General features: G+C 36.9%; 1 protein-coding gene and 1 long non-coding RNA gene across 9 annotated transcripts; one reads left to right on the forward strand and one right to left on the reverse strand.

Moving 5' to 3' along the window:
* Nucleotides 1–124,992: 124,992 nt before the first annotated feature.
* Nucleotides 124,993–419,508, forward strand: C2H1orf21 (chromosome 2 C1orf21 homolog). Of its 7 annotated transcripts, none has more exons than XM_056815641.1 (8): nucleotides 124,993–125,462; nucleotides 246,987–247,208; nucleotides 301,813–301,907; nucleotides 376,395–376,471; nucleotides 390,989–391,049; nucleotides 395,459–396,865; nucleotides 399,305–399,388; nucleotides 414,644–419,508. In XM_056815641.1, exons 2-6 carry the CDS (start codon nucleotides 247,115–247,117, stop codon nucleotides 396,488–396,490), a joined length of 1,359 nt encoding a protein of 452 aa, XP_056671619.1. In that variant the 5' UTR covers nucleotides 124,993–125,462; nucleotides 246,987–247,114; the 3' UTR covers nucleotides 396,491–396,865; nucleotides 399,305–399,388; nucleotides 414,644–419,508. The 7 variants fall into 7 exon arrangements, with proteins under 7 accessions (XP_056671619.1, XP_056671623.1, XP_056671622.1 ...); XM_056815645.1 differs by lacking the exon at nucleotides 124,993–125,462 and adding an exon at nucleotides 129,695–129,778; XM_056815644.1 differs by lacking the exon at nucleotides 124,993–125,462 and adding an exon at nucleotides 184,290–184,428.
* LOC103102911 (uncharacterized) lies at nucleotides 149,192–190,269 on the reverse strand. Of its 2 annotated transcripts, none has more exons than XR_008916123.1 (5): nucleotides 186,605–190,269; nucleotides 172,274–186,501; nucleotides 166,560–166,749; nucleotides 151,273–151,402; nucleotides 149,192–149,658 (listed from the first exon to the last, which is right to left on the reverse strand). It is a non-coding gene; the product is annotated as an uncharacterized LOC103102911 (long non-coding RNA). The 2 variants fall into 2 exon arrangements; XR_008916124.1 differs by having other exon boundaries at nucleotides 172,274–184,654; nucleotides 186,346–190,269.
* Nucleotides 419,509–455,009: the final 35,501 nt, after the last annotated feature.

Genomic DNA, 455,009 nt, shown 5'->3' on the forward strand with positions numbered 1-455,009 from the left:
AAAAGGACTTACATGTTCTAAGATGTTTATAGCAGCTTTCTTTGTAGTGCAAAAGAACTGGAAATTGAAGGGATGCCCATTATATGGGGTATAGCTAAATAAGTTGTGGCCTGTGATTGTGATGAAATATTACAGTGCTATAAGAAATAACAAGCAGGTTAAAAATATGAAGGGATCTCTATGACAGTGAAATGAGCAGAACCAAAAGAAAATTATATACAGCAACAGAAATTTTGTTTGAAGAATGACTTGGTATGTCCACTTCTAGAGAAAGAACTGATAAAGAGAAATAAATAAGACAAAGCTTTAAATATACATATATCTTTTTATCAAATGATACCTTCTGTTATGGAAGGAAGGGAGGGAGAAAGGGAGCTACCTGGATATTTTTATGCAACAAATGAACTAATAAATTTTTAAAGAAGATAATGTTTATTAGTAAAGAATACATGTATAACCCAGTGAAATTTCTTGTTGGTTCTGGGAAGGGTGAGAGAAACTGGAGGGAGAAATCATGAATCATGTATTCATGGAAAATACTCTAAATAAAAAGATAACATTTATTAGTAAAGAGCTTTTAAAATTTAAATTGCTATATAAATGACATTTATCATTATCACAACAGGCACTACTAGAGAAGCTGATCTTTTTGTTGTTTTTTTCCCCAGTTCTCCACAGTTGGAGAACTTCATATAACAGTAGGAAATGTTCACAATTGATATAAAGTTGGCATAAAAAAATTAAAAAAAAATCAGCTTGTTGCTCTCCTTGCAAAAGACAGCTGTGCAGAACTCTGAGTCCTCCTCACGAAAATCAGTGACATCTCAGGAATATACAAAAATTGCAGCTTGGAGAGAAAAGAAGTGAAAGGGGGGTGGGGGGGAAGCTGAATGTCCCTTGCAGTGTGAAAATATTATGTTCCTTCCTTCCCTGAAGGAGCAAAAAGTGAGGCATTGTGGTCAACGAGGAACTCTTGAGTCAATGTTCTGGGTCAGTAGTCAGTTCAGTTTCCTATCTTGTCCAAAACTCTTCCAGGGAAAACACAGCTTCTCAAACTCAGGTCTTCCTAGTGCAGTGCTGGCCAGCTAGGTTTTCAGCTAGTTGGATGGAACCATCTGTTTTTCCATCCCTCATAAAGATGTGCCAAAGTAAGACATAAATCGTCAAATCCATGGTTTCGAAGAGCTCCTCTGGGATGTGTACTCCCTCCGGGGAAGGGTGAAAGGCAGGATAACATTGGGGAGGATCAAAACCTAGCTGAAAAGAAGAGAAATATGAAAGTGAGGGAAACTAGTCTGGGAGAAATATTTTTGCCTCCCTTGGAATAGAGAGCCCATCTGGCTCCTTGGCCATGATGCTACTGACAGCTGGCCTGGGGTGAGGGGTACCAGAGAGCATGTTGCATGTGTGGAAAATCACCAGAAGCTGGGTGTTTCATTCACTGGGTCAGTGGGAATAGGTTGCATAGAAGAACTATTTTCTAACTCTCTACCATTCCAGAATTGCCAAAGCAGCCTTTCCATTTTTCATGCAACGTGCTTAGTATACCCAGGTGGTCTGGTACACAAGGCCTTTTTGTTTCTGTGTTTCACAGACCATAGCCTCTTTATCTCCCTCCTCCTTTCTAGTCCCCTCTCCTTGCTGGCCCCCTTTACTGCATTTCTGCCTCTCTAGACCACGTTTCTTTTCCCTGCTTTAAGTTCAAACAGCCACCACTTGAATTCAAGCCATTGCCTCTTTTCTGGACAAGTAGCAAGAGTCTTCTAATTGGTCTTTTTACCTCAATTCTCTCCCGTTTCCCAATACATCCTCCATCTGGCTACCGAAGAAATTCTCCTAAAGCTCAGATTTGACCATGTTGCACTTGCTGCTCATTAAACCCAAATGATTCCCTATGAATTCTACCATCAAATGTCAGCTCTTCTCTTTGGGCCACAACCTGGCCTCTTCCTACCTTTCCAGTCTTCTTACACATCACTCCTCCCAATATACCCTACAATCCAGGAAAATAGACCTACACAAGTAAGGACTTCCTTACACATGATATTCGACCTCCCATCTTCCTGCCTCTGTACTGTCTGCCCCTTTGCCTGGAATGCCCTTCCTCTGCCTCTCAGGATCCTTGACTTCTATCAAGACTAACTAAATGATGCCTTCTCTAAGAGCCCTTTCCCAAGCCCCCTAGCTGCTAGTGCCTTCTCCAAATTTCCCCCAGTCTTCTCAGTATGTCTTCTGCATGTATCTCAGTGCAGACGTTCCCTCTCTCATTAAAATGTAAGCTCTTTGAGGACAGAGACTAGTTTTGCTTATTCTTTGTATTCCTAGCACTTGTGCCTGACACATAGTAAACATTCGATGAGTGCCTGGGGGTGACTTTTTGATTGACTGATGGGAACTCAGAGTTCTTTTGGAAGAAGAGCTGAGACCAATATGTAGCTAGAGGACAGCGGATTCCACTTGAAAAGGAGAATAAAATTGAGGCTAAGGCAAAAGCAACTGTACTGTCACTAGATGGCAAAGACCAGGAGGAAGATTTAGGGCTGACTCAGAAGGAGATGCTGAGGCTGCTTTGGAGTCATTGTGGTTAAGTGTCAGAATGTGATGGCCACATGTGCTGGCAGAACGTCAGCATCCTCAAAATCTTGAGGGAATTGTGGATGAATTTTGAAAACAAAAATTAAAAAGCAGCATGCATGCCCAGCAGCTGTTTCTTTAAAAATGAAATGGCTTAGTTATCCCTTTTTAGCCTCGCTTGATGGCAAAGTCCATCCAAAGTTGCGGACATGGCGCGTCTCGAAAGGCAGCTGTTCAACCAGGCACTTTGTAGAAAGAAAATATGTTGTCCTATTTTTATCTTTATATTTCTGCCCAGTGACACCAACCCTCTCACTGAGGAGTCTGTGGCTCCTCCTAGTCTGTCCCCGAATTGTACTACTTTTAGGTCTCAGATGGTTCCAGGCAAATGCCAACCTGGCAGCTATAATGATTTAATATCCCTGGATGGATAGCCAGTATTCATCATAGAATCCCTGCCATAGTCTTAACAGCAATAGCACAGATGACATTACTGGTCAACTACATAGAGATTCCCCGCATCTAACAGGAACAACACCTTGTACAATAAGGTTAAAAGATATGAACAATTTTTGGATAAAGACATCAAAGTCATATATAACTATATGAAAAATGCTTTAGATCATTATTGATTAGAGAAATCCTTGTTTTAGTAATATGCTCATATTGTAAATGCTCAAAATGTAATATTTCACAGTATTTATCAGATTGGTTAAAATTATAAAAGGACAAATGTTGGAGGAGACACTAATACCCTGTTGGTGGAACTGTGAACCAATACAACTATTTTGGAGAGCAATCTGGAATTTTATAAAACTGTGTATACTTTTTGACCCAGCAATAGGTTTATTTCCTAAGGTGATCCAGAGGAAAAAAGAAAAAAAACCTATATGTTCTAAAATATTTTATAGTGGCTCTCTTTATGGTGACAAAGAACTGGAAATTGAGAGGATGTCCATCAGTTGGAGAATGGCTGAACAAGTTTTAGCATATGATTGTGATAGCATACAGCTGCACCACAAGAAACAAGGAACAGGTTAATTTTTTTAATAAGGAAAAACCTGCATGAAAATAAAATAAGCAGAACCAAGAGAATTTTATATGCAGCAACAAAAATATTATTTGAAGAATAACTTGTGGATGTCCACCTCCAGAGAAAGAACTTGTATAATAAAAATATAGCAACACATAGTTTTATATATACACTTTTTTTTTTTTTGTTAAATGATGCTTTCTCTAGTATGGGGAGTGCAGGAGGGTAGGAGGTATCCGGGAATTTTAATGTAACAAAAAAAGAAAGAAAAATTTAAAAATAAGCCTTTTCTAATTCCTTTTAAAATCTATGCCTAGAATGAAGTGGCCCCAAGAAACCTGATCCATAGGTTATTAAGAAACTGTGTGACCTACTTATTATACATTTTATATATTATTATATATAATTTTATTGTATATAGCTTTGGCGTCTGGCTTCAGGTAGTCACTTACAACTTGTACTGTCAATCCGAAAAGACATTTGGTCCCCCTTGTTCTAGGCAAACAGTATCTACCTCCAGTCTTCCTTGTCGTATTAGGTACAAGGAGATTTGGAATCTATATTCTTTCTCCATAACTGAGTAGATTTTTTTCAGGCTTGTCTGATTAGTTGATGATCCCACAAACTGCCAGCTATGCCAGCCTTTTCTCACTCCCTTAAAGATGCAGGTCCCTACAGATCCTAAGGGGTTATGTCTTTATCCAGTACCCAAGAAGATATATTATTCAAATATGGGTTTCTAAGCTTCAGGCACATCTGTCCTAGGTTCTTGGTTTCTCCAGTTTTATCAGACCATTTCTATATGTCTAAGGAAGTTTTACACTCTTTGGAACTTTGTCTCTTGGTCCCTAACTTTAAAAGATGAGTTTTACCCTTATCTTGCCCTAATGATGCTCAATTCCTCCACACTGCCTCTGTACCCATGATGTCTACTCTCTGGCCATGATCTTCATTTCTCTCCCATTGTTCATTTGAATTCTACCCCTAGATCTCCCAGCTTAGATGGTGAGCTTTTGCCTCATGTTTCCAGTGCCCAGGATCCTCACACCATTTCTGCCTATCTCTGTGCCATGCTAATAGTTAACCAACCCATCCCACCACCCCCTTCCAGTGCCTGGGTAGGTATTGGCTTCCCCCCATTAGAATGTAAACTTCTTGAGATCAACAAATATCCTTTTTTTTTTTTGTATTTCTAGCATTCAGTATAGTGCCTAGCAGACAAGTGTAATGCACGCTCTATTTATCTATCTATATCTCTATCTATTTAGCATCAAAAGTGTTCTAGAATCCATTTTGATTCTACACCCAATATATCAAAGGACCTAAAATAAAGGAAGTTTGTGCCTCCCCTTTTCTTTATTCTGTGACTTCTTCCAATAAAATGTGAATTCCCCTGTAATTAAATCCATCCAATGGAGCCCATTTATTAGAATCTCATTACATGTTATTAAATCAATTAATATTTACCAGTCAGTCAACATTTCTTTGAGGCTCATTAAAACTATACACTGGGGAGACAATTGATTGTGCTGTTGTTGACTGATACGATGTTTTTAAATCTGTTGCTGCTAGAGATGAAACTCTTATGAAAAAATAAAAGCGATTAGCAGCTGTCTTAAAGTCAATTGACAGTTTGCTAATTAAAATTTATTTATAGTGGCTGGATAAAAACATCAAGCTAAGCTAAAGGGAAATTTGGTTATCATAAAAAGGACTAATAAGGCTAAGTCTCACCATTTGGCCTTTTAATTTCAAACAGTATTTCTCATAGGAGTGGAGAAATTGACTGGGACTTGGTGTACAGATGATGAATTGAATGGCCTAGTAACTCAAGGGGAGCAAGAAAGAGATGACTATGATGGAGAGCAGAAGAAACTGTTTCCTTATTAATGACTTCTTAATACATGTAGTCATCACTGGAATTTGGCAATCAGCAGACTCTAAGAATGGCATAATCAGATTAAGGTGCCTCTAGTCATCTCATGTCCAGAACTGTTCTTACCATCATAGCCTGGGGATAAAGGGAGGGGAAGAAGAATGTAAAGGTTTTACCAAATACTTCCTGACTTCAGCAAGTGAGACTGGGGTAGAAATACCAACAATTTCTTTTTCTTTATGTCCTGGGTCTCCTGGGAATTAAAGCTGTGAAAAGAGAGATTGACTCATATTCCAGCAGAAAAGAGCATGTGTTATGCTCACAAATTATTAACTGAGCAAAGGGGATGTTATCAATAAATATGTGAATTAACAATCAACAAACATTTGTTAAGGATCTCCTATGGGCCAGCTGCTGCGCTAGGTTCTGAGAAGAGAGAAGCAAAAATGAAGTAGTACCTGCCTTCAGGGAGCTCATATTCTAGCAAGAAGAAACAGTATGTCTGGTTTATGCTGTATATATAATTATATACAACAGAGATACAAAATAAATACCAAGTTATGTTCCAATTATATACAACAGAGATACAAAATAAATACCAAGTTATGTTCCAACTGTAGAGCAACTAGAAAATCAGCAAAGACATCATCTAGAAGATGGTTCTAGAACTGAGTTTTGAAGGACATGAGGGTAGAAGAGTCTATGAGGAGGGAATCTGTTTGGGGCATGAGGTCATTCAGTGCCAAGATAGATAGGGTAGCAGAGGTGAGGAATGGCTAGACCTGGCCATACAGAGTGGCAGAGAAGGCAATCCCATTTTGGGAAGTGGCTTAATTCCTCACTTTCTGGGCTTCTCCACACCTTCTCATCCTGGAGATGATTCTGGCCCTGGAGCCCGCTCATCTGAATGGTGAGTTCCCCAGCCAGACCACCATTTCATCAAGCCTCCAGGTCTTGTTTACTTCACTCCCACCTCCATTCTTTATTCTCTCCTTATCAGACTGGCCCTTCTTGGTGTATCCTCTCTTGCTCCCCCAGTTTTCAACTCCCATTTATGTTTTGTCTTTCCTCCTTAGAATGTAAGTTCCTTGAGGGCAGAGCCTGGCTTTCCTGTTGGTATTGTATCCCTACCAATAAATTAATCAATAAACATTTAATATATTTCTCTCTCTTTTTGTCTCTGTATCTCTCTCCTAATCCTAGGATATTAGTGTACATCATCAAAAAATCATGGAATTGCATGATAATTTCTCATTATTCTCCATATTTCAAGGGAATGAAAAGAAACATTTTTATGATGACCAACAAAAAACTGTGATATAGTTCAATGGCATAGAATATTGCTAATAGTTGATATTTATATAGCACTTTCAGGTTTACAAAGTGCTTTACACATATTGTTTCATTTGATTCCCACCAAGAGCATTGGTAAAGTACATAGTTAGAAAACTTAAAAAAAAAACTTTAAAAAAAGCTATATATATATATATATATATATATATATATCCTATATAGAAAAGCTTTTTTTTTTCCTTTCATAATTTCTTGGGTTAGAATTCTAGCAATTGAATCACAAAAACAAAAAGGATGATGAGATTTGTAACAAATTGCCCAGAGCCATATGGCTCTCCAAAATGTATTCAACAGTCTGCAATTTTACTAATAAGGCATCTATTTCCCCACATATTATAAATATTATTATGCATATTTTACAGAGGAGGAAATTGAGGCTCAGGGTAATTACATGGCTTGTCCTTTGTCACATGACTAGGAAAATGATAGAGCTAAAATTCCATCTCAAGTCTTTTGATTCCAGGTCTATTGCTCTTTTCCACCACACTAACATCATCATCAGCCTATGCATTTGAAAGGTTCTTGACAAATGATCATCCAGCCTCCTCTTAAAGACCTATACTGTCAGGGAACTTAATTTTTAAAAATCCGTTACATTCTACTTTAGGAAGTTAAGATAATACAAATTTTTTTAATTGTTAGAATTTTTTTTCTTATAATTAATTTTCCTCTTTGCTGGTTTCATCCATTGCTTCTCTAATCTCTTCTCAATATAGATTTCACAGGATTTGGAATTGGGATGGTTAACTTCAGGTTAGTCTTTAGTCAACTTCAGGTCCTGTTCTTGACTTACTATGAACTTAAAAGCACTCCTGCACCAGGTACCTTTCTTCAGTTCTTCCTCCTTCCCTTTTATGTGTTATCTTCTTCCATTAGAATGTAAACTTCTTGAGGTACAACACAGTCTTTTTGCTTATATTTGTATCCTCAGCACTTAGCACAGTGCCTGACATATTGTAAATTAATAAATACTTATTTCCTTCCTCCCTTCCCTGTAGTCTTGCACTACTACATCTATTTTCTAGCATTTTTAAAACATCACTGATGATGTTTCTGAAATCAAATAACCAAGTCATTTTAGTAGCCTAGGGTGTGATTTGTCATGGTCAAGTAGCTTGACTACCTCTAAGGGAACCTAAGGAAATACTTATACAATTATCTTGGATTTCAATTCTATGATAATTTTTGTTCTTTTCCTTTTCCTTGAAAGAGAAACCACAAGAAAAATAAGAGCGAGTTAGTTCCACATTCTTGAGTCCACAACTGTTTATTAAGTGTCTATTAAGCAGTGAGGTCTAGTAGTCCCAATAAGCTAATCTGTGACAATGGAGAGAATTTTCACACTGCAAATTTCCTCTTCCAAGAAAGACACAAATCTGGACCCCCTAACCCCCTCAAAAAAAACCAAACTGTACCCCGAATTCACTATTTGATAAAAACTGCTGGGAAAATTGGAAGACAGTATGGGAGAGATTAGGTTTGGATCAACACCTCACACCCTACACCAAGATAAACTCAGAATGAGTGAATGACTTGAATATAAAGAAGGAAACTATAAGTAAATTAGGTGAACACAGAATAGTATACATGTCAGATCTTTGGGAAAGGAAAAATTTTAAAACCAAGCAAAAGCTTGACAAAGTATAAAATAAATAATTTTGATTACATAAAATTAGAAAGTTTTTGTACAAACAAAACCAGTGTAACCAAAATTAGAAGGAAAGCAACAAATTGGGAAACGATCTTCTAACAAGAACCTCTGAGAAAGGCCTAATAACTCAAATTTATAAAGAGCTAAATCAATTGTACAAAAAATCAAGTCCTTCTCCAATTGATAAACGGGCAAAGGATATGAATAGGCAATTTTCAGTTAAAGAAATAAAAACTATTAATAAGCACATGAAAAAGTGTTCTAAATCTTATAATCAGAGAGATGCAAATCAAAACAACTCTGAGGTATTACCTCACACCTAGCAGACTGGCTAACATGACATCAGTGGAAAGTAATGAATGATGGAGGGGGTTGGCAAAGTTGGGACATTAATTCATGTCTGGTGGAGTTGTGAATTGATCCAACCATTCTGGAGGGCAATTTGGAACTATGCCCAATGGGCACTAAAAGAAGGTCTGCCCTTTGATCCAGTCATAGCACTACTGAATTTATACCCCAAAGACATAATAAGGAAAAAGACGTACAAGAATATTCATAGCTATGCTCTTTGTGGTGGCCAAAAATTGGAAAATGAGGGGATGCCCTTCAATTGGGGAATGGCTGAACAAATTGTGGTATCTGTTGGTGATGGGATACTATTGTGCCAAAAGGAATAATCAAGTGGAGGAATTCCATTGAGACTGGAACAACCTCCAGGAAGTGATGCAGAGAGAAAGGAGCAGAACCAGGAAAACATTGTACACAGAGACAGATACATTGTGGTACAATCGAATGTAATGGATTTCTCTATTAGTGGCGGTGTAATGTCCCTGAACAACTTGGAGGGATCTACAAGAAAGAACACTATCCACATTCAGAGGAAAAACTGTGGGAGTAGAAGCACAGAAGAAAAACAACTGCTTGATTATATAGGTCGAGGGGATATTATTGGAGATATAAACTCTAAATGAACATCCTATTGCAAACATCCACAACATGGAAATAGGTTTTGATTAAGGACACACATAATACTCAGTGGAACTGCACATTGGCTATGGGAATGGTGGGGGGAGGGGAGGGAGGGAAAGAATATGATTCTTGTAACCAAGATATAATGTTCTAAATTGACTAAAAGAATAAAAATTTTGAAAATTTTAAAAAAGCAAACAGTAAAAACAAACAAACAAAAAACAAACTGTACAGGTGCTGTGCCAGTTGGGAAAGATATAAATATGAAATAAGACACATTCTTTATGCTTAAAGGGTTTATAATCTATTGCAAGAGTAAACTTTTACACAAATAACTTTGTTAAAAGGTCAAGTGTAAAAAGTACAAAGGAAATATCCAAATAAAGTGCTATAAGAAATGGCTATAACTCATTCTATATGATGGACTGAGGCAGACTTCTTAAAGGAAGTGACACCTAAATTGGTCCTTATTAGAAGGGAATGATCCTAGGAATGGGATAGGAGTCGATTCTAGGCATAGGATGAGCAAAGGAGAGAGGAAATGGAAGAGAATAGGGCATGAAAAATGGTCTATTCTAGCTCAATGTAAGTGCTGTCCCATAAGTAGGCCATTTATATGGCTTAGCATGAAATCCTGGAGTCTGTGATCTGTCTCTGGAACTAGGTCACCAGTACCCTGGGGGTACATATTCTGAAGTCATCTATATTCCCTCAAATATTTTCACAATCCCCACAATTGTCATCATTCATCATCATTCCATTTATCTTTATAGTGAACCAATTCCTTGAGCTTCTTAGCTCTAATGTAGCTTTTTAAAGAATTCTTCTTGTTGCCTTTAGCATTTTTGGCAAACTTCATATCATTCCAGAGTATAAGGCTTTGGGGATTATTGTTATAAAACTTGGCAACATTCTCATAGCTCTTTTGTATCTTTCCTCAATGACATAATCTCATCTCTATCTATTGAACATGCCTGTTTTAAAACTACTCAGTGGAGAGTTCCCTATGTGGTCCCATCAGTCTTTTTAGATATCACCTCCTTTTTTTTTCTTCATCAATGACATTCCTAATTTTCTATTTACAATATCATTTAAAATTGCTTCTTATTCCTCTCTAGTCAAAATCCCTAATAGGCTCTCAGATCACAGAATCCTATTTTTTCTTGATACAATACATTTATCTAAACTCTAGAGTATATTTATGATTCTAGTCAGAGTTCCCCTTCTTATCTGCCATAAGTATTAAGATGGCATGGTCTATTTTCTTCTGTTATTTCTACTTCACTAATAAGTTCTTCTTTGATACTTAATGGCACATCCAGAATACCAACTGCTGAAGCCAATCATCTTGGGTTAGCAAGGAATGACAGGTTCACAGTTCAATTATTAATCCCATTTTAATGCCTACAATCTGAGTATCAAGCCACCCTGTTAGTTTAAGATAAATAATGTATAATTAGTCTTCTTTCCCTAAACATATGGGATGCCAATAGATTGAAATATTTGTTTTAAAAGCTATTCCCTTTGTAAATACAATTAGGTGTAACCCATCAACTTTCTTAAAGATTTCAATGAACCATTTTCAATTACAATAATAGTTCAGTGGACAGACCCATGAATTTGGAGTCAAGAAGACCTAAGTTCAAATCTGACCTTGGATGCTTATACTAGCTGTGTCATCCTGGCTAAGTCAATTACCCTTTATCTGCCTCAGTTTCCTTATCTATAAAATGGATATAATAATAGCACCTACTTCCCAAGGTTCTTGTGAGGATTAAATCAGTTAATATTTGTAAAGCACTTAGCAAACTGTCTGGCATAAAATCGAGACTTAAAATTTTTTTAAAATGTGTTTCACTTTGGGGCAGCTAGGTGACTCAGGTGATTAAAGCTAGGCCCAAAGACAGGAGGACTTGGATTCAAATATGGCCTTTGTAGCTGTGTGACTGAGGAGTGATTTGAACCTAGACCATCTTGACTCAGGAGTTCAAAATATTATATAGTATTGTCATACTATCTATATTATCATTGTCAGCTGTAGGAGGGCCATGTACAACTTTACACAGTGTCCCAGGCATCTGTCTAATAAAGGTAATACTGAAGTCCTTCTGGTTACCTCCTAATTTCAGAATCAGTGTACAGTACCTTCTTATTCAACAACTGATTCCATTATGTGTGTCTATAGTTGAATTTCTCAGTTGCAGGTTTCAATCTACCAGCTCTACCCACAGGCATAACTAAAGTAGATTTCACCTATTGGTATGATTATAATTTTATCTTGTTAGTTTGATGATGAAAAATTCTGAGAGTTTGAGTTCAGAGTAAGAAAATCAATGTATTGATCAGGCTAGCAATAATCAATAAATTAATTGGTTATTGATCACTCTTAATAATTAAAGACAAAGGTATTCAGCATCTTGAGTCATGAAATACAATTTTGGATCTCTCGATCTCTGATTGGTGAATGCCTAATGAAGAGGACTAATTTTTTTACAATCCCTCCTCATTCCTTGATGATGATGTAAAATCACATGCATGATCTTAGGATTCTAATGTATAGATGAAGAAATTAGGTTTTATCAGGTTAAAAGTGACATTGTGCATTGATTCCAATGCTCACCCAAAGACACTGTGATGAGCCTATAGCCATAATTGGCTTAAGCTAGTTTTTGTTTACAAAACAAGATGAGGCTCCCAATCTCTTTTTTAATCACCCCAATTTAGAAGACTCTCTGGGGTAGGAATATAAGAGAATGTAAAGAAAAAAGAATGAATAAAAAGGTTTGAAATACAGATTAAGACTCAATTTGAAATAAAGATTACTGAGAAATAAAAATGATATAATATTAGAAATAAATCTTCTCAGTATATTTTAAAATCTTACTCTAAATTGTTTTGACAACAGATAAGCCTAGGGAAATAATGGTATTTTTAAAAAAAATTAGCCTTTGTTTCTATGGGAAGTTAAGGTTGTTAAAAGAGCTTTGCGTGGCAAAGTTGGGACATTAATTCATTGCTGGTGGAGTTGTGAATTGATCCAACCATTCTGGAGGGCAATTTGGAAATATGCCCAAAGGGTGATAAAAGACTGCCTGCCCTTTGATCCAGGCATAGCACTGCTGGATTTGTACCCCAAAGAGATAATAAGGAAAAAAAGCCATGTACAAGAATATTCATAGCTGTGCTCTTTGTGGTGGCAAAAAATTGGAAAATGAGGGGATGCCCTTCAATTGGGGAATGACTGAAGAAATTGTGGTATATGTTGGTGATGGGATACTATTGTGCTAAAAGGAATAATAAAGTGGAGGAATTCCATGGAGACTAGAACAACCTCCAGCAATTGATGCAGAGTGAGAGGATCAGAACCAGGAAAACATTGTACACAGAGACTGATACACTGTGGTACAATCAAATGTAATGGACTTCTCCATTAGTGGCAATGCAATGTCCCTGAACAATCCGCTGGGAACAAGGACAAAATCAAAACACTATCCTCAAGCAGAGGACAAATGGGGGGAGTAAAAACCCTGAGGAAAGGCAATAGCTTGACTACAGAGGTAGAGGGGGTATGATCAAGGAGAGACTCTAAATGAACACCTTAATGAAAATACCAACAACATGGAAAAGAGTTCAGACTGAGGACACATGTGATACCCAGAGGAATCACACATCGCCATTGGGGGGGGGGGAGAGAAAAAGAAAATTATCTTTGTTTCTAATGAATGATGTTTGAAAATGACCAAATAAAATAATGTTTAAAAAATTAAATCAATTTTTTTTAAAAAGAGCTTTGCAATTTCCAGAGAGCCACCCACCCCACTCTCTTCAATTCTGGGCCCAAGTCATTATCCATCTGTACTGTCTGTCCCAACTAAACATACTGATGAGCAAGCTCTTAAAATTTTCCATCCAAATGCACATCATAGTCTGGTCAGTAAACATCCTTCATCCACTTGGTCTTTCCTTTGTCTATAGTCAGGTCAAACTTTTTTGAGTGATTATATATGTCTTCCAAGAAGCTACAATATTCTAGTCTTTGTTATAGCCAGCAGAATGTCATCTATAAACAGGGGTATTTTGAGGACCCCATTAACCTCAAAGAATCCTTCTTCAACTTAGACACTCCCTAGGATCCCCTCCATCACAGTGACACTTCGGTGAGCATGGATCTCTTTGTTTTATGCTCTTATTTTAATTCTAGGAGAGAAGTTAATTTTTATTCTTATTTTACAGAAGAGGAATATGTGAAATATTCATGGTCACAAAGCACATTAGTGATAAAGGTAACATTTAAGCTCACCATTTCTAAGTTTCTACTTGAATTTTTAGCCTGCTGAGACAGGGTGCCTTTTATTTATATTGATCCCTTTTTTCTTAATATCAAAATATTTCATGTCAGGCAAAGGCTATAGCAGATTTAGTTTAACCATTACTCACATCAGTCCCCATCTCTCTCCTCCCAAGGCTACCATCCTAATTCTCTCCTGAAGTACTATAATAGCTCATTTTTGGTTTCCTGTCTTTCTTTCTTTCATTTTCCCCCTCTCCAACCAATACTATGTATAGGTGATGAAATGATCTTCCATCTAATTTTGATGGAATACTATTGTATTAGAAGAAAAAAAAGAGCAGAATGGTTTCAGCAAAATCTGGGAAGACATAAGGGAAAATGTTGCAAAGTGAAGTGAGCAGAACCAGGAAAATATTGTACACAGTGATAATGAATGATTATTTTATTATGTTATTTTATATAATATGTTATATCATAATGATGATGAACTGTGAAAGATTTAGCTACTGACCAAATTAATGTTCCAATTCCAAAGGACCCATGTTGAAAAATGCTATCCACCACCAGAGAGAGAACTGATGAACTTTGAGTGCAGACTAAGCTTTTTTTTTTCACTTTACTTTTCTTCTCTTTTGGTTTGGATTTGTTTTTGCAACATGACTAATATGGAAATGTGTTTTTAATAACTTTGAATGTATAATTGACATCCCATTTGCTTACCTTTTCAGTAAGTTGGGAAGGAGCACGAGGTCAGGAGAGAATTTGGAACTTAAAAAAATTTTAATGAATTAAAAATAAATGAATTTATAAAAACAGAGCTAAACATTTCACTAACCTTCATAAAAATATTCAATTACTCCTTATTGCTTCTCAAATAAAATATAAAATTCTTAACTTGTCATTCAAAGTCAATCATAGCCTGGATCCAGCATACTATTTCTAAACTAATTTCATATTACACCTCTTCATATATTCTCCATTCTAGCCAAACTGATCTGCTTGCTATTCCTCAGACTCTTTATTTCATCTTTTGCCTCCATGCTTTTGCCAAAGTTTGTGCTATGTGTCTGGAATGCAGACTGCCTCTTGGAATCTTTAGCTTTTTTTCCAGGATCAATTGCAGTGCTATCTCCTATGGGATCCTTTTCTTAGTCCTGTATCTCTCTCTTCTCAAATTGCATTATCTTTATAATTTTAAATATAGACTCCCTAGTAGACTATAAACTCCTTGAGGAGTACTATTTTTCATTTTGTCTTTGCAATTCTAGTACCTAGAACAGCTCCTTGCACATACTAGGAAGTCATTGCATCAATCGACTTTTTGCTAATTTAAGAATTACATTTTTAAAAATTAAATTTCTATATCTAGACAATAAATAGAATATTTTTTACATACAGAAGACAATTGGAGATATGTTGATGTCCTTGTGGCTGATTTCTTCTGGGCTTATTTCACCTGGCCTCATAGAACCCAAGCAGAAGAGATGGTGAAGATGGAGAATGTGGAGTACAATGCCATTCTGGTCAATCTATGATTTTATGAGAGATCAATAAGAAAAGTTCCTTTAAAATCTGTGACAAGTTTGACTTGGTGGACCAAGTGAGAAAGACCACTCATACCCAGGCTCCATCAACAGAAGCTCAATGCTCCCTAAGGAAGTTGTTGGTGTTAACAGAATATGAACACTGGTTATGGTGTGTTTAGACTCATCAATCCTCACTAGAGTGTCAACAATAATTTGAACTGATTCCCATCTATTCAAAATAAGAACAGGATGCTACAAGCAACAAGCTGACACTCAGTGTCTGCAGGTGTTTTCCATTACTATGGTTTGGAACCAGGCAAGGCATATATAAGGAATGAGCCCTCATTGGCCAATAAACTACATTCCCCCACTCCCTTACAGAGATAAGAAGAGAGGAGGGAGAAAGCCCCAAACTGGTTCTGATCAACAACAAACAGAACTTCAGGTTTTTGGCAGCCTAGAAATGTCCTTATTCTGCTTTTCATGGTTTCTCTACATCCTACTCTTCATCTATAAAGACACACTCCTCTCTTTCCCTCCTCCTCTCTTGTTTCAGGTAAGGTTTGCAAATCTTCCTGTAGCTCCTTCCAGACTATATATAGTGATGATGTGCTTTTGTGACTCTGACCCAGGTGACAGCTATTCTTTGGAAACGCTTAGTTAATCTAAGGAATTTCCAAGATCCTGCTGATATCTTTTCTCTTCTGCTTTTTTGCCAAGTCTTCAGAGATTAGGATATTGATTGGCTTGAAGTTCAGAAAGAAATGTGGCCAAGAAGACACCCCTTCAAATACAAAAGAAGGGCTTTCCCCAAAGAGGATACAGTGGATAGCAGCTTCCACTTTGCAATGTTTCCTCCTATGTCCCATTCCTTTGGCATGAGCATTTAAATTACTGAGCCAGTAATGAATTAGTCTAAGTTCAGAAATGAGTTTAGTAGGAAAATGCTCAGATCTTGGCAATTCAATATTTCGGTAACTTGGAATTCTCTCCCTCTCTCCTCTCTTTCTCCCTCTTCTTTCCCTCACTCCATTTCCCTCTTTCTTCTACCTCCCTTCCCATTCCTCTCTCTCTTCTGTCTTTCCCTCTTCTCTTTCCAGTCCCATAATAGTTCATTAGCTTTCTTGAAGTAGTTAGCTGAAAATTTCTCATTAGAAATGATTGAGTTAACCTGAATTAATCTGACCAAATTTATTTTAAAGATCAACTGGGACCTGAGAACTTTCCCCCCAATATTCATATTATTTCAGGGCTTTTGGTTCTGAGACAGAAAGCAGAAGTAACAATTGCAATAGTTCAGTCTGTAGAGCTTAACCACAATCAGGAATAATGGCATATTTTACTTATAACAAACACAATGCATTGTCATGACTTCCTATTTTCTACTTGAAAAACAGACTCAACACCAAGTCTGCTGTAAGCAAAAAGACTGGATAAGCCAACCAACCTTCACTTTAGAAAATGAATGTATATATATATATATATATATATATATATATATATACATCAATGCTGGTTTCATTACCTTCACCCTAAAAATGGAGCCTCATCATTGGAAAATGATGTTATGTTCTAAAAATGTTCTCTGTTCTAAAACCTCTCTGACTCCTGTGGAAAAATTACTTTTGTTGTAGAGTGAAAGATGCTCCTTCAGCAAAATCAATGAATGGTTCTAATCAATAAGAATGTGGAATGCAACGTGTATGAGCCTCAGGTCCCCAAGCAAAATTAACTACCCCCAGAAACACCTTTTGCTGTATGTTTCAGTTCTAAAAAAGAGGGAAGGGAGGAAGGAAGGGAGGGAAGGAGGGAGGGAGGAAGGGAGTGAGGGAGGAAAGAAGGGAGGCAGGAAAGGAGGCAATAAGGGAGAGAGGAAGAATGCATTTATTAAATGACTGCTATGTGCCAAGCATTGTACTAAGTGCATTTCAAATATTTTCTTATTTAATCCTCACAACTCTGGGTGGTAGACACTATTATTATTCCTATTGTACAATTTAGGAAATTGAGGCAGAAGTTAAGTGCCTTGCCTAGAGTGACAGTTCATAAGTACCCAAAGCCAAATTTGAACTCAGGTCTTCCTGACTCCAGGACCAGTCTTCTATTCACTGTGCCACCAAGTTACCAAAGGTTGCTTAGACATGGACTTTAGAGATCATATAAAATCTTAATTCACTGAAGTGTGTAGCCAGCCAAATGAAAGGTGTGATGATGGTCTCACTGTACCCTGCTCTCATCAGGCCTTATCTGGAGTATTATATTCAGTTCTAGACCCCCACATTTTACACAGAGTATTGATATATCTAAAGAAGAGGAAAACCATATTGTATGGGGATCAATTGAAGGAACCTGACATGCTTCACCTGGAGAAAAAAAAGGCTTATCAAGGACAGTTGCTTTAAATTACTTGAAAGGCTGTAATGTGGAAGAAAGATTGACCTTGTTCTGATGGTTCCATGAAGGCAGAACTAGGAATAGTGGGTAGAAAATGGGAAGAAATTAAGTAAGCTTAATGCAAGGAAAATTTCCTAACATTTATAGAAGTTCCAAAATAATAAATACAGCGCTTCATGAGTTGTGGGTACCTTCTCAATGGTGATCTTCAAGCAAAGGCCAAATGACTATTGGTCATGAATGCGCAAGAAGGATTTCCTATTCAGTTATGCAGTGGACTAGATGACCCATGTGTGACCTCCCCAATCTGACATTCTGTGTTCATGGGAGACTGTATTCAAGAGTTCAACCTAATGATCCACAAAGGAAAAGCCAAATGGATCCAAGTAGATGAAGAATGTTTCTTGTCTAGACTTGGATATGCAATTGGATAGACAGCCTATAGAGCTTGGGCAGATGCTGAAGATGGGACAATGAGCTGAGCCTCAGAATTAAATAAGAAGAAGAGAACAGACTGTATTTTCTTTGGAGAATTTCCTAGTGCATTTAATGACTCAGACTTTTCCTTTAATCAAGTATAACATCAATATTCTTCCAGTGATGCTACACGACTACAAATCATAGAATAACACAGTGACTGAACAATGAAATGGCAATGGAAAGCAATGTGATGGGTTTATGTAAGCTACAGCATATTCCCAAAAAAGAATTAGTCACCAGAAAGAGTGTAAAGCAGAGTAATCAAGAATGTTGCCAGTAATACTACGTGTGGTCAAAATCAGATGAAAATGTAATGGAATTATTTAAAAATAAATGAATAAAAATACAGTAGATCATAGATAATATTAATATATAGTTTTTTAATTCAAATTTTGAGGCTGTTGGGATTCATATGTACAGTTTAGTGGTTCCCATTTTTATTTGAGTTTGCTACCACTGATATAAAGAATATCCTCAAGAAGATATATGTTCTGAAAAGAAGAGCCAATCCTGTGATGAGAGAGAGAAATATCATTGGATAGCCCAAGTGTTCCACTGATATCCAGGTAATGTTAAGATATCTGGAGGAACCAGAGAAAGAGGCATAGGAATGCATATGGAAGCATACGATTTATCACTTGTTTATTTGGTTATATGTTTGGGGATTTTAGTTTTGTAAGATTTACAAAAATGAATAATATGGAAATATGTTTTATGTGATCATCCATGTATAACCTGGGTTGAATTACTTGTCAGCTTTGGAAGGTAGGAGGTAAGAAGAAAGGGAGACAACTTGGATCATATAACTTCAAAAAACTTATGTGGAAATTTGTCATTAAAATAAAAAAATAATAAAATTGAACTAAAAAAATATTTCTGGAAAAAGATTCCTAGAATGTTGAATCCTTATGGAGGATTTCCAAAACAAAACAGACATGCAGCAAAAGAGCAATACAATATGAGAGGGAGTCAATGGATTAATACCTGTACCATTAGAGGGAATATTCATATTTCTGAGATCAGAGTTTCTCCCAGTATATAAACAGCAAGTAGAGAATTTACTTCCTACATAGCTATAAGGACTATTCTGTCAGATTGGGAAGTTGCAATTAGACATTCCAAATAATTATATATAAAACAGAAAGGTTTTTCATATATATCTCTATAAACAAACACATATATTCAATTTATTTAATTTCAATTGAATACATAATTAAATCACCTCAGAGTCCATACATTTAAATTCTTAAAATACTTAACACACAAAATACTGTAGATGGAGCTTAGAGATCAGGGAGTCCAGTTGCCTCAATATATAAATAAGAGAGCTGAGACTTCAGGAGGTGAATTCATTTGTCCAAGGTCATGCAGGTAGTAACAGAGCTGGGATTGAGACTTTGGTCCCCTGACTCCAAACCTACAATACCATGCTTGCTATATAGAATTTCTATTCTTATGCTTGCATTTGCTATACCACACTGATTACAGGAAGAAAGAAAAACAATCTTTCCGCCACAGACATGAGGGGTGGCACACCATATACCCATGGGAAGACCTTTGGAATAGAATCCATGTATTGAGGCAAGAGGAAAGAGTTTGATCATAGCAAGACATGAGGAAGGCTACATGTTATCATGGAAAGAGTACTGAACTTGAAGTTGGATAACCTGGATTTGATTCCCAGCTCTGACTGATTAAATTGTCTGCTCCTAGACAAGTCCCATAACCTATCCAAATTTCAATCTTCTCATCAATAAAATGGAAATAATAATACTTTTGCTCCTTGTGACAATGATGACAATGATGATGATAATCATGACAATGATAATGATAGCATTTGTATAGCACTTTGAGGTCTGCAAAGAGCTTTAAAAAAGGTTTCATTTGATTCTCACAATTCCATGAGGTCGGAGCCATGATTACCCCCTTTCTGTTGTCATCATTGTTCAGTCATTTTTTGAGTCATGTCTGACTCTTCATGATCTCATTTGGAGTTTCCTTGGAAAAGAAACTGGAGAGGTTACAAAGATTTATTATAGGTATTTATAATAATAATAGTTAATATATGTATACTACATTATATTTGCAAAATGCTATACATATCTCATTTGAGACTTATGACAGCTCTGTGATGTAGGGACCATGATTATTCCCATTTTACAGATGAGAAGACAAAGATGATATTATTATTAACAATAACAACTAACATTTGTATGCCATATTATATTTGTGGATATATGGGTCTCATTTGAGATTCTTATCTACTTTAAGGTAGGTGCTATTATCATCATTCTTGGAGACTTGCCCAGGATCATGTCAGTGACTGTCTGGGGCACTCGAAACAAAAAGATTTTTTAAAAAATGAATTCCTTTCCCTCATCTTCAAGGATCTTCTCTAAGGAGAATCTTTCTACTACACATCCACAGGATCAGCAGGTGAAGGTCATTAGAGGATGTCCAGAGGTGTGCAAGGGAGTCATCTTCCTGAGTTCAGATTTGGCGTCAGACACTAGTTGTGTGACCTTGGGCAAGTCACTTTGCCCTGTTTCCTTAGCTTCCTCATAAAAAAAAAACTGAGCTGGAGAAGGAAATGGCAAACCACTCCAGTTTTCTGTCAAGAAAATGGTGTCATAAAGAATTGTTCATGACTGAAAAAAAGTGAAAAACACAACTGATGAGGAAGGACTTCCACATAAGTGACCCTTTGACAGTGAGAAGGGAGTATATTCAAGGTAGGAGAGATGGTCTTTTCTCCAAATAAAAAGAGCTGAACAGAAAGGGAGAGATCAAATACTCTATTTCGAGACAAGCTAGTAGATCAATTTACTAGGATACAGAACGCTTGCAAGGGAGCAATGAGATAACAGCTGTCATTTATTCAGCACTTTAAGACTCCAATTGCTTCACATATATTATTTCATTTGCTTCTAATATCAGTGCTATAATGAAGATCCTATTAATGTCAACTCCATTTTACAGAGGAACAAGAGTCAGAGGAATTAAGTGCCTGACCCAGAAACATAAATTTTAAGAGACTGAGGCAGGATTTGAACCTATATCTCCCAGTGCTCCAGACTAACACTCTTTCAAATATCCACTCCTTCTCAAAATGAAATGTCAGAAAGATTGTCTGAGAAATATTATATAAATGTGCCATTATATACATGCACCACCAGGCAGTTCAGTGGATAGAGTGCTGGGCCGGGAATCAGGAAATTTGAGTACAAATCTGGCCTCAGAAACTCAATAGCTGTGTAAGTCTGGGCAGTAAACCACGTAACCTCTATTTGCCTATTTCCTTAACCATAAAATGGAGATAATAACAGAACCTACCTCCCAGGGTTCCTGGAAGAATTAAATGAGATATTTGTAAAAGCCAGCACAATGCCTGGCACACAGTTATTGTTCATCCTTTTGTCTTGAAGAGGTCCAATGACATTACAGGGTGATGTTTTGAGTTCTGCATGAATTAGATTTAAGTGAGGCAGAGTTGCATAAAGTCATCAAACTTGCTCTCTCTTCCAGTCATTGGAGTCCAGTGGCAAGACAAAAGTCAGGACAATTGGCAATGACCTGGGATGCAATGGATGATGTTGGCATCTTCAATGTCTGATTAAGGAAGAAACATAAAAGGAACATGTAAATATTTTTATTTTATTAAAACGAGGAAGGGGAAGGTAAAAAGGGAAAGAAGGAAAGGGAATGATCTTAATTATTTTATACTCTAAATTATAAGCTATCTGACTACAAACTATCTTATTTCTAAGTACATTAAAGGCAAAGTCTGACTTTAGGCATTAGTAATTCTTACAACAGAATCTTTTGGTGGGCAAAGTCCAAAAATCCCAAGAGAAATATCCAAAGGTGGTCTGTTCTATCTACCCAGCAGAAGAATGAAGACTGTCTTCTTCTCCACAGCCGGAGATATTCCCAGGCTTGTAATTTAAATGATGGTTTCTCAAGCTGCTCCAGGAAAATACTCCTCCTCCTGCATCCAGGTCCAAAGAGATTGTCAGTTGCTTAACTGTTTCTCTGGGATTCTATTCCACCAACTGCAGGGAAAATTCTAATCTCATGCCCTGTCCATCACTCATGTCCTAAGTCTTATTTTCTATTTTAACACAGGGGAAGTCTTCACATGCTTGGGGTAGATATTCCCCTAATTCATCAGTGGGTTTGAGGTCTGTTGGTTACCCTCAACCTAGTTTAGCCCATGTGCCAATATGGTTTTACTGGGGTGTGGCTGTTGTGTATGCTACAATTTCTTGGTGTCACAGGTAAGAGTTGAGTAAAAGGTGGACACTAAAAGGAGATAAGCAGCCAAAGCCCTCACACAGTCCTTTCTGATGAACCTATACACTTCATATTTACACACAGTAAGAGTTAATATGTTTATTCCCTTCTTTCATAGTACAGGAGACAACATTCATCTTGAAGGAGCCATGAGGCAAGAGAAAGGATGCATATTCATAGCATAGCATCCATCCTAGGCTACTGGAAGAAGGAAGAAGTGAGAGATGGAAGTATTTTCACCCTTAAGACATGATTGTTGACCTTCTCTATGAGCTTGATGGAGCTTTGAGAGATGGAGAGAGAGAGAGAGAAGAAATGGATTTTCTTCTTGGGTATCAGGTTTGGTGTAGGAAAGGCAATAATAGAGTACTATTATATATTAGAGTACTGTGGAGAGTACTATTTTTTTCTTTTAAGAATTCCAAATAGCATATTAGACCATATCCTCTATCCTCCAAATGGTTCTAGAAGGTAAGTTGCAAACAATTATGATTATACCAGTATCATTGGAAATGGTCTTCCTCCAAGTGACAGCACTTTAATAGGAAAGCTGATCCATACTGATTGATCTTGGTAATGACTTCACCTTGAGACACGAGTTTTAATTTGTTGATTTCTAACTACTTGGATCAGCTAGTGTAATGTATGATTTTGATAATCCTGATTTCAACAGAGAAAACAAATACTTCCCAAGTGTACATGACAACAATTTGTAACTGTGTCTATGCCCACACCACTTAAACAATTTAGGAAAAAAGATTGTGCTCTCCAATTCACCAGTATCTCTAGTCTCAAGATATATGATTCTCTTTGTAGGCTTGAGAACTTAAATCCTTTACCCATCAATGGGCATGTTCTTTGGAAAAAGCACAGGACTTAAATGGAGGTAAACAAGACCTGGATTCAAATCCTGCCTCTGATCATTTGTGATCTTAGTCAAGTTACTTCTTTGAGCCTCTCTTTCCTTGTTGGGAAAATAGGATAAAAGAGTATTGAAATGAAAAATGTATGCAAAGTAAAATATATGCAAATGTAAAAACATTATTCCATCATCTTACAAGAAACTGAGGTCTTCCTCATCCTAAAAATAGTGCCATGCTGTTAATGTATATTGGCTTGCAACCCACCCAGATCTCCTGTCTTTTTCACTTTCACTTTTATCTCCCTATAATGTAGTTGTCATTTTTTAAACCCAAGAGCAGGACATTAGCCTCCACCAAATTTCATTTTTGCTTTATTTTTTTAAAGATTGGCAATTGGATGTGTCCATTGAGATGGTACATCATAGTTTCTATCCAAGACAAATGCAATGAGTCACAAACTAGATTTCATTTGGTAAATTGTATAGTATCTTAAATGATTCCAAACTGTTCCCCATTACAAAAACCCATCTATTTACCACAGAGAATAGCACAGGCCATCCTGAGTGGTTGTGAATCCTAGAACCCTTAGCCTTTAAAGAATCTAAGTTGTCATTGAACCAGAGACTAATGGAAAGATTCATAGTGAGTTTAGCAAGCTAATTATAGCATTTTTCCCATTATGATCAATAACACACAAATGACAAAGACAAGCTAGACAGTCCCTAATCTCAAGGAGCTTACATTCTAATGAGGTAACAAAGTAAGGAAGGGTAGAAGAATCATACTGAGGAAATAACTGGGAGTCCTACCAAGATAAAGCCAAGGCTCATCAACTGGATGCAGGGATAGCATACTGACATTTTGAAGGAAATTCCTTCCTATTAGATTCAATCCATTCTCCTAGCCCATTAAGATCTTCAGGGAACTTTCCAAATCCTGACTCTTATCAAAAATTTGGTTTTCCCTCCAAGCTAAGGGTCAACTTCAAACATAATAACTGTGCCAACAATGCCTTTATCCAAGCCAGTGATAAAAATAGACAGGGAACTAAAGGCCAGCTTAGATATTAAAAAGACATACCAAAGATTAAAGCTAGGTCAGGCAACAGAGTATGAATAAAAAAGTGTAGCATAGTCCTATAAAAATAGCATCAGGAGTACGAAAGCTCAGAGTGACCTGAAGTTGGCAAGGAAAGTTAAGGACAACAAAAAGTTGCTTTTTGTAATATGTGTCTGTGTGAGAGTATAAAAATATAACATGTACAATTTATGGTGTATTTATATTATATAAATACATATATCATTATTGCATTATATAATATTCTATGTCAAATATCACTGTAAATATATATAATTTATAATCTGTATTTATTTTATATATATAGGGAGGAAAGGCTAATCAAATATGGAATATGAACACTGTTTAGAGTGATGGGATATGATCGTTATAAGGTAAGTTTTTATTTTATTTCTTTTTTCATTGCTAACGAGAATGAATGATCATTGGATTGGGGAGGACAGGATAAAAATAGGTGATATCCAAGATAATAGAGAGATTGTATGAAGTCATTAGTGGTCCTTGATGAATTCCAGTAACCTAGATCATGTCCTGAAAGGATCCTCAAGTCTTAAAAGAAAAGGTGGATGTGATTACAGGGTCATTGTAATCACTATCCAAAAGATTATGTAAACTAGGTGACTTTTCAAAAAAGGGATGAGAATGTAGTCAACAAACATTTCAGTATCTACTGTGTGCCAGGCAATGTGCTAAGTGGAAATACAAAGAAAGGCAAAAATAAAATAAAACAGTCCTTATTATCAAGAAACTCATTTTCTAATGGTAATTAAAGGATACTGAACTCAAATTTGTTCCTGAAAAAATTTTAGAATATGTAATTAAAGGAATGGTTAATGAACATATAAAAAAGGAAGTCATGATCATAAAGAACCACCATGGCTTCAGCAAGACCAAATCCTTCCAGACTAACCTCATTTTTAAAAAATGAAGATATTTATCTGCTAGATCAAGGGAATGCTTTAAATATAGTTTACCCAGATTTTAGCAAAGCAAAATCTCTCTTGATATTCTTGTGGAGAAGATGGAGAGATATGGACTAGATAAAAACAATTAGGAGAACTAGTTGCATGACCAGATCCAGAATTATTAATTAATGAATTCAGTATTAGTCACAAAATGTTTTGATGTCATTTTGGTAGTTAACTCATTAAGGAATACAATAATATTAATAATGATAGTTAACACATTTTATGGACTTCAATGATATGGAAATAACTCCTTTATATTTTAGACAAAACTATGCAGTTAATAACTGTGTTCAAAGTTGAACAGCTAGGAAAAAGGGTTTCTGATTTTTGGTGTTCATTTATATTGAATAAGTTTCTGTAAATCCTTGTTAGACTTTGGAAAAAATAATTTGTTTTGTAATGAATAATAAAAAAAATAGGTGACATTTATATAACGCCTAATATGTATCAACCACAACAGTAGCAGTGACAACAGATGATTCTTGCCCTCAAGGAACTCACAGTCTAGGGCAAAATTTGTGTGTGATGATAATGTCAAAGTTTGATTTTCTTTGTTTTTTATTATCACAGATTCACAGAAGAAATAACATTAAAGATGTTCCAGAGTCCAACGCCTTTATCTTTGATAAACTATGACAAGTTCATTTATAGACCTGCAGTAGGTGGAGAGGTCATTTCCCTTGTATTTGCAGAGATAGCCCATTTTGCTTTCAGAAAGCTATAATTGTTAGGATGTTTATGTCAGAGCAGAAATATACTTCTTTACAACCTCCACCCATTGTTCTTTGTTCTACCCTGTGGTACCAAGGAGATTCATGAATAAATCTAAAAAAATATAATGAGTCGTATGCTAAACTACCCAAGAGATTCACAGCACATGTTGCCATTATTGTTGAAAGGAGTTTATGGGCAAAAAATATAGGGAACCACTGGACAATATGTGGTGGAACTCTGTGGTCCCTTTCAACTCTTAATATTATTTATTTCATTCCATGACCCTTGCCCCAACTAATCTTTCCACTTCCTAGCACTCATTTAGCATTATTTTCAGGGAACACTGGATTTTGCTTCCTAAAAATATAAAATATATCCCTGGAAAGTTTCTTTAGTAGTCATTCCTCTCACTGTCTCCAATTCTCAAGGCAAGGAGTCTTTGTTCCTCCTTATTACCTTCAGGCTATTGCTCTGGAGCCTTCACTCAGCCTGCCTTTGCTTTCTGTAGTTCATGCTATGTACTGTAATAATTCCCTTTCCTTGCTGCAGTACTCCCTTCTTAACTTTGTTGCTGTTATTTACCAACCTCCAGAATATTTTCCCTCTTTCCTCTTGATTTCAAAAGCATTTGGCATAACTCTCCTTTTGGTTACATTTCCAGGTTATCATCTTTGCAAGTTTAAGAACCATGATGACGAGTCTACTATGCTGACTTCATGGTTCCATGAATTCCAGTGGCATTTACCTATCTCCATTTTACTTCGCTGGACCTTTCCACCATTCCATCAGGGTTCCTGCATCTCTGAGCATCATAGTCCCAAGCCTTTGACCAAATTATACCATAAGAGATAAGGGATAATTCAGAAAGTACATTAGAGGGACCATTAGAGGGACTTACATCCTTGATCTTATCCCTTCCTATATTCTCTAAGAGTTTGTCCCTATAATCACTTCTTCTTTCTCCCTAATTTCTAATCTTTACTAATATAATGCTTAATCCCTTCTGTTTATACACACAATCGGAACTCCTTTATCCTTTTTTTTTATTTATATATTACCTTCCCAAACTATCATTCAATGTTATATCTTTTATACAAACTTTTGGGAAATGTTCTCTATGTTCATTATCTCTACTTTCTCATCTCCCTACCCATTCTCAGACTCTTACAATCTGACTTTCTACTTCATCACTCGACTAAACTGCCATTATTAGTAATCTTTTCATTTTCATATCTGATCATCTTTTCTCAGTTCTCATCCTCATCTCTCTGTGTAGTTCTTTAGACTCCTGAATACTTCTTTTTCTCATATTGAAAATATTTATTCAAATAAAAGTGTTCCAAATTGAAATTATTATATCGTGTTATATATTCCAACTTATTTCATCAACACGCTTACATATAGCTGACAAAATTTATCAGATAAGGAAATTTAATTTGAATTCTTATAGATAATAGTAAATGTATTCTCACATATTAGATTCCTAACTATTTTATAATTAGAGTTCTATAATTTTATATTTAATTTTCACAATTATAGGTAGAAAAGTTCATTTAATCATTACAAGTATAGAATTTATATTTTATTGAGGGGACAAAAGTTATCATCATAGTTATGGAAAGCACTTAATGAACGAATCTAAAACTATATTATGAGACAGCTAAGTGCCACAGTAGCTACAGTTGTGGGCATGAAGTGAAGAAGATTTGAATTCAAATTTCTCCTCAAATACTTAATAGCTATGTGACCCTGGGCAAGTTACTTCACTTCTGTTTGCCTCAGTTTCTTCACTTTTAAGATGGAGATTATAACAGTACCTACCTCCCAGTGTCACTATGAGGATCAAATAAGATGATAGTAATAAACTGGTTAATACAACAGTGCTTTATAAGTGCCTATTCCCTTCCCCACCCACATAAGCACTATCTATTCTGGAAGTTTCAATAGCATTACTCTCTTCTAGTTCTCCTATCTTTCTGGCTACACTTTAGTCTCTTTTGATAGAGTATTATCCATATCCCACACTCTATGTGCGAGGACATCCCAAAGCTCTGTCCTGGATATTCATCTCCTCTCTTTATATACAGTGGTACCTTGACACATGAGTTTAATTCGTTTCATGGCCAATTTGCTTGTGTGTCAAATTGAATTTCCCCATTTAAATTAATGGAAATGTAATTAATCTGTTTCAGCCCCAAAAAAACCATATGATTTTTTGCTTCATATGCTTTTCAATATAAAAATGTATTTTATAAATAACAAATAAATATATTTATAGATTATAAGAAAAAACAGAAAGAAAGAAATTTGCATATGAAATGTTATTTACCTTCAAGGTCAGGCGAAGATGCTGGCAAAAGTTTTCATTTCGTGTACTATCCCTTAACATGACTTACGCTTTACACACGTAACGCTACATTTAAATCCAAAATTGACTTTACACATTGCTTAGGACATGTAACTTTATTGCTAAACTTAATTGCTATCTTTTTTTACTTTACTTAATTATCATCATTTTCTTCATTGAATTTTTACTGTTTTGCCACACTTTCCTTGATTTCACTTAGAGGCCATTTTAATAAAAACCTTTCCATGGAAGTTTGTTTCTTCTTCCCTTTCAGACTGGTTTGATAATATGTAAAACAAGTGTCATTACACAGCTCCAATGTATGACCTGTTGCAACTTTCTCTGGGTGTGTCTTTTCAATAAACTGTTTAATTTTTTTCCCCAAATCCTCAACATTTCCTTAATCTCGCTTGTACTGATTACCTCATCCACCTCTAGCACCTACCTACTAATTTCCTGCAAATCTCCTTTTGCTGCTGCTGCTGCTGCTGCTGTAACTCCTTCAATTCCTCTGTCATCAGGACCCATGGTTACAAAGATAAGAAATTTACTAAAAAAACCAAAAGCTGATAATAAAGACAAAAATAAAGAAGAAAGCAATAGCAATTCAATACAGGCATTCGCAAGGCCAGATAAACACCGAACTAAACGAGACAGCCTCCTGTAGCTTGTGAAACCAAAAGTTTGGCAGATTTGGAGGATGGCAGAAGCTCAGGATTCAAATATCCACTTGTGACTTAAAACAAAAAATACCAATTGTGACTGCTATTATCTCAAATTGCTCATAACTTAAGGTACTTGATGTCAAAGTACCACTGTACTCTCTTGGTGATATTATCAGCTCCCTTCAGTTCAACTATGGACTCCTAGATCTTTATATATCAGTCATCCTTCCTCTCTCCCCCATACTCTACTCCAACATTCTCAACTGCCTTTGGGACATCTTCAGTTGAATATCCAGTAGCATCTCAAACTTGTGTCCAAAACAGAACTTAGGTTTCCCAAAAAATCTTTTTTTCTCCTTAACTTCTTAATTCCTACCAAAAACAAAAACAAAAACCATTGTCCTTCCAGTTACCCAGGATCACAACCCTTCCTTTTCCCCTCAGCCTCTATAGTTAATCAATTGCCATGTTTTGTTCATTTAACGTTGACATCTCTTGCATCTGTCTCTTTCATTCCATACATAGCATCACAACTCTAGTACGAACTCTCATCATTTCTCACCTAAACTATTGCAATAACCTAAAACTGGTATCCCTGCTTTTAGTTTTCTTCCCTTGTCAATTCACCCCCAATGCAATTGCCATCTGAATAATCCTAAAGTCCTTGTCACTACCTGATCAAGAAGTTCTAATATCTCCATCTTGCTTCTAAAAATAAGCATAAATTCCTCTATTTGGCTCTTGAAACCCTTCATTAGATGATTCCTGCCCATTTTCCAGGTTTCCATTTACTTATAGGTCCAGGCAAACAGGAGTCTTACTGTTCTACATAGATGACATTTCATCTTCTATTTCTGTACTTTTGCCTAGTATCTCCTCTTTGAATAATCATCTCATGGAATTCCTAGTTTCCACCAATACTTAACTTCAGAGCAACCTACAGAGAGTCTATCTTGATCCTCTCTGGTTAGTAATTTTCCTCAAGAAAATTAGCCTGTATTTTGTATTTGGTGGCTGTTCTCATTAATGTTTTGTACATATTATTTCATAAATCCTTTGAGGACAGGAAGAGATTTTCCAGGGGGGGTTTCACCAACACCTAACACACTACCTGGTACATAAAAGGAATTTAATAAAGGCTTATTGAATGAATGAATGAACATAGCCTTTACTAAATTTGTGACACAGAGTTAGGGTAGCCACATCTCTTTTAATGTTCTCTGTACCTAAGACCTTGACCAGCTTGGAGATATGAACATATACAAAGACACCTATCCCTGGACCACAGTGTAGGGCCATGTTGGCAAACCTATGGCATGTGTGCCAGAGGGGGATGCTCCCTTCACCCTTTCCACATGAACTTAAGGATATTTCTCTCATCATTCACTCCTCTGCCCAGCAGCCCAATGGGAGTGTTTCCTCCCTCCCTTCTGGGGTAAGGTAAGGGGCTGGAGGCTCACATGAGGTGTGAGGGTTGCAGTTTGGGCACTTGGTCTCTAAAAGGTTCACCATCACTGGCCTAGGGTAAATTGACTCAAAACACAGAGGAAACATAGCCATAGATGCAGAGACCCTATCAAGTTTATCTGAAGCTCACAACCATACTATTTTCCTTTCACAAATAGACTGAACTTGATGTCTTTCAAATAAAATTCAAATTTTGACACAGCAATTTTATGATACTTTGCCAAAAGAAGGTCCAACTTGTTTTCTGTTCTCTTTCTTCTCTAAGAATTATAGTAAGATATACTAGTAATATTATTAGAGCTAATTTCACAAATAACAAACAGAACTCTGCTTTTCTCTTCTTTTAAATATTAGTTTCTGAAAGCCCCCAAATGGGACCAAAATCGTATATTCCTTAGAGCCATTGGCCAGAGTAACTACCTTCAGATAGCTTCAACTCTCTTCCTTATTGTGCTAACACAATTGAGACTGCTATATTCTTCATTTTTTAATGTCAGAAATGGACCTATGATCCAGTCAACCAGCATTTATTAAGCACCTATGATATGCCAGGCACCGACCTAAGTCTTAAGAATGTTGTTGTTTAGTCATTTTTCATCTGTGTCCAACTCATTTGGGTTTTTCTTGGCAAAGATACTGGAGTGGTTTGCCATTTCCTTCTCCAACTCATTTTATAGATGAGAAACTAAGGGGGGTAAGTGGCTTGCCTGGCATGACACAGCTAGTAAATATCTGAGGCCAGATTTGAACTCTTGAAGATGAATCTTTCTGATTCTAAGTCCAGCACTCTATCGACTATACCACCTAGCTACCTAGTTTTGAGGGGCACCAAGGGAACATAACGGCTAGGAACTCAAGAAAGCCTGTTCTGCTGAAACTAATTGCACTCATTATTCCAATTTTTCATTTCCCAAGACTTAATTACTTATCAAAATCGATTTTAATCTGACTTTTCTTACCTTCTTATTCAATTCACATCCCATGATTAGTCATTTCAAAAAACATGTTCTCTACTACCCTAAGCTCTCTCCTTCTTTGTCTTCCTTTAATTCCTGTTCATCTAATCCCAAACCCTGGCTAACCACCACTAGATTTTTCCACTCCCACTTCTTAACTATGTAGTGTTACTAGATAAAATCATGAAAACTTACTGACTATTTCTAAGCACATATTTCACAACCTCACCTAGTCCTGTACCACTGATTTATAAGTCACTCCTACAAGTCTTCTCTCTTCCCAAGTCTGCAGCCCTAACCCTACCACCTATACTCAAATTAGACGATCTACACTCCTATTACATTCAAAAGAAGCATAAGGTGTAAGCTCTCTCCTCCCCTTCTAACTGCCTCAAAACTTCTCTGGGTTCTCGCCCCTCCTCTCCTCTTTTCTTTCTGTCAGAAGTAGAGGTTACTCCTCCAGTAATGTCACTGATTCCAAACCCTCCTCTCCAAGACTTTATTTCATCCTTACTCCTTCTTGTACTTTCAATCTCTTCTTCATCTCTGGCCCCTTTCCATTTGTCTACATACTATCTCAAGTCTGTACTAAACTAATATTACCCCTTAGCCTGCCATTTGATTCATTTCTATATTTAATTTTAACATCCCATTCTTTAAAATAATTCAGGGACATAATTTTATAGTGTGTTTCTCATTAATAAACTGTAGTCTCTCATTACTTAATTAGCTCAAAGCCTCATCCAAGTTCATTATATTTTCATCATTTAATGAACTAAAGAAATTTCTTTCCTCAATAGTAATTACTCTTATTTTCCTATACAAGAAATGCCATAATTTCCTATAATGAAATTCATATGAAAATGATCAAATATGCATAATTTATTAGCAAATCAAATCAATGGTAAACATAAAGGCAAAGATAATTATTAACATCCAAAGTCACTGCAAGCCCTCACTATAACATCAGCTGATTTCATGTGTAAAAACTTGGTCCTATGTCATTCAATTTCACTCCATATATCAAGGAAAATCTTTTTAAAATCCTCTTCACAAGTAAAAGATGAAAACACTTTCTCCAATATTAGATCTATTTCTTTCTTGCTGTCTTCTACAGCTTCTCCCCAGTCTCGGCATCTTCAGCTTCTCTCAAGCTATCACTTTTAGTAGTCTCTTTCCATATAGATATGAGTTTTTCTCATAGATCCTCTTACATCAAAAGTAACATTTTTAAAAAGCCCTGACTCCAGAGGGAGAAACACCCCTTAGGCAAGAAATTTTTCAACTGACACTTCAAAACTTCCAGTATACACTCTTTATTTCTAATATTCGATTTGACTTTTAAAGAGAGTCATTTAAAACAGTGGTTATACAGAAAAATGAAATGAAATGAAACACAAAAATACCTTTTTTCTTGACCCTATGACTCATTTAGATTTTTATTCTCTCTTTATTTGTTCTTTAAAGTTCTCTTTACTTCCTTTCTTATTTACATCACAGTTATTTGCCATTAAATCCCACATCCCTAAGAATACTCCTTTGTGAACAAGAGAAGCAATAAGTCTGAATAAACCAATATTTCAGTCCAATTGCACAGTATATGTGATATTCCATACCTGTAATCCCTCACCTCTCTACCAAGAAGAATGAATTGTTTTTATCCTCAGTGCTTTGGAGTTAATGCTAGTCATTTTATTTTCATCTGAGTTCAGCTGCAATTTATTGTTACTTGTTATTTTAATCATTATATCTATATTCTCATGTTTCTGCTTTTTTTCACTCTGTGTTCTATCATAAGTCTTTTTTATGTTTCTATAAATTCTCTTTGTCATTGTTTCTTCCAGTGCGATTATATTACATTACATTCATAAATCACATTCTTTTAGCCTTTTCCCACTCTTTAGAAATCTACTCCATTTCATTTATACACACACACACACACACACACACACACACACACATACACACACGTACACACATACACACATACATACCTGCTGCTATGAATATTTTGGTATATGTGGGATCATTCTTCGGTCTTTGAGCCCCTTGGGGATTATTCTCCCAGACTGCTTCACTGGATCAAATGATATAAATAGTTATATATCCATCAGGGAACACTACTAACCAAGTGGCTGATGCTATTTACTAAGAAGTTTTGAAGGATTCATGCCAGTTTCCAATGGTTTCAAAGTTCATCTCCCACCAGATGGCACTCTGGAGTAACTGCCAAACTCTCTCTGATTCTCAGAGAGCTGATAAGCTCCTCTTTTGTGGCTTAAAATACCTGTTTCTTTCATCTAAGGTTTACTATGTACTATGTATGGATTTATTCTGCCTGCTAGAAAATCTCTGCTCTCTTCCTTGCAAAAGTGCATTTCTATGGTATATTTCATTAACTTGCCATTGCCAAAGTATACACAGTTCTCTTTTTTTACCAACACGAAAAGGAAAAAAATTAAACATGTTAAACACTCAGCAGAGCATGAGACCCATGGCTTCTTCCCAGGTCAGATAGCCCCAAACTTACTCTGGTCCTCAGATGTGCCCCAAATCCAAGAGTTTAGATCAACATAATTTAGTAATTCACATTCACTCCTTTCTCTCTCACAGCTGCAGAGTAGGTAAAGTGTTAGTCACTCACCTAGTCCCATAGAGATCCTGGCTGGGGTCCTGAAATGACTACTTTTCTACTCTGCCTCAACTTCCCTCCAAATGACAAGTACTTGTGGACGCTCCCACTGCTAGCCTTATACTTCCAAGGGATTAAAATAGAGAAAAACACTCATACATACAAAATTTTATAGAAGATCTTTTTTTCTTTTAGTGGCAAAAAACTGGAAACTTAAGGGATTGTCCATCAGTTGGGGAATGACTGAGAAAGTTGTGGTATATGCGTGTAAAGAAATATTTTTGCACTAGAAGCAATGCTGAATGGGGTGATTTCAGAGAAACATGGGGAGATTTTTGAATTGATGTGAGGGAGCAGAACCAGAAGAAGAGAATTAAATAGGAACAATGACAAGAATTCCAATCAATGCACCATCCAGTCATAATTCCAAAGGGCTTCTGATGAAGCATGCTACCCATTTCCTGAGAGGGGTGATAGATGCCAAATACAGAATGACATATTCATTTTTTAGACATGACTGGTATGAGAATTTGCTTTGCATGATTATCCAGATGTGTTACAAGTTTTGTTTTGCTTTCTTTTAGTGGAGAAGAGATAAGAAATTAAATGTTATTTATTAAAGTGAAATTAAAATTACATTAAAATATAAGAATAATCTAGAAATAGGTTTAGGGTGATACTATATCTATAACCCAGTGCAATTGCTTGTCAACTCTGGGAGGAGGAAGGGAAGAGAGGAGGGAGACAATAAGAATCATGTAACCATGAGAAAAAAAGAAAAAGAAATATTGGTGCCTACTATTACTTCCCCAGACTCTGCCAACTCTTATAAGAATAATAGATCTAGAGTTGGAAGGGACCTTTTAGTCTAGTTAATCTAGTCTAACCCCTCATTTTGGAGATGAGGAAAATAATATCCAGAGAGGTAATTTGTCCAGATTATGATGCTTACTAGCTGTGTGACTCTGGGCAAGTCATTTAACTGTATTTGCCTCAGTTTCCTCATATGTTCACGATCTGGATAAGGCAATGGTAACTCTCTAGTATCTCAAATGGAGGCAAGAAGAGTCAGGCACAACTGAAAGGAGTGAACAACAAAAACATGTCAGGCACTGTTAAATATTGGTGATGCAAAGTCTGTGTTTAGTCAGGCGGGATATGTCCACAATCTCAACAAACTTGCAGTTTACTCAGAAAAACCACATGCAAACAATTATTTACAAATAGGATATAGATAGGATAAACTGGAGATAATTAACAGAGGGGAGTCATCAAGACGACCACAAAAAGCTTCTTGGAGAAGGTAGGTGAGATTTATTTTTAAATCCTTACCTTCTGTCTTAGAATTGATACAAGTAGCAGTTCCAAGGCAGAAGAGTGGTAAGGGCTAGGCAATTGGGGGTAAGTGACTTGCCCAGGGTCATACAACTAGGAAGTGTCTGAGGCCAAATTTGAACTCAAGACTTCTAATCTCCTGGTCTACTACTCTAACCATTGAACGATCAAGCTGCTCTGTTAGTTGAAATCTAAAGGAAACCAAAGATAGCTATGAAAAGAGAGAAAGTTCCAGTCATGAAGGACAACACATTAAAATGCTAGGAGTCAGGAGATGGAGTGTCGTGAGGGAGGAATAGGAAAGAGTCCAATTCAAATTATTATTTTGAAAGACCATTCTTATATGAAACATTTATGAGTGGTTTAATCAAAGGAATTCTCCTTAAAGCCAAGAGATATGGCTAAGTGTTTCAGCCCCACTACCAACTCTACAGAACATTATGCCTCTGGGTGTCTCAATTTCCTCATTTGAAAAATGGGAATAATAATATCTGTCCCGTCTACCAGGTAGAACACGTGTGAAGAACACATGATATCAGAGATGTGGAAATGCTCTGCATATTCTCAAACTCTGCACAAATGCATGCTAATATTGTTAAATATTTTTTTAATGTGGAACCTCAATAAACTGTAATTTCCTTGGAGACAGGGTTGGTTTTGTTTATTTCTGTGTATTCCTAGTACCTAAAACAATATCTTCCACATTGTAGGTATGTAGTAAATATCAGTAGAATTGAAATAAATGGAAAGAAATGACATCTCCAAAAATGCTAGTGGTACAATAACAAGCTGTTATTGTATGTTAGGGTAGTCATAAGGAGAACCTAGAACATCTCATTGTTATTACTTAGTACAATAATATGTATTATAATATAATACTTATAGGTGTTATAGGGGAAAGAACACTGGAACTGAAGTAAGAATCGACTTGAGTTCAAATACTGCCTTGATTTTTTTTCTTACATTTATATAGTACTTACTATGTGTGAGGCACTTGCCTAGTGCTTTCCCATTATCTTATTTGGTACTTAAAACAACGCTAGGAGATGGGTAATATTATTATCTTCATTTTACACATGGAAACTGAGGCAAACAGAATTTAAATGGTTTGCCCAGAGGTCACCCAGGAAGGCAGTGTCTGAGACTAGATTTGAGCTGAGGTCTCCCTGCTTCTATACCTTCCACTCAATCCACTGTACCACCACACAGCCCTTTTAAAGCTTTATTTTCAACAAATTTATTCCCCCACATAATCCAGGCTTATGGAGATCAAAGAGAAAAGAGAAAGTTCCATATTTCCAAAAAAATTAAAGCATCATTTTTTGTAATAGCCATAAAACTAGAAACACAGTGGGGACCCATTAATTAGGGAATGGTTGAATAAGTTGTGGAATATTATTGTACTTTAAAAGTGTTGAGTTTAAACAATTCAAAGAAATTTGTGCGGAATTATTGAAGCAAAGTGAAATCAGCAGTATCAAGAGAACAGTTTACACAAAAACAGAAGGGAAAGGGACATGCATTTATGAAGTGCCTACTATGTGCCAGGCAATCTGCTAAGCACATTTCAAATTTCTCATTTGAGTGATTACTGTATTATTTAAGAGGCAAACAAAAAAGCTGGAAAAATTCCAGAACACTGTTTAATGTGGCAATCAATCATCCCTTTCGAGGACTGACAATGAAGCAGCCCTCCCTCCTTACTGCAGAAGGCAGAAGACTAGAGTGTAGAACAGACATGGCCAACAAGTTCGCTTCTTTTGCTTATCTCAATTTCTTCCTAAACAGTTTGGTAGCAAAATGGATAGCGTGCCAACCTTAGACACTTACTAGCTGTGTGACCCTGGAAAAGTTACTTAACCCTGTTTGCCTCAGTTACCTCATCTACAAAATGAGCTAGAGAAGGAAATGGCAAATCACTCCAGCATCTTTTTCAAGAAAATCCCAAATAGGGTCTGAAAGAGTTGGAAGTGACTGAAAAAAACAACTGAACAACATTTCTTCCTCATAGAGGAGTTTTCTATTGTGGATAGTGGGAAGAAGGCAAGGTATCATTGGAAATCAATGGTGCCTTTTTTGAAGAGCATCAATAAAGCATTTTAAAAAATAAATCCTTTTCCCAGTTTTTATTTAGAAAAATTAGAAAAGTTTGAGGTTAACTTCAATAATGCTAAAGCAACTGTGATTGTTTTCCCTTTTCCACAATCATCTTTATCCCATAAGGCTGAACCACTCAAGTTAGGAGTCAATCTCCTTTGAGATTGAAGTCTCAACTATATCATACAGTGTACCCAAAACTATTTTAAGGAGACTTACTGCACAGTGTTGAAAAGATCCTCCTCCTTTTTTCAAAATACTGTATGGCACGTCTCATGCCTTTTCCTGTATTGCAGACTGTGGAGATATACTAAAGTTCTTTATTTTTAACCATTTTTTCTCATTTTTTATACAACAAATAGTTTTTGCTGGTATCCACCAGATCAATAAGACATTTTTCTATGTGTGGAATGATCATGAACAAAACACTTAATCTCTCAAAGCTTCGATTTCTTCACCCATAAGATGCTCATAATACTATCTGCCTCGCTCAGCTATTATTTTTTTTAAAAAGCACTTTGTTAAGGTTTATGTGAGCTGTTATTGTTGTTGTTATTGTTTACTATATTAAAGTTTCCTATGATCATAAGAAACTAGCCAGAGGAAAAGTATAAAGGAATATAGTCTATATTTAGGTGCCTGGATACCAGAGACTTTTGTTTGTTTTTTAATAAATCCTATGTAGAAATGTCTCAATTTATTAATAATAATCATAACACTACTAGATAGTAGTTTAAGGGGTGAAGTTGGTCCCATCAATAAACACTTAAGTTCCTACTATGGGCCAGGCATTGTACTAAGCACAGGGGAGACAAATACAAACAAAAACAAAGACAGTCCCTGCCTTCAAAGAAGCTTATCATCTAATGTGGGGAAGAGCTTTAAAATGGTGCAATTAAAGACTGTTATTGTATGATAGAATGGTCATAAGAAGAACTCAGAACTTCTCATTGTTATTACTTCTAATTATGTATATAGGGGAAAGAACATAGGACCTGACATGAGTTTAGACCTGAGTTCAAATCCTGCTTTTAGTAGCTTTAAAGGAGAATAGAGGGAAAAGATACCCAATGCAGGGGCATCATGGAATGTTTCAAAGAAACTCAAAAGCAGTAAAACTGGTGGGAAATGAGGAAGATGAGCTGTGATTAGCACCCTCTTTAAATGGAGGCTCTGAACCCATAGTTCTGCACTCCAGCCAAAGGTTTCAATCTCAGGTGCAGAGAGTGCTGATGAGATGTGAACACTAGGCAGATTTAATCTTGCAGCATAATGAGATTTCCTAGTGGTCAGTTTCCTGGGGAAGGAAGAAAGGATAGATAGAGAATTCCAATTAACTCCAAAAGTAGTATAGATGGTGGGAAATGAAAAAAGGCTTGGCTTGCAAAGCTCCTTACAAATAGTATCTCATTTGATCCTCACAACAACCCAGGGAGGTAGGTGCTATTATTATCCCTATTTTACAGATGAGTAAATTAAGGCAGACAGAGGTGAAAGTAATTTGCCTGGTATCATCTAGCCAGGAAGTGTCAGAGACTACATTTAAACTCAGGTCTTTCTGACTCTAGTTCTATCCACTGTAATACTTATCTTCTTTAATTTAAAAGAACACTGTTTATCCAAAAACAAATTCAAACAATAGAAAAGTTGGGAAGATAGGCTGATTATTTTCTTTATATATGGCTTCTTCTTGGGAAGTGGAGTTATGCAGAAGAAAGAACTGTTCATTTAGAGTCCAAAGATGAGTTGGAGACCCTTCTAGGAGCTGAGCCATTGTGGGCAAGTCCCTCAAACTCTCTCACCCTTGACTTCCTCATCTAGTAGACAAGAATATTAATACTTATACCACCCATCCTGACAAGGTTTAAATGAGATTACCTCTTTTAGAATGAAAAGGAAAGCCATCTCATCTAAACTTCTCATTTTTACAGTTGAAGAAACTGAGTCCTAGGTCACACAGAATCAGGTTCATATGTCCAGATCTTCCATCTTCACATCCTGGCTCTTTTCACTACTATCCACTCATACAAGTGAGAATGCTTTGTGACCATAAAACACTATGAACATGATGCACTCTCATTCACTTCACAGAGTTGAATCAATCCATAGGTAAACACGGGCAATGTAGTGGGAAAGAATGCTGTATTTGGAACCAGAAGAGCACAGTTCAAATCCTCACTGGGAGGCTCTTTACTTATCTGATTTGGGGTAATTCTATGGACTTGGTTCCTCATGAGCAAAATGAAGGGGTTGCACTAGATAGCCCCTCCAGTCCTTCCAGCTCTAAATGTATGATCTAATAGATAAAAGTGCCCTCATCCATCATCTTAGGAAGCTGTGCATATGGAGATGCAGCTGTGCAGCTGCTCCTGCAGATGCTACAGTCACAGCTACTAATGACCCAGAAGAGTTCTTGCCACCAAAGTCCTTGGCCCTATTGGATGTTTCAGGATCATAACCTGATAGAATTTCTTCAGTAGAAATGACATTCAAGTAGAGCTATTATTATCTGTTTTGCTGTTGTACTCTAAGAACCATGGGATCTTTCCATCTCACTTAAAGCTGAAGCCTTTCACATGTGTTGTCTCCTTCATTAGAATGTGGGCTCCTTGAGAGCAGGGGCACTCTTATTTTAAATATCTGTGTGTGTGTGTGTGTGTGTGTGTTCCCAACACTTGGCACATGGCAAATGTTTAATAATTTTATTGTTAATGAGTAATGAATAACTTCATTCCTTTTTAGACCTTTCTTAGTATATCTAAAATGCAAATGTATTCACAAATAAGCATATCACCTCCTTTTGCAACCTGGATGTGTATTAAAGTAACAGAAAACAGTATAATACTATAGAATTGAATTCTATGGAAATCCTGACTCTCAAGGAAACTCGTAATACAGTTCTATTCTTCGATGCCTTTTAATATATCAGTTGGCCACTGGCCATACTTCCTTCCTGACCATACAAAATAGCCTCTCATTCGGAAAGGTGGAGGGTCCTTTCAGGGGGTCATTTAGGGAGTTGTCATTTCCAGTCTCTTCATTATCAAAAACAACAGCCAGAAAAATGAATGGTGGTGGTCAGACAAGCTCAGAACATGCAAAACTCCGGAACTCTCATTAAGAGAGTGAAATTGAGGGTTTTTTTTTTATTATGGCCACAAAATGCCAAAGAGCTGGATGAAAATGGAAGCATTCACTCAGCAATCCCCATTTCCCAAATACTATAAGTTTGTATCAGAAACATAGAACTTCCAAGTAGATTGAATGGATTTTTTGGTTTTCATCGGTATGTTATGAGAAGCGAACAGGATGGTAAAAGCTGGATTCCCTTCCCCACCTTCAGTTTAATTGAGTGTTGCTAGATGCTCTTACTCCTACCATGCTCAATTCTATTCAATAGACATTTATTGATTAAACACCTCGTACTTGTGGGGCTGTAACATTTACACAGATAGGTAAATACAAGATAATTTGAGGAAGAATGGGAGAGAAAAACTAGGGAGGATCAGGAAAGACTTCCCAAAGGAGACATATTTGAGTTGAGTATTGAAAGAAGCTATGGATTCTAAGAGAAAGAGACAAGGAAGGACTCTTCTAGTCCTGTGCGCAGGCAAAGATGTAAGAAATTTCATGTTTAATTTGAAGAACATTATGTAGAGCAGTTTGAATGAGAAAATCCTTTCTTGTCCCCATCACAGAGGAAGTCAAGTACAATAGAAAGTGTTCAAATTCTAGTTTCACCACATACTTATTTTGCAATCTTGGGCAAGATATTTGACTTCGTCAAGCCTCAGTTTCATCATCTGAAAAAAATGTTTTTTGAGATGATGCCTAAAGTACCACCTAAGAAAATTCTTCCTGTTTTTAAATATTTTGTGGATCAGTACCTACTCAAAACAGTTCATGAGCTGATGAGTTTCCTTTTGCCAATCAGTTCACCATCACCACTACTACCACTACCACCATCAAAACATTAAAAAGCATGGTAAATAAAGTAAATAATAAAAGATCCTCCTAGGCACACATGTATTTTTTTCTACAAGTCGTCACATAAGCAATGTGGGGAACACATGCATTCACACATATACTTATACCCCAAACATTTGACCAAGGAACAACAATAGATGGCACATCCACAGGAAATGGATAACCAGGGAACATGTGAGAAAGGGTACATTCTCTGTGAAACAGCTCATACCTTTAACACTGTATCTCTGTAAATGTCATCACATTGCATCACAGTTTCAGCTTTCTACTGGAAGTTGTATCCTTGCTCTTTGCACAGTGTTCGGTTGGGATCCATAATTCTGTGTAAAGAGTTGTTTCTCCATTCCCTTCTGGATATCACATGTCTTTTGGGCACCTCCACTGGCTTCAGGGTCACTAAGCTTTAGTTAACATTTTTTTTATATATAGCTGGATTGGGAACTCCCATCTTTTCCATCTCATGCCTCCATTTAAACCTCTAACTTAGAACTCTAAGCCTTTCCCAGTTGCCCCCAACTGCTAGTGCTTTCCTTTCTCAGTCTTCCTTCTTGTATACTTTGCATTTATCTTATTTGCACTGAATTATGTAGATGGGCTCTTTATCATTAGAATGTAGCCCCTTAAAGGTAGTTAGTGTTTTACTTTTATTTTTTACCCAAAACTTAGCATAGTGACTAATAGAGTAGGCACTTGATAATTATTTTTCAGATGATTGATTGGTCTGCTAAGGTACAATAGTTAGAAAGCTTATTACCTGATGAAGGTAGGATAATAGCTTTTCCACCAATATGAGCTCTACATCTAGTTTAAAAGCATTTAACACAATCCAGACAGTCATACCAAATTATGATTAAATCCATTAACTGGTGCTGACATGAAGGTCATGGTACCAACAATTATCTGACTTAGGGTTAGAAAATTTCTTGTAACTTCCATTTAATCCATGATGTGGATCTCTTAGCTCTTAAGCCTATTTTGGGGACTTTCCTCCCCCACAAAAAATTATATTGAGGTTTGGACTATGAAAGTCATTTGCCTCTAAGTTTCTACCTAATTAGTATGCAAATGAAAATGAGCAGGAACAATTGGTAAGTGAAGAAAGTAAAGTCATTTCCCCCTACTCTCTTGATGTATTCCACTGTATGTGTGTGTGTGTGTGTGTGTGTGTGTGCATGCGTGTGTGTGCACCAGTTTCTGCAGCAGAAACCATAGTGACCACAAATATGGCTGTGGAGCTATATTTTGGTTGTCACAAAATTTCCTTACATTGAATTGACTTGAATCTGCAAAATGGAGATGAGACCTACTTTATAGTTACTGTAAGGCTTAAATGAGATAATTTAGCTAATGTACTTTGTAACTATAAAGTGCTATATAAAATAATTCAGCTATTAATATTTTTTGTTGCCTCAGGTAACCTTGACTTTCTGAACATGCAGGAGCTTCTAACTTCAATCTGGCCAAAAGATTAATCTATCAATCCATCTATCTGTCTGTCTGTCTATCAGTCTGTCTTTCTGTCTGTCTATCCATCTATCTTTTTCTCTCTATCTCTCCATTTCTTTCTCTGTGTCTGTCTTTCTGTCTATCCATCTCTTTCTCTCTATATTCATCTATCCATCTCTCTCTCTACACACACACACACACACACACACACACACACACACACACACACACACACAGAGTAGATGCAAAGTGTACCAAAAGTCTTAGTACATTATTAAAACAAAGTACACAAAGAATTTTGGAACATATGTGTGTATATAAATGTTACATGTGCATATACAATATTTATGGGTACATATACATCAATGCATTGGTATGTATACATACATATAGATAGATAGTATCTCAGATAACTTTTCTAAGACACGGTGCCCAGAAATCAAAGCAATACTCTTGATGTGGTCTGACCAGGGCAGACTGCACATGATTTATCACCTTCCTAATCCTGGACATTATGTCCCTCTTAATGCAATATCCAAATCCAATTTATTCTTCAAGATACAAGATCTTCCATGTAGCATGCCCTTCCACCCATGCTGATCTGCATACTTCCTGGTTGCCCAGGCATTTCCTATCTATATTATATATTTTCTTTTGAATTATTCTATATCTCTTAGTAGAATTTCATGTTTGTGTCACAGTTGGAAAAGAACTTAGGGGGCACCTTGTCTACCCTAGATCATTTTACAAATGAGGAAAATGGACTTAAGACTCTTAGATTGTTGGAATTGGATTGAATTCTACAAATATTTTCTTCTATAGCATCTATGACAAGTGATTAGATTAGGTTGCCTAAGGCCACATAGCTTATGACAGAATAAGGACTTGAGCCACAGTCTCCTGATTCCCAGTAAGTTTCTTGAGTGTCAGAATGATCCCTATTGCTTTTTAAGCCAAGATGATGTGTTGAAAAGAGCATTGTATTTGGAATGAAAGGACCTGGGTTTGAATCCTAGCTCTGTGGAAGATTATATAACTTGCTTATTTTCCCTTGGGCAAGTCACAAAACCTCAAGATTGCCTCAGTTTCTTTATCTAACAATTTGAAGGGGTTAGACTAAGTGATATCTGATATCCCGTTTATAACTCAGTTAGGATTCTATTCTTTTTTTTTAACCCTTACCTTCTATCTTAGAAACAATGCTGTATTATTAGTTCCAAGGCAGAACTGTGGTAAGAGCTAGGCAATGGGGGTTAAGTGACTTGCCCAACTCACCCCTGGGCTTGTAGTCCCTCAGTTAACCCTCAGCTTGGTTTAGCCCATCTGCCAAGATGGTTTTACTAGAATGTGGCTGCTGTATATGCTAGAGCTTCTTAGAGCACTCTGATCTATCTGTAAATCTATGGTGGCAAGTGAAAGAATGGAAAGAATGTAAGGCCAATTTAAAAGCCACTGACAAAAATACCCCTCATGCACAAATGATAATTATTTTGGAAAAACTGGCATATAATTGAAGTAAATGAGGATCATGAATTAGCAATTGGAATTTTATGCTGATTTCCAGGGCCAAAGATTTTGGTAATAAAGTTCAGGCATAATAAAGCACTTGAAAGTATGTTCAGTATTTTAATTTATAACAAGGTTGAAAATGGCGACGCAGCAAGGCACTGTGGAGTGCTTAGGGTGTGTTGGAGCACAAAAGATAACACGGCCATCCAATGCAGCTGTGGAAGTCTCCAGATGTAACGACTTTTCGTGCCTCTGGACCCAGGCTTCCAACGCCGAGAGAGTGGGACTGTCTCTGTGCATCGACTTTTCCACTTAAATCTCCTTCACGCAACAAGTGTCTTTGTACACACTCATCTACATCACAGATGAAAGCGCACAAAGACAATCGGCATCCTCAGTTACCAAGAGACTACTACTACTACTACCAGGGTCACACAGCTAGAAGGTGTCTGAGTTCAGACTTGAGCCCAGGACCTTCCATCTCTAGACTTGGCTCTCAATCCACTCAGCCACCCAGTTGCCCCTGGATTCTATTCTTCTTTATCCCCACAGCACTCAACAAAATGCTGAGTTGGCAAGTACCATTTAATTAAACCACATGGAATTGATCTGTAACTATTTTCAGAATAGACCAACATTAGTTTTTTGGCTATAGTCTAGCTTTTCCTATGTCTGCCCCCTACGTAAATAACACTCAATCATATTGACAACACATATAAATATATTCTCCTCCATTTGTGACATTTCAACTTTTCTCAATATGGTAAAAGTTGCATAACCATTTGTAGGTTGGATGATGAGTAAAAATATAAACAAGGTGGAGGAAAAGGATAGTTTTAACACAAGGAAAATTAATTATACAGGCACCATTCTTTTCTTTAAATGAACTTGCAGACACCGGACATGAGAGTCACAAAGGTTTCCAAAAACCCTATCAGAGAATAGCTTCCAATTTGACTCTGGCCCAGGGCCATTTTGCAGGGTCAATGAAAGTCCATGCTTTCCCTTTGTGCGAACTTATGTTTCATAATCCTTTTGTTTAAATTGCAATTTTGCCAAACGAGACCTCTAAATAAATTTCACTAGGATCACTCCTCATGTAGAAGTTGTTGTCCTTCTAGAAGAGTTTATGGAGGGTGATGGAAAGACTGAACTGGAATTCGGCAAAGACAAATGCTTTAAAAGAACATCGATAGTGAAACAAACCTAGAGTTTTCTCCAAGTTCTCATAGGATCTGTGGAAGATAATGAAGAAGCATCCAGAATAAATGGCTAAACCATCTCGGTCCTGAGGTGTCTAGTGTCATCCCTTTATCATTAGTGGATGATAATGGCATTTTTACAAAGAGCAGAATACGAATAGCAGATTTGGTTTCATTTGTGAATAAGATGGGAATCAGGCAGGATTTCATAGTATATTGGGTACTTTTAAAATAAAAGTTAAAACAAAAGCAAAGGACAACTTTTCTTGGCAAGGATGGACTGCCTAGCAACCATAAGCTAGGTATTCCATTTACCACTTTCCTTCATGCCCCAATCCCATTTCACTCCCTCCTTAACTCCACTTCATAGACTCCCTAACTTCCTCTTAAGCTCAGGTACCACCTCATATGAGGCTGTTTCCCATCCCCAAGTTGTTGTCTTCTCTCCCTTTCAAAATGTCTTTCTATTATTTTATATGTACTTTTCATTTAAGTATCTGTAAATATATTATATTCTCCCCAGTAGACTCGAAGTTCCTTGAGGACAAGAATGGCTTCTTTTTCTGACATTTTATCCCCAATGTCTCCCACAGTAACTTGCATATAATTGATGTTTAATTTAATTTTTGTTGATTGGAAAGGATATGCAGCTATGAAATAATCTTCCTTCTTTTTTGTTCCCACCCCCAAATATCCAAAAGGTAATTCAAAATCATATTCTTCATCTCCTGCCTTAAACTATAATATTGTATGACTGTCCCTTGTTAAAATGTACTCTATACTACAGTTGGCCACATTTCAGCAGTGAGTGATGTGTAACCTATGCTATTATCACCTTTAGATTACAGTGCCCATCTTAGAAATCACTTCCTATTCCATCTTGGGCCTCCATGTTTGTTTGTTTGTTTATTTGTTTCTTTGAGGGGGGTCTATCTACTTGTTTCTTGTCCCCTTTTAGTAATTTTTGAGTGAACTTGACATTTCCTGGCTTTCTTGAAGTCCCAACTAAAATCCCACCTTTTATATGAAGCTTCTCCTATTCCCTCTTAATCCTAGTATCTTTCCTCTAGGAATAACTAATTAGTTATCTCCAATTTATCCTGTATGTATCTTGTTTGTCCATAGTTGCTCACATGTTATCTGCCCCATTCAACTGCGAACTCTTGAGAGCAGGGACTGTTTTGTCATTCTTTGTAATCCCAGTGCTTAGCACAGTGCCAGGCACATAATGGGTGCTTACTAAGTGTTAGGTGACTATCTTTGGAACCTTTCTTTGGAGTTCTCACAGCTCTTCTTCCAAGCTCAGTGCCAAAATCTGCTGCACAGCCACCTCCCTGAGATAGTATGATGAGGGTCAGTCAATGGATTTGGCCATATTTAGTGGCCAGAGCCAAATTCCCCTCAGGCTTAGCAGAAATTATGGCCATCAATAACCCCTTTGATGACCATAGCTACTTGGTTTCTCTATTCCAGTAGGATTCTGTCCATGGCAAGTTCGGGAACATTGCTACGACTGAGAATGGAAAACTGGTAATCCATGGAAGAGCCAATATCATTTTCTGTGAGTGTGATCCTTCCAATATTAAATGAGGAGAGACTAAAGCCAAGTATGTGGTAGAGTCTACTGGTGTCTTTACTGCCTTGGGAAATTCCAGGACTTCCTTGAAGGAGACAAACTTAGCATTATCTCTATCCTTTCTGCAGATGTCCCTATGCTCAAGATGAGAATAGACCAGGAGAAATAAGGTAATTCCCATAAGATTGTCAGTAATGCTTTTACTCTACCAACTGCTTGTTCCCCCTGGTCAAGCTCATTCATAACAACTTTGTCATTGTATAAGAACTCATGACCACAATCTATATCATTACTGAAATCCAGAAAATGGTACACGGTCCCTTTGGCAAGTTGTATCATGACATCATCCCTACTTCCATCGATTCTGCAAAGACTATAGGCAAAGTATACATGAGCCGACCTTCCCATTCCTACTCCTCATTTGTCTTTTGTGAATCTGACCTGCTGCCTAGAGAAACCTGTGAAGAAAGTGGTGAAGAGAGCATCAGATTGGCCCTTGAAGGGAATCTTGGGCTACACAAAGGAACAGATTGTATCCTGACTTTAGGGTCCAGCCCCACTATTTTACCTTTTTTACTGGAACTGATATTACCATCACTGACCATTTATCAAGCTCATTTTTTGGTTTGACAAGGAATGTGGTTTTAACAATCAGGTCCATGTGGTCTATAAGACCTCCAAGGAGTAAAGTGAAAACCCATATTTTTTATTCCCAGACAAAAAAGAAGTTCCACCACTGGGCATCCTCTGTCCTATTCATAGCCCTTGCCCCTGATCTCCCCTGTAGTAGGGAGAGAATCATAGAGTCCTATTCTTATAAACCATCCATAAAGTCACCATATTCAGTATATAAAAAACAAAATGAAATTCAAAAATCTTACCTTTATCCATTTGGATCACAGAATGTGACCTGAAACTCCATTTACATTTTTAGCCCTCTTTCTAGTTTCTAGACACTCCAGCAATATTCTAAATGAAAGTCATTACCATTATTTCAGATCTCAATTATCTAATTGCTATCTGTGAAAAAATGACACTATTCTAAATAAAATAATAACATACATTTGTACAATGGCCATGGGAGGAGGGGAGTGCTATTTTCTTTAATTACAGGTTTCTTGAAAAATGCCTGTATTCACTGTACTCAATAACAGAAACAGACACCAGAAGTAAGTTAGAAGTAGGTGAGCAGTTTCTCTGGTGGTATTAATTATGGATTTTTTAAACAGCTGTTAAGGAAACCTCTTTTTGCCTTGTTTTCCTAGTACAAGGTTGAGTAGCTAAACACCATTTCAATTATTGAAGTGAAGGACACATGGCAGAACTGTGTGTCAAAAAACCAGGGGCAGCCCCTAGCAGGAGAGTGTTTGTGTTAATCTGTCATCTTATCCACTGCTGTTCTAATGGCAACCACTCCCATCTGGAGAACATTGCTTAAGATTTGAAAGGCACTTTCCTTCCTTCCTAATCTGTGAGGCAAGAAGTACATTTATATTCCCATCTTACAGGTGAGGAAGACTGAGGCTCTGAAAAATCAAGTGAATAACCAGTACCTGCTATGTTATACTAGCATGGTGCAGTGGGAAATCTGGAATCTAATTTCTGAAGACCTGGATTCACATGCTGAAAAAAATTTTTTTTTAATTGGAAATTAAATCCTAAATCTAAAGGGAAAAGAAAGCTCTGAGGGGCCTGATATATTTTAGGATAGATTCTGAAAATGACACTCAATATACCTTTCAATTCCTCTTAGCTAAGTGACTGTGAAAGTTCTTTAAGGAAAGGGAAAAGGACCTATTTGTACAAAAATATTGCAACTCTTTTTTTGTGGTAGAAAAGAATTGGAAATTGAGAAGATGTCTATCAATGGGGGAATGGCTGAACATTTTGTAGCATATGATTATAACGGAATACCACTGTGCTATAAGAAATGATGAGCAGAATAACTTCAGAAAAACCTGGAAATACTTACATGAACTGATACAAAGTGAAATGAGCAGAACCAGGAGATTGCTATACACAGAAAAGGCAACATTTAGAAAACATTCTCAACTTCTGTCTTGGAATCAAGACTATATATAAGGCAGAAGAGCAGTAAGGGGTAAGCAATAGAGGTTAAGTGACTTGCGCTAGGTCAAACAGCTAGGAAGTGTCTGAAACCAGATTTAAACCCAGGAACTCTCATCTCCAGGCCTGGATCTCAACCCACTGAGTCATTTAGCTGTTCCCAACAGCAATATATTTTGATGAACAACTGTGAATGACTTAGTTATTTTGAGCAATACAATGATCTAACACAATCCCACAGACTCATGATGAAAAATGCCTTCACCTGCAGAGAAAGAACTGATGGAATCTAAATGCAGACCAAAACACACTATATTTCTCTTCCTCCTTCCCTCCCTCCCTTCTTCCCTCCCTCCCTCCCTCCCTCCCTCTCTCTCTCTCTCTCTCTCTCTCTCTCTCTCGAGGCTCTCTCGAGGCGGCTCGCCGCCTCGCGAGCCTGAGCGACGGTTCTCTCTCTCTCTCTCTCTCTCTCTCTCTCTCGTCTCCATTCTTCCTGTCTTCCTTTCCTTCCTTCCTTCCTTCCTTCCTTCCTTCCTTCCTTCCTTCCTTCTTTCTTTCTTTCTTCTTTCTTTCTTTTTCTTTCTTTCTTTCTTTCTTTCTTTTCTTGTCTTTCTTTCTTTCTTTCTTTCTTTCTTTTCTTTCTTTCTTTCTTTCTCGTTCTTTCTTTCTTCCTTCCTTCTTTCTTTCTTTCTTTTCTTCTTCCTTCCTTCCTTCTTTCTTTCTTCCTTCCTTTCTTCCTTTCTTCCTTCCTTTCTTCCTTCCTTCCTCTTCCTTCCTTCCTTCCTTCCTCCTCCTTCCTTCCTCTTCCTTCTTCCTTCCTTCCTTTCTTCTTCTTTCTTTCTTTCTTTCTTGTTTTTCTTTCTTTCTTTCTTTCTTTCTTTCTTTCTTTCTTTCTCTTTCTTGTCTTTCTTTCTTTCTTTCTTTCTTTCTTTCCTTTCTTTCTTTCTTTCTTTTTTTTTCCTTTCTTTCTTTCTTTCTTTCTTTCCCTTCCTTCTCTTCTTCTTCTTCTTTCTTCTTTCTTTCTTCCTTCCTTCCTTCTTTCTTTCTTTCTTTCTTTCTTTCTTTCTTTCTTCCTTACCTTCCTTCCTTCCTTCTTTCTTTCTTCTTCCTTCCTTTCTTCTTCTTCCTTCCTTTCTTCCTTCCTTCCTTCCTTCCTTCCTTCTTTCTTTCTTTCTTTCTCTTTCTTTCTATTCTTTCTTTCTTTCTTTCTTTCTTTCTTTCTTTCTTTCTTTCTTTCTTTCTTTCTTTCTTTCTTTCTTTTCTTTCTTTCTTTCTTTCTTTTCTTTCTTTCTTTTCTTTTCTTTCTTTCTTTCTCTCTCTCTCTTCCTTCCTTCCTTCCTTCCCTTCTTTCTATCTTTCCTTCCTTCCTTCCTCCTTTCTTTCTTTCTCTCTCCTTCCTTCCTTCCTTCCTTCCTTCCTTCCTTCCTTCTTTCTATCTTTCTTCCTTCCTCCTTCTTCTTTCTTTCTTTTCTTTCTTTCTTCTTTCTTTCTTTCTTTCTTTCTTTCTTTCTTTCTTTCTTTCTTTCTTTCTTTCTTCTTTTCTTTCTTTCTTTCTTTCTTTCTTTCTTTCTTTCTTTCTTCCTCTCTCCTCTTGCTCTTATCCTCCCCCTCCAGAAAATGACTAATAGAGGAAAATGTTTTACATGATTGCACATATAAAATCTATATCAGATTCCTTACCATTTCAAAGAGGATTAAGAGGCAGGGAGAGAATGAAGGTGGTAGGGAGGAAGAGACTTAGAACTCAAGATTTTTTAAAGTGTTAAAAATTATTTTTACATTGGGAAAATTTTGAGGAAAAAATAAAAATATTATTTTAAAGTTCCTTTTTGTGACTCAGCAGATAAAATTCTGGTTTGTCAAGAAGACTGAAGTTCAAATTAACTTCAGACATTTAATAGCTGTGTGACCCAGGGCAAGTCACTGAATTTGTCTGCCTTGGTTTCCTTAACTAAAGTAGGGATAATAATAGCATCTCTATTCCAGAGTTGTTTTAAGTATCAGATGAGATGATATTTATAAACTGTTTAACATAGTGCCTAGCACATAGTAAGCACAACATACACATTGGTTATTATTATTATTATTAACCTTTCCAAACCTCAGTTTCCTCAATTATAAAATGATGTGTTTGGATTTGATTACCTTAATTCCCTTCCAGGTCTGAGTCTATTAGTAGTAGTCTCTCAGTAACCGAGGATGACTATTGTCTTTGTGTGTTTTTGTGCACAAAGACACTTGTGCGTGAAGATTTAAGTGGAAAAGTCGGTGCACAGAGACAGTCCCACTCTCTCGGCGTTGGAAGCCTGGGTCCAGTGGCAAGAAAAGTCATTACGCCTGGAGACTTCCTCAGTTGCATTGGATGGCCATGTTGTCTTTTGTGCTCCAACACACCCTGAGCACTCCACAGTGCTTTGCTGCATCATCCTCTCAGCCGATGAACCTTCTTGTTGGTTTCTTCTGCCTGTTCCGCTGAAGCAGTCTTCACATGCTGGGTGAGCAAAGCCCTGGTTCACCAGGGGTCAATGACCTGATGGCTATACTCACAAGGTTTGGCCAGCCTGTCGACGCCCTTGCCCGGGGTGTGGCCACTGCTGCATGCTATCAACTACTAGGAGCCACAAGTGAGAGCTGGGTGTCAGGTGAGGGTCAGAGGCTGGAGAGCTGCCCTAGAAGGGTACGACAAGCCCTCCATACCAAAGATATTACTCCTCCCTGAGCACCCCATACATCCCTGAGTCTATTATTCGCTTTATAATCTGACCTCTCCCTATCTAGGAGTTAACAAAGACTACTACACTGTTTAAAAATAGCTCACACACATAATATTTTAGATGCATTTTCTTTTCACAATCATCCTATAAAGTAGGTAATGTGAATGATATTCTTATTACCATTTTGCACTTGAGGAACAGGATGCTCAGAGACATCAAGGTCACACAACCCCTAAGAACCAAGATTCAACCTTCTTCATCAAATGTTCTTCCTATTATACCATACTGTCTTCCTTACACTTCCTCTTTGGTATTTAGTGAACCCTCACTTGATTCTTACTTTCCTTCCATATTAAATCCTTCCTAACATCACCCAAAACCAATCATTTAAAGAATAAAAATGACTTTCCTTTAGAGTGAGAGGTCTTGGGAGCATAAAGGCAGGCAAGGTAAAAGAATATAATATGATTACAGAGTCTAGCCTTACCCACCTTAATGAAATGTCTGGTTTTCCTTTAAATTCTTCTATTCACCTATCTTCAAGCAAACTAGACATCTTTTAGCCCCTGATCTTTACAGAAGCAAAATCCCTTCTGGATGGTTCTCCAGGTATTGATAAGGAAACAGTTCAGATCAAATTTGTTTTCCCAGGCAGCATTCCAATACCTCACCATGTTGTTCTTTTTTCTTGGTCTCTGTATGTTCTTTCCTCTTCTACTTACATACTTATGGGGTATGTGGAATGTGCCTGGGGAACTAATCCCTTTGGGACGAGGACCTGCTGAGCCTTTTTCAGGGTTGCTTCTTCACCTTGGGTATCTACTTGTTACCCAGCCTTCACTTGTGACTCCAAGAAGCTATAACATGCATAGTGGCTACTTCCTGGTAAAATCATCTCAACAGGAGAACTAAACCAGTTTGAGGGTAACTGACAGGTCTCAAGCCCATCAGTTTCTTAGGAGGATGTCTACCCTAATTATGCAAAGACCACCAGAGGAATGGTGAATAAGAACAATTTGAAAACAGCTGAAGCAGTCACTGGGAAGGACCTAGCTTGGTCAGACCATGAAGACACCAACATCTTCCAGTGCATTTCAGATCATCACCAGTCATCTTGGATTTTGTCTTGCCACTGGATTTCAATGACTCTGGAAGAAACAGTGAGGCTGATGACTTTGTGCAACTCTTCCTCACATATCTAATATGCTCAAAAGTCAAGACATTTCCCTGTGATGTCATTGGTTCTCTTCTAAATGAAGGATGAACAATAATTTAGGTAGTTTAAATTGAATCTCTCAATCTTAACCCAAGAGGATTTACTCTGATAATCTCAATTATTCTCTTCTTTTGCCCCTAATCTTTCTTCTCTATCTTTCCTCATGCCCCCCCAAGTAATATTTTACAGTTGCATAGTTTCGTATATATTTCCTTACCAAAACAACCTTTTATGGAAATAGTTCATCTGTATTATCATTGTATAGTAGGTGGAGGGTTTAGAGTCCTTGAGACAGTCAATATAATCATGCAAAGTAAGGAGCAGTTATTGAAATTTTAACAACATATGAAGGTATGTTATTACCCCTGTTGTCCCTTGTGAAAAGGCTTTGTTTGATTTGGAAGTTCCCTCCTTCTGTCTTTGTAAACAGCAAGGGAAATATTGGTCTTGTCCTAGGAAGCCCTTAAACAGGAGCATACTAGAAGCAGTGGTGGAAAGTAATTGTTAATATTTTATGTGAACATTTATACTTTGGAAATTAGCAAAGCAACAAAATGGGACTAGATCTGTTGCTTTGTTAGTTGTCTAGATTTTAGAATCTAATGGAGCAAATTTGTTAATAATGAAAACTAAACTTAAAAGTATATCATGGATATAACATTTTTGGAAGCTGGTTTTCAAACATCTAATAGCATCCTATTGCCCTTAAAATACAAGCTTGTGACCCCCTTAAAATAGTTTTAATTCATTAGTCTAAACAACTTTGAGGCACTGTTTGAAACTCAGTCAGCAGAAAATACAAACACAAAAGACACACATGCGTGCACATGCACACATAGGAATAAAATTCTGACCAAAGAGCATATTTAAAAAGTGAAATCTCTAGAAGCAGGAAACTGGCAGAGAGAACTGGCTTTGTGAAAGTCAAGTTGTGAAAAGTAGGACCAGGGAACCCTAAACAGTGGCTTTCCCAATAGCATGAGGCATCAACACCCTATTAATAGGAAAGCATGAATTCTCCTAATCGCATGTGCTCCTCATCTATGTTCTTCATTACCAGTGCACTCTAAGTCTATAACCACTGGTGCTTTTTTATGCATATCTGAAAGCAACTGTTCAAGGATTATAAGAGAAATGTTTTTTAGTTACTATATCTATGCATTTGGCAAATTATATCTACTGCCTAACTATAAAAGGGGAGCACATCTGTGGGGGCTCATAAGCTATAGCTTTTAGGAACACAGACCCAAATGAGATCCTAGAGTCAGGGAACAGAGTAACCCAGATGGGTACTTCATTATCATCACAGGTTTACAGATAAGGAAATTTAGGCTTATAAGAAATTAAGTGTCTTGCCCTTGGTTGAGTGCCTAATAAAAGACATGGGTATTGAACTAAGATGTTCTTACTCACACGTTCCTTCTCCTCCAGAGTCTTTTATCTTTCACATTTCCCTGACTCTCAATTGCTATTCCCTAATTTATAGGATCCTAAATTTAGAAGAGTACATTAAAGGTTATTAAATCCAGTCCCCTTATTTTAATGATGAAGAAACTGATGCACATAAAGCTTAAGTGTGTTCAGAATCACACAGAAAGTATGAAGTGACATATGAAACCTGGAATGAGGTCTTTGTGATTCCAAGTTCACCGTTCACTTCATCATGTCTCTCAAATAAATTTCTGACCCATCAAAAATTTACACTTAGGATTACAAACTTATTTAGCAAACACAAGATCCATGTTTAAGAGACACCATGAGAGAGTTCCCCTCAGAGTCAGGAAGACCTAAATTTAAATGCTGTCTCTCATAATTGTTCTATTTGACCTGAGCAAATCATCTAATGACTCAGTGTTCCCAGAACAATTCCCTAAGACTTTAGGTTACAGAGTGTATACTGATCTATATTGTTAGAGGAAATCTCCACACTGTGAATTCCACTGTGAACACCAATGAATTACAGGTCCAGTCCAAAAAATAATAGATACATAGTAATGTTAATAATTCTTATTTCTATTACTCTTTAAGGTTTGTAAAGTATTTTACTCTCAAGACCCCTGTAAAGTAGGAAGATTGTTATTATTGCCATTTTAAAAATGAGGAAACTGAGGAAATCTGAAATGTTAAATCTTTTGCCCATGATTATACAGTCTGGGGTAGGATTCAAATCCAAATCCTTTAATTCTAGGTCTAACATTCTACCCACTATACCATACTGCCAACAAAATCATTTATAGCAAAAAGGAGCATATGAATATACATGTGTAATTGGAGAGGGAAGATAAATAGCTTGATCTTATGGAGTAAGAAATCATTGCCCTTTCTCTGATATAAAGGATGATAAAACAATAATGGGTTCAATCCTTGTGTTGGAGGAAATACAACTAGTTTTAATTTGTCTTCAGACTACACAGTAATCAAAACAGTGTAGCAGAAAGAACCCTGTATTTGAATTCAGAGGACCTGGGTTTGAATCACAGTCCTACTACCCCTGTAACCTTGGTCAGCTTACTTAGGAATATGGGTCTCAGTTTCTTCAACTCTAAAAAAGAAAGAAGTTAGTCTTGATCATCTCCAAGATCTCTTCCAGTTCTAAATCTTATAACCCCTCTATGTGCCCAAAAACATAATGGCAAAGATGTCAAACTTGAGTCTAATACTCCCCACAGAACAAGTCTAAAATGTAATTGGGAAATGTCTAACAAAAGAAATAAAAATATAATACAACATAGATAATGTTAATTTGTGGTTTTCCAAGGCAATATGCCTCACCATTTCTATTTGACACTAGGTCTAGAGCACTTAACATCTCAGGTAAGATAATTGTAGGTGCTCAGCACAAAAATCCATCTCCAATGATGGAGGAACAACACTAGCCATAGGATAATGGTGTATATGATAATGGTGCTGGATATGGAGCCAGGAACTTGGACTTGTCAAATCCCAGCTTTGACACTTACTGGCTGTGTACCTTCAGAAAATCCCTTATCCTCTTTAATCCTTGTGTAGTTCTCCAAGATACATCTAAGTGTCACAGTGCATAGAGACCTAGACAGTCAGGAAGATCTGAGTTCAAATACAGCCTCAGATATTTTCCCTAAGTCATTTAACTTCTACCTACCTCAGTTTCCCTTTCTATAAAATGGGGATAATAATAGCATGTACCTCCTACTGTTGTTGAGAGAATCAAACAAAATTATATTTGTAAAGTGCTTAGCATATAGTTTAGAATATGGTAAGTGCTATATGTAATTTTTTTTTGTCCTTTAGTCATTTTTTCAGTTGACTTTTCATGACCCCATTTGGGGTTTTCTTGGCAAAGATACTGGAGTGGTTTGCCATTTCCTTCTCCAGCTCATTTTTGAGATGAGGAAACTGAGGCAAAAGGTTAAGTGACTCCCCCAGAGTCACACACCTAGTAAGTGTCTGAAGTCAGATTTGAATTCAGGAAGAGAAGGCTTCTTGAATCCAGGTGAGGTACTCCATCCACTGAACTACCTGTATGGTGAGATATCACATAGATGTAAAACAGTTAATAAATTATAAATTAATAAATAAATAATAGGAATCAATAATGAATAAATAATAGTACAAGGCAGCTTATAATCCTGTATCAGAACCAGTCATATAGTCAGTGCTATGGGAGCTCAGAGGAGGGAGCCACCATCAATGAGCAGCTTCCAATTCCAAACAGATTGATAGCTCTTTCTTCCAAAGGCATCCTGCTTTTAAATAGATGATCATAGCTCCCAATGACATAGTTCCTGGACATTTATAAAGTGTCTTCCTAACAATGACCCTGAGAGGTCTGAATATTTCCACCCCTTTTTATTCTGATGAGGAAACTGAGGTTCAAACTCATAATAATTTGTCCTGTAAATAGCTGAGCTGGAACTCCATTCCAGGTCTTCTAACTCTTACAATTCTAAGATTTTTCCCACCTCTCACCACACTATTCAGACTCTTATGACCTTGCCTACCTCTTTCTCTTTCTAGCTCCTATTAGCTGGCATAGTTAAATAGGAGGTGAGCCTGGAGTCAGGAAGACCTTAGTTCAAATCTGTTCTCAGATACTTACTAGTTGGATGACCTTGGGTCAGTCACTCAACTTCAGTCTGCCTCAAATGGGTACGATAATAATAGCTTTGACTTCATGGGTTGTTTCTAAAGGGCTTAGCAGAGTATCTGCCACATAGTAGGTGCTCAATAAATATTTGTTCCCTTTCCCTTCTCTCGACATCCACCGGTATTGTCGATTACTATATAAATGCATTCTAGGCAAAATTATTGTTTTAGTATGGAACCAAACAAAGATGGGAAAGCCCATAATGTATATGTCTGAAGGGCTAGTTTAATATTATCTTCCTTTGAAGTTATAATAACAATATATAATAATAAATAAATAAATAAATATTAAATAAATAAATAAATAAATAAATTAAATAAAGATAATAAATCATATCATAATATTATATTATTATCCTATGAAGAATTATTAATAAGTTGTATAGGCAACCCAATCATTAGGTTGACATATTAACCATTTTATTTCAGATAATGCTTTTCTCCCCCCAGAAGGCCCTGCTTAACAAAAGAGAATTTCTTTTTTTTTTTTTTAAGATAAAATGACAAAATCTAGGGTAAGCAGTTCTCTGGGGTGGCTCTGTCTGGCTGAGAAAGTCTGGGATATGCCCTGAAGTCTTTGTGGGCCTTTGCCACTGTAATTAACCAAAGAAGCACCTTAGTGACTCTTCGGGAGGCAGGTAGAAAAGGGAAAATAAATGGGTTCCTGAACTCTGGGGACCTCTTTGGTGCCTTAGGCGAGGAAAGGGAATGCAATACAACTAAGTAAAAAGGCAGGGCATCTATTTTTTATAGTCCTTTAAGTTTGGGTTCTTGGGACACTTCTAAACATTCAAGACATCAAAGAGATGGATTGCCCTTTCTCATTTCCCCCTGCCTGTCCCCATTTCACCCACTTGATAGATTCAAAGACCATTTAAATGGTTTTCAAATACCTACAACCTGAAGATTTCCTTGAAAAAATCTCATTGTTCCTCTTGGCTGTTCTGGCTCTCTTATTCCTTTCCAGGTCTCTGGGCTAAAGGGACACTAAATGTTTGTTGATAGCAATCACAATCTATCAGAATCGCCCCTTTGGTGGAGGCATATAGGGAAAATGAATGGACTATTATTGATATCTTTCCATTTTTAATTTTTGAAGAATGTTGTGAAAGCAAAAAAAAAAAAAGGTCAGGGAACCCTTAAGGTTGAGGGAATTAAGATGAGGAATAAGTCATTGGGGAAATGTTTTTAGCACAGATTCAATACTAGGTCTACCACTCTCAAAACCTTAGCAATTAAGCATGTAAGTATGATGCTGACTCTGAGCTAGAGTTAATTCCCACCACAAAAAAAGCCATATAAAGGAAGAAATGAGAATCATTAGAATTAAGTCTGAAAAGTTATTAAGCAACTTTAGTTCCTGGTATGTTAGGAAGTTCTCTTTAACCCTCTCCTCCCAACTCCTTGAGGACCCTTAAGAACTCAACAATATAATTCAATAAGTATTTATAAAGAAGAAAAATAGTGTTGAATTGTGGATACTGAGCTAGCCTCAGCAAGGATAAAAGTCACTTCAGGTCTCAGCTGTGATGCCCTGATCGTGTCATCCTCTGTAAGTCAAATCCACTGAACCATCTCTAGAACGCTAATTGTTAAGTTTTCAATGTGAGCATTTATAACTCAGAAATCAGCAAACACTATATATCAGGGCTTGATTTATTATCCTGTTCATTGTCTAGGATTAAGAAAGTGTTAAAATGTTAATAATCCAGATTAAACTTAAAGGTGAGTCTTCTGGCTTGGTTAAAGATTTATTAGTCAAACTCTTTCCTCAATGCTCCAGGCAACTCTCTATAAGTTGCAATACCATTATTGATCTATATTTTAAAGAGTATATCTGTACTAGAAGTCCCTACACCAGTGAAATCTGAGAATAGGAGAAGGAGCAGGAAGAGGAAAAGGAGGAGAAAGAGGGAAAAGAGGAGAAAAAGGAAGAGGAGGAGGAAGAGAAAAAGGAGGAGAAGGAGGAGGAGGAGGGAAGAGGAAAAGGAGGGGGAGCAGGAGGAGGAGGAAAAGAAGAAGAAGAAGAAGAAGAAGAAGAAGAAGAAGAAGAAGAAGAAGAAGAAGAAGAAGAAGAAGAAGAAGAAGAAGAAGAAGAAGAAGAAGAAGAAGAAGAAGAAGAAGAAGAAGAAGAAGAAGAAGAAGAAGAAGAAGATGGATGAAAGAAGAAGAACGAGGAGGAGGAGGAAAAGGAGGAGGAGAAGAGGAGGAGGAAATTTATTAAGCAACTACTGTGTGTATACTACCTCTTATGTACATGTTGAAGAATAAAGTTATGAGCCAACTCAATATAGCTGGTATGGAGGGCTTGTCGTGCCCTTCTAGGGCAGCTCTCTAGCCTCTGACCCTCACCTGACACCCAGCTCTCACTTGTGGATCCTAGTAGTTGATAGCATGCGGCAACAGCCACACCCCGAGCAATGGCTTCCACAGGCTGGCCAAACCTTGTGAGGGTAGCCATCGGGTCGACGTTGACCCCTGGTGAACCAGGGCTTTGCTCACCCAGCATGTGAAGACTGCTTCGTCGGAACAGGCGGAAGAAACCAACAAGAAGGTTCAACGGCTGAGAGGGTGATGCAGCAAAGCACTGTGGAGTGCTTAGGGCGTGTTGGAGCACAAAAGACAACATGGCCATCCAATGCAGCTGAGGAAGTCTCCAGGTGTAACGACTTTTTGTGCCACTGGACCCAGGCTTCCAGCGCTGAGAGAGTGGGACTGTCTCTGTGCATCGACTTTTCCACTTAAATCTTCATGCACAAGTGTCTTTGTGCACAAAAACACACAAAGACAATAGTCATCCTCGGTTACTGAGAGACTACTACTAATAGACTCAGACCTGGAAGGGTATTAAGGTAATCAAATCCAAACACATCATTTTATAATTGAGGAAACTGAGGTTTGGAAAGGTTAATAATAATAATACCTGTTTAGAAGGTAGTGCTCAGCAGAGTACACTTGGTCCTGGAGGGAGTTAAGTTTGTACCTATACACCATCCCTCCTCTTCCATCACACTCTCTTGGAAATGGAAAATGGCTGTCTTAGGACAGAAGCATGTGGGAGTTGCATGTGTTTACAGGTAGCCTGAGAGGAGAGATTTTAGAGAATGAGAGCAGTAACTGGAACATTATTGTTTTTCTACAGAAGCATGTGGCAGAGGAAAATATGTGTTTTCATTCAGCTTGTGAAGACAGTTCAGGCTTAGGGTTTGTGAACCACAAACTCCTGTGTAAAAAAAAGGTGAAGTTTTGAATTACCCAGGCAGCAGTATCCCAGAAGCTGAACCCCCCAAAAATTGTCTTGTGTTTGTTTTTGTCATCCAGTCCTTTCCTTCTTGTCTGATTCTTTTTTATCGTATTTGGGATTTTCTTGGCAAAGATACTGTATTGGTTTGCCATTTTCTTCTCTAGCTCATTTTACAGATGAGAAAACTGAGGCAAACAGAATGTGACTTGTCCAGGGTCACACCTTTTTTGACTGTAGCCCTCCATTTAAAAGTTCTGTCATTTGAATTCCTGAGTTGGACATTTCTAGGATTAGACTATCTAAAGAGAGGAAGTTCTTTTGATGCAATATGTCCCTTGGAGAAAGATTACCAACACAGTTGCTGAGCATTGTCCCATTTGAAAAAATGAAATCAATAATTTATTTGGTTTTATGCCACTCCAATAGGGAGTGGAATGCTTGTTCAGTAGCCTAAAAGTATGATTGCCTTCTGAGGGGAATCTAAATCATAGGCTAACAATACAAATCCAAAAAAGGACTGAGTCAGACCCCATGGGAAGTCTGGGGATCCAACAGAATGTCAAAGGGCTGCCCTAATGTCAACTCTAACTTTAGTTCCCTTCTAAGGGGAGGAGATGGTTTACTTGAGTGCTAAATGTGTTTAAATATGTTTCGGGGCCCTTGTGAGTGCACTATATGTTTCATATTTTCTGTGGGATGAAATAAAGTCTTTATTATCTTTATTTATTGCTACCTTGAATGCCTGTATAGTAGCTAAGACATCCTGTTCTCCACATTTGGGAAAACCTATACACAAGCCAAATGTAAACTAAATATAGAAATTATTTTGGAGTAAGTCCAGGTTGGGGCAATGTGTCAAAGAGAGAGATAATCCTTTTCAGGGTCAGCAGAATCAGCTGACCAGGATTGAATCAGGTCCATATGAACCCAGAGACCTGGAGGGCTGGGGAGAGGCTGAGCCACAGGTTATAAGTACCAGATGAAAAATGTGAAAGACAGCATTCATCTGAGGCAGAATAGTGTGGTAGGAAGAAAGGAAGAATGCTAGATTTGGAGTAAGAGACCTGGGGTTCAAACCCTGGATCTGCCCCTTGCTAGCTATCTAACCTTGGGTAAATTATTTCGCTTCTTTGGTCCTCCATTTCTTCAGTTGTAAAATGAAGATATTGTATGACCTCTGAGGTCTCCCCTAGCTCCGAATCTATGATTAAGAGTGGACCACAGCTCAAAATGACTAAACAAAGAGAAATTATAGCTAAAATAGCTAAAATACTTTGAGCTGTTTGAGGCTCAGTATATGTTCCCATGCCTTAATTGAACACCTAGATATAGACAGACTGACAGAGAGAGACAGAGAGAGAGAGACAGAGACAGAGACAGAGACAGAGACAGACAGACAGACAGACAGACAGAGAAAGGAGGGGGAGAGAGGGAGGTGGGGGGAGAGAGAGAGAGAGAGACAGAGACAGAGAGAGAGACAGAGAGAGAGAGAGAGAGAGAGAGAGAGAGAGAGAGAGAGAGAGAGAGAGAGAGAGAGAGAGAGAGGGAAGGAGGGAGGGAGGGAGAGAGAGAGAGAGAGAGGGAGGGAGAGAGATGTATTTGTAATCTATCCAATGCAACATAATCTCCTTGAAAGTAGAAATCATTTTCTTTTTTCCTCTCTATCCATAGCACCAGGCACAGTGGGCTCTTAATGGCACAGCCCAATGGTGGGCATTTAATAAATAATTGTTGAATTGAATGTATTCAGTTGGACTAACTCAATGAGCCATGTCACTTCCCTACTGTCCAAATGCATGGCACAATCTAAGCAATATCTCATCCTCAACTATTATGTTTGGTCTTTTTTCTTCCAATGGGAATAGTTGAACTGATCTCTTTCAAATTATGTGAATTTCATGAAGATTCCATGTAATTAGTACAAGGTCAACAACAAGTAAGCATGTGAGCATCCTTTTATTTGGACTTTGATCAAACTATCCCCTAGACCCTAACATCTTAATCAATTATATGTCTCTTACTCTTAAATTTCACTTATCAGGTCACTGGATAAATTCATTTCTATAGTTGCATCTGTCAAAGAATCTTATCTAATTTTAATATAGGTATAGGACATACCTTTTCAAGGATAGCCTTCAAAGCTATGTTTTGATCTACTGGTTTAAATGTTTATTTATTTAAATAATAAATACATGAGTCCCTCACCCTTGAAACCACAAGAATCTTTGACTCTCCCCACCCCACTCCTTCGGCCCATAGCCAGTTTGTTGCCAAACTTCCTCAATTTCCTTTTCCTCACCTCTCCCAAATCCATCGCTTCCTCTCCATTCATACTAGCATCAAATTAGTTCATTCCAGCATCAATTCCTTTTTTAATACTCTTACGTGTAAAAACAATTTTAACAATTTTTCAATTCTGAGTTCCACAATCTCTTCCTCCTTCCCTGAAATAGCAAACAACTTGATATAAGTTATTCACATGCAATCACATTATCAACTCAACTAGATAATTGTAACAGCCTCTTAACTAATTAACCCACTCCTAGTCTCTCCCTTTTTCCAGGAACATAGTCTTCCTAGTCTGCTTCCTAGTCTCTCCCTTTCTGCAAGGCAGAAAGTATGTGAATTGGGGTTGGGAAGACAAGTTTAAATCAGATCAAACACTTACTGGCTGTGTGACCCTGGACAAGTCACTTAATCTCTGCCTGCCTCAGTTTCTTCTTAAGTAAAACTGGAATAATAACAGTGCTTTATTCCCACAATTGTGAAAAGAAAATGAATTATTTGTAAAATACTTTGCAAACTTTAAAGCTTACATAATGTTAGCTATTATTCAATCCTTCATTAAGAAAAAAAAATTTTCTTCAATACACCATTCTGACCAGATCACTCCCTTGCTCAAAAATCTTTAGTTGTCTATACATTAAGAATACAATTCCTTAGCCTGGCATTTGAGATCTATCATAATCTGGAACCACTGAGCCTTTTTAGATTCCTCCAGGATGGCTGTAAATCCCTGCTTCTGGGGAGGATGAGCCTACTGGATTGCTTGAGCTCAGGAGTTCTGAATTGCAATAGAGTTAAATTGATCCTGATTTCATTCCAAGTCCAGCAGCAACACAATGATCCCCTGAGAAAGGAGATCAGGCTGTCCAAAGAAGAATTAACTGGTCCAGGTCAAAAATGGAGTAGACCAAGATCTCCTGTGGACTAGGAATGGGATCAGGCCCATGTGTGTCTGTAGTTCTTCCAGCCTGGGTCAGATAAGGAGACTCAGTTTCAAATAACCCAAAACATTGCTGTTGTTGTTTTTTTACTTCCCATCATCACCTCTTATAGACTCTACACTTTAGTAATTTATATGAGGAATGTAGCCAAGCTTAGCCTACTTGACATCTCCTCTTGTCTCTTTTCACTCATGAAGGTTCTTCCAGATCTTCCTGACACCAAGGTGACTACTTTTTGTACTTTACTCCACTAGGAGAAATTAGATGATGGCTCAGTAGAGAGAACCCTGGGCCTGGAATCAGGAAGACTTGAGTTCAAATCTAACTTCAGACACTTACTACTTATGTGATCCTGGCCAAGCCATTTAATCTCTGCTTATCTTAATCTACTGGATAAGGAAATGGTGAACCACACTAATATTTTTGCCAAGAAAAACCCCAATAGAGTCATAAAGAATTGGACACGACTGAAGAACTGAACAACAAAGACACTAGTGGAAAGATGATCTAGATACAGAGAATCATAACAGCAAAGAACAAAATGCTCTGTTAGCTCTGGTGGCTCTTCTATTAACTTCAGTCATGGATATTATGTATACAGGAAGTACAATGAAATGGAAATAAGACAAAGGTTGCCAGCTCCATGCACTCTAACCAGTCCCTTCCTAGTCTTATTACCAGTATGCTTCCTATGGACCAGGCACACAATGAGAGCTTAAGGAATTCCTTCCCCTCCAATTCAAGTCTGCTCCTTTGCAATTTTACTAAGGAAAATTCTGAGAAAGGTTTTCAGAACCATCCAAGGCCAAAAGAAAGAATTTGATAGGAGTTAAAAGGCATTTCTTGTCTATAATTCAACTAAGAGTCTAATTTGAGGGAATCTAAATAACAGTAAAGGAGTTTCCTTTAAAAGACAGACCTAAACACCTAAGAACTAGTTAGCAATCTGGGTCTACCTGGCTGGGACAGTGACTCACAAAAGAGCTAAAAGAACCATGGGACTCAAGGAAGATGTCAACAGAGAACATGATAGCAGAAGAAAAAAAGTAGCACAGAATTCCCAACTCAGCATTGAGAAATCAATGACATCACCCCAGTTGTAGGAACTCGTGGGGGGAGCAAACACAAACTTGGAGGTAGAGAAGAGTCCCAGTGAGGACTCTGTCGAAGAAGTATGAGTTACTCTGGCTGGCCCAGTCATGTATTTTCCCCATATATGACATTATTTCATTTCCCAATCACATATATTCCTAGCTGTTACTGGAAGTGAGAGTAGGCTTCTGTTTAGAGAACAAGGAAAGAGAAGAAGGCAAAGTCTTTGGGGGCATATGTTTTGCTTAATTTTCTTTTGATTTTAACTAAATATGCCCTCTTTTTAAACCAATAATAGAACTTTAGATAGAAGCTCAAAAGCTATCATTTTTCATTACCTCAAAACTAGGGTAGCTTTCAAGTATGAAGTAGATATTGAGAGAGGGAAAAAGAGAGACAGACAGACAGAGAGGGAGAGAGAAAGAGAGATTTATAGAGACACAAATACACATATATAAGCATATGCATTCTTAAGTTTAATAATATGTTTTTTTCAGATTACAGAAGTCTAGTCATTACTGAAGTCTTTTAACTAAGCTCACATAGCATAAATTAATAGATAAATTTAGATAGATAGATGATATATCGATCAAGTATTTATTAAGGGCTAATTATGCATCATTTTGCCAAGCACTGGATATACAAATCCAAGGGACAGCTAGTGACTCAGTGGATAGAATTCCAGGTCTGGTTTCAGGGAGACTAATCTTCTTAAGTTCAAATTTGACCTTAGACGCTTAATAGCTGTATGACCCTGGATAAGTCACTTAATCCCATTTACTCATATGTAAAATGATCCAGAGAAGGAAATGGCAAACCATTTCAGTATCTTTGTCAAGAAAACTTCAAGTGGTGTCATGAAGAGTCAGCTATGACTGAACAATTACATATGAGTACAAGCAAACAAGATAGTCCTTATTCCTTAAGGATCTCACATTTAATGAAGGAAGATAACACATAAAAAGGAGGTAAAAAGAGATGGGGTACAGATAGGGGTGTATTAAAACCAGTCAGAATCAGCTCACTAGAACCTGTTGTTAAATATTCTACTTCAGTACAAGTTTCACTACATATCCAGTATATTTCACTACAAATCAAGTTTGATTTAATTTTTTTGTTGATTATCTAGAATGAAAAAAGAATAGAGAAAATGTACAGAAATAATACAGATTAAACTTAAAAGTATGTCTTTATTCTTTTTTGACACTTGGTCTTTAAACATTTGCCAGTTATAATCCTGGATGCAATTATTTAAAGTCAAGGTAATAGGTAAAAAGGAAAAGAAAAAGGAGATGGAGGAATCCAAATAGTAATGAGGTGAAGTATGACTGGCATCCTTCCGAAAATACTTGTTGGAGGGAGGGAGTTACCAATCAAGAAAGCAGACTTTAGAATACAGGTTTCTTCAGAGTGGCAAGGTAGCAAGTGAGAAGAGCCTAGAGTTTATAGATCTATAAGCTAAATAAGGAAATAAAAGATAACATAGAGTCTGAGTTGAAAAGGAATAGAAAAATCTTCTCATCTATCTCTTCCCTTTAAAAGGTACCACCCCTAACAAAAGAATACTTGACGACCTCTGGGGAAGCAGAAGCTAGCCCCCTGTCAGTTGACCCATTCTACTCTGACTTCTTTGAGTTTTGTTGGCTTCAAAATCTCAGACTAATTGTGAATTATCAGAAGTGCTCATTTTCATTTCCTATCATACTTTCTTACTGAGGCAATTTTCTTTAAGTTTGATGAGTGGTCAGTCCATGGTAGACTTTGAGAAAGGAAGAGAAATAACTTAAACTTTAGTCCAGTCTTTTCCATGGCAATAGCAAATGTCATTTTTGAATCCTGAGAGAGAAGGAGCCAGAGTGCTTTTGGACAATCTCACAAAGTGACTGTACTTTCAATTCCCTTTCTTTGTCATCTTTCTGTTCTCCCAATGATAATGGTACTTTCCAGCTGAACTGAACAGCCTCCATTTTGATTGTAGACCATTGCATGTTACTCTTTTCAAATTGCTTTTATGAATATGGGCCTTATATGGACAAATAGAATGTAACCCCCTCCTCTTTTTCCCATGCTAGTTTTTCTTTCTTTTTTTCCCCTAGCATAGCATAGCGCTCAATATTCAATATGCAATGAATAAATACATAGCAAATACACGAGTTCATGAATACATTTATGCATCAATGAACGAAATGTCCTGCCCTGATAAGGTATCAACTGATGGGTATTCTTGCTTGCTACTCCTGGAAGAGTGTCCATGGAGATTGAGAGAATGGTTGACTTGCCATAAAGCATAGTTCTTCCATAAGTGTAATCACAAGCAAAAGGAGTTGTATAATCTTATGGGACTAATTTAATCAAGTTCATAACAATAAGAGCTGTCCCCAAATGGCACCAAGTTCCTTCTCATGGAAATCTTCAAGCAGAGGCTAGATAACTGGCCATTTGCTGGATATGTGTAATGGAAATTCTTTTTCCAGTGTGAGTTGGCCTAGATAGCCACTTAGGTCATTCCAGCTCTGAAATGCTGGGATCTTGGAATATTTCACCTAAATATGGTAAAGCTTAGAGAACTATCCCTCTTTCACTTGATTATCCCTTTCTAGTGACCAAAATCCTAGCACCTTGGAGATACCATACCTTTCCCCTTGGACAATGCTAAAAAAACTTACCAAAAATAGTCTTACTTTCTAACTCTTGTTTTAATAGCTATGTGGCATAGTGAAATAGCGCTGGTCTGCAATCATGGGATGCAAAAGTTTTCTCCAATCCATATTACTTATGCAATCTTGGACACTTAATCTTCCTGAGCCTCAGTTTCCTCATCTGCGAATGAAGCAATTGGACTAGGCAGCCTCTGGGTCTTCTAGATGTAGAACTACAAATTAAAATAACCCATATAGGTCATCAGCAACTTCTTACATCACCTTCTCTCATACCATATTATATTTTCCCAAATGACCATTTCTCATATCAGTCACCTTTTAGGAATTATCTTCTTTTGGCACAAGGAGAACTATTCTTGTCTTTGAAGTAAGTTGTTTCTAAACCACAGCATGGGAATGACCACAGACTTCTTTACATAAAGATCTTATTTGAGGAATTTTGCTCTCAGGATCACAAGATCATAGAAGGGACCTAAGAGGTCATTTCATGCACCTTGTCCCCTCTGCTACATACCCATCAAGCAGTTACCTGACCTCTTTATCCTTAACCATAGTTTTGAAGATATTCTTTAATTAGGAGCCTGTAACTTTCTATCTCCTGACTAGATAGTCTACCTAAATATTAAATAAACTTTAAAGATGAAATCTAGCTAGACTTCTGGTCCCTAATTCATGTGTTTCTGGTTAGATTAGGTTTCTTCTAGGTTTCCCACCCCCCTAAGTTCTGTAGTGTGTTCTGTATACTGTTAAACTACCTGCAAACTTCTTGTCCAGAGAAAAATCATCACTTCATTGGTAGATGCTGCAATTCCCCTGTGAATACACCCGAACTGTGAATGAGCAATGTAGAACTAGAGCCTTGGGTTTATGTTTTGTTTTGTTTCTCAAATGTATACACAGACTCAATTTTTTAAAGCTAGCTCAGAAAAACTGTTTTCCTTAAGAAAATGCTTGCTGATTTCAGAAACTGCATCCAAAGGAGACCATTCAGGCAAAGGGGAATTACTGGCCTTGGAGTCAGAACTGGGTTTGAGTTCTGATTGGACTTTAGAAGCCTATGTATCCATAAGAAAGCTATGTAACCTCTCTGAGTTTCCATTTCCTCACCTGTAAAATGGGATAATATCAGGACCATTCATTTCCCCAGGATTCTTTAATGGAGAAGCCTCAAAAACTGTATGACTCTATTTAAATATGAGCTGTCCATACCGATGACCGGAACAAGCACTGTCCCTTGGAGTCAGATTCAAAAATGTAATGAAAATGTTTGCACTTTGAAATCCGGTGCTTCAGTGGTCTATTTGCTACATGAAAGATATACGTGCCAAGATGAATTATGCCTATTTTCATAACAACATAGTTATTGTAGACACATATACAAGTGGGGATTTCAAGTCTTTCTGAACAAAAGTATACATATGAAAGCTATCCAGATGTTACCATAATTACCTTCCCTCTTAAACCATTTTAATGAGTCATATAGACCGTATAGATCCTCAAGGAAAGTGGTACCCATCGTATTAAAAGGTTGCTTAATGCTCTCAGAAAGGGAACATTTTTCCCAACTGTTGATGGCCTTAGATATGAGTCTATTGTACATTTTTTCAGATGAAATAAAATGTCTTATATTTGATATCTTGTTAGTCTGCTTATATGAAAACTAATGAGCATTTTAGGGAGAACCAAATATAGCCAAGTTCTGAGGTTCATAAGGGAGAGACTACATGAGTCCATGAGCCAAAGAGTTCTGTGAGAAAAATAAGATACTGGGTAGAGACATAAACCAAAGCAATTTTATAAGAGACCTCCATCAGTCCTCAGTCAAAATTGTGCCATTATATCATAAGCCAGGTACCCAACTGACATATGGGTTACATCAACAAATATGTTCAATAAACATTAATCCCTGTTATGTGTAAGTCACTATTATGAATTTAGGAATATAAAGATGAAAAGTAGAAACTCTCCCTTGAAAGGATTTATTATAACTTGAGAAAAAGGAAGTTATCATGAATTATATTAATAAAACTTCATGGAGAAAGTGGGTCTTGGTTTGGGATAAATAGAATTTGGAAAGATGGACAGTGTTCTTAGTGAGGGAAATGGCAGTGAACAAGACATGTTCGAATGGCAAAATGTAGACCATTAAGACTGGAGAAGAGAATTGGTTTTAAGGAATAATGGGAAATTGCACTGCTAGGAACAAGAGTAGCCTTTAAAAGGAGTATTTTGGTAAGCTACGGAGTTTGAATGGGGTTTTGGAATTAAAGTAGCTGGTCAAAAGTCCAAGTTTCTGTTATATCTATGACCTTTGGAAATTCATTTTGTTCCTCTCAGCTTTCATTTTCTCATCTACAAAATGAAGAAAGTTGGACTAAATCATCTCTAGGTTCTTTTTCACTATAAATCTGTCATCCTGTGACTTCATTATTTCTGTCAGTGGAAACTTTGTTCACCAAAATCACAGAATCTAAGAGCTGAAAATAAACTCAAGGATTCCACCTGACACTCATGGGACTAGCAAAAATGACCAGAAAAGGAAAAGACACACATTGGATGAGCTTTGGGGAGGGGGAAAGGCATATTAGTGTATGTTTGTTGGAGCTTTGAATGATCTATCCATTCTGGAAAATAATTTGGAATTAGGCTTCCAAAGTTACTGAACTGTGCATACCCTTCAATACCACAAAGAAATCAAAGAAAGACAAAAATGACCCATATATTTAAAAATGGTGTATAGTGGCTCTTTTTTTCCTTAGTTTTATTCAATTGGTCAATTTAGAACATTATTCCTTGGTTACAAGAATCATATTCTTTCCCTCCCTTCCCCTTCCCCCTCCTCATAACCAACTCACAATTCCACTGGGTTTTACATGTGCCTTTGGGCAAAAACTTTTTTCATGTTGTTGATGTTTACACTTGGATGATCATTTGGAGTCTACATCCCCAATCATATCCCCATCAACCCATGCAGTTGTTTTTCTTCTGTGTTTTTGCTCCCACAGTTTTTCCTCTGAATGTGAATAGTGTCTTTCTCATAAATCCCTCTGAGTTGTTCAGTATCATTGCATTGCCACTAATGGAGAAGTCCATTACATCTGATTGTACCACAGTGTATCAGTCTCTGTGTACAAGGTTCTCCTGGCTCTGCTCCTTTCGCTCTGCATCAGTTCCTGGAGGTCGTTCCATTTCCCATGGAATTCCTCCAGTTCATTATTCCTTTTAGTACAATAGTATTCCATAACCAACAAATACCATAATTTGTTCAGCTATTCCCCAATTGGAGGGCATCCCCTCATTTTCCAATTTTTGTATAGTGGTTCTTTTTAATAGTGGCAAATAACCAGAAATAAAAAGAATGATCTTCATTTTGGCATTGGAATTATCATATATCAATGTAATAAAATAGTATTGTATTGTTTTTTTAATTTAAAAAAGAATTGTGTTAAATAAACTTAGGGAGAAGTTAACTGATGCTGTGAAGTGAGAAGAACCAGAACTATTTCTACAATAACAACACTGTAAAGAAAAATATCTTTAAAACAGTTCAGAACTATGGCTAATTCAATGAGTAACCACAATGCCAAAAGACTCATGATGAAGTCATCCACCTCTTGATAGAGAAGTGATGGATACAAGATGCAGAATGAGACATACATTTTTGAAGATGATCAATATGGGTATTGGTTTTACTTAATTATTCATATTTGTTACCAGGGTTTTGTCTCTTTTGAAAAATTACTCCAGTGAAGGACATGGGAAGAAAACAATAAATACTTGCTAATTTAAATGTTTCAAATAAAAAAATAAATTTAAGGTCATTTAATCAGCTTAGTCTTTAAATAAGAATCTTTTCCACATTATCCTCAGAAAGTTGTCATCCAGACCTTATGGGGCAGGGAGAGGAGATCACTACCTCCAAAAGGAATGCATTCTACTTTTGGATTGCTCTGATTTTTAGGAAAACAAAAGATGTGTCACAAAACTGGAGAAAGAGAAATTTTATCCCTAATTCAAAAAGGAGAAAAAGACTGAATTTACAAACTATAGATCAATAAGGTTGTTTCTATTCCTGGTAAAATTCTGGTACACATCATTATAAGTATCATTTGTGGACACTTGGGGGACAGAGCCAAGATGGTAGCTTATTAGCAGTGAAAGCTGGAATTACTCTGAGAATCCTTCCAAATCAACCTTTAAATGCACCTCAAAATTACTAAAGTCAGGGACCTAACAACAAGATGAAATGAGGAGGCTTTCCTGAGAAAAACAGTTTGCAAGGTTGGGAGAGTCAAATTTCATGGGATAAAAGAGAACTAGAAATAAAAAACTGCACACAGGAATGATGGTTGATCACCTCAACCCTACTCCCCCAATTCCCACCTACTGCACCAGGTTCCAAGCCTGGGCATAGGACACTTTTGAAATCCTGGGACCCTGCCTAAACTAACAGCAGAACACCCTTCACCCACTCACTTCTTAAAGTCCCAATCTCTGGTACCAGCCTACAGGGAGGCCCCCTAAAGTTCATAACTCTTAGCCCTTTGAAGCCTGCACTGCAGAGGCACCTAGCCCCAGGGCAAAATAGCTCACTGTGCTCTGAGTCCTGCAAGCCATCAGCAGAAGAGACAGAATGAGTAGTTTTCAAAACGCTCAAGCCAAAGGCAAAAAAAAAAAAGGCTGGGAAAATGAGCAAACAACAAAAGAAACACCTAACCATAGAAAAATTTTATGGATACCAAAAAAAAAAAAAGGCAAGACACTGATGCAGTAGGGAACAATGGGATCAAAGCAAGCACCTGCAAAACTTCAAAGAAATATAGGAATCAGTCTCAAGCATTGAAGAGATTAGAAAAGAATTCAAAAATCAAATAAGAGGGGTGAGGGAAATGGGAAGAAAATGGGGGAAATAAATGAAAGTGATGCAAAAAAAGAATATAACAGCTTAAAAAGCAAAATTGGTCAAGGATGAAAAGTGGCACAAAATCCAATATAAAAAGAGTTTCTTAAAAAAAAAAAAAAACAGAATTAGCCTACTGGAAAGAGGTTAGAAAATCCAAAAGGTTCTGTGCAAAGTACAATTGACCAAATGGAAAAGGAGGATAAAAAAAGTCATGTAAGAAAATCAGCTTTTAAAAAATAGAATTGAACAAATAGGAGCTAGTAACTTCATGAAACATCAAGAAACAATAAAACAAAATCAAAAGAAGGGGAAAATAGAAGAAAATATGAAATATCTCATTGAAAAAAATAACTGACCTCAAAAATAGGTCCAGGAGAGACAATCTAAGAATTATTAGACTATCTGAAAGTCACAATTTAAAAAAAAAGTCTAGACATCAATTTCAAGAAATTGTCAAAGAAAACTGCTATGATATTCTTGAACAAGGGAGTAAAATAGAAATTGAAAGAATCCACAGATCATGTCCTATAATAAATTCCCAATGACAACTCTCTGGAATGTATAGTCAAGTTCAAGAGCTCCCAGTTCAAGGAGAATATATTGCAAACTATACTGCAAGCAGTCAGAAAGAAAAAATTCAAATATTATGGAGGCCCAGTTAGGATTACAGAGAATCTAGTCGCTTATATATTTAAGGATCTGACGTCTTAGAATATGATATTCCAGAAGGCAAAAAACTGACTATATTCTTTCAGGGGAAAATATGGTCATTTAATAAAATCAAAGATTTCTAAACATTTCTGAAGAAAAATATCATTTGTGAATATTTAGAAATGGAATGGTCACATCAAGAATGGACCATACCAGACTAACCTGATTTACTTTTCTGACAGGTTTACTAAAATACTAGAATCTAGAAGGCTGGATATATTCAAATTTCAGTAAAGCATTTCACAAATAACTTTGTGCATTCTCTGTGGGGTATGAATTGAAAACATTTAAGCTCTATGACTTATGGGCAATAGGTAGAATGGTATAGTAGACATAAAGTCCAGAAAGACTTGGCTTGAGACAATTCTGACTGAAACTCTGGAGAAGTCACTTTACCTCTTAATGTCCCAATGCAATTCTATAAGAATATAAATTACAAAACAGTTGCCAACCTATATTGGAAGGGGAAGTTTCCTCATCCAGAAATTTCCTATAGTAATGAATTTGCAAGTATGATCTCTACCCACAATGATATAATTAGTATATATTTAACTGATCCTGAGGGAACGATTAAACTTCTCTCATCTTTAGCTTCCTCATCTATCTTTTGAAGGGGTTGGACATTGGACTAGATTGCCATTGAAGTCCTTTCCAGTGTATCAGCGATCTGTCTTGACATTTTTTATCAAAGAACTGTAGAAACCCAGTGAAGGTTCACTTGTCAACATGTCCAATATATGCAGCTAGGAGAGGCGTAGTTAACCTTTTGGATGGCAGAGTTAGGATCCAAAAATGATCATGTCATGCTAGAACAATGGCTCAAGACTAATGAGATGACATTTGATAGAGATTAGCATCAAGCCCTATATTTTAATTGGAAAAAGTCAACCTTCAAAATTATGATATGGGAAGAATTGTGTTGAAGCAATAGTCCACATGACTCATAAAAAGTTCCTATGAAAAATATCTGGGGTTTTAAATTAGATTTCAAAATAAGTCAACAGTGTGGCATAGGAGCCAAAAATCCTAATGGTGTCATAGGAACCATTAAACAAGTCACAGTGTACAGAAGGAGGGATGTGATAGTCTTCTCATATTCTGATCTTGTCAGGACATATGGAGAGTGTTTGTGTTTAGTTATCAGTATCATATCAGGGAAGTTAGGTGGCAGAGTGGATAGAATTCCAGGTTATGTGAACCTGAGCAAGTCACTAACTCTGTTGGTCCCAATGTCCTCAATTGTAAAAATGAGCAAGAGAAGGAAATGGCAAACTACTTCAGTATCTTTGCCAAGAAAATCCCAAAAGGGGTCACAAAGAGTTGGACATGACTGAAAAATGAATGAACAAAATGGACACCATATTTTAAGCTGGAACCCATCCACTGGAATGCAACCAGAATATTAAGATGACATGCCAAATGAAAATTAGTCAAAATAACTGGAGCTGTTTAATCTGGAGAAGAGACAGTAGAAACAAGAAGTCTTAGAGTATTTGGAAGGCTGTCATTTAGAAAAAACATTTGATTTTTTTCTTGTTGGCCCCAGATAAAAAAAGAAACAGGAAAAATGGTTAGAAATTGTACAGTACAGTAAACTTTGGCTTAATGTATACAACAACTTCTTAACAATTAGACTTGTTCCAAAGTTCCCCTCACTGGAAATTTGCAAGCAGAGTCTGGATAAGGACTAGTGTGTTCAGGAAGGAATTGTGGTTCATATATAGTTTGGATTGGATGGTCTCTCTGATCCATTCCAACTCTTAGTTTCTGTAACACATTTAATTTATTGATGCAAAAAAGGGGATATGTGGAATACTAGGTTTTTTTTATGAACCAAGTTTGTGAGAGAAGTAAATAAATAGCTCCAAGAGATATCATGGCACTCTTTGTCAATATTCCAGTTAGTTTAGCCAAAGAAATAATGAGTTTATATTATAAGATGTGCCTCCCATTCATGTAATTTTTAAAAGAACCTTAAAGAAATGTAGCTAGAACAAGCACAAACAATGCTGGGAAAGGGGAAAGAAAGCCCTCCTCATCCTTGAGCACAATATTCTTATTTAAACACAGAAAATGTCAGAATGCTTCCCACACTCTCCCTACAAAATAACATGCTACCTTTGTAGGTTCTACTGAGACAACCTGTCGGGAAATAGCTGCATGAGTCATGGGAACACCACCCCAGCTGTAACCCAACTCTCATCAGCTAGAGCAGCCAGATTGCTGCTGGGAAGAGAACCCAATCTTCCTTGGTTTATAGTGTGTGACCACCACGTCATCAGAGAGTTAGGGGGAGGAGTGGGATGGAAAAGGAAATGCCTCTTCCTAAGTTATCAGCAGACCTAGCATGCTGAGAGTGTCTTGTACCACACAATGATTGGAGCATTGTTAGTGACTCATTCAGACTAGTTAACTCTTCTCCACATTCTTGTGGGTGGGAATAGAATGAGGCTATTTCTGTGGACCTACGCTCCCACTGACAGGAGAAACCCTTCTAATGAAGATGATTATTCTTAAAAGTGGAAAAAATTAAATTGTTCTTTTCTAGAAGAAGCAGTGGCAGATATTAACTGCAAAATCAATGCCTGTTTTACCTATCAGGTATATATAAGAAGGGATATGACAAAAAACCCAGAGGTGTTAGGGTCAAGATTATTGTTGGACAGGGGACTTTTTCTCTGTAGTGATGATACAGGAAGATTGAATGAATGAATCAATGAGTGAATGAATGAGTGAATGAAAAAAAGTATTTATTAATTACTTACTCTGTGTGATGCATTGTGTCAATGGATAAAGATACAAATATAAAAAAATATTCTCTTGGAAGACAACTCAATAGGGGAGTGTTGGCCAATAAAGTAAATTTTGGTCTTTTTGGTCTGGAAAGTCATATTACTCTTAACTTGATTACTATGACCAAAACAAGAGATAAAACGGAGGAGAAGATTGTCAAGAGAGTAGCTGGCAGGTGGCAGGGAGGTGATAGCTGTTAGCTGGTTAGCTGGCTGGTTGACCCGATGGAATGTGAAAGTAAAGTGTTATTTGATGTCTAAGACCAGCCCTAGAGAGAGTGGACTAAGTGAACTTAGTTTACCCTCAGTGACTAATCAAGGAGGTTGGGTTCTAGGGCAGGAGCTTCAAAGATGAATGGATAAATGTCCTCAGGTTTGGGGTGTGGATTTTTGAAATTAAGAAAGTGATGGTGACACCATGGATAAATGAGGTTAAGAATCAAAGCATTGGCAGAGTCATAACTAGCATGTGTAGTATCTCAATTGGTCAGGAGATGGGAGGTAGGAGTAGGAGGAGAAGTGAGCCTTAAATATGTTCATGGTTAAGGTTTATTGGAAACAGAAGTCATAGGAGTTGAGTAACCCTGGAAGGTCAGAGAGTTCCAAAGTGGGAAGGATTTTGGATGGAGAAGACAGTTATGAGCCTGGCACTAAACTTGCAAGAGAGAAGGGGAGAAGAATGGCCTAGAAATGGCAACAACAAGAATATAAAAAGAAAAGAGAGAAGTGTAAAAGAGGAGAGGTGGTAGCTGAGATATATTGATTAGAGAAAGGCATTTAGGGTGAAGGAGTCTATAAGTCATAAGAGAGTTCCAGAGGGATAGTAAAAATGGAAGTATAGAGAAGAATAGGGTCCAGGGAAGTCTGTAGTTGAATTTGCACTGGGGATGGGAGTTGGGCAGGTCATATGTTCTGCTTCACTACTCATCTTCCTATGATCCTCCATTGATCCTAGGCATCCTGAGTGAAGTAGAACCCCAGATGAGGGAGCTTAATGAAAGGTGGTCCAGTCTGAGCAGCCTTATAATGGGTACATGAGGAGTGGGGGATGTTTGACAATCTTGGGGTTTTACAAGCAAATAGAGTCAGACAGATGGCTTGTACTTCACCTGGAAGGAAAAAGGAAGAACCATGCCTACCAAGAAGGATGAAGTGTATTGTCTTCTTACTGGTACCCAGGATAAGCCCAATACTGCCTCATGCTAGTTCTTGCTCTGGGCACTGAACTCACCTCCAAATGAAAGTATTCAGATAAAGCTAGGGGAATTACACCAAAAGAAAAACAGATTACATTCCTTAGTCCTAAAAATAAATCAATAGATAAGGTATCTAAAGTAGAGCAAGGGGCACGATAGTTATAAGTCAATTGCCAAAGGAAAAATCTACGTGCTTCTACCACATCCAGTGTTGCTGTGACACTCTGTCCTGTGATAGGGACATTTCCTTTGTTCCAGAGTCCCAGTAGTGCAGAAATATAGAAGCTACTCTTGTTCCTAAGAGAAGAAAGGAAATTATTTGTGAGGCAAGAGACAAAGAAAGAGAAGAAAAAGAAGAAAGGGGAAAAGGATGTGATGCAGGAGCCAAAATACCTAACCATGGCCCCATCAAAGATGGGAATTTTAATTTATGATCACAACCAAAACCTGGGTAGTATTTTATGGAATCTCAGGCCCTGCTCCTTTTATTTTTTGATTGTTATTCTTTGTATCTTTCCTCCATTCACCCAGGAATCTAGGTGAGAGGGATATCTGATACTTGCCTTCTAACTGCCAACATTCCCACAGCAATTCTTATTCTGTCTAAAGTCAGAAAGCCTTCTGAAAAGATTTCTGATACCTTCTGGTTCTGTTTGAGCTGGATTAAGATCAAAGGCAGGTGGAAGCTCACTCCCAGCATATCAGATCATAGGCCCTTCTGGAAAGAAGGAAAAGCAAGTGGACAGTAAAAAGTGAAAGGTGGACACTTGGCTTCTTTTCTATTTTGACTTCCAACTTCTTAGGCATTATTCAAAAGACAGTTTTCAGTTATCAATGCTTTCCTCATTTCTGGTATCAAAAGCAAACGGGGAGCAGAAATATTGCTTTCAAATCTTGGAAATCAAAAGAAATGTGGTTTTATTTCTTCTCTTTTTATTGATCTTTTCCCTAGTTTTTTTAAACTATTAATCATTTCCTGATTTACTTCTTCCCCTAATTACTATCCTCCTTCATCTTGTTAGGCAAAAATAACCAAGAAAATATTCATATCTGACAGTATATGCAGCCTTCTAGGTCCACCTCTCTATCAAGGGACAGAAGAGACTTTTCACTGCAACTGAGTTAAGAGTGAGAAAAATGTAATTTTTAAAGATTGACATAGCACATTTCATTTTTTAAAAAACACCACCTAAACCTAATACCAACCCTGTGCATTCCTTTAAAAACCTCCCTACCTAGTCTCTGTGACTTACCAAAGTCATCCTTATCTTCTACCCCACCCCAGCCCAAATCACTTTTACTGCTGAGTTCCATTATTAGTATTATCAGATATTCAAGAGCCACACCTACCAAATTTAAACATATACTTTCCTTAAAACATAACAGAGAAGGAGAGAGAGACAGAGAGAGAGAGAAACAGAGAGACAGAGAGACAGAGAGACAGAGAGACAGAGAGACGGAGACAGAGAGAAGCAATGCTGTACAAACTCACTGAAAAATGAAACTAAAATTCTCTGCCTTATTTTTTTTAGACTTGAGAAATGATGGTTAACTAAATGGGCATCATTTTTATGGTTACCTATTGCAACAGAAGACTGAATTTATGAAATTGTATTTTTAGAGTGGGAAGGAATCTCTCTAGTGTCATTCAGTTCAGCCCCCTAATCAATGTGCAAATTCAAATGTCCAATAATCGGTCACCTCTGTTTAGTAATTATACAGTGTCTTCAAGTACTTGGCATGTAAAAGGGATTGTAAATGGAAAATTAACAACCAAGGTCCCCTTTCTCCAGTAGCTCAAGTGCCTAAATTAGATTACACAACACTCCCTTTTATAGATCTGACAAGGGAATGCTGGCTGAGACAGATTCCATTTTAAAAGCAGAATTAGATCTCAAAGCAACCTTCTGTCCAGGATCACACTACTAGATACCTTTCCGAAGTTATTCCAACCTTCTTATTGAGTGAAAACAGAATGCTTTCTTAATCTGGGAACATTTAGTTTTAGCAGGAAGCAGATTTCTCTCTACCAGCTGCCCATCTCTGAGATAGATCCAAATATTTCACCAAGAAAGCAGGAGGCCATTTGTTTTGTCACATTGGTTAATCTCAGGAATGACACAATCCCACTCTTAAGATGTGCGAAGGTAAGAAAAATCTCAGGTAGAAACAATCTTTCTTTCACTGGTGCCACAGAATATTGGTCTGTAGAATGAAATATACCGACCTCCATGAAAGATGTTGTTCAAAACCCTGTCGTAGAGAGAAAGCTACATGCCTTTGAAGTTCTCAGATAAACTAGTTAACAACAGAGTAGAGCTAGCTGCACATCATTCTAAAAAAAAATCTGATTGATGTGGCAGACAGATGCCTGGCAAAGATAAAATTCTTTTGGTTTCAAAGAAAAGTACACTTGAATACATGAAAACATCAGTTTTTAAAAGCTGGACATAGTACGCTCAAATCTGTTAGAGAAACTTGTCAAGAAGATTTAATTGGTAAAAGAAAAGCTATTATGAGTTTTCTACCATCAGACTGGCCTGTGGAAAGCATAGTTTTCATAATATCTGGATACCTTTCTGGGAAATGGAGTCTAAAGCATTCTCACATTACTCAAAACTTCTCTAACATGCCATTTAGAAAAATAGTTAAAAATAAATATCAAACACTGCATAACAGAAAATAAGCCTTATGCTATTCTAACTCTAGCATGAATGTGACTGCTTTCCTTTCTTAGGGTTATGTTGCATCAATATTAATTGCTAGGGAACAAGGAGAGTGTCTTAAAATACTCGGAACTCAACAAGCCACAATGAAATTGAGCGACAGTTAAAATCTTAGTAGGATATTGTCTGGTGGCCTAAGGGGGAAAATGCTGAACCTAGTGTCGAGAAGTTCAAATCTGCCCTCAGACATTTATTAGGGTGACACTGGGGAAGTCATTTAACCTTGTTTGCCTCAGTTTTCTCATATGTAAAATGTACAGAAAAAGGAAATATTAACTGCTCCAGTATCTTTGCCAAGAAAAACCCAAATGGGATCATGAAGAATTTCAGATAACTCAAACAACTAAACAACATGCTATAGGCAAAGTTACTTTAACTCTTTTATCCTAATTTCTTCATCTCTTAAAATGGCAATGAAAACACTAGTAATACCTATTTTATAGGAGTGTTGTTGGGGAGCTCATATGAGATATCATAGCTAAAGCATTCCTGAAATTTAAAACTCAATATAAAGGTCAGTTAGTTATGGAAGAAAGTAAAAAAAGATAGAATGAGGTCCCTGTTTGGGTGGAAAACAAAATTTAACTTATTTTTTTTTAAGTCACAGCAGAATAGTTACCAAATTTCTTTTTTTTTTTTTTGGTCTTCATTATTTAATTCCTTCAATATGTAAGGGGTGTGTATGTGTGTGTATGTGTGTGTGTCTGTGTGTGTCTGTGTGTGTGAAGTGTCAGATGTTGAGTGAGAAGTGCAATTTGGCTCAACTCAAAGAGAGAAAAGTGGCTGATCCAAACAGACTCCTACCAAGCAGATCTTAACTACTTATGCAAATTCATTTCTTGTCATTATGGCTCCCTTCTTCACTTTTGCAAGGGACTGGAGAAGTTAAAGCTTTAGACAGGAGTGTTTTAGAAAATGGCTCCCTAGGAAGGGGAGGATTGTACATGGGACACACTTTTAAGTTTAATCTGCATTATTAATATTTTGGCTATCACTTGCTTAAGTCTAAACAATCAACAAAACAAAAAAAAAATCAAGCCCTAATTTGTAGCATTTGCTAATATCTGAGGTGTAAATGCTTATATTGAAATTTTAATAACTGGCTTTCCATTGAATTGACTCCAGAACATCCTGGCTACAAGAGACTTATAGGTCATCTAATCTACCCCCTCTCTTTTTGAAGACAAAAAAACTCCCTGAGTCTTAAAGAAGTTAAATGACTTTCCCAAAGAACTACAATCAAGGATTGGCTTTGGCATGTAATCCCACCTTGAGCAAGGACTGTAAATCCTTTATTAACTGGGCTACTTGATGTTTATAAACAAAAAACAGAAACTGTTTTTATTCCTACTGAAAAAAAGGAAAACATTTCTCTTCCAGAGATGTTTGTTTGCTAAGAGAATATTTGTGAAGTGCTTAGAAGAGTGCCAGATTTATAATAGATGCTTAATGAGTGTTTGTCTCCTCCCTTTCCCCTTCTCCAGGATTGTCCACTAAAAACTGATCATGGCATATAGTATAGGTATGGGTAAACCATACTGTGGAGAAGAGGCACATCAAATTGATAATATTAAGTATCTAACATTTTCTACTTAGTTTCCACAGGATCCTAGGATATATAGAGGTGAAAGGAGCTTGCTAGTATAGTTTCAGAAAAATCTGGGGAAAGTGAAGTGAAAAGAACCACAAGAATGTTGTACATAGTAACAGCAATAATATACAACAATCAATTATGAATGGCTTCACTATTCTCAGCAATACAGTGTTCCAATGAAGCAGCCAAGTGACTCAGTGGATTGAGAACCAAGCCTACAAATGGGACATCCTGGGTTCAAATCTGACCTCAGATACTTCCTAACTGTGTAACCCTGGTCAGGTCACTTAACCCCATTGCCTAGCCCTTATCACTCTTCTGCCTTGGGATCAGCAGTCAGTATTGATTCTAAGACAGAAGGTAAGGGTTTAAAAAAATACAATATTCCAAGATAGTTCCAAAGAACCTGATGACAAATGCTATACACCTGTAGAGAAAGAACTGATGAAATCTGAATTCAGTTTGAAACACCCTTTTTTTAGACTTTTTTCAATTAAATTTTATTTTAGTATAAAATTTTTAGATTTTATTTTTCTTATTTTGGGGGGAATGTCTGCATTTTCTTTTATAACATGACTAATATAGAAATATGCTTTGTATGACTATACAAGTGTAATCTATATCAAATTGCTTACCTACTAAAGGAAGGGGAAGGGAATAGAGGGAATTAGAAAATTTGGAATTCAAACTTTTTAAAAAAAACAAATGTTAAAAAATATTACATGAAATTGGAAAAAATAAGATATAAAAATTTTCATTAAAAAAAGGGAACCTGCTAGTCCAACTCCAACATGTACTGTTGTTGAAAGCTACAGTGAGATTTCAAAATAGGTTTTATTGGAATAGTTCTATACTAATAAAGTTAGGTTATATTGAGGGCCTGCTTGTCCCTCCACTTTGACCCATACCTGATACAATGAAAGTTTGTAGTTTCATATTTCAGCACCTTGAGCAGCAGCCAAAATGTAAGCACAAGAAGACAAAAATGGTTTATGGCTGTGGAGCATGTTGACTGATGTTACTTGTCACAAAATTTAGGAAATGCCCAAATACCAATAGGATCTGTGATTTCATCAGTATAGGAAAATCTTGGGTGGGAACCACCTCCATTCAGGCAGATACACCCTATTCATGACTCAGTAGATAAGTTCAGAATCACATTAAGGTAAGTGAATTTTCCCACACTGCAAAATGAGTAAGTGTTACAGGCAAGATCTGAAATTAGATTTTCTCAATTCTTAAATCTGCTTTAATTCACTATTCCATGCTTCTTCTTTTTAGGATATAGTTCTTTGACTTTTTTCTAAAAGCCAAAGCAATTCATTTCTGGTGGAATTTCAACCTATCCAGCAATAGCAAGTAGGAGAGGAGAGGAGGAAGGAAATGAGAGAATGGATGAGAGATGCAAGTAGAATTCTGCACATCTAACCCCAGTTAGGGGTGGGGGAGAAGGAAGAGCAGCTAATGATTCATATAGTGCTTCATATTTCCTATTTATCACCAAGGTCACTTTGACATGGAAGAGAGCTACTTTGTAATAGAGAAAGGCAGAAAAGAGCTAATTACTTTTTCATATGTCTAAATCTTGGAATCTGAAAATGTCTTGTTGTCTTAGTAGAGCATTGATAAAGAGGTAAAAGGTAAACTTTTATAAATGCAAAAAACAACTCTGTGCAAAACACTTAGGGTCTATGATATTCTTAAAATTGTTGCTACATCCCAGTAGGCAAAAGAAAGGAACCCATTGGCATTACACAGAAATCTTTAGCATGTATCTATTATCATTTCATATTTAGGATTATAGAATTTTAGAAAGAGAAGAAACAAGATATCTTATCCTTCTCATTTTATAAATGGGTTACCCTAGAAACTTTCCCAATAAAAATCAGGAGTAAAACAAGGATTCCCATTGTCACTAATATTATTTAACATAATATAAGAAGAGCTAGCAATATGCAATAAGAGGGAAAAAAGAAAGTGGTAGAATTAGAATGGGCAAAATTTTCTGGTTTTTTTAGACACTGTGATAGTATAAGTAGAGAATTCTAGTGTGCCTGCCAAAACAAACCCAGGAACTACATGAACATAATAATAAAACTCTCTTTACACAAATAAAAGCATATCTAAATAATTTGAGAAATATTAATTCATGGGCAGAGTCAATATAATTAAAATTATAATCCTGCCTAAACTAGTCTACTTATTCAATGCATCCCAATGATATGACCAAAAAATTATCTCATTGAACTAGAAAAATAATAACAAAATTCATTTTGAAGAACAAAAAAAATCAAGCATGTCAAAAGAATTAATGGGGAAACTGTAAGTGGAGGAAGCCTAGCCAGTTTCTGATTTTAAAATGGATTACAAATCAGTAATTATCAAAAGTGTCTGATACTGGCTAAGAAATAGAAAGGTAGATCAGTGGAACAAAACAGACAAACAACAAATAGTAGTAAAAAAATTATAGTAACTTTGCGTTTGACAAAAGTATAGACCCAGGGATAAGAAATCACTATTTGGTAGGAATTGTTGAGACAACTAGAAAACATTATTGTAGAAAATGGAGATAAACCAATATCTTACACCATTCACTGAGATAAGATCAAAATGGATACACGATTTAAATATAAAAGAAAATATAAGCAAATTAGAAGAATAAGGAACATATTACCCACCAGATTTATGTATAGGAGTGTAATTTATGAATAAACAATAGATAGAAAACACTGTAAGATGAAAACTGGATAGCTTTGAGTATATTAAACTGAAATGTTTTGTTCACGTAAAACAAATTTTGCCAAGATTAGGAGGAAAGCAGAAAATTGGGGAGGGGATTTCATAGACAATCTTTTTTTTTCTTCAATTTGTACAAGCTTTCTATTTTTATTTTTTCCATTTGAATTAGTTTATTTAGTCAATTTAGAACATTATTCCTTGGTTATAATCACATTATTTCCCTTCCTCCTCTCCACCCACCCTTCCTGCAGCCAACGCGCAATTTCATTGGATATTACTTGTGTCCTTGATCAGAACCTCATAGACAATCTCTTGAATAGAGGTCTCATATCTAAAATATATAGAGAATTTTGTCAAATTTATAAAAAATAAAAGTCATCCCCCAATGGGCAAAAGATATGAACATTTTTTATGAAGAAAGCAAAGCCATGTAAACATGTGAAAAATACCCTAAATCACTACTGGTTAGGGAAATGCAAACAAAAATACCTCTGAAGTATCATCTCCCACCCATTAGATTGGCTAAAATGACAAATGTTATAGGGGATGTGGAAAAGTGGGGACACTAATATATTGTTGGGGGAAATGTGAACTCATCCAACCATTTTGGAGATACCTATAAAATTGGGTATACACTTAGACCCAAAAATATAGTTGCTGAATGTATTTCCCAAGGAGATCATAAAAAAAGGAAAAGAACCTATATGATTCCAAAATATTTATGATAGCTCTCTATGTGGTGGCAAAGAAGGGAGTCAAGAGGATGTCCATCAATTGGAGAATGGCTAAACAAATTGTGGTATGTGATTGTGATAGAATATTACTGTGCCATAAGAAATAATAAGCAGATTTTTTTAACTTAGAAAGAACTACATGAGATAATGAAGAAGGAATTACATAGAACCAAGAGAATATTATATATAGCTATAGATTTAATATACAAAGAATAATTCATGAATGTTATCACCTCCAGAAAATTCTTTTGTATCATCAATAAAACTTTTTGTATCACCAAGAGAAAAACTTGCACTTTGTAAATGCATTATATGAGGCAGCTAGGTGACTGAGTGGATAGAGTGCTGGGCCTGGAGTCAAGAACTAAGTTCAAATCTGCCCTCATATACTTCCTAGCTGGGTGACCCTGGACAAGTCACTTGGTCATGTCTGTCTGTTTCCTCATCCTTAAAATGAGCTATAGAAGGAAATGGCAAATCACTCCAGTGTCCTTGCTGAGAAAAGCCCATGGATAGCTATGGTCCAAGGGAGTCACAAAGAGTTGGACACGACTGAACAACAACAAATGCATAATAAAAATTTGTTGCTTGATTGAAATGATAGAGGCTGCTATTATGTGGATATTTAGATGTGGAACCAACTCCTTCTTTAGAGAGAAGATGTAAAGACTCTTTATTGAACTAGAGGAATGTGGGGTCTATCTGGAAGGAATATGGGAGCTAAAGGGCAAGTGCAGCTAAGAAATAATTTAAAGGCTAGTGAGAAGCTTTTCTTGATAAGAGCAAGTTTGGATAGATATGGAGAGCCCTTAAATGCGGGTAAGTGGGGCAGCTCAGAAGAAAAAATTGGTCACCCTTCAGAATGAAAATGAATATGATTCTTGGAGTGAGTTTGACAGAAGAAGAGGGAAAAAATGCCCACTTGAGTCACCCTACACAATCTTTCCAGAACTAGATTACAAATAATGGAAAGGCAGAGGTTGTGACTTTATATATATATATATATTTAAAAAAAAAAAGCTCCTTAAGAACAGGGATTGTTTGTATCTGCATTACTAGTACACTGCCAGGAATGTCATAGATATACAATAATGTTAACCTATTTGGCTTTTTTCTCTCTCAGCACCACGGACAGTGACTTGTATCATGTTAGTAGGTGCTAAAAAAGTATTTGTTAATAAATAAATGAATATAATTGATTCCAAATATGAGCCACTGACATTCCCGGGAGAAATCCTGATGGATTCCTCAGGATCCAGACATCAGAATTCAATCCTTTCTCAGAGTTAGTAACTGGTAATGACTCAGGATGCAGTGAATGCCCTTGGCTTCTTCAATGTCTGACCAAGATCTAAGCACTACACCTGCTACAATACCCACTTCTGTCATCTTAATTTGGAACAATTCGAAACAAACCCTTCTCATGCACCCCTTCCTCCAGGGAAAGTCTTCACATGCCTAGGGTAAGCACACCTTTAACTCATTATTGAGTTTGAGGCCTCTGAGTTACCCTCAACCTGGATTAGCCTGCCTGCCAAAAAGGTTTACCAAGGTATGGCTACTGTACATGCTACAGCTTCTTACAATCATAGGTGAGATTGGGATAGCAGGTGGATGCCAAAGAAGGAAATCAGCTCTGAAAAGGGCTAGGCAAGTCCTCACACCAGAGGTACTCACATCCTTGAATACTCCATACACCTTAAGCTAAGCTGTGTAGTATGATCTGAAAGTGTAATGAGGACTAAGAGAAGGTAGAGATCAGTGTGGACTTGAGCTGTAGTTTAACAGATGGATAGGGATGAGGATGTACATGAAGAGAAGCCATTCTAGGTAGGGAATTCTACCTAGAGAAATGCAAAAAGGCAAGAATAAACATGCTTCCCCCCAAAAAAGACAGAAAATAAATTAGTCTGACTAGAGTACAGGATGGATTTTGGAATAGTTGGAAACAGGGTTAGAATAGTTCCCTAGGGAAAAAAGCACAAGTAGGTGTTTAAGTGGATAGAGAATTGGACTTAAAGTCAGGAAGATCTGAATTCAAATATGGCCTTAAACACTTACTAGGTGTATGACTCTGGGCAAGTTATTTCATCTCTTTTTGCCTCAATTTCCTCATTTGTAAAGTGGAGATAAAAATATATCTACCTCTCAGTGATGTTGTGAGGATCAAATGAGTTAATATTTCTTTTTTTCATTTGTGTGTAACCACATTGAAAAAATGTAAACATTTTTTTAAAAATTTGAGTTCCAAATTCTCTCCCTCCTTATTGAGAAGGCAAGCAATTTGATGTTATATGTTTGCAGTCACGCAAGACACATTTCCATATTAGTCATATTGTGAAAGAAAACACAGACCAAAATAATAATACTAATAATAAAGTTTTTAAAAATATGTTTTGATCTGCATTTGAACCCCATCAGTTCATTCTCTGAAAGTGCATAGCATTTTTCATTCATAGACCTTCTGAATTGTCTTAGACCCTTGTATTGCTGAGAATAGCAGTCATTCTCAGTTGACTGATCATTGTACATTATTGCTGTTACTCTGTGTGTTCTCCTGGTTCTGCTCACTTCACTTTGCATCAGTATGTGTAAGTCTTTCTAGGTTTTTGAGATAATATTCCTAAAACACTTTGCAAAACTTAAATCACTGTATAAATTCCAGCTTTTGTTATTAAAAGTTCAACAGATGATTCTGGGCATGATACAATTGGCAATAGGGAGCTATGAATCTTGCATATGAGAGTAGTGTCTGGAAAGTCCTTTAGAAAAGAGCAAATTCCACTATTCTACCTTAATGTCCTTTCATAGTGGAAGTGACTCTTTTTCTCAAAAACTATGCCACTGAACACAAACTCTACCAAGTTTTACCAGGCTTAAATGTTTCAAGTTTAAGCTTAGCAATGAACTATGTGCCATCCACATATGTGCCATCCACAGACCACTTTTATTTATGTTAGAAAAGTGCACCAGAGATTGGCCATTAGATGACAAATCTTGGGGAAACCACAACTCTTAAAGAATGCTCTATTAAGGGATAGAGTATGCATGCCACCAAAGTCTTATGTCTTTAGCAGCATTGGATAAGTCCAAATACATAGGCTAGATTAGAATATGGAACACACTGGAGGCCAAGAAAGCAGGAGGAGACTATTGCAAAAAATTCAATGGGAGACTTCTGGACTAAGATGGCTGCAGTGTAAAAGAACTTCATGACTCTTCCTACTACTGATCACAACAAATCATCTCAAAAGTACAAAAATCAAAATCAGAGGAGAAAGGGGGATCTACCATAGGGTACAACCTTGAAGGCAGGGCAGGGTTTGCACATTTCCATGCTATAAGGAGGTAAACTTACACCTACCAAAATTAGAGCTTATCACCCCACCCACACACCACCTACAGGGTCAGAGCGAAGACTGGGGCATTCTCTAAATTCTCAGCAGCTGGCTGAGGGCACCACAATCTTACTGATAAGGACAGTGCAAAGCCTTGGCAGTGAGACTTGGGACCTGTGGAGCACAAAGTGCTGGAGCAGAGATAAAGCAGAGACAAGCTGACTACAGCAGATGCAGTAGAGACTAAAAAAAAAGCCTCAAGCAAAAATCTGTCTGTAGCTCCCTTCACCAAGAGCTGCCTGGCCTCCTCTCTCAGACTTCTCACTGAGAAGGGAAGATAAAACTAACATAGCAATGACCAACAACACCCAAGAACTACAAACCACAAATACCAAAAAAAGTAAGATAGAACAGAGAAAGCCTCTGATATTGGATAAATTCTATGGAGAAAAGGAGCAGAACACAGAGGCAACAGCAAAGAGTGACAAACAAGCAAACACATCTAAACCTTCAATAAAAAATGGAAATTGATCACAAGGAGGAACTCAATTTGAAGTTTAAGAAGCAAGTAAGAAGATGGAGGAACAATGGGAATAAAAGTGAGAGAAAGAAATGCAAGTAATTCAGAAGGAAAATAACAGTCTAAAAGACAGAATTTCCCACTTGGAAAATGAGGCACAGAAATCACATGAAATAACAGGCAAATTGGAGACAAGAATTGACCTGCTGTAAGCCAAGGAAAGCAGGTTAGACCAAACCAAAAAGGAAAATGAAGAGCTCATAGCTGAAAACCAGCCTTGAAAGACTAGAATTGGGTGAGTAGAAGCTAATGATCTCATAAGACAGCAAAAATTAATAAAGCAAAGTCAAAAGAATGACAAAATTGAAGGAATCATGAAATATCTCACTGAGCAGACAGGGGACCTGGAAAACAGGTTCAGGAGAGATGATTTGAGGATCATTGGCCTATCTGAAAACCTACAAAAAACCAGAATCCTTGACATCATGTTACAAGAAATTATCCAAGAAAATTGCCCTGATATTCTTGAACAAGAGGGCAAAATAGACATTGAACGAGTCCATGGATCACCCTCTATATTAAATCCTCAAAAGCAACCCTCAGATATAATTCTAAATTCAAGAGCTTCCAAGCCAAGGATAAAATATTTCAAGAAACCAGAAAGAGACAATTCAGATATCAAGGAGCACCAATCAGAATTACACAAGATCTGGCAACTTCCATGCTAAAGGACTACAAGTCTTGGAATATGATATTCAGAAAGGAAAAAGAATTGGGTCTACAACTAAAGATCACCTTCCCATCAAAACTATATACATCCAGGGGAACATATGTCAATTTAACAAAATAGAAAATTTCCAAGTATTTGTAAAGAAAAGACCAGAACTAAACGGAAAATTTATGTCCAAATACAAAATTCAAGAGAAACATGAAAAGGTAAACAAGAAAGAGGGGGAAATTTTTAAGGGCTTCAATAAGGTCAAATTGTTTATATTCCTATATAGAAAAATGATATTTATAATTCTCAAAAACTGTTTTCACTATCATAGTAGTTAGAAGAATTATTCATAGACAGAATTGGGGTACTAAGTGGTTTAATATGATATGTAAAAAAGAGGGGGGGATAGAAGACAACACCAAGAGAAACTTGAAGGAATAAGAAAAATAGGATAATTTATTCCAATAAAGAGGTGCATGTAAAGGGGAGGGAAATAGCACTATTATAAGGAGAGGATGAGAGTGATAATAGGTAATACTTAAACCTTATTCTCATTGGAATCAATTCTGAGAGGGAAGAGCATCTATATCCATTGGGGTAAAATTCTATCTTACCCTAAAGGGAAGTTGAGAGGGAAAAACCTAGGGTGGGGGGCAGGGAGTACCAAAAGAGAGGGAAAGGGAGGGGGAAGGGAATTTAATAGACCCTAAAGAAAAAATAAGAGGGGAATAAGAAGGGAAGTAAAATAAGGGTGGGGTTTAGAGGAACTGATTAAAAGCAAAACACTGGTGTAGAAGGAAATAGTGATAGAAGAAAGGGCAGGACTAGGATAGGAAAGCAAAATGATAGGGAATACACAGGTGGGAATCATAACTCTGATGTGAATGGGATGAACTCACCTATAAAATGGAAGCAAATAGCAGAGTGCCTTAGAAATCAAAATCCTACCATATATTGTCTACAAGAAACACACATGAAGCAGGTGGACACACACAGGTTAAAGATAAGAGGATGGAGAAAAATTTATTGGGCATCACCTGAGAAAAATAAGGCAGGAGTTGCAATCATGATATCTGACAAAGCCAAAGTAAAAATAGATCAGATTAAAAGAGGTAGGGAAGGTAATTACATCCAATTAAAAGGCAGCATAGACAATGAGGAAATATCAGTACTAAACATGTATGCAGCAAATGGCATAGCATCCCAATTTATAAAAGAAAAACTATTGGAGGTTAAGGAGGAAAAAGATAGTAAACCTATACTAGTGGGAGACCTGAACTTCCTCTATCAGATCTAAATAAATCAAACCAAAAAATAAATGAGAAAGAGGTAAGAGATGTGAATGAAATCTTAGAAAATTAGAGTTAATAGATATATGCGGGAAATAATAGGGACAAAAATGAATACACCTTCTTTTCAACAGCACATGGTACATTCACAAAGAATGACCATGCACTATGGCATAAAAGCATTGCAAACAAATGCAAAAAAGCAGAAATGATAAATGCAACCTTTTCAGATCATAATGCAATAAAAATAATAATTAATAAGGGTACATGGAGAGGCAAATCAAAAATTAATTGGAGATTAAATAATATGATTCTCCAAAATTGGTTGACTAAAGATAAAATCATAGAAATAATAATTTCATTGAAGAAAATAATGAGGAGACATCATATCAAGATCTATGTGATACAGCCAAAGCAGTACTCAGGGAAAAATTTATATCCCTGAGTGCATATATCAACAAATCAGATAGAGAAGAGGTCAATGAATTGGGCATGAAAATTTTAAAAAATAGAAAGAGAACAAATTAAAAATTCCCAGATAAAAGACTAAATTTGAAATCTAAAAATTAAAGGAGAAATTAATAAAATTGAAAGTAAAAGAACTATTGAATTAATAAATAAAACTAGAAGCTGGTACTTTGAGAAAAAAAAACAAAGAAAACAAATAAAGTCCTGGTTAATCTAATTTTAAAAAAAGGAAAGAAGAAAACTAAATTAACAATATCAAAGATAAAAATGGAGGCCTCACCTCTAATGAAGAGGAAACTAAGGTAATTATTATTTTGCCCAATTACATGGTAACAAATATGGCAATCTAAGTGATATGGATAAATATTTACAAAATATAAATTGCCTTGATTAACAGAAGGAGAAATAGAATACTTAAATAATCCCATATCAGAAATAGAAATCAGACAAACCATTAAAGAACTCCCTAAGAAAAAATCCCCAGGGCCAGATGGATTCACAAGTTAACTCTATCAAACATTTAAAGAACAACTAATCCCTATGCTATACAAATTATTTTACAAAATCAGCAAACAAGTTCTACCACATTCCTTTTATGACACAAATATGATAATAATTCCAAAGTCAGGCAGACCAAAAACAGAAAAAGAAAACTACAGATCAGTCTCCTTAATGAACAAGGATGCAAAAATCTAAAATAGAATACTAGTAAAAAGACTCAAGCAAGTGATCACAAGGGTTATTCATTATGATCAGGCAGAATTTATACCAGGAATGCAAGGATGGTTCTATTATTAGGAAAACCATCTACATAATTGACCCTATCAATAAGCAAACAAAAAAACACATGATCTTCTCAATAGGGCTTTAAAAGACTATCTTCCCTTTGATCCAGCCATACTTCTGCTGGGTTTATACCCCAAAGAGATGATAAGGGAAAAGACTTGTACAAAAATATTCATAGATGTGCTCTTTGTGGTGGCAAAAAAATGGAAAATGAGGGGATGCCGTTTGATTGGGGAATGGCTGAACAAGTTGTGGTATCTATTGGTGATGGAATACTATTTTGCTAAAAGGAATAACAAACTGGAGGAATTCCACGTGAACTGGAATGACCTCCAGGAAGTGATGCAGAGTGAAAGGAGCAGAGCCAGGCGGACATTGTACATAGAGACAGTTTACACTGTGGAACAATCAAATGTAATGGACCTCTCTACTAGCAACAATGCAATGATCCAGGACAATTCTGAGGTACTTATGAGAAAGAATGATATCCACACCCAGAGAAAGGACTATGGGAGTAGAAAAAACAACTGCTTGATCACATGGTTTGATGGGGATATGATTGGGGATGTAGACTCTAAAAGATCACTCTGTTGCAAATATTAATGATATCGAAATAGGTCTTGATCAATGACACATGTAAAGCCCAGTGGAATTGCATTTTGGCTATGGGAGGGGGATAAGAGGAGGGGAGGGAAAGAACATGAATCATGTAACCATGTGAAAATATTCTAAATTAATTAATCAAATAAATAAACTTAATTTTAAAAAATTCAATGGCCATGAAGATGGCTATTGGGGGGTAAACTTGAAGAAAAGAATAAAAATGGTCAATATTGAATGAAATGGATAGAAGAGAAGTTGAGTCAAAGATTTATTTTTAGTTTGTTTTGTGTTTTAGCTTGGGACATTGGAAGAACTGTGGTGCCACTGTCAGAAATGGGATAGCATGCAAAGAAAGAGGCATTCTTAAGGTCTTTTTTCCCCTCTTATGTCAATGCAATGCAGAGCATTCTCCATGGAAAAATATCAGTCAAAGTGGATTTGGTACTGCTGAGAATGAGTAAATCATTACTTTCGATTACCTTTATACCAGGGACTTCACATGACTTAACCTTTCTTCATCTGGGTTTCTAACCTTTCTTATAGGTGTTATTAATTTCTCTCCTTCTTTCCCCCTCTCAGTACTCCCCCTCAGATTCTTAGAACCCTTATGAGCCTCTTCTAACTAGAATTCTCTCAACCAGTACACACACACACACACACATGCCTATATGTGAGTGCTTATATATTCCCTACTAAAGTTTAAACTTAATTCTTCTACTGCCATCAAAGAAGGAGAGTAACTAGTTATCCTGCTTTACAAAAACTGTTCATATGTCTGAAGACAGTTATGAAGATATCCTTCAATGTTCTCTTCCATTGCTAAGAACATCCAGCCCTTTCATGCTTCTTTAAGCATTTCCTTAGTAGGGTCAAATGATTTATATCAACCTTCCTCTCCTTCCCCTCCTCTCCAATATATAAATCATTAAAATTGTGATATCTTATTTTTAGATAGAACCTGAAGAGAATTTGGTTTTGTCCTAAGAAGAAAATGCATGAGAGTGGAAATCCAACATGAATGTGAATAAAGGAGAATTGATCTGTGTCTACCAATTCATGCATCCCTAAAACCATAAATAAATCTCCTGCCCTAAACTGATTTCTTCCTAACAGCTTTGGTATGATGGAAAGAGTACTGGATGAGGAGCCAGGAAATCTGGAACCTACTTCCCTTTCCATCACTAGCTGGTTGTGTGATCTTTTTCATGTTTTGAAAAAATGAGTGGGTTAGAGTAGATGAGATGTAAAGTTGTTCATAGCACTAAGATTTCTTGGGGTTCCATTATACTGTGAACTCCTTCAGGGCAGGTACTATCTTTTGGTCTCTAATACTTAACCCACTGCCTGACCCCTAGTAGATGCTTAAAAATATTTATTAACAGACTGAATTTTAGGAAGTTAAGAGCAAGCCTGTGAGGTAAACAGTAGTTTATTTTTTTTTTCAAGCTCAGTAACAGGACAACTTGTCTTATTCTGTCTTTAATGAACCTAAGAAATATCTTGCCAGTATATTTCAAGCATTAACTCAAAAAGGTGTGAAGACAGTTATTCCTGACTTTTCATACAAATAATACAATTTCCTTTATCTTACTCTACAGATTTAAGTTTCTTGTTTTTCATCAACTTTCTAACTCTCTGCCAAGTTCTCTTAATTCACCAGGAATTTCCAAGCTCACAATACTGGGTATATTTTTCTTTAGTGCGTGTCAAAACCCATGCGTAATATAATGATACATAACCCTCTCATTCCTTGTTGCAATGAGAAATCTGAAATATTCCATTTAATTGGAAAATAAACCACATTCCTCTCCAGGAAATGCTTTTACTCTTCAGGTGGACTCCAAACTCATGCATCCCCTATGGGCACTTGATTTTTCCTATGGAGAGATTAATGAGATGTAGCAGCCCTCAGCACCTGTCATCACTGTGCTTAGATGCTAGAATTATTCACTGAGGAAGGCACTAGTACCATTCGGCTTCACCAGCCTCATGTCTTGGTGCATTGACTTAATTTCCTCTATTCTCACATTTCATAAAACAAGATTCTCCTTGGGGTACAATCCCAAATATTTCAGGGATACACATCCACATCCAGAGATACCCTCAAACTACCTAAGAATCTCCACCCAAACACATCTATAAAGTGCTCATATTCTGTTAGTTTTCAGTCATAACCTTCTTTAAAAATGCTATTATTACCCAGAGGAATTGCTTGTTGACTCTGGGAGGGGGAAAGGGAAAAGGGGAGGAAGACAACAATAATCATGGAATCATGGAAAAATTTTTAAAATAAAAAATTTTTAAATGCTATCATTATTTATTAACAATGAGTCTCTATAAACACAAACTCATTCTAGTATTTACTCTTTCGACATTAGCTCTCTGTACGCATTCCACACACCATACTCTCAAGGGCTAGTTAGTTAGCCATGTCTATTTAACTGATTACCTGCAATAAGGGAACATCCTGGCACCTCTTATAACCTTGGGTCAATTATAACCTTGGGGTTAACAATATTGAACATTGAGGAACCAAGTTTGCCTCAACTCAGGTCCATAACCACTCTTTTCACAGTCTGTCAGCTTCTTACCTAATGTGCAAAGTCTTAAAAGTACGGTGAATTTAAGCAAATACGTTTTCATATATCTTATTTCAAGAATATGAATAAAAATGCTAGTTTGCCCTAAAAAATTGGATCCTGGGTATAATATATAATAATGAGAGCATGGAAGATCAATATAGTATAGCAAATAGTGGACTAGCCCAGGAATGAAGAAGATTTGAGTTCAAGTCCTGCCTCTGTCATAAATTAGTTCTATTACCAGGGGGAAATAATTTATCATCTCAGTTCCCCCAATGGTTCTCTAACACTGTTAGGCACAGGTTATTTGCTGAGGTGCAATAGCTGCAACAGTAGAGAGCCATCAGTCTTTCTAAGAATAATATTTTTAAATAAATAAAATACAATTAATGAGATTATAAAGGAAAATATATGGAAATACAATTATCAAGATATTTTAAAATCCACAGGTCCTCCAAATCTATCCACAGACACCTTGAGGACTTCATGGATCACAAATTAAGAATCACTGAGCTAAAAGAACTATGTAATTTCCCAAATGTACCCAGCAGCTGGCTCTCCTCTTTTTGCACATTTCGGTCCTAGCTTACCATTCACTTTCTATGTCTTTCTAAGATACATATACTAATTGATGAGTTCTATAGTTTATCCATTCAACTACCTATCATAGTCTGAACAATGAGCATTTTTCATTCACTTTGTTTTTCCTGTATGGATACTTAAAGCCAAACTCTTTTGAGTGTTTATGAAGCTCACTTGGGAGGCCCTATAACAGTGATGATGAACCTATGGCAAGAGTGCCAAAGAGAGCATGCAGAGCACTCTCTCTGGGCACATGCATCACCCCTTCCCCACCAGAGTTTATTATTAGAAAGACAGAGAATTGGGATGGAGCTACTCCCCTTCCCCTCTCCACTGCACCTGACAACATTTTTTTTCACATCCCCTGCCCCTCTGCCCAGCAGCACAATGGGAGCACACAGAAGGTAAGGTGAGTGGCTTATAGGCAGAAGAGCTGGAAGGGAGCAGAGCACTTGGGCCACTCTCCTCCCCTTCTCTGAACTCATTGAGAATATTCCCCACTTCCCCCACTTCCCCCACTCCTCTGCCCAATAGGCCAATGGAGTGAAGTAAGCAGTGGGGCAGGGTATTCCTGGCATTTGGTAGGGGGAGGGGCATGGTTCTTGGTCTCTAGAGTAGGTGGACATGGCACTTGGTCTAGGGGATGGGGTGGGAGCAGAATCTGGCACTCCATCTCTAAAAGGTTTGCCATCACTGCTCTATATTATTTCAGGGATTAATACAACCAGTACAATGCCATATGTAAATAGGAGGCTCTAAGGGGCAGGTTAAGCAATTCTTCTAAAACTATAAATTGTAGAGAAGGTACGCTAACCTTCATTGGTAGGACTTTCTTCACCTGGGAGATCCCTATGCCAGTGAAATCACAAGTCTAGTCCAAGTCCACATTATTATTCTTAGCATTATCTATGAACAAATTTTAGACTTGTCACTTTAGAAATCTTGAGTGCATTTCTGAAATATTAAAGAATCTAATTTCTTTTTTCTCTCAAAACTATTATTTCCTACATTTTCTATTAAATAGCTTTCAAGTATCTCGTTTACTGAGACTGCTTAAATAGTCCAGAAAGACTGGATAATAACAGTATTTTTGTTTGGGGAAAAATAGCACACTTTAGCAGCCTGTAAGATGTCACAATTTATCTATTGATAGACCTAATGAATAATAATAATAATAAATATGTGAATGGTAAGGGAACATTTATTTAATTTTTTTCTTTTACCCTCTACTTTTATATTGCTTTTTATATCGCTTACTACAATCTGCTTTTTAAAATTTTATTTAATTAGTCAATTTAGAATATTTTTCCTTGGTTACAAGAATCATGTTCTTTCCCTCCCCTCCTTCATTCCCTCCCATAGCTGACACGCAATTCCACTGGGTTTTACATGTGTTCTTGATCAAAACCTATTTCCATATTGTTGATGTTTGCATTAAGGTGATCATTTATCCCCATAGACTCATGTGATCAAGCAATTGCTTTTCTTCTGTGTTTCTGTTCCCACAATTCTTTCTCTGGATGTGGATAGCATTCTTTCTCATAAGTCCCTCTGAATTGTTCTGGATCATTGCATTGCTACTACTAAAGAAGGCCATTACATTTAATTGTACCACAGTGTAACTGTCTCTGTGTATAATGTTCTTCTGTTTCTGCTCCCTTCACTTTGCATCAATTCCTGGAGATCATTCCAGTTCACATGGAATTCCTCCAATTCATTATTCCTTTGAGCACAATAGTATTTCATCACCAACAGATACCACAATTTATTCAGCCATTCCCCAATCGAAAGGCATCCTCTCATTTTCCAATTTTTTTTTTGCCACCACAAAGACCACAGTTATGAATATTCTTGAACAAGTCTTTTTTCTTATTATCTTTTTGGGGTACAAACTCAGAAATGCTATGGCTGGATCAAAGGGAAGACATTCTTTTATCACCCTTTGGGCATAGTTCCAAATTGCCCTCCAGAATGGTTGGATCAATTCACAACTCCACCAGTAATGAATTAATGTCCTGACTTTGCCACATCCCCTCCAGCATTCATTACTTTCCTCTGCTGTCATGTTAACCAATCTGGTAGGTGTGAGGTGATACCTCAGAGTTGTTTTGATTTGCATCTCTCTGATTATAAGAGATTTAGAGCACTTTTTCATGTGCTTATTAATACTTTTGATTTCTTTAACTGAAAATTACCTATTCATGTCCCTTACCCATTTATCAATTGGGGAATGGCTTAATTTTTTTTGTACAATTGATTTAGCTTTTTGTAAATTTGAGTAATTAGACCTTTGTCAGAGGTTTCTGTTATGAAGATTATTTCTCAGTTTGTTATTTCCATTCTGATTTTAGTTATATTGGTTTTGTTTGTATAAAAACTTTTTAATTTGATGTAGTCAAAATTATTTATTTTACATTTCGTGACTCTTTCTAAGTCTTGCTTGGTTTTAAAATTTTTCCCTTCCCAAAGGTCCAACATGTATACTATTCGGTGTTCACATAATTTACTTATAGTTTCCTTCTTTATGTTCAAGTCATTCACCTATTCTGAGTTTATCTTGGTGTAGGGTGTGAGGTGTTGATCCAAGCCCAATTTCTCGCACACTCTCTTCCAATTTTCCCAGCAGTTTATATCAAATAGTGGATTTTTGTCCCCAAAACTGGGATCTTTTGGCTTTCCTAGACTGTCTTGCTGAGGTGATTTACCCCAAGTCTATTCCACTGATCCTCCTTTATGTCTCTTAGCCAGTACCAAATTGTTTTGATGACCACTGCTTTATAGTTTAGTTTGAGATCTGGTACTGCAAGGCCACCTTCCTTTGTATTTTTTTTTCATTATTTCCCTGGATATTCTTGATCTTTTGTTCTTCCAAATGAACTTTGTTATGTTTTTTTTTTTCTAATTCAGCAAAAAAGTTTTTTGGAAGTTTGATGGGTATGGCACTAAATAAATAGATGAGTTTGGGTAAGATGGTCATTTTTATTATGTTAGCTTGTCCTACCCATGAGTAGTTAATGTTTTTCCAATTGATTAGATCTAGTTTTAATTGTGTGGAGAGTGTTTTGTAGTTGTGTTCATATAGTTCCTATGTTTGTCTCAGCAGATAGATTCTTAAGTATTTTATATTGTCTAGGGTGATTTTGAATGGAATTTCTATTTCTAATTCCTGCTGCTGAGATGTATTGGAGATAAATAGAAATGCTGATGACTTATGTGGGTTTATTTGGTATCCTGCAACTTTGCTAAAGTTGTTGATTATTTCCACTAGCTTTTTAGTTGATTCTCTAGGATTCTTTAAGTAGACCATCATATCATCCACAAAGTGGGATAGCTTGGTCTCTTCATTGCCAATTTTAATACCTTCAATTTCTTTTTCTTCTCTAATTGCTACTGCTAGTGTTTCTAGTACAATGTCAAATAGTAGAGGTGATAATGGGCATCCTTGTTTCACTCCTGATCTTATTGGGAATGCATCTAGTTTATCCCCATTGCAGATGATATAAGCTGATGGTTTTAGATATATACTGTTTATTATTTTTAGGAACAACCCTTCTATTCCTATGCTTTCTGGTGTTTTTAATAGAAATGGGTGTTGTATTTTATCAAAGGCTTTTTCTGTGTCTATTGAGATAATCATGTGGTTCTTGTTGGTTTGCTTATTGATGTGGTCAATTATGTGGATGGTTTTCCTGATATTGAACCATCCTTGCATTCCTGGTATAAATCCCACCTGATCATAGTGAATAACTCCTGATCACTTGCTGGAGTCTTTTTGTTAGTATCCTATTTAAGATTTTTTCATCTATGTTTATTAAGGACATTGGTCTATAGTTTTCTTTCTCCGCTTTTGACCTGCCTGGCTGTCGAATAGTTTGTATAGTATTGGGATTAGCTGTTCTTTGAATGTTCGATAGAATTCACTTGTGAATCCATCAGGCCCTGGGGATTTTTTCTTAGGGAGTTCTTTGATGGTCTATTCAATTTCTTTTTCTGATATGGGATTATTTAAGAATTCTATTTCTTCTTCTGTTAATCTAGGTAATTTATATTTTTGTCAATACTCCATATCACCTACACTGTGACAGGTTTATTGCCATATAATTGGACAAAACATTTTTTAATGATTTCTTTAATTTCCTCTTCTTTGGAGGTGAGTTCTCCATTTTTATCTATGATACTGTTAATTTGACTTTCTTCTTTCCTTTTTTTATTAGATTGACCAGTACTTTGTCTATTTTGCTGTTTTTTTTCAAAATACCAGCTTCTAGTCTTATTTATTAGTTCAATAGTTCTATCACTTTTGATTTTATTAATTTCTCCCTTAATTTTTAGGATCTCTAATTTGGTTTTCTTCTAGGGAATTTTAATTTGTTCGCTTTCATGTTTTTGGATTTGCATATCCAAATCATTGACCTCTGCCCTTTCTAATTTGTTAATATATGAACTCAGGGATATAAATTTTCCCCTGAGTACTGCTTTGGCTGCATCCTGTAGATTCTGAAAGGATGTCTCATCACTGTCATTTTCCTCAATGAAATTATTAATTGTTTCTATGATTTGTTCTCTAACTAACTGATTTTGGAGAATCATATTGTTTAATTTCCAATTAATTTTTTTATTTGGCTCTCCATGTACCCTTACTGATCATTATTTTTATTACCTCATGATCAGAAAAAGTTACATTTATTATTTCTGCTTTTTTGCATTTGTATGCCATATTTCTATGATCTAGTATATGGTAAATCATTGTGATTGTACCATGTGCTGCTGAAAAGAAGGTGTATTCCTTTTTGTCCCTATTTATTTTTCTCCATATATCTTTTTTTTTTTACTTTTTAAACATTATTTTATTTGGTTATTTACAAACATTATTCATTGGAAACAATGATCATAATCTTTTCCTCCCTCCCCGCCCCCCCCTCCCACCACTTCTCCCATAGCCAGCGCACAATTCCACTGGGTTTCACATGTGTTCTTGGATCGAACCCATTCCCATGTTGTTGGTATTTGAACTAGAGTGTTCATTTAGAGTCTCTCCTCAGTCATTTCCTCTCAGCCCCTGTAGTCAAGCAGTTGCTTTTCATCGGTGTTTTTACTCCTACAGTTTATCCTCTGCTTGTGGATAGTGTTTTTTAGATCCCTGCAGATTGTTCAGAGACATTGCATTGTCCCTGGTGGAGGAGTCCATTACCTTTGATTGTACCACAGTGTATCAGTCTCTGTGTACAATGTTTTCCTGGTTCTGCTCCTTTCGCTCTGCATCACTTCCTGGAGGTTGTTCCAGTCTCCGTGGAATTCCTCCACTTTATTATTCCTTTTAGCACAATAGTATTCCATCACCAACATATACCACAATTTGTTCAGCCATTCCCCAATTGAAGGGCATCCTCTCATTTTCCAATTTTTGGCCACGACAAAGAGCGCAGCTATGAATATTCTTGTACAAGTCTTTTTCCTTATTATCTCTTTGGGGTACAAACCCAGCAGTGCTATGGCTGGATCAAAGGGCAGACAGTCTTTTATCGCCCTTTGGCCATAGTTCCAAATTACCCTCCAGAATGGTTGGATCAATTCACAACTCCACCAGTAATGAATTAATGTCCCTACTTTGCCACATCCCCTCCAGCATTCATTACTTTCCTTTGCTGTTATGTTAGCCAGTCTGCTAGGTGTGAGGTGATACCTCAGAGTTGTTTTGATTTGCATCTCTCTGATTATAAGAGATGTAGAACACTTTTTCATGTGCTTATTAATAGTTTTGATTTCTTTGGCTGAGAACTGCCTGTTCATGTCCCTTGCCCATTTATCAATTGGAGAATGGCTTGATTTTTTGTACAATTGATTTAGCTCTTTGTAAATTTGAGTAATTAAACCTTTGTCAGAGGTTTTTATGAAGATTGCTTCCCAATTTGTTGCTTTCCTTCTGATTTTAGTTATATTGGTTTTGTTTGTACAAAAGCTTTTTAATTTGATGTAGTCAAAATTATATATTTTACATTTTGTGACTCTTTCTATGTCTTGCTTGGTTTTAAAGTCTTTCCCTTCCCAAAGGTCTGACATGTATACTATTCTGTATTTACCTAATTTACTTATAGTTTCCTTCTTTATGTTCATGTCAGTCACCCATTTTGAATTTATCTTGGTGTAGGGTGTGAGGTGTTGATCTAATCCTAATCTCTCCCATACTGTCTTCCAGTTTTCCCAGCAGTTTTTATCGAATAGTGGATTTTTGACCCAAAAGCTGGGATCTTTGGGTTTATCATATATTATCTTGCTGAGGTGATTTACCCCAAGTCTATTCCACTGATCCTCCTTTCTGTCTCTTAGCCAGTACCAAATTGTTTTGATAACTGCTGCTTTGTAATATAGCTTGAGATCTGGGACTGCAAGGCCACCTTCCTTTGTATTTTTTTTTTCATTATTTCCCTGGATATCCTTGATCCTTTGTTATTCCAAATGAACCTTGTTATGTTTTTTTCTAAATCAGTAAAGAAAATTTTTGGAAGTTCTATGGGTATGGCACTAAATAGATAGATAAGTTTGGGTAGGATATTCATTTTTACTATATTGGCTCATCCTACCCATGAGCAGTTAATGTTTTTCCATTTGCTCAAGTCTAGTTTTAGTTGTGTGGAGAGTGTTTTTAGTTGGGTTCATATAGTTTCTGTGTTTGTCTTGGTAGATAGATTCCTAGGTATTTTATTTTGTTTAAGGTGATTTTGAATGGGATTTCTCTTTCTAGTTTTTGCTGCTGTACTATGTTGGAGATGTATAGAAATGCTGATGACTTATGTGGGTTTATTTTGTATCCTGCAACTTTGCTAAAGTTGTTGATTATTTCAATTAGCCTTTTGGTTGAATCTCTAGGATTCTTTAAGTAGACCATCATGTCATCTGCAAAGAGTGATAGCTTAGTCTCCTCCTTGCCTATTTTGATGCCTTCAATTTCTTTTTCTTCTCTAATTGGAATGTTTGGATGCATATATTTGTATGTCCTCTTCTGCTATTTGCTCTGTAGTCTGGATTTTTCCTCCATAAAATTATCCAGGTTCAATGCCTTCTTCTTGTTTTTCTTGGTGTTGGGAAGTTGTTTTTCCTGGGTGTTGTTTGCCATCACTATGGTGGTTTTTTCTTCCCTTTCCAGTCAGAAGTCTGAGTGAGGAGAGCAGGCTCTTTGTGTATGGAGCTAAGGAACATGGCTTTTGCCTGAGGCCACCTCTCGAGTCCCTGCAGCTTCTACTCTTTACTGCCCTACTCTGAGCTATCTCTGTGTGATTGCTCAAGGTCTGTGCTTTTCAGCCTGCTGGGGTCTCAGGTTTAGCTGCTCTAAGGGGTAAGTCTTTGGTGGTCTTAGTGCACCTTGGTGCAGTCAGCTACCAAGGAATTAGAGGTACCCCTTGCTCTCTCTTTAGGTGCCCCTCACTCATTCGCCGATTCTAGTACACTGACTCTGACTCTGGCTCCATTGGTGGGGTGGGGGAGGGTTGATCAGCTCACATTTTGGTGGAAAGTATTTCACCCCCTTGTAGTGTAGAAATGCCCAAATCCCACACACCTTCAATGTTGCACCCTACTGTAGAGTCCCTTTGTTCATATGAATTTGTTTTTTTGGCCTTTTGAGGTAGTCTATATCGGTAGATGATAAGGAGAGGAAGAGTCCTGTGTCTAGACCTCCGCCATGTTTACCTGGAAGTTTCTGCTTATTACAATTTCACTTAAGATAAAAAATGTTAGGAAAATAATTTGAAAACTATCTCCAGATTTTTGTAACTGAAGGATAATATTTGAAATTGACCAAATAAAATTAAAAATTTTAAAAAGAAAAATATCTCCACTGATTTGAATATAATAAGCAAAATGTCAGGAGGAACTTGCATAAATTCTATAGTCATGCTAAATTACTATTAAATGTAATTAACCCTAAACTCTATATTATATATGAACACCAAAAGGTTCCCTTTTTAGTTATTATTTATTCTTCTCAATTTCGTTGATTTAGGAAATTCTCAGATGAAGGAACTCCTTTCATCAATGCAGTTAGCAATTTCTGTGCAACTTTTAGTCTCAATATACCACTTAGAATACCAAGAAGGTAAGTGATTTGCCCATAGCCCAAAAGGCCAGTAGAAATTCAGAGGAAGAATTAAAGCCTAAGTTTTTCTTGGCTTTCAGCTCTCTCTCTCTCTCTCTCTCTCTCTACATTTATGCTGCCTCTTTGAAAAAGTGAATTGATGTTAATATTTTGAGTATGTTTTAAATAAAAGTATTTGAATTGATTAGTATTCAATTTCATAAAATAGACAAATCATGTCATACTTGTGACTGACTTACAGATGGTCAGTGAGAGTAGCAAGAGGGTAATATGATGACCAGAGCACTAAAGTTGGAATCAGAGCAACTAGATTCAAATCCTGCCTCTGCCTTTCTACCTGTGTGACTTTGGGAATGTCATTTAACCTCTTGACCTTAGCTTCCTATACTGTAAAATAAAGGGGTTTAACTAAATGAGCTCTAAGATCCCTTCTAACTCTAAATTTATGATTATATGAATTGATTTATTGGGATCACATCTTAACCAACTTTCAAACTATGGCTTGCTCCTCAAACTCAAGCAATTTACTCTGGTTGGTGGCTTTCTAAAAGTGAAATAATAAGAAATCTTTTCCCAGATCAAGTCCTAAAACCGAACACTTAAGAATCTTATACGAGGTGCTGTTAACAGTGAACCAAAAAAAGCACTGACTTTGTTTTCTAGTCTTTGGTTGTTTAAGGACTAGATACACGGGCATGTATCCCTAGTCATCCAGAAGCCTGGAATTAGAACTAAAGGACAGTGTTTTTCAACAATCCGTAGAGTAGAGTGCAGAACTTAAATCTTGGCAAAGAAATGCCAGGACATTCTGACTAATGACCAGGTTGATTTCTGATGTTCCAGAAATAATGAATGAAGAAATTCTACATGTCACCAAGCAGTGTTCACAATTGGAGCGTGTATAATCTGGACTTCACATGTAATCTCAACATGGTGATATTATATAATAACAGCTAACATTTATATAATGCTTTAAAGTTTGCAAAGAACATCACATACATAATTTATACAGAGCCTCACAATAATCCTGTAAGATAAGGGCTATAGGAGTTATCCATTTTCCATGTAGCCCATATAAACCCCGAGAATCCTGATCACAACAGGCTACATTTCCCTTTCTCGTCTAAAGGTTCCCCTGATAAATCAGGGAGTGGTTCTATAACGCTCCCCAAGTGTTCTTCTCTCCGAAGGATTACTAGTTGAGAATCAATTTAGGCATCCAGCTTTAGTTAGCTTTTAGAAAGAGAATGAGAATAGTTGTGGGTTGGGTTTTTTTAAAATCCCTCCAAAATCTATGTTACATTCCCCCACAAGTGCTTGGTCTATCATCTTTGTTGTGTGTTTCTTTCTTATTATGTTCTTGTATGTAAAATCTATCATGTCACTAGATGGTGAATTGGATGAAGTGCTGGGTTGGGAGTCAGGAAGATCTGAGTTCAATTGGACTTGGACATTTGTTAGCTGTGTGACCCTGGGCAAGTCACTTAAACCTGTTTGCTTCTGTTTTTTTTTTTTTTGTCTATAAAATGAACTAGAGAAGAAACTAGCAAACCACTCTATTATCTTTGCCAAAACAACTCCAAGTGGGTTCAGATATGAATGAAAAATGACCAAGTATATCAGATCTATTTGTTTGCCAAATTGTTTGCAATTGCAATTTGGGTATCAGATACTTTGAACCTATGTGTAACCTACTTATTGGGATATAACCTAATTATCTGTAAATGGATATATGATTTGTACCAACAAACTATATACGCATACTTCTGGTATAATTTTTAAAGACTACAAATTTTTTACTGGGAGGAGAGTTAAATAGAGATAGAAATCTTTGTCATGGTCACTTAATACCATATCTTCATAATATCTTCTTAAGGATTATCAAAGCTTCAAGACAATTTGACTTGTCTGGCACTAGCATGATCAAAGGCAAATGAATTCATTTGAACTATGCTTCAAGAACCTAAGTTTCTGATCATGGAGAAGAGATAAGTACGTTCTTAAAGGCAATGCAAAAGAGTACAAGCTGCAGCAAGTCTTACCATGGTGGAAATTTTTCTGATGTGACATCAGTGGTGAACTATATGCTTACCATCTGAGGATCAATCTACTTAAATTTGGAAAGGACATAATAATTTTTTAGTCAATGAACCTCAAGATAATTGAGGATGTCAGAAACTTCAGTGATGTCAAATAGGAAGAGAGCTGAGAAAAGATGACCAGGTTTATTAGTTAAGAAAGCAAAAAACAAGCAAGCAAACAAACAAAAACCAACCCACTCCTAATCTGGGAACGTGCAGTTTCAGTCCAATCTTTGAAAGCCAGACCATAGGGACTCAAAAGTGAAGAAATAGAATCAATGTAAATAGAGAACTTTTCCTAAGAGTTTGGTTCTGAAGGAGAGAAAGAAGATTCAGAGTGACAGCACACAGTTGAACTGGTTCAGGATAGGATTAGATTGTAAAGAGAGAAAAATAAAGATAGGCCAAGTGTGAAGGACTAGAGTAATGGAGAGGAATGAAGGGACTAGAGGATGAGTGAAGTGAGGATGAAGAATCAATTTAGAAGCAATAAGTCAGAGAAAGATGTAAGAAGAGGAAGTCATGCTCAGAAAGTGGAAATTTCAAGTTAATAATAAAAATTCATATTTGTAGATCACTTCAAAGTTTGCGACACACTTTAGATGCATTATCTCATTTGAGCCTGTGATGGCTTTTCACACATGATGATTTCACATTATGATTCCCATTTTATAAATGAGGAAACTATGGCACGAAGAGCTTAAATAACTTGTCCAGGGTTACAAAGCTATTAAATGTTAGGAGTAGGATTTAACTCCTGGTTCCAGGTCTGCTCTTCCAGGCTGCCTCAATTACAGATGATGGTCATATCTGGAAGATTGCTCTGGTAATAAAATCCATAGATACGTGGATTTTATCCTTCTTAAAGCATAAGATTTCCTTTAAGAGAACCAGAAATAACCCTTAAATATATCTATAATTCTTTCAGGTAAAAGTAGCACAAGTACTTCCAGTATCCTAGAAATATCCATACAGAATGAATGAAAAGTTGCCTCTTTAGACAGGGACAACTGGCAAGGTTTCAGTATCCTAAGAAAATTGGCATTACTTTCTCTCTTCTCTCTGAGACCCCTGGGGGCAGGGATTGTTTTGAAACTGTCTTTATATCCACTTTAGGTGTACCATAGTGTTTTGAACTCAGCAGCCAATTATTAATTGTTGTTGAGGTTATTTTCTGCTCTTTTTTTTTTTCCTTCTTTGCTGTCTGCAATAATGGCATAAGTATGAAGTACTCCACTTGTACATTTAAAAACAGAGATTGATGACCAACTATTGTTTTAAGCCAAGGGCTCATTTCAAATGCTTGGCTTGGGTTAGCTTCAATTGGCATTGATCTTTTTTTAAAATGCAAAGCCTCCCTTTAGAGATAGAAGAAAATAGTCAGTCCATAAGTATTTACTGAGCACCTACTGTGTGCACAAACTATACTAAAATGCTGGGAATATAAAGAAAGGCAAAAGACAATCCAGTCTCGGCTTTCAAGGAGCTTCCATTCTAATGAGGAAGCCAACATGACAAGCAAGATATTTGCAGAAGAAATGAGAGATGATCAATGGAGACCTTATGAGCACTCAGGTGCTCATGCACTAACTAGCTCTTACCTCTTTGATCTCTGGAAACTCTTAGCTTAGCTAAATCTTGTGACTAAGAACTGAAAAGAAACTTCAGATTAGCTAGCAGATGTCATACTCTGGCAGGACTTAATGCACTTCCCTTTTCCTTGACTCTTCTAGGTAAGTATATAATGTATACTGAGGACAGCTACTGCTGCCAATTCAGGATACTAAGCTCCTTACTTGAGAGCTTGAAAATATTCCTTTGTAACTCTTATCCTCTGAAATTTAAAAAAAATAGTTTTAAAATATCTTCTGGATGGTCTAGATTTCTGGATTCTTTTTATCTAATCTCCCTCCTTTCCTTTTTGAACATCACTTGAACGTATTTCTTTTTCTCTGCTTATATATCTCCAGTAGTATTTTTTCATGAGCCATGTCATAAGGTCTACGTAGGAAGTCTGGATGAAGGACAAAGTCCATACTAATGACTTACTAGTGGTTTTAATACTCTTAGTAATGAAGTAAAACACTATTTGTGAGACATTGAGTAGAGAAAATGCTTGATCTTTTTATCTCTTTGATTAGTATGCTCATGGGAGAGGGCAGAATGGAAAGGGATAATGAATTAGGAGTGCACCTAGTAGAATACCTGGAGCAGAGAAAGGATTAGGTAGAACACAACTTCCCTGAGATCAGTGGTGGTTTCATATTTTTGTTTTTACTTGGCATATAACATAGTACCTTGTACATAGACATGATAAATGTTCCTCAGGTTGAAATGATTACTTTCTTATCCCCTTCTCTTGTTTAGTTCTACTCCCTTTGGCTTTGACAAGAGATTCTGAAATTCATGAAGGAGGAAATCATGTTACTTACCAGTAATCCACACATCTTATCATAATCACTCAATTCATCAAATAGAAATATTTATGGAGTGCTTACTAGCTTTAGCATTGTCAGGGATTTAGGAACCCCCTTATTTTAGGCAATTGATAAATTGGAGGGATAAGATTAATTTAGTGCAGGAAACAAGAAGAGAAAAGCACAAGCTATGACCTAGGATAACAGTTTCTAGGTTCTATATCATAGCCATGGAGGCAGATATCTGATGAGTATGCTCTGCCTTCCCTTTCATGAAGGAGCCAGTGACATTTCCCACTCAGACTTCTAAGGGTAACTCTAACGGATTAGGGGATTGGCTTGAACCATTATTGAATGTGCTGCTGGGGCTGTTAGCCAATTGTGACTGACTAGGGCTCCAGTTCTATTTACTCAATTAACACCAATTAATTTTTTCAAAAAGATATTTTCTTCAAAGACTTAGCAAGAATAAAAGTATAAGCATTTCCTACAAACATCATAGGGGGAGGCACCCTCCCTTAGATTGCATTGGTGTTAGGGGGAGAGTAGGCTCAGATTTAGTATCAGGGACTCTTACCAAATTCCTAGGATTCCTAGACTCCCAGATGTCCATACAATTCACTTTTATGACCTTTTGAAACTCAGAAAGTAGATCTCTCCAAAAGAAATAATTATTTTCACCTAAAACAAAAAATAAATGATGGAAAAGACTTTTATGGGACAACATGTTGGCCTTAGAGGAAAAAGAATTTACAAAATTGTCTCACCAGATACTAACAATGGAGGAATCAAACCAAGAGCAGAGATTCTCCAGAGAGGACTTTTGTCTTTTGAGGGTGTCCTCAGTTCAGGTCCCCAAACTGAAACCAATTAAAGAGGCTTCATTTAATGGTCAGCATACTGGTACAAATTACCAAATGGCTTCAAAATTTCTCCATTACATGTTACCATGACTCTCCCAGAAGTAGCCTCTTTCCTGTGAAGATTGGTAGGTAGGTAGGCAAGCAGGCTTATAGGCAGATAGATAGTTAGGTAGTTAGGTAGACAGATAGATAGATAGATAGATAGATAGATAGATAGATAGATAGATAGATAGATAGATAGATAGACAGACAGATAGATAGATAGATCAGTAAGTCAACAGATAGATTGACTGATATATGGATCAGTAAATAGGATATCTCAATAGACAGACAGACAGACAGACAGACAGACAGACAGACAGACAGACAGATAGATAGATAGATAGATAGATAGATAGATAGATAGATAGATAGATAGATAGATAGATAGATAGTTGGATGAATGGATGGATGGATGGATGGATGGATGGATGGATGGATAGACACTATGTCTGAATACCGCAAAATAATGCCTAAACTGGCCTATTAAAGTCTAATGAGTGGTTCCAGGGGTGGAACCCAATTTTTCAATGGTAAGGTAGTTAGATTTGATAGCCAAAGTAGAGATTGAAATTGGGCAAAATGGTAGAAGAAAACTTCATCTAATTCCATTAAAATAAACATGTATTGAGCATTTTAGCTTCACCTAATCTCCAGTTCACTGTGCCTCAGTTGCCTCTTATTTCCATGTCTAAGGTCCTGGCAAATATGCCATTTGCTCTCTTTCTCTGATTTCCCTGTTTGAATGCTATCCTCTCCAGCTTTCTGTGTCTCCTAATAGGGATCAAAAGGAAAATATATACTGAGACCAGAACTGAGAACACTCTCAAAAAAAAAAAATATATATATATATATAATACACATATAGGAAGCAGCTAGTTGACTCAGTAGATAGTGCTAGACCTGGAGTCAGAAAGACCGGGGTTCAAAGTTGGTCTCAAACACTAGCTGTGTGATTCTGGGCAAACCATTAACCTACATTTGCCTTAATCACAAGAAAAGGAAATGGCAAATTATTTCTATATCTTTCTGAAGAAAATCCCATGGATGGAATGGTTCATAGATCAGGAAGAGTGGGACACAAATGAATGGCTGAATAACAACAACAATAACAACAACAAATATATATATATATATATATATATACACACATATGTCTGAATCTTTGTGGATTTAGTTTTATAATACAGAAAAATATGTACTGTATATAAAACATAGATGTGGATCTACATTTCTTACTCACCCCACACACCCTCTCAAGAGAAATCCAACAGATTTAATTTCTCCTTTCACCCTCTCCCATCCCAGAACACAATAAAAAATGAGCCTTCTGGCATATTTCACATACTATTAAGAGAATTATTAGAATCATTATCAGGTTGTTAGCACAGAATTTAAAATGTTTGCACTGATTTGGCACCAAATTACTTGTGTGTCACATAATTATCTTGGTATGAAAGATCTTAACAAAATTTCCTCCCTAGTTTACTAGAAAGAGGGCAGTAGCTATAGAGTCAGGACAAATAGATTCAAATCTTTCTGAATATTTGCCAGTTGTGTGGTTGTGGACAAGCCACTATTTCTTGGAGTGGAGATACTTCATCTGTAAGAGAATAAATTGTATTGCTAATAATAAAATAATTACTAATAATAAAATAAGGAATAATAAAAATTATTTTACTGCACCTGGCTGTTGTGAAGAAAGTAGAGATATCCCTACCACATCAAGACTTTTCCCATCACAGTTCTGACAAATCACAAGTTGGTTTAAGAAATTAAATGGGAATTTGAAAGGAGTCTTGCAAAAGCTGCAGACAACACATGAAATATTTTTATTTAACATTGACCTAGATGTAGTCCATGATAAAAAGCAACCCAAATGTTACAATAAAGTATTGTAAATACCCTGTAAAAGAAAAAGAAAAAATTCAGACTTCTCTGGTACAAAGGGAGGGCCAAAAACTTTACGATGATTTTCAGATCTTAGGGGCTATGGGCCCCTACCCACTGTGATGTGGAAGGGATGCCTGTACTTTAAAAGCTCTATAGAAACATAAGTGAATATCATTTAATATATGTTTGGGTGATATTAGGCACTGAGTTGTAAGGAGATACAGAGAAATACATCATCTCTGCCTTCAGAGAAGAGAAGATATAAACATGCAACCCATATTATTATATTCACCTATGAAATGATGATTAACAATTGTAAGATATAAAATCTCTACACAGAGGAGTCCAGAGTAGGAAACTAGCTAATGGACTAGGGCAATCTAATTTTAAGGAGGGTCTAGGAAGTAAAAAAGACTCTGTTCCCCTTTCTCCTGGTATCCTTCCTCCTCTCACCTTACTTTTTTCCTTTTGTCTCTTGTAGGAAAATACACATTGACATATAGGTACCAGAGGTTGATGTCTGTGTACAAAAAAAAAAAACTGAAGATTTACCTGTCAGATGAAAACTAAATGATTTCACAGATTTTGGGGTGCGATTTCTGGGGAGATGAGCAGAAAGTGACTTGTGTGGAAAATAAGAAAATGGAATGCAGGCTAAAGAAGTCAAGTCCAAGGTGAGCATTGAGATGGATGAGGTAAGGGAGGAGAAACCTCAAGAATCTACCCTTTTCTCTTCCTATTCACTCACCATTAGTTCAGCCTGACATCACAGCCCCTTCTCTGAACTAAGTCAACATGAAGGTGAGAAGGAATTTTTTAAAATGGCGACACTTCATATAGGAGAAGAAATGGTTAGCCATCAACACATATACATGCATTTTTTCCTTTGTAGGCTCTAGTCTAAAGCTTAAGTGTATAAAATCTATCCATACTGCCAAATGACTAATTAATTCATCTTAATTTTATATTAGGAAAATGTTTTATTTCTATTATCTAATTCAATATGGACCCAACTTTCCTTAGTATACCTTAAAAACTGTTGAACCCTTAAAGTGCTAAATACAAGTAAATTATTATTATATTTCTCCCTTAATTTGTCCTGACCTCCATCCTTTCTCGATTCCAGCTTCCTTTCTCACATCTTGCCCTAAATATCTTATTCCAACATTCCCCAAATTGAACTCATTATCATCCCACCCAGCTCTCCTCTGTTCCAATTTGCCCACCATCCCCCCAATCACCCAGACTTAACTTACACATCATCTTTGACTCCCTTTTGTCTTTCACTACTAGCCCCACTATAGCCATTTAGTTGTCATATGTTGTCATTTCTACCTCTGTAACAATTTTCCTATATAATCCCATTTTTCCTTTGATACTCCCAGTACTCATCACTTTATGTCTGGGCTATTGCCCCAGCCAGCTGACTCAAGTCTTCTGACTCAAGTTTCTCCTCATTCTAGTCTCTCCTACACTCAGCTGTCATATTGATGTCCCTGTTGCAGAAGAGAAGAGGTCATATTTAAGAGATTTTGCACTGTAAAATTGACAAGCTTTGGCAACAAAACTGACCAGGCCACTTGCCTTTACCATCTTCAATCATTCAACTCCTCAGTTCTTCCCCAGGCAATCAATTTTGTACCAGTCACTCTCTTTCCCCCCCATCTGGATCCATTTAACTCTACCCTACCTTCTCTTGAATCCCTAAACTCCTTGTCTCTTCACTAATTGCACCTTGACAAACCCCAGCCTTGGATCATTGACCCCATTTGCTGTCTTCCTCATACATATGGTGTTACATAAAGTGGAGAAAATCACTAAACCATTCTGATCTGGATCTGCTACAAATTTATGTTATACAACCTTAAGAGGGTCCTCACTGCTACTGATCAATCCTTCTATGCTCCCTTTTCAACTAACTCTCCCCAGAGCCCTTTCTGGGCCATTTTCATGCTTTCTCCAACCTCCCTTGACTTTCCCATCCCCACCTTTTAAGTTGAGACCTTTGACCCATAATTTACAAAAAAAAAAAAAAAGAAACCATTTCTCATGAGCTTCTTCTTCTCCTCTTTTCCTTATTTCATCACTCAAATGTACTCTGCCACTATCTCTTCTTTTACCACTATCTTACATGAAGAGGTACACTTATTCCTTGCTAAAGCTAAACTCTCTACTTGTTCAAGTGATCCCATTCCATCCCATCTCCAACAGATTTCTCCCTCTGTCATTCCTGCTCTATCACTTACTTTCTCTTCTCTTCTTCCTTTCCTTTCCTTTCCTTTCCTTTCCTTTCCTTTCCTTTCCTTTCCTTTCCTTTCCTTTCCTTTCCTTTCCTTTCCTTTCCTTTCCTTTCCTTTCCTTTCCTTTCCTTTCCTTTCCTTTCCTTTCCTTTCCTTTCCTTTCCTTTCCTTTCCTTTCCTTTCCTTTCGTCTTAGAATCAACACTAAGCATCAGTTTGAAGGCAGAAGATGATGTAAGATGAATAAGGGTTAGGCAGATGGGGGTAAAGGGTCACATAGCTAGGAAGCTTTTAAGGCCATATTTGAACCCTAAAAATCCCATCTGGCTTTGTATCCACTGAGCTACCTCACTGCCCTTTATCACTTACTTTCAATCTCTCTCTGTCTACTGGCTCCTGTCCTCCTGCCTACAAACATGCCTGTGTCTCTCCTATCTTCAAAAAACCTTTACTTGATCTTTCCATCCCCCACACCATTCTGTATATTATTTGCCCTTTATTGTTAAAAATCCTCAAAAAAAGATACAATAGATGTTACCACTGTTCTCTCTTCTCACTCTCTTCTTAACCCCTTATTGTCTGGTTTATGACCTTTACTGACCTTGTTATTTCACTGAAACTACTCTTCAAAGTTAATAGAAATCTCCTCATTGCCAAATCCAATGGCTTTCTGTCAGTCCCTATTCTTTTTGACCTCTCTTCAGCTTTTCATACTAATGATCACCTTTTTCACCTTAATACTCTGGCACATAGTAGGCACCTAATTGATATAAATTTATTTATTTATTTATTAATAAGAATTTCTTGATAACTGACTGCTTGAGGTACTGTGCTAAATGCTGGAGATGTGAAAGAGTCAAAAGATAATCCTTGCCCTTAAGAAGGCTCAGTTAGGTGGTACAGGAGATAAAGTTCCAGGTCTAAAGCCATGATGACCCATCTTTCTGAGCTTAAATGTGGCCTCAGGCACTTATTAGCTGTGTGATCTTGAGTAAGTCACTTAACCCTGTTTGCTTCAGTTTCTTCATCTGGAGAAGTAAATGACAAACTGCTCTACTGTTTTTGCCAAGAAAATCCCAAATGGGGTCACAAAGAGTTGGATTGGACATGACTAAAAAACAACTGAAAGTGAAGAATTCTCAGGGAGCTCACAGTCTAATGGGAGTCACAGCAAGCAAATAAATATGTTCAAACAAATGATATACAGGACAAATAGATAATAATTAAGAGAGAGAAACCACTGGAATTAAAAGGGTTTGGAATAAGTGTCCTGTAGGATGTAAAATTTTAGCTGGAACTTGAAAGAAGCTAGGGAAGTCAGTAGGTAGAGATGAAGAGGGAGAGAATTCTAGGCATGGGGAACAGAGAGAAAATGATGAGAATTGAAGCCAATATCATCCAGTTGGAAGATTCATGATGGGAAGTTAGGTAGAAAAAGACTGAAAAGATAGGATGGAACCAGGTTATGAAGGGCTTTTAATGCCAGAGGATTTTGTATTCAAGCCTAGAGGCAATAGAGAGCCACTACTTTTCTATCTGGCTGAATCTGTTAAATTGGGATCATGGTGGTTGGGAGAGTAGAGAAGTACACCATGATCAGATTTGCACTTTAGGAACAATCACTTCAGTGGATTAATGAACCAACCCTCAGGCTATTGCAATAGTCCAAGGGTGAGATGATAAGGTCTGCATCAAAGTGGTGGCAGTGTCAGAGAAGAAAAGGGGCCATTTTTGAGAGATGTTACAAAGTAAAATCTACAAAATTGGATAAGGAGAGTGAGAGATCATGAGGAGTTAAGGAAAACACTTAGAATATGAGTCTGAAGGAGAGTGTTATAATTTGCAGTAATAAAGAAGATAGGATGTGGGGCAGATTTTGGGGGGAATGAAAATGAGTTTTTTTAATTTTATAGTATTTTATTTAAGACAAAGATCATTTTCTTTTCCTCCCCCCCACACCCCGTAGCCGACACATGATTCCACTGGGTATCACATGTGTTCTTGATTCGAACCCATTGTCATGTTGTTAGTATTTGCATTAGAGTGTTTGTTTAGAGTCTCTCTGTCATGTCCCCTCAACCGCTGTAGTCAGGCAGTTGCTTTTCCTCAGTGTTTCTACTCCCACAGTTTGTATTCTGCTTATGGATAGTGTTTTTTCTCCTAGATCCCTGCAGATTGTTCAGGGACATTACACCGCCACTAATGGAGAAGTCCATTACGTTCGATTATACCACAGTGTGTTTGTCTCTGTGTACAATGTTCTCCTGGTTCTACTCCTCTTGCTCTGCATCACTTCCTGGAGGTTGTTCCAGTCTCCATGGAATTCCTCCACTTTATTATTCCTTTGAGCACAATAGTATTCCATCACCAACATATACCACAATTTGCTCAGCCATTCCTCAATTAAAGGGTATCCCCTCTTTTTCCGATTTTTGGCCACCACAAAGAGCGCAGCTATGAATATTTTTGTACAAGACTTTTTGTCCATTATCTCTTTGGGGTACAGACCCAGCAGTGCTATGGCTGGATCAAAGGGTAGACATTCTTTTATTGCCCTTTGTGCATAGTTCCAAATTGCCCTCCAGAATGGTTGGATCAGTTCACAACTCCACCAGCAATGAATTAATGTCCCTACTTTGCCACATCCCCTCCAGCATTCATTACTTTGCATAGCTGTCATGTTAGCCAATCTGCTAGGTGTGAGGTGATACCTCAGAGTTGATTTGATTTGCATCTCTCTGATTATAAGAGATTTAGAACACTTCTTCATGTGCTTATTAATAGTTTTGATTTCTTTATCTGAAAACTGCCTATCCATGTCCTTTGCCCATTTATCAATTGGGGAATGGCTTGATTTTTTGTACAATTGATTTAGCTCTTTATAAATTTGAGTAATTAAACCTTTGTCAGAGGTTTTTATGAAGATTTTTTCCCAATTTGTTGTTTTCCTTCTGATTTTAGTTACATTGGTTTTGTTTGTACAAAAGCTTTTTAATTTGATGTAGTCAAAATTATTTATTTTACATTTTGTGATTCTTTCTATGTCTTGCTTGGTTTTAAAGTCTTTCCCCTCCCAAAGGTCTGACATGTATACTATTCTGTGTTTACCCAATTTACTTAAGGTTTCCTTCTTTATGTTTAAGTCATTCACTCATTTTGAATTTATCTTGGTGTAGGGTGTGAGGTGTTGATCTATTCCTAGTCTGTCCCACACTGTCTTCCAGTTTTCCCAGCAGTTTTTATCGAATAGTGGATTTTGTTCCCAAAAGCTGGGATCATTGGGTTTATCGTATACTGTCTTGCTGAGGTCACTTGCCCCCAGTCTATTCCACTGATGCTCCTTTCTGTCTCTTAGCCAGTACCAAATTGTTTTGATGACCGCTGCTTTGTAATATAGTTTGAGGTCTGGGACTGCAAGGCCCCCATCATATGTGTTTTTTTTTTTCATTATTTCCCTGGATATCCTTGATCTTTTGTTCTTCCAAATGAACTTTGTTATGGTTTTTTCTAAATCAGTAAAGAAATTTTTTGGGAGTTCCATGGGTATGGCACTAAATAGATAAATAAGTTTGGGTAGGATGGTCATTTTTATTATATTGGCTTGTCCTATCCGTGAGCAGTTAATGTTTTTCCAATTGCTCAAGTCTAGTTTTAGTTGTGTGGAAAGTGTTTTGTAGTTGTGTTCATATAGTTCCTGTGTTTGTCTCAGGAGATAGATTCGTAGGTATTTTATTTTGTCTAAGGTGATTTTGAATGGGATTTCTCTTTCTAGTTTTTGCTGCTGAGCTGTGTTGGAGATATATAGAAAAGCTGATGACTTATGTGGGTTTATTTTGTATCCTGCAACTTTGTTAAAGTTGTTGATTATTTCAATTAGCTTTTTGGTTGAATCTCTAGGATTCTTTAAGTAGACCATCATGTCATTTGCAAAGAGTGATAACTTGATCTCCTCCTTGCCTATTTTGATGCCTTCAATTTCTTTTTCTTCTCTAATGGCTACTGCTAGTGTTTCTAGTACAATGTCAAATAATAGAGGTGATAATGGGCATCCTTGTTTCACTCCTGATCTTATTGGGAATGCATTTAGTTTATCCCCATTGCAGATGATATTAGCTGATGGTTTTAGATATATACTGTTCATTATTTTTAGGAATGACCCTTCTATTCCTATGCTTTCTAGTGTTTTTAATGGGAATGGGTATTGTATTTTATCGAAGGCTTTTTCTGCATCTATTGAGATAATCATGTGGTTCTTGTTGGTTTGCTTGTTGATGTGGTCAATTATGTGGATGGTTTTCCTAATATTGAACCAGCCCTGCATCCCTGGTATAAATCCTACTTGATCATGGTGGATGACCCTTCTGATCACTTGCTGGAGTCTTTTTGCTAGTATCCTATTTAAGATTTTTGCATCTATATTCATTAGGGAGATTGGTCTATAGTTTTCTTTCTCTGTTTTTGACCTGCCTGGTTTCGGAATCAATGCCATGTTTGTGTCATAAAAAAAGTTTGGTAGAATTCCCTCTTTGCTTATTATGTCAAATAGTTTGTATTTGTATAGTATTGGGATTAACTGTTCTCTGAATGTTTGATAGAATTCACTGGTGAATCCATCAGGCCCTGGGGATTTTTTCTTAGGAAGTTCTTTGATGGCCTGTTGGATTTCATTTTCTGATATGGGATTATTTAAGAATTCTATTTCTTCTTCTGTTAGTCTAGGCAGTTTGTATTTTTGTATATATTCACCCATATCACTTAAATTGGTGTATTTATTGCCATATAATTGGGCAAAGTAATTTTTAATGATTGCCTTAATTTCCTCTTCATCAGAGGTGATGTCCCCCTTTTCATCTTTGATGCTGTTAATTTGCTTTTCTTCCTTCATTTTTTTAATTAGATTGACTAGTACTTTGTCTATTTTGTTTGTTTTTTCAAAGTACCAGCTTCTTGTCTTATTTATTAAATCAATAGTTCTATCACTTTTGATTTTATTAATTTCTCCCTTAATTTTTAGGATTTTTAGTTTGGTTTTCTGCTGGGGGATTTTAATTTGGTCACTTTCGAGTTTTTTTATTTGCATTTCCAATTGATTGATCTCTGCTCTCCCTAGTTTGTTAATATATGCACTCAGGGATATGAATTTACCTCTGATTACCGCTTTGGCTGCATCCCAAAAGGTTTGAAAGGATGTCTTGCCATTGTCATTTTCCTCGATGAAATTATTGTTTCTATGATTTCTTCTCTAACTAAACGATTTTGGATTATCATATTGTTTAGTTTCCAATTAGTTTTTGATTTGGTTTTCCATGTACCATTACTGATCATTATTTTTATTGCCTTGTGGTCTGAAAAGGCTGCATTTATTATTTCTGCTTTTCTGCATTTCTGTGCCATGTTTCTGTGACCTAATGTATGGTCAGTCTTTGTGAATGTGCCATGTGGTGCTGAGAAGAAGGTGTATTCCTTTTTATCCCTATTTATTTTTCTCCATATGTCTATTAATTCTAATTTTTCTAAGATTTCATTCACTTCTTTTACCTCTTTCTTATTTATTTTTTGATTTGATTTATCTAAATTTGATAATGGTTGGTTCAAGTCTCCCACTAATATGGTTTTACTGTCTATTTCTTCCTTCAGTTCTCCTAGTTTCTCCATTAGAAATTTGGGTGCTATATTATTTGGTGCATACATGTTGATTAGTGATATTTCCTCATTATCTAAAGTCCCTTTTAACAAAATATAATTACCTTCCCTATCCCTTTTGATCAGGTTTATTTTTGCTTTGGCTTTATCAGATATCATGATTGCCACTCCTGCCTTCTTTCTGTCAGTTGAGGCCCAAAAGGTCTTACTCCATCCTTTAATTCTGACCTTGTGGGTGTCTACCCACCTCATGTGTGTTTCTTGGAGACAACATATGGTAGGGTTTGGGATTCTAATCCATTCTGCTATTCGTCTACGTTTTATGGGTGAGTTCATCCCATTCACGTTCAAAGTTATGACTGTCACTTGTGGACTCACTTGTGGAAGGGTTTCCGAGTTCTGAACTTTTGCTGCTTCTACGCCTCCATCTTGACTGGAAGTCTCAAAATGAGTTCATTTTGGGACACATTGAATTGAAGATATATATCTACTGGACATTTAGTTGGAAATGTCAGAAAAGTAGTTGGTGATTTGAGACTGGAGATCAGCAGAGGTTAGGGTAGTTGACATAGAGAAATTTCTTAAATTCATAAGAGCTGATGAAAACACCTAATGAAGTAGTAAAGGGGAAGAGAAGAGGACCCAGGATGGAACTTTGTGTGACACTTCTGGTTGGAGGGGATGATCTGACTAATGATCTAGCAAAGTAGATTGAGAATAAATATAGGACCATGTTTCACTTCACCAGTTCCTCTTCCCAGCAGCCTAGTAGGAGTGCTTCCTCCCATCCCTGTCTAGGGTAAAGGGGTGGCTCACATTCAGCATGACCCTGCAGTCATCACTGATGTAGAAGAACCACGAGAGAGTGGTGTCCCAAAAACCTAGAGAGAAGAGAGTATGAAGGGGAAGAGGGTAATCGATACTGTCAAAGGCTGCAGGGGAGTCAAGGAGAACGAAGACTGAGCAAAGACCATTGGATTTGATATATAGTAGACACTTTGATTATTGACTGACTAACTATTCAATAACCTCTAGGATCTATTTCTTCCAGAATCAAATGTAAAATCCTCTGCTTGACTTTTCCAGCCTTCATAACCTGGTCTCTTCTTACCAATCCAGTATTCTTATACTTTATTCATCTCCATGTGCTCTGCAATCCAATGACCTTGGTTCCTTGCCATTCCTCAAATATCAGCTCTAGGTGTTTCCACTGGCTGTCTCCCATGCTTGGAACTCTCTTCCCTTTAAATCTCAGCTAAAGTCTCATCTTTTTTTTCTTAACCTCTCAATTCTAGTGCTTTCCCTCTGAGATTATCTCCAATTTATCCTGTATATGTTCTGTTTGTACAGAGCTGTTTATAAATTGTCTTCTCCATTAGGTTACAAGTAGAGACTTTTTTTGCCTTTGTTTTTATTGCCAGTGTTTAGCACAGTGCCTTAATAAATGGCTGTTAACTCCTTGACTTCATAGTCAATAACAGGATATAAAGGGCCAAGAAACCCAGAAAATCTATTACTTTTAAGATAATGAGAAAGAAGCTTTAGGGATACACTATAAAGATTCTTCAAGTAAGAGGATAGATTCAAATATGCAAAGTTGTTGGGGGTTTTTTTTGGAATAAATAAATATTGATTTTTTAATTTTGTATTTAAATTTTTTTTAATTTTATTTAGGGTCTTTTATGGGTAGGAGTAAGGAAGCATTTTTTATTTGAGTAATATTAAAAACTCTCCTGAAGTTTATAATGAATTTAATAATTTCAGTATATATTATATTAAGAAGTAGGAGGTTTCATTTTTGAAGAAGAAACAAATTATAATAGACTTCCTGTTAAAGGGCAAGTAACTTTACTTCTGTTTGTCTCAGTTCCTTCAACTATAAAATGAGTGTAATAATAGCATCTACCTCCCAGGGTTGATGAGAAGATCAAATGAGATAATATTTATAAAGTATTTAGCATATTGCCAGGAAAATAGTAGACTTCATATAAATGCTTCTCCCTCTCTCTAGGCCCAGCAACCTATTCATACAGACAACTGACTCTTCTGTTTCTGGGGGTCACCCAGGCCCCTCTTTCTGTTTCTTCATACTTCCTTCTGCTTCCTTAGGAACCTTAGGAATTCCACTGTTAACTGCTAGGACTAATGTAGGAATTTTTCTTCTTGACAGACATACCTGAGGAGGAGATGCATTCTTGGTGTACTGAGGCAGAGGGAGAAATGTTTTTACAGATGAGACATCATTACAAATGATAGATGGGTTCTACCCTAATATTAGTCTTATATTAGGACTATATAATGCTGTTTCTTTTGCTTGCCTCTCTTTTTAGAACTGATACTAAGACAAAAGATAAGGATTTTAGAAAAAGAAATAAAGCATTTACCAGAACATCACTAGCTTTAGTCTCCATACAAAAAGAATTTAGGCTCCTGCATTTGAGACTAGAAAGTCTAGGCTTAAGAAGTCGAAACAAAGAATAGAAGATAATAATAAACAAGGTAAAATTCTAACTCACATAACTGATCAAAATATATTGGGTTGTTGTTTTTTTTTCAAATCAAAGGATGAAAAAGTGGAGAACTAAAAATGGAAGAGAGTTGGGGAAGGGTAAATCTATCTTGTGTATGTACTTCAGGGTAGTGTTGAGTGGGGAAGATCTCATAAAAGCCCACAGTTCTTCTTTTCCTACTGTAACTCTATGGTTGCTTATAATAGTGTTGAGGGCTGGTGTGGTGATTGACTCCAGGCACTTTCTGAAGGGACAACCTTCTTGGACCACCTTTAATATTCTTGGAAACCAGCTGCTTTTAAGTTTGTAGTATTAAATGTTATGCCTTATTTTCAAGGCATTCATATCCAAGGATGTAGACTATTAGTTGACATTTACAGAATGCTTTAAGGTTTGCAAAGCAAGTAATGGTATCCAATGTCTCTCTCTTCCCACTTGAGACACATGCAAGTACTAAGGGTATTTATTATTTATTATTAGCTCCATTTTACAGATAAAGGAACTAAATAAAGCTCAATGATTTGCCAGGATTACACATCCAGTAGTCTAGTCAAATCAATAAGTATTTATTAAGTATCTACACTAGGGATACAAAGAAAGGGGGAGGAAACAGTTCCTGTCTCAAGGATCTTGCATTCAAAATGAGGAGAGAACATGCAAACAACTACATACAAACAGGTATCTTCAGAATATAATCCCAGCTACCTGACAGCTAGGACTGATAGATCCTGTTGGTTTAGGAGTTAAAGTGGAGCTAAAGTGGACTCAGACAATAGAGTGTCTTCACTAAATACAGGATTGGTATGGTGAGCCCTCAGCAAAAAGGGTGGAAATTGTCTAAGCAAGGGGAAACCAGCTCAGATCAGAAAATGGAGATCAGAATGGAACTCAACTATGTGCTTCTAATCTAGGAGAAATGAGATTTAGGCTTAAAAAAATGTAAAGGATAATTAGAGATAATTTCAAAGGGAAAACACTAGCTTTGGGAAAGGTTTCCTGGAGAAGGTGTGATATCAGAATTAAGTCATGATCTACTCTTCTTGACTTTGAGGTCAGTGTTCTATCTATTATTTGGCTGCTTTAGACTAACTAGTCCCTAAGGTCTAATCATACTTCACACAGCATCCTGTTCCTCTATTAATCTACTCCCTTTGGCCTCATTCACCATTCCTTCTGACCAAAGTGCATCTCTCTGGCCACCATTCCTGGTCACTACTCCTATATATATATTTAGATATAGATATATATATAGATATATGCTATTATCTCTTTCTTACCATCCTTTTCCTTAGATTATAAACACTGATGGCAGGGACTGCCTTTGTCTTCATATCCTCATGACTTTTTCATTCATTCATTCAAGTTGTCCTAGTGATATTACAAATGAGATATTCTTTATATGGGTATAAAGAACTTGCCTATTTAAAGCAATACTATCTTGAATCTAGAGGTTGAAGAAATATTGAAATAAAAAGAAAACACAGGCACCAAGAACTTTTGAAAAGAGTTGACTATTGATGAATTGGTGTAAGGTGTAAACAGTTTCACTTCCAAAAAGGATGTGTGAATAGAACTCCATAAAAAAAAAAGAAGTCTTTGCAATATATTTCAGTTCTATTAGAGGAAAAATATTATTAACAAAATATGACTAATTTTTAATGAAACAAAACCTAGTGATTTTCAGGATTGGAGCTGGATTGATATTTGTATTAAAGGAAAGCATTAGAAAGCCACATTTTAAAAAGGCAGACTTCCTCTTTACTAATGGATGATTACTAAGTCATTTCATTAAGCCAAATTATGAATTTGCTTTTCAATTAAATGTCTCATCACTGTCATAGCTGTGATGTGTGTAGTTCCATTTTCCAACTTCATCTTGGCAGAAACATCAAAAAGGTTCTGATTAGGTCTAATAGCCATCCTCAGAGTAAGGTTATTGCTTAGTCCTATTGTATCTTGTATCATTTGGCAGGTATTAGGTCCTGAAATTTTCATGGGTATCTATGGATCTAAACCAAAAATGGGGTAGAGGGAGGAAGGAGGTAAAAAGAAGGCCACAACAAATGGCATTTAAATAATAAATGGGCAGGCACATTTCTGTAGTCATATTTTAAAAGACATCCTACTGTAACTCCTACCCTCCCCACCAAAATCACAGAAAAAGAAAATAACACTTCCCAGAGACTAGGAAATTATTTGACCCTTTGAGAGAGTTCACATAGAACTGTGGGAGTTTCAAATGAGTAGAGGGATATTTATTTTCCTGGCCCGTCAACAAATCATATCCCATCATTGCCAGGCACTGCCTCAATCTTTTTCATCCTCAACACCCCACTGGGTGGGCAATGGGCAATGTACCATACAGAGTCCTTAAAAGCCAGCTCTGTCTACTCCTCCCTCTTCCTCCCTCCCTCCCTCTCTTCTAAAGCTGGCTTCTGTGGGAGATTCTCTGATGATTCATTCATCTTGCAGGCGGTTGCTGCTCCCCCACCTTCCTCCTGCCTCCCCCCCCCCCCAAGTAAGAGAGACAGTTTGCCACGACTGGGTTGGCCGGGCAGTTCCTGCCCAGCTGCACTCCCCTCCTGGGGTCCGAGATGGAAAGAGGTTTTGGGGGAAAAAACAGACAGCTGGACTCTTCGAGTGCAGCCACTCTCAGCGTGGCTCGGTCCTCTCCATCCACCTCCTATGCGTTTGTTCCATCAGAGGGGCTGTTTCCCTCTGTCTGTAACCTGCCTCCTTCTGCACCCCTCGCCCAGGTTACTGCTCAGTCCTCGATCTGTCCATCCCATTCTCCTACAGGTAACGAGCTGGCCAGCCAGCCGGTCAGATACCCACCCTCTCTTCACTGGCCCAGCCCCTTCCCCTAGGTTGCGCATCCCTCGGTTACAGTCATCAAGATCCCCAGGCAGTTTCCCAGCCTTTCATCGCAGTAGCCTCGCCCAGAGCGGGTTGCTCCTTTCCCCCCCAAGTCCAAGTGTCTCCTCCCCTGCATAGAATCGACATCCCCCCGCACGCCCTCCCCTTTCTTTTAGGGGCGTCCCTTTGCCTGTCCTCATCTTCCTTCTCCTCCTCTGCCTTCCTCTCTTCTTCACAGAATCTTATCCAGCAGCCTGGGGTAACCCTCTCCTCTCTTCCCCTCCAGCTCAGCTCCAGCCTGCCCAGTCTCCCCGTGCGCCTTCCTCTGTTTCCCTTGGCCCCTCCCTCGGAGGGTGGGGAGAGGTGGATGCAGGAGCTAGAAGGGAGGGGAGGGGAAGAGGCGGGGTAGGCGGCCGCGGGGTGGGGGAGTGCCGGACTGCCCCCGCCTCCTAGAGTGAGTGACTGGCCGAGGAGGTTTCTCTCGGTCTCCCTCGCTCCCTCCTCCCTTCCCTCCCTCCCTCCCGCCCGCCAGCTCCCGCTTGCTCCCTGCCCACTCCCCAGGAGAGGACGTTCCGCGCTGCTGCTGCTGCTGCTGTTGCTGCTGCTGTTGCCGCCGCCGCCGCGGCTTCTTTCACACTTTAGTTGGGGATCTGTGTGCGTGTGCGTGTGTGTCTCTCACAGTTTCAGGAAAGCTGCCCGCGCGCCTCCCCCTCCCCACGCACGGAGCCCGGCTGGGGCGCTTTCGGCTTTTACTCCAAGCAGCAGGGGACGAGGGGGCGACCAATACACACAGAGGGGAGGAGGAAGAGGAGGAGGTGGAGGAGGAGGAGGGAGGAAGAAAAAGAAGGAGGAGGAGGAGGAGGAGGGGAAGGGGCGGGGGGCGGGAGGTTTGCCACCTTCAGCCCCCCCCCAAGCGCCCAAGGTAAGTGGGAGCTTCATCCCGGGCCCTGGGGCGGGCGGAGTTGGCGGTGGAGCCAGCCCACGGCAGCGCTGTCCGGGCATCCCGGGCTAGGCAGGCTGGCAGGGAGGGAGGCAGGCCGGCCTGCCTGCAGGGTGTCTGCCGCCCGGAATGGATGGGAGCAGCGGTGGTAATGCTGCTGCTGCTCCTGCTGCAGCTGCAGCTGCAGGGGGGTGAGAAGCAGGAGGTGTGTGGGGGGGTTGCTGGAAAGAAGGGTTTGGGATGCTGCTGACGACTTTCGTCACGTTGAGGCCTGGGTGGTTTGTGTTTAGACACCCCTCCCTTACCACCCCCACGTCCCCGCCACCCTCAGCCTTCTTCCTCTCTGAGCATTGCATGTAGCACCGTAGTTTGCAAGCTAGAGCCAGGAGAGTGTGGAGGGGAAGAAAATCCAGATTCTTACCATAGTCCCTCTGACCCTTCTCTCTTGCTTGTATCTATTAATGCATTTCTTGCAAGGTGGTGTGATCTTTAGGATTCCTAAAGTTTTTACCTTTTATTTTTTTAAAGGGGCTTATTTCCATGCATCTGTTTTTCTCCCACCATATAGAATTCATGCCCCTTTGAGGTAGCATGAGAGATTGGGCTTGATTCGGGGAGTGGAGTGCTTGGTTATTGTACACGGAACAGATTTCATTTCCCTCTGCAGTTTTCAAAGTGTCGCTGCCTTTACTCAGCTGGATAATGTCCTTCCCTTGTTGGCAATCCTACACTCCCCCCCTTCACCCCACCCCAGCCCCATAGAGAGGATGCTTCTTTACACGCTCTGTGTGTGAGAGAGGTCGTTTGTTTTTCAGGGATCTGATCTCTCATTCATTCACATTCTTCTCTCGAATCATGCCTCAGACATGATATTTTGGGGGGGGGTAACTCTTTCTCTCCCCCAAGGACTGCATGTAGAAGATATAAATATGCACACACATTAATCTTGAGCCTTGGCACATGCAGTTTGAGAGAGAGAAGAGAAATCCTTTTTCTTTTTAGTGGAGAACTGATGGCCTGGGAGCCGGTTTCCTTTGCATTTACTGAGAATTGTTTTGAAAAGAGAATATTAATAGGCAGAGGAAAAAATAGTGCCATAAGTTCTACAGTTGAAGGCATCTTGGTAAATATTGTTTCTCAGTAAATATTGCTTCTCAGTAAGCCCAGATAGAAATATATTTATACATATATACACATACATACACACCCAGCTCACTCAGTGAATGTGAGTTCAAGTAAACCAACATGTTTATATGTTGTAGTTTCTAAGAGGGATGACAGTCAGCCTAGCTTGGTAGAAAGAGCATGGCTTTGGAGTTAGAACATTTGGGTTCCAGACTCAGTTAGGTCACTTACTATTTGTGTGACCAAGTCACTTTTAGCTCTCTGAGTCTGTTTCCTCTAATGTAAGAGTAGGATAATAATATACTATCTACCTCACAGAGTTGTTGTGAAGAAAGCTCTTTATAAACCTTAAAGTATTTTAAGGGTTTGAGGTATGGACAGTATTGAGACTGACAGTTACTTGGTAGTGGGTCATACAATAGAAACCTCACCCTGCTACAGTGGTAGGCTCCTTCTGAAGAGACTTGTTTTAGAGGAGAGTAGAATTTAATCACAGGTTCATAGATTTTTTTTTTTTTAAGGTTTGGAAGTTTGGAAGAGATCTGAGGTCGGCTAGTCTAAGCCTCTGGTTTTACAATTGAGGAACCATTACTTCTTATTTGAAGAGAAGACAGTATTTATTAAGGGCCTTTGATGATTACTATTTTGTTCAGTTTTAAAAAATCTATAATTCTACATAGCCAGTTTTATATCTAAGAAGTCCTGCATTTATTTCTGTTTGCTATAAGTCTCTACATCTATATATTTCCAGAACTTGAATCTAAAACTGAAGTCATCATTCTCTGCCTCCCTCCTAACCTCTTCCTAGTTTCTGTTGCTGGTATCTTCCCAGTCATCCATGCTGAAAACCTCAGTTATCTTTCAGTCCTTACTCACTCCTTCTACATCTAGTCATTCTGCCTTTCTTCCATCTGTCCCATCATTTCACTCACACTACCAGGGCCCTTGTTCAAGCCCTCAATAATTTTCACCTGGAATATTATCATAAGGCTAATTGGGCTTCCTGCTTTCATTCTATCTTCCACACAGCTGCCAAAATAATTTTCCCAGTAGATCTCACCATGTCATTCTACTGCTTAAATCTTTTAGAGGCTTCGCTTTCCCTGTAAAGTTCAAACTCCTTATCCAAGCATTGAAGGACCTCTGCCTTCTGCCTTCATTCTGTATTTCTAGCAATTACATTCCCATCCTTATTTGATATTATTCATTTTCACACATTCACTGAGTTCCAGCCAAAATGGACTGCTAACTCTTCCTCCATCTGTCCTTTTTCTCCCTCAAGGCATTCATGAAGGCCATTGCCTTACACACCTCTGACTTGAACTTTTCTTCCTTTAAACCCCAGGATCAGTTGCTACTTTTTTCCTGTATGATTCTCTGATCCCTTCCAAATGAAAGTAATTTTTTCCCTCCTCACATTTTCTTATAGCACTTTCCCTATCTCTCTTCTTTGCCTCTGTCCCATTCTGCCTTGTTTCATGGTTTTCTGTTTGTATATCTAATGACACTCCAATTATATTATGATTACCTTTAGGAACAGGAGTATTCATTTTCAATTTTGTATTCCCAATACCTAGCACAGAGCCTTGCAAATAGTAGATCCTTCATCATAAATGAGTTGAACATCCATATGTATATTGTGCCAGCTAGTATGATAGTACATAGTTGAATGTTTGATGGGGAATTACAATGAGCCTAAAAGGCAGTGTGGTGTGATGATTAGAGAATTGTGCTGAGTTCATAAAGTCGTGTCTTTGATATATATACTGGACAAGTGACTTAATTTCTCAGCACTTTAGGCAACTCTCCAAGACTAGAAGTGTAAAATGTTGGCTTGAAATGATAGTTTCCTCACTGGAGAGTTCTCTATCCCAATAAGATAATGGGTTCAGTGTTTACCCCTAAGACAGGTATGCAAGCAACTATAATACAAAACAATAGTTGGCCAATGCCAAAAGAAATACAAAGTGTTGTAGCAATTCAGAGAAGAGAGAAATCACTTCTAGGTAGAACAGATCGAGGAAGGCTTTGTGGAGGAGGCTGGCATTGGAATTGTTTCTTGAAGTATGGATCAGATCTTGATAGGTCATTCCAAGTGAGAGCAAAGAGTCTGAGCAAAAGAGGAAGAAACTTGGTTCTTGTATGGAACTTTCATTCATTCACATTCTTACCTTTCTCACCGATAGTTGCTAATCAGGGATCAAGCCCTGTCTTCAATCTCTTCCATTTTACATTTGTTTCTTCTCTCTATTGCCAACTGGTACAGTACAGGACAGGCCATTATCATCTACCCAGATTTAGGCAATTAACTCAATATTCACAATTATATCACTACTAGAATAATCTTCTTTATGCACATATCTTGACATGTCACTTTTATTCTAGAATATATTGAATGGCACTGTATTGTCTAATAACTAAAGTTCATACTACTTGGTCTGGTATTCAAAGTCCTCCACAGTCTACTGCTTCCCTCCCTTGCCAGACTTTCCTAATATTATCCCTCTCCACATATTCTATGCTTCAGCCAAACTGAAATATCCCATGTCCCCTGAAATATTTGTAAAATGTTTCCTAGCACATAGTAGGTACTTGATAATGTTTATTCTATTCCATTTCTCTTTCCCTGATTCCACCCTGAGGACACCTCAGGGCACCTTTGTGCCTCCATATATTTTCTCTAAACCTAGAAGGACCTTTGGGAGAAGGCCTGTTAAATTTCTACCCACCCACTCCTCCATGAAGCATAACCTGTTCTCCCTGTGTAACCACCTTTCCTGTGGATTTCATGATGCATTTAGCAATTAATATCTTGTATGATAAACACTTCTATATATCTTATCCCCCCCCACCAGACATTCCATTCCATATAGATGGACACTATGTGTTACCTCAATTTTCTATCTTCTTCATTGCCTAGGACAGTGTTCTATATAAAAGTATAGGGTGTTCTAAAAATCTTACTATAGTTTTTAAGCCTTAATAACTTAACATTCATGAAGATTTTTGGAATGCTCTCTATAATGGTTTTTGAATTAAACTGCTTGCTAAATTGAAAGCAGTTGAGTTTTGTTTTTTTTTTTTTGTAGGGGAAAAATAGTTTTTGGGAAATAATGGAAGATAAGGCTGGAAAGGCACATGGAAGCCAAAACATGGAGGATCTTGAAGACTAGGTAAAAGGCTTTAAACTTAGTTCAGTAGACAACAGAGAACCATAAAATTCTTAAGTGACCAAATGACATGACCTGAGTTGGCAGCTGTGCGTAAGATAGATTGGAAGGGAAAGAGATTACTGGATATAGGGAGACCTAAGGCTAAAGATAGGATGATTTGTGAATTTGGTCTTTATTCAATAAAAACTGAATTGATACTAACACCCTTCCCCACTTCCCCCTAATTTCATACTTCCTTTTGTGACTGACCCCTGAAGACTTAAATGAATACTCTGCTCAGTTCAGTCATCCAGTTGTGTTTTTGTTTTCATCTCTTTGCAAAGTACAGTACAATATGCCTGTCATTAGAAACACTTAATGCATTTTTTTCCACTGAGCAAACAGAAGAGCTGGAACTTGACCAAATATAGTAGGTGCAGCCCATTCTAGAATCCTACCAAAGCCAAAAGCTCCATGAACTGCTTTTGGTGTACAGAGAAAGACAGTGGGTGCAGGTCCACCTTTTTTTTTTTTTCCTGCCAGGAGGCTCAAGAACAAGAAACATGTCTTTGGTTGGTAAGGGTGAACTCTGACATCCTTTTCTTTTACATAGACCCTAGAAGGTCAGAGTTCATCTAGGCCACCCCCTTAATTTTACAGATAAGTAAACTAGGACCCAGCAAGGCTAAGTAGCTTGCCCAAGGTCACACAGTCATGAGAGGACTTTGAAACAAGGTCCTCTGACTCCAGAGAGAGGATTCTCTTCATTGTACACCATACAGGGATTCAATAATCCTAATTCTCCTTTAATACTGATTTACCATTTTACCTTGGGAAGAATAAGCCACTAGCCCTTTCTTAATTCATTTTATCTAGTAAAAAGTAAACATCTCTAAGTCCCATTTTGCAATCTGATATAGATGTAAAAAAATTTAATTGGTTACTCTGTGAGGTACTCAGCTTCCTCAAGTGTAAGTAGAATATAAACCAAGAGATTTACCATTCACAGATATTCATGATTATTTTCTTATATTATAATGTCATTATATATTATTTTAATATATTATTTTCTTATGCTATTTAGCATATTATTATTTTCTGGCTAGTTCATACTTTCAGGAGCATGTGGGCTATAGATACCATTTTGATGTCTAACATGTATATTCTCTATTTCCTTCAATAAATTATTAATAAACATGCACAAAATACTAGCTTGAGATTAATCACCATGGTGCTTCTTTGTCATGCTATATTTACTATACAACTCTTTTGTGTGTGGATTTTAGGTGGGGGGTGGAGTCTAGGCTCAAGATTTTTTTTAAGGAACTTCCAGTGTATAAATTTCTCTCATCTGTACCCATTGTTTATTCTCTGACAGACTCATAGAATGGATTTATTTAGAGCTGATAACGACTTTATTGGACATTAGTCTAAATTCCTTAATTTTGCAGATGAGGAAACTGAATCCCAGAGAAATTAATTGACTTGCTTAAGGACATGCAGTTGATAGAATGGGGACTCAAAACTTATTTCATCCTATCACTTCAAGTTCATTGGTGTTTCCTTCCTTCCTTCCTTCCTTCCTTCCTTCCTTCCTTCCTTCCTTCCTTCCTTCCTTCCTTCCTTCCTTCCTTCCTTCCTTCCTTCCTTCCTTCCTTCCTTCCTTCCTTCCTTCCTCTATTTTTCTTCCTTCCTTTCTCTATTTTTCTTTCTTTCTTTCTCTATTTTTCTTTCTTTCTCTTTCTTTCTCTATTTTTCTTTCTGTCTCTATCTCTTGGTCTGTCTGTCTGTGCCTCTGTCTGTGTGTATGTCTTTCTCTCTCTGTTGTTTCCTTTAAACTCTTAACAGTTTCCAAGGTAAAATTTCCAAAGTGGACAGAGGTTTAGAGGTTGTGACTTTCTCAGATCGTAGTGCTACTGTGTGTCAAAGATAGGGCTTAAACTCCAGGCTCCCTAACTCTTTAAGTCCTACCCCTCTTTCTGCTATGGACTTAATTTTGTTCTTACTATTATAAAAATCTACTATCCTTGGGAGTAAGTGCTTTTGGATTTAGGTTCCAATTGCAAAAGGATATTGTTATCAATTTGTTCCTGGGCACTCCTTCCATTCTATGTTGTAGAGGTCTTTTGCTATTGTTGACCTTTTCCACTCTGACCTCTTTGTAAGAGCTGGGAAACTCCCTAAGCTAGAAAAGGGGAATATGACTTATTCTTGGTATGATCCAGAATTGCAAACTCATAAATCATCAACAAGAGACTTAGTGGACCCCATCACAAGAGGGCTCAGTTCTTGGACTTGCTTGTTGGAAACTTAACATAGCTGTACAGGTGTTGGGCATTCTCTGTGGTCCACAAATTGAAATAAACAGGTCACTGTGTTCTGCACCAGCTGGCCTTCAAGAGTGGCCCCTAGCAGATCACATTACAGAAATTTAGTTAGGAAGTTGCAGAGACAGGGAGCTAACTGAAGGAGAGTATGGTCAGAAGCATTTTGTTTCCCCCTACCCTCTCAACTTCTTAGACTCAGAAATGACTTGACATTCTGTGCATTTCCCCTCCATTGTGTATTATAGGGTCCAATCATAGCATATTTTAGATAGTAAAGGTCATTGGACCCAGAATCTATTCCAAGAGACAAAAGTTAGATTTGTCTAAAGGTCAAATGATCTATACTAGTATATTCATGCTCTGTGTGATATGATTGCACCCATTTTTAAAAGACAGTTCAAGATAATTATTCAGACATACAGATGAGACACTGGGGATACACTTGCATTAAAAAAGGCTTCCCAGTAGAATTCCTTCAGATCATGATGGACTCCTTCACAGAGGCTGAGAAGTCCAGAAGAGAGGCGGGGGTAGCTTAGTTTTTGTCATTATTCATGGTTTACTTGGGGGCTTCAGGGAGACCAGAGTCTTTAGCCACATGACTGTCTATAAAGATGGTTTTTGAAATTCCTGGAATAATAGATTTAGAAGCCAAAAGGGAGCTTATAAAATATGTAGTACAACTCCTTCATTTTACAGAGGAGGAAACTGAGACTTAAAAAAACTTACTCAAGGGGGGCAACTAAATGACTCAGTGGATTAAGTGCCAGGCCTGGAGATAGGAGGTCCTTGGTTCAAATGTGGCCTCAGATATTAACTAACCAAGTGACCCTGGGCAAATCACTTAACCCCAGTTGACCAGCCCTTATTGCTCTTCTACGTTAGAACTGATATTTGTATTTCTAAGACAGAAAGAAGAATTTAAAAAAAAGGTAATTTTCCCAAGGCCACACAGGTAACATTGAAGATGGAACTTAAACCAAGGCCATCTGATTTCAGAGCCAGTGCTCATTACAATATTGTGCTGCCTTCCCAAAAGGAACTTAATTTATTTGAAAGTTTTAATGTGTCTCAAAATGTAGTCAACTGTTTTAACTCAGCAATTGCTAGCCTTTCTTGTTGTCTTGAAAGTATTCCTTGCATTGGTCACTTGAATTTGGGGTTTGTAGATCCGAGTTTTCATATGCTTTATAGATGGAAATCATGTAGCCAACCCCCTCATTGTACATACAAAGAAACTAAGGCATAGAGTGTTGAATTGGATGTTAAGACTCCCTATGAACTTGAAGTCCACTTTTCCATCTACTACACATACCATGTTGCTTCTGTTAGCACAGATGTTCTCAGCAAACGCATGGCTTTTCTTGTCTCCTACAACTTGAGTGAGAAGTGCTTATTTAAGGTTAGTTTTTAAAACATGGAAAGTGGCTATGGCACAGACTTGTCTCACAGTATTGCATAAAGCCATGAGAAGAGAAGGAAGAGAGCTGGGAGTAGGAAGGATTATCACGCTGTAACTATTTAAAAAATTGTGACAGGTGTGACTTTTAAGAGATCATAATTCAAGAGCTTATCTAAAGTGCCTTGTAAATTATGACTTAAAAAGAAAAAAAATCTTGGGCAGTCATGTAGTTAACATACACATGTGTCTTTAGCTTCCTTGTCCATGTTACCACTGCAACAAGAAACAACTTGATATGCTGGGTACATTGGGTAATTATGGGTAGAGAGTTTGGACATATACTGAGTTACCTTGTACCTTTCAAGTCAACAAATGATGGAGTGCCTACTCTATGAAAAGCACTGGAGATACAAAAGGAAAACTGTGTGAGTTCATGTCTTCAGGGAACTTACATTTCACCTGTGTGAGGGATGGAACAAGGACACAGATAGATACAAAGTAAATGTAAATTAATACAATATAAATTAGTTTCCAGATGGGGAAAATATGAACAACAGGGAGAACAAGGTAGGTAGGAGATTGTACCTAAATTGTGCTTTGAAAGATGAGTGAGCAGGAAATGTACCTTTAAGGACACATGAACTATAGAATTTTATATAACAGCAACTATTGTAGCAACCAGATGTTGACAGTACTTTAATTTTGTGCTTGGAAGATATAGTCCCTAGGTTGTGATCTGCTATTAAATAATCGTAGAGGCTACATTTATTTTTGCAAATAAGAAAAAGAGTCTGACTCTCCCTTACTGTGATGTGGATGTTGAGAAAATTAATTAGTTAGGATCCATTCTATGTCACATATGTCTTTGAAATTAGTTAAATGTTGACTTAATTTTTAATACCTGCACAGTAATTTATTAAAGGGTTTATAGAATATATCAGGTGAGTTTCTCATATATTGAAAAATCTTTGGCAGGAAAGTGAGCACATTAAATGCCTCAGTCTCTGAATAATCTGTGTTTCTAGTCAGAAGGAAAAGGGCACATCAGACATAACCAAATATTACACTTTGGGATGTGTTTTGATTTATGGCTGCTATCTTGTATAGCCAACTGTCCTTATAGAACAAATGTCCACACTTTTCTGGGGAATTTAAGTTTTGTTTTCTGGCATAAGAAATAAGTGGAGAACATTTTAGTCTTCCAAAGTATCTTTGCCAGTCCCAGAGTCCAGGTCACACAAATACGGTGTGCCTTGCCCCTCAGCATTGCTCTTTGAGCAATGAATGTGCTTGAATCAAGGCAAGATAGCTGAGAGGATGGTTTTGTCATAAGCAAAGCTCAGGAAATCCCATGTTCAACAAACAGAAAGGTTCAAGGGTCAAGTTAGGATTTGGGTGTCAACCTTTACTTTAGATTTTTTTTTTTTTTTGAAGCTGGTCTTCCTTTCAAATCAAGGAAGCAAGGAATTGTTGTCTAAGACCACCAACTCCCACTGCCACTTTCTATACCATGGCATCCCTCCATCTGGAAGGGTTTCCATTTTTACCATTTTATATTTCTTTTTCCTCCCCTTTTCCCATATACTTGAATCCTAGTCCTCTTTTCCAACTCTAACTTCTTATATTTTATATTCACAATCCCTCTCCTACTTCTTTCTTTACCAATCATTTAGACAATTCCCTCACCAAGCCTTGCCATTTATCTTTTTCAAACCTTTAACCATACTTCAGACCAACCTTTTTTGCCTAACCTCCCCCACTGACACCCTCTTCATTTTCTTTTTTTCCTTTATATCATCCTTGTATTTCTTTCTCATTATCAGTTCCCTTCTTTTGAAGCCTTGCCTTATCCTTAAGCCTGTCTTCTCTTCTCTGTTTGATATGCCTTGCTTTTCCTGTCCCTTAGCTCCTCCCTATATACTCTCAGCAACTTTTCTGCATCAGACCCCTCTGGTCTTTCTGCCCACTGCCTGCCTCTGCCTGTTCCTTACAGCTCCCATGTCCTGGGGCAACTTGCTTACCATAGTCATGAAAGCAGTGTCTTTTACTATGCTCTTTCCTTGTAAAAAGTGGAATGTTAAACAACTAAACTACTCTCACTGAGTTTTAAGAATTTATTTTTTCTAGCACATGTTATCACTTTAGATTCCCTTATATTTTCTGGGTTTTTTTCAAGGCTGTTAAGCTGTTAAAAAGCTAAGTTACCTTGGTTCTTAACCTCTCAACCTTTTCCTACTCTCTTTTCATTAACCGAAAAAAGTGAAAATTATTTTCCTTTTAAAGGTAATGAATCTTAATGGTTCATTAAAGCCTTACCAAATAAAATAATTAGAGGAGTTTACCAGAGATGCTACTTACTATGTACCATAGAAGTGACTTACTGAATACAGATACTGATCACTGGATAAACTGAATTTCAGCAGGGCTCAGTGTTCTCATGATTTACAATTTTTATCCCTCTTGGCCACCGTTGGTTGGCTGGTTAAGTGTTACCTTAACTTGAACTGACCTAGTTTTTTTTTTTATACTTTGTTGTGATATTTATTGCCTTCCAGTGCTTTCAATGAGACTGGCATAAGATCATGAGACAGCTCTATGATTTGAATGGCACATCTTGCTCTCAAGAGAGGAAATTCCTCAGCTAAAAATGACCCAACTTTTTCTCTGTTTCTCATCCAGGATTTTAGGACACATAATTTTGTTGGGGAGTAGAGACACTGGGGGTAAGGGGGTAGAACTTTGAGGAAACATCTTGTGCCCACTCCCAACATACAAACTGAGGCAATTTAGGGTCTAAAGCTGCTCTTTTGAAGAAGGTACCACCACCAGTAATTCCATAATGGAATAGCCTTGAGTGTTATAAGGCTCTTTGGAAAAAAAACATTCTATAAGACACAGTAGGCTTTTAAGTAACTACTTTCTTCCAAAGTTCCACATTTTACCCACATGCTGAGGGTGTTACAGTAGGGTTTTTGTTTGTTAGACACTATGCTAAGACAGCCTGTTTATGTTTCACCTCACATAGTGAACTAGCTACAGTTTTGCTAAGAGATTAAACTTTCCTTCCTGATAAGCAGTTTTGCAGGTAGAGATGGGGAGGAGAAGACAAGGTGATAGTCTGCCCCTTTGGGATGAGTATATTTGTAGGAGCTGTCTCAAACACAAAGGGTGCTCAGAGAAGTAATTAGTACACACTGTCGCTTGTAAAAGATTAGTTTTCAACCACCAACATGTTATATTGGGTTGGGTTGGGTTTTTTAATGCTTTAAAGGCAATTGTATATTCTATATTATTATTATTATTATTATTAATATTATTTTACTGCAAAGAAACCAGTGTCAAAATCGAAGCCAGGAATGTTCATGTGTTTGCCAGGCTACAACTGTTTAAAGACACAAGTAGTTACTCTGTCCTGATTGATGTCAGCGTAGGATCATAGATTTAGAACTGGAAATGATCTTAGAGATTATATAGCCCAATCTTTGCATTTTTCATATGGAAAAACTGAGGTCTAGAGAAGAGCAGTTAAAGTCAACAAACATTTATTAAAAAACTATTAAAGGGGGGGCAGCTGGGTAGCTCAGTGGATTGAGAGTCAGGCCTAGAGACGGGAGGTCCTAGGTTCAAATCTGGCCTCAGACACTTCCCAACTGTGTGACCCTGGGCAAGTCACTTGACCCCCATTGCCTAGCCCTTACCACCCTTCTGCCTTGGAGCCAATACACAGTATTAACTCCAAGGCAGAAGGTAAGGGTTTAAAAAAAAAAAACTATTAAAGGGGGAGCAGCTAGATGGTTCAGTAGATGGAGAGCCAGGCTTAGAGAGGGGAAGTCCTGGGTTCAAATGTAGCCTTAGATATTTCCCAGCTACCTGATCTCAGAATCAATACTATGCATTGGTTCATTCTGAGATGGACTGTAAAAAAAAAGTTGTTACTAAAAGTATGGGTTTTTCCAGTGGAATTGTTCATCAGCTGAGAGAGGAGGGAAGGAAGAGGGAAGGGAAAGAACATGAATCATGTAACGATGGAAAAATATTCTTAATTAATTAAAAAAGATAAAAGTACAGGTTTTTTTTTTAACTATTAAAAGGAATAAAAGAATGAGATCCCATTCAGTGACTATGGTTGAGGAATTTTAATAGTAGATTATGAAGAAAATCACACAATCTAGGAATTTCTTTAGGAGTTGCTTAATATTTGCTGAATATTCAAATATTTTAGTGATCGGACTAAACAAGAAAGATTCTCTACTCTTTGGATATTGCAAAATGGGATTTTGCTTCCCAAAACATGAAACTTGGGATCTCATTATTTTTACTTTAGTGAAGAGTTTTAATGAATGTGGTATGGTAGAAAGAGTGCTAGTCTTGACAGTCAAAGATCTTAGTTCAAATCATGACTCAAACATTCGTTATTAGCCCTGTAATCCTAGGCAAGTGACTTTGTCTCTCTGAGCCTGTTTCCTTGGCTTTAAAATGGGCATAATTATCATTGCACTACCTACATCATAGGATGGTTATCAGGAAAAGTACTTTGTAAAACTTTAGGTAGTTGATAATTGTGAGAAATTATTATTATGCAAAAAACCACTTTGTGCTGTGAAAAATGACAAGTGGGGGAATGGACTTGAGTGAATGTGTCTCTTCAAGATAAAGTCAGTTTTGGAGATCTGACTCATCTTTCTGAAACATTATTTTCTGCATGCCACTACTGCTTAGAAATTTTTACTCATTTCCTATTAATTACCATATCAAGTCTTAACTCCTCTACCAAGCTTTCCAAGTCCCACCTTAATGTTTCCAAATATGGTCTTACCTTACCTTTCCAGTTTTATTTACCATTCTTCGTCACAACACAGGCTATTTTAGTCAGGCTGGTTTCCTCCCTGTTCTGTGAGCACATTACCCTTTCACTAGGCAAAACCTTTCCTTTTCCCTCAGTTAGAACTGCCACAAATACATTCAGTTCATCCAGTTGCGGGGGGGAAAAAAAACAAAACTCATTTGTCTGGGAACACCTGTGAAACTGGGGAACCACCGTTGATATTCTCCAGAGGCCACACCTCATGCCTTCAGCTACCTGGCAGAAAAGCTGGGTTTGCCATCTGGAAGCTTGGGTGCTCCTGGCACCCTGAGAACCAGCATAAAACATCTCATCCTGCCATAGCGAACCTTGATCAATTCCCCCTTCCCTTCCCTTCCTGTAAGAAAACCAAAGACTTGACTGTCCCAGGAAGAGAGAGAACATTTGAGAAACTTCCATTTGGACCTGTTCTCCTCTAAAACTCTGTCCCACCTAGAGATGGTAGCCCCTTTTTTCCCATTTTGGAAATTCTGTTTTGTTTTCTGCTGGGACAATGTCTTGGGTATGGACGTTTATGCCCCTGGAAAATAGTATTCCTTTGTAGATCATTGCATATTGACATATACACATACATATATACGCACACAAGTCATTTCATCTTCCGTAGCTTGTTTGTGTATCTGTAAAATGGAGATAATAATAGCATGGACCTTACAGGATTACCATGCAGACTAAATTTTTATAAAATCTTAAAATAATATATAATTGCTAAATGTCATCATTAATGATAATAATAACTTAACAGGTATTGGTATCTATGGATGATAATTATTCTTGGTTCAATTCATGTACTTTTCTTTTAAAGATTTTTTAAAAAGGGAACTTTATTTAACAATAGCAAGGAAAGTATATTTAGTAAGAATACAGCACCAAACTAATTTAATATGGTTACCCCTCTAGGGTGTAGCATGTGTCCCGTCTGAGGAAGGATTCACTGCCCCCTTGTGTGTTGACTTTTGTAAGTGCTTGACCAGAAAGATCAGTAGTTCAAGATTTAATGCTTGGGACCAATTAGATAATTTTTTTCCTAGATTATTTTTACATGTATTTATAACCTGTCCCTCTAACTGCCCTTCCAAATTGATAAATTATAGTGACTCAATAAAGCCTCTAGGACCACATATAAAATCCTCTTTATACTTTTTGCAGCTCTTTATTATATTTTACATCTTACACTCAACTCTAGTGACATTGGCCTCCTTGGTGGTCCTAGAACACCTCACTCCCATCTCTTTATTCCAAGGATTTTTATTGGCTGTCTACCATTCTTGGAACTTTCTCCTTCTTCAACTCTGCTCCCTGGCTCCTTTCAAGCTTTATTTAAAATCTCTCTACAAGAAGCTTTTCCCAGTTTGTCTTCATTTTAGTGTCTTTCCTTTGAAATTATCTCCAATTTACCTTATATGTATATCCCATTTGTACATAACTTTTTCAGGCTTGTCTTCCCATTAGATTATACATTCCTGAAGAGCAAAAAAATATGATTGTGATAGAATATTATTGTGCTGTAGGAAATGACAGTCAGAATGCTCTCAGAAAGTCCCAGAAAAGCTCAAGTGAAGTGTGTAGAACAAGGAGAACATTGTACTTGATAATAGCAATAATGTTGATGATCAATTGTGAATGATTTAATTATTCTTATTAATACAATGATATAAGATAATTCTGAAAGACTTAAGATAAAAAATGCTTTATACTCCCAGAGATCGAATGGATGGAGTTTGAATGTAGACTGAAGCATATTTTTTTTTTAAATTTTATTTTCCTTATATTTTTGGCCTACTTAATTTCATAACATGGGAAATATCGAAATATATTTCCATGACTGTACATGTATGATTTATATCAAATTCTTAAAGAAGGGGAAAGGAGAAGAGGGAGGGAAAGAATTTGGAACTCAAAATTAAAAAAAAAAGAATGTTAAAAATTGTTTTTACAGGTAATTGAAAAATATATAAAATTTATGGGGGGAAAGAATAAAACAAGGATACCTATTATAATCTCTGTTACTTAATATAGTGATAGAAATGCTAGTTGTAGCTGTTTCTGGAAATAGAAATTGAGGGAATAAGGACTGATGAGTGAAATAAAATTATAGCTTTTTATGGATAGGATTAATTTATTTAGAAAACCTCAAAAGTAAACCAAAAATTAATCTATTTTGATGAATTTAAATTTATATTGTCTAACTTAATATATTCAGCAGGATATAAATTTAAATTACATACATCATTACTATTCATTAATGTTTTGAGAAAATACAAATAGGAAGGACTAGAAGGAGAAATTCAATTCCAAATGACCACAGAAACAATAAAATATTTGAGAATGTATCAAGATTTATTCAGGTATTACATGAATCCAACTATAAAATATTTTATAGAAACAAAGATAGATGTAAATAATTAGAGAAACATTAATTGCTTATGAGTAGATCAAGCCAGTATTGTAAAACTGATAATATATACTACCTAAATTAATTTGGGGAAAGAGAAGGGAGCTAGTATTTATTAAGTAACTGCTATGTGCTAGGTACTGTGCAATATACTTTATAAATATCTCATTTTATCCTTGCCACAACCCTGTGGAGTAGGTGCTAGTATTATCCCTATTTCACAGTGGATGAAACTGAGGTAGACAGAAGCCAGATCTAGAGTCACACAGCTATGAGTTTGGATTTGGATTCAAGTCTTCCTAATTCTAACCTCAATGTTCTAATCTAGATAAAACACATACTATAAGCTATTACCTACCATAAAGAATATTTTATAGATCTAAAAAATTAATATGTAGGAACAAAGAGCCAAAAATTTCAAGAATAAGAATTAAAGAAATATCAAGAAAGAAGGCCCATTAGTAGCAGATCTCAAGGTATACCACAAAGCAATAATCTGTAAAACGATTTGGTATTGTTTTAAAAAAATGAGAGAAAGTGAGAGAGTATGAGAGAGGCAGAGAGACAGAGAGAGAGAAAATGAGAATGAGAGAGAATGATGAGAGAGAGTATGAAAGAGAGACAGAATGATGAGAGATAGAATGAGAGATAGAGAGAAAATGAGAATGAGAGAGAATGATGAGAAAGAGAAACGAGAGAGAGAGAGAGAGAGAGAGAGAGAGAGAGAGAGAGAGAGAGAGAGAGAGAGAGAGAGAGAGACAGAGAGAGAGAGAGAGACAGAGACAGAGACAGAGACGGGGTGGGAGTATGGGGGGGGGGTGTTGATTAGGTACATAAACTACAGAAACAATCAAACAATAGCATAATGTTCCATTAACCAAAAGACCCTAATTAAAAGGTGAAGGACTCACTCTTTTACCCAAACGGAGGAAAACTGGATAGCAGCTCCTAGTTTTACAGATCAATTTAACAATCTTGTTACTTCTAATTTTATTCATCTCTTTTTTTTAATGTTCAGGACTTCTTTGTTTTTTAGTTGGGGACTTTTGATTTATTGTTCACATTTTTTGTTTTAGTTTTATGTCCAATACATTGATTTATTTGGTCTCCTGTTAATAAATGTGTATTTAGGAAGAGACACTTTCTCCTAAGAATAGTTTTCACTATCTCCCACAAGTTTTAGTTCATATACTTATATTTTAAACTAACTTTTATCTTATGAGTCTCCATCTATGTCTAGTCACAGAAATATGCAAGGAGGGAAGATAAAGGCCAATGGGCTATATTCTCCTTTCTACCTACCTAAATGATTTCTTTTCAAAGATTTAGGTCAAGCCTCACCTCCTCTGTGAAGCCATCTTTAACAATATATCAGCCCACAGGGATCTCTTACTTGATTCCTATAGCAATAGTTTGTATCTTATCATGTATCAGTTAATTACAGAATGTCTTTTATTGCTTTTTTTGTTGTTTTATGTGTGTTAGCCTTATCTCCCTAATGAAATAATAAGCCCCTTGAGGTCAATGATTTTGTATTTCCTTCAATCACTAACACAATGTTGGTCATGAAATAGGTATTCAGTAGGAACTTATGTGTAATTGGTTGATTAAAGTTGCAATACTCATGGAGAAATCTCAACTAGATCTAATTTTCCCAAGAATGATCCATTTTCCTACTCTTCTTACACCCAGTGAATTAGAAGGGTCCTGGGGGAAATGTTACATTCTTTCTGGGTCCTCATCCTCTTAGAATTCTCTGACTAGGCACTATTCTCCCTTGAAAATATGCTCCAGATGTCAGAATCCTTTTAGAGATGGACCATCCCCTTGTCTAGTAGTGTTGGTTGAGGAATTATCAAGTGTGTGGGATGACCAATTTTCCTGCTGCTTCTGCCTAGTAGTATGCCAAAACATGGACCCGTGTGGCATAACACTCCAGAACTCAAGAGATTTGCCAAATCTAGTTGATTTTATTTGATTTTATTTTGATTGATTGATATACCTGGCAGGTCTGTCATTTAGGAGAGAGTCATCCAAATGGTAGAACAAGAAATAAAAGATAGAAATTATAGAGAAGTAAATCCTCAGTTCCAGAGGGAGAAAATTTTTTTTACAACCAAGTTTGTCCCAAGTGGATTGAACTGTAGATAATAGGTTCCCCTTCACTAGCAGGAATGTTGTTGTTCAGGTACTTGTTGGTCTAGAAAACCTTTCAGGTTCTTTCTAACTCAGATTTTGCGATATTAATGTGCCAGTTCTTTGAGAGGGATGAGATAGCCTAGGTAGATGAGAAAATGTTTCCTTTACTTTAACTGCAGGACCCCAGGCAGGGATTTTCAACAGGTTACCAATTTTAGCACAGAGATGGGCACCATCTCCAGGGGAAGAAACCAAATGAGACTTTTAAAAAAGTTTCTTTTCCACTGAAACTTGGTAATCTCTTGTTTATAGCTACCACTAAAAAGGGAATGAAAAGGAAATAGTTTTGAAAAAGATTGGAAAAATCGTAGATGTGCTACATAGAATTTCTTGAAGGTTTTTTATATTGCAGAGAAGTTATAGAATTTCCTTTTATGAAAACATTTATGAAGAAGATAGATTTTCCTCTATTTGAGTTGGTTTACTTGTGGTTCTGCCTCAGAGTAGGAGCGGTACAAAAGAATTCATAGGGCTAGGAAAGCTTAAAGGGAAGGAATGATCATTCATATTATCTTTGTGTATAGTATATTCTTTGTGTATAGTGAGTTTATAGTGTATAGTATATTCTTTGTATATAGTGTTTTCAGGTTCATAGAGTATTTACCTCATACCTGATGGGTATTAGTATATTTATAGATGAGGAAACAGTTGCTCAAAGTACTTTAGGTGGCATAGGTTTTCTAGTTAATAAGTAGTAGCTTGTGTTTTGAATCCAGGTTTTCTGACTTTTCATATAATGCTATATTAGTTTTGGAAGCACTGCAAGGGGGCTGGAAAATTTACAACTTAATTTTTTGTTCCAGAAGTTGAAAAAAACTAGTAAAAATTGTTTTTAAAAAATAATTTTTTGGTAAACAAATGTACTATTAGGGTGGGGTGGTTAGGTGGAAAGTGAATCATATTGCTGCTAAGAAACCCCTAATTAATAACCTCTAAAATTATTACTTATGTTTAACAAGAATTTCTCTTTTTGTTAAACTAATAGTTTTTTACTTTAATTAATTTATCAAATTACCAAATACCAGATATTTACTAAAAATAATTTTAACTCAACTAAATTTTTTCAATAGTCCAAGTCTCTCATTTTACCAATGAAGAAAATGAGGTGCAGAGAAGTTAAGTAACTTGTCCAACCTCAGTCCCACAGAAGCTGTATTCTCTCCATTATGCTGCCATGATTCCTGTTAGATGACCAGTTAGACTCAACAAGTAGAACCATGCAGAAATGGGAAAATGGTGAAGGCTTGGATTATTTCTTGTCAGGTTCTTTTTTTAAGCCCTTACTTACATCAATTTTAACACAGAAGAGTGATAATTTTAACATAGAAGAGACTCTTGGGGATGTGACACACAGCTAGGAAGTGTCTGAGTTCAAATTTGAACTCAGGACCTCAGGTCTCCAGACCTAACACTGTATCTACTGAGCCACCTAGCTGCTCCCTACCCCTGATATATTTTTAGTAGGTATTTGTTTTGTGTATGAGTAGAACAACATGGTTGTTAAGGTTTCTTCTGGCTCTCAAATTCTGTGTAATTCTATGAAACTATGGCTATATCATTCTACTATAATTAAGTTCCCAGGCCAGCCCTCTTCTCTAGACATCACCCCCCTTCCTCCTCCCTCAAACCCCAATATTTCCACTGATTCTTTCACTATAAAACAGAGTATTCAAGGGATTGGAGGTGGGGAAGAATGCTTAAACAAACACATTAAAATCCCAATTACCCAAGAACAGTGACTCATTCAAAGTTACAACTAACTAATGGCAAAGTTAATTGGATTCTAGATCTTCTAACTGGCATTTCTTCTTTGTTCCTATCTTGTGATTTCATCTAGATCATTGTACCCCTGTGACTTGGGAACTGAATGTTGTTCTTAAAAAGTACTAGGAGATCTTTGTTTGCTAAAGCTAAGGAGGCCAATTCAAGGGACTTAATACACATGGGGAAGTTATATTGTGAAAACCATTTTTTCCTGGATTTTCTTTTCAAGAGGAAATTTAGGGGTATGTGAGGGGAAGGATTTGGAAGGAAATGAGATTGAGAAATACAAGATCAGATCCTCTATATCTCCAAAGGGTACTAGAGTTGTGTTAGGAAGACTTGGTTTTGAATTCTGCCCATTAGATTTATTAGCTATATGACCTCAGGCAACTTTTCTGAGCCTGTTTCCTTATCTGAAAAATGTAGATTACAATAACTATGGTACATGAGTCATAGGGTTGCCTTAAGGCTCAAATGAAATGTCTCTAAAGCGATTTGTAAACTTTAAAGTGTTATAAAAATGTCAATTGTTATTATGAATAACTCTTGAACTTCATAAATTACTAATTTTTTAAAAAATATGCTTCTATGACTAACAAACTTGTCCCACTGTTAAGTATCAAGTAAAATACTTTCTCTGCTTATGGTCAAGGGTGAGTGTTTTATCATCTTGTGGGAATAAAATACCTCATTAGTGTGGGGATCTACTTTAGATTCCCAGAATTTGAGAGCTAGAAGAAACTTAGGGTTTAACCAGTCTAAAATTCTTTGTTTTACAATCTGAGAATTTGGAGCCTAAAGAGATAAAATAATTTACCACAACTAGTTAGTGGTAAATCCATGACTAGGATTCTTCCCTTGTGCTTAGTATAAGATAAGCGCTTAATAAGTGCTTCTCCTTTCCCCTCCTTCCCTCTTTCCTTTACTTTCTTTCTTTCCCTCCCTGCCTCCATCCTTTTCTTATTCCCTTCTTTCCTCCCTCTCTTCCTTTTCTTCCTTCTTTCCTTCCTTTCTCTTTCCTTCTCTTTCTTTCTTTCCCTTTTTTCTTTCTCTCCCTCCCTTCCTCCCTCCCTTCCTCCCTCCCTTCCTCCCTCCCTCCCTTTCTTCCTTCCTTCCTCCCTTCCTCCCTTCCTTCTTTCCTTCCTTCCTTCCTTCCTTCCTTCCTTCCTTCCTTCCTTCCTTCCTTCCTTCCTTCCTTCCTTCCTTCCCCTTCCTTCCTTCCTTCCTTCCTTCCTTCCTTCCTTCCTTCCTTCCTTCCTTCCTTCCTTCCTTCCCCTTCCTTCCTTCCTTCCTTCCTTCCTTCCTTCCTTCCTTCCTTCCTTCCTTCCTTCCTTCCTTCCTTCCTTCCTTCCTTCCTTCCTTCCTTCCTTCCGAGTCTCTTATTAACCTAAACATTTTTCTCATGAGTTATATCCATATTCTATATATACTTAGTCCATTAAATTCATCTTTTAAATAAATATGTTTAGCCTAGTTCAGAAGCATGTAGTTCTTTAAAACACACAGACACACAAAGATCCTTAGCTGGAAATAATCATTATTTTGATAACAGATACCAATTCCTAACCTGAAAAGGATTAATGAAGGTAGAATGCCTTTTCTGTCTGGGTACAGAGGAAAAACTACCAGATTCCCAATGAATTATACAGGGAGATTATGGTGAAGAAATGAACCTTATTGAGTTTGACATAGTTATTTATTAAGTGATTTTTTTCTTTATCAAGTGGGCAAGAATGTGAAATCTAAAAATGAAAAATCTTTCTTTTGTTGATAATCAAAATAAATATGAATTTTCAGTGGCAATAAGGAAGGATCTATTTTTGGTTCCATGCAGAAATATTTTTTTTCCCATTTACTTGTGCTAACGGATATTAGATGAAAAAATAGGTAGTACCTTTGTAGTAACCTCTGAGTGGGGAGAAGTGTGGAGATAAAAAGATGAGTGGCAAAGGCAGAAAAAATTGTCCTTTGGAGTCAAGAAGGTTTTGATTTCTTAATTTCCCTTTTCTCTGAATTTTTCTTCTGAAAGTGATAATATGGCATATTGTGGTACTTTGCAAATAGTAGGTGTTTAATACATGGTTGTTGAATTGATTTTTTGTTTGTTTTTTATGCTTGTTGAATTGAATAAGGGAAGAAAAAAGTTTTTTGAAGAACCTGAACTTTATGGGACATTAAAAATGGATTCATTAAAATTTTAATTGTGTTTAAATAGAAACAAAAGCCTATGATGTTAGAGTTGGAAAGAAGCTCAGAGGTCATTTAGCCTTAATTTCCTCCTGGAATCTGAACTTTCCTCTGCCATATCCCTGGGCAGTGACTGGTATCTGCTTGAGGGCCCCCAGTGATGAAGAATTCATTGTCTTTTAACACAACTAGGTGACTTTTCATTGTTAGAAATCTGTTGCTCATAGTACAAAGGAGAAAGAGTTTATTTTTATTTATTTAAATATACTGTCTTCTTATACATTGCATTTTCAAATAAAATATTGACAACTAAAACATCAGTATTTTCATTAGCTTTATTGACTATAGTGGAGCAGAGACTTAGACATGTATCTTTTCTAAAGAATTTTTAATTTATATGAATTTATTGAAATCAGATCAGTGAGACCTGCCCTGGGGTCTGTTTGCTGAGATGTGGAATTAGATTTGGTTTGCTCAACAGAAAACTCAAGTTAAAATGCTATTTAAAAAATAAAAATAAATTAAAAAAAAAACTCAAGGTAAAATGGATTGTACTTATTTTCAGGTTAACTGTGGGGACTCGAGGATGTCTGATAAGCACTTGGAAATTAGGAGCTGCCATTGGACTATTAAATAATGGTGGTATGTGAAGATAGATAGTACTTCTGTAGACCCATATCCTTTTGGGAATAGTCTAACATTTGTTTGAAAAATTAAAAAAAAAACAAACAATTGTGTGCTAGGTCAGATTTCACTGTCTGCTCTCTTCCATTCCAATCTGATGCAGTCTCATGCATAAGAAGAAAAGCAAATTAAACTCCCTTTATTTGATTTGGACAATACAGGAATAAAACATTTTTAGGGCAGACTGGGCCTCACCAAAACTGATTATATTTTGGGATTAGCATTTTTTTCTGGAACCAATTACCAAAACTTTCTTTTAAGAAGCCAGGTGATGACCCAATAATAATAGTTCTCAGAATCTCACACACCCATTGCTTTGACTTTTGTCTGTTGGAGCCAAAGCTGCAGAGAAAGCTGTCTCATAAATGATTTGTGTTGCTTGGCTTGTATTTATGTGGTTGAACTTGGTCAATCCTGATCTTATTTGAAATTTGCTTCTTGATGTCAAGTCACTCAGTCCATGAACATTTATTAAATAGCCATAACCATGTATTAAAGATATAAAGAAAAGAAAAGAAAAAACAACTAGTCCTTGAACCCAAGTTGCTCACAGTCGAATGGGGGATGCCATATGAAAACAACTGTGCACAGATATACTATTATATACAGGGTAAATTGGAGATAATCAGCAAAGGGAAGACTAGAACTAAGGGAGAGCAGTTCAGAGTTGAGTGGTGACCAGAGACTCATCTACACAGAGGATTTCTCTTATCTAAAGGCTAAATTTCAGGCCTGAGAGAACCTTATTAAAATTAATTTTAAATTTAATTTAAATTCACCCATGTAGCTTATCTTGAACCCTCTTGATTTTGTGGGTTTTGTTTTCCTTTGGGGGAAGATTGGTTATAAAAAACTGTCTAGTGTGAGATAGTAGTTTAGTCAAGTAGAAAAGACTGATATATATATATATATATATATTTTTTTTTACTTTTAAAACAGCTTGGTAGATGACTGTGGTGGTGGTTTCTTTACTAAGGCATTGGTGACTTCTAAGTTTTTCACAGATTTTTAATAAAAAACAAAAGTTTAAAAGAGAACTTAATTCAATTTTATCCATATTTCCACAGCATGTTTTGTTAAGACTCTAGGATTCTCCCTTTCTTCCATTTTTTTAAACCCTTAACTTCCATCTTGGAATCAGTGCTAAATGTTGGTTCCTCCCAGGCAGAAGAGCAGTAAGGGCTAGGCAATTGGGGTTAAGTATTCTGCCCAGGGTCACACTGGTAGGAAGTGACTGAGGTTGCATTTGAACCCAGGATTTCTAATCTCTAGGTCTGGCTTTCAATCTACCGAGTCACCTAATTGCCTGTACTTTCATTTGTTTTTGCAGAGAAAAGAATTTTAAGAGGATATATGGTTAGGCCATTGTACATGCCATAAAGTTTGCAAGCTAAAGTAAAACTTAGTTTTAACATTAAAAAGAGAATATATATTGTGTGTATGCATGCTGTATAAAATCAAATGAGAGAAGGTGATGATGTTGAAGTGTGTGACTTAGGTGATGTTACCATTTTAGGTAAGGAAAAGAGAAGTAAAAATGACTATTGAAATGATGAATAAATTGTGAGGCTATTCCCCCCCCCCAAACCCTATCTTTTATGTTAGTACCAGTTTTTTAAATTAAGTTTATTTATTTAATTAATTTAGAATATTTTTCATGGTTGCATGATTCATGTTCTTTCCCTCCCCTCCTCCCACCTTGCTCCTATAGCCAATGAGCAATTCCACTGGGTTTTACATGTGTCATTAATCAAGACCCATTTCCATATTATTAAAATTTGCACTAGGGTGATTGTGTAGAGTCTACATCTCCAATCATATCCCCACAGCACCATGTGATCAAGCAGTTGTTCTTCTGTGTTTCTGCTCCCACAGTTCTTCCTCTGGATGTGGATAGTGTTCTATCTCTAAGTCCCTCAGAATTGTCCTGGATCATTGCATGGCTGCTAGTAGAGAAGTCCATTACATTCGACTGTGCCACTCTCTGTGTACGATGTTCTCCTGGTTCTGCTCTTTTCACTCTGCATCAATTCCTGGAAGTCTTAACAGTTCATATGGAATTCCTCCAGTTCATTATTCCTTTGAGCACAATAGTATTCCATCACCAACAGATACCACAATTTGTTTAGCCCTTCCCCAATCGAAGGACATCCCTTCATTTTCCATGTTTTTGCCACCACAAAGAAAGCAGCTAGAAATATTTTTGTTTAGTATCAATTCTAAGACAGAATTGGGGCAAGGGCTAGGCAATTGGGGTTAAATGATTTGCCCAGGCTACACAATTAGAAAGTGTCTAAGGCCAAATTTGAACCCAGGTCCTTCAGACTCTAGGCCTGACACTCTATCCACTTTGCTACATAGCTGCCCTGAGGCCATCTTCTCTCTAGATCCAGAATTTCTTGGGTTGATGATTAGCTCTCTCTCTAAGGAGAAATCACAAGGAATTTAAAGGATGCTTACAAAAATTTACATTGTAGGACTTTGTAGGGTGGCAGGTGGCTGAAGGCTTGTCTCTCTTATTTCCTAGAACCTCTTTCTAGAATATCTTTTCCCAATTCTTAAAATATCTTGCAATTTGGGAAGCAAGTTGGAGGTATAGGAACTGACCATCGTTTTGATGGTGTTAAGGCCTATGAGAAAAGCTTTGGGCTAATTTTTAAGTACTTTCTGGAGCCTAGTCAAATTTGACGAGTTCTAGATGTTTCACAAATCCTCAAATTGATGTCCTTTGGCTGGCCTCAGCTTTTTAAGTAGACCTTTTTCCTAAAGTGACCTAGCTTCACCTGGCCCTCCTGCCAGTCAAAATTCCATTTCTCCTGAAGACTTATGTCCTTGACCTAACTAGGTGTTGATAGCATGAGCAGATTCTCATAATTCACACCAAGGTGTGAATGAGGCTTTGGCCTCTAGGGAATATTTGCATTATAAAAAGGATACTCAGCTCAAATGAATCTCTAATTGGTTAATGTGTGAGAGCAGTTGATATTTTTAAGTAGGGAGGGGGTTGTGATTGTTGCCTTGAAGTGGAATCACCTCCCCTTTCCCCTCTCTTCTCTTCACTTTAAAAATAAAAAAGTTATAATTGGGTTGGCATTAGGTAGTATAAATGAAAACCTAAAGACTAAAGAATGGGCTGTTAGGTTGCCCAGTGGATAGAGCTTCAAGGCTAAAGTCTGGAAGACATGAGTTGAAATCAGGCTTCAGAAACATACCAGCTTAATGACCCTTGGCAAGTCATTTTACCCCGCTTGCCTTGGTTTCCTCATATGTAAAATATTCTGGAGAAGGAAATGGCAACCCAGTCCAGTATCTTTGCCAAGAAAATCCCAAATGGGATCACCAAATGCCAAACGATTGAAATGATTAAAAAGGTGCAGAATTCTCTACATGTTGATCACTTTACTATCACTTTCACATTTGCAATGTGCTCTATCTACATAAATAATCTCTTGAATTTGTACATCAATCCATGGAGTAGAGACTACTGAAATTATTTACCTTTTTCATATCAGGAAATCGAGAAGAGGCATGAATGAACAGCATGATATAGTAGAATAAGAATTCAGAGGGCCAAGGGGGAAATTTTTTTCACCTCTCCTAGGTCTCAGTTTCCTTATTTGCAAAATAAGATTAAATGAGGTGTCCTCTAGGGTCCATTTTAGCTTTAAATTTAGGTCTCTATGGCTTACTTACTCATGGTCACAGAAGTAGGAATTCCTGCATCTCCCTGACTCCTGGCCCAGCACTCTGCCATGCTGCTTCTCCAATCTAGACTTGGCTCCATTTGTGTGTTAATCCTTCTTTCTAGCTGGTGGTTGGTGAGCTGTTTGGGAAGGATTTGAACATCTTAGCTTAAATAAAGGAAGAGGCAGTTGTGTTGATGAAAGAGGGTTGAATTTGGAATCAGAAATATCAGAGTTTCAATCTGGACTCTTCTCTTATTTATTACCTCTGTTACTACTTCAGGCAAATCACTGTTGCTTCTCAGTTTCCTCATCTGTAAAATGAGATGGTTGGTTTCTAGGATCTTTTCCAGTTCTAAATCCTATGATCCCAGTGTAATGGTGTTACTTTCTTTTTTGAGGGTTATTATTCTAAGCATAGCCCTAGCAGACTTTACTTTCATTTATCATTTTTCCTACCTGGATATACTATTGTCCTCTTTATTATTGATATAATACTGTTTGATTACTAAGTTTTCCCATTCTTATAATATCTAGAATGTATCTAAGAGTGTGGAAAATAAATATTCACAAAATTAAGATTCTCTTGCATTTGGGCAGTGATTTATAAACATTCATATCATTGAGGATTTTAGAGCAATTAAAGCACACTAAATAAATTGGACATGGCACATGCATTGTGGGAAGATAATGGAATAGGGAGTAAAGCTCCCTTGCTTTCCTAATAACCTCCACAAACAACCAAAAATCACTCCATAGAATCAATGCTAAAAGCAGAGGGATTGTGGCATTGGAACAAAAGTTCCACTGGATATGACCAAGCTGGAAAGACTTGGTTTTGAAAAGAGTATGGTCCTGGCAATAGATTATGCCTGTTGTCTAAGGACCAATCTAGCTAAATAAGATCCTGGTAATTTATGATAACTGAGAACAAGATGGGTAGAGTTAATCAAATCAAATGCTGATAGAATCACTGAGAAATAGGCCTAATATTACATTGTTGGAGAAGCTATGAATTGTTACTTTAGAAGACAAGATGGAAATATACATTAAGAGCTGTCAAGCTGTTCATGCTTACTGACCTAGGAATCCTACTCCTAGGATTAGGCCCTAAGGACATTATCGAGAAGGCAAAAAGCTGTGTGTGTATGAAAATATTCATGGAAGTTTTTAATGATGAAATAACTGGAAATAATACAAATGCAGTGTTTGGGGGAAATGGCTGAATAGATTGTGATATTTGAATGTAATAAATTGTATTATAAATGACAAACAATTGGATATATAAAGAAAATAAAAGAAATAGATGGATAGATGAAAAGAGAATAATAATAATAATAATATGATTACATTAAAAATAGCAGCCACAAAATCAAGAGGAAAAAGTATGAAAGTAAAACAAATCCAAAGGGAACCCAAAAGCTGAGGACACTTATATTAGCACACATATATAATTTACATATTTTTAAACAAATTGTAAATAATGTGGAGTCTGTGGTTTTAAACATAATTTTAATTTATTTATTTTAAATGCTTTTGTTGTTGGCAGTGGTGATTAAGTATATAACAAAAAAGTTGAAAAAAATGGCCAATGTTTGTTTTACTTAACAAAGGCAAAGAAAGGTCTTTAGTAGAATATGATTCATTCAGTAAATATTTTGTACATTTTAAAAAACTATGTTGGACCCTGGGGGAGTTAAAATATAGTCCCTGCTGACATGGAACTTATGGTCTAGTCAAGTAGAAGACATAAACAGAAATAACTATTATATAATAGAGAATTAGAGAGACTAGATTGTAAACTCCTTGAGGACTAACTTGCCTCTTTTTGTATCATCAGCATTTAGCACATTTTATGACATAAAATAGGTCCTTAATAAATGCTTTTGATTAATTTTTTGATTACTGATTGATTGAGATTTGAGGGAAAAGGCATTTCATTAGTGAGTTATAGAAAGGGTTTGGGCAGTGAGTGGCAGGTATTTGAATTGGGTTTGAAAGACTCAGAAATGATGAAAAGCAAGAAAAATAGACAAACATGAGAAATAAAAATGAGAAATGTTCTGTCAAGAGGGAGCTACAAAGAAAATAAAAACCACATATCTTTAATAATATAGAAACACACTTTGTACATTGTCAAAATACTGCCTAGTAAGTTGACTACAGAGCTCTAGCTTGTTTAAAAATATATTGTTCTGTTCAATTAATACACTTAACTGGATTCAAGATATAGTAAAACAGATTGGATAAAGCCTGGGTTTAAGATGTTAATAATGAAGATTCCCTAGAAGAATCATAAAGGACCATTCACTGATCAGCTTTTTACATTCTGGCTTCCAATGTTATCACTCAGGTGGAACAGCTCTCTCCAAAGTTACTAATTGATCTCTTACTTTCCAAATCTAGTTGTCTTTGTTTTTAGCCCTCATTTTTCTGGACCCAGTTTTTGCATTCACTCTTGACTGCTTCTCCCCCTGTTCCCTTTCTCCCTTGGTTCTTTTTCTTCCTATCAGACCATTTCTATTTAGTCTTTTTTTGCTGGCTTTTAAACCAAATCACACCTGTTCACTGTGGTTATTCCCTAAGCTTCTCTTTTTCCTCTGTACCAGGAATTCTTAATCTTTTAGTGTGTTGTGGATCCCCTTGTCAGTCTGATAAAACCTTTGGACCCCCTTCTCAGAATACTATTTTAAATGCATATAATTGCATAGGAAATTAGATATATTAAAATAAAGTTATCAAAATATTTTTTAAATCAAGTTCACAGACTCCAGGTGGAGAATCTTTTTTCTTTATGTCCCTCTCTCGGTAACCTTGTCAATTCCCATTGGGTTTAACTATCATCTTTATGCAGATAACTCATAGGTATAGACCTATAGAGGTAGCCCTAGTTTCTCATCTGAGCTTTAGTCCAGAATGACCAATTACACAGAGAAGAGAATTTGAAATCAGTGTTCCTTTCTCTCCATGCACTATATACTGCCCAATTTTTATAAGACTTACCACCTTCTTGTTCTTCAATTTTTCTGCTGAAATCTTGGGGGAAAATGCTTGAAAGAATGAATTCAATTTGAGGGCATCTGTCAACGTGGAAATATCAGTATAAAATTATGATATATGAATGTAATGGAATATTACTATGTCAAAAGAAATGATGAAAGAGGGGATCCTGAGCAATTCTGGAAGGACTTGCATGAGCAGATGAGTAAAATAATCAGAATCTGGAGAATAATCTCTACAATGATTACAACATAATAAAGAAAAGCAGCTTTGAAAGACTTGGGCACTGAGACTGATTCAATGACCAGCCATGACTCCAAAGGACTGATGATGAAACATGCTTGTTATGTACTGACAGAGAGTCCATGCCTAAAGGAACAAGATGAGACATAGGATTTGAGACATGGACAGTATGTGGATTTGTTCTGCTTGAAGATGCTCATTGGAAACAAGAGGAAGTTTTAATTGTTGTTGTTTGTTTGTTTTGGAAAGGAAGAAAAAAAGGGAAGAGAGGAGGACTAATAATGCTGCCAAAAGAAAGAAGAAAAGGGAAAAAAGTTGCCAATGAAGCATTTAAAAGAATGCCCAGAAGAAAACATAAAAAGGAGATGTAGATAACTTTGAAAGAATCATTGTTGAATTGAATGAAATACTTTGAAAAAGGAAACAGGCTGGATAAAGTATTTTTGTTGCTAAGTTGTGACTAGCTCTTTGGGATCCTGTGGGCCATACTGTCCATGGGGGTTTTCTTGGCAAAGATACTGGTTTGCTATTTCCTTCTCCACTGATTTAAGGCAAACAGAGGCTAAATGACTTGCATAGGTTCACACAGTCAGTAAGTGTCTGAGACCAGATTTGAATGCTGGTTTTTTTGACTCTAGACTCAAAGGTCTACCTTTGGGTATAGTGTAGATTTATGCAATTTTATTTATGTTCTATGTATAGAAAAAAGTTCATTTTTGTTGTTTGTCAAGTTCATTACAATTTTTTTCCTTTTAAAATTTGTTTTAGATTTTCATCTTGAATGTAAGCTTCTTGAGGTCAGATACCATCATTGTTTTCATATCCTGGGCACCCAGAACAGTGTCTTGCATATTTTAATATTTTATAAATGCTTGTTGAAACCAGACTTGTTGCTAACTTATAAATCCTGCCAAGATTTTAAAGCAAATGTGACTAATTTGGGCAGGCTAGTTCATTGATTCTTATCCTGTTGAAGTTCTTTGCCTCCTTGTTGTATTTTCAGAGGTAAATGCTAGCTTGAACATGGTATAGGCAAGTGGTACAAAGATAGCCTAAGGGAAGGATTATGAAATAAAAGCCTGGAACTCAAAGAAGTTCTCGTCTTCTTTTCAATTTTTTAGCTTATTTGGACAATCTTGGGAAAACTGCTGACTTTCCTGAGCCTCTGCCAGACCTTCTCAGCTCCTCTTCCAAATGGACAAAGGGATAAGATTCCCTCATTAATGTCTGTAAAGTGATTAGAACTATTTAGAAAGGTTGCTGCATTGTAGTAAAATGTGGCCTCTGGACAGTCTAGCCTCATGACTCAAGGATTAGGACTGGGTCAAAGGAACCAGATGCTTTATAAAGAAAACAGTTTCTTCCTTAAATTTAAGATAATGGTGCATAGGCGATTGTAGCTACCAAGGTTTTGACTTTAATTTTGACTTTCAGTGGTCCCCTAGATCCCAAAATTTAAGAATAGTCATTGACATCACATATCAAGCCTTCATAATCTTCAAACTAGGTGGAACGAAAAACTCAAAATATAGAGAACCAGTGGAAGAAATCATCAAGGAGCGACAGAAAAAAGTAGAGATCATCCCTAGCATCCTGAAATGCTTGTTGTGAGTGGATTGAAGATGAGCCCACCTCCCAACACCATGGAAAAATAATCATTTTAACCCCCCGTGCAGCAGTCGACTAGGTATTAGACCATCCATTCAATTGATCATAAACTCTAAAGTCAGAGACTTTCTTTTGCCTCCCCAGTGCTTAGCGCCAGTGCCTAGCACATAGCAGATTTGTAATAAATGTTTATGGTTTAGACATTAAAGATTTATTGAGTATTGTACTTGTGGAGTGATGAGAAGGGGGAGGAAATGGGAATTTTTAAGGCAAGAGTGAATGAATGAGGGAATAAATAAAAAAAACATTTGTTAATCATTTACTATGTGTAAAGGATGGGGCTAAATGCTGATGATAATAACAGAAAAACAAGAAAAAACTTACTCTTAAATTTTTATTAGTCACCATGCTGTCTAGTGCACAGTAAATGATAGTTTTCTCTTTGATGATGCTCTGGTACCAGTACAGTTTATTTGTTGAATTCTAAAGGCTATTTTGGCATTTGTATTTGCAGTATTGGAATTTACTGACTTGAGTTTATGAAGAATGGTGAGCTTCTGGTTATTATTATTGTTTTTTATGTTGACCTTTTCCTTTGGGAAAAATCTTTTAAAAGTATGTTGTAATCTGCTTTTTAGGTGCTTATAATCTATTTCAGTCTTTTGAATAATACTGAATGTATACCCATAAGATGTGGTCAGCATTTGTCAGTGATTTTGATAGTGTGGCTTACCTTTAAGTAAATCTCTAATACAAAATCATTTAAAAATAATTATTTGAGCTAGGTTTTTATACATTTTTTTTGTGTCACAGACTCATCTTTGACAGATCAGTGAAGCCAGAATAATGTTTTAAAATGTGTAGAACAAAACACATAAGATCATGAAGAAACCCAGTTCTTTTGAAAAATAGTTATCCAAAATCCTCCACCTAAGAACCCATTTATTTTACCAGTGAAGGAACTGAGACCAAGGTGTAGTTACTTGCTCAGGATCCCATTGGTAGTAAATTACTGAGCCAGAATTCAAACACTGACATTATTATATCTAGCAGATTTTCTGTAGTATTATGAGCATAGGACATGGCAGGACAAGATGGGGAGGTCAGTTGACTTGAAAATGAGTTTCCTTCTACCAAGAGCATTTCCTTCATATAATAAATCAGAGATATAGGAATAGGACTCTAAAATCCACTTTATGGGTGGTTTTAAGGACATTCTTAGAAAAGCCTTTTGCCAAGGGAGTTATTCCCTCCAGTTATTCCCTGTGCAACAGTCTGCCAAACATTAGCATGCCCATTCCATTGACTGTAAGCTCTTTAAGGGCAGAGACTGACTCTTCTCTTTTTGTCTCTTCAATGCCTAGCACACAGTAGATAAGTAATAAATATTTGATTGGCTATTAAATATTTATTGAGTATTATTCTAACTCCTGAATTTATCTGCATATATTTTATATATACTTATTTGGTACCTGGGACATAGGCTCTCAGAACTTAAGATCTTAAAAGTCAAGAACAGTCTAGGATTTTATCTTTGTATTGCCAGACCTGTACCCAGCACAGCAGTAGACATTAATAAATGCTTGGGTTGAATTGAATTATTCCCTCAGATAGTAGAAGTATCACCCAAATCCTCGACACCATGGGTCTCTCTCTGCCTTTTTGGAATGAATGATTTATAATTACTACATGGATGCAGTTGTGGAGGACTCTATGTATGAATAAACATGGAGCTTAGTTGTGCCACGTAGTCATTGCTTGGCTTTCTTCATTCCCTAAAAGCAAAGTTAAGAAATTTAATCTCTATTTTCCTTCCTGTTATCTCTTTAAAAGGTTTTCTTGTGAACTTGTTGCTGGAGAAACCCTACCATGTAGACCGTGGGAAGATCCTGGTCTTCTGATTAATGACTAAATACTACAATTCTTGACTATGGGATGAAGTTTTTATTTGCCAATATTTATTTTATTGTATTTCATTTTTTATGAGAAGTTATTTAATTTCCAATAGAGAGTAAAGCAAAAGTTAAGCTGATTCTAATTTGACATGCTACATATAATAGAAACACTCATTTTTCTATTATAATATTTGAGCCATATATGATAAATTACTGATGGACAAAAAGATGGGATGTGGGCTATAGGAGTAGGAGGTCTGACATTCATTAGTGAAGTCAAAGTAAACTTCTCAGATTTATGAAAATGTAGCCTGAGTTTTATTTTTTTTCCAGGTCTGCAAATTTGGAAAACCGATGATAAACCCCTAAAGTAGAGTCAGCAAAATTATGATCTTTGAAAAATTCTAGGAAACTTCAGGCATGAGATCTATTACTAAGTTATGGCCAGTCTGGCTTGCTCCTATCTTATCTGGAACACTCTCTGAGTTCATGTTACAGTAAGAGAAAGGGAGTACATGTTACCTTTACTGTCTTTTTCTGTTCTGTATATTTTCAATTTCTCAAGGGTGGTGACCTTACCTTACCCTTGCATGACCCTATGGGCACATCTTGTGCCCTGATAATTTTCATCTCCTTTACTACAGGCCTCCATCTTTTCCCTTTACCACTTTCAAAAATATATGCCAGACATATGCCTCAAATTCCTTTAGCTGACAAACTCTTTTAAAGATACAAAGATCCCTTGGAGGAAGAGTTTAAACTGGTCACTTATTTACATCTAATGAAGAATATTAAAAATCTTTTTTAGGACCCCCCCCCATCTTCCCATTGAGATTTGTAAGAATCTGAGTTTTGATTGGGGGAGGGACTAGGCATTGGGAGGGGGAAATGGAATTGGAGATCGTAGTATAAAATTAGGGTTGATTGACTTATTCCATCAAGTACTCTCTCCCTTTCACTTAAAATAAGTGATAAAAAAAAACCAAACAACTCAGAGAAGTGAGGTAAATGTAAGGAAAGAAAGAATTCCAAGCATGGGAATAACTAGGGAAGATGCATGGAATCAGGAAATGAAGTATCTTGCAAGGAAAATCAAGGCTGCCATGGTTACTAGATGTTAGAATGTGAGGAGGGGAAGATGTATAAAACCTGGAAATTTGGAGAGACTCCAGTTGTTAAGGTCTTTAAAAGCCAAAGGGAAGATTATATTTGACCTTGAAAGTAATGAGAAGTCATTGGAATATTTTGTCTAGAGTAGTTACATGGTCAAACTTGAATTCTAGGAAGATTACTTTATGACTATGGGCTGGAGTATGGAGAGACTTAAGCATGGAGACCAGTCAGCAAGCTTTTGCAGTAGTTCAGATGTAAAGTGATGAGGCTCCACACCAAGTTGGTAGCAATGTTGGAGGAGAGAAGGTAATCGTATGAAAGAGATTGGAAAGGTAGGATCAACAAGAGTTAACAATAGGTTGGATATTGTGGATGAGATAGAGTAAAAAGTTGAAGATGATTCAAGGTGACTGAGAAGGTGGTAGTATCCTCAATATTAATAGAAAAGTATGGTAGAAGGCATCATTTTGGGAGAAAGATAATGTATTCAGTTTTGGACCTGTAGATTTTAAGAAGTTTATCTAGTTTATGTTGCCCAGTAGGCAATTGGAGACTGGAGATCAGCAGAGAGGTTAGGGTTGGATAAGTAGTCATGGTCTAGAGTCATGGTCTAGAGATAATAATTGAATCCATGGGAACTAAAGAGATCTCCAAAGGGAAAAGTATACATAGAGAGGAGAAGGAAGCCCAAGACACAGCCTTGGAAGACATCTGGAATTAGTGAGCAATACCTAGATAAAAGTCTAGCAAAGCAGTGGTGCTAGAAGAATAGAAGAAGGGGAGAGAGAGAGAGACAGAGACAGAGAGAGAGAGAGAGAGAGAGAGAGAGAGAGAGAGAGAGAGAGAGAGAGAGAGAGAGAGAGAGAGAGAGAGCGCAGTGTCACAAAACCTAGAGAGAAGAAAGTATCAAGGAGAAAAGGGTGAAGATTGAGAAAAGGCTTGGTAATTAAGAGAACATTTTCCATTTGATTGAAAAAGTTAAGTAAGACAGACTGTAGAAATTCAAGATCTTGAGTAAGAGAAAAGGAAGTAGGCACATCAGTTATGAATAGTCTTCTCAAGGAGTTTAGTTAGAAAAGGAGAGACGGGAGATGAAAGCTAGCAGGTACTGAGGAAACAAGTGAGTGTTTTTGAGGAAGGAGAATGCTTAGGCATTTTGGAGGCAGCAGGGAAGCAAGGAGAGATTGATGATTAATGAAAGAATAATAATGAAATAGAGGGCAATCTGTTGAAAAAGATGAGATATAGGGAGGTTTGCTTTGGCAAGGGGAAGAGCCCTCTGAGAAGGATGAAAGAGAAGATGAGGTTTCAGGGAAGAGGGCATCAAAGGGGTATGAGATGAGGAGGAGGTAAGAAGATAGCTCTTGATAAATGACCTCATTTTTTTCAGTGAAATATGAGGTAAATTTCTTAGCTTGAGAAGGTTGGGAAAGGGGATCCAGGGGAAGTTAAGGAAAGATGAAAAATTAAAATGGGAAGGACCTGTTTATACAAAATTATTTATAGCTGCTCTTGTGATGGTAAAGAATTGGAAACTAAAGAGATGTCCTCTCAATTGGGGAATGGCTGAACTTGTGGTATGTGATGGTGATGGAATACTATTGTGCTATCTCGAATGATGAACAGGATGATTTTAGAAAGAGCTGGAAAGACCTACCTGAACTGATGCAGAGTGAAATAAGCAGAACCAGGAGAACATTATACTCAGTAATTGCAATATTGTGGAATGATCAAATGTGATAGGTTTTGCTGCTAACAGCAATACAATGATCCAGGACAATTCTGAGGAACTTATTAAAAAGAATGCTATCCACCCTTAGGGAAAGAACTGTTGGAATAGAAATGCAGATGAAAACATGATTTATCACTTTTTATTTGGATGTATTTTGGGGGTTTTTGGTTTTATAAGATGATTCACTTACAAAATATGAATAATATGGAAATATGTTTGGCACACTAATACATGCTTGTCAGCTCTGAGAATGGGAAGAAAAGAAGGAAGGGAGAAAATATGGATCATATATAATTTCAGAAAACATGTGGAAATTTGTTATTAAAATATTAAAAAAGAAAAAGTTAGAAAAGCTGTTGTGACAAGTGTGAAATTGATTAGGGAGACAGATATAAAAGGATTGCCTTGCTGCACTGAGGGCCAGTTTAGATTCCATGCTGTAAATATGTAGTGGTCCTAGTCACCCTGTTTTCTTTAATTTCTCCAGTTTAGTTCAGCACCATGTGGATCGGAGCAAAGGCTTTGGATGTCATCCAAAGTTGAGATTTGGCAGGATGAAAACATCAAAAGGCTAAGATGTGAAGAGACTGGAGAGGGGAGGATAGTACAAGTTGAACTGGTTCATGCAGGGGTCAAGATATGGAAGGGAGGAGAGTTTAGCCAGTTCAGGGGTGGTGACCTGGGAAAGATGTGAGGGGTGGAGATATTGAAAGCAACAAGAAAGATAAAAAAGTTGCTTAGGGATTATAATGCAGAGAGAAGGATAGAATGATTAAAGATAATATTCAGATAAAGAAATTTCAGAGTTCCTAAAAATGAAGTGAAACACTTCAGGGTTATGGAAAGATCAAGGGTATAACCATCTCTCTGAATAATGAGTGGATAACATTGAAGAATTGGTTGTGAGAAATGAGGAAGTTGAGGAACTGGGAAGCAAGAGTGTTTTGTTATTATTGTTTTGGAGCATCGTTATGTCCCTTAGGATGAGACAAAGAATTGGAAAGGAAGGAGACTATGAACTGGTTGCTGCATGGATTGAGAGAGGAAGGATGGTTTCTTGGAGGTTGGTAGATAACAGCAACCATAATCTTGTCTGAGTGGTAAATATCTATTTCCCACCTTCTTTCTCACTCCCTTCCCCAACCCATCCTACACACTTTTATTGGGAAGGAAGACCTAGTGAGACTCCAAGAGTCCATAGGATTTTGGACTTGCTTGTCTTCTCATTGGTATCCTAGCATGCTTTCCATATCCTCCTGATGTCAGTGACTTCATTCAGAGTCCAAGATAGATTGGATATAGATCCAACTCTACAAGGAGCCTGGTAAAGAAACTATGCTTTTCCTAGGAAGAACTTCTCAAGAACTCTACAAATAGTAGAATAGTACTTGTAGCGACTAGAAGCTGTTACCCTTCTTCCAAATAGCCTTCCTAAATTTGAATCCACTTTCCCGTAGATTTGGTATTTACATGTGGTAGAGTGTGTCTCTTTTTCAGCCATTCCTTTCTTTAGTATACTGGAGGAGGGGGAAGAGGAGAGAACAATAATAGTAGTAGTAATAGTAGCAATGGTAGCAGTAATGGTGGTAGTAGTAATAATTAGCATTTATATAGTGCTTTAAGGTTTGCAAATTGCTTTACAAATATTATCTCATTTTATCCTCAAAGCCACCTTGTAAAATAGGAAGGAATTGAGGCAGATAGAAATTAAGTGCCTTACTCAATGTCATTGTAGGTACCTGAGACCAAAGTTGAGCTCAGATTTTCCCAACACCATATCCATCACTCTGTTGTGTACACAAGTTGGTACCCTAATCTTGGACAAAAATGAAACTGAACAATCAATTTTTTTTCTTTGTATCTTTCTTGCCTTGCATACATAAGGAGATTAATGAATGCTTATTGAAGAATTGAGAACATATATAAAGTGAGTATAAATAAATCAATACAAACTGAACTGACTGGTATTTTCCAATTGCAAAACTGTAATTATTGGCAAGGGCTATTTTCCCTCCAGGGTTACTTCACTGTTTTTTCAACTTCAAGTATCTTAACTCCTCAGTCTGTTATTTTTCATTATATGGAACATGGTGTTGGGAAACACAACTGGACTTAGAGTCAGAAAATCTGTCTTTGATTCTGGTTTTGCTATTTATTAGTCATGGAACCTTGGACAAGTCACTCAGTTACTCTGAGCTTCAGGGTCACCATCTGTACAATAGGAATAATAAAATTTGAAATACTTACCTCATAGAGTTGTCATGAGGATCAGATGAGAGAAATATGTATGCAAGAATGCTTTATAAGCCCTATTTTGCTACTGTTTGTAAATATTAGCTGTTACTCTTAGTGTTGTTCAGCTTTGTAAATTGACTTGGGTTTAACTTTCCTTTTGTTCAAATCTGAGAAAACTATTAAGGTTTATGAACCAAAAACTTGTTGTTCCCACTCATTATTGAATTGGTTCTTTTTTGTCTCCTTTGGGTCGTTTGCCATTTGAATACTCCTTTCTGAGAACTCTTTCCATTAGCTGGTTTTGTTAGGCAAAGAGTTCTTTTGGTGACACCCAGTGCTGGGCATTATGCTGAATGTATGTGTGCTGTGAATTTGTTTTTCTTTATGCAAAATTTATTTTCAAGTGGAAAAAACATCAGCTAGCTGCATTTCTTTGTTTATAATTTTAAAAATTACTAGAAATAACATGTGGTAAGCAATATGGAAATATGTATTACATGAAAGTAAAGGGATAACCTATATCACACTATCCACCACCTGGGAAGGAAAAAGATGGAGGGAGAAAAAAAATCTGAATTTTAAAATGTCAAAAACAGTTTTCAAAAAGTGTTTCATCATGTAACAGAAAAAATTTTAAAAAGAAATTAAATTAAAAAAAGAAATAATATATGAGTGGGTTGAATTTTATATGAAGAATAGTAGAAAGGTCTTAGAAGAGGCCAGAGTTGTGGAGAATTCATTAAAAATCCAGTTAGGAATATAGCAGAGTATTAAAATGATGTTTTTAAACACACGCCCACACCCGAGCTTTCACAGTATAATGAATATTATGTATGGAATATATGGGGGGAACAGGTAGCGCCATGGAAAGAACACTTAGTCAGAACCTGGATTTGAGCCCCATCTCTTACTGAGTGAATACAGGATGCCATGAATGGAATGGGAAGGGGACATGGAGCAGGACTTTGGGAAGGAGATAGCACTTTAACTGAGCTTTGAGGGCAGGTAGGAGATCCAAGAATTCTAGGTGAAAAGGAAAAGCATTTTAAACATGGAGGATGTAGCATACCAGACAATTCATGCTATGACAAAAAGATGGGAGATTGAATATTGTATACAAGGAACAGTCAATAGACCAGTACGGCTGGAGCTTCCAGTATGTGAATGGAGTAATGGTGGATGAATCAGCTTAGAATGATGGGTTGGAAACAGATTGTGAAGGTCTTTAAATGATGATTGAGGAGACATTTGTATTTTTATCCTAAAGGCAATGGCTAACCCCTGAAGATTCCTGGGTGAGGGAGTAACATGATTAGACACATCTTTGAGTTGCAAACATTCTTATTGAAAACAAAATAGAATTAATAGTGATGACTGTAGGAAATGACTCACTTAACATATATCTCAGCATTCCAGCTTTGGGTAACTTGAAATAAGAACTGAAATAAATTTTTTAATCATTCTTTTGCATATCATTCCAAGTACTTTGATATCTGTCCTTAAAATAGAACATGAAATATTTGTCATTTAAAAGTTTTTGAAATTTTTGCTCCCAATCCTATGAGTTAGTTAATCAATATTTCTGAATATTTTTCTGCTCTACCAGATGACCACACTTCAATATAAGCAATGACATCTTTCAGGGTGGGCTTATTAAGCCCACAGAATTTCTGAGTTGGAAAGGGACATTAAAGACCTTATAAAACAGTCTAACCCTGAGTAGGAATTAGATCTCTGACATAATTAACAGGCAATTATCTCATCTTTGCTTGAAGAATTCCACCAATGGAATACTTATTTTTTCTTGTTATATTGGGTATTTATATCTATCTACCTATCTTCACATAGAGTTCAAATCTTGCCTCTGACACCAACAGAAACATTTACATATAGATAGAAATAGTTGTATAACATATTGTAGTAGCATATATCATATTCTCTATTATATTAATTTCATTTGGTCCAATATTCTAGCCTAAGACTCAGCAAACTGGCCCAAGAGCCAAATGCAGCTCATGGCCTGTTTTTATAAGACTCAAATCATTCTTAGGTCATGGGTCTTACAAAAAATAGGTACCACCCCCTCTTCTACCCACTGAGAAAGCAAAAAAAAAAATACAAAACCCATTACAAATATAAAGTCATGCAAATTTCCACATTAGCTATGTGACAGGAAAAATAAAAAAAAAAGAAAAAGAAAAAATAAGATTCATTTTGCACCCTGAGCCCATCAGTTCTCTATGTGTAAGTGGATAATATCTTTTCATCATGAGTTCTTTTGGAATTGTGGTGGGTCATTGTGTGAAACAGAACAGCAAGGAGGTCAGATGCCATTAGTATGAGAGCTGGGTGATAGAAAAGAGAGATGATCAGGTTATGAAGGGTTTTGAATGCCAGATAGTTTTATACACATGATCCTGGAGATGATAGGGAGCCAATGGAATAAATAACCTTAATCAGAGGAGAAAAATTTGTCTTGCACAAAGTAGAAAGTAGCAAGTTTCCATCTAGAAAAAAAAGGAAAATCATTTCCCTTAAAATAGATGAGTGATAAAACAAACTTAAATGAAAGCTATCTGAAAATGATCCATGGGTACATAAATACAAGCCAGAAACTTAGATACAAAAATAATTTCAAGTATTTTTGAACAGTGAAATTTAGTAGGGAAATGAAAATGGAATGGGTTGAGAAAAAACTATTTAAGTATTTAATATTGTAATTTTTAAAAGTTCTTTCTGACTGACCTAAGAGCTTTAAATCTTTGCCTATGTAACTTTTTCTTTCACACCAAATTCTCTTTTTTGCTCTTTTTGTTCTAAAAGGTTATTCTTTAGTATTCTCAGGATTGTTAAAAATATTATTTGGTCCAAATCTAGAATTAATTTAAATCATAAAAGTAAGGCAGTATCCCTCCCTATTCCTCTCCTTTCACATAGAAATTTTAAAATTTATTTGTGATAAAGTGAATTTAAAACCCCCAAGCTTAAATTCTGGTAAAAAAAATATTACTATTGTGATTCAGTAATGTTTTCTGGCATTGTATTATTTTCTTGGCTCTTTCTACTTTACTTTGCATCTCTTCATGAAAGTAAGTCTATATATATTTCTTGAATGAGTTTGTGTCACCCAAGGAAGTGGTTCACTTTATTTTGTTTATACTCTGCCTTTGACTCCAAAAAAGTAGTGTTGTCCTCAACTTCATTCACTAGAATTAAGTCTAAATGACTTTTGACCATTTAAAAAATGAGGTGTTTTATCAAAGGATGAAAATGTGTCCCCCTTTGAGGATGTTAGAAAATCAAGTTCCCTTCTAATGGATATCTATATATATCTATATATATATCTAATGGATAAAAGATGAATTCCATGATGTTTTGGAATTAATATATCACCTAATGAGGTGTTTAACTTTTTTTAATTAAAAAAATAACTGTACCTTCTTTCTTTAAAAAAAAAAAACAACACCTTACCTTCTTTCTCAGAATTGTTTCCAAGGCAGAAGAGCAAGGGTCATCCAGCTAGGAGATGTCTGAGGCCAGATGGAACCCAGGACCTCTTATCTCCAGGACTGGCTCTCTCTTCATTGAGTCATGGAGCTGTCCCAAGGTGGTTACTTTGAAGAGAACCACACTCAATGAGATTTCATGGGTTATTTGTAGACTAGAAAGAAGGAAATTGGAATTAGACTGGGGTAGGTAATGGCAAACATTAAGATCATACAAGCTCTTTGGGCAAATATATGCATAGAGAGAACTTTGGTCCTTGATCTTCTGATTATTAATTCTAAGCAAAGTACATAGGTGTATAGTGGGTAAAAGGGGGAGTTCAAATCCTGCCTCTGACACTTAATAGCCTTGTGATACCGGGCAAGGTTGGTTGTCATCAGTTTCCTCATCTATAAAACAGGAATAATATTTAAATATCATTTACCTTGCAGGGTTTTTATTAGGATCAAATAAGATAAAATAGGTAAAGCTCTTTGCAAACCTTAACATGGTATGTAAATGGTAGCCATTAAGTCACAAAACATGGAATTGATTGCCTGCATGACTGTGGCCTTATATAAAACAGTTAGATAGTGAGTTCCTCCAGATGTTCCTCCAGATGTTGATGAGATTGTCCTGATTGCATCTTAGCCATAGAATATCATTAATAAATTATAATATAATATATAAACATAAATAATTAATAAACATCACCTTAATGAGAGATGTGATTGTTCCTAAGAGTTCAGCCATGTATTCTATATGCGAAATACCAACTGAATAAAAACATGCCCATTATCTAGATTAGACAAATCAAGCATGCAACCTATAGGCTGCATGTGACTCAAAACAGATTAATATGTAATTGGAAAATATTTAACAAAATAAGTAAAAATAAAATAAAATGTAGATAATGTTAATAAGTGATTTTCTAAGTTAGTGGGCACCTGTAGGGAACTTTATTGTTTTAGTGGTCCTTTTTCCCATTTCTATTTCAGATTGATTCCTTAGGCCGAGTGATGTATATTTGGATGGCTAGGGCACCCAATCAGTATATTTGTACTTATATTTAGGATAAAAACAGATAAACAGTGATTTTCTTTGATTTGTTCTAAATTTTAGTAGAAAAGCACTTCTATGTAAAGTATAACACACAAAAACTATGGTTTTTCTCACTGGAATGAAAAAATTTGGCCATATTTGGACTTATTTCCTTTCTGATAGTCCTATTTTTAGAATATTGTGAGAGTCTTAATGCCATTCCTTCCCTTTTTATAAGTCTGAGTCCCCAGATCCCCTAAAAATTCCATTTTATAAGTCTAAGAATGATTATGGGATAATCATAAATTCATAAATGGGATACTCAAATTTCATATTTAAAAAATGAATTATCTGCTTTGTGTCACTGGCTGGTTACATTTTAGGGGCCAAGAAAACAAGGCATTAAATTTTATCATGATTAGAATTTGAAAACATTTAGCAAAATTTTAAAATTTCAAATTCCTGTTTAAAGGGGCTTAACAGAAGGTGTCTTGACTCTTATAGGCAATCTAATTTTGGCTTTTTGAACTTAAAATATTAAAGTAAAAGAAAAGAAAACATTTTCATTGAGTATTTAATTCAAAATTTTGGGCTTTGCAAGAATAAAAAAATTATATTTACCCATTGCCTTATTCTCACTTAATGATTAGTAAAGGATTTTAGTATAGTCATGTACTCTAGCCATCTCCCCCAATAGAGTAGGTGTCTTTGTGGCTCACAGCTCTGTTGCCTGGGAAAAATCTGAAAGCTATTTCCAGTCAAGAAACTGCTAGGAGAATTTTAATGAGAAGATTCATAATGATCAATGCTAGGTTTCAGTCTATGTCATTCAAGCTACTGAGAGTTAAAATGGTCATTAAGCAGGGTAGCCAGATTCCTGGAATTTGAGAATCTTTCCTTAGTTCACTGTCCTTGGTATTGAAACCAGTTAATGTGATACTTGACAGTTTCAGCCAGTGGTACAACAGGCATTTTAGTTAGCCTGTCTTTTCTAGTCAAAGAGATGCAGTATAGGTTTGCCTAATGAATTAATGGTTATGTTCTAGAAAGAACACTTTTTGGAATTGATGTCAAAAGATCCGGTTTCAAGTGTTAATCCTGTAGCTTATTCACTGACTATCTGTTTTGATACTGGAAAAATCATTTAACTTCTCCATTTCCTTTTCAAAATAGGACTAATAATTGTTCTCTTGGAATTGTTATGAGGAAAGGGATTTTAAATCATAAGGTGCTCTCTCTCCATAGCATGAATTCTTAATTTAAGTCTATGAATTTAGTTATATATACTCACACATACATACACACACATACACACACACAGAGTTTTATTTTACTTTTTTTTAACCTCAAGCACAATGCCTGGCACATAGTAGGCACTTAATAAACACTTGTTGACTTAGTTTCCTTTATATTTCTATGTAATTTATTTTATCTGAGAAAAGGATCCATAGGCTTTGCCAGATTATCAAAGGGATCTGTGACATAAAACTGTTAAAGATATGAAGAACATTGTAGAGGGAACTCTTGACTGGTCATGGTTTGGACTAACTGGCCTCCAAAGCATTTCAAATTCTGAGATTCTGTGGAGTACTATAAGAAGGATTTATGCTACTGCCAACCTTATTGTTTAGCATCCTTGTTTAGCTGAGCTTTTCTACCTCCAGATGACCTGAGATAGATTTGATTACACTAGAACTGTCATGATATTTCCTTCATGGAAGCTGCGAGAAATCTCAGCCTTGCCCTGAGCATATAAAAATTGTTCAGAAATTGCTTTTACCCATCTTTGCAGTTAGAAGTGATCAAGACTTAATTAGATTTGCCAAATCCTTTTCTTCTGTAAAGCTCTGTTCTCTTCTATAGTGTTTCATTTATCTTCAACATCCCCATGAGATACATAAGATAAGGGATGGCAATGGCAATGAAGGAAAAGTACAAGTCAGAATTGTAGTGAAGGATGGGCAAACAGAGTTTTGCTCTAGGGTATTTCTAGGTGCCAGACCCAATTCCTTCCTGCTGTATCATGGAAACCACTGTCCTCCTTCCTCATGTTTCATCAATTCTTCACCATTTCAGGAAGAGGAAAGGTTCAGTGTGGAGCTACAGATTTGTGGAGATTACAGAAGGACAGGGGATAGGTCACTTAGTTTCCTATGGCTATTGGGAAAACCCTGAAGAGAGGGAGGAAAAAGGAGAAGGGGGGAAAAAAGAAGAATGGGGTCTTGATCTCTTCAAGTCCCTAGACCAGGGGATGATGTATCCTCTCTCTTCCTCTTGATTGAATTTGTCTCAGGATCTAGGATTACTAGTTAGTGCTTTTAATATGAAATTATTCTCATAATATCAGAAAGGGAGACCATTATTAAAATCCAGGTCTCTGAAAGTACCAGTTTGATGCTTAATTCAAAAAAACCATTCTTTTTGGTTATGTAGCTATTTTAGTTACTAAAGTACCAAAGAAAACTTCATAATAAGGCAATCCTAACAGTATGAAATGTGTGATGCTGAGAATCCAATATACATGAAATTATAGAGCCTAAAATGCATGTAGCCATATCCTGTGAAGGAAGTTATGCATTTATAATGAAAATGCTCTTTCAATTAAATTTATTCTGATGGTTCTAACCTAAGAGAAGGAATTTTATTGAAAGAAATGCAATATTTCATTATAAATATATTACTTCTTTTACAGGCTACTCTTACATGCATTTTTAGAATTTATGTGCGATTTCATATATACTGAATTCTCACCATCACATGCAATTGGGATTGCCTTATAATAAAGTTTTCTTTGATACTTCAATAACTGAATCTAGGATGTTGTCCAAAGTGGGTCTTTCTCATGCTAAATTCTTTCCATAAATGAAACTGATATAATGAGGGTATGAAAAATCCCCAGAAAACACTAAAGATATACCACCTGCGTGAATCTTCAATGAAATCGTATCATGATCAGTCTCACATTGTGAGTTCAAGTTTAGGCTCAGAAAGGAGAAAAGGAAGTTATTCTATTTACTTTTTAGGAACAGTCAGGTCTGAGAAATTTTCATGCTCACATTCTCACACATGAAGTATAGAGATAAATTGTACTTTTCAATATTTATTCATTCAGCAAGTCTTTACAGGAGATACCAAAGCAGAATGAAAACCAATCCTTTTCTTTAAGAGGTTTTCTTCTCACTATAGGCATATAATAATACTTAAAATGGTTAAATAAGGGGCAGCTAGAAGGCTCAGTGGAAGAGAGTCAGACCTGGAGAAAGGAGATTCTGGGTTCAAATATGGCCTTAGACAATTTCTAAATTTATGAATCTGGGCAAGTTACTAAACTTCAATTGCCTAGTCCTTACTACTCTTCTGCCTTGGAACTGATATCTTCCATTAATGAGGTAATAGTTTAAAAATGGCTAAATAACTATAGTATAATTTGAGAGATAGAGAACACTATAAACTCTCAGTATAGAAAGTCTTGCAGGAAGCTACAGTCTCTATACCTTTGTATATAGAAATGGAATTCTGTATAGTAACGTTTGAAGCTTTTTTTATTGAGTTTCTGCCTTCCATTTTTTTTAACCCATTACCTTTTGTCTTAGCATCAGTACTAATTTCCAAGGCAGAAGACTGGTAAAGGCTAAATAGGCAAATTCAACCTGCCCATGGTCACACAACTAGGAAATGTCTGAAGTCATATTTGTCTCCAAGTCTGGCTCTCTATCCGCCGAGCCACTTCACTGCCCCTGTCTGCTTTCTTAATCCGTGTAAATTCTGGATAAATCCAGCCTCACACCCTTAAATAGTTGTGACACCTGGGCAAATCACTCAACCTCAATCTGCCTCAATTTTCTCATCTACAAAATGTATATAATAAAAGCATCTACCTCTCATGTTATGGTGAAGATCAAATGAGATAATATTTGTAAAACACTTTGTAAACTTTAAAGCGTTCCCCTAAATGCTAGGTTTGTTTATGGAAAGAAAAATAGCATTTGCTAAGCATCTAATTATAGAATGTTAGGACCCTGTGGAGGGAAAGGAATTCACACATTTGCCCTTTTATAGCTTATCCAAGCTCAGCTTGTATCTGTCTTTCTCTTAATGGCACCAAGAGTTTTCTGTACTTTCCTGTCTTCATCATTTTTCTTACCATGTTTGAGAAATCCAGAAAGACTTCTTGTTTGGCCCTAAGATCTATTTCATGTTGGCACACACATTGGTACTCTTCTTCTTTATGTCTCTTAATCTTAGCTTGTTAAAGATGGGTTAACACCTACAAAAAACTGAAGCCCATTAAATCCTTTTCCCCCAATTATGCTTTTCAAGTATGTAAAGCCCCTATATTTGCTCCTTTCATAAAGGAACCCTGTATTAGATGAAGATTAACTAGTGCTCTTGTGCCAGCTTAATTATTTAGGAACTGATTATCAAATTTGTGGATTACTTTAGCCTCTTGCTTTTCTTTTTCTTCCTTCCTGATGTTGCCTAACTTATGACTTTTGACCACCCCTCCAACCCCCTCCAGGGCTGGAATAGAAAAAGGAAGAAAAGTGAAAGGTGCATCAAATCTATTTCTTCTCATTAACTTTAATGAAAGCCTTGATGGAAAAGAAGTTTAAAACCACTGAGTTAAATGAAGATTTTTACACTATCTTGGTAATTACCTGGTTCCACTGTCAATTCTGGTCATGCACTATAGTGCTTGATTTTATACATGGGCGTTTATAATTCAAAGTTGGTGGTGCTAAATAAAAAAGAAAATTCCTTTAGACTATTAAAAACATAAATAAAACAAAACTCTATTTTTGACAGATGCTGGGAAATATTTTTAACATATTCCTGATACTTCTAAACAGTGAGCTTCCTCCCACATTCTTCCACCCTGACTACAACTGTATCAATGGAGCCAGTGTGTTGCATTGTCTGTTAAACAAATATTTAGTCATTGACTGATAAACAAACTATTTGGGAGGATAGTGGTTTCTATGTCCCACATTTGACTAAAAAATAACCTTTTAAAAGATTTCCTAGATGAAAATAATAAACTACTGTACTGTCATTGATTTTCTTATTCTGAAATGGAAAGTCATGAGTTGAAAATATAGGATATTTTAACTCATTCACCATCTGTTAAGGACTTTATAGCTGATTCTGGGAGAGATGAAAATTCAGATTAAACAGTTTTTGACCTCATGGAATTTACAGTTTGCTAAGGAGATAATACATAAACATAAGTTTGTAAAGTGCCTTATCCAACCATGTTTATTCCTTTCATTCCTCTTTGGGCTCTGCTCCATCTTTCTCAATCATGCCCCAATGTGTGTTCCTTTTCTCTCCACATTCCCTCTTTCAACTTCCTTTAAGTATTGTCTTCCCTCATTAGATTATAACTCCTTTGAAGGTAGGGATTGCCTTTCTTTGCTTGTATGTGTATTCCTAGCACTTAGTATAGTACTTGTCACATAGTAAATGCTTAAAAATGCTCACCAACTTGACAAATAATGGTAATATACAGCTTGGTTTCAATTAGTGTGAATAATGAATCCTGTGAAGTGGTTGTATTACATGAATCTATACTCCTGTAATTGGATCTGGCCCATTGGAAATGTGTAATGAATTTTTTAAAAATAAGCTTTTTATGTTTATTAACATGAAAACAAATAATAAGATGTATTTCTGATTCAGATTTATTACAGAGTAACAGTAGTTAGAAAAAGAAAATTTTTTTAAATTGCTGAATATTTTACTTAAAGATGAGCCTTCATTGATGATATGGAAAAAACCCATTTGTATTATTGTTTAAAATGCTTTAGCAATATAGATTGAACTGTTTTCTCTTTTTTAATATCTTCATACATACACTGATAGGTGCAGGGAGCATTATCCACATTTCAGCAAATTTGCACATTTCCATTCTCTTCCATTGAACCAGTGTAAATGGATGACCCAGAGCATTATCTAAAATCAGTAATGCTTTCAACATGATATTGTTGTCTTAGCAATATTTTCAACAGCTAGGCTAAAGTAACCTGAAAACCAGTCTTTGAAAAACAGCATTAATCACCCATGCTTTTTTATTTGACCACCAAAGACCTCAAAGTGATCAATAGTTGTACCCTCTTAGAGCATGAGAATTTAGAGGTCAATAAACAAGTATTAGTTTTAATTTAAAATTCCCTTCTTCATTACCTCCCAATAAAAGTGTTAGATTATCCTTAGATACTTTAAATCTAGATTGAGTTTTTTCTTTCTTAAAAATAGAAGTTCTGCAAGACATTCTCCTCTAGAACTTGATCCCTATTGTTTCATTCACATTAAAATTTTGTTCATCATAGTGTCCACCTTTTCTGATTAGTTTTTCAAGACATAAAGATATTTAGCTATTTTTGTCCGCAATCTGCACTGCCTGCCTCTCTAGCAATTTTAACGTTATGCAATTGAACCCAATTTTTAAGTGAACAACCAATGCTTACAGTCAAAGTTTTTTCACTGTATACTTCATTTTCATTGTCTTCCATTACCTTAAATAAACTCAAAGCTTTTTGTCTGAATGACTGCTTCCTGTTAAGAGGAATTATTTTTATTACTGTCTTCAATCTATAACTAAAATATGTTGTTTCTTTCATTATAAAATATTCCTTGTAGTTGTTTGCAAACCAGAAAAAGCTGATATAATTCTGCCTTGTTATGTTATTTTACCTATGTTTTTATAATGTTCTGCATCCTATATTGAGGAATTCCATTATTTTATTCTATTTTAGAGTTACTATGACACCCCAGTCATGCTGTTCAACTACATCAAATTTTTATTCTGATGTAATGGCAAGGCTCTTCTTTTTTAAAAAGCTGGCAGTGTTTCCATTTGAAGCATTCTTTCTTTTGTCCATGTTGTTAAGTGCTGTCTTATTTTAAAAAAAAGTTTACATAACTGTTGGCAATGTGGTATACAGCAACACACATTCACACTGGTTGGTGAGTGCCAAACAACATAGTAGTATATTAAATTCCTTGAAAAGCTCCTATAATTTGCATTAATTGAATTTTCATTTGCATTAAATGGGACTTGGTAATTATAATCGCACTAAATTGAATTTAGCATTATTTAAACTCATTAATCATGAGCTATCTGTTCATGCATTAAAGTGAGCAAAAAGAGTTCCATGTGAGATCCAAGAGAGGAAGACATTCATTATTAATGTTGGAGGTTTGAGAAGAGTTGGTTTCCCAGGGTCTTATCCTTGGCCATCTTCTTTACTCTCTTTTAAATTCTCCCATAATTAGAGAAGCAATAGAATTTAGAGTTGGAAGAGACTTTGGAAGTCATCTAGCCTACCTCCCTCATTTTACAGGTGAAGCAAATAAGGAGATGACACAGGGAATAAATGACTGATCCAAGATTTGAGCCCAGGTGTGTGGAGTCAAGAAAACCCGAGTTCAAAAATAGCTTCAGACACTAGCTGTGTGACCCTGGGCAAGTCACTTAATTTCTGTTTACTCAATCCACTGTAGAAGAAAATGGAAAACCTTTCCTGTATTTTTGCCAAGAAAACTCCCTGGATGGTATAGCTCACAGGGTCAGGAAGAATCAGACATGACCAAACAACAAGCACTGATTCCAAATCCAATTCCTTTATCCCATATTGCTGCCTTTTAGTAGTTTCAAATTCCATTTCTGGGGAGTGACCCCCAGGCCTATCCCTCCATCCCTGAATAGTATAGAGCTCCAGATTCATCTTTATAACTGCCTTTGGGACATTTGCAAACTGAATGTCTCACTGGAACCTCAGATTCCACATGTCCAAAACAGAGCTAAATCAGCTCTACTCTCTGACTTGGTGCTTTCTCTCTGTGGCACCACCATTCATATGGTCCCTCATCTTAATGATTTGGTATCATCATTGACTCCTCCCTTTCCCTCATCTGACATATCTAGTCAGTTAAGCATTTATTAAACATTTTTACTATGTGACTGGCACTGTACCAAACACTGAGAATATAAAGAAAGGCAAAAACAATCCCTGCCTTCAAGCTGCTTCCTTTAAGTGAATGCCTGGTGCACCAGCTCCTTTGTTTTTCCTTAAGAAAAAAAGAATTTGCTCAAATAAATCTCCAGATTTAAAACTGTATTTCTTAATGAATTTAGAGAACCAGGTAAGCAGGTTGAACTTGTTTTTCTTTTCTTTTCAGGAATCTAAGGGTGTGAAGCTAGGTTTGGGTTTTTTCTGCCTTCCTTATTAAGTTTGCTACAATATGGCATAAAGGAATTTATAAATTTGTTCAGAAGTTAACGTTTGCAATTTATGGTAGTATATACACACTTCTGTTGTTTGGTTTTAAAACAACTACCGTGCCTTCATTTACAATATGTGGTCTCAGCCCTGTGTGAGTGTCAGCCTGTCCTACTTTGTGAAACTGGCTTTGGAGTAAGGGAGCCCTGACTTCAAGTCAGATCTGTGATATCTATATGATCTGAGGCAAGTTACTTACACTTCTAAGTACCTTAGGCAACCATGCAAAACTACAAGATTCAGAACAATTGTTTTTCTGCATTGATAGAAGAGGATTTCTTCCCTGGGGAGCGGGGGGCTCCCTACACTAATGAAATTGCAAGCACAAGTTTTAAAAAATAGTACTATAGTAGAATTTTTCTTTGTCCAGGGAAACATTGAAAAACATTTTTTTAATGGAAGCAACAGTGTTTCATAAAAAGTTCCCTCCTCATAAAAGGAGACTCTATTTGATACATAGTCAATTGAAGATAAAGTAATATTCTAGTTCAACCTAGTAGTTTGGGAACAAAACAGTAAGAAGTCTGCTAGAAGAAAGGATTGTAACAATTTTCCACAAAAATTTGGTTGAAAGAAATATTTTGATGATTATATATGTATATGTCTCAACATAAATCGATAACATATATTTTAATGATGTTTATCTGACTCAATATAGACCTATGATAGTTAACATTATTGTCAAACCTGGACTAAATCTTTACAGCTTTGTAGAAACTGCTAGAGTTGGCATTCTGTGAGCATTGTGGCCTCTGAGAACCCAGGATCAACTTCATGATGATGCATCAGAAGAAAAAAAGGCAAAGGGCATTTTATGAGGGGTGAAATGACATAGTAGATTGAGTACTAGAAACTAAATTGGGAAAAGCTAAGTTCATATGTTGCGTCTGGCTCAGTCTCATGTGTAACCCTTAGCAGTCACTTCACCTCCCTAAGAAATTCTCTGAAATGCTTACATTGTGGAATTGTTGCTCTGCATCAAGATAAAGTTGCTCAGGATGAAATTCAAAGTCCATACTTAAACTATATCAGTGTAACTTCTTTATTTCTATAATAAGAAATTAGAATATGTGCAAATCCATTTTAAAGGGTTCACCAACATCATTCAAATCACTTACATGAGTTTGTTAGAAAGTGTTTTCCACTTTAATATTAGATAAAAATGGGGCTTCGTTTTAATATTTGAGCTTGTTTTGACTTTATTTCACTTTCTAATGAAATAATGTTATAGGTTATATGGGGCCAAGACCTTCTATATCAAGGTCTAATTCAAAGCATTGGCTTTTTCCACAAATTATTTAGTTTTCATACATATATACTACAGTGTTTATCATATCCTATCCAGATCTGGTCCTCTTAAGAGTGATTCTTAACTGGGAGTTCATGAACTTGCATTTTTCTTTTCAGTATTGTGAAGATTAAAAATTTGGGGGAAACTGAGACAGGTAGAAATTAGTTTCTCTCTGCAAGGAATATTATTTTTATGAGGTTTATTAAAGGTCAAGGGTTAAAGAAAATACAAGCAAGAGAAGCACGTGCTAGGTGGGCCATGAGGCCCACCCAAATTTCACTCACATCATGAGATGTGTCTGTTTGCCAGCAGAGACAGGAAGAGAAGAGGGGCCGCCGTGGGAGGAGACCCTTTAAATAATGATTTTGCTCTCGACCCAGGTGAGAATTCAGTGAGATTACAAAGCATTTTGGGGAAGTGAAGCAAGGACTTCTGGGGATTGAAGTCCTGGATTCTAGTCCATTTTTACAGTATTTTGATAAGCTTTAGTTCAATATAATTTAGTCTCCTATATAGTTCTATATGTTTTATTTCACTAATTTCAAAACATTCTTCTGAAAAGGGGTTCATTAACCAGAATGGCAAAGAGGTCCATGACACCAAATGGTTATAAAAGAGGAGGAAAGAAAAATTGTAAGAATTTAAAGTTCTTAAGAACTTTATGTAAAAAGATATTGCTAAAGGCACCAAGACCCTTAAATTTGGGTATTGACAGCTCCCATCATTGTATCTAGAATAAAGACCAACTGGGATTTTTAGTCCCTTTTTCAATCTTGTTCTAGTCTGCCTTTAACAAGCTTATTGAACATCTCTCCTTAACATGTGATCTCTTTTCTAGCCAAAATGCCTATTTATCATTCCCTATACATAACATTCCATTTTCTATCCCTCTTCCTTTTAGAGGCTGGGCTTCATGCCTGGAATACACTCCTCCCCCATCTCTTCCTCTTAGGTTCTTTGTTGTTGTTCAGCTGTTTTGGTCATGTCTGACTTGTCATGACCCTATTTTGTGTTGGGGGTTTTTGGGAAAGATACTGGAGCAGTTTACCATTTCCTTCTCTAGCTCATTTTACAGATGAGGAAACTGAGGCCAAAAGAGTTGTGACTTGCCTCGGGGCACAGAGCTAGGAAGTATCTGAGGCTGGATTTGAAATTGGGAAGATGAGTCTTCCTGACTGCAGACCCGATACTCTATCCACTAGACCACTCTAGCTTTCTTCAAATCTCCACTCATGTCTCTCCTGTGGGAAACCTTTCCTGTTTTTATTTCTTTCCTCAATTGTGATGGCTCTTCTTTCAGAAATTACTTTTTATATTCTGTCTACTGTATTTAACTTTCTTTGTGTGCCTTTATGTTCTTTGGGATGTCCACGTCTCTTACTGCTCCCTTCTGACTTTTCTGCCAACCATCCTTAGTAGCCTTATTATTTTACCTCTCTGGCTCCCTCCTCTGAAAAGTGAGTTCTTTGTCTCCCTACTCTGCTCTTAACTCTTCATTTCCCCCCCATATTTTGCTTCCCCATCTCCCTTTTAATTGATATTTTATGATATCTCCCTTTATGTGATATTAGAATGTAAGTCCCTTAGGAATAGGTACTTTTTTGTTTTTTACTTTTATTTGTATTTATTTCAAGGTTAGAATAGTGCCTTGAACTAAATAAGTTCTTTTTGGATGAATAAATTAACAATATTTAAATATTTCAAAGGATGAAATCATATAGATACCTCCCTTTGCTCATTCAAGGTACCATGGTCACTCCCATACTCTATAAACTCCACTGGTTCTTTATTGTTTAAGACTAAAATTGAGTGAATACTCCAAATATTTAAATTTTATAGGATTTAATAACAACAAAGTGAGAGAGAAAGGGGTTCCTTCAGCTGAGTGAGCAGAGCAAAGAACCCACACCTGCCTCACTGGAGCCAAAGCAAAAGTCCAAAAAGCCCACAGTGTGGGTTTTAGCAAAATTTATAAACAACTCCCCCACCCCCCAGGGCACAACACTGGGATGCAAGACCAGGGGACCCAGGGAAGAGTAAAGAATGCTGGAAAATGAAGTCCCCAGGGTATAATTTTTTTTAAATCCACAATTGCCTCCAGGATCTAATATAAATGCTCCATTTGGCACTTAAAACCCTTTATAACCTAGCCCCCTCCTACCTTCCATGCTTTTTTTTTTAATACCTTACTTTCTAGCACATACTCTCTGATCCAGAGACCCTAGCTTCCTGACTGTTTCATAAAAATGATACTCTATTGATTTAATCATGCATTTTCTCAGGCTATCCCCTCAACTCTGCCTGCTGACTTCCCTGGCTTCCTTTAAGTCCCAGCTAAAATCCCATCTTTTACCAGAAGCCTTTCCCAACTTTTCTTAATTCTAGTGCCTTCCCTTTATCAGTTACTTCCTATTTATCTTGTAAAAAGCTTGCCATATCGATATTTATGTACACACACATACACACATATATAGTTGTTTGCATGTTGTCTCATTAAATTATAAGCCCCTTGAAGGCAGGAGCTATCTTTTGCCTCTTTTGTAACCCTAGCACTTAGTACTGTGCCTGAATTTTTTGATTCCCAATTGATTCATTGATCGATAATTCCTCCCACACCTCAGTAGTCTTTATGAATTACTTTGACCAAGCAAATTTATTACCTGGTGGCCAATTTTCTGGTGCTAGATGTCTCCAACTTAAGTTGCTAGGTTTTTTTTTTTTGGATGGCAGACACACAATTCATTACTTAAATGCCCTTGAAATCTTTCCAGCTTGGTAGAAACTACCAGAACTTGTATTCCTTTGCTGACATAGTCTAAAAACCCAGGATCACCTCTGTGCCATGAGGGAGTGTCTCAGGAGGACTTTATTTTGCTGAACCTTGCACTTAATTCAGTGCAGCTCAGTGGTTCAAGTGGGGTTGAGTACAAGACTTGAACTCGAGAGGATTCAAGTTTGAATCTTGTCTCAGACATTCCCTACTCCTGTGACTGGGCAAATCACTTAAATTTTCAGTTCCTTCTCCATAAAATGGGCATAATCATAATATCTGTTTCATAGGATTGTTGTGGGGATCAAATAAACTAGCATATGTAAAGTGCTTTGCAAACCTGAAATACTATTTTTGTTATTATTCCAGTTCACTTTTATACCCAAATGGTAGACAAAAACTATTCAAGCCTATGTAGTATTCTTTGGAAGGAAAAGAAAGAGGAAAGGAAGAATTCCCTAAAGGTGGTGTTGTGAGTGGCAGGCTGTAGGCATTCCTTTCCTCTCCTTTTCTCTATAACCCCAACATTATTGTTTAGTGCTGAATTTTATACTTGAAATCAGTGACTCATGTGGAGCTCCAGGCTGGTGTGAAAAGGATTTTAGGGATGTGAGAACATACGCTGGAGCAGAGACTTACCACACCAGTGTGTGGGTTCATGACTTCCTCCTAGTCTAGTATTAGCAGGTCAGCCTCAGTCATGACTATCTTGGGGGCAAATGATGGTTTTTCATTTTCCCTTCCCATAGAACAAGTGCTGAGTATTTATCCAGGGCAGGAATGGTGGGGGGAGGGGGGGGTTGACAAATATATAGAAGATGGTTCAGGAGTGTGTGGGAGGGATAAAAGAATAAAACCAAGTCATGCTGAAGACAAAAGTCTCCAAAAACGTCTCTAACTCTCCCCAAGGCTAGTCCTTTGTTGACTTCCCTTCCTGCCTTTCCTACATTTATGTTTTATATGGCCTCTGTTAGCCTCCCATTAATCCTACATATTTGCTGGGTTGGCACTTGCTAGACCAAAGAAGAGATATCAGTCATCTTCCGTTGGTATTAGAATCATGGCGAGAGCTGGCTTGCTGGCCACAGAGCTGCCTCACTTTTTTTATAGAAAGTTGAGGGAGTTCCTCTGGATCTCATTTCTCTGGGTTCCCCCTTCATAATCTCCAGAAATTACAATTCTAGCCAATTCATTCAACCTCTGCTTATTACTATTGAGGGAAGCTTAGGACTTAGGTCTGAGAAATGGACCCATGACCAAATTAAAAAATGAAAAATTTAATTTAAAAAGGGGGATCATGTTGTTTGATAAATATGACCAAATAACTTCATTCATTTTTCTATTAAATTGGGCATTTTATTATCATATAGACTTAACCTTTGTATTGGCATGTATCACTTATTTTTTTCTCTTCTCTTTATCCCCATATCTCCCTCTCTTTCTCTCTAAGATTAATTTGTTTCTCTGGTTCTCTCCTAATTTTGTTTAAATCCTTATCATCTGCCTTCAAATCAATACTGTGTATTGGGTCCAAGCCAGAAAATCTAAGCAATGGGGTGTTAAGTGACTTTTCCAGAGTCATAGCTAGGAATTGTCTGGGGCCAAATTTGAAACCAGGACCTCCCATCTCAATCATTGAGTCACCTAGCTGCCCCTATCACTATCAATTTTAATGCACATGAGACCAGCTTCCTGAATATAAGACAGGGATTCTAGCCATTATGTTACCTAGCTGGGGTAAATTGGGGTAGGGGGAAGCATGTTGCAAACAGAGGGTTGATTGCTTCATTTTTTATTATATTTTTATTTTTTATTATTATAGTATATATAATAATTATACTATTATTTATAGTATGTGGATTAGAACCACCCCCAAAAAACTCAGAAAGCAGATCTGAAGCCCAACCCAAACAACCAACAATTAAGGAAGAAATCTGTTACTGGTTAGAGGCTCCACCCAGGTCTCCCCTTTGCATTTATATTCCCTCCTATCTTTACTGTGTGTTGGTTTTTGTTTGTATCTCACATGGGAACCTTTTTCTTACAGCCACACCTTGAGTATAAGGATTGATGGTTATAGAACTGGTATACTCAGGCCAACATAACCAATTAGGAGGTCAGTGAGGTTTCTTAATATGATTGTGTGTGTTTTGTGGAGCCTGTGAAATATTATCTGTCATCTAGTGCTTTTATACTACTTTATGGACTGTTCCCAATCATATTGCTATTTTCATGAACTTTTCCCAGTGGAAGGAAGAAAAGGTGGAGTCTATCAGTGCTTCAGATTTCCACCTACTAATGCTTCTTGCCTCCTTGTTCTTGGTGAGTGCAATATGGGCTCCATTTCCAAAGATTGCTTTACTCTAGAGATCTTGAAAATGTGCAGTTGAACCTGAAAAAAGACAAGAATATCTTTTCTCTCTTATTCCCCTTTGGGATGTTGTGGTTGATAGAGAGGGTTCTTGCATTGGATAGACTAAAGGAGCTTATAAATCCAACCATCTGTAATTTTACTGCAGAGAGTTATGGAAGGGAAAGCAATCTAGCCAATACTATTCTAAATTTCCTTCCTTGAGTTACCCTGATCAAAGTGGAGGCAACTTGCAAATTTTCTGGGAAATGTCTCTTTTGGCTCTAAATATATTATTTACATAGATACATTAGAGGTTATCTAGTCCAGTTCCCTAAAATGAGACATGAGAACACATACGTAGGAACTAAACAGTATAAATGGGATTTGAACCCAGCTCCTCTGAATAGATAAATGCAGCATTCTTTCCCATGTACCATGTTGTCTATTAGGCTTTGTTTGTTTTAGGTATCAGCAATCACTAAAAAGAAAGTGGTGGATACTTCTTTTTCTCTATCCTTTTCAGTTCCCTTTTTCTAATACATTATCACCAAAAGCAGAACACACCCCCTTCAAAATCTTATGAGAAGAAATTTTGTGAACACTCATCAGTAACACACTAGTGAACTTAAAATTGAGTTACTTGAAGGATTTGAGGATTTGATTTGAACTGGGAAAAGTGAGTAATGTTAAGTATAACTGATTTTCTTAAGGAAATATTTGGCTATTCCAGAAGAAATAATCATGAAAGAATATTTAGATGAAATGTGAATTTCATTATCTTCAGAATGACAAACACCACTTTAAGGCTGATTTCCTTTTTCTGTTGCCCTGCCTATGACATAAAGGAAGAGCTCTATATAATATATGCTTCAGTTGACTAGGAATGCCAAGGAAGAGAAGGGTAGATGTTGAGTTTTCAGGATTTAAAAATAGATATTCTAAGACTTGAAAGTAGAAGCTACATCAAAGAATCTGCAGCAAGTTAAAATACTGTGGCTACCAGTGAAAGGGATAGAATGAAGGAACAACCAGCCAGATTTTAAATATTGGGAGCAGAGGGAGTAGCCAGAAGACAGTAACATTTTTATAACCATTGAAAACATTCAAAGAAAGAAATACTTTCTTTTTTCCTCATGGTGCACTAGAGGCTATCTATCCTCCGGCCATAAGTAGATCATAGTCATAATGATCTCTTGGGGAAAATAATAATCTATATTTGTTTTAAGGTAAACTACATTTTTTCAACTTAAGAGTTAAGTCCATCTGACTTGTGGACGTGGGGAAATCTGATCATTCTTAGGGCCACCCTTGATAGAGATTTACTAAGAAGCTTGATAAATGTTTGTCAGGCTACTGTACATAAAAATATCACCGTCAGCTTGGTGAACACAATGGGAAAACTCAATGTGAAAAAAAGAGTTGTTCCCCCCACTTCCCTGAAGCATTTGAAATGCAAGTCAGTTAAGTATTTGTTCCTATCACCTAGTCCACAGATTAAAGAATTATCATAAAACCTTGCCTGAAATCTGATTTGCTTTCTTTTGAAAATGAGAAAACTTACCTGATTATTTATTGCCTGAGAAAAGTCATAGAATAATAAGATCAGAGCTGGAAGGGCTCTAAGATCTATTTAAAACAGAATTAAAATTTCTTGGCATGATCAGTACTCATTGTAGCAACTTGTTTCCAAAATTCATTATCCTCCCCTCTCTGGGGTTGGGCTGCCTTCTTTGTCCAGAAACATCTTCTAGGACTAGAACAGTTCAGGATCCTCCCCTCAAAGAATTTTAGCCATTCTTACCATAAAAATACTAATTCATCCACAAAAATTATCAAGAGAAAAGATTTCCAAATAAACATGGCCATCTCTCTGTAAAGGAAAATAAGACTCATAGGCATCTATTTTTTAAAAAATCTTGATTGTATTGCATTTCATTTGTTAGTTATTGGTAAAATGACACCATTATGACACGTAAAATGACACTAGTGGAAAACATCTCATTGGGAAAACAAGCAGAAGCAAAAGGCAACATGGAGTGATGTCTCTGTAGCACTTGACCTGAAGAAATCTGTACCAACTTCTTCTGAAGAAAAAAAAATTCATCTCTTTCATGAAGGTAAGAAAAGCAGAATTTTGGGGACTTCCCTGTGGGGGACAATGGTGCAAGATGTGCCTAGAAAACCAGGGAGTCTGGTGGATGCCATTGTGCATGAAGTTATAGACAGTTCAGAAATACTGTGGTTGATTTTCAATAAAGAATGTTATAGTAACTTGATGGAAGACAATATCTTTGGGAAAAGAGGTCTTTCTTCCTTGACTTTCTTCACACAATCTGCTACAACCTTTTTTTTAAAGAGGGAGTGGTGAAAAAAAAATCAAGCAAGTCTCAGAAAGTCATCTTATTTATTAACATGGGACTCAGAGCATATGAAAGATATAGCAAGAAGCCCTTCTTTTTGCTTAAATAGGTTCCCTATCACTTTACTTTTTGGGGGGCTGTGGTTTATATTAAATGTTCTAAGTAAATGGAGATTTTACCAATTTTCTTTGGTGAAGAGCCAGAAAGGACTGTTTTCTTACTGTAGCAGAAATCCTGGTTGTAGGAAATCCTTCTGTTGGTTAGGAGAAATGACCCTTTCTAGGTTTCATACACCTGTTTTCCTCAAGTTTATCTTCCTCTTGACTTTTATATTTGTGAGATTTCTAGTTGATCCTCATGTTTTTCTCCATACGTTAGCTTTGCCAAACTTTGCTTTCTGCCTTCTCTTTCTATTCTGCCTTCTCTCAACTTCTTTCAGTGGCAACAAGATATATTTTAAACTTTTCTGTGTAGAAACATAAATCTTTTACCAAGGAGCAATATCTGTCATGAGTTGCCACAGAATTTGGTATGGGAGTCTAGTTTGCTAGTTATATACCTTAATCTACAATTGTACTGCTATTTGTTGACTACTTTGCCTTCCCTTCTTTCCCTCTCTTCCTTCCCTTCTTTCTTTGTTTCCTTCCTTCTTCCCTTCCTCCTTCTCTCTTCCTATCTCCTTCTTTCATTCCTCATTCTTTCCTTCCTGGGCCCATTCTCTAACTACTATATTATACTTCTTATGCCAAATTATAAAACAATCAAATTAATATATAAATTAGATGTCTTCATTTTGGATATCAACAGCTGATAGAATTTAGCATCATGGTTAACTTTTTAAATGAATGATTTAATATTAAGTATAACTTAATTTAAAAGATTCCTTTTACCTTTTGTTTTTATTTTTTGTTTGAGCTATTTCTTGAAATATCCTCCTCTTGATTTTAACTTCTCTTTTATTATTCTTCCCCTTTCCATTATTCTGCTTTGCGAAATACCCATTAATAACAATTTTAACCATAGGAATAATATACTTGCTTTTATATATTATTGTAGTAAATGAACCATTAATAAATAGTTCTACTTTCTGAAGAAAAACGTAGATGTTTGTGGGATCACACCAGAGACTTGGCTACAAATCGTAACATTTGACCTCATTCTCTTCACTTTGTATAAAAAGCACATAGTGTAGTAATGGTGGTGGTTGGATATGATTTTAGCTCTCCATAAACTGTTTTTCGATTGGAATTGGGATTGTGCTAGCTATTTTCATGGTGAATAGTTTTCTTCTTTTGCCAAACATTTTGCAATCCATTGAATTCCAGATTTCATGGTCCATTGACTTGAAAAGTCTGGAAATGGGATTTAACTTTCTACTCCTTCAGATGAAGATTCCACAGAATTTACAGGGAGGCCTCTTTTCTTTTGGCAGCTAATGAAAACAGATGCAATGTAATGGACTCCTAGTAATACAGTCATAGAATGTGACATGTATAATCAGTCTTAATCAACTGTTAGGCATTTTATCTTAGGTGTTTTCTGGGAAATGTTTTTGGGTGGGGGAGAGGAGTTTATAGAATCATAGAATTAAAGCTGGCAGAGACCTCAGGGATCAACTAGTTCTAACTCCTGATTTTATGGATGGGGAAATATGGTGGCCCAGGAAGACTGTACCTGATCTAAAGGTGTCACAAATAGCAAGCGTGAGAGTCGGAGTCACAGAGGATTTCTTGAAAGATCAATCAGCAAACATTTCTGATAGGCACTGTGATAGGTGCTAAGATTGCAATTAAAAAATCAAATAGTCCTTGCTCTCAAAATATCCATGTTCTATTAAAGGAAACAACATATTTGTGAAGAATTATATGCAAAACAAATGCAAGATATCTTTGACCCGTTGATTAAGTAGACACAAAGCAGGGATTATGCTTACCAAATGTGTGTGTCATCAGCATGGAATGTGTCTAATGCAGAGCGCAAATGAGAATCAGGAGTCCTTAGTGTTGGTGAGAGATCCTCTAGATGTCCTGTTTGGGGATAATTGTGCTGACTGCATTGAACCCAGGATCATTGCAGAACTTCCTAAGTAAACTCTGCAATAGCTTAACTATCCATTTGGTTTATCAAATATATGAAGAATGCTTTTCACAGAGAATATGATTGGCATTTGAATGAATGACTCATAGCACTTGTCCATCAGGAAATATATCTTGGCAGAACCTGACAAATGAAAAAATGAATTGGACTCAGAACTGGAAGAAGAACTGCTTGCCTTTGGGAAACTATATGACCCAGTGCTTTACCCTAAAACTAAATTCTAACACCATTGTTCTGGTGATTATATTATATGGCTTTCAGCCACAGAATGCTACAAACTTCAAGAAATCAGATGTTGCAGACCACCCAAGACCAGTGGAGAGATGTGTGGTGGGCATGAGCAAGATATCTAGAAAATAAGAATTTATGTAGAAGAAGTGACGTTAAGAGTGATTAGAAATGAGTGAAACTTCCATGCCTTAAAAAATATGTAGATTAAAATACGGAGAGTGAAATATAACAACAGACAGCCAAAGGTGGCACAATGGAAAGAGCACCAGGGCTTGGATTCAGGAAAGCCTGAGTTCAAATCCAGCTTCAGATAGTTACTAGCTCTGTGACCCTGGGCAAGTCTTTTAACCCTGTTTGCCTTAGTTGCCTCGTTTGTAAAATGAGCTAAACAAGGAAATGGCAAACCACTCTAGTATCTTTGCCAAAAAGGGATCACAGAGCTTTGGACATGACTGAAATGACTGAACAACAACAATAAATTATCAAGAGATTTAGAGGAAGACCCTCCACCCTCATTAGATAAACCTTCTGCAGTAGATTTTTTTTGTAGGAAGAAATGGCAGGATTACATCAGATGGGCTAATCACAGTGCCCAAATTGTCAGATGGATTAATCAGAGGGCCCAGATTGATGAGATCACAGATCCACCCAAGCATTAAAGTACTGATGTCTTAAATCTAGTAACTCATTCTTTTATGTTACTCATTGCCCTTGTTTTCTTTTGAAATTCTCCTTTGCAGAGTACCATACCCAGGAGATTGTAATCTCTGATGCCCTTCCAGCTCCAAATTACTATAAATTGATGAAATATTAATTTGGCTTAATTGATCAGATTTCTTCTCTTTGCATAAGTGCATCTATGGTGGCATGCAAATAGCAGGGGGATTGGATTGGAACCAGAGTACTGAAGTCAAACTGAGTTCTGTTTGATTTAGTTCTAAGCTATGTTTTTCTGACTTGAAGGTGTAGCAGTCTGCCTGTCTGTGATTCTAAGATTGTGATTGAGAAGTAGCCAGAGCTTGTTTTGCTCCCACAGGACAAAAGTACCTCACTTTTATTTGTTATGGGTTATCCAGCCAAGACCTTTCACTCTTTAGATCCTGTTTTTCTTCCTTCTGCATTGCTAGTACAATGTCAAATCTAAGAGCACACTGTAAAGAAGTTACCCCAGGCAGCTATGGATGCAAGTTCAGTGTGGAGAGAATAGTCTGGTACAGGGGAAAGCTTATTGTTTTCCTGCCTGAAGTCTTTTTTTTCCCCCAGGCAAGTAATAAATGTTTTTTCAAACATGGTTCAGGGTTGCATCTATAGAGGGAGTAGCCATACCTGGAGTGATAGATCCCTGAAGAATAGAAATATTTATGATATTGGATGTACTTGGTACATGGGTTCTTAATAGCTATTTATTGATTGATTAAAATGGTTTGCATAATCACTACCATTAATGCCTTTTTTCCTTCCTCCCTCTCCCATATAACATGATAATCCAAAAGGCTTGGAGTTTTTTCAACAATTTTCTTAAAAGTGAATCACTGTTTAACTTTGGAGGTCATCTTTCTCTTTTGAAATTTTCTATTCTATGGGAATCTGGTACCTTTAAAAAAATGCCTTTTTTCTCCAAAATTGAAGATTCCACACCTAAATAAAAATATTTTCTTCCGTGAAGTACTATGTAGAGAAGTCCTAGGCTGACTTGATAGAGAATCAAGACATCTCAAACCTTAATCTTTGTGTTCCACTGAGGATACAGAAATTCAGATTAATTTTTCCAGTGCCCTTTAAATGGGTGTGACTCTTCTTACAAGTTACACCCCATTCCCTACTGCCAGTTTCCATGATTTTCATTTTTTACTTCCTCATTCCTGATGGTTTGTTTGTACCCTTTCTTTGTCTAGGCTCTCTCATGATAAAGAAACCATGTGGTGTTAATAATACTTTGTTTTAGAAGTTCTTTAATAACCTAGGTTGAACGAATGACAAATAATCGAAATGAAATTTAAAGCAAATATATTATTAAACTACTAAAGTTTAAGACCACAGTATATTAGCCAACTCTACAGAATGTATCCTTATTTAAGATTTACTAACTAGTTTTGTGAACTTGGGTGAATTATCAGCATAGTAGTGAACCTTGAAAATTGAAAACCTTGCTGTCTATGAGAAGGCAGCATAATGATGGATGGGGAACTGTACTTGGTGTCAAGAAGAACTAGGTTCAACTCTTGCCGCAGACAATTAGCTACATAAATTACATGAGCATCATGTAATTTCTGTGCCTCAGTTTCCTTATTTATTATTCCTGAAACCTGACCTACAAGGCCTCTAAATCCTTTCTACCTTTAATCTATGATCCTAAGCAAATGATTGACTATTTTTAAGCTTTCAAAATTTTAAAAGTTAAAAACTGTTCAAAGACTTTATGTAGAAATAAGGCTTTAAATTTTGTGAATTACATTTTTTTAAATGTTTTTGTTTTTATGACTTGGGAAAATTTAAATTTTAGAGCTCATTACTGTTATTTCTCCTGGTAGAAGTTTTGCCAGAAAGAAAAATGGAAGTCAGTGTCTTTTTGCTTTGGCTCTTTGTGTAATGATCCTTTCAGGCCCACCCAGGAGGGGAGGGATAGGGCCCCATGGGTTCAATGGGGCAAGTTCAGATTAGAAGCAAGAGTAGCATAGCTGAGAAGTTCTTGTACAATTAAGGTCCATAGGTATTGTACCTTAAACCAGAATTTGTAACTAGAATATGGCCTATAAAGTTAGATGCCTAGAAATTTTAAATCGTTATCTAGAACAGAACCAAGGTCAGAGCCAAATCAGCAACAAGTAGCTAAGGGATGAGAAAAAGAAATAATTCCCAGTAAGTTTACAGGGGTTCCAGAATAAGCATGAGGGGCAGAGGTTTAAAAATTAGTAGTTAATTTATCCTCAGAAGTGTGTGAATATAGGAAATCTTTATTCATTCAATTTAATGAATATTTATGAAGTGCTTACATGTGCAATGTTGCATTTGTGAGATATATAGAGACAGAAACCCAAGACTTCCTTTTCCCAAAGATCTTACATTCATGTAGGTCCACAATTGATTCCAGGGGTGATGAAAGTATGAAAGAGAAATAATCATGAGGCAAATATGGAATTGTAATAAGGGATTCAAAGCTGAGAGAACCCAATTATTTTTCTTTAGACTTTAGGTAGCATGTATTTATTGTATAAAAGGATATTTTATTGTACCATATACTTTTTTTTTACCCCCTTTTTAGACTAAAAGCCTCTTGAAGACAGGAAACATACTATTTCAGATCTTTCAAAATTTTCTGCAACTAGTTTGATATTTCTCCCAACTGCCTACTTCAGAGCAAGGTCAGTTCTAAGCATCACTGTGATTTGGTGGAAAGAACATTGAGTTTGGAATCATAGAACCTGAGTTCAAATCCCAATTCTGGCACTTAATATCTGTAAGACCTTTGGTAAGTCACTTAACTTTTTTGGGACTCAGGTGTCTCATCTGTAAAGTGAAGGTATTGAATTAGACAACCCCTAAGACCCCCATAGCTCCAAATGTATTATCCAGTGATTCCATGAAGCCAAATATTTTACCTCCTTGTCATGAAGCAGATTACTAAGTCAGAACCTAAACTTAAATTTTGTAAGTCTGTTAGATGTTCTAGAGCTAAAAACATTCAATGTATGCCATTCTTTTTACTGCTTCTGGCAAATTATTTTAAAATTCACAGAGCTTTATAGCCTAGTTTACTAAATAAAGTCCAATTTTCCTTTTATTTCATTTGGATGGAACTTTTACAGATTATAAAAAATGTTGTACTGTCAAGAGAGTGGTTACTGCTTTCACGTGGTTTTTGCCATGATTCTTGCCATACTCTCTATTCAATACCCATGCTTTAGAAATTGGCCAATAACTAACTCCTGTTGCCAGTTTCCTAGAAGAAATGAAATCCAGGATTTTATGAATAATAGAAATAGTACAATACATTGTTCAGGGCTTATTATATCCCAAGTCCATCATAGTGGAACCAGAAAAAAAAAATAAATGTAGGTTTCAATATCAACCAACAGATGATGGGCTTCTCTAGAGAGATGTAACATTTCTGTAAAATATGAAGCAATGACAGGGAAATATGATTAGGAGATTTTGCTCAGAGATGAAAAACCACATTGGTAGTTCTATATTTAGAGTTTCTACCATGGTGTAGGACTTTCCAGAGTTTGTATGGTACTGGTAAGAGCCTTTGAATCACATCCTAGAAATATCACCTCCATGAAGTATCACTTCTATGAAGTGTTGCCTTTATAAAGTATCATGAATAATATCAAAATGATTATAATTTATCATATATTGTAGCACCTTAAGGAAGTTATTTTTTAAGGACTAAATCACAAACACATTTGTATTAGAACTTTGTAGCTCCCATGATGGTGGAACAAAGATATATATATATTCATTTGAGTTCTCTCAAATTCCCCTTCAAACAGCTTTAAAATAATACTTTAAAATGAATTCTGGAGTGGTAGAACAATAAAAGGACATGATGAAAGAGTGTTCCAACAAAACAACTTAAAGGGGTGTCAGGAAAAGTCTATATCATTGGGGTGAGAGTGCAACACAGTCCAGTCCAGAGTATGCCCCGACAAGTCAGCAGAAGTGTTTGGGAGTGACCAAATATACAGTAGAAGCTTCTAGAGCTCTCACGCCATAGATGGTAAGGAAGATGAACAAATGACCGAAAGGGAATTATAAGGGATCCTTTGTGGGCACAGGCCTCTTGCATTGTCCATATGTGGTTCTTGGTTGCAGTTTCAGGGCTAGGAGGAGCACTTGGAAACTATAGCATGTAGTCACAGGAGAGTGGGGACCTTGGTCACAGTTCCAGGGAAGAAACAAGTGCTTGTTGGTGCTCTTAAAACAGAGCACAGTTTAGGAGAACAATGACCACACCTCTTCTTAGATCATACCACCTTGGAAGAACAAAAATTTATAGAGCCTCCAGAACTACCTCTGATTGCAGCATCATGAAAAACCTCAAGTTTGGGATGGTGCTCCCAACCCCCAGAAGCAGAATTCAAATTTAACATGAAGTTAAAAGTTAAGAAATAAGCTGGGGAAAATGAGCAAACAAGAAAAGAACCCAACCATAGAAAGTTGTGCTGACCAGGAAGTCCAAAACACAAATTCAGAAGATGACAAAGTCAAAACAACTGCATTCAAAACCTCAAAAAAATGTGAATTGGTTTCAGACCCAAAGAAGAATTCCTGGAAAAAGCTTGAAAAGGATTTTAAAAATCAAATAAGAGAGGTAAAGAAAAAATTGGGGAAAGAAATGGGAGTGATGCAAGAAAATCATAAAGAAAACGTCAGCAGTTTCATAAAAGAGGCAGAAAAAATACTCAAGAAACTAATTTCCTAAAAAAACTAAATTGCCACATGATAAAAGAGGCATAGAACTTCAGTGAAGAGAAGAACATTTTAAAATGAATTGGCCAAATAGAAAAAGATATAAAAGTTTATTAAAGAGAATTCCTTAAAAAGTAGACTTGATAAAAAGGAAAAAGATGTAAAAAATTCACTGAAGAAAAGAATTTTTTAAAAAGTAGACTTGGTAAAATGGAAAAGATGGTGCAAAACTACTGAAGAAAATAATTTCTTAAAATTTCAAAATGGGTAAGTAATAAATATTATTATCGTTATGATGTAAGTTTGCAAATTATAGTTAATTAAATTGTTGTCACTTCACTACTAAACCATAAATTCTATGATGTCAAGGACTATGTTCTACTAAACTTCATATCTACATGTTTGATCTAGTACAGTGTTCTGTTCTTATTAAGTTCTTAATAAAAGTTTGATTTAACTTAAATAATTGAATTGTACACGTGAATGCTAATGATTATGTGATGCATTTAGAAGCAACAAAACCAAGCCCAAAAAATGAAAAATAAAAGAAAATGTGAAAAATGACTCACCTTGAAAAACAGATCCAGGAGAGATAATTTAAGAATTATTGGATTCCCTGAATATTATAATAAAAACGAGTCTAGACATCATTTCCAAGAAATCATTAAGGAAGACCCTGATATCTTGGAACCAGAGGGCAAAATAGAAATAGAAAGAAAATCCACAAATCACCTCTTAAAGGAGTTTCTAAAATGAAAAGTCTCAGAAATATTATAGTCAAATTCCAGAACTCCCAGGTCAAGGAGAAAGTATTGCAACAGAGCCATAAAGAAACAGTTCAAATACCATGGAGCCACAGTAAGGATGACATAAGATTTAGCAGCTTCTTCATTAAAGAAAGTCTTGGAATATGATATTCTGGAGAGCAAAAGATCTAGGAACACAAACAAGAATCACCTACTCAGAAAAATTGAATACAATTCTTCAGGGGTAAATATAGATATTTAATGAAATAGGGGACTTTCAAGCATTTCTAAGACTACAGCTGAATAGAAAATTTGACTTTCAAAAACAAGACTCAAGAGAAGCATAACAAAGCTAAACAGCAAAGAAATCATAAGGCAGTCAGTAAGGTAAATATTTTAAAGAAGTTTGTAGCTTGAAGGACAACAAAAATACATTTTAATTCTGACTACAGATATTACTACCTTCTTCTCAGATTCTAGTCACTTTGAGAGTTTTTCATTTTCACTGATACATTGTGTACTTTGTTTCATTTCAGCAAATATATGAAAAATGCCTGCTGGGGGTGGTGGTGGAAATCCTTGCCCTTAGGGAACCTGTATTTTTCTCCACTAATTACAACACTTATTTGCTTTCTCCTGCTATGTTATTTTTTTTTCTTTTTCAGCCAGAAAAAGTAGGAATGATTTATTATACATGTGCTGTAGTCATCCACAAAAAAAATCCAGAATATCTAGAGGCACATTAACTACATGAGTTGATTTTATGTAGGGAAAAGTCAAATGGTAGGAAGAGCCTATAATATAGAGGAGATAAAGCATTCTGGGTCAGTACAACATTTCATGTTGTCTTCCCATTTTACTTCTTTAAGAGCAAGGACTACTTTTTCTTGTCTTTTTTTTTTTTTTGGTATACCCAGCACTTAATACAGTGCTGCTACACAATAAGTGATTAATAAATGTTTGCTGACTAGTTGAATGATTGAGGTAGGAGAGGTGATGCAGTCCTCCATGTGGTGATGTCCTGTGAAAGATTCAGTCAAGTGTGACCATGAGTCAGACATACATCTCTATTTTATTGGTCTTTGTAGTGAGTAGTGAGGCTACTTACTCTTCTGCCTCATTTTTTCCCTCTTGCATTTTATCTTGGGCAATTGTCTCTTCCTCATCTTGGTGAAGTGGAAGTTGACAAGATGGCATTAAGACAAAGGAGCAGGCTCTTTCCCATATTTTCCTATAAATTCTCCATGGAGGCTCTCCTGGTACACTATCCACTTTGCTTTAGTTCTTTTGCCCACTTTGCTTTAGTTCTTTTGATATCTTGGGGGTATTGCCTATTGTAATGCCTATGACATCTATATCTCTTCCTTCCTTTTTTAGCAGTATACCTTTTTGTTCTATTTCCCTGATGATTCCTTTTGTACCACTCCATTTTAAATTTAAATTTGCTCATTTGTTTGTTACACTAAAATACCCAGTTAACTCCCTTCCTCCATTATAGAAGGCATCATTTGACTAAAAGTGTACCTGTACATAAAACTATGTCTTACTTATATCTGTTTATCAGTTCTTTTTCTGGAGGCATGCATACACAAGTCATTCTTCATATAATGTTTTTGTTGTTATATATAATGTAACAGGATATATTACCTTTCAGATTTATAGATAGGAAAAGAATTTATAAACAGAGATAGAAAGTACTGAGATGTAAAATGGATAATTTTGAATTCATTAAATTAGAAAGGCTTTGTAAATTTTAGCAAAGTAGCAAGATTATAAAATAAACTTATATAAATCATCAGCATTTCTATGTGTCACCAACAACATCCTTCAAGAAGAGATAGTGAGAGATAACCCATTTAAAATAATATTAATAAAATAAAATACCTAGGAATATATCTGCCAAAACAAAACCAAAAACTACATGAAAGTAATTATAAAATACTTTATTATACAAATAAATTCAGATTTAAATAGTTGGAGAGATATTAATTGTTCCTGGGTAGATAGAGCCAATATAATTATAATTAGAATCCAACCTGATCTACTTAGTGCCATCCCAACTAAATTACCAAAAAAACTATTTTATTGAACTGGGAAAAATATAACAATTCATTTGAAAAAACAAAAGATTAAGAATATCAAAGGAATTAATAAAAAAAATATAAAGGAAGAAAGTTTAGCAGCAGCACTTCTTTATACCACTTCTTGAACATGTTATCATTGGTAACTTATTACAACCTAATTATACCCACACTGCCATCTTTCCATTGTCCTTTAGCTTATTCATAATTAAATTTCTTTTACAGAGACCCTAGTGTTCTGTGATTCACAGCCATAGAACTTGAGAGACTTTTGTCATTAAAGTGATCCCATTTGTTGCAGCAAAGCAATTCAAGATCATTGAAAGCACCATATCATTTCTCAAATGTGATCCATCCTCATATCCTTCTCCTAATAATTTCTGAAAGGAGTTCACTGTCATAGTACTTGCTTGATGTGTATATACATAATAGAATGTGTATATAGGTCTATTTACATATGCATTATATGTATATGTGTATATAGAAATCTGATAGGCAGTCCATCTAGACAATTAATTTTTCATTCTCTGTTTTTTTTAAGGTGTTTTCCAAGGTATATGGTCAGCTTATTTCACCAAGGAAGCTTTATGGCATTTCAGGGCTCTGTGGAATTACTGTGTTCAGTGTCATGTAAAAATAGGAGCATTTTAAAGGCCCTACTATCAATAGTCAATCATTCTCTTGTTTGGAATTGGTGTAGGGCATTTTCCATAACATTGGCCAACTCTTAGGTTGGGCATGTGTAAGTATTCAGTAGTATAATGGGAAGAATACTGGCTTTGGATCATGATACTTTGATCTAAGACCTGACTTTGACACTTTCTGGTCTTTGTGATGATTAACAAGTCATCTAACCTTTTAAACCTCAGTTTCCTCAACTGTAAAATAGGAATAATAATAATAGCACCTACCTCCTAGGGTTGTTGTATCAATTAGAATATTTGTAAAGCACTCAGCTCAGTGCCTCATAGATAGTAGACACTTAATAAATGCTTGTTTCTTCACCTCCCCCTCCTGAGCCTCTTCCATTTTGATTCCCTGTCTAGGAACTTTTGTATAACTCTGAAGAAGTTTTCCCTTACAATAAATTGAAAATTTCCTCTTAGTAACTTCCACCCATTGTTCCTAGTTTTCTCCCGTGGGGAAACCAGCAAAACAAGTCTAATTGCTCTCTTTCAGATATGAGACAGCAGCTACTATATCCTCACTCGGTTTCTTCTTTTATATCAGTTTCTTAGACTAAGCTTTCCCTGTTTCTTAACTGATTTCCAATACTCTCCTTGTTGTTCTTCTCTGGTATTCTGTCTTATCAATGCCATTTTTAAAATGTGGCACTAAGAATAGAGTGAAATATTCTAGATGTAGTCTGACCAAGGCATGAGGCAATACCGCAAGAATATTATCTCCCTGATTCTAGATGCTGTTGTTAATGGCCATTAATATAGCCAGATATTGTCTTATCTCTTTTGACTGACCTAGAATGGATAGATTAGATGGAATTTTGATTGGGGAGGCTGAATAAAATGACAGTTTGTGGTTCCTCCAGGCTATAATTCCATTTTTAATCTTATCTTTCCAGTTCTTATAATAATTAGCAAGTGTTAACATGACTATATCTTATGCTATTTCTGAATTACTGCAAGAATGTATTTGTAAGAATAATGAAACAAGGATCTAAAATTATTATAATGGTGAAGTATTTGTTGAGCATAGCAGTACATGCATATGACAGGAAATATATATTCTAATATATATAAAACATTATATAATATACATATTAGAATATATTTCCAGTCTGTATATCCACTACTGGTATATGCTTACCTAAATGTTGGCTTATTTTATGGATATTGTCCCACACATGTTATGGAAGATGCCCCACACTGGAGTAGACAGACAGACAGACAGAGAGATAGATAGGCAGATATATAGTCCCATCTGTGTGTGTCTCTGTGTTAAATAAATTTTTACCTTCTGTCTTTGAATTTAAAGTCCTATCAGTTTCAAGGCAGAAGAAAGGTAAGGACTAGGCAATTGTGGTTAAGTGATTTGCCCAGGGTCACACATCTAGGTTGTGTTTCAGGTCAGATTTGAACCCAAGTCCTCCTAACTCTGGTATTCTATCTACTGAGCCACCTGGTTATCCTATCTCACAATTCTTGCTGTTTACAAACTTGCCACATATCACTGAAATGTTCAAAAGTTTTGGTACCAATTCTTTTCATTTCTTAGAGAAAATTTTTATAGAGGATAAGGTATCATCTCTATATTAAAGTACTTTTGTGGTACAATCATAAGATTAGATTTAGAGTCAAAGGGTCCAGATGAAATCTTGACTATCACTATTTGTATGACTTTTAATCCATGTAACTTCTCTGGATCTCAGTTTCCGTATCTGCAAAATAAAAGGATTGAGCTAGATAACCTATAAGGTCCACTCTAGCTCTAAGTCTGTGTTCCTGGGATAAGGATGAAAAAGGAAAATGGTTGGCCCATTGGTGAGGGAATAGCAGTGTGGTATCTAAAGGTAATAGAATATTATTGTACCATAAGAAATGACAGATGGGAGGATTTCAGAGAAATATGGAAAATCTCATGCAATGAAATTGAGTGAAGTAGAATCAGGAAAATATTTTATACAGGGACCAAAGTAATATGAAGGAAAATGACAATGAGACTTTAGAGTCTTGATCAAACCAATGCCAGCTGTAGCTTCAGAACACTGATAATGAGATATGCCTCTTGCCTCTCCTTAGGAAGGAGGTGATAATGGAATGTGGTTGCAGAATGAGTTACATATTTTCAGAAATGTGTTGATATGTTTTGCTTGATTATATTTGTTTGTTACAAGAGAAGGTTCTATTTAGTAGGCATGGGAAGGAGTCATTGGGATGTAACGATTTAAAAAATTTTAAAGATACCAGTCGAGCATTTAAAGAGAAAAAAACCAAACTGTGGACACTTTGCTCTGGTCATATACCTCTTGCACTTAACAAGAGAAATCTCATTGTCCTTGGGACGGGGAACATTAAATAGGAAAATCTAATCACTGCAGATGAAAAAGATGATTGTATGTCTAATTGTGTAATCTTATTTTGTAGTATACTGAAGATTTATTTACATTGCTTATTTCTCTCTAAATACTAAATCTTCCAAGTTAGAAACACTGAGATTACATCCATAAATATAGCATATCTGAACATAAAATTATTACTGTTTCAATTTATCTGGTACCTTCATATTCATATTCATATATATTCATATAAGCTCATAGATATATAACTGAAAGGGGCCTTAGAAGTCATTTAGTCTAAGAAGACATCTTAAAAGTCTTATGTTATTTTTATAGATGAAGAAAACTAAGACTTAGTAAGGTTTAGTGACTTGCCTTATATCACATAAGAAGGATATAGCAGAGTCAGAATCTCAAGTCAAGATCCTGTGCCTCCAAGTTTCCACTGTACCACCTGATATCTTCTTATTTACATGGTAGGCTGGGAAGGACCCAGGGCTCTCTGGAACCTTGCTAGCTTTACTCTACATGATGATGTCACAATACAAACAGTAAATTGTAAAGAGATTGGATGGCTGTAGGAATTGTCTTTTCTTTGCCTGGCCCATCGGGAGTTTGATAATATGGCACAATAAAATGATTACCAAACTTTTTATTGTGTGCCCCTTAATTAGTAAAAAAGTTTGAGCTAGTATCTCAAATACATATATTTATAAATTAATTATTTGTATAGTGCTACTATTTTAATAGTTGTATACATTATGAAATACAAAATAGATAATATAAAATAGAGATGAAATAATATTTTTACTAAAGTCAGTAGGGAGCCTTTGGGGTTGATTGAACAAGGAAGTAACTTGGTCAGATCTTCACTTTAGGAAGCAGATTGGCATCCATGTGGGGTGGAGAGAGAAAATGAAGCAGAGAGTAATTAGGAGGGTATTATAGTTCAGGGAGAAAGTAGTGAAACTCGATAGGAGAGGGAGAGGTGGCTGAGAATGTTCTGTGGAATCATGGTTGATCATTGTATTCATCAGAGTTTTTATTTTAAGCCTTTCCAAAGTGTTCATTTTTACAGTGATGTTGCTATTGTATAAATGATTCCTGTGGTTCTCTTTACATCCCTTGATATCAATTCATATAAAGCTACCCAGGTTTCTCTGAAACCATCTTTCTTTATTTCTTAACACAACAAACAGTATTCCATGTCATTTATAAACCATAGTTCATTCAACCATTCACCAATTGATGGTTTCTTCCTTGGTTTACAGTTATGTGCTGTCACAAAAAGAGCTACTATAAATATTGTTGTACATATAGGACTCTTTCCTTTTTCTTTTGTGTGTATATTCATATCTATATGTATATACAGACACATATTTTTCCCTAGTAGGAATATAGCTGAGTTGAAGGTTTAGTAAGTTTTTAACAGTTTAGTAACTTTGTTGCCTTCTAAATTTCTTTATAGAATGGCAGTACCAATTTGTAGCCCATTGCTCAATGTATCAGTGTTTTCCCACAGCCCCTCTAATGTTTGTCATTGTCAATCTGATGGGTATAAGGCAGAATCCCAGCTTTTATACTTTATTCTCTTACCTCTTCGGGAGGCTTTTTAATTCTTCTTTACTTTTTGCCATTAGAGTATATCATCTGCATGTCCGAAATTGTTGATTTTGTGGAGATCCTGTGTTCAAGACCATCTACTGAGTCAATAGAGAAGTTCCTGACTGAGGGTTTAACAACAATGATAAAATTCCAGCTTCTGGGAGTTTGGAAGTATAAAAGTAGCCTGTCTTTCTCTAAGTCAAGAAACACTTATTGGGCAGCTAGGTGGCACAGTGGAGAGCATGCCTGACCTAGAGTCAGGAAGACTCCTCTTCCTGAATTCAAATTTGGCTTCAGATATTTATTAAGTGGGTGACCTGGGAGAAGTCACTTAACTGCTTCAGTTTCCTCATCTGTAAAATGAGCTGGCGAAGGAAATGGCAAACCACTCCAGTAGATTTGCCAAGAACCCCAAATGGGGTCATGAAGAATCAAACATGACTGAAAACAAGTGAACAACAACATGTCAGGCATTGTGCTAAATTGATGGGGATCCAAAGAAAGGTAAAAGATATCCCTTACTCTAAGATATCCCTTACTCTCAAGAAGCACAGAGTCTGGGGCAGAAAACAAACAAGAAACTATGTACAACTGTGTATGAACAAGAAAGGACAAATTGGAAATAATCTTAAGATACAAAAAATGGTATCATAGCATGTCTGATAGACCTTATAATGAGTTAAAATTGCCTTGATATTCTTTAACTGCTGGTGGGTTTTAAAAAAATTGGCTTGTTTTAAGTACAGTTTTATGCTTTAAAATTATCTTTTTGTTAGAAGTTCATAGAAAGGACGCACATAGCAAGTTGTCCAGAAAACAGCTGAAGTGCTCCATGTTGATAAACTTAATGAGATGTGGAGTGGAATGAATGATTACATCCTTTGTAAATAATCTGCATTTTATAAGTAAATGTTAGCTTTAGTTTGTTATTGGAAGTGAATAAAGTTGCTTGCCAATCCTTAAATGAGCCCTTCCTTGCTTTGGAAGATGGGATCTGTGGCAGGATATTTCTGACATTGAAGTCTTTGGCCAAAATGCATACACAACTGCTGACCTTTGGAGTGTGTTCCTTTTTAAGAATGAAAAATCTATCTACATGTGTATGTACACATACATATCCAATATACAGGATATCCATTATTAGGGTACTCTTATGCTTTATAAATACTAACTTTAAAGGAAGCTTTTTTTTTTCTTCTTTAGAAAAAGGAGTGAGGGCTTCACTATCTCAAATTCATGTAAATAGATGCTGTCTTTTGGATTTTCCCCTTTTTATTTAAAATATAACATTCTTTTTCCTTATCTAAAAATGTCTGGTATTGGGAGCAATATCTTTCTTCTTTCAAGCCAGGGTATCAGAACGACCCTCAGTCTGAAGTAAAAAGCAAGTTTTCTGGTTCATCCTTTGGGTCTGCCTTCCATTTGATTCTTGAATCATCTGCCTTAAAAAGCAGATCTGTTAGTTCCTATTATTCTTGGATAGAAAAGCAGCCCTGAAATTCCAAATGAAACAAATCTTGCATTTTTTACTATTTATAAAATAAATCTATATTTGTCCCCATGTAATTAATCAATCTTACCTCACCACTAATAGGTAATTATTAAGATTTACTGAAGAGTGTGTATTTTTATTCTTGAAGAATTTTTCTTTATTGCATTTATATCCTCAGCACCCAGAATAGTGCCTGAAACACATTAAGCACTTAATAAAGCTTGTTGAGTGATTGTTGAGGAGGAAATAATAAGAATAATGATATCTAATTTGTGAAATTTTATTTCACTGGTGCAGGAATTTCCAATTTCCCAGCAAGGAACTTTTTATAATAATGTGGAAGCACCTTGTCTATTACTTAGAGCCTTTGAAGTTGCTTGAGACTCTCCTGAAAGGTTGTATCTTGCCCACTCATGTAGTAAGTATATGTCCACCATACTTAAACTTAGAACTTTTTACCTGGAAGCCAAGGTGCCTCAACCCTTGTAAAGGGCTTTAAATAGAGTACTTACTTGTTTTGTGGAGTGATTGTTCTTTGAATCTCTCAACAGCTCAGTAAGATTTGGTAGGGAAGGACCCCTTGAGCATCATATCATCTCATCACGTAGGAAGATGATAGCTTAGTTTTGCAACATTTCATGATCTATCTACACAGCTGCTTGTTTCAAAGAGACCTTGGTCTTTTTATAGATGAACACCACAAGGATTTTCTGTAAATCACTTTTATTTTTATAGTTTTCCTTAGATATCTCTTTCATAGCCAAGATGACTTTACTATTGCTTATTCTGTCTGATGGAACAGTTTTAATATTTTAAAAAATGAGAAACTTTCCTCTTCTCTACTTCACCTATGGTTGTAACTCAAAACCTACCTTTCTCCTTGTTACTGGAACACTTTCAGTCAAAGGGAGGCATGGATTCTTTACCTCAGAGAATGGCTGTGTTCTGGAGGCTCTTGGTTTGTGTTCAGTTGTAGCAGTTTTTCTTTTAGCAGCTGTAAACAAGCTTGGAGCTTCCATATGTTTCTGGAAAGACCTTACTCTATGATTATCACTTTCTGAATCATTTCTACCTGTTAGATTTTTGCTTAGATTGCTTAGATTTTTTTTACCCAGAATTCAAGACCAACCAAAAGAATTGGATAGATTTTGCTTGTGACTTTTGCTATCTGATTGGCATCTGTCCTGTTTCAGGTAAAATATAAACCTTTTTTTTTTTTCAATTTCAGTAACAGCAGCAATAAATGTTGTTTGGTTGGCTTTGATTCTTTTTTTTTTTAACAAGGTTCTCCTACTTTTCTGTAAATACTAAGATGTTTTGTTTGTAACAGTATCAGAAATTGAGGAGGTTATATTTCCTAAAGGTAAAAATAAATCTTAATTTAACAAAATTCAACAAAGGATGTTTTCTCTTTTTACTACTTTGTTTTTTTTTCTTTTTTTTTTTAATATATTTTATTTGATCATTTCCAAGCATTATTCGTTAAAGACATAGATCATTTTCTTTTCCTCCCCCCCCCCACCCCCCATAGCCGACGCCTAAGTCCACTGGGCATTAGATGTTTTCTTGATTTGAACCCATTGCTTTGTTGATAGTATTTGCATTAGAGTGTTCATTTAGAGTCTCTCCTCTGTCATGTCCCCTCAACCTCTGTATTCAGGCAGTTGCTTTTTCTCGGTGTTTCCACTCCCATAGTTTATCCTTTGCTTATGAATGGTGTTTTTTTCTCCTGGATCCCTGCAAGTTGTTCAGGGACATTACACCGCCACTAATGGAGAAGTCCATTACGTTCGATGATACCACAGTGTGTTTGTCTCTGTGTACAATGTTCTCCTGGTTCTGCTCCTCTCGCTCTGCATCACTTCCTGGAGGTTGTTCCAGTCTCCATGGAACTTCTCCACTTTATTATTCCTTTTAGCACAATAGTACTCCATCACCAACATATACCACAGTTTGTTCAGCCATTCCCCAATTGATGGGCATCCCCTCATTTTCCAGTTTTGGGCCACCACAAAGAGCGCAGCTATGAATATTTTTGTACAAGTCTTTGTGTCCATTATCTCTTTGGGGTACAGACCCAGCAGTGCTATGGCTGGGTCAAAGGGTAGATATTCTTTTAGCACCCTTTGGGCATAGTTCCAAATTGCCCTCCAGAATGGTTGGATCAGTTCACAGCTCCACCAGCAATGAATTAATGTCCCTATTTTGCCACATCCCCTCCAGCATTCATTACTTTCCTTTGCTGTTATGTTAGCCAATCTGCTAGGTGTGAGGTGATACCTCAGAGTTGTTTTGATTTGCATCTCTCTGATTATAAGAGATGTAGAACACTTCTTCATGTGCTTGTTAATAGTTTTGATTTCTTTATCTGAGAACTGCCTATCCATTTCCCTTGCCCATTTATCAATTGGAGAATGGCTTGATTTTTTGTACAATTGATTTAGTTCTTTATAAATATGAGTAATTAAACCTTTGTCAGAGGTTTCTATGAAGATTTTTTCCCAATTTGTTGTTTCCCTTCTGATTTTAGTTATATTGGTTTTGTTTGTACAAAAGCTTTTTAGTTTGATGTAGTCAAAATTATTTATTTTACATTTTGTGATTCTTTCTATATCTTGCTTGGTTTTAAAGCCTTTCCCCTCCCAAAGGTCTGACATGTATACTATTCTGTGTTTACCCAATTTACTTATGGTTTCCTTCTTTATGTTTAAGTCACTCACCCATTTTGAATTTATCTTGGTGTAGGGTGTGAGGTGTTGATCTATTCCTAGTCTCTCCCACACTGTCTCCCAATTTTCCCAGCAGTTTTTATCGAATAGTGGATTTTTGTCCCAAAAGCTGGGATCTTTGGGTTTATCGTATACTGTCTTGCTGAGGTCGCTTTCCCCCAGTCTATTCCACTGATCTTCCTTTCTGTTTCTTAGCCAGTACCAAATTGTTTTGATGACTGCTGCTTTGTAATATAGTTTTAGGTCAGGGACTGCAAGGCCCCCATCATATGTGTTTTTTTTCATTATTTCCCTGGATATCCTTGATCTTTTGTTCTTCCAAATGAACTTTGTTATGGTTTTTTCTAAATCAGTGAAGAAGTATTTTGGTAGTTCAATGGGTATGGCACTAAATAGATAAATAAGTTTGGGTAGGATGGTCATTTTTATTATATTGGCTCGTCCTATCCATGAGCAGTTAATGTTTTTCCATTTGTTCAAGTCTAGTTTTAGTTGTGTGGCGAGTGTTTTGTAGTTGTGTTCATATAGTTCCTGTGTTTGTCTTGGGAGGTAGATTCCTAGGTATTTTATTTTGTCTAAGGTGATTTTGAATGGGATTTCTCTTTCTAGTTCTTGCTGCTGAGCTGTGTTGGAGATATATAGAAAAGCTGATGATTTATGTGGGTTTATTTTGTATCCTGCAACTTTGCTAAAGTTGTTGATTATTTCAATTAGCTTTTTGGTTGAATCTCTAGGATTCTTTAAGTAGACCATCATGTCATCCGCAAAGAGTGATAACTTGGTCTCCTCCTTGCCTATTTTGATGCCTTCAATTCCTTTATCTTCTCTAATTGCTACTGCTAGTGTTTCTAGTACAATGTCAAATAGTAGAGGTGATAATGGGCATCCTTGTTTCACTCCTGATCTTATTGGGAATGCATCTAGTTTATCCCCATTGCAGATGATATTAGCTGTTGGTTTTAGATATATACTGTTTATTATTTTTAGGAATGACCCTTCTATTCCTATGCTTTCTAGTGTTTTTAATAGGAATGGGTGTTGTATTTTATCAAAGGCTTTTTCTGCATCTATTGAAATAATCATGTGATTCTTGCTAGTTTGCTTGTTGATGTGGTCAATTATGTGGATGGTTTTCCTAATGTTGAACCAGCCCTGCATCCCTGGTATGAATCCTACTTGATCATGGTGAATGATCCTTCTGATCACTTGCTGGAGTCTTTTTGCTAGTATCCTATTTAAGATTTTTGCATCTATATTCATTAGGGAGATTGGCCTATAGTTTTCTTTCTCTGTTTTTGACCTGCCTGGTTTTGGAATCAGTACCATGTTTGTGTCATAGAAGGAGTTTGGTAGAACTCCCTCTTTGCTTATTATGTCAAATAGTTTGTATAGTATTGGGATTAACTGTTCTCTGAATGTTTGATAGAATTCACAGGTGAATCCATCAGGCCCTGGGGACTTTTTCTTAGGAAGTTCTTTGATGGCTTGTTGGATTTCAATTTCTGATATGGGATTATTTAGGAATTCTATTTCCTCTTCTGTTAGTCTAGGCAGTTTGTATTTTTGTATATTTTCATCCATTTCTCCTAAATTGGTGTATTTATTGCCATATAATTGGGCAAAGTAATTTCTAATGATTGCCTTAATTTCCTCCTCATTGGAGGTGCTGTCCCCCTTTTCATCTTTAATGCTGTGAATTTGCTTTTCTTCCTTCCTTTTTTTAACTAGATTGACCAGTACCTTGTCTATTTTGTTTGTTTTTTCAAAGTACCAGCTTCTTGTCTCATTTATTAAATCAATAGTTCTATCACTTTCGATTTTATTAATTTCTCCCTTAATTTTTAGGATTTCTAATTTGGTTTTCTGCTGGGGGTTTTTAATTTGATCGCTTTCCAGTTTTTTCATTTGCATTTCCAATTGATTGATCTCTGCTCTCCCTTGTTTGTTAATATAAGCATTCAGGGATATGAATTTACCTCTGATTACCGCTTTGGCTGCATCCCAAAAGGTTTGAAAGGATGTTTCGCCATTGTCATTTTCCTTGATGAAATTATTAATTGTTTCTATGATTTCTTCTTTAACTAAACGGTTTTGGAGTATCATATTGTTTAATTTCCAATTGGTTTTAGATTTGGTTTTCCATGTACCATTACTAATCATTATTTTTATTGCCTTGTGATCTGAGAAGGCTGCATTCATTATTTCTGCTTTTCTGCATTTGTTTGCTATGTTTCTGTGACCTAATGTATGGTCAATTTTTGTGAATGTGCCATGTGGTGCTGAGAAGAAGGTGTATTCCTTTTTATCCCTATTTATTTTTCTCCATATGTCTATTAATTCTAATTTTTCTAAGATTTCATTCACTTCTTTTACCTCTTTCTTATTTATTTTTTGATTTGATTTATCTAAATTTGATAATGGTTGGTTTAAGTCTCCCACTAGTATGGTTTTATTGTCTATTTCTTCCTTCAATTCTCCTAGTTTCTCCATTAGAAATTTGGGTGCTATATTATTTGGTGCATACATATTGATTAATGATATTTCCTCATTGTCTATAGTCCCTTTTAACAAAATATAATTACCTTCCCTATCCCTTTTGATCAGGTCTATTTTTGCATTGGCTTTATCAGATATCATGATTACCACTCCTGCCTTCTTTCTATCAGTTGAGGCCCAGAAGGTCTTACTCCATCCTTTAATTCTGACCTTGTGGGTGTCAACCCGCCTCATGTGTGTTTCTTGAAGACAACATATGGTAGGGTTTTGGATTCTAATCCATTCTGCTATTCGTCTACGTTTTATGGGTGAGTTCATCCCATTCACGTTCAAAGTTATGATTGTCATTTGTGGACTCCCTGGCATTTTGATTGCCTTCCCTAATTCTAACCTTTTCTTCTTCGGCTCTACCTTTTAGTCCAGTGATTTACTTTGAAACAGTCCCCCTTGTCTCCTCCCTTGATGTTTCCCTTTTTAGTCCCTCCCTTTTTGTTCCCTCCCCCTCCCCCCTCTCTTTCCCTCCCTTTTTGTTCTCCCTCTCCCCCTCCCCCCCTTGGTTTTCCCTTCTCCTTACCCTTGTTGGGTAAGATAGAATTCAAGATCCCAATGGATCTGGATGTTTTTCCCTCTCAGAGCTGATTTCCCTGAGATTGAGGTTTAAGTAACCCCCCCCCCCTCTCTTCCTCTCCTTCTTATAGGAGTTTTCTTCCCCTCCCCTTCCCATGTGAATCTTTGTGTGAGAACCATTATTCTATTTGGTCTTTCTTTACCCCCTATTTATACATTACATTTTCCCCACATGTTAGTATACATAGGTTGATATAAATGTATTCCTTATAGAAGAGAGTTTGAGTAAAAGAAGAAGATAACATTTTCCCCTTTCCTTAATATTTACCTTTTCAGGTATTCCTTGCTCTTTGATTTTCGGTATCAAACTTTCCACAGAGCTCTGGTCTTTTCTTTGCAAAAAGTTGGAAGTCTTCTATTTTGTTGAATGCCCATACTTTCCCTTGGAAGTATATAGTCAGTTTTGCTGGGTAGCTGATTCTTGGTTGGAGACCCAGCTCTCTTGCCTTTCTGAAGATCATGTTCCATGCCTTAAGATCATTCAGAGTAGAACTTGCAAGGTCTTGAGTGACCCTGATTGGCATTCCTTTATATCTAAATTGTCTTTTTCTGGCTTCCTGTAGGATTTTTTCTTTTGTTTGATAGCTTTGGAATTTGGCAATTACATTCCTGGGAGTTGTCTTTTGGGGGTTTAGTGTAGAAGGTGTTCTGTGAGCTCTGTCAGTGGCTGTATTGCCCCCTTGTTCTTGAATCTCTGGGCAATTTTCTTTGATTATATCTTGTATCACCATGTCCAGTTTGGTGTTTATTTCTGGCTTTTCTGGGAGTCCAATTATTCTTAAATTATCCCTTCTCCCCCTATTTTCCAGATCTATCACCTTGTCGGTGAGATATTTTATGTTCTCTTCTAATTTCTTGGTATTTTGGCTTTGCTTTATTGATTCTTGCTCTTTTACACGATCGTTGTCTTCCAGCTGCCTGATTCTGGCCTTTAAAGCCTGGTTTTCTTTTACAGTTTGGTCAAACTGGTTTTGTAGATGCGTGAATTTCTTTTGCATTATTTCCAACTTTTCCTCCCAGAAGGCTTCCATCTTTTTGGTCATTTCTGATTCAAATTCTTCATAGGTTTGTGGAGAGTTTCCATTTCCTTTGGAAGGTTTTGGAGCATTTTCTTTTATATTATCTTCTGTCTGCTCTGTATTTTGTATTTTGGCTCCATAGAATGTGTCCAAAGTCGCCCCTTTCTTCTTATTTTTCTTGGTATTTTGGGGCTTCTGTGTTTCTGTGGAGTTTGCCATTTCTGAATGTGGAGGATTAGTTTTTCTTGTCTCTGTCTGGTGTTCAGAGGCAGTCCTGGGCAGATGGTTCTATGAGCTTTCCCTGGGTTAAACTGAATATGCCTCACTGGAACTGGAATGGAAGGGTCGGACCACGAGGCCACACTCTCCCCCCCGGCTCACTTTCCGGAAGTTGCCTTCAGAATCGCTGGCCGTGAGGCTGTTTCGTCAGCCTGCGGGGGGATGGGCTGCAGCTAGCCCAAGCTCTGAGGGCAAGGACTTTCACTGAGACTTGGATAGCAGGATCCAGCCAGTGAGGCTGTCTTGTCCGCCCTGAGGGTTGCTGTTGTTTCGACCAGCTCTCTGCAGCGGAAGCCCCAGGCAGTAACTTTCACCGGGACTGTAGAAGGCCCTGAGGGTTCTGCTCTCTGAGCCCGGCCGGGCTGCGGCTTCCGGGAGCCTTGGACTCTGCGCTCCTACCCCTGAGGTCCGAGTGATCTCGGGTTCTGGCTTTTAAGGGGAGCCGTACCTTTTGAACCAGGTCCAGGTCCAGGAGGAGGGTTCCCAGGGTCTGTGCTGTTGATCGTTTTGAATTTCGGCGCCTTAGGAGCTTATCGTTTGAGATCGGTCGGGAAGGGTTTTCCGGAGATCTGAGCTTTAGCTTTCTCTAAGCCGCCATCTTCTTTTTACTACTTTGTATTGAAAAATTGGTATAACTATCTTTCTGAAGACTCTTGTGGTTTAGTGAAAAGAACACTGGACTTAGAATCAGGGACTTATGTTTGAATTTTATCTTTACTGTGCAATTAATAACTAACTTCAGACAAGTCTCTTCCCCATTTTGAGTTGTGGCTTCCTTATAGAGAGAATGAGCATTTGTACCAGACTGGAGATTCTTAATTTTTTTGTGTGTAATAGGCCTCTTTGATAGTCTAGAAAAGCCTATAGACCTCTTCTTAGAATAATATTTTAAAGGCATAAATTAAAATACACAGAATTACAAAGGAACCTAATTTATATTGAAATACATTTACTAATTTTTTAAAGAACAAAGTTATAGGCCTTAGGTTTAGAACTTTTGAACAAGATGATCTACAAAGTTTTACTATAGCTCTTTTGTTCCTGATATTTTGCTGTACACTATAGCCATGTTTTTTATTTTTAATCTGAAGACATTTTGACCTTAAACTGGACCTTTACTTGATGATTTTTTTCATAATTATAACATTTTCCTTGTTTTCTCAGAAACATGTTACTTTTCGCAGGGAAAAGTACAGAATTGAAGGGACTGTGAGCCCTGGACATTTTACAGTTGTTGGTTGGCTATGTGAAAAGGCTGGATGCATCTTCTTGTCACTGCCATATCCAGCATTTTTTTTAAAGGGTCAGGTTCTAAAATGTGAACTGAGGAGAGTGGAAAAAAGAGCTATGATTTAACCAGATTGCCCAGTTACATACATGCTCCAGGGAAATGTGTTATCCAATAGGTAAGAAAGAGAAAATTAGATATTAGCATTGGAAGAGGATCCATAAGGAAAACAGTTAAAGAATACAGTTACCCAAAGTAGAAATGATTGCTCTGGAAAATAGTGAGCTTTCTGGACTTCAAGCAAAACAAAGAAGACCATTTATTGGAAATGTAGAAGAGATTCTTGTTCAGATGTGACCTTGATTAGTTGGCCTGAGGTCTCTTCCAAACCCGTAATTCTGCATTCTGTTTCACTAACACATACAGACAGTAAACTTCATGGAGCTGTGTTTTCTTTTCAGTTTTTGAAAGTGAGTGGGACATACCCTGAATGATTGTCTTCAAAGAATTGCTTCATGTGAAAGTTAACAAAAAAACAACCTAAAGTCTTGAATTCTGATGCCTTTGAGTCAATATTTGCTTGAAAGCATGAATATTTTAGGCATGTTGACATTTTTCGTTTTCATTTGGCTTATCTTTTTATTAATTGAGTAGTAAAAACATAAATACTTTTGTATTTATAGGGACAGATGCTTATGGGAATTTTTACAATGTAATTGGCCAGCTTAGCTTATTAGTAAACACTTGGACCCAGAGTGCTCTTTTAAAAGAGAACTGAACACTGTAGTATTCTTAAGTTCTTTAAGAAATATAAACTAATGATTGTAAGCCAGTAAAAGACCTGAGAGTCTCCTAGATAATAAGTTTTCTGGAGCCAGGAAAAGCTGTCTCATTTACCTTCCTCACAGTGCTTACAAAACCCTGTATTTAGGTGATTCTTATTAAGTGTTTGTTCACTGAAGGGCTTTGATTTTTATTTCCTGAAGTTCTTGGAAGAAAAACTTCAGGGAGCAGCTAGGGAGTACCATAGTTAGAGCTCTGGGTCTGGAATCAGGAAGACTCATCTTTATGAATTTAAATCATGCCATAGATACTTGTTATGTGATCCTGGGTAGGTCAATTAACCCTGTTTACCTCACTTTTCTCTTTTATAAAACAAGCTCGAAAAGGAAATGACAAACCGCTCCAGTATCTTAGAAAATCCCAAATGTGGATACCCAGTGGAACCACGCATCGGCTATGGGGGGAGAGGGGGGGAAGAAAATGATCTATGTCTCTAATGAATAATGCTTGGAAATGATCAAATAAAATATTATTTAAAAATTAAAAAAAAAGAAAATCCCAAATGTGGAGTTAGCAAGAGTTGAATATATCTGAGGCAATTTTTAATATGGCTTAAGGATAGTAAGTAGATCTGCTTGGTAGATCCTTAGATAATGGTTATTATATCATGAATTTATGACTTGGAGAGGCTCAGTTTCTGAAAGTAGTATTATGATTTACAACAGCTTGATATATATCATGATTCAGTAACATGACTATTTTCTGGCTGCCACAACTTTTATTATCTTGAATTTCTATTGTTAAAGGAAACTAAAGATATCCAAGGCCATATCATTCACTATTTGAGGTTAAAATCACAGAGAAACAAGCATTCCTTCTCACAAATTAGTCCTCTGGTCAGAGATAGAATAATATGTCTACTGGATTATTAGTCTTGCCCTGAATGACATTTTTATGTTCTTACATATTATTGTCTTTTTGTAGGAACTGGCCTTTTGCAGAGATACTTGTATATTATTAAATTAGAATCATTGGAATTCTTAGAGCTTACTTCCCATCAACAGGAAAATCAAACCTTTGGCCAAATAAGAATGAGCTATTCGATACTTCTTTGCCTTTCCATCAAAGTTGACATCAAAGCCAAGTTTTCAAAGCCTGAATGTCTCATAAGGATCCTTTAATTAGTTTCATTTTCTGAATTTCACTTTTTTAATGGTATTTTTCATAGATGAAGGAAACTTTATATTTGATCTTTAATGGACAACCTTTTTTTTTTCAATAAGTAATAACATTTCAGTTGATCCTTGGTGACCCTTGTAATTTAGGCAGAACAGATAGGGGAAAACTCTAGTTCTGAAGTCAGAAGACATGAGTTCAAATGTTACATCTGATGCTATTTTATATCCTTGGGCAAGGCAATAGAATATAATAAATATATATTACAAGGAGAGTGCCAAACCTAGAGTTAGAAATTCATGAGTTCATTTCCAGTCTTAGACACTTAATTGTGATCCTGAGCAAGTCATTTAAGCTATTTCTACTTCAGTTTCCCCATCTATAAAATTGGAAACAATTTTTGAGAATTATCTCTATATAAAATCGATGCTGTCTTTGGTGAAAGCGTGATAAAATGGAGGAAGCCTTTTGAGGCATAATTTTCTAAAGTAAATCATTTCTGTATAGTCATAGTTGATGGAGAGTTTTGCAGTATGTAAGACACTGCTGTGTTATTATATGTCGATTTCAAAAGAACATTTTACTCATTAAAGCAAAATGCAAATCTAAAAAGGCTATTCTCCAATATGTCTGCCATTAATGTTAAATCACTGAATGACAGATGCAACTATAAAGATAATTTTGGTTATTCTCAGAATCAAAATCAAGGAACACAGCAAGGGTAAGCCATTGATAGAGCACTGAGCCAGGTATTGGGAAAACAGGAATTCAAATCTGATCTCAGATACTTACGAGCCAGCTATAAAATGGGGATAAAAATAATACCTACCCCTCACAGTTGTTGTGAAGGTCAAATGAGATGTTTGTAAAGTGCATAACAGTGTCTGGCACATAATAGGTGCTATATTAAAGGCTTAACCTTCCCTTCTTTTCCTTCCCAAAGGAGTTGTATGCCTCCCAAAGGGGTTGAGTAACATCATGGAGGATGTCCTGTGCAAAGTCCAAAAAAATTCTCATAGATGGTGAGAAATAGGTTTTTTAGATGGCCTTGTTGGCAGATAAAATTGTCATCAGAAAGACAGTATGTAGAGATGACAGGGATCCTCCTACAGAGCATCTTTGACAGTGGTCATCCAATCTTAGCTTGAAGATTCCTTGGTAGAAGGGAGGAACCTTTATGTTCCATACTTCTATGTTCCAAAAATACCATATAATGAGGAATCCCATTAAATTTGGGATACCTCTAATTACTGGAAAGTTTTTCATTATATGAGGTCCTGATCTCTTTACATCTTTCATGCTTTACTCCAAATTCAGCCATCTGGGACCAAGCAGAGCAAGTCTGGCCTGCCACGTATGTGTCACTCCTTCAGATTCTTGAAGACAGTTACAGTGTCTTCCCTGTTACCAAGACTACCCTCTATGCCTTCATCCAAGCCATTGAGAAACACATTGAATGGCATAGGGCCAAAGACCCATTAAAGATTACCATCTAAATAGAAATAGTTTGCTTAATTACTACTCTAAGTCCAATAAATGAATTCGTTTTGACACCTCTTAACTGTACTAAAACCTAGCCCACATCTCTTTCTTTTTCACAAGAATAGAATACTTTTTTTTTTTTTGTAAAAAGTGTGATAGAGGGGGCTGCTAGGTAACTCAATGGATAGAGTCAGACCCAGAGACTGGAGGTCCTAGTTCAAAACTAGCCTCAGACATACTTCCTAGATGTGTGACCCTAAGAAATTCATTTAACCCTTTTTACCTAGCCTTTACCATTCTTCTGCCTTGGAAGCAATCAATGGTATTGATTCTAAGACAGAAGGAAAGGTTTTTTGTTTTAAGTGTGGTGGAAATCTTAGTAACCTGTGCCTACAGCTTCCACCCAGACTTTTAGTTTAGTGACCATATCAAAAAAAGAAAAATGAGCTCGAGTCCAACATGGTTCTGTTGATCTATTCTCATTTTTTTAAAACTAGTACTCTACTAAAGTATTTTATAGACTTTATCATGCTTTAAAAATGTCAGTATTATTATTAGCAAGGTCCAACATTGGGATTTTAAATTTGTATTGTTCTGATTATGATAACTAATTGAATGAACAGCCTATTGAGTCAGTCCATTAATATGCTGATTATTGGTGGACAAGCACTTCGGCTAGACAATGAGTTGGGTCTAGAATTGAATAGATGATTGGGAGGAATCTTTTTACTTTACATGATCTGAAGCTGTTCCTTGCAGTCTTTCTAAATCCATTTAATAAGATTCTCTTATATGTCTGTAGATTATAGGGCACTATAATCTCCTAAGCATTAAAAATAACCCTTGGGGCAATGGAAGTACCCACAAAGTAGACACAAGTAGACTATGGCACCTTATGCTTGGTGCCTTGGGCATTTATGGAGTAAGAGTAAAGGACAACAACTGTACCATTCAAATGTTGCTCTGGAATCCATGAGATGTTTAAAAAAAATCTGGGAAAAGGAATCTAGCATTTTGGATAGATTCTCTTTGGACAATTTGCAGGGACACAAGTATAAGAATCCCATTGTAGAGAACATGAATGAGATAGACTGATAGAATTGAGAATCAGTTAGATCAAGGCTTCATGAAAATGTCCCTACAACACTTATTAAGGTTCATTGCATTTAGTTTTTGTTGGGTAAATGGAGGGATGAAAATGAATGAAGCGCTGAGACTTTGGAGTACTTTAAGTAATATCTGATTTCCTTATGGAAGTTTTAGAATCTAGTTTCCTATAAAGCTTCTTAAAGATGCTAAATTCTGTCTACTTTTTTTGTGTGTGCTGGATCTATTTTATCATTAGCTTAGGGAACTCCTGGTGAAGGAGTTTTCTACTCCCAGTTCAGATTCGCAAATTGATCTGCAACTTATAAGTCTAAGAGAGTTCTCTAGAATATATATTATGTATGATATGACTTATAATAATAACCTGAGTAACTAAGGGATATGTCTTGGGTCATAGACTGGATTAGACTGGATGTGTCAGAAGCAGAGATTGAATCTGGTGCTTCTTTTCTTCAAGACCAACTTTCCATCCATTATACAATACTGCCTTTTGTGTGCATGATATACTCAAAAATTTCATCATTTCTTAATGTGAATTTTCATTCTAAGACTTGAATTTGCACCAAATGTTGACTTTTCTTTATATACAGCAGCCCATAGGGGCAGCTAACAGTTTGCAAAAGCCTATCAACTTAGATTTTCCATCTTTTTAGGAGATTTTGTCCATGTGACATTTGGACAACTTGTTTGGTGAAGCTTTCTCTTGTGTTTTCTAAAGTCATTCAATTAGATTAATATTGCTCTAATATTTTTATCTTCTCTCTCTGGTTTTACCATGAGGAAAATAGTGTTTGGAGCAGAATTTCTGAAATAAAACTTTAAGATTTTGAAAACATAATAGTATATTCATCATCTTTCACAGTCTATAATACCCCATGATCGTTCCATGTTGTCAGGAAGGATGACTTCCAAGAGGCATAGTTCAAACATTTTTCGTTAATTTGGATGGTTAAATGACTTACCTATGGTTAGGCAGCTTTTAAATATAAGAGTTGGGACTCAGACTCAAGGCTTAATATTTATAAAGCATATGCATCATTGAATCCCAGTATTGATTTTTGAGACTTTGACTTTTTATCACTGGATTTTAGGGAAATTCTTGAATATATCTCTTTTAAAAGTTTGGGAGGGGGAGGGACAGCTGGGTAGCTCAGTGGATTGAGAGCCAGGCCTAGAGATTGGAAGTCCTAGGTTTAAATGTGACCTCAGACACTTCCCAGCTGTGTGACACTGGGCAAGTCACTTAACCCCCATTGCCTAGCCCTTACTGCTCTTCTGCCTTGGAACCAATACACAGTATTTATTCCAAGATGGAAGGTAAGGGTTTAAATTTTTAAAAAAAGTTTGGCAGATAGTTTTTGAAGCTTCCCGATCCAGCGAGAAGCCTCAAGATAGGAAGATAGAGGAAGGATAGAAGCTCCTGCAAGGACAGGCATTAGTGAGAGCTGAGATCCAAGTGAGGAAGAGAGAGGAAAGAGGGAGGTATTTAATCTCTTTGATATGCAAAGAGAGGAAAGAGGGAGGTATTTAATCTCTTTGATATGCAAATATACACAATACATAGGAATGATTATCATTGGTTAATGACAAGGTATAAGTGTGGTTTCTCTTAGCCTGGTGAACACAAAGAAACCAGTTTTCCAGCCTAACCTGGGGGAAGTTGGGGTCAAGGATCAGAGGCTTTCCCAGCCATGCTCAAGACTGAGCATGCTCTCTTCTAAGCCACTCTGTACATACCAACTGTTTCCCTTGCCCATAGCTAGGGGTGGACTGCTACATCTCTCCCTTTTTGTTTGACATAACAATAAATAGTGCAAAAGTATCAAAATGTAACAAAATTATAGCATTAACAAATACAAACACTCAGGTGCATAATCATATCCTGATACAGAGGTGAAAAACCAAACCAGATTGTAGAACTTAGATATAACAATCAAGTGTGAACATCAACACAAACTGATTCAGTGATACATCTTAAAAAACCCAAACTGATCTTTCTATCTACCTGTCTGCATATCAAAATCAATGTAACAGTCTTAGCAGATATAAAAATGTTAAGAAAAGAATTTTCACTCTACTGATCCTGGTTCAATGAGGTAGAATTCTATGGCTCACATGACAGGTGCACTAATCAAACATGCCACCTTTCACAGTCTGGACTATCAGAAGTTGTCAGTCTTTTCAACAGTCAGCAAAATACTATCTCTGGAGATGAAGGATAAGTCCTTCCTTTCTCTCGTACTGATACTGCATCTTGGGGATCTATTCATGCTCACTTCCAAGATGCCTGCCACATAGGAAACTGGTTGGTAGATTCAATGCCAGGACATCCAGCGATTGAGAGCATCAGTGCGCCATGTCTCTGCATTTCCCAACCTCAACATCCATTTCATATGGAAAATGCATAAGCATGACTGAGGCTGTCTGGTCCATAATGAAAGACTCATTATGATTCTCCTTACATGCAATCAGACGTCACTCTCCAGAATAGTCATCTGAAAATTAACAAATACTGTCATGTTCTCGTAGTCTCAGACTTCCATGTGGCTGAAACAGTAACATACTTGCACCTTTGTAATTCTGGATCAGAGCATCAACAGTACTTTCCTTGTACTTAAAATTCTGGCAATAATTGTGCAACAGAAAAATCAAAGTTGAATACATGAAAATGAATCTAAAGTGTTCTCTCAAATGAAAATACTGATATCTATAAGATTCTTGTCCCTTTTTTTTGTTTGTGTGTTGGGAGAGATCCCTTCAAAGAAAAACATCCTCTCTGAACAATTCTGGAGGACCATGTATATAACATCTCAAATGATCTTAGAAAATGATCCTGGGAACCTGATCCCAAAATTAATACAAAATTCTAGACTCTTGGCTCACTGTGTATGTGGTATCTTTGAAACTGAGCCAATGTGTAATATCAGAACTTACATTCCAAATGATTTCTAATCCCTAATTTGAATTGACCAAAATTCGCCTTGTATATGAACATAACTTTGCACCATTAAAGGCCTTGCAAAACATTAATACAACAATTACAGTGCAATTTTTTAACAAATACCAATATTCCCATACACTTTACATTCTCATTTGTAGCTTAAATAACCATGATGATGATAATGAAGTAATATTTCAAGTTCTGACTGCATATCTCTTATATCATCCTTATTTAAATCTCTGCTTGTATAAATAAACCCATCAATATGATAACCAAGCATATAACATTACCAATATTTTCAAAATTCATTCTACCAAACCAATGTTTGGGTAAATAGAAGCTTAAGTTGTTTTTCACGTAGAAACAATTTCTACAGTTTCTTGTGCCTATAGAATTTGACATAGCTTTTTCATTTCTAGTTGTCAATGTATAATATTCAATGTGCTTTTTCTACAAACTTATCTGTGCCTGTTGTGTCATGTTTTCAATACATACTCCAAAAAAGTAAAACTTAAATTATACTTTGCCCTTGCTCCATGCATTTGTGTATAATAATTTACTCCACCTAGGAGAGACAATGACTGCGTGCCCACAGAAATTGTCAAACCCAAAGTCCTCAGTGTGCTCCTGAGGTCTTACTTCCATATACCAGAACGTCTTCCAGTATATGAAAGGGAAGCCAATAGATCCCGAATCCAGCGACCGTCTGAATTCTGGGACTTTTGGGATAGAGCAAGAAATTGTTCCTATCAAGATATTACCCACAAAGACAGGGCATCAGGAGTAATGGCTAACAATGGCATTAACACTTAACTACACCTATGGTAGTCAGCACGTAAAGTCCATCCAGGTATTGTCAGGAACATAAGCTTTGCCTGGATGTTAATGATCTCTTACAATAACTCAGGTTCCTGATTAAAGATTTCATAGTGCATTTTGCCTGATCTCTCATCCTTTCATGAGAGTAACATCAGTATCATCTGTCCATTAAACGTGCCTGTGAAGCATCTTCTGCTTAGCACCACATTTTTGTTGTCAGAGGTATCAGATCTATGCTATGAATGAAAGTTTTCTATCTCCTACTCTTTGGAGAGTCATACCAATGTCTATACCCTTGTTGATAGTAGCATTTCATACAATACAAGTAGTAGTTTTACAGTGCATATAAAATAAATTCCTTTCGACAGTATCATATACAAAATACAAGGTATACATTAGTAGCTAAACAACTGTAGCTATTTCATCTCAATCCCATAGTAAAGTCTTTGGAGTGTGGGACATATCTGGTGTCTTGGACAGACACGAGTGTGTCTTAGTCCTTCTGAATTAACATACTTGATGTTGTTCTGGGTACCACATATCAATGGATGTCAGCATGACAAGTGTCCATCAGTAGCCTAACGGCAAATGTCTCTAATAGTGTAATGTCATTGATCTGGAGTGATATTAGTCACCAGAGAAGTGTCCTTCCAGCGAGCCTGGATTGAGGCTGGCATGTAGATAGCTGATGTCAACAGCATCCGTCTGCTTTTCTTCCTGGTCTGTGTCAACTGGCATGAAGCGCTTTGTGGGTGACCAGATGTTTTCATTATCTGTGAACATACAAACAAGACCTCGACCCAACATTATTATCCCCTTGGGTCCCTTACAGTCTTAATATCTTGGTGATATTCAACCTAATTCAAGTATATCATACAATGTGATCTTTATCATTACATTCAATACTGATTATTGCATAGCTTTAACTTATATTCCTTCTGGGGTGTAGAAGAGATAGATGATTAGTGATACCATATCCACCCTTTTTTCTTATGAAAGTGGAACTGTCACAGCTTAACAAAATTGTCTTCTAGATAAGTCTGATTCTAATAAAGACATGTTGTTTGCAAATATAATGTACCCTTCAAGACAATAATCACAATTACATTTTGGATAGTAATAACCTTTTGTGCTGCCATTGGTCAGCATTCATTGCGGTGTCATAACATTCACAATTGTTTCCTTTGATATTCGATCAAATTTGGCTAAAATGGAACAATTCCAATAAAATGATTGTAAGTTACACATTGTACCAATACCATTTGAAATTTTCAGTCATGTGATAAAGTTAGATCTTATAACAAATACCCATATATTCCTAGAACAGAATATCTGTCAGTGACTTAATGATATCCTTCTGCATGTAAATAGTTTTTCATACAAGTGCATTTGTGTGGATAGTGTGTTAAACCTGCCTATAGGGCCGTGTTATTGCCTTTACATGTGCATGTGCTGCTTTTCTGGTGTCCTGTGCCAGACACCTCTGCCATCTGTCCTTCTTCTGGGCAGATTTTCTTGCCATCAGATGCTCTTGGCCATCTTCCATGGACTTCACATATCTGAGAAAATAGACAGAGAATCTCGACCCCAAATGAAAGCCTCATTGGGTCTTAGAAAGTTAGAAAGTGACAGAACATATATACCTTCAGTTTTTTGAACCTTGGGGCTCATAAATTCCTTTGAGCTCTATTTACCATAGCTTGCATTTAAGCCATGAGCTATCCAATTCAGCCCATGCATTACTGTTAAAAGCACTGCTGTCCCAAGCTGATTGGAATAGACAATTGTGCACAATTTTTCACAAGATCTGTAATCACTTTGCTCACTTCTTCAGTTGAGCTTGAACCCATAAACCAGGAGAGTAAGTACCTCCTATCATTTCTCACAGTTCAACCTTTATGTCAGGAGCATGTTGAAATGCATCCTTTGCTCCAAAATGTGTAGTGGATTTTTTTACAGAGGTGAAAAGAATCCACAAACTTTTGCATTGTCAAGCAATATCACTTGCTTGTACAGGATATAGATGTACCATAGATTTGGCCCCCTGCTAGCAAGCAGTCTTATAGCTAGTTATGTGTACCTTTGCAAACCAGCATGCATAGATGCTTAAACATTTGCCTTTTCAAACCCATAATCACAAAACCATCATACCATAAATCACATATGATTTGACCCACGTGTGCTGGGATCTTAAGCATTTGTCTGTCTGTACACAATTTTTGCTTTTTTAAAAAATTCATATTGTGCAATCCTTAAAATTATAGCATTGTCTTATGCTGTAAAAGTATGCACAGCATTATCAAGCAGTTGCACAGGAATTATTATTTCTGAACTATTGCAGTTAACTTCATAACTGAAAAGATCTTGATACTGTGACTAGGATTATTACCTTCATCTGCCAATTCTGCAAACCTTCACTGCAAAAATAGATCATATTGTGCAAGTAACCTTTGAATTTGCATTATTATCATAGGTCTCATTTCAATATCATGATCAGCTTCAATATCTGTAATTTGAGTAAATGGTAGTATTGCCCATTTCAAATCATTAATAAATCACTGTACTGATTGACAAATTACTTGATAACTTTAATAATTAACCACTGGTAAACAGATTGAATCCTTCTAACCATGCTTCCACTCTGCTGAGAATGTGTCTTAGTTTTCCTACTTAAAGCTATTCTAGTTATAAATCATTTGCTTTCTGGATACAGATGCATTAATATGCCTCATAAAAAGTTTCTGAACTGCATACAGGTTGCTTGAATAATCTCTGCCCAATTTTTGTCTTGGTGCCCTTATGTCCTGCTTAGGAAAGTGTTAATAATTCCTCCATAGTTAAAATTAGAAAGCATAAGAAATTCCTTTAAATCCTATTCCAATTCATGCATGTCATATCTTAGGAATAAATTTTCCTTCTAGCCAATTACCGCGTTAGTGATAAAAACTTGCCGGGATGCTGCCTTCCACGTGGCTCAAGCCATGTGGCTTGAGCCACGTGGCTGGGAGAGAAAAAAAAAGTCATGCAGCTTCATATCTAAGCCCAAACCTTAAAATTTCTGTTTACACCTTAATTACCTCGTGATTTATACCAAAATTCCATTGCAGATAAAACATTTCTAGTCCTGATATTCTGTAGCATATGACAAAAGTCAGAGAAAGAGTTTGATCTTTTTAACTTTCTCTCTCAAGAAATATAATGAGACATTCCTTTATAATTTTGCCTTGTCCAACCCAAATTAGAATCAACTATCCTTTTTTAAAGTCAGGTTTTTCCTTCACCAAAAGCCTGCCTTTACCTGGCCGGACCTCAAACAAAGGATTTCCTAGGACCCTTTTGATCTGCTAAAAGAGTGTAGAGGCTTGCTTTAAAAAAAAAATCTTCTGCCATTTGGTTACAGAATTACAACATATCTTTTCAAACTAGGCTTTTTTAAAGTAACTCAGGATTATTACCTTGATTTATTAATTTTGCTGAGACCTGTAGTTGTATTAGAAAAAGTTTTCAGAAATTATCTCTGTTGCCAATTGATTCTGATCCTTTCCTCCTTTAGCTAAAGGAACTTGATTAACATACTGCTCATTTGCATCTGTTTAGAAGCCTGGGTCTTTGAGCCTTTGTCTTAGGACCCGGTAAATTTGACTTTGCACTTTCCTAATGAAATCTTAACTCCTGCTTTTTCTTTTCCTACCTGCTCTGTTTTGCCAAGGTAATTCTGGTAGAATTACGCCTTGTGGTGAACTGCCTGTTTTAGATAGAGGAGATTTCCCAAGTTACAGAAATCGTGTCAGAGGTTGGGGGTGGGGTTACAGCCTTCAAGGCTTCAAAAGTCCTTTGCTAAAATCAGACCCAGCCGCCAGCTACCAATCACTGTGGTGAGGTTTTTCTAGGTTGAAATTCTCCCACTCTTCCCCCACCTCAGAATTAGCCTCAAGTTACCAAGCCTGTAGTATTGTATTTGTTTCAAAGAAGAGGAAATCTCTGAGATTTTAAATTGGTATCTCCTTGGCCAGCTCCTGCCTGTTCCTGCTTTGTGCTGAAGCCTGTGCCTTTGTTTCCTGCATTTGTGAAATTGCTTTCTCCCCAGAACTAGAAGTTTGGAAAGGTAGAACAGCTAAAAATCATACTCCGACCGACCATGTGTTCAATAGTTTGCCTGCCTCAGTTTCCCTCATCTTGATATTTTCCCAATCTTAGTCTCAGGTAGTTTTGCTTTTGAGACCTTACTTCCTCCCCTGTCAATCAACGACATTAAGAGTCGAACAGGTTTGAGAGGAACCAATCATTCCACCCCCAGCAGAGGAAGACTTACCATCTCTGGCCAAAAAGACCGGTAAACTTCCTCAGGCTCCGTCACCACCAAGCCTTCTTTTGTTCTTTCCCTCGCGTGAGGGGACGCGTCTTACCCAAGCTGTGTGAAATAAAGGGTTGAAAGCCACAAGGAGATGCCAGGCACGGGGGCCTTAAGCACGTTGGGAGTCAGAATGAAGCTTCCTTGAACCAGCGAGAAGCCTCAAGATAGGAAGATAGAGGAAGGATAGAAGTTCTGTATGCCACGAGGGGGATGGTGGAGCCAACTTAGAGATATGAGGTGGCAGGAATGAGTCAGAAATCCAGGCCTTATTAATTATCAAGGAGCCACAGCAATAACTCCGATCAGTGGACTATTCAGAAGGCTTATACCCGTCCAAAGATCCAAATTTAATACCACACAGGTCGGAGACATGATAGAGAGAAGAGAGTGCCTGGCCAAAAGCCAGGTCCCAGGTGGGAGAGGTAGATCAGGAAAGGAATCAAAGATGGAGCTTGGCCAGAGGCCAAGCTCCCACAAGGACAGGCATCAGTGAGAGCTGAGATCCAAGTGAGGAAGAGAGAGGAAAGAGGGAGAGGGGCGGAGCTTGCTGTGGCCCGGTATTTAATCTCTTTGATATGCAAATATACACAATACATAGGGATGATTATCATTGGTTAATGACAAGGTATAGGTGTGGTTTCTCTTAGCCAGGTGAACACAAAGAAACCAGTTTTCCAGCCTAACCTGGGGGAAGCTGGGGTCAAGGATCAGAGGCTTTCCCAGCCATGCTCAAGACTGAGCATGCTCTCTTCTAAGCCACTCTGTACATACTAACTGTTTCCCTTGCCCATAGCTAGGGGTGGACTGCTACAGTTTCGGAGAATTAAGTTGAAGGGAAAGAGGAAATCAAACAATGTTAAGATGCCACAGTTCTAGAAAATAGGTGAATTTCATGGACAGGTTTTAATAATTTGATAAAAAGGGTTAATACATAATACTTGGATGGATGCATACTTTCATTTATAGGTGTATTCCTTCCTTAGTTAAGATCCTATTGCCCATTTATTCTCCTTGTATAATTCTTGTCTTTCTCTTACCAAAAATCCTTTGTAGGTGTAAAATATATGTACAATATATACTAAAGCTTTTCTCTAGGTCTTTATAAATTATAACTGGAATAGTAAGTGATATAATTTAGAATTCATTTATATAACCTTGGGATTAAATTGTGCAGTTGTCATATTCCACTACCCCATCTTTGCTTGATCATTAGCTGTAAAGTTGATTTTTTAAAAAAATTTTAAACATGTGGCTTTTCATTGGTCATCACCATAATGTTTTTGCTAATCTTGCATATAAATTACTTAGGTTAAAGCATCTTGACACTTTTTCTAAGAATTTTGATGTCACAGAATTTTTTCCCCAGGTTCTGACCTCTACATGTCAGCTTCTACTACCATCACTGGTTGAATAGATTGGAAAATGGTTGGGATATAATTCACCTAGCTGGTGGCCTGAAATGAAATGAATTGATCACTATAATATAATGAGCTACATTTCCCCAGTATGTAATCAGTTTCCTTGAACTTTGCCAGACACTTTTGGAGGTAGCACTCTCTTTGTCTCTCTCTATCTCTCTCTCTCTCTCTGTTAGAGAAATGTTTGTTAACTTGAAAATCTGAAGGAATAACTCCTCCTGAAGCACCTCTAAATTGATACTGTAAAGCAACTTAAGCATTTTGTAGACCTGGTTTATTTTTTAATAACAGTAACAACAACAACAACAAGGCTAGCATTCCTCTGTGTTTCTCTTCTTTCACCATCTCCTCCTTCCCCCAAAATCCAACCAATGGTGGTAAGGCAATAATAAAATAAGAGAATTACAGCCAGTACAGGGTATAGGCAGATTTTATTTGTTTTGAGATTACTATGTTGTCTTCTGTGAAGGAATGGCAGAAACATTGAAAACACTGACTGATTTGTATCTGTCAATACCACTGATGAGGTTAGCACCTCAGTCAGTATGGTGAAATTCTCTCTATGAATCTAAGGATTTAGATTCCTTACATTCCTACAAACAGAGGCATATTGATGTTATTGTCTGGTGACTCTACTTGAAACAGTCATCATCAGCTTGATATGGAGGATAGCACAGCTTTCCTTCTCGTTCTCGTTCATTTCCCCAACCTGCTGGAATTACTTGAATGCAGATGGCACTGGCCACGAAAGCAAGCCAGTCATGAGTAGCTCATAAAGTGAATTAAAAATGAGTTTATGATGGCAACTCAGAACCGGTTTATTGTCACCAGAAATAACAGAAGGGTTATCTTTAAAAGACACTAGTCATTGTGATCCATGTAGGTGATATATGGAAGACAGTGGAGATGGTTTAACATCACAATAAGCTGTAAAATTTTAACACCTGCCAAATACCTAGCAAGACATGACCTGGGGGGTAGAATTACATATAAGATGTCTTCCATATTTCATTGACTGACAGACACAAAATCTCTATGCTAAAAATACAGTTCTCAAAATATCCTGGAGAACTCAACTGATAAATTGCTCTGGAACTGGACCATTGTTACAGACTAAACTACTACTGCCTATAATTGTCTGGACATAACATTAATTCACTAAAATTTAAGAATAACTTTTTAAAGCAGTTGTCTTCATTCTGAATATATCCAAACTACATGGGAGCCTTCAGAGCATAGACCTCTTGTACTTAGATGTGCCAAGGATATTTAAAAGAACCTACAAAGGATGAGGTTACATTTTAGTACTTTCCTTCAACCAGAAAAAAGGAGATGTTTTATCTATTTTATATCTATAGTAAGATAATGTCTTGTCCACAACCATATCTAATAAAACCCCCTTAAAAAGGATTAGGGAAAGACAATACTATCAATGCCTGATATTTATGTAGAACTTTAAGGTTTTCAAATGCTTTATGTAAATATCTCATTTGAGTTTCACAACAATCCTGTAAGGTAGACTTAACGGGTATTATTATTGCCATTCTACAGATGAGGAAACTGAAGCTCTTCTAAGATTTAAATTATTTTCCTATGGTTATATAGAGAGTAAGGGACAGATTTGCCAGTTCCTTTCACTAATGCCATACTACCCTGTTATACCTCTTTTTCTTAACTATCAACATGGAATTGTAGAAAGAGTACCAGATTTTTAAAAAATAAGATTTTTACTAGACATAGGTACAAATGCCAGTTCTGTTATTACTGGGTAATCTTAAATTTTTAAAAATATTTTTTTAATTCTGAATTTAGCAACCACTACTAATAATGAATATTTATGTATACAAAATAGAATAGAAAAAGATAAAAAGAATTATTATATCCACTTACTTTTTTATTTTAAGTATATATTTCTGTGCATGATCTCTTATCCTTAATAGGCTGTTAGGGATAAAATTAGGGTTGAGACTGAATATATTATATTTGTGGTCACTAGGGATTTACATTCAATCTCAATGAAATACTCAAGTCAGTATGGGATTTTATAGTAGTTTATTTACAATAGAAGGAAGAAATTAAGAAGAAGATGAAGAGGGAAAGGGTAAAAGATCTGTTCCGACCTGGCCTATGACAGGGGAAGTTCAGAGGCCTCAGCCAAGGGGCCTTCTCAGATAAATCTAGCTTGGCTTCTAACCACGAGGCTTCCTCCAAAGTGAGGGACCTCCTCAGAGGATAGTGCCTTCAGAAGGTCAAGAAAAGGGGAGTCAGCCTTATTACTCACCAAGTGGCCATTCAGGGGAACTGCCTCAACTGCCTCATGCTACAGAGCTCTTTCCATTAAACTTCACTGTCAAAGTCCACCAAAAATGCAAATATGCCAAACACCGCCAAAAACTCCCAGTATCGCCAAGAGAGACCTCATAGGAAGTGACATGAAATATATAGGCAGTTCTTTACATCACTTCCTATGTCTCACATGTACCAATAGTGGCTTAAACTTGGCTTAGGACAGCCCCGAGGGTCAGTCAGTTGTTTCTGATTTGTCACTTGCTAGCACATGCCGGTCATAGGCCATCCTCCTCACAGTTAATCCTTAAGTAGGGGTGTATACATTTCTGATGGCTAGAATTCTAAAGACTAAGCAGGGAGGAGTAAAAACTAAATTCATAAGGCCAAAAAGCAACATGTAACTTTCAAAGCTGTCTTGTTTTTTATAATTCTTTCTCTCCTTTTCTGTGCCTTTTAAAGAAATATTTCAGTGCCCCTCCTTTTCCCCCCTGCAGCCCTATTGCTTTTCTCCTCTCTTCTACCCACCTATCCTCCCATTTTTAGAAAACAAAACAAAATTCTTAAAACAAATTATCATAGTAAAAAAAAAAACAAATTCCCAAATCACCAGTTTCTGAAAATGCATGTCTCCTTCTGCATCTTAATTCCCATTACTTTATTGTCAGAAAAGGTTAAAATGCTTTCATCATTGGTCCTCTCCAGTCATTGCACTGATCAAGATTCTTAGGTCTTTTAGGGTTGTTTTCTTTATAGCATTGCTATTATTGTGTAAATTGTTGTAGTTCTCTTTCCTTCACACTATCAGTGCATTATAAAATGATCTTTGAAAAGTTACTTAACTCAGTAAACTCCAGTTGCCTCATCTGTAAAATAAAGAAAACTATATGTGTAAATACTTACCCCTCACAGTTGATATGAGGACCAACTGAGATAATGTATGGTAATGTTACTAGAATAAATACTGTGAAAATTCGCCTTAAAATTCTTATATTTGATGTTGATTTCATAGCTCTTTTTTGTAATTTTAACAATCACAGAGGCTTTCCCTTCATTTAATTATATATGTCTAGTTGTTACTTTTCCTTTTCTTTATATTTCTATAGCTAGTTTAAAATTTTACTTTCATCTTTCCACTCACTGATTTGAATGCTTGCCACTCTAGATACAAACCAAAAGTGGTGTGAGAAATATTTGGAATGAAATAAAGTAATTAAATTTATTGACTTATTAGGAACTTTATAATTTTTTTGCATTTAAAAAACCCTTTTAATTGCAAAACATCTTTTTTCTATAATCATTTGTTTTACATGATTTACATGGCAGTCATGAAGTTTGGACACATTCTATAATTCATCATGGAACCATACTTTTATTACAAAGAATATTAAGTACACTTTGGCCAAGGACACTTTTCCAAGTTGAGTCTTGATAATAGTTTTGTCTTTGTGTTCTAGATGGCCTAGCATAATGCCTTGCACATAGTATATCCTCCATGTTTGTTGAATTTGTTCAACTCAATCTGCCCCCTGACAACTACTATCACCCTCAGTCAGGTCTTATCAGCAAGGCCACAATCAATTTTTTTTTCATTTTGTCTGAAACAAGAAGTTAGCAGATGTTTTAAAAATCATGTGCACCTCTCAGCTGCTTTTGATGTCCTCAAAATTATTGTAGCTCTGTTTATTTTATTTTTAAAATTCTTTTTTGCTGATGTTACTATAAAACTCAATTTTCTGGAATGAGTAGAACAGAAAAAGAGGATGCTTAATTGAACAGCCACTCATTACACTAGGAATGATGAGGGACAGCTTCCCATTTTCTTCCTATTTGATATATTTTCTTTAGGGAAAAAAATGCTTGTCACCCTCTGGAGAACTGTTTTTTTTTTTTTACTTTTAGTGGGACAACTTCCTAACACTCTTTCATTTCATCTCTGGAACTATGCATATGTGTATATATATATATGGGGCAGCTGGGTGGCTCAGTGGATTGAGAGCCAGACCTAGAGATGGGAGGTCCTAGGTTCAAATCTGGCCTCAGACACTTCCCAGCTGTGTGACCCTGGGTAAGTCACTGAACCCCCATTGCCTAGCCCTTACCAGTCATCTGCTTTGGAACCAATACACAGTATTGACTCCAAGAGGGAAGGGAAGGTTTTTAAATATATATACATATATATATATATGCACATATACATAATATGCATAAATATATATAATTAATCAGTAAAACTGATTACCTCTGTGCCTTTCTCATAAAATATAAGCTCCCTGAGGTCAGATACTGGTTCATTTTTCACTTTGTATTTCCATCCCCTAACATATAGTCGACTCCTAATAAATGCTGATTCACTTAAGTTATGGTGTTTAATAATAGGCTGGGAGAGGAGAGGGGTGGAAAAAAAGTCCAGTTAAACAATTCTTTGAAATATGCAGTAGAAATATCTCTTAAATTTTCTTTAGCAATGAATGATTTATAAATAAATCTATTAGAATTAAATATTCATCAGTGTTAGATATAAAGGAGAGGTAGACCTGAGGAGAAGCTTATCTACGCATAGACAGTATGTTGAGGAAAGAGGACTGTCCAAGATCTGAATCTTGTCCCTGGCTCTTCTTTTAGTTTTTAGTTTTTTCTGAGGATCTTGATCAAGTCACAACTCCCTATGCCATAATCTCAGAGAATGGCACAGTTTGAGAGTTGGTGGGGATTTCATTGTCCATCCATTCCAGTCCATACTTCAAAGGGATCACTTTTATAATGTAGTTAACAATTAAAATAAATTAAGTAATTTATTATTTTTAATTAAAATTAAATAAAAAATAAATTAAAATAAAACTTAACTAGAAGAGCTCTCTTCATATGTCAGATAAAAAGCATTTATTAAGCATATATCTTGTGCTAATTCCTACACCGAATGCTAGTAATAATAAAGGACAGTCTCTGCTTTTCAAAGGAATTCTCAGTCCAAATGGGGAGACAAGCCACAAGTCACTATATAGTTGTCTTTTCCATCTCAGAAGGAAATGCTATGTTAAGCTTCATTTATTGCTGTCTCCCAGATGCAAAGTTTATACTAGGGAGTAGCCTAAGGAACTAATGTCCTTTACCATTGCTAGGAAAACTAATTCCAAAATGAGCTTATTTCTGGGAACAATTTGATATTCATTCTTTTCCTCCTGATTAGGGTTCATTCATGTGACAAGGAAATCACTTTAAAAGACTGATATATATATATATATATATATATATATATATATATATATATTAATTTAAGGTCGCCAAGGAATTCAGCTATGTAATTCCTAAATGAAAACTCAAATCAGCCGTCAGCCTTTTATAGAGTTTAATTACAAACAGGAGGAAGAAAGGAATTAGAGAGAGAGAGAGAGAGGGAGAGAGAAAGGGGAGAGAAGGGAATAGGGCTTAAATACCCCCTCTGTTTAGGCTGGGCCAAAAGGCCCAAGCCCTTAGATAGCTGGGGCAAAGAAAAGAGATCAGTCCCTATTACTCACGTGACCAAAATGGAGAAACAGTCTCAAAGGCCCCCACCTTCAGCTTCCTTCAGAGCAAGCTTCTCAGAGCACCTCTCCAACCACTCAGACAAACTCCTCAACCACCACCTTCAGAATCAAGAAAGAGCTATCAATCTGTCAATCCTTTCCGTGTTAAGGGCATCACAGACCTGTTATTGCTCAATCTCGGGTGGCTAAACGCCACTTATCCCTCTAAGAAGTTGGGACACCGACCACTCAGGGGTCGCGTAACTAGTTAGCATGCCAGAGTCTCGTTCGTTATCAGAATTAACCAGACAAATCGCTCCACCAACTAAGAACGGCCATGCACCACCACCCTGAGTCTTCAGACCCCTCTATCTTTAAGGAAACCATCCAAGTTCCCTCCCCTCAGTTCTCACATCTACCAATCACTGTCCATCAATTTCCCTGTGCCAATGGAGGCTCTAGCTTAACCCAGGACCGCCCAGAGGTCTCTGGCTTTGCACATGTCTGTTGAAGGTCATATTTTCAAATAATTAAATCTTGGATCCTTTGCTACAGCCCTTCCTAAATCCTGTTAACCTGAGTAGGGTAGAGATTGGAATAATTAAATTTTGATCTATGCTGCAGCCCTTCCTCAATCCTGTTAGGACTGAGTAGGATGGAGATTGATTCCAAGTATCTCCATTGTATCAATTCTAAAATCAATCATGACTCAAAGAAATTCCTGTTCTATGCTTAAGCATAGGTCAAAGTCCTTTCCATTGTTCAGCAAAAGGTTTCTGTCCTAAAGTAATCTTAAGAAGGGAGGAGGAGGAACCTCCCATGCCAATGGGGTTCACATTCCAATAGACTATCAGTAAGAAATTTTCCAAGTATGAAATTTCCCAATGGTGAAATTTCCAACATTTATAAGTCTAAGGAATTTTAAGGTTTACATTCATGGATTTGCATTTTGTAACCCTATATGTGGATTTTTACTTAGCACGGTGAAGGGGTTTGTGAGTGCCTTGTTGATGAAAAATAATGTCTACTTTCTTTTGGTATCAGTGAATTCTTTTGGAAAGGATTTAGCTTCTCTCCTTGTGTATGAATAATTAAAAAACCATTTTAATTTAAATATCTATTTTAAATATATTCTATAATTTTATAATTTTATTTTATATTATATATTGTTACATGTATATATATTTTTAATATATTTTAAAATAATTCTTACCTTCTGTCTTAGAATTGATCCTAAGTATCAATTCTAAAGCAGGAAAGCAATAAGGGCTAAGCAATTTGGGGTGAAGAGACTTGCTAGGAAGTGCCTGAGGTCAGATTTGAAGTCAAATCCTCCCAACACCAGACCTGGCACTCTATCCACTTTGCTACCTCATTGTCTGGAAATGCAATATTTTTTAAAGCCCTTACCTTCCGTTTTAGAATCAATACTAAGTATTAGTTCCAAGACAGAAGATCAGGAAGAGACAGGCAATGGGGATTAGGTGACTTGCCCCATAGCTAGGAAGTGTTTGAAGTCAGATTTGAACCAGGGATCTCCCATCTCTAGGTCTGGCTCTCTGTCCACTGAACCACCTTGCTGCTCCCTGAAAGTACAGTATTCTTAAGTCTTATTATTATCTTAAGATAATCTGTATTTTAATATGGGAATGGATGCATTTGGTATTCTCATTAAAAGGGGAGATACCTTCAAACTGCCTTAGATTTCTTGTGAGTTTCGAAGAGTTATGTGCTCTCCTCTGTTTTAGGTAAGACCCATGTTTTTAATTTATAACATATGATCATTTGTTTTCTGAAGCCTAGCAACAAAGGTCACATATGTTGTGAATTTTCCTCTGATAGGCAATCCTGGTTTTGACTGATAAAATTCAGATATGACTTGAAGAATGCCTCTTTACTGCTTTGTTGTTTTTTTTGGGGGGGGTGGGGATATAGTAAAATTTGGCTAAGTAGAAGATTCAGAATGGGGCAGCTGATTATTCAAATTAGCAGATACTCCCTTTGGATTACCATCATTGGGGCCTCTGAGCTCTGAGTCTACAAGACGAAATTTCTGTTCTGAAAATGTCATTTATAGTTGAATGCAGTTTATTCAAAAAATGACAAGGAAAGTGTTTTGTTACAAATTAATTAAATGCTTTTCTTTGATTCTTCCTCATTCCTCCTCACCCTCCAATAATATTGGGAGACTTTTATGGGAGGCAATATAGTGTAGTGAAGGGAATGTAGTTCTTTTGAACCTGATTGGGCTTGTTCCTAGCTAGGTAACCCTCTTAGGGCCAATATTATAATCAATCAAATAAGGATAATACTGCTTCTACCACCTGCCCTATTGGCCAATTATGAGAAGGGTGCTTTGTAAAACTTAGAGCACTGTACAAATGTGAGCTGCTGCTGTTATACTAATGTAGTCAGTGATGAGCCTCTTCCAGTGGTAATAATTCATTTAAGGAAGTAGAATAAACAGTGAAGTTGCTCAGTTTCTCCCTTTGCTTTCCCCAGAGGATCAGGTGTGGTGACTTATATTGTATTTACTTCATTTTTGGTGACACGACTCACAATTTTTTATGATTTAGTTCAATGGAGTCTGGAAGAGCTGGGTACAAATCTCACTTCTAACACTAACTAGCTGACTATGGTCAAATGACAAATTCTCAGACCCTCAATTTCTTCTTCTGTGAAATGGGGATCTTGGGACTGTTGTAAGGATCAAGTGAGGTAATGTATGTAAAGTGCTTTTAAGCTTTAAGGTGCTATATGAACTTTAGCTATCATTGTTAGTGATAACAAAATAACATATTCTGAGAAGGATGATGATGAAGCCGGGGCGTATTGTCCCATACATTTGACCCATCCACCACTATCATATTCAGAAAACTTTTCATTACATTACTGGTCAAATATAATTCTGGTAGTGTCTGCTTTCTCCTCAATTCCCCCATTTCTCTCTTCTTCCCTCTTTCACACTATTGATTCCTAATGAGTCTGTAAATATTTATCAAATCCTATTCCATGCCCAAGGCACTTGTGGACTCTACAAAGAAGTTTCCTTTCTCTCAAGTGTTTTTCAGCCTAATTGTGGCAGCAGTTCAAAAACATTTGAAAAGTTGCATAACAGTGCAAGACAGCTGGACAATAGATGTCATAGGCAGTAGTTGATTAATTCCCAAGTGAAGGACATGTGTTCCAAGTTCAGAGGAAGATAGAATTAACGTCATTTGGATTGGTCTGAGAAGATAAGATGCAAAGAAATGAAAAGGCAACCAAAATTAGATGGCTTCCCATTCATTTAGCATTTATAGGCTATGTGTTATTGGAGGCTGGATTAAAGAATTGAGTGTTTCGATGAAAATATCCAGATATTGTCTTGATTTCCAAGCCTTGGTTTCCTTAAGTCAAGTCAGTCATCATATTTTAAGTGCTTACAATGGGCCAAACACTGTGCTAGGTGTAAAAGATTACAAACTTGAGCAGAAAGATAGTCCTTGCCCTCAAGGAGCTTATGTTCTAAAGGGCAAAGGTAACATATTAAAGGAAGCTGTAAAAGATGGGGAGTGTGGGGGGAAATGAGAGCAGGGCTGGCCTGGGAGCTTTCCTTAAAAATGGAAGTTCTTTCTCTTCCCAGCTCCCTTCTCTCCTGTCTTATGAAATTAGGAAAAGTAAAATAAGCAGAACCAAGAGAGCATCTCATATAGTGACAGAAATATTGTCTTAAGAATTTGTGTTTGTCCACCTCCAGGGAAAGAACTGATAAATAGAAATAAACAAGACATAGTTTTATATACACATATCTTTTTGTCAAATGATGCCTTTTCTAATGGGGGAGGGGGAGAGGAAGTTAACTAGGTATTTTAATGTAACAAATAACTAAATTAAAAAAAATTTTAAATGGAAGTCCCAGGAGAAGCCAACCTATCAGAGGAAGGGGCTACAGAAGAAGCATTTTTAGGGTGAGGAATCCAAGGCTGAAGTGAATCCCCAGAGTAAGGAGCTGTTTGTGGCTTTACAAAGAAACTCCAGAGAATCAAGAGAAGAGTCGGGGGTGAAATGTCTGTCCAACAAGGGATCCTGAACCAGCTGATGAGAAAAGTTCCTTTCATTTCTTAATATTCAAGGAATCTAGAAATTATAGAAGCAAATATGAAAGCATTTTGGAGCAGAGAGTCTTAGATTAGGAGTCTAGTCCTAGTCCTGATTAGCCATTTTGACCATGGGCATGTCTCTTCTCCCAAAAGGGCTTTGATTTCCTCATATGTAGAATGAAGGTTTGGATTAGATGACTTAGTTTTTTTTCCAAATCTAAAATTTTATGTCTTAACTAACAAAGAATAGGACACTTTTGAGTTTTTTTTTTAATTAGGACAGTGACACAAAATCATGTATTTTAAAAAATCAATTTGTTTTGATATATTTTACTTTTATATCACCTATATCCTCATGTATCCAACCCATTTCTCTCTCTCTTTTTCTCTCTGAGAAAGCCAACCCTTATAATAAAGTGGAAAAAATAGGGGAAAACATTTAGCAAAATTAACCAACATTTTGAAAAAGTCTGATATTCATGGTCATCCATCTCTACAAATAGGCCAGGGATGCATGGATGCATCTTTTCATATGTCTTCATTGCATCCAAGTGTAGCCATTATAATCTTGCTAATTTAGTTTCTTTTTTATTATTATTCTTTACATTTATATTGTTGTAGTCATTATATACATTGTTTTTCCTAGTTCTTTGCTCTGTTAGTTCAGATATGCCTTCCTTTGCTTCTCTGTATTATATTCAATATTCCTATCAATACAGCAATATTCCATTACATTAATGTACTATCATTTGTTTAGCTATTCTCCAATCAGTGAGCTTCTACTCTATTCATAGTTCTTTGCAACTCCAAAAATTTTGCTATAAATATATGAAGGGAGACTTTTTCCTTTGGATCATTGGCCTCCTAGATGCCTAGCATTGAAAATCTGGGTCACAGTTATGGGCATTTAGTCACTTTCTTTCCATAATTCCAGATAGCTTTCCAGAATGATTACTCCAAGTCATAGTTCCATCAATAATATATTATTGTACCTGTCATCCGTACTCCCTCCAAGATTCACCATTTCCATCTTTTGTTATCTTTGCCAATTTTCTGGGTGTCAGGTGAACCCTCAGGATTATTTTGATCTGCATTCCTCTTAGTAATTTGAGGTATTCTTTCATATATTATTAATAGTTTGCAATCCCTTTGAAAACTATTTTTTTATATCCTTACCTCCTGGAGAATGAATTTGGGCTGATGTATTTCTGTCATCTTTCTTGGGTATCAGACCTATAGTACAGATATTTCATGCAACAATTTTTCCCTGGTTTACCACTTCCCTTGTTATCTTAATATTAAATCATGTAGAAATCTTTTGATTTCCTGTAATCAAAATTATCTTCTTTTTGTTTGTTTAGATTTCACCTGCTATCCATAGCTATTAGTGATATACTTTATATCTATAAAACATATATACATAATGCATATATAACATAGTTATAATTTTATGTCTTTTCCTTTAACTTTTAGGATATGTATATTTAGCTTAAATGGCATATGGTATATATGGTATATGACATTAAATACCAATATAGCCCTAATTTCCATCAGACTACTTTCTCCTCTTCCCCAGAAATTCTTATCAAAACAAGGGGTAATTATTTCTAGGTAACTTATACTTCAAGGTTTAGCAAACAGTTAGTTATTGAGTATTTGTGATTTCTTTTTTAACACAGTACCAAATGATTTTGATGATTACTATGTTATCTTGTAGATTGAAATATAGAAGCATTCTTTAATCCTATCATTTTTCATGATTTCCCTTGATATATCCTATATCTTTTGTCTTTTTACAAATGAATTGTGTCATTATTTTAATTAGTTCTTTAAAATATTCCTCCAGTAATTTGATAGAGCATTAAGTTCATAAATTAATGTTGTTAGTATTATAAGTTCTTTTACATTGGTCTTTTAAATACTTGTCAATTTGTTGACTTGAGTACATTTCAAGATGGTGCTGAAAACATGTCTGAAGTTTGCCATACATATGTAAATATTTTACAGATGTTTGAACTCTTATTTCAGAATTTCAGAATAATAGTTCAGTTTTTGGTATAGTGTAGTACAGTATTCTTAATATAGTATAGGATATCTAGTGTAGGATAATATAAAGTATGTAGCAAGTTCAGAGATAATGTTTAGCTTAACCAAGACCATAAAGCTCATAAAAAGTAATGCTGAGATATGAACTTAGATTTTAAATTTTCAAGTTCAACATTATTTCTAGGATGCCTTTCAACCTTACCTTATTTCCAGAAGTCAGAGGTAAAGCCTCAAGCCCAGGGAACTTTTTTTTCACTCTTTAGTTTTAATTGCTGATATACCTCCTTCCCAAAGACAACTTCTTTTTTGCAAACACACTAAGCATTTATTTCTTGTATCCTCTTGCCCATAGAAGCATCATTTGTTTTATCTAAGCCAGCTGTAGGAGGTTTATGATAGTAACTTTAGATGAAGAACTGGTTAGGCTTTAGTTTGAGAGAGTTATACTTTGTCCTCTTCAGCATCTTTTATGTCTCAGGTTTTCTTCCCTACCTCAACCCACTATAATTAGCTGGATTGTAGAATCTGTTTTTAGTTGGATTTTATAAAATAATTGAAGTACCAAAAATCCAGTCTTCAAGCCGATTTTATTGTTTAGTCATAACAGTTGTGTCCAACTCTTCATAACCCCATTTGGGGTTTTCTTAGCAAAGATACTGATGTGGTTTGCCATTTCCTTCTCCAACTCATTTACAGATGAGGAAACTGAGGCAAACAGGATTAAATGACTTGTTCATGGCCACACAGCTAGTAAATTATCTGAGGTTAGATTTGAACTCAAGTTATCCCAATTCCAGGCCTAGTGTACTATCTACAGTATCTAGGGTGTTTATTTTTTGTTCCATATTCTCATTTAAGGTTACCTTAAATGTTGGCATTTTGGTTCCTTAAACAAGTTTTCACTGAAAATGAAATAAAAACAATTCTTGGTGATAGAAAGCTGTTTAGTTATTTATTTCAGGAGGAAAGACTTGCATCCAAGTAAGGACTTTGATTTAAAATCAGAGGAATTTGGTTTAAATCCTTGTTTTTCCAGTTGTTATTACCTGTGTGGATGCTGTTAAGGACATTGCCGAGCCCTGATAGAAGTAATGCTGTCTCATGATGGCATCTTGCTACAAGGACTTTTTTCATTCTTTTCCTGGAAAGTGTCATGAGTAAATATATTCAGAGGTAACTCAATTTTGAGGATAAGCTTTGATTTTGAGTTCTTAATTGGTATCATTAAATAGTCAGTGTTGACATATTTTGCACCCTTTTTACTTGCCCTTACAGTAAAATCTTAGCTACCCTCTGCTCTAGGATGTCTCTGATAGTTGTAACCCTTTGGATACTGATATTTTTATTACAGAGATTTCCCTGCTATCTTAAAGAGTTTCTTAAATGTAATTTAGTTTATTTTCTTAAAAACATAAGGCCATTATGCATAACAGTTACTATGATATGTTTATGAATGCAGTTTTATCTAGGAGAATTCACAAACTGAATTTTTACAGTCTGATGTTGGCTTATTTTTTTTTTTTTGGTCTATCTTTTTCTGGAAAATATGTGATGTGGAAAGAATGCTAGATGTGGAGATAAAGGACTTGGGTTTGAATCCTTCCTCAGACAGACCACTTAGTCTCTATTGCCTTGGATGAGATACTTAATCCCTCTGAGCTCCAATTTCCTTATCTGTAAATTGAAGGTTGAACTAGAGCCCTTACGTGCAATTTCCTCCACCATTCTCTGAGTGTATAAGACATGTCCACTTCCTTGGCAGTATCGCATGGTTGTCTTTCTCTCAAATTAGTGAAGAATCAAAGGACAAAGGAATTACTGCCTAAGTGGTTTTCTTATCATTCATGAAACCCTCGTCATTATGACTTCTGCTGCCAAAGATCTTTTGTGTGTTAATACTTTGGGGAATATTATGAAAACCTTCATGGTGGCCACTAATGCATTTAAGGGCTTTTGGTTAGATTCCCTCAAAAGGTGGACATAGGAGACCAGGATGATCACTGGTCCTGAGGGGACTCTTCTGGTGCAAAGAGGAGATGAGTCCAAGTTATTCTGGAAGGAAAGAGTAAACCACAATTTAGCTGAATTGAGGACCAGAGTTTCTTGGAACCACTAAAGTCCAAGGGGATGGAGAGTTAGGTGAAAGACAGAGATTATGCTGGAGTTTCATTCTAGGGAGTTGGCAGAAAGCTCATATTCTAAGGGGGAGATGATGGTGAATGATACCTACACATTCTCTTCATGTGGCTTTGTCCCCGGATGGCATTAATACAGACTCCTGAATTGGTATTGCTTTGGTCAGTCAGTGGATAGAGTAAATTGGTGATCCTGTAGGAAGGGACATCATTGACCTATGACAATGATAACCCTTGCCTGCCTTGCTTTCACACCCCATGCATGTATTAGAAATGTCACAGATCTTGACGGGTGCATACTGTCTTAAGGGTTCTGTTGTTGTTGTTTGTAATATATGTTATTTGTTTTCCATCTACGGCCCCATCCCCATTCATAAAAATTAGAAATGGCCTAGACCTTTAAAGGAAGGAAGGAAGAGAGGAGCTCCAGTTCATATAGAGTTGTGGAGGTAGGAATTTTAAAAGGAAATTATGAGAATCTGAGGAGTATGTCAGGATTGACCACAAGGGAAGAAAGTAAAAATGGCATAATTCCTCTGTGTCCATTCAGACTAGTGGATCAGTTTTTATAAAGGTGCTTACTTGTCTTCTTACCAAAGAAATAGATAGACATTAATTTGTGTGTACAGAATGACAGTGGAAAAGAATGGGGTTTTAATGTACCAGGTTAGGGATCCTTCCTTCAAAGAGGGAGCTTGGGCTTCAAGAAAAGTACCTATTCTTTGTCTAGCTCTATTCACGGAGGAAAATGCTTTAAAATATTTTTTGAAAGAAAAGCCAGAAAAGGAAATGGATGGGATAATGATTAATTTATTTACTTCACAGCATAATAAAAAACGAAATTAATCCCCTGTGGCTGAAATTGTTAAGGTTTGTTGTGAATAATTTTTTGCACAGCATAAGGCTCCCCAATCTTTTATAGACTGTCTTGCAAAGATATAATCAGTTTATTGCTGAGTGTGAATTGTGTGATTAAACTGAAAGAATGCAACTTTTCTTTTAAATTAAAAGCTAATAATTAAGATTAAGCACATCCTTTTGAACATTCAGGTATGTCTTCTCTAAGCATCATTATGGCATTATGGTTATATGGATATCTATAGATATGTTATTTAAAGAGCCATCATCATTTATTCATTAATTTTTAAAGGAATACTTAGAAGCAGGAATTGCCCTTGGAAAAGACAGAATGCAATATTCATGCTCTTCTGGATTTATTAACATATTGTCCATTATTCCATTATCAAATGAATGTTGGGTGAAGAATGATTGTGTTCTGTAATAGGCACAACCCTTCCAGATTACCTTATTGCCATATGTGACATCTTCCTCCCCCTCCCTCTTTCCACCTCTCATGGTTTTTTAACATTCACAGTATAACGTGTAATCATGTTAACAGTAGCCCAAGGATACTGAAGCCCTAAAATCTGAAAAACACGTTAAGTCCTTTTCTTGGGAAGCTTTTGTGTTAACACTCATTATTGCTAAGTAGAGCAGATGGTCAAACAGACTGATTAGTTATTTATATTTTTACTTTATGGTACTTAGATGTTGGCACTTCCTTCAGTAAAGAAAGGAGCTGTTAGATGTCATCTTGTCTTGATTTTCCTTTTTAATCAGAAACAGAAAGAAGTGCTTTGCTCATGATCTATTAATAATGAGACTATACTCTATTCTTGATTGCTGCTTCATAACTCTTTGTATTCCATTGAGTTTAGGGAGTTTTCTTCTATTCTCATGCCCCCATGCAATATTTGCATTCTTTTTGGCTTACCATTTCTTTGTAGGGTTCATCATTGTTCATTTTTCAGAGGACTCACTGTTGATGATTACAAGGAATTTTTAGCATCATCTTTGGCATTTCTATGCAAAATAAAAAGGTCCGTGACTAATCAGGGGAAAGTAGAATTGCTCAGTATACCATATAAATAGAAATATTTCCTGTAGCCTTTTTTCAAAAAGGTCAAATGCCTTTCTAGTTTCCTTCTTTTATATATTGTTCATTTTCCCTTCCTTTCCTTATGTGACATAAAAATTGGTTTACTAATTTAAAAAAAATCTCTCTTTGCCCATTCTCAGCTTAGAAATATGGAGACCAAAAGAGGAAAGAATAATAATCACATAAATTTTTGTCAGTGATTAGAAATGACATTACAGATCTCATACAGCTAATATATAACAGCTATACCTAATAATAATGGTATTTATGTAGCATCTGCTTTGTGCCAGGAGGGTAACCAATTTTGCTACTGTTATCTCACTGGATTCTCACAACAATCCCAAGAGGTGGATGCTATTATTATCTCCATTTTATAGTTGAGGAAACTGAGGCAAACAGATTAAGTGACTTGCTCAGGATCACACAGCTAGGAAGTTTCTGAGACTAGATTTAAATTTAGGTCTTCTAGACTCCAGTCTCTACTCTCTATCCACTGCTGCACCTTAACCAAGGGTAGAGCCCAGGAGCATTGCAAAGACTCCTACATGAGACTCATAACCACTCTAAAGAGTTTGACCAAACTACCCACCCAGAAAAAGTTAATTGGATAAAGAAGAACTATTATTTAGAGTATATTTCCAAAGGCAATACACACACACATACAAAACACAACACTCTCAAACTTTAATAGCTTAAAACTGCATTAAACTTTTGAGACAGTCTATGTGTTTACAACACATACACACACACATATACATATATATATATATGTACATACAACACAGAAATGTATGTGTGTGTATATTGAGGTCAAATAGGTAGTGGATGTCCAATGCAAGTGGACTGTGATCTGAATGGTGAACTAAACTGGAAGAGGAGAGCAGAGTGGATAGCCTTGGGAAATTACACTTTGTTTTAATGACTCAAATCTTCTCTTGGAAACATAACTCCTCTTTTTAATACCAATATTCTTCCAGTGGTACTTTATGATTTCAAGTCTATAGAGCATGATACTTTCTGAAGAATTAAGGGTCAAGATTGCTTAAGTGACATTAGAAGATTTACAAGGACTTGCAAAAAATCAATGTGGAGTAAAGGATGTAATCAAAGTATGATTAAAAATGTGATGGTATGAGTGAGGGATTGAACAAAAGGAAAGGATTACTGATGGTTAGCTCCATAACTCCATTGGTCCTCTTGTAATATCAAGAGAATGCAGAGAAGGATCCCAGCACAATTGATGGTCTCCTTTTGGTGAAATGATAGGAATGGGTCATTCAGGATGGGTCAGCCTACATAAGTTGCAGTCTTCATTGCTGGAGGTAGATTATTTAATGAGATCACAGATCCTGGGGATATTTGGAGTAACAGTATTATAAATTTATATGAGAGAGAAGGTGTCATATCATCTATATGATCATTCTCCTAATTTTTGGTCTAGTTGTTACTGATCTTCAAAACATGATATTTTAGGAAGATAAATCAGTAAAAACTTTTATTGGGGGTGAGAGTGGCTTAGACTAGAGCTGGGAAAAAGAAAGTAGTGTAGACAAATACAAAGAAAGAGATGGAGTAGGTCCAAAGGAAATATTTGAAACCAAAACATTTCCTTCATCTTTAGAAAGAAATTTCTAGGTTTAGCCTTCATACTTTTAAGATATACTGAGGAAATAATACAGTAGAAAGAAAATTTTATTATGGAAGCAGCCCCTCAGTGAGATGTCCATTGGGAAAACTTTATAAGTATTTCTCTGTCAGTAAAAATATATCAGTGACTATCTACACATAGCCTGATAGATTAGAGATACTTTATTTATAGTGATTTCACCATTGTCCCCTTCAATTTATATTTGTTAAATAAATAACAAGATTGCTAGTAACTTTTCTGATTAAGGTAAGAAATTTGAGAAGCACTTAAAATAGGTTGTTGCTTTTAAAATGTCATATATGTGTCTTCTAAAAATGAAACCTACATCTATTCCTGAATTGAGGAGAATATGAATTTAAAGGAATATCAAACAACGAGAATGCTGAATTTTGTAGAAAAATCTAATGAAACCAAACCTTCCTACATAGTAACTAAAATTGTGAAATAAATCAAATCCTTTTTCCTTGTTAATGTGTCTGTGATCTGTTTCTATCAGCCTGAGAAAACATAGGAGCCTCCAAAAGGAATTCTATTAAATTTTTTATTTAAGTTCCACAAAAATGTTTTTAAGGCATTTTCCTTAGGTATGGTATATAAGTGCATTATTTTATAGGCAGTTCCCACCCATAGCCCTTTTTTACATTCTATTACAAAACTTTGAGACTAAGCATGATTTAACATATACCCTCTTTCATACACAACAACAATTATCCCACACAAAACTCAGCTTATAGTTTGGAGTACTTTACAGGGTTGGGAAAAGGTAATACACTAAATTAACTATGGCTTGAACTCTTGAATAGGAAGCAGGGGGAAAGTGTAAGTAAATTCCTGTGAGGGGAACTTAGAGGATTGCTGGCCAAACGTTTCAAGTTTTCTGTTGGTTACCAGTAAGTTTTTAGCAATAGTTGGTAAATGGCTTCCATTTCCTTTTTGATTCTCTTTCTTTTGAGAAGATGGTAAAGTAAAGGAAGAGAGGTTTGCCCTTATTCTCACTTCATTTTTTCTCATATCAATAATTCTCCATGCAATGTGTAAAGTCTGCTTCCCACTTTTATGTTCTGGTACCTGGGAAATGGAAAGAGTTTCTTTCAGAACATTCCTGTTAGCTGGCACAAAACATTTTGAGGGGCAAATAAGGAAGATTTGAAATGAGCAGCTGTCAGGAATGGTGGCTTTTCTGCAAGTTTGAACTAGGGAGCATTGATAGAGTCTTAAAAGGGATACGACTAGATGTGTATTCACAATGCATTAAGCCCTTCTACTTCTCCCACCCTCCTTGTTTAATTGTGTGTGTGTGTCTGTGTGTGTGTGCATGCATGTGCATGTGTTGGTATTTCTTCTAAAATGTAGTCAGATGCTGTGATAAGTTGACAGTGGCCTTTGGGACTATTAATTAAATGTCTGCTAAAGCATCTGAAAAAGAAAATAGAAAAAGCTTCTCCTTTCTTACAACATTTTATCAGTTTATCTTTATTATGGTAGATGAATAAGTTCTGAACATAATTGTTTCCCACTGAGGTTGTGTTGGGGGAGGTACAAGTCCTGAAACCTTTCAGTAACTAAAGAACAATATTTCCAATTCTTCTTATGCTGATTTGGGAGAGATAGCATAGCCTTATTTGTAATGCTCCTGGAGATTAAGCTATAGAGCTCTCAACATAATAATATGATTCCTATCTTGGCTTGTTTGAGTGTATGGGAGAGTCATGACATCCAGTAACCATAGATTATCTCATTTTGGAGACTTTGTGGACTCCTGTAGGCAGAGTTTCCTTTTCTTATTCTTGTCTGCAATAACTCTGAGGTTGGGAGGTACAGATTCTACCATTTCCAGTTCTTCAGATAGCTTGGCTTAGGACTAGGGGGCAGTGGCAAGAATGTTGGACTTAATGTCAAAAGATCTCACAGACCTATCACTACTTCTATAATTATGGGCTCCCATCTTTGTTTCTTTTCTCTTTTTTTTAAACATTTTTTTATTTCATTGTTCCATACTCCATGGATATCATCAAACATTCTCATTCCCAAGTCCATAGAAGATGAAAAATATAATTAAGACCCTTTAAAGATATAATAAATGCAACATGTTCATTTTAAAAACAAAACAAACAAAAACTGAACTCTCTGGACCTTCATTTTCTTTAATTAGGGAGAGAATTGGTCTGGGTGACTTCTAATGGCCCTTTTAGTCCTACTAGTAAAATCCTTTTTTAAAATGTTCATTGACATCTTTCAATCATCTGGAGCAGCCCTCTTTGTAGAAATAAGAATAGCATATAGATTTTTGCACTATGTTTTCCAACTTCATATACTATTATACTATTAGAATCCTATTCCAAATCTACTTAGTATTGTTCACATAAACAGCAAATTTTGAGTTGGAAGGGAGCCCAGTCCAATACATCATTTTACAAAGAGGAAACTAGAGCAAAGAAATGTTAAGCGACGTATCTGAGGTTGATGAAGCTAGGAAGTGGCATCCCAAGCATTTGAAACTTTGGCTTCTGATTCCAGATTGTGGACCCTTCACAGTGTTCCTTCATCTCCTTCAGTTCCTCTCTCCTTTTAACAGAGCCCTTTGAAAATTATTTTGTATGAACATCTTTAAGATCGCTTCACCTCAGGACAAATTCTTTAAGAGCATCCTTCAAAGCTTCTCTGCCTCCCTTTCAGCATCATGCAAGAGCTTCTGCTGTGGAAAAGATGTTAGATGGAACAGAGCCTGATCTGTCATGTCCATTATATGTGCCTCTGATTAGAAGACATAATCCATTAAGTACCATTAAATTACATCACCTTCTGAATTAAAAAGTATGAAACTGCATGAATGAGCCATCAAATAGAAATGCTTTAGAATTAAAAACCTTGACTTCCATCATGCCATCAGGTAGATCAGTTATCCCTGGTTTTTTTTTTTCTTTTAGACAGCCTTGGAAATAGGCAACAACTGAAGTGTTTAGATGAAGTTAAAAAAAACAATCTAGTGTAGTGAAAAGAGTGTTGGTCTTTGAGTCAGAAGAACTGGATGGAACCTTTGTTTCCCATGTGTGATAGTTATGCAGCCCTGAGCATGTCACTTCACAGAAATCCCTGAGCATGAGCCTTCTCTATAAAATTGGCATAATAATCTTTTCATTACCTACAGTATAGTTATTTTGAGGAAAGTTCTGGGTAAACCTCACCACCTCTAGGCTAGTCCTTTTAATCTGCTCTTGGGAGTAGTAATGTGCAACTATAATTACCAGATAAATGTGTGTTATTGCAATTATTACCCAATCTCTTTTTATTAAAAATTTTAGGGATATCCTCTGTGCCTGGAATACTTTCTCTGTTGCCTTTTCTGGCCTCCTTTGAGTCCCAGCTAAAATCTGATTTTCTGTAAGAAGCCTTTCCCAATCCCTCTTAATTCTAGTGCCCTCCTACTATTATTTCCTTTTTTATCATATATATATATATTCATATATACATTCACACACACACACACTTTTTAGTATCAATGGAAGAGAGAATGTATCGAATTCTAGGTCCTAGAATATATGCTCTATTATTTCTCCCTTTGGTGACAAAGTTCCTGATTATTCCATTTAATTTTTAAAACCTTTAAGTGCAAAGCACTGAAAATTAAAAAAAACATTAATATGAACATCCCTTCCTTTTAAGGTCTTTATATTTTAAGGAAGCCTGTTGCCAAAACTTTCAAATACTTAAATGAATCTTTGAACTCATTGTTGTGGGTATTTCTTCCACTTAATTCAGGTGGAAGCCTATCTATTTCTGCCCTTCCAATTAGACTTTATGAAAATTTGTCACCTTCAAATTTCATCTTAGAGTCCTTCTTCAATGTGTTCTCACATTTTGAGGATATTAATGAAATATTTAGGTCATTCATTGTTTTGTCCTTTGCTCTTGCCATATGTAGCCAACCCATCTTCTTCCATTGGTCTTTGCTTCATTTCCATCTTCTACACCAATTCTCTTTCATGGCGCCTTGATTATAATGTTCTGTGATGTGTTACAGCCTGCTTATAGTCACCATTTTTCCTTCCTTTGCTCTTTGGAACTTCTTCAACTTTAGTGTTAGAATTTATTCGCTTCTCACATAGAGGTGTCTGTGTAAATCCCAGTGGCCCAGGGAGATATCCTTACATTTTGCATAGACATAGAATGTTTCTCTTGATAGTTCATACTCATTTCTACTGATACTTCTCTTGGGAATAAATGAGTGGTAGGTGTCTAGAGATAGAATGTCTTGTCTTAATCCTTCAAAAGGCTAATAAATGAATAGCCACAAAACTTTGTGAGACCCATGCAGCTTTAGAAAATAGGAGAAAGTAAACTACATTCCCAAATTATTAATGTCAAGCATTCAGTGTTCATTGGAATATTTACTATAATTTTAGGTGCTGTGGTGGATGTAGAGGTAGTTTACAGTAGAATCTCTGCCCTTATAGAGCTTACAGTTTAGTTAAGAGAGCAGCAAACCATATAAGATAGTATTTGATCAAACACTAAATTTTATAGTGTAGAAATTATAGAAGGGCAATGAAGAGGAAAATCACTGAAAACTGAAGTTATTAAGGAAGGCTTCATAAAAAAATATGGCTCTTGAAGAGGCTTTGGAAGATGTGTCATAATTAAAAAGAAGCAAGGGGTGATGGGAAGAGTTGAGAGGGCATTTTATAGAAAGGCAACAACTTCATGATAAGAAGGAATATGGTCTATTTGTGGAGCAAGGGAATAGGGTGATTTTACTATATAGTAAAAGGCATAGGAGAAAATAAGGTTATGAAGACGAAATATGGCATCTCCTTAGAGAGCTTTGAGAACCAGGCACAAGAGAGCTGGGAAATGTCATGATAGTATTTGAAAATTAATCTTCTCTGCATTAAAGAAAATATATGGGGGGGGGGGGGACAGAGCCATGTAATAAGAGAAAACATTTCAGGAAAACTAGATTCAAACCCTAGCATTTCTACTATCTGTCAGCTGCTTACATCACTTAACTTTTCTAGGCCTCAGTTTCCTCATCTGTAATATGTTATTTTTTGACCACAATAACTCATAAAGGCCATTTATTCCATAGAACGATTATGATTTGCTTTAATGGAAGGAGTACTCACACTGATGAAAGCTGTAAAGGAAGTTAAGAAATTTGGAATCAATATTACTTTACATTTATTCAACGTTCTTCTACAAATTTCATATAGTATTTTCTTGTACATTATCCTATTGAAGCCTCCTAGGAGCCCTAAGGTGGATAGAACAGATATCTTCACTTTGTATTCAGATGAAGGAAATTAATTCTTAGAGAAATTAACTGATTTACCCAAGGTCTCATTCTGTAACTGACTTGAAGCTAGATCCTTTCCATATGAAAACATGGTTAAGCCATGTTTTTTTTTTCCTTCCTGTTCCCTGTTACCTTACAAGTTTGTTGTTTTTTTTTATTCTGTTGCTGTACATGGACTTAAGTTATTGATAGATATTGAAATTTGTGTTTTGTGTATCTTCTAATTTATCTTTTTCTTTTTGCAGATAGAAACCGCTTGGCCAACTGAGGTGGAAGGTGGATTTTTTTCTTTTTTCGAAAAATCAAAAGCATGTACCCGTGTCTGTAGAGATGATTTGTAGTTCAGCTAGGCTGGAGCTGACCGAATGAGACTATGGGCTGTGCCTCCGCCAAGCATGTTGCCACTGTTCAGAATGAAGAGGAAGCCCAGAAGGGGAAAAACTACCAGAATGGAGACGTATTTGCCGGTGAGTCTTCCTGAATTTTGCTTTTAATCTGTTGGAGCAAAGACAAAAATTCTAATATTTGAGTTTCTTCATAGTAGCCGTAGAGGTAGTGAGATGACAAGTCTTGTAGTTATTAATGATATATTAATTTTGTGGTGTGGCTTTTGGGGAAGGGCAGAATTTAGGATCAATGGAATTGTTTGTGTCAGGAGCATATTTGGGTCATTGAGCTTGGGTGAATTCTTTGACCATTGTATAATAAACCTTTTCCATGTGTGGTTGTGGACTGAGATATTTTAGTTATGCAAATATTTTAAAGATAATAGAAAGCTATCATCTATACTCTGAATCTGTGGATAAGAATGAACAAGATTGATTCTTACAGTTTACAAAGTTACCTTTACTTATAGGAACTTCTCATTAATTTCACACAATAGTCTTGTGAGGGAAGGAGGATGGAAAATGTTCTACTTGACCCCACAGGGTTCAGATCCAGGCTAAAAAGCTGAAGTTGCAGAAAAACTGAGTTGGGCTTATTGTAAGAAAAGGCTTCCCTAAAATGTTTTCCATGATTGCACATAGAAAATCTATATTGTATTGCTTACTGTCTTGGGGAAAAGAGGGAGGAATAGAGTGAGAGAATATATTTTTTTAAAAAGGAAGGGAAAGGGAGGGAAAGACCATGAATCATGTAACCATGGAAAAATATTCTAAATTAATTAATTAAAAAGAAAAAGGAAGGAAGGAAGGAAGGAAGGAAGGAAGGAAGGAAGGAAGGAAGGAAGGAAGGAAGGAAGGAAGGAAGGAAGGAAGGAAGGAAGGAAGGAAGGAAGGAAGGATAAAAAAGAAGGAAGGAAAAGAAGGGAGGAATGAAAGGAGGGAAGGAAAAGAAAGAAGGAACAAAGGAAGGAAAAAAGGAAGGAAAGTAGGTGCTCAGGTGATGCTTCCCCAAAATAAAAAATGCCCAAATAGACTGCTTCAGGAGGTAATAAGTTTTCCCATTTCCATAAGTCTTCCAGCAAAGGTTAGATGAGCAGGGTTCAGGTGGCAGGTGGTCCTCTTAGTACTGTATATAAATATAAATATATATATATAAATGAGTACAATATGTAAATGCAAATGACCACTAAGGGAGGTGGTTACCTTTTGACTCAAATCTTACAATTCAACATAGAGCAGATATTATTGTACCCATTTTACATGTGGGGAAAATGAGGCTTAGGTCACCTAGCTACTCAGGACTGGGTCTGGTGTTAGACCTAACTCCTCATTCCTAGTTTAGAAATAGATAGTAAACATGGATTATGTGCTTTCTAAAAATAATATAGTTGTATATGGTAAACAATTAATTCCTGATGCTGGGGACACTGAGGCTGGCATGCCTCTTGAGTTTGGGAATTCTGATTCATATTACAGTAAGTTACAAGCCAAACAGTGACCACTCTAGTCCAGCACAAATAGTAACATTCTTAGGAGGGCTGAACCATCATGCTGCCAAAAGAGGGATGAAATAATCCAAATCAGAAAAATGAAGCAGATAAAGACTTCTCTGCCAGTCAGCATCAGGACTGGCCCCTTTTGTAAGAGGCCACTGCCCTTCCAGGCTGGGTGAGACAGGGAGAACAAGGCTCATATAAAAAACTAAAACTGTAAGAGCTAAGTAGATGGCTCAGGGGATAGAGACTGGACAAGGGAGGTGTCCTGGGTGCAAATGTGACTTCAGACACTTCTTAGCTCTGTAACCCAGAGCAAGTCATTTCATCCCCATTGCCTGGCTCTTCTGCCTTGGAACCAACCAATACACAGTATTGATTCTAAGGCAAAAGACAAGGTTTTTTATAAAATATATAAATGTAATAAAATACACTTAACACTGAAATGACTCAACACACTTCAATCCTTTTATTACATTTTAGAGGCACTTCAGGCTCATGCAGGGTTTCCCAGTCATCATTACTCAAGATACATTCGTTATCGTGGCTCTTAGGAAGCAGCATGGGAGGGGATTGAAGATGGAATTCTGGTTGACAGTAACCCATTTTTATTGCACTGTTTAACTAATGGTGTTACCAGCTGACATTTGTGTAATATTGTTACCTTACAAAAGCTCCTCTGCATCTCTCTTTTGACTAGGTCTCTGCTTGAGATCAGATGGTTCTGTTAATGAGCTGTCTCCTTTGCCTGGAGTGGCGAACACTCAGTCATCCTAAAATAGCTTCACTATTTTTAGAGCCGCCAAGCTTTTGTTCCAGTGTGGTGGCTGGGACACTTGTTTTTGTATGGTAGGGGGTCTACCCTGCTGTGTTAGGAAAACAGAGGGAGCTCTAAAATCAGGAGGGGAGGAGCTTCCATTTATTCTTGAATCGAGGGAAGATATCTATTGCTAAGAATGAAACTGTTTCATTGGCCACACTATAAGTAGACTTTTGTGTCATCCTAAAGAGCAATGAAGTAAAACATGAATGGACTGGAACATAATTAATGGAACTTTTCATTAACTCAAATCACCCCATCAAGGACAATAATAATAATACCAGTTAAGAAACATGTGTTAGTTATCTGCTATGTGCTATGGGAACAAAGACAAATGGAAGAGTTCCCATTTGAGGAGTTTATGCCTTTGGGGGGAAAATATGCATGTAAATAAACATATATAAAATAATCTTATATAGATAAATTTAAGCTGGGTAGATCAGAAGGATAAGTTACATTCTTAGAAATTTAGTCTAACCCTCCTCTTTTTATATATGAGGAACTGAGGCCAAGAAAAGTTAAGAGACTTGATTAAAATCAAATTATTCAAGCTTGTATTTGAACCTAGATCCCCTGATTACAAATTCAGCACTTTTCCTACTAGAAGGCACTGTCCTTTGGACTGTCCTTATTAAAGTGTGAAATTCAGTTTAGAATGTTGCTTTTTTTTTTTTAAATAAGACAGAGTGAGAAGAAATTTCTCCTTAAGTTTTAGTTATCTGTGGAATTTCCCTTTCCTTTTAAATAATTATGACTTTACTGATGTGGAAGCATACATAACTTTAAACCTCATTAGGCTACATTTTGAAAATAATAATAAAACTCCATCCTTTCCTTAACTTTTACTTCAGAAATAAGCCATCTTATACTTTCATCTTTTCTTGCCATTCTTATTAAAGGTCTAACCAGTTTCTAAAGAAAGAAACCTATTAGATCTAGGAAGTAATTAGGATAATGATTAGATTAAGAGAAGAATTATGTCATTGATTAATTAAATTGATAAAAAATATTTCTTGGGTTTATCATTGACCAGGTTAAAAGAAAAATCCTTAGGGTAAGATTAAAGGGATTAAAGAGGAATTAAAATTTTGGTTTTTTAGGAAAGTGATTCTCTAGGGTACCCTAGAAGTTGTGATTATTGTTTCGTTTGGATCAAAACTGGTGCCTAGACTTTGTTCCATTTTTTTATTATATTCCTTTTCTTCTTGAACTCTACAGAATTATATGCCAAAAATGGCTTGAGTAGAGGAATTTACAAAGCCATGGGGAAACTGCACTCCTGGATTTCCATTCCTCTAAGCAAATTTGTTTAGAATTGGTACATTTGAATTAATCAATTTATCTCTAGCAGGCTCATGCCCCAACTCAGATTAGATTTTTTCCTCCTTATTATACAACCTCAAATGTAATGCTCATCTAACTTTGTCTTTAAAAATATTTCTTAAAACTAATTTTCATTTCATTTGTATATATTGTTAGTTGTATAGAATATGAGTTTTGTTTTGAGAGGGAGTCTTATATTCAGTTTTAGTGGGCAGTCAGATTACCCATGACATTAGTGTAAGGATCAGAATTTATTGCTCTTTCAGAGTAAACTTGAATGAAATAATTTATTTTTCATAACAGGGATAAAGAGGCTAAAAGTTTTGATGCTGCAATGATGTACATCAAAGGTGTCAAATATGGCGGCCTGCAACACTCAGAGTTTGACCAGATACCTGAAGAAAATGTAATTGGAAAATATTTAACAAAATAAATAAAAATACAATGGAACATAGTTAACATTAATACGTAGTCTTTTAAGTCAATAGATAGCCCACAGGGATCCCTAAGTACAGTTGAGTGGTATAGCTTTGATTTTGACACCACTGATGTACCTCAAGGAGGAATACTAATTCTCTGACATGTGAGAGAGATGGTATGGCAATAACCGTCTATGTACAACAGATACTCCATGTCATGAATTATCTTTAAATATCTGAATTAGCTTTAGTCATGACCTTCTTTTACCCATCTTCTAGTTATGCTGTTGTGCTAATCAGGGAGCAGATTAAAAAATAAATCCCAATAGCTTTCCTTCAAAATTCACATTCCTGTTCATTTAAAAAAAAACAAAACCCCATAAATGATTGTGAAAGAGGGATTAAAAAAATAGCAGAAATAAAAAGTTGAAGAGAACCTCAGCCAGTCAAGACAAATGCAACATTAAAACTTGATCATATAGTAGGTAGGAATTAAGAATCAGTGGTTAAAAATGAAAAAAAAATTAAAAAACTCACCTCTGGCATTTACTCTATGGGTGGACCTTGCACAAATCACTTAATCTTGCTAGAAGTTTGACTCTTCTCCTCCTAAAATGAAGGGGTTGATTCTGAAGTTCTTTCTAACATGAGATGTTTTGTTGTATAATGAAGAGTTTGTGGAACTATACTTTGAGCTCTAAATAAAAACTTGGATTTGGTAAAGAAAAAAAAAAGAAGTGGTTACTTCATATGGGTTATTTTGAGGATTAAAATGCAGTCTTGTGAAACCTTGAAGTATTGCATACATTCCACTTTCATCATTTGTTTGATGGTGACCTAGGAAGGAGACTGGTATTAACTTCCCTCCAGCTAAGTTTACAAGGACAGGAGGGTCACTGTCCACTTTCGAATAAGGAAAAAGTCATTGGACTAGTGGTATACTGGGATCACTTTAGAGCCATTTGACATTCCTCTGTGATTTTCCCTGTGTTTTAGAACTGATACCTCCTTAATCCATTTGCACTATACTTTTCCTAAATTGCCCCAAGAGTTTTAGTTGAGTGAAGTGGCCTTGTTAACTTTTCAAACTGCTGGATATTGTTTTCATGTGTTGCCAAAGACTTGACAGATTCCATGAAATGTGACATTATTGGGTGATGGCTCTAAAGTGTGTGGTTGTTTAGGTGAGTGAGTGTTTTCACACGCAGGCACACTTAACCATTTTAGTGCCACTCACCTCAAAAGTGTTCATTTCACTTTATTCTTTTTTAATGCCATGTTGGATGTGAGACAGGGGGAGAAACAGTGAATGCTAAGAAAATACTTAGTTATTTTATATAGTAATTTCCATTGATACAAATCAGTTTAGTCTCAGTGATGTTCTTAAGGAGCTTGATGGCTCCAAATGTGTGTGATTTATCTATACACACAATACACATACAGATATATACAAATGTATATATATATATATATATACACACATGCATATATTTATACAAAATGAATCTTCCAATAGATAGGATGAATCAGATTTCTGAAGATGATTTCTACTTGAGGAGGAATGAAAATTTAAATGACAAGGAAGAATTTTTGATTTTCAAAAATTTAGGAAAGTGTTGATCACATTTCATGGAGTTTCTTGATGTTTAATATTGCTATATGTGCATATTATACAATATATACATTTGCATGTATATAGCTTATACTAAATTCAGTCAAAATGCAATAGCAAGGTGAGAATGAGCAGAAGGGTCTAAGAATGAGCAGCAGAGCATCCAGTCAGCATAAAAGGATGCAAACCTATGAGGTGGTGTCAGGGATCCTGGGGTCTTGCTAACGGGAATCAGACCTACTTCTGAAAGCTTCATCTCCAAATTTGGAATTTTCCATTCATCAATAGTTAATGCAGACAAGAAAAGTGGTCAGCTGATCAATTGAGGTCATTAAGGAGACTTCTGAGTATGCTGCCAAAGCTGGATTTTAAAGGCATGAACCCAGGGCAGGGCTAAGAGTAGTTTAGAGCATGTTAGGTCATATTCATTCAAGCAACCTATCAGGGGCATAGAAATTAACTAGATGTTGTGAGAGATACACCTATTGAGAGTACCCCACAAAGATTGCTATTCACTTATAATGTACAAATTTAATGCTTTTTTTCTGTCTTTTTTAGTTTGTTTTTGACCCATTTTCCCCTTACCTTGTTCTCACTCTCTTCCTTCATTCCTTCCTCCATTCCCATACTCACCTTCCCTTATCTTCCCTTTCTTCTTGCTATATTCTCATTCTTTTTCTTCTGCCCTTTCTCCATTTCTTTGTGCCCATATTCTTGTTTCCTTTATCAGATGTTTTTACTCAGTATCCAACTGTCAGTATCTATGCTAGCAATAGAATAGGGAATACAAGACTGAGAATAAAGTCCCTGCCCTCGGAATGTTTACATTCAGTTTGGGATATAAGTTTTTTGTACAAATAAACATGAGAGTTTAAAGTAATGTTTGAAGGAAGAAGTGATTATGTCTGGCTGAAGGAATAAAAAAGCAAATTGAAAAAGATGACATTGGCACCTAGTCTTTGGAGTATGTTGGGTTAAGGGTAATATCCATTTCAAGGAGAAGGAACAAATCTAGAAAGGCTGAAAATTAAAAGATATGTTCTAAATTACTCATCCTTCCATTGCTTCACAGATGTTACTGTCAAATTAATTTTCATAAACCTCATCTCCAGTAATGTGACCCTTTTCCTTAAAATTCTTCATTGGCTTCCCATTGCTTACTGAATAAAATCTCAAACTCTTACCTAGAATTCAAGACCTTCAGTGACTTATTCCCCATTTACCTAGCTATTGTCCTTTTTTTGCCACTACTTGCTTTCATGTACTTAGTACTCTAGCCAAACTGTGCTTCTTTTTATTTCCCAAACATACTCCATGGCATCATTCCCTCTTCCATGTTTTTGCTTCATTCTTTCCCCTCTTCTTTTCCTACAACTCCACTTACTACCCAGTACTTACCTATTCTTCAAAACTCAGGTCAAGTAGATCTTCTTGAAAATTTCTCTAATTCCCTCCAACAGGAAATAATCTCCATCTCCTCTGCTTTTTATTCTAAGCAATTTGAAATATAGCGAGGAAAATGAAACAACAGCCAGGCAAGACGAGGAAGAGTTATGTGAACTTTGGATATTGAATTTCCCCTATTCCTGCAGCTTTAGTTTCTCCTGCATCCCTATTTCACATGAAAAAAGTGCTTTCTTCTTGCTTAACCATATATGCCTTCGGAGGGAAGGCACTAATAGTTGAGAGAACTCAGAAAAGGCTTCATGTGGAGAGTGCTATTTGAGCTAACCATAAAGGGAGAGTGGGTCTCTATGAAGCAGCAGGAAGGAGATAGTACATTCCAGGCATGGGGAATTGACCTAGTGAAAGGAAGACTCAAGGGACATTAAAATCCTTCAGCAGCTGCCACGTGTAGAAAGAATAAGTCTTGTTCTATTTGGTCTCAGAGGAGAGAATTAGGAGCATTGGGTACAAGTTGCAAAGAAATTTAATTTCAGGAAAATTTCCTAAAAGTTAGATCCCAAAATAAAATGAGTTGCAATAAGAGGTGGTTGGGTATCCCATTCTTGGAGGTCTGCAAGCAGAGACTGGATGACCATTTGTCAGGTGTATCACAGGAATTTCTGTGATGTTTGGATTGGACTAGAGCCCTTAATTTTGTGATTCTAGAGTTTAGACCACTTTTGCCAGACATCTTGACTGTCTTCCTCAATTCAATATGGTTTTTCAAGCATTTATTTAATTCCTACTATTAAGAGCCAAATGCTCTGCTAAATACCAGGGACACAAAGGCAAAATGGCAACCCCTGTCCTCAGGAGGATCCTCCATTAGTTTTTGTATTTGTATAGGAAATGGGGTCGAGAAAATAGTTGATACCTGTGTAGTGCTGTAAATAGGGTAAGTCAGTTATTATAAGTGTATCAGTTGATTGCCTACCCAGACCTGCCTCCCTGTTCCTTTTCATACTCCCCTAACTCTTATGATTACTGGAATTACACAGTGTGAACGATGTCAAATTATACAAGAATGCTCAGTTTTTGAAAGCTGCTTTATTCAGAATTCCAGTGGGGTTAGGGCATGTATGAATGTCTATTCAGGCATATCTTTACTACCAGTGAAAGAGAAAATACGCTCTATGTTTGGTATGTAAAGAATAATCCCAAGTATTATAGTAGTCATATTTCTATTGTGCTTTATAGAGACAAACCTCTTAACAAAATATGTTATTTCACCTGCATGTTACAACTATCAAGTAAGTTTTTGTCCATTTCTCTGATAGGCAAAGCAATGCCTAGAGAAGGTCAGTGACTTACCTAAGGACAGGTAACAACTAAGTGGTGGAGAGTTTCTAGTCTTTTTGTATCTTAAGTCCAGCTTTATTTCTACTTACGATACCATACTCCTTTTGGGTAGGAACTAATTCCTTGGCATAAACACCTGGTGATCTTTATGTCTTCTCTTTCTATCTCATTAAGTAATTGTCAGGATTCTGCGTTTTATATTCATCTATTTCTTTGATGCTAGATCTTCAGAAATAAGGGCCAATTAAAATGCAACGCTGAAGTGTCTTTTGGTTCAGAAAAAATAATCTCGAGTTCACTAGAGTTGGTATTCTGGTAGAATATATGGTATAATGGAAAGAATACTGGACTTGGAAGTCAGAATCTGGGTTCAAGTGCCTGCTCTGTGACTTAGGGTAACCTAAGTGGCCACATCTCAAAGTCTGTAGTCAATAAACATTTATTAAATGGCTGCTATGTGCTAAGCACTATGTCAAAAGACAGTGTTTGATTAGATGGCCAGTAAAGGTCTCTTTGTGCTCTAAATTTATGAGTCTAAATCTTCCAAATTTTATAGTCTGCAAGCTTTGCTCAGGCAACTCTTTATGTTGCTTCTTCCCCAAAACTTTTTCTCAGAGCAATGGAAAGGACAAACTTGGCAATGAAAAGAAACTACTGTTAGGTTGTGCTAGTTGACAGTTCCCAGACCTTGTGTCACTGAAATACTTATAGGGATTTAAGAGCCTAGATAAAGGCAGAGTCTGTATTTATAGTAGAAGAAAAGATATAGAAAATTCTATAAGAAATGACAGCAAAAAAAAGTAGGGGCAGGGTGGGGGGGCAGCTATGCAGTGTAGTGGACAGAGCCCCATACCTAAAGTCAGAAAGACCTGGGTTCAAATGTGGCTTTCTAGGTGTATGACCCAGGAGATATCACTTAACCCCATTTACCTAGCCCTTGCCACTTTTCTGCCTTGTAATTGATACTTAATATTGATTCCAAGACAGAAAGTAGGGTTTTTTACATTTAAAAATAGAAAAGAGAAGGAAAGTGAGATTTCAAACCTTTATTAAAGGGGCTGTCGTGTAAGGTTGCCTGTAGTAGAATCAATCTTTTGATGCAAAAGAGTAGTCTCTTCTCATATCATAAACCAAGGTGATGTGATAGAAAATTCCCAGCTGTTGTGATAGGCACCAGTTCAGACAGAACCCCAAAGGATACAATCAGCTATCTTTTGGGATCTTGAAGGCCTCAGTTTCCTTATCTATAAAGTGATTTGGAGAGAGAAATGACAAACCATTTCAGCAGCTTTGTCAAGAAAACCCCAAATGGGATCTCCAAGAGTTTGGACATGACAAACAGCTGGACAGGAACAAGTTCCTGATGCTAAAACAGCATAGTCCTTCCTCTCGCTGCTCTCCCTCAATTTTTAGTTTGTCTTTACTCTTAATTACTTTGTATATCACTGATACTTCTGTATCAGTGTGTATGTTGTTACTTCTCAGTTGAATGAAGCTTCTTGAAGGCAGGTACAACTTTGTATCTGCAGTGCCCACACATTGTGCCTCTCACAAAAGTAGATGCTTAATAAGTACCAGCTACATTGAGTAGAATTATGCACTGTAACCCTGTGAGTTTTTAAAAATTAATTAATGTGTTTGTTACGTTAAAATTGCCAAGTATCTTCTGCACTCTCTCCCCTCTCCACACGAGAGAAGGCATCATTTGACAAAAAGGTACATGTATATATAAAACTACATCTTTCTTGTTTCTGTTTATCAGTTCTTTCTCTGGAAGTGGACATACACAAGTCATTCTTCAAACTAAATTTCTGTTGTTGTGTATAATGTTCTCTTGGTTCTGCTTTTGCTACTTTAATAATCCCATATAGGTCTTTCTGTGCTTTTCCAAAATTAATCCACTTATTTCTTATGGTAAAGTAGTATCCCATCACAATCACAGGCTACAACTTGGTTATCCATTCCCAATTGAGGGGCCTCCCTTCAATTTCCTGTTCTTTGCAACCACACAGAGAGCTGCTATAAATATTTTAGACCATATAGGTTCTTTTTCCTTTCCCCTGATATACCTTTGGAAATAAACCTAATAGCTATATTGCTGGGTTGAAAGGTCTACACAGTTTAATAACTTTGGGCATAATTAATAATTCATGAGTATGGTCTTAGTCTTTAACATCCCATAAAATGTTCATCTTTTCAATGTGATTGGAGAAAATTAATTAAATTTTAAAAATTAACAACTTTTGCTTTATATCATTTTCATTTCTAAATATATTTTTGCTCCCCTTCAAAAAAAAAAAACTCCCACCCCTAATAACAAAGATTTTATTAAGTTGGGGTTAGGGTAGAAGAGTAGGGGAGAGAACTCGTTCAGCAAAACTAACCCTATCAACCAAGTCCTTCATTATATATATATCAGTTTTCCACACTCATAGTCTCTGCAAAGAAAGGAGTGGGTATTTTCTCCTTTGTTTTTCAAGGCTACGTTTAGTCATTATAATTGCATATAGTTCAGTTTTAGCGGAGTTTTGTGATGGTGGTGTGATTCTTTCCATTTATGTTGTTTTAATTATTATGTCCATTTCTCTTCTTTCACATACCCCCCCCCCATTCTGCTTTCTGCATTTTTCATCACTTCCTGTAAATCTCATGGGAGATATTTACATGGCAGTTATAAGAGTCAACAGCTAATAAGGATTGCATTTGTTTTGTTTTAAGAACATTCTAGGTGCTGTAAAATAGTGTTTTCAATAGTTTTCTCAAAAAAAAAAAACAAACTGAAGTGTCTGTGAGTTTCAATGAAGGACTGATCACTTGATGCCCAGATCTATGGGTGCCAAATTTTTCAAGTGTCTGATGGCCTCAGATTCTTTGATTGGGTTTCTCAGCAATTAAGCCTAGGAAAAAAGCCCAGCCAATTTACTGCAGGCTTGTAACTCTCCCTAAAAGCTTATCAACACAACAATTCTCTGTTAATTTTGTTGTTTAAAGTAATTCTGTTCCCAGGGATTAGTCTCTTTCCAGCTTGACCTCTACCAGCTTCTTGTTGTCTGGTGTTTGTATGTTGCTGTGTGTTAATTAAGTTAGCAGGCCAGTCTCAGCAGATGATACAGGAAAGATGAATGTAATCGGATTATACCATATTTATCTCTAATGACTTTAAATTGCTCCATTAAGGAGAAGAGCAATAAATCTACCTTTAGTTGATGTTTAATATTGAAGTTTATTTCCTAGGGCATATGTTAGTATTGCAGCATTTTCTTCTTTTTGCTTATATTATTATAAGTATTGTTAGAAGACAGAGTAATGCGTTACTTTCCTGGCTTGGAAGTATAATGCTTTTTTTTTTAAAGCTTCACTCCTAAAGATAGTATGAAAATTGTAGTTTGTAAAGATGTGAAAAATTCAACTATTGCTGAGGACTCAGTTATGGATCAGATACTTTGAAAATAGTAACTTTAGTGTTTTTTCTGTTGCCTGCTTGGTGGGTAAATTAGTGCCAGATGGAAGAAAAAATTCAGGGGAAAGGGGCAATACCTTAACATCTCTTGACATTAGGAAATAGCCTCAGGGCAGCTAGATCCAAAAAGTTGCCTGATGTTACTTGTACAGGTAGGCAGGCAAATCCTAATTATTTGGCCATGGCTGTTCTCATTTAAAATACAAACAATTAATTAGCCAAAACATGGAGCTGATGCAAGAGGCAAGGACCTGCATTAGTCCAGGAGGCCTAGAACATACCATTTTTTTCACATCAGTATATACATACACAACAACCCTGTGAGATAGTATTTTCCATCACAATCATTTCCAAATGTATCTCTTTTCTGTTCTTGTATCCCAGTGAACCATGCACCAATATAATATTTTCAAAAGTGAAAAGGGCACAGCTTGGAACCCCAGATCTTGAGTCAGGAGGTCTTGCATTCAAATTTGACCCCTGACACATCCTAGCTTTTTTATCCTGGTCAAGGCACTTAAGCCCACTTGTTTAGCCCTTACTGCCCTTCTGTCTTAGAATTGATGCTAATACAAAAGGTAAAAGTGTTGTGTTTTTGTTTTTTTTTTAAGGAAAAAGAGGGAAAGCAGCTTATTAGCAGAAACTAAACAGCACTTTAATTGAATTTGATAGTATTTATGCTATGTTTACAATGATAGTGAATAACCACTTGTTGAATATGTTATGTACAATGGGGAATCTTTTTATGTCTGAGCTGGACTAGATGGCCTCTTAGGTGTCATCTACCTTTCAAGTCTTATGATTATGTGATGTTATCCCACCCCAGTAAAATTTCCTCATCTTTTCTTATGAAACAAAATTAGCCCTTATGTTCACATACCATTCAGTTCTGTTATTTTCTTTTCCAACTCTTCATTTTAAATAAAAACTTTGATTTTAATCAGGTATTAAAATCTATTTCAGTGATCTTTTCAAAATTCTATTTCATTGGAACCAAATGAGGCAAGGCTAATTTAAACAAAATATTTTCAGAATAATTTATTCCAAATGTAACATTATTATAAACTCAGGAGGAAGGATTTGGTTGTTTGCTAGCACAATCTGACTTACTGATATAAATGGAAACAAAATTGTGGCAATAGCTTATCATATAAATACTCCCCAACAGTTTTTATTTCCTATTTATTTTCATTTTATTTATTTTATTTTATTTTTAATCCTTACCTTCTGTCTTAGAATCAATACTGTATATGGGTTCCAAGGCAGAAGAGCAGTAAGAGCTAGGCAATGGGGCTTAAGTGACTTGCCCAGGGTCACACAGCTAGGAAGTGTCTGAGGTCAGATTTGAACCTAAGACCTGTAGGCCTGGCTCTCAATCCACAGAACTATCCAGCTACCCCTTGGTAATTGTTTTACTTCATATTTTTGCCATAAAAATGTTTTTAGTTTTCCTTTCAAATTTGCCATTTTATTTATAAATGCTTTCATATTTTTTCTAGGAAACTAGAATTAGTTTTAAAAATATGATAATTTATAGAATAGATACAAATTAAAGGTGGTTATCATAATTGTGGTGCTTTTGACATTTGATATCAGTTAAGTTTGTGGATATTTATTTCCTTATAAGAATTTTGTTTTTTCCCTTTTGCTTTTTTGTTTCTTTAAACTTACTATTATTCAGAATAGATTTTTTTTAATAGTTTTTTAAAACTTTTTAATTTTATTCTTTGTTTATTGTACAATTAGATATGCAACATACAGTTCAGTGCAAAATAAATAACAATAATCCATGGCAATTTGCTGCTTTAACCAACATGTTTCATACTTTATAGAATGATCAAAACAAGAAAAAATTCTAGGGTTAATAACATAGAAAAAATTAAATATCTAATCATATTGCTAGTCCTTTTTTTGGATTGAAGCTTTGGGTTTGTGTTATATCATCTTGCATATTCTTGGCTAGTGTAAGTTGTACTGCTTAGTCTTGCATATAGTGGTTAAGACTAAACATTACTTCTACAAGATTTCCTTGCTTTTTGATGAGATTCCTAGTGGAGTGACTTGGATTGTCCTTGTTGCTTCTGTCTCTTTTTGTGAGTCTGACAGGCCAATCTCAGCTATCGTTAAAGGTGTTGGAGCAGGCACTCTTCAAGATATTGAGAGATGTTTTTTTTTTTTTTTAAATATATTTTATTTGATCATTTCCAAGCATTATTCGTTAAAGACATAGATCATTTTCTTTTCCTCCCCCCCACCCCCCATAGCCGACGCGTAAGTCCACTGGGCATTAGATGTTTTCTTGATTTGAACCCATTGCTTTGTTGATAGTATTTGCATTTAAAGTCTATCCTCTGTCATGTCCCCTCAACCTCTGTATTCAGGCAGTTGCTTTTTCTCGGTGTTTCCACTCCCATAGTTTATCCTTTGCTTATGAATGGTGTTTTTTTTTCTCCTGGATCCCTGAAAGTTGTTCAGGGACATTACACCGCCCCTAATGGAGAAGTCCATTACGTTCGATTATACCACAGTGTATTAGTCTCTGTGTACAATGTTCTCCTGGTTCTGCTCCTCTCGCTCTGCATCACTTCCTGGAGGTTGTTCCAGTCTCCATGGAACTTCTCCACTTTATTATTCCTTTGAGCACAATAGTATTCCATCACCAACATATACCACAGTTTGTTCAGCCATTCCCCAATTGATGGGCATCCCCTCGTTTTCCAGTTTTGGGCCACCACAAAGAGCGCAGCTATGAATATTTTTGTACAAGTCTTTGTGTCCATTATCTCTTTGGGGTACAGACCCAGCAGTGCTATGGCTGGGTCAAAGGGTAGATATTCTTTTGTCGCCCTTTGGGCATAGTTCCAAATTGCCCTCCAGAATGGTTGGATCAGTTCACAACTCCACCAGCAATGAATTAATGTCCCTACTTTGCCACATCCCCTCCAGCATTCATTACTTTCCTTTGCTGTTATGTTAGCCAATCTGCTAGGTGTGAGGTGATACCTCAGAGTTGTTTTGATTTGCATCTCTCTGATTATAAGAGATGTAGAACACTTCTTCATGTGCTTGTTAATAGTTTTGATTTCTTTATCTGAGAACTGCCTATCCATTTCCCTTGCCCATTTATCAATTGGAGAATGGCTTGATTTTTTGTACAATTGATTTAGCTCATTATAAATATGAGTAATTAAACCTTTGTCAGAGGTTTCTATGAAGATTTTTTCCCAATTTGTTGTTTCCCTTCTGATTTTAGTTATATTGGTTTTGTTTGTACAAAAGCTTTTTAGTTTGATGTAGTCAAAATTATTTATTTTACATTTTGTGATTCTTTCTATATCTTGCTTGGTTTTAAAGCCTTTCCCCTCCCAAAGGTCTGACATGTATACTATTCTGTGTTTACCCAATTTACTTATGGTTTCCTTCTTTATGTTTAAGTCACTCACCCATTTTGAATTTATCTTGGTGTAGGGTGTGAGGTGTTGATCTATTCCTAGTCTCTCCCACACTGTCTTCCAATTTTCCCAGCAGTTTTTATCGAATAGTGGATTTTTGTCCCAAAAGCTGGGATCTTTGGGTTTATCGTATACTGTCTTGCTGAGGTCGTTTTCCCCCAGTCTATTCCACTGATCTTCCTTTCTGTTTCTTAGCCAGTACCAAATTGTTTTGATGACTGCTGCTTTGTAATATAGTTTGAGGTCTGGGACTGCAAGGCCCCCATCATATGTGTTTTTTTTCATTATTTCCCTGGATATCCTTGATCTTTTGTTCTTCCAAATGAACTTTGTTATGGTTTTTTCTAAATCAGTGAAGAAGTATTTTGGTAGTTCAATGGGTATGGCACTAAATAGATAAATAAGTTTGGGTAGGATGGTCATTTTTATTATATTGGCTCGTCCTATCCATGAGCAGTTAATGTTTTTCCAATTGTTCAAGTCTAGTTTTAGTTGTGTGGCGAGTGTTTTGTAGTTGTGTTCATATAGTTCCTGTGTTTGTCTTGGGAGATAGATTCCTAGGTATTTTATTTTGTCTAAGGTGATTTTGAATGGGATTTCTCTTTCTAGTTCTTGCTGCTGAGCTGTGTTGGAGATATATAGCTATTAATTCTAATTTTTCTAAGATTTCATTCACTTCTTTTACCTCTTTCTTATTTATTTTTTGATTTGATTTATCTAAATTTGATAATGGTTGGTTTAGGTCTCCCACTAGTATGGTTTTATTGTCTATTTCTTCCTTCAATTCTCCTAGTTTCTCCATTAGAAATTTGGGTGCTATATTATTTGGTGCGTACATGTTGATTAATGATATTTCTTCATTGTCTAGGGTCCCTTTTAACAAAATATAATTACCTTCCCTATCCCTTTTGATCAGGTCTATTTTTGCATTGGCTTTATCAGATATCATGATTACCACTCCTGCCTTCTTTCTATCAGTTGAGGCCCAGAAGGTCTTACTCCATCCTTTAATTCTGACCTTGTGGGTGTCAACCCGCCTCATGTGTGTTTCTTGAAGACAACATATGGTAGGGTTTTGGATTCTAATCCATTCAGCTATTCGTCTACGTTTTATGGGTGAGTTCATCCCATTCACGTTCAAAGTTATGATTGTCATTTGTGGACTCCCTGGCATTTTGATTGCCTTCCCTAATTCTAACCTTTTCTTCTTCGGCTCTACCTTTTAGTCCAGTGATTTACTTTGAATCAGTCCCCCTTGTCCCCTCCCTTGATGTTTCCCTTTTTAGTCCCTCCCTTTTTGTTCCCTCCCCCTCCCCCCTCTCTTTCCCTCCCTTTTTGTTCTCCCTCTCCCCCTCCCCCCCTTGGTTTTCCCTTCTCCTTACCCTTGTTGGGTAAGATAGAATTCAAGATCCCAATGGATCTGGATGTTTTTCCCTCTCAGAGTTGATTTCCCTGAGATTGAGGTTTAAGTAAACCCCCCCCCCTCTTCCTCTCCTTCTTATAGGAGTTTTCTTCCCCTCCCCTTCCCCTTTGAATCTTTGTGTGAGAACCATTATTCTATTTGGTCTTTCTTTACCCCCTATTTATACATTACATTTTCCCTACATATTAGTATACATAGGTTGATATAAATGTAGTCCTTATAGAAGAGAGTTTGAGTAAAAGAAGATAACATTTTTCCCCTTTCCTTAATATTTACCTTTTCAGGTATTCCTTGCTCTTTGATTTTCGGTATCAAACTTTCCACAGAGCTCTGGTCTTTTCTTTGCAAAAAGTTGGAAGTCTTCTATTTTGTTGAATGCCCATACTTTCCCTTGGAAGTATATAGTCAGTTTTGCTGGGTAGCTGATTCTTGGTTGGAGACCCAGCTCTCTTGCCTTTCTGAGGATCATGTTCCATGCCTTACGATCATTCAGCGTAGAACTTGCAAGGTCTTGTGTGACCCTGATTGGCATTCCTTTATATCTAAATTGTCTTTTTCTGGCTTCCTGTAGGATTTTTTCTTTTGTTTGATAGCTTTGGAATTTGGCAATTACATTCCTGGGAGTTGTCTTTTGGGGGTTTAGTGTAGAAGGTGTTCTGTGAGCTCTGTCAGTGGCTGTATTGCCCCCTTGTTCTAGAATCTCTGGGCAATTTTCTTTGATTATATCTTGTATCACCATGTCCAGTTTGGTGTTTATTTCTGGCTTTTCTGGGAGTCCAATTATTCTTAAATTTTCTCTTCTCCCCCTGTTTTCCAGATCTATCACCTTGTCGGTGAGATATTTTATGTTCTCTTCTAATTTCTTGGTGTTTTGGCTTTGCTTTATTAGTTCTTGCTTTAAAGCCTGGTTTTCTTTTACAGTTTGGTCAAACTGGTTTTGTAGATGCGTGAATTTCTTTTGCATCATTTCCCACTTTTCCTCCCAGAGGGCTTCCATCTTTTTGGTCCTTTCTGATTCAAATTCTTCATGTGTTTGTGGAGAGTTTCTATTTCCTTTGGAAGATTTTGGAGAATTTTCTTGTATATCTTCTTCTATCTGCTCTGTATTTTGTATTTTGGCTCCATAGAATGTGTCCAGAGTCGCCCCTTTCTTCTTATTTTTCTTGGTATTTTGGGGCTTCTGTGCTTCTGTGGAGTTTGTCATCTCTGAACGTGGAGGATTGGCTTTTCTTGTCTTTGTCTGGTGATCAGAGGCTTTAGTCCTGGGCTGATGTTGGTTCTATGAGCGTTCCCTGGGTTAAACTGAATATGCCTCACTGGAACTTGAATGGAAGGGTCGGACCACGAGGCCACACTCTCCCCCTGGCTCGATTTCCGGAAGTTGCCTTCAGAATCCCTGGCCGTGAGGCTGTTTCGTAGGCCTGCGGGGGGATGGGCTGCCGCTTCCCCAAGCTCCAAGAGCACAGACTTTCACTGAGACTTGGATAGCAGGATCCAGCCCGTGAGGCTGTCTTGCCCGCCCTGAGGGTTGCTGTTGTTTTGACCAGCTCTCTGCAGCTGAGGCCCCAGGCAGTAACTTTCACCCAGACCGACCAGCTCTTTGCAGCGGAGGCCCCAGGCAGTAACTTTCACCCGGACTGGGACTTGGGTAGAAGACCCTGAGGGTTGTTGTTCCTCAGACCCTGCTCTCTGAGCCCGGCTCGGCTGCCGCTTCCGGGAGCCTTGGACTCTGTGCTCCTACCCCTGAGGTCCGAGGGATCTCGGGTTCTGGCTTTTAAGGGGAGCCGTACCTTTTGAACCGGGTCCAGGTCCAGGAGGAGGGTTCCCAGGGTCTGTGCTGTTGATCGTTTTGAATTTAGGCGCCTTAGGAGCTTCTGGTTTGAGATTGGTCGGGAAGGGTTTTCCGGAGATCTGAGCTTCAGCTTTCTCTAAGCCGCCATCTTAACCGGAAGTGAGTCCAGAATAGATTTTTAAGACATTACTATTTCTAATTTTTTAAAAACACAGAAATATAAACAGACATTGATTTACATCATGTGCATTCCGCTGTCACCAATGTTGATAGCATGTCTTAAATCATTAAGTGTATTGTTATTCTTGACCAATAAAATGCTGGGTTGATTTTTTTGTTGTTGTTTTAATAAATACTAACCAGTCTATAATACCCTCCACATAGGGAGAAAACACATATGTTGTATACAGTGACAGACAGCAAAGTAAATTGGTTTGCTATGTCTGCCATCTTAATTTTTCATTTCACAGAGCTGTGTGGACTGCTTTGAAAGGCTCTGGGTTTCAGGGAAGACAATTTGAGAAACATTCCTTACCAGATTGTTGGGACAAATAGTATCACCAGGCTTATGCAAAAGAAGATTAAATAGTAGGTCCCCGGACCCAAAATCTCTGATTTTTTGCTGAGAGCTTTTAAGTTGGAAAATTTCCCCATTAAATGCCCTGCTACCCTTCATTAATATCACTACTTTAATAATTCATTTTAATTTAACATTTATTAAGCACCTACTAGGTGGGAAGGCTGGGAACACAAAGAATCAGCTGAGTGGTACAGTAGATATTTATCTGTTAGCTTTGTGACCCTGAGCAAGTCATGTAACCAGTTTCCTCAGCTGTGGATTATTGTGAGGATCAAAAGAGATCAATGCTTAGCAGGGTGCCTAGTTTATTACAAAGAGTGAACAGATGCTTGTTTCCTTACTCTTCCCCCAACAAAAATTTAATCTAACCCTTCATTTATGCATAAAAAAACTATGGCTCAGAGAGACTTAACCTTAGGTCACAAAGTTATTAATTTTCTAAGATATAATTTGCCTCCAGATCTTTCCATAACAAATCCATTGATTTCTCTTTTTGTTGTCATGGGGGAAAAGTCTGTTTGCCCTCAAGGAGTTTGCCTCCTATTGGCAAGGTATAATAATATATGTGAATAAATAAGCACAAAATAAATACAAAGTAATTTCCATTCTTGGATAAAATCTTAGGATCTTATCAACTTGAATATTGTCTCCAGAGATACAGATTGCAACCCATCCACATTTTATCCAGAGTGTTTTCTGCTCATGACCCCCCCCCATTAATTCTGGGAGGTTCATAGCAGTTCTGGTCAGTTTGCTGAAAGTCCTCTCCTTGAGCTCTACTTTACTTGGATCCCAGTAGAGAACATGGACTGTAAGTCAATTATCTTTGACCCCCACTACATGGATGGTCCATGTACTTTTTCTATTCATTTATTTTACTAATAATATATTTTATGCTACTTCTCATGTGCAGTTCTTTATGGGTAAAAGAGTGCAGCTTCATCAAGTTGACCATATGTCTTTCCATTGCCCTTTGGGTAACCTATAACTTAAATTCTTCAAAGACTGTGATATTACATGCTTCTCCTTTATACATAGCATTGCCTGGATATTATAAAGATAGGCCTGTGTTTGGGGAAGATCTAAACAGATATAATGTAGATGATTGTCTTTTCTACTTAAATGCTGCACACTGGTAGAAAGGGAAAGAGCACTAGGCTTAAGTCAAGACATAATTTTGTATTATTTGGGGAAAATCAGTTTTCTCTCTCTAGGTTTTTATTTCTTCTTCAGAAATATAGAAAAAAGATTATACTGGAGCTCTTGCTTAGTATTCAGAATTTTAGAGAAATTTAGAGAAAAATATTTCATTTAAAACTAGAGAAATCATGGAAAAGTTGAGGAAATGGCAGTTCTGACCCTAATTTTAACCGTTCTGGAGGAAATGGTTTATGAGGTAGAAATGTTGGGAACTGAAAGAGAAAGAAACTACTCCATGGAAGTGTTTCAAATAGGTAGGAGGGGGAAACCTGCAAAATGTTATGTACACCCTTTATCTTTGAAGACTAAATGAATGAATCCTGGCCTTACCGAGGTACAAAGACATAATGTATGAAGCCACTGATAGAGATAGTATGTCTGTCATCCAAGAACCAACCTAGCTAATTTTGGAGAGGCTCTGTTGCCAGATTGGCCACAGAATTTTTTTGACCATCACACTTCTTAAAAATTATCTACCAAGTCATAGAGAAGAATGTAGTCTGCATTGGTGAAGAGAGTACTCACATTAAAAAAAAAATTGATTCCTAGTTATATGGAAGAGATTTTTGTATTTTTCTAACATGATATTAGAGGGCAGCCCTGAGATTAAGGGGTTAAAAGAGAAGCAAGCAGATTTGGGCTTAGATTAAGAATAAATTCCCCAACAATTGGAGCTGCCAAAGAGGAGAATGGATGCCTCAAGTAGTCAACACTGGAGGTCTTTAAACATAGACTGAATAAGCACTTTTTAAGGATACATTCCTGTGCAGGTTTGGGTTAGAGTAGATGAATTCTTAAGTGATTTCTGACCCTGAGATCCTATGATTCCCAATTCTTTTCTACCTTGAACATTATTTTGAGAGATTCTGGGGATACCAAAAAAAAAAAAAAATCTAAGAATCCTCTCCTCTGTATGTATACAAAGTTTTGGTCCTCAAGGAAGATTTAAGTCTTTTGGGGGGGTTTGGGGGGGGTGTTACATAAAAGAGTATAGTAGAAGTGAGAGATTAGGGAAAAAAAGAAAAAAGTGAGTCTTTACAAGATATCTTAAAATAAAGTGTCAAATTGATTCTTACCAAAATACTTTCGTGTACCCTGGGTTGATGGGCTGTGAGCAATTAGGAAAGAAAAAATCAATGTCAGATTATGTTATCAGGGAAGGGGGTGGTATAAGAAAGTATGAAGAAAGAAAAGAATTTTCTTCTTCCAGAAAGCTTTTTTTCTTTTTCAGAAAGTTATAATTATCTCAATCAGTAAATTATACTTATTATAAACTAAAAATAGCAGAACTATGATAACTTGTAAGAATTTGGGGGAAATCTATTACAAAATCTTGAGTTTTACAAGTTGATATTTAGTTATAAGGAGTGAAAAAGTCTACCATATGACAAAATTTACTTTGATAGCTTAACTTTGTTTTTATTCCTTGTTAGTTAAGAGATTAGTGGCAGTTAGGTGGCACAGTGGATTAAGTGCTGTGAGGGAGTCAAGAGGACTCATCTTCTTCAGGTGAAATCTGGCCTTAGATACTTACTAGCAGTATGACCCTGGACAAGTCACTTCACTGTGTTTGACTCAGTTTCCTCATCTGTAAAATGAACTGGAGAAGGAAATGGCATACCATATATCAATGTCTTTGCCATGAAAACCTCAAATGGGGTCATGAAGAATTGGATGTGATGAAAAAAACAACTGAACAGAGATTGATGGCAAACTTGATGTGTTTTACAAACTTCATGAAGTCTGAAGGTTGAACTTTTGGAAATTATTAATTAACTGATAATTGTAAAAAAATTAATCTTACCCCTGAGGATTACAGTAATAATATTAAACAGAAGACTTCTGTTTTCCAGGCATCTTTTCATTACTTCAAAACAGTTATTGCAAATCTTTCACACCTTAGTTTACCATCTTCTTGAGTTGCTAGGTCCAAATCAAATAAAATAAATTAAAAGAACCTTTCTGAAGGTGCCAAGAGAGTATAACAGTTTCTTACTGTTCCAGTATTTTGTAGCCTTTTCAGCCTGAGAAGGCCTGATTGGAACTTATATAGCCTTTGAGAACCCTTTAGGTTAGTAAACCATACATAAAGGATTCCCTAACTGACACATACTGACTTAGAAAACCACATGTTAACATTATCTATGTTTTACAGTATTTTTATTTTGTTAAATAGGTCTCACTTGCATTTTAATCTGATTTGAGCCCAGTTGGCCTGCAGGTGTTTGACATTTCCACTCTAGGTCAGGATTATTTCATCTATTTTTCTGTCATGAACCCTTTTAGGTAATCTGAGGAAGTGTAGGGACTTGTCTGAATTTTGTCTATATCTATATGTATATATGTGTATATATATATGTTAATATATAAAACCCTCTTTATTTTTATTATATATTTTTTCTATTTTGTATATAATATAATATGTTATATATAATTATAAAATATAGTTTATATATTTTAATTTTAATTAATTTAATAATTACAATTTTAAAAATTATATTTTAAACCCTTACCTTCCATCTTAGAATCAATATTGTGTATTGGTTCCAAGACAGTAGAGCAGTAAGGACTAGGCAATGGAGATTAAGTCCCACAGATAGGAATTGTCTGGGGCCAGATTTGAACCTAGGACCTCCCCTCTCTAGGGGAGGCTCTTAATCCACTGAGTTACCTAGATGCCCCAGATTTTTTAATTTTTTGTATTTTTGTATATTTTGAATATTTTGTATTTTTGAAACATAAAATACATACACTTGCATATATATATATATATATATAAGATACAAAGGAACCCAATCATATTATCAAAATATTTTTAAAATATCAAAATGTTATCAAAATAAATACCTCTAGCCCAGTCCCTGACACTTGTACCATGGTAGATGGAGTACACACATGACAAGATCTAGCTTTGGGTCATACCACGTGTGCCCCACGCTTTCTGTGTTGATTAGTTTACTGTTTCTCATGAGACATCTGATAGCAGTGAGGATGAGAAGTATCAAGAAGTGCCTGCATTGGTCTTACAGGCCTATTTTGAACTATATTTCAGTATTCCTACCATCTATACATTTGGGGAAGGAGTTAAAGTCCGGTGGTCAAACTGACTTAGAGATTGGATGGGAGATTATAAAACCAACTAAAGTATCCAAGTTGTTCTTCAGTCATTTCTGATTCTTCGGGACCCCATTTGGGGTTTTCTTGGCAAAGACACTTGAGTGGTTTACCATTTCCTTCTTCAGCTCATTTTACAGATGAGGAAATCGAGGTACCCAGGATTAAATGACTTACCCAGGATCACACAGCTAGAAAGTGTCTGAGGCTAGATTTTTTTAACCTATATTTTATCCACTGCACCACCTAGCTCCCCAACGTATCCAAATGTGAATGCAAATGATAGCTAAAGGGAAAATCCTCCCCAAGATGATTCCATTCTTCCAAGGATGGGCTGGTTCTGGACCAATCTCAGAGAGAATATATATGAGTCATAATTATAAAGGGTCATAGGAGTCATATGTATTAAGGTCCCTGGAGTCTGCCTCTAATCTGGATGGGTATCAAGAACATTCCTAGTCTGGAGAAACCCTTAGAATACCAATCAATCAGTATTTATTAAACACACCATGTATTCCAGGAGCTATGCTAGGCTAGGTACTGGGGATACAAACAGAAAAGAAACAATCCTTGCTCTCTAGGAACTTACATGCTGTCAGATCACTCCTTGAATTGAGATGAGAGTCATTCAAGAGAGGGGAAGAGAAAATGTATTCTAGACATGAGGGACAGACTTTTGTTTCATATGTCCAATTATCTAGTCGACATCTCTAGCTGGATGGCTTGTAAACATTTTAAACTCAACATGCCCAAACCTGAACTCATTATCTTTCCCCTCAAATCCAGAGACCACCACCCATCAAACAGAATATTTTATATTTCATCTTGGAGGTAATAGGGTTCCACTGGAGTTTGAATAAGGGGGGTATGGATTAGACCTGCACGTTAGGAAAATCACTTTGGTGGCATCATGGAAGATGGACTGGAGTAGAGGAGAGACTTGTACCAGGTGGAGTAATGATCAGGTTCTTGCAATAGTCCAGGTATGAGAAGATGAGGACCTTCACCAAGATGGTGGGAGTATCAGAGGAGAGAAGGCATTGTATTCAAGAGATGTTACAGAATCGTATTACCCTGGGAAAATATTCTAAATTAACTAATTAAATAAAATTTTCCTAATTGAGAGAGAGAGAGAGAGAGAGAGAGAGAGAGAGAGAGAGAGAGAGAGAGAGAGAGAGAGAGAGAGAGAGAGAGAGAGAGAGAGATGTTACACAGGGGCAGCTTTGGAGAGCCAGCTCTGGAGATGGGAGGTCCTAGGTTCAGATTGGGCTTCAGACATGTCCTTAGCTAGGTGACCCAGGTCAAGTTACTTAACTCCAATTGACTACCCTTCACCACTCTTCTGGCTTGTAATTGATACTTAGTACTGATTCTTAGAAGGTAAGAAAAAAAAATTTTTTTAAAGTTAGGTAAAATTGAGAGTCTAGAAACTAGGTGGGTACTTATCAATTGGGAATTGGTTAAAACAAATTATGGAATATGAATATAATGGATTATAATTGTAGGAAAGAAGTTGCAAAATGAGAAGAGGAAAGGGAAGAGAAAGGAATAAGCATTTATGTAGCTTCTACTATGTGCCAGGCATGGTGCCAAGCACTTTACAAATAGCTCATTTGATTCTCACAACATCCCTGAGAGGCAAGTGTTGTTATCTTCCCAGTTTTATAGTCAAGGAAATAGAGGCAAACAGAAGACAAGTGACTTGCCCAAGATCACCCAGCTATTTGAACTCAGGTCTTCCTTACTCCAAATGTAGCTGCACCACCTAGCTTGCCTATTGGACACTTTCAGAAAAACATGGGAAGATTTGTATGAACTGATAGAGAGGGAAGTGGCCAGGATCAGCAGAACAGTTTATATAATAAAGACTTTATAAAAGAAAAACAACTTTGAACAGCAGAAAAACTCCAGTTAGTACCTGAGACAGGTGGTAGAGTCAGGAGGTAACAACAGACTTTTCCAGACACTGACACTAGTGTCCTTCCTATACCTTGGTCTGTTTTGTATATTTATAATATGTGAACAAGCAGTAGTGAATTAAAGGCTTTGACATAATCAGCAAAAGCAGTATAAATAAGATGATGCTATTGAGGAGCTTGTTCAATAATTACTGAATTAACAAACAAATAAGTGACTCTTTAGACCCCTGAAGCTTTTGGCCATACTGATTTTGCTCTAGTCAATATACTGTTACTTTATAAGTATTTATACAAGCTAAATTAGATATAATCCTAGGGGGAAGGCACTAAACATTAAGGGGGAATTTGACTTCTCATAGGAGGTGAGATTTTAGTTGAGGCTTAAAGGAAGCCAAGAAAGCAATGAGGAAGGAGAGAACAGCAGAAAAAAAGGACAATCTCCAGGGAAGATGCCCAGTGTCAGGAGGAGAATTGTCTTGTGCAAGGAACAAGAAAGGAAAGACTTAAAGCCAGATCATCCTGGTCTCTATCTACTATATTAGACTCCCTCTTGTATTTTTCCACACACACCATACATACACCATATGCACACCTGTATGTATGTTTTGTCCCTAAAGAGAGGGGCAAAACAAGTTTGGGGAATAGTTCTTAAAGATTAAAAATCAAGCAGAAGTAGCTAAAAGTTACCTTTTTCCTCAGTAGGAATGTTCCTATTAAAAAACCTGCATTCAATCCTGCCTCATACTGACTAGCTTACCTTTCTTTCTGTCTCAGTTTCCTCATCCATAAAATGGGGATGATAGTAATAACACCTGTCTCACGGCATTGTGTTAATGATCAAATGAGATTACATGCAAAGCACTTTGCAAATCTTAAAGTGTAAATATAAGCTATGAACCTCTTCCACCATACTGGATGGTTGAACAGTGACAGAAGTAGGAGAATGACAGCCTGGTTGACACTGTGGATACTTTCTGGAGCTTGGGGCTATTACAGCAGTTTACAAATTTATAGAGAGTTAGAAGGAACCCTGAAACACTAGTAAATGTAGCTCTAAAGATATCCACCACTGATTGGGTTAGCCCCACTAATAAAGTGATTCAGCTGCTCTTGAGAATCAAAAGAACTAGAAGGGAAAACATAAGATTACAGTTTGATCCTATTGTAAGAAGCTTGGCACAGAGGAATACTAAGCCAGCAAGCAGGATCCTTGGGGTTCTGGTAATAAGGAAGGCAAAGATAGACAGAAACAAACCCAAAATAAATAGCAAAACCTCATCTGCTGGAAAGGTACCTCCTACATAAGCCTCATGTCCTTCCTATGCCCTGAGACGTTCAGGCTTCATTCTCTTTTTCTTGCCTTTATTGTATGTGTGTGTGTGTACAAAGATATACATGGATGTGTGTGTATATATATATATATGTATATATATATGTTATCTCTTCCAATGGAATGTAAACTCTTTACATGTATATCTGTGTGTGTGTTTTATCTCTCCAAAAGGAATTTAAGCTCCTTAAGGGGAAAATTGTCTTGTTTTGTCTTTTTATCTTAGAAAAGTCATCTAGCATTTATTAAATACCTACTATGCATCAGGCACTGTGCTAAGTAGTGCTTAACATTTTACAAATATCTCATTTGATCCCCACAACATCCCTGCAAAGTAAGTGCCATTATTATCTCCATTTTACAGTTTAGAAAACTGCAGAATACAGAATTTAAGTGATTTGCCCATGGTCATACAGCTAGTAAGTCTCTTTTTCCTTTTATTGTACTGATACGTTAGAATACAATTAGTATTCAGATGAAAATATCTTTAGTGTATATTTTGCTCTTTTCAGAAAATAAAGTTGTAGTGCCACCTTGGATGATCTTTTTAAAAAAGGCTGTATTTGAATTCAGGTTTTTCTGACTCTAAGCCCAGTGCTACCTGGCTGCCTCAGATACATAACTTCATCTCTAAGTCTAGAATAGGTAAAATAAGGGATGAAATCAAAGATCTACTAAGCTCTCAAGAGAGAAAAGTTGAACAACCTGGAGTCATTTGAAAATATTTACTTCATGCAAACTTTAGAAATTAGGCCTAATAAAACATTGATGACAAAAATAACCTGAAAAACACATGGTCATTTATAGACTAGAACTTCACAATGCCAATTTTCAGTTTAATAATATATGTGCGACTAGCTAATTCAATTTTAACCAAAAGAAAGTAATTTTAATATGGCATTCATTCTCCCTTCAAACTTGACACACTATAAAAATATTTCAGGACATGCACATAGTCATGGATGTAGCAACTGTTGCCACAATAATAACCAGAGAAGAAAAGGTAGAATTCTCAAGGAATACCCCTAAGGACAAGCATCAAATGCCACTGTTACAATAGAAATGCTAGAGAACTAGTGAAGGTCTCAGAAAGACATTACAAGCATACACCAATAGCTAGCTGTATGCACACTGAATGCCATATCATCCAATTAAAGACAATAAAAAAGAGATGGAGTGGAATCCAGAAAAACTTCAGAGGATATATAAATTACTCATAAAGTACCTTATCAACATCTCTTCCAACATGGGCTTAATCTCAGTTTGTTTGGCTTTTTTTAAGAGAAAGCATCCCATATTTACTGCAACCACATTAGACTACTCCAGTGGAACACCAGTGACCCCTCCAAACATGGAGCCAATGACATGGTCATATACTTGATCCTTAATATTCACATGAGTCAAGAGTATTGTATTTGTACATGGTTGTTGTCTCCTCTATTGGACTGTAAGCTTCTTGAGGGGGGAAGTATTGGTTTTTTCCCCTCTTTTATTTTATTTTATTCCTGTGGTTTAGTACAGAGCCTGGCATATAGCAGGTGCTGCTTATTAAGTTATTGTCTTGATTCTGGAGAAAATAGTTACAGGTATAAGAATCAGCTATTAAACTAGAAGGCTCTAGTTAATAAAGAATGTCTCAATCTATGTTCCCAGCTTTATTTCACACTCTTTTCTTTTACGGTAGAATATAAGCATCCTGAGGGCAAAGAATATTCCATTTTTGTCTTTCATCTCCCCAGCTCTTTGCACAGTGCCTTATTATAGATTATATGATTGTTGACTTGATTGCATAGATTTTATGTCCTATGTTTATGTTCTGAACTCTTCTTCTCTCTTGCTTCCATGAATTGTTGAATGTGGTCCCTTATGCCTGGAGTACACTATTCCAGGCAGCTAGATGGAATGGATAGAACTCTCGACCTGGAATTAGGAGTTTGAATCCTGCCTCAGATATTTACTAGCTGTGACCATAGGCAAAAGTCCCTTAGCCTTTATCAGCCTTTATGGTTTCCTTATCTGAAAAATGGGAATAAAAATAACACCTACAGGATTATTTCAAGGATCAAATGAGAGAGCATGTAAAGTACTTTGAAAACCTTCCAGCTTATGGGAATAAGTGAATGCTAGTTGTCATCAGTATCATTATCATTATGATTTGGGGTGAATGTGACTCTGTTTGCTTGGTAGCAGGAATATACCCTGGACTGATCATCATTGATGTCTTCTGTTGGCAGCAATCATTGGATTGCCATTACATCATGGTTATTCAATGAGAGAGATTACTTAAAATTGCAGTTTTCTGCCTACTGTGCAGTTGGTGTTACTAGTAATATGGGAGAGGGTGGGTTGAATTTATAAAATGGACAAATGTGTGTAGGATGAGATTTATAAAAGAAGGTAGTTCATAAATTAAATCTTTGTCAAAAGAAAACACAGAGTATATGGAAATTCTCTTTCTGATGTTTATTAAGTTCAGAAAAAAATTTTAAGGAAATAGGTCATATTTCTGAATTACAGATTTTCTTAAGAACTATTATAATCTCTTTTAGAGTATGATCTCAAAATTTTATTGGGTCAGTCCAATCACAATGCTACTACTATGAACAATTAAATTATTTGATAAAATCTGCAAAATTAAACAAACAAAAAATATAACAGACTAAGTTAGAAAAGGGGGAGATCTTTAAAGTTCACATTTCAAGAATACTTACAAGTGGGGAAGAACAACTTCTCTCTCAAACAGTCCCTCTCTCACATCTCCACATCCATGTGTATTAAATGCACATATATAATATGTATATAACCTATAGGGCATACATATGTGTATATATGCTATATACTATATACATATGCTGTATATCCTGAGTGTATATATACATTCTCACAGTAGGGACTGGATCTGTAATTACACTGTTTTAGGGAAATTCCTAGGGAAGAAAATTCAATTACCAACATAGTCCAGCTTCTGCAACTGATAGTCTTAAAAATTGCCTAGAGTATTGAAAGATTAAGCAATTTGACCAGGATCATAGAGCCAAGACAAGCCAACAAGTATTTTTTAAGTTTCTACTCTGTGCCAGGCGTTATGGTAAATGTGTTAAATATATTTCCTAAAATAGACAAAGCCAATCCCTGCTTTCAAGTAGCTCATGGTCAAACAGGAGAGACAACATACAGAATTTTATGTACAAAGAAGATAAATTAGAAGATAATTGGGGATAAGCAGGATAAGCAGGCACTAGCACCAAGGATAGTCATGAAAGGCTTCTTGTAGAAGGTGGAATTTTAGCTGGACCTTGAAGAAAACCAAGGAAACCAGGAGATGGAGATGAGGAAGAAGAGAATTTCAGGCATAGGGAAGTAGTCAGTACAATGCACCATTGAGAGATGGGAGTGTTTTGGGGTGTGTGTGTGTGTGTGTGTGTGTGTGTGTACACAGAGACAGAAACAGAGATAGGGACAGGGACAGCGTACAATTTATGAAATAGGAAACAGCCAAAATTGTGCATATCCCTAATATACTAAACTTCATTTCCATTTAGAAGTCTGCTTTTATTACAGGGTTGAAATTCCCTTCAGCCATAGACATAAGTGCTTAATGCTATAAATGTCATTGCTGATTTTGAGCTCTCAAGAAAAAAAAGAAAGATTGTCAAATTATATATGAGAAAGGATTTCATTTAAATGTATTGCAGTGAAATTTTTTATATTTATTGTGCCATCTCACATTCAATTTTATGGCAAATTGTTGATTTAGCTTCTGTTTTTCAACTTTTACTTTCTGATGCTTATAAAAGATACTTAAAATTTATACCTTTAATTGTGTTCTTGTTATAGTAGCTCACATTTATAAAATATTCCCTCTTATCTCATTTCTTCCCTGGCATCCAACTATTTGTACCCCATTCATTTAATAATAGAGCAAGACTTCTTTTATGATAATGCTTTATCTCTAAGATTACTTCCACCTTATACTGCATAGGTCTGGTTTGTGTATAGCTATTTATGTGTTACCTCCCCTATCAGAACATGGGCCCCTTGACAGTAGAAACTGTTTTTACTCTTTTTTTTTCCTTGAGCTTAGCACAGAGCCTAGCACATAATAAAGAGCATCATAAATATTTGTCACCATGACTTCCAAGTGTCAGCTTTATGCAAAATACTATTAGAAGGTAGAAATATAAAAATTAAGTGAGTTCTGTTCTTAATGACCTTATCCTTTAATGGGGAGGATCAGATATCATAGAATCATAGAATGTAGAAGTCAGAAGGAATCTCACATAGTCCTACCAGTACATGAACAAGAGTCCTCTCTAGAACTTACTGGTAAGCCAGACTTTGTTTGAACGCTTAAGGAGTGACCTACTACTTACTGAGGGAATTCATTTCACTTTGCGAAAGATGTAATTGGAAATTTTGCTTTACTACAGTATTTACCCATTTTTAACTTCCATACGTTGTTTCTAGCTCTGCCTTCTGAGGCCAAAAGGACTTAAGGACAGGTACCATGTTCCTTGCTCTCCAAGTCTTCTCTCTTCTGGGCCAAGTATATCCCTATGCCCTTTAACTGATATTTGTATGATAAGATCCCTAGACCCTTTGTCCCTCATCCCCCATTTCTGATTACCCTTTGGTAGAAATTCTCCAGTTTACCAATATCCTACCTAAATTGTAGCTCAGGATGTGGTCTGGGTCACTGGACCCTAGGACTCTTGCTTCTCTAAGCCATGTATGTCACTATGCCTAAGACTTGTGGATTTGGGTTTTGTTTTGTTTTGTTGTTTTTTTAACTATCATATCATTCAGTCAGTCAATATCTATTTGGTATGTACTAAGTGCTAACCACTGGAGTAAAAAAAGAGGCAAAAGACAGTTCCAAGCTCAAGGAACTCACAATCTAATTGTGGAAACAACATTCAACAAGTATGTACAAATATTAACAGGATAAATTAGAAATAATTAACAGTTAATTCACTAAACTTGTCTTCCACTAAAACTCTGATATCTTTTTCAGACAATCTTTCATTTGATCATGTCTCTCCCATCTTGTATTTGTGAAGCTGGCTTTTTGAATCCATATATTAGATTTTACCTTCATTCTGATTGTATTTAATATTATTAGCCCAATGTTGCTAAATTATTGAACTCTTTCCCAACTTTGTGTCAGTTGTGAATTTGGTTGGAATGTCTTCTATTTTTTTTTTTCAACTAATTCTATCTAATCACAGGGTAAAGCCTAGATTCCCCTCTTCTACCACAGACTTTCTAAGATGACCATCATTTGACTCCTTTTTAATCCAGGAACTCTTCACATAGTCCTTAGTTCTCCATGTTGTTCACCAGAATAGAATGAGAGGTTTTTCTAAAGCTCATGGAAAATATATTTAATGGGACCCAAGCCAGTGATCCCAGGTCTTGAGAGTATGAGTCTAGTGCTCCTGATGTAATTAACTTCTTGATAACATTTAATAGAAAAAGTGTAGACATTCCATGACTGCTAACCATGTGGTAGACAGCAGCCTCTTTGATTGTCTGTGACTGCAGAGCTAGAACTGGGGATGCCTTCCAAAAACCATTATTTGGTCTTAGCCTTTCTCTTGGTTAGATCCCTTCCCTTCCTGTGACTTCTTCTGAACTCATGGCATCTGGTGAGAGACAACGCCTCAGAATCTCAAAAAGGCATTTTGACCTTTACCACTCAGTCCAACTTAAATGAGGACTCATCCAATAGTAATTCCATCCTTGGATTTGAACTTAGTGAGGTTAATGCTATGTAAAAACAGTTAAATCTTAGCCCCTTCTCCCTAGAGCCGGAAGTGATATAATGTGCGCCAAAGATGTTGGAGTCATGGTGTAGGGAATTAAGGAAATTTAAAAACTCTTGACCTTCCTCTATTGTCTAAAGTAAATATCCCTTTGTAAAAAACAAGGTTTTCTTCCAAATTAGGATTGTTTTCTGTCTTTCTCTATAAACACAGTACTATGTCTTTTTAGTTATTTAGCTTCATCTATTTTAAGACAACCCTAATTCCCACAGGCTTTCTTCCCCTCATCCTCACATGTCTTTCCCCTTCTCTATCTGTTACCCCTTTCCCTAGTATTGGAGGTTTTCTTATTGATTTTCTTGCTTGCTTGCTTTTATCTAGTTACATAATTCTTTTTCTTCTCAGTTAAGGGGGTCAAGTAGAATCCTTCTTTCTCTCCTGTCAGTTTGATTTTTGTTCATTAGTTTTTAAAATTCATTTTCTGTGCTTTTTCTAAAAAAGAATGTCTTTCCCTCATTCTCTTCATTATTTAACTTCATCTTCTGTCTCTTCTAGACTTTTATTATTTGAATCATGGTCCTTATATTTATTTAGTCTCTATATCCTTTTTAGAATTAGAACTTCTAAGGGAGCAATGAGGTTTTGTTTCTCTTTTCTTCTGATCAGTTTCTATTAGTGTCTCATACATCTTTCCCTAGTCCCTTTTCTTTTTATTGGGTTTCATTCTTGAAATAACAATGCCTGCAGGTGATAAAAAGAGGTTATTGTCACATAGTAGAAATTTTCCTATATCTATGATTGTTCAGTTCATTCTTGACCTTTGCCCTTAACTTGGTAATTTTTTCCGCCATTTTGCTTCTCATCCCTGCATCCATGCCCTTCCACCCCTCTGGGTGTCAATTGTCCCCAGGAGCTCTGAGTGGCAGGGTAAGCACTCTCTCTAAGTATCAAATCCCTAAAGATCCTACCTATTAAAAGGTTCCCATCTCCTTTTTAAAATAAAATAACTTTTTCCCATAGAAATAGTCATCATTGTTGATCCCTTTCACTACTAAGACTTCTTCCCTTTTCTCCCCTTTTTTTTCAATTTTCCCCTTTACCTCTTTGCCCATTCTCCTGTAGGCTCTTTTCTTGCTGAGAGACTATCAGTATTATTTCCCTTCCTTATTAGCCTTTGTCTTGATTAAGGTACACTACAGACTGGCCTGCTCTGCTCCTGATGAAACCATGCTTGCTTTTTTGGTTATTACTATATTTTTTTCCAAATGATCGCTATTTTAAAGTAATGAGTTCTACAAACTGTGGTATCTGTTGGTGATAGAATACTATTGTGCTAAAAGGAATGATGAACTGGAGGAATTCCATGTGAAATGGAATGACCTCCAAGAATTGATGCAGAGTGAAAGGAGCAGAACCAAGAGAGCATTGTACACAGAGACTGATACACTGTGGTACAATGGAATGTAATGGACTTCTCTACTAGCAGTAATGCAATGACCCAGAACAATTTTGAAGGACTTATGAGAAAGAAGGTTATCCACATTCAGAGAAAGAACTGTGGGAGTGGAAAGACAAAAGAAAAACAACTGCTTCATTATATGGTTCGATGGGGATATGATTGGGGATATAGACTCTAAACAATCACCCTAGTGCAAATATCAATAATGTGGAAATAGGTCTTCATCAGTGACCCATGTAAAACCCAGTGGAATTGCTCATTGGCTATGGGAGGGGGTAGGAAGGGAGGGAAAGAACATGAATCATGTACCCATGGAAAAATATTCTAAATTAACTAATTAAATAAATAAAATTAATTTTAAAAAATAATGAATTCTAGAATGTTCTAGGAGCAAAAGTCAGGGATGTTGACCCATATTTTGTAAATTAAATTCAATACTTTTTAAAAGAAAGTTGATCTAACATTTGCTATTCTCTAATTTTATAACATCTGCTCTGTTCTCTAAGATATCCAAAGGTCATTGACACTGATTATTCAGGAAACATATCTTCTTTCTTTTAGTATCCTAAGAAGTAATTCATCTATGACATGTGTGGCTTAAACTTATCAAGGAAAGCTTCTTGCTCACTTTCACTGTTCCCTTAATCATCTTGGCTATCAACATCCTATTAGAGATTTTCATTCTGTCCTTTCTAAATCAAAGATCATTCTTTTCCACAGGGAAGACACTTGTAAAGTAAGAACTGAGCTGTTCCATTATCATGTTCTCATCCATTTGTCTTACTTCTTTATTCATTCACTTTCCTCCAGTATAGTTTTTTAAAACACCTTCTCTGAACAATGCCATTTTCCATCTTTTGCTAAAAAAAGCAAGGAAAATTCTGAGCTTTAGTACTACTGACACTGTTTTATAGGACCGTGCCATCATTTTGTGTTTATTCATTATTTGCCCTTCTTTGCATCTTCTGTACAAGTCCTGTTAAAATATAAGTTAGCTGATAAGCTAACAGTTGGTCATCTATTTTGACAACTCCCTCTCTTCTTCCTTATTAGGATTATGTTTCTTGGTTTATAGAATTTCATTCTGAGTGCTTTCTGTCTTTCCTGAGCTGATTTTCCACTGTAGAATTTTCAGTTAGAAACTTTTTTATTCTTTCCCTAAGCTCTTGAAATTTTATCTTCCAAAATCTAGGAAACATATCAGACTGTGTTAAGATACAACTATATAATACACTAAGGGGAGAGATTCCAAAGAACTAAACTAAAGTGGTTGCTTTGGAAATGGTAATAAGGGGAAAGATTTGAGTGAGATTGTAGAGAAAGGATTAACACAACTGCCCAGCAGACAGATTTAGAAGAAAAATGTGAGGAGACGAGTCAAAAATGATGCCTGTATTCCAAGCCTGGATAGTTCTAAACATAATAGAGAAGTGAGGAGAACCAGGTTTTGGAGGGAAAATATCTTTTCATTTTGGAGCATGTTGAATTAGTGGTACAATCTGGATATCTGAGTGGAAATATAAATCAGACAACAAAAAATATAGACCTTGAACTCTTGAAAGAGGCCCTGGATAGAGACATAGACTGAGGTTCTTCTATGTGACAATAATTCGCAAAAACTACTCAAAACCCTCTAGAAAACAAAAACAATATGGAACCCTGAACATTCAATAAAACAGTGATGCACAGTCATACCTGTTAGTTGTATTATTCTATTAGATAATTTTTGTCAAACACCTTAAATGCCACAATGAAATTTCTAAATTGAATGACATTTGGAGGGCTTAAGATTTGTCAAATCCTTTCTTGATCCATTGTTTCTGGAGGAACAGAAGAGAAGTGAGCTCAAAGGCCAGGGAACTTTGTATCAATAGATCCTGTCTTCTAATATAATACAAGACCACTATCCTGCATCTTTGTTTAGCAGCATTCTCATACAATAATACAGTTCTAGATATTTTGCAACAGTAGTAGCAAAAGATACTTCTATATTATAGCCAAAGAAGCTAAACTAGATTTCTTAGATGGAATCAAGGAGAAGGTGTGGGAAAGAAAGCTCATGAGGAGCATAATTTTAATAAGGAAAATATGTTTAATACTTTTAAATTTATGGAATATTTCTAGAAAAATCAGCTTTGTATTAATTGTGACATAAACTTACGTCTAAAATCAGACATAAGTTTTATTTCAGTCTGGCACATTTCAAGGAGAAGAAAGCCTTTAGAGGACAGCGTAGATAAAGAGAATCCTTTCAAATCTTTAGACTTCTTTCATTCCCAGTTCATCTTCCTTAAAAAGTATTTCATATTTCTTATTAGATATATCAAGTTAAATTCTATTCCATTTACTCAAAAGGTAAAAGAATCTTTGAACTATTGACCAAACTGTGGTCCTGGATTGTGTCCCTTTGCTCCCTTGACCTTCAGAATACTGTTCAGTCCTACTTATCAGATGACATTAACTACTTCATTGCAGTCATTGTCTATCTCTTGTGCTCTAAGCATGAATGTCCTCCAAGACCATGTCCTGAGCCGACGTCTCTTTTCTCTAATGTTATTAATGATCTTTGCTAACTCTTTTTCCTAGTATTCAGGGCTAATTTGCCTTGAACAATAGTCTATCATGATGAACTATCGATAATTTCATCATTATGGAATGCCAGCTATATATTTCTACATGAATGCTCCATTGTATTGGATCACAAAATTAAAACACCTTAGAAGCCTTCTAGTCCAGCCATATCATTTTACTAGTGAGGAAACTGAGGCCCCAAGAGACTAAGTGATTTTCATAAGGCTACAAAGTTAATAAGTATCTAAGACAGGATTTGAACCCTGGCCTCTGCTTCCAAAGCCAGAGTTCATTCCATTGTACTATGTGGCACCCACATTTCAAATAAACATTTTGATAATGGACCCTTCTATCTCTGGGATTTTGTGGGACAGTACATACCATCATGAAGTATTAGAGGAATAATTTGAAGAAACAGGATAGGATCTTTGAAGGAGGATAAAGAGAAATAAATTGGCAGCCAGAATCCTGAGCTGGAAATGATGATACAGGCAGTGGAGACCATAAATGCCCCTCCATGGAGATAAAGGGGAGAGCAGTGGAGTTGGAGAGAGAGTCATAAGCTGGTAAAAATAGTGGTATGTAATGGGAGCTCATGGCACCTAGTCCGTGGGATGCACTTGCCTCTTGAATGTATGGAGAATTGTGGGACAAAGTGTGAAGATGCATCTTTCTAGAAAGGTAGCACACTGCCATCATCTCTCATACATTGTAACAATGGTCAAAGGCTCTGCTAGCAGCAAGTTAGTGATGCTTCTGCTGAAAGATGATTTCCCCCAAAGCCTACGTCCATTCATGGCAAGGCATATCTAGCCTCCTGATGTTCTTTTCCATTGCTCCTTCTACCCAGCCACAATCATTTGCTTCCTCATACCAATTTCTTTGTGAAAACATAGTTTGTGCCTTTCGTCATTGCTAATCACCTTCTAATTTTCACTGTATATATTTTATGTACAATTATGTGCATGTTCTCTCTAATTAGAATGTGAGCTCCTTAAAATGGCAGAGACATTTTCCTTCATTCTTTCTATCCTTAGCACTTAATACAGTACCTGGCACATAGTGATTGCTTAATAAATGCTTATTAACTCACTGGGTACTAGGTTTTCCTTTAAGCTATCATTCAAAATATTGTTTTCCGGGCTTAATTAGGGTCATTATTTCTGAAGGTTCATTCTCCATTATACTTTAAACTCAAGTTACTGAGAAAAAGAATGATTGAGGCTCTTTTCAGGTGGAAATGAATTCACTTTGGTTTTCTGTGAAGGGAGGGAGGAGTTAAATAATATTACAAAAATGACATAGAAAGGAGAAGAGTTTGGGAAAGGGCTTCTAGTAGTAAATAAAAATTTGTTTTGTTTTGGAGTCATTAGTTCTACAGTAAAAGTCAAGTCATAAGTAGCTGTCCCTTAGAAGTAGACAAGAAATATAGTGGGGTTTTTTTGGTCATAAATTAGGTTCTGGTTATATTTTTTTCCTTCTGAAATCTCTGTGGAAGTCATTACTGGAAGGTTTTGATCTCTTTTTAAATAAAATTTGTTAATCCATTTTATAGATGTGTCCCTTGCTTAGCAGAAATTCACTACACTAAATTTTTAATTTAAAGAATATGTATAATTATAAATTCATTCTAAGGAAATGCCCACTGAACTTGGAAAATATAGGGATCTGATATTGGTATTTATACACATCTTTTCCCTATTGATTATGCTGGATAGAATGTCCAGTTCTCCCTGTTTTATATGTTTCAAGTAAATTTAAGAACCATGTCATGTCTAGCAATAATCAATACTTTGCAAGACTCAACAATTGCTGTTTAGATATACTAATAGCCTCTAATAGGGACAATAGCCTACAATTTTATAAGCCACTAGCTTGCAAACATTTGGGTCTACTCAGACATAAGCAACTAATTTGTTGGTTATTGATTATTTCTTAGCTAATGTCTCCAGCAGACATTGCTACTGGGGCAAGCTGAAATTGCAAATTTAAGGTTTGTATATTTTGGGAGGTTTTAGCTTTGGGGATTTCTGCCTCTATTTTCCTCTTCTCCCTCTTTCCCCAGAAAATACCAGTTCTATGAACTGACTATCCAACTAAATAACATAGTTGCAACAGTAAGGCATTTTTCATCCACTTGGTTTTTCCTGTGTGGATAGTGAGAACAAAAATTTTATGAGTAATTATAGACCTCATTTAGAGCTTCTGTAACATTTGGGCACATGATATATAATCAGTGCAGTGTCATTCACAAGCAGGAGCATTTGGAGGACCTTATCTGCCAAGAAGACCTCTCCCATTTGTGTTAGCCCATCTGAATATCTGTTGCTATGGCCTTTTATGTGCATGGGACAGCCTTTAAGGTTGTATTTTACTCTACAGTGTTTCTGCTATTCTTATTTATAATCAACAAATTATAAGCACAGTGGATGCTCCCAGTCTACACTTTTCAGTCATTTGTGTGATTGTAAATGTAGTTTTTGCTACAGAATATTATTTGTGAAACCCTGCCTTTTCTCTTTTTATATTTTCATCAAGGATCAGCTATGAAGAACTAAAAACTAAGGGGTGCCTATAAGTTGGTTAATGCTAAACAAATTATAGGCTATAAATGTAAAAGAATATTATTATTGCACAGTAAGAAATGAGGGAAAAAAGGAGTTTCAGAGAAACCTGGGCATATGCATATGAATTAATATAAAGTTAAGGGATTAGAAACCAGGAGAACAATTTATATGATATTATGCAGAAAAAACAACTTTGAGTAAAATCTTTGCAGTGACCAACCATATTTCTGGAGGACTGACAATGAAATATATTTCCTCACCTTCCAACAGAGAAGTGATGGACTCAAGACACAGAATATGATGTTTCTTTTTGGACATAACCAATGTAGTACTACATTTTGCTCTAATATACATATTGGTTATGAGGATTTTGGTTTTCTTCATCACTTTTGGAGTTGGTAGGAGAGAAGAAATCAAGTATAAAAAGAAGAGATTAGGGTAAGCATAAAAGAAAAAACAAAGAGGGATATTGAAGCAATTTTTTTTAAAAAAGTAAAGAAGAAACTGAAGATGTACATGTATGTGTACAACCATGTCTTCTTGGTAAGAGCCCTTTGGTAAGCTGCCCTTTAAACATGGTGTAATAGAAATGGTAATCTGTGTGACACTATTTCTTGTTGAAATGACTGGAATGTACTCTCTGATTACCATTTCTATTACAATGGGCAGAAACTTTTAAGTCATGAGACAGTAAGATTCTTGGGAGAAGGGACAGTAATTTGGACAGTAATGATCCCTACTGCTATGGATCATGGAACATTGGAAAGAGTACTGAATTAAAAATTGGGAAGCTGTGGTCTGATCCCAACTATATCATGAACTCTGTCACTTCAAGCATATCCTTTTATCCCTGTTGGTCTGATTTCCTTATCTGCAAAATGAGGGAATTGGATGACTTAAGGTCCATCCAACACTGATATTCTTTGATTCTTTTTAGAGCACCTTACCAATGGTTTTGTTGTAGTTTATCCTGATGTACTAGGAAATTCCAGTTCTGACCCTGCTTGGGTTGTAAAGAGTTAACTTTGCAATGTCAGTAGGAAGAGTATATGTGAGTTCTATAATAACCTTTTATTATAACTGGTAAAATGCCTCAATTGTTATACTTATTAATATCTGGGCATACAATGCCTTGACTGTAATGAACTGACCAGAAAAAGAAAATGATCTACTTTAGAATTTACCACAGGTTGCTAATGCTGCAATTTAGTCTATCCAGGTCACCACTTTTTTGTACCTATTATCATGATGTTTTCATCCTACAGTTCTATTGTGTGAAGTACTTATACATGTGGAGGTGACTATGTAAGATCATGTGCCCAGTTTGAATTCAAGTCAGAGTTTTCAAAAAGATTTCTTCTCCTTATTTTCTCCTTACATAGATAAAATGATGTGTTAAATTAAAATGCAAGCATCATCTAGTCAAATCCCCACCATTTTCCAATTGTAAAACAGGTCTGGATGGGTTAAATTACTTGCCCAAGGTCCTGCTGTCAGTAAGAGGCAGTCAGGATTTAAACCTAGATCTTCTGGCTTTAAAACAGCACTATTTCCACCACATCTCACTACTTAATTTTCTCTGCATCAGTTCATTCAAGTCTTCCCATGTTTTCTTTTTCCAAATGCCTCATATGTGTCATTTCTTACTAGATATTCTTCTTCTATTAGTAAATAATAGTTTTTTTTAGTTCTGAGATTTTTGGTTCCACTTTCCTTCCTCCCTCAAAAAAAATTTTTATGCAGGGGAGGAGAGGGAGGATGTTTTTAAGTAAGCACAAGTAATATCTGGAAACCTAGGACCTGAATTTATCTATTGGAATTACTTTAATATAATAACTCTGATTAAGAAAGTAAATAAATAATTTTGTGGGATTGAGGAAGCAGTAAGTACTGTCAGGGGACTGAAAGATTCAGAGAATGGTTAATGGATATATAACCTCTGTTACTGGTTCATGAAGAAGGTTGTCAAGATTAAAAGGGACCTGGGGCAAACAGCTGACTAGCTATCTGTATTATGAACTAGTATCTTCCATTATATCATTATTGGAAGACCAATTTACAAAGCAGGAAGTCTTTCCCTGATCAGTTGCCCTTAAATTTATAAAAACCATTTTTTGACTTTTCTTTAGAAGAGTGTGAATTGGGCTGTATCTTTCATGCCCTTTGGAATGGAGTTGCAGTTCATTAGGGAGGCAAGGATTAGATGAATTGAATTGAAAAGAGACCTTTGTTGTTCTTGCCCTCCACCCCATTGTCTTGGTACTCTGCCAGCTCAAGTCTTGATAGGTGATCTCTGGGGAAAGGCAGCACTCTCCCCATCCCCACCTTTGGTTTTGGCTGTTTAATTTAACTGCTCCATGACCATCCTGCTGCTACTACTGTCCCAAAGAGTTAGGGGCTACCCCAAATAGCCACTTGGATGGCATATAGTAAGGTCATCCCAGGGTTCTCTGGAGGAATATAACAGAGAATCTCTTTGTGGAAGGTGGAGCCTTCAAGCAGTTTTTCTAACTAAAGCTTCTTTTTCTTAATCCAATAGGAATAGGAGGCATAATGGAAAGGTTTACACTGAACTGAACTGTACTTTTTAACCATGAAAAGGCAACCACAGGGTGGGTAAAAGCTGCAAGCCAAGAAAGAACATTTATACCATTTGACCTCTAAGTTGGCTAAATTATGGACTCCAAAAGCCATGACCTTGCAGTTGACTCCATTCTAGTACAAGCAGTCCCAGACTTATAAATAACCATTTCAATTGTAAGAGCATAGATTTAGATTTATACGTGACCTCCAAGGTCATCTAAATCAACTTTCTCATTTTACAGATGAGGAAACTGATATCTAGAGAGATTAAATGACTTATCCAGTGTACCATCACCATCCCTTACACTGCCACTGGCCTTATTTGGGGAAAGCTTGTAGTTTTTTAGAGAACCTGTGGATGCAAGGAAGATTTAAGGGAGAACTTCACTAACAGAGTTATGTAAAGGTGTAACAGGATGCTTCCTGATTAGACATCTTCAAACAAAGGCTGGATCACGTGTCAGATAAGTTGTAGAAGGTAGTCCTGTTTAGGAATGGGGGAACTAAATGGCACCAAAGGATTTTTCCCAGTTCTGAGATTCTATAAAGCTGTCCCCCCAGAGCAGACTTGTCAGTAATGCCTAATCATGGCTCCCATGACAAGAAATATTTCCTCGTCTGCCCCCATCCCAAACTCAGCTGACTGCCCAAATGGGTTTTTTTTTCAATTTTTTTTATACCTCCTAAAATATCATCCATGTACCAATTCACTTTGTTCCCTAAAGAATCTTTTATATATAAATACCTTGGACTAAAGGGAATAAAGGATTATCATTCATATAATATTTATTCAGTTAATCAGAAAGTTTTCTATTTGATACTCGGCTGAGATAAGTCTTTGGAGTTTTGATTTTGTGGGGCAAGGAAAGATAAATAATTCGGGAGTATGGAGCATTTACTTTGGAATTTGGCCCAAGATGTGTGCCTCAATGAAAGATTATTCACTAGGGATACAACTAGGAGATGGAAAGATGTCAAAACCAAATCATATATTTCTAAAAAACCACCCCCCAAGGGCTGGGCTTGTAGCAAACAAGGAAGGAGGGAATAACACATTTTAAATGAAAGAATTTTGTTTTGGACAGGACATTTGAGATAACTGAGTATACCCCCTCATTTTGCAGATGAAGAAACTGAGGTTCAGAGGGCATAAAGTTACTTACCTAGGTTATTCACTGGGTCAGTGGAAAATCCATAACTAGAACCCAAGTTGCTTAACTTGCAGGTCTATGACTTTTCCAAGTGGTACATCACGGTCTCAGTTTCTTCTATTTCTCTTTCCTTCTTGAATCATATGACTGCCTACTCTTAGGACCCAGAACTTAATCATCTACTATATGCAATACACTTAGGTAAGTCTTAAGAAAGCAAAGATAAAGAAAGGGGCACTGTTCTTGCACAGTCCTTGCCAATTTTTCCTTTACTTATATTTGTTTACTTTTTATACTTTACTTATATTCTAATAAGGCAATAGAACAACCATTCGTTCTCTAGTTTTGAGAAATTATGGATTAAAACTTCTCTTGGCAAAGTATTTGCTACTTTAAAAAAAATATAATATCTTCCAAATTCTGAACAGCTGACTTAATTACATTTTGGAACAGCTTATTGTTATAACACAAAAGTTGCCTATGGTTTTTCCCTGTCAGATAGTTTCACACATGTATAATTTTTCCAAAAGAAAATACTGGAGATTTTAGCACCAAACAAATCTATAATGTATAAACTTTTAACTTTGTCTTTTCTAAGCTCCTAAATTTCCAAATGGATGAAAAATATGATTGGTATAGCAGGAAACTGACCAGATTAGGTGCTTCTGAATGTATATATCAGCTGAGTTTGGGGGAGGAAGTGAGTGGATAGATTTGGGAATGGAAATACTTCTCAAAATACCGTCTTTTCCCTTCATCCTTGGTAGTTAAGCCAAACTTTCAGAACTCTTGAGTTTATTCTCTGGCACTATTGATTCAGTATAAATTAGATTAAATCATTAGATTAAAATGGAAAAATTGCCCCCATGTCTCAAAACAAGATAAAAAATGTGTTTGTGTGTTCAAGACAACTGGACTTAGAGGCTCTTATTCACTGATAAAAAGATTTTGTCCTAATAATGAGCTAAGCTATCTTCATTTTATCTCTCTATGGTAGAAACTCTAGGATATTTAGAATTATATAATTATTTTTGCATCTGATCTCTTCCATTGATATTTAGTTGCCCTTAAACCTCAATTTCTTCATCTGTAATATATGGATGATTTCTACACTACAATCACAGAATTGTTTTGAGGAGTATGCTTTTAAGATTTTTTTCTTGACTTGATTAATTGATTGTTTTTTTAATCTTATGTATTTCTGAATATATCACTATCCAGCAAGCCTTTCTTTGTTTTGTAACAAAGATTATTTTTTTAATTGGGGAAATATCAGTAAAACTTGGACCTTGATTGAAGGCAAACATTCCACATTAATAATCACCTATCTCATTAGTAAAGTGAAATACATTTTAAAAATTCTTCTTATAAGAACAAGTTAAATCGTTATGATAATACAAAATTTGGTTTATATTTTGTTGTTCTTTCCATTTACATTGATGTAATCATTGGGTATACCTTTTTCCTGATTCTGTTTGTTCTGCATCATTTCATATGTCTTCCCATGGTTCTCTGAAGTCTTCATATTTGTAATTTCTCATAGCCCAGTAATATTCTACTTACATTCATGTATTATAATTTCATTCATCCATTTCTCGGCTTACTTTGCTTTCATTTCTTTTCTACCTCAAAAGTGCTGCTATCAATATTTGGGAGGTTGTATCTGGATGGGACTTTTATTTCTCTTTGACCTCTATAGGATATGCTTATGGTTTCAACAGCATGAATATTTTAGTTGTTTAAAAACAATTATAACAGAATTCCAAATTATTTTCCAAAATGGTTGGGCCATTTTACAGTTCCACCAATAGTGTATTAATTAGCCTCAGTGTTCCAACAACCTTTCCATTATTGACTGCTTCTATCTTTGATAATCTTGACATTTTGGTGAGTGAAACAACAAACCTCAGAGTTGTTTTAATTTAATTTAGATTTTCTTCTTAGTGGTTTGAAGCAATATTTCATTAAGTAATTAGCAATATATAATTCTTCTGATATCTCTTAGTCACTTATTTACTGAGGAATTAGTTAAAATATAATTTTTAAACCCTTTCTGTTCTAGTAACAACTCTAAGATAGAAGAACAGGGGCTAATAAGCAAATGGGATTAAGTGACTTGCCTAGGGTCACACAGCTAAGACGTATCTGAAGCCTGATTGGAATCTAGATCCTCCTGTATCCAGGCTTAGCATTCTATCCACTGAGCCACCTAGCTGTCCCTCTTGGGTTTAAATAGTTATGTAATTCTCTATACATTAAATATCAAAGCATTATCCTAGATACTGGACATGCATTTTTCTCAATCAGTCTTTCCCTTCATATTTTAAGTACACTGATTTCATTTGTGCAAATAACTTTTCAATTTTATTTTGATAGTGCTTTGAAAAGTGATACATAAGGGTAAGTTATAGTTTTAACATGTTTATTTGTTATCCTTACTATAAGTTTATTTTTTACCCTAACTAAACCTAAAGATGCATTTACATAAGTTTCACATCTCCCTATAAAAAGCATTCTAATATTGCCCCATCTGATTATTGAGCTAACAGACCTGTAGTCAGAAGGCTTTTAGTGAACACTGACCATCTAGAAGAGGCTAAGAATATTCTATATCTGGGTCTCTAAATGCAGGAAGTTTCCTGAAATTTTGGGTCAAGATTCTGCTCAATGTACTTTCTTTTCCTGCCCCATCTTGAGTCCCCAGGTGGATTACCCAGCCCCTGTCTCTTCTCAAAACTGTTTGCATGTCTTATTCAAGAACTAGTTCACAGAATTACAAGATTACTTAAAGGTCCCAGAGGTCGCAAATTACAGAATAGGGATTCAAACCTTGGCCCTTTAACTATAAATCCATCATTCTTTCTTCCTTCTGGATCAAAATCAAGTCCAGAGCAGCTGCCTGAGACCTGATGAATGAGTACTTGTTGACTGGTTTATAAGCCAAAGGCTGCACTCATTTCCATATTGATGTATCAAAAGTATAAAGCTCACAGGGGGACTCCTTATGAGCCCTCCCAACCATCATTGGGGGAAGCAGCCCTGTGCTAAAAGGGCCAACCATGCCCATCAACTGGATGGTTTCCAACCTAGAGGAAACAGCAAGGCACCTAGGGAAAGAGTCAGGAGCCAGCAAGTACCAAGCAAGCCAAACTGCCACCACAACTTTGACCTCCATCTCTCCCCTCAGACCCTGATAGAGACAGCCAAAGACCCCAAACCCCTGAGATTAGGGAATAATAATGCCTCCAGCCCAGTATCCTTAGCCATCAGAGAACCAGCCTGTCCATGGTTCCCATAGGTACTATAATCACAGCTATTGAAGACCCAGAAAAAAAAGTTCTTTATCACAAGTTTTTGGCACTATCAAATAGTTCAGCATCAGAAACTGGTATAATTTTATCAGTGGAAATGACATTAAAGAAGAGACAAGGCATTAACATCTGCTTTGCCATGAAAACCATGAAATGTTGCCATCAGAATTTCCCCTGAAACCTTCCTTATTGGTTTTGTCTCTCAGTGGCATATAAACTCATATATGGACAGGGACCACTTTACTTTTGTTTGTTAATTCATTAGAGAGAGGGAGGAAGCCTCAATTTCTTTAGATGAAGAAGTTGTACTGGATGACCCCTAACAACCTTCCAGATCTAGCTTTATGATTTCATGATTCTTACCCAGTAACTTCCCTGTACCCTCAACCTGTCTCTAGCTCTGCACTAAAATTGACTTATAGTAGTTGGAGCTAGAAAGAACCTTAGATATCATCTTGTCCAACCCTTTCATTTTATAAATGAGAAAGCAAAGCCCAGAAAAATAAATTACTTAACCCAAAGTCACATAGTTAAAAAGTAGCAAAACTAAGTAGACTCACAATTGGAAAAGAGCAACTTGAAGCTTACTTAAGAGCACAGAAAGGTAGAGGGCATGGACAGCACTCTTCCTTCATCAGGCAGAAACAACTAAATTAACAAGAATGATCAATCAAATTGGGAAACTACTAAATTCAGAATTTATCCCTCCCCCCATATCCACCTCCTGGATGACTTCCTTCCCAGTCTAGCCAAGCCCTGGATCTTCTCTCAGCACAGAATTCTAGGATCCGGGGGTCTTCCACCTAATTTGATGACACATTTATTTTAACCACTTCCTCCAGGTAGTAGAATTCCTAGTACAGCTCTAAATCTTCAATTTGCATTGGAGTCCTGTATCTCCTCTTTGTCCTACCCCACAGTACTAATACCGATCCTAGGGAATTCCTAGATTGGCCACTTCAGTCCATAGATTTTATAGTTCACAGCCAGTGTGGATGGAATATCCAAAAGGAGAAGCTATCTGTTTTAATGAAAGTGATACTTTTGGCCGCCTCTAAGTTAAGAGTGACAGTCATTCACCACTCCTCTCATCTAATTTTAAGGGAATTTCCTTGCATAGCTACTACCCCGGGTGCAAGCATTGCCCTTTTTCCTGGGAAAACATTTCTGTCTAGTTTGGGTTGGGCCTTGGCCAATTCACTGCTCTTTGTGTAAACTCAACTACAAATGGGAAGTCCTGGATAATGGTAGTAATTGAGTAAGAAAACAGAGGAAGCTGGAGTGGCTGTTGTTCACCCCTGGTTTCAATCAACGCTGATGGAAGATGCCAGCTTTGATAATCACTTAGCAACTTTCATGTCTATTAGTCTCCCTCTGGAGCCACCCATTTTTCACTTTTAAACACTAACCCTTGCTTCAGGGACACCTGTGGCATAAATGTTCCATTTACCTTTTTTTTGCCTGGAGCACAAAGGATTTAAGGTTGAAACTTCTGACCACAAAGTATCAGGAAAGAAACATTTTTTAAGAAGTAACTAGAGGCAGAACTCCTCCCAATCCCACTATATTGTTTACTGCTCTATCCTCAACTGACATGTACCCCTTCAGCAAAATCAACTTTACTGGGCATTGTCAAGTCAACTTGGTTTTTGGATACCACCAGTGGGACCTTTTCTCCAATCTCCAATCCCTTCTCTTTTACCTACTACCTCGACTATCTTGAACAACTGACTTAAATTCCCTGAATCTCAGTTTCTTCCTCCATAAAAGGACAGATTTTTCAGCTCTAGGTTTATGATTCCATGTTTTTCAACCAATGCTTTCTCTGTACCATGTAAACATCTCTAGCTCCCTATGTACTATCAAAAAGAATCCTGGAAATGTCTCCTGACCTAAAAGTTCTTTAAACACAACTTGTGTTGGGCTAATACTGGCTAAATAAAAGAGCTTCTCTTCTAGAATTTGTCATAATATTTATTTAATAATTGGTCCAATCTCATTTTACTGCTCTGTCATGTCTGTAGGGACAGGGAAGGGTATGATGTCTTGACCGGAGATCATTGTCACTGATATGTAACCTGTCTTTCTCTTCAACTTCCTTCAAAAGAGAGTGGAATGTTCTTGTCTAAAGGTCTAAAGGTCCTAATTGTCCAAGGGATGTTGAGTTACCTCAGTTACTCCCATGAAGCATTAAGGCAAAAATTAAGTGAATATGCTGTACTCTAGATGAGTTCTTTCATAGGTTCGTAGAATACATGGATAAATATAGTGATACAACATTTTTTATCTTTTAATTGAAATTTTTATTTAATTAATTTAGAATATTTTCCATGGTTATATGATTCATGTTCTTTCCTTCCCCCCTACCCCCCAAAGCCGACATGCAATTCCACTGGTTTTACATGTGTCGTTGATCAAGACCTATTTTCATATTATTGATAATTGCACTAGGGACATCGGGTACAACATTTTTTAAAAGTTAAGATATGATATTCAAAAAAAGATATGATATTCAAAAAAGTGGAATTGGGTGCTGGGCTTGGAATCTAGAAGACTTGGATTCAAATCACATCCTAGAGCTATTTGATTATGATATCCACAATTGATTTCATCAACCAACAAACAGGAAGCAAGGAAGAAAGAAAGGGAGGGAGGGAGAGAGGAAAGAAAGGAGGAAAAAAGGAAGGAAAGATGGAAGGAAGGAAGGAAGGAAGGAAGGAAGGAAGGAAGGAAGGAAGGAAGGAAGGAAGGTCGGTCTACTATGTGCCAGTCTTCCTGATTCCAGGCCCAGAGCTCTATCTATTGCATCATCGAACTGCCTCCTTAGCTAGTTGTGATATATGCTATCAGATTTGTATTATCCTGTGAAACAAATCTAAAAGCCTATTTATATGAACCGAAGGACCATCTTTACAAGATGCCAGACCTAAACTCTTATACATAGAATCATATGATCATAGGTAGAGCAGGAAATTACCTCAGTAGCCTTTACTTTCAGTCCCCTGATTATATAGCTGGAGAAGAATTTGTTAAAGAATTTTTGGTTAAAGAAATTGTCCAGGGGCATTCAGGGAGAATCAGAGAGAGAGAGAGATGGGCATTGAACCCAGGTCCTCTAATTCTGGAGCCACTGTTTTTTCTACTGTACTGTGTTGTCTCATACATCACTATTGGTCATGAGGGAATCTGAAAAAGTCTGCAAATCTCTCAACCGTTATTGTAAAAAACAACTCATATCTTCCTGAACTTGTAACAGGGGAGAAGACAGCACATTGGAGTAATATCTCTTTTTGAAGTTCTTTTTCCCTATTCTCCAAAATGATCTTATTGTTAGACTTCTGTTTATATGTTTTTATTAGACCTCCCCAAGAGCTGTCCCTGCATATTAGTAGACTCCTTTTAACCTGAAGATTTCTACATGTTTTTATTAATGAGTATAACATTACTGAAGAACTCCAAGGCCTCATTCAAATAGTACTTGAATCAGTTTTTCTAGAGAGAAGTCTGAGTTTTTTAAAATTCCCTCTGTGCCTTCATACCTCATCTTTAACAATAATGATAATACCTTCTTGTTATAATTAGAGAGCTAAGGAAATAAGGGGCTACCTTAAGTGCCTGAAGGCAATGGAGTTACATCTGATGATCTCTTGAGATTCCTTCCAGCTCTGAGATGCCTGATTCCAAGTTTGAGAGCCAGTACTTCAGACAAGAGGGTCATGATTTGTTTGTCTGGGTTTGGGGTGCTTTTTTGTTTGGTTTAGCTTTTTCTTTTTCTGCAAGTCTGCAAGTAGAGCCTAGAGATTTGGGCTTGGAACAGAAATACCTTGTGACTCCACAGAAAGCATTCTGAAGGGGAAATTTGAGATGCAGAAAAAGCAGGCATTGAATGGAGAAAACAGTTTCTGATGTCACTGTGATTGAGCTCTCAATCCCCTGCCTCCAATGCTTTCTCCTACCTACAGGACTCAAAATATTAGAAAAGGATTGATTTTACCCCAAATCTATTTTGACTAGAACAATCTGCCACTGTTACTGTGGATAGAAAGGGAAGCAGGTTCAGTTTAGGGAGTCACACCACTTACTATTCCTCACTTGAGTTGTAATAAACTACCAGATAGGATCAACAGGAAGAAAAGAAAATTGTGTGTGTGTGTGTGTGTGTGTGTGTGTGTGTGTGTGTATGTGTGTGTGCGCGCACGTGCGTGTGTATGGGAAAGGAATACATTTCCTTTTCTCTTTCTTCCTAATCAAATTGGAGCATTGTTCCAATGCCAAAGAATATTTTGTGTATAACAGTTGTTGCTCTAATTGCCTTCAGTGTGGCCACCAAGAAAGGATATCCCAAATTAATTACTCTGGTTTAAACAAAAGAAAAACAAGATTTCTGCAGTCACCGTTTCACTGTTAAAAACTAAAATGCTCTTGTGCATCACCACAGAAACTCTCAATGAGTGTTCTTTCTCTTGGTTGAACTGACAAGGAAATGGTATGACACATTTGTTGATGAGTTATCTGCCTCCAGATGGTCATCTTCATTCATGATGCTGGCCTGAGAGAATTTTAACAGAACATTTTGAAGTATTTGCTTTGCACAAATTATTGTTTTATCTAGGACCCTCTGTTTCACATGGTAATGGATTTTGTGCAGTATGCCGTGCAAGTAATAATGATAGGTCTGATGGCAATCGTCTGTGCTCTTTGGTTTTTTCTTTGTCTCCAATTGTATAGTAGTCCTCCAACACAACTTTCTGTGGTTGTTAATTCTATAATACCTGCCTTTTCTTTTAAATTGATGATTTTGTCTTGAGGTAAGAATTTTAAGGTTTAGGACAGTAATTTATGGTAGGCAGCTAGCTGGACAAAGCACTGGGTCTGAAGTCAGGAAGGCTAGAGTTCAAATATGACCTGATATTTACTAGCTGTGTGATCACAGGCAAGCCATTTAACTGCTGTTTGCCTCAATTTCTTCATCTATAAAATGGGAGTGATAATAGCATTACTTCCCAGGGTTATTGGAAGGATGGAAAGAGCTAACATGTAAAAGTGTATTGTAAACCTTTAAGCATCATATAAATGCTAGCTATTATTATTATTATTTATTTATTGTTTAAACCAATAGCCATAATTTTTAAAACCCTCACCAATACTATGTGTTGGTTCCAAGGCAAAAAAAGAGTGGCAAGGGCTAGGCAATGGGGGTTATAACTTGCCATGGGTCACATAGCTAGAGAGCATGTGAGGCCAAATTTGAACCCAGGACCTCCTACCTGTAGGCTTGGCTCTCAATCCACTTAGCCACCTAGTTGCCCCTGCCATCATTTGTTGAAGGAAAAAATTCAGAAAACTACTGAAAACTTGTTGTATGTCTTCAGTTACAATTATTCAGGTAATAAATAGAAATTGAAAAATAATTGGCTGAGGAATATCTATTTTGTGAGGTTGAGAGAGGAACAACAGTGTTCAAGGAAAGGAATTCAGTTTATTTTTTTCATTTAATAAGATAAATAGAACCTTTCTGAAATCTTTGCTCAGGAGTCTTCAGTCTTATTCTTCTCACTAAGAACCTGTGCCCTTTTCTCTTTGCTACTTTGAGATCCTCAATGACAGTGATAACGTTTTCTAAGTCTTTGGTGAGAGTCATGTAATTTTGCTTATATAAATTTAATATTTATGCTATAATATTTATTATTCATGGACTTCAATATTGTTTAATTAATTTGACAGTGTAAATTTTTATTTTAAGTCATACTTTGCCCCATATATACATATATCTTTGTATCTATATATGTTGTACGTATATTTATTTTTATATATATAAATATTTATATATATTGCATATATATATATATTTATGCAGGCATTTATATGCATATGTCCAGATCAGAATGGTGGTTATTTTCCATTGTTTCATGACTTATCTATGAATAAAGTTTGAGGCATAGCCCATCTTTGACCATGTTTCTTAACCATGGAACTACCTTCATTATCAAGTCCATAAGACAACATTTGCACTGAGATTTTTAAACCCTTAAATATATTGCTTTTCATCCCTCAAAACTATTCTGTATAGCAAACAAAAGTACAGAATATAAATATTCTACTTTTAAAAATAAGTTTTATTGATAACCCTTTGTTTTTTTTTAATATTGTCATAATTTCCCTCAGTATCTTTCCCCTTCCCCCCCCCCTCCCAGAGAGCCATCTCATTTTGCAAATAATATTTTTAAAGATTCCCTCTCCCCAAAGAGAGGGGAAAATTGGCATGAAGTTTCTAAATTTGTGCAGGGTACAATACTTATGGACCTCCCACCTCTCTGCAAAGGGATATCGTCTCATATCTCCTACTTTGAGCCATTCCTATTCTTTATGTTCTTGTGACATTCACGTTTGATTGTTTCATTTGTGCTTCTTTCCACTTAAAGTATTATAGTCACTGTGTACACTATTTTTTGATTCTACTGACTTGACTCTTCATCAGTTCATGTAGCTCTTTCCACATTTCTCAGTATTTGTCATATTCATAATTTATTCCAGTTTGTTTAGTCATTCCCTGATTGATAGGCTTCTGCTTTGTTTCCAATTCTTTGCTATTGCAAAAAGTGCTATTATAAATATTTGTATGCATATGGAGACTTCACTCTAATTATTAGCCTCTAGGGTATGAGCATAGTAATGGAATCTAGGTCAAAAGACAGACATTTTAGTCACTTTACATTATGTGTAAAAACAATACAAACTTTTGTAGTACCCATATTGCTTAGACAATATAATTTTATAGGACCTTCCTGACAGTCTCAAAGTGTTCACTAATTACATCTCAGACTAGTTTCCAATTAATTTCTTTCTCTTCTCCACTAAAGAAAGAAAAGCAATACAGCAGACAATGGTCTAGTGGATATTATTCTTCTATAGATAGAAAAAAAATAAGACATTTGCTTAATCCTCTTGGATACAAATGTAGGTTATTTATATCTGTTATATTCATCAAGATATTTTGTAAATGATTTAGGCAGCCATTTTTCATAAAAATATATGTGTTACCATATATAGCCTTTCAATGAAGTAGCAGGGAAAGAAGAGTCCTACTTAAAGACAACTTAGAAATCTGTCCCATAACCTTGGCCCTAGAGAAGATAGGAGAAAATTCACCTCTTTCCTTTCAGAAGTAGCAAGTTGGCGAGGTTACATATTGTTACTTGTGTTGGTTATTCTGTTGCATTGGTTGGTTTGGGTTAACTATTTGTCACTACAAGGGATGTGGGGGCAAAAATGACTGCTATAAAAAGAGGAACATCAAGAAAACATTTTTAGGTTATGTCACAAACAAACCTCAGTTATAGGTGACTCTAAATCTGACTTTTGATGGGTGACTTTTTCAATGATGAAATAAGATTTGTCTTCGAGTAAAGTCTGTAATTGGAAGGTATCTGTCCTTCAGGAGCAGTGCGGGGTTGTTGTCTCCATCGCTCTGCCCTCGTTATTTTTCCACTCACCTCAGTAACTTTTAATATGTTCTCATTAGTTAGGCACCTTAGAGAAAGGCATCAATTCTCCAGAGACTTCTTAGTTTTTGCAATCTTCTGGACTCTTTAAACCTGGAGGACCAGACAGGAAGGGAATTCAAATTGAACAGGGGGAGAAACCATGGCTAGAAGTGATCAAGTAGATTGCCTTGAAGCAGATGCTTGACTGGAGAGGAAATTGGGCTCAAAGGGTTTTCTATTGTGTAGGAGTGTGTGATATTGTATCAGTTCTCATGAGGAAGCATTGTGGTTTTGTGACTGGCATTAATAATAGAATATTGAGTTTGAAAATAAAAGACCTATTTTTTCCTGCTGGGGACTGCCACTCTCTCTGACCTTAGACAAATTGTCTTGGCTTCTGAGTGTTAGTTTTGCATCTCTCAAGTAGGGATTATATGGTACCTATCGCACATCCACATGTGTATACTCACACAGTTCACCTGGAGGTTAAGATAAACTGTGTACTTTGCAATAATCTTTTATGCACTTTGAGTTCAGCTGGGCTAAGTGCTGTGTGACAAAGACGTCGAGTTCAAACTCCTAGATGGTCAGATCTGTTTGGATTAGACCTTTGGCAATCAATATCCACTTGGCATCGCATGCATTTTCAAGGTGGGGGGATAGTGTGGTCTGAAAAATTGCTGCTCCAGGACCGTGTTCATATTTGACCCCCGCTAAATGTAAAGAGATTTCTTTTCATTCTTCCAGTTTCCCATTAGAGGCTGTGATCCTGTAAAGTTATAGACTTAATAGCCTTTATAAAAGAAAAGGGGGAGGGGGGAGAACTGCTGTTACTTCTGCCACCTCTTGCTGTATCTGGGAAAGTGCCAGACAATGAAACTTTTATAAATGTTTTCTGGGTACTGAATGTTTTCCAGTAAATAGAGGAGTACATATCCCAGAAAAAAAAAAAGATCCAGGACTCACGAACTCACACTCCTATTGAATTTAATATACTTTATGCAAAAGAGGCAAAAAAAAAAAAACGTTGCTAATATCATACTTTTCAGGGAGGCATTTTTTCTTCCCTTGTTTAACTGTCTAAAATGTGTTTTCCTTTTTTTCTTTCTCAGATGAGTATAGGATCAAACCTGTGGAAGAGGTCAAATACATGAAAAATGGGGGAGAAGATGAACAGAAAATAGCAGCCAGGAACCAAGAAAACTTGGTAAAAATAAGATTCTCCTATCCCAGGGAATTGGGGTGATACTGTTGTGGTAGAATCTGTACTGTGTTCAAATGACAACTCACCCATAGAAACAGGATTTCTTGATTTCTTGAAATTGTTTTTGCTATTTATAGTTTGCCTGGAAGCTTGCAGAATTTTTCCAGTATCCTGTTTGCCTCTGAATAAGACCTTGCTTGATCTTGTTAAGAGAGAATGCTTCTGTGTTGAATTTTGTATGTTTTTATATTCACCCCTTTTAACTTTTTATTCAGGTCAGGATGAAGGAGGATGACTTGTATATTCTCTGCATATAATGTTGTTGAAGGAAGTTACTTTTAGATACCTTGCAAAACAAAACAAAACATCTTAGGTTTCTCAGGCTGAAGGTAGGTTTGTCAGTACTTCATATTTGTGTCATGAACTATTATATGAGTGTTGATTAGTGTGAGAAATAAATATAATTACTGATTTCATTCAATAAGCATTTATTAAGTGCCTACTATGTTCAGGCACTGAAGTAGGTCCTGGAGATACATTACCTTTTACTGGGGAAAAAAGGGAATAATAAGTCAGTAGAAAATATATTCTAAGATAGTAGGTGAAGATTTAAAAAAAAGAGAAGGACAGTGTAGTGACTCAATGGATTGACAACAAAGCCTGGAAATAGGAAGCCAGGGTTCAAATGTGACCTTCAGATACTTCCTAGCCTTGTGACCCTGGGCAAGTCACTTAACCCCAATTTGCCTAGATCTTACCACTCTTCTGCCTTGGAATCAATACTAGTATCAATTCTAAGACAGAAAGTAAATGATTAAAAAAAAAGAAAATATATACAAATAGGCTGTAATATTATTTCTATAAACAGGAAAGATTATACAGCTCTCTATTTCTACTTCTATCAGACAGAACTAATGATATCTAGGAATCCCACCAACAAGCTATTTTAATTGTACATATTCAGTTTTGCTTTGGTTTCTAAATTGGAATCTTTGACATCATTTGACATTTGTACATCATGCCTTAATGAATATTCATCAAAGAAATTTTCAGTGTCACAAAATCTGCCCTTTTATTTTATTTTACTTTATTTATTTGTTGTTTTTTTTTAAACCCTTACCTTCCATCTTGGAATCAAATCCACTGAGCTACCTAGCTGCCCCCTGCCCATTTATTTTAAAGAGATTTTCCCATTTTATGTATATTGTGTTTAATTTTAACCACAACTGAGGGATGTGGAACAATATTCAAAAACTCTTGAGGTCTGAAACCCATCATTTTCTATGATACTCTGATGAACTTATCAAACTCACTCTTTACAAACCGTCCCTGAGCTGAGTACATTTTGTAATTTGAAGTGCTACCTTTCAGATACTGAGTAGTCTGAGTGATTTCGAAGGGATTGAATGTACTTTGAATGATCAAAAATGGAGTTGTCAGAATATTTGATCTGGAGTTCTTTAGCATAACAGTTAAATCTCAGTAGCTAATCCTTCCTATAATGAGAATTTGGGGAGACTAGCATTTTAATGTAGAATATATACATATATATAGCTTGATAATATTTAGAATGTTCTTGATTTGCTAGTACTTTCCCCCTATGACTACCTTCCATCTACTCTGTATCTATGCATTATGTATATATTATTTTCCTCATTGGGATATAAGCAGGAGCTGTTTTTATTTTTTCTTTGTATTCTCAGTTGTTTCAGTCATGTCTGATTCTTTGTGACCGCATTTGGGGTTTTCTTAGCAAAGATTCTAGAATGGTTTGCCATTTCCTTCTCCAGCTCATTTTACAGATGAGGAAACTGAGGCAAACAGGGTTCAGTGACTTGTCTAGGGTCATACAACTATTAATGTCAGAGTAGAACTAAGGAAGATGAGTCATCCTGACTCTAGGTTTGGTGCTCTATCCACTATGCCACCTGGCTGCCTAATAAATAATGTGATTGAGTAATTATACAAAAACTTCCTAGGATTGAAGAGTTGAGTAGCTGAAACTTCAGGAATCATTTCTTTGCTTTATCTTGATGAATTAACTGCATTTTGCCCTTTTTCAAATATGACATCTTCCTCTTGAGTTACAAATTCTTCAGCATGGGACTTTCCATTCTCATCTAGTTGCTTGTCATTAAACACGATGGCTTTGTCTTGGGTTTTCCTCTTAAGAGAAATTTCTAGTCTGCAACTTTTTGCCTCTGGTATCCACATCAAGAAGAATAGTGTTCTCTTATGACACAGCTTTTTCCCCCTCTATAGGCACAAAATATATTGCCAATGTCACCTTTTTTCAGTCAACACCTGCTCTACAGTCAGCATTTGTTTCTGCTTTGTGCAGGTGTGTGTCCCTGGCTTTCTACAGGCAATAGTAATTAATAGAATTAATTAGTTCAAGAACCATTAGTACTGCCTATTGACCTCATACACTGGCTAGGTTACCCTGTGTAAGTCACTTACCCTATCTGAGTCTTACTTTCTTCATTAATAATATAGGAATATTAGCACTTACCTCATGTGGTTCTTTTGAGGATCAAATGAGATATTGTATATACAGCTCTGTGCAAAATTTAAAGTTCTATATAAATGTGGCCTCTTGGTATTTTTATTCAGAACAACATTTTAAAAAACCCAGAAACAAAGACAACCGAATAGCTCTTTCATTTATGTTAAAACTTTTTTTCCCTTCAGTCAAAGAGTATTTGCTAATATGTTTGCCCATTGTATCCCTGGACAGAATATGAATTCCTTAGAATGGAGGGAAGGAGAGGCAGGTCAGTAGAGATAGTCTCATTTTTGTCTTCGTATTCATTTTGCCTTGCCTAATAAATGTTTGTATAATTTAATTTACTACAGTGAACTCTTGATTATTTTCAGGTAGGTTATCATCTTTTTGCTTAGCATTCAATTATTGCCATATCTTACCATTTTTACCTTCACAACATCTCTTATATATTGTCTCCTTCTCTCCATCTGTATAACTCCTACCCTACTTAAAGTCCTAATAACCTGGGCTATTGCAGTAACCTCTGTTGGTCTCTCTGCCTCAACTTTCTCCCATTCCAATCCATTAGTTCTTAAGTTGTTTTCAATCATGTTCAACTCTTTGTGACTTCATTCGGGGTTTTCTTGACAAAGATGCTGGAGTGGTTTGCCATTTCCTTCTCCAGATTCCAATCCATCCTTCACTCAGTTACCAAAGTTATATATTTTCCTAAAGCATAGGTTTAACCATATTCACTCCTTCTCTCTGTCTGTTTCTCTGTCTCTGTCTCTGTCTCTCTCTGTCGCTCTCTGTCTCTGTCTCTCTGTCTCTCTCTGTCTCTCTCTCTCTGTTTGTCTGTCTCTCTGTCTCTCTCACCTCTTTCTATCTCGGAATAAATCTCAGTGGCTTCCTATTGTCTTTCAAATCAAATATAAGTCCTCTCTTTGGCATTTAAAGACCTTCACAATGTAGCCCCTTCCCATTTTTCCTTATACTTTACATCTCTCCTCACATGCTCGGATCCCACCATGATGTTTATTTGTTGTTCTTTGCACATGAAATTCCATGGACCTAACTCTTAACCTTTGCATTTATTGCCCCCCATGCCAGGAATGCTCTCTCCTCAAATCTCCCTTTAGCTTCCTTCAAGACAACTCAAATCCCGTCATCTAAAGGAGGCATTTCCCAGCTCCAAGACTCATCTGCCTGTTACTGCTTTGCCTCTAAGATTACTTTGCCTCCACTCCTTATGTATCATGTACACACATAATTGTTTGAAAGTCATTTTCTCCATTAGAATATGAGCTGCTGGAAGCAGAGATTGTTTATTTGTATCCTCATTGCTTAGCACAGTGCTTAAGGCATAGCAAGTGTTTAATAAATGTGAGTTGACCCACATCTCTTTCTGTTGAAATGCTTTACTTCAAAGTCCAGCCTCCACGAAACTTCTCTGGAGGTAGTGAAAGGCTAAGAAAAAATACCCTGGGCCAGGAGAAGGGAAACATTTCTGAGAAAGAAAGAAGGAAAAAAGAATAAGTGAAGAGGGGAATTTGGAGGTGTGAGATGAGAAATGATGGAGTAAAAAGAGAGTAGGATTTGAAGCATAAGAACCTAAGTCCAAATGTAAGCTCTGACACTTACATCCAACCTGTGTGACCTCTAGCAACTGCTTCAACTGAGAGAGGGAGGATTGGGGAGGATAACCTGTAAGCTTCTTTCTCACTCTAAAATTTCAATCTTATGATCTTAAATTCATGCCTCAGTATCCTTTGTAAAGAAATGAGGGAGTAAAGACAGATGGTGGGTTCAGGAACTTGAGAGAATGGAGAATGTTTGAAGGATTTCTGTGAAATAATTATCCTTCTCTCTGTTGAGAATATCATTCAGAGAATGAATAATATGGAGATAAAAAAAATAAAAAGAATATCGTTCAGAGTCCAATTGAGTTTTTACAGCATCAGAAATCTGACTTTCTCCAGGAATGTTCTGTGCCCTGGAAGTAAGCCTGGAAAAAACATATGAATGTAGGTATTATAGAAATCACTACAAAGAAAATTATGGGTAGAAGAGAATTTAAAGTGTTAGTGATGATATTTTTAAATTATTTTTCAATCAATAAGCATTAATTTTCTCTCCATCTTAACACCTGTCCTCACTTGGGGCAGTGGGGGGAGGGGAGAATAAAAATAAAATCCTTATAAACAAATTGTCAGTTGAAACAAATTCCCACTGGCCATAGCATGTGTATCTGTGTATCTGCAAATGTGTATCTGCAAATACTGCATCTTGAGGCTATCACCTCTTTGTCAAAAGGAGTGATATGTCTCATTATTGTTCCTATAGAAATATAGTTGTTTGCTACATTCATAAGAGTTCTTAATCTTCCAAGTTTTGTCTCTCCAATGTTGTAGCATTGTGTATTTGTTCTCTTGGTTCTCACTTTACTCTGCATCAATTCATCCAAGCCTTCCTAGGTGTCTCTTTTCTTATGACACAATAATATTTTATTACACAAATATACCATAATTTGTTCAACATCCCCAGTTGATAGGCAGTCACTTAGTTTTTATAAATATTTTTGTAAATTGGGGTTCTTTTCCCCTTTCTTTGATCTCTTTGCAGTATAGACCAAGAAGCCATATTCCTGGGTCAAAGGTTTTGCACAATTTAGTGCTTTTTGGGGAAAAGTTCCAAATGGCTTTCCAGAATGACTAGAGCAATTCACATCTCTGCCAGTAGTAAATTATTGTGCCTATTTTCCCAAAATCCCTCCAATATTTGTCATTTTTGTGGGTTTTGCAAGTTTCATGGGCCTGAGGTAGAACCTTAGAGCTGCTTTAATTTTCTATTATTTCTAATTTGGAGCATTTTTCATATGGCTATTGACATTATAGATTTCTTCCTTTACAAGCCATTCATATCCTTTGACCATTCATCAATGGGGAAATGTTAGTAATAGCTTTGATCACATGATGGGCAATCAAGCTCAGCCAAAAATGGAAAATGAATTTTAAATGAATTTTCTCAGATATGGCTTCCTACTTAATGTTTAAAATGATATTTTTATCTCCTTTACTTATCTTGGACAATATCTTCATATATGTCATATTTCTCTTACAGAGAGAGACTGAGTTAACTATTAGAATTTTTTCTCATACTGGTAAAAATTATGAAAAGAATCTTGTTGTCCAACTATTAGAGACAGTAAAATTCAAGTCCCCAATTCATTATCATTCAACAAACATTTATTAAACACTTACTATATTAATTATCCTGTACTGTTCTCCAAGAATGTTTTTTAAAAATACAACTACACAATGCAGAACTAGTTCCTCCAAGGAGCTTACCATTTAATGGAAGGGGAATCTATGCAAGTAAAAATTAGACAAACTGGAACAAGATAAGTGGAAAGAAAGACTCCAAAGAAATTTGAGGAGGAGAGAAATTTGAGGAAAGGGGATAATGTCAGGGAAGGCTTCATGGAAGAGATGCCACCTGAGTTTTTCACTTAATGATGGAATTACTAAAGATATGGTGATGGAAGAATGTATGACAAATAAGAAAGGAGAGAGAAAAGTTCATTTTGTCTGGAATATGGAATGTGGAGTCCATGAACTAAAATAATACAAGACAAAGAAGTCAACCAGATAGATTGAAATATGCAACTTGAATGTATTTGATTAGTGTCAAAAGGCTAGATTTTATCACAGTGCTCAGAAAACTCAAGTTTTGGGGGAAATTAATAAATATTGAACCTGAGTGCCCATTATGGGTCTAAACCACACTATGAAATGTGGTGAGTGTAAAATAAGTATAAGATACTGTATTGCCCCAAAAATAATGTTTACAAGTGAAATAGAAAAACAAAACAATAAATAATTAAGTACTGATTATGTCAGTGACATGCCCAGAAGAGTACAAGTACAAGAGAAATGCAGGAAATGATAGCAAGACTTCAACCTTCTCGCTTAGACCAAGGCAGTAATATCTCAGATTTACAAAGGATGTTGGAGACCATGTGATCCAAACTGTACTAAGAATTCCTTTTGAAATAATATGCCCAACAAGTGGGCACCTAATCTTTGCCTGAAGATCCCTATTGTGGAAGAATCCACTACCTCCTCTGGAAGACCATTCCTTCTATTTTCAGATAATTATAATTTTGGAATTTTTCCTTTTTGTTTACATTTAATTTTTATTTTATTTTTTCCTCAGATATATAAGCAAAAAATTGTAATATTCTTTTTAATTTTTAGCACATAATCTTTCCCTCCCTCATTTCCCCTCCCCTCCCCTTAAGGAGGCAAGCATTTTGATATAGATTATAGATGTGAATTCATGTAAAACACTTTCACATTAGCTATGTTGCAAAAGTTCTTTAAAAATAAAAGAATAATTAAGAAAGTATGCTTCAGTCACCATTTGGACTCCATCCACTTTTGTGTCTGGAGGCAGATAGAATTTTTCATCAACTCTTGTGGAATTATCTTGAATCCTTATATTACTGAGAATATCTAAGTCATTCAGAATTGATCATTATGCAGTATCCTGTGTATAATATTCTCCATGTTTCTTCTTACTTTCCCTTGTATCAGTTCATGTAAGACAAAGTGTTTTTCTAAATCAAACCCATGTTTCCTTCTTGTTACTCCTGCCCATTATTCCTAGTTCTGTACTCTATGATCAAGCAAAGCATTAGTTTTTATTACTTATTTGTTTGATCTCTTTGAAGAGGAAAAACAGAATAGCATTCTGTCAGCTGTATGGTGGGCTACTTATTTTTTTACATAATCTTTTCTGATCCTTTCATGACTAATCATTACATAATTGACAAAATCTTGATCAGTGTAACTATATTCAGTGACATATCAGAGAACCTAAACTTTGTGAGTGAGCTTTATTTTTTATTCTTAAGTTTTTTTGCATTTTAAGTACTGGGTTTTGTTTGTTTTTGGACTATCACTGAGAAGCTGCTGTATGGCAAATGACTTTGTCTTATTAGTAAATAAAAGAACAGACTCTTCTATCAGAGCAGAGATCATTTTACAGAGAGCATTCCTATATGGAGAGTTGAGGAGCTCTATGGCCCCTTCTCTTCTGACTCAGCTGTTATTCTGATGCAGAAGCCCTGATCACCTCGTCCCTAGAATATTACAGTAACAGTCTGGTTGCTTTCCCTGCTTCAAGTCTTTCCCTCCTCCAATCCATCTTGCATTCAGCTGCCAAAAGTGAGCTTCCTGAAATGCAGGACCGACCGTGTCACCCTACCCCTTCTCTGAGATCTCCTCCGCTTTATCCTATGTATACTCTTTCTGTACAAAGTTGTTTTAATATTTTCTACTCTATTAGAATGTGAGCTCATCAAGGGCAGGAATTTTCTTTACATTTCTTTTTATTTCTAGCCCTTAGTACAGGGTCTCACAAGTAGTTTCACTCTATCAAATACTCTTTTGACTTGATGTTGGACTCTGAGCTTCAGTTTCCTAATCTGCAAAATGAGGACCTTGGTTGAGATGATCTCTGAATTTCCTTTCAGCTCTTAAGTCTGTGATCCTAAGAAAACAAGTTATCAGGTTAAAGAAAAATCACTAGCACCCACAATTGGATTCTACTTCCTTGGTTGGCATCATCCCAATAGCAGCATCTCCCCCCATCGCCATCACATTATAATGGACTAACAAAAAAAATGCCCCAGAAAAAGAAAAAAAGAAAAAGCCCTTAATTTTACTCCAATTTAACTCCATCACCTCTTTTGATATATTTGAAACTTTTGATTTTTAGTTCTTAAGTTCTTTGAAAAAAACATTTAGAAAATCCAAATCAACATTTTCAACATTTTCTCTCTAATTAGATTATCCAACTTATTGGTCCACATATTTTCTTACCTGATATTTATCAGTAATGATAGTCATGATAATAGCTGCCAATTATTCTTTTTTAACCTTTATTTCCTGTTTTAGTTACAGATCTTAAGGCAGAAGGGCAAGGGCAAGGCCAGTATGGTTGTGATTTGCCTAGGGTCACACAACTACTAAATGCCCAAGTCATATTTGAACCCAAGACCTCTCAACTCTAGGCGCTCTATCCAATAATCCACCTAGCTTCCCCTACTGTCATTTTTAAATTTAAATTTAAATTTAATTTTTATATTTATATTATTTTTATTTTTATCTCACTTCAACTACACAACAACTCAATGAGCTAAGTATGTGAGTATTATTATTCCTGTTTCTCAGATGAGGAAGCTGAGTCTCAAAAAGGGGAAACAACTTGCCTGTCTCTATAGACCACACAGCTGAGTTAATAGCCCTCAAAGAAAAGTTGATGGGCACTAGAGAACCAAGACCTGGATTCTGAGTTCCTCAAGAATGCAGATTGTTTAACATTGCTATCTATAAAAGATTTACCAATAATTCACTCTAGGTTTCTGGAGGAAATCAATTCCATTAACATCCTTGCCCTCTCCAAAGTAAGCACTTATAATGTTAATAGCATTCCTTCTATACTTTTAAAATACCTTCTGTTAATATAATCCACAGTGTTATCTTGTTTTCCTTAGTTATTGCTGACATTTACAGGACTATACTCCCTAATGATCATTAAATCATTTTTCCAGGCAGTAGGTGGCTTAAATAATTGTTCTATTTTAGTATATATTTCCTAGGTTGATTCTTAACTCCAAGACTAATTTTACTTTTGTTTACAATGATTTTCATTTGCCATCTGCTGATATCATTGTCTAAATGAAATTTCTTTTGAATCAGTTTTTCATTATTAGACAAGCTTTCGGTTTCAGTAGTATTTCCAGATTTAGAGACTTGTTTCAAATATTCCTAAGTCACTATTATCATAGGATCCTAAAATGTTATAATTAGAAACTTAGAAGTGATTAATTATGAGATCATAGGCTTGGCAAAGGTTCTTAACCTGGCATCCATAAACTAGATTTTTTTTAAAACCTCTTACCTTCTGTCTTAGAACCAATACTATGTATTGTTTATAAAGGAGAAGAGCAATAAGGGCTGGGTAATGAAGGTTAAGTGACTTCTCCAAGGTCACACAGCTAGAACATTTCTGAAACTAGATTTGAACCCAAGACCTCCAGTCTCTAGGTCTGACTCTCTAAACCACCTAGCCATCCCCAATAAACTTAGTCTATAAAATTATTTTAATACCGGCGTATCAGTATTTGTTTTCCTTGTGTTTTACTTTTTTAATTTTTTTAATTTAAGAACATTCTGAGGAGGGATCCATGATCTTTAAAAAAGTTAAATTATATTTATTTTAATCAAGTTAAATTTAATTCAATTTAATTTAAAAATGTAAAAGTTAATTAAAAATTAAATAAATAATAATAATAATAATAAATGAAAATTAAATAAAGTTAATTAAAAATTAAAAAGCTTTAGAATTAAAAGGGACTATAGAGACCATTTTGTCTGACTACTATATTTTATGAACAAGAAAGCAGTGATTTGACTATAGTCCCCCAGCTATAGGTGAATCTTTTGGTACACTAGAAGAATGGACTTTTCATTTCTAATCAAATATTTCTGTTGCCTATATTGCCAAGGCTATTTTGTTGGTGCTCTATCCATTTACTTCAGTTTCACATATTAAAGTGTTGGACTTGAGCAAAGTAGCTATCTTGCCATTAGTGACTGTGCTTGGCTGGGTTCACTCATGAGAAAGGCATGTTTTCAGGATTGTAAATTTGATGCCTTGAAAGTTATCTGTGATCAGAAAGTCACAGAGGCTGCCATTGCATAGTGAACAGAGAACTGATCTTGGACTCCAGAAAACCCAGAAGTTCCAGTCCTATTTCTAACAAATAGGGGTTGGGTGACCTTTGGAAAGTCACTTTGCATCTCTAGACCTCAGTTTCCTCATCAGGAAAATGAAAGGGTCAGACTCAAGGACTTCTGAGATCCTTTTCATCTCCAGTTTGTGTTCTTTCTAAGGCTTCTTTGGACTCACCATGGAATCACCATTTGAAGTAATAAAACCTAGCTGTTCAGTAAGGCATTGGAGTCAGCAGGATGTGCCAGGGTTATTTATATATGCCAGCAGTCAGCTGTAGAAGGTCTCAGTGTCACTGTGAGGACCAAAGGGCAAGAGATACCTTAGCAGCTTCTGAAAGCCCCCTTGGACTGTTGGTCTGAGATCATGCAAGATCATCATCCTTGCCTCACTGCTTCATTCTGAGAGATCTAAAGCCACATCATTGGTAGCAAGCTCTGAGATGGTCAGATTCTCTGGGATTTCTGGTTATCTGCATCCTTATATAAGTGGAAGGTGCTGTTCTCTACAACAAAGGATTAGGTTTAAATTGATTTTTTTTTCTTCAGAGGAACAACATTTGATTAATTTGCTTTAAAAAATTGAACTTGAGCTGTGTTCTTCCCCCTGAACAGAAACCTTTTGATTCTGTTTTTCACATGATTTCATGGAGAAACTCATACCCCAACAGATTTCCTTTTCTGTCCTCATTTGTCCTAGGACCATTAAATGGTGAGCTAAAATAATCCTGGGAGGTTTGGTTGCCTTCATTCTCTGTTTCTCATATGAAGAGTTAGATTATTTTTATTTAAAAGCCATATAAAAGAAGAGATTGTTACTATTGGAAATTCCCAATCTCCCTTAGCGGCTAAAATAGGCAACACTATTGAGATTTGGGTAAAATAAACTGGATCTGCTTAATAATGAGACTGCAACAAAACTGTTCTTAAAGAGAAAGGCATCAAGTCCTTCATTTTATTTCAGGAAACATTTACTAAACACCTACTAATACACACAGATTATTGAGCTAAACACTGGAGAAAGAACCCTTTGCCCCCCCCCCAGGACCTTACTTTAAACTGAAAGTACTTAGCACAGTGCCTCACTCCTAGTAGGTGCTTAAAAAATGATTGTTGAGTAGCTCAGTGGCTCTAAAGCCAGGCTTAGAAACTGGAGGTTCAGAGTTCAAATATAGCATCAGACACTTCCTAGACACATGACCATGGGCAAGTCAATTGACCTCCATTGACTAGCCTTTACCATTCTTCTACCTTTGAACCAATACACTTTGATTCTAAGACAGAAAGTAAGGGGTTTTTTAATAAATAAATACTTGTTGACTTGACTTAGAGGAGATAGAGCAAATACATAAAGTAAATACAAGATGAATTGAAGAAGAGGAGGGCAGGAAGTGGGGGGAGGGAGAGAGAGAGAGAGAGAGAGAGAGAGAGAGAGAGAGAGAGAGAGAGAGAGAGAGAGAGAGTTTGTAGTCTTAAAGCCCAGAGGCCATTTGTTTTTTAAAATTTAGCCTGGAGGGATTGGAAACCTGGCTTTGAGTACAACTCATTGTATCCCTGCTCTGAGGGATTTTTAGAAAGCTTAAGTGATTTCAGACTTAATGTAGAATTTCCCAGGGCTCTAAGTTATCTGGAGATTTAATTAACTTTTCTTTAAAGAAGATAAGTAAACTTCCAATTGGTCCCACACTCATAATCTCTTCCCTGGTTGTCCAACCAATAAAGTAAGGGTGATACATACCCCTTCCTTAGTCTTGAGAAATGTTGTCTGGCTTACAAATAATGTCTAGAAACATTTTCAGCTCCTTAGAAAAATAGTAGCCTTATGTTAATAAATTATGGTCATGGCATTTTTTCTTTGTTACTTATTAGGAATGAGAGAGAAGTTTGTGTGTATTAGCTTCTATAAAGCTGCTCTGATTGTAGTTTTCAAAGTCTTTGAGATGATTCTGGAGATGGTGGTATTCTTTGTTTTTAGGGTAGACCAGGATTGGAGGAACTTAGCTCTCCAAGGAGGAGGGATCTGATTAATCAGCTATCATGAACTCAGGTGTTGGTTGCATAAAAAGTAAATAACCGAGCATATGATCCAAGAAACCTATTAAATGGGCAGATATTATGGCCATTGACATTCTGTTCCAGGTTTGGTTGCTGACATAGTATAAATATGTAAGACACTTGAAATCCATGAATCTTCTTTACAGGGAATATGGAAAGAGTAAGGAGAGCATTGATGCTCAACATCTAATCATTTGTATGATTAGAGATTAGTAATATACTATATTTCAGTATTACTCAATAAAAAAAAACAAATGTATGGTCATCACTGCAGTGACCATAAACTGACTCTTAGAGGATTTGCATCAGTCACTATTTGAGGACAGAAAGGGGAATAAGCATTTATGAAGTGCCTCCTCTGGTCCAAGCACTGTGCTAAGTGCTTTCCAAGTAATATCTCACTTGATCCTCAAAACTCTGCACAGATAGGTGCTATTATTAACCTCATTTTACAGTAGAGGAAACTGAGGCAGACAGAGATTAAGTGACTTGCCCAAGATCACACAGCTACTAAGAATAAGAAGCAGAATTTGAATGCAGGTATTCCTGACTTCAAGCCCAGAATGCAGTCCACTATGCCAAGACATAATTAAAAACCTTATTTCAAATCATACCATCTCTACTATTTCTAGAGAAAGTGACCTCAAGTTCACAAGTGGCAACTTTAGACATTTTTCATATATCTGCTTTTTTTCTTGACATTCTCTTTTTCATGTTTGCACATTAGTCTCCCATTTATAGATTGGCCCTTGGTCCTGGTTATAACCACTATAAAGTCAATGTATTAAAAGTGAACCAAGCAGTGAGTTGTTGCTGAAAGGCTTTAAAGGCTGAGGGCTGTTATGATGACTTCTGTTTTCCCAGTATTGTTTTGAAATGTATTCTTTGTTAAACATGTTTTCCTTAGATGCAGAGTGTTGTATAAATATAAATTGTGGTTCACATACTTGACCACATCCTCCTCCCTCCCAGCAGAGGGTGATTTGTCTCCTTTTTGCCTTTTCTAATTAACTACTGCCACTCCAAAAAGCAAGGATAATAGACAGCCTGAATTTTGGCTTCTTCCCCATTAAATAGTGATAGCCTAGTATTCAAGCACAGATCCTGGTGAAGGAAAGCCTTCCTCAAATCATGGTGCTATTTGTATGGTGTATTATCTTGGTTCATTAGTCCTATTGATCAGACTAAAAGGGCAGGATATTGTTACCCAGTTGTTACAGTAAGAAGTGGCAGAGTGTGGAAAATGAATACTAGCAAGATTTTTGTCCATAATCTTGAAACCTGAATTGCATGAGTAGCTAACATATAATACAGTAAGGGGTGATATGCTCTTTCTGCAGGCTGTTCAGATTTCTTTCTCCTCCCCAGTGGGATGCTAAAAATAAATCCAAGGCGTATAGTTTCACTTATGTTTTAGAAAACTTAATGAGGTGGTTTGTCCAAAAAATTAATAATTTATATTCTGAAGGTAATTACACAAATAATAATGTTTCCTAGAGAAAATGTTAGATTATATTTCTTTATTTTTTCATGTAACCTCAGCTATATGCCTCATTAATGTACATCACAGATTTATAAACCTAATTCAAGTTTGATTTTCAAAATTCTTGATAATACTGAAAGACCTTTGTCCTCACAATGTTGGCAAGATAGGAATAGATAACCAGGCATAAAAGTCTATTAATCTTCCCTCTTGTAAGTACTCATTGTTTAGCTTGTCAACATCATATTAGATCTATTAAAATGCCATCAAATAACTGCCTATTTCTTGTTCATAATAGAACCAATTTAATTTTCCTGATTTGCCTACTACCTGGGTCCTGTGACACTTAATCATTGTTTCTCTGTTCTAAAAAAAGGAAAATATGCTGCTTAGACTCTTTAGCATTTTAATATTGAAATATCAACATGGACTAGAATAGAGCTTAGTCATGTCTTCTCATCTGGGCTCCTCTTGTCTATATTCTTCTGTGAACCTTCTACAGAGGGTTTACCAACATACTGGAGCCTTTCTCTGAGTTTTTGCAATTTGGAGTTAACATTGTAGCACCTGGTACTCTCTCTTTATGACCAGCCCATTTCTTTTTTCTATTAGAAATTTCTTGATGATATCTCTTATGCTACTTCTTACACATAGATTATATTTGAAATAAGCTGAAGCCTACTTGAACCCAAACTGTATCTTTCCATTATCTTTTGGGTGACCCTCAACTCTAAAAAATAAAGGATTTTACATTTCTACTACTTAACATTAAATCTATTCTGAGTGGTTAATGGGGAGGTAGACAGGTTGAATGAAGCCTTGCAGAAAGAGGAAAATGGAATGATTTAGAATGGTAGTTTTAGAAATTAAGATAGAAAGCCTATAGGAAAAGAGTAAGATTGTTGAAAAACTTTGTAAACTTAACAGAAGTTATGTTTCATAAATCTACACTGAGTGAATTCAGCACAATTTCAAGAATTTCTCTGTTTTTTTTTTCTATCAGCCCAAGACCAATTCTATTCAATTAAAGAAACATTTTCTATGTTCAGAACCCTGTGCTAAACTTGAGGGGTTTTCAGACTGAAAAAAGAAATACTGCCTCTGCAACCTTATATACACACCATGTACACATATTATATAAGGTAGGAAGTGAAAAAGACAAGAGAAGATGATGAAGCAAAGTGAACATGGAAAATTTGGGGATGAAAAGGATGGTGTCAGAGAAAACTGGGAAAACTTCTCTGAACTGATCCAAAATGAAGTGAACAAGCCAAAAACTGACACAATTATCACAATATTGTAAAAACAACCAATGTTGAAAGACTTGAGAATTCTGATTGATACAATGACCACCAACCATAATTCCAATAATAGAACATGCTTTCAGTCTCCAAGTAGAGAGAGATGGTTTAATAATGCAGATTGAGACTTTTTTTGAGTACAGTGGAAGGGTCCATTGACAATGTGGGTATTTGTTTTACTTGACCAAAGAAGTTTGTAATAGTTTTGTTTTTCTTACTTTATTGGGGGGAAGGAAAACTGAATTTTAAAAAAAGAAAATTTTGTTAATAAAAAGAGTCTAAGAACTAGGGAAATCAAAGAAAGTAGTAGCCTTCGACCTAAGCCTTTCTTAAAGGAGGATACAGATTATGAAAGGCAGAGTTGAAGCAGGGAGTACATTCTTGAGGTAAGAGAGCAGCTTCTGTGAATTACAGATTTGGAGCTAACATGTTGAGTCTAAAAAACAGCTAGTTGTCCAGTTTAGACTGTAGAATGTGTGAATGGGAATAGATAAGTAGATTGGAACTGTAAGAGGAAGACTTTTAATGCCAGACTAAGGACTTTATGAGGAGTTGCTAAAGCTTTTTTTTTTTTTTCCGAGCCTAAGAGAGTGATCTTGTCAGATCTGAATATCAAGCAAGTTTACTCCGAACTACTGTGAAAGATTTCTTGTAGTACTGAAAAAAATGGAGGAAGAGACACCAATTAAAAAGGTATTACAATAAACCTATGAAAGGCAAAGATGGTCTAAACAAGAGTAGTTAATAAGACATATAATTGGAGGGAATCTCACATCTACATGTGAGAGGTGACTTCATAGTGGACCTTGGCAACTTAATGGGTATTGGGACTGAGACAGATGACTTTCAGAATATGAACCTGGGTGACCAATGGCTCCAAAGCAGCAGGGAAATTTTGAGAAGAGCTGAGCTTATGGGAGAAATAGAAAATTATAATATGTAGAGGTTACAGATTTGAGTGTTATTAGGTCCAAGATAGTGAACTATAGCAGTGAGTGAGGGATTATGAAGTTGTAGATAATGAAAAATTAAAGCAAGCAGATCTTGATGTCACAGCATGGTATAGAAGCAAATGAATTCAGAAATCATTTAAGTGGAATGGGAGAAAAGGAGGGACTGAAGGACTAAAGTTCATTATTAGGAAATAGGATTGGAGGTTGTGGTAAGAGTGCATAAAATTTCACTTTTCAACTGAAAGCATGGCAGGCAATATTTAAAGAGTATTCAGTATATATAATAACCATCTAAGTCATTTCAGCCTTGTCTTTTATACCAGATATATAAATCTTGAGACCCTTCAAACTTCTGAATGCTGCGCAAAATAGATTAAAATGTAATTAGGAAACATTTAACAACATACATCAAAATATAATACAACATTATTATATTAACATATTAACAATGTTAATTCATAGTGTTCTAGTCAATATGCAGCTTGCAGGGATCTATTTCTATTTGAGTTTGATTTCACTGTTCTACATTGTCAGGATCTATAGTATTGTCTAATATTTTATTTTTATAATAACTATGAATCATGACAAAAAGTTTAATTTTGCTATACTCTAAGAAAGAAGAGACACAATTTTTAAAAAAATATTCCCTCAGAAACTACTGAAAAATTTGGTTGGTTGTGTGTGATGTAGAGAGAAAGAACAAAATACTTAAGAGCCCTTGACTACCTACCCAGCTATGATCTTGCCTCTCTCCCATGGAAAGGAATAGGTACATATTTACATATTTACATCCTTAAATATTTAGATCATCCTTAACCTTGTAATACTTAAAAAGTCAGCAAATTGTAATAATTAAAATTAAATTATGAGGCTGTTAGTGGCTTTATTATATCAAAGTAGTGATAGTAAAGAGAGGAAAATGTAGGAAAGAGGTAGAGAGTAGTTTAGTTAAATACCCTAATTGCCATTCTAATGGAATGAGGCTCATCACCAACAAAGGCTCCTTCAGGTCCAATCTCCAGTCAGAAGTCCATCAGAGTCTCTTCAGCAAGAGTCACCAGTATAGTAGTTTCTCCAGCAAGTGTTAACAATGCAAGAATGTATGTTCAGTCCTCTGAAAACACCTTTAAAAGTCATTTTCTCCACCCACTAGCTCTTCCATATCACATCTCAGGAACCAATCATAGTTCCTTACTTTGCCTGACACCACCCAGATAGGGCAGTGCCTATGGGATCAATTTCCTGTCTCTGAAGATGTGTCTGTACTTGTACATCAGTGGTAAAGGATCTTTAATTTCATGACTGATCAAAGGTCCCTGATTGATTACATTAAAGAAAACAGAGAGGATAATTTTCTTTTCATACCCTTCTCAGGCTACCTAGTTATTTTAGCAAGACCACTCAGCTGGTCTCTGCTCTTACATTCTCCCCACATACACCTTCTATTTGCTACTACACATAGGTGGTGTGAGCACAGGACCTGTTTCTGTTTCCAGTGTATTGTCTCTTCTATTATCTTGGGTTACAATTCCAGTTAGCCATATTTATTCTGTTCTTTCCAATCCATTCTCTTTTTCTCTTAGAACATTTTTTAAAGTATTGATCAATTGTTTTGAATATTTTCTTTATTGATAAACATCATTATCATCTTAATAACTTGTATTTAAACTAGCTATAAATAAAAATCTCATTTAATCCTCATAACCTTATGAAGTAAGTACTGTTATTCCAGGTCAACACTCTATACACTGTGCTACTTAGTTTAGAATTATTTGTTTAAATTTAAAACAAGTAAACTTGCAGATAGCCAGAGAAAAACAATCTGAGTTTTGTTTTTTAACTTTTGTGTTGATTATTAAATTTCATTAGTATTAATTGTTCTATTAGTTATAGTTATGGTAGCAATTATTCCCATCACATTGGTTTCCTGAGAAAATTTACCACCAGCTGCACCATCCTCAGTCCAATTTGTCAGTCCAATTGTTACAAAGTTAAATGGATTATGTCCTTTGTATGGAGAATTATTCTAAAATAAAATGAGATACCTTGGGCAGCTATGAGTGCCAAGCCTGGAATCTAGAAGACTCATTTCCTGAGATATTTACTAGTTATGGTACTCTGGGCAAATCTTTTAACTCTGCCTTGGTTTCTTCATCTATAAAATAAGCTGGAGAAAGAAATGGCAAATCACTTCAGTATCTTTGCCAAGAGAACACCAAATGGGGTCATAAAGACAGCAACAATATTTGGAAGATCATAGATTCTTTCTCTTTGGAAGTCTTCAAGCAAAATGTGTGTCTACTTGTCAGGCACACTGTAGAGGCAGAATAGAGGGAGAGACAGTTGTTGTTTAGGTAGGGGCTGGTCTAGATAGCCAATGACATCCCTTTCAGTTCTGAAAATATTGTTTCTAAATCACCTGCCATATTTAAAGTAACTAGAGAGGAGTCCAGTATTATACAAGATCTTAATACTATATTAATGTTATGACATATTCTGTCATAAGATCTTTGCTTTCCTTATTTTTCTTTCTTATTTTCTCATTTCCTTTATATTTGGGCATAGTATCCTTATGGCCACAATAACTCCCCAAACAATTCAAGAAAGATTATATAAGGGGTTCTGATTTTGTTAGAATTAACAATGTAAATATTGTGATAGCAGCAGCAATTTTCCTGCTGGGGGCAGAAAACATATAGAGAATAACCTAAGTAATTTTTCTATTTCATTAGACAGAGAAATTATAGTTCATTGTGCCCCTTCTTTGCTTGAAATCCATTTAGGCTTTAATTTCTAATGTAGCAAAGAACAGAAAGGTGGAACATATAACTTGCTGGAAACTCTACATGTGGTTGGAGTCAGAGGAGAGCTAAGAATTATTGCTAAAAAGTAAAATAAAATTTAAAATTAATATATTTTGGTTATTATCAATGTATTTTCATATGACTTTCTTATTAATTGTTAATAAGGCAAATTAATATACTGTATTTTCACATTTTTTCAAACTTAAATCAGTCAAAATTTTGAAATGAAAAATTTGGGAATTTGGGGGAATATCTGGAAAAAATAATAGTGCTAGATCTTCCATTTCTTAAGGAAGTTTGCCTTTGTAGATAAATGATCTTCTGGCAGAGAAAAAATGAGTGTATTTGCCTTCCAATTTGAGAGCAAGCCCTTCTGTCAATGTATCAACCTTTAATTGAGACCACAAGAGCAAGTGAAGGAACCTGGAACTTCTTGCGGAGTGGAGCCATAGAAGGAGACCTCAGAGTACTTCATTTCATAAGGAGTTCCCACATCTCATTTGTTCCCAGGAAGTTACTGGGACATTCACTCTAGAGCTACCCTTCCTATATATGATGCACACTGAGAGGAGGGAGCCACACCACCCTAAGATGTGATCTCAGAGGATGAGGGTCCAACCAACAAGAATTAAGGAAGCATTTCTTATGTGTTAGGCACTCAATTAGGTGGTGGAAGAAAAAAGTAAAGAAGAAAGCAATAAGAGAGAGAAAGAACACACACATATGGACCCATAGATCCAGGGACCTGTCGATTGGACTTTTGCTAATTTTTTCAGGAGGTGATAAAGAATCCCCCTGGCCTATTCCACTTGTCCTATGCTTGAAGAATACTATGCATTTGAGAAACAGGAAAGGGGGAGGAAGGAAGGGAGTGAGGGAGAGAGGGAGAAAGAAGGAATAGAAGGAGGGAGGAAAAAAGAAAATAAGCATTTAATTAGCACCTATTATGTGCCAAACACTGTGCTAAGTGCTTTACAAATATTGTTTCATTTGATCCTCACAGTGGGGGGTTGGGGGATATTACTGTTCCCATTTTCATTTGAGGAAACTGAGTCTACAGTGATTTGCCTAGTCATGTATTTAGTAAGTGAGGCTGGATCTGAACTCAGGTCTTCACTGTATATTTTTTGGAGTTAGACCAGAAATGAAACAATCCACATTCTTCAGACTCTCAAGGAATTGCATTCTATGAAAACCATAGTAAGGAATCATAAGTAGCATGAAAATGGTTACTTTTCCCTGAGAAGGATTAGGTGAAGAATAGAAAAAGCCCCAGAGGATAATGAATACTGTACATCAAATTGACTTTTTAAGAGAGATTTGCTGAATTCCCAAGCTTGTCATAATCACTTTTTGTATTCTTCACTTGAACAGATCATTTGGTTCATAGAATTTTGTTATTCAACCTCATGGGCTATTTTTTTTTCCTGGCACAAAGTAGGTGGAGAAAGATGCTTAAATCTGAAGTAAGAGATCTTGGGATCAAATCTTAGCTTTGCTGCATAACTGTGTCACTATGACACAGGTAAAACTGTTGGGAGAGAAGAGGTAATTGGAATAGATGATCAATAACATTGCTTCTTACTCTAAATCTATTATCTCATGAGTTCTTTGAGAAAAGGAAATTCGAGTCAATTCACCAAATTCCAATTTTCCAACTCAATTTCTATGACTTGGAATTTTAAATTAAAGCTATTTGTAGATACCTGAGACCGCCAGGGGTAGCTGAGGAAATTAACAGCTGTGGGTTATACAACATTTCAGAGCTTAATAAACCATAGCAGTCAGTGTACTCACTGTGTGGACAAATTGCCTGACTGTTGGAGCTCTTCAGAGCATAGAGGAAAATTATTGTCATGTAAATATGCCTGTTATTTAGCAACCAGCATAATTATTCTTTAACTTTCTTATGTGAGTTGAGCACAATAAAATTCAATTAAACAGAATACTTGGGGGAGCTTTTCTGGTTCCTTGAGGATTAGCGATTTTAGCACTACCACGCAGTAAGCGCACATACATCTGCCATCTTTCTGAAATGCCTCAGTCCATTTTTTTTAGTATTCTATCTTTAAGCCAAGTATATTGAACATATAATGGAATCTTTCCTTAAAAAATAATGCTGAATTTCCAGTTAAGTATGCATTTTAGTCTCAGAGGAATGTCATCTTGATCATTTAATGCACCATCATGATGAATATTAGTTATTATTAAACAGTAGATGAACTTGCCTTGTGATGTACCCTGAAAGCTGCTTTTAAGAGATAAATTCTAACTATCTGTTTAGTCAATATGCATTTATGGAGGACTATATCCAAGTACTGTGCTATCTCTTGCTTAATTTTTTTTTAAGCAATTGTATCTGCTAAGGCAGAATTTAGGAGCCATCATCAAAATAAATCAGTTTTTGGTAAGCATTGTAAAAATCATTGTAGGGGAGAGTAATACCACTTTAGTCATTTAGTATCAAGGAAAAAACTAAATTGGAGGGCGAAATTTGGAAGCATTATAGCTAGCCTAGTTCTTATTTTTCTAATGACACATCTAATTTTAAATTCCAATAACAGCCCTTGAGAAAAATGTAGAGTTGGCCAGTTAGAGTCAAGTAAAAAGTTTCTGTCATGGTTACCTTGGGCAAGTAACTTTTACTTCTTCTCTTTGAGCCTCAATTTCTTCATTTGTAAAAATAAGGGGATTGAACCTGATAATCACCAAGACCAGTCCACTCTCTCTCTCCCCATAATAATGTACTATTAGTCTTCTTTCCAGACGTCAGTTTATCTGCAGATTGAATGGAGTTTGCATACTTGATGAACTCTACAAGTTCCCATTCTAAAATTCTAAAAGTCATTAAGATCACAAACTTAGAGTCAGAAGGGACCTCAGCATTTAATATAACCCCTCATTTTATAAATGAAGGCAACCTCTGAAGAAGGCTCAAAGAGAAAAAAGTCTATGACTTTTCAAATGAATACTGGTCTGCACAGAGAGAGGGGCCACTGTTCATTTCACTGGAAACCCAATTCTAGAATGTAAAACTTTTCCAGAACCTTACTAATGAAAATAAATGGTGTGGAATGTCACACTTCCAAAGCCTGTTCATTGAGCAGCTTATCAGGTTATTATAATAAAAACAAACACAATATTTACAAAGGTTAAATTTTCTAATCTCTAAATTCCCAGAGGGAGCAATGGCTTTAAAATCTAATAAATTCACTTGGGGTTTAGAACCATCAGATTCCTATGAGAATAGGAGGGGAAGAGGTGGGAAAGCATCTTTTTACCAAATGTTCCATAATATTGTATCATCTGTTATTTTATTGAAATTTGGTCTATCCCAGAAAAATATATAAGGGGGTGGGGGGCAAAAAACACAGTGAAACATACATGTGTGCCAAGCAGTTGAAAATTCTCAGAAATCCAAAAAAGAAAGCTTTCTAGAATGTTATTACTATTGCAAATGAAAAGTAAGAACAGAGCCAACTATAAAACTCATTCCTCTTGATCCCTGGGTATTAAGGACAACATTTTTTTAAAAGATATCCTTTAACTAAATGCAAATAGTCCCCCAGCTGGAAAAGTTGGCCAAAGCCCTGTACAGCAGCCTATTTTCTGATTTTTCTGAACTTATTTTCTACTCCTTCTCCTCTTGAATTCTGCCTATGACTTCTACCCTGAGGAAAAATACTGTTCATTTGAGGGTTCCAATTACTGAAGTGCCAGTTAACTGTAACTTTTCTATGCTTTTCAAAACTTATAGATGGACTCAGAGTGTCAGTTTCCTCTTAGTCTCACTAGTTAATTCCAGTTGTAGAATGTTGAATCTAAAAATATGCCATTGTATCACAGAAGACTCTTTCCCTCAGTTCCTCCTAATGAATGGTTGGCATGGGTTCCCTTTATTTAAAACAGAAAGTAAAAATTCATAATTTCTGTCTTTCAGATGAAAATTAATTTGTGTTATTGGAATTAGGAAAGAGCAAATAAAGTGACATTACTATAAGACTTGGAAATGCATACTTAACTAGAATTTGTCATTACTTATCCAGGAAAATATGCACACTTATATAGGCAGCCTGCACATCTCAAATGATTGCTAATTAGCAGAATATTTAAAGTGCCTTGTAGTGACCCCCAGGATCAAATCTAATTAAAATTAATTCAGAGCACAGAGTATCCCACATCTTGGCGCCTTCACCAGGGCTTGGGTGTCTTGTAAGTATGCCTCATCAGACTGATCCTGCTGGAAATTATTTTCCTCTCAAATCCTTCATTACACTTTGTCTGGGTTGCCTATTTTTTTTTAAATTTAAGGTACTATAAATTTAGATTAGTTATTTGTGTTCGTGCTTTATATCTTGTACTAGTTTGATGTCTTCGTCTTTTAATTCCCAGGGACATGCATTGTGCCCTACACAGAATAAGTATTTTATAAAGTTTATTAGATTGTACTGCTTAGAATTCAGTTCTTTTGCAAGATGTAGTCCTCAAAAATGTTCAAAGAATTTGTATGCTTTTGTTTCTGAGAGACAATGCAGATAGAGTACTGAACTGAGAAACATGGGTTCATCTTGCTACAAGTATAACCATAAGCGAATCACTTAGCTGCTCTGGGCCTCAGTTTCCCCGTTTATAAAATGGGATTAATAATATTTGTAGCGAGGGCAGTGAGGTGACTCAATGGATAAAGCACCAGGAATAGAGACAGGAGATCCTAGGTTCAACTTTGGCCTCAGGGACTTCCTAGGTGTATAATCCTGGGCAAGTTACTTAACCCCAGTTATCTAGGCTGGCCTTCTGCCTCTTCATGGTTCCCTTACCCATTGGTGTGTTCCTCCCAGAACCTCCATTGTGGAAAAGAACCCCAAACAAGTCATCCTTGATTCTCTTAACTATGTGTTTGCATGGATACTTTCTTGCCTCCTCTTTTCAGCCATTTGTGTGTGTGTGTGTTTTTCCTCATTAGGATAGAAAAACAAAGAATGTCTTTTTACTTGTATTTGTGCCCCCTAATGCTTAGTACAGTTCCAGGCATATCATCATAATCACTTAATAAATGCTTATTGGCTGATGGACAGGTAATAAATGATGGAACTGGGGTTTGAAGCCAGTTTCTTGACTCCAAATCCATTATCCTTTCTACTATATAGCTAGGAAGTTTCAGAGACAGGATTAGAACTCATGTGTTATGAGACAAAGGCTTCTTGTACCATAACACACTGCCTATCCAAGTGATGCCATGAATTTGGCAGGTTACCTTATGATATTGTGTTGGATAGTATAATGTGGATAGTATAATGGATAGTATAATCCAAGTTGAAATAGTTTACCAAGTATCCAGAGAGTAAGAACCCCTCAGCACTAGCGATGGATACAGTAGAAATGTACAGTCAAGTGAACTACCTTAAACCTAGTATCTCTGTGAAAAACAATATACACTATCAATGTGGGCTTCTAACACATATCAAAAAAAGAATCTTCTCCATCTTCTTTGTTGTCCCTGATCCACCCCCTTGTTTTTTGTTCTTCTTGTTCAGTCCTCCTCAATCATACCCTATTCTTCTGGGGTTTTTCTTGGCAAGGATACTAGAGTGGTTTGCTATTTCCTTCTCTAGCTCATTTTACAGGTGAGGAAATTGAGGCAAATTGTGAAGTGACTCACCTATGATGGCCAACTAGAAGCCCATCTAACTGTAGGTGGTCCACAACTGTAGGTTCTAAAACTTGGTTTCCTTCTCTGCACTGTTACCCTATCTCTTGATAAATTGCATCAGCTCTCATGGATTTAACTATCATTTCTTTGCTGATGATTCATACATGTAAATATGCACATACAGACATATATACATATATAACATATTAATATCTATATATTATATACCCAACCTCATTATCTCCTTTGAACTTTTATTATCAAATCATCAACTATTGAATATTTCAAACAAGATAATCCTGTGATATTTTAAACTCAACATCTTCAAAATTGAACTTTTTTTCTCTCTCACTCCACATCCCATAGAGGTTAATTTACTTGTCCAAAATCACACAAACAACAAGAACTAAGCACTTGCTCTGAGCCATCATTTTGTGTTAGGTTCTAAGGATACAAACATAAATTAAAAAAGAAACTCCCATTCAATCAATGGGTATATGTGAGTATATTCAGAAGCAATACAAAGTAATGTGAGATTGTTAGAGCAAGAAGGCACTAGCCTCAGAGATTGAGGAAAGACTTCAAGAAGGTGATATATGCATTGAGGAGGCTCAGTGGATAGAGCACCAGGACTAGAGACAGAAGGTCCTGGGTTCAATGTGGTCACAGACCCTTCCTAACTTTGTGACCATGGGCAAGTCACTTAAGCCCCATTGCCACTCTTTTGCCTTATAAACAATTCACTGTATTGATTCTTAAGATGAAAGGTAGGGGATTTTGAAAAAAGAAGGAGGAGAAGAGGGAGAAGGAAATGGAGGAGGAGGAGAAGGAGGTGGTAGTCTTGAAGGAAAAAGGATTTCTTAGAAGTGGGGGGAAGATGGGAGTACATTCCAGGTATTAGGGATTGCCAGTACAGTAGGACCCCATTTTACATGAATTCAGCACATACAAATCCACAACTGACAATTAAAAAATGGTAAAAAATATATATATAAAATGAAATTTGTTCATTCAAATCTGTACCATTTTCCAAAGCAAAGTCTGGGCACAGTTGCCTAATCATGATCATTCTCATTCTCACTCTGAGAACCTTTACTGTGAGTCATTATACTATTAGCTTCTGCAAAACAAGTCTTGACCATTAGAGCAGGACTTTTCTTTGTTTCTTTAATGCTATCTAGTAATTAAAAATGGCCCCAAAGTACAAGAGTAGTGATGTTGGGAGCTTTGATAAGCCTGAGAAAAATCATAAAGTGCCTAGGTACAGTCATATAAAAAATACTTATTAAATAATGGGTTCACTATCATGCACAATTTTCAATTTGCTCAAAGAATTTCGGAACATTTTGGTCACGTAAAATAAAGTCCTTCTGTATGAGGAACAAAGAAATAGCCAATGTGACTAAAATGGAGCCTGAATTGGTGAGGTGACTGGGACTAAAATTTAGTTCAACTAAAACTTTTTAAAAGCAGTTACTCTGAACAAGACACTAGGGATAGAGAGATGAAGAATGACACAATCTTTGCCCTCAAACAGTTTATAAACTACAAAAGAAGATACTTCATGCATATAGATGAGTATAATATGGGGTTAGAATGTAATGATGGCAGAAGAGAATACCGATAGTGCTCTAGGAAAATTTGAAGAGAAGTCTGAATTTCGGTCTGTTGATAATAGTTTCCTGAAAAATTTGAGAAAGGACCTTTTTTGTTAGGAGAAAAAAATTTTTCTTTAGGGTAAAAATTTTTTAGATAACAGGATTAGACTTCTTCAATTGAATGATAATTAAATTGGGCAAGGTGAGTGGAACTAGGGTTACATTGGAATAGGAGATTCTCAGGTGAGAAAACTTCCCTTTAACTATGCAGGTGAATCCCTTCTCTACAACTCAGAAACTCACTTAGGGCATGAGGGTCTATCACAGGCAGAACTTGAACCTAAGTTTTCCTAAATCCTAAATTGACCCTTAATCATCTAGATGGGGATTATTTTCTTAACTTGATCTTTGAGAAAAATCATGCCAAGGGCTACAATGTAATTAAATGATTTAAAAAAGCAGATGATGGCATAGAATATTTATTTAGTATTTAGAACTAAGTCAAAACCATTTGACTTTAAATTAAAATTGTGACTAAATTAAGAATCATAGACAGCATGCCATATATGTGTTGCTCCAAAGAAATAAAATGTGTCGATATTTCTGATTAGCTGAATTTGCCCAATTTATTTTTTTTTTGATGTACAAAAAGTTCCTGAATTTGCTAACATATATGTCAGTGAATAGAGGGGCAGGGAGCTAATTGTTGGACAAGGTTCTTATTTTTGCTTTTAGGCAAATTCCTCCTACAGGAAGAATTCAGTCATCATAACTTTCCTGCATATGGCTGTCACAACTTGTTAGGAATATCATCAGTCTGTCCATTTATGGTTGTGAAATTGATTCAGATGGGAACTGACTGATTCTTTGAAAAGAGATATGTTTCTTACTCTTGAGGTGTTAATATTCTCAGATGAACCCAATGATGTTGGGGATATTGTTCTAGTTGGAGACCTAGAAGGAACTTTAGAGACAATGGAGTCCAGCAGCTACTCTTTTATAGATGAGGAGAGAAACTTGAGTTCTATGGAAGTTAAATGTTAATGGTGAAATGTGAAACCTGATTCCAGAGTTGGTATTTCTTTCCCCACAGCAAAATTGGGATTCAGTTATGGGGGCTAATAAGGGAAGACATACATGTTTTGTGAAATGAATTGAGTCACTTTTTCTATTTCCAACTATTTAAGCTAGGTTTTAGTAGTGTTTGTCAGGATCAACAAATGAGAATAGAAAGTCCCCAGATAAAATATAGAAATATAGGAATTTAGGGCTTGAAAGAATCTTGGGGATAAAATAGAACACTCTAGTTTTATAGAGCAACCCTTTAAGAAGTCCCTGATCCTGAACACTCACAATTCAAGACTCAGAACTATATACTAAAATGCCAAACTCCAGACCCTGCCTCTGATTTTCATTATGAATTTGAGCAAAACTCTCTACTTTGTAAAATAGATGTCAATAATACCTATTTGGCAGGTCTGACATATGAATTAATGGATTCTAGATTGGATGTAAATCAAACGTGTAAATGATATTTTAGTTTTCATTATATAATAATTGGAAATAGAATGATTAATAACCACATGTAGTCTTCCAAATGACTTCTTTATGTGATTAAGATGATAATTTTATTTAATCTATTGTCAGTTTTCAATTTATTTTCTTCAACGTAGGCATTCAAGAAATATCCCCTCTAATTTCCCCTCAAATATTATGTCCATTGTTTCTTTATAGCAAGGAGGATTTTTAAAAATAAATAAATACATTGTTTATTACATCTAGCAGTAAAAAAGTGCAGTATTTATTTAGTGAAATGTCAAAAAAGAATAATGTTTATTTCATAAAATAAAATGCATGCATTTGTCTTCATTATTGTGAAATATGGAGTTGGTGTCAGTAGGAGACCAGAAATTATTTCAGATGCCTTTTCTGCAAGTAAAAGCACTATTTTTGTTTCTATCAAGTATTATATTCCACTTCTTGTCCAAATGTACAATAGCAGGTAGAAGATTGTAATTTGAGCCATTAGTTTTTACTGGTAATCCAGGTCAAAAGAAATATTTCAATTGAATTTAGACTTGACTTTTGTCCTTTTCTGGTTTAGTAGTTTTAAAAAAAAGATATGCATTTCATTTTCTTTTAAGGCCATTCACTGTGTTTTGTTTATTGCACAATACCTTGTCCCACCAAAGATTTTGTTTCATTTAATAAAATGAAACAAAAAATATTACTTATTTATTGTTTGCAAAAGAAATATACTAAACTCTTGGGAAATGCAAAACTTAGATGACTTAAGTTATCTTATGTTCTAATAGTGTTGAAAGAAACTAACATTTTGACTCAGTTTGAATTAAAATTTAAAGTATAAAATAAATATTTTAAACTAACATTTATTAAGCTAGCCTGCTATGTGCCAGTCACCAGCTAAGTATCAAGGATATGAAAAAGAAAGCCTTTGGCCTTAAGAAGTTTACAATCTAACAGAGAAAGACAATACAGAAGATCAAGCTGAAAAAGGAGAGAGGAGAAGAATGTACCTGATGAGGGGACAGAATGAAAAGACTAAAGGAATATTATAACCTTATCCAAAATGAAGAGATGATTGGCCTGGGCACAAATCTTAAGTAGAAGTTTGGGGAGGAATTCTTCACTCCATTCTCCATTCCTCCAATCATGGGCAAAGAGTAGTCATAAGATTCACAATTCAATTAAATTCTCAATTTTTTATCTTTAATATTAATGAATTATTTAAGAAGATAATCAATTGATCATTTAAACTCTCTTCATCAGATTTTAATCTCAGTAGTAATCATGACTTTTTGTTTTGTAAATGACAACTTATTGGCAATTTAAATAATACAGAAGTGGCATGAATTATGCAGAAGGAAGGAAAGGAGGGGGGAAGGAAGGAAGGAAGGAAGGAAGGAAGGAAGGAAGGAAGGAAGGAAGGAAGGAAGGAAGGAAGGAAGGAAGGAAGGAAGGAAGGAAGGAAGGAAGGAAGGAAGGAAGGAAGGAAAGAAGGAAGGAAGGAAGGAAGGAAGGAAGGAAGGAAGGTGAATTGCATCTGGTAAAAGTCATTTTAGGATGAATATTTGGAACCTGAAGATCAACTTTTTTTGGAGTTTTGAGAAACATGGTAAATGTCCAAAGAAATTTGTGCCTAGGTATTTTATCTCATTCTACATGTTTGAACAAAGTCATACCTTACAGATAAAATATCATTTATATTCATAAAAGTAAAAATCTCTTGTGAGTGAAGGTTGGTTTTTTGGTTGGTTTTTATTAAGGTAGGAATGGATTTCTACTTGGCAAATGTAATGATGTTGATGATGATGAAATATTAGTAATATAGCACTTCTAGATTTTCAAAGCACCTTATAAATGTTATTTTATTCTTATAACAACCTTGAGAGGTTGGTGCTTTTATTTTCCCCAATTTACAGATGAGTAAGATGAAGTGTCTGAGGTTTGATTTAAACTCAAGTCTTTCTGACAAGTGGTCCAATATTCTATTCACTGTGCCACCTACCCTAGATGATAGTGAAGTTACCATCTAAAAGTTGGGGGGGGTTGTTTATTTTTGCATATGTCTTGATGCAAACAGGGAGATTCTACTTTATTGTTGTTTAGTTGTTTCATTCATGACCCTTTTGAGGTTTTCTTGGCAAAGATACTAAGGTGTTTTGCCATTTCCTTCTCCGGCTCATTTTTATAGATGAAGAAACTGAGGTCAACTGAGTTTAAGTACTTGCCCAGGGTCATAGGACTAGTAAGTGTCTGAAGCCAAATTCAAACCCAGGTCTTCCTGACTCCAAGCCATGTGCTTTATCCACATAGACCTAGTGGCTCTTTAAGGATTGTTTCATTCTATAGTATGGAAATGTTTCATTGGAACATTTTTTTTCACCATTGGAACATATTAACATTTCTTTGTCACTCTACCTTTAAAAAACACACACACACACTTTCATATTATAGCTTTGATTTAGAGCCAGAAGGTGAAGCCATCAAGTACAACTGCTTCATTTTCCAGATAAGTAAACATAAAAGGAAGCTTCTGGGTGGCTCAGTGGATAGAGTGCTAGTCCTGAAGTTAGGAAAATCTGAGTACTAATCTGTCCTCAAAGACTTTCCTACTTGTGTGATATTGACTAAGTCTCTTAATCCTATTGGCCTCAGTTTCTTCATCTGTAAAATGAGCTGGAGAAGGAAATGGCAAGTCTCTCCAGTATCTTTGCAGGAAAACACCAAATGGGGTCATGAAGAGTCAGACATGACTGAACAACAACATCAGAACCGAAACAGAGGTTAAATGACTCAACTATGTGCAGAGAGCCAATTTTTTTCAGAGGTAGGACTTGAAACTTTCTGACTCCAAATCAGCATATTGCACCAAAAAATAATATACTTAAGCTAAATCTGAGTATTTTTCAGTTCATTTAATTATCACACAAGATCTCAGTGTTTTAAGCACAGCTAAATTCACAATTGGGCAATATTTTAGTTTATCAATAAACATTTGTTGAATGAATAAATCTTTGTTTTGGAAGCTCGTAGTCAAGCCAAGTGTGTTGGTCACAGAATATGTTTTATCATTGCCAGAGTAACCAAATGAAATTACTATATTGCATTTACAGCACATTAATTTTTTAAATCAGCAAATTAATTTTTAAATAAACCAGTCTAAATTTTTAGGGGTTTTCCCCTTTATTTGGTTGTGTATCCTAAGATTTCTCATGTGTACATTTCTCATTAATTTGAAAATCTTTCATCACATACTGCAATCCATATTGAGAACAGTAACTCATGGAGTTCTCGTAAGGGTAATGAATAAGATATCTGCCCCAGAACAAAGCTTAGGGCAGTTCAAAAGAATTAGAATTGTTGGCTGCCATTTGAAACACATGGAATAAACGAATTTTCTCCCACATTGGGAGTAGTTCTGTGACAGGCAAGGAGTGCCATAGGATGCTGGGACTCAGTCTTCATCTATATAAAATGAAATATTTGAATTTCTAAAGCCCTCTTCTGCTATGATTCCAATTTATCAAACCCTGAATGTGTTATAAGCTCTTTCAAATAGGCTTCATTGTATAATTTATGGTGCTTATAACAGGCACAGAGAGATCACATTTACCTTTAATAAATCCTTCTGACTATAGTATTTTTCATATGTTCCATAATATGTTTATACTTTTGGTCTCTAGGCTGATGAGCCTATGCAGAGATAGATTTCTCTCCAAACAGTTGATTTCTACATAAGCAGCCATCTGTTTTATTAAAGGACTTCATCTATTTCTTTTTCCCTCATCCATATTGACCCTGATTTTGCTTTAATATATTGGAGGACTAGGAGGGAGACTGGAATAGTATCTTTGCACCTTGAGTTTAGGTTTAATTTATTGTAGACTATGGAACAAGTCCCTAGATCTGATGTATTTTTATATATGTATAGTTGTAAAAATGCAACATAGTTTTAAAAAATATTTCTCTCTCTGTCTCTCTCTCTCCCTCTCCCCCTCCTTCCCTCTTTATCTCTGTCTCTGTCTGTCTCTCTGTCTCTCTTTTTGTCTGTCTGTCTGTCTCTGTCTCTGTGTCTCTGTCTCTCTCTGTCTCCCTCTCTCTCTCTCTCTGTGTGTGTGTGTCTCTCTCTCAAGTCTTCTATGGAGTAAACTTAAACCTCAACTCATGAATAAAATTTTGCAAATGTTACCTCTCAGTACCATCCTCAAAAATGCTCTTGATATCTCCCATGTGGGGAGAAGGGACAGGGGCCCTTCCTCCTTTTCACTGATTGTCCCACAGGGGCTGCCAGGATGGTGGTAACTACACCTCTGCCTCATCTTATTTGATCACACTAATAGAAACTGTTGTAGAACCTGTTGACTGAAGGATGTCTGTTTCTGTATCTTCAGTGAACTGAGCAAGAATTTTTGTCTCAACAAGTTTTGCAAGTTCCAGAGAGCTTGTTACACCAGAAATCATATGAATCATTAAATTTTCAGCTCTAACTTGTATTTTCACAGCTTACTGCTCTACCTAAGACTATTATTCCATAAGAATATGCTTATGCCCCATTACCATTGCTCTAGTTTCCTTCATATTTGTCAAGACCTTTGAAAGCTTAAAGCAAATGCTTCTCCATTATCACCATTTCTGCCTCTCCTCACAACTAGGGTGTTCAGGCCCTAGTCCTGTCATTCCTGGAGTTTGTTCTTGTTTTCTTGACCTGATTTCCAGTTTCCAGCAGCATTTCTATACAGTCAGTTCTGAAGGTTGCTGTGAAGTTTATTGTTCTTCATCTCCACTACCTCTGTCCTTTGTTTCTCCACTTAAATCCTTTTCTCCATTTATCCTACCTATTTCCATGTCATCCAAAATGTCACTTATTTAGATTCTCCCCAAATGGTAAAACCAAAAGAAATAGAGAGAGGCAAATTTAGACTTGACATCAGGGAAAAAATCCTAACCATTAATGCTATCCAAGAGAGGAATAGGGTTGCAATAAGAGCTAGTGGGTTTCCCTTTCTTAAATGATTTCAAGTAGTTCTAGACAACTATTCCTCCAGTATAATGGACATCCTTTTTGCATATGGATTGGATTAGGCTGCAGTCTGGATGACCTCAATCCAAATTCAGCCTCACACATTTCTTAGCTGTTACCTTGAACAAAATACCTAATCTCTGCCTGCTTCAGTTTCCCGAACTGTAAAATGGAGATAATAATAGCACTATCACACAGGACTGTTTTAAGGATAAGATGAAAAAACGTTTAGCAAGTGCCTGGCATATCATAGGCATTTTAAATACTACTTTATCCCTTTTACAAATCTAGTAACTCTTGAAAACTTCATGTCCTCATCAAGTGGAATAGAAATTATTTGTGCACTTATAAAAGGAAAACTAGGTACAGTGTTTTAGAGAAAAGGCAAGAACAACCATCTATTTGTTATTTCAAAAAGAGAATAAAGTTTTAAATGTTAACTAAGGCACCTCAAGGAACCTGATAGGGAACAGTGTAAGAGGTGATGGTAGCCACAGAAGTGTTTTTTCCAGCTGTGCTTAGGGAATAGACCCTCTGGACTAAAAAGCTCTATAGAAGCAACCTAGATCTATAGAGGGGGCATCCTGGCATAAAGAGTACTAGACTAGTTTAAAGTTTAAGGCAACTTGACCTCCCCTAAAGAAGGAGAGCTTCCAGACATGACTCTCACATTAACCTTAAGCAAGTTGCCTAATCTTTCTTTGGTCTTCATTGGGTCTTAGACTTGGCAGAGAATCTAGAAGTCATCTGCTCTGGTTCTGCCTATTGGATCAATGCATTCTGCAAAGTCCCCAACCAATGCTTTTATAAAATGAGGAAGCTAAACCAGATAGTTTCCAAGATTGCTTCTAACTCTGAAGATTGTATGATTTGATCTAACCTCTGATACATCTGTATGACCCTGGGCAAGTCACTTAATCCCAGTTACTTAGCCCTTACTGTTCTTCTTCCTTGGAAATGATATAGTTTTGATTCTAAGACAAGGTGAAGGTATTTATTTTTTTAACATGCCATTTGATGGTTCTACATTTTTTCCCCTTTCAGGTTAGTTTGGTAGTGATTGAGATCGTTAAATTTTATGGAACAAATTAAGAATGATTAAATGCTAAATCAAGTAGATTGTTAAAATGTATGTATTCATAGTCTGCCATTTTGAAACAAAAGTCAAAGTAAAATTAGTAACTTTATCATAGGACTGTGTATCAGGTGAAACGTTGGCAGGCATCTCAGTGGTAAGAATTTGATTATCATAAAAAGCTAGCTAAGGGCATCAGAAATTAGATATTGGCAAGGTCTACAAAATAAAGGTAATATGAGGGAACCATTTGGCTATTAATAGAATTGTAGTCCTTGATTCATGGAATCTTAGGTCTGGATTCTTAAAAATCACCCATTAAACCCTTTATTTTGTAGATTAGGAAATTGAGGCTTACATATATTTAGCAGCTTGGCCAAGGTCATATTACTAGTGGCAAAGCCAAGATTTCAAACTTCAGGGCTCTTTTCATTATTTTACATTTCTTCTGTGACCATAACATAAGACCACAGCCATCTGAGAGCAAGAATCATCTTTTTGCCTTTTCTCTTTGTATCTCTAGCACTTAGCACAGTATCTTGACATATTATTGACACTCTTTGCCTTGCTAGGCATTATGAAGTAGTCAAAGATGCATCCATAGCAACACTACAAGTCGGGGACTTGAATCAGATGGCCTCTGAGGATCCTATGATCCCATGGATAACAAATGATAATTGACATCTACAGAGCACTTTAAAATTTGCAAAGCATTTATGTACATTATCTCATTTAAGGTTTAACATAATCCTGTGAGGTCAGTGCCCCAGGTAGTACACCTTACATTTCACAGGCATGCTCAGCAAATCTGCAAATGGCATAAAGTTGGAAGAGTATCAAACACACTGAATGAGAGAGTCAGCCCTTAACTACCAGGCAGAGTTTAGTATGATGACATTCATTAGAAAAAAATATAAAGTCTTACACTGGGTTCAAAAAACCAACTTCAGATGGAGGAGTCATCATTAGGAAGCAGGTTGTCTGAAAGATTTTGAGGGGTTTAGTGAGAGGCTCAAAAAGCTAATATGACCTTAAGCATCATGGAAAATCATTTTCCAGAACTAAGAGGTGATCATTGCTCTGAACTTTACCTTCATTATGCTTTTCCTGAATATTGTGTTCAGTTCTAGGTATCCCATTTTCAGGTCAGTGGTAAGCTAGAGTGCCCAGAAAATTGCTGCTAGAATGTTGGATGACTTGGAGTCTGTGACACAAGGGGAACAATTTTTAAAAAAGAATGATATTTAGGCTAGAGAAGACACAAGACAGACATGAGATAAAGGATTTGCATGTGGGGAAAAAAGATTAGACGTTGGTCTTCAATGGGTAGAACATACCAAGAGCAATGGGTAGAAATTTCAAAGTGAGAAATATAGGTTTCTTATCAGGAAAAACTTCCTAACAGAACTACTCAAAAGTGGAATGGGTTACCCTAAGAGGTGGTAGATTCCCCTAGCCAGGAGATCTTAAAGCAAAGACTGGATCTTAGCAGATATGTGAAATATCAGGAATTCCTTTCAGTTTGGGTAAGATTAGATAACTACTGCCCTCTCTTCTTTCAAAATTCTGTAATTCTGAGACTCAGAGACATAAATAAAAGCCATAGATGGAATCTGAACCCTAGTCTTCCTAACTTGAGGACCAGCACTCTGTCCACTTCCCTGAGGTCAGAAAAAGATGGGATGCTCAGAGGATGATCACTGAACAGTTCTGGGTACTCCACTGCTATCTTCAGATCCATAAGACAAAGTGAGGCAGAATCTCACTACATTGTGTTGATCCTGTTGGCAACCCTCTGGTAGGACACAGACGATGGAGAAACACAAATCCATTCGTGAGTAAGGGTGCAGAGAAAGGGAACTAGGACACATATATAAGAAACTAGAGCAGTTTAAGGAAGAACCTGATAGGTCCAGAATGTTGGTAGAGTTCAAAAGAGGGGAAAAGACCAAATCTGCCCCAAACTATTTCCTTTCCTTCCCTGTATCTCTTTTTCTCACAATTTTATGGGATAGAAGAAGGGACTGAAGTTCTTTTCCAAGTGTTCCCATTACATATTATTCCAGCACCTAGGTCCAGTGATCACCCTCTCTTATACATATTCAATTTCCCCTGAAGAAAAGGAAGAGTGGAGACTTTATGGGGGATGAAGGAGGAGTGGATCTGTAATTTATTTCATCATTTTGGAAACTCCCTCTTCCAGTGCTGATCTGTAAGTCATCTATATAAATAGGCTTTGGAGAGTTGCCTGAAGCACAGGGAAACTTAATGACTTGTCCAAGGTCATGCTAGTGAATATTTTTTACTACACTGCAAAGATCTTAGATGCTGGTGTTTGTTTGCATATTGACTCCTCTATTAGAATGTGACCCTGAAGACATTGTCTCTGCTTTTCCATTCTTAGCCCTGGCACTTAATGAGTGCTTAGTATATGCTTGTGGACCAACTGATGACTAGATATATCAGAGGTAGTACTTGAACCTAAGTGTCTCCTAGACTCCCAAGCTTAGATTTTTTTCCCACATTATACCATACTGCCTCTCATAAAGTGCTAGAATGTTAAACCTGGAATGGGCATCGAAGATCATCTTTAATGAAGCAAGAGGTTGGCACCCATGAGGTGCCTCAGCCAAGTCAAAACAGTGACCCCTGCCCTCTGTACTGGATGAGACAGAAAGACCAAGAACAAAACACAATTCATTTGCTAGTTTTGTCTTTTCTATTATTTTGTGTTTTGTCCTTATAAAAAAGTCGACAGTTCTGGTTGCTAGGAATTTTTTGGTGGAGAGTAGTTGGGGAGGAATGGAAAAAGGTCTTTGGATATTGAAGAAAAAGAGGAAGAGAAGTTGGTGCAGAGACAGGATACATGTTTTGTATCTGTCTCTTCAGAAATAGTAGATTAGAGAAGGCAGCTGTGTAGCTCAGTAGATTGAGAGCCAGGCCTAGAGACAGGAGGTCCTGGGTTCAAATCTGGACTCAGACACTTCCCAGCTGTGTGACCCTGGGAAAGTCACTTGATCCCCATTGCTTAGCCCTTACCACTCTTCTGCCTTGGAGCCAATACACAGTATTGATTCCAAAACGGAAGGTAAGAGTTTAAAAAAAGAAATAGTAGATTAGAGCATTGTTGGCAGTCATATCAACTCAACAAGAAGTTATTTTATGCCCTCAAAGTAGGAAATAATAACAATTGTGCTCTTTCTCTTAAATTTTATAGATGCAGAACTCATACAATTTATAATTGATATCCTAATAATAATAATAATCCTGTGAATTATGCTGTGCAAATATTATAATTTGACAAATGAGAAAAAGTCTAATTTTCTCCAAACATTAATTAAGTAACCACTATATTTTCAGCCCTCGGCTAAGTTTTAAGGATATAAAGAAAGACACAAAAAAATAGCACCTGGCGGCAGTGAGGGCGCTCAGTGGTTAAAGTGCCAAGCCTGGAGACAGGAGATCCTGGGTTCAAATTTGGTCCCAGATACTTCCTAGCTGTGTGATCCTGGGAAGTCACTTAACCCCTATTGCCTAGCCCTTCCTGCTCTTCTGCCTTGGGATCAATCCCCAGTACTGATTCTAAGATGGAAGGTAAGGTTCTTTTTTGTTTGTTTTTTAAATAACCTCCAAGGAGCTCACTGTCCAACAGGGGAGACCATATGCAAACAGCCAGCAGATTGTAGCTAAATACAGTGGATAGAAAGCACTGGACCTGGAATCAGGATGATCCAAGTTCAAATCCAGCCTTAAATATTGAGTGAACTTGGGCAAAGTCACTTAGCTTCTATTTGCCTTCATTTTCTCATATGTAAAATGGGACTTCGGTGATACAATGAATAGATGATTGCTAGAACTAGAGTCAGGAAGACTCATCTTCCTGAGTTGAAATCTGGCCTCAGACACTTCCTAGCTATGTGACATCTTCTGACTTAGAACTGACACTAAAACAGGGAGTAAAGATTTAAAAAAATAAATATTTAAAAAAAGGTAGTAGAATTACCAGTAGGACTTGTCTCCTATGATTTTGTGCAAATAAAATAATCCATTTGAAGTACTTTGCAGACTTAGTGCTGTACAAAATGTTCATAGTTATTATTATTAAAGAAATTTGTGAACTTAAATTTCTGATTCAGAACGATATTAAACAAAAAAAGCAAATTATGTGCTCATGAAATAAAGTCTTTTCTATAGGACAGAATTCTCTGAAATGCCAACAAACTCAATCTGATGATAGAAGCAGTGGTACTAAGGGATGGTCACCTTTCTAAGTGAAGTAACTTAATTTATCACTGAATCGCAAAGAAATAACTGTTGGGTAGGAAGCTGGACAGCTATTCAGTAGATGTGAAAGTTGCAGCAATTGACATGACAGAGGAAGTACAAAAACAAAGTAATCTTCAAATGATAAAATACATTTCAGAACAAAATAGGAATCATTTTTTTTTAACTTTTCAACTTAGGGAGTGGCACAATGTTTTTATTTTTTCAGTAGTAGGACTGCAGCTTTTCTTTTTTTTTAAGCAAGATTTTCCTGAATATCATTTGAGAAGCAGATGAAAATCCTAGATCACAATGTTTGTGTATGCAGGGTCCTGAATAAGCTGTTGAATAAAGCTCTAGGTGAAAACTAGGTAGTATTACCCTAAATCAATGCTTGGTACAGAGTAGATGCTTAATTGATTCATCTAAAGGCTCTTTTATTATATATCTGTGATTCAGGTCCTCCTGTCTTTAAAGTGATACAGCAGTCTGAAGGGGCTAGGGTTAGATGTCATGTAGGAGTGCCCATCCCTAAAAGGAAGATCAAACTGGTTACTTAAACTTTTCAGCATATTTGCTGCATAACAATCATAGACATAGTATCTTTTATTCTTTTCCCCCCTTTGTTTTGGATTCCAAAAAAAATCTCATAAGGAAATGCTTTCCTCATGGACTGATGTCTTTCTTTCTCTGTCTCACACAGACTGGCAACCACTCTTTTTTCTCCAGGGCATTTTCACAAGAATTTGGTTTGGTTTGTTAGCTTTACTTTAAAAAAGAGGGAAAAATAAACTGAAATTGTTAGCTGGCTTTTTGATAATACCATTGGAAAAGTGAAAGGCAAGAGAGCAATGCAGATTTTCCTCCAGGCTAGGTAAATTGAAGGTGAAAAGGGCTCCCTAATTGTGTCCTATATCCTGTCCTCAGGAGTCTGAACTTTTGCAGATTAAACAAAAATATCGTTCCTGTATCCCTTGACTTTCGGTGAATTTCCTTCAGTAGGAAATAAATTCTAAAGTTTACCATGCATGTACATGTGAGAAATAAAATAGATTAACTAATTTCAATATAATTATTTTATGTTATTTACCAAATGTTCCTCATACCCCTTAACATGTACCCCCGAGTTAGGAACCCTTTACTCTAATCTGTCACTCAGAGTGAAGATTTAAACCTTTTGAGGGGGAACCACCAAAGGAGAAATTTTGTTTTGCCTGACTATACATGTATGTAACAGGGGTTTTGTTTTTCTTGGCTTTCTCTAGGTGGCTTGGGGAAGAAAAGGCATATTTTTGTAAGAATCAAATAAAATTTAATTTTAAATTATTTTGCCTATTATATGAGTGAAACAAATAGCTCTATATACCCCTTTGATTTATAAAAGGGTCATCACTTATAATGAGACAAGAAGAGACACTTCAGTCTAAGGTGATCAGAGCACATCTGACCAAAAACAGTGACATTGGGTATTTCCAGAAATATGTCACTATTTAAAGGTGCATGTCTCTGCTAACATAGTAGCTGTTGTCATCTGTTTATTCTCTTTGTGTTTTTATGCATTCATATAGTGCCTTGCAGAGGGGAATAGAAGAGCTCTTAGATTTAGGAGAGACGCAGAAACAATATAGAGTTGAAGGTGATGAGAGAGAAAAAAAAGGTTTTGAATGTCTACTGGGAACTTGGACTCACTGCTGAATAAAAAAAAAAATGCAAAGGATTACTCTTCTGCAAGATAACCCAGTCTGGTAGCATCAAACAATGAGAACACCAGGAGTATTTTACACTTCTTTTTCTTAAACCAAATTTCTTGTTACGAGAGCCATTGCCATTTCAGTGTGGAAAATAGGAGTAGAACATTGTCTTAGTTTAGAAAATCCTTTTCTATTTTTTGTGCAGCTGAATCAGCGACTGATAAAAACAGAGCACGGACATCATAAGGAGGACGTTACTGCCCATATGACATTTCCTTTCCATCTTCCTGAATGTGCTAAGAAAAAAAAAAATCCTATCAGTTTTGGTATTCCTGTAAACCATCTGTAGTGTTTCCCCACCAGCTGACATTTTTGAATGTATTTATCATTCTTTTGTATTTGTTTCCACTCCCACATTTCTTTTAATTACTACTCTACTGTGAATGTCAGATTCAAATTCTAAATTTGTATCTCAGTAACCTTGACTCTATTTAGAGTAGGTGGACTTCTTTCCCTCTCTTTTTGTCACTATCCTTTTAGCTTTCTTTTTTTGTTTTGTCTCTCCCCCCTTGCCATTAGAATAGAAACTTCTTGAGAGCAGGAACTGACTTTCTTTTGCTTATATTTGCACTATGCTGGACATGCTTAATAAATACTTGTTGATATCTCAGTTGTATAATGAATTATAAATGTAGAATGTGTGTGATAAATCATGAATTAACGCACTATCTGTTGGATGAATCTGATACTCAGATCTATGTAGTTTTGCTTGCCCTCATCCTGATCCTTTAAATTTCATGTTATGAGAAATAAGAAACTACAAATCTAGATTTTTTTTCCTTTCTTTGATTATATGACATCTTAAGGTGGCTTAGTCTTAACTTTTAAAAAAATCTAATAATTTAAAATTTCTAAGCCAAGCAGTTGTGTTTATTACTTCTACTGATTAGCTTGATAACATTAAACTAATGTGATTTCAGAGCAGCTATCTGTTTACGGAGGTGATGAATTGCCATGTCACTTTTGTAGCCTTCATTTGTCAGAGAAAGACATATGTGGGGAGTCCCTTAGTCAGTAATATTTATTAAGCTCTTACTAATCTTTATAAGATATGCCACCTGTGACATCATGTGTCCCTTCCTCTCCCTTTACTGCCATATCTATTGGTAAGAACCTCACTTGACCCACAGTTTCAGACAGGTCCCAGCCATGCTTTATTTAATTGTTTTATGTTGTCTTTTTCCTTTCAATTGTGTGAGCTCCTTGAGGGCAGGGGCTGGCTTCTGCTTATCTTTTTATCCATCCCAAGTGCTTAGCACAATGCCTGGCAATTAGTGGGAGTTTAATAAATGTTTTTTAACTGATTCTTTACTTCTTTGCTATCTTCTCAACAGCTTCCTTGACATCACTCATCCCTTGACCCTCTCCCTTCCCAGTTATCCATGCCAGTGACTTCGTCTCTGTCCCTGTCTGTCTCTTGCTCTTTCTGTGTCTGTCTCTTTCTCTCTCTGTCTCTCCCCGCCCTGTCTTTGTGTGTGTCTCTCTGTCTCTGTCTCTCTCTGTCACTCTGTCTGTCTGCTTGCCTCTCTCTCTCTCTCTCTCTCTCTCTCTCTCTCTCTCTCTCTCTCTCTCTCTCTCTCTCTCTCTCTCTCTCTCTCTCTCTCAACTATCATTTTCCCAAGGGAGTCAATGACCAAAAAGGTTGTTTTTACCAATTAATCAATAAATATTTGTTCACTAGAATATTTATAGCAGCACATTTTTGTGGCAGCAAAGAATGGAAGCAAATTAGATGCCCATCAGTTAGGACCTGGCTAATCAAATTGTGGTACATGAATGTAATAGATTATTTCAATGTCATAAAAAACAATAAACATGATGAATAAAGACTTCTGAACTAATACAAAATAAAGTAATCAAAAAGAGGTACTGTTACACAGTGCCTACAACAATGAACCCAGGAAGAGCAGAAAGACAATGGAAAATGAAGACTGTGAAATTATAATAATTAACTTGGCTATCAAGAAGAGATATGAAAAGGCTCTCCCCTTCCCTGTCCCCAACTTCTTGCTGAAGTAGGGGACCATGAAAGTGGAATATATCTTCATTATGTTCATTAGTTTGGCTAATCTTTTTTCTCTTTTTTATCCTTTTTTATCCTTTGGAAGGTAGGGCAGAAAGAGAATAGATGCATTGCAAATGTGGGTGATTTAAAAACAAATATATCAATAAAATACATTTAAGCTTTTTAAAATAATAGATTTTGAATAATACATTAAATAATAGATTTTAAATAACACTCTATGTTGACATTAACCAAGATTTAAGGCTAATGTCAACATTCTTTAAGTTCTAGATAGCACAAATCGTCATAATATTATTGAACCCATTACTTCTCATCCTCCCCACCTCTTCCTCTTACAACTAGAGGCTAATGGCAGAAATTTAGAATCTGACCAAACCAGTATACTGCTTTTGTCTTCATACTTAGCTTGTAACTTGAGACACTGAGAGTAATTAAGGGAATTGTTGTTTTGGAAAAGAGAACCTTTAGTTCTCCACATTTTTTTGTTTCCTTATAGCAAAGAACATATTAATAAATGTTGCTCTGTACATCTTGAGATATTAAATACCACCATTTACTGTGGAGTATAAATTGAAGCAGCATATTTATCATCTGTAAAAAGTCCTAAACTCCATGTATATTCTCCAATAACCTTTATGCCTTTGGGGTTCATCTTAAGAAAGGGACCAAGAAGGTAGTACAGCACTTAAAAATGTGATGATTTCAAAATGCCTGTATCCAGCCCTAATCACTCTGCTTAACTTAATTCTAGTACTATCAACTGCCAGCTAGATCTATCTTCCTGGATCTTGCATAAGCGCCTCAAATTCAATGTGTCATATAGAGCTCATTTGGTCCCCCCCCCAAAAAAAACTACCCTTCCTCCAAACCTCCCTATTTCTGTTTGGGGTGCTACAATTTCGCTAGTCACCCAGATTCCTAACTTCTAAGTTTTTGTCTTTGACTCATCCCTTTCCCTCATCCTCTATAACCAAGTCACCAAATGTTGATTCTAACTGCATCTCTCTCATCCATCCCCTTCTGTCCACTCATATAGTGACCATTCTGAGTCAGGCTCACTTACTTACTCCTACAGCTTCCTAATGGACCTTTGAGCTTCCATTATTTCTCCTTTTCCTATGTAGCAACCACACAGCCACTAAAATAATCTTCCTAAGGCATCCAGGTCTAATCGTGTCACCCCTGCTCAAAAAAAGTTTTCAGTGGCTGCCAGTTGCTTCAAGGGTTGCATATAGACTCTTGAGCCTAGAATTTAGTTCCTCTGCAGTCTCACTTCCAAGCTTGTTTCATGTTCTCCCCCTTTGTTAGTTGTGTTCCAACAAAATTGAATTCCTAGCCATTCCTGAACACAATCTATTATTGTACATTTTGGCAAGTCCTGCCCCATGTACTCTTTCCTCCTCTCTGCCTCTCACAGAACTTCTCTTTTAAGACTCAGCGCAGGTGCCAGCCCTCTTCTCCTTGAACCTTTCCCCTTAATGATCTCTCGGATTATCTTTTACTTGCCTGTGCACATTGTAACCCTTAGTAGGATAAATAAAAGATCATCAATTTCTGGAGAAAAGGAACTGGTTTTTGACTTTGCATCCCCCAGGGAATGGTTTAGTTCATAAAAGTTTTAGTATAAATGATAATGAGACTGGTTTGTCTATTCATTATAAAATTATAACTGGCATTCAAATAGTACTTTTTTTAAAATGTTAAAACCCTGATCATCTGTCTCATAATTAATACTACCAAGTATCAGATCCAAGGCAGAAGAACAGTAAGGGCTAGGTAATTGGGGTTAAGTGACTTGCCCAGGATCACACAGTTTAGAAGTGTTTAAAGCCAAATTTGAACCCAGGTCTTCTTGACTCCAGTCAAGTCTTGACTCCTGACTCTATCCACTCAGCCACTTAGCTGCAGCTGTATAACAATAATTCTGTAAGGTAGGTTCTATGAATTAATATTCCTATTGTACAGATAAGGAAACTGAAACTCAGTTTCAAAGATGAAATGACTTGCCCAAGATCTCACAGCAACAGATCATCAGAGGTGAGAATTTAAACCAAAGCATTCCTGACTCCGTATCCCATACCCTTCTCTCTGTACTCCACCTCAAAAACATGGTAGAGATAGATTTATCTTCATGTTTGTGGCATATGCAAAAAATACCCAATTATAAATCAATTCAAGGCAAGCATTGATTAATAAGCAGTTACTATGTGCCATGTTATGTGCTAAGTGCTGGGGAAACAAAAAAAAAAAGTCAGAAACAGTCCTTTCTCTAAAGGAATTCACTTAGATAGGGAAAGACAACACATGAAGAACTGGGTCCAAACAAGTTAAATTGGAGATGATCCTAGAGAGAAGATTTTATGATTAGCAATTAACTTTATTGGGAGTGACAGTATATACTCAATAACTGACAATAGGAGGATGAGATTTTAGCATTTTAAGGAATGTTGTATATGCTAGACATCCTTAGGAAACCTGAGTTCCAGTTCTGACACTTACTTTTCAGCTTTGGGCATATCGTTAAAAAGGAAATCAGGCTAGTTTCCCTATCAGAAAAATAAAGAAGATTCAGCTAGATTAACTCCAAAGGTTCCTTCCAGCTCTGATCTCTGCCCACCCCTACCTCTGTTCCCCAATCTGAGATGATTAACAGCTGTGTTAACTCTAAGGTCATATTTGATTCAATTAATACTATCACCAAATACTACATTTAAAGTCCATACGATTTTCCCCCCTTAAACCTATTTTTCTATTGCTTTTACTATATTTGTCTCAACATTTACTTTTGAGTATCAGAAGTTTTCCTCTTGTGCATCTGAGAGATATATTTTAAGAAGATAATATCTAAATATAGTAGTTTGGTTTGGGGTGGGTAAGAGATTTTCATCTAGTTTTTTTCTTTAAAAAAAACAAAAACAAAACTTGGAATTGGAGCTATTTTCTCACACCAAGAAATTCCTCAGGTTTTTTTTATCCCACAACATAGAAACAACTATTTTTAAAATCTAGACCTGATATGGTCATTGTGTTGAATGAAGACTTAAATGTCAGGGATTTTCTAAATTGCCCAAAGAATAATCTAAAGAACCTTCCTTCTAAGTTACTAAAAAAGGGGGCTACCCAAGTATTTTCTGTGTAGTTCAGAAGAAAAAGAAGAAAATCCTCATTACATTTCACCCAATAATTTTAAGATTAGTAGAAATTTTAGATAGTTAAATAGTATTCGTTTAGGTGACTGACCTCAAAACACTTATACTAGCCATATTTTGATGACTCTTCTCACTTCTTTATAGGTCTTTTCTCTTACCAGAGAACCAAACTCAAAAGCAATTAAGAACAAACTTAGATATGTACATGGTGTATCGATCAATCAATCAGCAAGTATTTATTGAACACTATTGATTGCTTTTCCACAAAAATCCTACTTCATGGCATGAAGGTGACCCTGGCAATGCCAGCCAGACCTACTCTACAAAGCTGGAAAAGCTTTTTTAGTATAAGACCAGTAATGAACTGTTTTTATTTTCTAAGGACCAAAGTTATGCACCAAGTCATGGGGTTTGGGGTTGCCATGATTAATGAATTTTTGCTGCAAAGTAGTGCAGGGTATAGAGTACTAGATATAGAATTGGAGATAACTGAGATCAGGCTCTGCTTCATGAACCTGGGCAGGTCATAGACTACTTTGCCTTCATTTTCCCCATCTGTCATATGGGAACAATAATAGCACCCATCTCCCTGGGTTATTGTAAGGATTAGATGATATAGTATATTTTTAAATTTTTTAACCCTTACCTTCTGTTTTAGTATCAATTTCTAAAACTCTAAGAAAAGCAGCAGACTATATAATTAAGCTTAAGTGACTTGCCCAGGGTCATATAGCTAAGAAGTATCTGAGGTCAAATTTGAACCCAGGTCCTCTGGACTCCTCCTGCCCTGGAGTTCAATTCACTGTACTGCCAAGCTGCCCAGAGATAGTATATTTATAAAGTTCTTTGAAAACCTTTAAGTTCCATTTAAATGCTAGTGATAATTATTATGGATTATTATTGCCACCTGTGATTTCCCAGGGAGTTAGAAAAACAATTAATTCTCAAATCCTTGAAGTAATGATTGTGCAACATGGAACCTAGGTATTGCAGAAGATGCAAAGTATTATATGTCAGTTCTATCTTCAAGGAACTCATGGTCCAGTTGGAAATTCAAGGCAACAAGCATTTACATAGAACTTACTTTTTGCCAATCACTCTGCTAAAGGCTGGGGATATTAACACAAACAAAAAGGAAGCCAATACTTCCCCCAAAAAAGGAAAGGGAAAATAGCATACAAAAATGAGCTGAAAAGGGCAGTGGGATGGGAGAGGTAACCACCTGGTTGGGGCTTTGGTGTTGGAATTCCAGAAATTCAGAAGAACAGCCTGGAGGGAAATTAAGGTGATGTTTTGGTCTCCTTCCAGAAAATGGAGGGTCCAGGAGGAACTCGCCAATTGGGGAAGGGAAATAACATGGTAACAGAATATTCCAATGTGATAAGGTAATAGGCAGAAGAAGGGAGTTGTAGTGTGTACGGGTCCTGAGGGAGGTTCCTGAATGAGACCAGTTAAAGCATAATGCTGGAGTCCAGAAAGTGAGAAACTCATTTGGGAAAAGAAGGCTAATTCCAAAAATATGAGATGCTAGTGGTACTACCATAAATGAATCCTGGGAAAGGGGGATGTGTTAAAATCAGAGAGAGAAACCTTATAAATCATGCAAAGTCTTGTTGTCCTAACCAGATTGCTTTTTATTGCTTTGTTCTCTAATATATAGCTTGTAAAACTTCTAGAGTAGTTAATAGAGAATCTTGGGCCATTCAGTACAGATTAATTTTCATGTAACCTTCGGTGTTAAGATCCAAGTAAAAGTGGAAGAAGACTGGTGCAAGAAAAACCCATTTGCTACTTTCCATCTTAAAGGCACAAATGCTAGCCAGACTCATCTGCTACCCTGTCCTCAAAGAGCAGATCAGGATAAAATCCAAAATATAGTATATAGGAGTTTTTATGTCACCTATTCACATTAACTTTAAAGCATTTATTTTTCTGACATTTGATTTGAGAATTAAATTATGATATTAACAAAGAACACTAGACATGGATTCATATGACATCTAGGTTTTAATTGCTGCCCTGGTACATCCTAACTATGTGACCCTGGGCAGATCACTCTCTGAGTCTTGGTTTTTGTTTTTCTGTAAAACAGGGGTTATGATACCCCCTGTTATAGAAGCAATGTGACATAATGAATCTCAAGCTAATTTTGGAGTAGGAAAGACCTGAATGGAAGACCTGCCTCGGGTACATATTATGTGACTCCAGTGAGAGCACTTGGAAAACCATCATTGCTTCATTTATGTCGGTGTCCCCAGCACCTGGTATACTGCAAGGATTTACTAAATTCTTGTGATCTTTTTTTAAACCCTTAACTTCTGTCTTAAAATTGATGCCAATTGGACAGTTGCCAAGGCAGAGGAGTAGAAAAAGGTGAGGCATTTGGAGTTGTTGTGATTTTCTAAGTGTCACACAGTCATATTTGAACCCAGGATCTTCTGTCTCTAGACAGCATTCTTTCCACTGAGCCACCCAGCTGCCCCATTATTGATTGTTTAACTTAACCTCTCAATAACCCCTGACAATTCTCTATCAGCTAGAGATACAGGGAGTTTCCTGAATTAGTTAACTTACTTAAGAATTCTTACCATATCACTTCTAGGGAGGGGTGTGCTGGAGCCACCTCCAACAATTGTTTAATTTTCCATGAGAGCATTTATACCTTGGAAATTGGCAAATGATACAGATCAGGGCTTGATTTATTGTTTTGTTGATTTCTAGCCTTTAGGAAGTGATGCAGAAAATGTTAATAATGCAGAGTAAAAAGAAATGTGTCCTGCACCCCATTTTTATTCCCTTCAAAAAACTAGCACACTGGATTTACTAGCAGATCACTGCATATAATATTGTTATGGAGAAAGCCCTTTATAAACCTTAAAACACTATATTCATGTGAGTTCTTATTTTAATTATTTAGTGATGGCATTTACATACTTCTCACATGAATTTTCCTTCCCTCCTCTTTCCTGGCGTTCTGGAAAGTATTGCTAGGCATCTAAAGTTATTTCTACCCCAAATCATAGAATTTTATCTTTAGAAGGGACCTATAAGGTTATATTATCCCCTCATTTTATAGAAAAACCTATGACTGCCTAGTTTGGACAAATATACAAAATTGCACATGTAAACTCTGTATCAGGTTGCTTACCTTCTGGGAGGTGGGAAATGGGAAGGAGGAAGAGAATTTGGAACTCAAAATATTTTTAAATGAATGTAATTTTTACTTGCAATTGGGAGAAAATAAAATATTATTTTAAAAAGAAAGAAAAAGCTGTGATTTAGTAAGGTGTGATTTGGCCAGAATCACCCAGCTAATTAGTGACAAGAGGCAGGACTAGAACCCTAGTCTCCTGGCTTCCTATCTAGTGCTGTTTATGTGGTGCTTTTCCAAAGCCAAAACACTCATTTTTAAATTAGAGAATTTAAGACACTTCCTAGAGAATACAGAAATGAAAAATTTCTCTGGCAATGAAGTTTCTAACAACAAAAGGAATTATTGGAACATATCTTCTTTGTTAATAAAGATGTGACTGTGTAATTAAGCACTAAAGTGTCAGATGCAGAATGTCGAGGGGATGTGTGTGTGTTTTTTCTTGTATTTAACTCACTGTCTTATTCTTTGCTGTACTCCTCAATAATTCAATTCAGCTGACATTTATTAAGCACAAGTGGGCTTGTTGTCTAGTTTTCCTTGTGTTTGAATACATCTCTATCTCAATTGATACTTAGGAGTTAAAGATGATGTTAACTCAGTTTTACTTTATTCAGCATCGTGAATTGGCTATTTGACTATGGGAAAGTAATATGCCTAAAATCTTTTTTATTATGTGCAATGCAAGATATCAAAATATGCTTAGGTAACTCAGGACTGCTCACAGTGATCTCAAGGTTTATGGTAAAGGTAGATGATGTCCTGTTTTACAGTGCATTCAAGTGAATGTCCAGTAGGCAATAGGCTTCTTAAGGACATTTCAGTTTTATCCCCTAACTCTAGTGCCTAACAATCAGTCAGTAAGCATTTATTTAAATACCTATTGTGTGCTGGATAGTGTGCCAAATTCTAGAGAAACCAGAAAGGCAAAAGTCAGCCCTTGCTCTCAAGAAGCTCAATCTACTGGGACAGAACACTTGCAAGCATCTCTAGCTCATCTCCAATATATTTGTATATGAGTGTACTGTATGCATATATATATATATACAAATATATAGTAATCAAACTGATAAACATTTATTAAATAGCTACCATGTGCCAAGTGTTAAATATAAATAGAAGCAAAAAATAAAGTCCCCTCCCTTAAGGAACTGACATTTCTAATGAAGGAAGACTTATTAAGTACTTAAACGACAAATATTTATTAAGTACCTACAGTGTGCCAGGCACTGTGCTTTCAAGGGGAGAGGGAGGGTGGACAGTGGACAGAGAGCCAGGTCCGGAGACAGGAGGTTCTAGTTTCAACTCTGGCCCAGATACTTCCTAGCCGCATAAAACTGGGCAAATCACTTAACCCCAAGTGCCTACTCCTTACCACTCTTCTGCCTTGGATCCCAATACTCAGTGTTGATTCCTAGACATAAATTATGGGTTAAAAAAAAAAAGGAGAGAGAAGGGCATGATGGCAAAATTCAAAGAACAAAGGATGGCTGCTCTAGGCTTTTCCTGAAAAGGGAGGATCAGGGAGAAACTCATTGAGGAGGTGGATAAGGGGGCAATAGAGGAGGCAGCTAGTACCTGGTGGCAAGTCTTGAGACTGAAAAATGACTGATCTGGGCTCTTCTTCTTAGTAAACATAGTCATTTTTAGAATTAGGAAATATAGTTTGAATTAAATGCTATTAGACAACAGATTTAATAAGTAGATCTTGAGTTTCTCTCCTACATCACTTTTGCCTTCTTTAAAGAGAGATTTTCTCTTTAACCTCATTATTTTCAGGTTTGGAAACTGAGACCTAGAGAGTTGTAGTGTTTTTTCCAAATAATAATTGGCACTTTTTTTCATCTTCAGGGTCAACACAATTTGCCCCTGTCTTAGTAGGACTCCACCTACATAGCTCAAAGTGTGTGCCCTTTTTGAATATGAGAAGGAAGCAAACAATGTTTAATTTTAGTTTTCTTTGCAGCCCCAGTGGTATGCATTTCCACAACCAGTCATAAGGTCATATATTTGATACCATCTCTGACGTGAATCGATATGCCAGAACCATTATGCAGCTGTTTCTGAGAACTGATGACCATAGTTTTGGTGCAGAGCTTTTCCTAGCATTTGTCTCTTGGGCTTCTTTCTCATTTTTACCCTATGCTTTGTCACTGTTTTCCATTGTGGGTTTTTTGGTTTGGTTTGGTGGGGAGAGGGGGGATAAAAACCCTCTTCTTGGTAGATTACTAATCAGCTCAATATTAGACTTTTGGATGTAGGCTCTGAACCCAGGGAACTTATTGCCATCCACAAATATGTAATCAAGACAAGGCTTGAGGTGGAGAAGAATACTCCACCTGAGGGTCTTTGTTCTCTTCTGATAACTTCTGTACAACATGGAGCTTCCCAGCAGCCCCATGAGGTGGGTAGCACAAGCATCTTCATTCCCATTTTATAGATGATTGAGCAGTCTCTGAAAGAATAATAAACCTGCCTATCATTAAACAGAGTCAAGGCTTGTCCTTATGTTTTCTGATTCCATTATTTCCTTTTTTTATTATTATGAACTCAACAGTCATCAACAGTGAATCAATATATACATTGCAATTCAGTATACAGAGAATAATAAAAAGGATTTTATACAAAACTGTGAATTTCTGCCCCCTTTTATATAGATGAAATTTAACGAGGTAGTCACCAAATTACCCTGTCTATATCCCCTTGTTATTTTTCTCTGGGGTATTGTTTAACATTTTATTGATGTTCTTTACCTCTCTTTTCTCCTCTCCTCCTCCCTTGCCCCCACCCATTCTTCTCCCCTGTTCTTTCCACATATTACTATGAACGTGTGCTTGTAATGGTCCATCTTGTTTCCTCATGCTGTGCTCTCTATTCTAGAACAGCATTTCCCAAATTGTGTTCTGAGGAACCCTGGTGCTTCCATGCAGTGTGAACAGGGGTCCTCTGAGAAAATGACAATGCTAGCCTATTTTTACCTCTAAAATATTAAGCACAGAATTATGTATTGCTGTAAGATTCTGACCTTTTCTTCTCATGCCAACACTCCCATGTCACCAAGAGTAATGTAGTAGAAACTGGATTTTTATCTCAGTGCTTGATTAAGCAGACACAGCTTTAGCATTCAAGAAGGAAAAACATGGAGTGCACAGCTCAGCCTGAGCCCCATTCCCTCCAAAAATATAAATCTTATAGGTTCATGTTTGTACATATTTATATTTATATTTATACAAACATATATATATATGTATCTATATAGATCTAGGATGATGCCTAAGAACATTACAAAGGGGGCATAGAGAAGAAAAGGGTTAATATATAAATGATAGATAGATAGATAGATAGATAGATAGATAGATAGATAGATAGATAGATAGATCAAATCTATAAATCACCCCTCCCTTGTCCCTATCCAAGTATCAATCATACCACCTGAAGGAAGTCCTGTCTCTTTTCTTTTGTGATCTTAAGTAGGCTTAATTTCTGATTAGCCTCTGTTGCCAGGACAATGACTCAAGTGTGAATGAGGGGGTTATTGCTCAGTTCAGCTGATATTCTGACACATTCTTCCTTGGTGCTGACTTTAGACTCAGGTGGTCACATCCGAGCCAGCTTCCTCCTTCAAAGATCCAAATTCCTTGTGTGTTTATTTCCTTAAGGGTTCCTCCTTTTTTCCAGATGTCTGCATGACTCCATTCTTGGTTGGAAAAGACCTATGCACCCTTCCCCCCAAACAAAAGGCAAGATAGTATTGAAGAAAAAATAAAACTATATTCTGCATTGTGGGCACAAGTCTGCCAAAAACAATTTTTATTAATTGACCATTATTCTAAATTCAAGCATTGTTCTGCTTGAGAAACATCCAAATTGACATCCTCCTTATGCCCTTGGACATCTTGCTGAGACAAGATATTTTGAAGCAACATTGACAGGATTCTTGAACAAGGAAATTTCACAATATGCTAAGACATAATTATACAACTCAGTTATGGATTTTTTTAGTCCATATTTTACTTCATCAATCCAGAACAATAGTCACTTAATTGTGGAGAATCATTTTCCTGAAACCACTCAAATCCCTCTATGACCACTTCTATCAAGTGGCAACCACTCTTAGGTGTATTCATTACCCTTAATCCTGTCAAGTCTGCTCCAGTGAAGGGTCCTTTGCCCTTGTCCTTGACCATTCACTGACCTAGTTTTTTCAAGGCAGGAGTTCTTTCTGGGATGATTGGAGAAAGGGTTGCAGGACATTTTTTTTCAGAATTATAGTAAGAGAAATATTGCTGAGGTATTCTCTTTCAGATTAGACCAAAGGCTTCCTTTAAAGATACTTCCTTAGTATTTCTAAGTAAGGGAGCATCAAGCATAAGGAAGCTCTGACTACTTCCACAGCAGCCCCCAAATCTAAAGTTCTTCTTGCCTTCCAAGCCCAGCACTTCTTTAACTTGGGAATTTTTAGTATCGTATTAGGTAGATTAAGACATATTTATTGAAAGCTCCCTTTCCAGAACAACCAAGTGACTCAATAAATAGAATGCCAGACCTGGAATCTGGAGGAGATGGGTTCAAATTTAGCTGTGTAACCCTGGGAAAGTCATTACCAGTTACCAAGCCCTTTCCACATACTTAATACTTAATATCAATTCTAATAAGGTAAGGTTTTTTAAAAAGGGAAAGAAGGAAGGAAGCACCTGTTCCCCCATCCCTTTAATCTCCAATATGTATCAGATATCTGTTACCTATAACATCTTTGTGATATGGAAATAGGCTTAAATTTCTCAGTTTCACACTCCCCAAAATAGGAGTTTTTGAGTTTGTTTTTGTTTTTTTAACTCCCTTTCTCTCTTTCCAAAGAGTATTAAAAAGATACTGGATTTGGAGCTAGGAAGGAATGTAGAGTTTATAGAATCATAGATTTAGATCTGTAATGGATGTGAAACACCATCAAATCCAACCTCCCCTTTATATTTGCAAATCAGGAAAAAGACTCTTGAAGAAGTTGAGGAACTTGTCCATGGTTATACAGAGGTAGAATTTGAACCCAAGTAATATCCCTTACTCCAAGCCCAGAACTAGGCACTATGCCACATTGTCTAGTCCTACTTTACAGATGATGAAGCTGATTCCCATAGAGGTTATATCTATCATATCCAATCACATAGATAATAAATGGCTGGGCTGGATTTGAACCAATGTTCTCTGATTCATGCACTCTGTCCATATATTCCAATCACCAAAGTTTCCTATGGTTAAAGGAATCTGAGAAACACTATTCTAGATTGGGGGTGGGGGTGGCTTTAGCTCTAGCTCCAGAATGGGGGTGACTCTCTCTTTGCAATGCAGAAATGTAGAAGATAGGAGAAGCCTCTTGAATTATAGCATTTATAAAGATACATAAAGTATATATAAAGATACATATATATACATATATATATATAAGACATATCAAGGAGTTCTCTGAACTGTGCAAAGCGTTCTACAATAGAACCTCATTTTATATAAAGTCAACACCCACAAATTCAGGTATATGAAATTGGCCATTGAGAAAAATACATAAAATAAATATCTTTAATTATGCACCAACTCCATGCCTCTTTTCCCCGGGGTTCACCTAATCAAGCTCGTTCTCACTCTGAAAAGTGCTAGTGTGTGTCATTACATTGTTTTGCACAAACCATTCATTCCCACATCAATCTTCTTCCAGATTATGACTTCTAACAAGTCATTCCTGTGTCAGAGCAGCACTTCTCTTTGTTCTATTAATGCTATTTAGTTGTTAATAATGGCCACCAAGTATAAGACAAGTCATACTGGTAGTTCCAATAAGAAAAAAAGTCTTTAAAGTGCCTAGGTATGTTTGAATAAAAAATAGTTTTTAAATAATGGGGTTTGCTATTATGCAGGACTTTCAACTTGTGCAAAGGGTCATAGATCATCCTATTGATTGCATAAGACCAGGGTGGGCTATACTTGGCCTGTTTAGGATTTCATAAACACACTTCTTTCTAAGTATGTTCTAGTAGTATGTCAACTATATACTAGGACAACTCTTCATGAACCTATTGATCATCTATCATAGGAAGAATGAGTAACCGATGACGTGCTACCTAACCTAAGGGCTCCCAGCCTGGAGTTCTCACATAGCAAAGGAATGCATGATGCTTATTAAACGGCAATGAAAAAGTTGGTAAAAACAATAAACAGACAGATTCTTATTCAATTTAATTTATTCCTTATGTACCTGACCCTCTAAGGCAGGAAGATCTAGGTTCAAGTCCACTGATATATCCTAGCTATTTGACCCAGGAATAAGGCACCCAGCCACTCATTGCTTTACCTAAGCAACCTTTCTAGGACTATTTGTTGCAGAAACGAACCAAACTTCATTGATAGAATAATCTCTACAAATTTATTAAATGAGGGTCAGTTGCTTTTGAGTCATGTCTGACTTGCTATGACCCTAGTTGGGGTTTTCTTGGCAAAGATACTAACCAGGTTTGCCATTTTCTTCTCCAGATTATTTTAAAGGTGAGGAATTTGAGGCAAATGGGGTTAAGTGATTTGTCCAGGCACACAGCTAAGAAATGTCTGAGGCTGGATTTGAATTCATGATGATGAGTCTTCCTGATTCCAAGTCTAGTGCTTTATCTACTGTACCACCTTAATTGCCCCAGATTTTACTCTTCATTATATAAATATACATTAGGTTGTTCTAATGTTGTCTTAGAGACTTACTTAACTTTTTGATGCTAAGCAAGTCACTTGACTTCTCTCAGCCTTCATTTCCTCATCTGTAAAATTGGTATAATAATAGGTACCTTCTTCACAGGATTATTATGAAAATAAATGCATAACATAAAAATGCATTACACTACAAGCCTTAAAGCTCTCTATAAATACTATCTAACTAGCTTTACAGTCTGGTGAAGAAAAGGAGGGCTAGTTTCATAGTGAGAAGATTTGAGTTCATGTTCTGTTTTTGCCAGCTACTATGTGTGTATTATAAACTCTAGGTTGGGTTTCCTTTTATACTAAGTAGGGAATATGGGAAGGTTACTAATATTAAAAGGGTGCAGGACCAAAACAGATTAGAAATTCCAAACTTGCCCACAATGTATTTGCTTCTTTAAAGGGCAGGCATATCATGGTTATAAAGATGAAGATGATTAAACGCAGCCATTTTTCCTTTATTCTCAACTTCTTTTGGGGACAGTACCAAAAACAATGGTCCAGAGAGTGACCTGATTGCTTTTCATACTGAAACAACCCATTGGAATGAATCTGAATTCAGCCTCAAACATTGCTCCAGCAATGTACTCTATCAGCCTGATTTCCCACAGCTGTCTGGTTCCCCTCCTCTTCTTTATCACCACTCCTTACTTTTCTGTCAGGTACTTAGAAGCTCCTGTCACAAACATGGAGATGGATAAAATAGTTCATAATTCCTCCTGATGACCTCAGCCCGCGCTGTGCTCAGAAATGTCACAGGCACATCAGATGCTGTTAAATTGCACAATGTTAAGTTACAACACATGTAAACACCTCCTACTCAGTACTGTATTTTTGTCAGGCTAACCAAAGCTATATATCATTCTGGTGAATGAATTAAAGTGATGTGCCAGCTTGCCACTGAGACAGCCTGCTGGTTTGCGCATACAAGCAAATATTTTAAAACCTTTATGTAAATTTGTTTGCTGTTTAATGTTGACTTTTTAGTTTTAAAAGAGCAGTTAATGGATTTAGAGTCAGAAGAGAAAACCATTAAGAAGCAACATATTTAATAATCATTAGATATTGAGCATTTGTCTAATGTTAATGCATCCCAAATAGGTAGGTAGAAGCATGGGACATCCCTTACTAGAGATGTAGAGCCAGTAGAAAACAAAGGAAATCCAGATTTGTCCAACAACCTCATTTTACAGGTAAGGAAACTGAGGCACAGTGAAGTTTAGTATACTTAGGGGATAGGTGGCAAAGCTGGGATTTGAATTCAGGTCCTCTGACTCCAGATGCAGTTTTCTTTCCTCTGGTTATTGCTACCACTCCTAAAAGTAATAATAATAACAGTAATGACAACTAAAATTTGTTGAGCACTCTATAGTATGCAAAATAATGTACATATATTCTGTCGCTGGGATTTCATAATAACATTCTGAGGTGGGTACTACAATTGTTATTGTCACCATTTTATATATGGGGAAGAGTTTGAAGAAAAAGAGGAGAGGCAGAGAGAGAGAAGAGTGACAGAGACAGAAAGAGAGAGACAGAGAGAGAGAGAAAGGGAGGCAGGGAGGGAGGGAGCGAGAGGAAGAGGGAAAGGGAGGGAGTAAGAGCAAGAGGGAGGCAGAGGCTAAGTAACTTTTCTAGGATCACACTGATAATAAGTTTCATAGGTGAGATTTCAGCCCAGGCCTTTTGACTCCAAACCCAACATCCATCTACTATATCCTACTGTCCATCAGACTTGTGAAAGAATTTCATAGATAGGATGAAATGAGGTATATTGAACTCTTTCCCCTACCTTCAAAACCTGCAAAAAAAAAATGGATCTGATTTTAGCCTTATGAAGGTGAAGGTGTTTGTTTTTCTAGGGTAAATAATAATACTGTGAGGCATTGTCCCTCTACTCCAACTGAGACTATGGACATTTTATTTGCCAACACCATTCCATAAGGGCTCAGTTCCAATCTTGCATTCTGTTTCCCCCACTAACCTATTTCCCTAGCAGTCAGCCATCTGTTCAATGGTTACCCATTATTGGTCCACCTGTCAGTATTGACCCCAACATCAGTCTGACTGAACAGTGTACCTCTAAGCTATATAATGAGTTAGGTAAGGAGAGGAGAGTTTTTTGTTTTGCTTCTCATTACAAGGCTGGTGGAGTATTTTGTACTCCATGCTTTGTCTTCCACTGACCTCAGTTTAATTAAATGGGATCTCATTTAGCTTTGAGCTGTTTGGCTGATAAAGAAAATAATACAACACTAATTGAAATTCAAAAGCAAAAATTTCCACTACAACTTTTCTTCACTTTCTCATTTTGTCTCCTGTTGAATGAAAGTTTTTTTTAAAAGAAAAGTCCTTGCCAATGCCAGGTTGGAAGTCTCCTGGAACAGAGATTGACTTAATGCTGTTACTTGTAGCACCGGTTTTTTTGTTTGTTTGTTTTTATGAATGAGAAAATGTTCTTCTGTTTAGGCAGTGAAACAATGAAATAGTCATTTATAGCAGTGACACAAATATTCTGCTCCAAAAGTAGAACATTGAACATACCAGGCTACATGACCTCAGATGCCCTTCTAACTCAGGTTGTGAGATTCTTTGATTATACAAGTGTGACCTGAAGAAGAAAGAGAGGAAGATCACTTTTTAAAAGATGTTATAAGAACATCAAATATTGGAGGGACCACAAGGATGTTAACCAATTGCTTGGAAACATTGTTCTTTTTGGAGACAGAGAACCAAGCTCAATATCTGAGTCAAAAATATCTATTAAATGCTCACTAACTTATAATGAAATTTGAAGAAATTAAGATGATTGTCCATGCCCGCTAAGAGTTTATATTTTAAAACACCTGGTGTCAGTATTTAAAATAACTTAACGGCATACAAATAAGGCATTTGTGCAAAACACCAAGTTTTTTTGTCTTGGCATTTTTTCTTCTAGATGATGCTTTGGCATAACAATTATTAGTTTTTGATTTTCTGCTCTGCTAAAGTGAGATTTTTAAAAAATGGAAACCTAGTTCTATTTGTTTAGGAAACATGGATTTGGGTTAAGAAGGCATCTTTCAAGCCATCCTTTTTGCCAAACAGAAAAACTCTGCTGTCACTGAGTTGGATTTTCTGTAGTAACGTTTTGCTCCTTAAATAGAGCCCACTTTTTTATTATCTTTATCCACCTAGATCCACCCTACGTTTTGTTTTTAATAGTAGATGTAAGAATGGACAAAGTAAGGAAAGAAGGGAGAAAAATACTGGCTCATAAAACTTCACTCATTCTTGTTGCAGCTGGAAGAATGAGAACCTTAAGGAAAATTGAAAAAGAAGTATCTGAAAGTTTTGTGCCCCCACTACCACCACCAATACTCTAAACCTCTATCAATGTGTTCCCTCCTTGATTGGTATCTTTTAGCCACCTAGACTTATTAGTTTCTAGTAACATATATATAGAGAGAATTAGAACCCCCCTCCTTCACCCAACCCCTAAAACTCTGAAGGTAAAGACTGAAGCTTAGAGAGCTTGTGTGACAAAAAGACAAACTCATAGCTCTAGATTGCTAGAAGTTTTCATGGAGTTCTCTTTAAAATGGCATAACTTTCTATTGGACTTCTTTTTTTAGTTTATTGTCATACAAAGCATACTTCCATATTGGTCATTATTGTAAGAGCACACTCATACAAAACCAAAACCCCAAAATAAAACTATAAATACACTGATGTGAAAGATAGCATGCTTTGATCTGCATCCATCCAACTCTTAATTCTTTCTCTGGAAGTGGATAGCTTTCTCCATCATAAGTCTTTCGGGGGGCAGCTAAGTGACTTAGTGGATTGAGAGCCAGGCCCAGAGAGGGGAAGTCCTGGGTTTGAATTTGACTTCATTCACTTCCTAGCTGTGTGTCCCTAGCTAGTCACTTAACTCCCATTGCCTAGCCTTTACAGTTCTGCCTTGGAATACACAGTATTGATTCCAAGATGGGAAGTAAGGGCTCAAAATTAACTAAATAAATAACGTGAAATAAATAAGTCTTTCAGAATTGTCCCAGATCATTGCATTGCAGAGAAAAGACAGGTTTAAACAGATGATCATAGTACAATATTGCTGTTACTGTGTACAATGTTCTCCCCAGTTCTGCTATTTTCTCTGCATCAGTTCATGCAGATCTTTCCAGCTTTTTCTGAAATCATCCTGCTCATCATTTCTTATAGTACAATAGTATTCCATCACCATCCTATAATTTGTTCAACCATTCCCCAGTTGATGGACATCCCCACAATTTCCAATTCTTTGCCACTACAAAAAGAGCTGCTATAAATATTTTTGTACAAGTAGGTCCTTTTCTTTTATATTATCTCTTTGGGATACAGATCCTGCAGTGCTATTATATGATCAAAGGGTATGAACAGTTTTATGGCCCTTTGGACATAGTTCCAAATTGCCCTCCAGAATGCTTGGATTGGTTCACAATTCTACTCTGCTGGATTTCTCACAGAGTAATGAAACTGCCTCTCTTTATTGTGTTTATTTTGTACTTAGTTTCCAATATAGACATTGATATTAGCTGATGTTGTTCCAAGAACACTGCTAGGATGTCCAAAGGAAATGGAAAATCTTCCAACTTTTCAAAGTCCTTAAATTTCCCTCCATCCCACATGATACTCATTCTCCTCATCCCAAATGGACCTGAACATGGAATCCCCAATTTTGAATCAGCTAAAAAGGCCCTGTGTCTCTTTAACCCCAACACATTTTGTGCAGTTTATTTTATTTCATCTCATGATTATTTTTCCCTTCAAAATTAAAAACTTTCCACCTAGTTAAATGCCTTTCATTGATTATTGATTCCAGATATTCACACCTGACAGAGGTATTGAGGTAGCTCATCTGTTTAGTTGCTTTAATTAGGGTAATATGGTGATTTGGTTCAGTCAATCACCCTACCTTTATATACAACACCAAAATTGAGTTTTAAGTGGTAGAACACTGAGATTCTTTTTTCTTTATTTAAACCCTTACCTTCTGTCTTGGAGCCAATACTGTGTATTGGCTCCAAGGCAGAAGAGTGGTAAGGGCTAGACAATGGGGGTTAAGTGACTTGCCCAGGGTCACACAGCTGGGAAGTGTCTGAGGCCAGATTTGATCCTAGGACCTCCCATCTCTGGGTCTGACTCTCAATCCACTGAGCTACCCAGCTGCCCCCAGAACACTAAGATTCTTAAGTTTGTAGTTAATAATGTTACCAGTTCTAGAAAGTAAAATGTTGTGACGATACATAGATAAAAGAAAAAGATAGAGTAGCCTATAACTTGTAAGAACATATAACCTGTTCAATGCTCTTTTCAAAGTATAAAATAAAGATACTCCAGGTGATGTACTATTCCTATAAAGAAGAGAATCACAATCATTATTGTCCAAGTACTATGCTTGAATTTTGAGGAAATCTTCAAAATGTGGGCTGTAGCTACCAGCAGTATTTTCCAGCAGCCTGGGGCTAAAAGTATATCAATAATGGCACTACGCCAAACTTGACTGTTGACTGTCATGACTCTGTATAGAAATCTAGTGCCTGACTCCATATTGTAAAATAATCATACCTTGGTATATCTGACACCTCTCTTCATTAGAAAGCAGGGGGCGGGGCACTGTTAAAATATTGACTTTAACTCATTTTCTTTGACTTCTGTAAGGAAGAGTTTGCTAAAAAGTGTTAGGTTAGGCACACGTGTGTGTGTGTGTGTGTGTGTGTGTGTGTGTGTGTGTGTGTGATGTGAAATTTAGAATTGGCCAGGACAGCATAGCTTGTAAGTGCTAAAGTGAAATGGACATAAGTAAATTCTGACCTGCTGTCCCTCAGGAATAAAAAATACATTTGTGTCATTGCTTGACTGGGACTCACTTTTTTGCCATTTGGTTACTATCTGATAAGTGGCACAGCAAATAGAGCTCTGGGCCAGGAGTCAAAAGGGCCTGAGTTCATATCTAACCTCAGATACTTGCTAGCTGTAAAATAAACTAGAGAAGGAAATGGCAAACCATTCCACTATTTTTGCCAAGAAAATCCCCAATGGGGTCACAAAATTGGACACAACTAATTGACCAAAAAAAAAAAAGGAAGCTAGAATAGAACAAGCATGATCTGGGTTCAGAAAGAACCCATTATTGTTATTAGTAGGTGCACATCATAAATTATGCCACACAAAAGTAATGTCTCCTTTTCCAGGAACTCAAAGTCAGCAAAACCTATCCTAGACTTTTGGCCTTCCTGCTTGATATCAACTCCTTCCCCTTTCACCCCAATAATAGACTTTTTAAAAATATATATTTATTTATTTAAAGTATTTTTCCATGGTTACATCATTCATGTTCTCTCCCTCCCCTCTTCCCTCCCCACTCCTGGAGCTGACAAGCAATTCCACTGTGTTATACATGTATTATCACTCAATATCTATTTCTATATTATTGATTTTATAATATAATAATCTTTTAAAACCAAAACCCCAAATACTATACTTTTTAAGATCCCTCTTTTAGACCCTTTTTAGCCATGTCTAAACCATGCCCCATTCCCTTTCAAACTCTTCTATATGTGTTGTCTTCCCCCAATATTGGTGTCAAATTCAAATAAAAAGGGATTTCTGCAGACTTAGAAAACCACAAATTAACATTATATTGTTCTATAGTTTTATTGAATTTATTAAACATATCTCAGTTCTATTTTAAACTGGTTTGGGAAGCTTTGGGATGTTTTGGAAACCCTTTGGTAGCGGCACTGTTTGACACCTCTTCCCCAGTAAACTAGGTTCCTTCAGGGAAGACACTATTGTGCTTGTTTGTATTTATCCCCAACACTTAACACAGTACCTTCAACATCGTAAGGACTCACTCAATAAATGCTTTTTCATTCATTAATTCTTGGTGTCTTTGCTACTTCTTTTAATTGCTTTGGAGAGCAGAGGTTTAATATGGCATTGGGAAGAAAGAGAAAGAGGAAATTACTAAGAAGGTATAGAGAGAAAGGAGTCAAGAACAGGAGCATCACTATTTTCATATTCTCCTTTCTAGTTCACAAAAGTTCCAGACTTCCAGACTTGCTTATAGAAAGCATGAGTCTTCCTGGCTACCTCTTAAAACAAAAAACAAAAACAACTAAAGGAACTATTTCTGGGAGAGTAAGCACTAACATAGAAAGATGGAAAGAACAAGTGCAAGTATACTGGAAAGTCACTGGAATTTAGAATAAGAAGATCTGTTTGAATACCTGATTATTCCTACTTGTGTTGGCAAGACAATCTCAGCTCTCCTTATCTATAAAATGAGAGGCTAGATGCTCTTTCTGAGGGTCCCTCCAAACCTAGGTCCTATGAAATCAAGACACCTTCTTTGTTTCTTATAATTAAAAAAAATTTCAGATTGTTCATTTGTTTACAGTGCTAAAAAAGCACCTTGAAGATCCATCTAATTCATCCCACCTCTATTTACAAACTAGGGATCTAAGGTCCAAAAGAGGTCCTTGTCCAAGATTATATATCTGGTGAATGGCATGCTGGGAACATCAAAAAATGTCATGAATAATGTCAGGACTTCTGATTCTCACGCCACAATGAATTCCATTACACCTTACGACTTCTGATTTTTATCTCAGAATTTTTCACAACCAAACTGTACTATTTGCTATACTCATGCATGGCACTATAAAACCTTTTTTTCCCTCAGACTTGCCACCATTCCTGGAATACACAGCTTCCTCCCCTCAGCTTCTTACAATAATTAGATTTCTACAAATCTTAGCTCAAGTGACATTTCATACATAAAGCCTTTCCTGATCTCCCTTGCCAGTTGGGTACCCCTGAAATTATTTTCTTTGTACCTTTTATATATTCACTTATATTTACTTACATTTGGGGAGGGAGAGCAACATTATCACTAGCTCCCCTTTCCCCCCAAAAAAATAACAAAACAAAACTCAGTTTGAGCAAGTAATATAATCCAATAAAATAAATCCACACATGTAAAGTGCCCCAAAATGTAGGCTTCAGTCTGCACCTTGAGTCCATCATCTTTCTGTCGAGAAATAAATAGCATTACTTCATCATTACTCTGGAATCAAGATTAATTATTTCACTGAACAGAATTCTTAAATCTTTCAAAGCTTTTTTCCATTAAAAAATTGTTACTGTATTAATTGTTCTCCTGACTGCTCATTTCAATCTGCATAAATTCATACAAGCCTTTCCAGAGTTCTGTGGAATTGTCCACTTCAACATCTCTTTCATCACAATAATATTCCATTATATTCATCTCTTGTCATTTGTTCTGCTATTTCCCCAACTGATGGGCACCTCCTTTGTTTCCAGTTCTTTGCTATGACCAATACAGCTACTCTAATTTTTTTTTTGCATATAAAGATATTTTTTTCCTCTTTCTTTGATTGTTTGACATCAAGACCTAGGTGTAGTATCATTGACTTCTGGGGCATGGTTCCAAATTGATGTTCATTCATTTCAGTTGTGTCCATACAATCCCATTTGGGGTTTTCTTGACAAAGGTATGGAATGGTTTGCCCTTTCTTTCTCCAGATCATTTCACAAATAAGGGAACTGAAGCAAACAACGTTAAGTGACTTTGTCCAGGATCATACAATAAGCAAGTATCTGAGGCTGGATTTGAACTCAGGTCACCCTGATTCCAGGGCCAGCACACTATTCACTGCTGCAAAATCTCTAATGAGCACTTATCTAGCAAATTACTCCCAAGAATTTGAGAGAGCTGAGCTGACCATTCAATAAGCTTTTTCCATGGGATAATTTTAACAGAAATTAAACAGAATAATTTTAACAAAATGTAACAGAATTACAGAATTTTGTAGCTAGAAACAGGGTTCAAAGGTCTGCTAATTCAACCTAACCTGTACCTGCATAAGAACCCTTCTACAACATTTTTGAAATGTGATCATTGAGGCTTGGCTTGAAGTCCTTTGATGATGAAGAACTCACTATCTCCTGAAAAAGCCAATTCCGTAGTTAGATAGCTCTAAGTGCTAAAATTTCCTCCCTTAAATTAAGCCTAAATCTACCTTTCTGTAACTTCCAAACACTGCCTCTAGTTGTCTGCTGGAACTGAGCAGAACAAGGCTAAGATTCTCTTCCACTTGACAGTTATCCCAACACTTAAACATAGCTATCACATCCTTCTTAAGTATTCTTCTCTTCAACTAAAAAGACATGAAGAAAAGTGAAAGTAGGAGAGCTTAAATTTGCTTTTTCCCCCAAAACTAATTTTATCACAAACAATTTATATCTATGCATATGATCAGTGGGTGACAAGTCAGTGAATATCTGTATTCAGCTTTTGATATATTTGCCAGGATTTTCAATTAAGGAAAAAATTATGATATTACAGTCAGTTTTCTATTCTTTACATAATGGCATGAGTAGTTCAAAACAGCAGGCAATTTTTAAATTAAATTGAATTAAATTAAATTTAAATTAAATTAAAAAATATATAATAAAATATAAATTAAATTAAAATTTTTTAAATAAATAGTTATATTTGTGGTGGGCAGATGTTTGGGAATTTATATTTTAATGTGGCTTTTTTTTGTAATTTCCAATGCATCGTCATCTGCCTTTCATCCATTGACCTAGCAACATCCTAAGATTCTTTCATATTGATTATGGTAGTGAGGTTATAGGAAAGTTCTTTCATAGCTTGCTTATTCTATTAATTGAATGATTCACTGAAGTACTCACCCTTACACTCATATGATTTTCTACAAATAGTAGATGTTTGTCAAGTCGTATCTGTTGAAGTCTCACCAGGCAAATTCTAGTCAGTCAAGGGGGAGCAACTAAAAATTACGAACAGAACAATTACATGGATATAAAATGTAATAATAAAACAGCACTAATAATAATTAGCATTTATGTAGCACAGTAAGGTTTGCAAAGCTTTTTACAAATATTAACTCATTTGAGTGCCACAACAACTCTAGGAGATGGGTGCCATTGTTATGCCCATTTTAAATGTGGAGAAACTGAGGTGGGCAACTTAAATGAGTTGTACAAGGTCATACAGCATCTGGATCAGAATTTGAGCTCAGATCTTCCTAACTCCAGGTCTAGTGCCCTGTCCTCTGCTCTATTTTTATAGTTTAGTAAGGAAATATAAGACACACACAACTCTTATACAGAATAATGGATGATGAATGCAATGTATGCAAAATTTATTATAGTATCTGAGGAGGAAAATAGTTGGTTCCATTGATTTTGAGAACAAAGGTTTTGAGCCTAGGTTTTCTAGCTCTAAAGATCCCATCTTGTTCTTCTATCCATAAAGTGTTTTATTTTGGTTTTGTTTTTTGTTGTTTTTTTTTTTTAGGGGAAGAACAAGACTGGAAGTGTGATTTTATTGGTAAAGGGAATTACCAGTGAGGAAACTTTTTTGTGTGTGTGTAAATATATATATATATACACACACACACAGAGAATAATTTTAACAGAATGTAACAGAATTACAGAATTTTGTAGCTAGAAACAGGGTTCAAAGGTCTGCTAATTTAATCTGTGCCTACATAAGAGCCCTTCTACAACATTCATATAAAAAAGAGTTTCCTCACTGGTAATTATGTGTGTGTGTGTGTGTGTGTGTGTGTGTGTGTGTGTATACACACAAAAAGAGTTTCCTCACTGGTAATTCCCTTATATGAATGTATGTATGTATGTATGTATGTATGTGTAAGTTCACTGAAAGTTATTGACTTAGACAGTTGCCTTGGTGGTCAAGTACCCTGACCAGAGTCACACCAATAGTATGTCTCAAAGGCTAAACTTGTGAACCTAAGACTTCCCGACTCCTGAATCCAGCTTTCTCTCCTCTATTCCACAGTGTTTATCTAGAACCTGTTTGAGGTACCTCTCTGGAATTATTCTATAGAATATATATGAATATGTAGAGTTATTTAGAACATTATTGTATGTGAAATGGGACTGGCCACTTGGCTGCATAGTTGCCTGAACACCATGTGGACTAATGATTCTCAGAAATGATAGTAAAACTAATTACAGCATGGAACATCTTGAGACCACTGAGCCATGCAAGTCAGAGCTTTCTGCTAACAGCAAAATGTTGGGTAGATAGAGGGCTCTCGATTAAAAACAATTAGAGGAGGCAGTTAGTTGGTTGCTGTTTGGCTCCCCAGCCAGGGGGATTCATCACACTGTTTCCCCCCTATTTCTTGGTCTTTGCTTTTCCTGTTTTAATCCATTGATAATGGGATAAGAATATCGGTCCCCGTGAAGCAGCAGGAGATAACAAAAAATGTTGGTTTATGCTTGGCAAAATTTGCATGCTTAAATGCATCACTAAGAAATATCTGAGGGGAAAAGCTTGGGGCTCCAAAAGTTGCTTGTGCTCTACTCCTGCCAGAAGTCAATCAGGCTGCTAGAGGACACAATAGATAGAACCCTGGGTCCAGAGTCCAGAAGACCCGAGTTCAAATTTTACCTCACTAGCTTGAGTGACTCTGGGCAAGACTGTGTCTTATTTATAATGATAGTATGTACCTTTCAGGGTTATTGTGAGAACAAAATGAGATAATGTTTGTAAGGCGCTTATCCCTGTGCCTGGCAAATACATAGCAGGTACTTAGTAAATGCTTATTTGCACTTCAGCCTTTGGTACTTTTGCACATATGGGAAAGATAGATGGACAGTGGCCTCATCTCTACAGTAAAAAATATAGCCCCCTCCAAGTTAATTATGTTTCCTGACGTAGCTCCCTAGGCTACTGGACTTCTAAAATGAAAAATGAATTTCCCTGTTATGGTTTTTCGGCAGATCTCCAAAGCCTTTGTGTTCCTATTACTCTTCTACTTAAAACCATTTTTCTTCATGGCTCAGGAGCTGGTCTGAGTACTTGTTAACCTCCTGGGAAGAGTAAATGATTCAGGCTTTTTCTTTGTGGGCACCAAGTCATCTGAATTAGAAGAGAGCTATGGGCATGGCCAGTCAGTATAAAGAAGGCTGGATTCTGCACGTCTGCTCTGAATCCTGCAGACCACAAATGGGAAGAAACACTGGCTGAGATCTTGCTCATCTGAAAAAGCAGCTTTTTTTCCTTTCCTCTTTGATATTTGCCATTGTTCTGTTTCACTAAGAAAATAAGTCGTGATTCTGATTATATCACAGGGAAGAGTCAAGATAATTTAGAGAAATGGTGGCACATGCTTTTTCAGAAGAGTAAAAATTCTTAGATTGTGCAGTCACAGGATCAGACCTGGATCGTGGCAGAAGCCATCTGCTCCAACCCTTTTATTTTACAGAGGAGAATGGCATTGAGCTCAAGGGAGGATCATAGGTGTAGCGATGGAAGTGACTCAGAGACCCCCTCATTTTCCAGAAAGGATACTGAGACAAATTATCAGCATCACACAGGTAGTAAGTGAGAGGTAACATTTGAACCTTTGTCTGACTCCAGAACCAGTGCCATTTCCACTCTCTGGTGGTACCTCTTTTTGTTTTGATACAGTATGCTTTGGATACATAAATGTACTACTCACTGTGGCCACAGTCCTCTCTCTTTGTCTATCACAAAACCTTAATATATACACTTTCTGTTTGACATGACATCATCATGTGTACATTACCCAGTGTCTCTCTTTCATAGACACCAGTTAGCATCAGGTACACTTTCAGACTGACATTGGTTTTTGATATGTTAGGATATCAGGAAAGTGAACCATTAAAAAAAAAAGGTTCAATGGAAAGAACTGCAGGGTTGAAATTAGGACTTGAAACTCCTGACTCTAACACTTGCTAGCTCTGAGACTTTGGGTAATCCCCCTTTACTTTTCTGACACTTTATTTCTGTATAAGTAAAATGGTGGGAATAATGTTTGTCCTACCTTCCTTGTAGGGTGGTTGTTTGGAAAGAACTTTGTAAACCTCAAAGCACTATGAAACTATCATTAACACTTTCTTATATTTATTTTTTCATATATATGAAATATATTTTAAAGGCTTAAAAAACATATTTCCTATTTTGTATAGGAAATATTTCCATATGTAAGAATGCATACATGTGGGTCTGTATGTTTATGTATACATATGTGCACATATATACTTAAACACATGTGGACTTCATTTTCCTCCTCTGTAAAATAAAAAATATTAATCTGTAATTCAGTAATTCTTAATCTTGTATATGTATATAGGTATATGTGTTTGTCTATAATAGAACTTTTTAAAACTAATATTTTATCCTTCCCAATTACATGTAAAAATAATTTTTAATACTTCAAAAAATTTTTGACTTTGAAATTTTCGCTATCCCACCCACCCTCCTTCCCTGAGATGTTGAGCAGTCTGATACAGATTTTTACATGTGCAATCATGTAAAATATTTTTCTGATTTAGCCATTTTGTGGAAGACATTTCAGACCAGGGGAGGGAGGGAGGGAGGGAGGGAGGGAGAGAGAGAGAGAGAGAGAGAGAGAGAGAGAGAGAGAGAGAGAGAGAGAGAGAGAGAGAGAGAGAGAGAGAGAGAGAGAGAGAGAGAAAGAGAGAGAGAGAGAGAGAGAGAGAGAGAAAGCATATTTGGTATTCATTCAGAATTCATCAGTTCTTTTTCAATAAATCCTTTGGCAATCAGGTGAAGCCTATGGACCTCTTCTCTAAATAATGCTGTTAAGTATATAGGATTATAAAGGAAATCAATGATATTTATATTAAAATTTAATTTCTTTTTCCCATTCTTGTTCAGAAATGCTCTGAAATCTATCCATAGACCATTTGCAGATCCATTGGCCTGGGATTAAAAACTATTATACTACCATCCAAGTCAAAAATCCCACAATTTTAATTACACTCCATGTTGTCTCAGACTTGTCCCATAGCCCTGCCTATTTTATTTTGGCTCCATTCCAAAAACTTGGACTTGGTCTCCTGGAATCCAATGGATGCACCTTCAAATTATCTTGCTCTGAGAGAATTGAAATTCCTTGAGGGCAAAAATTGTCTTTTTTATTTATGTTTGTATTTCCACTTAGCCTGACACATAAGAAGTGTTTAATAAATACTCTTATCTTACCCCCAAAACACTTTGGAAAACAGAGCTACCAATTGATCAATCATAAAATTGACATTTATAAGAGTGCTTTAAGATTTGCGATAATTTTTAGCTACATCATCTTATTTAAGCCTCACAATAATCTGGTGAGGTAAATACTATTAGCCCCATTTTATAGATGAAGAATCTGAGACTCAGCAAAGTCCATTATCATATAGCTTGTAAGTGGAAGAAGTATTCAAACCCTATTCTTCTCAACTCCAAATTAAGTACGCTTTTCTGCTGCATGAAATCAAGCCCACAACCCCACTTGCTGCTACAGAGGAGGGAGCCAGACTGATAAATCTTGAATCTTGTTTTTACTTTATTATCTATTCTATAAGCATATTACCTGGAGCATTGATTTGAAGGCTACTAATATCACTGATTACATATCATTTGGGGATTTTATCTCTCTTAGCAACTATGTAATCTATTTTAAATAAATGTATAATAAATCAATTTTACTTTGAAGGGCATGGTTTTGTACATCAAAAATAAATAGATTACTATTACATATAAATAATAATTCAATTACAATTGCATGTACATTGTGTACAATTATCATTGCATACTTTTACCCATTTCCAACAATTTTAAAGCTCTAGATTTCATATTATGCTTAAAGACTTTGAAAAAATGTGGTTTTTAATTTTTATTAGATCTTTATTAGATTAGATCAAGTTTTTCCAGTCAATGCTCTCATTAATTTCAGATCTAGGGGCACCTTGATAATAGAGTGGATGGAATCCAGTTGGGAGGACTTGGGTTCACATCTGGCCTCAGAAATTTCCTAGCTTTTTGACCTTGGGCAAGTCACTTAATCCCAATTGCCTAGCCTTCACCACTCCTCTGTCTTAGAAGTGAACTAAGATAGAAGGTAAGGATTTAATTTTTTTATATATCTCAATAGTAAGAAAGCTTAAATGAGTGATACAAGCAATCACCAAACTTTAAATTTCTATGTCCCAGGTACTGTATTAGGCCTTGGGGATAGAAAGGGGGGGAAAGGAGGAGGAGAGAAGAACAAAGAGGGGAGGAAGAAAGAAAAAGAAGATGATGATGGTGATGCTGATGATGCTGATGATGATAAAAAGTAAATACAAAGGCAACATGGAAAGGCACTTGTGTAGGAATTAAAGAAAAGCCTCATACTGGAGATAGCTTTGTGGACTGAGTTTTGAAGGAAGCCAGAAATCAGGAAGACTCATCTTCATGAATTCAAATCCAGCCTCAGATGCCTACTAACTGTGTGACCCTGAGCAAATCACTTAACCCCACTTGCCTCAATTTCTGCATCTATAAAATAAGCTGCAGAAGACAATGGCAAACCATTCCAGTATCTTTGCCAAGAAAACCCCGAAATGGGGTCACAGAGAATCAGGCACAAATGAAACAACAACATTGATTCTGAGACATAGAGAAGAGGAATGAGAGCATTGTAGTCATGCAGGCAGAAGATGAAGAATAACAAGCCATTTCACTAGATTGTAGAGTTCATAAGGACAACTAATATTTACCCTGGAAAGTTAGACCAGAGCCAGATGCTGAAGAGGTTTAAATGCCAAAATGAATTTTCTATTTTATCCTAAATGTAATGGGGAGCCATTGGAGATTTTCATCAGGAAAATGACAAGTTATACTTTTTCTGTGGAATATGACTTTGGTAGTTGTGTCTAGTATATGAAGAGGGGAGAGACTTAAGGTAGAATGACAAGCTAGGAAGCTGTTGTGATAATCTGGGTACGAGGTGATAACAAAGATATCTGGGTAGAGGTATAGACATATAAAAGTATAGATATAGAGATTGGTAAAGGTATCAGCATAGATATTTACATGTATATGTATATACACACATAGAGATGTAGATATTGAACACAATCATAATTACCCACATAATGTATTAATGAAAAGAGAATATGATAAAAGGATAGAAAGATTAATTGAAACTGACTGATGGAGTGTCTTGAATGCCAAAATCAAGAATCTATACTTTATCGGTATATCTAATATCTATTATATTAATATCATACTAATGCATTATTCTGAAGATTATTCTAATAGAATAGAATCTAAAAGATTATTCTAATTATTATAATAGAGAATAATAATCTCATATAGAGTTTGAGGTTTGGGGGAACATCCAGGTGGAAAGAATCAGAACCAAGGAAGGAGCCCTTTAAGAGAGATGGCATCTAGAGAATGGAATAGATTTGAGATTCATCTGAATATATGTACATCATCAGAAGCTTCTCTCTTCATGTTTTTTTACTGTAGGTTGTTCATCATCCATTATTATAGATATTATTCTATAGAAAATTAGATGGGAAAAAGGACAAACTGGAAGCAAGAAAAAAGGCTATAAAAAGTCCAGGAAAGAGGTGATGATTGTGGTTTAAATTAAGTAGTGGTCACTTGTGTGGAAAATTACAGTATGGATCTGAGGTATTTTAGAGATAAATTTGACAAGATATGGCAATTCATTTGATTGTGGAGCAAGAAAAAACAGTCAAAGATAAATGGTTATGAGCTTGAATGGATCATAGAGTTGTGGTACCAGTGAAAGAAATATGGAAGAGACAAAAATATTGTTTTGTTTTGCAATAATGTAAAATATTTTTCCATATTGAGTCATTTTGTGGAAGAGAACTCAAAAAACAACAAAAATCAAGAAAGTCAAATATAATACGTTTTGGTCTATATTTAGACTCCATCAATTCTTTCTCTGGAGGCAGATGGAATTTTTCATCATGAGTCCTTGGGGGTTGTCTCATATCACTGAACTGCTAAGAATAGCTAAGTTGTTCATCATCCATTATTACTATTACTATATACAGTGTTCTGATTCTGATTCTGCTCACTTCACTTTGCATCAGTTCATGTAAGTCTTTCCAGGTTTCTTCTGAAAGAATCCTGCTCATTTATTATATAACACAATAAATAGTATTCCATCACAGTCATAAACAATTTATTCAGCCATTCCCTAAGTGATAACCATCACCTCAATTTCCCATTCTTTGCTACCACAAAAGAACTGCTATAAATATTTTCAGATAGATAGGTCCTTTTGAGGGACAATATTAAGACAATATTAAGATATGACTTCAGTTTCAGCTGTGGTGAGTTTGAGATATTGGGGAACATCCAGGTGGAAAGAATCAGAACCAAGGAAGGAGCCCTTTAAGAGGGATGGCATCTGGAGTGTGGAGATAGATTTGAGATTCATCTGAATATATGTACATCATCAGAAGCTTCTCTCTTCTTGTTTCTTTATTCTACCCTTTTTTGCAGAAAGCATAATAGTTCTCAAGAGTTAGCATAATAGTTCTCAAGAGTTTTGTTTTTCTTTTCCTCCTCAATGGTGTTGGGAAATGAGAGGGAGGGGAAACAACTTTTTTGTTCATTTTTAAAAATCTATTTTTTTAAAAATGTGAATTCCTTGAGAGCAGGGACTGGTTCTGTTCTTTTATTTCTCTCTCCAGTGCTTTGCCCAATAAGTGCTTTTCAATGCAGAAAAGGAAATGTAGCAGATTAGCCCTTTGTGCTAGGGGTAAGCAGTGCTCTGGATCCTGCATAAAACATTTTCCCTCAGTCAGTCAACAAGCATTTATTAAATGACTTTCCATTTTGCTATGCACTCTTGTAAGGGCTGAGGACACAAGAAAACACCGTCCCCCCAAAAGTAGCCTCTTCCCTCAAGGAACTCATAGGCTAATGAGAGGAATGACATACTAGCAACTCTTCACAAGATATATTCAGGATAAACTAGAGAGAATCTCAGAGGGAAGATTAAGGTGCAAATTTTAGGACTGAGAGACACTTCTTGTAGAAGGTGGGATTTTAGCTGAGACTTGAAGGAAGCCCGGTAAGCAAAGAAGCAGAGATAAGAAGGAGAAAGTTCCAAGAATGAGAGACAGCAGAGAAAATGCTTAGAGTCAGGAGATGGAAAGAATCCTGTACAAGGAATTTTTGTTTCCTGAGTTCAGTACAAAGAAGTGCAAGATATCCCAAAAGCTTAAAAACAGCACTAAGACTTTGGGGACAATTTACATAATATGGATTCCTATGGAACTTTAGTAATGATCTTTTCTAATAGGAAATATAACCAGAATTGCCCTATTTTATTCAGTCACTAATATCATACAGATAACAAAAGTCAGATTGTACCTTCTTTATAATCATAGTATTTTAGTCCCATTAGCATCAGTGCATAACTTTAATTGACATTTATGAATGAGACAGGTTATTCTTAGGGGAAAATAGCCAATTCTTAGAGTTTGGGTGCATTGGCTTGTTCTCCTTGGCATGTGGGGAGGCGGGGAGAAGTTGGGTTAATTATAAGTTTCTAATTCTAGCTTACAGATTGCAGTCAGTTCTCCATTCTTTTGGGCAGCTATGCCTTCATATGAAAGCAGGAATTTTTTTTTAATCTTTCTTTGGTAAAGAAAAACTTTGAAGCTCTTCTAGAGCAAAATGTTATCAAGCTACAGATTACATTTTGCTGCCATGGGTACTCTGGTGTTTAAAATCTCAGTGTCATTTTTCTGTTGGGTTACTTATGATAGCTGAGCAACCAAAGCATAGATCTTGAACTCAGACTAGGAATAAAATTTAAGGAGTTCATTTGAATACGGTTTTACTTTATAAAAAGACCCAGACTGGTAGTCATTTTTAGTCATATACCTATACGTGCCTCTGACATTATGGACATTTTTTGTCTCGATAGCCATAGCTATAGTTTATATGTAAACTATAGCCAAGTTTAATTAATTTGGGGACAGAAATTATGATTGAGATCATACCTATTTGACTATCATCCTCAGTTCTATCTCCTAGACTCTGATGTTCTTACCTCATTCCTTACATCTGCCAATTTTCATCCAGCTTTCTTCTTAAAAATTGAGATTTAAATATTTATATTTTGCTTTCCCAACATTATCTTAAGTATTAATCATGTCAGATTTTTATGTTGTATCTCTTCTTTTCATGACTCAAATTATTTCATCAAATCAGTTGACAGATTCCAACGAGGTACTCTGTTTTTAAGACTGTTGTGAGTTGGCAGAACTCTGAAGGTCATAGATCATAGAGCTGGAAGGGGACCCAAGACCAACTAGTGTGTCATTTAAATACATATGGGGAAATGAACCCAAAGAAGTTGTGACCTGTCCAAGGTGGCACAGGTAGTAAGTGGCAGACTTGAGATTTGAACCCAGGTTTTTCAACACCAGATCCAGTGTTCTCATGGTTGATAGCTTTGATGGCACCTGGGGATTTTAGAGATTATCCAGTGCCCTCCTCCCCATCTCCTTATTTTACAGTTGAGGAAGATATGACCCAATAGGATTGAGTGACTTGCCCAAGGTTACATGAAATAGTAAATGGCAATCTGGACTTTGGTTTCACTAGGTCCTCCTACTCCAAATCCAGACATTTCCCCCATTATCCCATGCCTTTCCACTGTATCATATCTGTCTCTCTCCAGATATAATCCTAACCCTCTGGGCTTGAATATATGTTTGGTTGCTTACCTACCAATTTTCTAATTTATTTTTTTCCATATTTGTTTGTAGGAAAAAAGTGCCAGTTCAAATGTAAGACTTAAGCCTACTAAAGAAGTTCCAGGATTGGTACATCAACCTAGAGCAAAGTAAGTTATTTTCTTAATTCCATATTTTGATTTTATGACAGCACTTTGAATTTTTTGAAAAAGGCTTCCAGTCCTTTTTTTTCCCAAAGTCCAAGGCTCATATTTCAGTTCTCCCGTTCTCTTAATCCAGAGCCTATGCTTTGTAGCACCCTCACTTTTTTCAGGGAAAGATTGTGGCTTATATGTCTAAAGTTTGAAAATATTTAGGGAACAATTAACTCTTTGAAGCCTGCATATCCAAGTCATTTTTCATGTTGTACAGTTGTAACATCAGTGAGAAAAGTCAAGTTAGGATAAAAAAATGACACTGAGAATTTAAAGCTTGTATAATAATTTATTTCTCATCAAGGAGTAGAGTACCATATGCTTGTGGGATTTGTTGCATATGATGCAGCTTTTTGTGTGTTCTCTCAATGGATAATGGGAATGTCAGTTTAATTCATATTAAAAATTAGTCCATGCAAAAAAAATAATAAAGGGGAAGAGAATATACCCCAATATATGCCAGGCACTATGCTAAGGTGCCGTACTTTACAGACATTATCTCATTTGATCCTCAACAACTCTGAGAGGTAGATGGTGTTATTACCCCCGATTTTACAGTTGTGTAAACTGAGGCCAAGATAAGTATCTGACTCTGGACTTGAACTCAGGTCTTCCTATCACCTAGGCACCACCTACTCTCTAACAGTAATAATCCTCCACTATAGCATTTCATCTTAAAAAAGGAACTGTCTTTCAGAAACTACCCGAAGCATCACACTGCTTATTTCACAGAATTTTAGAATTGTCAGGAATCTTCATAGCTACTCAGACTACCCCATTCCTGGGAAAGGATGCCTTCTGTACCATATCCAACAGGGAGTCATCCAGCTTTTACTTGAAGACTTTCCATGAGAAGCAACTGACTCCCTCCTGAGGCAGCCTGTGTCACTTGGACTAACTCCTGGTTAGGAATCTTTTCCTTACATCAAAACTAAGTTTGCCCTTTGGCATTTTTCACCCATTATTCCTAGATCTGCTCTTTGGGACAAGAAACTCCTACAGGGAATTGCACAATTGCTCCTAATATTTAATACTAGAGACACAGCACACTTATGTTGCTAGAGAGCCATTTTGAAGCCAGCAAGGTTCAAGTCCTCGCTTGGTGTGATTTAGAGCAAGTAACTTCATCTCTCAGTGCCCTGGAAAGTTCTCTAAGACTCTGTGTTGGAAAGAACATGTCTTCCTGCATTGGGAGGGGGGGTTTCCATACTGGGAGTTCTCCAAACCAGTGAAGTCACAGGTTCATTACCTATCCACATTCTTATGTAGTATTATATCTAGCAAGCATAATTGATCCAGCAATGACATTTTAAGTGCCAAGCAGGGCAGGCAGCTGGGTGGAGAGAGAGCCAACCCTGGAGACAGAAGGTCCTGGGTTTAAATCTGGCTTCAGACAAGTCCAAGCTGTGTGATCCTGAGTAAGTCACTTAACCCCAGTTGCCTGCCAGAGAACTGAAGGAAATCAGGAAATGTCTCATGTAGAGGTTGGGGCATGGACTGAATCTGGAAGGAAACTAAAGATCTGAAGAAGTTGAAATGAGGAGAACGCATTCTAGGGAAGCATGAGGGAGAGCCAGGAGAAAGGCATAAAGATAGGAGTTGGAGGGTCATGTGTGAAGTAAAGCATGAAAGCCAGGAGGACCGTAGACTTCATGGAGGGCAGTCACTTAGGGATGTTATGAGACCCAAGTGACATAATGGATGGAAAGCTGAGGAGAGCTAGTTCTAGCACACCCTTGGAGTAAAGTATAATAACAAGACTGAAAGGGAAGTTGGAGAGGCAGCTGGGTAGGTGGCTCAGTGGATAAAAGCCAGGTCTGGAGACAAGGGGTTCTAGGTTCAGATTTGAGCTCAGATATTAACTAGCTGTGTGACCCTGGGCAAGTCACTTAATTCCCATTGTTCTGCCTTAGAACCAATACTTAGTAGCAATTCTAAGACAGAACATAAAGATTTTTTTAAAAGAAAGAAATAAAAGTGAAGTTAGAGCCAGGTTGTGAAGACCTTTGAATGCCAAACAGAGAAGATTATATTTGATCACAAGGATGATAGGAAGCTACTAAAGTTTACTATGACAGAGGAGACATATGGTCAAACTTTATGCTTTAGGAATGTCTCTTTGGCAGAAATGTAGTAGATTGATTGGAGTAGGAAGAGACTTTGAGGCAGGGAGATAAATTAGGTGTATATATATACCAAGGAAATCCTCTCAAAAAGAAAGACTCCATATAAACCAAAATATTTATAGCTGTACTTCTTGGGGTAGCAGAAAACCACCAACAAAATAGAAGCTCATCAATTGGAGAACAGCTAAACATAGATGTGTTCTGTGAACTCTGTAATATCATTCTGCTATAAGAAATATGATCATCACGAATATAGAAAGAACATGGAAAAACGGATATGAACTGATACAAAGTGAAGGGAGCAGTCACAGCAATGTGATCACAATACAATTAAATAGGAATGTTACAAAATGTAAAAGATCCAGCTTGACCACAAAGAAAGAATATGGGCAAACACCTCTGCCCACCCCTCGCCAATCTTTGCAGAAGTGAGGGGAGGAGGAGAGTCCATGGCTATGGATCGTTGCATGCAACATCAGATTACCTTGATGTAGTGATTAGTTTTTGCTGATTTTTTCCTTCCTCATTTTATCTTTTGTTAATTAATTTTTTGCATTCTTTTTTTAAATTTTGAGTTCCAAATTCTCTCCCTCTCTCTCTCTTATCCTTTTTCTTTCTTTAAAAAAATTATTATAAAGGATTTCTGTCTTGAAGAGTGGAGAGTTATAGGGGAGAATCTAGGTAGTATAAAAACAAAAGATATCAATAAAAATCTATTTCAAAAATACTAATCCTGGCCAGTATTGATGGGATCCATACTAAGGGCAGTGGTTGAGTGAGTAGAGAGAAAAAAATAGTGGAATAGATGGTTTTGGTGGCAAAAAGAGCAAGATTTGACAAGTGATTGTATATGAGGTATAAGCAAGGAGGGAAGGTAAGGAGGACAACAAGGTTATGAACCAGGTTTCAGTATTCCTTTTGATGATTTTCATAATGTTCTAGCCTCTATTCCCTAGATTCCTCAACTCTATTGATTTCAAACTCCTCATCCATTCACAAGAATAATAAATATGCCCTTACATCCCCATAAAATTGTTCTGCCTCCAAGATCCTCCTCAGAAATTCCTTTCTCTGACCACAGTGTCCAGCCCTTCTAATTCTAATTCCCCCCTGAGTTGTTCTTTCTTCATCTCTGAATTCTCTATTTCTCTCCATCCTCCCAGATCAGCACTCTTTTCTGATTTCCCTTCTCTCCCTTTGCCATTTTAGTGATGTGCTCTCCTCCATCCTTGAAGCCTTGATTCTTCTAGTAATTATAATAATGATACCTAGTATTTATACAGTTCCTACTATGTGCCAGGCACTGTACTAAGCACAATACAAATAGACTCTCATTCAGTCCTCACAACAGCCCTTGAAGGTAGGTGTAATTATTATCCCCATATCCAAGGGCATAGAGCAAAATAAGTATCTGGAACTAGATTTAACTTCAAGTCTTCTTTGACTCCAGCCCCAGTGTTCTGACCACTGTACCACCTAGGTGCCTCAAACTCCCAATATCCTTCTAAGACCTTTCTATTCTGCAGTTTTAGTCACTTTTGGGAAAAGTTGTCAAATTCTGCTGAATAAGTTCTATTGATGATTTTTGCCCTCAGTTCTACTGGATCCTTGTTTCTGCAACGCACTTCTTTGATTCATCTTGGGTTAACTATTGAATTTACCATAGTAGATTTTCCATAAACCCCTAAATCCACTCCCAACCCCCCGCAGCATATGACTCCCTCCCTCCATCCTTAGTATTGATACCAATGAAATTCACCTACTATCTTCCAAAAGAAGTGTTTACCAACCCCACTTAATTCTAGTGATTTCCCTCTCTTAATCATTTCCTATTTTTCCTATGTATCGCTGATTTGAGCCTATTTGTCTAGGTATTGTCTCCCCCCATTAGACTGTGAGCTCCTTGAGAGCAGGAACTGTCTTTTTGCCCCTTTTTAGATCCCCATGCTTACCAGGGTACCTGGCATATAGTAGGTATTTAATAAATGTTAAATAAAAATAGTTAATAAAAATAAATAAAATAATAAAATAAATAAAATAATAAATGTTTAACAAATAAAAATAATTAAAATTTAATAAAAATGATTAACAATGGAAGGCTACAACATAGTTCGGTAAAATGCAAGGTAATAGGAGGAGAGGGAGAAAAGTAACAGCTGGGGAGATTAGGAAAGGCTTTTTCCAGGAGTGACCACTCGAATTTGAATGAAGATAAAAGATTCTAAGAAGCCAAGGAGATGAGGGGAAAGTCCATTACAAGTACGAGGGGCTGCCCATGTAAAATCCAGTTGGTGGGTGAAGGAATGCCAACTTCCAGGAACATCTGGTTATGCAATTTGACTAGAATACTGAGTGTATGGAGGGAAGTAAATAGAAGAAATGGAGCCAGACCAGGGAAAGCTTTCAGCACCTTGGTATTTTATCTGTTCGATAGATAAGAAGCCAGTGCAGGATTTTGTTCAGAAAAGTAACATGATCATACCTGTACCTTAAAACAATTTTTAGAAACCTCTTGCAGTGGTCTAGATAAGATGCCAGAGAACCTTTAGCAAAAGTATCGGCTATCTGAGTAAAGAAAAAGATGGTTGTGGAGGATATTGTGGAGGGAAGGTAGAGTCTACAAGACTCAGCCACTGGTTAGATATTGAGAGTGAGGGACAGGAAATAAAGAATCAAGTGATTGGGGGACTGAAAACTCTAGTTGGCTGGAAGACTGGTGGTTTCCTTAAAAGAAAGATGGGAATTTGGCAGGAAAATTCTGGGGGAAAACAATGAGTTTTCTTTTGTATATGAGCTTGAGATACTAATGAAATATCCAGGTGCTACTACTGTTGAGTAAACAGAGATTCAGGATTAGAATTAGTAGGAGATACTGGAGTTAGAAATGGGGATTTAAGAGTCATTTTTGTTGAGATGACAGCTGAACCCTTGGAAGTAAGAAGGAGATTGTCAAGGAAGAAAGTAAAAGAGAAAGAAAGAAAGCCCAGGATAGAACCTTTTGAGGGGCTACAGATGCTTCCACACCTCAGCCCTGGCCATCCTACATGCCTGAAACTCCTATCCCATATCCCTACTTACTGTCATTCTACTTTTCCTCAAGGGCTCCCCTGGATGCCATCTCCCCCTTTCCTGATACCCGAGTTGGAAGCAATTCTCTCAGAATCTTTCATTCCCAATTTATCACATTCTAATATATTTTATTTATTTCTGTATATGCTTTACTTCCCTTCAAAACTATAAAGACAGGTAAGTAGTACAGTGGATAGAATGCTGGATCTGGAGTTAGTAAGATCTGAATTCAAATTCAGATCCATACACTAGCTTTGTGGCCCTATGCAAGTCACCTAACCTCTGTATGGCTCCCTTTCCTTATCCATAAAATGGAGGTAATAGCATTTACCTCCTAGGGTTCATCAGCATAAAAGGAGATATTTGTAAAGCACTTTGCCAACCTTAAAGTGTTCTATAAATACTAGCTACTATTATTGTCAGCTTCTTGAAAGCAAGAATCTTCCTATTTCATCCCCTTAATGTCCCTAATACCTATCACAATGTCATGCATTTTTATAAATATTTTCCAAACAAATATTTTTTATATTTTTATAAAATATTTTCATTTTAAAATTCTTTAAATATTTGATATATTTCATTTAATTGAGAAATAATAATCATCATCATCCCCATCAGAAATCCCCTAGTTCATTACCACCCACCTCTCCCAGCAAAAAGACCTTAAGTTGTCACGGTGGTTTAGTAAAAAGAGCTCCAGACTTGTAGACAAGAGATCTGGGTTCAAACTGTATCAGTATTTACTGTCTTTATCACCCTGTACAAATCTCTTTGTGTCTTTGGCCCTCAGTTTCTTCATCTGTAAAATGGAACTAATAATTGCAATACCCTACCCCAGGCAGTGGGAGAGCAAAGGATGGGGTTTTACAATCCTCAAAGTACTGTGGAAAAAATAAGCTACTGCCATTATAGCCCTGACAATAGTAGGAGACATGTTGTAAATGGCAGTGGTTTTTTAAAGTAGCATCTTCAAAGGAAACAAAATTGAATATCTGGTCTATTGTAGCTCCCTAAAAGAAATGCTGTATAGTTCCATACTTAGACCAGGAACAGGCTTTTCACAGGTGTCAAGGTCTAAAAATTATCTTTTGCAGAATTCATGACTGTATGTTGTAATCATTTGTATCACCCTGTGGGGGAATTCTATCATCACAGCCCTGCGGAATCCACTCTGTATTAATCTGAGGAGCTCTATTATATCTGACTGTTGAGGCAATAGGCAGTTAATAACATGTGTGCCATCAAAAGCACCTTTGTATCAGGCATGTTGGGGTCGATGCTCGCTCCTTACAAGTACAATGATAAAACTCTCTTATCTGCTCGGTAATGAGGAAAGAAATGCATCTGAGCAGCTTCTAGGGGATTATTAATTTAATCTTGATTCACTGAACTAACATCAGGCAAATCTGCATTTCATAAATCTTCCAAAGGAAACGCATTATAGAAGGGTTTTTTTTTTCTCCCTTATCCCCCATCCCCATGAACCTTCCCAGTGCTAGACAAGTTTGGAGCTTAACTTTAAATCTGAAGATTTTCAAGTTTAAAGAAAGGGTTTATTTTCTACCTTGTTTGTTGACCTATAGAATAAGGGACAAAGGCTGCCACTATTTTTATCCTTGATGCTCAAGGAATTGAATTGCCTGATACAGGCTCTTTGTCTCTTGGGCTTAGAGGATTTAAGATTTTTGTGAGAGTGAGTGAAAAATCACCAATCAGCAAAGGCAAATAAACAGTCTTGCATGTTAGGTTTCATACTATTTTTTTTAATGTAGCATAGTCCAGAGGAAAAGCACTAAGTTTGAAGCCCCACTTCTGGATTCAAGTCCCACCTCTGACCATTGGCTAAGTCACTTGCAACCTCATTGGACTTAAGTTTCCTCATCTGTAAAGCCGTGCTGGACTTGATAAGCATTGAGGTTCCTTCTAGCTAAGAGAGGAATGATCTATCTTCACAGAGGGAACAACTGAGAGTTTAGGCAATAAATTGAGTTGCAGTTTTTTGGTGAAGTATTTGGGGATGGTAGAGTTGGGATCTTACTCATGTAAATAAGCAATTTTTGCATACTTTTATGACATAAAGTATAATTGTCCTACAACTTGGGGATTTTTAACTCCATTGCCAATTAACATTTTTTCTTTTAGATTCAAAGAACTTTTGTAGCCAACATTTTGCAATATTACTTTAAAATTATTGACTTCACAGCTATCTCAGCTGTATTGAGAGACAATTCAGACTCTGCAAGCTTTTTGTCAACACATGAATTTATGAGAAATTTGGTTCTTGTTTTTAGTTTCTGGAAGGTTTCTTCTACCAAAGGGCTCAGCAGAACCCATCTTTCCTTATAATGAGTGTTTTAGAGGGAAAAAAATCGCCCCCCCTTAATAATGCAGTTAAGCCACACTTGCAATGAATCAGATACTTACAGACAGTTGGCATGACCTTAACTGACACTTTGCAACAGAAACAACTTAAAAAAAAAAACTCTCACTTTCTGACAGCAACAATTCCAAGACAGAAGGGCAAGGACTAGGGGAACAGGTTGCCCAAGAGATGCTATCTTGTAAATTCATGCCTCACTCTACCTGCTGTCCTCCTCACCCATGACTTCTTCATCTTGGGATTTCAAGTGTGTGTTAAAACCATGTGCTTCAGATTTTTGCAGACAGGATTTTTTTAAACTGAAAATTAAATACTCACAGAGACCACTTTCATGGCAATGAAAGAGTCCCCTGTAGTAAACCTTATGCCATGGTTTGTGCCCAAATGAGATCAAGTACATGAAATAAATAAACCTTAAAATGCTATATACATGTCAGTTGTTTTTTATTACCCACTGTGTGCTTTATGAAACTTTGTGGAGCAGTAGGAAAATGTATTAGCTTTAGAGTTAGAAGACCTGAGTTCTAATTTTATTTCCTTGTACTACCTACTAGATGCATGACCTTGTGATCTGCTTGACCAATAATTATATTTTTCTGGACCTAAGTTTCTTCATCTGAAAAATGAGGGAGTAGGACTAGATGGTCTCTGAGGTCCCTTTCTCTTTCTGCTCTGGAGCTATGATCTAATGATTTCATTTTTAATAATTAACTAGGAAATTCCATCTTTATCCAACCTCTTCTTAATCTTGTGTGTCATGGCCCCCTCTCGAAGTCTGATGAAGCCTCTGGCCCCCTCCTGAAGTTGTTTTTAAGGATATAAAACAAAACACTTGAGAATACAATGAAAACCAATTATATAATAAACTCAGTTAAAGTTTGTTGATTCCAAATTAAGAGCCCTGATTATTTACTGTGGCTGTGTCAGGAATTGGAATGAGCTTTCATTTGTGTGAGTACTTGCTCAGCCTTGCTCTATCTGCCATTCTTACTGTGACAAAAGCTCTGTCTCACACCATCATCTTTCTCTGAAGGGTCTGACTCACTCATTGCACCCCAGAGCCATTCTTCAAGTTCACCTTTTCTGCTGAACAAAATCTACGTATTATATATCAAGGCAAGCCATGAGTTCCCCGTGAATGGTTTGGTAGATCTTTTCTCAGTTATAATTTCCTGTAACTAAAGCAAAGTTAGGGTTGGTTTCATCACACTTTCTTTTTTTTTTTTTAATACACCAAAATGCACTAAGATTCCTCAAAATACCTGTGAGATAGGCTCCATGGTATTATCATCTTCATTTGTCAAAGGAGTAAAATGAACCTCAGATTGGTTAATTGACTTACCCAAGAATCATCATGGTGAAGTGGAAAGAATGATGGATTTGGAATCAAGGAACCTAGGTTGAAATTCAAACTGCCACTTTTATACCTCCATGTCTTTGAACAAAGACTTAATTTGTTTAACTCATCTTGATTCCTTCGTATTTAAAATAATACCTAGAATAGAAAGGAATCTTGTTCCTCTGTGGGTTGGACCAAGGGGACTTCTGAGATCCCTTCCAGATTTCAGAGTTCTTGTGATAATTCTAAGGGCTTTAGAAAAAATGCTTAAATTATATCTGTGACTGTTGAAGGCACAGGATTCCTTTTCCCCCATTCTGTATCGGAACCTCTAAGTAAAAGAAGATGGGAGAAAAGGATACAAACTCTAGGAAGGGAGTGGTGATTCTAAGATGTAATACATGTAGTACAGCAATGAATTATTCAGAATGGGTAAAGCACATGTCACCCACTATCAAGCATGCCACGCCTGTGGGAACCCCAATTGAGAAGGTGCTACTAAACTGATATTTGCAATCACAATGATTATAGGATTTTAAACTTACAATCTAAAATGTTTTATTTTGTTTTGAAATTTTCAGAGAAATAAAGTTTTGCTTTCAGCTTTAAATAAAATAGTTAGGATTTATATAGTGCTTTGAGGCTTGAAAAGTATTTTAAATATTTTAACTCCTTGGCTTCAAGCCCCAACAAAAATCTCACCATCTACAGGAAGCCTTCCCTAACCTCTCTTCTTTCCAGTGTTTTCCCTCCTTATCCTATAAAGAGCTTGTTTTGTATATATTTGTTTGCATGTTGTCTCCCCCATTTGATTGTAAACTCTTTGAGAGCAGAAACTGTCCCCTGCCTCTCTTTACATATCTCCTGAATCTAAAAATAAAGTTAAAAAACTTTTTAAAGAATTGGAATATTTGGAGAAATATATGGCAAGAAAAACAAAAAGTGCATTGTTTTTTTGTGGAGGTAGTTGTTCTTATTGTTATATTGCAAAATTATAAAAATAAGCATGGCTCAAAAGAAGAGGTAAGAGTCAATTCCCAACACAGGTGTTGCATATTGCTCATGTTTTTTTATTTTTCCTATGTATTGATCTGAGGTGCTGATTTTTTTATTTTTTCTTGTCTTCAAAAAAATACTATTTGTTATATAAGATAGCTCTCTGGGAGGTTGAGGAAGAAGTACACTAAGGAAAACTCTGAAGATAAAATAAAAAGATATCAATAAAAAATAAAAATATATTTCTCCAGAGGTTAGTACAATGCCTGGCACATTGCAGGGGCTAAATCAATGTTTATTGAATGAATGAATATGATTTTGAAGGGTTAGACTCTTTTTCAACTCTGAATCTATGATGTAACAACAACAGCACAGTGGATGGAATTCTTTGTCCAGAATCAGGAAGACCTAAGATCAAATACAGCCTCAGATACTTAATAAATGTGTAACCCTGTCCAAGGCACATTCAACTTCTGTTTTCATTGGTCCCCCCTCCCACTGAAAGTGGGAATAATAACAACCTCCTCCTAGAATTATTTTGAAGATCAAATGAGATAGTTATAACAGCACAATGCCAAGCACATTTAATAAATGTTTATTTCCTTCCTAATAATGACTTGTATTTAAGTAGCTCTTTAAAGTTTACAAAGAACTTTATATATGTTCATCTCATTTGATCCTCACAATAACCCTGTGAGGTAAGTTCTATAATTTATCCCATTTTACAGATGAAAAAATTGAGGCCCAAAGAGGTTAAGTGATTGGTCCGAGGGTCCCACTTGTCTAAGGCAAGATTCTAATCTGTCTTCTGACTCCTGGTCCTGTGCTTGTGACCATTGTACCACCTAGCTGTGTCTTATTCCTACAGCTAGTTAAGGGATAGAGACAGAATTTGAAAACAGCACTTTCCACTCCAAGCCCAAGGCTTTTCCCACCAGCCATGCTGCCCTTAGTCATTAGTAGATAGAGAAAAGGAAGGCAGCATCTCATTTTCTTTTGATCCTCGATTCAAAAGGCGGTTGCTTTTTAAGGGTCCAGTGTCATCTTAGTGTAAAAAGCTTCCATCCCAAGGACTGTGCATGAATCAGAGTTTGTCTCTTCCCTTTTCCACCTCTTACCCTCAGAGGAATGGTTCGGCTGGTCCTAGAGCTAAGCCTATGTTCTGGCTTCATGCGCTAGGAAAGAAACTTTGCTTTGCTCTTGGGTCTCTGGGCTGGCTGGCATGTTTGTTCAGTTTGTTTTACTTAAAAGCTCCATTTGGAAAAAGTGGTAGTTAGGGAGCCAGTGGTTAAACTCAGGAAAGATCAGACAGTTTCTGCTGTAAATAAATCTTGAGGCTGATCCACCATTAGCTTTGGTGTCAGACAAGCCACATGGGCACAGGGAGACTTTGGGAAATTACAGTGTTGAAGTCAGGAATCAGAAGGAGATTCCGCTAGACTTCTTCTCTCCCCTCCTCCCCTCTCCCAGTTACAGAATACACATGGTGACTTGCAAGTATTACGTTCTGTATTTTGTAGTCATGATAGCGTGGTACCCATTTAAGTTGTTCCATTTTGAACCATAAGATCATCTCCTTCACCCCTTGCTTTACAGATTATGTGACTCAGTAGAATCTCCAGTAGAATGTAAGCTTCATGAAAAGCAGGGGCTATTTCTGGTTTGTCTTTATCCCTAGAGGCTGCTGTAGCAAGTGCCTTCTCACACATAATAGGCACAAAATAGATGCTGGGAGACTTAGATCGGATGGGTTACTGAGACTTAGGAAGGGGAAGTAGCTTGTCCAAGGTCAGAGACAAAGAAATGCTTGATGCCCGGTCCTGTGTCTATTATATATGGTACCTCTGCATGGTTTATTGAACAGTTGCCATGAAGGGAATAACCAGTTAAAATTTATCAGTAGAAAAGATCATTGGACTTCTTTGTGCTGGACATTGTCATAATCTTTAAACCTACACCATGAACAGTGATTCCTGAAAACTGCTATTTTGATGGAGATGGAGAAGAAGGGCATGGCTCTTTTCTTTTAAAGGAAAAAGGGGTATGTGTGTCTGTGTATGTACGTACACTGTATCCTCTCCTTTTTTGATATGTGTGTGCGCGTATACACTGTATCTTCTTTGATACCAGAGCTAATAATATTTTAGAGATAATAGATGGCAACATATGTAATTATATGGATATAATTCTATATATCATCTGTGTATAATATACAAATCTATTTATGTACTTGTTCTCATTTGTATATGCTTCTATATCTATTATACATTTATAAAGATCAACAGCATGTATTCTGGGCTGATATTGACCCAGGCCAGTCCCCTGGTTATTTTAGGATGATTTTAGAACTATTGGCCTCAGTTTCCTGATCTGAAAAAGTAGGAAAATAACATCCCCTACCTGTGAGGATCAAATAAGATAATATGTGTGACATACTTTGTAAGTGCTTTGAACCTTTGTGTAATGTTAGACATTATTATTATAGCTAAACGTATATAGTGCTTACTATGGGCAAGACACTGTGTTCATGTACTTTACAATTATTAGCTCATTTGAGCTAGGAAGTAGATGCTGTTATATTATTCCCATTTTATAGAGAAGGAGACTAAGGCAAACAGAGGCTAAGTGACTTGCCCAAGATCTCACAGCTACTAAGTGGCTGAGTCTGGACTTGAATTTACATCTTCCTGACTCTAAGCCTGATGCTCTTAATGCATATAATAATAAATATCTTATATATTCATTACTAATATTATTATTGTATTCCTTAATTGTTCATTAATATTATTGTGTTGTGTTGATTAATTATCAATATCAATGATTAATTACTAAGTAATATTATTGTGTTGTATTGATTTATTATTAATATCAATAATTAATTGCTAATTAATATTATGTTGTATTGATTGATTAATATAAATAATTAATTGTTAATTAAATAATCTCACTTATCACTCTTAACTATATAACTAATTTGTTAATTAAATAATATTGATAATTGATCTGTTATAATTATTAATAATTAATAAAACTAACAAATTATTTTAAGGTGAGAAATAATATTAATATATTGTGTATTAATAAAAACAAATGATAATTTATTCTTATTATTTGCTGTGCCAGGAAAGTATAGTTGCTGTCACCATGTGTAATATGAGTTGTATTTCTGATCTCAACTACCCTTCCCTCACCCTCTGTCTATATAGCTAGCTAAGTATCATGCTGCTTTCAGCTTTTCTAAAATATACTTTTCAATGTCATTAGCAGAGTTTATTTTCTTTTTGCTGTAGATACATATACACACAGGGTCATACTATTTCATATAGTACTTCCCTAAGCATTTTTTAGAACCAGATGTGTTTGCTTGAGGACAAAAGTTAACTCGTATTTCCCAGTAATGTTAATGCAAATAACCTTTAATAAATAAATCAATTAAATTTTAAATAAATCAATTAAAGTGAAATCCTATCTCCTCATTTGTAAGCAATAATAGAATCACATAAAACACACATTTGAATCTTATTTTCACATTAGTGAAATTTATGCTTGATAGAACTTCTAAGTGTGTTTCTCTCACTTCCAATCGGTTGCTAAATCTTTTCAATTCTTTCTTCTCTAGTTCTTGATCTGTTTCCTCTTTTCTACTCTTCCAGCTGCTGCCCTCATTTAGGACCTCATAACCTCTCATTTGGATGGTCAAAATAGATTCTTACTTTGTCTGCTCAAAAGTTACCTCCTCTGTGCTCCCTGAGTTGGTTATGACTGTCCCCTGAGACCACATTGATGACTCTTATTTGAGAGACTCTTAGATGACCCAAAAGGTCCACATACACTTTGGAGAAATGCTTCTATCTTGAGCTCAAAAAACAAAATCTAGAAACTTCACTATCTTCCAGGCAGTCAACAAGTACTAAGTATCTACTCTGTGCCAAATACTGTACTAGTTACTAAGGGTTAAAATACAAAATACAATGAATGAACCAGTCTCATATGACCCTGGGCAAATCACTTAGCCCCAAATGCCTTGCCCTTACCTCTCTTCTGCCTTGGAACTGACTCTTAGTGTTGATTCTAAGACAGAAGGTAATGTTTTTAAAAAAATGAACCAGTCTCTACTCACAGAGCATGCATTCTAATGAGAAAAAGAACATATAAAAATATATACAACAATTATAAACTTAATGAATGCAAAAATATTGCCAAGTAGTTAAATAGAAGTTTGAGATAGGGAAATCAAGAAAGGTTTTATGCAGAAGTTAGTTGAGCAGTCCTAAAAGAAGAAAAACAAAGAAGTAACTAGGCAATAGAGTCCAGCAACTGGGATGACCAGGACACACGGGGATGGGACATGGAGAGTCATGATTGATAAACAGAAAGAGGGCCAGTTTGATGTTTCATCCTCAACTTCCCTTGCAAGCATGTAGTCTATCAAGTTCCAAACAAGAAGAAAAAGATTACTCTGAATGGTTATCCCTGAGTTTTGGGTAAATCTGAGGTTATTTTGAGGTTACTAATTTGGGAGACCTTTTGCTAATATGGACTTAATCCCTTTTGTGTTTCAGCATGCACATCTCTGAAAGCCAACAAGAATTCTTCAGAATGCTGGATGAAAAAATTGAAAAGGTATGAAATTAAATAAATATTTCACGTACTCGGAAAGGGAGGGAATATGCTAGGAGCTTTATTGTGTGTGTCTGTGTGTGAATTAGGGTCATATTAATATTCAACGACTTTCTTTTTTCCATAAATTACTACAGAAGTTGGTTGTTGCCCTGATATTTTTCTAAGGACACAAGAGCTAAAGTTTAAGGTAAAAAAATTGAATGTGGCTGTGGACTGATTTGCAGATTGTACAATATCTATATTAATGGTATCCTTCTCTGAGGATCTCCTGAGGTTCTCAGAACCTCTGGTCCAGGAGAAACAGTACCTTCAAGCCTTGACCACTTTCTGGCTACCCTACTGTGGTCTCAGGGCTTTCCTCTTGTGTTGAGTCAGCTCTATCAAACAGAGCAAAAAAACAGCCAGCCTTTGCCCTATAATCAGAGCTCACCTTAGCTCTCTTCTGATCATAGGTGTCCATGGAGCATAGTACTGGCACTCAATACATGCTGTACCTATGCCTATGATGACTGTTATTACTAAAAGACTTTTGAAAAAAATAATTCACCAATGCCTTTTTTTCTTTCCAGCATAGTCATTTCTTGGAGGAAATCTTGCCCACCCTATCCAGATTGAACCATCCTTTATAGCAAAGAAAAACAGTTAAACCATCCAGTACAATTACCATATCTGACAATAACAGACAACTTTCTGCCCTAACAGATATGATTCATTTTCTGTCCTATAGAGCCAACATTTGGCTCTTCCATTACTTAGTCAGGCTTCCTTTCAGGGCTCAGGGCTCTTTTCATTTACATCATTGTGATATTTCATAGGCTGTTCTCTTGATTCTCCTTTTTTTCCTCTGCTTTCATTCATATAAATCCCAAGCCTCTCTGAGCTTCCCATAGCCATCATTTCTTAGAGCATTATAACAATCTATTACTTTCCTATACTATAATGGCTCCAATCAATGGACACACTTTGTTTCTAGTTCTTTACTACCATAAAAACGTTGCTATGGATATTTTCAAGTATTTTGGACCAGTCAACTTTTTAAGCATCCTTATTGGCTTTGAGAACTCCCCAGACCTTTTCTAGAGTCAGCCTTTTGCCAGCCTAGAACTGTAATATCTGCCAGACACTATTTAGGTGGCTAGATTCCTAGTCTGATCCTGCCCCTGTTCTTAATGCCATCCCCATTACTAATCTTGGTCGATTCTGGATAGCCTGATCCTTAGTATGACACCTTTGGAAGATAATTAGTCATTAAACCTTTATTAAGAGGCTGGAAAATGCCAAGCACTGTACTAAAGATGAGGATGCCAAAAGATGAGAAAGACAGTCACTGCCCTCAAAGAGCTCACAATACACACTTTGAGTTTTTTCAGTAGTGAAAATTGCTATACACTAATCCAACCACAGCATTTTAATCCTGTTAGCAGGGCATATATTTGCAAGGTGACTGACCAGACTTTGGAATGTGATCTCTCTCTGGAGAATAGCGCTAACTTAATTGACTCCCATGAGACTAGAACAAATGACCTTTATCACATCTAAGCAAAGTAGAATGTAATATCCATTAAAGACAGGCACTTGCTAAATTAAAATTTAGCTTCTGAACTTCAAGAGAAGTAGGTAAAAATATGGCTTAAGATATAGCTAGGATACTATGATTTATAAAACTGATACTTATTCCTTGAGGGGAAGAATTTATCCCTTAATTCAAAACATTATGGATGAGAAATATTGGTTCTAATTTGATTGAGAAATTATCTCAGTTTTAATTTTTATTTCATTTATTCTCATAAATTTCTATTAGGATTCTAATAAATTTCACAAGAGTTGCTAAAAAACAAAGCATTAGATTTCAGTTATTCACCCACAGAGCCCTTCACTGTGCAATGCACAGCCCTAAAAGAGCAGCTGTCTCTCCTCACTGATTCATCATTTTAGATCACCACTAATAAGTGAGCAGTGAACAGTTCTACATATCTCCAACCCAATTATAGTGATGTGCAGAATATGAAAGGATCATAGATAAAACTGGATATGTCTGACCTATTCCCTATGCATATGTAAATACTTTGTCCTGAATGTTTCAGTGTTGACTATAGGGAAATTTTGTGTTGCCCCTATTAGATTATGCATAGCTTTTCCTAGCAGAAAGGTGTGATTTTTATAAATCTACAAGCCAGTTGCCAATTTTCCTAGAACACAAAGGCTTGTCATTTCTGCCTACACTAATAACCTTTTGTAAATAAAGAGCAAGAAAGGGAGAAAGTGCCCTATTGCCTCTGGACAAAGTCTTCCATTCTCTCCTGTTTTTGCCTGGCTTCCTGTTAATAAATAGATTTGCTTGGTAGGCAAGACTATTGTATATAATGTTTAATCAAAAATAAAGATTTTAAAAGCTTGCTTAGTATTATACCCATTTCATAACATAATACCCATTGAAGGCTCATTTTTGGAAAGCATTCCCAAACTGTAATTCCACTTTGTTTTCTTACGTGTGGAGGTCATTGCTCCAAGCTGATATGGGTCCTTTTTCTGATTTGGGCAGGAGAATAGAGATGTATGTATCAAAAAATAGAAAAAGCAAAATTTGTGACTTGACAAATTCTTGGATGGAAATTTCCTCTAGACAGAGAAGGGTTGTAGAGTGCATAAAAAGTATTGCTCTAGTCCCACCATTTCCTGGATTTTTTTTCTTAAAACTCTTGCTATTCATCTTAGAATCAACACTATTAGTTCTAAGGCAGAAGAGCAATAAGGGCTTGGCAATGGGTATTAAGTAATTTGCCCAGGGTCACACATCCAAGAAATGTCTGAAACCAGGTTTGAACCCAGGACCTCTTTTCTCTCAAACTACTGACCCATCCAGCTGACCCCCATTTCTTAGATTTGTAATCAAAGAACAGTAGCATAATGTTAGTCTACCTATGCACATTCATGGGATAGTGTCACCTTTCTTTTTTCCTTTATTTAAAAAAACAAAAACAAAACCTCTTACCTTCTATCTTAGCAACAACTGAGAGAAGGGCAAGGACTAGGCAAAAAGTATTAAGTGGCTTGCCCATGATAACAGAGCTAGTAAGTGCCTGAGGCTAGATTTGAACTCAGGACGACAAATATTCCAGATCTCAGGGCCAGGATTCTACCCACTGTCACCACCTCACTGCTTCCCTTTACTGATTAGAAGTCCTCTAGTTCAGAAGAGTTCACAGGCATAGTGTATCTGTAGAGTATTTAGAGAAGGGGGTTTTGCTAGGCAAATGAACAGTATAATTTTTATTCTATTTTATCAAACATTTATTAAGCATCTCCTAAGTACTGAGTTTATGTACTTGGAGGAAATAAAATGTTTAGAGAAGTCATAATCTGTACACTAACAAAATTTACAGTCTAGAAGGAAACAAGACACATAGATATCTGTGAAGTATAAAACAATATAAGATGCCCATGGAATGAAAGTCTTATGTGAGTTTTTAAATTAATATTCAATATTCAATAACTAAATATTATGTTTTATTAATAACTAAAACAAAAGAACTTACTGACTTCAGCCTGGTCCAAGAGAGGAAGAGGGAGGAGTTACAGCCACTTAAATACAATCATGCAGGAAAAGGGAATTTTGGGAAATACTAAGGGTCTTCTGGGGGATGAAGTCCAAAGGCTCAAAATCTCCATTTACCAACATGAATCAGAAATTCTTTCATGTACAAGGTAGCATTTTGAGTTGAACTATAAAGAAACTAAACAGGTAAAGCTAGAGAGACAACACTTTTTTTTAAACTCTTACCTTCCGTCTTAGAATCAACACTGTTCCAAGGCAGAAGAGCGGTAAGGGCTAGGCGATGGGGGTTAAGTGACTTACCCAAGGTCACACAGCTGGGGAAGTATCTGAGGCCAGATTTGAGCCTAGGACCTCCCATCTCTAGGCCTGGCTCTCAATCCACTGAGCCACCCAGCTGCCCCTTAGAGAGACAACATTTCTTTAAAAAAAAGAAAAGAAAAGAAAAGAAACCACATGAGCAAAGGTACAAAGGGGATTTTGAGGAATCTTTTGGTTTGACTGGAGGTCTGTATACCATGTGTATCAGAAAGTAATATGGAGAGCTCCAACCTTCACCCCCCCTTGACCCCCAGGAGCTGCTGACTCCCTCTGCCCTGTCTCCCCATCCCCATTCCCTTCCTCCCCAGGGATGAACATGACGTCTGCCCTGGAGCAATTCGTGAACAGCTCAATGACTCAACTTTGTGAATTGATAAACAAAAGTGGAGAACTTGCTAGCAAAAAAAACTGACCCCACCTTGATACAGTGCTTGGTGCTTTGGATGCACCAGAGCCTTCCTTGGGGGTCCTTGCAGTTCTGTTTGTGAAGTTTTCTATGCCCCGTGTGCCTGACTTCGAAACATTATTCTCACAGGTTCAGCTTTTTATCAGCACTTGTAATGGGGAGCATATTAGATACTCAACAGACACTTTTGCTGGTCTTTGCCACCAGTTAACAAATACTCTCGTGGAAAGAAAACAGCCCCTGCGAGGAATTGGTACCCTCAGACGAGCCATAGACAAGATGCAGAGGAATACAAACCAACTGACCTCAGTCCATGCAGACCTCTGCCAGCTTTGTTTATTGGCAAAGTGCTTTAAGCCTGCCCTCCTCTATCTGGATGTGGATATGACGGACATGTGTAAGGAGAATGGGGCTTCTGATGCAAAGCACTTCTTATGTTACTACTACTATGGTGGAATGATCTACACAGGGCTAAAGAACTTTGAGAGAGCTCTCTACTTTTATGAGCAAGCCCTGACTACTCCTGCCATGGCACTCAGTCACATTATGCTGGAATCCTATAAGAAGTACATTCTAGTTTCTTTGATATTACTGGGCAGAGTTCAGCAGCTGCCAAAACACACTTCTCAGATTGTTGGTCAATTCATTAAGCCCCTTAGCAATGCTTACCATGAACTAGCACAAGTTTATTCAACCAATAATCCATCAGAACTCCGAACTCTGGTAAACAAGCATAGCAAAACTTTCACTAGAGATAACAATATGGGGCTGGTTAAGCAGTGTTTTTCCTCTATTTATAAGAAGAACATTCAGAGGCTGACAAAGACATGTTTAACGTTGTCATTACAAGACTTGGCAAGTCGTGTACAGTTGTTAGGACCACAGGAGGCTGAAAAATATGTCCTTCACATGATAGAAGATGGTGAAATTTTTGCAAGTATTAATCAAAAGGATGGTGTGGTCCATTTCCATGATAATCCTGAAAAATATAACAATCCAGCTATGCTTCATAACATTGATCAGGAGGTGCAGAAATGTATAGAGCTTGATGAGCGGCTCAAAGCCATGGATCAAGAAATCACAATGAATCCTCAGTTTGTGCAAAAGAGTACAGGCTCCCAAGAAGATGATTCAGAAAGCGAGCCATCCAGTTATTCTTGAAAGTAACATTTTCTGCGCTTTAAACTGAAAGAACCACCACCTTGGCCAATGGCAAATAGGAGAATGGCAGGGAGGACTGAATCTGTTTTATCTGGACATTAAGAAATTAAATTTTGTTTTGACATCTTCAGTCCTATATGCTTTCAAACTTTTCTGCAAAGGAAGGAAAACATCTCAAACTTAAAAAAAAAAGAAAGTAATATGAAGTAATGTTCAAAAGGTAACATGTTACCATGTTATAGTGAGCAACAACTGCCAGGCAAAGGAGTTTAAAATGTATACCTTGGACAGTAGAGAACTACTGCAATTTTTCAAGCAAAGGAATGACATGAAAAGACTCATGCAAATAACTGAATAACCTACTTCAGAAGAAAAGTTAAGATGTCTAAATTTTTTAATTTAAATTTTTTATAATTTATAAATAAGTTTAATTTTTAAAAAATATCTTAATTTAATACCTTGTATAATAATATTCCAGGCGAGGGACCATGGCCAATGAGAAAATTCCTTGGACTTCCATTTCCCATGATGTTTACAAGGTAGAGAACATTACTCATTAGGAGAAATTCCCAAAAGATTATATGTCTGGCCACTAGGCAGCTGCATCATTTGAACTATGGTTTGAGGGAATTCTAAAAGGATTCAGGAAAAAAAAATATCTAGTCTTTATATAGCACTTTCAGGTTTGCAAAATTCTTTACAAATGTTTCATTTGATCCTTTTGATAAACCCTGGTACGTAGGTGCTATTATTGTCCCCATTTTGCAGATTAGTGAATTGAAACAGAGTTTAAGCTCAGAATCACACAGTTAAGAAATTTCTGAGGGCAGATTTGAACTTAAGTCTTCCTAATCACTGGCCCAGCACTCTATCCAATGTACTGCTTAGCTCTCTCTAGGAAAGAAAAGAGGAAATTTCATGAAAGAACAGCAGAAGTTTTATTTTTAAAACAGTTATAAGAGCAAGAAGAAATGGAAAGATAAACTGTGAGTTGTGGTCAGATTAAGAAGACAGAACAGGACGTTTCTGTCAAGGTATTGCCATAGTTTCCCTGGCCCCAAGGGTACTCCTGGTAGATTCCTGCTGAAATTTCTGCAGATTGCAACATGCCCTGAAATTTTTACACAGAATCCAAGAGGCAGAGAGTTCTGAAGCCATTGTGTATGTCATAGTACTCGGGGTGTTCATGAGTATTAATAGGGTATTAGATTTTGTCCCCTTGGAGAGGACTAAAAGGTTAGTTATACATTTGAGTATGGAGAAAGAGAGGATTCTACTACTTGATTCTCTCTTGTTATATACAATGTTTTGTATCTTAATTAAATACTTTTGCATTTGAATTTGTGGGTGGTCTCTAAATAAAAGATGTTGCCATCAGTGGAATCTCAGATCATAAGCTACAAATTTGTTCACAATGAATCTTGGGAAAGCACAAAAAGACTCAGATTCAGACTCCTCCAAGGTTTTAGGCTTCATTATTACAGCATTTTTGGAACACTTACAGTTCCAAACATAAAGTAAATATACAATGAATAGGTTTTACTAATCTTTCTTTGTCTTACATAACACCTCATTTTTTTAATTACTGTATTCACTTCGAAGCAGTAAAATGCATTTCTTTTTCAAATGTTACATAATTAAGATACCTAACTTATTTAGATTAGCTTCTTCCTGATACCACTTCTACCTTAGTCTTATCATAGGACAATTTTTGTTTTGGCTTCATTGTTGCCATTTGCTTGAGGAAGCAAAGAACATCACTATTTTTGCAGAATTTAACTAAGATGTCAAACTTTAGCTCAGCTTTATTACCTCTTTTCATTTAAGGATAAGCATGTTAAATAACTAGTTCTGGAGTTCATAGTTCTGCCTAGTTTGTAAATTCCAGCTTTATCCTTAGTGTTTCCTGGCTAGTTTATTATAATTTTACCTGATGCAGATTTCCCCCTTCTACTGTCTGTTCTTTAATGTGTAAATCTTCCCCTTCTCCTTTTGCCTTGTAAAATTCCATTATATCTATCCTGTTGGTAAAGCTGTTTCAATAAATTTCAGTTTTATGCAGCTAGGAGCCCATTTTTATATACTTGTATATATTGTAATATATTATACTTTTATCTACTTACATAGACACCAATCTGTGTTCTGAGCATATAATAAATCAGTTATTAAAATGTTTCTGCATATTTTAAATATGAGTGGCAGCAGTGTCTCTCAGAAAATCCTTGGACAATTTTTTTATGTCACTCTCAATAAGTAAGGTTTTACTACAATGAATGAAAGTATTACACTCCCATTAGAGAGTGGACCAAGCATAGGTAGTTTAGAGTCATCAGCTGTTTAGTAGACAAGCCTTATCATTTGAGTGAAATATTTAATAGATAGTTAAGACCCATTAATAAATGCTACACAATGAAGATAATTGACAATGGCCCATGGAAAAGTGCTTTGATCTTTTGCTCCTTCCCTTTGATGAGAAGGAATACTTTATAATCAAAAGCAAAACCAACAGTTCTTTGATCTCTTACCCTACTATGGCCCCACTGGTTTTGAAGTCCCTCATCATTTCTTTCCTTAAATAGTAATAGCGGTGAAAAGTTGTCTCATTTTCTAACTTTAAAGGAACTCTCCTTTCAGGTTTATAAGGACGAAGATAATTATGTGAAATACCACTCAATGGAAAGTCAGGTTAATTACTCCATGGCAATACCCAGTTGGTAATAGGTAATGGGATATAGAGAATTTGGAGTAAAGGGAGCTGGGTTCCAATTCCTAAATATCTTAATTAATTTAATACCTTTTATAATAATATTCCAGGTTAGGGACCATTTTTTCCATTTCTGTCGAGGACATGGCCAATGAGAAAATTCCTTGGACTTCATTTCCTACGATGCTTACAAGGTAGAGAACATTACTCATTGCTAGGCAATTGAAGTTAAATGACTTGTCCAGGATCAGGCAGCTAGGAAGTTTCTGAGCCCAAATTTGAACCCCTAAACCTCCTATCTCCAGGCATGGCTCTGTATCCACCTGGCTGCTCCACTTTAAGTCTATTTAGAAATACACACATACATACATACACACAAAGAGATTTGGGGAGGGAGGGAGTGTGGAGGAGAGAATCCACTATAGAGATGACTTGCCTAAACAAGCACCATGGGGTACTTTTTTCCTTCTCTTTTGCTTACCTAGAATAACCAGAGTATCCCTGAGTTCTTTTGTTTTGCAAATTGGTCAACAGTTACAAAGAGTTAGAAACCATCCAGTGATACCCTCTGCCCTCTTTAGAGCACAATAGAAATGAATCCAAGCTTGTATCAGGTTTTAGTAAATATTTATGGGATGAGCTGGTTACCTTCACTTTCATGGAGACAAAATCTCAGGCATAAAACTCATAACATCACAGTTGTGGATCTCATGACCCCCTGGGCTGTTCCAGTCTGTTCCATGGCCCCAAATGGCCCCAATGTCCCCTTGCCAACAGATTGGTAAATGCCATTGGCTGCAAGCATGTGATGATGCCTCAGCACAGATTTATTTCTTCCCTAATGTAAAAAAAAAAAACTCAAACATTTGCTTTGTTTAGTAAAAAGCACTTCACTCAAAAAAAAAAAAAGCCCTTTATCACACAGCTGTGTGATATGGTGGCTAGATGGTGTGGTCAGAGTGTTGGACTGTTTGGAAACTGACCTTAGTTCTTGCCTTGAATTCTTACTAGCTATGTGAACTTGGGAAGTGGATTACACTCTTAACTAGTTTCCTTGTTTTTAAAATGGGGGTAATAATAGCAGCTACTTCACAGGATTGTTGTAAGACTAAAATGAGATCCTCACAATAAATAGAATAGGGCCCTAGTTGTTGGATTTGATGTAATGTGGCATTTTGAGTCATCAAGTGCAGAAAAAAACATGATCCCAAATGTTCATGACTTATTTGTTCTCTGAAGGATTCTGTTAATTATACGAAATCATTTAAAGTTACAAATGTTTATATTTCCCAGCCTAGCCTAGTGGTAAGAATTTCCATGGTATATCTAAACTTTCTTATTTTTTCCATAGTTTCTGCTTTTATTTTTATATAAGACCAAGTATAATAAAAACAAAGCAGGTAGGGCAGCTATATGGCACAAAAGATAGTGTTTGACCTGCCATCTAGAAAGTTTGTCTTCCTGAGTTTTTCTAGATTGTGTGACCCTGGGCAAGTCACTGTTTTCCTCAGTTTCCTCATCTGTAAAATGAGCTGGAGAAGGAAATGGCAAATCATTCCACTATTTTTGCCAAGAAAACCCCAAATATGTTGTCACAAAGAGTCAGAAACTATTGAAATTACTGAACAATAACAAATATCAAAACAGAAAATGCCCATTTTCAATCTGATGAAGACACAATTTATAATGAAACAAATTCAGGGAGCCTCAGAGCTGAAATCAACTTTAGAAATAATCTAATCCAATCTTCTCATTTCCCCCACTAGAAACCTAAGACCCATGGAGGGCTAAATTGACCAACTTGTCCAACATCCTATAGGGTAACAAGTAGCAGAACTGGAAGTCAAACACAAGTTCTCCATCCAATGATATTTCCCCTTAGAGTATTCACCTTTCATTCTGAAATTTATCTGAATGGCTCGTTATTATTTTTAAAACATTTTTCTCCATTGAAGCATTTTTTACAACTTTATTTGTGATCATGACTGTCATGGTGTTCCCTCTCTATCCTCCATGCTTTTTTCAGCTTTTCCTCCTCTTGCTTTTTAGGGAAGATGTCACATCTGCCAGTCTAATTAGATTGTAATTAGAAGGAGTAAGGATTATGGCACATGCTTTCTCTCCTTTTTTTCCCTACTCAACATATTTTCCATGTAAATATCTTCTCAGTAGTAATAATGTTTTTAAACAGTAAGAATCTTCTTTCACTGTAGTGAAATATGACTCTATTCTGGTCCCTAAGAATGGCAACTTTACTCACCAGCTGAACATAATTAGGCAGTGTAGCCATGAGAAATCAGGTACCATGCCTAAAAGAAATGAATACCCAAAATAACAAATGCATCATTTGAATTGGCTACACTGAGATTCTCAGGTCCTGCAAAAGAAGACAAATTTAGTGCCCTTCCCACAATAATACCAAAAGGGATATAGTTCTATTCTTTGGGGAGCTTATAATGAAAATAAAATTAAAGACTGAGATTTGAAGAGCATGCTGTAGTTTGTTTGTTGCATATATTTGTGTCTCCACTTGGTAACATGATGATATTTGCTCATTTTAGTCATATGGGAAAGGTAGAAAATGGGTAGGTCAAGGTTGTTGGTGATGCTAAGGTATGACTATGGTAAATTCCAGTTAAGAACACTGCCCATTTGTGGCAAAGAATTGGAAATTAAAGGGTTATCTCTCAATTGGGGAATGGTTGAATGAATTGTGATATATTCTGGTGATGGAATACTTTGGTGCTCTAAGGAATGATGAGTAGGATGATTTCAGAAAAGGTTGGAAAGACCTATGTGAACCGATGCAGAGTGAAATAAGCAGAACCAGGAGAACATTGTACATAATAAAAGCAATGTTGTGGGATGATCAGCTGTGATAGACTTGGCTCCCATCAGCAATACAATGATCCAGGACAGTACTGAGGGACTTCGGACAAAGAATGCTATCCATCTCCAGAGGAAAAAACTTTTGGAGTCAGAAAAACAGATCAAAACATAGGATTTTTCACTTGCTAATTTGGGTTATGTTTTGGGGATTTGGTTTTATAAGATTATTCACAAAAACGAACAGTTAAAAAAATCTGAAAAAAAAAAGAACACAACCCATTTGTAATTTTATGAAAAGGTAGACCTAGACCAAGAATTTTCTAAATTCTTAAATTTTGACTTGGAAGTGATTTTAGAGGCCATCTAGTTCAATTCCCTTGTTTGTCAATAGGTAACTAAGGCCTAGAAAGGTTGAGTGATTTGCCTGTAATCAAACGAATAATCAGTGGGAGAAAGTTAGAAGGCCTCCCAGACATAAGGTGAACTTCATATAGTGAACTTTTGGGAGGATGTAGATTAGAGACATAGGATGGGCAGGCATAATTTTGAATTACATCCTTAAAAGGAACTCTCAATTCATGAAATCATTGATCTGGAAGATACCTAGGTTAGAATGAATAAAATGTATTCAGGGATTGATATGTAATCTCTTCATGCCACAGGAAAAGCATTTTGGAAAATGTTGATTAATAGAATTAATAGGTATGAGTTGGGAGCTAACTTTATTAATATAACCTATGGAATTAAGTAACATGGGGATAATTATAGATCTTGCATTTGGAAACATTTTTCTTTCCATGCTTTTTGAAAATCATATCCTTTTGTAAAATATATTCTCATCTCATCATGTGATGTGGCATGGGGAACTAAGACAGAGTTCCAAACCTCACATTGCATAACTATAATTGGGGTTTTGGTTTTATTTATTACTATATACATATATACACATATATTTATTTATTTTTGTTCATTTATTTTTTAGATTTTTATATAAATTTTTATACTTTTGATATATATTTATTTTATTACTTTCTTTTCTTGAAGATGTGTTCATTGCCTCTTTTAAAGAACAGCTTAAAATTTATCTCTTCCAAGAATCTTTCCCTGATCAGTGTCAGCTAACTTAGGTCCTGTGCACTTCGAACTTTTGTGATCAGGTGTGGTATACTTTGCAATTTATATGTTTTAAAGTATTCTTTGATTTCATAGGCATATGCTTTGCTTTCCCAATTAGATAATCAATTCACCAAGGACTAGAATTAGAATGTATCGTTTGTGGAAAGAGCATTCCACTTGTAGGACCTGACTTAAAATCCCAGCACAGCTACTTAAAGTGTTCTTGTTGAGATCCTAGGCAACAAGCTCCTGTGACAATGCAACCACTTAGCTGAGTAGGTCCTAGAGAGACAGATACAGTGTTGAAAATCACAAAGATTTTACATTCTGACCTCTCTTGGTCTAGTTTTCCCCATCTACAAAACGAGGAAGTTGTTTTAGATTTCTAAGATCCTTTCCGAATCACATGTTCAAAGCACAATAGTGCTTTACAAGGCATTCCTATAGATACTTGGGAGTCAATTGAGGTACTGGTTGCCAAGAATATATATATATTTTAATGGTCAAGATAGTGTCTACTCTCAAGGAGTGTCTGGCTAATGGGGGAAACAACATGCAAATTACTATATACAAACAAACCATATTCAGGATAAATTGGAGACAGTCAGTAGAGTGATGGGACTGGGAAAGGCTTCTTGTATATGATGAGATTTCAGCTGGGACTTAAGGGGAGCCAGGAGGCAGAAACAAGAAGGGACAGCATTCCAGGCATGAACGACAGCCAGAGAAAATACCCAGAGTGAGGGGATGGAGTGTTTCATCAGTGTCTCTTCTAGGTCCTAGATCCCATTATGCATTAAACTATGAAATTACTTTCCTTTTTTAACACTTACTTTCCATCTCAGTAACAACTCTAAGACTAGAAAGGCTAGACAAATGGGTTTAAATGAGTTGCCCAGGGTCATCCAGCTAGGAAGTATCTGAGACCAGATTTGAACTCAGGTCCATCTGCCTCCATCCCTGGCACTCTATCTATTGTACCACCTAGCTACCCCTGAAATTACTTCTTAAAGCCCACTCTCATTACTCTTCGAAGAGGTTAAACTCATAAAGCTAGTATTTAGCATTTAATACTCATTTGGGAAATGTCTTTTCTTCCAGAAGACTTTGGAGAAAAGACATAATTTCTGAGGTAGAAATTTATTCAAACAAGAAATATGTCCCCTACTGCAGTTGAAGAGCTCTCAAACCAGAGAGCCATCCAGAGTAGCAAATTATACTCTTGGTATACTTTTCGCTTGCCTTTTTTTTCTTTTGGTATATAAATGAAGTCTTGTTAAAGTTAACCTCAAGAAAAATTAATTACTTAACCTCAGGAGCAGCCTTGATAATCAATACCATAACTAGAGGCTTCAATGAGTAAATAAGTTTCCAAAATGGGACTTTAAATGTGTTTTGAGCTTATACTTATGAAATAAGTTGATATAAATTCTAGCATATAAAAGAGTTAATTCAGAACAGATTCTTCTAACTAGCTTATATGGAAAGTGCTTTTCTGTAAAAGGTTGCTGGATTATTATTCCATCCCTGCCAAAGCAGATAATTCTAACAACTATTAGAAAATAACCACACTAACCATAGGATCATGAGTTTAATGTTGGCAGGGACCTTAGAAACCATTTATTCCAACCCCCTTAATTTTAAAGATGTAGAAACTAAAACCCAACAAGGTTTAACACTTTGCCTAAGGTCACATAAGTAGTAAATGGCAGAGACAGAATTCAAACTGGGCTTTCTGGTTCAAAACCCATTTTTTCCACCAAAATTCTTGAATCTGCTAAATATTTCATTAGAGTTGTCTGTCCATGCTACCTGGAATCATAATATTAGAACTTTATTTACCGTGGTTCCTTTGAGAAGACATAAGCAGGCAGACTCCAGAGAAGGGAACCAAATCAATCCCTCTTAAAGAAGGGATTAAAATCTGCTACCCTCCAGTTCTTCCAGTTGAACTAAACTATGATATATCCTGGGAATCTTAACAGATAATCCTTTTCAAAAGAAAATTCTAGGAGCAGCTGGATAGCTCGCTCAGTGGATAGAGAGCCAGGCCTGAAGATGAGAGTTCCGGGGTTCAAATCTGGCCTCAGATATGTCCTAGATGTGTGATCCTGGGCAAGTCACTTAACCCCAATTGCCTTAATACTCTTTGGCCTTGGGATCCATACTTGGTGTTGATTCTAAGACAAAAGGATAGAGGATTTTTTAAAAAAGGAGAATTCTGAGCCTGGCCAAAGATAAAGAATTGCTTTCTCAAAAATAGAAATTTAACTCCCCTTTATAGCTGCTGAGAAAGACAATCGGCCACTAAACATTTATCATGTTCTAGGCACTGAACTCAGTGTTGAAAATATAAAGATAAAAAAAATGAAACAGTTCATGACCTGAAGGAACTAAACTGAATACTTCTAATCTCTGAATACCACCATCTAAGCAGTCTCCAAAGTTATAGAACATATTTTTTGTTCTAAGAATTTCACCATCATGGCCTTTCGCTGTGAAATCTTTCCTCCCATTTCTCTGCCTCTTCTCCATTAGGACTAAATCATCATTGCTTATGTCCTATAGTGGAAAATGTAAAAAATTCTTGCCCTTTCCCCCTTTTTCTAATACTGCGTCTGGTTAATTCATTCTTCTTCTGTGTCTTGGAAATGAAAAGTCCTTTTGTCACCACTGTTATTACTCCTTTCTTTGTATTTCTGAGATTCATTAATTCATTGATAGGCTCATTCTCTCCACCAAGTTGGAATGTAACCCCTCCATGCCTTAGTAGGTGGTCTCCCGAGTTTCTATGGCCCTCAGAATCATGATTACTCTGTAGCCCAAGAAACAGTCAGTGGCTGTCACACTCCCGAATCTCATTACAAATGAGATCTTTTCCAACTGAAATAATAATGCCTGAGTCTAATTAGAATAAAACTCATTAGACTAGTTGATTGCTATTAATGCCTCTATTGATTTTCCTAATGAAGTAAGCAGAGGGAGGAGACTTTAGCAGAGCACCTAATTATTTCTTCCTTTTTTTTCTTTTTCAACATTTTCTCAAAACTGTTGTTTTCCATGTGATGTTTGGGCTGTTAACTAAAACCCAGTTGAAAAGTGCTCCCTAGGTAGGGATTGATCTGTTGTCTTCAGCTTTGAAGTGGAATCTGTTCCTTAAAAAGTCACTATTGGAGACTTACTTTGGTTTTGACCTATGATTTTGCTGATTTGGGAACCCCCCAGCATTGTAACTTTAGAGTCTTAGGAGATCTGAGAATTAAGGAGAGGGGGGCAGTCTTTGGCCATATGTCAAATACCATACTTGAATCTAGGTCCTTCTCACACACAGGTCAGCCATAAACATACACTGTGCCACATTACTGTTATTACCATTCTAATTTTATGAGAGAAAAAACCAAGCCTTACCAGAGGGCATAGTTTATAGCAGAGAGTCACAAAATGTTGTATACTGAAGATATCTTGGAGATCATACAACCTAACTTCCCCCCACCCCAATTTTCAAGATGGGAAAAATGAGTCCCAGAATGGTTCAATGACTTATCCAAGGTCAGACAGTGAAAAATTCCAAACCAGAGCCCAGTTCTTCTGATGCCCAAGCCAGCACTCTCTGCACTGTATCCTGCTGCTTTCTTTGGCTTTGAATTTTGTACCTCAAGGCCTGAAAATGCCAGCTGCTTCTCATCACACCGTGCCAATCCTGCAGCTTCACAGACCATTTTTCCTCATTTCTCTTCCTACCGCTCATTGTTTATTCCAATCCTTGATCACAGATGCCAAAGGAAGGGGAATGAAATGAAATGAGCTCTGTCTAGTTCCTCTGGGTGAGGAAAAAGTTTAAATGCTGTAGATTCTTCCAGAACTTCAAGCTGATTATGGTTTCTAAGAGTAGGAGCACACACAGAGAACTGGCAGATATGCTATTATTGGTGTTGAAAGAGAAGGAGATTGCCCATTGATTCCCTGCTTCATGTTACTGCTGCAATAATCTGGCTCGATTAAATCTAGCTGGAGATTGCATCCCAGAAATCCTGTGATCTCACAGGTATGTTTTTAGTGAAGATGGGAAGTGGATGGGCATTATTACCCTGATAGACTGTCTGCCACTGACTCCGTCTTCTTCCTTTAGGGAAGGACTCTGAAGCATTCCAGTGTGGATAACATGGATTTGTAGGAAGACTGTGTGTGACCCTGAGCAAGCCATTTTCCTTCCCTAAGTTTTACTTTAATTGTCTATAAAAGAAGGTTTGACTAGATCAGGACTTCATTCATTCATTCATTCATTCATTCATTCATTCATTCATTCATTTATTGCCCCTTAACTTCTTCTGTCTTAGAATCAGTCCTAAGACAGAAGAGGAGTAAGAGCTAGGCAATTGGGCTTCAGTGGTTTGCCCAGTCACACAGTTAGGAAGTATATGAGACCAGGACCTCCCATCTTCAGGCCTGACTCTTTATCCACGAGACCACCCAGCTGCCCCTAAATCACTAATTCTTAACCATTTTTGTGCTGTAGAAACATCAAGCAGTCTAAGGAAGAATAATGTATTTAATGCACAAAATAAAATACATGAGATTATAAAGGAAACCAGTTCTGTTGACATAATTACTTAACATTAATATAGATCTTTGCAGTAACCATATGAGGAAGGAAATGTAAGCATATTCATTCATCATTAATGATTACTAATTATTAAATTGTTTTTATTATTTTAATAAAATATTAAATTAAGTATTACATATAATCTACATATTTTCTATACTCTATATTATTTATGTTTAATAAATATATATAAAATATGTTAAAATTAAACAAAATATATTTTAAAAATACATAATTATCTTCTATAATAATTATATTTAAATATGTAACATTTCTATATAAATAAATCTATTACATACATACTATTATTATATCACATAATAATAATATATCATTATTATTAAGCATGTTCACGGAGACCATCAAGCTGATGAGAGAGCAAAAGCTCAAGAAAGTGAAAGGATTTGCCCATCTTCCCCAAGCTCTTATAAGTAGTAGAGCTGGCGTCTCAGGTCCAGATGTAAAAATCTCCTTCCCCTGCATCACGACCAATGCACTATCAGCTCCTTCATACAACCCTTCCTTGTCCAACTTAATAGGAAATTCCATTCTTTGAGCTTGCTGGTGCTTTGTGAAGACTTTCCTTGCAGAAAGTCGCCTTTGAATTTGGTGAAGTTAACCAGTGTGTGCTTTGCACAAGGAGGTGATTGTGCCCCATGGTCAGTTCTTCTGAATGCCTAAAACATTTTTTACAAAGAGTTCTATTTTTTGTTCTCCATTAAAGGGGGTAGGGAGGAGAGAGGAATTGCTAGGGAAATAAGCTAAGGAAATTGCTGGCCATCTTCAGAAAACTAGCTTTTCTCCTTCCTTCTGCCTTCTGACAGCTGGTGGGTTTAAGGTTCTCTTTTTTTAATTACTGTTTTGTTTTTTGTTCATTTAAATGAGGGATGAAGCCACCATTGCAGACACAAACTCACTGTCATGCCGCAGAAAGCCAGTATGAATGAACACTGTGCTGTTCAGCAAGGCCAGGGTTACATTTTGTGCCAGAGGCTGTCAAAGGAGCCTGCTTGTCCTCCCTCCAGGCGACTGGATCACTCCTTCCAAAAACCTTGTTGGTGTTCCATATGTTTGTCATACTGCTCAGGAAAATGAAAGAACCATCCCTGACCCTGCTATTCCAATTCATCATTTTCTTTCAAGGTCTCTATTGTCACAACCCCAACATCCCCTAAAACTGGTCTTCAGTTGCACAGAATGATGGCAATTATTATTATTATAGTATGGGAATACTGGGACTTAATCAATGGGGAACGCTTCTGGTATGGGGGCAAATTAGATTCATTGATACTATCCCTGACTCAGCAGATAAATCCTAGGTGGCTGCTTGAGGTCACTTAGCTAGTAAGGATCAGAGGTGGGATTTGAACCTAAAATGTTCTGATTCTAAGCCCAGCACTCTATTATTGGCATTATTAAGAATAATAATACTGCGATTTTCATTGTTATTTAATCAAGCTGACTCTTTCTTAAGAAATAACATGGTCTAATGGATTCAGGACTGGCTTTTGGAGCCAGGAAGATCTAGGTCCAAATACTGCCTCTGAAACTATCTTGAGTAATATGAATAAGTCACTTAAACTCCAGGTATCATAAATTGCAGAGAAAATAGCCAGTTTTCATTGGCAGAAGGAATGTGCATACCTAGAGATGACAATTCTAGATCAAAATACTAATAAAGATTTCTTAGAAACCACTGTAATCAGAAAAATCAAAAATTATAGTCTTCTCAGTTTATAAGAGAGTCCAGATTTTCAGAAGATGAAATATTTATTAGATGTAATTGATAATTATACCTGTAATTCATCCAACTATCTAGCTTTTCTATCAGCAACTAGGATTCATTTGTTAAGAGTTACTCCTTTCTCTGGTCCACATTTCTCTGGTCTATTTATGTTAAAAATGCACACTGCTTCCTAAACAGTCTCTTCTAAAGCATCATACTGGTTTTGCTGAGACTTAGCTTTGAGAGTTTTAATGGGATTTCGAGTGAGATGACTTTTATCATAATCAGGGGATTATCTTTAAATATGTACTGAGCCATGAACTCATTGAGTTAGCAGGGAGAAAATAATACATTTGTTCAGTGATAGTCTCTAACTAAAGGCTTGTGAGGGCAGCTAGGTGGCATAGTGGATAGAGTGCCAGCCCTGGAGTCAGGAAGACTCAAGTTCATATCTGGCTTCTGTGTGTCATCTTGTTTGCCTCAGTTTCCTCATCTGTAAAATGAGCTGGAGAAGGAAATGGCAAACCACTCCAATATCTTTGCCAAGAAAAACCCAAATAGGGTCACAAAGAGTTGAATATGACTAAAAAAATGACTGAACAACAACAAAAGTTTTGTGAAAGTTATTTAGAAGGGCATCACTTTTACCAATGATGCCTGGATGCTGAAATAGAAAATAGGTCAAATATTCACTCACTTAGGACACCTTCTTTCCTTCTTTCTGGCAAACCAAGCACTCTCTTTCATATAGAACTTTCAAAGTTCATCTCATCAATGAAACTCTTCCCAGATGACCCCACCTGTACTTTCTCTTCCTGCTTCTCTATCATTCTATTTTCAGAATCACAGATAGGATCATAAATTTAGAGCACAAAAGACTTTATTATGGCCCTTCATTTCACAGATGAGGGAACTGAGCCCTAGAGTGGGGGAAATGACTTGTCCAAATTCACGCAGTAATTATGGTCCAGAGACCAGATTGGACCCCTGATTCTAGCTCCATGATGAGCCCTGATGGAAAAAAGCAGTCCCATTCGGCTTGGTCTGAATAAAAATCCCTTCTACATTGTTCCTGAAAAGTAGTCAGACAACCTTCACTTTAAGACTCCTCTAAAGGAGATTCCAATCTCTACAGCCTCTTGAGACAACCCATTCCACTTTTAGATGCCTCTGATTGTTACTAGATTCTCTCTTTGCATGATCCTAATAACTTTTGCCATCTTGGTTACTCTTTGTTGGATGCTCTCCAGCTAATTGATGCAATTCCTAAAAACATGGCATGACACAGAATGTAATACTTCAGATATGGTCTGATCTAGACAGAATATAGCAGGACTCCAGTCCCCCGTACATTAGACATTCTGCCTTTATTTATGAAGCCCTCTATTGCCATGGCACATTATTGATTCCTAATGAACTCATGACTTCCAGATTTTTTTTTCAGATAAACTAGCCCTGTGTTTGTGAAGTTGATTGCTTGAACCCAACTTTACATTTACCCTTATTAAATCGTATCTTATGAAGTTTTTCCCAGAGCTCTAGCTTGTCAAGATAGTTTTGGATCCTAACTTTGCCCTCTATTGTATTAACCTTCCCTTCCAGCTTTGTGTCATCAGCAAATTGATGAGCATGCCCTCTCTACCCAAGTCATTGATAAAAATAATAAAAAGCACCAGGGCAAAGGCAAAATCCCTGTCCTGAACTTATTTATTTGAAGCCCACATCTCTCCCTCTTTTCCATGAGAATAGTATGAGAGACTTCGTCACACATATTGGTAATTTGAGGCAAACTACCTCTACAGCATTCTGTTGATCTATCAACCAGTCTAAGGACCCTGTTAGAAAAGGGAAATGGCATTATCTGGCATGACCTTCTCTTAATGAAGCCATGCTGGCTCCTTGTGATGAATACAGTGTTCCCTAACCATTCGTTAATGATACATTCTAGGATTTTGCCAGCCTTTTAAAATAACATTCCCCTTCATACACATTGTATCCTAGCCAAAGTTAACGACAAGACTGGCATTCTATCTCCCACCTCCATGCATTTGTAGAAGCTGATTTCCAATGCCTAAAATATCTCACCTCTCTGCTTCTCAGCCTCATCTCTGCTTCTCAGGATTGTTGTCTTCTTTCAAGATTTCAATCAAATGCCTCCTCTACCATGTTTTCTCCATTCTCCCTCATTGTTATAATAGTCTTGCATGTCATTCTCCTACTCAACAAACTCCAATGGTTTCATTGCACCTCTAAGATGAAAAATTAACTCCTCTCTTTGTCATTTAAGGTTTTTAAAATGGAGCCCCAACCTTACCGTTCCCAGTTCATTTCTCATCACTCCTCTTCCCATACTTTTATGTCCAATCAAACTGGCCTTCTTACTTTCCACATATATAATACTGTCCTCTCTCATCTCCTTACCTTTGTACTGGCCATTCCCCAAATGCCTCCACATTCCTGCTGCTTAGGATGCCTAGCTTCCACCGGGCTTAGTTCAAATGCATCCTTTGATCTGAAACTTTTCTTTATCCGCCCCCCCCCCAGATGCTAGCACCTTCCTTCCCTCCTCCAAATTATTCTGTACTCATTTTGTATGTCACTCTAAAACTGGGCTTCTTAACTTTTTTATGTCAGAGACCTCTTTGGCAGTCTGGCAAAGCCTATGTCCCCATTCAGAATCATAATTATAAGATCATAGTAGGCATCTTGTTGCAATAGGCATTTTTTTTTCCCATTCAAGTTCACAGACTCCCTTGAAATCGATCATTGGATCCCAGGTTAAGAGCCCCTCCATAAAGAGAGATAGCCTAGTATGATACTTAGAGAGACAGCCTAGAAGCCACGAAGACTTGAGGTCTAGACTTGTGTCTGACAAGTACTCTCCATGTGACTGAGCAAGTCACTCAAAAGAAAGTGCTGACCTACAATGAGAAATGGGACTATCAATTCCCTATATTAATACTCCTACTAATAATAACAGTTGGGGGCAGCTGAGTAGTTCAGTGGATTGAGAGCCAGGTCTAGAGATCCTAGATTCAAATCTGGGCTCGGACACGTCCTAGCTGTGTGACCCTGGGCAAGTCACTTAACTGCCCTTGCCTAGCCCTTTCATCTCTTCTGCTTTGGAACTAATACACAGTATTGATTCTAAGACAGAAGGTAAAGGTTTAAAAAAATTAATTAATAATAATAATAGCTAGCATTTGCCTACCTCTTAAATTTTGCAAAGTACTCTATAAATGTTACTCATTAGATGAGTTAATTAAATAATAAATATCACAGGCTCACCCAGCAGCTCTAGATACTCCCTAGCCCTATTCCATGAATAAATTTGAAGGATTCTGTGAATGTGCATGGGGAACACTGTCCCTTTTATTTTTACCAACCTTTGTTTTCCTTTGTAATCTTGTATATTTTATTTTAGTCATTTAAAAACATTTTTCTGAGAAGTCTGTAGGTTTTACCAGGTTGCCAAAGGGGTGCACACACAAGAAAGGTTAAGAACCTCCTGGCCACTGTGTGCGTACATCTCCTCCATCTGGGCTTCTTGAAAGCAGGAACTATTTCCCTTTTCTTGTGTCTCCTCCACTCCCAACACAGAGTAGGACATTAATGAATGTTTATTGATTATTTGATCAAAATTTTATCCTACTCAACAGAATTTAAGCTGCCTAGGTTTATTCTGGGTTTTGTAGCCCCCTTGCATTGTACAAGATGGACACTTAATCTATGTTTGTTGGTTCTCTGGGCTCCCTCCCTAACAGATTATCATCCTAACCAGTCAATTATAAAAGGGGGGGGGCACTGGATAGCTCAGTGGATTGAGAGCCAGGGAAGTCCTAGGTTCAAATCTGACCTCAGACCCTTCCCAGCTGTGTGACCCTGAGCAAGTCACTTGACCCCCATTGCCTAGCCCTCACCACTCTTCTGCCTTAGAGCCAGACGGAAGGTAAGGGTGTAAAAAAAAATTACAAAAAGTAAGAGAAACAAGGACAGAGACAAACACATTGATAGAGGCAAGAAATATAGGTGAGGTCAGGGGAGAAAACCAAATAATGATTTTGAAAATTTTAAAAACCTCGTGAACTCAGAAAGTACACCAATCTGTTGGCATTTCATTTTAAAATGCATTCACTTCATTAGTCCCTCTACACTAATTAATGTTCATAAGGGTTACTTAGAAAAGATTCTGTGTTCTCTGGTACTTAATTCAGGGAGCCATACAATATGCTTTAGAATTATTCTTCCAAAATGTTTAATTTTTTAAAGCAATTTTTGTTGCATGAAGAAATATCACTCATCTGCACAATTCAGTCATGTAGGTTTGGAACCCAAGAACTTGGATTTGAATTTTAGCTCGATCACTTATTTCCAGTTGCTTCCAGTTTGTTTGCAGTTACTTCGAGCAAGCAACTTATTTACTGATAGGCCTCCTTTCTAAGATACGGTGTCGAAGAAGATAAATCTCTAAAGTTACTGCAGTGTCCAGGGTTCTCTTAGCAGCCTCTCTCTTCCCTGGTCCATCCCATCCTTTGGATGAAATGTAGGATTCACTAGAAGCAGGGCTTCCTCTGAGCAAACCTGTATCAAACTGAAGTTCAGCACAGTTATGAGAGTTGGGAAGTACCAACATCCTTCTTTTCAGTAGCAACTTTCATTCAGTAATGTTCTTTCTGATGATAGGGAGCTTTCTTAAACATCTGGTCCCTTTTGGAGTTTCTTGAAGAAACTTAAGGTATCAGAAATTATAAACATTCATCTGCAAATCACCCAGCAATTATTTAGGCTGACCCCTGTCTCTTGAGTCACCTAGAATCATTGAATCGATCCATCAGTGAGTATATGTTGAACCCTACTCTGTGCCTAGTTAGATACTTAGTAAACCTATGGCATATGAAGGTTTACAGAAAGTAAGTCACTAGAGAATAGATATTGTTTCACTCTTGGGACTCGTAAGCCCCCATCCCAAACCCCCATCCCAAACACAGTGCCTGGGAGATGGTAAGTACTTAACAAATACTCATTGATTGATGGGAATGACTATTTCTGTTTCCTAACACCAAACACAATACCTGGCATATAGTGAGCACTTATGCTTGTTGATTGATTTTTTTTTCTATCTCTGCATTGAATCTCTTATTTATGTATTGTCCCTTTTTTGTCTTTTCTCCAAAGGGTCGTGATTACTGTTCAGAAGAAGAAGATATCACATAGTGCCAATTCTACTAGTCAAAACAGGAATTACTACTGTGTAAATAGATTACAACCCATTTGAGATCTTTGGGAAGGTCGTCTACAACACACACACACAAAAACAGCACTACATAATAAAAGAAGATCGTCTCCATATTGTATGCCCCATTCACTTACAATGTTTCTTAATGAACTTGCAAAGGAATATTGCTAAGAACTGTTCTAGAACTTTGTTGCTGCTAGTTAAAACTTGTTGCAAATTTTCACTCCTCTTGTGTCCAGGTATGCAGCAAAATTCTTAAAATTCCACCTTACAGACACAGTTGTTCTTACAAATGCTGCCCAGCTGATTTTTTATCAGATGAAATAGTGATGAACTCAGATACCAAACTTCCATTTCTAGAACGTTCCAACACCTTTTCCCCTCCCCTCCCCTCTTTAAGCTGTTTGTCAGTCCAGAGATGGACCAGAATATTGCTTCTTACTGGCGATTTTGAGCTTGGGAGATGGGGATGGTTGCTATGGCAAGCCTTGTTTCTCCGCTAAGAAGAAATAGAGAAGCTACTATCTATTAAAAGCATGTTGTCCCATGAATACTGGAAGTGATGCGGGAGCAGCAGTTTGCCTCACTTACTAGGTATCTAATCAAGGACTAAGCTTGCAGTTTTGGCTTTGCTCAGACGCAAATGGAAGTGTGATCACAATCATTTCGAATCCCTTTTTTTTTTCTAAGGAAATAAATATTTTACTGTTTTTATGTATCCTTGTCTTCTACCATTCATCTAGCCCAGTTTTTGGTTTTGTTTTTTTGTTTTTTACAAATATCTCGCGGATAGACAAGTTAAGCACTTTTGTTATAATACTGATGTTAGGCTAAACTGCCTCACTGCCCTTCCCATTTATCCTTTCCCAGGTATTCCCAGGGAAAATGAGAGGAGGCATATATCCCCCTTCTTTTTAGCAGAGCACCAAACCATCACACTAACTTTATTTTTTTGCCACTAAACAAAGCATCCCACTTCCTTATTTCTCCCTTTACAACAGGTACAAGAACCTTTCTCCTCCTTATTTTTCTCTCTTCAAGGACTAGGTAGCATATCTACAAGGTTTTGACCTTCTGGAAAAAAATACTCAAGTTATACTGATCGTTGGCTGTTGGAGATGTCAACAGCCAGAAGCACCTGGGCAGCGATGGGGAATGTTGATTGTGTGTTCTGTAGAGTTTATTTTTCCATATTATACAGAGAGGATGATCTCTTCTCAAAGACAGAGGTAATATTTTTAACAAATATTGTCATGAGTAAATAATAACCATAAGGGGAAAAAATCTTTTGTATTTTTTTAAATGAGTTTGATAGCTTTGATGAGGGCTCTCTTTATTACTTTCAAGGAGAAAGGCTACCATAGTGAATGCCATGCTATGCTGGCAATGAAGTTTTGGGGCTTTGTCCACATAGTCCACGTGACGTAAGTTCAATCACATAGATTATTCCATCTTCCCTGGTCTTGGATTGTGAACTTGAAGGGGGCACTTATGGATCCATTAACACTGCCACCCTGTGATATTAGTGGTACAGATGTTCAAGAGAATAAAAAAGATTTCCTGTCAGGGAAGAGAACAGAGCTCTAAATGTGTTCTTGGGGAAAGATAAGATAGGACTTTAAGGTAGACCATACATAATTGATGACAGCCATTCATTCATTCATATGCCAATTGCATTTCTTTTCCTTGGTATGGGATGAGGGGAAATGGAGGATAGAGGAACTTTAGTCAAATGAATCAAGAAAATGGACTTAAACATTATCAACAGCAACAACAAAAAAAAAAGCCCTTAATTCTTCCAAGCCAGCACAGCAGATATTTTGGGGAGCAGTTGTGACTGTTATGTAAATAGGGAGAAAGCCAAATTATAACTTTTTATTCTTATCCAAACAGGAAAATGTCAGTTCAAGTCTCCAAGGCTTTGGGCATTATTTCACCCCCTTCATCCTCCATATCTTCACCAATGATTTTGGTCAAGGGATTTAAATAATTTTCCTCAAGTGAACTGGAGGTTAATTACAGTCTACATACCTAATTCCATCCCTCCAGAAATCTCTTGCTTTGGATTCTAGGGATTTGATATGACAGTGGCATTTTCCATGGCTCCTTCATTGATATTAATCTGAAAAAGGAAAAAAAAATCTGGGTTTCAATCTCAACACTATCCTTGGGAAGTCAACCTCTCTGGGCCTCAGTGTCCTTCTGTGTAAAATGAGGGGATTGGACTAGATGACCTTCAGGATCTCTGCCAGATCTAAATCTCTGAACCCATAATTGAGTTGGTTTAAGCCAAGTCTTCCATGTCACTTCTAAACTTGAAATCTCGATGTCTTCCCTAACAAAATCATCACCTCTTCCCCAAAGACAAGATATTCCCACTTCTGTTTTCGTAAAGCATTTTTAAAAACATTCTGATATATTGCACATCTCTAAGGAGTATTATTATTCAAGAGCCCAGTCTTTGCGCATTTGAATGAAAGCAGTGGGGTCCCCTACATGGACCCAGTAGCTTCCCACTTGGGGTACTCTCTGTTGCCACACTTAACATTGAGCCCAAATCTGACGTGCACAAGTGATTTCATCTGTAGTCACATTTGGTAGATCTAGAAATAGATCTGGGAAATGGGGTGGTTGAGCTGGTTGGCACGAAATGCCTGATTGTGTGAACAACACTCAAAACTGTCTGTTTTCCATTTGTTGGTTCTAATCATAAAATTGTCAAATGACTTTGTGGTCGTACTTCAATTTTTCAAAGCCTTTTGAAGGGATCTAAAACAAAAATATTTTGACTCTTCCTCCTGTGCAGCCTACGATTAGGCAGACAGTGTTTCTGATGCAAGGAAAAGAATAATCTGATTTATAGGAGGGTGCAGCTCTGGTGACTGATAAACAGCAGCCCTCCCCCAAGGGAAGAGAGGGAGGGAGGGAAGAAGGGAGGAGGCCCATTAGGTGGAGGTTAGAGAAGGGTGGGAAATGAGCCCAAGTACTAATCTACAGGGATACCTCAATAGGATATTTGCTATGCAGAGTACCATTCAAAGTACAGCTCCTGGGCTGCCAATAGGCGTGGTGCAGCTGTCAACTAGATTTAAGGTGGTTTTATACATGCCTCCTGGTGCTTGGAGTGGGGGTGTTCTAAAAGATCAGGAGCATAGAGAGGTAGCCTTCTTTTCATTGGCAGGGAATCAGAATCATCCAGGACTGTGGTCATAATAGAATCCATATGTGCTTATGACTGGTGGAGACCTCTAAAGAGAATTTTGCATCAGTGATTTTACTTAGACCCAGACTATGAACAAGTGTAGACTGTTAGGGATTTTTTTTTCAAAATATGAGAGGTTCTGAAGTCCAAGGAAAAGAAACGAGATCTACAAAAACTTAACAATCAACCTGTAAAAGAAAATAGCTTTTCTATAATGCAGCATAGCTAAAGATAGGAGATTGGGTTTGTAGTCTCTAAATAACCAGTGACCTCATTCAGTTCAATTCATTAAGAACTTATTAAGCACCTCCATGATGTGTAAGGCATTGTTCCATTGAACAATTCTTTCATTGAAGACAAAATGAAAAATTGGCCTCCTGGTCCCTACCTAGATCAGTCATTCTTTCCTCTGTACCAGAAACCTAAAGCTTTATTCAAAGGAGCAATTGCAATTGCAAGTTCCACCTGCAAAGTCATGAAAAGAGGTAGAAGTCTTAACTGTGTTGGGAGGATGGGCAACTTACCATATCAGAAATGACTACCAATATGGCGGGGCAGTAGGCAGTGGCAAGCAAAGGAGCCTACTTTAGGAAGGCATTTTTGCTACCATCCCATTTCAGAGATGATCTAATGCCCCACCCACCCAATTAATCCATTTTCCTCAATGTCAGGCCTTCCATGCTGTCTATAGGAATATGATGTCTATAGGAAAGGAGGGTGATTTTGCCAATGACCTTACATGATTGTTATTTGTTTTACAAATAACATGAGTTGTCATACTGATAGAAGTCCCGTGATAAGAATGGCAGAAAATGTGCTTAAAAGATTGTTCAAGAAGTAAATAATAGGTGGTGTATGTTATAAAGTGGGAGGAGCCCCAGATGGGCAGCCAAGCAGACCTGGGATATCTGCCATTTACCACCTGGGTGAACTTGGACCGGTCACCTCTCTGTGTCCCAGTTTCCACTCCCATTCTAAGGGGGATTGGACCAGATGACCTCTAAGGTCCCTTCCACTCATTCTGTAACTATAAAAAGACAACTACAATGGACAATTTTTGCTTATTTGGAAATGGTTGCAACTTAGATTCCAACCACATACCTCCTCTACTCCATCATTATGAAAAAAAGGGCTTAAATATAATTGTTTTGTAGAGAAAAGAAATGTCAAAGGAAAAACACTAACTCATAATAATGCCTGTCTTTTGATATTTTTCTTCCACAGAGGGAAAATAATTGGTATCTGTAAAAAAATAAAAATAAAAGAATTAGTCAACACTGTTATTAGTTACTAGTTTACACAAATGTGCCATCCATATTTTTGGATCAAAAGACATTTTCACAGTATCTATTTATATTCTCAGACATCAGGCTTTTCGTTAAGCTGTCTAAAACCTCAATAGAAAAGTGAGACCTGGTCTGGGAAGAGCTTCTATATGGTTAAGGGCTGAACTGAAAGGTAATTTGACATTGACAGTTCTGGTTTCTTGATGTCATGTGAGTAGATGACTGGACCCCAGTGCTACTGTGTTAAAACTTGTGTGAAACAGTTGGCTTTCACATTGCAAACGTCTCTGCAATAAACCTTTTGGAATTTCATGAATGAAGTCTATGATTTGCTTCTTGCCAGTGAATGATTTGAGTTCTTCCAAGAAGGGAAGAAAGTGGTTTGAATAAAATGTTTCTAACTGGAATCAGTTCACTCTTCTTTGACTTTGGCAATCACCATTTTATTACGTGCCTGGAAACATATCAAAAGCTTCAGTACAGGATGGAATTCTGCACGTGCGTGTGCATGTCAGGCACAAACTGAAGGACTCCCCAGTTACCTTGCATTTTTCAAATGATTCACCTCATAGTGGGCATCCGTTCTGAACAGAATGCCACTGAGGGAAGGAAGGGAAGTAGCTCGTCTTTTGTTTGGGATGTGCTAGCACTGTATAGATATTAGTGTCCATCAAAGGGAGCTTACACCAAAAACTTTTAATATTTTTAATTCAGTCCTTTTCCATTATTATAAAGTTCCCCCTATCTGTAGCATCCACCATCCAGAGTCTTCCTTGACTCAATCATCAAATCTTAAAGGTCTCATAAACCAACCTATGGTGCCAAGCAAGACTTCCCCTATAATATTCTCAAGTAAGTGGTCATCCTTCCACTGCCAAAATATTCCTAATGATGTAGAACCCATTACCTAGTGAGGCAACCCATTCCGCTGTTGGAAAGCTAAAGCTGTTAGCAAAATTTTCCTTTTATGAGATGAAATTTCCTTCCCTTGTAACTGATCCATTCATCCTCGTTCTGTCCTCCAGAGCCACAAAGAATAGTTCTAGCTAGCTACTTTTGCAGGTTCCCTTCAGATATCTGAGAACAGCCATCGTGTTCAGAATCCCTTCTGTTCTCTAGAAGAGTAGGTCTTATATTCTACTCTTTTGCTCAGAGTTTACACAGGGAGACTTACCACTTCCCTTGTTCTGGACACTATATTGTAACTCTAAGTGTAGCTTCTGAGCCCATCAATCAAAAAACATTCTTCAAGCACTTAATATATGAGCTTTTTTTGGAAACCATATCATACCGTTGACTCATACAGAGCCTTCAGTTCATGTAAAACCTTGGAGTCTTTTTCACATGAATTGCCACCTTAACCACATCTACACTAATGTGTTAATGTGAAGTTGATTTTCTTAACCTAAGTGCAAAAAGTTATATTACATATTATATGATTTAGTCCATTTTTTCAATGTGCTGGATGCTGTCTATTATCCAACATTTTATTTACCCTTGCAATTTTTTGTCATCCCCAAATTTAATAAGGAATTACCCCGCTCATGTCATTGTTGAACAAAACCAGGCAGGGATAGTGCTCACTCAAGACATTCCTCCACATTGGAATTGTTCCGTTAATCAATGCTCTTTAAACATAGCCTTTTGGCCACTCTTGAATCCATCTAACTTCTATCAATATCATCTGTATCACCATCTTACCTGTAAGGATAACATGGAGGTACTATTAATTTCCTCCCTAAAATATGCATATGCATCTACAGCATTACCTGTCTAGTGAGGCAATTAAAAGAAAAGGAAGTGAAGTTATATTATCAGGACTTGTTCATAATGAACTGATTCTAGCTTAAGGTGATTGCCACTCTAAGTAAATGGTCATTTGCCATTTGTTTAATCATTTTCAAATTCAAAATTTGCTGGTTAAAAAGCTAATATCTGTAGTTTGTAAAATATATCTTCTTTGATTCAAGACTAAAAAGAAAGCCAGTGCAATATTTTCCTATTTTCAGTCTTCTACCACCAATGCTATTCTCATGATGGCAGACAACTAACTGGGCCTCTTAGTACACAAAGTATTGATTCTAAGGTGGAAGGTACGGTAAGCATTTTTTAATTCACTGATGGCAGACCAAAAATGACACCAGTTGGTCCTTTTAGAATCTTATAATTTCTCTAAGGCCAAGAGAATTAAGCTCATTTAGAGTGACTGGAGCCTATTATCAATCAGTCAGTCAGCAAGCATTTATTCAGTTATCTTCTATCTACTGGACACCATATTAGACACTAGAGATACAAGAGAAGAATAAAATACCTGTAGCCCTCCTATTCTTTTGGGAGAAACAATATGCATACAAATAAATATAAATGAAATAAATATACTTAAAATAGATGCAAAGGAAATATAAAGGGATAGTAGCAGCTCAGAGGATTGGGAAAAGCTTCATGTAGGAGTGACACATGGACTAAGTTCTGAAAGAAATCCTTAACAGAGGAGACCAAAATTAAATAGCAATTGAGTAGTTCTCTATTCTTCACACTGTTTACATCACCTCTACTAACAAATAAGCGTATCCCTGTGGTTGAGTTTTTTTGGCCCCAACAAAGTTTTAAATGCACCCTCCCTTTTTCCCCACAAAGCCCATCCTTTTTATGCCCCAGCATTCTTATGTTACATTCTTAAGTTCTTTCTGAACTAACCATGTATCCCCATTTTTTCTTGGGTTGGAAGTATGTTCTTATTTATTTTTGTAAATACTACTTACATTTTGTACATTCTCTGGCTTTTATCCAAGTTTATCTTGCCTCTACTTATATTTTGCCCATTTTCTATTTTTAAATCAAAGTCTATCAAAGACCTCCCTTTGCGGGCGCTTCAGTCTCCATAAATGCCTCCCCTTTTTCCTCCTTGTTGGGATCCATTGTAATTGTAATGTTAAGACTCCATTTTTAAGAGCTCTTCCTTCTTTCTTCCTTCATCTTTTCTTCCTTCTTTTCTTGCTTTCTTCCTTTCTTTTCCTCTTACACATGATACAAGTGTAACAACCACTTACATCATCTGTATCACTGATCTCTCTACTTATCTATTTAGAAACTTTGACCTGCTGATTTGTTTCTCTTTAAACTGCTTGGTCCCCCTACATGTCCCCCCCAAATTTCCTTCTACCCCCAGCTCTCAAGGGCTCGTTCTATTGGTGCTGGATTTAATGGAGATACCCAATCTGCAACTAGCCCTACTACAACTCAGAATTCCTAAGTTCAAGTGAACCACCAGCCTTGTCCTCTCATAGTTAAAAGGAATTCTAGACATTCACTACTACACTCAACCGGCCTTTCTGAACTCTATTCTCTATCCTCATCTTGAAGAGTGTCTTTACTCTATCATATCTATCTCTAACATTGCCTTCCTGCTTCTAAAGAGATTCATTACTGGCCAACAGATGATCTGAGTTTCCAAAAATGAAATGCTCATGGGATTTTTGTGACAAATCAACTTTTAGAATCTTTTTAGCACATGAGATTGAATCATAATTTTTTTCACTTTATTTTTCTTGTTTTTTTTTCATTATGGCTAATATAGAAATATGTTTTGTATGACTTCACATGTATAATTGATATCATATTGCTTGCCTGCTCAATGGGTGGGGGTGGGATGGGAGGAAAGGAGAGGATTTGGAACTCAAAAAAATTTTTTAATGTTAGGGGATGCTAGATGGCTGTGTAGATAGTCAGGCCTGGAGATGGGAGAACTTGGGTTCAAATCTGGCCTCAGACACTTCCTAGCTGTGTGACTCTTGCTAAGTCACTTAAACCCAGTTGCCTATCTCATACCACTCTTCTGCCTTGGAACCTATACTCAGTATCAATTCTAAGATAGAAAGTAAGGATTTTTAGGAAGGAAGGAAGGAAGGAAGGAAGGAAGGAAGGAAGGAAGGAAGAAAGAAAGAAAGAAAGAAAGAAAGAAAGAAAGAAAGAAAGAAAGAAAGAAAGAAAGAAAGAAAGAAAGAAAGAAAGAAAGAAAGAAAGAAAGAAAGAAAGAAAGAAAGAAAGAAAGAAAGAAAGAAAGAAAGAAAGAAGAATAAGAAAATCAAAATATTTTCAGCACATGACAAGAAATGAGTCCCTGATGCAGTTAGATCTCAGGACACCTAGAACAAACTTTTATGAGCTACATTTTATGTATCTTCTTGGCTTCCTTCAGTGCACTATTTTGCCTTGGGTTGGGTGACTCTAATGAACAGAGAGAATCAGAAATTACCCCTAATGGTTTTGTGGGTGTGTAGAGAACTCCTTTGAAAAAGGAAATTCTTTCTACCAATACAGATTTGGATCTTTTCTACAATTTAGTCTTCAAGAGTTATCTAGAGCAATGAGAAGCAAGTGATTTGCTCACCCAGCCAGTATGTGATAGAGGTAGGGCTTGAAGATCTGAGAGCAGCTGCCTCTCCCATTTATTAGTAACCAAAAGGAAAAACAAACAAAGCCAGTCTTGCAAGGAAACCTAGCAAATTTACCAGCATTTCTTTACCTAGAAAAGTCTTCCATAATTCATCTGGAGAAAGTTGGTACCTGTGCTTAATGTCACATTTTCAAGTTTAATTGAAATTCCTCTTAGCTCACCACCCCCTTTGTTGGGATTGGGGCCTGCCTTCTTTATGTTGGGGGGAGGGGGGTTGATGGATTTTTAGGCCAGTGTAAGGAGTGTAGCTATTTCGTGTTAAGTAGATGGGTTCCAGGTTCTTATGGTACTGTCTTCTCACTCTCAGAACTTCCCTTGGTAGAGAGAATGACTCTCCAATTGTCCCCAGAGACACAGGGATGAACAATAAATTCAGTATGAGCCTAGCTCATAGCTATGATATGTATTGTCCACAATCCAGGCAATTACTTGAATGGCAGCTGCCAGATTTCTTGGAGATGAGCTGAAAAATAGCTCTTGACTCAATGAAACCAGATTAATTAGTTCAATTCCTATTTATCCCCATCTAGGAGGCCCCTTTCTGTCAAGTCCCACCTGCATACCTTATTCTGCTCCTTTGCCCCCAAGAAAAAAGTGTGTTGGAGGCCTCAGAGCTAAAGGTTGGATTGCTGATAAAAGGGAACCGTACAGCTCCTTTTGTCCAATCCCCTAATTTTACAGAGGAGAAAGCGAAAGGCTAGAGAGATTGATTGACTTATAACCGAAGTCCCATTCATAGTGAGATGCAATACCAAGATTCATATCCAGAGCTTCTGACTCCAAACTTAGTGTTTGCAATGACAATGAACTCAGCTGGATCTCGTTTTAAAGACAGCAGAAGGGACCCTTCCAGCCTAACCTGCAGTCTGAGCCCCCAAGACAGAAAGTCGCTCCAGAGTCTTGGGAGCTGACAAGGGCAGCGCTAGTGATGATAGATCAATGCAAGACACCTGGATTGCTGGGAACGTGATTGAGGCCCCAGTGGCCAGTCAGTTGGTTTAGTTTTATTACAACAAATGAATTTCAGCAAGACAGGTGGCTCAATCCAATCATCCCACTCCAAACAAGGGGCATATTCACCTGAATGATTATGCAAGTTTTACTCAGGTAGAACCTGAGAGTAGCTGCAAAGAGGCTTTAAATGTGGAATAATCTAGTTTTTAAAAAAGAAACAGGGAACAGCTATGCAGCTCAGTGGGTAGAGACTCAAACCTAGAGATGGAAGGTTCTGGGTTTGAATTTCACCTCAGGAACATCCTATTTGTATTACCCTGAGCAAGTCATACAACCCCCATTGCCTAGCCCTTACCATTCTTCTGCCTCAGAACCAATACACAGTATTGACTCAAACACAGAAGATAAAGGATTAAAGAAGAAAGAAACAAGGAAGAGAGGAAGAAAGAAAGAAACAAGGAAGAAAGGAAGAGAGGAAGAGAGAAAGAGAGAAAGAGAGAGAGAGAGAGTGAGAGAGAAAGAAAGAAAGAAAGAAAGAAAGAAAGAAAGAAAGAAAGAAAGAAAGAAAGAAAGAAAGAAAGAAAGAAAGAAAGAAAGAAAGAAAGAAAGAAAGAAAGAAAGAAAGAAAGAAAGAAAGAAAGAAAGATGGAAGGACTTGGGTTCAAATCTGACCTCAAATATTTCCTAGTTGTGTGACCCTGGGCAAGTCACAACTCTACTTGCATAGCTCTTTTCTCTTAGCATTGTTACTAAAACAGAAAGTAGGGATTAACAAAAAAAATTTTAAAGAAAGAGAGGAAAGGAGGGAAGGAAGGAAGGAGGGAGGGAGGGAGAAAAGAAGGGGGTAGAAATCATATTGTTAAGATTTTCCAGATTTAACAGTTTTGCTTTTATATAATTCTAAAGGTCTCAAACATATCTCTAGATGAGTGCCAATTTTACTCCTCAAAGGTAAAAACAGAAAAGCCAAATGACTTGCCCAAGATCATACAGAATGTATAAAGGTGATTTTTGTAATAAAATTGGAGTCTTCTGATTTTGCCTCAAATCTGTTGCCTTCTAAAGCATTTGCTCATCCCTGGCATCCATGTCTCTTGGGATTTCTGATTTGGGTACTATGATCAGGGTGTACTTATCTGAAAAGGCAAGTTGTAAATCATTTCCTGTCATCAATTCATAACAAGCATTCATAAAGTGATTCCTGTGTACTAGACACAATTTGGCACTAAGCACTTGAGATACAAAACAAGACTGAAGCATAATGGCTGCCTTCAAGAAGCTTCCATTCTAACAGAAGACAACTTGCAACCAATCAGACATTCAAGATATCAACATCATAAATGGAAGGTCATCTCAGAAGGCAGGCACTTGGAGGGATGGGGGGGGGGCAGTGATGACCAGGAAAGGCTTCTTCCAGAAGGTGGGATTTGCGCTGGCTTAAATGAAGCCAGAGAATCCAGATGAGAAGAGAACCCCCTATCTCTAGAAGTTACCATTAGGAGGTTCGCTTGGAGTCTAAGATCCACTTTGCTTTGATTGCCTCATTTCAGCTGTTCAGCTGAAGCTTCTGACAGGCCTCAGTTCACGTAGGGCCCTTTCTCATGTTCTAGCACATCCAGGTATTGGATTTGTCTATCACTGACCATTTAGTGAATGGAACTGCTGGGCACATTCTTCACCTCTCAGCCCTCTGTCTCCTACCTGGAATACTGCTGTCGCATCCCCTGCAGAGGTAAATAGAGCTGAGAGGAATCCATCTCTTTATTGGGGAACTGAGAATGTTACTTGCTGGGCTCCCAAGTCTCAAAAGTCTCTGGTTCTTCAGTTTCCAGGACCAGAATGAAAGATGAGGCAATGCAGATCGTGTGTGACCCTGAAAATGCAGGCTGAATTGTCCAGCACCTAAAATGTGACCCCAAGATTTCCCCAACCTCCGCTCTTACCCTCTGAACAAAACTGCAGTCAGATGAGGGGGAAATCCTTTTCTCTATAGCTCCCACCTTACAGAAGACCATGAGTTCCTTTTTTTAAAACCTTACCTTCTGTCTCAATTCTAAGACAGAAGAGTGACAAGGGCTAGGCAATCAGCATTAAGTGACTTGCCCAGGATCATATAGCTAGGAAGTGTCCAAGGTCAGATTTGAACCCAGGTCCTTCCAGTTCCAGGTCAGGCACTCTATTCACTGCTACCTAGCTACTTAGCTGCCCCTAGATCATGAGCAATTAAGAGTCATTGTCTGGACCTCAAGGATGCTCACTGATTTTGGCCAGATTGAATCCTTGAGCATTTCTCTAGTATGAGAAAGAACCTAGAAGGTAAAACCCAGCTCTGTTCAGAATGACTTGGAATCCTTCCCCAACCTCCAAGCCCACCTTTTTTCTCTTGGGAACCTGGTTATCTTCTATACATTCCAGACACGACAAGAATACAATGGAGTAGCAATGGAGAAAAAAAAGATCCTAACATTCAAAATAGAAAGTTCCGGCAAAGATTGCACCTATATTCCACAGTGATCCAACATGCTTTCTTTCTTTCTTTTCTTTTTAAACCTTTACCTTCTGTCTTTTAAGTATATGTGTTGCTGAAGTAAGCATCCTTCTGTCTTTTAATCAATGGTTCCAAGGCAGAAGAGCTAGGCAATGAAGGTCAAGTGACTTGCCCAGGATCACATAACAAGGAAGTGTCGGAGGTCAGATCTGAACCCAGGACTCCCTGTCTTTCAGCCTGGCTCTCTATCTACTGAACCACCTACCTGCCCACCCACCCCTCACATGCTTTCTTAAATGAATGAAGCTCTCTTCTGACAAATCATTGAGTAGTGAAGTTAGTCTGTAACACTTCTGACTTTAAGCAATAGCATTTTCTCCTGTGGCAGCACTCACACCCAGAGTGTCCATATGGGGGTCTACATTTACTAAGGAACCACTACAATGGGATACTCCTCAGGGAACCAGAGTAAAGGAGAGAGCTGCCTTGCCCTTCCAAGCTTAGAGTCCACTGGAGGAGAGGGCAAAGATGGAAGAAAATACTCAAGAACAGAAAAAGAAAGCTCAATCCAGAAACTTCTATTGTCTATGTTGGTCAGGGAGGGAAGCGGGCCCTGAGCATCTCTCCTGACTGCTGGGAGAGCAACTTCACCAAATGGCGCATAAGAGCTTCTCATGATGAGGAACAAAGGCAGCTAGCACTGACTTCCTAGAGTTTCCAGGGCCTTTTAAAGGCTTTTTTTAGTCAGGGCTGTTCCAAGGCTAGCTCAGTTTATTTTTTCCCCTTAGGTAATTCAATGCATCAAAGTGTTGGCAATAAGCCACCATCTCTTCCAAGAACGCATGCAAGCCAGCAAGTGAGCAGATAGGTGGAATGAGTTAGCCTTGGAGGTTTTCAGTGGCCTTGAGAAGAGCTAGCATTAAGGGTTGTCTGATGCTTTGGTTCACCAGCCTTGTGCTGACCCTTTTTGCAGAATCCCCACCCACCCACTTGGATTCAGCAGTTTCCGGAATTTATTGGAAGGCCCAAAGCTTGAGTTTCCAATCACCCTTCCCTAATCTCTGCTGAAGAATTTCCAGGTCTCTGTCTCCTAGCTCCTGCTCTCACTGGGCCATGGAGTGGAGCTTCTGTTGACCAGTTGAAAAGATGGTACTGACATGAAATGAACCAAAATAAAAATGCTCCAACACTCAACACACTCATTTTAGGATCAGGAGACAGGAAGGAAGCAAAGCACAAGAAATCACGTGATTCCCAAGTCTTAAGATAGGTGAAAATATGTCTTTTACTCTTTCTTCTATTAGCCTCCTCAGTGTTGCCCCTTCACCCAGGTTCCAATTCTTGCCTAGACCCCACTCCCTATTTCCTTTTCTGTGGTAAAACCCGTGTCCAATAAAAAAAAAAAATTAAACACATTTACACTAAGGTGTAAATGACTAATGTCTGTTCCTTCCACAGCACCCCTCCCCCCACAGAATAATTGCATTTTAACATAAAAAAGAGTCTTAGATTCTTTTTTAGATTAGATTAAATGGGCTGCTAAGGAGCAACTATTAGAAAGAAAATTTCCTTTGAGAGAAGCAAATATCTCAACAAAATGGAACTTAAACCATTCAAATCCAACCTACAAGTGTTTATCGAGTGCCTCTTCTTTATTGTGCTGAGAGGCAAAGCAGCCAAAAGGATAAAGAGTGGACCTTGGAGTTCCGATGATCAATCCAAGTTGAAGTCCTGAATCCGAAACTTCCTAGCAGATCGATTTAGACAACTAACCTACCCTTTCTAGGACTTAAAAGTAAGTGATAGAAGAAGTGCTGGTCTATATCCCTACACCAGGAATTCTCCACCCAATGAAATGCCAGCTTCAGACGCCAAAATCCCTCTGCTGTACAGCACTATAGACAAGGCAAGGGCCCTGCCCTCAAGGAGTTTACAGTTACTGTTGGGTTAAGAAACTTAGGTATCAAGAAAAGCTTTAATGACAAGTTAAGACAACAGAAGCACTGTTAGAAGGCAGACCACAACTCATCCCTTAAAGTAGGGACAATAATTGCCTTTAGGAGCTCAGGAGGGCGAATTCCCTTCAGGCTGTGTGGGGGTGAGAAAGAAATCAGAGCTCTGAGTGCCAACACATAAAACTTTGTCTCTGGCAAGAGTTGAAGCCAAGATGGAACCCTTGAGATTTCTCCTTTGGGGAAAATAACTTTTAACCACTTTCTTCAAGACTTCCAAAGAACAAGATCCTCGAGACTCCTTTGATAAGACACTCACAGGGTCCTGACTCTTCAGAGTGCTTTACCAATGTTGAAATCTAGCATTCAAGAGCCCAGATGGCAGGGCCACTAATGCTGGCTAGGCAAGCCTAGCCGTCTCAGGAGTCTCTACAGATTTTTTTAAAGGGTCTGGAAATATAAATATTTTCTTGTATATACATATTTACACAATCGTCTATGCGTTGGCTGTAATTCTTGTCACTAGACTTTTTATTAAATTGTTTTTAAGTTTACCTGACTTTGTTGGGGTTTTTCTTCTTCCTTCTCTTTCTTATGTATTTGGTGGAACATGTTTTCTATAAAGCTTTATCTTCTTTCCTCCTCCCCTCATCGCTTTCTCCCTGTCCTGAGCAACCTGGATTCAAACATGACTCTGACACGACTCAAGTGACTACCAACAAGTCATGTAACCTCTCAGCCTCAGTTTCTTCATCCATAATATGGAGTTTAATCCAAACTCACACATTTACTAGCAATGTGACCCTGTGTAATACTTGCACGAGCTACCAGAAAGTTCATCGCATCATTGATCTAGTTCATAGATCTACCCAAAAGTTCATAGATTTAGAACCAGAAGGGACCCAATCAACCATGTAGTCCAATCCCCTCTTTCTATAGATAAGGATACTGAGGCCTGTAGAAGCAAAGTAGCTCACTTAAGGTCACATAAGTAGTAAGCATAAGAGACTTGAACACAAGTCTTCTTGCTCTAGTCAGTGCTCTTTCCTCTGTAAAATGATACCATCATTTGGGACTATGGCCAAAGGGCCCTAAAAGACTGCCTGCCCTTTGATCCATCCATATCACTGCTGGGTTTATACCCCAAAGAGATCATAGGGGAAAAGACTTGTACAAAAAAATATTCATAGCCACACTTTTTGTGGTGGCAAAAAATTGGAAAATGAGGGGATGCCCTCGATTGGGGAATGGCTGAACAAATTGTGGTATATGTTGGTGATGGAATACTATTGTGCTCAAAGGAATAATGAACTGGAGGAATTCCATGTGAACTAGAATTGATGCAGAGTGAAAGGAGCAGAACCAGGAGAACATCGTACACAGAGACTGATACACTGTGGTACAATCGAACGTGATGGACTTCTCCATTAGTGGCAATGCAGTGATGCTGAACAACTCGGAGGGATCTGCAAGAAAGAATACTATCCACATTCAGAGGAAAAACTGTGGGAGTAGAAACACTGAAGAAAAACAATGGCTTGATCACTTGGAATGATGGAGATATGGTTGGGGATAAAGACTCTAAGTATCATCCTAGTGCAAACATCAACAACATAGAAATAGCTTCTGATCAAGGACACATGTAACAACCAGTGGAATTGCTTTTCAACTACAGGAAGTGGTGGGGGAAGGGGAGGGAAAGAACATGACTCATAACCAAGGAAAAAATGTTCTAAATTGACTAATTAAATAAAATTTTCAAAAAATAAAAATAAATAAAAGGAATGTTGAACTGGAGGAATTCCATGCGAACTGGAACAACCTCCAGGAACTGATGCAGAGTGAAAGTAGCAGAACCAGGAGAACACAGAGACGGATACACTGTGGTACAATCAAATATAATGGACTTCTCTACTACAATCAAATATAATGGACTTCTCTACTAGTGGCAATGCAATGATCCAGGACAATTCTGAGGGACGTATGAGAAAGAACACTATCCACACTCAGAGAAAGAACTGTGGGAGTAGAAACACAGAAGAAAAACATATGATTGATCACATGGTTCAATGGGGATATGATTGGGTATGTAGACTCTAAATGATCACCCCATTGCCCAAATATCAATATTACGGAAATAGGTCTTGATCAATGACACATGCAAAACTCTAAGGAACTGCTTGTTGACTACAGGAGGTAGGAAGGGAAGAGAGAAAAGAAAGAACATGAGTCATGTAACCATGGGAAAACATTCTAAATTAATTAATTAATTAATTTTTTTTCTAATAAAAGTAAAATGATGCCTTTATGAGGCTGTTATAAGACTTTATAAGGTTGGTACAAGGAAAGTACTTTATATGCCTTAAAGAATGAAAGAAAAATCAAGTATTATATAAAGTGCTTTTCCTTTCTCCTCTTTTGGCTATTTCTGTTGTTGTTCAGTCAGGTCTGACTCTTCCTGGTTTTCTTGGCAAAGATATTGGAGTGATTTACCATTTCCTACTCCAAATTTACAGATGAAGAAACTGAGCCAAATGGGGTTAAGCGATTTACCCAGGACCACATAGCTAGTACATATGAGTTTGTATTTAAACTGAGGTCTTCTTGACTCCAGGCCCAGGGCTCTATCCTCTGCTCCACCTAGTGAAATAGAATAGTAAACTGAGGAAACTATTTCTTTTGTTGCAATGACTACTCTGGCTTATGACTGGAGAACTGTTAGAGGGGAACCTGAAACTGCTTGGTTGTAATGGAGCTAGGAATGAGAAATGCTGAGAGATGCTAGTACAGGGATGCTGCCACACAGGGGAACTTCTCTGGGGGATGCTCTGGGGTTTGCCTACTGATCCCTTCTGATGGTTTATGGATCAGTATATCTTTCTACCCTCCTCCTCCCTTTCACTCCCTCCCTTTTCTAACCCTCTCCTCCCTTCCTCCCTCACTTCCCAGTTCTTCTTGAAGCCTTTGGCTTCTTCCCTCCCCCCTTGAGTAAACTATAAAGATACTCTTTTCTTTTCCTTTTTTCAAGTCAAGGGGTTTATTGGGATAACAGGATAGGAAACTGATGTAAGAGGGATGAGAATGTCCCAAATCTGAAATGAGGGAGAATTTGAGGGTTTGAGAAAGTAGTCCAGTCACAAACTGTGACTCTAAGACAATTAGAGAGATGGAAGACAACAGCTGTTTAAAATCTTCTTTCTTCTTCACAAAGCCAGCAAGGTCTGTCAGCTTAACCCCAGAGAGAAACAAAGTTCAAAATCTCTCCTTCAGCCTGGTTTTCCTCCAATTGTTGGTCAGTCTAATCTCAGAGAGAGAGACAGAATCAGATCCTCCTTTGGTCAAAGAACTCAAAGTCAAGCCAAGCCCCCCCAAGGGGAGTTCATCCAACTTCAACCCCAGAGAGAAACCCAAGTGCCAAAGTTTCTCCCCTGGTCAGCTTCAACTGCCAACTCCTGGGAACATTCCGTTTGGAACCTTCTTCTTGATTGACAGCCAGGTCCCCAGCCTTGGTTCTTGCATCTTGGCTTACAAGTCCTCTCTCTCTCCATGCCTCTACCACACTAGTTGTCCTTCTACATGGCTTATACATGGCCTTTATTTTTTCTTCATGTGTTCCTGGAACTCAGTGTTTTAGAACCTGAAGGATACTTAATCACTCTTTCTCTGATCACCTCCTCATCCATTTGAATAGATCCCCCAAACAATAAGAATTGGCACTGGCAAAAACCTTGTTTCAATCTTGCCTCTTCCCAGTACCATTGGGACATTTCACAAGCCATGCAGAATGGCTCCACCTGCCTTCCTCTCTTCTATTGAGCTTTTGCTCAGCTCAAAGATTTGAAAAGATAAACACCACACAATACAAGGACTAACCTATGGAGGCCTCAGAGTCCCCTTTTCTCAGTCTTCCTCTCCACCTGCCTCCAGAGCCCTGACATTTTTCAATCAAATTTCTATAGATCAAGCAAGAAAAGTCATTTGAGCCTATAAGGAATGAAAAGTGGAAATGAAGTTGGCTTAGCAGCTTTCTTTCTCCTACTTCTCCCTACTTATTTTTATGCTCAGACAGGAAGACAAGAGGCAGTGTTGTAGGGTGGAAAGAGCTTCAACTTTGGAGTTAGAGGAGTAGGTTCACATTTCACCTTAATCACTTACCATTCATGTTACCTTGGGTAAGTAACTCAGCTTCCCTGGCATCCGTTTCTTCATTTGTTAAATGTAAGTGTTATCCTATTTGTACAAAAACAAACAAACAAACAAATAAACAACCACACATTTGTAGCAGCTCTTTTTGTGGTTGCAAAGAACTGAAAGCAGAAGGGGTTCCCAACTGTTGGAAAGTGGCAGAACACATTAGAGTATATGAATAGAATGGAATACTATTGTGCTGTAAGAATTGGGGAAGAACAGTTACAGAGAAACCCAGGAAGACCTACATGAACTTGTGCAAAGAGAAATAAGAAGAACCAGGAGGACAATTTATACATTGACAACTTTAAAAGAACTCTGATTGACACAATGAACCAATCACAATTCCAGAAGACTCATGACAAAACATATTACTGACCTCATGATAAAGGAGTAATAGACCCAGGCTTCAGATTGAAGCATTTCTTTTTCAGACCAGGAATTTGTTTTGTCTGACTAAAAGTCTCTAAAGGTTTGTTCACTGGGGTTAGGAGGTAAGCAGGAGAGTGGATTTTTGTTCACAGAAAAAAAATTTTAATTTAAAATAAATTAATTAAGGCATTGTACTCCATGGCCTCTGTAGTCAGCTCAAATTTGAGACCTTATAGCCTTAAAGTGTCTTCTGACCTCAAAGAAGAGTTGGTATGACAACTAGGATTCATTAAAATTTAATTCTCTGGGACAGCTAGGTAACTCAGTGAATAGAGAGCTAGGTTTGGAGATGGTGGGTCCTGGATTTAAAGTTGGCCTCAGATACCGCCTAACTATGCGACCCTGGTCAAGTCACTTGATTCCATCTACCTAGACCAGTGTTGGCAAAGACATGACATGAGTGCAGAGCCAGCACTTAGTGAGTTGCTCCGTTCCCCCTCTTCCCAGAGTCCAAGGACATTTTTTTGCATGCCCAGCCCCTCTGTCCAGCAGCCCAAAGCAAGGTCTTCCTCTCTCACCTCTCTTGGGTAATGCAGGGGCTCAGAGGCAGCTTGAATTTGCCCTCTGGGCACTTGAACTCAGAAAAGGTTCACCAATACTGGCCTAAACCTTACTACTCTTCTGCCTTGGGAACTAACACTTAGTATTGATTCTAAGACAGAAGTCAAGGGTTTTTTGTTTGTTTGTTTGTTTTTAATTCAACTATCCCTGAGTTAATAAGAGAATCCAATTCTATCAGCCTTCCTGACATCTCTTATTAATAAAATCTGGAGAGACAATATGAGAAATGAAGCATTTTTTTCTTCTAGCCCCATGGGCAGAATTGGGCATGTGGCCACCCTTGGAGGGGCTGGAAGCAATTGAATCTCTCTTCTGACCAAGCTCCCAGAACCTGCTAAGTGCCAGTGCATACAACATGGTCATAGATGGTAATCTGTAAACAAATTTCCCCTTGGCCCTTTCTTCACCATCACAGAGTCCCCTTTCCCCCCTGAGGGTCTTTTTCCTCTCCAAGACCCTTCCTCCCTCCACCCCTGTTGCCTTCTCTGATCAATCACAAGGGGCTGATGAGAAGGGAGGGAAGGAATTGATAACTTCCCAGGAAGAACACAACTGAGCTCTTCTTTTCTCCCATGTAAGTGCAGCAGGAAGTCCACATTGGCTGCCAAACTTGGCAGGCTGGCAAACAGGCAGAGAGCCCATGTTTCCAATCGAGGTAAACCCTGGGCCAAAGCTTCCTCTGTCAAGAGAAACAGGACTGTTTCTCCATGCAGATGCTTGCCTGGGATCCTAAATATCAACCGATCTAAAAATAACCATTTGTCTACCACCCCCATCCCACCCTACCTCCTGGCATACTCTCACCTCAAGATGAACATTTCAACCATATATTGAGGAACCACCAACCATAAAAAGAAGCTTCTGGGTCTCTTCCGGAGACTCACTAAGCAGACTTCCCTACAAATCCTGAGATGACTCAAAGTTCTGTCCAACTTGTTCATTTGCTTCATTTCCTTTTAGTTGACAATAGGAACCATAGGAGGCAGCCAAATGGCACAGGGGATAGTGTGCCAATTCTGAAGTCAAGAAGATTTATCTTCCTGAATTCAAATCCAGCCTCAGATTCATCCTAGCCTGGTGACCCTGGGCAAGTCACATAACCTTATTTGTCTCTGTCTCTTCATCTGTAAAATGAGCTGGAGAAGGAAACAGGAAATCACTCCAATATCTTTGCCAAGAAAACTCTAAATGGGGTCAGGAAGAGTCGGACGCAACTGAAACAATAGAACAAAGAAACCATAGAAGAGAGGACATAAATGGGAGGATCAGAAGAGAGTCAACTTCATTTATAGACCCCAAAGCTGAGTTGGCTTGGGAGGTGGAGGAGGGGGGAGATATGCAGACTTTATCACCTCAACAGACTAGAAATGGGTCCGTTTTTCCAGTCTGATTAAATGTTCACTTGTTCTCTGCTTTGACTAGCTAAGCAATCCCCCCCCCCCCAAACACCATCGTTGTCAATGTTTGTAACCCTGGGCTCACCAAAGCAGAGTGGGAAAGGGGCAACCCTGTTTGGCCTATGGAGACATGATGCTTAATTGTTGGAGAAAGTGCTAAGGTTACATTGTACCTGCATGTGGAGTAGCATTCATGCCAGAGAATCAACCCGTGGGGTTACACGGGCTCTTAGGAAGAAAGTCCAAGGGGTGAGGGGCAGAAGGGGGTGAGGGAGAAAAAACAGAGGGGCAAGAAACACAGAGACAGAGATGGAAACAGAGAGGAGAAAAGAAAAAGGAGACAGAGAGACAGAGAGGAGGAGACAGGCATAGACACAGAGACAGAGAGGAGAAGAGAGAGGAGAGGGAGGGAAGAAGATGGAGGAGGAAGGGAAAAGAGAGAGAAAAAAGAGAAGAGAAGAGAAGAGAAGAGAAGAGAAGAGAAGAGAAGAGAAGAGAAGAGAAGAGAAGAGAAGAGAAGAGAAGAGAAGAGAAGAGAAGAGAAGAGAAGAGAAGAGAAGAGAAGAGAAGAGAAGAGAATTAGACAGAGACAAAGGAGAGACTTGAAAGAAACAACTGAAGGGAGCAACTAAGTAGCTCAGCAGATAGAGAGAAAGAGAAAGTTGAGGGAAAGATGTATTAGGTTCAAATATACCTTCACATTTCCTAACTGTGTGACTCTTGGCAAGTCACCTAACCCCCATTGCCTAGCCCTTACTACCATGTAATTGATATTAGTATTGAGTCTAAGATAGAAGGAGGAGTTTAAAAAGGAGGAGTTTAAAAAGGAAGGAAGGAAGGAAGGAAGGAAGGAAGGAAGGAAGGAAGGAAGGAAGGAAGGAAGGAAGGAAGGAAGAAAGAAAGGAAGAAAGGAAGAAAGGAAGAAAGGAAGAAAGGAAGAAAGAGAGAAAGAGAAAGAAAGAAAGAAAGAAAGAAAGAAAGAAAGAAAGAAAGAAGGAAAGAAAGAAAGAAAGAAAGAAAGAAAGAAAGAAAGAAAGAAAGAAAGAAAGAAAGAAAGAAAGAAAGAAAGAAAGAAAGAAAGAAAGAAAGAAAGAAAGAAAGAAAGAAAGAAAGAAAGAAAGAAAGAAAGAAAGAAAGAAAGAAAGAAAGAAAGAAAGAAAGAAAGAAAGAAAGAAAGAAAGAAAGAAAGAAAGAAAGAAAGAAAGAAAGAAAGAAAGAAAGAAAGAAAGAAAGAAAGAAAGAAAGAAAGAAAGAAAGAAAGAAAGAAAGAAAGAAAGAAAGAAAGAAAAAGAAAGAAAGAAAATAGTCAGGGGAAGGAATGTCTTGTGCAAGGGACAGCAAAGGGTGCCAATGCCACTAGATCTCAAAGCACGTGGAGGGGAGTAAGGTTTAAGAAGTCTGCAGATGTAAGAAAGGGAAAGATTATGAAGTAATCTAAAAGCCAAACAAAGGATTTTATATTTCATCCTGAAAGGAACAGGGAATCACTGGCGTTAATTGAATAGTAGAGGGGGGAGAGAAGGTGGAAGGGAGAAGAACTGACAGGGAGAGAGAGACCTGCACTTTGGGCGAATCCTTTTCATAGCTGAGAGGATGACTGACTGAAGCAGGGAAAGCGCTGAGCCAGGGAGACCAAGCAGCAGACTACCTCAGAAATCCAGATGTGAGGTGATCCAGGCCTGCTTGGGGGGGGGGGGAGGTGTCAGAGGAGAAGGAGCCTATTCTAGAAGGGTTAAGAAGGTAAAAAACAGCAGGACTTCACAAGTGATTGGATACAAAAAGGGAGAGAGGGGGGATAAGACTGAGAGACGTGAGCCTGAGTGAGGGGGAAGATGGGGATGTCCTCAACAGTGACAGGGAACTGAGGAAGAGGGGACGGTTTGGAGGAAGAGATATAGAAATAGATGGGCACTTTCAGTTGCACATGTATGTGGGACATCCAACTCGAGATGCCTAATGGGCCGCTAGAGATGTGAGAGTGGCAGGTCCGCACACAGTATAGGGCTGACAGATGGATCTGAGAATGTCTGCAGAGGGGTGATGCTTGAATCATGGGAGCACATGAGATTACCAAGTGAAATAATATAGAGGGAGAGGAGAAGAGGGCCCAGGACAGAGACTTTGGGGAACACCCAGCAAAGGAGACTGAGTTGCTATCAGACATTTGGATGAAAAACGAGGAGAGAGTGGTGTCACAGAAACTTAGAGGAAAGGGAGAATCAGTAGCTGTGAAGAGGACAAAAAGATAAGATTGGGGGGCAGCTAGGTGGTTCAGTGGGTAGAGAGCCAGGCCTGGAGATGAAAGGTCCTGAGTTCAAATCTGACCTGATACTTCCCATCTCTGTGACCCTGAATAAGTCACCTAACCTCCTCTGCCTAGCCCTTACCATTCTTTTGCCTTGGAACCAAAACATAATATTGATTCTAAGATAGAAAGTGAGGGTTAAAAAAAAAAAAGCAGAATGAAGATTGAGAAAAGGCCACTAGACTTGGCCATTTAAGGGGTCATTAGCAACTTGGAGAGAGCTGTTGCTTAAAGGACTTACTCAGGCAGAATTTGAATGCAAGTCATACAGTGCCTTACCCACTATAACATGCAGCAAAAAACAATCATTGAGCCTTGTCTAAATGTTTACTACATGCTACATGTCAAGATGTGATAGTGGGACATTAGGAAATGAGTTACTACTTAATAGAGAATATTAACCCTAGAAGGACCTTCTGAAACTTCACTGGCTTCATCTGTCCTGCTGCCTCCAGGCAGGACTCCATCATCTCACTGTCTTTGGCTCCCAGGTTATATAATGGGAGGAAGGAAGGAAGGAAGGAAGGAAGGAAGGAAGGAAGGAAGGAAGGAAGGAAGGAAGGAAGGAAGGAAGGAAGGAAGGAAGGAAGGAAGGAAGGAAGGAAGGAAGGAAGGAAAGATGGAAGGAAGGAAGGAAGGAAGGAAGGAAGGAAGGAAGGAAGGAAGGAAGGAAGGAAGGAAGGAAGGAAGGAAGGAAGGAAGGAAGGAAGGAAGGAAGAAAGGAAGGAAGGAAGGAAGGAAGGAAGGAAGGAAGGAAGGAAGGAAGGAAGGAAGGAAGGAAGGAAGGAAGGAAGGCAGGAAGGAAGGAAGGCAGGAAGAGAGAAGGAAAGGGAGGGAGGGAGAGAGTCCTAGGCTTCTCTTCTAATGGCTGCCATTTTAAGCCAGTTACTCCTCTGTTCCTCAGTGTACACAGTGACCTGCCCTGAGCATCCTTCCTCATCCCTCTCCACCTTTCTGATGCATTTTCTGGCTCAGGAGACTTGGTACAGATGCACTGGGTAGGCCAGCTCCCATGGACGAGGCCCCCTTTCCATGAGGACACTCTTGGCTGGAAATACCCTCTTCTGTGATGGGAGAGGTGAGAGATTGTCACCCAGCTTCCCCTGGTTCCATGCCAAGACTGGCAACCCTGAATCCTCATGTCCTTTTCCCATTCAGCTCAGCTGTGTAAACAGGAAGACAGCTGTGGCCAGGAGCACTAGGTTCAGGATTTACACAGCCAGGGCCTTGAAGGCGGCTTCTTTTTCATTGTGATGGGGAACCTCCAATTCCTGAAAGTCATGGGAAGAGAATGAGCATGGGTTAGGCCCTCGCCGGCTGTATGTCTCCCCTCTGTCAGTAGGCTGGGGTTCATGTTTGGAATGTCAAGCTCTGGCTGCCATTATTTACACAGTCCCAGTGCTTCTCTGCCTGCTTATTGATACCAGAGTCTAGCTTGCCAGGCTGAAAATGCTGTCCCTGCTATTGAGGCCCAAATAAAGGGCAGTGCTGTGTTGTGTTGTTTTAAATTAAGCCACAACTGATCGCTTCTCATGTGCAGTGTGCAGTGACTCAGGCACTACAGAGGGCTGGAAATGCCAGGGAGAGAAGGGGAGGGAATGGGAAGGGAGGGGAGTGGATGGGCCAGGACGGGAGGGGAAAGGAGGGGAGAAGAGGGAGCTGGTTTTTCCCAGGGTGTTTCCTTGCTGCAGCTGAATTCTCCTGGAAGTCACATACCCAGGCTAGAGCCAAAAGAAATGTAAGTCTCCCATGATCAGACCGGAATGCAAATGGGAATCAGATTGAGAGATTATGTCTAATGGAAAGGGATGAGAAGGGCAAATGGGAGCTGAAGACTCTTCCCAACTCCCCTATGGTAAAGATCCAAGTTGGTCATAAGGTTATACTGTTAATAATTGATTCCAGGCTTTTTCTTCAGTCTATCCTACCCCCTACCACTCCCTGTCCCACACCCAATAAAACAAAACAGGACCAAGGGCATCAGTTACATCAACTGAAGCAAGAATTTTAAAATCGTTTGACTAGAATTTATGATAATTTCTCCTATCTGTACAAATATGCTCTAAATACAAATAATTACAAGCAGATGTTATAATTTTGCTTTGCAATAAAATTTTCATCCTACTATCTCTAATACATCTAGATGATCTTTGGCCCTTGACCCAGGTTCATCCTTCAAGGTATTCCTAAATTCCAGTCTTTCTAGAGGTAAGCAAACCCCCTAAATCCCTCCAGATCCTTGTAATCAGTCTGTCTGGTTATCCCTTCCCAATCAATACATTCAGATCCTTTCCTCTGGTGCCTTGTGGCTGGCCACCTGCCCCACCGCACAGCTTGTATCAAACTGGTCCCAGGTTTCAGCTCAATGGAGGAAAGGAAGCATTGTCTAGTGGGAGAAAACACTGAATTGGAACTTGGGAGACCTGAGATTGAGAATTGGCTCTATAGCTAAATAGTAATGAGATGGCATTTTCTCTGGGCCTCAGTTTCCCCAACTGGTAAATGAGAGTGTTGATAATAACAACAATATTGTGGAACGATCAAATGCAATAGACTTAGCTACTCTCTTCAATACACTGATCCGGATCAATTCTGAAGGACTTGGGACAAAGAAAGCTTTCGGACTCCAGAGAAAGAACTGTTGGAGTAGGATTGCCAATGAAAGCAGATGATTTATCACTTGTTTATTTGGGTTTATGTTTTAGGGTTTTGGTTTATAAGATTATTCACTTACAAAAATGAACAATATGGAAATTTGTTTTGCGAGATAACACGTGTATAATAACCTAGACTGAATTGTTCACCAGCAGGAGGAAGGGAGAAAATTTGGACCATATAATTTCAAAAAATGTATATGGAAATGTGTTATTACATGTAATTGGTAAAATAATGATAATAACAAAATAACTTTTAAAAATCAGTGTTGAACTGAACTCTAGTAGAGGAGTTGAAAGACCATGTATAGCCTTCAAAATTCCTCAGTACAGAGACAAAAATGCAACTGGGAAATGTGTAACAAAGTAAATACAAATGCAATACAACATAGATAATATTAGTCTGTAGTCTTCCAAAACAACCTGCAGCTAAGTGGTTCAGTGGATAGAGCACCAACCATGGATTCAGGAAGACTTGAGTTCAAATCTAACCTCAGATACTAGCTGTGTGAGCTTAGGCGAATAACTTAACCCTGTCTGCCTCAGTTTCTTTATCTGTAAAATGAACTAGAGAAGGAAATAGAAAACTTTTCCAGTATCTCCCAAGAAAACCCTAAATGAGGTCAAGATGAGTCAGACACACCTGAAACGACTGGACAACAAATCAACATGTGATCAGGAGCTATATCTCCCTCCCTTACTCTACTTGGATGCAAGCTGGGTTCCACATGCATCAGTGAATATTGTCTAATTGGCTAAGAACTGAGAGGAGAGGAGAGCACCTCAAAAATGGTTTCAAATCTGTCTCCATAATGCCTCCTCGAACTGAAATTCGCTCCTGGTGAAAAAGGCAGAAAAAGAGGTCCCACAATTCCAAGGGACTTATGAAAAGAACATTATCCACATCCAGAGAAAGAACTGTGGGAGTAGAAACACAGAAGAAAAACAACTGCTTGATCACATAGGTCAATGAGGATATGATTGGGAATGCAGACTCTAAACAATCACCCTAGTGCAACTATCAATAATATGGAAATAGATCTTGATCAATGACACATGTAAAACACAGTGGGATTGCTCATGAGCTTCAGGAGAGGAGGGAGGCAGGGAGGGAAAGAACATGAATCTTGTAATCATGGAAACATATTCTAAATTAATTAATTAAATAAAATCTCTTGAAAAAAAAGTAAAAGCAGTCCCAGCCTGGGACATGGCCTCCTCAAGGTCTACCTCAGCTGATGACTGGGCCAGGAGAGAATTTAGACTGGGCTTGACAGAATGACAAATCTGTCTTCTATGGAACCAGTGGTTTTCCCACCTGGTGTGAGGTGGTTTTTAAGCCAAAACCTTTGGTGATCCCTGTATCTCCTGCACCAGAGTTATAATATGCAAAATGTTTTGACTTGAAACACACTAAGCAAAAGTATTTAGTCTCAAGACCCTCCCAAGTAAATGAGGAAGATCAGTGGTCTTTCTAATCAGTGTCTCTCCCTTCTTGTGATCAGCTGGCCGCCATTGCCATCATCCAATGGTTTCATGAGGATGATCCTGGGAGAGGAAGCCTGGGGTTGAGCTTCCACCTCAGACCTTCTGTCTTGTGGGCTCCCCACTGGTGGTAACAAGGTTTACTAAAGACTATTCCTTCCCAGACTCCTCAAACCCTTCCCAGAATATTTCTCTTCCCAAGGTCTTTGTTGTCCTTGTTCTGTTAGCTGTTGAACTTTCCCTAACCTAAGTGAACTTGCTTTGGGCAATGCCAGTAGAGAGTTACTATTTATGCAACAGCCTGGAATGTTTGCTCCCTCATCCCTTCAGAATCTAGTGGTTTCTGGATTATGAAAGTTCATCTTCTTCCAGCCTTGAACATCAATTCAGAGCCTGTCATCAATTTGCTATGCAGCCTTGAACAAGGCATTTACCATTTCTCACCTTCAGATTCCTCATCTGGCAAATGAAGGATTGTGGTTCACTGTCTTCTAAGGTCCTTCTCCTCCAGGTCTAATGGATCTATGACAATTGGCTTCTGTGTTATAGGTTTACTTGAAGCAGATTTGTATGGTGGATAGATTGCTGGACTTGGAGTCATGAAGACCTGAGTTCAAATCTCATTTCTCCTTTGTGACCCTTTCCAAAAAGCATTCTTTAAAAAAAATACCTTGGGACATCTTGGACATAGAAACAATAAAGAACAATCTCAAAGCAACATAATGGGGTTGGGGAAATGCACTAGATTTGGAACCCAGGACCTCAGTTCAAATTCCACCTTTGCTACTAATTGTCTGAAACATTGGACAAGTAATGTAACCTCACTGGGTCTTAAACTTCATGGTCCCTTCTGAACTAGATCTAAGCCAATGATCCCATGATTCTTTCCAGTTAGGTGTCATGGTGGATAGAGCACTGGACATTCTTGGAGTCAGAAAGACCTGAGGTCAAATTAAGCTTTAGCCTTTTATTATATCATTACCTTGGGCAAGTCATTTAGCCTCTGTCTGACTGAGTTTCCACAACTATGTTGCTCACCTGTGCTAGTTGTATCTGACTCTTCATGACCCCATTTGGGATATTCTTGATAAAGACATTGGAATGTTTTTCTTTTTCCTTCTCCAGTTCATTTTACAGATGAAGAAACTGAAGCAAATGGGATTAAGTGACTTGCCCAGGGTCATACAGCTAGTAAGTTTCTGGAGGCAGGATCTGAACTCAGGTCTTCCTGACTCCAGGCTTGACACTCTATCCATTGGGCCACCTAAGTGCCTTTCCTCAACTATAAAATGGGGCTAAAAATGATACTTACTCCCCAGGGCCATTAGGAGGATGAAATGAGATATTTGTAAAGCATATAGCACAGTGCCATATACAGAGTGGTATTTAATAAATTTGGTTTCCTTCCTTCTCCACTCCACCAGCCTGTCACAGATCTCATCATTCTAAATATTAGTTCCTCTTTTGCCTGAAGACAGCGAATACCTCTGCTCAGATATAAGCACATTCCCTGGGAATCATTAGACTCTCAGCAATGAGCAGGACCAATGACTCTGACTGGTGGTAGACAGTCTGGCCAGAAGTAATAGGGCCAAGGACAGTTCAGTGGTGATGGGAGGAGAAGGAGTACATGTCTAGGAAGGGCAGGTCCATGTAGGTGTACCAAGATGGAGACCCAGAGCATTGGGTAGGGGCACAGAGTGCCCCTATTAAATGTGCCTCTCCTATCCCTCAGCAGCATCTAAGATGGGTTCTAGAGCTTTTTAAAAAGTCATTTAAATCAAATTCTTGAGTCTTGGAGCTGTAAGGGACTTCACAGGGAATCCAGGCCACCCCATCCCTGAAACAGACTCCCCACAAGGGTATATTTCAAAATATAAAAAATATATATTAAAAAAACAGCTTTTGCTTGAAGACATCTATAGAAGAGGAACCTGTTTCTCTCTACCCCCATGCACTTCAAAGGTAACCTGTCCATCTCAGAATTAATACTGGGTATTGGTTCCAAGGCAGAAGAGCGAGCGGTAAGGGCTAGGCAATGAAGGCTTGTAAAATTTAAAATTAAATATTAATATTAAACTATTATATTTTAGGAGGTTAATTAAATGATCATTAGAAATCAAGGAATAAAGAGGATGCAAAATAAAGACCACATGCCCATGGTTGGTTAGCCATTTCAAAAACCTCACCTTACCACCACCACCATGCTTGCTGCAAATCAAAAAGAGCATGGGATCCTCCACGTCCCGGCCTTATATCCCCTGCCTACAGGAAGTACATAATGACAGGAAATCAGTGGGCTCCCAGGAAATGCAGTTCTTTTTTTAGGGTAACATTTTCAATTCTACATCCCCCCTATGAGATCAGTGGAAGACTAGTCCCTCCAATGGATCTTGTAAACATAATCAACTTTGAAATTACAATAATTTGAGGGCAAGAGGAAAAGAGCTAGGCGCATTGATAAAAAACCAGTTATCCCTGTGGTAACTTTTTTGACACCTCCTGCTTAAAACCCCAAAGATTAGTGGGTGAACAATCCAACGCTTGGTGAATTCTGCTTCACAATGATAGGAAGAGCTGACTTCCAAGAATCAAAAAAGCAATGTCACTATGAATCCTTGGCCACCACAACAGATTTTCAAGTATAGAGGCTAAGTGACTTGCCCAAGGTCACATAGCTAGGAAGTGTCTAAGACCAGATTTGAACCCACGACCTCCCATCTCAGTCCAATTCATTGAGCCACCTAGTTGCCTTCATAGCATTCATTTTTGAAAAATCTTCCCTCATATGAAGATTCCTTTAGAAACAAAACATAGATATTACTTTAAAAAAACAAGAATATCTCAAAGAACTCATAGGAAAAATAACTATCCTTCAAGGAAAACTTTCAGATGCATTAGAGTCAATTACTTAATTCATCAAGCACTTTTCAAATATGATGCACTGTTCATTGTCTCCATAGAAAACCTTCCATACTAGGACCATTTTAAAATAACCCTGGTACTCTTTCTGTCAAAGTCTTAACAGTTGGGCTTCAAACAAGGAAAATGAACAAAGCAGGAGGGGGATCAATGAAAGAGAAGGACCTGATTCAAAGGATGTTGGAGACGAGGAAATGAGCATCTGAATAAGAGTAGTAAGGGGGGGGGGCGGATTTTTGTTTTCCACTTTTCTTAGTGGAGAGAATGGAAAGAGGAAAAATTGATTACTAAAGAGAAAGTAGGAATAGTTGAAAGCCTTTATCAGCAATAACATCATAAATTGAGAAATGCTGTACCCAAAGCCAAGCCCACTTAAAGTCATTTCTGTTATCATTATGTTACAAATATCTGTGTATATGACATTACTTTTATTTCAGGGATTGGTTTATATGTTCAAATAAATTCTAAAAAACAAAGTTCATCTCTTGGCTCCATGTTCTGGGTTTTTTCTGTCTCTGTTCTCTTGCAAACTCTTTCAAAATCCCTCAGGGTTGGAACACAACCAGAAGCAGTCTCTCCCAGGACTCAGCTTATGTTCCATAACTTTGTCTACTCTCTCCCTTGCCGAGTAGAGAAAAAGAACGTGTCCCCATTGGACGAAACCCTCCTTCCAATTGTGGTACAATCAAACAAGGATCCAAGTGGACTTGAACTTGGCAAGGACACGTCACAAAGGGAGTCCCCTGGCTGACACAGTCAGTGCTCCATGATTAGCACGAATGGAGGGAAGAGAGGCACTAGAAAGGCACGCAACTCAAATCCTCCCATCTCTGTGCAGCCAGGCAGTGAAGTGAGTTCCACTACTCCCTGGCACCTGTTTAGGCACACGGGCACATTTCTACAGACACAGGTTCATCCCCATTGTGTGGAGCCCTGGCTCCCTAGTTTAACCTAGGAGCCATGGAATGTGGCCAGGGAAAACTGATGGAGTTCTGTGACCTCTGCCATCCCCGAATCCCTCTCAAGGACTCTTGCTCTGGGCCTAAAGCCCAGAAATGGTTTGTTTTTTCTCCCAAGCAGTGAAGTTTCCTTTGGATTGGAGGGTGGAGGGTTGGGAAGGGCCTCTCTTGGGAAGAGAAACTAGGTTTTCATTCACACCCATCAGCCCAAAGGGGTGGTGGCATTCCCAGCAGATGAACTGATAGAAATTGTGTGGAAAGGGGACTTCAACTAGGTTTTTAAAATGGAAGACATGAGGCCCAGAAGTAATTGTGCAGGGCTGCAGCCCTCCGTTCATGGGAAAATGAGGGCTTAGATCCATCTGAGGAAACCCTAAAGTGGAGCCAATTGATCGTTTGTCAGGATCCAGCAAATAAGACTTTGGTCCTGTGGGCTGTTGGGTTCTGCCTTCCCTCCTTATGCCTCCAGTAGAAATGGGACCTCCACCTAGAAGCAGGAAGATGCTGGAGAAGGGTCTTCCCCACATGCTGAGTAGACTGGCTCCAGTCACAAGAGAGTGGGTTTTCACAGCCTGGAAGGGCTTCCTGGATTAAGATGGAGGGAATCCAAGAGAGAAAAGAGTCAGCTCTCACAGTATCTTGCCATCCAAATTCCTCAGTTTCACTGAATCTCAGCAGCTCTCAAGTTGGGTGGATGAGTCCCAGTTTGGGTGTGTGGGATGGGGATGGCAGAGAAGAGGGAGAGCAGCCTTGTAGAAGTCCTACCAAACCCCTCAGTATCTCTGTTGGGGTAGACTGAGTCTACGAGGGCTTCGCTTAGGCAAGGTTCTGAAAGGGCTTCTCTTTCTATTCCCTTTCTCAATTCAGTGGGGGTGAGGGAGTAGAGATAGGAATAAGGAGAGAAAAGAAAGTCTTGTTAACTGAAAAAGAATTCATTTTTTAAAATTCTGATAGAGAGTATATTACAGCCATCTATCTCCTCTTGTAGCAGCTCCCCAACCCCAAGTCATTCACCTTCCAGAGCAAACAATTTGAGTTTTACCTCCCTTAGCACCCTCCCTCATATTCTGATCACCGTTGTTTGTTCAAGTGTTTTTCAGTCATGTCCTACTCTTTGTGACCCCATTTTGAGTTTTCTTCCCAAAGATACCAAAGTCGTTTGCCATCTCCTTCTCCAGCACATTTTACAGATGAAAAGACTAAGGCAAACTGGGTTAAGTGATTTACCCAGAGTCATACCACTAGTAAGTGTCTGAGGCCAGATTGAACTCAGGGAAACTTCAGTCTATCCCCTGAGCCACCTAGATCACCCTCTGATCACTTTATAATCTACCAACAATACCCTGTAACTATATTACTCACCTCCAGCTTATTCTGCCAAACTTTGCGATGATTTCCAAACTGCACTTGGAATCAGGTGGTCTTCCTCTTTATTTCATCCCCCTGCTCCCATCATCCCTTGGGGCTTTGATTGATCACCAGATTATTTACTAATAATATCCTGCGACTAGACTTCTTACCTCCAACTTATTTTGCCAACCTTTCCACTGATTTCCAAACCTGATTTGGAATCAGGTCCTCTCTATTCCATCCCCCAGTTCCCATCATCCCTTGGCGCTTTGACTGACCACCAAATTAGTTACTAATAATATCCTGTAACTAAACTACTCACCTCCAGCTTATTTCTGCTAACCTGGAATCAGGTCCTCTCTATTCCATCCCCCAGTTCCCATCATCCCTTGGGGCTTTGACTGATCATCAAATTAGTTACTAATAATATCCTGTAACTAAACTACTCACCTCCAGCTTATTTCTTCTAATCTGGAATCAGGTCCTCTCTATTCCATCCCCCAGTTCCCATCATCCCTTGGGGCTTTGATTGATCACCAAATTATTTATTAATAATACCCTGTGACTAGACTTCTTACCTCCAGCTTATTCTGCCAACCTTTCCACTGATTTCCAAACCTGATTTGGAATCAGGTCCTCTCTATTCCATATTCCTGCTCCCATCATCCTTCAGGTCTTCAACATTCATAATGGCAATCCCTCTGACAATGTAATTCGAAAATTCCTTAACCTTCCCTGATCCTATAGCTTTATTCTGAACCTCAGCTACTTCTCAACTCCAGGGACCTCAGTTTCCAGCCTCTACAGCCCCACACTGACAGGGTCACATATTTAAACTCATTAAATAAATTGTTCATTATACTACCTCTAAAATGCAGGACTTCAAAATATGTGCTGTATCTCTCCCAGAAGAACATAAGCTCTTTGAGGGCAGGAATGCTTTTTCTTTCTGTCTTTGTATGCTAAGCACAATGGCTCATCCACACCAGATGAACAATAAATGCTTGTTGGATTAGATTGGAAATTCTGCTCTGGCACTCCAGCTGATCTCACTCATCTCAAAATTCCACTTTCCTCTTATCACAACTTTATTTTAAAAATCTTCCAGGTAGGCCAGTTCCTCTGGAAGGCCATTTTGTCCCCTTTCACGTAGAGAAATATGTTAACATTATAAGAAGTTAGTCATTCTAACCTTCATTTCCCTGGGTCATCTCTGAATTGAAACATCACTGTGGGGCCCAGTGAAAAGAGTGCCAGGCTTGGAGTCAGGAACTTGTCTTCCTGAGTTCCAATCCAGCATCAGACACTTACCAGCTATGGTTAAGCCACTTCACCTGTTTGCCTCAGTTCCTCATCTGTAAAATGAGCTGGGGAAGGGAATGGCAAACCACTCCAGTATCTTTGCCAAGAAAACCCCAAATGGTATCAGACATGACTGGACAACTGGAAAATGATTGAACAAGAAGATTTAATGATCTGCAAAGATGACTCCATATTGTGATATCCATGATGATCACAAAAGAATAGGTCTTTGAAACCAGTCTTGCCATTTACTAATATAAGCAAGCAAACTTTCCTCAATGGAATTTTCCTTTGACAGCTGACCCATCTCCAACTTCTGTCCTTAGCATGCATTTTCTTATAATTTCTCTCTTCTCCACATCAACAAGGGGAACAAAATACCTAAGGAAATAGAAACAAGTGATATATCTTTCTCCTTTGCCCTAAAACGATAATAAAATGCCGGAAAAGTACACAAATACCAATTTATCATTCACATAAATTATTCTGGTTTCCTTCTACATTTTCTTCTCTTTTGCCTCTGACTCTTCTTCTCCCTCCCACCCCCTATCTATGGGCTTTCCCCAAACTTCAATTAATTCTTCGTCCTTTGCTCTTCATTCTTCCTATACATATTCTCTCATGAAGAGTTCATCCATCTTTGTGACTTCAACATTTAAGCAGAAAACATTCAAGTTCATATCTTAAATTCTCTTACCAGAGCTCCAGACCTATATCTCCCTGCTGTTTGTTGCATATTTTCACCTCTTCATACTCCATAAATCCACAATTTAACAAGTTATCATTGCTTAATTGATTGATTACTTTAGTGGAGAGGACACCGGGCTGGGCATCAAAAACCCTAGGTTTGCGGAATGCTTCACCCCTTATAAGTTGTGTGATCTTAGATAAGTCTCTTTATCCAAGCCTGGGACCATGATACAGCTGGTTACCAGACAAAGTTGGTATATTGTCTAGATGGGGAAAAAAGAGAATATAACCTCTTTAAGGACAGAAACTGACTCACATATGTATTCGTGTGCCCAGGACCTAATAAAACCTGGAAATTTGTTTTTAGTAATGTCTGCCTCTTTGTGACCCCATGCACCATGGCATACCAATGATGCCCAGGGGGTTTTCTTGGCAAACCTGGCACATAGTAGATGTTTAATAAATAACTGACAATTAATAAATTGATTTTCATTCCTAGCACCCAGCACAAAGTCCAGCATATAGGAGGTGTTAATAAATGCTTTTGATCAGTTGACTGAGATCTACTAATTGACTCTTTCTTCTTTAAGGTTTCTTGGACCTCCTTTCAGGCCCTTAGATGAAAAAATTAGAAGTACAGGGAGAGATCCAAATTAAGGTGGTGGAGGAAGGAGAAGAGTTCTTGGTCATATACATCCTAAAGGTGATGTTTATCAAATGAGCCCATATGCTCAACATCAAAAGTTCATTTCCCAAGCTGACGGAGGAGAACAATATGGCACCTGTGCTCATCATAGCCCCCAACCATTGACACCAACTACCAGAGTCCCATAGGGATCCTTAAAATGGGATCTGGGAACTTGTGCTTTTTTTTTCTTTTCTACTCTTGTGATGATTATATTTAATAAAATTGGTTTTCTTTTACAATCTCACGCACCTAATTTTATGCATTTCAAAACATTATATTGCAAAGAGTTCCCATAGGCTTCACCCAAGTGCCAAACATATAACACACTGAGAATAACACACAAACATTTAAGGGCTTTTGCTCCAGGATCCTTATTTATCTGTTTGATGTTGCTTATCTTTTCTACCACTCCCTACAATGAGGATATGAAAAAAGATTGTTGATATCTAAGGTGGATGGGAGGACAATAAAGATGAATAGGGCCATATACACAGTTCTGACTCATTTCACAATGGAGATCTTTCTACACGAAGCCATCGAGTTATTGCCAGTTGCCAAGCTGGTGCCCTGCAGATATGAGGGCATGAAGGGATGTATAGATGGATGGCCTACTTGGGTTTGATCCTTCCTTCTGAATGAGTCTTACTCTACTTAGTGTGCAGAGGAATACCAGGATACCTTTCTTGTCAAGGAGACGAAAGGTGAAACCACATATGCATCTTAAACTCAGCCTAAGGAACAGATCAATGGCCATTCTCCCCTTCTCTCTACTTTTGTTTTGTTTTTAAACCCTTACCTTCCATTTTAGAATCAATACTATGTATTGGTTCCAAGGCAAAAGAGTGGTAAGGGCTAGGCAATGGTAGTTAAGTGGCTTGCCCTTAACACAGCTCCTCTAGTTTTTTATATAAGCTGTGAGACTAAAATGATTCAGGTGGAGGTAGGTAGCACTGTGGATTGAGAGCCAGGTCTAGAGTTGGAAGGATCTGGGTTCAGATCTGGCCTCAGATACTTCCTAGCTGTGTGACCCTGGGCAAGTCACTTAACTCCAATTGCTTAGCCCTTGCCCCTCTGTCTTAGTCATTACTAAGATAGAAAATAAGAGTTATAAAAATTAAATTAAAATGATTCAGCTGTGGGGTGGGAAATGTGATATGCACAGGGTGACACTACCCTAGTATGGGTCAGAGACTATTTATTATTTCAAATAGAACACTTTCTCTGTATTGATTTTGAGAGACTCAGAATGGAGACTGACACTGTTGATTGAAATGCTTGTCTAGCTTAGCTGAATTGTCTCTAAAACTGGAAGAACACAGATAAAGGATCGAGAATTGGAAGGAATCTTTAGGACTTCTCCATATCGTGAATTAGGAAATGAAAGCCTGACTAATTCACCACATCGGTAGTAAGTAGCAGAACTGCTCTATTGGTTCTAAATTTTGTGCTTTCCATTCAGTTCTTTCCACCTGCCTGAGTGAGAATGAGAGAAAGGAACTGAGCAATCTATTTGGATTTCTATTGATGGAAATTGCTGGAGTTAATCAAAATTCTCATCCAGCCTGAATCTTCTTCTTCCTTCTCCTTACTAATTGCATTACCCACTCCTTCACTAGGTGTCAGGCACAGAGCTATAGCTGTACTCAGGTATCATTAAAAAATAAGTCAAGGGCAGCTAGGTTTCTCAGTGGATAGAGTCAGGCCTGGAGACAGGAGGTCCTGGGTTCAAACCTAGGCTCAGACATTTTCTAGCTGTATGACCCTGGACAAATCATTTAACCCCACCTATCTAGCCCGCACAGCTCTTCTACCTTGGAACTGGTATTTAGTATTGATTCTAAGACATAAGGCCAAAGTTTAAATAAATAAATGGGTGAATAAATAAGTAAATGGATGAATAACCAAATAAGTAAGTGAATGAATAAACAAATAAGTCCCAGAAGCACTGATCACAGAATCTTAACATTTTTTTCTTTTTTTAAAATTTTAATCATTTTCTGACATTTTGTGACCATGTTCTCTTCCCCCCTCTCCAAGATGACAGGTAATATGATATAGGTTATAAATGTGCTCTCATGCAGTCAATAATTCCCTGTTTGTCATGATGTGAAAGAAGACATATATTGCTTTTACAAGAGAAAATCTCATGAATATAATAAAAAGAAGAATGGCATGCTTCAGTCTGTATTCAGACTCCATCATTTCCATCTATGGCACTAGATAGCTTTTTTTTCTCTCCTGGATCCTTTGTCCTGGATTCTTGCATTATTGATAATAATTAAGTCGTTCACAGTTGATCATCATCCATTATTGCTGTTACTATACATAACATTCTCCTGGTTCTGCTCACTTCACTTTGCATCACTGTCATAGAAGTCTTCCTGGGTTTTTTAATGCTTATCTTACAACCTTGTAAGGTTGTAAGTTCCCCTGCTTGTTTGGTGCCATATGAGAATTCCATGGGGAAGTTAGAAAAAAAATCAGTTAAGTTCTTGTGGTGATAGATGTGAGGAACTTTGGGGATAGCTGTGATTTTCATACATTATCCATCTTTAATGCCTTGCAGCTCTAAGTCCTCACATAGCCCACCCATTTCTTTGGTGCCCTTACAACTGCATTTCTTTACACTGCTATTTCTCCAGTTTCTAATAAACCAATGCTCTTTCTCTGCCTCTCTATAATATCAAATTATTCCCACCAAAATGAGACATCATTCTACAACATACACAAGGTATTTTCATCTTTATGTTTATATCACAGTTCATTATATATTCTAAATTGCTAGCTTGAAACTGTCTTTTAATAATCAAATAATAACAGTTTTTATTAAAAACAAAATATTGCTTATGATGGGGAATACTCTTCACCTCCAGAGAAAGAACTGTTGGAGTTGGATGGAGATATGCAGTTCAAAGCATATATACTATCTTTTGCTCTGTATATTTACAGTTTCATTTGGGGGTTTTAGTTTTGTGAGTCTGTCCTTCCAACAATGATCAATAGGCAACTGTGTTTTGCATGATAATAAAAAATAACAATAAATCAATAAAAGTGAAAACAAAATCTTTCTCCTGTTCCATTTCAATATCAAAATGTTCATTTACAACTCTGGCAACATATGACATCTTTTGGCAGTTAACAAAGATCTTTTTCTTTATACATGCATATTTTTTCTTTCCTTTTCATTTATAAACTTCTCCATATGAAAAAAGACCTTGTGTGGACAGTGTTCCTTAGCTCAGTGCATGGCCCATAATAAACAATATATGCTCTTTCATTCATTCATTCATTCTTGACTCCAGGGTTTTGGCTCCAAGCTCCCTGTCCATTATGCCACACTGTCGCTCTTTGGCAGCATTTCAGCTCCATGAGAAAAACATAAAGTAGAGAAGTAGCTCACTTCCTGCCTGACCATTTCCCATGAGATTTTGCTATTTTAATGTCCAATGTGCAGGTAGAATTGGGGGTAGAGGGGATTGAGAGGCTATTAGTTGTTGTTGTTGTTATTGTTTTTCGAGATGAGATAGTTATCTCCATTCAGGGCTTGGTGAAAGGAAGCATCAGCTTAAATTGATTTTATGTGCTCATTCAAGCATATGTGACTTACAGCACAAATAAAAGAACTGGAGTCAGCCTTGATAGGGAGCACAGTTTTCAGTCCAAGGAAGAGGAGGCCAAGGTAAACTGCCTTTGAGTTAAAGGGGAAAACAAGCTTCTTTCTCCTCATTCCATTAAAAAAAAAAACCCACAAGAAAAAAATGCTTTAAAGAAAGAGGTTTTTGTTCCAAAAGAGTAGGTATAAATAAAGCCAGTGGCTGAACCTGAATGAAATTCAGTTTTCCTATCCCTCTGATCTTCTGTCTATTAATAGCCTCTTTGAATGAGTCACACAGACATATTTATTCACCATGTCTGTAAGGGGTTTTACCTAAAATAGCTCCTGAACCATTTTTCTATGATGCCATAATGGTGGGGCAGCCAAGACTGACACCACTTCATAAAGAACCATGAACGTAAAACTAAGTATAAGCCCAGGGAAGGTCTGGGGACAAAAGCCCAGTCAAACCATCCACAACTGAGAAAGCATGGCGGCAGTGACTCTCCGTTCCTTACGCTCCTACCTCTTAAACCCATCCCCACCTTTCCTTTCTCCCACACAGATCAGCCTCTTGGTTTCTCCTCTTTATAGAAACACCTCCTTTTCCCAGTAGACACAGATGTCTTCTGGACTCTTGCTTATGATGGAAAATGACTTTTTGACATACATATACTATTGCGTTAGGTGGGTGATGGCTATCTATGAAAGAAAGAGAGAAAGAAAACTGTACTTTCTCTCAACCCTCTCATGCCAAGCTCTAAATAGTGTTCGTGAATTTCTGTTGGGTCTTTAGATCCCTAAAGGCCAAGACCCCATCTTCTCCCTCTGGTCCAGCCCTGCCACATAATTTTGGTAATCCAGATTCAGTGAGGACTCAAAAATTCATTTGATGGGATGACCGGTAAGTTTCTAGCCTGAAAGGGTAGTTAAATGTTAATGCATTGATTAAATAGCCTGTGAGGAAATTAGTTAAGAATAGAACATGTCAACCAGAGATAATTTTTTTAATGTTTTCATTTTCTCAGACGAGCTCTTACTGTGCAGATTAGACTAAGATATAATGTTATTTTTACTGAGTATCTCTGCTACGTGGCATTTGTGTAACCATGGGAAAATGGCTTCCCCTCTCTGTAGAACTCAGTTTCTAACCCAATAAAATAAACTCTCAGATCTTCAAGGCCTTTTTGAGTTCTAATTTTTCTAGGTATACAGTATAATAGGATCTCGGGGACTGTTGTCTTCCCAAGAACTACCTTCCTGTTACATAAATTCTAGGTTGGCTCAGCCCCCTCCTCCTGAAAGCTTGCTTGCTTTAGATCCAGCTGTAAACAAATCACTAGGGCACCCAATCAGAGTAAATCAAAACAGGGGTTTTCTTAGGGAAAGCACAGTTAGATCAAGCAGCAACAGGCATAAATAACAAAATCTGCAGAAGA

This window comes from Monodelphis domestica, chromosome 2 (assembly GCF_027887165.1).
Source record: "Monodelphis domestica isolate mMonDom1 chromosome 2, mMonDom1.pri, whole genome shotgun sequence".
Lineage (NCBI taxonomy): Eukaryota > Metazoa > Chordata > Mammalia > Didelphimorphia > Didelphidae > Monodelphis > Monodelphis domestica.

Bases quoted from the DNA above. Each gene is read 5' to 3' on its own strand.
- C2H1orf21 (XM_056815641.1), top strand. From the start codon at position 247,115: ATGGGCTGTGCCTCCGCCAAGCATGTTGCCACTGTTCAGAATGAAGAG. The intron at 376,472-390,988 runs GTAAGTTATTTT...TTTGTGTTTCAG, and splicing joins GTACATCAACCTAGAGCAAA to CATGCACATCTCTGAAAGCC. The intron at 391,050-395,458 runs GTATGAAATTAA...TTATTCTCACAG, and splicing joins TGGATGAAAAAATTGAAAAG to GTTCAGCTTTTTATCAGCAC.